The 576,716-nt window shown below is 44.2% G+C and overlaps 1 protein-coding gene across 1 annotated transcript; it reads right to left on the bottom strand.

The window, feature by feature from the left end:
- Positions 1 to 429,387: 429,387 nt before the first annotated feature.
- Positions 429,388 to 436,083, bottom strand: LOC141050745 (uncharacterized). The gene is made up of 2 exons (XM_073547412.1): positions 435,333 to 436,083; positions 429,388 to 432,373 (listed from the first exon to the last, which is right to left on the bottom strand). Exon 2 carries the CDS (start codon positions 432,253 to 432,255, stop codon positions 430,321 to 430,323), a length of 1,935 nt encoding a protein of 644 aa, XP_073403513.1. The 5' UTR covers positions 432,256 to 432,373; positions 435,333 to 436,083; the 3' UTR covers positions 429,388 to 430,320.
- Between the last annotated feature and the right edge of the window lie 140,633 nt (positions 436,084 to 576,716).

The following is a 576,716-nucleotide window of genomic DNA, read 5'->3' as shown; positions in this document are numbered from 1 at the left end:
TGTGAGTTTTGCAAGGGCTATGGCTGCCACAAAATTTCAGCCATTATCACTGACTACCTTGCCTGGCTCAAGATGTAGACTGCCCAGCCATGACTCAGTTTGTCGCTGCAAGTAGTCGGCCAGTACCTCCGTGGTGTGTCTGTTGTCGCCCAAAGACATCATCTTTAACACAGCCTGCTGACGCCTACCATTAGCTATTCGATAGTGGGACATCTCGTGTGCAACACTGCCAGCTGCAGATGGAGTGCTCGTGCAACTGCGCTCTGTGGACGAGCTTTCGCTTATGGAGGGTCGAAAGCCTACAGCCAAAAGTTTCCTATACTGTGGGCTAGGCCGCACTGTTCCACCGCTACTGTCCCCTGTGGAGCCTGCATCCACCACATTAACCCAGTGCGCAGTGATGGACACGTAATGGCCCTGGCCATGCCTATTGGACCATGCATCTGTTGTGAGGTGCACCTTTCCACTCACTGATTGCTTGAGTGCATGGACAATGCGGTCTTTCACATGCAGGTGGAGGGCTGGGATGACTTTTCGAGAAAACAAGTGCCGACTGGGTAAGTCATAGCGTGGGACTGCGTAGGCTATGAGCTCACGAAAAGCTTCACTTTCAACCAAACAGTAGGGCATCATCTCTAATGAGATTAGTTTGGCAATGTAGGCGTTCAAACACAGTGCACGCGGATGAGTACTTTCTTGTCCTACTCAGAGTGTCTGGTAGGGTGAGCTGGACTGGAGAACTGCACATGGGGGAAGTAGCGGAGGACCGGACGGAGTGAGAGGGGGTTGGTGATGGTATTGGTGGTGATGGGCTAGATTCAGTGTTGTGTTGCAAAACCATTGTGATTACCTGAGTGCTTTGGCCTTGCGACGACACCTCAACATTTAGTGCTGGTGGTGTGCTTAACGGTGGGCGTTGGTCTTACAGTGGGGGAAGCGATGGAGCGTTGCTGGCTACCTTCAGTCGGAGCAGGTGCACATGTGCTACCTGAGGTTTTGTAGTCCGTCCACGCTTGCAAGTGCATGTTGGTTAAATGTCTAAGCATGCAACTGGTATTCAAATTTCTGAGTTGTTTACCTCGGCTAAAGGTCCTTCCGCACTTCTTACAGGTAACCTTTGCCTCATCAGTAGACTTTTGGACAAAGAAGTGCCACACTGCACTCTTCCTACTATGGTATACATTTTCTGGCCTTGCACGCTGTGCTAAGTTGACCGTCTGGCCAAGCTGTCCTGCAACTCTTTTAGCTTTTGGTCCACATTTTTGGACAGCTACGGGCCTGCCAGATAACTGCTGCTGCGATGTCAATGCCTGCTGCGGATCCTTCTCCTTATCTGAACTATTGCCAGCACCACCGTTCTCCCCCCAATGGATGCCAATCCGGGTCAAGGACTGGGTCATCCATCACCTCCTCTTCAAAGTCACCTGCACCTTCCTCTTTACCTTCCTCTGTGTCACCGTGTAAGGTGGTATAGTATGCGGGAAGGGGCACCTGAGTTTCATCAGGGTCAAATTCTGTCTCAGTAGACTGCGAGGGCAATGTAGGTCTCTGGGTCAATGTACCAGCAGAATCATCTAGCAGTGGCTGTGCATCAGTGCACTCCATGTCAGATTCATCTTGGACTGGGGAATTCAGGATTTGACTGGATAACCCAGGCATGGTATGTGAAAAGAGCTCCATAGAGTAATCTGAAGTGTGGGCTGCCGCATCCTTGACTTTTGGTGGGGGTGAAGGATGCAAGGAAAGGTGCTTTTTCCTGACCAGAACCCTGCCCTGACAAAGCCGTGCTTGCAGGTTTCGAACGTTCAGAAGAGGAGGCAATAGAGCTGGTGGCTGTTTCGGCAATGTACGCCAAAACCTGTTCCTGATGCTCCAACTTTAAAAGCGGTTTTCCTACTCCAAGAAAAGGGAATCTTATAGGCCTTCTTGGGCCAGACGATGACGCAGGCTCAAAACCTCCTGCCTTAGCTGCTATTGTGCTTTTGCCAGAACCAGCCGATGCACCACCACCATCAGTACCAGCTGCGCCCCCCTGCCCCTGCCTATTCCACCATACTTCCTCATGTTTGGGAAAATGTACCAAAAATACCAGCAGAGAGATGTCACTGCATGAGGAGCGTCCACCTGTGTAAGGTGTATTAAAAAAAAATAAATCTACGTATATATTTTGTTAGTCACAGATGCTCTCACAGTATGTATTTGACCGTAATCCAACAAGCAGATATACAGAACTGTATCAGAAGTTTACAGCTGTATACATTTTTTGTGTAACTATCAATCTCCATATATGTATTTATGGAGTGTCACACACACTCTGACTCTGTATAGGTGTGACTGTAATGCGAACAGCAGATATACAATACTGTTTGAGAATCGGACAGCTCAATACAGTGTATGGAGAAATGGAAATGTCCGTATATGTATTTACGGAGTGTCACACACACACACGCTGACTCTGTATAGATGTGACCGTAATGCGAACGTCAGATATATAGTACTGTTTGAGAATCAGACAGCTCTATATGGTGTCTGTATGGAAAATTTTAAATCTCCGTCTATTTTTAAATGGAGTGACACACGCTGTCTCTGTATAGTTTTGACCATAATCAAACAGCAGATATACGAAACTGTTTGAAAAGCAGACAGCTCTATACGGTGTAGGTCTGGAAAAATGGAAAATCTCCTCTTTTTTTTCCAGAGTCACACACAGCTTGTATTTGTCCTTGATACCAGCCGGTACAGGGTAGTGTGTGAGGAGCGTACACCTCAATACGGTGTATGTATGGAAAATTTTAAATCTCCGTCTATTTTTATACGGAGTGACACACGCTGTCTCTGTATAGTTTTTACCATAATCAAACAGCAGATATACGAGACTGTTTGAAAAGCGGACAGCCGGTACACGGTAGTGTGTGAGGAGCGTACACTGCTATATGGTGTGTGAAAAAATGAACGCTCGGTAACTGACCAGAACAAAATAATAAAAGCTGGAGTGCTCTGAAAAAAGCAGTTTGAACAGCAGTGTGCACACAGCAATGCAGCTATCAGGTAGCCTTAAAAGGCAGCCTAATCACCACCATTTCTACTGCACACAACAAAAATCCTCCCCTTTCACTGCACACTAACTGTACAGTGAAAAGCGCTATCAGCGGAAGCAATTTTTTTTCTTCTTCCCTGCCTAACGCTCTCCCTATTCAGAATCAGCAGCAGCACCTCTCCCTAGTCTAAGATCGGCAGAAGTAAGATGGCGGTCGGCGGTCATGGCCTTTTATAGCCACTGTGACGCCACACAAAGCCAGCCAATCACTTCAATGCCCTTCTCTAAGATGGTGGTGGCCGCTGCCCGTGTCATCGCGTTGCCCACAGTGTGCGTCCTCCATCATTGACTGAGAAAGGTGCTGGAAGCATTATTTGAAACGCGACTTTGGCGCTCGGGTCGGCGACCTCATGGCCGACCTCACGCTATGGTCGGGTTTCGATTGGCAAAACTCGACTTTAGCTAAAGTCGGCAACTTTTGAATTTGACCGACCCGTTTCGCTCAACTCTAATTTGATATCGCCGCATTCAGAATCACCCAATCTATCAATGAAAAAAAGATTAACCTGATCACTAAATGGCGTAGAGAGATAAAAATTAAAAACGCGAGAATTATATTTTTTTGGCAGCTGCGACATTGCATTAAAATGCAATAATGGGCGATCAAAATATCGTATCTGCACCAAAATGGTATCATTAAAAACATCATATCAGCCATTCACATCAACACCTGTCACTGTCTCACAGTTATTACATACTATTATTAACATATTGGGGAGAACCCCTCCAAAATCCTTCTCTATCAAACCATATAATTTAACTTTTATTATGTGTACTTTTAAAATACTAAGGCTTTATAACTTGTCACTAATCTGCTTTTATATAGACTATAGGTGTTGGCATTCCAGGGTGTCATCCAATGAATATACTATGTACAATAAATTGTCAGGAATAATCTAATTTGAGGCAGATTAGGGACAAGATTTTCTACTTTTAGTATTTTCAATGTACACATAATAAAAGCTAAAATTTATGGTTTGATAGAGAGGGGGTTCCCCAATTTGTTATTAATTGATGCTTCCCTCCAAAGCCATTTTTGTCCTCTCATTTTTGTTTGTTATTACATGCTATTTAAAGTAATGGTCTATTCATATGCAATATTGGGTACTTTAGGATCCATGGCCTGGTATTTTTTACATCTGCCACCCCTCATAGCTATGCCCCATCTCAAAGCTAACAAAGTTATATTTGGTATGTCTATGAATTTGCACTGGAGTATCTACAGTGGGGAAAAAAAGTATTTAGTCAGTCAGCAATAGTGCAAGTTCCACCACTTAAAAAGATGAGAGGCGTCTGTAATTTACATCATAGGTAGACCTCAACTATGGGAGACAAACTGAGAAAAAAAAATCCAGAAAATCACATTGTCTGTTTTTTTTTCATTTTATTTGCATATTATGGTGGAAAATAAGTATTTGGTCAGAAACAAGCAATCAAGATTTCTGGCTCTCACAGACCTGTAACTTCTTCTTTAAGAGTCTCCTCTTTCCTCCACTCATTACCTGTAGTAATGGCACCTGTTTAAACTTGTTATCAGTATAAAAAGACACCTGTGCACACCCTCAAACAGTCTGACTCCAAACTCCACTATGGTGAAGACCAAAGAGCTGTCAAAGGACACCAGAAACAAAATTGTAGCCCTGCACCAGGCTGGGAAGACTGAATCTGCAATAGCCAACCAGCTTGGAGTGAAGAAATCAACTGTGGGAGCAATAATTAGAAAATGGAAGACATACAAGACCACTGATAATCTCCCTCGATCTGGTGCTCCACGCAAAATCCCACCCCGTGGGGTCAGAATGATCACAAGAACGGTGAGCAAAAATCCCAGAACCACGCGGGGGGACCTAGTGAATGAACTGCAGATAGCTGGGACCAATGTAACAAGGCCTACCATAAGTAACACACTACGCCACCATGGACTCAGATCCTGCAGTGCCAGACGTGTCCCACTGCTGAAGCCTGTACATGTCCAGGCCCGTCTGAAGTTTGCTAGAGAGCATTTGGATGATCCAGAGGAGTTTTGGGAGAATGTCCTATGGTCTGATGAAACCAAACTGGAACTGTTTGGTAGAAACACAACTTGTCGTGTTTGGAGGAAAAAGAATACTGAGTTGCATCCATCAAACACCATACCTACTGTAAAGCATGGTGGTGGAAACATCATGCTTTGGGGCTGTTTCTCTGCAAAGGGGCCAGGACGACTGATCCGGGTACATGAAAGAATGAATGGGGCCATGTATCGTGAGATTTTGAGTGCAAACCTCCTTCCATCAGCAAGGGCATTGAAGATGAAACGTGGCTGGGTCTTTCAACATGACAATGATCCAAAGCACACCGCCAGGGCAACGAAGGAGTGGCTTCGTAAGAAGCATTTCAAGGTCCTGGAGTGGCCTAGCCAGTCTCCAGATCTCAACCCTATAGAAAACCTTTGGAGGGAGTTGAAAGTCCGTGTTGCCAAGCGAAAAACCAAAAACATCACTGCTCTAGAGGAGATCTGCATGGAGGAATGGGCCAACATACCAACAACAGTGTGTGGCAACCTTGTGAAGACTTACAGAAAACGTTTGACCTCTGTCATTGCCAACAAAGGATATATCACAAAGTATTGAGATGAAATTTTGTTTCTGACCAAATACTTATTTTCCACCATAATATGCAAATAAAATGAAAAAAAAACAGACAATGTGATTTTCTGGATTTTTTTTTCTCAGTTTGTCTCCCATAGTTGAGGTCTACCTATGATGTAAATTACAGACGCCTCTCATCTTTTTAAGTGGTGGAACTTGCACTATTGCTGACTGACTAAATACTATTTTTCCCCACTGTATATATATAATTGCCTTAAATTGTCAGTCATCCACTTCCATCTGGATGCCCCCGAATCCCACAATCCACTGCGCCACATCGGAAGTATGCCGACCACCATTTTGGAACACCCAAGTGATGCCGCTCGGATCCAGGACGCAGCAGCTATCCCGAACGCCGCTGCGATCTTGACCGCCGCTCGGATCCAGGCCACCGCTGCGATCCCGAATGCCGCTGCAATCCCAAACGCCGCTCGGATCCAGGCCACCACGATCCCAACCGCCATTGGGATCTCAGCAGCCGCTCGGATTCAGGCTGTCGCTGCGATCCCGAATGCCGCTGTGTTCGTGACCGCTGCTGGGATCCCGGCCACTGCTTGGATCCCTGCCGCTGCTCAGATCCCAGCTGCCGCTCAGATCCAGGCTGCCGTTGCGATCGCGAGGCTGTGAAAGAGGTGCAACGAGGGAATATAATGAGAGGTGTGTAATGAAGGGGGTGTAATGAGAGGGTGTAATGAGGGTGGTGTAATGAGAGGGATGCCGCTGGACCCCCACCAGGACCCACCGCCTGACTACACATGCTGGATCCCGCCGCTGCCTGCCCACCCACCTCCGTGCAGTCACAGCCAGCAGGAAAGACCGCGGCTTAAGGCCTGTGCTGGAGATTGGGTGCAGCCACCCTCTGGTGGTGCCGCACACCATCTCCAGCACAGGCCGCAAAACACCGTCTTTCCTGCTGACTGTGAGAGGGGTGTAATGAGAGGGTGTAATGAGGGGGAAGTAATGAGAGGGATGCCGCCACTGGACCCCCGCCAGGACCCACTGCCTGACTACATGCGCGTGATCCCGCCACTGCCTGCCCACGCACCTCTGTGCAGTCACAGCAGGCAGGAAAGACAGCGGCTTGAGGCCTGTGCTAGAGATTGGGTGCGGCCACCCTCTGGTGGCGCCGTACACCATCTCAAGCTCAGACTGCAAAACACTGTCTCCTGCTGGTTGTGACTGCATGGAAGTGGGTGGGCCGCCACACCCAGCGTCACAAAGCTGCCCCCATCGTGATGTTACTGCTCTCCCGATGTGATAGAATTGGGCACACATCTAGTATATTATAAAGAAGTAGAACAAGGACTGACAATTTGTATTCAACTGCATAAAGAAGTGTATACAAAGGCTTTATAAATGAATCGATAAATAATTGTTTATTGTGTGCCTTATTATGGAGGAATTCACTGCTAGAACCATTGTTTCAAAATGAAAATAATGCATTTTGTTGAGGTAGCGATGTAATAGACACTTGTAGGGTCACTGTGTGCTACTATACTGGGTCTGTGCATACAACCCTTATGTGTCCACGCGGGCTGAATAACCCTACCTAGATGAGGAGTACAGTGATGTCTACGGTAACTTTTTATTCTTTTTTCCCATCTAAAACAGTATGAAATGAAACTATTTACAATATTGCTCAAATGCATTATTTGCAATTAAAAAACAAAATGACAAATGCACTAAAAATACTCTGATATAACTGAAAACCTTATGGGAACGTTTGATATGTTTATTTATTGGTCCTGGCATTGCAGAGATCACTTTCAGTACATCTGCTATAATCATTGGATTAAATTTGTTTCGTTTATACAGGTATCCATTAGATAACAGTCAAGGACCCATACGTATACTAGACAAAGTCCATTATAAGCTTTTATCTTATATCCCCCATGGGATGCATTTATTATCATACAGTCAATAATATGAAGAAAAAAATCCAAAGAGAGTGCAGTCGTTCACTAGTTTTGTCAGCAAAACTTTAACATCTGAGGAGGAAATATTGAAACAGAATCTCGATAAATAGAAATAGCATTTCAGAAAACTCATGGGGTCTGTCTATATTTCTCTTCAGGCAGAATACAATTCAGAGTTAACAGAACAGCAGCTCACTAATTGAAGGGCTCAATGGCATCTATAATACTGCTAACTTGGTTTCCATGTTTTTTATTTAAGTTTTGTGATTTCATCGGTTTCCATAAAGCGCATTATGAAAGTAATTTACTGTCAGTGGAAAAGCAGAATATTGAAAGTATAAATTGCATCACTTAAAAGAACCATCAGAAGAGCAAAATCTAGCGAATCAAATGAAAATGACTTTGAACAGCATGGAGGGGTAAGCCAGAAAAGTATATAAATGTGCGTTATGATTTTAGCGTGTTTGCTTTACCAAGGAAGTTTTATAAAGACATTATGCAAAGCTCGTAAAGTCTGTATGGGGTACATTTATCAAAGGTAACAACGCTGTGTCTTGAAAATTTCTACATACCCAAACATTAGGTGCCAAAGAAATAAAATAAATATTTGTTATTCAGAAATCTGTACATTTCATTGAAAAATGTTTTTTCAAGTCCTTACACTTTAAGGCCTGTTTCACACTTCAGTTTTTGTCCATCAGTCAAGATCCGGCGTTTTGCAAAAAAAAACGGATCCGCCATTTTGTTTGGCGGATCTGTTTTTTTTCCCATTGAGTTGCATTACCGGCGGATCTTGACGGATGGCCATCCGTTGGATCCGTTTTTTTGCGGATCCGTCAAAATTTTGCCGTCCGCCGACGTGCCCGAAAGGAGCATGTAACGTTTTTTCGGTCGGCAGGATCCACACTTCACGCTGCGCATGGCCAAAAGTCTTCACTCAGCCGGAAATTTAACCCTAAAGTCTGTTCTGGCGGCTGAAAAAAAAAAACTCTCTCTCTCTCTCTCTCCTCCCCGGGCTGCGGTTCCTTTAAAATTCTCCATGCATCGGATCCGTCAAAAAAACGGTCCGGTGGCATCCGTTCACATCAGTTAGCAACGGATCCGCTTTCTGCCATTTTGGCGGATTTTAACTGACACAAAAAAACTGAAGTGTGAAACAGGCCTTATGCAACCTTACTGCTTTGTTTTATGATAATCCTTTTAGGGTTCAGACAAGCATATAACCCGGACGAGTACTATCCAATGTTTTATCAGATAGCACTCGGACCGATGTTATACTATGGGGCAGTGCAGCTCCTTGTCATTTTTCTACAGACCGAATCAGTCTATGGAAACAAAATCACAGTATGCAGCAGGTGCATTCACAAATCGACTCTCGTGCACCCATTCAAGTCTATAAGTGCATGAAAAACTGCACTTGGATGTCATATGAGTACAGTCTGATTTACGCTAAAACTAAGTTCTCAGTCTTCTCCACATCTGTGATATGACTTTCTTATACGAGAGAATAGGATCACAATAAACTAACACTCGGATCAGAGTTTGAGCAATGTAAAATCCCATAAAATCACATAGACATAAAAATACATATAAAAATTAAAAAAGTTGGATTTCAATATGGTACATTTAAGATAAAAAAAACAGTTCAGCTCACCAATAAAATGTGGAAATACATTCATTTGGTACACTGACATCTCCAGGTCAGTTTCCCTCAAATAAACATTATAGAGAAAAAGCAAATGATTTGGCATACAGAATCAATTTAAAATAATAAAACATCACTTTTTTCTCATTTTCATTAAAATTCACAGAAAACATGAAACTCAAGTCACATGGTCACATCATGCGAATTGAATGTTCTTCATCATAGAGAGGATTTGATCAGGGCTATGATTAAAAACAAAGCACATAGGGCAGTCATGTGACTCTGCTTCCATGTTTTCATTTAAAGAAGATGAGAATAAAGTGACGTTTTATCATTTTTAATTGGTGCTGGATTGCAACATTTTCGCTTTTCATTCAAATATGGTGTTAGTCTTTACCACCCATGACACCAAGGTTTGTTTTTTATTTAAATCTAATGTGAAAAATTCATTGTATGTGGCCCTGTAAAATAGACCTAATTATTTACCTAAATTGATATACTGATAGGCACTAAATAAACACTTGGGAGCATTTCTGAAACTGTTAGAAAAATGTTATGAAAAACTATCTTGGTTGCCCATATTAGTCAAGGACAGTTTAGCCTTGTCTTTATTAATAAATCTGATGAGTTATGGTATTGCATTCTACTTTACTATATTCCATGAAATAACTTTTTATTTCAATTGCATGTGTAGATGAGATCAGTCATCCTGTCATGACTCTGTTCTCAGGTGTCCCAGGACTAGGGGCTCCTTCCCTGTCCCCATCACTAGGAGGTGCCATAGCTCGCCCTGTTCCCCAGATTCCTTCTTACGGTGAAGATGCCAGGGCCACGTACCTTACATTAGCTCCTGAATCTGTCCTAGTCTGTACCCTTCACCAACCCAGGGAAGAAGGGAGTAGTAGTGTATAATAAAACACCAATCAGACTAACAAGGTAATACAAACAAGGATAAGAAGGAAAATGCCAATCATACAAATATACACACATAAACAACAGTGGTAAACACTGGAAAGTGAGGATGGGGTCAAACCAAAGTAGGATAAGAAAGGGAATGATCACATACTCAAAACCTAGCAATAGTCACAAATTAATCCACCAAATATAAATTCTCCAATAACAACCACCAACGACCTTCAGCCATGCAGCATAAGTTATCTCTGAAAATGAGTGCTAGCCAGGGCCCAGATTATAAAGAAGATAGGAGTGGCTAAAAGTGCACAGCTGAGAGCAATAATGCTCCAGGAGCTCTTAACTGAGCAGATGAACTCCTGCAATGCCTAAAGAAATGTACACCATTTAATATGAAGTGCTTCTAGTCTGTGCAGATGTACCATAAATCAGACCCTGAGGTCTTCTGGCTACTCGCTGTCATGGTAAAAGACCCAACCTATAAAAGTCTCCCACTAGTCAACCCTTTAAGTGAACTTCGTAAAAAAGGAGGCAAAAAACAAACAAATAAAAAAATGGAATAAACAGCGATAAAAAAGAACAATCTAAAAAAAAGACATAGCTGAAAAATCATCTTGTCCCGTACAAAACAAGCCACCACACAGCTCAGTCAGCAAAAAAATTAAAAAGTTACAGCTCTCAGAATATAGTGAAACAAAAATAACATTTTCTATAAAATTGTGTCTACTGTATAAAAACGCCAAAGCATAACAAAAAATATAATTGAGGTATTGCTGTAATTGCACTGACCTGAAGTATAAATTTTACTACACGCAAAATGGTATAATAAAAACCAATAAAAATAATTCCTGAATTACTGTATTTTGTTTATTCTGCCTCATAAAAATTGGAATAAAAAGCGAACAAAAAAGTAATGTGCCCAAAAATGCAACAAGCCCTCAAATGACTATGTCAGCAAGAAATTGGAGAAATTTTAGCTATCAAAGTATGGTGATACAAAAACTAATTCTTGCAATATAAAGCATCTCTTAGTGTGTGACAGCAGCCAAACATGAAAACCCGATATAAATCTGATATCACTGCAATTGCACTGACCCGAAGACTAAAGTCATCTAATCACTTATAATGCATGAGAAACGGCGTAAAAAATAAGTAAAACTAATTCTACTGTTGATTTGTTTATGCTGCCTCCCAAATATCACAGAAAGGCTCTGAAAACATTTATCCTGCTCCCTGCACTGAGCGCTTACATTAGGATTTCCATGTAAATCTCTGAAAAAACATGATTCACACAGAACCCCAGGTGGAAGATTCCATATAATGAGGCAGATGGAGGCACCATGGATGACGTCTGGCCACCTATGAACCATCAGTGTCAGTCTTTTTAGGGATACATAAAAGCGCAGTCAACCACAGTTTTGTTCACCTCTGAAAAGAAAGATGTCACTGAACAGAGGCCAGACAGAGTCCAGAGTAGCTCTGCTGCCACATTCTAGTGAATTAATCCATCAGGGGTCTCATATAAATTATGTCACTTGGAGATTTAGTTGTAAACCCTAATGTAAGTGCTCAGTATAGAACACTGGATAAATGTGATCCCAAATGTTATGTAAAATGATCCCTACAAAAGCTTCAAATCAATCCACAAAAAAGCAAGTTCCCATTCAGGTCCGTCATCTGTTAACGGAAATTTAGGAGGCTTCCACATTACTGGTAGTACAAAGGCTCTGGAAAAGCACTATAGCTCGTCACACCCCCAAATGAAATTCAGAAAATTCTGCACTCCAATATCCAAATGATCCCCTCTCTTCTGTGCCCAAGTGTGCCTAAACCACATTTAGCATCCACATGTTTGGCATTTCTGAAGCGATGGCAGCATTTACAGGGGTGCGTTTCCAGAAGCATGAGCATGGCACCACAATGTTCTGGGCACTACAGCGTACTGGTGGCTACAAAATCCTGGCACCTACAATGACAGTTTGCAATTTTCTCTCAAAAACATCCACTGCTGATTGCTTCTGGTAAACAACCATGGAGTCAAAATCATCACTACACCAGTAGATAAACTCCCAAAGGGGTACAATTTCCGAAATGGGGTCAATTGATGGTGGTTTCTGCTCTTCTAGTGCTTAAGGGCTGTGTATATGGAGTCTGCAAACGATTATAACAAAATCAGCTCTTCAGGAGGAAAATAGAATTCCATTCCTCCTGAGTCTTGCCGTATGGCTAAGCAATACTGTGCAGCCACATATGGGGTATTGGTGTACTCAGGAGAAATTGTATAACAAATGTTGCAGTCCATTTTCCCCTATTAACCTTGTGAAAATAAAAAAATTGGGGCTAAGAGAACATTTTTGTTGGAAAAAATGTGATTTTTTTTTAAATTTTCATGGCTCAATGTTAAATTCCTTGAGGAGTATAGTTTCCAAAATGTGTATTTTCTGCTATAAAGGCCCCTTAACCACTTTCTGACATCAGATGTACTATCCCATCCACGGTACCTGGGCCCGTATGACCGTATGAAGGGGAGCATCGCTGATCACAGCCAGGTGTCAGCTGTTTATCACAGCTGACACCCGGCACTATGTGTCAGGGGTGGTCATGATCGCAGTGTATGGGTGGATTAGGGAAGCATTCGGCAGGGAAGGGGGCTTCCTGCGTGGTTCCCTGAGACCCCCGAGCAGCATGATGTGCTGCGCTGCTCTGAGGAAATATCCTTCCCTGCAGGCCCCCGGATCCAAGATGGCCACGGGGGGCCTTCGAGGGCCTGCAGAGAGGCGTCTTTCTCAGTGCCTGATGAGAGCAGGCTCTGAAAAAGCCTGCAGAAGCGCCTGTCAAATCGCTGATCTAACAGAGTGCTGTGCAAACTGTCAGATCAGCGATCTGACACTAGATAATGATGTTCCCCCCTAGGACAATAAAATAAAGTGAAAACAAAAAAAAGTGTAAGAAAAATTTATAAAAGATCCCTAAATAAATAAAAAAAATTCCCTAATTAAAATTCATTTTTTGGAAATAAAAAAAAACATTAAAAGTACACATATTTAGTATCACCGTGTCCGTAACGACCAGCCCTATAAAACTGTCCCACTAGTTAACCACTTTAGTGAACCCCTTAAAAATAAAAAAGAAAGCAAAAAACAATGCTTTATCATCATACTACCGAACAAAAAGTGCAATAATGCGCGATCAAAAAAACATTGGTACCGATGAAAACATCATCTAGTACCGCAAAAAACGAGCTGCCATACAGAGTCATCAGCAAAAAAATTAAAAAGTTATAGCTCGCAGAATAAAGCGATGCAAAAATAATTATTTTCTATATAAAATTGTTTTTATTGCATAAAAGCGCCAAAACATAAAAAAAATAAATGAGGTATTGCTGTAATCATACTGACCCAAAGAAAAAAACTGCTTTATCAATTTTACCACACGTGGAACAGTGTAAATGCCCCCCAAAAGAAATTCATGAAATGCTGGTTTTTGTTCATTCTGCGTACCAAAAATCAGAATAAAAAGCGATCAAAAAAGTCACATGCCCGAAAATGGTACCAATAAAAATGTCAACTCGTCCCACAAAAAACAAAGCCCCACATGACTCGGTGGGTGAAAATATGGAAAAATTATAGCTCTCAAAACGTGGTGATTAGAGTTGAGCGATACCGTCCGATACTTCAAAGTATCGTATCGGATGGTATCGGCCGATCTTTAAAAAAAGTATCGGTATCGCCGATTCCGATACCGGAAGTCCCATTCAAGTCTATGGGACTTCCGGTATCGGAATAAGAAAAACCCTTTCCTGCCCTTGTACAGCCTCTCTGGGGTCTGTACGGGCCTTTCGGGGGGCTGTGCCGGCCTGCCAGGGGGTCTGTGCAGGCTCCGGTGGTCTGTGCCGGCCTGCCGGTGGTCTGTGCCGGCTCCGGGGGGCTGTGCCGGCCTGCCGGGGGGCTGTGCCGGCCTGCCGGGGGGCTGTGCAGGCTCCGGGGGGCTGTGCCGGCCTGCCGGGGGGCTGTGCCGGCCTGCCGGTGGTCTGTGCAGGCTCCGGGGGTCTGTGCAGGCATCGTCCGATGGGACTACAAGTCCCATCGGGCGATGCCTGCTACCATGACAGTGATTGACACATTAGCCAATGATGGGAGAGTAGTAGTCCCATCATCCGGCTAATGTGTTAAATGTAAAAAAAAAAAAAAAAAAAAAAATTACATGCTACATACATACAACATGCATACTACATACATGCTACATTCATACTACATACTACATACATGCTACATTCATACTACATAAATACTACATGCAACATACATACTACATATATACTACATGCATGCTACATACATACTGCATGCTACATACATACCACATATATACTACATACATACTACATGCATGCTACATGCATGCTACATGCTACATACATAACACATATATACTACATGCATGCTACATACATACTACATGCTACATACTACATATATACTACATGCATGCTACATACTACATGCTACATACATACTACATATATACTACATGCATGCTACATACATACTGCATGCTACATGCATGCTACATACATACTACATACATACTACATGCTACATACATACTACATATATACTACATGCATGCTACATACTACATACCACATACATACTACATATATACTACATGCATGCTACATACATACTGCATGCTACATACATACTACATACATACTACATACATACTACATACATACTACATGCTACATACATACTACATATATACTACATGCATGCTACATACATACTACATGCTACATACATACCACATACATACTACATACATACTACATACATACTACATGCTACATACATACTACATATATACTACATGCATGCTACATACATACTACATGCTACATACATACCACATACATACTACATACATGCTACATATATACTACATGCATGCTACATACATACTACATGCATGCTACATACATACTACATATATACTACATGCATGCTACATACATACTACATGCTACATGCATGCTACATACATACTACATACATACTATTATGTATACTAGTATACATATATACTACATGCATGCTACATACATACTACATATATACTACATGCATGCTACATACATACTACATGCTACATGCATGCTACATGACGATCTTGGGTAGAGAACTGCAGCATCAGATGATGCTGCCGTTCTCTACGGGCTGCAGGAATCCAATGACGGAAGGTAGGTATCCTTCCGCACTGTATTCCTCCGCCACTTAAAAAAAAAAAAAGTCCCTAGTCTCACTTTATGCCATTGCTGTGTGGGAAATTCCCACACAGCAATGGCATAAAGTGAGACTAGGGACTTTTTTTTTTTTAAGTGGCGTGGGACACACTCGTGGACTGCTTCGGATCGTGGGTGAGTATTTTTGTGGTTTGTTATGTTAATATTTATTCCGGAAAAGACAATGGCTTCGGGGAACAATGTGACAAGTATTGGTAAGTATGTTACTCTATGTTATATGTACTGTATGTCTATGTATGTATTGTATGAATGTATTGTATGTATGTAGTATATATGTGGTATGTATGTAGCATGTAGTATGTATGTAGTAGGTATGTAGCATGCATGTAGCATGTAGTATGTATGTAGCATGCATGTAGTATATATGTAGTATGTATGTAGCATGCATGTAGTATATATGTAGCATGTATGTAGTATGTATGTGGTATGTATGTAGCATGTAGTATGTATGTAGCATGCATGTAGTATATATGTAGTATGTATGTAGCATGTAGTATGTATGTAGTATGTATGTAGTATGTATGTGGTATGTATGTAGCATGTAGTATGTATGTAACATGCATGTAGTATATATGTAGTATGTATGTAGCATGTAGTATGTATGTAGTATGTATGTAGTATGTATGTAGTATGTATGTAGCATGCAGTATGTATGTAGCATGTATGTAGTATGTATGTAGTATATATGTAGTATGTATGTAGCATGTAGTATGTATGTAGCATGCATGTAGTATATATGTAGTATGTATGTAGCATGCATGTAGTATGTATGTAGTATGTATGTAGTATGTATGTAGCATGCAGTATGTATGTAGCATGTATGTAGTATGTATGTAGTATATATGTAGTATGTATGTAGCATGCATGTAGTATGTATGTAGCATGTAGTATGTATGTAGCATGCATGTAGTATGTATGTAGCATGTATGTAGTATGTATGTAGCATGTATGTAGTATGTATGTAGCATGTAGTATGTATGTAGCATGCATGTAGTATGTATGTAGTATGTATGTAGCATGCATGTAGTATGTATGTAGTATGTATGTAGTATGTATGTAGCATGCAGTATGTATGTAGCATGTACGTAGTATGTATGTAGTATATATGTAGTATGTATGTAGCATGCATGTAGTATGTATGTAGCATGTAGTATGTATGTAGCATGCATGTAGTATGTATGTAGCATGTATGTAGTATGTATGTAGCATGTAGTATGTATGTAGTATTTTTTTTTTTTTTTAACATTTAACACATTAGCCGGATGATGGGACTACTACTGTCCCATCATTGGCTAATGTGTCAATCACTGTCATGGTAGCAGGCATCGCCAGATGGGACTTGTAGTCCCATCGGACGATGCTTGCACAGACCCCCGGACATCAGCACAGCCCCCCGGCAGGCCGGCACAGCCCCCCGGCAGGCCGGTACAGACCCCCACAGGGTGCACAGACCACCGGCAGGCCGGCACAGCCCCCCGGCAGGCCGGTACAGACCCCGGGCAGTCCACACAGCCCCCCGGCAGGCCGGCACAGCCCCCCGGCAGGCCGGCAGAGACCCCCGGAAGGCCCGAAATGACGGCGCATCATGATGCGCACACACCGCGCATCATGATGACGTCAGGCCGTCAATCAACTGAACTTCCGATTCCGATGCCGAATTCCGATATTGAAAAAATATCGGAAGTCGGTATCGGAATTCCGATACAGCAAGTATCGGCCGATACCCGATACTTGCGGTATCGGAATGCTCAACACTAGTGGTGATGCAAAAACTGTTTTTACAATAAAAAGCATCTTTTAGCATGTGACAGCTGCCAAACATAAAAACCCGCCATAAATAGTAAATCAAACCCCCCTTTATCACCTCCTCAGTTAGGGAAAAATAATACAATAAAAAAATGTTTATTTCCATTTTCCCATTAGGGCTAGGGTTAGGGTTAGGACTAGGGCTAGGGTTAGGGCTGAGATTAGGGTCGGGGGTGTGTTGGGGTTAGGGTTGGAATTAGAATTGGGGGGTTTCCACTGTTTAGGCACATCAGGGGCTTTCCAAATGCAACATGGTGTCTCAGCTCAATTCCAGCCAATTTTGCATTGAAAAAGTCAAATGGTGCTCCTTCCCTTCTAAGCTCTGCCATGCGTTCAAACAGTGGTTTACCCCAACATATGGGGTATCAGCCTACTCAGGACAAATTGCACAACAATGTTTGGGGTCCAATTTCTCCTGTTATCCTTGGGAAAATGAAAAATTGGGGGTAAAAATATCATTTTTGTGAAAAAAAAAAGATTTTTTTATTTTTATGGCTCTACATTGTAAGCTTCTGTGAAGCACTTGGGGGTTCAAAGTGCTCACCACACATCTAGATAAGTTCCTTGGGGGTCTAGTTTCCAAAATGGGGTCATTTGTGGGGGGTTTCCACAGATAAGGCACATCAGCTGCTCTCCAAAGGCAACATGACACACGCAGTCCATTACATCAAAGTCTGCATTCCAAAACTTCACTCCTTCCCTTCCGAGCCCCGATGTGTGCCCATAAAGTAGTTTTCTCCTACATATGGGATATCAGCGTACTCATGAAAAATTGAACAACTTTTAGGGTCCAATTTCTTATGTTGTCCTTGGGAAAATAAAAAAATTGGGGACTAAAAGATCATCTTTGTGGAAAAAGTACAGTGCTGTGCAAATTATTTGGGACAAAGCAGTTTTTAAGTAAAATCATAAGTTGTTTACCAGTCAGTGATTGAAACCAGTTTTAACTGCTTTGAACAGGCACTCATACCTGTTCAAAGCAGTTATAACTGGCTTGAATCACTGAGTGGTAACCAACTTACGATTTTGCTTAAAAAAATACTTAGTCCCAATTAATTTGCACAGCACTGTATGATTTTTTTATTTTCACTCCCGGGCATTATAAACTTCTGTGAAGCACTTGGGGGTTCAAAGTGCTCACCACACATCTAGATAAGTTCCTTGGGGGTCCAGTTTCCAAAATTGGGTCACTTGTGGGGGGTGTCCACAGTTTAGGCACATCAGGGGCTCTCCAAAGGCAACATGACACCCGAAGACCATTTCATCAAAGTCTGCATTCCAAAACGTCACTACTTCCCTTCCGAGCCCCAGCGTGTGCCCACACAGTAGTTTTCTCCCACATATGGGCTATCAGCGTACTCAGGACAAATTGGACAACAACTTTTAGGGTCCAATTTCTCGTGTTACCCTTGGGAAAATAAAAATTGGGGTTGAAAAGATCATTTTTGTGGAAAAAATTTGACTTTTTTATTTTACGTCTGTACGTTATAAACTTCTGTGAAGTCCTTGGGGGTTCAATGTTGTCACCACACATCCAGATAAGTTCCTTGGGGGGTCTAGTTTCCAAAATTGTGTCATTTGAGGGGGTTTCCACTGATTGGCCACATCTGAGGCTCTCCAAATGCGATATGGCTTCAAGCCATTTCTGCATTGAAAAAGTCAATCGGCGCTCATTCCCTTCCGAGCTCTGCCATGTGCCCAAACAATGGTTTACCCCCACATATGGGGCATCAGCATACTCAGGACAAATTGCACAATAGCTTTTGGGGTCCTATTTCCGTTGGGAAAAAAAATTGGGCTTGAAAAGATCATTTTTGTGGAAAAAATATGATTTTAAAATTGTACGACTGTACGTTATAAACTTCTGTGAAGACCTTGGGGGTTCAAAGCTCTCACCATATATCTAGATAAGTTCCTTGGGGGGTCTAATTTCCAAAATGGGGTCACTTGTGGGGGGTTTCCACTGTTTAGGCACATGAAGGGCTCTTCAAAAGCGACATGGTGTCCGATCTGAATTCCAGCCAATTTTGCATTGAAAAAGTCAAACTGCGCTTCTTCCGTTCTGAGCTCTGCCATGCGCCCAAACCTTCCCCCCCCACATATCATGTATCAGCGTAATCAGGACAAATTGCACAATATCTTGTGCAGTCCAATTTCTCCTGTTACTCTTGTTAAAATAAAAACAATTGGACATAAAGTAATTTTTTTGTGAAAAAAAGTCAAATGTTCATTTTTTTTTAAAACATTCAAAAATTCCTGTGAAGCACCTGAAGGGTTAATAAACTTCTTGAATGTGGTTTTGAGCACCTTGAGGGGTGCACTTTTTAGAATGGTGTCACTTTTGGGTATTTTCTATCATATAGACCCGTGACTTCAAATATGATGTGGTACCTAAAAGAAAATGGTGTTGTAAAAATGAGAAATCGCTGGTCAACTTTTAACACTTATAACTTCCAAAAAAAATAATTTTTGTTACAATGTTGAGCTGATGGAAAATAAACATGTGGGTAATGTTACTTATTAAGTTTTTTGTGTGCCGTATCTCTGTGATTTAAGGGCATAAAAATTCAAAGTTGAAAAATTGCAAAATTTTCAAAATTTTCGCCACATTTCCATTTTTTTCACAAATAAACGCAAGTTATATCAATGAAATTTTACCACTAACATGAAGTAAAATATGTCTCGAGAAAACAGAATCACCGGGATCCATGGAAGCAATCCTGAGTTATTACCTCATAAATGGACAGTGGTCAGAATTGTAAAAATTTGCCCGGTCATGAACGTGCAAACCACCCTTGGGGGTAAAAGGGTTAAAGTTACTTGAAATGTGTTGTGGTCCCTAAATAAATGGTTTTGCAAATTTTGTTGGAAAAATTAGAAATTGCTGGTCAACTTTTAACACTTTTAACTTCCTAATAAAAAGTTGTTTTAAAAACTGTGCTAATGTAAAGTAGACAAGTGGGAAAAGTTATTTATTAACTATTTTTGTGTGACATATCTCTCTGATTTAAAGGCATAAATGTTAAAAGTTTAAAAATTGCAACATTTTCCACATTTTTGCCAAAATTCTAATATTTCAACAAATAAATGCAAGTCATATCTAACAAATTTACCACCATCATGAAGTACAATATTTCACGAGAAAGTCTCAGAATCAGTGGCATCCATTGAAGCATTCCAGAGTTTTCACCACGTAAATTAATACTGTTCAGGATTGAAAAATTTGGCCTGGTCAGGAAGGTGAAAACAGGCTTTGGTGTAAAGGAGTTAAAGTTGCAATAGGGCCCTAATTGGTAGATGCATAAAATGAAAATAGAAATAGTATGATATTTAGTACTGTAAAAGATTTCAAACACAAATACAATCTCTACTTTGGAATGCTACTAATGCAATTCACAAGAAATCACGTTTTAAAACCATTGAACCTTTTTTAATTACAGTTTTATAAGTAATAATTCTCAGTTGAAAAAATATTATTTCAAATCCCTACTTATTTACTTTGAAATACCAATTATATTTACTGTTTAATTCTAGAGCAAATATAATTTAGCTACAAAAAATTACATTAAATTACTAATTAGAAATAATAATGTTAAGCCTATTGTATGCCCTTGAATTTAAAGAAAGGATTTGAAAACATGATTTAAGAAATCTGGTATTGTGCAAAATTAATTATTACTTAACATTGTGAGCTTTTCATAAAATATGCACAGATGTTTTGCTGTAATAAACGAAAATATAAATTTAGTTGGATTACTCACTGATATCATATTTCTAATTAGCCATGCTATAGAGAAGCCTCTGTATAATAAAGCACCAAAATTCAAATAGTCTGCAAATACAAATGAAGATCCCTCTAAAATAATTAAGATACCAATCCAGATATCTACATTAACTATTTCCCACTGCTATCAATTTTCTTGGTAGCTCTTTATTTTTTTCCTCCCCTTTTTTGAAAGAGCCATAATTTTATATTTTGCCTTCAACATCGCTGTTTGATGACATGTTTTTTTGCAGGATAAGTTGTAGCTTTGGATGACATGATTCATTTTACCATATATTGTCCTGGAAAAAGGGAAATAATTTGAAGTGGGGGAAGTGGTGTTTAATGTATTGATAATTAATTTAATATTTTGCTCAATTTGACTTTAATAGATATGAGAAAACCAGATATATTTGTTTTTTTTTATTTTTATATCTTTATTTTAATGAGGAACATAGGATAATTCAATATTTTTTACTTTTTTATATATTTGTAAAACCTTACTTTTACCTTTATTTTTATTTTTAGTCAACTAAAGTGAACCTGCAATCATCTGATTGCTTACAACATATTTTGCATTACCATAGTATTGTATTATATTGCGTAAATCATAGTTTTCTAAGAAGTTCAGCCTATGGCTAAGTTTCACAATAGTACCAATATAGCAACAATGAGGTTCTTCGGCAGGTCCCTGTCTGTCACTGAAACCTATCTGTTCTCCACAGGAAGCCAATGGAAGTCTTTGCATGCAAGTTCTGGCAAACACGTTCTTTACATGCTGATTGACAATGGCATCTAAATGTTTTAACAGCAGCGGATGTAGCTAACACAGGTTTCTGCCCTATAACTCGGCATCTATCACTCTTTGGCATATAAATTTGTCAAAGGGTGTTGGGGGGGTAAATGAAATCTCTGAATAGAATTGTTTATAATTTCTGAATCAAGATAATAACTTTATATTTTTTCAGGCTCCAAACAAATTCACTTAAAAATTAGGGTACTTTTTGTTTTTTGTTATGTGAAAAAAAAAATTATATGAAAAAAAGAATCTTTTCAGAACACTTTCCTTAATGCCACCCATATTCTGTACAATTGAATTTATAAAATAAACTTGGGGGAGAGTAGGAGGTCTTGGGAGGATCAAGGATTACGTGAGGGAAGGTATTGGGAGATTTGTTCAGAGATATAGGGAAGGGATAGGTTGTGCTTTGTAGGTCAGTGTTAGTAGTTTGAACTGGATTCGTTGGTGAATTGGGAGCCAGTGGAGGGATTTGCAGAGGGGAGAGACAGGGGAGTAGTGAGGAGAGAGGTAGATTAGTCTGGACGCAGAGTTGAGGACAGACTGGAGTGGTGCAAGAGAGTTAGCAGGGAGGCCACAGAGGAGAGTGTTGCAGTAGTCAAGGCGGGAGATAATGAGGGCATGTACAAGAGTTTTAGTAGATTGAGGGCTGAGGAAGGGACGGATTCTGGAAATATTTTTGAGTAGGAGGCGACAGGAGGTGTCAAGGGTTTGGACTTGTGGTTTGAAGGACAGAGCAGAGTCGAGAGTTACTCCGAAGCAGCGGATTTCAGGTGCGGGAGAGAGCGTGATGCCATTTACCATAATAGATAGATCAGGTAGGGAAGATACGTGACATGGAGGAAAGATAATGAGTTCAGTTTTGTCCACATTGAGTTTTAGGAAGCGAGAGGTGAAAAAGGAGAATATGGCTGATAGACACTCTGGGATTCTGGACAGCAGAGAGGTGACATCTGGGCCAGAGAGGTAGATCTGAGTGTCGTCCGCATACAGGTGGTACTGGAAGCCATGGGACTTTATGAGTTGTCCTAGACCAAGAGTATAGATGGAAAAAAGTAGGGGCCCAAGGACTGAGCCTTGGTTGACTCCAACAGAGAGAGGGCAGGATGAGGAAGTAGTGTGGGAGTGGGAAATGCAGAATGTGCAGTCAGAAAGGTATGAGACAATCCAGGACAGGGCAAGATCTTTGATGCCAAGGGAAGAAAGAATCTGTAGCAGTAGACAGTGGTCGACTGTGTCAAAGGCAGAGGACAGGTCGAGAAGGAGGAGGATGGAGAACTGTCTGTTAGCTTTGGCTGTGAGTAAGTCATTAGTAATTTTGTTCATGTCAGATTCAGTGGAGTGGTGGGGGCAGAAGCCAGATTGGAGGATGTGAAGGAGGGAGTTACCTGAGAGGTGGGAGGAAAGTTGAGCATGGACATGCTGTTCAAGGAGTTTGGAAGCAAACGGGAGCAGTGATATGGGGCGATAGCTGGGCATAGCAGTTGGGTCAAGGTTTGATTTTTTGAGGATAGGTATTATGGTGGCATATTTGTAGGCAGAGGGGAAGGTAACAGAAGATAGGGATAGGTTGAAGAGGTGGGTTAGGGCTGGAATGATCACGTTAATGAGGTTGGGGAGCAGGTGAGAAGGGATGGGGTCAAGTGCACAGGTGGTGAGGTGTGATTTGGAAAGGAGATGAGTAAGCTCTCCTTCAGTGATGTTGGAGAGGGAGGTTATTAGGGAAAGGCAGAGGTCTGGTATGTGGAGTGTTTGGGGAGTCGGAACTGTAAAGGTTTGCCTTGTTTGGTCGATCTTGTTTTTGAAGTAGGTGGCAAAATCCTCAACAGAGATGAGGGGAGTTGGTGGTGGCAGTGGTCTGCAGAGGAGAGAGTTAAATGTGCTGAACAGTTGTTTGGGTTGTGGGATAATGAAGATACAAGGTTTGTGAAATAGGTCTGTTTAGCAGAGATGAGGGCTGATTTGAAGGCAAGTGTAGCTTGTTTGAAAGCAGTGAAGTCGTCTGGCAGGCGTGTTTTCTTCCAACGCCGCTCCACGACCCTGGATGCTTGAAGCTTTTTGGTAAAGTTGTTGTGCTAGGGTTACCTATTGATTTGTCACACCATGCATGAGAGGGGCGACTGAGTCTATGGATGATGTGAGGGTGGCATTGTAGAAAGCGGTGGCACTGTCCATGTTGTGGAGTGAAGATAAGGAGGACAGCGGTAGAAGAGAGTCTGAGAGTCTGTGAATGTCTAGGTGTGTGAGGTGAGGATGTGAGGATGTGCTAGTGGCAGGAGAGAAGGACAAGGATGAGAAGGTGAGTAGATGGTGGTCAGATAGGAGGAAGGGAGAGGTTGTGAGATTAAGTAGGTAACAGAGGCGGGTGAAGATGAGGTCTAATGTATGTCCGTCTGTGTGGGTGGCTGTGGAGAACCACTAAGTAAGTCCAAAGGATGAGGTAAGTGACAGGAGTTTAGAGGCTGCTGGCTGGTGGGTGTCAATGGGGATGTTGAAGTCCCCTATGATGATGGTGGGGATGTCAGCAGAGAGAAAGTGGAGGAGCCAGGAGGAGAATTGGTTGATGAAGGCAGTGGCTGAGCACGGTGGTCGGTATATGACAGCCATTTGGAGATTAGAGGGAGAGTAGATACATACAGAGTGAACCTCGAAAGAAGGGAGGATAAGGGAGGGTGGGGGTTGGATAGGGTTGAAGGATGTAACAACCCTGCTGGCATCACTGCATGGCCTCCCATCCCCCACTCACCAACTTACTTTCTGCTTCAAGCCATGCTGTGAATTCTGTCTGTTGCCAGCTCTGAGCTCCATGTGTTATGCCTCTTGTTTTCCTGCTTGATCTCCATGTTTCCTGACTGTGTGTATAGGGGGGCGGCGCCTGAACTCTCTGGTTCTTATGCAGTCAGGGTGCACCTGTGTAATATGTCCCTTACCAATCACCTAGAGCCCTTGACTATTTAGTTTTGCCACTCCCACTGAAACATTGCCTGTGCAATGTCTAAACTCAGTTAGCTCCTTGCTGCTGAGCTAGCCAGGCCCTGTCCTATGTCTTGCCTTCTCTGAAGGCTCTTACTGCGTATTCCTGTGTCTTGGTACCTTGCCTATCATTTCTCTGTCCGCCTGCCAGGAGGCAGAATATCCTGGCCCTTGAGTCTTGTTCCCAGTGCCTTGTCTGTTTTCTGTCCGTCTGCCAGGAGGCAGAATATCCTTGTCCTTGTGTTTTTGTCCCTGTGTCTCTGTCTGAACTCAGTCTTACCTCTGTCTGTCAGACTCCTTGTTTGTGGTTCCTTCTCTGCCATGTCTTTCCTTGTGTTCTCCCTGTCTGTGCATCTGCACCCTAGCCGCTCTGCCTGCACGGCTCTCTAGCCGCTCTGCCTGCACGGCCCCTTAGCCGCTCTGCCTGCACGGCTCCTTAGCCGCTCTGCCTGCACGGCTCCTTAGCCGCTCTGCCTGCATGGCTCCTTAGCCGCTCTGCCTGCACGGCTCCTTAGCCGCTCTGCCTGCTTGGCTCCCTAGCCGCTCTGCCTGCTTGGCTTCCTAGCCACTCTGCCTGCTTGGCTCCTTAGCCGCTCTGCCTGCTCGGCTCCCTAGCCGCTCTGCCTGCACGGCTCCCTAGCCGCTCTGCCTGCACGGCTCCCTAGCCGCTCTGCCTGCACGGCTCCCTAGCCGCTCTGCCTGCACGGCTCCCTTGCAGTCCAGCCTACTCCGCACCTCCTTTGTGAACAGGTCCAAACCTGTTCCTTTATATTCTACTCCTTCCTGCCTATATCCATACCTGCACCTCCTGTGTGAACAGGTCCAAACCTGTTCCTTCATATTCCACTCTTTCCTGCCTATATCAATACCTGTATCTCCTGTGTGTACAGGTCCAAACCTGCCCCTCATATTCTACTCCTGCTTGCCCAGTGTCTCCAAGCCGTGCTCGCTTGCCCAGTGTCTCCAAGCCGTGTCCAGTGTCTCCAAGCCGTGCCCGCTTGCCCAGTGTCTCCAAGCTGTGCCCGCTTGCCCAGTGACTCCAAGCCATGTCTCCAAGCCGTGCCTGCCTACCAGTGTACCAAGCATTGCCTGCTTGCCCAGTGTCTCAGCCTGCCTGTTAGTCACACCTGTCTAAGTGACTTGTCCCCGAGTGGGATCAGCAGCCACAGCCAGACACCACCCTGGAGTGGCACCCAACAGCTACCTGCCGCACAAGCCTGACCTCACCATCAGAGGCTCCTGTGAAGACCTAGGTAGTTGTCGTAGTTACGCCCCTTCCAGGGTAGTCTGGTTTGTGGCACAGTGGGGCCACAACCCCCCGGTTCAAGCCATTCAGCCAAGGTGCGAGCGTGACAGTTTGCACAGGCCATGGTCCCCGCTGAGTCCCATGTCTTTCCGCTCGCAGAGCATGATAAACTCTCTCCCTGCCAGTGTGAGCCACCGGAAGAGTTTGTTCCGCCTTGTGTGGTTCCAATTGTTGAGACTTCTGAACCACTCATAGTCTCCAAGGCCATCTATGAGCAGCTCCTGGCCTATGAAGAGCACGACCCAGCAGACCCGCCTAGGTTCTATGGGGACCCCAAAGAGTGCCAAGGGTTCCTGAAAAAGTGCCTGCACTACATCCTGCAGAATGCAGCTTGTTTCCCCTCTGACCGGGTCAAGGTGGGATACATCATGTCCTACCTAGCTGGTGATGCCTTAATGTGGATCTGTCCCCTTTGGGAAGCAGGGGACCCTGTCGTCTTGAGCCTGGGGGCCTTCCTGGTGGCCTTCCGTAAAGTTTTTGATGTGCCTCGACCAGTTGCTCCTGAAAGGTCTTCCGATTCAAGCTTCCAGAGACAAGAGGAACCTATGGGTGAATTGTCTCAACCACCTATGACTGTCCAGCCATCACCTGTTCCACAGTCTGCCGATGCGGCCTCCCGTGCAAGATCCAAGAGGTCTAAAAAGAAGAAGCGGGCCAAGTTGCAACCGGAATCTGGCCTCTGCCCTGTGAAGCCCGTACTCCAGAACCCTGGGCCAGTAGGAGAGGCTGCCCCTGGTGAGAGTCCTCCCTCTCCATTAAAGCCTATGACTGTTTTGTTGCCTTCTGGGGGCTTTGGGGTGTTCGAGCCACCAGCCATACAGAGTCAGTGTGTGATCTCCATTCTTCAGCTCCAGAACCCGGTGTGGGCATCGTCTAAAGGTGGCCGAGCCCTCTTTGAAAACAGTCTAGTCCTGCAAGGACAACTACAGCTCCAGGTCGGAGCTTTGTATGCGAAGAAGTTCGTCTTCCATTGGCTGTCTGGTATGCCCATGGGCCATTCTGAACCAGAGATCCTGATGCCCATTTATGTTTGGAGACCCAGCAAAGCACCACACTTGAAACAACCAAGGGACAAGAGGTGTCTGGTTCCCTTGCGTCGCATTCAGTCAGCAAGGTCGTCTTCTTCGCCTCGTTTGCTAGTCGCCGAGTCAAGGTGTGAGGATGCCTCTGAAGAGGAGGAGGCGGTCTCAGTCTCCTCCCCCGTCCTCAGCGACTATACCAGTATTCTGCTCCCAAGAGCACCCCTGCCTCTTGATTGTCTTCCCCAGGATAAAGGGCTGAAGATGGATCCAGAGTGTATGCCTTCAGCTCCCCTGTGGCCTAGGGGTGAAGGTCCCAAGACAGAGCTTCACTCATCCTCTAACCAGGAAGATGTGGTCCAGTTTTTTCAGGGTAATAGGCTGAAGTGGCTCCCTGTATGTATGCCTCAGGTTCCATTTGGCAGGTGGGTGAAGAGGTTGGAACAGTGACCTACGTATCTCCGTTTCTCACCAACCGGGAGGAGGAGGCCCAATTTTTCTGGCATGTCGGGCTGAAGTCGGACTTAGTGAAGGTGTCTTCTGTTTCTAGCTGGCCGGTGGATGTAGGGGCGAGGTCTGAAGCTGCCTGGTCCCCGCCTTTTGCCAATTTGGAGGAAGACGTCTTTGTACCCTCTGTGTTGGAAACTGACTCCCTTGGGCACCAAGAAACTGGGCAATCTGGGATTCCTGATGGCACACATACTCCACCCTACCAGAAGGATGTCGTGTCAACCTGGACTGTTTGTAGTCCCATACTCCCTCTTCTGGTCATTCTGGCAGGCTTGAGGAAGAGGGGCCGTAAAGGGGGGCTACTGTAACAACCCTGCTGGCATCACTGCATGGCCTCCCATCCCCCGCACACCAACTTACTTTCTGCTTCAAGCCATGCTGTGAATTCTGTCTGTTGCCAGCCCTGAGCTCCATGTGCTATGCCTCTTGTTTTCCTGCTTGCTCTCCATGTTTTCTGACTGTGTGTATAGGGGGGCGGCGCCTGAACTCTCTGGTTCTTATGCAGTCAGGGTGCACCTGTGTAATATGTCCCTTACCAATCACCTAGAGCCCTTGACTATTTAGTTTCGCCACTCCCACTGAAACATTGCCTGTGCAATGTCTAAACTCAGTTAGCTCCTTGCTGCTGAGCTAGCCAGGCCCTGTCCTATGTCTTGCCTTCTCTGAAGGCTCTTACTGCGTATTCCTGTGTCTTGGTACCTTGCCTATCATTTCTCTGTCCGCCTGCCAGGGGGCAGAATATCCTGGCCCTTGAGTCTTGTTCCCAGTGCCTTGTCTATTTTCTGTCTGCCTGCCAGGAGGCAGAATATCCTGGTCCTTGTGTCTTTGTCCCTGTGTCTGTGTCTGAACTCAGTCTTACCTCTGTCTGTCAGTCTCCTTGTTTGTGGTTCCTTCTCTGCCGTGTCTTTCCTTGTGTTCTCCCTGTCTGTGCATCTGCACCCTAGCCGCTCTGCCTGCACGGCTCTCTAGCCGCTCTGCCTGCACGGCCCCTTAGCCGCTCTGCCTGCACGGCTCCTTAGCCGCTCTGCCTGCACGGCTCCTTAGCCGCTCTGCCTGCACGGCTCCTTAGCCGCGATGCCTGCTCGGCTCCCTAGCCGCTCTGCCTGCATGGCTCCCTACCCGCTCTGCCTGCACTGCTCCCTAGCCGCTCTGCCTGCACGGCTCCCTTGCAGTCCAGCCTACTCCGCACCTCCTGTGTGAACAGGTCCAAACCTGTTCCTTCATATTCTACTCCTTCCTGCCTATATCCATACCTGCACCTCCTGTGTGAACAGGTCCAAACCTGTTCCTTCATATTCCACTCCTTCCTGCCTATATCCATACAGTGGGGAAAAAAAGTATTTAGTCAGTCAGCAATAGTGCAAGTTCCACCACTTAAAAAGATGAGAGGTGTCTGTAATTTACATCATAGGTAGACCTCAACTATGGGAGACAGACTGAGAAAAAAAAATCCAGAAAATCACATTGTCTGTTTTTTTTTCATTTTATTTGCATATTATGGTGGAAAATAAGTATTTTGTCAGAAACAAAATTTCATCTCAATACTTTGTGATATATCCTTTGTTGGCAATGACAGAGGTCAAATGTTTTCTGTAAGTCTTCACAAGGTTGCCACACACTGTTATTGGTATGTTGGCCCATTCCTCCATGCAGATCTCCTCTAGAGCAGTGATGTTTTTGGCTTTTCGCTTGGCAACACGGACTTTCAACTCCCTCCAAAGGTTTTCTATAGGGTTGAGATCTGGAGACTGGCTAGGCCACTCCAGGACCTTGAAATGCTTCTTACGAAGCCACTCCTTCATTGCCCTGGTGGTGTGCTTTGGATCATTGTCATGTTGAAAGACCCAGCCACGTTTCATCTTCAATGCCCTTGCTGATGGAAGGAGGTTTGCACTCAAAATCTCACGATACATCGCCCCATTCATTCTTTCATGTACCCGGATCAGTCGTCCTGGCCCCTTTGCAGAGAAACAGCCCCAAAGCATGATGTTTCCACCACCATGCTTTACAGTAGGTATGGTGTTTGATGGATGCAACTCAGTATTCTTTTTCCTCCAAACACGACAAGTTGTGTTTCTACCAAACAGTTCCAGTTTGGTTTCATCAGACCATAGGACATTCTCCCAAAACTCCTCTGGATCATCCAAATGCTCTCTAGCAAACTTCAGACGAGCCCGGACATGTACAGGCTTAAGCAGTGGGACACGTCTGGCACTGCAGAATCTGAGTCCATGGTGGCGTAGTGTGTTACTTATGGTAGGCCTTGTTACATTGGTCCCATCTTTCTGCAGTTCATTCACTAGGTCCCCCCGCGTGGTTCTGGGATTTTTGCTCAACGTTCTTGTGATCATTCTGACCCCACGGGGTGGGATTTTGCGTGGAGCACCAGATCGAGGGAGATTATCAGTGGTCTTGTATGTCTTCCATTTTCTAATTATTGCTCCCACAGTTGATTTCTTCACTCCAAGCTGGTTGGCTATTGCAGATTCAGTCTTCCCAGCCTGGTGCAGGGCTTCAATTTTGTTTCTGGTGTCCTTTGACAGCTCTTTGGTCTTCACCATAGTGGAGTTTGGAGTCAGACTGTTTGAGGGTGTGCACAGGTGTCTTTTTATACTGATAACAAGTTTAAACAGGTGCCATTACTACAGGTAATGAGTGGAGGAAAGAGGAGACTCTTAAAGAAGAAGTTACAGGTCTGTGAGAGCCAGAAATCTTGATTGCTTGTTTCTGACCAAATACTTATTTTTCACCATAATATGCAAATAAAATGAAAAAAAAACAGACAATGTGATTTTCTGGATTTTTTTTCCTCAGTTTGTCTCCCATAGTTGAGGTCTACCTATGATGTAAATTACAGACGCCTCTCATCTTTTTAAGTGGTGGAACTTGCACTATTGCTGACTGACTAAATACTTTTTTTCCCCACTGTACCTGTACCTCCTGTGTATACAGGTCCAAACCTGCCCCTCATATTCCACTCTTGCTTGCCCAGTGTCTCCAAGCCGTGCTCGCTTGCCCAGTGTCTCCAAGCCATGTCCAGTGTCTCCAAGCTGTGCCCGCTTGCCCAGTGTCTCCAAGCTGTGCCCACTTGCCCAGTGACTCCAAGCCGTGTCTCCAAGCCGTGCCTGCCTGCCAGTGTACCAAGCCGTGCCTGCTTGCCCAGTGTCTCAGCCTGCCTGTTAGTCACACCTGTCCAAGTGACTTGTCCCTGAGTGGGATCAGAAGCCACAGCCAGACACCACCCTGGAGTGGCACCTGACAGCTACCTGCCGCACAAGCCTGACCTCACCATCAGAGGCTCCAGTGAAGACCTAGGTAGCTGTCGTAGTCACTCCCCTTCCAGGGTAGTCTGGTTTATGGCACAGTGGGGCCACAACCCCCCCGGTTCGCGCCATTCAGCCAAGGCGCGAGCATGACAAAGGAGAAATGTTTAGAAAGGAGGAAACCCACTCCTCCACCATGTCTGTTGCCAGGGCGAGGAGTGTGGGTAAAGTGGAGGCCGCCATAACTCAGTGCGGCCGGGGAGTCCGTGTCAGGGGGTGTCAGCCAGGTCTCAGTGAGGGCCAGGAAGGAAAGGTTGCGGGAGGTAAAGGGGTCATGGATCACATGGAGCTTGTTACAGATGGAGCGAGCATTCCAAAGTGCTCCAGAGAGAGGGTGTGGGAGGGTGGGGGGGTCAGTGGTACAGGTTTTAAGTGTGAGAGATTGTGGCAGTTTCTCTTAGTGTGGGAAAGATAGGGGTGAAGATTAGTGGGATGTATGAGGCGGGGGGGGCAGGATTGGGGGATATATCACCAGGAGTGAGAAGAAGAAGAGAAAGGGAAAGCAGGTGGGTGAGGGAGAGTGATCGTCTTGTATTGTATTTTAGTAGGAGAGGTCTGAGGTTAAAGAGTATGTCTGCAGATGAAGCGAGGTGGGGGTAAGAGAGAGGGGGAGATAGTTATTTGGTTCAAGGGTGCAGGGGTTTGGGGATAGCGAAGGAGTGTGAAGATTAGTGGAGCAAAAACGGTGATGGAAAATGTGAGCATGGTTAAAGAGCAGGGTTAGAAAAGAAAGGCAATTAAAATTAGAAAGCAATGTTTAATCTTACCTTCTAACCAATTTATGGAATTTTTCTGGTATATTTCTGATGTAACACACTAAAGATATCACACTTGAAATGATGTCTCATTTGACCAAGGTCATATCTGACCTGCTCTGTTCAACTTATATCATTCAAATGTCCATAAAATGAAGCCAGGTGAGGGAGAGAGGGAGGAGGAGAAGAGGGCCGGAGGACAGTTCAGAGCAGGGAGCAATTAAGCAATTAACAGATTGCAGTTAATAGGACATTTGACTAGCATCAAAGCTGGAGAAAGAGGCAGAATAAGATGGAAGGATAATACTAGGTGTGAGGAGCATGGGCATATCAATATGCATACAGTAAATTTGAAGTATGAAACATGGAATTAAAGTCAGGGGAAAAAACAGAGTACAGACATACCAGTTAAGAAACAGAGGGTGAGGAATGCATGGAGGTTCAGGGGTGCAGTGGGTATTCTGGATTAATCGGGTTAAGATGTACCAGTTAAGAAACAAAGGGTGAGGAATGCATGGGGGTTCAGGGGTGCAGTGGGTACTCTGGATTAAGCGGGTAGTGGTAACCTTAGCACCATATATAAAAGACACAACAGCCGCATTACATAGATTACATAGATTTGATCACCTGCATTTAACAGAGAATAAGGTAAGAGATATGGCAGACATGGAGTCCTTATATACATTCAATAAACACAAAGATGGACTTAAAGCCACTTCCTGGCTTTTAAGATCAAGCAACATCAAACCAGCTATAACTGAACTGCTACTATGAAAAGTCATCTTGAGACACAATTGTTTCATTTTTAACAAAAGAATCTTCTTGCAATTACAGGGGACTGTCATGGGTGCCTCATGTGCAAACTCATATGTGAATCTATTTTTGAGGGTTTAGAGAAGTATTTACCATCGAACCAATACCAGGCAAGGAGATGATATGTGATTGGATGCGTTACATTGTTGACATTTGGTTTATTTGGGAATGAACAATTATACAATTTGATCAATTAATGACTAGATTGATTCACAATGATGTACAAACGTACGTTTCCTGGACATTCAGATTCATACAATGCCCAATGTTGATATCTATACCGATGTATTTAGGAAACCTACCTCAACTAATTTACTGTTACGTGCAGATTCTTGTCATCCACCCTCTACTATTCATGGTATCGCTATAGGACAATTCCTAAGAATTAAAAGGATTTGTTCTAATAATCTTTTGAGACCAAATCCTCGGATCTCAAAAAGAGATTTAAAGAAAGAGGATATTGACAGAGATAGATCAGTATGAGATCTTTGAGAGCTAAAAGAACCCCAAGAAATGACATTTTGCTCAAAAATCTAAAGAAAAACAGAAGAAATCAATAACCAAGTATGCCTAATAGCTACATATAACAACAATATCCTGTTCATCTGGTAAGGATCCCAATCTTATCCAGACTTCTTCCTTTTCGGTCTCAATGAGAATGTCTTTGGTTTAGAATTTACGTCTACTACTAGAACGACCAGTGTAAACTTCCTAGACCTCATTATCTACGTGGAAGAAAATTGCCTGCACATCAAGTGCTATCGCAAAGAGGTCGAATCCAATGGTTTTATTGATATGAACAGTTTCCATTTACCAATCTGGCGGGGTACTGAACACAACAATTCCTGGAGAAGGGCTACTCAAGACCCTCACTGGACGTAGCTAGAGAAGAGGTGAAAACAATAACTAGACACACCTTAGTGCACAAAATAAAACCAAGTCCAGTATGCTCACCCAACCTATATGAACAAATCCACAATTTACCTTTCATTACCCAGTACCATTTCAGCTATAAACAATTTGTAAATATTATTTGGAAACACTGATCTATCCTCCAAAGGGACAAAATGATAGGTGAACACTTGCCTGTTCACCCCAGATTTGTATTTCGGAAGGCCTAAACAATAAGGAACCTCATAGCCCTTACAGCCAAAAGGGGGAACACAAAGCAGACACACCCTTCATTATACCATCAATGGGTTTTACACCATGTGGAACATGTTCGTGCTGCATACGCACTACTTTAAAAAAAACATGACAAACCACATTCATTGACTCACACGCAACCAAGGAGTTTGATCAAAGACATCATTTTATGCTTTTCTGTAGGGGAAATTTATATAATTAAGTTCCCATGTAATAAAATTTACATAGACCACACCAAGTGATGGCTTATCGACCATATGAAGGAACACCTAAATAACATTGAAAAGGGTTTTACTGGGCATCCCCTTTCACGACATTTGGAATTCTCACTCAGTGTGTAATAAACTCTCCTTCATCCATGACTTCTTCCCTTCAAATTCTCTTAACCTCCTGGCTCTTACTGAAACCTGGATCCAGCAGTCAGACACTACCGCTGCTGCTGCTCTTTCATATGGGGGATTACACTTTTCTCATACCCCAAGATCAGACAAAAGAGCAGGTGGAGGCGTTGGTCTGCTCCTATCACCCAAATGTACCTTTCAGGTTATCCCTCAACTCCCCTCACTTGTCTTCCCTTCCTTTGAGGTCCATGCTGTCAGACTCTACACCCCCTTATCCATGTGAGTGGCGGTGGTGTATCGTCCTCCCGGCCCCTCCCATCATTTTCTGGATGATTTTGCCACTTGGCTTCCACATTTTCTCTCATGTGACACCCCTACCCTCATCATGGGTGATTTCAACATCCCCATTGCTCTTCTCCTCTCCTCATCTGCCACCCACCTTTTATCTCTAACCTCCTCGCTTGGCCTTTCGCAGCTTACTCATTCTCCAATGCATGAAGACGGAAACTCCCTCGACTTGGTCTTCTCCCGGCTTTGTGCAGTGGATGATTTCACAAACTCCCCTCTCCCACTCTCTGACCACAACCTTCTCTCATTCTCTATCAAGAACTGCCAGGCCGCTCAGGTCACTCCCACTGTCCATACTTATGGAAACATACAGGCCATTAACACCCAGAAACTTATGAAGAACTTGCAGTCTTCATTGGCCCCTATCTCCTCCCTCTCATTACAATGAAACACTTCAATGTGCCCTGGATGAACTTGCACCTCCTATACATAGAACAACACGACACAGACAGCGAAAACCCTGGCACACCCTGCAAACACGTTTCCTGCAGCGGTGCTCCAGGTGTGCTGAACGTCTGTGGAGAAAATCCAATCTACACGAAGATTTCATCCACTATAAGTTTATGCTTAGAACATACAACACTGCCCTTCACCTCTCCAAACAAACCTATTTCAACACCCTCATCACCTCACTGTCCAATAACCCTAAACATCTCTTTGACACTTTTCATTCCCTGCTCAACCCAAGAGTGCAGGCCCCAACCACGGAGCCTCGAGCTGACGATCTGGCCAATTACTTCAAAGAAAAAATTGACCATATCCGACAGGAAATTATCTCCCAATCACCTCATACCATGCACTATCCTCCATCCCCACTGCATCTAGCTCACTCTCTGATTTTGAACCAGTCACAGAAGAAGAAGTTATCAGGCTCCTTGCATATTCTCGACCACACAACTAGCACCAGTGACCCATTTCTGTCACATCTCCTCCAGTCCCTTTCCCCTGCTGTCACCACTCACCTAATTAAAATATTTAACCTCTCTCTCTCTTCTGGTATCTTTCCCTCCTCATTTAAGCATGCCATCATACATCCACTACTTAAAAAACCATCCCTCGACCAAAACTGTGCCGCTAACTAAAGATCTGTCTCTAATCTTTCCTTCATTTCTAAACTCCTGGAATGCCTGGTTCACTTCCGTCTGATCCGATATCTCTCTGATAACTCTCTTCTTGACAATCTCCAATCTGGTTTCCGCTCTTTACACTCTACTGAAACTGCCCTCAGTAAAGTCTCTTATGATCTATTAACAGCTAAATCTAATGGTCACTATTCCATGCTAATTCACTTGGATCTCTCTGCAGCATTCGACATGGTGGATCATCAGCTCTTCCTCACTATGCTCTGCTCCATCGGCATCAAGGACACTGTTCTCTCCTGGTTTTCCACCTATCTCTCTGACCGCTCCTTTACTGTATCTTTACTGTATCTATGCTGGCTCCTCCTCCTCTCATCTTCCACTTACTGTTGGGGTTCCTCAAGGATCGGTTCTAGGTCCCATCCTCTTCTCTTTGTACACTGCCCCTATTGGTCAAACAATCAGTAGATTCGGTTTCCAGTACCATCTCTATGCCGATGACACCCAATTATACGCTTCCTCTCCTGTCATCATGCCTGCCTTTTTAGAAAACACCAGCGATTGTCTAAATGCTGTGTCTAACATCATGTCCTCACTATTTCTGAAACTGAACCTGTCAAAGACTGAACTCCTTGTGTTTCCTCCCTCTACTAATGTACCTATTCCCGACACTGCCATTTCTGTGTATGGTTCCACTATTACTCCCCAGAAACATGCCCACTGTCTTGGGGTCATACTTGACTCCGAGCTTTCCTTTGCCCCCCACATCCGATCACTGGCTCGCTCTTGTTATCTGTATCTCAAAAACATTTCTAGAATTCGACCTTTTCTTACCTTTGACTCCGCAAAAACTCTTACTGCTTCTCTTATTCATTCTCGTCTGGACTATTGTAACTGTCTACTAATCGGTCTCCCTCTTACCAGACTTTCCCCCTCCAATCTGTCTTGAATGCTGCAGCCAGGATCATATTCCTCGCCAATCGTTACACTGATGCTTCTACCTTGTGCCAGTCCTTACACTGGCTACCCATCCACTCCAGAGTCAAGTACACACTTATTACCCTCACCCACAAATCACTCAATGGCTCAGCACCACCCTACATCTCCTCTCTCGTTTAAGTCTACCACCCTACCCGTGCCCTCCATTCTGTTGATGACCGGAGGTTAGCATCCTCAATAATCAGAACCTCCCTGTCAGGGTCCATTTTTGGAGCCGTGGCAGAATGTGAATTCTTATTGAAACCTTTTTCCTTTTTCCCCCGGTGGCCGGTGGGGTTTACTACAACTGTAGTTGTTTTGATGCTGGTTTTGCCCCTGGTGGCCGCTGGGGTTACTACATGTTTGAATTAACCAACAGGTGATGACTACTCCCCCCTCCTTCCAATAAAAGGTCATCATGTGCAGTAAATCACTGTTGGTAATATTGTTCATTTTCTAACCAACCTTGGTGAAGACTGGACCTGCCTGCTGGAGATGGGGTTCAGCTTGTCTGGAGCAGTGGAGTTGCTGCTGTATACTGTTCTGATCCTTTCTCTGTTGCTTGGAGCTTTTGCAGCAGAGCAGAGCAAAGCTAAGTTTTGGGTTTTAGTTGCTTTAACCCCATGGTGTCTGTTTTATTTTCCTTTGTGTGTTATTGGGTGCAGTTCACTTTATTCCCTGTCTCACTACCTTCAAGTGTACCCCAAAGTTAAGGAGAGTCAGGGCACCCCCTTAGCCTGAGGGGCAGTTCAGGGGCCAAGTTTCCACATCTCCTGCTTTGTCTCAACTGCCCCGTGACATTATTACCAACCCACCCATTTTTTCCTGGTGAGCCATGGCCCTAATGCAGACCTGTCTCCAATTGCTGCAGACCCTCACTGAGGAGCGTGGGGTGCTGCGCAGTGTGGTGGAGCAGCAGCTGAAGCATTGGGAGAGATACAAGGCCTCAGCTCCAATGCAGGCTCAACCAGAGCCCGTGTTATCTCTCCCAGACAGGTTTTCTGGAGGGAGAGAGAATTTTTGGTTTTTTCAGGAGGCCTGCTGTGACAGACTTCTGCTGAGCTGATTTTTGGAGTGGACCCTCTGGATCATGGCACCCACCCACCAAGGGCGAGCTTACCTTGTGAGAAACCACCCCCTATACAGGGAGCATCAGTAGCAAGACCAAGGGGGTGAGCCACCACGACTGCTGGGACCAGACGGCCGGCTCAGGTGAACACTATGTGCAAGTTTCTGACGACAAGGACGAGCAGGAAGCAGGACAAGACAAGAGGTAAGTTCAAGGTATCTTCATTAAGAACTTCAGGATAACATTCAGTGCGAACGTGAAAACCAGAATCACGGCAGGGTGCGTGCGTGGGCACGCCAAGGTCCATAGCATGGTACGGGCCAGGAGGCATGCTTGGGTACAGGTAAAGGCACAATGGCATCGGACTCCGGACAGCTGGCAACGATCGACAAATCAAGGCATCAGGCTGCGGACATCAGCTCCGGACATTAGGCCGCAGTCATCAGGCCTACGATCTCTGGCAGCAATCGGCAGGTTCCGGGCATCCGGCTGGCAAACCAGGGTTCAGGCAAGGAGGCATGACAGATCTCCAGGCATGGTGCGTGTTAGGGAACACGCCAAGGTCCAAGGCAGGATTTCAGGAAGGATGCGTGCTAGGGGCACACCAGGGTCCAGGGTAAGGTGCAAGGCTAGGTGCATGTGTAGGGGACATGCCAGGGTACAAAGCAAGGTGCAAGGCAAGGTGCGTGTGTAGGTGACAAGCCAGGGTTCAAGGCTTAACTAACGAGACAGGGTGCGTGTGTAGAGACACACCAAAGCACAAGAAACAAAGCAGAGTCCTGCGCGTGCAAAGAGACATGCCATGGTCAGGGTTCAAGGCAGAGTCCTGTGCGTGCAGAGGGCACGCCAGGGTTAGGGTTCAAGGCAGGGTGCGTGCTAGGAGCCACGCCAGGGTTCAAGGCAGGGTGCGTGCTAGGAGCCACGCAGGAGGCACGCCTCACTGGCCAGTGCACACGGCTGTACACAAACACAAGGCACGACCAAGGCACAGGAGGTGGCAAGGGAACCCACGCTGGGGTTCAGGGAAGGCAAGACAGGGAGTGAGGCAAGGCAAGGCAGGGAGCAGAACATGGAGAGGAACAGAGACAGAAACACAGAGTCAGATCCGAGCAAGAACAGAGCTAGCAGCGGAGCGTAGGCCGAAGCCAAAGCGGGGCCAAGGCAGAGCCTTGGGACTAGCCAGGAAACGAGACATAGAACTAGCAGCAGAGTGTAGGCCGAAGCCCAGAGCCGGGCCAAGGCAGAGCCTTGGGACTAGTCAGGGAGTGTGCTAGAAAGCACCAGAGGACAGGGTCTAGCAGCGGAGCGTAGGCCGAAACCCAGAGCCGGGCCAAGGCAGAGACTTGGGACTAGACATAGAAATGTGCAAGAGAGCACAATAGAACAGTACGGAAAACCAGGCTGAGACAAGAAACATGAGAAGTACTACAAGGCTCAGAATAGCAAAAACCAGACATGGCGAATCAGGCAAAGCAGAGCAAGGACACAAAATGGTGAAAACAGGTTAAGGCAGAGAACAGCAGAAGTACTACAAGGCAAATCAAGGAAAGGGCAAACATGGCATGAGAGACAACACAAGACATGGCGCGAGACAAGAGGCAGAGCACAAGCACAGAGCGTATGCAGAGACGCACGACAGGGCAGAGTTCAGGGGCACAGAATACAGGGAGCGACCGAGCAGACCAAACAGCCATGCAGGGAAGCAAAACAATAATCAGGCCCTGACCATAGGGAGGGGCGGTCTGATATAGCACCATAGCACCAGTACTTCCAGGTCAAGACCAGGGGAGAACTTCCAGTTCAGTTCCTCCAGGATCACAGAGAGCAGTCACATGACCAGGGATTCCAGACATGCAGAGATGATTGCAGAACCAGACAGTGCTGGGACCTAGGAAAGGTCACATGATCAGGGGTTCCAGACATGCAGAGATGATTGCAGAACCAGACAGTGCTGGAGCCTAGGAAGGACACATGATCAGGGTCTTGGAAGACAGAGATGATCACAGAAGGCAGAGCAGAAACGCAGGCATCTTGCAGCCCAACAGTCAAGAGGTGAGTGTGCACACTGCTCTAGGGAACATGCAGGATAGCATCCCCTTCTTCTCCAGTGGGGGCAGCAGAGGTGCTGCCAGGGAGTAGGGGCAAGTCTCTACCCTCACCACATGCTAACCCTGGGTGTCGGAGTCCTCGTAGGAGGAGGGGTCGGAGGAGATTGGTGACTCCTTCTGAGAATTGTGTGGGTGTGACTATGACGACACAGGGGGACGTGTTGTGAGTTCATTTTTCCCTTCACCATTGAGGTCTGATGAACTCCCTCATCTAGTGAAGGAAGGTAGTGAGACTGATTACCAAACACCTGGGCAGCTAGATGATGACTGGGTGGCTGTAATTGAGGACTGGATATAAGGCTGCCGACGCCCTTCTTCCTGGCTGGTGATTCTCCTGCTGGATTCTTGGAGACCAGTATGATTCCTGCGTCTCAAAGCTAAGTTTTTCTGCTCTGCTTTGTACTCTTCTGTTTTGTTTTTGTTTTGCCTTGTTTTTTGGGAGTTCTGCCATCCCCGGCCGGGGGTGAGCTGAATTCCATTTTTGTCTCTGATCTGTTGATCTTTTGCTCTGTCTTCAGAATATACCTGAGTGCTGATATAGTCTTTTGAAGCCTAGCGACTTCAGGGCCTGTTTTTCCTATCAGTCGGTTGGCTCATTTTGATAGGGTTTTTGCGGATGGCAGACAGCAGCTTTCGTATCCTGTCCTATGTAGTTAGCTTGGGCCCCATCATTTGCTCAACCTATCTTTCTATCTGTGTTAGTGTTTTCATCTTGCTTCACCGTCATTATATGTTGGGGGCTGCCTATTGCTTTGGGGTCTGCTCTGGGGCAGTTTAGTTTTTCCCCTTTCTGTCTTTAGGCTATGTAGCTCTCCTGCTGTGATCGAGGGGTCTAGGGCACCGTAGGAACCCCCCACGGCTACTGCTAGTTGTTGTGGATAGGTTCAGGGGTCTGCAATCTGATAGCTGCCAACCTCTCTGGTTTTTCTGGACTTAGCTGGTATTTTGTTTTTTCCTCCTTCGGTGACTCATCATAACAGGGACGCCTCTGTTGTCAGTCCTTTGAAGAGTTCACCATTTTGTGGCAAACGCATTAATGGTAATAAACGTTCAGGTCCGGACCTGTGTGTGAACGAGTATGTATGGGTGGCCACCAAAAACATCCAGTGGAAGTGTATAACTGGGGTCTGGAGTTCTCGGGTGATCGGGCCGTATCGGGTGTCGGCCATCCTCTGCCCAGAGACTTACCAGCTGGAGTTACCCCCAATTATGCCCATACACAACTCGTTCCCCAGGTCGGCGCTCGGGAGATTTGTGGTGCCTCCGGAGCATACATTGCCATTTCCATCTGCCCACATCTTCCATAGACCTGCGAGTCAGGTGGTCGCTGAGGTGAACTCTGGTGGACCTATGCGTCCGCACCGTAGGTGTTTTTCGGGTGAGGTGCAGTGCTGAGGTCCAGAGGCCCCTCAATGAAGGGGGGGTACTGTCACAGTCCATTTTTTAGCCGTGGAAGAATGTGAATTCTTATAGAAACCTTGTTCCTTTATCCCCCGGTGGCCGCTGGGGTTTACTACAACTGTAGTTGTTTTGGTGCTGGTTTTGCCCCCGGTGGCCACTGGGGTTACTACACATTTGAATTAACCAACAGGTGATGACTACTCCCCCCTCCTTCCTATAAAAGGTCGTCAAGTGCAGTAAATCACTGTTGGTAATATTGTTCATTTTCTAACCAACCTTGGTGAAGACTTGACCTGCCTGGTGGAGAGGGGGTTCAGCTTGTCTGGAGCAGTGGAGTTGCTGCTGGATGCTGTTCGGATCCTTTCTCTGTTGCTTGGAGCTTTTGCAGCAGAGCAAAGCTAAGTTTTGGGGTTTAGTTGCTTTAACCCCGTGGTATCTGTTTTATTTTCCTTTGTGTGTTATTGGGTGCAGTTCACTTTATTCCCTGTCTCACCTCCTGGGGAGGGGGTTGGTGGTTTAGCTCAGGGCTAAACGGGAGATAGGGACAGGTCGGGGACTTGGGCCTCACTACCTTCAAGTGTACCCCCAAGTTAAGGAGAGTCAGGGCACCCCCTTAGCCTGAGGGGCAGTTCAGGGGCCCAGGTTCCATGTCTCCTGCTTTGTCCCAACTGCCCCGTGACACTCCCACTCCCGTCTCCAAGACTTTACACGTGTTGCGCCAATTCTTTAGAATGCACTTCCCAGGTCAATACGATTAGTCCCCAATCCCTACAATTTTAAGCATGCCCTGAAAACGCTTTTATTCAGATTGGCCAACTGCCTCAAAACATTATCCTAACTATCCCTGCGCGGCACAGTCAAAAGTTTCACCATAACCAGGTTCCCCATATCATGTTCCCACATGCTTTATACATCTATCAGCCCTCTGTGTCTGTACTGTTACACATTTAACATTATGGCTGATCCAAACAATCAGGGCAATTGTTACCACTAGAGTTGAGTGACTTTGGTCTGATCGGGTTTCATGAAACAAAATTTGTTTCAGATGAAACTGGTCCGACTAGGGCAAAAAAAGTCGGAGTTTCGTCCGAAACCCGACCCCAATGCAAGTCAATGGGAAATAAAAGTCGGCATTGAATTGATGACATTCAAGGAGGTGATGTCAGGTACAGATAGGTAGATCTGTGTGTCATTGGCGTAGTGATGATATTGCAAACCGTGCCATTACATCAGCTGTCCCAGGCCAAAGATGTAGATGGAGAAGAGTAGGGGTCCTAGAACAGAGCCTTGGGGAACACCGAAAGACAGGTGTCGAGGTGAGGAGGTGGTGTGGGAGAGGGAGACAATTAATATCTCCCTACCAATGTTTTTTTTTTTTAAAGACTGCCGATAACCCCAAAAAGGACATTTGCAATACCGGCTATGGCCGCATCAGCAAGGGTAGTATAACTGCCAGCCTTACCACCACCAGCATTATCAGGCACATGGCAGAAAAGCACCTGATTTTGTTGGTTGAACACCAGTGATACCACTGCTTCTTCCGCTGTTGTGCATGTAAGCCAATCCCCTGCCTATGGTGCATACGAAGATGCCTCCTGCCCTGCACCTGCCGCCACCTGACCATAAGTCCAGAGAATGTGGAGGGATCTGGAGATGCGCAGTTAGATGGCCATGGATATCCAAGCAAGCTCCCAGCGCCAGCACAATAAGGCCCAGTGAAAAGAAGCATAAGAGGGGGGAACAGGCCTCCCAACTGTACTGTGGCTCACCGGGCCCTATACAGCAATAAGGGCAGTAAAGCCCTGTCGGTGATCCTGATTACGGGTGCAAAAAAATCATACTCTCTAGGGTACCAACCTCCACAGACAGGTAGCAACAATTTAGGGTAGAACTGTTATGAATGAGTCACCGGAGGAGGAGAAAACAAAAATACAAGCTAAGTCCAGAAAACCGGAGAGGTTGGTAGCTATCGGATTGCAGACCCCTGATCCTAACAGTAGCCGTGGGGGGTTCCTACGGTGCCCTAGACCCCTCGTCACAGCCGGAGAACTACATAAGCCTAAAGAAGGAAAGGGGAAATCTAAACTGCCCCAGAGCAGACCCCAAAGCAATAGACAGCCCCCAACATGTATTGTCGGTGAAATACAGATTAAAACATAAACACAGACAGAAAGACAGGCTGAGCAAACGATGGGGCCCAACTAACTAGATAGGACAGGACAGAAAAGATGCTGGCTGCAATCCGCAAAAAACCCTACCAAAAATGTCCCAACCATCTGATAGGGAAAAAGGCCCTGAAGTCGCTAGACTTCAAAATCACTATATCAGCAGTCAGGTATATTCTGAAAACAGAGCAAAGAGATCAACTGATCAGAGACAAAAATGGAATTCAGCCAGTCCCAACCAGGACTGGCTGAATATAAACACTAAGGAAACCAGACAAAATCTCATGGAATAATAGCAGGGCAAAAACTTAGCTTTTAGTAGACAGGAACTAAGCTGGATGCAAGAGCTCAGAGCAGATAGGATCACCAGCAGCCCTGCAGGGCGTCGGCTGCCTTATATCCACTCAGAAATTCCAGATGTCCAATCACACTCCGCCTGTTCAGATGACAGGTTCTTCCCATCCCAATCAATTTCACTACCTCTCTTCACCAGCAGAGGGAGTTCATCAGACATCAAAGGTGAAGGAGAGAATGAACTGACAACATAGAACTAGGGTCATTGTAGAGTTTTTTTATATCATACTGTTAAAAGATGTCATCTGGGTTTATGCCTTCATGTGTGATCTGAGTTTTTGATGAAGACATATTTCAATACAGTGTAGTACATCCTCTTTCTATAATTATGGTCTGTGCACACTTTCTATCACTAGGTTCTAAAATCCTAAAAAGGCTACTGCTTTCCTCATCTTTTATAGCTCTTGTTATTGTTCCCCCTTATTGATTGTTAGATCATGTGCTGTCACAAGTGCATGACATTACGTGGATATGATCACATCTGACATAATGAGTCCATTCTCTTTGTCATGCAATATTCAGCAGTGTGTAAAATGGAACAGTGCATTTTTTTTCATTTGACAATCCTCGTGAATCAAATTGCAAAGTTTTCAAATTTAAAAGGATCTGCAAATTTTAGGAAATTTAACTTAAAATCAATTAGCTGTGGATTAATTTGCTTATCTTGTGAATAGATAATCTGAAGTACTGAACTCACATTGTGTGCACAATTATTAGACATTTTGCATTTTTGTTGATTGCTTTTACAATTGAACAATGACAGTGCTGTTGGTCAATTCAAAAGGTTAATAAACCTTAACCCAAATATTCATTTTATTTATAAAGTAAAATTAAGATTATGTCTTCTTTAGTAGAATAGCTGTGTGTGCCTAGTTATTGGGCAACTATTAGAGTACAGAATTATTATGCAGCTCAATAAAAAAAGTACATTTTCCCATATCAATTATTTATTTTAATTTGCTAACAAGAAAAAAATACCATAAAATTCAAAATGTACAAAATGTATTGCTGACATTTGAAAAAAATATATCAGTGCTAAATATAGCAATCCTTCTCTTCAATCACAGTTAGGCCTCTTTCACACATCCGGTTTTTGTAATCCGGCACGATGCGGCGATATGTTTAATAACCGGATCCAGCACCGGATCCGGTTTTGTCCCATAAGCTTTCATGGTCGCCGCATCGTGCCGGATGGTTATGCGTCATGTCCGGTTGTTGCCGGACACGGCATAAATTAGCCGTCCGGCATCTGCAAAAAACGTTCCCTGCAACGTTTTTTGTCAGCGCCGGACTGGCTTTTTCCACAGTGCATGCCTGGACTCTGTGAATGTTAACCCCACAAGTGCCCGGCGAGAGAGAGAGAGAGATCTCTCTCTGTCACCCGGACACTTGTGAGAGATCTCTCTCGCCGGGCACTTGTGGGGTTAACACTCACAGTGTCTAGGTGAGAGAGAGATCTCTCTGTGGGGTTAACCCCACAAGTGCCCGGCAAGAGAGAGAGATTCTCTCGCCTGGACACTAAGTGTTAACCCCCCATGTCTCTCTCTCTCCACCCCCCTCTCCCCTTCCCTCCCCTCCCCTCTCCTATCCTCTCCTCTATCCTCTCCTCCCCTCCCCTCACCTCCCTTTCAGCAGCTGCCTCTCATCGGCTGCCTCTGTCCACCTTGTCCTGCAGCTCCTTTAAATAATGTCCGAGCTGTATCTCTCGCCGCATACACATCCGGTGTCACGGCTGCAGGCCGGATCTGGCGGCCCGGCTTTTTGCTGCACACCGCCGGACCCCACACACCGGATGTGTGAAAGTAGCCTTAGGGATGAGCTTTCCGATATTGAAATATCGGAAATCGGCCCGATATTTGCGATATCGGAATTCCGATTTCCGATTCCGATATTTTTTCACATCGGAAATCGGAAATCCCATAATCCTTCAGCCTCTGAGCGCTCCGTGGAGCCAATCAGGAGCTGAAGAATTGCTGACAACATTGTGTAACTCCCCTAAGCTTGGTAGGAGGCGTCCAAACATGCTAGCTAGGGGCTGCACTATGATTGGCTGGCTGGATGGTGTGATCAGGCAGTATAACAGGCTGCGCCAGCCATTTTAGCCACACTCTACTGTGAAAGCAGATAGGGATAGGTTGCTGTTGGAGATAGGGAGAGATCTCGGATCTAATAGCGATAAAAATTGTTTTTCAGCGACTGTAGCAGCCCCTGTGTGTTACAGAAGCAGTCTTTTTCCTCACTGACCCCGCTCAGTTTCATTTTTTGTGCTGTGCAGGCTCTCAGTGAGGTGCTTAGTGAGACAGTGCAGAGCACATTCACTGCAGCTGCTGCAGCTCCTCTTGCTGCAGCACTGTGTGGTGTGTGTCTCAGTGCCTTTTCTTTTCATCCCTTAAATCCCCTTCCCCTATTTTTTCCTAAAAGTTAAACACTATATAGGGATTGTGCTGTGAGGGACCCAAAAAAACCTCTGTGGCTGGTGCCACACAGCACCTGGCCCAGTCCCGGAGAATCCTTTTTTCTTTTGTATCACAGCAGTGTCATTTACTGCGCTGTGACATCCGACCGTAACATGTACACCAATACCACAAACACACGTTACTCTTTGTGTAGGCCACACTAGATTCAAATAAAGTGTAGCAGACACACCATCATCATACAGTGCCATTAGTGTTTCTTATACCTGTTTGTAGTCCTACAGGAATAATTCCTAATAATTACTTTCTTGCCGTTCTGAATCCATCGATAGAGATGAAGAAGGCAGGGAGTAAGGGACGTCCCTGCGGCGGCCGCGGAAGAGGTGCATCAGCAGCTATACATGGTGCACATCCAGAGCAAGCAGCAGGCCCAAGTCACTCAGCACCTACTTTCACCCGGCAGCAGTCATTTATGCGCAGCTTGTTAGGAGCGCAGGGCCATAGGCTGATAAGAGAGGATCAAGTAGAAACCGTTGTTGGTTGGATGGCAGCTGAGGAATCCACCTCAATGAGCGCAGCATCCTCCCAGGACCTCTCCACCACATCGGGTCAGGCCAATGAAGAGCAGCACCCATCTGCTTCTTCACCAACCACTAAATTGCCCAGACATTCAGAGGGCCAGGAGCCAACCTTAATCCTCTTCTCAGAATCTGTTGGCTTGGAATCTGTGTGCCAGCCAGACAGCATTCCTGCAGCTGAAGAAGAGCTAGTGTGCACAGATGCGCAACCACTGTGTCCATCTGAGGAAGAAGTGGAGGGTGGGCCAGTGCTCACAGTGACCAGACCCCAGTTAGCAGATGATAATGAAACTCAGCTGCGAATTTCTGCCGAAAGTGTATTGGATGACGGGGTCTTTGACCCATCATGGCATGCTGAGGGGCAGCAAGCAAGTGGGGATAGCTCAGAGGAAGAGCTTGCAGGTGTGGCGCAGCGTGGCCGTCCACGTGGGAGAGGAAGAGGGAAAAATTGGTTGTCGGCTCCCTCAACTTCAGCACCCGTTAGGAGCAGGGCTCTTTTAAAGAACACAAGGGGTGCGCCCAAGAGTTGTGGTTCATGGGACTTTTTCTACTAAGTTGCAGATGACGTTACAGTAGTCAGATGCAAGCTTTGTTGACAAACTGTGCGGAGAGGGAAGAACGTCAGCAACCTTAATACCACCAATATGTTGATGCATGTCAGGAAGAGGCACCCTGTGGAGTGGCAGCATCACACCTAAGATGATTCGCCACCTGCAGCTGGTTCCCCACCTTCCACCTCTTCAGCCACAGCGGCCACCTCTTACTCCAGCTCGCAAACAGGTGCTCCCGCTTCCTCACCAGAGTGCCAGGATGCATCTGCAGGCAGTGTTGTACGGCAGCACACTGTCTGTACTTCATCAGCATCAGCATCCCAATCGCTGGCATCCTCAAACTCCCAATCCAGTGTGCAGCCATCTGTCACACAGGTGTGGGAGAAAAGGTGCCCGTACTCGGCAAACCACCCACGAGCACAGGACATGAATTCTCGCATTGCCAAACTGCTTGCAGTGGAAATGCTACCATTCTGGCTGGTGAGCAAGTCAGCCTTTATTGATATGTTGGGGTTTGCAATCCCACAATACAGCGTTCCCAGCCGCTTCTACTTTAGCAGGCAAGCCGTCCCCGCCCTGCAACAGCATGTGGAGTGTAAAATTAAGCATGCGCTACAAAATGAAGTTAGTAGCAAGGTCCACCTGACCACCGACGCGTGGACCAGTCAGCATGGCCAGGGACGCTACATTTCCATCACCGCCCATTGGGTAAATGTAGTTGAGCCTGGAACTGAAGTAGACAGTGCAAGTGCGCAGGTCCTGCCAACTCCACGGATTGCAGGCCTCTCCTCCGTACAAATTGACTCCTCCTCATATTCCTCGTCAGACTCGCCTGCACCCAGACGTACCACAACAACCAATTTCAGCACTGCATCGGCCAAACATCAACAGGCCGTGTTGAAATTGGTTTATCTGGGTGATGTTAGCCACACTGCAACCGAGCTGTGGAACACGCTCAAGGAGCAGAGTGACATGTGACTTGCGCCGCTCAACCTCCAGCCATGTATGGTGGTGTGTGACAACGGCCGAAACCTGGTCACGGCTCTGAGCCTAGGTGGTCTGACTCACATTCCATGCCTTGCCCATGTCCTAAACTTGGTGGTGCAGAGTTTCCTTAGGAACTATCCTGACCTTGAGGAGCTGCTGCACAAAGTCAGATACGAGTGCTCTCATTTGCGGCGTTCAAGCATGGCTGCATCGTGCCTTTCAGCCATGCAGAGCAGATTGAGCCTGCCCGAGCACCGCATCATTGCTGACCTCCCCACCAGGTGGAATTCGACTTTGCATATGTTGCAGAGGTTGTGTGAGCAGCATCCTGCAATTATGGAGTTGCAGCTGCAGCAGGCGCAAAGTAGGCGACACACATCTCAGCCCTCCCACTTTACAACCACAGAGTGGGCATCCATGAAGGACATATGCACCATTTTGAAGTGCTTCGAGGACTCCACTCTGATGGGGAGCGCGGATGTTGCCCTACTCAGCCTGACTATTCCCCTTATATGCCTTATAGAATCATCATTAAAGGACTAAGGGATGAGGTTTCTCTGGAGGAGGAGTATGATGAGACACTTGCACCAACCAGGCAATCTTCATCGGCCCGGTTGGTACAAAGCTCTGTGGGTGCCTCACAAAAGGTCCATACAGGACACAGCAAGCGAGGAGGATGAGGAGGACTATGAGAATGAGCCAGAAAAGGAAAGCACACAGCACTCTACTAGTAGTCACCAGATAGAGCGTGGATGGGGTGATGCAGAGCAGCCAGAGCACATTCCTCCAGCTGGTGACAGCGATGCATGGCCAGTTGGCAGCCTTCAGCACATGAGTGACTTCATGCTGCAGTGTCTGAGAAATGACCCACGCATGGCTCGTATTCTCCACACAATGACTCCTGGGTGGCCACCCTCTTAGATCCACATTACCGGGACAGCCTTCAAAGCCTAATTACACCGTTGAACTGGGCGCATAAAATGCTGGAGTACCAAGATGCACTAGTTAATTCACTCATGTATTCTTTTCCACCGCATAGCAGTGATGTGCGTGCACTAGCAGGCACCTCAGTGCGTCCTGGGCCCAGCGGAATCCGTTCCAAAGCCGGTAGCAGAAGCAGTACATCTGCTACTGACAGGTTCAGTATACCAAACCTGTTCCAACGGTTTCTGAACCCGCAAACAGTTTGGGCACCATCAGCACAGACAGTGCAATGCACTAGGAGGCAACGTTACCGTGACATGGTGGCACAATACCTCTCCACCCCTGTCAGTGTGCTTCAGGATGGATCTGCCCCTTTCAAGTTTTGGGTCTCCAAGTTGGATACATGACCCGAGCTTAGCCAGTATGCCTTGGAGGTCCTGGCTTCTCCTGGTGCTAGTGTGATTTCTGAACGTGTCTTTAGTGCAGCTGGCAATGTACTAACAGACCAACGTACCAGACTATCCGCTGCAAATGTGGACCGGCTTACATTCCTAAAAATGAACCAGGCCTGGATTTCTGGTGACTTTTGCTTCCCTGGGTCAGAGTAGACAGGTTACATGCATGGTTGGTAGCAGTATGCATGCTCTGTCATGTGCCTATGTTGCACAGAGAGTCATCTGTTATGCCAGTGCTCTGGCCTCTACTACCAACATCTAGTTCCTGGTTCTGTGACTGACTCATCTCATACTGTATTCCATGGGCTCTAGTACCGCCAGCTAGTGCCCATTTCCGTGACTGCTGATTTCACTGCATGCCGTGTTTCAGGGCAGTACTGCCAGCTAGTGCCCATTTCTGTGATTGCCACTTTCACAACATGCCGTGTTTCAGGCCTCTAGTACCGCCAGCAAGTGCCCATTTCCGTGACTGCTGATTTCACAGCATGCCGTCTTTCTGGGCTCTAGTACCGCCAGCTAGTGCCCATTTCCGTGACTGCCACTTTCACAGCATGCTGTGTTTCTGGGCAACAGTAACGCCAGCTGTACCTCGCTAGACCAAAGTGGAAAAAAAGGACGACAGATGCCAAACACTAATAGGCAGAAGCACAAGAGGCAGGATCCAGCCATGCCGGCTGTTTCCTGGCAGTGAAGTGCGGACACAGGTGCCTCCCCCGAGGGGTAAACCGAGTTCCAGCATCGCCAGTTGGTTCTCGGGAGTGCCCAAGGGCACGGGTACCTCCTGCCCCAAACCGTGTTTTGACAACGCTCGCCGTTACATGATTGTGTCCGCCGCACTGTTCCACGCCCCTGCCGTATATTATTCTGGCTCAGTTTGCTGTTATCCGTGGTGTCGGCAGTGTAGGAGCCCCCTATGTGGACTCCGGGACCTGGCGCTCAAGGCTGGTCTCGACAGTGCCAGTATGCCCTCCTCCTCCCCTGCTGCGACTGCGGAGTAAAGAAGACTGTGTCAGGGTTGCGGGGGCAAATGTGGCTCTTGCACCTTCTGCCGAGAAGACATTACTCTGGTAGAAGACCCAAGACAGGAAGACAGATGCAGAAGACCCAAGACAGGAAGACAGATGCAGAAGACCCAAGACAAGAAGACAGATGGAGATGTCCCCGGACTCCTGTCTTTTTGCTCTTGAACTTGCGTTTTTGTGGGAATTTTTTTGGGCTTCTCGGCAGTGCTATTGGCTTATGTCACTACTACATTGTGGTATCCGGGCTACAGTAATGTCAGCTGTTGCCCTGTACAGCCACTGGCACTTTTACCTTCTGCTGCTTATCTGGGTTCCAGTAACGTCAGCTGGTTCTCAGTAGAGTCAATGGTTTAGGTGCCTCCTTTGTGGTATCCGAGTTCCAGTAACGTCTGCTGGTCCTTGGTAGTGCATTCTGGCACAGGTTACCTCCTGCTTAGTTATCGGCCTCCGGTAACGTCAGCTGGTGTCCGTTAGTTCCATTGGCTCTTATGCTGATTTCTGCTGCCTATACGGGTTCCAGACTCACCAGCTGGTTCTCTCAAGTTCCTGTGCCTACGGTTACTTTTGCGTATTTCCTCTGGGTTTGGGACATTCTGCGACCAGCCAATAGCAGGATAACCATAGACAGAGGTTTAGGAAGCAGTAGGAGCAGATGTACATGAACCAAAAGCAGAATATCAATATGCAGAATTACTGAATAACAGTAATATAATCAGCAGAAGAAGACTAAGCATGGTTTAAAGGGAGTGTATCCGTTCCTCCACGTGGTGCTCCTGGAAACTCCCTGCAAAGCAAGGTGAGCTGAACGCGGACACATGTCAGTCAAAGGGCATATTGACACCACCACCGGCAGTTTTAATTTAAAGATGTAAAATCACTAACCCTAACCCTAACTATCCCTAACTCCTAACCCTTACCCTAACCCTTACCATACGATTTTTTTGCTCCTCTGCAAACTCCTTCCCCATTATCCTGAGGTGTTTCCCCTCCATTTTATAGCACTGTAGTGGTCATTTTGTAATTCCGATTTTTTTTCTCCCATTGACTTGCATTGATATCGGAAATCGGAAATTCCGATATCCGATATTTTTTCAATATCGGAAATCGGAATTCCGATACGATATCGGGCAATATCGCTCATCCCTAATCACAGTCATATTGTTAGGAACACCGCACTGCACTTGCTCACTGAGCCAGTGCGCATGTCATAAGTAAGACAAACTGTGCTCTAAGATACCTGTGGAGTGGGCAACAGCATTGAAGATGCATGCTTCAGACCAGCAGGACCTGAAGCACATGACTGCTATAGGCATGGCCTAAACTCCAGAGAGCTAGGAGCTGCAGGAAAACTCCTAGAAAGGTAACTACGGGACAAAGTTACCAAGGGGCATAGACAGAGACGTAAACAGATCAGGCCGGGGTCAAAGCATGAGATAGCATGACAATACCAAAGGGCTAGAAAGAACGAATAATCAGGATGTAGCCAAGAAGTAAGAAACCAGAGAAACAGATATACAGTACAGAATCAACAGGCAAACTCACAACGGGGGACAGAACCGAGTCAGAAACATAGAAGCAAGCTAGAATGCAGGCAAAAGGCACAGGCACACATTGGTCACCACATTCGGCCAATGGCAAAAGTATAACTGACGGGGATTGGAGTTTCCCAGGGCTATAAGAAGCTCTCCCTGAACCAAAGAGAGGCCACAATAATTAACTCCAGGTTTGCAGGTCAGAACCTGCACTGGGATCAAGACATTAACCCCTGACGTGCAGGCTAAAACCTGAACTGGGCTCATGATCATGACATATTCCTGAGATCCATGAAGTCTGTCAGTTTTTTAATCTGTTGACGATCAACTTTTTGGGTTGCACTGAACTTGGATTGAAGGTGGACTCAAAATCAACTCCAAAACCTACTGCCAGTGTTTAGAAGACACTTTCTTCAAGTGGCAGTACAGGAAAAAGTCTGAACCTTTCAAGAAAACCATGATTCTTATGTAGGACAATGCTCTATTGCATGTATCAAAGTACTTCATTGCTTGGCTAGGTAGTAAAGGCCTTAAAGATGAAAGAATATTGTCATGGCGCAATTTCTCAACTTGTGGACGCTTCTTAAATGGGAGATTTACAGTGAAGGAAAAAAGTACACTTCTCTCAACTGTGTCTGGGAGGCTGTGAAGGTCCAATTAGCTCATTTTTAACAAAATCAGCATATACGAGCAGAACCGCATTTCCACTTGCTGGCATATTAATCAAAGTGGAGGTCTGTGCCCATTACTCATACAGTGATGGGTGAACCCGTTGATTTAACAGTCAAGGGTCAATTTCAATCCATCAGTCTGTAAAACCTTTGACATTTGTCTTCACATATTTTTGGCCAAGTTTTGAAGTTCCAACTTCTGTGTCTTGTTCAGTAGTACTTGGGTTTCCTTACCGTGAATATGTCTCTGAGTATTGAATACCTTGTACTTCTGAGCACTACGGGGAGGCTGCAGTTAATGTGCATCTTTTTCTCCCCACACTTTTTTGCGACTCTGTTTACTATTTTCAAGACAAATTTTAATGATTTTGTTGTCACACCTCAATATCAGCAATTTTATGAGTGCTGCATGCCTCTTTAAGAGTTTTAACAATTTTTGACATTTCAGAGTCTGTTAAATCTGATTTTTCCTGAGCAAAACAAGTTGCCAAATTATTCTGCACACCTAGACTAGATAAAGGGTATTGTATCCTTAGGTGGCACCCTTCCTCATTAAATATATATATACACATCACCTCATCTGCTTCAAACCAATAAGTATTATATTCAAGTTTTTCCAGCTTGGAGTTCGAAAATCTGCATAAAAATGATTATATAGTCAAAATACTCAGTTGCGTAATAATTCTGCACACATAGTATTTTGCATATGTGGTTACCATCTTTGAACCCCTGTTCAATATCCTAGGGGATATTTTTATTGTTAGAAGCTAAGCTTGATATTTCTTCATGTAAGACATGTGTTGAATGGAAACTTGGATGACAGCTGCATATGTTATACAGTTAATCCTCTCACAAGTCTTATAGGCTGCTATAGTTTGCAATTTAGAGGATGACACAAGCACACATAGGGTGTTATTGAAAGATACAGAAGAGAAGGGAGTTATGGAGTTGCTCATCTTGTAGGGCTTTGAATGTCACAACTCTAATAATTGCCCACGAATATTACAGCTGCTGCAGTCCCATCGGCAAATGAAAGTAAACACTCTTGCATATTGATTAATGGAAAAAGGAAAACTACATTACACAAATGTGTGCTATGCAGTTTATTTTTGAAAAAGTGCTTGATGAGAGCACAAAATACTTAAAAATGAAAACTATGAAATTACTTTTCCATTTTGAAACTGCTTCCTACATACAGCAGTGCGGTCTAATCATAAACATCAACCTCCTTTTTCTAGTAATAGTTTGCAATATGTTACATATACAGTATATGTACAGAGGGAATGAACTGCTTTATTAATCTCATCACTGATTAGGCTGCTCACCAAGGGAATCTGTCACCAGATTTCCCATATAAAAACTGTATCTTCCATCCTTCAGCCATCCTTATTAGCACTCCTGTGACCTATTAATAAGAGCACAACTCCACTGCATACCTATGAAAATGTGTTTTATAATTTCTCTCAATATGTTAATAGGTACTGAACAGTATGTCTTTGCTTTTAGTCTTCTCTGTGTCACCAATTGCCATCTCTCCTGCTATGATCGACATGACTGACACCATCCACACAAGCGGTTCAATGCTAAGTTCTGCACAGTAGGGATCAAAAGCTGTGCAGGCGAAACTAGATGTGTGGATGATGTTATACATGTCAATCAAGTTGGAGAGATAGCAAATGTGTGGATAAAGAAGCTGATCACAGTATGGTGTCATTCACTGTACCCCTCATAGTGGATTACCATATAACGAGGAACAATTTTTAAAAGCATTTTCTTAGGAAGTTCGGGTAAGCTGTGATCATGTGAAAGAGGTGCAGGAATGCTTTTAAGGAATGCTAGAAAGTGGTATTTACAGTTTATATAAGGAAAACCTGGTGACAGTGATTGATAGTGAGGGGTATAATATGCAGTTGAAACTAGAAGTTTACATACACTATATAAAAAAGACACATATGGGTATTTTTGCCTGAATAATGAGAGAGAATGTTTTAAGGTATTTTTTTTACTGCAAAGTCAAAGGTTTACATACACTAAGATTACTATGCCTTTAAACAATTCTGAACTGATCATATGATTTTGTCAAGTGTTTGAAAGTTTCCTGGCAACAACTGAGTTAATTATAGACACACCTGTGGACGTATGTTAATGCACACCTGAAACAAAATGCATCTTTGTGTAGCATCATGGAAAAGTCTCAAGAAATCAGCCAAGATATCAAGGAAGAGAATTGTGGTCTTGCAAAAGTACAATGGGTAGAATTTCAAGATAACTGAAGGTGCCTCGTTCATCTGTACAAACAATTATATGCAAGTAAAAATAAGATGGGAATGTCCAGCCATCATATCGCTCAGGAAGGAGATGGGTTCAGAGCTGAACATGCTTTAGTCCGACATGTGCATAACAACCCAATGACAAAAGAAAAAGACTTTGTGAAGATGATGGTGGAAGCTGGTAAGATTGTGTCAATATCCACAGTGAAACGAGTACTGTATCAACATGGACTGAACAGCCACTCTTTCAGGAAGAAGCCATTACTTCTAAAGAAACATAAGGAAGCCAGATTATTGTTTGCAAAGGCACACAGGAACACAGACCTTATTTTTTGGAGACATGTTCTGTGGTCTGATGAAACTAAAATTGGGCATAGTGACCATCGTTACATTTGTGGGAAAAAGGTAGAAGCTTGGAAGCCTAAGAACACCATCCCAACTGTGAAACATGGGGGGGTGGCAGCATCATACTGTGAGGTTGTTTTGCTATAGGAGGGACTGGTGCACTTCACAAAATAGATGGCATTATGAGAAAAGAATATTATGTGGCAATACTGAAGCAACATCTCAAGACATCAGCCAGGAAGTTAAGGCTTGGGTGGAAATGAGTCTTCCAAATGGACAATGACCCAAAGCATACTGCCAAAATGGTAACAAGGTGGCTTAAGAATAACAAAATCAATGTTTTGGAGTGGTCATCACAAAGCCCTCACAAAGCCCTGATCTCAGTCCTATTGACAATGTATGTGTAAAGCTGAAAAGGCAGGAGTGAGCAAGGCGACCTGCCAACCTGGATCAGTTACACCAGTTTTGTCAGGAGGAACGGGCCCAAATTTCTGCCAAGTATTGTGAGAAGCTTGTGGAAGGATATCCCAAACATTTGACCCAAATCATTCAGTTTACTTTTGTCTAACTCGTTCTGGTGTCAGGTCAGCTATTTCTCAGCGCTGCTTCCTGCAGGCAGCGTGAGATATATTTCCTGCCTATGGCTTGTGTAGCTGACTCTAGAGAGCTCCTGGTTTGTCCTGCAGCACTTAGCTGACTTTGCTTGTGTCTGTGTTCCCCATCTCTTTTTGTCCCAACTAAGTGTTTCCCTTAGTGTTTGGAATCTCTGACCTGCTCCTATCTCTTGCTTCTGGTATTTCTGCTTCTGACCAGTACTGACCTTTTTGACATTGCTATGACTCTGCGTTTGGTATTTCCCTTGGTATTGTGCTACTCTCTTTTATCGACCCTGCTTGTTTTACTACTCTGCTGCCACCTGGTGGTAGCCTCGCTGCAGTGCTGCTGGTCTGCTCTGAGCAGTATTTCAGTCTTCCCTCTACTCTGCTGCCATCTTGTGGAGATTGCATTTACCTGCAGACCTGCAGTGTGACATTATAGCTGACCATAGACAGTTTTTTTTTCCTTTCTGCTATGGATCTGCTTTGTACACTTGCAGATCAGATACCAAATTTAACTCAAATGATGCAGGACTTGTCTGTGGAACCAAGGACTCTGGCTACTTCCCATAATAAACTCCAGAGGGAACTTAGGCTGGTTTCACGTTAGTGTTTTATCGCGCAGCACATCGTGTGCTATAGTAAGCATGCGCAATGCTCCCCTATCTTTAGTGCTTGCACGCTTTCATCAGCGTTTGTCATGCGCTGCGCATTTTCCAGGTGTGCGCCCAGACACACCAGACACTACATGTTGCATTTTTTGTTCCGCCCAACTGCTTAAAAAAGCGCAAATGCGCAAAAAAAACCATTACAGTCTATAGGTGCGCTGGCGAGCGCATGGCTTAGCGCACGTCAGCGCTTATCAGCACATGGAAAGTTTGAATAAACAATGTTTAGACACTGGTTCAAACCACCCCCTACACAAGAAACATTGTTTGAGATGAGTCTAGATAAAAGAAGGTGTCTCCCTGTACTGTACCACAACTCTACAGACAGGCTGGAGAGCAGACACCTTGAAAAACAGCATAGAAGTTTGGATTCAAGCTTCAGCAGCAAGAATGTGAGTATTCTTACATCTAAAATGTATGCCTGTCTTGACAAATGTATTATGTACTAATGCATTTTTTTTTCATGCAGTATGTCTTCAGGATCAAGTTATTCACCATCTCGGGAGGAACTGGCCCAAGCAGAGCGTGAGGTGATTATTTTCGTGCCTTTGGGTAAGTATAGCTGCTGCATCTACAAATGACTAATAATTTTTTTTCTTTTTCAGACATCATCTTCAGCGGATACAGCTAGTGAGGCCGAACAGGGGGAGCAGCAAAGCCAAGTCCTGGCGGTGAGACGCAATGTAAGTATAAAATGATTTTGAATGTCCTCTTTTTTCTTACCTTCTATCTTTCTTCTTTTCTGTTTCTTTTTAGCACTTTTTAACTCACACAACATTCCAATATTCTAATGAGTGTTTTTTTTATAGGTTCCACAACGGGATGAAGACATCTACCTGGATAATGAATACCTCATCTGCCTGGTCCAGGAGCATGTCCCGTTGTGGGACAGCCATGACCAGCTTCACAAGGACAATGTGGTGACCCGGCAGCTATGGAATGAAGTGGCCGCAGCGTTGATGGATGGCTGGGACAGCACCCCTGCAACCTCCAAAAAGGCGTTTCGTAAGTATTTCCCTGCTGTGTGATGCTGCAGTGACTATTGTCCTTGATGGCACTGTTGTGTTTCCAGCTAGATATATTCTAGCAGGAAACACAACAGTATATCTGGATCAACAGTGACTGCTTTGGGTTTTGTATTGCTGAATTGTGCTGCTTTTACTGATTTTCCTGATGGCACTGTTGTGTTTCCAGCTAGATATATTCTATCAGTAAACACAACAGTAATATCAGGATCAACAGTGACTGCTTTGGGTATTGTATTGTTGAATTGTGCTGCTTTCACTGTTTTTCCAGATGGCACTGTTGTGTTTACTGATAGAATATATCTTGCATCATACACATAAATGTATTTTCTTTGTTTTTCCAACAGTGAACAAAGACCGAACATGTTGGCGCTCGATGAAGGACCACTTCAACACTGATGTTCGTGCTGAGGGACAGGTTTGCAGTTGGTCAGCTGTAAGGACCAGAACCAAATACTGGTACCATCGCAATTTGGAGTTCCTAAGACCGGTCCTTGCCACCAGAGCGCATTTTTTTTTCTTACTGTGCTTTTCTATTCCACAGCTGATGCTTCTTGTAAATGCATGATAGTAATGTTTTTGTTTTATTTCCACAGCACCTGGAGCAGCACCCTGCAACCTGTCCCTGGAGCAGTCCTTCATCAGACGACCTCGGACCTGTCCCAGCCATCCGACAGCCTGGAAGCATCTTGCAGGTCAGCAACACGGACAGCTGGTGACCAGGAAGCTGGTCAATCAGGTGTCCCCTGTCCCAGATCTCTGCCACTGGTTATGTGGGCACTACCCGCCAGCGGCAGAGGGCCTTGGACAGGCCTGTCTTGCCCGAGTTCATGCACTTGAGTGAGGCCTTTCATGCCAGCCTCAAGTCGCTGTCAGACAGAGTGGAAAGTGGTTTTTCACTCGTGGAACAAGGTTTTAACCACATGGAACACTGCTTCCAGTCTGTCGAACAGCGCCTTGACCATCTAGAGGCCGACCTCAACAGACCAGCGCACCATTTTTTTAGTAAAATTGAACAGGGCATGGCGGAACACCTTAGTCCTGATCAACAGCTGAGTGTGTTGCAGGCCTGCAACACTGTTTACTTGCAGGCTATGCAGCAGAATCGGTACGTGCAGCAGTCAGTGGTGTCATTTCCAACTGTGCATACACTGACTCGCCACACCAAACTACCGACTTCTGCTGCATATCACTGCACGGACACCTCTAATCAAAGCCTTGACAGCCAACATTACACCACCACAAATCGGAGTGCAGCTGGTCACTTCACCATCACCACCATGACAAGCACTGCTCCTGTCTGGAGCACCACTGCCACCCCCACGCATGCTTGGAGCACAGCCACCGTGACCACTCCTCAAACGTGGAACAGCCCTGCCGCCACCACTTCTACATGTAGTAGCCCTGCCGCCACCACTCCGCAAACATGGGCCAGCACTGCCGCCACCAGTCCACGTGCAAGGATGAGCACTGCCAACGCCACCACAGAGCAGCAGCAGCAGCAGCACCCACAGCAGCGGCCTCAGCAGCAGCAGCCACAGCAGCAGCCATAGCAGCAGCAGCAAACGGGGGACCTCTATTCCTTAATTGCCCCAAGTTCCAGCTGGAGCCAAGAATCAAGGCGGTCATTGGGCACAAGGAGGTCCAGGCAGGACAGTCTCAGGAGAAACAAAAAAGGTTGCAGAATTTTAACTGTACCTCCCCCTTTCCTAGTAGTGAGTCTACCTCCATTTCCATCACTGACCTCCCTTCCCCCACAACTTTTGTGGCCCCTTCGCCTAGAACACCTTCATCCACTGTAAGCCGTTCATCGTCACTGCACACCCCAAACTTGCTGTCATCTTCCCCCAAACGGGGTAAAAAATAAAGTTATTTTTTCATATTTATTTTAAAAAAAAATTTAATTTCTGGTTTACCAAAATAAAGTTTGATTAATTTGTTTTTTGCCGCCTACACACACTGCGCCATACACACAGACTGCGCTGCACACTTTGTGTATTTGACAACTCATAACCCCACTACTGACACATGTTTCTTGTGTCTGTCAAGGAGATATTTGTTGTCAAAAACACAAATATATGACTTGTATTTTCACCACCAGTCTATTCAGTTTGCTAAAATTGCATAGACTGAATAGAAGATGGTGTTGAGTGCAAGGCATATCTATTGTCACCTTGGCAGGTATCATAAAAATTGAATTGAGGATGGTCTGTTTTCTAACATACTCAATTCAGTTATTGTGAGAACAGCCTGGGGGATTCTAGATATACCTTGTAATTAATGACATTCTCTATTCAGTGAGTGTTGAATAAACTGAGGAAATGATGGGTAAAATACACGTCATATGTACAATACCCAGGCCTAGTATTACAACTATATATCAAAACTGGGCCGTTGAATACACATATGATTTTTCACCTGCAGCGTCGCTTCAGTCTGAATATATTTCACGCAGACTGTAGCGATGCTGTGGTTTAACTCATGTAACTCATATGTATATTTACCTGCCCATGTGTGATAACATTCTGAAGTCAGGATGCGTTATTTTTGGCGTCTTCACTTCAGCATGACACTAGGCCTAGGGATTGTAGAAGTTTTATAAACTTTATTATCTCTACTGTCTCAGTTCAAAGTTAAGCCACGTTGATGATCCTACAAATAATATTTAGAGTCACATGGTCAGGTGTCATAACGAATGACGGATGCTACTGCCTAACCAACGCACAAATTTTAAATTCAGTTCATGTGACACAAATATTATTTGTATTATCCACCGTCGCTTTGTATTATCCACCATCGCTGCAAACTGTAGAGTTGATAAAGGTCATGCAAAATGTGTGTATGTATAATCACCTTGTCAGGAGTGCTAGTAAATTCATGATGCACAAAACACAGCATCATGAATTCACAGGTATACCTGGGCAGTTGATTATTGTAATGGAGTGTAAAAAGACATAGTGCAGGTTTTTTTATTAAATTTGTTTATTAACAAACACGCAAGAAAATATTTTTACACCATTTGAACTTGCCATTCCACTCATCCTACATCTGAGATGAAGTAGGCCGCAAATTGGTCCCTCATTTGGCCAACTTCAATGGATGACCTCAAAGGGTGCTGAGTGAATTCAGGCAATGGGTTAGGAGCAGCATCATCGAGTTCAAAGGTCAGGTGCTCTTTAGCCGTTAAAAAGTTATGTAGAACCAGACACGCCTTCACCACTTCATCCACTGTTTCCAGTTTAAGATTAATGGCTGTGCCAAGAATGCGTCATCTGGAGACAAGAATCCCAAAAGCACACTCTACAGTTCTCCTGGCCTTGGTCAGCCTGTAATTAAATTTTTTTTTTGTGTGGTCCAAGTCACGGTTGGAATATGGTTCCAGTAGGTTTGCTCACATTTGAAAAGCCTCATCCCCACCCATTACAAAGGGCTGTGGCGGAGCTTCGGTGTGGGGAAGAGGTCGTGGCATGGGGAAATTAAATTGGTTGCCATACAACCTCCGGCCCATATCCAAGTTTTTATTAGCCTGGGAGTCATTCCCACCGCCAAATGCCCCAATGTCCACTGCTACAAACATACATCCGGCATCAGCAATGGCCATGAGTACTGTAGAAAAGTACTTTTTGTAATTATAGTACTCAGATCCAATTCTTTTGGGTTTGATGATCTGTATGTGTTTACCATCAACAGTTCCCAAACAGTTGGGGAAATTGAAGACTGTCCAGAATTTGTCAGCAATTTCCATCCACTTTTCTGTGGTGGGCAGGGGCATAAATTCTGGACAGAGAACGTCCCACAAAGCCCAGCAGGTGTCCGCAACAATTCCCGACAAGGTGGAAATTCCAATCCGGTATTGGAAGTGTAGTGAAGATAGGGTCTCTCCAGTCGCCAGAAATCTGCGAAACAGAGAAACAAGTAAAATTAATATTTCTGTATATTGCTTTTTAAAACAATAAAAGAAAAAAAAATTTAGTACATAGCATAAAAAGAATTCTGCCAGGTTTGGAAAAGTACATGTCACAACAAAGAAAGTTATGCAGGCATTGGTTTGTAAATATAACGTACTATAATGTGACCAGGAACCGTTCCTCAGGAGGAATCGCACGACGGAGCTGTGTGCCCTGTCTCCGGATGGATTGTTCAACACGAGCAAGTAAATCCCTGAAGCTTTGTTGGGACATCCATGTGTAATCAGTAAATTTCTCTGGGTTTGCCTGGAGCTCCCTGTAGAGGGTGTGGTACGCTCCCCGGCTCTCCCGGAGTTCAACAATCGGATGTATCCACAAACGCCACCGCTGCCGTCTTCGCTGTCTCTCTCTCTTCCTTTGTTGATGGCTAGCAACTGCATAAGCCTGAGCCATCCTGATGTTCAGATCCAAGCTAAAGTGAAAACTCTTACAGTGCAGATCCATGTTGACTCGAGAAAAAGAAAGCAAATGTGAATAGTACGGCTGTAGACAGGGTCTAAATAAAGAATTACCATAACACTGAAGTCCCATTGGTGGTGTCTGTTGCAAGAATTTTTCTAGCATTTTTCTCCTGTGATTGTGACATCATGCACATAAAAAACGCAAACGCATAGAAAACGCTTGAAAACGCATACAAACGCTGTGTTTTTTTGTTGAAATGCGCATGATGATGCAACGAAAAATCACAGCGTTTACAAGCGTTTGCACACGTTTTTTCAATGCATTTGATGTGCACTCGAAACGCAGCGCTAAAAGGCGCAAGTGTGAAACTAGCCTTACTGAGACAGTTAAGTCTATTCAGGGTTCTATAACACAATTAGTCTGTAAGCACTCGGACTCCATAGATGTCTCTTTACACTCTCCTGAACCTACGGTCAGGCTCCCTGATATTTTCTCCGAGGAAAAAGAGAAGTTATGCACATTCAGAGAGAGTTGTAAAGCTGCTTATTTCCTTTAGACCCAGATGTTCAGGAGATGAGAGTCAACGGATGGGGATAATCATTTCTTTACTCTGAGAGAGTCCTCAAACTTGGGCATTTTCTTTACCTATGACTGCCCCTGAATGTGTCTGTGGATAAGGTCTTTGAGGCTTTAGGACTGATTTACAATGAACCAAACTGGGTCAGGGTTGCAGTGGACAAGATCATGGGTCTCTCCCAGGGTAAACTCACTGCCAAATGGTACTGTTCAGAGTTTATACAGTGGTCCACCGAAGTGTCTTGGGACGACTCTGTGTTAACTTGTCAGTTCAGGAGAGGACTGCCAGATCATCTTAAGGATGTTCTGGCTCTCCATCCATCCTCCACTTATCTCCTTGGAGGAGGCCATAACTCAGGTCATTCGTATGGATCGAAGGTTGCGGGAGAGAAGTAATCCAGTGAGAGGATCCTATACATCTTGTTAAAGCCGAACTGATGCCCTATATGGAACCTATGAAGGTTGGGGCCACTAATCTCAAGGAGAAGCAGAGGAAGTGACAACGTGAAGGGAAGTTATGTTTTTACTGTGGAAGTCTGGGACATTGGAAAAAGAACTGCTCCTCTTGTCCACCGACTAACAAGAGGCCGAGTCTGGGTGATTGTCGAGGAGGTCACCCAGACTCTCAGGTACTTTTTTTTTCATTCCAAAAAAAATTTGTTAGAGGTAGAACTTTGTTTTGGGGATTGCTTCACACCCACTTCAGCTTTTGTGGACTGTGGGTCATCCATGAACTTCATTGACTCAAGTCTGGCACCCAGGAGTAAGATAGGGACAGTTAGGCTTGAGACCCCAATCCATATCATTGCCATTGATAAAACATCACTGGTGAAAAATGTTAAATTTGTCTCTGAAGAGTTTCTCCTCAAGGTGAGTTCCTTGCATCAGGAATGAATTTCATGTTATGTTCTGGATAATCTTTCAGTGGGACTGGTGTTGAGATTCCCCTGGTTACAATTGCACGATCCTGCTATTGACTGGGAATCTCAGGATATTGTGAAATGGGGTCCTAATTGTTCAAATGGTTGTCTTTCGACTGTGCTTATGGCATCCGTTAATCTGGAGGATATTCCGGAGTACCTGATACATTTTGAGGACTTTTGAGGACGTGTTTTCCAAAAAAGAGCCTGAGGTCTTGCCATGCCATCGCCTCTATGATTGTACTATTAATCGTATTCCGGGTGCTAAATTCCCCAAGACCCGTTTGTACAATTTTTCCGGCCTTGAACGTATTGCTATGAAAAATTATATCTCCGAAAGTTTACGCAAAGGTCACATCCGTCCCTCTGTTTCTCCGGTGGCCACTGGATTTTTTTTGTTTAAAAAAACTATGGTGGTTTATTCCCTTGCCTCGATTTTCAGGAAGTAAATAAAATTATGGTGAGAAATACCAACAGTGATCTGCAGCACCAGGTGGCCTTATAAAGGGAAGTGGGAGTAGTCACCACCTGCTGACTAGCTAAATATGTAGTAACACCAGCGGCCACCGCGGGGGCAAAAACCTAGAAGCTGACCAACTACATTTGTAGTAACACCAGTGGGCAAAAACTGACATTAACCCCCGATGGCCTGAAAGAGAAAAAGTTTATGAAAGAGAATCAAGAATCTGACAGATCCAAAAATGGATCGTGACAGTACTTCAATGAGGGGCCTCTGGACTCTCAACACTGCACCTCACCAGAAAACCACCTACGGTGAGGACGCCTAGATCCACCAGAGTTCACCTCAGCAACCATCTGACTCTCTGGTTCATGGCAAACATGGACTGATGGAGGTGACAACGTATGCTCTGGAGGCACCACAAATCTCCAGAGCACCGGCCTGGGGTTTGAGTTGTGTATGAGCATTACTGGGGGTAACTCCAGCTGGTAAGTCCCCGGGCCGAGGATGGTCGACACCCGATACAGCCCGATAACCTGAAAACTCCAGACCCCAGCAGCACACTTCCAACGGATTTTTTGGTGGACACCCATACATACTCGTTCACACACAGGTCCAGACCTGAATGTTTATTGCCACGCACATGTTTTCCACAAGATGGTGAACTCTTTAAGGAACTGACAACAGAGACATCCCTCTGTGTCACCACACTCACACCCCCACAATTCACAGAGGGAACCACCACCCTCCTCCAACCCCTCCTCCTACGAGGACTATGCCTCTCAGGGTTGGCTAATGGCGAGGGTTGAGACTTGCCCCTACTCCCTGGCAGCACCTCTGCTGCCCCCCACTGGAGAAGAAGGGGATGGTTGTAGAAATACAGCAGAGACAGTAGCCCCCAGGCAGCAGCCCTCACACGACTTATCCCAGCTGACTAGTTCCCTAGACCACCAATCTATGACCGGGTTGTGTTTTTCCAACCAAGGGAGGCCTAAGCGATAGGGGATGGCATTCCCCCAAGACGTAGCATGACAGGGACTCTACATGATGAGTCCCTATACGCAGATGTATATTTTCCACGACTTGGGTCAATCTCCCCTGGCTCAGTGGGACAGAGTCAATGGCCTGGACGCTTAGGGGTTTGGCCAGCGTCCTACACGTCTGGACAAAGTGAGCGTCCACCAGATTGACTCCCGCTCCACTGTCCACAAACACCGGTATGCCCTCAGATACCCCGCCAACCACCACTTCTACTGACAAAGTACACTGGGAGGGCAAAATGGAGGAAATATACACTCCCTGGTCGCCTCCCTCCACACGACCAGGGGGACGCAGCTTCTTATGTGGTACGGAAGTTTTGGCGTGAGCCGGGTAGGCCCTGATAAAATGACCAGTCTGCCCACAGCTAAAGCATGCCCTTAAACCACGATGAACCACAGGCAGCACCATTGGGGAACCAACTCCTCCCACCTGCCTGGGCTCATCCGACTGCACCAATGAGTCCTCCTCCCTAGCAAGAACTATAGGGGGCATATTTGCAAAGCCGCATAAAACTCGTCCACCCACCATAGAGATGGTGAATCGGCCATCAGGAAGAAGGCCCAGGATTGGGGATCACCTTTAAGGAGAGAGATGATGAATCCCACCCACTGTTCCTCACTCCCTAATGAACGAGGGCAGAGCCTGAAGTGTAGCTTGCAGGCCGCCTGAAAAAACAAAAAAATATCTCTCTCTCCAGAAAACCTGTCTGGGAGAGATAACTTGGGTTCTGGTTGAGCCTGAACCTGAGCTGAGGCCCCGAACCCCACCAACTGCTGCAGCTGCTGGTCCAGCACCCCACGCTCCCCAGTGAGGGTCTGCAGCAATTGAAGACAGACAAAAAGCACAGAATGACAAATGTGCAAAAATACCTTGCAATAAGACATATAGCAGTAATCAGCAAGTGCTGATAAAAGGTAATAACAAACACAGGGTATTTAGTCGATACGTTTTTTTGCAAAAAAATGTATGCCAAGCTGCTTCACCAACGTCCAGGTAACCTGTATTGAAGCAGTCCCTATCTAATGTATCTAATGTATTTAAAACCTGAACATATGAACAGTGTCTAAATGAGCAGGATTAAGACAGGCGCTTTCTGGAATACGGGAGAGTGAGAGGCGCAAAAAGCACGCATTAGACACGGACAAATGATTTTCTATGGGGTCACTCGCACCAGGCGTATATTTCTCATCCGTATCCTACGCTCCGTGCCACTCGCAGCATGCTGCGATTGTCAGCGTACTACGCCCGTAGTACGCCAATGCAAGTCTATGGGTGCGCAAAAAATACGGATTACACACAGAACAAACGTGTGACCTGCGAGCAATACGCAGGTCTTTTGGCTGGTGAACAGGAAATGGGCCAATCCATCATCAGGAAGCCTAGACATGCAAATGAGCTAAAAAACCGCTCCAGACATCCAGGAAGTCAGCCTCCACGGAGTACAGCAGCAGCATGGCGTCCACATATATTAATGTAGAGATGCTCATTGTGCTGGAGCAGGAGCGTCCAGAAATATGGGACCCACGCGATGCAAACTATGCTAACCGCACAAGAAAGGAGGCGTCATGGAGGCGCATCTGTCGCCAGATGTACCATGACTTTGGTGACAGACCACGTAATGAGCATAAAATTCGTAAGTGCAACCATAAAAACATCATTAACCTTTAGCGCGCGCTATAAAATGAATCTAGAATCAGCACCCCCCTTCCTGGGCATGTACTTTTCTTAGCCTCATCAGGCCGTTACATTTGGATGTGACACGTGGCTTCACACAGCCATAATTTGGGGTTAGGCCACAAGCTCCTCATCCTCCTAGCCAATAAAATTAGTTTAAGTGGAGCTAATGAGACCATGTGTATCGGCCCAATTACATATGCCACCATGGGTAGAACGCACACCCCAGAAGGCCCCATGCCTAGACTACTGTTCGAAAATGTGACCTCTCAAATATGTGATTTTGACAATCTTTCCTGTCACATTGCAGTGGAAGATGTGATGAAACGGTGGAGAAGCATCCGGGACCAGTACCGCCGGGAACGCCAGCAGCAGTCCAGGAGTGGGGATGCTGGACATGTCAAACGCAAATATATATACTATGACCGGCTGAACTTCCTCGCCCCAATTCTGGATCTGAGACCGTAAGTACATACCTCACACCACATGACACAAAAACATTACACAAATACTTTACAGGGACAAAAATATTGATGTATTTTTGCCTCTGTTCTATTTCATAACAGAACTCAATCCAACCTTACGGATCGAGGAACGGCCTCAGAGGCAGAGCCAATTATAGATCCTGTAGGGGATGAGGTGGCTGGCCCATCTTCTCCCCCTACAAGAAGGATGGCTGAAGAGGAGGCATCACAAGACCACACAATGGCTGGCCTACACACCACACCACCAGGACGGTCTGCTGCTGCCACCTAACCAATCCTGGAAGAGCCGGGCAACTTGAGCAGCAGCCCAACTGCTCCAATCAGGTCCTCCCCACAGGCTGCTCTAGCATCACAGCGAACAAGAAGAAGGCGCCAGGTCAACATTCAAGAGAGCAGGACCAATGTGGACACAGGGGTGCTGAATTATTTGTCCCGAGTCACTACAGATGATGGTGAGGAGGCCTATGCACGTAGCCTCACCCTTTATCTCCGTGCCCTTACCCGTGAGGTCAGGCTCCGTATTAGGGGTTGTATTCAGATCCTGCTTGATGCAAGCACCCCCCCCAATACCCCATATGAGGTTTTTGAATTTCTGGAGAGGTGGCAGCTCTCACCATGAAATTTAATGCGCATGAGACCATCCACACAGATGCTTGCTCAAGCAGGGTCTGAACAGCCCCTAATACATGGGCCAACACCTCAAGCCCTTCCTCCCCCTACCCATCCTTCTATTCCGCAGCCCCAAATGTCTTCCTCAAGCCAACCCCACCAATATGGCCACTTGTACCCATCCAGTGTTGGAGACTGGTCCCAACCTGGTTGGGGACGATCTGGCTATGTTGGTGGGTATGAGCCACGGGCCTACCATAGCCAACAAGAAGCCCCTCACATCATCATTACTCTGGCCAGTATCCCCAACAGGCCGAGGAGGCTGGCCAATTACAGCATCATGGGCAACAGTATGGCCCCACACAGGGCGATGTTAGCCACAATGTCCAGCAGCACCCACAGGCTGGTCATCCACGTTCCCCTTCCCCTACATATGAGGATTTATGATTCTAATGTTTGGAGATGTCCAGTGAGATGTAACTGGTGCTCCTAATGTAAAACTAAAAACAGGTGTTCTCCTTCACCAACATTTAGAACATAATTTGACACTCACATTTTTAAACAATATTTTCCAAACATATGAAACAATCCATCATGACAGGCAACGCTACCTCACGCCTTTCACACAGATATTACATGTGTGTAGAAAAGAGAATATTTAAATACGCTATACTGTAAAATGAAAGGATGAAAATACACTACTCACTTGCTAACGCCTAGGAAAGGCGTGCTCGCCTTAGTTAAGTAGTCACCTTTTTTGTTAGCAATCTATATTGAAAAAATTAGAGGCGACCAGCATACAGAATATCACGCTCTCTCTATGTCTTAACAAGTGAGTTTTGTATTTTGATCCTTTCCAGTATAGCATGCTTAAATATTGTCTGTTCTACAGACAGGTAATATCTGTGTGAAAGATGTGAGGTAGCCTTGCCTGTCATGGTGGAATCTTTCTATGATTGGATAACATTATGAGGAAATGTGAGTGTTATCTTGTTGCCTTTATTTTGGTGATGGAGCTCACCTTTTGTTGCCAAATCAAGGTTAATCTAGGCATGCAGCAATGTTGTTATTGCCTAATGTTTGTTGCTGTTTTGTTTTGTTATGTTAATTTAACACCAAGTTAAAGAAGGCACAAAGGGTCATTTTGGCCATTGCCAATTTGTGTTATGGCAATATTATGTTTGCCTTTAAGCAAACCAAAAAAAAAATAGGCAAAACTAAAAATTTGTCTACTCTAGTTATCGTCTCTGTGTGATTTTTCACAATCCCTCACAACATACTTACAGACAACAACCAATGCAATGAAACACTCATAGAATCATAAAGGCTTGAGTAATATATATTTAGACACACTTAAAGAAACAAATTATAACATAGACACAGCATTCTCTTGCCAAGAAGTAGCCCCCTCAGGTGAGATAAAGTAATTCGTGAAAATATCACGCACTTTGAGGCCAGAGAGCGGTCTACGTTGAGGGTTGATAGGTGGTCTCACCCTGAGCACATTGTCCGGCCTACACACAACACCATCAGAGGAGGAGCAATCATGTATCCTGGTGAAGTTATGCAGAACAACACAGGCTTTCACAACTTCATTCACATTTTGCTCACTCAACTGAATGGCAGACTGGAGTACCCGCCATTTGGCACAAAGAATCCCAAAGGAACACTCCACCAGTCGCCTAGCACGTGATAGGCGCAAGTTAAAAATTCTGCGCCTGTGGTCAAGGTTGCTCCGGGGATATGGCCTCATTACATTGCGTGATAACTGAAAGGCCTCATCTGCCACAAGGACATAAGGGACTGATTGTTTGGGGGAGCCTGGTAGCTGGCGTGGTGGTGGTAGATCCAACTGGTTGGTGCGTAGCCGGCGAGCCATTATGGAAGTATTGAAGACTCTAGAGTCTCCCGTCCTTCCATAGGCCCCAATGTCGACAATTATAAACTTGTATTGAGGGTCTCCCAGAGCCAACAATACAACAGAAAAGTATTGTTTATAATTGAAGAATTGGGAGCCTGAGTTCGGCGGCTTACGCACCCTGATATGTTTGCCATCCAGGGCCCCAATACAATTTGGAAACTGGCAGTCCTCCTCAAAGTCCCTTGAAATCCTTAACCAGTCTTCCATCCTGGGCTCGGGCATGACCACTTGATGGAGTCTTGTCCAGATTTGTGCACATGTAGACCTCACTATGCCTGAAATGGTGGACTTTCCAATGAGAAACGCATGGTGGAGGGCGGCATAAGACAGGCCAGTGGACAGGAAGCTGTAGAACAACAGAAAGAGTACAGTTTAGAATGGCTTAATTAAAAAAAATCATTTACATGCCGACCAAACTTGGTAGGAAATGAGAGAGAACAGCACACACATATTTGGTGGCGCAATGACTAAGTGATATGCAGGACATATTAGATGTAACATTCTGGTGTGTCAGGTGAAACATATTTTGAGTAAGATGAGGGCATTAAACTTTGTCCAAGAAGGCCAAAAAACATAAATTAACACACACATTATGACCATAGATAATGTGGTTGTGTAGCACATACCATATTGTGAGTAGAAGTCGCTCCTCTGCAGATATGGCTTTGCGCATCCTTGTGTCCTGAAAGGTGATCCCAGGGCGCACTGTCTCCAAGAGGCGATCAAATGGGAAATGCTCATACGAGAGTACTGGTAAAATTTCTCCGGATGCTTCCGCAGAGAATAATAGAGGCGGTAAAAATGCCCTCTTGTGAGTCGTTGCCTCAAAAGTGGATGTACCCACATGCGTCTCCTCCTCCGCGGATCCACTATCACAGGATATCGTTGGCCAAAGTGCCGTGACAAAAGCCAGGTAAAGAGAACCTGCTCAGTTGTATTGAATCGCAGACCCTCTGTCATGCTGCACAAAGAACACCAACACACCTTGTGAAAGCAAGGTGACAAATGTACAGAATGTAGGCAGCCACCTGTTTCTGAGTGTCTAAATAGGGTGCAGGCTAATGATTTAAATTGTTTGCAGGCCTCAAAACCGTTAAATGTCCATTTTGCAAGGCTGCGAGAAAATCTCGCCATACGGATTACATACGCATGCACACATGTGCAATATACGCGACCTCACCTTGCTTACGGATGACCTACGGAGCACTGTTTAGGGGTCATTCATCCGTATTACGCATGTAAACTACAGAGCGTATTTTGCGCAGGTTAGTGTGACTCCGGCCATATAGCAGTAATCAGCAAGTGCCGATAAAAGGTAACAACAAACACAGGGTATTTAGTCGATACTTTTTTTGCAAAAAAATGTATGCCAAGCTGCTTCACCAACGTCAAGGTAACACGTATTGAAGCAGTCCATATCTAATGTATTTAAAATGTGAACACATGAACAGTGTCTAAATGAGCAGGATTAAGACAGGCGCTTTCTGGTATGGGCACGTGGTGCAAGACAGCTCCTTATGTGCATGTCACACAAGAGAGGGGTGGGGTCTCTCAAATCATGCATGAGCACGAAAAAAACTGGATTAAAAACACACGTGTGACATGCACAATGTGAACAAGTCTGTTGGACCATGTTCACACCACCCTGACTGAAACACAAACAAAAAGCACAGAATGACAAATGTGCAAAAATACCTTGCAATAAGACATATAGCAGTAATCAGCAAGTGCCGATAAAAGGTAACAACAAACACAGGGTATTTAGTCGATACTTTTTTGCAAAAAAATGTATGCCAAGCTGCTTCACCAACGTCCAGGTAACACATGCATAAGCACGAAAAAAACTGGATTAAAAACACACATGTGACATGCACAATGTGAACAAGTCTGTTGGACCATGTTCACACCACCCTGACTGAAACACAAACAAAAAGCACAGAATGACAAATGTGCAAAAATACCTTGCAATAAGACATATGGAAGTAATCAGCAAGTGCCGATAAAAGGTAACACAGGGTATTTAGTCGATACTTTTTTTGCAAAAAAATGTATGCCAAGCTGCTTCACCAACGTCAAGGTAACACATGCATAAGCACGAAAAAAACTGGATTAAAAACACACATGTGACATGCACCATTTGAACATTTTGTGCTTTTTGTTTGTGTTTCAGTCAGGGTGGTGTGAACATGGTCCAACAGACTTGTTCACATTGTGCATGTCACATGTGTGTTTTTAATCCAGCAATTGAAGACAGGTCTGCATTAGGGCCATGGCTCACCAGAAAAAATGGACGGTTGGTAATAATGTCACGGGGCAGTAGGGAAAAAACAGGAGAAGTGGAACTTGGACCCCTGAACTGCCCCTCAGGCTAAGGAGGTGCCCTGACTTTCCTTAACTTGGGGGTACACTTGATGGTATTGAGTCCCAAGTCCCCGACCTGTCCCTATCTCTTGTTTAGCTCTGAGCTAAACTCCCAACCCCCTCCCCAGGAGATGAGACAGGGAATAAAGTGAACTGCACCAATAAAACTAAAAGAAAGATAAAACAGACAACATTGGGGTTAAAGCAACTAAAAACCAAAACTTAGCTTTATCTGCTGCCAATGCTCCAAGCAGCAGAGGAAGGCACCCGATCAGCACCCAGCTGCAACACCACTGCTCCAGAAAAGCTGAACCCCCTCTGCACCAGGTAGATCCAATCTTCACCAAGGTTGGTTAGCAAATGACCAGTATTACCAACAGTGATCTGCATCCCCAGGTGGCCTTATAAAGGGAAGTGAGAGTAGTCACCACCTGCTAACTAACTAAACATGTTGAAACACCAGCGGCCACCAGGGAGGGGAAACCCAGCAGCCGACCAACTACAGTTGTAGTAACATCAACGGCCATCGGGGGCAAAAACTGACATTGACCCCCGATAGCCAGAAAGGGAAAAAGTTTTTAAAGAGAATCCAGAATCTGACAGATCCAAAAATGGATCGTGACAAGGACAGAGAGGAGGAGAAGTAGGTCATACTCAGTCGTCCTCTTGGTGAGGACATGGAAGTCTTGCATGCATGGCTGACTTTTTGTTGCTCTGCCCTTTCCCGTGACCCTTGTATTCTCAAAATTTTGGGTGACAGTCATTAATGGTTGGTGACACTTCTAGACCCATGCTTCAAGGATAACTTTCAATCTCTTCTTCCAAAGGCAAACAGGTTAACTAAATTGGTGCAGTACCAGAAGGCCATTGTTGCAGAATTATTAAAAAAATTCCCATCTGAAAATGCTGGCGGCAGAGGTCACAGTTCATTGGATAACCGAGGAGTACAGGCAAGAGAGACACAACTCCAATCCAGCAGAGGCAGGGGAACACTGGCAAAGTTCTGGGAGAGTTTTCCCAGACCCTCACATTGCATTGACCCTGAGGTGCGGGGTACTCTCACAAGGAGTGCAAAGTTTTGGAAAATGCTGAGGGAGTACCTTGCTGACCGTACCAACGTCCTCTGTGTTCCTCTGTCCACTTTAATTATTGGTTATCCAAGCTGGACACGAAGCATGAACTGGCTCTCTACGCCTTGGAGGTCCTGGCCTGCCCTGCCGCTAGCATTTTGTCAGAGCGGGGTTTTAGTGCCGCTGGTGAAATTATAACTGATCAGCTCATTCACCTGTCAACTGAAAATGCTGACAGGCTGACTCTTACAAAAATGAACAAGGGCTGGATTTCGCCAGACTTCTCTACATCACCGAATAATAACAGCAAAACATAACCTCAAATCCAGTGTCATTTTTTGAGAGGTATATTCCCATGAACCTCTTCACAGCCACACATGGGTATATGCTTCCTGAATTTGCCTATTTGCTGTTATCCTCCTCCTTCTCCTCATCAGCCACCACCAATAGATCACCATGGTGACCGTGGTCCGTGATGCAACAGCCACGTTATTGTGTAAAAGGTGTTTTTATGCCTGTAAACAAATTTTTTACTCATTATGTTGATGTGTACCCCCCAGGGGGAAATGTGTGTCAGCCCATACATTTAGTGTATGCACAATACAGCCATAAGAGACCCGCTGCTTTAAATTGGGAAAAGATTTTTAGTAGGCCCTCCTCCACGTCTCTTCTGACACCACCACTAGTTCAACAGGGTGAATGCAACAGAAAGGTATTTTTTTCAAGGGTGTTTAGGATGCTGTAAAAAAAAGTTTACACAGTACGTTGATGTGTACCCCCAAGGGGAAATTGTTTGTCAGCGCATACACTAAGTGTATGGGCATTACAAGTATAGGCAAGCAGCTCCTTTAAATTGAGAAAACATGTTTAGGAGGCCATCCTCCATGTCTCTTCCGGCACCACCACTAGATCACCAGGGTAAACGTGTTCTGTGATGCAACAGCCAAGTTATTTTTTCCAGGTTGTTTATAATGCACGTACAAAAAGTATTTACACAGTATGTTGATGTGTACCTCCCAGGGGGAAATGTTTGTCAGCTCATACACTTAGTGTAAGGGCATTACAAGTATAGGAGACCTGCTCCCTTAAATTGGGAAAACATTTTTTTTAGGCCATCATCCACATTAATTCCAAGGAGTATTGGGGTGCGTGCAAATTTGGGGCAGTCCTTGCATTCACTTAATGGGCAAACTTAATGGGAGTACCAAATGAATAATAATGGGAACTTTGTTTTTATGTGGCCATTCAAGACGTCGGCTCAAAGGGTTATTAGGGTGCATTTAACTTTGGTGCAGGGCAGGCCTTGCATTCAATGCATAGGCACACACTAACGGACTACCTGATGAATAATGGGAACTTTGGTTTCATGTGGACATCAGGATGTCATTTCAAAGACTTATTGGGTGCGTGTAACTTTGGTGTAGCAACAACAAAAAAAAAGCAGGAATTCCACCTGAGGAAGACGGCAGTGACCGTAGAAACGCGTTGTGGGTATTGGAGGAAAAATTAAAGCTGAGTTTTTTTTTACCCTTTTTCTGGTTTCTGCCTCTCCTTTAGCGCTCCTATAGACCACTTTTTTTGTTGTTGCTTCGCATTGAATTTTCCTCTCTGAGGATCAGCGGCAGGAGCAGCTTGGAGGGCAGTTGCTTGTGGGAGAACCTGCATTTGCTGGGCGGTGCTGGGAAGCTCCGGGATCCTTGGTGTTCACTTACGGCTGGGATCGGTCTCAACTTCACATCCAGAAGCCGGTGAGAGATGGACTGACCAGGAGAGCGGAGGTTGCTGACAGCCACATACAGTGCCCTTCTGGGTTGCGAGGAGATGCTCCCCAACTACCATTCACATTCACACCTTGGTTGTGCAAGGGTGGCACAACCCTGTAAGGTAAGCACCCTGTCGATTCAGTTAGGGAATTAATTTAAACACAGTTACACTCATTGCGCCTCTCTTTGCATTTTATTTTTCATGTTAACTTTGGTGTAGGGCAGGCCTTGCATTCAATGCATAAGCAAACAGTATGGGAGTATCAAATGAATAATGGCAACTTTGGTTTCATGTAGACATCCAGGACGTCAGTTCAAAAGGCTTATGGGGGTGCGTGAAACTTTGGTGCAGGGCAAGCCTTGTATTCAATGCATAAGAAAACAGTTGAATAGGAGAACCAAATGAATAATGGGAAATTTGTATACATGTGGCCATCCAGTACATCGGTTCAAAGGCATATTGAGGTGCATGTAACTTTTGTGCAGGGCACGCCTTGCATTCAATGCATAAGCACACAGTATGGAAGTACCAAATGAATAATGGGAACTTTGTTTTTATGTGGCCATTCAAGACGTCGGCTCAAAAGGTTATTAGGGTGCATTTAACTTTGGTGCAGGGCAGGCCTTGCATTCAATGCATAAGCACACACTAAGGGACTACCAGATGAATAATGGGAACTTTGGTTTCATGTGGACATCAGGATGTCATTTCAAAGACTTATTGGGTGCATGTAACTTTGGTGTAGCAACAACAAAAAAAAGCAGGAATTCCACCTGAGGAAGACGGCAGTGACCGTAGAAACGCGTTGTGAGTATTGGAGGAAAAATTAAAGCTGAGTTTTTTTTTTACCCTTTTTCTGGTTTCTGCCTCTCCTTTAGCGCTCCTATAGACCACTTTTTTTGTTGTTGCTTCGCATTGAATTTTCCTCTCTGAGGATCAGCGGCAGGAGCAGCTTGGAGGGCAGTTGCTTGTGGGAGAACCTGCATTTGCTGGGCGGTGCTGGGAAGCTCCGGGATCCTTGGTGTTCACTTACGGCTGGGATCGGTCTCAACTTCACATCCAGAAGCCGGTGAGAGATGGACTGACCAGGAGAGCGGAGGTTGCTGGCAGCCACATACAGTGCCCTTCTGGGTTGCGAGGAGACGCTCCCCAACTACCATTCACATTCACACCTTGGTTGTGCAAGGGTGGCACAACCCTGTAAGGTGAGCACCCTGTCGATTCAGTTAGGGAATTAATTTAAACACAGTTACACTCATTGCACCTCTCTTTGCATTTTATTTTTCATGTTAACTTTGGTGTAGGGCAGGCCTTGCATTCAATGCATAAGCAAACAGTATGGGAGTATCAAATGAATAATGGCAACTTTGGTTTCATGTAGACATCCAGGACGTCAGTTCAAAAGGCTTATGGGGGTGCGTGAAACTTTGGTGCAGGGCAAGCCTTGTATTCAATGCATAAGAAAACAGTTGAATAGGAGAACCAAATGAATAATGGGAAATTTGTATACATGTGGCCATCCAGTACATCGGTTCAAAGGCATATTGAGGTGCATGTAACTTTTGTGCAGGGCACGCCTTGCATTCAATGCATAAGCAAACTGTGGGAGTACCAAATGAATAATGGGAACTTTGTTTTCATGTGGACATTCAGGATGTGGGGTCAAAGGCTTATTGGGGTGCATGTAACTTTGGTGCAGTGCAGGTCTTGCATTCAATGCATAAGCAAACAGTATGACAGTACCAAATAAATAATGGAAAATTTGTTTTCATGTGGCCATCCAGTACCTTGGTTCACAGGCTTATTGGGGTGTGCGTAAATTTGGTACAGGGCACGCCTTGCATTCAATGCTTAAGCTAACAGTATGGAGTACCAAATGAATAATGGGAACTTTGTTTTCATGTGGACATCCAGGACATTGGTTCAAAGGCTTATTGGGGTGTGTGTAACTTTGGTGCAGGGCAATCCTTGCATTCAATGCATAGGCAAACAGAATGGGAGGATCAAATGAATAATGGGAACTTTGGTTTCATGTGGACATCCTGTATGTCGGTTCAAAGGCTTATTGGGGTGCATGTAACTTTGATGTAGGGCAGGCCTTGCATTCAATGCATAGACAAACAGTATGGGAATACCAAATGAATTATGTGAACTTTGTTTTCATGTGGCCATCCAGAACATCTGTTCAATGGGTTATTGGAGTGCGTCCAAATTTAGAGCAGGACTTGCATTCACTTCAAGAGCATACATTATGGGAGTACCAAATGACTAATAATGGGAACTTTGGTTTCATATGGCCATCCAGGACGTTTGTTCAATGGATTATTGGGGTGAGCCTTGCACTCACTGCATATGCAATAACAGTATAAGAGACCCACTGTTTAATAATGGGAATGGCAAATCATAGCTCGCTGATGGCTCTCTAAGAATACTGAGGGCCGACTGCTGGCCCTATAAAAATGTACTTTGTGACTTTCAGAGTCCCTCTTTCACGAATGAAACAGGATGTGTCTGATGATGTGTCACACACCACATGGACAGATAAAGATGGAAAATCTTCAAATTACATTTCCCAGTGAATGCATTTCTCTTGGTTGAAAGCAATGCTAAAGTTGAAAAACACATCAAAAACGCTATGTGTGAACATATCCTAAGTGGTTGAAGAAAATTTTGTTTTGGGTTATTTATTTTGCCTAACATATGCTCCTTGACATATTTCCCAGGAAAATCCATTTTGGTTTCATTTTTGTATGTTTTATTGTGTGCCTGTAAAAGTGGCATAAAACTCTGACAACATTGTTCACAGCTGTAACCTGGGAGTCAGAAATGCTTCCAGGGGTCTTCCCCATGATGTTCCCATGTAATTTGAGCACTATTCCCATCGATTTCAGACGTTTTCAGACCCTAAATGGGTCACGGCAAGAATGCTCGGGTTTCCCATAGATTTACATTGGGCTCGTTGCTCGAGTCGAGCTCCCGAGCCAAGAGTACCTGAGCATTTTAGTGCTCGCTCATCACTAAACATAATGTGTTGCATGTCTGACAATGTGTTTGTTCACAGGTAGAGTAAAAATACAATCCTACATCTGAAACATCTGATTAATATTCAGTCATTTTTCTGTATCTTTTGAGCACATTTTTGTAGATTGAACTGTCATATGAATTGTTCAGAATTTTCGATTTCTTTTGAAATGTTTTTATCCTCATTGGGAATATTTTGCATGCTTCAGGAAGAAAACATATTTTGCAAATCTAATATGTTTCTTGTAGAAGAATACAGGTTTGAATGACACATTTACGTCTGAAAATGAGGAGCAGTATAATCTTGTCTCGGTTACATCGCAAGATGTTTTTTTTTGCCATTGCTACATGACAAACTGATGAAAAAATGTCAAACAATAAAATCTGAGTTGTAAAAGTCATCCCATAGGAAGTTTTCAAAAGAAAGGGTAAAACAGATGCCATTTGTGTTTATTAAATCTTCTTAAATTAGCATGCCTGAAAACAATGAATTATTTCATTCATTCTTTTCTACAAATAGCCCTTGGGTTTTCTGTTACCATTTCAAATTTGAAATAAAATAAGATAAAAAGCAAATACATTTTACTGTCATTTTGATTGCCTTTGGCATGGTTAATGATTTGTTAGCTGAAATGTTTCAATTTTGTCAAATTCAGTATAAGTAAGACATAATTTAGAGTACATGATGGCTGATCTGAAAAGAGCAGGCTGGTAAAACAGGAGGTAAATATATACATTGATATGGACCTCTCTATTACAGAATAATGGTGCCGAGACTGGTACATAGCAAAAGCATTGTTAAACATAGTTAACCATTTAGTGCAGATGGAAGCATTTGGATAATCAGGTCCATCTAAAAGTTTTATTGTTTAACTCATTAGATGTTTCAGTCAATCGAAGTGTAGTACCTTCTAGTAACTTCCTCTCTTAGCTCATATTCTCCTTGTTTAAACCCAGTTTATAATTTGCAATTCAAATTAAAATCAATAATAAATAAATATAATTAACACATCCTTTATAGTACCAACTTCATGGTGTGAAATAAAAACTTTACAATGCAATTTAGCTGTTTTTTCCATCACTAATAAAAAATAACACATTTTATGTAACCCAAAATGGCATCTATAAATACTGTATTACAACTTGTTCCACAAAGTACAAGAGCCCATTCAGCTATGTTGAGAGAAAACTAAAAAATTCTATGGCTCACAGAATGTGGTTTGGTATTTATTAGTGATGAGCGAGCAATAAAATGCTTGGGTGCTCGTTGATCAGGTATAGCAAATTGGAATACTTGGGTACTCGACCCGAGCAACGAGCCCAATGTACCGTATATACACGTGCATAAGCCAAGATTTTCAGCCCATTTTTTTGGGCTAAAAGTCCCCCTCTCGGCTTATACGCGAGTCATATACCGGGGGTCGGCAGGGGAGGGGGAGCGGGGGTGTCAGAGACCGTACTCACCCCTCCTGGCACGTTTCTGCAGCCCCTGCTTCTCCGTAGGTCTTTTTCTTCCTGGGTTCAGAGGTCATGTCGTACCGCACATTAATCTCAGGAACATGCGCATATTCATGAGTTTAATGAGCGGTACCACGTGACCGCTGAACACAGGAAGAAGATGACCGAGAGAGAAGCAGGGGCTGCAGAGAAGACCGTGCACCAGGAGGGGGTGAGTATGGCAGGGGAAAACCCACATTCACCTATCCCCGTTCCATCACCGTGCACCGCTGTGACTCCGGGTCCTCCTACTGTGACGTTCAGCAGAGGGTGCGATGACGTAGTCAGTGCACCCCCTCTGCTGAACGTCACTGCAGAGACCCGGGAGACAGAGTGTTGGACAGCGATGGAACGGGGACCAGTAAATATCACCAGTGCGGGGGCTCAGGACACCGGTACCTAGCCCCCAGCGACGGAGAGGTGAGTATGTAATTTTTTTTTAAATTGCAGCAGCAAATAAGGGGTATTTATGGAGCATCTTATGGGACATAATTAACCCTTGTGCAGCAGCAATATATGGGGGGGTATTTATGGAGCATCTTATGGGGCAGCATTAACCCTTGTGCAGCATTATATGGGGGTATTTATGGAGCATCTTCTTGGGCCAGAATTAACCATTGTGCAGCAGCAATATATGGGGGGTATTTATGGAGCATCTTATGGGGCAGCATTAACCCTTGTGCAGCAGCATATGGGGAGTATTTATGGAGCATCTTATGGAGCAGCATTATCCCTTGTGCAGCAATATATGGGGGGTATTTATGGAGCATCTTCTTGGGCCAGCATTAACCCTTGTGTAGCAGCAATATATGGTGGGTATTTATGGAGCATCTTATGGGGCAGCATTAACCCTTGTACAGCAGCATATGGGGGTATTTATGGAGCATCTTATGGGGCAGCATTATCCCTTGTGCAGCAGCATATGGGAGGTATTTATGGAGCATCTTATGGGGCAGCATTAAACCTTGTGCAGCAGCATATGGGGGTTTTTTATCTATGGAGCATATTCTTGGACCACCATTAACCCTTGTGCAGCACCACCCTCGGCTTATACATGAGTCAATAAGTTTTCCCAGTTTTGTGGCAAAATTAGGGGGGTCGGCTTATACGCGGGTCGGCTTATACACAAGTATATATGGTAAGTCTATGGGAAAACTAAGCGTTTTTACAGCGATCCTTTTAGGGTTAAAAAACATCTGAAATTGATGGGAACAGGGCTCAAATGACAAGGTAACATCATGGGGAAGACCCCTGGAAGCATTTATGACTAATAGGTCACTGTTGTGACCAATGTGGTCAGAGTGTGACACCATTTTTACAGGCGCACAATAAAACATACAAAAACAAAACCAAAATGGATTTTACAGGGAACTATGTTAAGGAACATCTTTTCCAGGGTAATAAATAATATATAAGGAAAAAAAAATAACCCCCCAAAAAATGTAACTCCACCACTTGGGCTATGTGTACATGTAGCATTTTTTATGGAGTTTTCAACTTTACCATTGCTTTCAACCAAGACAAATGAATTCATTGGGAAATGTCATTTTAACATTTGACAACCTTAGCTGGCCGTGTGGTATGCGACACATCATCAGGCACATCCTGTTTCATTTATGAAGGAGGGACTCTGAAAGTCACAAAGCCTATTTTTATTGGGACATCAGTCGGCATTACTATTTTTAAAGGGCCATTATTAAACACTGGGTCTCCTATACTGTTATTGCTTCATGACAAAAATGTTCCCTTTAGAAGAAAGTGTGTCTCTCATTCTGTTAGCCTATGCATTGAATGCAAGGCCTGCCCTGCACCAAAGTGATACACACTCAAATTACCCTTTCAACAGTTGTACTTGAGGGCCTCATGACAAAAAAGTTCCCATTAGAAGAAATTGTGTCTCCCATTCTGTTAGCCTATACATTGAATGCAAGGCCTGCCCTGCATCAAAGTAACACGCACCCCAATAACCCTTTCTACAGATGCACTTGAGGGCCTCATGTCAAAAATGTTCCCATTAGAAGAAAGTGTGTCTCCCATAAGGCCTGCCCTGCACCAAAGTAACATGCGTTATTGCATCATGAATTTCTATTTTCCCCTTGCTCTAGTATTGTGATACCGTATTTTAGACAAATACATTTTTTAGGCCTAATTAACGTTTCACATTGTAAAAATGTAATCCCGAAGTGTTCAATCGTAGGCAATACTTACTGCCCTGCGGCTGAAGTATTTTGTGATATCTGTGATCTGAAGACACAGAAATGCTGAAAGGAAGGAGATCATGGTAATAGTGATCTAAATACTGAGATGTGTACAGAGGAATGCTCGGCGGACACAGATTATGGTTTTCTATCAACTTCATCTGCATATAAAAATTTTTATGGAATGCTGGTAATTAAAAAAGTTATTCTAGTGTTGGCAGGGCACAGTGCCATAGCAAAACTATCTATTTTCTCTTCCTGTCCAACCCTATGATTTTTTTAAAATTGATATTTTTTTAACTCAATGGGAGGGGTGGAGACAGAAGAAAAGATAGGTGAAATCTGCAGAGACCACAAACATCCCTTTGCACACAATAAAGTGGCTGTTGCATCACAGAACACGTTCAACCTGTTTTTTTGTGATAGTGTCTTAAGAAATGTGGAGGATGTGTGGTATCCAACAAAGTGGCCATTTCTATGGGATTCCGGATATATTGTGTGTTTTCATGTAAATGCTGTGCAATTTTATATGGACTCTGCATTTTCCATACCTTGTGCGATCAGCTGACAGGCAGCGTAACAAGGGTTAATCTTCTTTCAGGATTGATCTGGTGACCCAGCTGTTTTAATATGCAGAAGGTTTCAGGCCTCCATAGAATTTTTCTTGTTGCGTCTTAGCCTACTAGTGATGAGTGAGCACTAAAATGCTCAGGTGCTCGTTGCTCGGGTCGAGCAAATTGGAATACTCGGGTACTCAACCCGAGCAACGAGCCCAATGTAAGTCTATGGGAAAAATGGGTATTTTGCCACGACCCCTGGGGGTCCTTCTAAAGTCTAACAACATCTGAAAATGATGGAAACAGTGCTCAAATTACATGGGAACATCATGGGGAATGCCCCTGAAAGCATTTCTGACTCCCATGTCACAGCTGTGAACAATGTTGTCTTATGCCATTTTTACAGGCGCACCAAAAAACATACAAAAACGAAGCCAAAATGGATTTTCCTGGGAAATATGTTAAGGAACATTCTTTCCAGGATTATGACTTTTACATAAGACAAAATAATTAACCCAAAACAAAAAATTTCCGCAACCACTTGGGCTATGTTCACACGTAGCATTTTTGATGCATTTTTCAACTTTAGCATTGCTTTCAACCAAGACAAATGCATTCGCTGGGAAATGTCATTTTAACTGTTTACAACCGTCTTTGGCCATGTGGTGTGTGAGACATCATCAGACACATCCTGTGTTATTTATGAAGGAGGGACTCTGAAAGCCACAAAGTCTATTTTTAGAAGGCCAGCATTTGGCCCTCACTATTCTTAGAGAGCCATCAGCGGGCTATGCTTTGTTGTTCCCATTATTAAACATTGGGTCTCTTATACTGCTATTGCATATGCAGTGAGTGGCAAGGTTACCCAAAATTTGGACGCACCCCAACAACCCATTGAACAGACATGATGGATGACCACATGAAACCATAGCTCCCAGTATTCACTTGATACTCACATACTGTTTGCTTATGCACTGAATGCAAGGCCTGCCCTTCACCAAAGTTACATGCACCTCAATAAGCCTTTGAAGCCACGTCCTGGATGGCCACATGCAACCGTAGTTCCCAGTATTCATTTGGTATTCCAATACTGTTTGTTTATGCATTGCTTGCAAGGCCTGCCCTGCACCAAAGTTACATGCACCCCAATAAACCTTTGAGGACACGTACTGGATGGTCAGATGTAACCGTAGTTCCCAGTGTTCATTTGGTACTCACATACTGTTTGCTTATGCATTGCTTGCAAGGCCTGCCCTGCACCAAAGTTACACACACCACAATAAGTATTTGAACCCATGTACTGGATGGCCACATGAAAACCAAGTTCACATTATTCTTTTGGTACTCCCATAATGTTTGCTTAAGCATGGAATGCAAGGCCTGCCCTTCACCAAAGTTGCAAGCACCCTAATTAGCCTTTGAACCGAGGTACTGGATGACCACATGCAATCAAAGTTTCCAGTATCCATTTGGTACTCCCATACTGTTTGCTTATGCATTGAATGCAATACCTGCCCTGCACCAAAGTTACGTGCACCCCAATAAGCCTTTGAAAACACGTACTGTATGGCCACATGAAACCAAAGTTCCCATTATTCTGATTTTTATAAATCACCTAAAGTTTGCTCATGAAGTGAATACAAGGTCTGCCCAAAATTTGCACACACTCCAATCCCCCAAGGAAGATATATGGAGGATGGTCTCTGCAAAATGTTTTCCCAGTTTACAGGAGAGGGTCTTGTATACTTGTAATGCCCATACATTAACTGTATGGGCAGACAAACATTTCCCTTGGGGTGAACACATCAACATACTGTGTAAATATTTTTTTTACAGCCATCATAAACACCCTTGGAAAATAGTATAGTGGCTGTTGCATCACAGACCACGATTACCCTGGTGATCAAGTGGTGGTGTCGGAAGAGATGTTGAGAATGGCCAACTAAAACTGTTTTCCCAGTTTACAGGAGCGGGTCTACTATACTTGTAATGTGAGAAACTGAGAAACTGGGAAACTGGGTCTGAGCAGAAAAAGTAAATTAATGTGCATGCAAAATGTAATTGCATATGAACACATGACCTTTACACAGAGAAAACCAAAAGCAAAACACAAAACAAATATCCTGGAATAAAAAAGTTAAAAAATATATTGCAAAAATTGCATGAAGGTAGTAATAATAGTAATAATAAGGGTATTTAGTTAACATAATTTTGATCAAAATAATGTAGAAGCCATCCCGCCACGTCACGGCAACCCTTGTGAGACAGTCCTAACTCTTGTATTTAAAACCTTTCCACTTGTCAAGTGACGTAAATGTGAACAAGGACAGAGGGACTGAACCACCAGTAGTATATACTTGTAATGTGGCTACACTAAGTGTATGGGCTGACAAACATTTTCACCTGGGGGTACACATCAACCTAGTGTAAATATTTTATTTACGGCCATCATAAACAACCTGGCAAAAAAAGGATAATGGATTTTGCATCATGGAGCACGTTCACTCTCGTGTTCTAGTGGTGGTGTCTGAAGAAACGTGGAGGATGGCCTACTAAATCTGTTTTCCCAGTTTACAGGAGCAGGTCTCCCATACTTGTAATGCCCATACACTAAGTGTATGGGCTGAAAAACAATTTCCCCTGGGGGGACACCTCAACATGGAGTGTAAATATTTTCGGAATGGGCAACATAAACACCCTTGAAAAAAATTACTTGGCTGTTGCATCATGGAACACGTTCATGCTGGTGATCTAGTGGTGGTGTTGGAAGAGACGTGGATGATGGCCTCCGAAAAATGTTTTCTCAGTTTAAAGGAGACTGTCTCTTATACTTTTAATGCCCATACACAAAGTGTATAGACTGAAAAACATACATCGTTGCAAAAATTTGTAGTGGCTGTTGCATCACGGACCAGGGTCACTATGGTGATCAAGTTGTGGCGAATGATGAGGATGAGGAGAAGGAGGAGGATAACAGCAAATATTCAAAATCAGGAAGTGTATACCCATGTGTGGGTGTGAAAAGGTGCATGGGAATATACCTCACAAAAAAAGACACTGGATTTGAGGTTAGGTTTCACTGTTCTCATGCGGTGGTGCACAGAAGTCTGTCCACATTTTCAGTTAACAGGCAGATGCGCTTATCATTTATAATTCCACCAGCGACATTAAAAACACGCTCTGACAAAACGCTAGTGGCAGTACAGGCCAGGACCTCCAAGCCGTAGAGAGCCAGTTCATGTCACGTATCCAGCTTTGAGACCCAATAATTGAAAGGCAAAGAGGAATCTTGGAGGACGTTGGTATGGTCAGCAAGGTACTCCATCACTATCTTCCAAAACTTTGCACTCCTTGTGTGAGTATTCCATGCATCATGGCCACTGCGATGTGAGGGTCTGAGAAAACTCTCCCAGAACATTGAAAGTGTTCCACCGCCTCTGCCGGAATGGAGTTGTATCTCTCTCGCCTGTACTCCTTGGTTGTCTGTGACCTCTGCAACTAGCGTTTTCAGATGGGAATTATTTTAATAATTCCGCAACAAGAGCCTTCTGGTACTGCACCATTTTAGTACCCCTTTCTGCCTCTGGAAGATTAAAAGCTCTCCTTGTAGCATGGGTCTAGAAGTGTCACCAACCAGTAATGACTGACAGACAAATTTTGGCAATATGAGGGTCATGGGAAAGGCAGGGCAACATAAAGTCAGCCATGCATGGCAGGCTGTTAACAGGCAAGACTTCCGTGTCCTCACCAAGAGCATGTCATGATCCAGGTTGGATATGACAGGTTTTGAATAAGTAACCTTTTTTTTTCCTTTGAGCTGTTTGCTCAGGGTTGGTTTTGCCCCCGGTGGCCATTAGGGTTATTACACAGTGGTGTCTTTTGTTCTAGTTTGCCCCCAGTGGTGGTTAGTGTTATTGCACATGATAATGAAGCAGATGTGATTCCTTGGGTCCTGCCTATAAAGGTGTAGCAGGTGGTTTCACTCACTGCTGGTGATATTGGTCTTTTAAAAACCATCCTTGGTGAAGGAAGGAACTTGAGAGAGTTCCTGGCAGCTCAGTCAGAATCCTGGAGTGGCAGCTATGGTGTCAGCGAGGAGGTCTGGCAAAGCTTGGAGGAGAGGCAGCTATGGTGTCAGTGAGGAGCTCTTGCAAAGCTTGGAGGAGTGGCAGCTATGGTGTCAGCGAGGAGTTCCTGCAAAGCTTGGTGGAGTGGCAGCTATGGTGTCAGCGAGGAGTTCTTGCAAAGCTTAGTGGAGTGGCAGCGATGGTGAAAGCTGCACTCAGATGCTGGACTCTGTTGCTGGAAGAGAGCTGCACTCAGATGCTGGACTCTGTTGCTGGAAAGCTGCACTCAGATGCTGGACTCTGTTGCTGGAAAGCTGCACTCAGATGCGAGACTCTGTAGCTGGAAAGCTGCACTCAGGTGTTGGATCCGGTTGGAGGAATAGATGCACTCAGGTGTTGGACTCTGTTGCTGGGAGCATTAGCAACAGAGCAAAGCTAAGTGGTGTTTCCCTGTTTGTCACTTTCCTCAATGTGCGTTTTAGTGCAGTGGTGGGATTAGTTTCTGCACCGTCCACTTCACTAGTAAGGGATTGGTTCAGGGCAAGCTAGGGATTTCAGGTATCCTGATCGGTGCCCGGTGCGGAACCGGCCTAGGGATCGTTAAGAGTGTAGAGACACTGACTCAGGGGAGTGCAGCAGGTCTCCACGTCCCCGTTCCCTATCGCAGAGCCACCATTGTAATTATTTTCCTGGTTTTCCCCTTTATTCTGAAATTCACCCTGCTGGAGGTGGTGTATCCAGACATACATGTACTACTGAAATTCGCCTGCTGGAGGCGGTGCATCCGGCTGCACGTTCTATTATTAAAATTTGCCCTGCTGGAGGCAGTGTATCCAGGATCACGCGTGTCATATAAATTCGCCCTGCTGGAGGCGGTGTGTCCAGTCACACGTGACAATGACAGAGGATGACTGACAATGCTCTCCTCCTCCTCCGTTTCCTCAGGCCATCCATGATGGCATGATAGTTGTGTCTGTAGTACCATCTATAGCGCATGAAGAATAGCTTCTGTTCTTCCTCCTCCTCTTCCTCATTGTCAACCAATCAACGTTGGGATGACATGAGCCTGGACTGTGTGTAATCATCGTGTATGTATCCTTGCTCCATCTGATTGTGCTCAGCCTGCAATGCCACCTCTTTGTTTGTGAGCAGAGAGCATTTCAGAAGACAGAGAAGTGGGATGGTCCTGCTAGTTATGGTGTCATCACCGCTCACCATCTTGGTGGACTCATCAAAGTTTTGTAGGATGGTACATAAGTCTGACATCCATGTCCACTCCTGAGGTCTTATGTGTGGAGTCTGAACTGAATACCGCCGGACTGCCCTTTTCTGCTCACAAATCTTTTCGAACTCATGCAGTGTAGAATTCCAATGCGTGGGGACATCACACACCAGTCGGTGAGCCGTAAACTGAAAACGCTGCTGAAGAACGGGGAGGGCGGCTGAAGCTGTAGCTGAGTTTATAAAATGGGTACACAGGTGGTGTACTTTCACAAGCAGATCTGGAAGTTCTGGGTAGCTTTTGAGAAACCGTTAAACAATGAGGGTAAGCAAAAGGGCCAGGCATGGTACGTGTGTGAGCTCGCCTCACCTCAGAGCCACCACCAGGTTCTGGTCATTGTCACAGATGACCATGACTGGCTGTAGGTTCAGTAGTGTCAGCCACAGATCTGCCTGCTCTTTCAGAGCTGTCCACATCTCTTCAGCATTGTGTGGTTTGGCACCTAAGCATATTATCTTCAGCACAGCCTATTGGCGATTGGTTGAGGTAGTGCTGCAGTACTTCTAGCTTGTGACTGATGTGGTCATTTTGGAGATGGAGGCTGAATAGGAGGAGGTGCAGGAGATGTAGACTGTGGGGGCAACCCAGATTGACATAGGGCCCCCAATCTTCGTCATCGTGAGGATGTGTTCCATCCAAAGTATCATTATTCCGCAGCCTCTCCTCTCTGCCAGGCCCTTATCATCACCATCCTGCTTCTGTGTGTTCTAATAATAATAATCATAATTTTATAGCGCCAATATATTCCACAGCACTTTACATTTCAACAGTTTCAAACAATACAGTCTTAAGTAACAACGTTAACAATAATACAATAATTAAAGCAAAATAAAACGACCCTGCTCGTGAGAGCTTACAATCTACAATGAGGTGGGGGAGATAAAAAGCACAGGTGTGTATTACAACTATGTATTTACAATGATGGTACAGTCATCTTGTTGGAGTGGAGGGTAGATAGAGATAGTGAATGGGCTACACACACACACTTACACATAAAATGACTTTGACTAGGGAACGTGATAGGCTGCTCTGAACAAATGTGTTTTGAGGGAGCACATAGAACTGTGTAAGTTGTGGCTGGTCCTAATTTCTTGGGGTAGAGCATTTCATAGGATTGTCGCAAGATGGGAGAATTCTTTGAGTTGGGAGCGTGAGGTACGGATTAGTGTAGAGGTTAGTCAAAAGTCGTTTGCAGAGTGCAGCGATTGGCTAGACCGATAGACAGAAATGAGGGAGGAGATGTGAGGGTGTGCCAACCTGTGGAGAGCTTTGTGGGTGAGAACAAGTACTTTGAATTGGATCCTATAATGAATGGGCAGCCAATGTTACACTGGCGAAGAGCAGATATGTCCCAGTACTGATTAGCCAGATGGAAGACCCTGGCTGTTGCATTAAGGATGGACAAGAGAGGGGAAAATCGAGGAAGGGGGAGGCCAATTATTAGACCATTACATGCTCTCTGTTCACAAGCAAAGAGTATGCATTGCTGGTGGAGCATGATGAGATGGAGCAAGGAACCATACAGGGTGATTACACACAGCCCAGTCTCATGTCATCCCAACGTGGATTGGGTAACAATGAGGAAGAGAAGGAGGAGGAAGAACAGGAGCTATTTTCATGCTCTATAGACGGTACTTCAAGCACAACTGTCATACCGTCTGTTCAGCAAGGCTGGCCTAAGGACAGGGAGGAGGAGAAAAGCGTGGTCAGTCATCCTCTTGGTGAGGACACGGAAGTCTTGCCTGTTAGCAGTCTGGCATGCATGGCTCAGTTTATGTTCTGCTGCCTTTCCCGTGACCCTCTCATTCTTAAAATTTTGGGTACCAGGCAATACTGATTGGTGACACTTCTAGGCCCACGCTACAATGAGAAATGTATACCTCTTACTCCAGGGGCAGACAGGTGTAAAATGTTGAAGTACCAGAGGGTCCTTCTTTCAGAATTTTTAAAAAAATTCTCATATGAAAACATAGGTGTCAGAGGTCGCAGTTCCAAGGAGTACAGGTGAGAGAGACACAACTCCTATCTAGCAGAGGCAGTGGAACACTGGAAAAGTTCTGGGAGAGTTTTCTCAGACCCTCCCATCATCCTGGCTCTGAGGCGTGGTGAACTTTCACAAGGAGTGCAAAGTTTTGGAAGATGTTGAGGGCATACCTTGCTGACTGTATCAACATCATCCATGATTTCTCTGTGCCTTATAATTATTGGTTATCAAAGCAGGACATGTGGCATGAACTGGCTCTGTCTACTGCGAACGTGCGCTGTACTCACAGTCAAGGTGCGCACAGCACCTTGCTCACTGGCAGTCCCACTCTTAGCGGCAGGAGCCAATGGAAACAGTTCTTCGTGGCGCCAGTGCTCTAAGGACGGAGCATGCTGCTCAGCCTCCTATGCACTGCTTGTCCCCACAAAAAATCTCTGCTGCAGTGCCCACTTTCTCTTAGCCTGTCATGTCTACAACCACCATGCGCTCCAATTGACACATCTTAAAATCCATCCAAAATGTCAAAATCTCAAGATTCTGTTCTAGAAACTGCAGGGGCTCCTTTTTGACGTCCTCATGAAACAAGGGCAGTATTAGTAGGTGATGAATAGTCAGAATCTGGCCCAGGAACAAAAGGCTTGGGTACTTGCGAGTACTGGCCCCATGCTCTTCCACGTGCTCTTGCTCTGGCTATTCCAGTCATGATTTAATCTTCAAGATTTTGCTTTCGTAATCCAGAGACAGGGTACAACACCACCCAAGCATTCACCCTCTGCTCCTCAGACTTTCTATCTGTGCAGTAACTGCCTCTAGGCAGGAGATGATAATAAAGAAAAAAATAAAAGTGTGCTTTGAGAAAGAACACTTGTCTGTTCGAAACGCGTAGCCTGTGGTAACATGTGCGGTCTGTCCGCTGATCTCTGTTTTTATAATTTGCAATAAATTTTGTCTGCATTTTGGAAGCTGGATCCATCTCTATTTTTTCTTTGGTATTGGCACGTGACAACTACACGGGACCCGTACTTCCACGCACCACAACCAACATAGGTGAGCTGGTTTCCTTTTTTCTATTACTCAGAAGATGATAATGGTGGCAGCAGTTGGTGCATTAAAGACACAGTCATGAAGCAGCCATAATAATTTGAAACAGAAATATTTTTACCAAGATACCACACTGTTCAATATTTTTTTTTTGCCAGCAAAATTTTGTCACTAAGTAGGCTATGAGACAGCAAAAAAATTCTGTGGAGGCCTGAAATGCACAATTTTGAGCGCAATGATATGCGATCCGTGTGGCGGACAAAACACACTGTTAAATATCTGCCCTATCTAAATATTTTTTTGGCAGCAAAATAGCGTCAAAAAATTGTATAAGACAGTCCAAAAAAATTCTACAGAGCAACAAAACCTGTTTAAAATTTCTGGATTTTCACGCTTTACTATGAAAAGGATCTGGATGTAGTCTGCAGTGTCAACAAGCAAATGGAGAAATAAAAGGTGACTCTGGATTGCTTTGGAATAAAATAATCATGATTAAGATGGAAAATAAATTATTCCTATTCTCTGATACCTGGGCCTGATACACTGTTAAATATGTGGCTGTATTTTTGTTTTTTTTACAGAAAACTATTCTATAGGACTAGAGTAAGACACCGCAAAAAAGTGAATGTAGGCCTGAAATTACACAATTTTTAGCCTGTGTGCTGCATATTATAGTGCTGGAGCAGCCCGCCTGAGAATACTATGGGCATCACTAATAGGTTGCAAGCCAGACACTTTGCATCACACTTACATGTGTGACTGACGTCCTTTGCAAGCCTTATCTATGTGTATTTTTTCTACTAGGCAACCAACCCCTCCATGGTTTGGTAAGTGTGGGGTCTTTGTTTCTATGTATAGAATTAAGGTAAGACACAGCAAAAATAGTAGAATGGAGCCCTCAAATGCCACAATTTTTAGCTCATAGATAAAAGAGGTGTTTGATGGAGATACCATGCTGTTCAATATGTGGACTGTAATTTTTAATTTTTTACCTCAAAATACCGTATTTTTCAGACTATAAGATGCTCGGACCATAAGACGCAGCCTCAATTTTTAGAAGGAAAATAGGGGAAAAAAATGTGTCAAATGGGGGTCCGTCTTACAGTGCGATTTCAGCTTACCAGGGAAAGGATCGGCACAGGTGGAGGAGTGGTCACATGGGTCGTTCGGTGGTCCAGGGGCAGGTCCAGGGGCAGCGTCGCTCTGTGCTTGTTTAGGGGCAGTGGCAGTACCACTCTGTGCTGCGTGGCGGGCCTCCACCGGCATTTTGTTAAAGCCCCGCAGCTGTGTTGCTGTGATGCAGTGGCTTTGAGAATATGGCCACCAGGGGTGGCGCATACTCAGATTTAGATCTCGGCAACAAGATCTCATCCCAAGATGAGAGACGAGATCTCGGGACGAGATCTGAATCTGAGCATGCGCCACCCCCGACGGCCATATTCCCAGAGGCCATCGCAATAGATCGCAGCTCAGAGCTGCGGGGCTTTCATGAAATGCTGGCAGAGTCCCGCCGCTCCAAAGAGCCCCACCACTGCAGCACCACATAGCACCGCCACCGCCGCACCACAGCTGCACCAGTCTGGGAAGAGAGACTGCATCAGAACCGCCGCCATCGGGACCACTGGGACCGCTGCCACCACCGGATTTGTAAGTATATTCTGACCATAAGACGCACCCCCATTTTCCCCAAAAATGTTGGGGGAAAAAAGTGCGTCTTATGGTCCAAAAAATACAGTAGGTCTTAAACTAGGGTAAGACACAGCAAAAAAAATGGTGAATGTAGGCCTGGAGATACCACACTGTTCAATATGTGGCCTGTATATTTATTTTTTACCCCAAAATAGTCCATAGAACTAGTGTAAGGCCTCTTTCACAAATCAGATTTTCGCCGTCAGGCGCGATCCGGCACTTTTGACAAAAACCGGATCCGGCGAAATGCAATGCCGGATCCGGTTCCCCCCCATTGAATTGCATTAGCGCCGGATCGGGCCGGATGGCCATGCGTTTCATCCGGTTTTCGCCGGATCCGGCAATGTGTCGCAATCCGGCGTCTGGAAAAAACGGCTACTGTAACGTTTTTTGTCTCCGGCGAAAAAGTCGGACACGCCGGATCCGGCGTATCTGGCTTTTTCACACAATGAAAGCCTATGAGCGCAGATCCGGTTTTTTGGGTCTGAGCATGCTCAGTAGCTCTGCCCACAAGCCACATATATAAAAGCATGACAGTGGGACCCTCAGCCACACCCAACATGCCACCCAAGACAGCAACCAGGCGCAGGAGAAAGCAGGAGACCACTGCAGCACCATCAGCACCACCACCACCCCAAATGGAGCAGCATGCTGAACAACGGGAGGGGAGTCCAGCAGCAAATGAGAGAAGGTAATTATCAAATCCCCCATTCCTCAAAACTAGGGCCATGGAATATCAAGATATTCATTGGCCCTTTGTTTCTCTTTATTCAACAGCCGCCCAAGAGATTCAGCAGCAGCAGCAGTGGCAGCACTGGCAGCACTGGCAGCAGCAACAGCACCACCCACAGCCATGGAGTCTGGCCAGCAAGAGGACAGCACATCTTCTTCTGGGAGCCCTTCCTCGCATCGTCAGCGTTTGACGGTAAGTTTTTATTTCCAAAATCCATCATCTCTGGAATATATGTCTATTCATTGCCTTTTATTTCAAAACAGGATTCACAAGCTGAAGAGGAGCTCCCAGAAGAAGAAGGAAGGGGTGGACAGACACCTGTAGTGGGCTCACAATTGGTAAGTTTTTTGCATCAAACGCAGAAACACAACATCACACTACACACAACACATAGAAAACAATGTTCTGCAGACCACACACAGCAAACAAATGCCTACATCCAAACACATAAATTTTTTTCTTTTCTTCTCTAGTCTTACCAATCTGGTGCTCGGCCAAGAGGTCCTCGCAGTGCCTCCCAGGGTCATCGGCGACAGCAACGCGGTGGTCACCAGCGTGTAAGTATAATATTTAAGTGAAATTTTGGTACACTTTTTATTTCATGTCTTAAGTGTGGTGACTAATTTTGCTATTTTTCTCTTTTACTTTAACAGCCTTCACAGCGTGCTCCCGACTCAGACGGTGAGGATGGAGGAATAGATGTGGACCACCTCATCGATCTCGTCAGAGAAAGGGAGCCGCTATGGAATATGGCTGACCGCCGCCATGCTGACCTGATCGTTACCCGACGACTCTGGGAGGAAATCTGTTTGCTCCTTGTGGCCCGCTGGGAGGACCTAAATGCTCGGGCCCAGATTAAAGAGCGTAAGTATATACAGTACCGGTTGCTTGATGTAAACCAGTGTTTCCCGAACTCCAGTCCTCGTGGTCCCCACGGATCATGTGTTCAGGATTTCTATTTACTATGGAAATCCTGAAAACATGACCCCTGGGGACCATGAGGACTGGAGTTTGGGAAACACTGATGTTGTATACTAACCACTTTGTCCTTTCTCGTTTCAGGGGACAGAATTGTGAAGCGGTGGCGGTCTGTGAGGGATCGTTTCAAGAAGGAGTTCAATAAAGAGATGCGGGCCCCGAGTGGATCTGGAGGACGCAGGAGCAAGTACAAGTACGCACGAGCCCTGTTGTTCCTCCGGGATACAATGGTCACCAGAAGGTAAATATTACACACCACATGTGAAATAAAAATGTTTAGATGTAACAATTTTTTTTCAGCCAGGGCCATGCCATGTCACTATTTTAATTGTTTTTTTTTCTCTTTATTCCACAGCACGGTGAGCAGCACTCGGGAGGATGCACGATTGGACCCTTCTGAGGCGATCCCAGGAGGAGACCGGCACCGAGGGACACTTCGACCGCCCCGGTACATCTGCACCTTCCCAGCCTTCCCACACATTCGACCCATCTGTCCCATCCACCAGCACAGGAGCATCTTGGCCGCCTACATTACATGAAGCTGCTGGTGAGGAGATCGCTTTCCCTTTACCCCACCCTTCTGCCCCTGCCACCTCTAGTACACCTGCGGGTACTGGGCGGCAGCGGCAGAGGGGTCAGGAAAAGACTTATGTGCCAGAGTTCTTGCATCTGAATGCATCTTTCCAGAACTGTCTAAGAGTCTTGTCAGAGCAAATCTCCGCAGGCTTTCAGCAGATCAACTCCAGCATTCTGGAGGTGAAGACACTTCTGCAAACCATGCATTCAGAAGCAAGATCTTCGCCAAACCACACCTTTTTCAGGTCTGTTGTGGAGCGCATGGCAACGCTCTCTCCTACCCAGCAGATGCATGTAATGCATTCATGCCACGGTGCTCTACAGCACGTTACCTCCCAACCTCCTCCTCCCATCCCAGTAGTTCCTCCACCTGCACCCCCTCCAGCCACTTTCCATCCTCCCCCTCCTATTACATACCAGCCACCTCCCCAGTACCAGCAACCTCCCCAGTACCAGCAACCTCCCCACTTCCAGCAACCTGCCCCGTACCAAACTCCTTCCCCATACAACTTTCCATCAACATCATCTGCTCCTACAGTCCCTGCCCAACCCTCCACTCCACCGCCCACCACCTCTTCTGCCTCCCACATGTCCACCCATTCTGTAGTTTTTTCCACACCTTCACCTCTAACTGTTCCTTCCCCACCACGATCCCAGTCCTCTCTCCACACACCCAGTGTCGAAGTGTCCCGCAACCCCCCAGCAGTATTTCCACCCCACACTACACAGATTTGTAATGTGTGTTTTGTAATAAAAATGCCCATTGGGTTTAAAACCTTTATTAAAAAAGTTTTTTGCACTTTAAAAACATTTTACAAAAAAAAAATATTTTAAATAAAAGTTAAATTATCGTTTCACAATGGTTGTCTGTCATTTCTTTCAGCGGCGAACTATGTTTAAAAAAAAGGTTAAATACAGGGTATTTCAAAGGTAAAAAGGTATTCAAAACCAGGTATATAACTGTGGGTAAATTTTAGCTTTTTGCCACAGTTGTGTTCCTGGTTGTGTTTGAAGCAAAGTATTTCACCTAAAAAGTTGTGTTTATTGTTGGTGATTTCCTAACAATGTACACAACTTTTGTTAAAAGGTGAAATACTTTGCATAAAACACAACCAGGTACACACCTGTGGCCTAAAGGTAAAAATAGTAAGACCATGACAAGATAGCCAACTTTGGTTGGCAAAGGTATATACTGTTGGTACAGAAGGTACACAAGTTTGGTTAAGGGCACAAATCTTTCACACTCTGTCATCCTGCCAGTGTACTCTGCCTTGAGGTGACATAAAGTATAGTGCAAAATTTCATTACTGAAACCGTCACAGAACTTCTAGTGGTAATGTCATGGTAATCTTGCAAGGTGGTTTCTTCAGAGGTGTCCTCAATGGAAATGGGTTCCTTGCAGATAACAAAATTGTGGAGTACCACGCAAGCTTTGATCACCTCGTCCACAGTTTCTGTCTTGAGGTTGATCGCAGTCAATAGGACTCGCCATTTGGCTGTCAGAATACCAAAGGTACATTCAACCATTCTTCTTGCTCTTGTGAGGCGATAATTAAAAATGCGTTTTGTTCTTGACAATCCTCTGCTACCGTATGGTTTCAAAAGGTGTTCTGACAGCTGGAAGGCTTCATCCCCTACACAGACAAATGGCATAGGTGGGCCAGATGTTTGCGGCAGCGGTCTAGGGGGTGGGAACTGGAAGGTGTTTCCATACAGTTTACGCCCCATGGCAGACAGTTTGAAAACTTGAGAGTCATTGGAGCGGCCATAGGCCCCAATATCAACAGCAATAAATTTGTATTCCTCGTCAGCGATGGCCATGAGGACAATTGAAAAATATTTCTTGTAATTGAAATATTCCGATCCCGATCCGGCTGGCTTTACAATGCGGATATGTTTCCCGTCCACAGCGCCCAAGCAGTTCGGAAACTGACATATCTGTTGAAACTTTTCTGAAATTTCAATCCACCTCTCTGTTGTGGGCTCTGGTAAAAACTCTTCAGCTAAGGAGTCCCACAGTGCACGGCATGTGTACTTCACTATTCCAGATATGGTGGAAATCCCGAGTCTGTACTGGAAATGCAGTGACAAAAGGGATTCTCCAGTTGCAAGAAATCTGTGGGGAATTAAAAAACAATCAATTAGTTTAAAATCACAGCATTACATACCAAAAGTCAGCTCTAACACTTGGAGCTGCAAACTACCACCAACAAGATTGCAGTGAAAGTGTGCTCTGATGCGAGCATATCCAATAAATGTGGCTTACCTTAAAGTCACCATCAGATGCTCTGCGGGTGAAACAGAGAAGCGGCAATAGGTGTCCGATTTTCTTATGAGGTGTGCAATGTGCTCCACCAAGTAATCAAAATTCTCCATTTTCATCCGAACATATCCAAAAAATGTATCCGGGTTTCGTCTAAGGTCCATGCAGAGTGTAGAATAGACCCCACGCGTCATTCTCTTGGCTGTGATGGGGTGGATCCACAAACGTCGTCTACGATGCCTGATGCGCTGCTGTCTCGCTCTCTCCTTCCCCAGAACAATCACCCTCAAACGATTCGCCTCCGCTGTAAAATCCGCCAAATTCTTCAAAATATTTCCAATCACAACATCCATCTTCGCCAGTAACTTGCTCTTCTCTCCAACCTGCACTTTCTCCTCTACAACCTGTCAAAGAAGGGCTGTAGGAACACGCTATATATAGTTTTTCAGTAGCCAATCCCTTTCGGAAGGCCACAAGGGGCGATTTTAAAAAACGGATCCGGTGTAATCGTCGAAAAACGGATTGAAAACCGGATGAACCGGATGAGACGGATCCGGTTTTGGCTGTCAAGCGCAAGACGGATCCGGCAGAAAACCGGATCCGTCACATCCGGTTTTACTAAACATTTGCCAGATCCGGCGCTCCGGCACGACGCCGGAACGCGCCTGACGCCGAAAACCTGATGTGTGAAAGTAGCCTAAAACACAGCAAAAAAAGGTGAATGTAGGCCTGAAATGCAACAATTTGTAGCCCACAGATAGATCAGGCATTTGACAGAGATATCGCACGGTTTAATATGTGGCCTGTATTTATTTATTTTTTACCCCAAAATAGGTGAATGTAGGCCTGAAAGGCAAAAATGTGTAGGCCACAGACAGATCAGGCGTCTGATGGAGATACCACTCCGTTCAATAAGTGGCCTGTATTTTTTACTCCAAAATAGTCTATAGAACTTGGGTAAGACACAGCAAGAAAAGGTTAATGTAGGCCTGAAATGTAACATATTGTAGCTCACAGATAGATCAAGCATCTGGCAGAGATACCACACTGTTAAATATGTGGCCAGCAAAAAAGGGTGAATGTAGGTCTGAAATGCAACAATTTGTAGCCCACAGACAGATCAGGCATCTGACAGAGATAGCACACTGTTCAATATGTGGCCTGTATTTTTTTTTTATTTTTTACCCCAAAATAGTCTATAGAACTTGGGTAAGACATAGCAAAAAAAGATGAATGTAGGCCTGAAATGCAACAATTTTTTTGCCCACAGATAGATTAGGCAACTGACGGAGATACCACACTGTTCAATATGTGGCCTGTATTTATTTATTTTTTACCCCAAAATAGTCTATAGAACTAGGGTAAGACATAGCAAAAAAAGGAGAATGTAGGCCTGAAATTCCACAATTTGTAGCCCACAGATAGATCAGGTGTCTGACGGAGATACCACACTGTTCACTGCTCACTGTATTTTTTTTTCAGCCAGCAAAATTGTGTCATTAAGTAGGCTATGACACAACAAAAAAATTTCTATGGAGGCATAGAATGGCAAAATTTTGAGCGTAGTGATATTCTATCGGTGTGGCGGACAAAACCCAGCATAAAATATTTTTTGGCAGCAAAATGGTTTCAAGAAATTATATAAGACACTCCAAAAAAATTCTACAGTACCACAAAAAATTACAGATTTTTCTGCGCACACAGATGTGATGCCTAGGACTGGCAAACCCATTTAAAATTGCTGGATTTTCATGCTGCACTATGAAAAGGATTTGGCTGTAGTCTGCAGTGTCAACAAGCAAATGGAGAAAAAAAAGGTGGCTCTAGATTGATTTGGAATAAAATAACAAGGATTAAGATGCAAAAAAAAAATTCCTAGCCACTGATACCTGGGGCTAGGCATATACAGTCAATATATGAAATAGGCAGCAGCAGCAGACAGTAATGGAATGGACCCTCTTGATGTATGCAATGATATCTATATACCCACATACAGTGCCTGCATGCCTTACACTGATCTGTATATAGCCACATACACTCTCCTGCCTTCCTAGCACTGCAATCTATACACCCCGTAATAAGTCCTTAGAAGGACTATTGCTGTAGCTGAATTTGTGTATTCTATGATGGTATTCCCACTCTAACTTATAAACCCCTAAATCTGACCCTATCTCAGCAGCATTTCTCCCTACACTGTCTGATTCCGGACGTGACTGTGACGAGCAGGGTGACGGCAAGCCTCTTATAGACCTGATGACGCTCTGCGGCTAGCCAATCACTGTAATACCACAACAAAGGTGGCTGCGGCATTACAGTGCATGGCAGACAATCCCTGCATGTTGATTAGTGCTCTAAACAGTGCCAAACTTGCAGGGCGGAGACGCAAGCTCCCACCGAATAATCCCGGAAATCCTCGGCGCTTGCCGAGTACCACGACTATAGCCATACTCCATACTCGGGTGAGTAATGAGCATTACTGAGCCTGCTCGCTCATCACTAGTATTTATTCAATTACAACCTGTAAAATAAGGTTAATATTTTATTTATATCACCTAGTAAACAGCATTAAAAAATAATTAATAGTGGATTAATATATTACATGTTCCTCAAGAAGCCCTAAAAAATCCGAAAAATGACTAAAAGAAAGAAAAACAACTAAGAACAAAAATAGGCTGTTTTCTATGGAGCCATTTTTTTTTTTCATTTCAATTTGTAGCTAATATAATTTTGATAGTTTGATAATATTTGCAATGACAATATTAGAGGGGTTATATTTAGTGATGAGTGCAAGTGCTCATTACTCAAGTTTGCTTAGGGTCCTCATGTGTACACCGAGTATCGCAGGTGCTAGAGTGAGATGTACGCGTATTCACAACCGTATATTTAACGGCTGTTAGGCTGGTTTCACATTAGCGCATTTTCAGCGCGCGCACGGCCGGGGGTAGCTCCGCCCCCGATCCGGCTCTCTGCCCGGCGTGCCCGCCCCTTCCTTGTAGCGCCGCCTCCTAGCGGACAGCGGCGCCTGCGATCGGCGCACCCTATCTTTCGCATAGGGTGCGCCGATCGTGCGCAGGCCGTGCGCTAGTTGCGCTTTGACCTGCGCTGCGCACTTTTGACGGTGCGCCGTGCGCGCCAAAATCCGAAAAGTTTGATTTTGGCGCGCACGGCACACCGTCAAAAGTGCGCAGCGCAGGTCAAAGCGCAACTAGCGCACGGCCTGCGCACGATCGGCGCACCCTATGCTAAAGATAGGGTGCGCCGATCGCAGGCGCCGCTGTCCGCTAGGAGGCGGCGCTACAAGGAAGGGGCGGGCACGCCGGGCAGAGAGCCGGATCGGGGGCGGAGCTACCCCCGGCCGTGCGCGCGCTGAAAATGCGCTAATGTGAAACCAGCCTTAGACAGCCACAAATCAAGCAGGGAATGCATGGGCAGTGCTGGAGTCCTGGGTTCGAATCCCACCAAGCACAACAACTGCAAGGAGTTTGTATGTTCTCCCTGTGTTTGTGTGGGTTTCCTCCCCCACTCCAAAGACATACTGATAGGGAATATAGATTGTGAGCCCCATCAGGGACAGCGATGATAATGTGTGCGAACTGTAAAGCGCTGTGGAATATGTTAGCGCTATATAAAAATAAGGATTATTATTATTATTACATGCGGTCTCAGATGCGAACATCTCAATCAAGCACTCGCGATACTTGGTGCATACCTGAGCACCTAGACAAGCTCAAGAAATGAGCGCTCATCACTAGTTAAATTAGCCAAGACAACATCTTTATTGTACAAGTTGCAATGGCTATCAACTGATTCCTTGAGTCAGTTTTTCCAACGCATGCAAACAACAAATTTTACAAGGGAAGGATGCAACTGACTATACATTTCCAGCTGCAAAGGAAATATAGTATTATATTGCGAACCCATATGGTATCAATATGTCCTAAAGACATATACAGATGGGGGGGTTATGATTTAATATAATTTTAATTAATATTTTAAGCAATTGTAGTCACATCTCTACTCAATAGTCACACATTTCCAAGAGTAGATTCCTCTGTTCACTCAAAATTAATTAATGTGTTTTCTATGATTGCGGCTTTTTTAACCCCTTCACTACCAAGGGAGGTTTGCACGTTAACTCCCGGGCCAATTTTTACAATTCTGACCACTGTCCCTTTATGAGGTAATAACTCTGAAACGCTTCCATGGATCCCGGTGATTCTGACATTGTTTTCTCGTGACATATTGTACTTCATGGTAGTGGTAAAATTTCATTCAAATAACTTGCGTTTATTTGTGAGAAAAACGGAAATTTGGCGAAAATTTTGAAAATTTCGCAATTTTCCAAATTTGAATTTTTATGCCCTTAAATCACAGAGATACGGCACACAAAAAACTTGATAACTAACATTTCCCACATGTTTACTTTATATCAGCACAATTTTGGAACCAAAATTTTTTTTTGTTAGGAAGTTATAATGGTTAAAAGTTGACCAGCGATTTCTCATTTTTACAACACCATTTTATTTTTAGGACCACATCACATTTGAAGCCACTTTGAGGGGTCTATATGATAGAAAATACCCAAAAGTGACACCAATCTAAAAACTGCACCCCTTCAGGTGCTCAAAACCACATTCAAGAAGTTTATTAACCCTTTAGGTGCGTCACAGGAATTTTTTTGAATATTTAAAAAAAAATGAACATCTAACTTTTTTCACAAAAAAAATACTTCAGGTTCAATTTTTTTTATTTTACCAAGGGTAACAGGATAAATTGGACTGCAAAAGTTATTGTGCAATTTGTCCTGAGTACGCTGATACCTGATATGTGGGGGGGAACGACTGTTTTGGCACATGGCAGAGCTCAGAATGGAAGGAGCGCCGTTTGACTTTTTCAATGCAAAATTGGCTGGAATTCAGATTGGACGCCATGTCACGTTTGGAGAGTCCCTGATGTACCTAAACAGTGGAAACCCCCTACAAGTGACCCCATTTTAGAAACTAGACCCCCCAAGGAACTTATCTAGATATGTGGTGAGAACTTTGAACCCACAAGGGCTTTACAGAAGTTTATAATGTACAGCGGTACAATTAAAAAATCATATTTTTTCCACAAAAATGATCTTTTCACCCCCAATTTTTATTTTCCCAAGGGTAACAGGACCCTAAAAGTTATTGTGCAATTTGTCCTGAGTACGCTGATACCCCACATGTGGGGGTAAACCACTATTTGGGCGCATGGCAGAGCTCGGAAGGGAAGCAGCGCCATTTGACGTTTTTGGCTGGAATTGAGATTGGACATCATGTCGCGATTGGAAAACCCCCGATGTACCAAAACAGTGGAAACCCCCCACAAATGACACCATTTTGGAAACTAGACCCCCTAAGGAACTTATCTAGATGTGTGGTGAGAACTTTGAACCCCCAAGTGCTTCACAGAAGTTTATAACGCCCAGGCGTGAAAATAAAAAAATATTTTTTTTCAACAAAAATGATATTTTTGCCCCAAAATTTTTATTTTCCTAAGGGCAACAGGAGAAATAGGACCCCAAAAGTTGTTTTGCAAATTTTCCTGAGTAGGCTGATACCCCACATGAGGGGGTAAAACACTGTTTGGGTGCATGGCAGAGCTTGGAAGGGAAGGAGCACCATTTGACTTTTTCAACGCAGAATTGGCTGGAATTGAGATCAGACGCCATGTTGCGTTTGGAGAGCACCTGATGTGCGCAAATAGTGGAAACCCCCAATTCTAACCCTAACCCTAACCCTAGCCCTAACCCTAATGGAAAAATGGTAATAAATACATTTTTTTAATTTTATTATTTTTCCCTAACTAAGGGGGTGATAACGGGGGGTTTGATTTACTATTTATGGCGGTTTTTATGTTTGGCGGCTGTCGCACGCTAAAAGATGCTTTTTATTGTAAAAATAGTTTTTGCATCACCATTCACCACATATTGAGAGCTATAATTTTTCCATATTTTGACCCACCGAGTCATGTGAGGTCTTATTTTTTGCGGGACGAGTTGACGTTTTTATTGTTATCATGTTCGGCATGTGACATTTTTTGATCGCTTTTTATTTCGTTTTTTGGGACGCAGAATTTACAAAAACCAGCGTTTCATGAAATTCTTTTGGGTGGTGCGTTTACGCCGTTCCGGGTGCGGTAAAATTTATAAGGTGGTTTTATTCTTTGGGTCAGTACGGTTACAGCGATACCTCATTTAGGTCGTTTTTTATGTTTTGGCGCTTTTATGCAATGAAAACAATTTTATATAAAAAATAATTATTTTTGCATCACTTTATTCTGCGAGCTATAACTTTTTTATTTTTTCGCTGATGATGCTGTATGGCAGCTCATTTTTTGCGGGACACAATGACATTTTCAGCGGTACCATGGATATTTATATGCGTCTTTTTGATCGCGCGTTATTGCACTTTTTGTTCGGCGGTATGATAATAAATCATTATTTTTTGCTTCGTTTTTTATTTTTATTTTTTAAGGGGTTCGCTTAAGGGGTTAACTATTGGGACAGTTTTATAGGGCGGGTCGTTACGGACGCGGCGATACCAAATATGTGTACTTTTATTGTGGTTTTTTTTTATTTCCAAAAAATGAATTTATTGGGGAATATTTTTTTTTTTTTAATTTATTTAGCGATTTTTTTTTAATTATTTTTACACTTTTTTTTTAATTTTTTTACTTTATTACAATGTCCCAGGGGGGACATAACTGTCCTGTGACAGATCGCTGATCTGTCACATCACAGATCACTGTGACAGATCAGCGATCTGTCACAGGCACTGCACAGGCTTCTTCATGCCTGCGCTTTGCAGGCACTGAGGAAGCCAGCTTCCTGCAGGCCCCCGGAGGTCCCCATCGCCATATTGGATCCGGGGACCTGCAGGAAAGGAGTCCCCCGCAGCAGCACTGCACCTTGCGCTGCCGTGGGGGGCTCAGGGAAGCAAGGAGGGTGCCCCCTCCCTGCCGATGCTTCCCTTTAACCCCCGGTACACCGCGATCATGTTTGATCGCGGTGTGCAAGGGGTTAACGTGTCAGGGGCGGTCCATGACTGCCCCTGACACATTGTGCCGGGTGTCAGCTATGATAATTAGCTGACACACGGCCGCGATCAGCGGCGCTCACCACGTGGGCGCCGCTGATCGCGGTGACGTAATATTCCGTCCATGGTAATTACGTCCAGGGTCACATGGACGGAATATTATGTCAATTGTAGGTAAGGGGTTAAAACAAACATTTTACAATTTTGGTTGTGTAGTACAGCAGTCATTTTTAAGGAAGCAATATTTTTTTTGTATTGTAGCGAATAATACAGAATGAATAGAATAATAAAAATGGAAAATAAAATAAATATTTTATTTTTTAATTTTATACCATTTTCAACCCAAAAACAATACATCTTCATAGTTATTGCTAAGACCACAATCTTCAAATATGTAATTTTTTTTCTGAAACTAAATCAAACATCTCTTGTTTTATTTTTAATTGCTTCCATATTAGTTGTAAGGCTGGAACAGAAAAAATGCAATATATTCCTTTGAACAACAGATGATATTAATATCTGTTATTAAATGCTCAAAAACAAAGCTTAATAGTAACAGATTCCACAAAAATAGGAAATATAGTAGAGCGTTTACAATAGTAGAGTTCAATCCTGAAATCTGTACAGTGATTAGCCCATAGCTCCGAGAGTATTTAGAATATTATAAAGCTGATTTTAAAATATTCCCTGTCCACAAACGCTCTTATAATGAGGAAATTTAAATTAAGCACTCATTTATATTTCTTGATGCATCAGTCTCTAACTTTCAGAGGCCATTTAATTTCCCCAATGTGTGATTAAAGTAGCTTAAACTCTTCATAGGGGACACATGTTTCTTATCGAATTGAGCTCTAGATAATTTACAAAACACTAAATATGTTTGCAAATGCTTTGTCTGCTACTTTCTTTCAGTTATTGTTTTTTTTTTATTGTGCTTAGGTTTACTACATGTATCCAACTAAGTCCCTGACTGTGGTTAAAGACAGTGAATCTTTCTTAATTTCTTCTTTTTTTAAACAGACCAACTCTAATGGCCATTAAAGGGGATGTCCACCTTTTCTATAACTCTAGTAAGTCATTTATATGGATGTTATAGGTATTTAGATGCAATCACTTACTGTGATTTAATTTTTCTTTGCAATTGCATAGCAAATTAGTGCTCACTGAGATATTAAAAGATGCAACTCAGTTTAACAACTATGGATAAACTGTCCCAAAGCCAGGCTTTCCTACTGACTGTGTATATGCTGTCATCTGCAAAAGAAGTAGGGCCAGAGGGGTTTTGTCACTTTGAAGCTAAATGATGCACTTTATTAAAGTTCCACTTTGTTGTAAAATTTCTTAGCAAAACTTTGTAGATTATTTTTTTTTTCATAGGCATAAGCTGTTTAAAAAGAACAAATGAGGGCACGCTCACCTTCTGTCATCCTTTTAGCACAAATAGTCATCGTCATCTGCAAAAGGGAAGAATGTACTGTTTGAATGTAACAGGACCATTGAACCCTGTTATTGGCTGCTGCTGTCAGGGGACTCAAACAGGGCATTATTTGATGATTCTTTGACGGAGAGCTGTTTTAGTTACCTGACTGCTGTAGATTCACTGCCTTCAGTAGTATTGTGTGTCATCCAGATGATTGAGGCAGGTGCTGACCATAGTGTAGTGTCGGTGGTGGGGTGCCGAGCTGGGGGGGTGGTCCTACTTTTATACCGCGCAGAGATGACAACAGAGACACGATGGAGGCAGATTCTGGGTGCAACAGGTCCAAGTTTATTTCTTCACTTGCCGTCCGACTGACGGCACACCTCGCGGCCCTCCGTTTCCAGAGCCGCTTCTCACACCGTACACTGGAGACGTGTCTGCACACACCGTCCCCTCCTTTACTGTTGACGCTCCTGACAGTTCCGTCACTGTGGCCGCCTTAGGCCCATTAACCAACAGCGCTTCTACTGCTCAGTCGTCGTGTCACATACGGTGTCTCACACCCAGTACCTCGTCTCAACTGCGGTCCTTTCCTGTCAGGACCACCCCCCTGACGTCCTCTCTCCTCAGTCCCCCTGGTCTGGATTCTCCTCAGAGTGCACAGACTGTCGTAGTCCTCCTGTCACTTGAGCTCCCCCTGGGGACTGGAACTTTCTGGAACCCTCCCTCAGTATTTATAACTCCCCCGGTTCCTTGAAACTGTCACTCTAACTGTCACCACGCCCCCCATGACCAACGGTTTCTAAAGCCCTAAGCTGCTGTAAAGTCCTTTGCTCACACTCCACCCTGCCATCTAATGGTCATCCCAAGGTACTGCACGTCCACTACACTTTCCTAGTTGTTTCCCCACTGTAATCACTGACTCCTACCTACACTGTGCAAACCTATCTTTCTTCACTCTGACTAGTCCGTCCGTCCGTCAGGTCACCTTCCCTACACTCTCCCTTCCTTTGTCCATTGTCGTCCTCGACAATCGTCATCCCTGCCTTCGTCGTTCTGAATCTACACCTACATTCTGTTGTCGGACCAGAAGTTGAGCCAAACCCACTATCTGCGGGGGCCGAACCATACTGGGAGCACTATGCTCTGAGCAGCCTACTGCTACTCACCAGCGCGCATGCCACATGACAACGTCTTTCAAATTGGGCAAGGTACACCCGTATTCTCTCTACGGCGTGTATCTTTCCCCTACTCTCCCCTACTGTTACCTTTCACTATCCGGTACGCCATGATCGAGGCCACTCACCTACCATATCATTGCCGGCGCCCGCCTTTCCTTCTTCAGGGGTGTCCGTGGTGTTGGGGACCTGACCTAGGACGGCTGTCTTTCTCACGTCTTCCAACTCATTTTCCTTCTTTCAATTACATGTCATGGTCGGCGTCCCGGTCTCCCAGACCTCCTCAACTCTTAGATCCCTACCGGATCTCACACTTTCCTTTGGTCCCGCAGACCTTCCCTTACCCGGACCTGTTGCATTTTACTTTGCATATTATACATCATACAACTTTATAATAGCACAAGTACCCCATTTTTTATAATTTTTTTTTTTTCCGTTTTCTTTTGCTCATTTTAAAACCAACATATAACAACATAACATTGCATGTCTTCTTTCTCCCCCCTTCCTTGGACATGGACACTCCCTCTCTTCTAAGTATCCCCGCTCTGTCAGTCTAACAAGTAAACACAAACTATCCTGTAAGAGGAACATAGAAAAACAGACATAAAAATCACAGATAAACATTTCTTTTTTTTTTTAAAAGCTGACCGCGAACTGTCCTTTTGACCTGCACAACGGTGCAACGAACTCCTGACAGTTCAATCCTCCTTTCGGTGGTCAGTAGTATGGGACCCCACAACCGTGGAGCTCCCAGGATGCAAGAAGTGTCCCTTTCTGCAAGATAGTATAAACGAGCCGTCCCGGGGGTCGTGCAGCCGCCATGTCAGCCTCTCCCCTCTCATGGAGCAGGTTCCAGACTTCCTGCCCCCTGGCCCTCTTCTTCTCTATAACTCCTGCGACCCAAACAGAGGGTCCGGCATGAGCCCTGGAGTCCGGTGGGCGGGACTTAACCGAGGAAGGACGTGGATCAGAGGCGGCCGATGATTCCTGCAGCTCAACAGCCGCTGGGGCCAGGTGGCAAATGGGGACAACCGGGTCCTTGGAGGCTGGAATCACAAGGCCCACTAAGTCGGCCGCAGTCGACTTCAGCAGCGGCATAACCGCGGCCTCAGGACAGGCCGCATCCACTACTTCCAATGGAGCCGGAGTAACGGCCGGTTCCAACGACGCAGCTGCTATCAGCAGGGGGAACGCAGCAGCGTCTTCTTTGGATGACTTCCGCACTGGCGGCTCCAGGCGGGGTACCTCAGGGACTTGAGCAGGGGCCTCGCACAACTCTGCATACACCACTGGGCCCGATGTACCCAGGCCTTCCGGTGCGCAGGGGGCAGCGTGCTGCGGCGGAATGATGAGGGCCGCTGGCGGAGGCACTGGTGGTGCCGGGGGTACTCTCACCTTCCCCGGCGCTGCGGCCTCCATCACATCAATACGTGGCTTCACCCGCAGCCTCCGTCCCTTGCTCCACTGTCCCGCGGGTTTTTCCCCTAAACTCGGGGGCTCCGCTGAGAAGTCCTCTGCTGGTATTGGTGGCGGCCGTTTTCGCTGACTCCGCTCAGGCTCCGCTCCCCAGCTCAGCATCCCGCTGCTCTCCCGTGGCTCTGAGGGCGACTTCTGGCACAGCTCCATCCCCTGCCGCCACTGCCACTCTAGGCGGCCGATGCCCCGACACCTGCAGAGTCTCATACCGTCCGTTGGGCAGCACTCGAATGGCATCAGACAGCCGCAGCCAAGTTTTTCTTCTGTGCCACTCCCTCTGTGAGGTGAGGTGTCGGCAGGCCTCTCCACCATCCTGTCAGGGTCCAATATATGGAAGCGTCGATTTCCAGGCACATACTGCTTCCTTTTGGGGTACGTTGGAGGGGGTCCCGGTCCATTCAACACGACTGCAAACACCCGGACCTCTCCTCTGCGCTGAAGCAACACCGCCATACTGCACAGTACCTGGTACCGCCCCGGATCCTCTGCTGGCCACATAGATCCGCCACAGCGCTTCCCATTTGTATTCCACAGGTAGGTCATTTGTAATCCACAGGTAATTGTAATCCAAACAGAGTAGTCCAAGTCCTTTTCCATTCTTTGAGGCAGGTCTGCCGCAGAAGATGGGGTATTAGCGGCGGCGATCCTGCCGACTACGCCAAATGTAGTGTCGGTGGTGGGGTGCCGAGCTGGGGGGGTGGTCCTACTTTTATACTGCGCAGAGATGACAACAGAGACACGATGGAGGCAGATTCTGGGTGCAACAGGTCCAAGTTTATTTCTTCACTTGCCGTCCGACTGACGGCACACCTCGCGGCCCTCCGTTTCCAGAGCCGCTTCTCACACCGTACACTGGAGACGTGTCTGCACACACCGTCCCCTCCTTTACTGTTGATGCTCCTGACAGTTCCGTCACTGTGGCCGCCTTAGGCCCATTAACCAACAGCGCTTCTACTGCTCAGTCGTCGTGTCACATACGGTGTCTCACACCCAGTACCTCGTCTCAACTGCGGTCCTTTCCTGTCAGGACCACCCCCCTGACGTCCTCTCTCCTCAGTCCCCCTGGTCTGGATTCTCCTCAGAGTGCACAGACTGTCGTAGTCCTCCTGTCACTTGAGCTCCCCCTGGGGACTGGAACTTTCTGGAACCCTCCCTCAGTATTTATAACTCCCCCGGTTCCTTGAAACTGTCACTCTAACTGTCACCACGCCCCCCATGACCAACGGTTTCTAAAGCCCTTAGCTGCTGTAAAGTCCTTTGCTCACACTCCACCCTGCCATCTAATGGTCATCCCAAGGTACTGCACATCCACTACACTTTCCTAGTTGTTTCCCCACTGTAATCACTGACTCCTACCTACACTGTGCAAACCTATCTTTCTTCACTCTGACTAGTCCGTCCGTCCGTCAGGTCACCTTCCCTACAATAGGACCAGTCACTGCTGGATCCATGTAAGTTAGTGTACCTTGGCTTAATATATGATAACACCCCATTCCTATGAACAAATAATATTTAATGCAGGACAGACCGATTAAATGATTTTGTGTCAATTTCAAATCGTAATAATTTTTTCCAGAGAAGGATAAATCTATAAGTGATGTATTAGCTGAAAATTAGAAAAAAATCTTTGCCACAAATTTGTACCGAATTATGTCCACTTTGTTGTGAATTTAGTGCTGAATTGATTCTGCTAAATTTCTATCAAGCCTCACAAACTGATCACATTTTGGATGCATTCATCCATACCCCGCACACTGGACATACTTTACTTGTAATAGTGCACACTTCCCATGTGCACTCACACATTAGAAACAGTCTACATGAACAGTTGCTGCACAGACACTTTATCACACTAGACAAAGATCTCTCACAAGCAAAAATATGTATTGTCTCTGATAACAGGAGTCAAACAATGTATCTTTTTTGTGAATGTCTACACATTAGAGAGGATAGGATTGTTTCTTGGAACCCGATTTATGCAGTGTCTGATTTCTCCTACTCCTGCACTGATTAGAAGCACTTCACCTTCATATTAAATGGGGTTAATTTCTTTTAGCAGTGCAGGGGCTCCTGGAAGCTTTCTTGCATTAAGGCACTCAGCTATGCACAGTTAGCCATTCCCATCTCCTATATAATCTGGGCCCTAGCTAGCACTCATTGTCAGAGTAGCTTATCCTGCATGGCTGGAGGTTGTTGTTGGATGTTATTGGAGAAGGCATTTGGTGAATTTATCTGTGACTGTTTTGAGTATGTGATAATTCCCTTTCTTCTCCTACATTGGTTTAACCCCATCCTCCACTCCTCGGAGTTTACCAATGTTGTTTATGCGTGTATATTTGTATGTTTGGTATTTCTCTGTAGTCTGGTTGATGTATTATGGTACACTACTTCTCCCCTCTACCCTAGGTGGGAGAAGGGTACAAACTGAGGTCAGATTAGGGATTTAAGTCAAATTACTGCTCTGACAGGCACCTGCAGCAGCTGAACCTGAAGGTGGCAAATCTACGTACTGTTGTTTTACAGCACCCTGACACATGAGGTTTGGGGAGCATGTCTCCCAGACAACCCTTAGTGGAGCACAAGGTCGCTTTGCCTGACAGGTTCTCTGGGGGTCGTGAAAAGATTGTTGTTTTCAGGGAGGCCTGTAAGCCATAATTCATGTTATGTCCTTGTTCTTCAGGAATCGAAGAGCAATGGGGGAGGATAATAATCTCTCTCCTTGAGATTAACCCTGAAGCATGGGCATTCTCTCTCCCATCTAACTCCAAGTCGCACCAGAGAGTGGAGAAATTTTTTCTTGCCCTGGGTCAGATATATGACAACCCTGACCGCATATACCTAGCTGAGTCCACACTATATCAGCAGTTAGCAGGGAGACCGGTTGGCGGAGAAGCATTGCTCTGAGTTTCAGAGGTAATACTACCTAATGCTACCTAAGCCGATGTCTTTTCGGGTAGCTAACAGGTCCATTTTGCCAACCCTAATTTTCCATCGGACTGTACCCCTTACTCTCACCGTGTCTCCGAAGCATAAGGAGATAATCTCCTTTCTAGCTATCCCTGAGAGTATGGATAAGGTACTTCTGGGGCTACCCTGGCTGCGTCTTCACTCCCCCCAGATTGATTGGGCAATGGGAAGCATACAAAAATGGGGTAGCTTCTGTGAGAACCTGTGTCTAAAAGCCCAAAAACACCTGGGCAAGTTTGTACCATCTAGAATTTCAGCCGATCTGCAAAAACACTTCCATGCCTCCCAGCATATGGCGGCTTCCAAGCATGACAAACGTTACTGGGGAGGGGGTAATGTTAGGCACCAGGATTCTTCCACTGCACGGGTTGGATCTCAAGCCTTGTCTGGTGCTGTGGTCTCCCATTCAAGCTCAGCCGCTGGGTTGACTGCTCAGCACAGACTTTGGTCGCAGCGCCTTTCCCAGGCTCGTGCTGCATGTGTAGTTACTGCTGGCCCTCCAGCTAAGCCTATGATGACTACTAGCTTACACGTGCAGCACTGTGCACTGGAGCCTAAGTCCAGATTTCATCCTACTGAGCATGTCCATGATATGGTGCCCTTCCATTGGTGCTCAAGCAAAAGAAGGAGATACGGTGCACTACAAAAAAATAATATTAAATATAGGGTGCTGCATAATGCATTGCATGTGGATAGATGAATTCCAGCTCACGAGTCAATGCATCCTGATCTTGGGAGCATGATCCCGCTGTCTCAAGGCATGAAACATCCTAAGAAAGAAGCGTCCAGCTCGACCAACTTAGTGAAATGGCAAGTTTATCAAACAAACTTCATACATAGAGGATAAAAATCTTCGGTACAGTGGCAGAAAAGTGATATCACATCTGAAGTATTCCATGAAAAATCAGAACTCCAAATGAAATTTTGCATGACATTCAATACATCAGTGCTATCCTTCAGATAGCCTGGTGTCCTTTGGACGAGAGGCTGGAGGAGTAGATCAAGCCACTCACTTTTGATTGTATGTGGATGCACGAGCAAAAAAGAGAAAAAAGACCAATGCATAAATATAGCGCACATCTTAATGTAGAAAAAATATATAACAAAATAATTTTATTAATTGACCAAAAAAGAAACAGAGACAATACAAAACACCATTAAAAACAACAAAAAAAATGATAATGCAACACCCAAGGTACTAATAGCTGGTAAAACATAGTAAACCTGAACCTGAATTGATTATACAGTTTTATATAGATATAGTATTTATCGAATATACACCAATGTATAAGTAGCTCCACAAAACTAGTGCATGTATAGTATATAATAGTACATGAACAACCAAGATTGGGTGTCCCCAAAATTGGAAAAAAATTGAATATGCGGAAAGATCAAAGGATATAATATAGTGCCGCCCTATAGAGCTAACTGGAAATATTGGCATACAAAGAAATGATACAACAATATAAATGCCATAGGTAGCCACCAGAGCGCCATGAGACAAAAGTCCCCAAAGTATGGTGCATAATGATAAGGAAGAGACAAAGCTTGAATGTTAGAAAGCTGCAAGAGATAGTACAAGGTGCTACTAGGTAAGTATGGGTATCAAGCTAAGGGAGCATAAATCGTCACCAAGTGGAGCAGTCAGGCCAATCTGTCAGGGATCACCATGGTAGGTAAAAAAAAGGTCCCGGGACAGAGGGTGTGTGGGAAGCCCCATGCGTATCACTGCTGCTGCAGCTTCATCAGGGGAAGTGTGTCTAACAAGACTTGGTGAGTCATTAAGTATAGGTGGATCAATGAACATAAGCGCTTGCCGGTGTGTGCCAGGAAGTCGGTGTGAGCTCCATGTGTGGGCGTGTATGCGAGTGTCTGCTGTTAATGATGTAACATTCTGGCTGGCGCATGCACAGAAGACGATCAATGTGGAGACGGATGCCACCACAATAGGCCGAGAATAGCAGCTGGTTTCATAGTGTCAGGAAAACCTGCGCATGCGCAGACAAAAAACTGAGTGGTACAATCCTAAAGTGTGTAAAACACATGTAGAACTCACGCAGCTACTGTAAATAAAGTGAAAGGGCTGCACAGAGAGCATGGATATTAGGAGACAAGAGCATAATAGAAATAGAATGGAAAAATGAAGAAGGGGAAGATGAACTGAAATTATTGTGAAAAGAATTCAAGTATAAAAGGAGAAAAGTAAAAAAAAAATGTATATACATAATGAAGTAAACTGCATGGGGAATAACTGATGAAAAGAATATAACATTTAGAAAAACAATAGAATGAAACATAATGAGAATATATTTCCATTGGTGCTCAGACGTCAGGTGCTCTGGTGACGTGGCAGCTTCAGTTTGGTCCACAGGCAAGGTCTTGTCTCTCTGGACTTGAGCAAAGTATAAAAAGCTCTCAATGGCACACGCCTGTGCGCTAGTATCATGTGTGTTTGGTGTGTTGGTGGCTACTTTACCACCCTGTGTGCATGTGTGCCGCTAATTGCACTGAGAGTGTTGGTCTAGACAGGCAGTGTAGGGTGGGAACTCCCGCTTGAGCTTAGCATCTGCACTGGGCATCCTCATGTGCGTATGCTAAAGCACACCATGTGTCAGAGCAGGGTCAACCACCAGCTTAGTCTTCCCTGGGTGTTAAGCTATAGGGACTCCAATTAGTATTTTTCTATATGCCTGTGTAGTCTGACAGGGTATAGTCCTTTTTGCTTTGCTTTATAGTACCACTCTGTGGTGTAACAGAGCTTGTTACTTTACGCTCTGTGCACACTGAGTGATATTTAGCTCAGTGTGCTTTAAGTGTTTTCTCGCAGCCTTGCTCCACCATTGTGCTAACTGTGGTTTCTCCATAACCGCACGGTGGACCCGGATTGCACCTTATTACTATTTCTAATATGGTGCATTCCGCCAACCCTAGCACCTGGTAGGTAGATTTGTGGTAATCTATCTTGATGACATATTCATTTATTCACCTGACCTTGAGTCATATCAGGTATTATGTATGTTCTCAGTTGAGGAGATCCCTTTTCTAGGATATGTGTTATTGTCCACCAGTTTTCACATGGATCCAGTGAAAGTCTGGGTGGTACTGGATTGGTATTGTTTTGAGGTTTTGAAGGTGTTACAAAGATTCTTGGGTTTCGCCAACTACTACAATGAGTTCATCAAAAAATTTTCAATAGTGTCCAAGCCTCTGATGAATATGACCAGGAAAGGGACAGACTTTTCCAATTTCTCCAGTCCGTCTAAGGAAACATTTGATCCCTTTTGCATCTGCATTCCAGTAATAAAGCCATCACTGATCTTTTTACTCTGTGGTTTTGGTGGTCAGAGGTACATTAGAATGCCTGGTAGTATGTAGTGGCCTACAGTGTCTCTGCGCGTTTTAAAGCCTTTCACACTTATCCGTATGCGTCTCTCCAACCATTGGCGATTTCCAGTAGACCTTGGACTCATTTATCGGTCGATTTTATCACTGATCTACCTATGTTGGTAGGTAATGCTGTAATTTTGGTGGGAGTGGGCAGATTCAGTAAAATGTCACATTTTACTGCGCAACCCTCTTTACCCAACGTCAAGACCTTGGGGCTAATTTTCATCATTGAGATTGTAAAATTACATTGAATCCCTACCAATACTGAGTCTGACTGGGGAGTGCAGTTTATTTCCATTTTTGGAGGTTGTTTTCCACTCGTTTGGGGATTCATCTGTAGTTTTCTGCAGCATTTCACCCACAGTCTTGTAGGCAAACTGAACTGGTTAACCAGAATCTTGAGACTTATCTTAGGTGTTTTGTGTTTGAGAATTAGGAGGATTGGGTTGCCTACTTACCTCTAGCTGAATTTGCTGTAAATAATCATTGTCATGAGCCAACTGATAAGTCTCCCTTTTTGGGGGCATACAGGTTTCATCTTCAGTTCAGCACATGTAATAGAAATCATTCTGGAATACCTGAAGAACAATGCTTTCATCATCAATTATGTCTAAGTGGCAAGGGGTTATTGATAATTTGAGGTACAAATATAAGAGTGTGGCTGATTGGAGACATTTGGTGGGTCTGGAACTATGTGTTTGTGACTTGGTGTGGTTGTCCTCAAGGAATATTAAGTTGAAGGTTCCCTCTTGAAAACTCTGACCCAGGTTTATTGGTCTATATAAGATTGTGGCTATCGTCAATTCCTTAGGCTAGGTTCACATTGCGTTTGGGCATCCGTTTAACGGATGCGCTAATGCTGATGTCATTTTTGACAGTTTTTAGCACCTAGCGCTAATGGTATGCGTTAATGCATGGTAGCGCTCCGGTACCAAGAGCTACCATGCGTTAGCCCACACTGTCCTATGCAGAGCAAATGGGTACGTTTGCTGTGCATTATTGCCAATGCACCCAAAAACACTGCAAGCAGCGTTCGAGGGTGCGTCATGAAATAACGCATACTTGCTAACGCATGCCGATTTTGGCATGCGTTAGTATGCGTTATTAACATTATGGGCAATGGGTGAGCTAATGGATCCGTTAGATATCGTTAGCGCCACTATCTAAAGGATCCCGCTAGCGGATTGCCCCTAATGCAATGTGAACCCTGCCTTAGCATGCTGCCTTGCTTTGCCGCTCACTTTCATTGATCTTCACTCAAACATTACGTTGTGTCCTCTGTATCATCACTGCTAGCGCCATCTTCAGTCATTGTGGATCGAAATTTGGAATTTCAAATAATCACGATGGTTGATTCTCACTCAGTTCTTCGGTTGCTTCAAAATCTGGTACATTGGAAGACATATGGTCCGGAAGAGAGTATGTGGGTATCAGCATCTGACAACTATGAGGCCTGGTTATTCTGGTTTTTTCACATAGCACACCCTGATTATTCCTATTCTGAGGTTCTGGAGGTCCCTCGTAGAAGAGGGATACTGTCATGGGTTTACCATGACAGAGAGGAGCCAGAAGTCAAAAGCGTCAGATGTTTCATACTCCTGCACTGATTAGAAGCACTTCACCTTCAAATTAAGTGGTGTAAATTTATTTTGGCAGTGTAGGGGTTAATTTGCTCAGTTGAGAGTTCCTGGAGCATTAAGGCTCTCAGCTGAGTGTTGTTAGCCACTCTCATCTCCTATATAATCTGGGCCGTGGCTAGCACTCAATGTCAGAGTAGCTTATGCTGCATGGCTGGAGGTTGTTATTGGCTATTACTGGACAAATGTGTTTGGTTGATTTATCTGTGATTGTTGCTAGGTTTTGAGTGTGTTATAATTCCCTTACTTCTCCTACTTTTGTTTAAAGGGAACCTGTCAGCAGGATTGTATTATGTAACATACAGACAGTGTCAGGTTGGCACCATTATACTGATTAAAATGATAAATGATACCTTAGCTGATTAAATCCATTTTGTCGTTGTTGTTTAATCTTTATTTTCAGTTTTAATGATAAGCTCATGCATTGGGGTGAGCTTGTGGGGGTCTTCATGTGGTATACTGCTTAGCAATTCATCTGTATGGCTTCTGACACGTCACTAAAAAATTTGTCACTACTAAGTTAAAGCCGTCCGCTCCTGCGCAGTAGCATCTATTAGCAATCCCCGATCCACTGGCCCTATCCAAAGCACGAGGATATCATTAAAGGGAATCTGTCACCCCATTTTTGGCCTATAAGCTGCAGCCACCACCATCAGGGGCTTATCTACAGCATTCTGTAATGCTGTAGATAAGCCCCCGATGTAACCTGAAAGATAAGAAAAAAGAGATAGATTATACTCACCCTGGCGTTCTGTCCGGTCCGATGGGTGTCGCCATCCGGTCCGGTGCCTCCCATCTTCATACGATGATGTCCTCCTCCTTGCTTCTCCCTTGGCTCCTGCACAGGCGTACTTTAACTGCCCTGTTGAGGGCAGAGTAAAGTACTGCAGTGCGCAGGCTCAGGACCTCTCTGACCTTTCCCGGCACCTGCACACTGCAGTACTTTACTCTGCCCTCAACAGCGCAGAGAAAGTACGCTTGCATAGCAGCTGAGGGAGAAGCAAGGAGGAGGACATCATCGTATGAAGATGGGATGTGCCGGACCGGACCGCGACACCCACCGCACCTGACCGTGCCCCCTGGTGAGTGTAATCTAACTTGCTTTTCTTATCTTTCAGGTTTCATCGGGGGCTTATCTACAGCATTACAGAATGCTGTAGATAAGCCCCTGATGACGGTGGCCACAGCTTATAGAGCTAAAATGGGTCTGCCTGTGAAGTCACTGAGGCTGCGCAGAGTCCCCTGGCTGACCTGAGAGTGAACTGATGAGCCTGGGAAAAAATCCAGAAACTTCACACACTTATTAGTTCATCTCAGGGCAGCCAGGGAGGCTGCGCAGAGATTAAATAATTCATTCTGGCAGTGGTTTACATAGGGCTGGTCGCATTAGCACCGGTCGCTGTGTAAACCACTTAACTCCTTCTGATGGATTGCAGCAGGGGACGTGACGTGACTGAGCAGCGGAGAGGTAAGGATATGGTTGCTTTTTTGTTTTATTTTTGTTGCAGGTCGATGGTTTATTTTTGGATTAGCAGTGGAATAAATCTTGTCAAAAACTAAGTGTCTTTATTTCATTAAAATAATTTTTCATTAATGTCTGTGTGTGTTTTTTAACCCTCTAATAGTCTAGGGTTAATAATGGATAAGTGTCTAATTGACACCTCTCCATTATTAATCGGCTTAATGTCACCTTCCAATTGCAAAGTGACATTAACCCATTAATATTTACCCATTAGCCACCACTACAGGGCAATAGGAATAGAGAGGGTAAGTGCCAGAAAAGGCGCATCTTATCGATGGGGCAGATTTATGGTCTCTCTCAAGGCTATTAAAATGTGCAGCGAAAAAAGAAGAAATATGCAGCACTCACCGATGTAGCTGAAAAACTGTGAGTCTTTATTTCACATAATTTCCATCAAATGTGTGGACATGCAGGACGTAGAGGGAGGTGCCAGACAACGGCCGTTTCGCGATGACTCGCCTCACTCACCTGCTTTACCTCTCTGGTTGCGATTTTGCCACTGGAGCCCACGCATTTTTTTCCAACAAATTAGCCCCTTAATTTAACACCTAGGCATCCCAAATTTTACACACAAACCATAATTTAATTATTAGTCAGGGACACTTAAAAAAAATACATGAAATTAAATGATTTACTGTATGTAAACCATGTGTCATTTCATGTCGGGTTTTAGAATGATTTTACAGAAGCCGGCAATTGATTTAGCGGCTATTCTACTGTGGAGAACTCTATGAAATATAAATATAAATATGTATATATATATATATATATATATATGTGTCTCAATTACATATATATTTATATATATACACAGTATATATGTATTCTATGTGTCTATAGCTATTCTTTCGTTTATTTATTAAACATGTCAGTGTGATTTTACTGTCTCGCAAAATGAATTGCCGGCTTTTGTTAAAGGACACGAGTGTGTATTTCTCGCAAGTCACACGTCTGGTCTGTGTGTAATGCGTATTTTTGCGCACCCATAGACTTGCAATGGCGAGTCTCAGCCCGTTTAACCCCTTAAGGACCAAGCCATTTTGTAGGTTAAAGACCAGGCCTTAATTTTGAAATCGGACCACTGTCACTTTATGTGCTTATAACTCTGGAAGGCTTTTCGGTACAGTACAAATGAATTGTATAGGGCCACTTGGATTAGGTGTGTAGCAAGTTTTTTATACCATACTCGAGACTTGCGAACAGCACTGTAGGGCTGCAGCATCTGGTCTGCAAGGTCCACACCACCCATAAACTTATTGTAGTCTTGAATACAGACAGGCTTCTGTGCAGACGAACTTGTGCCGCACACAGGGACTTGGCTGCTTCTGTCAGCATGGATTGATGACAACATGAGGACATCTTTTTTTGTCTCGAAATTTGACAAGCAGCATGTCCTCATTACAGAGCGACTTATTTTCACCTGTCTTTAATTTTTGGGAGGCAAAAGTCTTGGGCAACTCTCTTTGGTTCCGGCGTATGGTTCCACAGGACACGGTTTTTTTGGCAGACAGGCACCTGAACAGGGGTACACTTGTATAATAATTATCTATGTACAAGTTGTACCCTTTATCTAAAAGGGGATGGACCAGGTACCACACAATTTTCCCAGCTATATTTAGGGAGGGGGGCATTCGGGAGGAACAATCTGGGAGTCTTTCCCCTCTTGCACACGGAATTTGTGTGTGTAGCCAGAGTCACTTTCACAAACTTATATATTTTCAGTCTGAATCGGGACCTTTTATTTGGCAAGTACTGCTTGAAATGCAGCCTGCCCTTGAAAAGGACCAGGGACTCATCCACCCAGATATTTTTTTCAGGGGTATATGTCTGGGAAAATTTATTGTTAAAATAATTTATTAGGGGCCTGACTTTGTAAAGTCGGTCATAGCTGGGGTCATTGGGAGGGGGGCAATTTGCATTTTCTGCGAAATGTAGAAATCGCAGAATGCTCTCAAATCGTCGCCGGGCCATCACCTTTCTGAACATAGGGGTGTCGTACTGGACATCAGTTGACCAATATGATCTGAGAGTGGGTTTCTTTATCAGACCCATATTGAGAAAAAGGCCAAAAAATTTTAAAATATCCGCCAAATCAACAGGTTTCCAGTTACTACCTTTGGAGTAGTTTGATGTGGGGTGGCCAGCAATGAATTGAGCAACATACAAATTGGTCTGCTCAATCATTAAATTTAATAATTCTTCAGAGAAGAAAATTGTAAAAAAATCTACCTCCCTAAATCCAGCAGTGTCCACATGGACGCCCGTGGCAGAAATAAATTCTGGCACGCACGGAGTGTAGGATTCTGTGGGCACCCAATCATTTGCAGCGGCAGTAGCGGTAGCATGTTCTCGCCCACTGCGCTGTTGTTGATTTTCGTCGTCGCTAGAACTAGTGGACGAGGACGACATCTGCAAAAACTGCTCGTCCGTTTCACTGGCGCTGTCTGTATCCGAACAGATCATGGCGTAAGCCTCATCTGCCGAATACGTACGTGCAGCCAATTCAATCTCCGTCTCTCTCTCTCTCTATATATATACTGTATATATGTATTATATATATGACAGAGGAGATGGGAGGACAGACAGACCGACTGACAGGAAGACTGGGGTTACGCTGGGAGTGGGATAAAAATTGATTCTGAATTTCACACAGGTCTCTCAGGTTCTAACAGCAGCACAGCTCCAATCTCTAACAATGTCACAGACAGAGTGACAAGATGTAGCTGTGCTGCTGTTTCCCGCATTTGATACACTGCTGTGATTGGATAGTTACAGTTACTATCCAATCACAGCATTCAGAGATGCAGAGACGCTGTCATTGGTCCCTGCATCTCTTCACTGTCCTCCAAATGACGTGATTGTTCATGATCAGGCATCAGTAGGGTTAATCAGTTGGGGGGGCAGTGCTCAGCACTCCCTGGCTGTTCCAATACCACCCCCCAGCTCTCACAGCAGCAGGTCAGCCACTTTCATTTTCACTTTCTCCTCAGTTCTGGCAGGAGATCAGCATTTCCTACCAGATCGCACTGTGTTTGGTCAGTCAGATTGACTGACCAATCACAGCTCTCTGGGTGCGGGGACCGACTGCAAGGGTCCCTGCACCCCTTGCCGTGCCTGTCAGCTGTCATAGACAGCTGTCGGCACTTAACTGTCACTGCTTGTTTACAGGCAGTGACAGTTCAAAGGCATGACGTGCATAGTCCGTCCTGGTGCAGGAAGTTACCTCCTGCTATGACGGACTGTACACATCAATAGAAATTAAGGAGTTAAAACGGGCGAGAAAAAATCGGATGCTGGGAACTGACCCATAGATTAACATTGGGACAAGTGTAATGCGATTTTTTATCGCATTGCACTCATCCGATTTTCTCGCTAGTGTGACTCTGGCCTTAGAGAGGCTTCCTATATCTTGCCAAGATGAAAAAATATATGAAGTATTAGTTGATATTTTTGCCCAGATATGCAAGTTTGCAAACTTTGGAAAAGATTGTCATTCGAGGCTCTATTCTGAATTAAGAGCAATTCAGCAAGAAGGACATCATATCCACAACACATGACTGGAAAAAAGGCCATACTTACCAACATAAGTTTAAAATACCAGTTGACTGTAAGATGCAGACAGGGTTGAATGAAATATGATGGGGGATTTTCCATCACCAATGCCAATATTGTTGTGGCTAAATGGTAATTTAAAATGTATGTCAAATTAAAAAAAAATTGCTTTTTTGAAATTTTTGTGCCATTCTAGTTGTGGTTATTTTTTTCAAAATGTCGAATGGTCTAAGAATGGAATTTATTCTGGACTTGAAAAACACCAGAAAAAAAATTATCAGTGTAACAAAAGAAAAAATACCCCCCAAATTGCTTGTAAAAACCTTATGAAAATGTTTGTCATTTCTAAGGAATTTTAAAGAAGCAGGAGTGCTGCAATGTTAGGGCAGTAAAAGGGGTAATTTCCCAAGAAGGTTGCAGAAGCAGTTTAAACAGTAGGGAACAATGTTTACTTCTTTTGCTTCAAAAAGTCACTGAAGAATGATGGCTATTAATGTGCAACATTCTTAAACAGTCTTTCCTAGCAGGCAAAAAAGAAACACTTATGAGTTATAATGTGGTAACTTTCCTCTTATCTTAACACAACAGGGTCCCAACTCTCATGTCTTTATTATTATTGGTCTCCTCATATAGACCATTACAAGAGATTTTACAGCTATATTTACACTGTCCTTTTTCCAGTTATACAACGTTGTACTTTCCCTGTTTTTTTAGATGTTTTCAAATATGATTTGCTTGAACATCTAAATTTACATAAAGAGTTCATCTAATTCATCCAATTAATTCATCATACCAAGCAGGTCAACGCAGCAATCCTGTTTTAGGTTTGCTTATAGCTTGGATTGCAAATCTGTGTGTGAACCTTTGACTTTGGTACTTCATTTGAAGCATATCTTAAATACAGTTTTTGAAATGTATGCATTGCACGTATGCATTTCATCCGACACAAGGAGACTATACTTACTGGGAGAAATTTTATATAGTTACAGCTACAAATCTGCCAAGAAATGGATTTCTTTTCTCATTTGTCAAGGCACTCCTATGTTACAGAAATCCTGATAATGTTACATTATTAGATTTCTATTTTGAAACCTGCCAACATATTTTAATAATACATAACATGTTTAAGTGAAAAGTTATTTTTGTTATCTTTGTGTGTATAAATCTTTGCTATTTAATATGTGGTAGAAGGACAATACCCAAGTTAGTCACTGTATGGAAAGCTACTGGGTTATGCGCATTTGATTGTACGTTGATGTTTTCCAGCTCTGAAATAATAGGGTGCATATGACTCCATTCACATGCATTCCTCTCTCCTTTCTTGTGTATCTTCGGTGTGGAATCACTACCAAAAATCTTCAGCAAAACAAAATGTCTGAAAATAACCTGACACCTCCACAGCATACAGTATATGTGGCAACTAACTGTAAGTAATAAAAATTGCTTTTTTAGGAGAGAATAAGAAAAACTGTAAAGCAAATAGACATTATTTTAACTAATTCACTAATGTCCTATTGTTTTACATTTTTATTTTTAGAGTTGAGAAAAATATTTCAAAGTACCCCAATCCGGGGGCAACATTGCGGACCATAGCTCTGCAAACTTCATTTTCTTCTTGTGTAGTAAAATGAGATGTCATGCATGTATCATGCCACAACAATAACACCTACTAATCAAAACAGATGTCTATGATGCCGGCAGATTGAAGGAGGTTTGAAGGGATCTCACTTACTTTGGCCATCAGACCAGGGTCCTGCTAATAATTTTGTTAATGTCTAATTGTACTCAACTACTGCACCTATACCCGACACTGCCATTTCCGTGTGTGGTTCCACTATTATTCCCCAGCACCATGCCCGCTGTCTTGGGGTCATACTTGACTCCGAGCTTTCATTCAACCCCCCCCCCCACATCCAATCACTGGCTCGCTCTTGTTATCTGCATCTCAAAAACATTTCTAGAATTCGACCTTTTCTTACCTTTGACTCTGCAAAAATTCTTACTGCTTCTCTCATTCATTCTCGTCTGGACTACTGTAACTCTCTTCTAATCGGTCTCCCTCTTACCAAACTTTCCCCCCTCCAATCTGTCTTGAATGCTTCAGCCAGGATCATATTCCTCGCCAATCATTACACCGATGCCTCTACCTTGTGCCAGTCCTTACACTGGCTACCCATCCACTCCAGAATCCAGTACAAACTTATTGTCCTCACCCACAAAGCACTCCATGGCTCAGCACCACCCTACATCTCCTCCCTTGTTTCAGTCTACCACCCTACCCGTGCCCTCCATTCTGCTGATGACCTGAGGTTAGCATCCTCGATAATCAGAACCTCCTACTCCCGTCTCCAAGACTATACACGTGCTGCGCCAATTCTTTGGAATGCACTTCCCAGGTCAATACGAGTAGTCACCAATCCCTACAATTTTAAGCGTGCTCTGAAAACTCATTTATTCAGACTGGCCTACCGCCTCCACACATTAACTTAACTATCCCTGTGTGGCACAGTCAAAAGTTTTACCATAACCAGGTTCCCCGTATAATATAAAAAAATTAGAGGGCACCACATATAAGGGGTACACAAGAAGTCTGTAAAACAACAACCATAAGAAAAAAGAAAAGCTACAGACTGAAGCCAGGATCACCTAGATAAACAAAATCATTTTATTGGATACAAAAAAGATATAACCCATTAAAAACATTTAAAAAGTCATGGATATGACAGTAAACCCTGCTAGGCCTGAATAAGGCTAGAAAACTCCCCCAGAGAGAAGCAAATGATGTATACAAATAGTTAATCTTGGTTCACATCACAGAGAGATATTTGAGCAGAACAATACATATAAGAGTCAACAATAATAGCTCAATGCCTATAAATAGTTAAATATGGGCATAAAAAAGCAACTCCATTTAGGAAAAAATAATAATAAGACAACACCCATTCATTAGTCACCAACAAGATAATGTAAAGTGTAAACGTGCGAACATAAATATGCCTCAATAGCTACAATCACTGTGTGAAATCCTATAGGAAATCACAAGGAGGGAAGGAAAACCATCCCACAGAATGCATGATACAGTAATCATCAAAGATGTATATACAGAAAACCGCATGAATATCACAAATACCAATCCCTCCAGGTAGAAACTGAATATACCTGACGAAGCCTCCTTGGTGTGGCGACACGCGACGGGCATTTCCACAAGCTCCCCCTGCAATTGATATGCATAGTTGACTATATTCAGTTTCTACCTGGAGGGATTAGTATTTGTGATATTCATGCGGTTTTCTGTATATACAGTCATATGTAAAAGTTTGGGCACCCCTATTAATGTTAACCTTTTTTCTTTATAACAATTTTGTTTTTTGCAACAGCTATTTCAGTTTCATATATCTAATAACTGATGGACTCCGTTATATTTCTGGATTCAAATGAGTTTTATTGTACTAACAGAAAATGTGCAATCTGCATTTAAACAAAATTTGACCGGTGCAAAAGTATGGGCACCCTTATCATTTTCTTGATTTGAACACTCCTAACTACTTTTTACTGACTTCCTGAAGCACTAAATTGGTTTTGTAACCTCATTGAGCTTTGAACTTCATAGTCAGGTGTATCAAATCATGAGAAAAGGTATTTAAAGTGGCCACTTGCAAGTAGTTCTTCTATTTGATTCTCCTATGAAGAGTGGCATCATGGGCTCCTCAAAACAACTCTCAAATGATCTGAAAACAAAGATTATTCAACATAGCTTTTCAGGGGAAGGATACAAAAAGTTGTCTCAGAGATTTAACCTGTCAGTTTCCACTGTGAGGAACATAGTAAGGAAATGGAAGAACACAGGTACAGTTCTTGTTAAGCCCAGAAGTGGCAGGCCAAGAAAAATATCAGAAAGGCAGAGAAGAAGAATGGTGAGAACAGTCAAGGACAATCCACAGACCACCTCCAAAGACCTGCAGCATCATCTTGCTGCAGATGGTGTCACTGTGCATCGGTCAACAATACAGCGCACTTTGCACAAGGAGAAGCTGTATGGGAGAGTGATGCGAAAGAAGCCGTTTCTGCAAGCACGCCACAAACAGAGTCGCCTGAGGTATGCAAAAGCACATTTGGACAAGCCAGTTACATTTTGGAAGAAGGTCCTGTGGACTGATGAAACAAAGATTGAGTTGTTTGGTCATACAAAAAGGCGTTATGCATGCGCTGTATTGTTGACCGATGCACAATGACACCATCTGCAGCAAGATGATGCTGCAGGTCTTTGGAGGTGGTCTGTGGATTGTCCTTGACTGTTCTCACCATTCTTCTTCTCTGCCTTTCTGATATTTTTCTTGGCCTGCCACTTCTGGGCTTAACAAGAACTGTACCTGTGTTCTTCCATTTCCTTACTATGTTCCTCACAGTGGAAACTGACAGGTTAAATCTCTGAGACAACTTTTTGTATCCTTCCCCTGAAAAGCTATGTTGAATAATCTTTGTTTTCAGATCATTTGAGAGTTGTTTTGAGGAGCCCATGATGCCACTCTTCATAGGAGAATCAAATAGGAGAACTACTTGCAAGTGGCCACTTTAAATACCTTTTCTCATGATTTGATACACCTTGCTGTGAAGTTCAAAGCTCAATGAGGTTACAAAACCAATTTAGTGCTTCAGAAAGTCAGTAAAAAGTAGTTAGGAATGTTCAAATCAAGAAAATGATAAGGGTGCCCATACTTTTGCACCGGTCAAATTTTGTTTAAATGCAGATTGCACAAATAAACCTCATTTGAATCCAGAAATATAACTGAGTCCATCAGTTATTAGATATATGAAACTGAAATAGCTGTTGCAAAAAACAAAATTGTTATAAAGAAAAAAGGTTAACATTAATAGGGGTGCCCAAACTTTTACATATGACTGTACATCTTTGGTGATTACTGTATCTTGCATTCTGGTCATACACCTGCCTATTTCAGCCTGTTAAATTGACGTGTAATCTATAGTGGGCCTGAGATAATAGTTCAGCCTCCTAAAATCTCTAGAGAGCTTCCAATTCTCCCCAATACTATATACACCTTGTACCTGGTCATACACCTGCCTATTTCAGCCTGTTAAATCGATGTGTAATCTATAGTGGGCCTGAGATAATAGTTCAGCCTCCTAAAATCTCTAGGGAGCTTCCTATTCTCCCCAATACTTTATACACCATGTACCTTGTTTTACAGTACCATATAGCTGGTGGTATTTTGGGTTCATTTTTCCAAAAATGAGGAAGTATGGTGGAAGAGGTCATGGAAGTGGGCGGGGGTTGCCAGCTGATACTGATGTTGGTGCATCTGCTGGTAGTGGCAAAAGCACAATAGCACCTAAGGCAGGATGTGTTGAGCCTGCGTCATCGTCTGTCTCCACAAGGCCTCGAAGGCTCCCTTTTCTGGGAGTCGGTAAACCGCTTTTAATGCCGGAGCTTCAGGAACAAGTTTTGGCTTACATTGCTGACACAGCCTCCAGCTCTATCGCCTCCTCTTCTGAAGTTTTAAAAAATAAAAGCAATGAGTCGTCATTGGAGGCTCATGGTCATGAACCACACCTTTCCTTGTGTCCTTCACCCCAACCAAAATTGAAGGATGCAGCAGGCCACACTACAGATTACTCCATGGAGCTGTTTTCACATACCATGCCTGGGTTATCAAGTCAAATCATGAATTCCCCAGTCCAAGATGAATCTGACATGGAGTGCACTGATGCACAGCCACTGCTAGATTTTTCTGCTGGTACATTCAATCAGAGCACTACATTGTCCTCGCAGTGTACTGAGCCAGAATGTGACCCTGATGAAACTCAGGTGCCCCTTTCCGCATACTATACCACCATACACGGTGACACAGAGGAAGGTGCACATGACATTGAAGAGGAGGTGATGGATGACCCAGTTGTTGACCCAGATTGGCATGTATTGGGGGAAGAGGGTGCCGCTGCCAATATCTCAGAAGAGGAGGAGGAGCATCCACAGCGGGCATCGACATCACAACAGCTGTTATCTGGCAGGCCCGGAGCAGTCCAAAAACAGGTTACAAAAACCAAAAGAGTTGCAGGACAGCTTGGTGAGACGGTCAAAATAGCACAGCATGCAAGGCCTCAAAATGTCTTCCATAGTTGGAAGAGTGCAGTGTGGCACTTTTTTAAACAAAATCCTAATGATCAGGCAAAGACTATATGTAAGAAGTGCGCAAAGACCTTTAGCCGAGGGAAAAATCTGAGAAATTTGAATACCAGTTGCGTGCTTAAACATTTAACCACCATGCACTTGCAAGCGTGGATGGACAACCAAAATTCACGTACCACATGTGCACCTGCTCCGAACGAAGGTAGTCAGCAACGCTACATCGCTTCCCCCACTGTAAGCCCACCGGTTAGCATACCACCAGCAGCAAATGTTGAATTGTCTTCGGAAGGCCAAAGCAGTCAGTGAATCACAATGTTATTGCTACAAAAGACTGAATCTAGGCCATCAGCAAGACCACCAACACCATCACCATCATCAACCCTCTCTCAGTCCGCCATGTCCACCGCTAGTTCCACCATATGCAGCTCTCAAGTCCAGCTCACCCTACCAGAGACTCTGAGTAGGACAAGAAAGTACTCATCCTCTCATCCGCGTACACTGTGTTTGAACGCCCACATTGCCAAACTAATCTCGCTAGAGATGATGCCTTACCGGTTGGTTGAAAGCAAATCTTTCCACGAGCTCATGGCCTACGCAGTACCGTGCTATGACCTACCCAGTCGGCACTTCTTTTCTCAAAAAGCCATCCCAGCCCTCCACCAGCATGTGAAAGACCACATTGTCCATGCACTCAAACAATCAGTGAGTGGAAAGGTGCACCTCACAACAGATGCATGGTCCAGTGGGCATAGCCAGGGCGTTACATGTCCATCACTGCATGCTGGGTTAATGTGGTGGATGCAGGGTCCACAGGGGACAGCGGCAATGGGACAGTGCTGCCTAGCCCACGGTATAGGAAACAGTTGGCTGTAGGCATTCGACCTTCCTCCTCCTCCAGAAGCGAAAGCTCGTCCACAGAGCGCAGTTGCACGAGCACTCCATCTGCAGCTGCCAGTGTTGCACACGAGGTGTCCCACGTTCGAACAGCTAGTGGTAAGCATCAGCAGGCTGTGTTGAAGATGATGTGTTTGGGGCGACAACAGACACACCACGGAGGTACTGGCCTACTACTTGCAGTGACAAACTGAGTCATGGCTGGGCAGTCTACATCTTGAGGCAGGCAAGGTAGTTAGTGATAATGGCCGGAATATTGTGGCAGCCATAGCCCTTTCAAAACTCAGACACATACCTTGCCTGGCACACACCTTGAACCTGGTGGTGCAGTGCTTCCTCAATAATTATCCGGAGTTAACAGCCCTGCTCCATAAGGTGCAAAGACTGTGCTCGCACATCCGCCGGTCACCCGTACACTCCAGTCGTATGCAGAAGCTGCAGCGATTGCTCCACCTTCCCAAGCACCGCCTAATTATCGACGTTGCAGCAAGGTGGATCTCCACCCTGCACATGGTTCAGAGGCTGTGCAAACAGAGGCAGGATGTAATTCACTTGTAGGAGGATACACGGGCAGGCAGTTTGAGGGCAGACATGGAGTTGTCTGGTGTGCAGTGGTCAAAGCTGAAAGACCTCTGTAAAGTCCTTCAGTGTTTTGAGGAAAGCATACAGCTGGTAAGCACAGACGACGCCATCATAAGCATGAGCATTCCACTTATGCGTCTGCTCATGCAAACTTTGACACACATTAAGGAGCAGGTGTCTGCAGCTGAGGAGGAAGAGGAGGAGGGAAGCCTTGATGTCAGTCAGCCATTGTCTGCTCAAGGAACTCTCTTGGACGAGGTGGAGGAAGAAGAGTAAGAGGAGGAGGAGGAGGAAAATGGTGATGATTATTTAGGGGAGGAGGATGCTTTTGAGGGGGCAAGAGAAAATGTTGGTGTGACAAGGTCAGGTACAGGGTTTGTGCATGACTGGAGGTATGTTGATTTGCCAGAAAGTGCTCCTCCACCCACCACTCACAGTTCATCATTGACACCTGGAACATTGGCTCACATGTGTGATTATGCCTTGCAGATCGTAAAAAGAGACTCCCGCATTGCCAAAATGATGAACGATGATGACTACTGGTTGGCCAGCATCCTGGATCCACGCTATAAAGGCAAATTCCAAAACATCATGCCACAGGAGAGCCTAGAGCTAATATTGGCTAACAAACAAGCAACTCTGGTAAACTGTTTGTATGAGGCATTCCCAGCACACAGTGGCGGTGATGGTTCTCCCACGAGCCGTAGGGGGCAACATGGAAGAGGTGTTCGTGGTGCACACAGCCGATGTGGAGTTGGACACAGGGGTTTCATGACCATGTTGTGAACTGATTTTTCAAGTACCTCTCACACAACTGGTAATACTGCATCGATTGAAAGTGACAGGAGACAGCAGTTGTCAACTATGGTTACAAACTACTTCTCCTCCCATATCGATGTTCTCCCTCACAGGTCATTCCCCTTTGACTATTGGGCCTGTAAACTGGACACCTGGCCTGAATGGGCACAATATGCCTTACAGGAGCTCGCTTGCCCAGCTGCTATTGTGCTATCTGAAAGAGTCTTCAGTGCTTCTGGATCAATCCTGACAGAAAAAAGGACTCGTCTGTCGACCCAAAATGTTGATTATCTAACCTTCATTAAAATGAACCATGCATGGGTTTCAAAGGATTTTGTCCCACCTTCCCCTGCTGACACGTAGGTTGCCAGAAAAATGTCTCGCTTTTGTCCTCCTCTTCCTCTGACTTCTCCAATTTCTCCATTTGCAGCTGCTGAATGTCCAACATCAACATATGCCATTTTTTCAACCTCCCTAACTGGGTTGCCTCCCCTCCCAGGGCCGGGGTCACCACCTGGCGCACGCACCTGTGCGAGCGCCGTTGCCGTGGACAGGTGGGTGGGCCCACTCTTGGGCGACGGCACTGGCACAGGGTCCCTCATAGTACAATCAAGTGTCTCTGACGGCAGGGGTGCACACCCGCCATCAGACACACCGGCATACTATGAGGGGCCCTGTGCCAGTACTGCTGCCCATGATTGGGCCCCCCTGCTTGCTCAGGGCCTCAGCATTTGCAATAGTTACCTCTCCCTGCTCCACCGCTATGTAGTCTGGGCTGTTAAATCCTTCACTGGGACTGCCAATACAAATTTGGTGAACTGATAGATGATGGTTAAGATGTAGCTATGCCCTGTCCTGCTGGGCTCTATCTTCAGATGATCAATGGCTTCCATTTGTTATGGACGTCGACTCACAATGAGATGCAGTGGTGGTTTATCATCAGCTTTCACGGTTTTCCTACTCACAGACGTGTGACATTCCTGCCCACATTTATAAGTGTGCCCTCTCATGCCAATCCAATAGAATCGCCTATGGCCTGTGGCTTCTGTCTTTTGCCCTCCAAAGTTACCTGACAGATCATGATAGGCAGTGAGGACAATGTCTACATCTCTCCCTGTGATCACAATTTGATGGAGATGAGTAACGGTGATGTGATCCACGGTACTGCGATACAGCAAACCTTTCTTCACAAACAAAGTAATTGAGGGTTAGCAAGCATCGCCTCTGAGAATTCTCCCGGGAGTTTTTCCCGCGATTAGTAATTCCAAAATTTCTGCAATCACTCAACTTTCCGTCTGTACTTGTATCCATCTCATTTCCTCTTGCGGAGAGTCAGGACTGTCTTACTAAGTCTGAAACATATATGAAGATTGAAAAATACCCCAACAGTGTAAACTGGTGTACGCTTCAAATACATTACCCTTTTTCTACTTTTTAGATTCTTGTCTAATCCATACTGATGCTGTGAGTGTCTTTGTCGGACTCCGGAAATATACACAGAGATTTTTAATGTTTAAACTATGCAATATATACCTGGTATCCAGTGATACTGTACCCTTTGTCAACTTTCTACAATCTTGTCGAATCCATACTGGGCCTGAGACAGTCTGAGTCTGCCTCCTGATATATAGACATAGATTTTTAATGTTTAAACTATGCTATATATACCTGGTATCTGGTGATACTGTACCCTTTCTCAACTTTCTACAATCTTGTCGAATCCATACTGGGCCTGAGACCGTCTGAGTCTGCCTCCTGATTAGAGATGAGCAGTGTTCGAGTCGACCTGTTTGCCAAGTTCAAATTCCAGCTGTTTTGGACGGTGTTCGAGCCGTTCGTCGAACTCAAACACTTTGCTTAAAATTCGGCTGTTCGAGGTTCCGTTCGACAACGGTTCGTTCACCAAAAGCATAACTTTATTTTCACATTAATAATGGTTTTCAATGTTAATAGACAGTTTCATGGCATAGTAGCGGTGTCTGGTAGCCAGTGGTGTAGTACACCTGTCAAGGAGCTACACCGTGTGTGTTTCTAATAATTTTTTACTGCATCTTGTCCAGAAAATCATTTTGGGCCTTGTAGCACTGTCTGCTACTCAGCAGAGGATCCCACCCGTGAACCTAGCTATGCCACCTGTTTATGTAAGCACTGTCTGCTACTCAGCAGAGTTGCCCACCCGTGAACCAAGCTATGCTGCCTGTTTATGTAAGAACTGCGTGCTACTCAGCAGAGGAGCCCAGCTGTTAAGCAAGCTACAGCACCAATGGTTTGGACACTTAATTTTTTCACATTCTTTCTGGAATGCCGGTTAGGCCTAATTCCGGAATTCCGGTTGACCTGCACTTACTGCGAAATCCTCGTTCGCGGGGAAGAACTGGAATCCCAGATCCCCATCACTAACGGGGTTCAGCGGGTTATCCGCACCTGTAAGTGACACACGCTGGTCCTTTCTGTTAAGGCTAGCAGAACGCACCAGATTATAAAATAGTAGAGAGTGCGTTCGCAGCCCGGGGTCCACCGTGCAAACGTGGTACACTGCTGCTAGATAATAGCGGAAAGGAAGAGCGGCGTGAAAACAGTCACACGTGGGTTACATCACCCAGTGTGAACAGGAGCGGATTCTGTTACTTCACAGAACCGCAAAGCCACTTGAAAGCCTGTTTAGCTCACAGAGCGCACAGCAAACAGCCACAGATCTCCACCCCAAGGCATGGGGTTAAAGTCCTTCAAGGCCACTGAGCGCACGGCATCGCTGCCATGAACGCCGCTATAGACGCTGGCTAAGGAGTGCGGAGTACTTGCTCTGAGGCGTGCCGAGTCACTGATAGTGACTAATATCTTACTCAACTCTGTCCTACCTACGCCTAAGCCTGGGCGCTAGCAGGATAGGCTGCACAACACATGCGCACCAAGGGTAGGGGTTTCATAATGAGTCAGTCACCAGAGACATTCACACGTGCATCCATCACTCACATCTTATAGTCAGAAAATACTGGCTATCCTAGCGCATGGCCGAGCGGCCATGCAAACCTTTTATAGCCTTGAGCGTCCGGGACCTTCCTGGCTTCTCGGATGGGCCAATCCGAACACGAGCAGGACCTGAGCACACGTGACCTTCGATCTCCAATGGGAAATCACACCACGGGCATGCTCAGTGGCCCCACATGAGGACTTAGTCCCTGGAGAATCTCGCTGCTGAGCAGCATGCATTGCCATAGCTGTGCCAGAGGTAGCAGCAGCAAGCAAACCCACGGAGCTGGTAGGGGAAGAGTGCCGGGACCAACGAGTCTGCCGAGCAAGCTCCTGTGCGGCTGGGGAGGAATGGGAGACCGCCGGAAGCAAGGCTCGGGACTCTAGCTGTGCAGCGACAGAAATCCGACGCCTAACATTACCCCCCTCCTAGAGCCCCCTCCTCTCTGAGCCTCACTCCTCTCAAACTCCGCAATGAGAAGAGGAGCGTGGATGTTCTCCACTGACTCCCAGGTCCGAGCCTCTGGACCATGACCCTTCCAATCCACCAAGTAAAACTTTTTGTCCTGCATCACCTTGCATCCCACGATGGAATTGACCTCAAACTCATCAGACGACAGGTCTGGTGTCCTGGCATATGGCTCAGAATACCGGGACATGTGAACCAGCTTAAGGAGAGACACATAAAACTTGTCCGAGATAGCCAAATGTGGTGGAAGGGCCAGACGGTAGACCACAGGGTTAACCTGCTCGAGGACCTTGAAAGGGGCAATATAACGAGGTGCGAACTTAGCGGATTTCACCCGCAGCCTGATGTTTCGAGCGGACAGCCATACTAAGTCGCCAGGAGCGAAGGTCAGAGCAGGGTGCCGGTGAGAATCAGCAGAGGACCTCATTCTCTCCTTGGAGGCCCAGATAGCATCCTGCGTGTGATCCCAAATGTCACGTGCCTCAACCGCCCAGTCTGCCACCCTAGAGTCGGTGGACGACACGGGCATGGGCACAGGGACGCGCGGATGCTGACCGTATTTTAAGAGGAATGGGGTCTGACTGGTGGAGTCGGCCACAGCGTTGTTTAAGGCGAACTCCGCCCATGGCAGCAAGGATGCCCAATCATCCTGCCTGGCCGAGACAAAATGTCGCAGATATGTCACCAGGGTCTGGTTGGCTCTCTCAACCAACCCATTCGTCTCGGGATGATAGGCCGAGGAGAGATTTAGCTCAATGCTGAGCAGAGAACAGAGCTCTCTCCAGAACCGAGACGCAAACTGAGGACCCCGGTCACTGACAATTTTATCCAGCATGCCGTGCAGGCGGAAAACATGTTTAATTAACAACGCTGCCAGACCCCGTGCCGATGGTAGCCGAGAGAGTGGTACCAGATGCACCATCTTGGAGAAATGATCGGTGACCACCCAAATGACAGTGCTGCCGCTGGACTTGGGCAGACCCACCACAAAGTCCATACCGACCATCTCCCAGGGCCTGTCTGCAACCGGCAGAGGATAGAGTAACCCAGCGGGCAGCTGCCGAGAGGACCAATTCGGGGCGCAAGAGACGCACGCCTGAATATAGTCCCTGACGTCACGGGTCATATGCGGCCACCAGTACGTCCTCACCAGGAGTTCAGAGGTCCGTCTGATCCCAAAATGGCCACCCACCCTGAACGAATGGGCCCAAGAGAGGACCTCCGGTCGCAGATGGGCAGGAACTAAAGTCTTGCCCGGAGGTACAGACTCGAGAGCAACCGGAGCCACGGTCCTCAAGCTCTCTGATGGGACTATCAACCGAGGCTCCTCCTCCGATGACACCACGGAGCGGGAAAGAGCATCGGCCCGGATGTTCTTCTCCCCGGAGAGAAAATGCTGCGTGAAATGGAATCGAGAGAAGAACATCTGGCCTGGCGAGAATTCAGCCGCTGGCTGTCTGTAAATAGACCAAATTTTTGTGGTCGGTGAACACCTGGAATGGGTGGCGAGCCCCCTCCAGGAGGTTTCTCCACTCTGAGAAGGCCAGCTTCATTGCTAGCAACTCCCTGTCCCCGATGGAATAATTCCTCTCTGCCAGTGTGAAGGTCTTAGAGAAGAAGAAGCATGGGTGCTTCCGACCTTGTGAGTCCTTCTGAAAAAGGACCGCTCCACCTCCAAGATGAAGAGCTTAATTACATCAGGGTGATGTAGAATGGGAGCGCTAGCGAAGTGGGACTTAATGGAGGCGAAGGCCTTGGAGACAGTCTCCGACCACAGTTTGGGATTTGCACCCTTCTTGGTGAGGGCAAACAAGGGCGCAACGGCGCGACCAAAGTTGAGAAATGGGGAATGAATTGGTGATAGTAATTTATGAACCCCATAAAGCGCTGCACCGCTTTGAGAGAATGGGGTTCCTGCCAATCCATCACTGCCCGTAGCTTGGCAGGATCTATGGCCAAACCCTGGGCTGAGATGATGTAGCCCAGGAAAGGCAAGGACTCCTGCTCAAACACACATTTCTCCAATGTGGCATAAAGAGAGTTGGCCCGCAGGAGATCGAAAACTTTGCGAACATCTCTCCGGTGGGAGTCAATATCTGGAGAGTAAATGAGAATATCATCCAGATAGACTGCTACCGAGGTGGTAAGCATATCCCGGAAGATGTCGTTCACAAAGTCTTGGAAAGCAGCTGACACATTACATAGCCAAAGGGCATCACTAGGTATTCATAGTGCCCGTCTCTGGTGTTAAAAGCTGTCTTCCATTTGTCCCCCTCACGGCTGCGAATCAGGTTATAGGCTCCCGGCAGATTGAGCTTAGTAAACACTCTCGCTCCTCGTAGCCTATCAAACAGTTCTGATATCAGGGGCAAAGGATACTTGTTCTTAACGGTTATAGCGTTAAGACCCTGTAATCGATGCATGGATGTAATTCTCCATTCTTCTTTTGGACAAAGAAGAATCCAGCACCCGCCGGAGACACCGACTTCCTAATGAATCCTCTTTCCAGATTCTCCCTGATACACTGACACATGGCCTCTGTCTCTGGGAGAGATAGTGGATATACTCGACCCCGGGGAGGCTCAGCACTGGGCAAGAGGTCAATAGGACAGTCGTGTGGACAGTACAGTGGTAGGGTCTCTGCCGCCTTCTTGGAGAATACGTCTGCATACTGTCGATATGGCTTGGGAAGCGAGGAAAGATCTGCAGGAACCTCAGAAGTGGCAACCTGTATGCAGTCCCTCAGACACCTACCCTCGCAGGCCTTGCTCCAACTGAGGATTTTTCCCGAAGACCGCTCTATATGGGGAGAGTGAGATCGCAACCAGGGAACCCCTAGGAGGACCTGGTCGATCCCTTCGGGCATAACAAGGAGAGACAGCATCTCCTGATGAGAAGGAGACAAAGAGAGTCTCAGTGGAGCCATCTGGTGGGTGATTTGGGACGGGAGTGTCGCCCCATTCACCACTCTGATGGTGACTAGTTGAGGTAGCAAGACCAGGGGGACTGCATGTTGTTGAGCGAAGGCAGATGACATGAAATTGCCCTCCGCCCCTGAGTCCACACAAACCTCCACCATCAGAGTGGAGGAATTAAATTCTAATGCCCCTTTAAACAGGAGCTTGGAGGAGAAAGTCACGGTGTCTAGTAGGCCCCCTCCGATAACCACTAGGCGAGAGCGTTTCCCGAGCGCTGTGGGCACTGGTTAGCAAGATGCCCAGTCTGCCGACAGCGGAAGAAAACTGGAGGTACCCGCGCAGACCGGGTCCTGGACCCCGTGCGGGACACCTCCATGGCCTCTGGAGGCTTGGGAGGCTGACCGGAAGGTTCCAGAAGTCTCGCGAAATTTGGAGCCAACTTATAATGTTGGCGGGACCTGGAACGCTCCAGCCCTCGCTACATGAAGCGAATGTCTATTCGGGTAGTGACCGTATTGAGCTCCTCTAAAGTGGTGGGCACCTCCCTGGTGGCCAGGGCGTCTTTGACATGATCAACCAGGTCTCTCCAGAATATGGGTATGAGAACCTTAACTGGCCACTCCAACTCCGAGACCAGTATTCTGAAGAGGATGGCATACTGGCTGACCAAAGACACACCCTGGGTCAGAGCCAGCAACTGAAGTGCGGTGTCGTGTGTGACCCGAGGACCCAGGAACACCTGCTTCAGAGTGACCAGGAAATGGGTGGCACTCTGTACCAGGGCATCCCCGCGCTCCCACAGCGGGGTGGCCCACTCCAGGGCCCTGTCCGACAGGAGGGAGATGATAAACCCCACCTTGGCCCACTCGGAGGGAAATCGTGTGAACAGCAACTCCAGGTGAATGGAGCACTGACTCACGAAACCCCTGCATGAAGCACTATCGCCTGAGAAGTTCTCGGGCAGCGGGAGGCGGGACAAGGTTGGGGCAGGGCAGGCCGTGGAGACACGGGCGACAGCCTCTGTAGCTGCTTGGACGGCGACTGAAGTAACATCCGCAGCTGAGGTGGAATGCACTAGCGCTGCCAACCTACCCTCCAGCTGCTGGATGTATCTATGCAGCTGCTGTTCATCCGCCATTACTAGCCAGACCCTGGCGCTAGGATAATGCCAAGGCTGGCGGAATGCACCAGATTATAAAATAGTAGAGAGTGGGTTCACAGCCCGGGGTCCACCATGCAGAGGAGGTACACTGCTGCTAGGTAAAGGCGGAAGGGAAGAGCGGTGTGAAAACAGTCACACGTGGGTTATGTCACCCAGTGTGAACAGGAGCGGATTCTGTTACTTCACAGAACTGCACAGCCGCTTGAAAGCCTGTTTAGCTCACAGAGCCCGGCCACAGAGCGCACAGCAAACAGCCACAGAACTCCACCCCAAGGCATGGGATTAGAGTCCTTCTAGGCCACTGAGCACGCGGCGTCACTGCCACAAATGCCGCTATAGACGCTAGCTATGGAGTGCGGAGCACTTGCTCTGAGGCGTGCCGAGTCACTGATAGTGACTAATATCTGACTCAACTCTGTCCTACCTATGCCTAAGCCTGGGCGCTAGCAGGCTAGACTGCAAAACACATGACTACCACGGGTAGGGGTTTCATAATGAGTCGGTCACCAGAGACATTCATACGTGCATCCATCACTCACTCCTTATAGTCAGAAAATACTGGCTATCCTAGCGCATGACCGAGCGGCCTTGCGAACCTTTAATAGCCGCGAGCGTCCGGGACCTTCCTGGCTTCTCGGATGGGCCAATCCGAACACGAGCAGGACCTGAGCACACGTGACCTTCGATCTCCAATGGGAGATAACACCACGGGCATGCTCAGTGGCCCGACATGAGGACTTAGTCCCTGGAGAATCTCGCTGCTGAGCAGCATGCATTGCCATAGCTGTGGCAGAGGTGGCAGCAGCAAGCAAACCCACGGAGCTGGTACGGGCAGAGCGCCGGGACCAACGAGTCCGCCGAGCAAGCTTCTCTGCGGCTGGGGAGGAATGGAAGACCGCTGGAAGCAAGGCTCGGGACTCTCGCTGTGCAGCGACAGAAATCTGATGCCTTTCAGTGTAGCGCGCATGCAGCCCTGGACATGTAAGGGCATGACAGATCTGTTATTGCTCTATCTCGCGTGCCAGAGCCTCGCGTGTCCCTCTAGTAAGCTGGACGCGGACCGCGGGGGCATGCCGAAGTCTCGATCGTCCACGGAACTAAGCTGACAAATCGCTAGCACAACTAAAAATGGCAATGCGCCACCACCCACAGAATCGACAAAGCTTGCAATCTGTCCATCTTTTCTGTGACTGGCATGGTTGAGGTTGCCCGTGTGGAGTCCAATTAAGCCGCAGGCTCCACTCCTGGTGGTGCCCTTCTGGACATTCCTTTAAGGTTCAGCTTTGCAACCATACTGCCCCAGGAAACCAAACACTTTGCCTTCATGTATGCTGTTCGGAGGGTCGTGGGAATAACATCGCCCAATCGGCAGTTGGCATAATTCATGGTGGGAAGTCCGACGGTATATGATCATCTTCGATTTTAGAATTTTAAATTTTTTTATTTTAGATTTTTATTCCAGCCTTTCTTGACTTTATAAGGGCATGACATGCCTATATCTGTGTCTCCTCCTCCTCCTTTTACTCCTCCACCTCTTTTCTATATGTAGTTGCCCTTTTCCATATGTTATTTGTGCCTTCTGAGCATTATATCTGCTTTGGGACACTGTTATGATGAGTCACCGAAGGAGGAAAAAACAAAATACCAGCTAAGTCCAGAAAAACCAGAGAGGTTGGCAGCTATCGGATTGCAGACCCCTGAACCTATCCACAACAACTAGCAGTAGCCGTGGGCGGTTCCTACGGTGCCCTAGACCCCTCGATCACAGCCGGAGAGCTACATAGCCTAAAGACAGAAAGGGGAAAAACTAAACTTCCCCAGAGCAGACCCCAAAGCAATAGGCAGCCCCCAACATATAATGACGGTGAAGCAAGATAAAAACACTAACACAGATAGAAAGATAGGTTGAGCAAATGATGGGGCCCAAGCTAACTACATAGGACAGGATAGGAAAGCTGCTGTCTGCCATCTGCAAAAACCCTATCAAAATGAGCCAACCGACTGATAGGAAAAACAGGCCCTGAAGTCGCTAGGCTTCAAAAGACTATATCAGCACTCAGGTATATTCTGAAGACAGAGCAAAAGATCAACAGATCAGAGACAAAAATGGAATTCAGCTCACCCCCGGCCGGGGATGGCAGAACTCCCAAAAAACAAGGCAAAACAAAAACAAAACTGAAGAGTACAAACCAGAGGAGAAAAACTTAGCTTTGAGACGCAGGAATCAGACTGGTCTCCAAGAATCCAGCAGGAAAATCACCAGCCAGGAAGAAGGGCGTCGGCAGCCTTATATCCAGTCCTCAATTCCAGCCACCCAGTTATCATCTAGCTGCCCAGGTGTTTGGTAATCAGTCTCACTACCTTCCTTCACCAGAGGAGGAAGTTCATCAGACCTCAATGATGAAGGGAAAAATGAACTCACAACAGTACCTCCCCCTTGAGGAGGGGTCACCGAACCCTCATCCATGCCACCAGGGCGATCCGGGTGAGCCCGATGAAAGGCACGCACCAATCTTTCGGCATGAATATCAGAGGCAGAGACGCAGGAATTATCCTCCTGACCATAACCCTTCCACTTAAACAAATACTGGAGTCTCCGTCTAGCCAGATGGGAATCCAGTATCTTCTCTACCTCATATTCCATGTTACCTTCAACCAATATAGGGTCAGGAGGTGCCACCACAGGAACAACTGGTTCAACAAACCTCTTCAACAAGGACTTATGAAACACATTATGAATTTTAAATGTGACAGGAAGAGCCAACCGAAAAGAGACCGGATTAATAATCTCCAAAATCTTGTAAGGTCCAATAAATCTAGGCTTAAACTTAGGAGAAGCCACCTTCATAGCGATATTTTTTGATGACAACCAAACCATATCACCTACCTTAAACTGGGGACCAACGGTCCTACACCGGTTGGAAAACCGCTGGGCCTTTTCCTGGGAGAGAGACAACTTATCCACTACTTGGTCCCAGATCTGGTGCATTCTCTCCACCACAGTGTCAACACCTGGGCAGGCAGAAGGCTCCACCTGCCCTGAAGAAAATTGAGGGTGAAAACCAAAGTTACAAAAAAAAGGTGACATCAAAGTGGCAGAACTAGCTCTATTATTTAAAGCAAATTCGGCGAAGGGCAAAAATGAAACCCAATCATCCTGATCGGCAGAAATAAAACATCTCAAATATGACTCCAAAGTCTGGTTTGTTCTCTCCGTCTGCCCATTGGTCTGAGGGTGAAACGCAGAGAAGGACAATTGAATTCCCAGCTTGGAACAGAAAGTCCTCCAAAATCTAGACTCAAACTGAACTCCTCTGTCAGATACAATGTTCTCAGGAATCCCGTGCAAGCGAACCACCTGTTGCCAAAACAAGGGCACCAACTCAGAGGAAGATGGCAACTTAGGGAGTGGAACAAGATGGACCATCTTAGAGAATCTATCACAAATCACCCAAATAACAGTCATTCTCTGAGAGACAGGCATATCAGAGATAAAATCCATTGAAATATGGGTCCATGGCCTCCTGGGCACCGGCAAAGGCATCAACAAGCCACTAGAGCGAGAACAAGGTTTAGACCGGGAGCAAGTCCCACAGGACTGCACAAAATTCCTGACATCACGAGACAAGGCGGGCCATCAAAAAGACCGACTCACCAGATCTCTAGTACCAAAAATACCTGGATGACCAGCCAATGCAGAGCAATGAACTTCAGACATCACTCTCTTCCTCCACTGGTCAGGAACATACAACTTTCCACTGGGACAACGCTCAGGTTTGTCCTCCTGAAACTCTTCCAGAGCACATCTCAAATCGGGCGAGATGGCATAAAGAACTACCCCCTCGCCTAAGATGGTAGCAGGCTTAGTCACAACAGGAGAATCAGCAAGGAAACTCCTAGAGAGGGCATCTGCCTTGACATTCTTAGTGCCCGGAAGAAAGGAGACCACAAAATCAAAACGTGTGAAAAACAAGGCCCACCTAGCCTGTCTAGGATTCAAGCGCTTGGCTGACTCCAGGTAAATCAAATTCTTGTGGTCAGTAAGGACTACGACTTGGTGTTTGGTTCCCTCCAACCAATGTCTCCACTCCTCAAATGCCCATTTCATGGCCAACAGTTCCCGATTCCCCACATCATAGTTACATTCGGATGGGGAGAACTTTCGGGAAAAGAAAGCTCAAGGATTCATTTTAGATGTCACAGGATCTTTTTGGGACAACACCGCTCCTGCACCAATCTCAGAAGCGTCCACCTCCACCTGAAACGGGAGTGAGACATCAGGTTGCCGCAAAACCGTAGCAGAAGTGAATCTTCGCTTCAGCTCCTGAAAGGAAGAAACAGCCTCCGGAGACCAATTCAGCACATCAGCACACTTCCTAGTCAAATCCGTCAATGGCTTGGCAATACCAGAAAAATTAGCTATAAATTTCTGATAAAAATTAGCAAAACCCAAAAACTTCTGGAGGGCCTTCAAAGAAGTGGGCTGAACCCAATCATAAATGGCCTGTACCTTGACCGGGTCCATTTCAATAGTTGACGGAGACAAAATAAATCCCAAAAATGAAACCCTCTGTACCCCAAAAAGGCATTTCGATCCCTTGACATACAGGGAATTCTCCCTCAAAATCCGGAACACAGTCAGAACATGTTCCACATGAGAGTCCCAATTCTTGGAAAAGATCAAAATATCATCCAGATAGATAATAATGGGCGGCACAGTGGCTCAGTGGTTAGCGCTGCAGCCTTGCAGCGCTGGGGTCCTGGGTTCGAATCCCACCAAGGACAATATCTGCAAGGAGTTTGTATGTTCTCCCCGTGTTTGCGTGGGTTTCCTCCGGGCACTCCGGTTTCCTCCCACATTCTAAAGACATACTGATAGGGAATTTAGATTGTGAGCCCCATCGGGGACAGTGATGATAATATGTGCAAAATTGTAAAGCGCTGCAGAATATGTTAGCGCTATATAAAGATTATTATTATTTATTAAAGATTATTATTATTATTATAATCAAAAATTTATCCACAAAGTCTCGGAATATATCGTTCATGAAGCACTGGAAGACAGAAGGGGCATTAGTGAGCCCAAAAGGCATCACCAGGTACTCAAAATGTCCCTCTGGAGTATTAAACACCGTCTTCCATTCATCCCCATGCTTAATGCGTATATATTTATACGCCCCCCTGAGGTCAAGCTTGGTAAACCAGCAAGCACCTTTAACTCTGGAGAATAGATCAGAAATCAGGGGTAACGGATACTGATATTTAACAGTAATTTTGTTGAGGGCACGATAGTCAATACAAGGCCTTAATGAACCATCCTTTTTAGCCACGAAAAAAAACCCAGCACCTAAGGGTGAAGAGGATGGTCTAATATGACCCTTCTCCAATGCCTCCTTAATATAGGATCGCATAGCCTCGTGCTTGGGTACAGATAAATTGAAAAGCCGACCCTTGGGGAATTTACACCCCGGGTTCAGCTCAATTGCACAGTCATAACTCCTATGAGGAGGCAAAGACGCAGACTCATTCTCACTAAATACATCATAAAAGTCAGCCAAATAGTCAGGAACATCATGCGACTGGGGAGAGGTGGAGAAAACAGGAGCATCACTAAGGGCACATCGACAACCCCAACTCACCACAGACAAAGATTTCCAATCCAGAACTGGATTATGGATTTGCAACCAGGGAAACCCCAGAACAATGGTGTCATGCAAATTATGCAACACCAAAAATCTGCAATTTTCTTGATGGTCTGGGGCGACCCGCATTACCACCTGGGTCCAAAACTGAGGTTTATTCTTCACCAGAGGAGTAGCATCAATACCCCTCAAAGGGATAGGCGTCCACAGAGGTGTCATAGGAAATCCACAACGTTTAGCAAAATCCAAGTCCATCAGGTTCAGAGCCGCTCCTGAATCCACAAAAGCCTTGGCGGAAAATGTGGACAGGGAGCAGATCAGAGTAATTGCCAGAAGAAACTTAGGTTGAACACCACCCACAGAAAACGTGTGTGCACAACGTTTCTCTCATTTAGGGCAGACAGAAATAATATGCGAGGCATCTCCGCAAAAAAAAACAGCTTATTACGCCTTCTGTACTCCTGACGTTGCACCCTAGACAAAACTCTATCACATTGCATAGGTTCAGACATTTGTTCAACAGGTGGTAACATCTCTCGTGTAGTTTTGCTTTCACGTAAACGCCGATCCACCTGAATGGCTAATGACATAGAATCGTCAAGACCAGAGGGAACAGGATATCCCACCATAGTATCTTTTACAGTTTCTGACAAACCCTTCTGAAAGAGGGCTGCCAAGGCACCATCATTCCAGGTAGTAAGGACCGCCCACCTTCGGAATTTTTGATAGTACAACTCTGCCGAATCCCGACCCTGGCTTAATGCCAACAGGGTCTTTTCAGCCTGATCAATAGCATTAGGTTCATCATACAACAACCCCAAGGCTTGAAAAAATGCGTTCACATTATTCAGAATAGGATCATCAGGTTTCAAAGAAAACGCCCAATCCTGGGGATCGCCATGCAGCAAAGAGATGACAATTTTAACCTGCTACGTGGAGTTCCCCGACGAGTTAGGCTTCAAGGCAAAAAATAATTTACAATTATTCTTGAAATTCAAGAATTTAGACCCATCCCCAAAAAACACATCTGGAGTAGGAATCTTTGGTTCAGCAGCATGTGAATGAGCAAGATAGGTGGAAATTCCCCGCACTTCAGCAGCGAGCTGCTCCACACGATCAGACAATTGCTTCATCTCCATTGAGAGAAAAATTTCCCCTACGGCATCAGAGATATAGAGGAAAAAATATGCACACACAAAAAAAAAAAAATTCTGACACTTTTTCCTTTTTTTTTTTCTTTTTTTTTTTCCTTTCTTACAATTCTCTCCTGCTATTGAGTACCCTAGGATCTGCGGTATGGCTGGTGATTCTGTTATGATGAGTCACCGAAGGAGGAAAAAACAAAATACAAGCTAAGTCCAGAAAAACCAGAGAGGTTGGCAGCTATCGGATTGCAGACCCCTGAACCTATCCACAACAACTAGCAGTAGCCGTGGGCGGTTCCTATGGTGCCCTAGACCCCTCGATCACAGCCGGAGAGCTACATAGCCTAAAGACAGAAAGGGGAAAAACTAAACTTCCCCAGAGCAGACCCCAAAGCAATAGGCAGCCCCCAACATATAATGACGGTGAAGCAAGATCAAAACACTAACACAGATAGAAAGATAGGTCGAGCAAATGATGGGGCCCAAGCTAACTACATAGGACAGGATAGGAAAGCTGCTGTCTGCCATCCACAAAAACCCTATCAAAATGAGCCAACCGACTGATAGGAAAAACAGGCCCTGAAGTCGCTTGGCTTCAAAAGACTATATCAGCACTCAGGTATATTCTGAAGACAGAGCAAAAGATCAACAGATCAGAGACAAAAATGGAATTCAGCTCATCCCCGGCCGGGGATGGCAGAACTCCCAAAAAACAAGGCAAAACAAAAACAAAACTGAAGAGTACAAAGCAGAGGAGAAAAACTTAGCTTTGAGACGCAGGAATCAGACTGGTCTCCAAGAATCCAGCAGGAAAATCACCAGCCAGGAAGAAGGGCGTCGGCAGCCTTATATCCAGTCCTCAATTCCAGCCACCCAGTTATCATCTAGCTGCCCAGGTGTTTGGTAATCAGTCTCACTACCTTCCTTCACCAGAGTAGGGAGTTCATCAGACCTCAATGATGAAGGGAAAAATGAACTCACAACAGGACACCTTTTAAGGTGTTTTGTAATTGTTTTCTATGTGTTTGTATGTGTTTGTGTTTGCCTGCAATTATTTTCAATGGGGTTCGACGGTGTTCGTCGAACGTTCGACGAACATTTGACGAACTTGCCTCCTGTTCGACGAACCGAACCGAACTCGAACACATGCGGGGTGGCTCAACACTACTCCTGATATATAGACGTACATTTTTAATGTTTAAACTATGCTATATATATACCTGGTATCTGGTGATACTGTACCCTTTCTGCCAGGAAGTCCTCCTCCACCCACCACTCTAAGTGTAACATTGACACCTGGAACATTGGCCCACATGTGTGATTATTTCTTACGGATCTTCTTTTTATATTGTGGTGTGATCCATCCTGAGCATGTGAGAGTCTGTGGTTTACTCCTGCAATTTATATGTAGATTTAAAAATTACCCCAACACTGTATACAGCTCTACGCTTGTGATACATTACCTATTTACTGCTTTTTATATTCTGGTCTAATCCAAAATGACCAAGTGAGAGTATGTTTCTGACTGTGGAAATAAATATTGAGATTGACAATGACCCCTACACTGTATACAGCTATACACTTCAGATCCATTACCGTTTTATGGCTTTTTATATTGTGCTGTAATCCAAACTGAGCCTGAGAGCATCTGGATCTGCCTCCTGAAATATATACAGGGATTTAGAATGTTTAAACTATACTATATATACCTGCTATCTGATGATTCTGTACCCTTTTTCTACTTTTTATATTCTTGTCTAATCCATCCTGAGCCTGAGAGCGTCTCTGTGTGACTCATGAAATATATAGGGAGATTAACAATTATCCTTTGACTGTATAGAGCTGTACGCTTCTGATACAATACCATATATCTGATGTTATTTTGGGTACATTTTCTCCAAATTTTGGAAGTATAGTGGAAGAGGCCGCGGACGTGGGCATGGGGGGGCCAGCTGGTACTGATGGTGGTGGTGCATCTGCTGGTAGTGGCAGAAGCACAATAGCAGCTAAGGCAGGAGGTGTTAAGCCTGCGTCATGGTCTGCCTCTGGAACACCTGGAAGGCTACCTTTTCTGGGAGTAGGTAAACCGCTTTTAAAGCCGGCGCATCAGGAACTGATTTTGGCTTACATTGCCGAAACAGACTCCAATTAATATGCCCTACTCTTCTGAAGTTTCAAAAAATGCAAGCACTGAGTCATCAAGTGCTGGCTCCTGGTCAGGAAGAACACCTTTCCTTGTGTCCTTGACCACCAACAAAAGTGAATGATGCAGCAGGCCACACTTCACATTAGTCCATGTAGCTCTTTCTATCATACCATGCCTGGGTTATCAAGTCAAATTGTGAATTCCCCAGTCTAAGATGAATCTGACATGGACTGTGGGTGGCCAGCCAGGGCAGTGGGGGCCTGTGTCTCAGAGGGATGTGTCACAGTGGTGGTGACCCGGTCCGTGGCCCTGGGCGTCAATGCAAAGGGGTGAATAACGTTTATAGATGAATATGTGACGCCACCTGTGGTTTCTGATCAGATTGACCAGCACTGCAGTGTCGCTTCTCTGGGACAGATGTTGCGGTGCAGCTAAGATGTAGAAGCCCTGCACAGGTAGAGCCATAGTCGCAGGGCAGATGAAAGAGTTGGTAGATGGTGTGCAGCGCAGGATGTAGCAGAGCCGTGCGCCAGGCGCAGGAGAAAGTTGACAGACACAGTCGTGCAGTTCCTTTACCTGTACATGGTAAGTGCCATCCAGGACCCAGAGTACAGATGGAGAAGGAGTTGGTCAGCCTGGAAGCAAATTAGGAATTATCTCTCTGCCGATAGGTAGTGTGGCCTCCGTTCTAGCACTTATCTGAGGTACTCGCAGTACTGAGTTCACTAAAGTTCCCCCTGTTCACTCTCTTTTGAAACTCTCTCGTATGGCAGGCAGCTGTAGCCTTTTCCTTCTGGCTCACACAAGTCGCTGCTGGGGCCTCCGAGCCTTAGTCGGGAACAGAGCATTTACAGCTGCTACTTCCTCCAGTTTCTTCTGCAGGATCGTCAGTGTCCCTACAAACTCGGACACCGGAATCCGGACCATGCGCTCCAGCTAGGAGTGAGCCTTAACTCTGCTCATCCTCCAGCTCCCCTTCTCACGTCCACACACTTCCCGTTCCCTTCACAGACTGCCCTAACTTCCTTCCTCCCGACCACAGAGAGCAACTCCTCAGCAGTCAGGTTCAGAGCTCTCCCTGCTGGCCTGGAGTGGGAACTGTGTTGTGTGTTGGTTTAACTGCTAGAGAGATCCTTTGCTGCTCCCAAGCATGACATCACACTCCCTAGGAGAAGTGTAATGCCACTCTGGCGACCGTACTCCTGGTGGCACCACAAGTGCACTGATGCCCAGCCACTGCTGGATGATTCTGCTGGTACATTGACCCAGACCACTACATTCCCCTCGCAATCTACACAGCCAGAATCTGACCCTGATGAAACTCAAGTTCCCCTTCCCGCATACTATACCACCTTACACGGTGACAAAGAGGAAGATGCAGATGAAAGTCCAGGTTCCTTGAGCAGGTGGGGGGGCATACTCATGGGCGATGGCACTGGCACAGGGCCCCTCATAGTATGCAAAAGTTTCTCTGCCGGTGGGAGGGCCCACCCGCCATCAGACACACCGCCGTACTATGAGGGGCCCTCTGCCAGTGCCGTCACCAACGAGTGGGCCCCCCGCTTGCTCAGCATCACAGCACTTGCAAAGTTGAAATACTTACCTCTCCCTGCTCCAGCACCGTGAAGTCTTCCGCGTTTCCTGACAGTGACATTCTGGTCAGAGAGCGCGATGACATCACGTCTGTACGCCCTCTGCCTAAACAGTCCAAGTGCAGAGAGATGGAAGATGGGGACGACGAGGAGTCCAGACTAGTACAGGGATTCCCTAGCGAGGAGACTTATTTAATTGTTTTAAAGGTTGGGAGCAATTTTTGAGGAGCACTATACTCTGGAGAATGATATATGGGGCCCACCATACACTGGAGCATTCCATAGGTGGACATCAGACACTGGAGCAGCATTTACAGGGCCCATTATACACTAGAGGATTAGAAATGGGGCCTATTATATGTGGAGCATTATTTGGGCCCATATGCCAGTGGAGCTTCATCCATGGGGACCAACATATACTGTAGCATTATGTGGAGCTCATCATATACTGTATTGAACATTATATGGGACCTCATTACCCTGTATAGCGCACTATGCGGTGGCCATAATAATGTATGGAGTAATATACTGTCCGTTTTTGGAGCTATTGGAGAATTTAAAATAGATATCAGTCATGTGATGTAAGAAGTGAAGTATTTTTCATTGTACTATACCGCTATTTCTCTGCCGTATCAGAGGATCATGAATTGTGGCATGTGTTAAAGGAGCCCATTGATACTCTCTGGCCCTGGGCCCACGAAATTCTGGAGCCAGCCCTACCCCCCCTCAACTTTAGCCAAATAACCCCCAGTTTTCAATGCCTATTATTATAAAGTAAATTAAGGTTGACAAGCTTAAGTAATAAGAATTGATGTTTTTGGCATTAAAATGGGCACTGTAGGTGTGTTTCCTGTCTTCCACTCACTGCCAACTTTTCTTCCCCATTGACTTGCATTGGGTTTCGTGTTTCAGTCGGCCTTCGACTTTTCACGATAATCGGCCGATTGCGTTCGACCCGACTTTTGTAAAAGTCGGGTTTCATGAAACCCAACTCGACCTGAAAAAAGGCAAAGTCGCTCATCTCTAGTGGATGCCTTTATTGATGCTTTAGGACAGATCTATGATGAACCTGACAGGGTCAAGGTGGCAGAGACAAGGATCATGAACCTGACACAGGGGAAAGGAAAAACAGAAAACTTTTGTACTTAGTTTTGTCAGTGGTCTACTGATGTCCTGTGGAATGACGCAGCTCTCAGATACCAATTCCTCAGGTTTCGTTCAGAGTTTATAAAAGACGCTCTGGCTCTACATGCTCCACCTGGTTGGTTGGTGGAGGCCATGACTCAGGCTATCCGCATGGATTGGAGGTTGCCGGAGAGACGCGAGGTTCAACAGGAGGTTCCATTTTGTCCAAATGGCCATGTTCGTTCACCTGAGGTGGAACCTATGGAGGTTGATGCTGCCAGCTCAAGGATTAATGAGAGGAGACACCGTTGGGAACATGGATTTTGTCTCTATTGTGGCCAAGCTGGACATTTCTTAAAGGATTGCTTGGCGCAACCTGCAGCAAGCAAGCTGTCGGGAAATACCTAAGTCAGGGTAATTGTCGAGGAAGTCACTCAGACTTACAGGTACCCTTTTACTCCTCCGAAAAAGTGTTGTTGAATGCTGAACTTCTTTTTCAAAATCAGTGTCTGTTCACATTTGCCTTCATTGACTGTGGATCTAATTTAATTGATTGGGGACTTGTTCTGAAGTTAGAATTAGGCACAGTTAAGCTAGAAAGCCCTACTCAAATCCTGGCCATTGACAGAACACCGTTGCTCAAAAATCTGGTTCAATTAGTTATGGTGGAGTTCACACTCAAGGTGGGGTCTCTTCATACAGAATTAATCTCCTGTTATGTTTTGGACAATTTACCTGTTGGAATTATGTTGAGTTGTCAGGAACACCACACTGCACTTGCTCACTGAGCCAGTGCGCGTGTCCTGAGTACAAAAACAGTGCTCAAAGATACCTGTGGGGCAGGCAGCAGCGGTGATGATGCATGCTCTAGGACCTGAACCACATGACTGCTGGGGGCATGGCCTAAGCTCCACAGAGCTAGGAGCTGCAGGGAAACTCCTAGAAAGGCAACTACAGGACAATGTTACCAAGGGGCATAGACAGAGACAGAAACCAGATCAAGCTGGGTAAAAGCACGACATAGCAGGACAGTACCAAAGGGTTAGACAGAGCGAATAGTCAGGACGTAGCAATAGATCAGAAAACCAGAATGGGAAATGAACGGTACAAAACTGCAATGGAGTAACAATAGCCAAGCCAGGAGGTCAGAACCGGAGAACACAATAGTACCAAAACGAGAGACGGAATACAGAGTGAGGGAACAGGCCGGTCATACACGGGAATCAAACAAGCAATGCAGAATACACGCACACCAGGGGGGTCGGTCAGACACACAGCCAGAATAACAGTATAGCTGACAGAGAATGCTAGTCTGGAGTGAGTATAAATACCCTTCCCAGATCCAAAGAGAGGCCGGCAAAAGTTAACCCTGTGAGAACAGGACATTAACCATGTCCTAACCATGACAGTACCCCCCTCTTAATGGAGGGCTACTGGACCCCCAGGTTTCTCAGGGTATCTGGCATGAAAAGCCCACACCAGTCGATCAGCGTGCACCGAACTGGCCGGAACCCATGACCGATCCTCCACAGATTATCCCTTCCAATGAAAAAGGTACTGAAGTCTCCGGCACACCCACTGTGAATCAATGATGCGCCCTACCTCGTACTCCAGTTGACCCTCTACCAACACTGGTGGAGCCACAGATGAGGGATCTTCTCTAACTGTCCCCACAGGTTTTTAATAGGGACCTATGGAAGACGTTAGATATTTTGAAGGAGGTGGACAACTGTAATCTGTATGCCACAGGTTGATCACCTCTACAATCTTGTATGGGCCAATAAATTTTGGGCCCAACTTCGTAGAGGGTATTTTAAGTTTGATGTTATGGGTGGACTACCAGACTTTTTCCCCCACTGTTAACGCAGGACCCAACCCTCTCCTCCGGTCCGCAAAATGTTTATACTTCTTCTGGGCTTTGGAGATGTTCTCCTGCACCTCCCTCCAGAAGGTTTTTAACTGTTGTACCATCCCCTCGGCACCAGGGCAATCCGAATCCATACGGGAAAATTCCCCAAACTGCGGAACGAACCCATAATTGACCTGAAAGGGAGACGTTCCGGTAGACTGATTAATATGACAGTTGAATGCAAATTCTGCCATGGGCAATACCTCACACCAGTCTTCCTATCTGGAGGAGGCCAGGCATCTCAGAATCTGCTCCAGCGACTGGTTGGTGCATTCAGTCTGTCCATTGGATTCCGGGTGATAGGCAGAGGAGAATGACAATGTGACCCCCAACTTCACACAAAACGCTCTCCAAAACCTGCCACAAATTGAACACCCCTGTCCGACACCATGTTCACGGGCACTCCATGCAATCGAACAATGTGCTGTATAAACAAGCGGGCCAAGGTTTCATCAGATGGTAACACAGGTAATGGCACAAAGTGAGCTTGCTTAGAAAATCTATCAACCACTACCCATACCACTGAGTTACCCTTGGAAGATGGAAGATTAGTGATAAAGTCCATGGACAGGTGTGTCCATGGTTTATCCGTAATTGGCAAAGGCACCAATTCCCCAACCGGCCGGACCTGAGAGCTTTTAGAGCGTGCGCACACTCCACAGGAATTTACAAACCTTTTTATATCAGTACCCATAGAGGGCCACCAAAAATCCCTAGCTACTGCCCCCCAGGTAGCGCACTTAACACAGAATCATGAAATTCTTGAAGGAGTGTGAGACGGAATTGTTCGGGTACGAACAATTTACCTGGGGGTTTATTTCTGGGAGCTTGTGCTTGTGCTTCCAGAATCTCTCTCTGTAACTCAGAGGAGATTTCAGCTACAACCACTCCCGGTTGAAGAATGGAGGAAGGAGGTTCTGGAGGGGACACAGAATCAAAACTTCGGGATAAGGCAACTGCCTTTACATTTTTAGACCCTGGTCGGAACGTGATGGTAAAATGAAATCGAGAAAAAAAAGTGCCCACCGATCCTGTCTGGGGGTCAATCTCTTAGCAGACTCGATATAGGCCAGGTTTTTATGACCAGTGATGACCGTAATGGGATGAGTGGCCCCCTCCAAAAATGCCTCAATTCTTCGAAGGTCAATTTAACCGCTAACAATTCCCTGTTACCGACATCATAGTTTCTTTGGCCGAAGAGAACTTCTTAGAGAAAAAGGCACAGGGTTTGTGGTTAGTCAGTGTAGAGGGGCCCTGTGACAATACTGCCCCCACCCCCACCTTCGAAGCGTCGACCTCGACGATAAAAGGTCTTGACGAATCGGGTTGTACCAACACAGGGGCTGTGGTAAAACACTTCTTTAGTGTAAGGAAGGAATTTTTTGCGGCCACGGACCAATTTTTTACATCTGCCCCTTTAAGAGTGATGTCCGACAAGGGTTTCACCACCTGCGAGAACCCTTTAATGAACTTCCTATAATAATTAGCGAAGCCCAGAAATCGCTGCATCCCCTTCAGGTCATGAGGCTGCACCCAATCGGTAATGGCCTGAACCTTCCCTGGATCCATGCGGAATCCATCCTTCGATACAATTACACACAGAAAAGACAGTTCTTGCATAAAAAATGCGCACTTCTCCTGCTTAGCATACAAATGGTTCTCCCGGAGACTCATAAGAACCATATGTAAATGGTGTAAGTGTGACTGAGTGTCCTCAGAGTATATCAAGATGTCATCCAAGTAGATGACTACATAACGCCCAATCAAGTCAGAAAAAACAACATTAATGAAGTTCTGAAAACAGCAGGAGCGTTAGTGAGGCCGAAGGGCATAACCAGATTTTCAAACAGCCCCTCAGTTGTCAGGAACACTGTTTTCCATTCGTCCCCCTCCCGGATCCTTATAAGGTTATAAGCCCCTCGTAGATCGAGCTTAGAAAACCATTTGGCCCCCGTGAGTTGGTTGCATAGATCAGGAATCAACGGGAGAGGGTACGTGTTCTTAACAGTAATTTTGTTCAGTTCCCGAAAGTCGAGGCACGGTCGCAACCCACCATCTTTTTTTTTTACAAAGAGAAACCCCGCTGCCACAGGTGAGACCGAGGGCCGAATATGACCCTTGCAAAGGCTCTCTTTGATGTACTCTTTCATAGCTTGGTGCTCAGGCCCGGACAAATTAAACAAACGAGCCTTGGGTAATTTGGCTCCAGGTGCTAAATCGATAGCACAATCAAATGGTCTATGTGGTGGGAGCTCCTCAGCCTTGCTTTCGGAAAATACGTTTTCAAAGTCTCTCAGGGACTCCGGAATACCCTCCAGACCGACAGACAACACAGATACAGATCTTATCGGATTAACAAAAGGAACCGGGTTACAACACAGACCATTATCATTACATCCCCATCGGATGATCTCCCCCTTCACCCAATCAATGAGAGGATTGTGGCGTTGCATCCAGGGCATCCCCAATACCAGCCCTGCAGGCAGATTATTCATAATAAAACAACTTAACTTCACCACATGAGTAGAAACCATTTTCATAGAAAAAACTTCAGACATAAAGAAAATTCCATCCCGGGTAAGAGGGGATGAATCAACAGCCACAATTTTAACAGGGTCTTTTAAACTGACTGTCCCTATCTTATTAAGAGTCACAACTTGGGTATCAATCAGATTAATGGAGGTACCACAGTCAACAAAGGCGGTAGTCATAACAGGACCACCAGCAAGTTCCAATTCAACCTGAAGCACCATCTTTGTACATGAGAAAAAATGTACCTGGGAGTCTGGACAACCTCCTCGATTGTTGCCTAGACCCAGTCGTTTCTCTGATGGTTTCTCTGAAGAAGGGCAGGAGGGGCAATTCCTTTTCCTATGTCCAGAGGCTCCACAGTAAAAGCATAGTAGGTTGTCTCTACGGTGCCTTCTCTCTTTCTCCTTAACCGAGACTGACCCAACCTCCATGGGCTCAGATACAGGTGCCGTGTCACACAATTTGGGGTACAAGGGAGACTCTTGTTGCATCATTCCTCTAGCACGGAGTCTCCAGTCCATACGGACTGCCTGCATCATGGCATCCTCCAGGGTATCAGGGGGAGGATGTATTCGTCCTGCAGACGGTCAGACAGGCCCCTGCGGAACAACCCCCTCAGGGCAGCGTCGTTCCAGCATACTTTGGCGGTCCAACGTCTAAACTCTGAGCAGAACCATTCAGCAGAGTGCCTCCCCTGTGTCACACTCACCACCATATCCTCTGCCAGACGCACTCTAGCAGGCTGATCATAAATGTGCCCCAGAGCCTCAAAGAGCAAATTCACAGACATACGTTAAGGAGCAGAGGAAGAGAGAGAAAGCCCATGCCTGTGGAGTTCCCTGAAGAAGAGAAATGACGACCCCCACCCTCTGGAACTCATCCCCGGAGGAGCGGGGCCTCAGAGAAAAAAAAAGCTTGCATGCTTCTCTGAACGACTTGAACTCCCTTTTATCCCCTGAGAAAGGTTCTGGCAATTTGACTGGAGATTCGGGGGATGCAATGACACATCTCTATCCCCAGCACTAGAAACCCCTACAGTGACAGCCCCCTGCACAGTATCCACCAACTGTTGCTGGGTATGAGCCATCATGTGTTGTTCCACATTAAGTTTGTGGAACGTTTGGGTCAGGTGCTTGACCTGATCAGCCAAAGCTTGTATGGGATCCATGAGGATAACACACTTTTTTTTTTTTCTTCAGATAAAAAAAACTGAAATGGTCAGCTATAATGTCAGGAACACCGCACTGCACTTGCTCACTGAGCCAGTGCGCATGCCCTGAGTACAAAAACAGTGCTCAAGGATACCTGTGGAGCGGGCAGCAGTGGTGACGATGCATGCTCCAGGACCTGAACCACATGACTGCTGGGGGTGTGGCCTAAGCTCCACAGAGCTAGGAGCTGCAGGGAAACTCCTCGAAAGGTAACTACAGGACAATGTTACCAAGGGGCATAGACAGAGACAGAAACCAGATCAAGCTGGGTCAAAGCACGACATAGCAGGACAGACAGAGCGAATAGTCAGGATGTAGCAATAGATCAGAAAACCAGAATGGGCAATGGACGGTACAATAGGGACAAACTGCAATGGAGTAACAATAGCCAAGCCAGGAGGTCAGAACAGGAGAAGACAATAGTACCAAAACAAGAGACGGAACACAGAGTGAGGGAACAGGCTGGGTCATACACGGGAATCAAACAAGCAATGCAGAATACACGCACACCATGAGGGTCGGTCAGACACACAACCAGAATAACAGAATAGCTGACAGAGAATGCTAGTCTGGAGTGAGTATAAATACCCCTCCCAGATCCAAAGAGAGGCCGGCAAAAGTTAACCCTGTGAGAACAGGACATTAACCATGTCCTAACCATGACATAAGTATTTCTTGGTTGAGTATGCATAATCCGATTGTTGACTGGAATCTGAAAGGTATTGTCAAATGGGGTCCGTATAGTATTGAAAAATATCTTAAACCTGTGCATGTTTGCTCCGTTAGTCTGGAGGGTCTTCCAGAGTACCTGAAAGACATCGGAGATGTTTTTTTCAGAAATAGAGTCTGAGATTATACCTCCTCACCGTCCCTATGACTGTGCTATTAATCTCATTCCTAATGCCAAATTACCAAGGCTCACTTATTTAACTTGTCTGGCCCTGAGCGGTCAGCCATGACAGTTTATATTAACAAAAGTTTACGAAAGGGTCATATTCGTCCTTACACATGACCGGTAGCTGCCGGATTCTTTTTCGTTAAAAAGAAAGATGGAGGTCTCCATCCCTGCCTCGATTTCTGAGAATTAAACAAAATGATGACTAAAAATACTTATCCGCTTCCACTTATCCCAGATCTAAATAATCAGCTTTCCGGGGCTAAATGGTTTTTCAAACTGGATCTCAGAGGGGCATATAATCTGATACGGATTCGTGAGGGTGATGAGTGAAAGACAGCATTTTTAACATCTGAAGGTCTCTTTGAAAATCTCATCATGCCTTTTGGTCTAACTAATGCACCCGAGGTTTTTCAGAATTTTTTGAATGATATTTTCTCTGATTATTATTGGGAGATTTATTGTGGTTTAATTAGATGATATTCTAATTTTCTCACCTGACCTGGATTCACATTTTAAAACTGGTCCGTTTGGTTCTGCAAAGGTTGAGAGATAATTGTTCACTAAAATTGAAAATGTACCTTTTCTTTTCAAGAAATACCATTCTTTTGTTTCATTGTGTCAGGCTCCGGGTTTACGATGGATCCTGGGAAAGTTCAGGCCATCAATGATTGGGTTCAAACCAGCGACCTCAAGGCTCTGCAGTGCTTTTTGGGTTCACAAATTATTACAGTAAATTTATTAGAGGATTTTCTCAGATCGTCAAGTCTCTTATGGACCTTACTCGAAAAGGCGCAGAGCTAAAGGTTTGGTTGCCAGAAGTGGTTTGGGCTTTTGAAAATTTGAAGAAATGTTTTATGTCTGCTCCTGTTCTTTTTCAACTAGACCTCCAAAGGCTGTTCACTATGGAGGTAGATGCTTCTGAGCTTGGGGTGGGGGCTGTATTATCGCAAGGTCTGAGACTTTAACTAAGCTGCAACCATGTGCCTTCTCCTCTAAAAAATGTTCTCCTTGTGAAAGAAACTATGAAGTGGGTAATAGGGAGTTACTTGCTGTCAAGTTGGCTTTTGAAGAATGGGGGTATTTTTTGGAAGGAGCAGTTCATCCTGTCACTGTGGCGACAAATCATAAAAATCTAGCTTATATTGAATCTGTCAAGTGGTTGACACCTACACTGGCCCGATGGTCTTTATTTTTTTCACGATTTAATTTTTCTATTTTGCTCAGACCAGGGTCTAAAATCGTGAGTGTTGTGGCCATGGTTTCCTCTGAGCTGGAAGCTGAAATCCATACTGCTTGGTCCTTGGCTCCTTCCAATACCCCTGAGTGCAAGCTATTTGTCCCTGTGTATCTTCAATTATGCCTTTTGCAAGAATTCCATGATTCTGTGCTGAGTGGTCATCCAGGGGTCACTGCCACCCAGAAGGCAGTTACTAGACTCTTTTGGTGTTCTGCTATGTATAAGGATATTAGAGATTTTGTGTCAGCTTGTGAAACTTGCGCAAGCACCAAAGTACAGCATTCTGGAAAAACCATGGATGCATTTGTCCATTGATTTCATTTCTGATTTACTGCTGTCTGGGCGGATGACTGTTATTTGGGTGGTAGTCGATCTCTTCAGCAAACACGCTTTGTCCCATTATCTGGGTTGCCCAATGCTGAAACTTTCTCCAAACTGTTTATTATTCATGTGGTAGGATTGCATGGGATTCCTTTAAATATTGTATCTGATAGGGGTGTACAGTTCGAACCCCGAAAAAACACAATTTCCTGAATTGCTGGTTTTTGTTCATTCTGCCTCCCAAAATACGGAATAGAAAGTGATCAAAAGGAATCATGTGCCCAAAAATTGTACCAATAAAAATGTTAATTTGTCCCACAAAAAAACAAGCATTCACCTCACTCTGCCGGCTGAAATATGTAAAAAATATAGCACTCCAAATATGGCAATGCAAAAAAAAGCATCTTTTAGTGTGTGCCAGCAGCCAAATATAAAAACCCGATATAAATCTGGTATCACTGTAATTACACTGACCCATAGAATAAAGTCACCTAATCACTTATACAGCACAAGGCACGGTGTAAAAAAATAAATAAAACCAATTCTTCACCTGCTGTTGCTTTGTTCATTCTGCCTCCCAAAAACCGCATTAAAGCTCTTCACATGTTTATCCTGCACTCTGCACTGAGCCCTTACAAGGGTTTCCATGCAAATCTGCAGAGTGCCCAAACAACACATAGCATCCACCTGTTTGGAATTTCCCTTGCGATGGGAGCCTGCCTAATTTACGGGTGCATGTCTCCAGAAGCATGACCTTGGCACCACAATGTACTAGACACTACAAAGTTATGGTCAATACAGCGCACTGGTTACTAAAATGGCAGTTTGAAATTTTCACTCAGCAACATCCACTGCTGTTTGTATCTGGAAAACACACATGAAGTGAAAATCATCACTACACCTATAGGTAAATTACCAAGGTTGTACAATTTCCAAAATGGAGTCACTTGAGGGAGGGATTCTGCTCTTCTAGGGGCTCTGTATATGAAGTCTGCAAACTATTCTAGGAAATTCTGCACTCCAGGAGGCAAATAGCGCTCCATCCCTCTCGAGTCTCTCCATATGGCTAAACAGTACGGTACAGCCACATATGGGGCATTGCCTTAATCAATAGAAATTGTGGGACAAATTATGGTGCCATTGTTACCCACTTTTTGTGTGAAAATGTAAAATCTGGGGCTAGACCAAATATTGGTGGTAAAAGTGTAATTATTTTTTTTTCACTGCAATAAAATTATAAAATTTTGTGACACACCCGTGGTGTCAATATGATCACTGCACCCTTAGATGAATTTGTTGAGAAGTGTAGTTTGTAAAATGGGATTACTTATAGGAATTTATGCTGTACTGGCACCTTAGGGAATCTCCCAGTGAGTCATGGCACCCGCAAACCATAACAGTAAAATCTGTACTATAATATGGCGCACCTTCCCTTCTGAGCTTTGCTTTGTGCCTGAAATTTTCCTGATTACATGAAGGGTATTGACGCACCCAGGAAAATATGGACCTCAGTTTGTTGTAAAAATGTATGCTATTAGCCCTTTGAAAAATTAAAAACTTGGGGCTAAAATATTTTAGTGGTAAAAATGTAATTTATTCTTTCTTCACAGGTAAATGGTATAAAAATCTGTGAGGCACATGTGATGTCAATTATTTCACTGCACCCCTAGATGAATTCAATGAGGGGTGACTTTTATAAAATGAGTTCTCATATGGGGGTCCTGATGTTCTGGCACCACAGGGGCTCTGCCAATGTGATATGGCACCTTCAAATCATTCCAGCAAAATCTGAACTCCACTATGGCACTTCTACACTTCTGAGCTTTGCACTGTGTCTCAACAGTAGTATTCGCCCACATATTGGCATACTCAGGAAAATTTGCACAACAAACTGTATGGTGCAATTTCTCCTGTTACCATTTTTAAAATTAAAAAATTGGGGCAAAAATAACATTTTTATGGGGAAAATGTGATGTTTCTATTTTCATGGCTTAACATTCCAAACTTATGTGAAGCACCTGAGGGTTAAAGGTGCTCATGACATATTTAAATACATTCCTTGAGGGATCTAGTTTCTAAAAGGGAGTCACTTATGGGGTATTTCACTGTTTAGGCACATCATGGGCTTTCCAAATGGGACATGGCATCCGCTAATGATTCCAGCAAATTTTGTGTTCAAAAGTCAAATGATGCTCCTTCTCTTCCAAGCCCTGCTGTGTGCCAAAACAGTAGTTTTCTCTATCATATCAGGTATCAGGGTACTCAGGAGAAATTGCACAACAAATTGTATGGTGCAATTTCTACTGTTTCCCTTATAAAAATGCAAAATGTGGGGCTAAAAAACATTTATGTGGGGAAATGTGATTTTTTTATTTTCATGGCTCAACGTTATAAACTTCTGTTAAGCACCTGGGAGTTTAAACTGCTCCCCACAAACCTAAGTGCACTCCTTAAGGGGTCTAGTTTTCAAAATTTGGTCATTTGAGGGGGGTTTCTACTGTTCAGGCACATCAGAGTCTCTCCAATTGGGACATGGCGTCCGCTAATGATTCCAGCTTTTGCGTTCAAAGAGTCAAATGATGCTCCTTCTCTTCAAAAGTTAAATGTTCCTTTTCTTACACATTCCAAAAATGCCTGTGAAGCAGGTTGATAGAAAAACACGGTACAAAGATATACATCTTTCCTGTGTGAAGCAGGTTAACACACTTCTTTAATGTGGTTTTAAGAAACCACTGGTCAAATTTTAACACTTATAACTTCCTAAGAAAAAATAATGTTGTTTCGAAAATTGTGCTGATGTAAAGTGGCAGACAACCTTTTTAAAACTGGATAGTATTTAATATTCTGCACCATTTGCCTCCTGTAGCCACATTTTTACATTGTCTATTGATGACTGCAGAATGAGTTGATAGGGTCGGCCACATTAATATTATTGTTTTAACAGAAGTGATTGAGACATGATTTTGTCTGAAACACCGGTTAAAACAGTAATATTATTGTTATATTAGTATGATAGGTTATTATCCTGCACTTGTTAGAGCAGCTTTCCTCACAAGCTAAGCAGCTCTCATGTCCGTAAAATGGCTGCTGCTGGTGGAGGAGCATGTGATCTGACCTGTCCATCAGCCTCATCCAATAGAAAAGCAGAATTATCATGTGAGGCTGGCAATTGGGGGAGGCAGATGGACAGGTCTGGTAGCCGGTGAGGAAAGCTGCACTGAAAAAAAACAGGAGGAGAGCCAGTCATCCCCAACACATGTGATAAAATAAAGATTATGTGGCCAACCCCATTATCTCAGTCTGCAGTCAGAAATAGACAGTGTAAGAAAGTGGGTATGAAGCAAATGATGCAATGGTTTGAATGCAACCCAATTGCAAAATTGATTTAAAAGAACACTTTAATTGACTGTAAAGTTACTTTTGCTATTTCAGCAAAATATTCATTGTTTATTTTTAGTAAATATATGTGTATTAATGTATTAGTCTGAAAACATTTACATTTTTCCCCCCAAAAAAGTAGAATTGCTAACAATCTTTACAGTGTGAACATTGTTTTATTTTTTATTTAATAAATAAGTAGTACACATGAAAATAAGCAACTTTGTAATATATCTTCTCAAAGAGAACTGCTACTTAAAAGATTTTATGTAGATAGGATGGGCGGGGAAGGAGGAAGGAACTATGTCTCCAGCTCCTCCCTCCTTCCATCCAAATAGAATTGTATCCGAAGCAGCTGCCATCTCTTCTCTCAGCAATCTAACAATCTGTCTTAACTGAAAACAGAATTGAAAGTTTTTAGAATGAATAATCAATTTTGGCAGAGAAAGGAGCAGATTTCTCTGATATGATGTATTACAAAGTTGCTTATTTTCATGTGTACTACTGATTGATGAAATAAAAATAAAAATGACGGTTAACCTTTAAATATTATGAAGTTGCTGTTTTTTATTAGTATTTCTTAATATGTTTTGTAAGAGAAAATAAATTACACAAATGCACAATAATAGCAGTAAGATATCCAAACAATGTGATTTTGTGATTTTTTTATGGACTTTTTTTCATATGCTTAATGCTGTCCTTTAAACATTATCTTAAAAGTAAATATATTTATTGGATTTGTATTAAAAGTCTGTTAGCTTAACAAGTTATACAGTATTTTCTTTTCATATATTGTTGTTATTATTATTATTGTTATTGTTATTATTATTATTATTATCTTTGTTATCCTTTGTAACTTTTTCAGGTATAGGATTGGCTTTTTGACAAATACTTACCAAAGGTGATGACACAGTCTTATCTGGTAAGCCATGAGCTTATCTTCAAATTCCAGAAAAGCCTACTTCAGTAATGGTGCAACAGTTTGAAGGTTGCAATAATCTTCCAAGGTCAATGTATAGAGGCACATTTCAAAGCTTCTGCTACACAAATAAGAGCACTTTATATAACCTACTTCAATCAGGGCAAGCTACTGAATAATCACAAAATGCTTCACAAGTGATTTTTAGCTGGACTTCACTGATCCTAAGGTGTGATAGAATGCAGCCAACCATGATAATTCTACTTGGAACAAGTTATTACCACTACAGATTGAAAACATGACAGTTGTCTGAAAGATGTTTAAAACGTTAAGGATTCCATATAATCTAGGGAGTAAAAAGTGCCTATCTGTTTTACCTTTCCAGACATTTTATTTATTTATATTAAACAGTTATGGACAAATGTGACATGAAATTGTTATTTTATTGCAAGTAATAATAAAAGTGAAATACAATAAATACTACTGCTATTATTGTAGTTATTATTATTATTATTGTTTTTATTAGTAGTATTTTATTATTATCATCAATTGTTCTATACTGTACATTAAATATGTTTTAGATTGTCTTTTATCTCACATATATCTATATATAAAACTGAGTGTATGTATGTATGTATATGTGTGTGTGTCAAGCCACGCTCACTCCACTTAGCCCCGCCCTCTCCAAATAGCCACACACTCCACACGCAAAGCCCTGTATAATAAATATCTAATCTAATATATATAAATATCTAATATATATATATTTATATATATACATAGTAAATATCTAATATATCTATTTCATAGGCACATCTTCTTGACCACAACAGGTTGCACTGTCTGTGTTGCCCATAGCAACCAATCACTCAGCATCTTTCATTTCATCAGAGCTGTTTAAAAGATGAAAGCTGAGCTGTGATTGGTTGCTATGAGCAAAAGTTTTCCTTGCAGACAGTTGTGATAACAGAGGCCTACTATTCTTATCATTTCTATGGTGTTATCGTCCTACTATAAAAGCTGGAAATAACACAATTTAATACCGTACTGACACAGACCACCCTCTGACACAGACTGCAGGGGAGTCCAGAATCAGGAACTTCTCTTTGTCTGGCATGAAACATCTCATTAACTTAAAAATTCAAACACAGATGAAAAAAAGAAACACAACATGGATTTCTCCAAACCAGGTATAATTTTAGTCAGTGTAACAGCGCCAACCTGACAATGCCTGCTTCACTTGAAACTTATGTATACAGCTACAACTAATGCCACTCTAAATTAGTCCATCTTTACAATTTTTAACTAAATGGTATTACACTCAGGGGGCAGAGCTGCAGCACTGAAATGCTCTGTGCTGCGGGGTCACTGCACCTCCACCATGTACAGACGGGAGGGAACCTGGAGATGGCATACAGGTATATACTATATACAGGGGAGATGACATACAGGTATATACTATATACAGTGGAGATGACAAATAGGTATATACTATATACAGGAGGAGATGACATACAGGTATATACTATATACAGGGGGAGATGACATACAGGTATATACTATATACAGGAGGAGATGACATACAGGTATATACTATATACAGTGGAGATGACATACAGGTATATACTATAAACAGTGGAGATAACATATAGGTATATACTATATACAGGAGGAGATGACATACAGATATATACTATACACAGGAGGAGATGACATACAGGTATATACTGTATACAGGGGAGATGACACACAGGTATATACTATATACAGGAGGAGATGACACAAAGGTAAATACTATATACAGGAGATTTCACACAGGTATACACTATATACAGTACAGGAGGAGATGACACACAGGTATCTACTATATACAGGGGAGATGACATACAAGTATATACTTTATACAGAGGAGATGACATACAGGTATATACTATGTACAGAAGGAGATGACATACAGGTATATACTATATACAGTAGGAGATGACACACAGGTGTATAGTATATACAGTAGGAGATGACACACAGGTGTATAGTATATACAGGAGGAGATGACACACAGGTATACACTACATACAGCGGAGATGACACACGGGTATACACTATATACAGGGGAGATGATGCACAGGTATATACTATATACAGGGGAGATGACACACAGGTATACACTATATGCAGGGGAGATGACATACAGGTACATACAATATACAGGAGGAGATGACACACAGGTGTATAGTATATACAGGAGGAGATGACAAACAGGTATATACTATATACAAGGGGAGATGACATACAGGTATATACTATATACAGTGGAGATGACACACAGGTATATACTATATACAGGACGAGATGGCATACAGTGGCAATTTATTTGCAATATAATCATTATAATTTCTTATAACTAACCACAGTTAGTTACTATGCCGGGGCAATGCTGGGCTCTTCAGCTGGTACTGTATAAATTATAGTGTCTTAATTTGTTGTGCAGTAACACACATTACTGGTTTGATTCCAAGATATCATGTGTATGATAGTAAAGTTACGTTTTCTGCTGCCCATCTACAAGGCGAAAATAGGTAAAGGCAAAATATTTTATTCAAATTGTAAATCCTTCCCATTTCTTGCTGTACTTACATGACACTTGTTGGCCGTAATTCCGTAAATAGAAGACCTTAGGATGTCATGAGCCTAGGGCTGTGCTCCTCTACTGTATATCTGTACCAGGTGTCAGCTCTACCATAAAGCTGATACCCTGCTGAATGAGCCTGTATGGGAGATTACTTTGATCGCAGCTGTTTAACGCCTTTGAAACTGTAGACAAAACAATCCCTACTGAGACTTAAGGCCCCGTTACACATAACGATGTCCCAGCGATCCCACCAACGATCCAACATGGATGGGATCGCTGGGACATACTTAGGCTGATTGCTGGTGAGCTGTCACATAGACAGACCCACAAGGATCAGGACCAGCGAGCAAACTGGTTTCCAATGTGAACAGCGGGTATCTAAGAGTCATACGGCTCTTGGTTTCCCGATGTTTACCTTGGAAACCAGCGTGCACGCTGGTTTCCAGGGTAAACAGTGGGTAAGCAAGAGCCGCCGTTTACACTGTGTTGCATCACTGTTAATGTACTTTAACACAACTTTTTCTCCTCCAGACTGCTGTATGTTGCTTAACTAACTTTTTTACATCTCAATTATTCATTCCTGGTTTCCTTACCACATTATTTTTCATAGCTAATACCATAAATGTCTTTGCCTGTCTCCCTTAAATGAATTCTTAACTGCTTGACTTGATGTAATTGTTCCCCATGTTATACTGTTTCCTGCATATTTACGTAGAAATTGACTGTGTTACCTATAACAGCTGAGGACCTGTCTGTCTGACTCGTCTCTCGTGTGGCTTGGTCCTCTGTAGATATATGTTTTTCTCTGAAACACTGCAGCATATCTAAGTCAAACATCCATGGCTGAAATCACGCAGCCAGCATCTGATATATGTCACCCGTGGATCGGGCTGCATGTATCCGCTAGCAGATTCCTTTTAACAGAGCTTTTGTTGCTTTTTTTGGCTACTACATTTAATAAAGTCTATTGTGAAATATACACCATTCTGCGCACAATGCATTTTCATTTAAAGGCATTTTCTGTTTTTTTTAGGTTAGCGACATTTTTCAGAAATACAACATACCTTCGTTATGAATTTTTTTATGTGTCCCATAGACAAAATGCCTTCAGAGGGGTTCTGCCAAAGCACAAAATTATGAACATATGGGCAGAACATGTAGATCCTTCCATCTGAAGGAAAATCGGCTGCCCATTACTGTAGTAGTATTGTGTATAGGATTTAAAAGGAAAATCTACAATGAGCTTGATATCAGCAGCAATCTTAGAATATTCTGACAGTGGGTATGTAAGTTGTTAATATGCTCTGCTTTGGTATAAAAGGTAGTACTATACAGAAAAAGTAAACTGGTAGGGTGTTTGGCGTCGGAATCCTCCCGCTGCACGGGATAGATCCCAAGCTTTATCTGCCTCTGCTGTCCCCTATTCGGGTCTGACCGCTCAGATTGCTACTCAGCACAGCACCTTGCTCAGACTCGTGCTACATGCTTGGTTGCTCCTGGCTCTTCAGCTAAGACTATGAGAGCCAATGATATGCTGGTGCAGTCGTGCGGTCTGGAGCCTAAGTACAGAGATCACCTTACTGAGCATGTCAGTGATGTGGCCTCTTCTTATTGGTGGTTGGACGTCACCTGCTCAGATGATGTGGCAGCTCCAGATTGGCCTGCGGGCAATGTCACGGCCGGCTGGGCATGAGAGTTTGGGGTGGAGCCAAGTATATAAAGGGCTCTCAGAGGCGCACGCCGGTGCGCTAGTATCACGTATGCTATGGTGTGTGTGTGGATACTCTACCATTCTGTCTGCACGTTGTGTGAGTCTGTCTAAGTTCTGGGATTGTACTCGTAGGCAAGCAGATAGAGTCAGTGGGGCAATTAGTCTCTTGGCTTAGCACCAGTTCCCTTTCATGTGTGCGGTAAGCACAGTTGACTTACTGGGGAAGTCCAACCCTTAGCCTAAAGGGTATTATATCTATCATCATATAAGCTTCTAGTGCTTTAACCCTGTGATGTTTAACAGGGTATTGCACTTAGCATTATTTTGTTCAGTACCTGTCACGTAGTGACTTGTCCTGTGTGACGCGACCAGCAGGTCAGTATCTAGAATGACAAGACAAACAAGGGAACACCGGGGACACAGTTACAATGGTGGGCCCTACAACAGGGAACAGGGACGTGGACACCTCCTGCACTCTCCCTAACGTTCCCTATACAGGCTCTTCACCTGTTGCCGACCAGGATACCTGAATCCCTCATTAGCCCTGCACGTATCCCTTACTAGGGAACTGGCTAGTGCGGACACTGGTCCCCCTGCTGTACTAATATAACATTAGGGAAAACCACAAACAGGGAAAACAAATAACTTAGCTTTCTCTGTTGCCAATGCTCCTGAGGCAACAGAGTACGGCACCCGGATACAGCTTCCAACTGAACAGCTGAATCACCAAAGCTCTGGATGAGCTGCAAAGCACTGCTCCCAATAGCTCCTCTCTCCACCAAGGTTGGTTAGGAAATGACCAGTATCACCAACAGTGATCCAGAACACCTGACACCCTTTTATAGGAAGGAGGGGAGGGTTAACACCTGCTCGCTAATCTAACGTGTAGTAACCCCAGCGGCCACCGGAGGCAAAACTGTTGTGATTGAGTCACCGTAGGAGGCAAAAACAAAAATGCTAACTAAGTCCAGAAAACCAGAGCGGTTGGCAGCTATCGGATTGCAGACCCCTGATCCTATCACAACAACTAACAGTAGCCGTGGGGGGTTCCTACGATGCCCTAGACCCCTCGATCACAGCCGGAGAATTAAATAGGCCTAAAGAAAGAAAGGGGAAATATAAACTGCCCCAGAGCAGACCCCAAAGCAATAGGCAGCCCCCAACATATAATGACGGTCAAGCAAGATGAAAACACTAACACAGACAGAAAGATAGACTGAGCAAAGACGGGGCCCAAAACTACCTAGATAGGAAAGGACAGGAAGGCTGCTGTCTGCAATCCGTGAAAAACCCTATGAAAATAAGAACCAACAGACTGACAGTGAAAAAGGCCCTGAAGACGTTAGGCTTCAAAAAAGCTATGTCAGTACTCAGGAATATTCTGAAGACAGAGCAACCGGCAAAAGGAGATTCAGCTCATCCCAGCAGGGAATGGCAGAATCCAAAAAAGCAAGGAAAACAAACACAAAACATAAATGCAAACAGGCAAAGCAGAAACTTAGCTTTAGGGAAGCAGGAATCAGACTGGTGTCCTGGAAGTCCACAGAGAAATCACCCGCAGGGCAGGAGGGCGTCGGCAGCCTTATATCCAGTCAGTGACTCCACTCAGCCAGTCATCCTCATTAGACTCAGGTGCCTGATAATCAGGCTCATTACCTTCCTTTACCAGAATAGGGAGTTCCCCAGACCTCAGTGAAGAAGGGGAAAATGAACTCACAACACAAAACCCATTAGCAGCAACTAGGTTGTAATAACCCCAGCGGCCACCGGGGGCAAAACCCATCAGCAGCCACCAAGGTTTTAATAATACCGGCAGCCAACGGGGGCAAAGACTAACATTAAGCCAGAGGCTTGAAGGAAAAAAAAGGTTATATGTGAGCCAAGATCTGCCACAGATCCAAACATGGATTGTGACAGTACTGCTCTGTGAAGTAACGGAGCGTGTTACTCAGTCACTCGCTGTTTAGTTTCCATCATTCTTCACTAGCAGCAGTTAAACATCTCTGCACGGTGGACCCCGAGTTGCAATTGCACTGTATAATTTAATTTAATTTAGTGCAATCCGCCAATCCTAACACAGGGTGTATAAATATCTGGCGACCATGGATTGAATTATTTAAAGAGGAATTTAAAATGGCAAATTTGAAGTAAAAATAGAAATACAAATTGCATTGCTTTTTCCCCCTGTAGCAGATAAGGCTGGCAGAGTGGTGGACATTTAAATGTATAAAATATTTATTTATATACTTTATAATTATATATTGTAATTGCTTTTCTTTTCTCCTCTGGATAGCATTTTTAAGAACGCTTAAAAAAAAATTTTTTAGACATCCTTCTGTCCATAATTGATCTCCTAGCGGCCAAATTATTTTTTAGAATAATTTTTAGAACTAATTAGTTGTTCCAGTAATGTTTTAAAGAGGGCATTTTATAACATTTTTTACTTTAAGCTGTATATATATATATATATATATTTATTTTTTTTTCTCCTCTGTTTTCTTGAGAAATGTGCTTTGGAAATATATGTTGCCCAATATGAAAAGTTCCTATTTCACCAAGGGAGCATTAGGTTAGTTAAGAGGAGCTAAGGGAGAGTGGTCGGGGGAGCTTCCTGGAGTTAGATAGTGTGTGTGTGTGTGAGCCGGGAGTAAAGTTAGGACAGTCGTACATTTAAGTCGAGGAGCCCAGCAGTCCAGGGCCTTAGAGATGACAGTCACACAGTGGGGAGGAATATCTTGGCAGCATCAGAATGGTAGCAGCTAACTTTGTGGGAACAATCCTAAGGAAGCACTTTTATTAAGTAGTTCTTAGCATGGTCAAATGAGACACTATGGTCCCAATTCATCAAGACTCACAATTTTCTCAATGGTCTTAGTGGAGTCACACAAACCAGATTTAACAAAAGTTGCACCCCGCTTCATGAATCTGGAGTGTCTAATGAGTGACATGTGCCTCTGTACTCCACACTAGAAATTTTACTTTAGTCAGAGACTGGAGGGAGGTTTCTGGTGTTGGGAACTACACAGCTCTTCATGAATTAGATGAGCTGTGGTGTCACGCCTCTGCCGCACCTACGTTCTGCCCTAGTTCTATCCATTTTGGCAGAGCTTGGAGAGACTAGCGTGAAAATACCAAAAGTTTTAGTGATATATAACGTTTAAAATAAAAAATGTTGTGAAAGATCCTCTTTAAACATATCAAAGTACATTTTATATAATAATAATAATAATAATAATAATAATAATAATAATAATAATAATAATAAATATAGAATGTCATGGAGAGAATTTATATTCCTTTAAAATCTTTATTGTTGATAAATGGAAAAATACACAAAGCAATACAGAAAAGTCCTAACAAATACTTACTCAATGGCTACATATGAGCATGATGATAATTTTAGAAAATAAAATACATGCAGAATATTTTGTAATTTACATAGAAGTAGAAATTAATATGAGTCAGGATTAACATCTTAAAACTTTGATAAAATTAACAATTTGCTTCAGTTTACAATGTAATTAGTGGAATCAGCAGATAAAGTTTGTTAAACAGTTTCCACTTGGGGCTTGGTTTAGGTGTTTTACAGCTGCGTGTACAAAGAGCTTTTGCTCAGCTCGCCACGTATTTCCATTGTGAGAAATTGTCTGTATGATTAGATTTTCTCCTAAGTGAAAATGAAAGTGGCAGTAAATCCTTAGATAACATTACCCGTCACAGAAAGAAGCCAAGATTTAATAGAATCAGAGGGCACAGTCGGCAAAGATGACATTTGGACTTAATGTAGAATGTAATCACTACTATCCATTCATAGACTGTCTGTCACTATGTTTGATAATATTCGATGCTGTGTTTTGCAAGTGCTACCCTGTTCTTTCCCCAAATCCTTTTTTAAATCCTAATTCAACCACCTGCAGCACAGACTCCGGGAAAAGCCTTTTTTTCAGTTGCTGAAACGTGTTTTATTAGACAACATCTATATCTATTTCACCTTTAATTTTCTACCCTTTACTTGCTGGAAGTATTGATCTGTTTTGAAAATTCTGCTGTTTTGTGTGCCAAACCAATGTTTTCACGTACTTTAACTTCAATATATCTCTTTCTTTATTTGTGCCGTGCACCGCAAATTGACTGTGGATATACTGCTCGGTCCGCTCTATATTTATAAATCCTAGAAGAGATGGGAGGTGACTGCAGAAGGAGACACTTTACTTTTACAATGTGAAGAAAAAACAAACGCTCACCCTTTCTGTTCCAGTGAGGAAGCACGAGACTATGCCATTTCGCAGAGTTTGTAGATGCATGTTCATGAAAAAAATAGGGTCCAGCTTCCAAATCCAATTGCAGATAAAATCGTGATTTTTATTGTTAACCAATTAAAAAATATAGACATTGCAAAAAATTGAATTAAGGGGAGGGCCATGGTGAAACCAACATATATCAAATTTCAAACATTCTTAATTCTGGATTGCACGGAGTTCTCCTCCTTTGTTTATTTATTTTTTTTTGCAATGTGCATATCTTTTTAATGGATTAACATTAAAATCATGACTTTATCTGCCATTGGATCTAGAAGCAGGCCCCTTTTTACTTGAACTTTACTTTTAAACTGAAAGTTCAAGTGCATAAGCTGACTTACTGTGTGCAGTTTTTGTATGTAGTAAAGGAACCCTTGGTTCCCTTCGTTTTACCTCTGCTATGTATTTATCACCAAAAATTACAACCTTGCCAGATAATATTTTACGAAAATTGATGCAACTGTATAATACAAATTTGTGTAATGGGGCAATGGCAGGTTTTCAATTTGCAAAAGAAGATTGTTTTAATGACAGGTATTTATCAACTATCCAAGATGATGACTGCAGCCTTGCTTAACCTCTTCCTTACCAATGACGGAATAGTACGATATTGGTAAGGATCCCCGCTTTGAGGTGGGCTCTGGCGGTGAGCCCACCTCAAAACCGCGACTTGTCAGTTGTTATGAGCAGCTGACATGTGCCCGCAATAGGCGTGAGCAGAATTTCCGTCCGCCCGTGCCTATTAACTAGTTAAATCCCGCTGTCAAAGCTGACAGTGGGCATTTAAATAGCACTTCTGGCCGCCAGGCCGGAAATGAGCTTAATGCCAACCCCCGTCACGTGATCGGGGGTCGGCGTCACATTGCTTGGACAACCACAGGTCTCATAGAGACCTCTATGGTTGTTCCAGGCAGATGGCTTTGAGCGCCGCCCGGTGGTCGGCACTCAAAGCACAGCAGTAAATCTGCTACATATGGGCAATCTGCTCAATGCCCATATGTAGCAGAACCGATCGGGTTGTGCATGCTTCTAGCCTCCTATGGAGGCTATTGAAGCATGCCAAAAGTAAAAAATATGTTTAAAAATAAAAAAATAAAAAACCTAAAATTTGAAATCACCCCCCTTTCGCGCCAATCAAAATAAAACAATAAAAAAATTCCCACATACACGTTAGGCATCGCCGCGTTCAGGATCGCCCGATCTATCAATAAAAAAAGCATTAACCCGATCGCTAAAAACATTCAAAACGCCAGAATTACTTTTTTTTGTCACCGCGACATTGCATTAAAATGCAATAATGGGCGATCAAAAGAACATATTTGCACAAACGTGGTATCATTGAAAATGTCAGCCCGGCATGCAAAAAAGAAGCCCTCACCCGAGCCAAAATCACGAAAAATGGAGACGCTACAGGTTTCAGAAAAGTGGGCAATTTTTGTTTTCTTTTTTTAGCAAACTTTGGAATTTTTTTCACCACTTAGATAAAAGAGAACATAGATATATTTGGTGTTTATGAAATCGAAATGACCTGGAGAATCATAATGGCAGGTTAGATTTAGCATCTAGTAAACCTAGCAAAAAAGCCAAGCAAAAAGCAAGTGTGGGATTGCACTTTTTTTGCAATTTCTCCGCACTTGGAATTTTTTTCCCGCTTTCGAGTACATGACATGGTAAAACCAATGGTGTTGTTTAAAAGTACAACTCGTCCCGCAAAAAATAAGCCCTCACATGGCCATATTGAAGGAAAAATATAAAAGTTATGGCTCTGGAAAGAAGGGGAACGAAAGACGAAAACGAAAAATCAAAAAAAAGCTCCGGGAGTGAAGGGGTTAAGAGGAGCTAAATCAAAGCTATCATTAGGGCTGCAAAGTTTTATCTCAACTCCATGAACGGGCCACACATCTTGAAGCAGGATTGTACATGACTCATGATTCAACATAGATTATTTCTTTTACAGCATTTTATTGTGCTAAATATAGGATTGGATCCACTAGATGTTTTACAGTAGAATCAAAGATGCTAGAACAAATAGGTTCAGTTCATAGCTAATTGAATAAAAATTGTTTTCTTAAATGAGCATATTTAATGAACAAAACTCCAAATTGCTAATTGCTCATCTTGTTTCTCAAGATCAGTAGCATTTTTATTTTTGTTTTCTGCTTTTTGTCTAGCTTGCTAGTCACTTCTGCATTTTATTAACAAGCGTCCGATCTCCTAGAAAAGGAGCGCCATACTCACCAGCTTCTTCTATTGAATGTAGTTCTCTGAAGCTTGCTCAATTGCTGAAGTGCACTCTTAGGGCTCATTCCCACTTGTGATGAAGTCAGACAAATGTAATCCAATAAAAAATCAGATTGAATTCGAGCCAATATTATTGTATGATTTTGTCTTCATCTGTGTTTTTTCCAGCTCGGATCGGATCATGATTGGACTGGAAAAAAATCACAGCATGCTGTAATTGTAATCGGTATTCTGATCGCATCCTGCAATAGAAGTGAATGGGTGCGAGAAAAAAATAGCACAGCACTCGGACCATGCAAGTGCTGTCCAAATTTAATGCACCAGTGTCCTTTGAAAAGCCAGCAATTCATATGCGGTGTACAGTAAAAGCACACTGACAGGTTAGAATAGAATAGCTATAAATACATACATATATATATATATATATATACACACACATATATATGTATTTATATTGCATAGAGAGATGGTAGATATATAGATGTCAGTGAAAAATACAGTTAGTACAGTGTGCGTGCAAATTGCTGGACATGTATTTAATTAATAAAAGATTATTTTTTTTAAAAAATACATGAGCTCCCATGCAATTTTCATAGTAAGCAGAGGGTAAGTCGATGGCTGGGAGCTAATATTTATAGCCTGGGAAGGGGGTAATACCCATGGAGCTTCCCATGCTATTAATATCAGCTCACAGCTGTATACTTAGCCTTTACTGGCTATTAACATGGAGACCCAAAAAAAATGACATGGGGTCCCCTATAATTAATAGCCAGAAAAGGCTATGCAGACAGCTGTGGGCTGATATTAATAGCCTAGGAAGGTGCAATGGATACTGGCCCCCCGGCTAAAAACATCAGCTCTCAGCCACCCCAGAAAAGGTGCATCTCTAAGATGCGCCAATTTTTGCACTTAGCCTTGCTCTTCTTACTTACCCTGTAGCGATGGCAAGTGGGGTAATAGTTGGGGGGTTGATGTCACCTTTGTTACATCAAGCCCTGAGTTTAGTTATGGAGAGGTGTCAATAAGATGCCCCTTTTACTAACCCCATAGTCAAATTGTAAAGAAAACAGACACCCAGTAAGAAATTCTTTAATTGAAATAAAGAAACAGACAAATTTAATATTCTTAATTAAACCATACTTACGACCTCACCTAATTCTTGCGAAGCCCTCGATCTCCTGTAATAAAAGTAAAATAATAAACCAACAATATACAGTGGGGCAAAAAAGTATTTAGTCAGTCAGCAATAGTGCAAGTTCCACCACTTAAAAAGATGAGAGGCATCTGTAATTTACATCATAGGTAGACCTCAGCTATGGGAGACAAACTGAGAAAAAAAAATCCAGAAAATCACATTGTCTGTTTTTTTTCATTTTATTTGCATATTATGGTGGAAAATAAGTATTTGGTCAGAAACAAAATTTCATCTCAATACTTTGTGATATATCCTTTGTTAGCAATGACAGAGGTCAAACGTTTTCTGTAAGTCTTCACAAGGTTGCCACACACTGTTGTTGGTATGTTGGCCCATTCCTCCATGCAGATCTCCTCTAGAGCAGTGATGTTTTTGGCTTTTCGCTTGGCAACACGGACTTTCAACTCCCTCCAAAGGTTTTCTATAGGGTTGAGATCTGGAGACTGGCTAGGCCACTCCAGGACCTTGAAATGCTTCTTACGAAGCCACTCCTTCGTTGCCCTGGCGGTGTGCTTTGGATCATTGTCATGTTGAAAGACCCAGCCACGTTTCATCTTCAATGCCCTTGCTGATGGAAGGAGGTTTGCACTCAAAATCTCACGATACATGGCCCCATTCATTCTTTCATGTACCCGGATCAGTCGTCCTGGCCCCTTTGCAGAGAAACAGCCCCAAAGCATGATGTTTCCACCACCATGCTTTACAGTAGGTTTGGTGTTTGATGGATGCAACTCAGTATTCTTTTTCCTCCAAACACGACAAGTTGTATTTCTACCAAACAGTTCCAGTTTGGTTTCATCAGACCATAGGACATTCTCCCAAAACTCCTCTGGATCATCCAAATGCTCTCTAGCAAACTTCAGACAAGCCCGGACATGTACAGGCTTAAGCAGTGGGACACGTCTGGCACTGCAGGATCTGAGTCCATGGTGGCGTAGTGTGTTACTTATGGTAGGCCTTGTTACATTGGTCCCAGCTCTCTGCAGTTCATTCACTAGGTCCCCCCCGTGTGGTTCTGGGATTTTTGCTCACCGTTCTTGTGATCATTCTGACCCCACGGGGTGGGATTTTGCGTGGAGCACCAGATTGAGGGAGATTATCAGTGGTCTTGTACGTCTTCCATTTTCTAATTATTGCTCCCACAGTTGATTTCTTCACTCCAAGCTGGTTGGCTATTGCAGATTCAGTCTTCCCAGCCTGGTGCAGGGCTACAATTTTGTTTCTGGTGTCCTTTGACAGCTCTTTGGTCTTCACCATAGTGGAGTTTGGAGTCAGACTGTTTGAGGGTGTGCACAGGTGTCTTTTTATACTGATAACAAGTTTAAACAGGTGCCATTACTACAGGTAATGAGTGGAGGAAAGAGGAGACTCTTAAAGAAGAAGTTACAGGTCTGTGAGAGCCAGAAATCTTGTTTGCTTGTTTCTGACCAAATACTTATTTTCCACCATAATATGCAAATAAAATGAAAAAAAAACAGACAATGTGATTTTCTGGATTTTTTTTTCTCAGTTTGTCTCCCATAGTTGAGGTCTACCTATGATGTAAATTACAGACGCCTCTCATCTTTTTAAGTGGTGGAACTTGCACTATTGCTGACTGACTAAATACTTTTTTGCCCCACTGTACTATTGCTGTCCGTCGTTGTGTCTCCCGCAGTAATCCATATCTGGGGATATACAGTTTTCAACCTGGACGGTGCCAAGATGCGACCGCCCCGGCTGAAAACCACTGGTGAATGAGGAGATGCTGCGAGCGCAGCCTCAGTGACTAGCTATGACGTCACTGAAGCTGCTCTCCTTCACAGCCAGAACTGCGGTGACCTCTTGACCATGGGAAAATGCCAGTGGTGAGGTGGCTCATGCTCAGTGTCTTCACAGCAAATCACGTGGAAACTTGTCAATGAGAAATGAGTGCAGTACAATCCCCATCGGCGACAGAGGAGATGGAGAAGTTAATTTCTCTGTTTCCTCCACAGCTGTGTTCCAATCTTCTCATGCAAGAGGATTGGAGCACAGAAATCATTTTTTCAAGCTGGTGTTATAAAGTTTTCTAATTTACTGAGATAATGACTTTTGGGTTTTAATTGGCTGTAAGCCATAATCAACATTAACAGAAAAGAACATTTAAAATACATCTCTCTGTTTCTAATGACTCTATCTAATTTATGAGTTTCACTTTTTGTATTGAAGAACTGAAATAAATTAACTTTTTGATAATATCCTAATTTTGTGAGATGCACCTGTATGTCAAACATTAGAGAAGAGCCAAAATATTCTGCATATTAGTGAATCTAGTAAGTGAAGAACCTCTTTAAATTCATGGTATTGTTTGCTCTATAATTATCATGTATAATCAATGAACAATGTTACAAATATAGCTACACATTAGTTCTTGCTATAGGTAGACCCTTGTTATAGTGTTTGCTGACATCATGCACAAATGAACAAAGATTTTTTAAAACTTTTACCTTTTCTTCACCTCACTTTAGTCTTAAAATAAATATATGAGTGAAGGGAACTTTTGGGATTTAGTTTTTTTGTTTGCATTCTGCCATATGTCACAGCTGTGTCCTTTGTTGGGACTGTAGAAAGATCCATAATGATATGCTCATTTTGGTCTGGAGATAAACCTGGTTGGCAATGTATTTATTGAACTTGCTTCCATATTGGCACATACATATGATTTACACATACTTAATATGAAACAGCATTCTATACACCCTTTGAGTTAATATATTTTTTCTGTGTCATGCTGCTTGTAATTTTGAATAACAGCTTTCACCTGCTGAGAAATACAGTTACCAGTAAGTATTACACTTTATTCACGGCCCATTTGTAGTCATGGAAACAGCACCCCTACCAAACTTTTTCTCTAGATGTTCAGAATGTTCCTAAGATTATTCAAAGCAAAGGTTGAGACCCAGATAAAGCAAAATCAAACAATCTATAACTTTGTAAAGCATCCCTATGAAGAGGTCATATTTACTATTTACTGTATTAAATTGATATGTTTTGTTATATTTTTACTATTTTCTTTTATTTGAGAAAATTGCCTAACCAATTTCCTGGGGTTCAAATTGGCTGAGATTATATATGCCAGTAAATTACATTGTCAGTATTGTATGAGAGTTTGAATACATATTGCGGATGAACTGCTCTGAATTTAACAACAGTTCATAGATTTTTATTCTTATGCACATTTCTAAAAAAATATATGAAATTGTCCAAACTCCATAAAAAAGTTTTGATTTGAATTAATGCTTAATTAGCTTTAAAATTTCAGTATTTCTATTTTTTTTCCAATATATTGTGGAATTAAATTAACCCACTAAAGATCCAGTAACTTGTTGCCTTTGCACAACTTTTTACTCCACTTGTTCCAAGAACCATAAATTTTTATTTCTATGTTGACTCAGATACGTAATTGGTTAATTTTTGTAGGACGAGCTGTATTTTGAATGACACTCTACATTTTACCATTGGACCAGGGTAAAAAAATCCAAGTGTGATGAAATGACAATAAAACGCTATTCTGCCTTTTTTTTGTTTTATTCTCATGGTGTTAATTGAGTGGTAACAAATGAGCTAATGAGCTGGCAAAAAGATCTTTTAAGTCAGTACTATTACAGTAATACCAAACTGATTTTTAATTTATGTTAGTGGTGAAAAAAAATTCTGAAAATTGTGAAAACAAAATGGTTTGTTTCATAATATTATCAGACCCATAACTTTTTTTTTATTTTTCTGATGATAGAAGCACATGAGGGTTTGTTTTTTTCTGCCCTGATCTGACATTTTTACTGATACCATTTTAGGGTACATATGACATTTTGAAAGATGTTATTTTTTTTGGAGGGAAGTACAGCATTACAACTTATTATAAAGGAAATACCTCAATTTTCTACAAAAGTATCTGTACAGATGGGTGCATAGATTCCAAATGACAAAAAAAGTAACCAAGAAAGGGCACATCAATTGAAATAACAAAATTAATCACCTAATAAATGACATTATTCAGAATGAACAAAAAAAGACCACAATTAAAAAAACATAGAACACACAAGACATTATGCATTATATGCCGCTTTAGAATTTGACAGCAAAGACCGTCAAATTTTTGTGCTTCACCTCTACAATTGGTGCACTTTGAAGTAAATATACTATGGGTGGAACCTCCTCTGTACAAACTATGAGCACTTATTGCAATTAAAAGGCACACTTGGAAAATTGCTTTAGTATTTTCACCGCTTCTCTGCTGGCTAACATTGTGAATATTTTTAGGCACTGCACAGTTTGCATGAAAAACTTTAATGTAGAGTATAACGCTTTGGAAGGATTCGCTAATAAGTAACATCAATACAGCTTGAAATGTAAGTTACAAAATCAGAATAAAATCTCTGAATCTTCTGGCACTAAATCTATAAATAATTTCTTTGCTCTTTCATTGTTGGGCTTATCGGTCACTCTTATTAACCTGCAAACTACAAGCCGCGGAGACACCATCACATGTTTCTCAACGCAGTGATTCTAGAGCAATGCCCCCATCCCTTATGGAAAATATGGAAAAACATGCAAAACACAAGCCGCGGAGACACCATCACATGTTTCTCAACGCAAGCAATGACAAGCCAGGTCTTTCCCCGGGAAGGAACAACCATGGGAAGGGCAATCTCCAATGAAGGAAACCACCTATGCCAAAACATGGTATCCATCCACAGACAGCTGTTTCGGGGTATTGACCCTCATCAGTGTGGAGTAGGAAACTGGCCAGTAGGAGCAATGCCTAGTAGTCCTGATCGCTGGAGGGGCTGTCTATATGACAGCTCACCAGTGATCAGCTTCCAATGTCCCAGCGATCCCATCCATGTCGGATCGTTGGTGGGATCGCTGGGACATCATTATGTGTAATGGGGGCTTTACACTCTATAGAAGAGAGTGATTGTTAGGTGCCGGGATTCTCCTACTTCACGGGGTAGATCACAAGACTTGTCTGCCTAAGCAGAGGTGTCGGTCTCAGTGTCTTGCTCAGACTCATGCTATTCGCTTGGTTACTGCTGGCTCTCCAGCCAAATCTAAAGTAACTAGCAATAGGCAGTGGCTATCAGGCATTTCAGAGGCTAAGTCCAGAAATCACCCTACTGAGCATGCTTGTGAGCTGGCGACCTCTCGGTCGTCAGCTGTTCGGGTGACGTGGCAGTTCCGGATTGGTCCACGAGCAAGGTCCTCTTTGACTGAACTTGAACAGGAATGTATAAAAGGTTCCATGGAGCATGCGTTGGCACACTAAGATCATTTTCAGTTGTGTGTGTAGGTGGAGACTCTGCAGCTCTGACAGCATGTGTGAACGTCTAGTTTTACTTAGAGAGGCAGGTTTTTCTTTTGGCTTGGCCTAGCACCTGACTCGGCCACATGCGCGGTTAGCATGGGTCAGTTACCGGGCACAGTCAAACCCACGTGCTTAACCACAGTGTTGTCAGCTGAGTATAGTTTGGTACTGCTCGGCGGTTAGCTGAGCTTGGTACTTTTATTTTTGCGCCACTTGGTGGATCTGTATTAGTTATACACTGCTCAAAAAAATAAAGGAAACACTTAAACAACAGAATATAACTCCAAGTAAATCAAACTTCTGTGAAATCAAACTGTCTACTTAGGAAGCAACACTGTTTGACAATCAATTTCACATGCTGTTGTACAAATGGAATAGACAACAGATGGAAATTATTGGCAATTATCAAGCCACCCTCAATAAAGGAGTGGTTTTGCAGGTGGGGACAACAGACCACATCTCGGTTACAGTGCTTTCTGGCTGATGTTTTGGTCACTTTAGAATGTTGACTGTGCTTTCACACTCATAGTAGCATGAGACAGACTCTGCAACCCACACAAGTGGCTTAGGTAGTGCAGCTCATCCAGGATGGTCCATCAATGTGAGCTGTGGCAAGAAGGTTTGCTGTGTCTGTCGCGTTTTTTTACCGCGAAAAAACCGCATCGCGGTAAAAAACGCAGCATGCTATTTAATTTTGCGGATTTTTCCGCGGTTTTGGCTTCTTCCATGCGTTTTGAAACTGCTGCGGAAAAAAACGCATCAAAACCGCGCAAAAAACGCACAAAAACCGCCGCGGAAAAATAGGTGCGGTTTCTGGGAAGGGAGTCAGGTTTTCAAGCAGAAATTTTCTGCTATGTGTGCACTTAGCCTAAAAGTGAGAGAGGAACCTGCTAACCATGAGCGCTTTCAATATACAAAATTTAGACAGAGGATCCTGCTGATGATAACAGTTTACATTCTGCAGGAGAGAGAGAAGACCTTGCTGGCCACACGAAATTATGCTCTTCGGGTGAGAGAGAAGTCCCTACAGACAGTAAGAGCTTTCATGTTGAAGGAAATAAAGACTTGCCAACTGCCTCTGGAGATGAAAAATTACTCTGCTGTTCATATTGTGCTCCACTGGGAATAGCTGGTTTCTGAGCCCCTAGGTTCTGACTACTAATGTACAATGTATGATAATCCATATACCTAATTTGGACATGTTCGTGTGTCTGTGCACAATGAGTCATCCATAGCCCAAACGTCTGTCTGGGCACAATGAGTCATCCACAGCTCAACAGTAACTTAGCTATCCATAGTTACTACCACTAGCAGCTAACTAACTATATGTGTGGGCATAACCATGGGTACCTAAGTACTGTAAGGCCCTGTATAGGAGTGAAGTGACATATCTAATAAGGAAAGGAGCTCTCACTGGTGACGAGTTAAGGCATAAGCCTCTCGACGACAGCAAGTTACATTTGCCACTAGAGGGCTTCTTAATCAAATTGATGAGACACGTATTGAAGAGCACTATGCTGGCGAACAGACATTTCGAGGTCAGTTCTGCCAATATAAAAATTTCAAAGGCAAAATGGTGCAGGACAAAACATTCCCTTCCTGCTGCAAGAGAGGGCACATCCAATTACATCCCATTCGTATGGTCGATCAATTAGTCAAGCTGATGAAAGGAGAGCATCAGCACTTCAATAACTTTATGGCTAATATAAGGCAATACAATTGCTCTCTTGCATTGGCATCAATGGGAGCACAAGTAGCACCACCTCCTGGGCATGGGCCATACTGTTTTCGAATTCATGGACAAATTTACCACGGAACTGCCCCATTGCATCCCACTGTGGGTAGTACTCCCAAGTATGCCCAGATTTATATCTTGGACAGTGAAGAAGCATTAAATACAAGAAGTCAAGCACATAAAAAGTGCCTCTCAGCACTGCTGTCATCTCTTGGAGACAAAATGAAAGCAATTAACCCACTCGCAAGAGCCTTCACAATGATGAGGGAATTTGAAAGAGAGGAAGAGATAATTGCTGAATTAGAAAATTGCTATCCACCTAAAATGACAATGTCAATTATAAATGACTACAATGATGACCAGAGGTGCTACAATGCACAAAGGTGCAATAAAGTAGCTATAATTTATCAAAATGCATTGGGTGAGCCCCCATTTAATAGGGACATCAGAATTCACCGGAAAAGTGAAAACATATACAAGGTAGGAGTGGCAGGAGAGGTACACCAGGTATTTATGTTTTTTTTTAGTCTGCACATACACCAGTCTGGTGCGTAGTTACACCCCATTGCGAGGTCAGTCTGATGCGTGGTTACACCCCATTGTGTGGTTCGTTATCCCAGCGCACGCCCCCAGGGCGTACAATCACTCATCTGTAACTAACATTAGCCTGCTCTGTGATGCTTCAGCGGTGTGAGAAATGGTGATGTTGAAGGTTTTCTTTGCAAACTGTTAATCGAATCTCAAAATGTTCGAATTTGCAAGTAACCACAAATTTCAGGACGTTCGACTCAAACTCGATCCTCCATGGATCGATCTATGTATGTCTAGCTAGTATGTTTGTATAAAAGTGTAAAATAGTAAGGTTCAAAAAGACTTACCTTTTAATTTTTTGCTAGTGTGAAGGCAATGCTACTTTACTGCATAAAAGGAAAATCTTTTTATAGGTTGCTGTATGTCATTTACAAAGCACATAAAATCTGAATGAGTACTATATATTGCATTGGCAAGAAATATCTATAGCTATATGAATATAAAATCACAAATTAAACATTTTTAAATATTATGGTGCATGGGCACATCCTGTAGGTACTGTGCTGGTCATGGTTGTACTGGTTGCTAAAAAAACCTGGACGCTTAAAGGGTTATTCCCACAACTACATTATTTTTCACAAAGCATAGTAAATGCATACTTATGCTAATAAACAGACTAAATACAACATAAAGTTTCTTTCTTGTACCTTTTTGTATTTTTTCATCTCTTTCTAGCGCTATGTGCTTCCATCTTCACATTGTTAAATGGGTGGTCCTGTTCTTACACTTCTAAAGCTACAGTTTCCAGCAGCAGTTTACTTCTCATTGAAACAGACAACTCCCTGTCTCTCTCTTCTGTGTGTTCCTGACAAGCTTCCTCTGAATTATCATCATCAAGTGAGGAATTCACCTTCTGCTTCTCTGGACCCTCTTTACAGTACCCTGCCTGACTTTATCTTCTGCCATTTACAACAGCATAGCTGTCTGTGTGTTTTTACATCATTGTAAGCTGGCTTCTAGCAGAGGTAAACTGTCCTACACTCCTCCACAATGAAGCTTATACTGTAATTACTAGGCAATGTGGTGTTTGCTGACGGCTGCTAAGAGATTAGTGATGTGAAACCGCAAATGCTGCTCTGTTGACGCACATGACAGAAGCTTATCCTCTGCCTTATGCATCAATAGAGAAACATTTACATTTCACATTACTGATCCCTTAGCACCAGGCAACAAATATAGCTCAACTCTGCACTACCTAGTAATCACAAGCTCTGCTGTGGAGGAATGCGGAAGAGTTAAGCTTTACTTGGAACTAGCTAACAATAATATAATGCAATAATAACGAATAGTTACAGAGTCAGAAAACGAAAAAGGAAGATATGAAAACCTCTTGTTTCTCAATATATTTCATGACATGTCTGTGTACCTTTTCAAAGGTGCTATGCTATTTTTTATCAGGCAGACTTGAATCTTGTGTGATCTCTGTCTTCAAGCCAAATTTTTGTCATATTTCACAATTTTTGGCTTTATATACAGTACATTTCTGCATATTGTAACAGGAATGTAGACCAAACATTTTTTCTTCTTATTTTCTTCCTCCACTCCATTGAAACACAGGGCACTATTATTGAGATAAGTTCATGTATCGGAGAAGTAGAAAGGGTGAATGGAGTGGATAAAATAAAGGCGAGCAATGCTTGTCTACATTCCTGCTACTATTTGCAGGAATGTACAATTCATAAAGTCAAAATTTGTCAAATGTCCTCTTTCATTGAAAGAAGCTAAAATTGGTGAAAAACTTTAAAAATATAGATGCAATCTGCCAGTATATGATTATACTGTGCCACTGAGATCTTCATGCTGAACAGAAACACTTGTAATGTTTTGATTTGTGAATAGGTATGTGAGTGTACATTTCTGTATATATTGCATTTTTATTAATAGTGTGTGAGTTAATCTTTCAAAATTAGTTCATAAAAATGCAATACTTGTATTTAATTTACATAATACTAGAGCTTTTAAATTACCACAAATGAAAATAAAGCAGAAGGAAAATAATCTTGTTTCAGTAGCAGCTATATGATTACGGGTTTAAAAAGGATTATGTGACCTAAATGACTTCATTGTTTCAGGATTGGATTACACACTGGATATGACTGTATAATCTTCTGCGTGAATTCCAGGTGCACTGTCTTTTTCATTTTATTTGCAATTGTCAATTTAAATTCATCTCTGTCAAAACAAAGCTGAAAGTGCTACTGTCTGCTAATCCTGTAATTGAAACTTAACCATATCGCTAAAAGAATGCAGAAAACGCTAAATCACATCAAATCATTGGAGTAGCTGAATGCATCACAACTTAGGGAGGAGTAGTACAATTTTCATATGCATAATAAAAAAGCTATCTGCAACTGTGGCAAAGCATGACATGATAAAATACATGGAATATCCTTTTATGCTGACATCTCCAAGGAGAACAAATATTGGACTGACTGATAGTCATAACAGGATAAGGGACTTTAAAAATGCAATGATTTATTGAATTTAAAGGGAATGTAAAATCTGAAAAAAAAATTTGTGGCATATTTTTCATCGTATTGTAGTTTTCACATTAGCTCCTTCAAGCCGAGTCTTAGTCATTGCAGTTTTAAAGGTTGTCCAATGAAAGATTCCTCAAAGTGAAGAATCTAATCTAAAATTCATAGTTTCATAGTTTGCAAGAAAGAAGGAAAATATAATACCATCTGTCACACTTATAGTACAGCAAGTGTGAGTGACAGGTTTGTAGAGGGACCAGGTATGGACAGTAACACAGAGAAATGGTACTCACTGTCTGCTCGGGCAGAAGCGTGGCTCTAGCGATGGAAAACCTTGCTCTAGGACCTGCAGGAGGGGAGGAGCGACAGCAAAGCACTCTGATGCCCGCAGGACCTTACGGTCATGTGACAGTGCGTCAGAAGGTGGGCGGGGCTTACAGCCAGCCTCCAACAGCGCTGATGACAGTGTTTAGAGACACCGCAGGGAGAGGAGAATAAACCGTTGTCAGACAAGCCAGGGGTCATGCACAGGAGACGCAAGTAGAAACAGAGACAGATATCAGTGCAGGGTCAGACAGAGCATAAGGTCATACACAGGATGTCAGTAATAATACAGAAGGGCGATCACAGGGAGGTCAAGACAAAGCCAGGGTTCATACACAGGAGGTCACACAGGAACAGAATCACAATCCAAGAGACGTTACAGTAGTCAAAACCGAGTCATATACCAATCAAGCACACAGGGACAGGAGAGAGCACAAACGAAGCAGGGTCGGCAACACTCAAGCAAGGAGTATAAACGACAGGGAGGGGTGCTCACCTGAAGCTATAAAAACCCTCCCTGGCATCAAAGAGAGGCTCTCCCTATTAACCCCTGCACCATTTGTCCAAGATCCTGAATAACCATGACACCATCATGTTCAATTTATACCTTGAAATGTTGATCAACATGATCAACAGAAAGGCAATAACCCCATAAGACAGATGCAAATTTCCCCATATTTGGGGCAAATTCCTTTCTACTTAGCATTGCTGATAAAACCAGTTCATTGGATCAATATTCCATTGCAGAATCTAGTTCCCAAAGCCTGCAATTTAAAATTTTGCAAGAAAGGCATTCAGATCCTACTTGAACTTTTTAATGAATTAACCACTCTGCTGTCGGGTGTCCCAGGACCAAAGGCTCCTTTCTTGTCCCTAATGCTAGGGAAAATGCTAGCTTGCACTGTTCCATGGATTACTTCTGATGATGAAGATGCTGGGGCCACGTACCTTTCCTTAGCTCCTGAATCCACTCTCAGTCTGTACCCTTCCCCCACCCATGGAAGAGGGGAGTATTAGTGTACCGCAATACACCAACCAGACTAACAAGGTAATACAAACAGGGATAATGAAAAATACCCAACATACAAATATATACACACAGAGAACAGAGGAATGAATCAGGGAGTGAAGGATGGGGTCAGACCAAAGTTATAGAAGAAAGAGAATTATTGCACAAAACATAGCAACAGTTACAGATAAATCCACCAAACGTCTTCTCCAATAACAACCAACAAAAAACTCCAGCCATGCTGCATAAGTTAGCTCTGACAATGTGCACTAGCCAGGAACCAGTGATGGGAGTGGCAAACAGGGTACAGGTGAAAGCCCTAATGCAGGAAAACTTCCAGGATCTCTCAACTGAGCAGATTAACCTCTACACTGCTAAAATAATTTTACACCATTTAATATAAAGGTGAAGTGATTCTATTCAGTGCAGGAGTAGGAGATATCAGATGCTGCTGTCCTCTGGCTCCTATCTGTCGTGGTAAACCCGTGACAGTATCACTGCTCTTACAGAAAATCATCAACTGTGATTATGATTAAACCTTTCTTCTATATGTAAATGATGCCCTCTGTTACACAATAACTGTTTTCTAGATGCTGTATTGACTGGAATTAAATTGTCTGAACAATTTGATTTTATCATTTTGAAATTTGGCTTACTGAATCACAAAGGCTAGGCTAACATTGTTGTGAAGATCCATTATAAGCTTTGCTGTATTGACTGTTGCAAAGTCATCTCACTTTTATTAGAAGGGAAGGAATTTAATAACATGCTAAAACCTGTATAGGACATCATGGTAATTTCACAGGTACAGAAACTGTGCCTGTGCAATCAACAGTAGAAGTCTGTCATGGATCGGCTCTGAGCTTGATCTGGTGATCTCTAGCTGTGGGTCGGTTTCCCTCCCTATTAGAAAACAGCCAGTTTTGCATCTTAACATCCATGGATAATGCTTTTTTCTTCACTTTGCTGTGTTGCTTCCTTGTTTTGGCTTGTCCTATCACATCTTGGGAGGGGCTATTTATACACTACTGGCACATTTAAGGGATTTTCCCATCTCCAATATCCTATCCCAATATGTAATACTATAGGTGTAATAATAATAATATTAGCAAATACCTCCAATTAGAAATGTAGTATAGTTTTTCTGATACACTATGTCTCTTTCCTCATGTGCAGACATTACAGGACCTTAGGTATCCATGGTTCCGACCACTAGCATCTAGATAACTAGCTCTCACTATGTCAGTGGTCATAAGCATGGATACCTAAGATTCTGCAATGCCTGCACATAGCCAATCAAAAATTAATACTACCTTTCTAATTGGAGATATTTGTTAATATTATTATTAATCCTACTACGTATTGCGTTAGGATCTTGGAGATGGGAATAACCCTTTATGTCTTTATGTCTTTGCTGACTATATTCCAAGTTAGATGGATGTTTGGAGTCCCAGCTACCTAGTGAAAAATTAGGTTTTCTCTATTGCTTCTTCTGTGTTTTGTTTGCGTATTTCACATCTCAGCTCTTTTCCCATTTTACTACATTCAGGGTCTGGGGGTTTTACATATGCCCAAGCTCTTTTTGGGTTCCTTCAGTCTTTAATTTCTGACTGTGTGAAGACACATCTATAGCCCTTTGTCTCATCCTCTGTCTGTATACGCTCTGTTTTGTTGTTGTGGTTTTGCATTGCACTCTGTATGTAACAATTATAGTGGAACACTCACAAACATCTTGGTTTGAGACAAATAAGTCAACTGAAAAAGAGTACGGTAACAAGTCTGCATTACACAAATAAGCATAGGTGCCGCAAGTGAGCAACAGTTCAAGAACGAACAGCAAGCAGGGAGATACTAGAAGTAGTACATATGCAGCACTGCTGCAAGTAAAGTCTCTTGGGAGAGGCACACACTAGAGAATGCTGATAATAAGACAGTTCATAACAGGGCAGGCAGCAGTCTCTGCATAAGAGTACTGAAAACAGTGAAGAGCTGTGAGCCTCTGATGAAGTTCAGAACAGTAAAATATACTGACACTGCACAAAAGCAAAATTAGCTGAAGCAGGTAGAGCTCATGTGTCCTAAGTGGGCAGACAGTCAGATGCAGAGAACACACACAGCTTGTTGCAGATGCAACACTGATAGCTAGAGAGTTTTGCTGGAAGGGCTGAACCGGATCTTCTGGTGAGGAGCAGTCTCTTGCAGCACAGAGCCAGGGACTCAAGCAGAATACATAAGCATGGACTGGAAGGCAAACTAGGGTTATAAGGCAAGGAAGGCGGATCACATGAGCACGAGCAAGGCAGCAGATGCCATCTTAAAAAAAGGGCTATAAAGCACAAAAGATGAACAGGGAATCCAAAGTCCTGACACTTCATATTGTTGAGGTAACCTCAGGGTCAGTTGACCTTGAGAGGGGGCACCAGTGTGTAATTTTAGGGTGCCAACCTCTGCAGTCAGGTAGGGACAAATCAGGTTCAGGTTAAGGATTGCCTAGTCTGTATATGAACCTATGGTGTGCCAATTTAACATCTTATTTGGTTTGTTTATTCCCTTGTGGGTTTTAGGGTTCAGTCATAACAAAATCCGCCGCTATTACAGCAAGGAATGAGAGAAACTTCTGATGTCAGAAATGAAATCCTTTAGATGCTGCAGCTAATAGCCCTCGTATCAAATAAGATGAAGTCTTTCAAAGAGGCAGGGGGCTTTCTAATTTAAGCTATATAAATTACAATTAGGCTGTTAAGGGTTTTCATGGCTGTTGGAGCCTATCAAACTTTGTCATTAGAGGTTGCTCACTGTAGTAGAATCTACATGTGATATAGAGTTGTCGTTTTGAAAAATGACTCCTGAAACACTTTCACGTTAGCTTGACAAAGCTTCTTCATGCCATTGTCCACATGAATGCCACACCAATCTCTGGCTAACACTGTGTCCAAGAGAAAATCAGGACTGGCTGAAAGTGATAGACCACCATTTGAATCTCCATTGTTGTCTTGCTCTACACCACTATATTCTTGGAGAGTGGTGGTGTGTAGTCAATGAAACACCTATAGCTGGACATTTGGCTCATAGCCTAATTTTTTTGCAATTGCATTGTTTGTGTTGACACTGTTTAACACTTTAGGTTTAGGATGTAATTTCTAAATTCATTTACAGTACACTGTAGAACACTAAGCACCATTCTTTGAATCTGACAAGACCACACAGACAATATCCTAAAGAGGTCTTCATCAAAGTATGTCACCCTAGTCCTACTTCTTTAGTATACATTCTAGGTACACTAATAGCTTAGCATTGCATTGATTTGGTGGTGGCACTAGTGGTACATCTATTTCTCTAAAGTCTCTCAGGAGCAATTTTTCAACACAAAAATCCTAGGCCACATGCTGTTGCAGCTGCTATTTTGAAATGCCTGCAAGACCAAAATGTGTTACCATAACCTGCAGCCTTTTCAGACCTGTCTCAAATCAAGAACATCTGGGAAGTTATTAATCAGTAATTGTAAAGAGAGCTGCTAGCATTCACCATGGCAGAACATTTTTTAGACAACCATTAGCCTATACTCGAGATAGGACGTACAGTTATATCGTATGCCATGTCCTTGACTTTGCAGCAGACTCGCAAGTCAAGTCTGCATCTATACTGGAAGATGATGACTGTATTATTCAGATATTATCTGCCTCTGACAACTGCGGGTGCAGGGGCTGCGTCAGGGTGCCCATCATTCCAGGCACCCATTGACGACCTCGTAAATTGATCACAAGGCGCAGATGCATTGTCATGACAGCCGGGGGTCTGCTGAAGATCTCCGTTCTTGTCATGACAGTTAAGCCCCGTTACACATAGCGATATCGCTAGCAATATCGCTGTAACGTCACCGATTTTGTGACGTAGCAGCGATATTGCTAGCGATATCGCTATGTCTGATACTTACCTCCGACCGGCTCCCCTGCTGCTTATCGCTGGTCGCACGAGAACGTCCTGGACCATTTGCTGGGCTTCCTGTGGTGCCGACGAGCGACGCATCGATGTGGGCGGGAGGACGTCAGGATCGCCGCGTCTGACAGGTAAGTAGCGACCCCCGACCCCTGCTATGTCGCTGGTGAGATCTGCCTGTGTGGCAGCTCACTAGCGACCACTTAGCGATGCACCAGCGATCCTTATCGTTGTCGGGATCGCTGGTGCATCGCTAAGTGTAACGGTACCCTTATTCTGTGAAAGCAAACAGTTAGCAGGCCATAAGATAATCAAAGGTTCAAATCCCCTAAAGAAACTAAGAAATCCAGTAAAAAGGGAAAAAAAGTGTTTTTAACTAAATGAAAATAATAAAAAATGTATAAATGTTCAAATTTCCTTCCTTTTGCCCCATTAAAATAAAACCATTAAAACAAATCAAAACTACTGTACACATGTTTGGTATACAAAGCAAAACCCAGATTAAGAAAATTAGGAAAAAAAGGTAGTGCATATATCAAAAATAGGATAGACAATATTTTATTGATAAAACATAAAAAAATGAATCATTAAAAATTAAAAACATATGCCTCATGTCAAAAATAAAGTGACGCAGCGGAAAAAATATAATTCAGAATTAAAACTATTACCTATGTCAGTAAAATCAGGGTACTCATATACATAAAAGCTAGATTGGTCATGTGGAGGCTATACTCCAGAAACTGCAGGGAAAAAAATGTAATTTAATCAAAGAATTTAGAAATATAGAGATCTGCTTGGCTAAGTGCATTACACTGTAAGAACTGGGAGCGTACTAATCCACAGGACCATAAGCAGCTGATCCTGCATGTACTTATGAATCAGGGTAAAAATCAGAACCACATTACAATAAAGTACCTCAGTGCATATATCTTGGAGTGTTGATATAAACCATAGGTAGATGGCCTACACAGGGTTACAATTACACTGGATACAATATTAATGCATATGTTTTACCTGATGCGAGAAGCAAGTGCTGAGTGACCACTGCATTTCCCACTCAAGCAGCAGAAAGTCTGTTGAATCAAAATATAAAATAAATTACTCTGATTTGGTCGCTACAACATTGTAATAAAATGCAATAAGAGGCGATCAAAACATACCTACCTCAAAATGGTATCAATAAAAATGTCATCTTAGCGTGCAAAAAGCAAACCTTCACACAGCCCCATATCCCAAAAATGTAAAACATTACTGGTTTTGGAAAATGGCGACACAAGCAAAACATTTTTCTCACTAATTTTCAAATTTTTTTCACCCCTAAAAAGAAATACATGTTTTGGTATCTACGTAATTGTACTGACCTGAAGAATCATATTGGCAGGTTAGTTTCACCAAATAGTGAACATTGTACACAAAAATCCTCCAAAACAATTGTGGACTTTTTTTTGCAATTTCAATACACTTGAAACTGTTTTTTGCCACTTTCCAGTGCATTACATGATAAAATGAATGGTGTCATTAAAGACAACAATTTTTTATGCAAAAAAACAAGCCCTCATAAGAATATCTTGATGGAAAAAAAATTATGGCTCTTGCAAGAAGGGGAGGAAAAAACAAAAATTTAAAAAAATGGAAATTGGCCGAGGAGTGAAGGGTTCAATAATCTTATTGAATATTTTGTTTCTAGCTTTTAGTCAGCTGCATATCATTTACTGCTTCTGAGCCGCCAATACTTTAAAGTTTAGGTTGTCCCACTCCTATTCTGCAGTGGCGTTCTAAAAAGTCACTGCATTGTAGAGAAGCTACATGCAATCATGTAACTTTAGAAGTGGGAAGTCCCCATAGAGAAGGCACGGACTTATTATGATCTGTGTCTTCTATATTGATGTTTATATGGTTAAACAATTGCTATGCTTGCAGTAACAGGAAGCACTGATGGCTTTTCCTTTTAAATACAGAGCAGTTATGTAATCACTTTGTATAGAGTGGGCCCTGTCACACATAGCGACTCACCAGCGATCCCGGCAACGATATGAACGTGTCAGGATCGCTGGTGTGTCACTACATGATCGCTGGTGAGTTGCCAAAGAGGTAGCTTCACCAGTAGTGTTGAGCATTCCGATACCGCAAGTATCGGGTATCGGCCGATATTAGCTGTATCGGAATTCCGATACTTAGTTCCGATACTTTTTCATATCGAATACCGGAATCGGAAGTTACCATAATGCTAGGAGCCCGCTCGATTTGATTCAGCCAATGGGGATCCTCAGAAGTGTGGGCATATCCTGTTAGGCATGTAGGCATGTTAACTACTGGCATGGCTGTGATTGGCTGCTGAAATGATGTCATGATGCACTATAAAAAGCGCTGCAGCCGCCATTTCTGGTCACTCTGCTGTGAATTCAGTTAGGGACAGGCTGCTGTTGAAGACTGTGAGGGACAGTTAGAAATAGCGATTCCACAAAACATATAGTGCTTAACCCAGGCTACATAAACCACCACTGTAGCTTGCTTTTCCCTAGCAGCGCTGTTTTCACAGCTGTCTGCAAGGGCTGTGTGAGCGCAGACCCACGCTGTGTAGTGTGTCCTGCAGGCACCTCTGCTTGTAGGCCGGCCAGCGTGTGTCTCTGCCTCATACACATTTTTCTTTTATTGCTGCTTTTTTTTTCTCCTGTATAGTGTGCTTCCATACGAATCCATATACATTGGTTGCAAACACTAAAGGAGTGGACAGCGGAGCCTTTCAGTGCTATAGCCCATTTCTCTGCACTGTTTTTGGCTGTCTGATAGGTCTCTCTGTGTGTGAGTGCAGCTCACGTTGCAGTGTGTTCTACAGCCACCGCTAGCTGTAGTCCGCTCAGCGTGCGTCACTGCCTCATACATAGTCCTTTTTTTGCAGCTAATTTAGCCAGATTTTTGCTCCTATATTAGTGTGCTTCCAACCGCATCCATTGTCATTGGTTGGTTGCAAACACTATATAGGATTAGATAGAGGAGCCTTTTTGCTGGCTTGTGCCCTTCAGGGCCAGCCAGGTTAGTATCACCCTATTTTTTGGAGCCTCATCAATTGCATTGTAGGTTAGCTTCCTGCATTGTAATCGCTCCAAAAAGTTTGTGATACTATAGCTTTCACATCCTTTCCTTTCCCCCCACACAAAAAAAGGAAATAAAATTCACCAAACACTCCACTTTACAGTTATCTAGGATACATTAGATCATATTAAAGTGTAGTACACACACTCTTAGCCAAATTAGTGTTTCTTATACTGGTTAGCAGGTGTTCAGGAATAAGAACACTAAGCCACCCTTTTTTACTTTTCTGCCTATCTTTATCAGTCTACCAAGATGAAGAAGGCAGGGAGTAAGGCACGTGGTCGTGGCCGTGGAGTTTCAGCAGGGAGAGGACGGGGGGATTCAGCAGGGAGAGGACGTGGGGATTCGGTGTCTGCTGCGGCCACCAGTGACCCGGCATCCCCCACTTTTACCAGGCAACAGTCCTTCAAGCGCAGCTTTGTAGGACCTCGCCGTACCCCACTGCTGCGTGACGAACAAATTGAAGCCGTTGTCGGATGGATGGCAGCTAATGCATCCACTTCAATGACTTCCGCATCCTCCCAAGGCCAGAGCACTGAAGAGCAACCATCTGTCTCTTCACCACCTGCCAAATTGCCCAGGCAGTCTGAGAGCCCTGGACAGGAGCCATCTCAATCTTTACTTCTGTTCTCAGAATCTGTTGGTTTGGAAAGAGGTGGCCAGCCAAGCAGCATTCTAGAGCGTGAAGAAGAGGGAGTATGCAGTGATGCGCAACTGCTTTGTCCCTCTGAATCTGAAGAGGCGGGTGGGCCAGTGCCTATGGTCAGCACACCTCAGTATGCATCAGATGATGATGAGACTCAGTTGCCAATTTCTGGTGCGTACGGTGCTGGCGAGACAACCCAGGACCAGCCGGTGCTTGAAGAGGGGAGTGGAGATGATGAGGTCCTTGACCCATCATGGCGTCAGCCACAGGAAGGTGGTGGGAGCAGCTCTGAGGAAGAGATTCCCCGAACGGCCAAAAGAGGAGGGAGAGGGCGGGGGCAGACTTGGTTGCCTGTAGCCTCCACTTTGGCACCCATGAGGAGCAATCCTCTTCCAAAACACAAAACGGGTGCTCCCAGGACTTGCAGTGCGTGGTCTTTTTTTGACACAGTTGCAGATGACATTTGCTTTGTCAAATGCAAGCTGTGTCATCAGAAAGTGAAACGAGGGAAAAATGTGACCAACCTCAATACCACAAATATGTGGAAACATGTGCGTACCAAGCACGAGGTGAAGTTACACAGACACACTGAAGATGTAGGCCAACCTTCAGCAGCACCTACCAACTCTTCAGCTCATGTTGGGGCCTCTTCCTCCAGCTCACACACAGCTGGTTCGGCTTCCTCACTGGAACGCCATGGAAGAACCACTGCCACTGTTGTCCAGAGATCAAGTGAAATTCCACCCACTGAACCACGTTCGCAGTCATCAGCACACTCCCAGGCCACTCACCAGCAATCGGTAGCACAGGCATGGGAGAAAAAGCGGCCATACTCGGCAAACCATCCCCGAGCACTGGCTCTGAATGCCGGCATTGCCAAACTACTGGCCCTTGAGATGCTGTCATTCAGGCTGGTGGAGACTGACACCTTCCGGAACTTTATGTCATAGGCAGTTCCACAATACAATGTGCCCAGCCGCTTTTATTTCAGCAGGCAAGCTGTCCCTGCCCTGCAAAAGCATGTGGAGGGAAAAATTAAAAATGCTCTACTAAATGCCGTCAGTAGCAAGGTCCACCTGACCACCGATGCGTGGACCAGTAGCCATGGACAGGGACGATACCTTTCCCTCACTGCCCATTGGGTCAATGTTGTGGAGCCGGGTACAGATTTGGAGAGTGGCTCTGTATGTATTCTGCCAACTCCAAGGATTGCAGGAATGCAGTCTGTACATATTGAGTCCTCCTCCTACTCTAGTTCCTCGGAATCAGCACTGCGTGAGCCTGTTAGGCCAGATATGAGCACAGGTGTGGCCAAATGTAAACAGGCCGTCCTTAAATTAATTTCTTTGGGGAATCGGAGCCACACAGCACAGGAGCTCTGGAATGCCATCAAGCAGGAGAGCGATGTGTGGTTTGTGCCAGCGAATCTCCAGCCAGGTTTGGTAGTGAGTGACAATGGCCGAAATCTAGTGGCAGCTCTGGGCCTAGGCAACCTCACTCACATACCATGTCTGGCACACGTGCTCAATTTGGTCGTGCAGAGCTTTCTGAGGGACTATCCGGATCTTGATGCACTGCTGCACAAGGTTCGCCTACAGTGTGCTCACTTGCGGCGTTCCAGCATGGCAAGATCGTGCATTGCATCTCTGCAACGCCGATTCCGCCTGCCAGAACATCGCATCATATGTGACCTCCCCACCAGGTGGAATTCAACGTTACATATGTTGGAGCGGTTGTGTGAGCAGCAGGCAGCAGTAATGGAGTACCAGCTGCATCAGGCGCAAACAAGTCGCACTGTGTGCCGGACACACTTCACCACCACTGAGTGGGCCACTATGAGGGACATCTGCCAAGTTTTGCGTGCCTTCGATGACTCCACGCGGATGGCCAGTGCAGATGATGCACTAATCAGCATGACTGTCCCCCTCATCTGTCTGCTTCAAAAAACCTTACAAGCACTAAGTGAGGAGGTTTTTGAAGAGGTCGAGGATGAGCAGTCAGAAATGCCATCTGCTTCTGGCAAGTCTGCGCAACGTGCTTCCACACAAAGGCCCAGGCAGGGGACACTTAGTGAGGAGGATGACGAGGAGTCAATGGAGGAGGAGGAACACATCTCTCCAGAGGAGGGAGGTACACAAGGCTCTAGTAGTCAGTGTGTACAACGAGGGTGGGGTGATGCTGAGCAGGCAGAGATGCTGCCTCAAGCTGGTTGATTTCATGCTGCAGTGCTTGTTAAATGACCGCCGCATCGCCAACATTCTCCACACGGCTGATTATTGGGTGTACACCCTCCTAGATCCTCGCTACAGGGACAACTTACAAAGCCTCATACCACAGTTGAACCGGGAGCGAAAAATGCGGGAGTACCAAGAAACACTTGTGCAGGCCATCATGTTCTCCATTCCCCCACAAGTGTTGCTGGTAGTGCTTTTCAAAGCAGCCATGTGGGTAGAGGCAGTGGAGGAAGCTCTGCACAAAGAGGTAGCAGAGGCAGTGCCGCAGGACAAGGCAAGGCCAGTATGGCCCAAATGTGGAAAAGTTTTGTGGGACCGCCACAAACGGCTACACCATCACAGACGGCTCCAGTCAGCAGGAGGCAACGTTTCCGTCAGATGGTGACAGACTACTTGTCGTGCCCTGTTAGTGTTCTCCCAGACGGCTCTTCCCCGTTCAAGTATTGGGTCTGTAAGCTGGATACATGGCCAGAGCTTAGCCAGTATGCATTGGAGGTGCTGGCTTGCCCTGCTGCCAGTGTATTATCGGAACGTGTCTTTAGTGCTGCAGGTGGTGTGGTAACAGACCGTCGCACGCGACTATCCGCCGATAATGTTGACCGGCTTACTTTTGTGAAAATGAACAAGGCCTGGATCTCACCTGAATTTGCCAGTCCTCTTCCAGAATAAATAATTGGCTGGCAACAGGATCCAGGTCTCCTGTTGTGTTCATGTTTCTATGACCTGAACTTTATTTCCTGGGCTACAGCAACGCCCGTTGTTGCTCAGAAGTGCTGTCCGCACAGACAAAACACTCGCTCATGTGTAAGTGGGGTTCGGTAACGTCAGCTGATCCCCTGCTGTGTGTACGGCAAACTCTCCTGCTGCCTACAACTTCTGACTACCTCTGATTTAATATGTTCTCTGATTTGCCCTCTGTCTCCACTCTGTTTTGAGTATTTCCTCCGGCCTACAACACCGCCTGTTTCTGCTCTCAAGTGCCGTCTGCACAATCCACACTTGTTCCTGTGGTACCTGGGTCCTGTAACATCTGCTCATCTCCAGAGTTGAGCACGGCAATGTCTCCTGCTTTGTCTACATTCCCACTACTTGTAGTGGAAATGTGGACAGAGCAGGAGACATTGCCTGACTCACCTCTAGGGAGAAGCTGCTGTTACAGAACCCCAGTAACACAGGAACAAGTGTGGGTTGTGCAGACGGCATTTCAGAGCAGCAACTGGCGTGGTTGGAAGCCAGAGGAAATACTCGAAACAGAGTGAAGACAGAGGCCTAATTGGAGTACGTTGACAGTTAGTAGTAGTCTAGAAACAATCGCAAACTTCCACCAAGTAGGCCTCGGCCTACTACCTGATTTTCCCTGGGCTCCGACAGCGCCAGTTGGTGCTCAGAAGTGCTGTCCGCACAGACAAAACACTCGCTCATGTGTAAGTGGGGTTCGGTAACGTCAGCTGATCCCCTGCTGTGTGTATGGCAAAGTGTCCTGCTCCCTCCACAGTCAAACAACCTCAGATTTACACCTGGCTCCAAGTAGGCCTCGGCCTACTACCTGATTTTCCCTGGGCTCCGACAGCGCCAGTTGGTGCTCAGAAGTGCTGTCCGCACAGACAAAACACTCGCTCATGTGTAAGTGGGGTTCGGTAACGTCAGCTGATCCCCTGCTGTGTGTATGGCAAAGTGTCCTGCTCCCTCCACAGTCAAACAACCTCAGATTTACACCTGGCTCCAAGTAGGCCTCGGCCTACTACCTGATTTTCCCTGGGCTCCGACAGCGCCAGTTGGTGCTCAGAAGTGCTGTCCGCACAGACAAAACACTCGCTCATGTGTAAGTGGGGTTCGGTAACGTCAGCTGATCCCCTGCTGTGTGTACGGCAAACTCTCCTGCTGCCTACAGCTTCTGACTACCTCTGATTTAATATGTTCTCTGATTTGCCCTCTGTCTCCACTCTGTTTTGAGTATTTCCTCCGGCCTACAACACCGCCTGTTTCTGCTCTCAAGTGCCGTCTGCACAATCCACACTTGTTCCTGTGGTACCTGGGTCCTGTAACATCTGCTCATCTCCAGAGTTGAGCACGGCAATGTCTCCTGCTTTGTCTACATTCCCACTACTTGTAGTGGAAATGTGGACAGAGCAGGAGACATTGCCTGACTCACCTCTAGGGAGAAGCTGCTGTTACAGAACCCCAGTAACACAGGAACAAGTGTGGGTTGTGCAGACGGCATTTCAGAGCAGCAACTGGCGTGGTTGGAAGCCAGAGGAAATACTCGAAACAGAGTGAAGACAGAGGCCTAATTGGAGTACGTTGACAGTTAGTAGTAGTCTAGAAACAATCGCAAACTGCCACCAAGTAGGCCTTGGCCTACTACTTGATTTTCCCTGGGCTCCGACACCGCCAGTTGGTGCTCAGAAGTGCTGTCCGCACAGACAAAACACTCGCTCATGTGTAAGTGGGGTTCGGTAACGTCAGCTGATCCCCTGCTGTGTGGAGGGCAAAGTGTCCTGCTCCCTCCAAAGTCAAAATACCTCAGCTTTACACCTGGCTCCAAGTAGGCCTCGGCCTGCACCATGATTGTCCCTGGGTTCCAACAACGCTAGTTGGTGCTCGGAAGTGCTGTCCACACAGAAAAACACACTCGTTCATGTGAAAGTGGGGTTCGGTAACGTCAGCTGATCCCCTGCTGTGTGGAGGGCAAACTGCTGCTGCCTCCAAATTGTAACTACTTCAGATTTAAACATTCTCTGATTTGGCCTCTGTCTCCACTCTGTCTCTAGTATTTCCACTGACCTCCAACACCGCCAGTTCCTGCTCACAGTTGCCGTCCACGCATTCCACACTTGTTCCTGTGTTCCTGGTGTTCTGTAACGTGAGCTGATCCCTCAATGTGTGTCCGGCACTGTCTCCTGCGCTGTCCACCTTCCCACTGCAAGTGGTGGGAATGTGGACAGAGCAGGAGACATTGGCAGACAAACATCAGGGGATTTGCTGACATTACAGAACACCAGTAACACAGGAACACGTGTGGATTGGGCAGACGGCTACTGTACGCATAAACTGGCGGTGTTGGTAGTCACGTGAAATCCTGGAAACAGAGTGGAGACAGATGCCTAATTGGAGCACATTGACAGTCTGTTGTAGCCTACAAACAATCTAAAACTGCCACCAAGTAGGCCTCGGCCTGCACCATGATTGTCCCTGGGCTCCAACAACGCCAGTTGGTGCTCGGAAGTGCTGTCCACACAGAAAAACACACTCGTTCATGTGAAAGTGGGGTTCGGTAACGTCAGCTGATCCCCTGTTGTGTGGAGGGCAAACTGCTGCTGCCTCCAAATTGTAACTACTTCAGATTTAAACATTCTCTGATTTGGCCTCTGTCTCCACTCTGTCTCTAGTATTTCCTCTGACCTCCAACACCGCCAGTTCCTGCTCACAGTTGCCGTCCACGCATTCCACACGTGTTCCTGTGTTACTGGGGTTCTGTAACATCAGCATATCCCCCAATTTGTGTCCGCCACTGTCTCCTGCGCTGTCCACCTTCCCACTGCAAGCGGTGGGAATGTGGACAGAGCAGGAGACAGTGGCAGACACACATCAGGGGATCTGCTGACATTACAGAATCCCAGTAACACAGCAACACGTGTGGATTGGGCAGACGGCTGCTGTACGCATAAACTGGCGGTGTTGGTGGTCACGTGAAATCCTGGAAACAGAGTGGAGACAGATGCCTAATTGGAGCACGTTGACAGTCTGTTGTAGCCTACAAAAAATCTAAAACTACCACCAAGTAGGCCTCGGCCTGCACCATGATTGTCCCTGGGCTCCAACAATGCCAGTTGGTGCTCGGCAGTGTCTTTGGCACGGGGACTCCCTGTTGCCCAGCCTGGTTCCAGCACGCCTGCTGTTTCCGGGTAGTGTCAAGGTCACTATGCCACCAATCCGTTGTCCTGTCGTCTTGTGGCCGGGTTAGCCGACTCTACGGTGCCTGCAGTTTAGGTGACTCCTATGTGGGCTGCGGGAACTGGCACTGAAGGCTGGATCCGTAGTGCCAATGGGACATGGACCCCCTGTAGGACTGTGGGTTTCGGTAACTGCGGCCGGCTTGCGGCCTGGCTACTTTGCTTTCAATGGGTACCTTCTGCTACCCACCCGGGTTCCAGCACTGTCTGCTGGTTCTCGCCACAGCCTTTGGCCTAGGTGCCTCCATCTCGGTATCCGAGGTCCAGCACCGTCAGCTGGTCCTTGGTAGTGCTTTCTAGCACAGGCACCTACTGCCTCAGCTGTTCCTCGGTAGTGCCATTGGCTCTTGTAGCTTTTGCTACCCATCTGGGTTCCAGCACCGTCAGCTGGTTCTCGGCAGTGTCTTTGGCACGGGGACTCCCTGTTTCCCAGCCTGGTTCCAGCATGCCTGCTGTTTCCAGGTAGTGTCAAGGTCACTATGCCACCAATCCGTTGTCCTGTCGTCTTGCGGCCGGGTTAGCCGACTCTACGGTGCCTGCAGTTTAGGTGACTCCTATGTGGGCTGCGGGAACTGACACTGAAGGCTGGATCCGTAGTGCCAATGGGACATGGACCCCCTGTAGGACTGTGGGTTTCGGTAACTGCGGCCGGCTTGCGGCCTGGCTACTTTGCTTTCAATGGGTACCTTCTGCTACCCACCCGGGTTCCAGCACTGTCTGCTGGTTCTCGCCAGAGCCTTTGGCCTAGGTGCCTCCATCTCGGTATCCGAGGTCCAGCACCGTCAGCTGGTCCTTGGTAGTGCTTTCTAGCACAGGTACCTTCTGCTTAGTAACAGTGGTGCAGCACCGTCAGTTGGTCCTCGGTAGTGCCATTGGCTCTTGTTCCTTCTGCTACCCATCCGGGTGCCAGCACTGTCTGCTGGTTCTCGCCACAGCCTTTGGCCTAGGTGCCTCCATCTCGGTATCCGAGGTCCAGCACCGTCAGCTGGTCCTTGGTAGTGCTTTCTAGCACAGGGACCTCCTGCCTAGTAACCGTGGTCCAGCACCGTCAGCTGTTCCTCGGTAGTGCCATTGGCTCTTGTAGCTTTTGCTACCCATCTGGGTTCCAGCACGGTCAGCTGGTTCTCGGCAGTGTCTTTGGCACGGGGACTCCCTGTTGCCCAGCCTGGTTCCAGCACGCCTGCTGTTTCCGGGTAGTGTCAAGGTCACTATGCCACCAATCCGTTGTCCTGTCGTCTTGCGGCCGGGTTAGCCGACTCTACGGTGCCTGCAGTTTAGGTGACTCCTATGTGGGCTGCGGGAACTGGCACTGAAGGCTGGATCCGTAGTGCCAATGGGACATGGACCCCCTGTAGGACTGTGGGTTTCGGTAACTGCGGCCGGCTTGCAGCCTGGCTACTTTGCTTTCAATGGGTACCTTCTGCTACCCACCCGGGTTCCAGCACTGTCTGCTGGTTCTCGCCAGAGCCTTTGGCCTAGGTGCCTCCATCTCGGTATCCGAAGTCCAGCACCGTCAGCTGGTCCTTGGCAGTGCTTTTTAGCACAGGTACTTTCTGCTTAGTAACCGTGGTCCAGCACCGTCAGTTGGTCCTCGGTAGTGCCATTGGCTCTTGTTCCTTCTGCTACCCATCTGGGTGCCAGCACTGTCTGCTGGTTCTCGCCACAGCCTTTGGCCTAGGTGCCTCCATCTCGGTATCCGAGGTCCAGCACCATCAGCTGGTCCTTGGTAGTGCTTTTTAGCACAGGTACCTTCTGCTTAGTAACCGTGGTCCAGCACTGTCAGTTGGTCCTCGGTAGTGCCATTGGCTCTTGTTCCTTCTGCTACCCATCCGGGTGCCAGCACTGTCTGCTGGTTCTCGCCACAGCCTTTGGCCTAGGTGCCTCCATCTCGGTATCCGAGGTCCAGCACCGTCAGTTGGTCCTTGGTAGTGCTTTTTAGCACAGGTACCTTCTGCTTAGTAACCGTGGTCCAGCACCGTCAGTTGGTCCTCGGTAGTGCCATTGGCTCTTGTTCCTTCTGCTACCCATCCGGGTGCCAGCACTGTCTGCTGGTTCTCGCCAGAGCCTTTGGCCTAGGTGCCTCCATCTCGGTATCCGAGGTCCAGCACCGTCAGCTGGTCCTTGGTAGTGCTTTTCAGCACAGGTTCCTTCTGCTTACTAACCGTGGTCCAGCACCGTCAGTTGGTCCTCGGTAGTGCCATTGGCTCTTGTTCCTTCTGCTACCCATCCGGGTGCCAGCACTGTCTGCTGGTTCTCGCCAGTTTCTCAGCCTTCTTGTACCTTCTGCTACATTTCCAAGATCAAGCTTTTTGAAATTGTCTTTGGTAATGCTTATTGATCTCCATGATGACGACCCTGATGACGACGACCCTGAAGACCACACCAAAGAAGACCAGAAATATGACCCTAAATAATAAGACCAAGAGGACAAAGAACATGAAGACAACCACCAAGATACAGAACAAAAGACAGAAGAACAAGAAGCAGAAGAAGCAAAAGCAGAAGAACAGAAAGCAGAAGAACATTAAGCATAAGACTAAAAATCAGCATAGAAGAAATCAAAATTATAAGCAGAAGAAGTCTAAGCAGTAAATGGGGGTGAGTCCGTTCCTCCTCGTGGTGCCCCTGGAAAATGCCTGCTGCTGCAGGCCAAACTGAACGCGGACAAATCCTGTTGTAAATCTTTAGTGACAGGCAGAACGTAAGGTGTAATCTTATAACTTTTATAGATAAGTACTACAGGAATGCCTGTCACCATAAGAAAATGAAGAAAAAGAAGAATAGGAAGAAGATGAAGAAATAGCATATGAAAATTGATAATAGCTGAATAAGAAGAATATGAAGAATGAAAAAAAAATTAATGGGAAGAAGATGAAGAAGAAGAAGATGAATAAGGTGAAGAAAAAGTTGATGAAAAAAATGCTACTGCTGCGGATCATGAAGGAGAAAGTGTGGGAGAAGTACAAAAGAATGTGAAGAGCATGGAAGTTGTGAAACATACATATCTGACAAAATATAAAAAAGGTTAACATAGTCAATATCTTTTTAACTCCGAACGTACTGAAAAAAAAAATTGGAATTAATGCTATGCCATGTGATTTGAATAAACCACTATGCTTTTAATGTCTCCTCCACCTCCCACAATACATTCTACATGATTCTTATTTGTTTTCAATTATGTAGAATTAGCCAACAAGGAAATAAAGGGCTTTTTTTAATTCCGATACCGGAAGTCCCATTGACTTGAATGGGACTTCCGGTATCGGAATCGGCGATACCCGATATTTTTGTCGTATCGGGCGATACCATCCGATACGATATTTTTGGGTATCGAACGGTATCGCTCAACACTATTCACCAGAGATCAGCACAAGCGAAGACGAGCGGTCGCGTCGCTGTATACCTTATATAGCAGCACGCTGGTGCAGGGAGCTGGTAGCCAAGGTAAACATCGGGTTTCTAAGCGCCGCGCGGAACTTAGAAACCCGCTGTTTACCTTGGTTACCAGCTCCCTGCACTAGCGCGCTGGTATCTAAGGTACACAGAGGGTTTCTAAGTGACGTGTGGCACTTAGAAACCTGCTGTTTACCTTGGATACAAGCTGGGAGCTCACTGATCGTTGCTCTCCCGCCTGCCACACGCAGCGATGTGTGCTGGCCAGCGGGAGACCAATGATCAAAAAAAAAGTCCAGGGCTTTCGAGCATGATCAGCGATACCCGGCAGGGGGGCCGGTCGCTGATACCTGTCACACACAGCGATATCGCTGGTGAGATCGATGTTGCGTCACAAAACTTGTGACTCGGCAGCGATCCCGCTAGTGATCTCGCTGTGAGTGACGGGGGCTTAATAGCTGCTGGTGACCCAGACAGCTCTGTTATGCAACCAGCAGGCTGCATTTTCAATGTATCTGCCGCTAATATGCTTGCTTCAGTTACAATGAAAATATTGTAAAAATAAAATACAGACAAAATGAATATATAAAAAATAGCAGGTTCAAATAAATAAAATAAATAAAAATGCCACTATGAAATAGTTGCTACTAACCATGCCATTTAAAAAAAAACTGTACGATATATAAAATTAGTTTTTATAGAATGGGGGACAAATTTTTAAATGTATTTTATTGTCCTTTGTAGTAAAAAAAAATGGGAAAAACAAATACTTTATTTACCTTATTTTCCCATTGATATCTTCTGATATCTGAAAAAAAGGAAATATAACAGTGGCGTGAAAATCAAAGTAAAATGAGGTTTAATAAAGTTTATTTGAAAAAAGTCTCTGCCACAAATTAAGCAAATGAATAACTCTACTTTTTCATCAACCATGCAAAACCTAATTTTTCATGAATCATTTATTTTTCAAAAAGTGCTAAAAAGGAAAAGAAAAAGTTATGCTTCTTTTTACAACACTGCATTTGTGCCCATAAAAACATAACTAACTCCTTAGTGAACACCAATACGTCTTTTTACTGACCTGAGATATGAGTCACTAGCATCCCCATGCAGGTGACAATCCAGCAGCTATCACTGTATCACTGTGTACACTATAGCTGACAAATTTCTGCATTGGCCACTAAAAGTGTTGGACCCGGTCAAAGCTGTTTAGCCCCTTAAATCTTGCTATAGTGACTACAGCAACTAAATGTTTAAGAGATTGCGGGGGCTCCCTCTTTAACCCTATTGGCACCCTGAGATCTTGATTCTATGGTCCTGATGTTTGCCATGGCATTTCTTGGCCAAATAGCGGCCTTAAAGTCTGCCTGCTATAATGGCCTGTTCAGAAGTTATAAAAAATTAGGTAGTAAAAATAAACTTTTTCATTCCTGTTATGCCACTTTGCATTAATTTCTGAAAAGCCTCTGAAGGGTTAATGAAGTACCTTAAAGCTTTTTTTAATGCGCTGAGGGGGTGCTCTTTTTAAAATGGTATCACATTTGGTGGTTTACAAAATGTCGAACGCCAAAGTCACTTCAAAACTTAACAGGTCGATATAAAAAGAAGTTTTGAAAACTTCTTTGAAAAAAATGAAAAATACTGCTACAATTATAAATCTTCAAAATGCTAACAAAATTAAACAACATTTTACAAATGGTGCTGATGTAAAGCAAACCTGAGGGAAATGTTATGTATGAATGTTTTTACTTGGTATGATTAAAGAGATAATGATTAAAAGTTTGAAAATTGCTCATTTTTTAAATTTTTGTCAAATTTCTGATATTGTTATAAATTAAAGTAAAACATATCAACTTAAATTCATCATTATCATGAAGTATAACGTGTCAAAAAACAGTCAGAAACTCAATAGGATATGTTGAAGTATTTCAGAGTTATTATCATAAAGTGATAAAGGTCAGATTTTAAAATATTAGCCCGGTCAAATAAGGGTTAACTTATTAATTTTAAAGCAAAGTGAACTATGGGAAAAAAGCAAACAAATCTGTGGTAAAAATTGCTGCAATTTTTAATTTAAAAATGCTACCTATTTTATACTAGCTCAGACCTGGGCAAAGTGCGGCCCGCAGGCCACATCCGACCCTCTGGCTGTCTCAGTCTGGCCCATGGACAGAGACAGCAGTGGGGCTGGAAACCAGAGGTCCACGGGCCATAACGTGCCCACCCGCTGGCTCTCTCCATTGTCTCCCTAGGTGCAGTTAGCATTGGTGGAGGAGGGGCCTCCAGCCACTTCCTCCACTAATCAGTGTGTGAAACAGCTGACGCAATGACGTCATTTCATCGCGTCAGCTGTGCACTGCCGGAGAGTCAGCGCACTGGAGGTAGAGAGAGGAGCAGAGCGCCAGGGAGCGGGACCGAGAAGAGTATGTGGTATTTTTTTTATGTGTATGAACATGTGGATTCTGTGGGGGTGACATACTGCACATGGGGATTCTACGAGGGGTGACAGACAGCACATGAGGATTCTTTGGTGGTGACATACTGTACAGCACATGGGGATTCTATGGGTGACAGACAGCACATGGGGATTCTATGGGGTGACATGCAGCACATTGGGATTCTATGGGGTGATATGCTGCACATGGTGAGGCTAAGAGTGCCACATGTGTTGTAGAGATTTGATTGGGTAGATATACCCTTGTGTGTGCTGCGGCCTGTCCTAATTAGACAGAGTCTTATTGAGCGCTCAACAGAAAAGAAGACACCCTAAATACATTGTTAGCAGCATCTCTTTCCAGCAGGACTCTGCCAGTTTTATTGCACATACATGGTTTTATCATTTCGTACAGAAAGCAGTGGTTACTCAATTATATAAGGCTGAACTTCTTATCTGATTGGTGGGTTTGAATACATGAACATATATGGAAGAGTTTACCAAAAAGCTGATTCTAGCAATAAAATTTACGGCCCATTGTTCTGTGATGTCAGCAAAACTCCGATATTTGTCGGTACATCTTGCCTAACTTCCTCATTTCCCATGTCTGGTAGATATTTCTAAAGACACGAGACAATGCCATTACGCTGGTTCTCCAGATGGGAGCATGTGATTAGGTCATCATCAGCAACTGATTACAAAGTTCAAGATAGCTGTGAATTTGTATCTATGTGTGCATATGAGTATATGGAGTATATATGAGTACATGAGTAAATAGCATATAGCCTATAGCAGGCAAGCGAGATCTAGATGAAATACATAAATATATATTTCTATCACAATCCCCCCTTAGATATCACTTGCCCTAAAATCCTTCTCCTGTCCCAAAGCGCTGCAACTCTTTTATGCTGCCAGAGGGTTGACGCATGCCTAGCGCACACGCCCCACTCCGCACAGACTTCCGCAAATGGGCGGTCAGGAGATCTGTCCCTAACGGGGGTTTGGTGCAATGTAATCAAAGTCTCTCAGTTAGCAGTCTATGCAGTCAGTGCATGTGTATTCTCTATCAGGTAGGTAATTTATTCAGTCAGGTAGGACATCCACAGCATAATTCCAGCTCGGGTGTATCTTCTGGTATGAGGGGTTCCCTGCAATGAGGTGCGTGGATCCAGGTGGGGGTTTCTCCTTCAGGTTGGTGGCGTCAGCACTTGGAGAAGGGCCATCAGATCTGGGATTGAGTGCTTCTCCTTACGGACTTTTCCATCAACACTCAGCCTCCTGACTTCAGGGCGTGCATACCAGGCTCCAAATCTGGACCTGGCAATGAAGGAAAAACTCAAGAATGGACATTAGCTAGATTCTTGATAAATTCAACTACACATGCAGACAAAGTATCACATTGCATAGTCAACTGCTAAGTAAAGAATACCCCTAACCTGGGTTTAGACCCAAATAAAATTTCATATTGGTGACAGCTCTTTCTGAGCCTATGGGAGTGTCTAATGCTATGGTTTGTCTGTCTCTTGGGCAAATTTTTTAGCATGCTGCTCTTAAGTGTCCCACTGAGTCTATGGTGCGGGATGGTGGGAAGTGTGTAGGCCTAAGTCTGACCCTACTGCTGATCATATTTCTTGTGTCAGGTTGGCTGTGAATGTGGGTTGACCCGCTTGCTGTGGTGAAGTCTTTTGCAGCCCAGATGAGTCCTAAGTCATGTGCTATGCCATGCGAGTACCTGGAATTGGTGTAGACGCTTGCAGTTTTGTCCTTCGCAATCTGGCAGGCCAGTTCTGCTTCTTGGGCTTACAAACTTCTGGACCATAGGATGTCTTGACTGCTGGTCACTGCACATCCCATGTGAAACCCTCCTTCATCACTGGAGCCATCCATGGTATCTTGCAGATTTTTCCTCTGAGGGTCCGTATTCGCATCCCCCTTTGGGAGTGGGAGTAGAGACAGGTAATGGCTCAGAGCACTGAAGAGTGGCATGTACTGCAAATATTGTTTTCATGCAGGAGGGCCCCCCGCAACTGGATCCAGGCCGGCTGAGAGGTAGTCTAGAGGCCTCTGGTTTTCCTCCGTGGGTCTGTTTTAAGACACCAGTAGCATGACCTCCTCCATCTTCGTCCTTCTTTTTCCATTCGGCAAAGACGGGATGGCTTCCCGTAGTCAGGGAGGCCTAGAGCTGATGTAGAGACTATGGGGTCTTTCAGCTTCCTGTACGAGATGAAGGTTGCAAACAACAAGAGGAATGGGGTTGCGTTGATGCAATCGTACAGAGGCTGCATTAAGCCTGGAGCACTAGAGATCCAAGTTCTGCAGTACGAAACTAGACCAAGGAATGCCTGCATCTTCGGAGTTGTTGAGGGAGCCATCTTCTCCTCAGCGGTCTCCCGGTCATCTGTCAGGAGTTTCGTCTGGCGGGCAATACGGTGTCTTCAGGGATGTAACTTGTTCTGACGCTTCTGGACTCCATTTTTCCAGAACTTGCATTGCTGCTCCGCCCGGTAGAGTAGAGGAGACAAGGAAAAGAAAGGGCTGTGCAGGTAGCGATGTCGATGGCTCCTGCATGTTCTGCAATCCAGTTGACAAGGATGGAGGGTAATGCTTTGGTGAGCTGTGAAAGACTGTTCTGGGCTCTCCTGGGCATTACTGTCCATGTGCTCTGTTCCCCCTTGTGCATTTTCAGGAACTGGTCGTCCAGGTGAGGGGGAGCTTTGGGCAGATCCACCACCGTGAGCACCGTTGCTGTGGCTGGCACGTTTGTCAGCAGAGTGTGCAGGTCTGGCACAACTGGGGTTTCAAACACGGTTGCTTCGCTCACAGCCTTCAGGCTATGCACCATTCAATCCAGTCTGATTCTCCTTTCACAGTCTTCCCCTTGATCAAGAAAAGCTGGGACTGCATGATGATTCCCATGGGTGAGGTGGCTCATTCTGGCCTTGCTCTTCATAATTCCGTGAGTGACTCCCATCTTCTGGCACAGGGCCGGCAGGGAAGAAAGCCATTTACTGGGGTCCTCTTCATCAGAGATGACGTCCAGCTGAGCTTTCTTGCTCTCACAGGGGGTCTTTTTGCTTTTGCTGGGATGTCTTCTTTACCAGCCAGCAGCTGTTCCTTTCACCCAGCTTGATCTCAGGTCAGCATTTGTTAACCAGTTTGAGGAGCTGAGTGGCTGTCTTCTGGTCCAGGGCCTGAATAAACTTCAGGGAGCACCTTGAGAATCTTGTCCAAGATGATCCTCTGGCGCTGGAGCCAGAAACAGTGCAGCCATTTCACGAAGCGGGTATGGTCCCTCTGAGTTGAGAGTTTCCTGGCCCATGCCAAAGTTCTTAGGCCGTTTCTTGATCAGCGGTTCCACTTAGACTTCCAGTTGGTCAGAGGCAGTTTGGCTCTGGGTGATGAGCAGGGGATGCTGGGCCTTCTGAGCGTTCGGGGTTCCAGACTTGAGTGACACCCGCACTGGCGCAACTTGAAGTCTCCCTGACCATAGGCTTCCGGGTACTATGTCCAGCACCTCCTTAGGTAGGCTTGCACCGTTTGTTCGAGGCTCTTGTAGGGCCACCAGCATGATTGATTCTTCTTGGGTCTGGGGTGGAGAAGATGTCAAGGTCACATCTTCGTGGAACACTTTGGTCACCTACAGTTCCTGCAGTAGGTCTGCTCTCATCAGGTGGGGTGGGCAGGTCTCCACCATAAACTAGGACAGGATGGAGTGTCCTGGCTGTGTCCACATGCTCAGGGGTCTGTAAGCTGGGAATGTCTGCTTTGTCCTTCAGTCCCCACACAAGACACATGCCTCATCACACTTCTGACTGCACCAGTGTCCACAAGGAAAAATATGATATACAAAAACTTGGCACACACTTGTGGATTCTGATGCAGAAAAGTGATTGATTTTAATAAAGTACAGTACATACAAATAGACGTTTCGGTCTATGACCTTCATCAGTGTACTGTAGGCATGAAACAAAAATAAAAACAACAATAACCATAGATACAAAGAAAGTATATACAAAAAACTGGGTCGCTCGAACAGAATCGATCATAAGCATATGCAGAGACATCAAATTCATTAATGCACATATGTGTAAGGTGTATATGAAAAGGGAATAGTGGTGGAAACCAAGGTCTACTGAGTAAGAGAGACACATACCGTGAGACTGTACTGTGAGCTCAAAAATAACTGGGCATAAATCTAGAAAGCCTATGAGAAAAAGGGTATTGTTATAGGACTTAAGGTACACTGAGTGGTGGGAGTATAACATACCCGGATTACATACCAATAAATGAGGAGGCACAAAAGGCCGTTTCTCTGCAAAAGAGAACATATGGAGCTAATGAAAAAAGTCCCATGTCAAAATATAGATAAATTAAGTATCCATAAGGGCTTACCGTTGCTTGTAAATAGTAAATGGACGCGGTATCCGCCGCAAGTCAATAGCACTATGCTATTGGGGAGCGTCAGGGTTTATATCCCTGAGAAATGTGGAGGCTGAGTGAAGGAGCGCAGACCGGAAGTGCGCAACCGGAAGTGAGCCTGGCGTGCGCTCCACTAACATCATCGTGCGCTCCAGGCACTGGAAAATGACAGGGAGGGGGCGTAGATAAGAAACGCCAGTGTGTGTGTATGAATACTAATGAGTGGGATGGATTGGGAGGAGGTGCAAGGTGATGACTAGGTTACCATAGTAACCGCTAGAACGTAGTTACAGGAAGTGCCAGGGAATAAGGCAGAGAAAGTTCAGTGCTCTGGTGACGGTGATTTCAAGACAATTCACAATTGTTGGTTCTGAAATAGAGATGAAAACAGATTAGTATGCGGTATGCAAATTTTAAATACATAGTATGTTATCATATAGATCATACCGCCTCGTATCCCAATAATAATATCATATGATAGCCCATATATTAGCCCATATATTGCAAATATGGTTACGATGGAAGGAAGGATTGTATATCATAGTCCTTATTTAACCCCTTGGGCGCCAGGGTATTGAGCTCATGAATCCAGTAGGCCTCTCTTCTTTTTAATATATTAATCCGGTTACCCCCCCCTGCGTGACGGATGAATTTGTTCTATAACTTGGAACTTCAGTTGTGCAATAGTGTGTCCAGCAGTAATAAAATGATGAGGAACCGGAAGGAGCATATTTTTACATCTGATAGTAGATTTATGTTTGGATATCCGATCCCTTATGTGCTGTGTAGTTTCCCCCACATATAATAAGCCACAAGGGCATTTAATGATATATATCACAAAAGAGCTGTCACAGGTATAATACTCTCTAATATCATATTTTCTGCCTGTGTGGGGGTGATGAAAGGTATTTCCTTTCTGAATGTTATTGCACTGTGTGCACTGAAGGCAAGGGAAGGTACCATATTTAGGATTTTTAAGAAAGCGTTGTTGACTATAGGGACGAGGAGAGCCTATGTCTGCTTTAATTAAAATGTCACGTATATTTCTGGGTCTCCTAAAACAAGGGAGAAAAGGTTTTTTGAAAGCCTCTATATTCGGATAGGCAGTTGTCAGAAGGTGCCAGTGGCGTCTTATGTTAGAATGTATTCGATAGGCTAGGGGATGGTAATCATGTACAAATGCGATCTGGTTGGTTACCTTGGGTTTGGGAGGGGAATTTAAATCTAAACTATTCAATGTGTGTGATGGATAACCCCTCTCCAAAAATTTAGTACGCATCTCATTCATGCGTACTTTCTGTACCTCCGTGTCTGAGACTATCCTCTCAACTCTTTTCAATTGCGATTTGGGGATAGCATTCTTCATTTTTGTCGGGTGAAAGCTTTCGTAATGAAGCAAGCTATTACGATCAGTTGGTTTTCTAAAAAGATCGGTGGAGAGGTTGCCCAAGTTGTCTTTAATGACTAGTGTGTCCAGGAAATTGATCTGGTCATTATGATGTGTCATTGTAAAGCTGAGGCCTGGCCAGGATGTTTGTAACATGGAGAAAAAGGCATCCAAGGTGTCAAGTGATCCACTCCAGATGCAGAAGATATCATCGATGTATCTCTTCCACACTATAGAATAGGTGCGGAAGAGAGCATCTTGATATATGACACAGTCCTCAAGGTGGGCTACGTAGCAATTTACATAAGGGGGTGCAGTGTTAGAGCCCATCGCGGTCCCCCTAGTCTGTAAATAATATTTGTCCTCAAAAAGAAAAAAAATTTTTGTTAATACTATAGACAGGAGTTCACAGCAGAGGTTAGTCTGTTGTGGATGAAATTTAGACAATCAAAGTAGCCTACGTACTGACTGGATACCCTCCGTATGAGGAATAGACGTGTATAAATCTTTGACATCAAATGTAACCAGGATAGCATCCTGGGGAATTGGGCCTAGATTATGGATAATATCAAGGAAGGCTCCTGTGTCTAGTAGGAAAGATGGTGTTGATTTTATGAGAGGTGTCAGAATTTTTTCCAAGTATTTCGAGATGGGAGAGAAGATGGACTCTGTAGAGGCCACAATCGGTCTACCTGGTGGATTATTTAAGTTTTTGTGTATTTTAGGGAGAATGTAAAAGACAGGTGTGATTGGAGATTGTTTAGTTAAATAACCACAAGTTTTGTCATCCAACATTCCACTAATTTTATATTTGGATAAAGTGTCCTGGATTAATAGTCTGACTTCATTGGTAGGATCATGAGGAAGTGGTTTATAAACCGACGTATCGCCAAGTTGGCGATGAACTTCATCTAAATACATGGATTTGTCTAGAATTACAATGGCTCCCCCCTTGTCAGCCGGTTTGATGATAATCTCCTTATCATCTTGTAGGGTTTTGAGAGCTAGTTGATCAAGTGTAGTAAGGTTTGACGGGAAATGGACCTTGCCCTTATTGATATCACCCCTGAGGCTCTGAAAAGTGTCATCTATGAAAGAGATGAAAGTCTCTAGGGCATGAGACCCCATGGGTGGTCTATAATTACTCTTATTCCTAAGACCCAGGCTGTCGGATGATATCAATGGTGAGTGCGACGGTATAGATTCGTTTCTGTTATCAATAACACTAGAGAAATGTAATTTAAGTCTTAACGATCTATAAAACCTTTGAAGGTCCATATCAAGATTGAATGTGTTATATTTATAGCTAGGACAAAAAGAGAGACCCCTCTGTAGCATACGATGTTCCGCTATACCTAGATTTTTTGATGAAATGTTAACTACAAGTGGGTCATTACCTGCGAGCGGGTTATGCGACCAAAGTCCGTATTTCTGCGTAGGTCTCTTCCCCCTCCGGGTCGTCTTCTTTTTGAAGGTCTGCGTCTCTGTCCTAAAAAATGACTTGATGGGGCCTGTCTCTCGTAGTCTGAACCTGAGGAAGAAATGTCCGTGGTAGACCTGTAATTTGAGTGAGTGTGGAAGTTCCCGGAACTGTAGGATTCTCGCCATTTATACACTCTGTTATGTTCGTAGTCCTCCGTATCTCGAACAAATTTATTCCTTTTCCTTGTCTCAGTGTCCCGTCGATGTTGCTCAATGACGCTGTTAATCTTGGTTTTCAAATTGTTGAATTCCTCAGTGGTAGTTGAAGATGCTAGCTGTGTTTCGATGTTGGAAATCTCTTCCTTGCACTTAGTGATTCCCAGGTGCAGATGCTCTAACGTTAGAGTGATAAGGTCAAAGGAACATTTATTAATAATTTGCTCAAACCGCGAGCAAAAATCATATGAATCACTGAAAAGAGTGGGACGTAAGAGGACCCGTAGCCCCCTAGGAATCCTCTGAACTTTGAGGTATTCCGTTAGAGTGACACAGTGTAACTCAAGGTTAGTGCATCGCCTGAGTGTTTTCTCCAGATCACGACCTCTGGTCTCTTTAGGAGGAAGTCTAAGGAACTCACTCGGCAAGGTAGACTGTGCTATAATGTTCGATGTCTCCTCTGCATTATACGAAAAAGTCAATGAAGACATAGCCCAGAGAGGGTGTGCTCAGCGTAAGGGTTACTATAATTAAACAAAACCGTTGGCACAACCCTGTAGTATTAGTGGTGCTCAAGTAGGATCCCAATCCGTGACTCGTGATATACAAAAACTTGGCACACACTTGTGGATTCTGATGCAGAAAAGTGATTGATTTTAATAAAGTACAGTACATACAAATAGACGTTTCGGTCTATGACCTTCATCAGTGTACTGTAGGCATGAAACAAAACTAAAAACAACAATAACCATAGATACAAAGAAAGTATATACAAAAAACTGGGTCGCTCGAACAGAATCGATCATAAGCATATGCAGAGACATCAAATTCATTAATGCACATATGTGTAAGGTGTATATGAAAAGGGAATAGTGGTGGAAACCAAGGTCTACTGAGTAAGAGAGACACATACCGTGAGACTGTACTGTGAGCTCAAAAATAACTGGGCATAAATCTAGAAATCCTATGAGAAAAAGGGTATTGTTATAGGACTTAAGGTACACTGAGTGGTGGGAGTATAACATACCCGGATTACATACCAATAAATGAGGAGGCACAAAAGGCCGTTTCTCTGCAAAAGAGAACATATGGAGCTAATGAAAAAAGTCCCATGTCAAAATATAGATAAATTAAGTATCCATAAGGGCTTACCGTTGCTTGTAAATAGTAAATGGACGCGGTATCCGCCGCAAGTCAATAGCGCTATGCTATTGGGGAGCGTCAGGGTTTATATCCCTGAGAAATGTGGAGGCCGAGTGAAGGAGCGCAGACCGGAAGTGCGCAACCGGAAGTGAGCCTGGCGTGCGCTCCACTAACATCATCGTGCGCTCCAGGCACTGGAAAATGACAGGGAGGGGGCGTAGATAAGAAACGCCAGTGTGTGTGTATGAATACTAATGAGTGGGATGGATTGGGAGGAGGTGCAAGGTGATGACTAGGTTACCATAGTAACAGCTAGAACGTAGTTACAGGAAGTGCCAGGGAATAAGGCAGAGAAAGTTCAGTGCTCTGGTGACGGTGATTTCAAGACAGTTCACAATTGTTGGTTCTGAAATAGAGATGAAAACAGATTAGTATGCGGTATGCAAATTTTAAATACATAGTATGTTATCATATAGATCATACCGCCTCGTATCCCAATAATAATATCATATGATAGCCCATATATTAGCCCATAGATTGCAAATATGGTTACGATGGAAGGAAGGATTGTATATCATAGTCCTTATTTAACCCCTTGGGCGCCAGGGTATTGAGCTCATGAATCCAGTAGGCCTCTCTTCTTTTTAATATATTAATCCGGTTACCCCCCCTGCGTGACGGATGAATTTGTTCTATAACTTGGAACTTCAGTTGTGCAATAGTGTGTCCAGCAGTAATAAAATGATGAGGAACCGGAAGGAGCATATTTTTACATCTGATAGTAGATTTATGTTTGGATATCCGATCCCTTATGTGCTGTGTAGTTTCCCCCACATATAATAAGCCACAAGGGCATTTAATAATATATATCACAAAAGAGCTGTCACAGGTATAATACTCTCTAATATCATATTTTCTGCCTGTGTGGGGGTGATGAAAGGTATTTCCTTTCTGAATGTTATTGCACTGTGTGCACTGAAGGCAAGGGAAGGTACCATATTTAGGATTTTTAAGAAAGCGTTGTTGACTATAGGGACGAGGAGAGCCTATGTCTGCTTTAATTAAAATGTCACGTATATTTCTGGGTCTCCTAAAACAAGGGAGAAAAGGTTTTTTGAAAGCCTCTATATTCGGATAGGCAGTTGTCAGAAGGTGCCAGTGGCGTCTTATGTTAGAATGTATTCGATAGGCTAGGGGATGGTAATCATGTACGAATGCGATCCGGTTGGTTACCTTGGGTTTGGGAGGGGAATTTAAATCTAAACTATTCAATGTGTGTGATGGATAACCCCTCTCCAAAAATTTAGTACGTATCTCATTCATGCGTACTTTCTGTACCTCCGTGTCTGAGACTATCCCCCCTTGTCATCAAACCGGCTGACAAGGGTGGAGCCATTGTAATTCTAGACAAATCCATGTATTTAGATGAAGTTCATCGCCAACTTGGCGATACGTCGGTTTATAAACCACTTCCTCATGATCCTACCAATGAAGTCAGACTATTAATCCAGGACACTTTATCCAAATATAAAATTAGTGGAATGTTGGATGACAAAACTTGTGGTTATTTAACTAAACAATCTCCAATCACACCTGTCTTTTACATTCTCCCTAAAATACACAAAAACTTAAATAATCCACCAGGTAGACCGATTGTGGCCTCTACAGAGTCCATCTTCTCTCCCATCTCGAAATACTTGAAAAAATTCTGACACCTCTCATAAAATCAACACCATCTTTCCTACTAGACACAGGAGCCTTCCTTGATATTATCCATAATCTAGGCCCAATTCCCCAGGATGCTATCCTGGTTACATTTGATGTCAAAGATTTATACACGTCTATTCCTCATACGGAGGGTATCCAGTCAGTACGTAGGCTACTTGAATTGTCTAAATTTCATCCACAACAGACTAACCTCTGCTGTGAACTCCTGTCTATAGTATTAACAAAAAATTTTTTTCTTTTTGAGGACAAATATTATTTACAGACTAGGGGGACCGCGATGGGCTCTAACACTGCACCCCCTTATGCAAATTGCTACGTAGCCCACCTTGAGGACTGTGTCATATATCAAGATGCTCTCTTCCGCACCTATTCTATAGTGTGGAAGAGATACATCGATGATATCTTCTGCATCTGGAGTGGATCACTTGACACCTTGGATGCCTTTTTCTCCATGTTACAAACATCCTGGCCAGGTCTCAGCTTTACAATGACACATCATAATGACCAGATCAATTTCCTGGACACACTAGTCATTAAAGACAACTTGGGCAACCTCTCCACCGATCTTTTTAGAAAACCAACTGATCGTAATAGCTTGCTTCATTACGAAAGCTTTCACCCGACAAAAATGAAGAATGCTATCCCCAAATCGCAATTGAAAAGAGTTCAGAGGATAGTCTCAGACACGGAGGTACAGAAAGTACGCATGAATGAGATGCGTACTAAATTTTTGGAGAGGGGTTATCCATCACACACATTGAATAGTTTAGATTTAAATTCCCCTCCCAAACCCAAGGTAACCAACCGGATCGCATTTGTACATGATTACCATCCCCTAGCCTATCGAATACATTCTAACATAAGACGCCACTGGCACCTTCTGACAACTGCCTATCCGAATATAGAGGCTTTCAAAAAACCTTTTCTCCCTTGTTTCAGGAGACCCAGAAATGTACGTGACATTTTAATTAAAGCAGACATAGGCTCTCCTCGTCCCTATAGTCAACAACGCTTTCTTAAAAATCCTAAATATGGTACCTTCCCTTGCCTTCAGTGCACACAGTGCAATAACATTCAGAAAGGAAATACCTTTCATCACCCCCACACAGGCAGAAAATATGATATTAGAGAGTATTATACCTGTGACAGCTCTTTTGTGATATATATCATTAAATGCCCTTGTGGCTTATTATATGTGGGGGAAACTACACAGCACATAAGGGATCGGATATCCAAACATAAATCTACTATCAGATGTAAAAATATGCTCCTTCCGGTTCCTCATCATTTTATTACTGCTGGACACACTATTGCACAACTGAAGTTCCAAGTTATAGAACAAATTCATCCGTCACACAGGGGGGGTAACCGGATTAATATATTAAAAAGAAGAGAGGCCTACTGGATTCATGAGCTCAATACCCTGGCGCCCAAGGGGTTAAATAAGGACTTTGATATACAATCCTTCCTTCCATCGTAACCATATTTGAAATCTATGGGCTAATATATGGGCTATCATATGATATTATTATTGGGATACGAGGCGGTATGATCTATATGATAACATACTATGTATTTAAAATTTGCATACCGCATACTAATCTGTTTTCATCTCTATTTCAGAACCAACAATTGTGAATTGTCTTGAAATCACCGTCACCAGAGCACTGAACTTTCTCTGCCTTATTCCCTGGCACTTCCTGTAACTACGTTCTAGCGGTTACTATGGTAACCTAGTCATCACCTTGCACCTCCTCCCAATCCATCCCACTCATTAGTATTCATACACACACACTGGCGTTTCTTATCTACGCCCCCTCCCTGTCATTTTCCAGTGCCTGGAGCGCACGATGATGTTAGTGGAGCGCACGCCAGGCTCACTTCCGGTTGCGCACTTCCGGTCTGCGCTCCTTCACTCAGCCTCCACATTTCTCAGGGATATAAACCCTGACGCTCCCCAATAGCATAGCGCTATTGACTTGCGGCGGATACCGCATCCATTTACTATTTACAAGCAACGGTAAGCCCTTATGGATACTTAATTTATCTATATTTTGACATGGGACTTTTTTCATTAGCTCCATATGTTCTCTTTTGCAGAGAAACGGCCTTTTGTGCCTCCTCATTTATTGGTATGTAATCCGGGTATGTTATACTCCCACCACTCAGTGTACCTTAAGTCCTATAACAATACCCTTTTCCTCATAGGATTTCTAGATTTATGCCCAGTTATTTTTGAGCTCACAGTACAGTCTCACGGTATGTGTCTCTCTTACTCAGTAGACCTTGGTTTCCACCACTATTCCCTTTTCATATACACCTTACACATATGTGCATTAATGAATTTGATGTCTCTGCATATGCTTATGATCGATTCTGTTCGAGCGACCCAGTTTTTTGTATATACTTTCTTTGTATCTATGGTTATTGTTGTTTTTAGTTTTGTTTCATGCCTACAGTACACTGATGAAGGTCATAGACCGAAACGTCTATTTGTATGTACTGTACTTTATTAAAATCAATCACTTTTCTGCATCAGAATCCACAAGTGTGTGCCAAGTTTTTGTATATCACGAGTCACGGATTGGGATCCTACTTGAGCACCACTAATACTACAGGGTTGTGCCAACGGTTTTGTTTAATCACAAGGAAAAATATGACAACCCCCAGTTATTTGAGGTATTGGGTCCACTGATGGGGTTTCACATGTCAGGGGGGTGATGTCTTGCGGACCTGGCTTGCCTCTGCCCTATGGACAGGGTTCTTCACTGTTCTCTGTGTTCATAGAATCATAGAATCATAGAGTTGGAAGGGACCTCCTGGGCCATCTGGTCCAACCCCCTGCTCAAAGCAGGATTTGCTAAATCATCCCAGTCAGATGTCTGTCCAGCCTCTGTTTCAAGACCTCCATTGAAGGAGAACTCACCACTTCTCGTGGCAGCTTGTTCCACTCATTGATCACTCTAACTGTCAAAAAGTTTTTTCTAATATCTTATCTGTGTCTCCTCCCATTCAGTTTCATCCCATTGCTTCTAGTCTTTCCTTGTGCAAATAAGAATAAAGTTGATCCTTCTACAATGTGACAGCCCTTTAGATATTTGTAGACAGCTATTAAGTCTCCTCTCAGTCTTCTCTTTTGCAAACTAAACAATCCCAAATCCTGCAACCTTTCCTCATAAGACAGGGTTTGCAGACCGGTCACCATTCTGGTCGCTCTTTTCTGAACTTGCTCCAGTTTGTTGATGTCTTTTTTAAAATGTGGTGCCCAAAACTGGACACAATATTCCAGATGAGGTCTGACCAAAGAGGAGTAGAGGGAAATAATGACTTCACGTGATCTAGACTGTATGCTTCTGTTAATACATCCTAGAATTGCATTTGCCTTTTTCGCTGCTGCATCACACTGTTGACTCATATTCAGTCTGTGATCTATTAGTATAGCCAAGTCTTTTTCACATGTGCTGTTGCTTAGCCCTATTCCTCCCATTCTGTATATGCTTTTTTCATTTTTATTGCCCAGATGTAGTACTTTGCATTTTTCCCTGTTAAAAAACATTCTGTTAGTTGCTGCCCACTTCTCCAGTTTATTTATATCTCTTTGAATCCTCTCTCTCTTCTCTAGTATTAGCTATCCCTCCTAGCTTTGTGTCATCAGCAAATTTAATCAGTTTACCCTTAATTCCTTCATCTAAATCGTTGATAAAGATGTTGAACAATACAGGGCCCAGGACAGAGCCCTGTGGCACCCCACTTGAGACATTCTTCCAACTGGATGTGCAGCCATTTACGACCACTCTTTGGGTCAGATCACTAAGCCAGTTATGAATCCACCTAACCGTTGCCTTGTCCATTCCATACTTAGTCATTTTTTCAATAAGGATTGTATGAGATACTTTGTCAATTGCTTTGCTGAAGTCAAGATATACTATATCTATAGCATTTCCTTGATCCACCCAATCAGTGATTCCATCATAGAAGGAAATTAAGTTAGTCTGACATGACTTATTAGTTACAAACCCATGCTGACTCTGTTTAATCACTTCATTCTTATCCAGGTACTGACATACATGTTGTTTAATAATTTGTTCAAAGATCTTTCCTGGTATCGAAGTCAGACTCACCGGCCTATAGTTGCCTGGGTCCACCTTCTTCCCCTTTTTGAAGATAGGAACAACATTTGCTCTTCTCCAGTCTTCTGGGACGTCTCCTGTTCTCCAAGAATTTTCAAAGATTATGGAGAGGGGTTCAAAAATTTCTTCTGCTATCTCCTTCAGTACTCTGGGGTGTAATTCACCTGAACCTGGAGACTTGAATTCATTTAGGTTAGCTAAGTGTTTCCTCACTATCTTTCTGTTTATAGATATCCTGGATTCTTCTATTCCCTTAATAGGACAGGGAAGAAGAGTTGATGTTACATTTCCTTTCTGAGAGAAAACAGATGCAAAACAGGAATTAAAAAGTTCAGCCTTCTCAACATCCTGTCTTACCATTTCATCATTTTCAACCTGTAAAAATCCTATAGCATCTTTGATTTTTCTTTTTTTCTTTTACTTTTGACATATCCCCAAAATCCTTTATTATTGCTTTTGACATCTCTTGCAAGCCTCAATTCATTGTCAGCTTTAGCTAATCTGATTTGTGCCCTGCAGGTTCTGCAGACAGCATTATATACTTCTTTAGATATGCCTCCCTCTTTCCATTTTATAAACATATTTTTCTTCCTTTTTAGCATGTGCTTAAGTTCTGTGTTCATCCATCCGGGCTTCCTTAAATGCTTCCTATTCTTCCCTCTTTTAGGAATTGTTAACAATTGTGCTTTGAGAATTTCATTTTTCAAGATTTCCCATCCTTCCTGGACATTTTTGTCTTTAAGGATATCCAGCCATTGGATCCCTCCAATTCTCTTTCTGAATCCCTTAAAATCTGCCTTTCTGAAATCTTACCTTGACGTCTGAGTCTTCACAGGTCTTCCTCCTCTAGTTATCCAAAATTCTAAAATAGCATGGTCGCTACCTCCAAGCGTCCCAGACACTTTTACCTCCTCAACCATTTCCTCCCTGTTTATAAGGATTAGATCCAAGGTAGCAGTTCCCCTTGTTTTCTCCCCTACCTTTTGGAAGATAAAGTTGTCAGCAAGAGAGGATAAGAATTTCCTTGACCTGTTAGTTTTGCCTGAGAGAGATTCCCAACAAATGTCTGGATAGTTGAAATCTCCCATGACAACTATGTCATATTTTTTGGAGAACTTGGCCAGTTGATGCATAAAGAGTTCATCCATATCTTCAGCTTGCACAGGCGACCTGTAGTAAATGCCTACAATGGTGTCCTTTCCATTGTTCTGTCCTTGTATTCTTACCCAAACAGTTTCCACAGAACTCCCAGTCTTTGAAGCTTCAATCTCTGTGCAGATATACGCGTTTCTAACATACAATGCGACACCTCCTCCTCGTTTATCAAGTCTGTTTCTTGCAAATAAGTTGTATCCTTCTTGTCTTGTATTCCAATCATGTGTATTGTCCCACCAAGTTTCAGTGATTCCAATGACATCATATTTCTTTTCCTGTGTTAGTAGTTCCAATTCTCCTTGTTTGTTGCCCATACTTTGTGCATTAGTATAGAAACATTTTAGTTTGTGATTGGTTTCTCTTTCTCCAATATTTTTATTAATTAGATTCTTTTGTCTTTGTTCTTCCTTTCCACTTCTAATAGCAGAGTTCTCAATAGCATTTGTAAGGTGTATGGCTTTTTCTGGTCTTTTGCTTCCCTTCCCATGTTGTTCTAGTTTAAAGCTCTCCTTACAAGTGTAGCAAGGCGACTTCCAAATACATGTTTTCCAGTCTTCATAAGGTGCACCCCATCTCTAGCAAGTAGTCCATCGTAAAGGTAATTCACTCCGTGATTCATAAATCCAAATCGTTGCTGACGGCACCATCGACGTAGCCAGTTGTTCACCTGCAGAATCTTATTCCACCTCCTGGTTCCATGGCCATCCACTGGGAGGATGGAAGAGAAGACCACCTGCGCTCCCAGTTCTTTCACTTTCTTGCCTAAGTTTTCAAAGTCTCTGCAGATGGTTTCCAGGTCGTTTCTTGCGGTGTCATTTGTCCCCACATGTAGTAGCAGGAATGGGTAGTCATCTGTAGGTCTGAAGAGTCCTGATATCCTGTCAGACATATCTTTAATTTTTGCACCTGGAAGACAGCACATTTCTCTTGAAGTTATATCCGGTCTGCAGATAGCGGCCTCTGTTCCTCTCAACAGGGAATCCCCCATGACCACCACTCTCCGTTTCTTCTTCACAACATTTTTCTTTCTCCATCCAGCAGGACTCTGAAGGCATACAAGGTTGCTGTTTGTGGGCAAAGTCTTATCCTGATGTATTTCTTCATCGTTTTCCTGCGTGAGAGTCTGGTACTGGTTCCTGAGAAGTATGGGTGCTGACTGCCTCCTGATCCTCCTGCTTCTCTGGGTTACATGTCTCCATTCCTCTGTTTCTTCAGGTGCACTTCGAATTTCTTCTCTTTCTGTAACATGAAGAGATAATTCTGCTCTGTCTAAGAACTCTTCACCTTCCTTAATGATCTTCAACGTAGCTAACCTCTCTTCGAGATTTTGCAACTTTTCCTCCAACAGGGACACAAGCTTGCATTTGTGGCATGTGAAGTTTGGCTCTTCCACTGGTAAGTCTGTGAACATGTAGCAAGAAATGCAGCTCACCAAATGGCTCCTGGCCTCTTCCATATTGAGATTTCTTAAAAACGATGAAAGATGAGCCAAAATTTGGCGCGCAGTTTTCCGATCTCTTCTTTTCAGCTGTAACGGCCAAAAACCCAGTGATCGTTGAGCTTGCGGAGACTCTTCACTTATCCCAGAAGGCACTGGGAATATGCAAATGATCTCCTCACGACTCTTCCCCTGGTGTTCTTTCTTGGCCTAGTCCTCTACGTGATGCCCTGGGTTGCCGGAGTACTGTGCATTTGTTCCGGAAATGGCCAAGGATGCCACAGTTGTAACACCTGACAGGTGTCCTGTCCCTGCCGGGTGGTTGCTCTTCCACATCAGTGGCCACCATAAGAGGGGCTGTCCTCTGCACTCCTGGGTGGGACTCAATTCTTCTGGCTACTGCGAGCAGGGCATCTACTGCTATTGACCTGTACTCAGGCCTGGCCACTATCAGCAGTTTCTTGATTGGTTCTCTTAGTCAATGCACAAAGGCCTGTGCCAACATTTTTCCGTGTATTTGATCATGAAGAGTGAAGGCTAAAGCTTGGAGTACTTTCCTCACTCTGCCATGAAACTTGTTTACAGACTCTGCCAGGCTCATGTTATGTAGACTGAGTGCTTGTCTGGCTTTGGCCCACTCTCTGTTCTGCTCAATTAACTTTGATCCTGACTCCCAGGAGTGCACATCTAATCCTGATGGAAGCTTAAAGTGTTCCTTCATGATTGGCCAGAGTGTTTCACCTGCTTTTATTTCCATTATGGACCAGAGATCACTCCAGGTTGCAGCATATGTCTGCTGATTCTGCTGCATTCTCCGGTAAAATGGCATGGGGTTCATATCTGGGTCTGGCAGATTTCTCAGAATACTGAACACCTGACTAGGGGTGAAGGGCACATAGTGTATGAGTTCTGGCTCTATCTGCCCCTGCCTACTTGGTGTCTGTGAGTTTCCCCTAGTACTAGGCAGCATATATGATGCCCCCTCTTCATATTCATCAGAGGAGGAACTGTGCTATTGTGTGTTTCTTTATGTGTGTGGGTACTTCCCCCCCCCGAGACTGCAGCTCTGTCTGGCACATAGGATCCTCATTCTCAGACCTAGCAGTTGCAGTCTCTGATGGCCCATACCTCCCTTCAGCTAGCTGTTGTATCGGGGGGCACCTGTGGTGTTATGTGTGGGGAGTGTTTCACTTTCTTCTCCCGGTATCATAGCTGGCTCTTTAGAGAGGGTGCCCTGTGGAGATAGGGACACCTCATTGTCTGGATTTTCCACTGGCCCAGCTGGTGACAATGAACGGAGAGGTGGAAAGGAGAGAGAGAATGCGGAGCAGGGAGGGGTGGAGGGACAGTGAGGAAGCTGAGGAGGAGATGGGGAGGTGAGGATGAAGGAGACAGAAGAGGAGGGGAGAGCGAAGACAAGGGGAATGAGGGAGGATGAGAGGTGGGCGTTGGTGATGAAGATGAAGAGGGAGGAGAGATGGGAAAGAGAGAAGGGGGAGAGATAGGCAGGGGTGGAGAAGATAGAGTGGGGAGAGAGGAGATGGAGGGGAGAGCGGACTCTCTGCAGTCAAAGAAGGCATGCTGGTCATGCTTGGACTTGTGATGCCTCTCAGACGGCACAGATTAGAATGCCGCTGAAAACACTTTTTCTTCTCTTGTACACGTAAAAAATAATCCTTTCCTGTTCACGTTAACTCTCAGTACCTTCTACTCTGTAAAATCCGCTGTCACTTTAAAAAATGCAGACAGCAATTAAGCTCAACAAGCTACTTCCTTTTTTTCTTTTCAATACATTATGCCATGCTACAGCTTAAAAGCTGTTCTCGCAAAACCACATACTTAACTTTCTGAATAACACCTACTGTGTCTGTTCCAAAAAACGGCAAAAAGGTGATTAAAAATGTCAAAAAAAACTTTACAACCTCTTTTTTAAACTTGCTTAAAAAAGGAAGGAAAAAAACAAAAACAAAATATTTATTAAATAAAAACTTCAAAAGAAAATGAAAAACTAATAAAAACTCGGAAAATGGAGAAAAGAAAACAGAATGAATAATCAAAATGTTGGTAAACCTTGGAAAAAAAAACACTTCAAAATGAAATCAAAAGTCCAAAATTCAGTACAGCTTCCAACAATACAAATGTCCTTGCACAAATGCAGGATACACACTTCCCCCCTCCTCTGCCTGCGTCTCTCAGTAAAATTTTCTGAGAACAATGAAAGAGAAAAAAACAAATGGAGACAACAGTATGTACTCAAAAAACCCAGCTTTCCCAAAAATTCTCACACTACAACAAAAACCTCCACCAAAAATGCAAGAGATAAAACAGGGAAAAGCAGAGTGCAGAACAAATGTGACAATATGAAAAATATCAGGGATGCACCCTATAGGCAAAAGAGGAAGTGTAAAAGAAAAGGAAAAAAAACCCTTTTTCTGCTTCAGATCTTCATGGAAACCAGCAGTGAAATCACAGGTTGATGCACATATAGACGTCCGGGAAGAAATCAAAGCCCTTTTTTGGGACACGTATGTCAAACAGCTGCTGGTAACTGCCAATCACACTGGGTGCACTGCACTCGGTGACCCAGAAATGTTAACGCACTGCATCGGACGTCCTGCCTGGCCCGCCGGTAACAGGAATGAGTGATAACTCCCACAAAATTGCCACCACCTGATACCTGGGTCGGCTTCTCCTGTCCTCCCTATGTACAGGTGTGTTGGTGGCAACCTGTCAAGTGATTTGGCTTGCAATATCTCCCCCAAGCTAACACCACCACATGCCTGGCGATTTGGGTGCTCCAGTCCCTTCCTATGCAAGGGTGTATTTGTTGTGATAGCTTGATAGGAGATTCGTCTTGTGATAACTCTCTAAGACCCCACCACCTGATACCTGGGTGGCTTCTCCTGTCCTCCCTATGTCCAGGTGTATTTGTGAGAACTTATCTGAGCGATTCAACTCCCCTGCAATCGGTTTCCCAGCAACCACAAGCACAAATTAGTCACAGTTTACACCAGCTCTCTCCTGGATCTAGACATATACAGAACCACATCAGACACAGCTTATATCCCAGGGTTTGGATTAAGGAATGGACTTTTACACTACCTGGGGGCTTTGGTGACCACACCTGACCGGCCAGAGTTACTGACCTGGACTGGGCACAGGGGACATTCAGGTAAGATAACTAGATTTTCTTACCTTACTTATGGAGTTGTGCAAATCTCCGTTCCCATGAGCCAAGGCCTTGGCCGGCACCTCTGTCCTCTCAGATCAGCCAGGTCCCCGTGCGTTTCGTCCACAGCCTCGCGTTGATGCGCTAATTGTCGTGGAAATTTGATTTTGTAAATATACCCTTGTGTGTGCTGCGGCCTGTCCTAATTAGACAGAGTCTTATTGAGCACTCAGCAGAAAAGAAGACACCCTAAACACGTTAGCAGCGTCTCTTTCCAGCAGGACTCTGCCAGTTTTATTGCACATACATGGTTTTATCATTTCGTACAGAAAGGAGTGGTTACTCAATTACATAAGGCTGAATTTCTTATCTGATTGGTGGGTTTGAATACATGAACATATATGGAAGAGTTTACCAAAAAGTTGATTCTAGCAATATAATTTACGGCCCATTGTTCTGCGATGCCAGCAAAACTCCGATATCTGTCGGTGCATCTGGCTTAACTTCCTCATTTCCCATGTCTGGTAGATATTTCTAAAGACACGAGACAATGCTATCACATTGGTTCTCCAGACGGGAGCATGTGATTAGGTCATCTTCAGCAACTGAGTACAAAGTTCAAGATAGCTGTGAATATGTATCTATGTGCGCATATGAGTATATGGAGTATATATGAGTATATACACGTACATGAGTATATAGCATACAGCATATAGCCTATAGCAGGCAAGTGAGATCTAGATGAAATACATAAATATATATTTCTATCACACATACAGTACATGGGAAGGCTGTGTGAGGCTGATGCAGTGTATATAGGGAGGCTGTGTAGGGCTCATGCAATATATAGGGAGGCTGTGTGGTCCATGCAGTATATTTGGGAGGCTGTGTGGGGCCTCATTCAGTATGTGGAGAGACTGTAGGGCTCATGCTGTATATAGGGAGGTTGTGACTCATGTAGTATATATAGGGAGGCTGCGTGGGGCTCATACAGTATATATATGGAGGCTGTGTGGGGCTCATGCAGTATATAGGGAGGCTGTGTTGGGCTTGTGCTATATATGGGAAGGCTGTGTGGGGCTCATGCTGTATATGGGGAGACTGTGTGGGGCTCATGCAGTATATATAGGGAGGCTGTGTGGGGCTCATGCAGTATTTAGGGAGTCTGTGTGGGGCTCATGCAGTATATGGGGAGTCTGTGTGGGGTTCATGTAGTATATGGGAAGGCTGTGTGGGGCTCATGCAGTATATGGGGAGGCTGTGTGAGGCTCATGCTGTTTATGGGGAGGCTGTGTGAGGCTCATGCAGTTTATGGGGAGGCTGTGTGAGGCTCATGCAGTTTATGGGATGGCTGTGAGGGGTTCATACGATATATAGAAGGGGCTGTACTTGGGTTCAGCGATATACAGGGGGTGTCAGCATACTTAATTCTGCTCAAAATTAAGTGATACAATTAATATTATTAAATTAATATTGAGTAGAATTAATTTCAAACTATTGGTTTGGCCCTCCAGAACAGTCATGGTCGAAAGAAAATGTGGCCCCTCAGGAAAATTAATTTCCCACCCCTGTACTAGCTGAAGAGCCAAGCGTTGCCCGGCATAGTAACTAACTGCTGTCTCCCTCTCTCCCTCTAAAAGCCCAGCTCTCCACTCACCATCCCGCATTCTCCCTCAACAGCCCTGCTCTCAATCCACCGTCCCACCCTTTCCCTCTGCAGCCTCTGTCTCCACAGGCCTTCCAGCTTTCTCCTTCAGCTGCCCCGCTTTCGCTATGCAGCCCTGCTTTTGCTCTGCAGCCCTGCTGTCTCCCTCCACAGCCCAACTCTTCATCCACCATCACGCTCTCTCCTTCCGCAGCCCCACTCTCCAATCATCGTCCTGCATTCTTCCTCCACAGCCCCGCTCTCTCCTTCAGCAGCCTCTGTCTTCACTAGCCGTCCCGTTCTCTCCCAGCTCTCCACCCATGTCCCGCTCTGTCCTTTAATAGCCCCGCTCTCCAACCACCATAAAACTCTCCCTCCACAGCCCTGCACTCTTCCTCCACAGCCCCACCCTCTCCCTCCACAGCCCCGCTCTCCATGCACCGCCTAGCTCTATCTCTCTGCAGCCCAGCTCTCCATCCATGTCATGCTCTCCCTACACAGCGCTGCGCTCTCCCTCCACAGCCCCACTCTCTCCCTCCACAGCCCCACTCTCTCTACAGTCCCGCTCTCCATGTGCAGTCCCACTCTATCCATCCGCAGCCCTGCTCTCCATCCGTGTCCTCCTCTTTCCCTTGCAGCTCTGCACTCCACCTGTGTCCTGCACTTTCCCTCTGCAACCCTGCTCTCCAGCCACCAGCAGGTGGGGCTATGTGGAGTGGGTATAGCTAGATACACACACACATACATACACTCAGCTTTATATGCAGTATATAGATGTACATGTGATTCTCACAAAATTTGAATATGATCAAAAACTTAATTTATTTCAGTTCTTCAGCACAAATAGTGAAACTCATATATTCCTCCTATTCTGTAGATGTAATTTATGTTTTTCTTACCCAGATGTAGAATCTTACATTTCTAGTGATTAAGTATTATTTTATTAAGGTCTCTTTATATTAAGCGATCCCGACAATGATACGACCCAGTCAGGATCGCTGGTGCATCGCTAAATAGTCGCTAGTAGAGTTGAGCGACTTTGGTCGGATCGGGTTTCATGAAACAAAATTTGTTTCAGATGAAACTGGTCCGACTAGTTAAAAAAAAGTCGGAGTTTCGTCTGAAACCCGACCCCAATGCAAGTCAATGGGAAATAAAAGTCGGCATTGAGCAGATGACATTCATCCACTCAATGCCGACTTTTAATCCCCATTGACTTGCATTGGGGTCGGGTTCTGGACAAAACTCTGACTTTTCTGCCCTAGTCGGACCAGTTTCATCTGAAACAAATTTTGCTTCATGAAACCCGATCCGAGCAAAGTCGCTCAACTCTAGTCACTAGTGAGCTGCCACACAGGCAGATCTCACAGCGATGCAGCAGCGATACAGTGGTCGTTAGTTACCTTTCAGATGCGGTGATCCTGACGTCCTCCTGTCCGCGTCCACGCGTTGCTCGTCGGCGCCAGCAGGAAGCCCAGCAGGAAGTGCCCGATGAGAAATGGAGCTGCGTGATCTCGCACGATCAGCGACAGACAGTGGGGGAGCCGGTCAGAGGTAAGTATCACACATAGCGATATTGCTAACAATATTGCTGATGCATCACAAAATCGTTGTTGCTTTAGCGATATTGCTAGCGATATCGCTATGTGTAAAACCCCCTTTAGTCGCTGCCCATTGTTTAAGCTTATCTAGATTCTTCTGAATCCTTTCTCCATCTTCTTAAGTGTTAACTATCCCTCCTAGCTTTGCATCATCTGCAAATTTGATCAACGTACCTTCAGTTCCCTTATCTAGATCATTTAAAAAGTGGTGGACAACACTAGGGCTAGGACAGAGCCTTGTGTCACCCCATTTGAAACACTCTTCCAACTATTTATTACCAAAGTTTGAGTACAATCACTGAGTCAGTTATGAATCCTCCTAGCCATAGCCTTGAAAATCCCATACTTGGTCATTTTTTTCAATAAGGATAGTATGAGATACTTTATCATAAGTTTTGCTGAAGTCGAGATATACTATATCTACCACATTTCCCTGATCCACCCAGTCAGTGATTCCATCACAGAAGGAAATTAGATTAGTCTGGCACGACTTGTTCACTATAAACCCATGCTGGCTCTGGTTAATTACTATATTCTCATCAATGTGCTTACATACATGTTGTTTAATATTTTTTTCAAATATCTCTCCTGGTATAGAAGTAAGACTCACTAGCCTGTAATTTCCTGGCTTCATCTTCTTCCCGTTTTGAAGATAGGGACAAGATTTGCCCATTTCCAATCTTCAGGGACATTCCCTGTTCTCCAGGATGTAGGGAAACTCTCCAAGAAGCAGGAAAAATTTAGAGTAACTGTTAGATAGTGTAGTTGGGAACAGTAGGGACTTTTTAATGCAAATATAATGGAAAATAGCTTAAATTATGGTACTAATTAGACAGAGATTTACAATAAAATTTACTTTGACTTTTGACAATGCCTTTAAGTCTACTACTGCTTTCATAGGACCAGACTCTGTCCCTGATTTATCAAGTTTGGCATTTTTCACACCAGTCTTAATGAGGGGGCGTCCTGGAGTCAGACACTCCTAATTCATTAAAAGGTGCACATCTCTTCATGTATATGATGCATCTGATAAGTGAAATGTGCTTGTTTGTATGCCTTTCCACATGTCCTACTCCAGTTGGAGACAGAATTAAAATTTCTTGTTTAAGAAATGCAGCTGCTCGTCATAAGTTTGACAGAGAGGGTTGTCACAACACTGTCCTATACCAGCCGTACCCACTTTGTAGGAGCGGAGTGAAAATTTTGCAAGACCACTAAAAGTCATTCAAATTTACTGCATCCTCGCATTGTGCCAAAAAACAAGTTGACTTTCAGAAAATCATGATTAATACATGTACTCTGCAGTGTTGTTGACATGTAACTTGCTAAAGAAGGATCTACAGGGCCAATTTTCCATTTATCATTCATTCACCCATTCCTTTCTCAACCTCCTAAACTTAATATTCACAGGACAATTTTCATGCTGCCCTTACAAGTTATAGGAGGTGGTGCAAGAGGCGGCTGTAGAGTGATAGATTGACAATAAAAAATGCTTCTGCTTTCTGTTTGGTACTTTATCTCAACCCCAATGCTGGATTCACATCTACATTTATCAGTACTATGGTCTTTCATGCTTTCATGCTGTTGCTGCTTCTGTTTCTGTTTTACATTGAGATATGGGAACGGTATCATGATCATCTTTTCTCTGGGTTATAAGTGTATGGAAGACATCATAGTAGCTATTCTCCACCAAGTAAACTAAGTATTAGTGTTGGAGCATGAAACTCTAAAGGATAAAAATGCAGAACACAACACAAATTATTTTAAGAAATGAGACAGCTTATTTTTAAAAAAATTCCTGCTTTGTCATTATCTTTATTTAGTATTCATCTCAATAAAATCAGACAGGCCTTAAATAAATTACTAGCTTGGCCCGTGCGAAATTTTCGCACATTGGTCATCGAGGGCACAGGTAATTTCAGAAAAAGCAAGATGTCCAAATGTAAATGTATTTCATGAGCTGATGAACACAGACAGGTATTTATATATGTAGATTGGTAATATAATAAATTGTTTTGATAAGAAGAGGCCAAAAATTTTTTTCCGGTTGAGGTGCCACCTGCAGGCCATTGTGTCTTTCTGCAGGTTTATGAAAATGAATGTTTAAACTGTATTTAGTGATAAAATTGTGAATGTGTGGTTTGTTTGGTTGCTTTCTTGCTGAAGGGAGCAAGTTTACCTTTCAAATGGTGTATCATTTGTGTGTGTGTGTGGGGCGAAGTAATCAGCGAATAAGCAGTGCATGTTTGCAAATGTGTTGGTAGTGTGCTTTGGGGTACTGTGGTGCCACTTGCAGGTCATTTTTCCTTCCTGCAGGTTTATGAAAATTAATGTTTAAACTGTATTTTGTGAACAAATCGTGGATGTGTGGTTTGTTTGGCTGTTTTCTTGCTGAAGGGGGCAAGTTTACCTTTCAAATGGTGTATCATTTGTGTGTGGGTGCAGTATGAACAGGGATACAAAGGAATCACCGAAAAGCAGTGTTTAGAAATAATAGAATAGGTATTAGCTATATTTAGGTAACATAAGCTCTATATTTGTAATAGATGATGATCACAATTCACCTCTCAATACTTCCTACTTTTCTTTGGGCTTGGTTTCTGCTTCAGATTGAGCAGTTGTTATTCAACCACATATCTTAATTTGAATGCAAAGGTGAAGCAGTTTTCTGGCACCCTCTGGACAACTCGTGGACAGGGCAAATCTCAAGCCAGTCATTTCCAGTTATGCCTCTGACTTAAATGACAAATAGGGAATTAATTCCACGTTTTTTTCTATGCATCATAATGTTTTCTAGTTTACTTATCAATAAACATTTGTCAAGTTTTTTTAATGAATATGGTAAAAGTTTCCTTGCAACATTTTTTACTTTAGTTCATTGCACTTCACTATAACACAAATTAACCTGACCTAAACTGGCTGTATGCAAATGTAAAATAAGTGCCAAGATGGGTATTTGGCCACAGCTGCACAGTTTGAAGGTCAGGGTTTAAATCAGCAAACAGCTGAGTCACAGTTAGAGGCTAAGTAGGTTGAAGTTAACTGATGCATCCCATATTTTCTGTAAGACACTGCCAAATACCCAGTAGCAAAGAGAACAGATGGAAATATTGAGTGTAAGAATGCCAATATAATGACAATTAATTTAAATTGATCTATTCTGCCTCTGTAGCACACCTGAAATGCAATGAATGAGCATTCTAAAGCGATAAATATGTCGAAAGAAATTGTGTCAATAACATAACTAGGTCATTATATTGAAAATCAGAAGGCAAACAAAGCAAATTGAAAATCTTTTTGTCTATTTTTTTAAAATATTTGTTGATTTTAAAAAAGTGTTTATTTCCTATAAACATTTTAATACACAAATCTACTATATAATCATCTAATTCTATCTGTCTGTCTCTCTGTTTGTAACGGAAATCCCGCGTCACTGATTGGTCGCGCCCTACCGGCCTCAACCAATCAGTGACAGGCGCAGTCCGGCCGCGAATTGACACGGAATTCGAACGATGCATGCCACCGCTACCGTCGGGAGATCTGCGGCACTAGCTGCTGATCTCCCGACGGTTGCCATGGGTCATCTCCTGCTGCACGGAGGTCAGCGGCGACGCAGCCAAAACCCGATGAGTTAGAATCGGCCCACCATCTAGTAAGAAAGGTAATTGAATCTACAGAAATTTTAATTCAAGAAATGTTATTGAATTTGATTTGCATAAAAATGTTTTAGATTAGAATTGAATTTGCCATTTATACACATTTATCATGCTCTGAATCTTAACACACTTCAATGCATACACATATTCTGATCTGGAGAAAAAAAGGTCATGGCAGGGCTTCTTTAAGTGTCCCATTCAACCTTTCCACTTTGCCACTGCTCTGAGATTGATAGGGAAATGGAATACCTGCTCTACTTTGTGTGCACAATTATTAGGCAATTTGTGTTTTTGGTGATCAGTTTTATTATTGAACGACAGTTCTGACGGTCAATCAAACTTAATTTAAAAGTTAATAAACCTGAATATTTAGGAAAAGCAAAAAGTAAGGTTTTATTTTCTTTAGGAGAATATATATGTGTGCATAGTTATTAGGCAACTATAATCTGCAGAATTATTACGCAACTAAGTGAAAAATGTAAATTTTCCCATCCAAATTGATTTTTTCATCTGTTAAAGTTAAAATAATACCTAAACAACTCAAATTTTACAACAATACATTTATGATATTTCAAAGCAAGCATCAATGACCAATTTCCCTAGTTTGATATGCCACTGTTTTACCAGCCGTATCAACTGTTCTGTTGCTGTCTACCTCTAGGGAGACACCTTTTCTGTGTGCCTATACTTTGATTACTCCCACTTAGACTGGTAACACCAGTGTCTATATTAATTGTTTGACTGAGTAATTCTACATGCTAACTGGGCTTACCAGCTGACAAAGGAAAGCATTGCTCTTCAAGATAGGGCTATAGTCATGGGTTATATCAAAATAGTAACTGTTATGATTGGGTCACGGAGGAGGAGACAATTGCTTAATCTCCATTAAAGAAAAAATCCTCCTATGGCCCCAGAGAAAAAGAGGAAAAAATATATTAAAAAAATTCTGACACTTTTTTTTTTTACAATTCTTTCCTTCTTTTGAGTACCCTAGAGTCTGCGGTTTAGGCTGGTTATTCTGTTATGATTGGGTCACCGAGGAGGAGGGCAAGCCCAAGCTAAGCCACAGAAAACCAGAGAGGTTGGTAACTAAACGGATTGCAGACCCCTGATCCTATCCACACAACTAGCAGTAGCCGTGGAGCGTGCCTACGATGATTCTAGATGCCTCGGCACAGTCGGAGAGCTAACTAAGCCTAAAGCAAGAAAAGGGAAATCTAAACTGCCCCAGAGCAGACCCCAAAGGAATAGATAGCCCCCAAACATATATTGTCAGTGAGGCAAGATGAAAACACAAACGCAGGTAGGAAAATAGACTGATCAAACGATGGAGTCCACACTGACTAGACAGGACAGGAAAGGAAAGACACTGTCTGCAATCACGCAAAAAACCCTGCAAAAAAGGCCAACACGTCTGATGCAAAAAATACTGAAGTCGCACGACTTCGCCCACTATATCAGCACTCTGGTATATTCTGAAAGCAGAGCAAAAAGAGGCCAATCTAATAAGGGACAAAAACAAACTGGCACGAGCAGTATCATATGGATGGTGATTCAGCACAGCCCCAGCCGGAGCTGGCTGACCCACAAAAAACTGAAATAGACAAAACAGATCAAATGTGAACAGAATAGCAAAAGAACACTTAGCTGAGCATGCAGGGACTGAGCTGGAAACTAAGACCTCAGGAGGCAGGAGAAAATCACCAGCAGGGATACAGGGAGTCGGCTGTCTTAAATCCAGTCTGAAACCCCAGATCTCCAATTGTTCTCCTTAATATCATGTGGCAAGCCTCTGTTAATCAGATCAGCTCCATTACCTCCAGTAACCACCAGAGGGAGCCCAGAAAGAGAACTCACAACCCCTCTGTCAATATGACCAGCTTCACTTCCTTCAGTAGTAACCAGAGGTAGGTCAGAAAGCGAATTCACAACAAGTAACATAAGTTTGTGTTAATATTGGATGTTTTACTTTTTGCTTGACTACACACTTCAGTGAGTGCCTTCACCTTTGCCTCCTGAGCTGGCATGTGAGGAGGGAATGGTTCAGCTCTTAGATTACTTCATGTTAGGATGCTATCACATATCCAATGTAGAATCACCCATATACAGTATGCAATATCTGGAACAATCTCCAAAAAACTGAATATCTGCATTAGAAAGAGATTTATTGTAAACTTGTGAAAAACTTGCTGTCTCCATGCTCATTAGTTCTATGCAAACATGTTCATGTCAAAATGTAGGATCGCTACTACCAACAGGTGGCGCTATAGAGTTCAAGTCCTCTTTCTCTCTAAAGAGGCATTTTGCTTATTAAATTTCCCAGAGGAGCATTGCATGGCAAATAAGCCTCCTTACCTTGACAAGCCAGAGCTAGTATGTAACTCTCCACAAGGAGAAACCTTACCCTTTAGACCTCAGTCCAGAGCCTCTCACCTAGCCAAATCAGTTCTCATACTTTGCAGTGACAAGAGCCAATAGCCCGAAACACCATGTCTGCAAATTGAGATTCTGCTATGGCTTTTATCCTAACTCATATTACAAGACTCGTTAAAGGGTTGATTGTGACTTGTAGGATCGCTACTACCAACAGGTGGCGCTATAAAGTTCAAGTCCTCTTTCTCTCTGAAGAGGCAATTTGAAAATTAAATTTCCCAGAGGAGCATTGCATGGCGAATAAGCCTCCTTACCTTGACAAGCCAGAGCTGAGAGACCTTACCCCTGAGACCTCAGTCCAGAGCCTCTCACTTAGCTAAATCAGTTCTCATACTTTGCACTGACGAGGGCCAATAGCCCGAAACTCCTTGTCTGCAGATTGAGATTCTGCTTTGGCTTTTATCCTAAGTCATATTACAAGACTCATTAAAGGGTTGATTGTGACTTGTAGGAATGCTATTACCAACAGATGGTGCTATAGAGTTCAAGTCCTCTTTCTCTCTGAAGAGGCAATTTGCATGTCAAAATGCTCCTTTTCCTTTGCCAATATCATCACGAACTTCCTCTTTTCTGAATTCACAGGCAATCGAGTGACTGCATTCCGAACATTACATCTTGTGAGAGTGGCATATTCAGGAATCATAAGGGCTCATTCAAGTCTGCGTTGCCTTGTCATAGAGAAATGTTTTGGATGGACCCGTGTGTTCACAGACTGGATATCATGTGGGGAGTAAATTTTCAAGGGAAAGGTCAATGTGATCTCACATGTGTTACCTAAAAGTAATGCAGTGGCTTACTACATCATGAGTACACATATCATGCCCTTTGATAATCCAATTTGGTTGAGTAGTAAGCTTTGAACCTTTGTTTATCACTATATTTTTTGCATCAAGAATTCTGTAACATTACTTGCTTGTCCTGTGCAGAACAAGGAGAATGGCTGATTATAATTTAGAATGCAGGCCAGAGCTGACACAATAAGCAAGGCCGTAGCCATATAGTCCCTTGATAATGCCTGCTGGTGGGGTGAAACATGTCATGGGACTAGGATTTTTTGTTCTATTTGCAGTCAAATCAGGGCTGCCACTAGGAATTTCGAGGCCCCTTACTGGCAAAATTTTCGGGGCCCCCTTGAGACTTTGCCCAGGCTCCAGCCCTCGAACTCTCCACAGTCAAAAGATTTTTTAAGCCGCCACCACAGCGAGGTAGACTCTTTTGGCCAGGCCCTACTCTACTCTAACCTATTAAACATTTGTTAAAATATCCAATACAATTTAGGTAAATTTTTATTTATTTTTCAATTTTTAAAATGACCAATAATATCACATACAGGGGAAAAATACCACCGCACCATGACCAGACACCATATTACCACCACTACCACTACGTAGTGACGTATAATACCACATAAAAGGAACATATACCACCACACGATGTCCAGGCCACATATTACCACCACAGTGACCCAATAATACCACACCATGACCAGACTACATGTTACCACCACATAGTGACCAAATAATAGCACATGCAAGGAACAAATACTGCCACTCCATGGCCGGACAACATATTACCACCACATAGTGACTGAATACTACAATACTGATCAGACAGAAAAACACAACACTAATGTCACCATAAATGCCATTATACACAAGGGATCTGTTCTTAGTATGCAGTGTCTGTGTACAGGTAATACAGTGATCACCGGTGACATTATACATAGGTTCTCTGTATATAGTGTATAATGTAAAGATAATAGAGTGATCACTGGTGACATTGTACACAGGACCGCTGTATATAGTATACAGTGTATAGTGTCAGTGTACAGGTGACACACTGACTCACCAGTGACATCTCTAAGTGAAGTCCTTCATCTTCACTTTTAATCTTCCTCCAGCACAGACCACCATCATTTCTTCCAGCCAGGGCTTGTCTCTGCAAGTAATAACACAGTTATCTAGAGCACCGCTTGTAGAACACATTACTTATTTTTTTCCCAAATTCTGAACTACACCAGATGAAGAAAAAAGGCGACAGTGTTGCTCTGCACAGTAACAGGACCGCCCACCCATTTAAAACAGTATCCTCAAAAAATAAAGTAAATACATCACTGCAGTAATAACATCCCTTAATTAGCCCCTATGGTAATAATATCCCCCATCCTGGCCCTTGTGTGTCTCATTCCTGGCTCCAGCCATATGTTCTCCTATACTGCCCCATGTGATGTCCCATCCTGCACCATATGATCTCCCCATCCTGCCCCATCTATCCCATGATCCTGCCCCATCTGTCCCATGATCCTGCCCCATCTGTCCCATGATCCTGCCCTATGATCCTGCCTCATCTGTCTCCTTCTTATCCATCCTGCCCCATGATCATACACCATATGTCTCCATCCTGCCCCATAATCATGATCCTGCCCCATCTGGGTCCATCATATCCATTCTGTCCAATGCTCCTGCCCCTTCTGTCCCATGATCCTTCCCCATCTGCCCCATGATCCTGCTCCATCTCTCTCCATCATATCCATCCTGCCCCATCATCCTACACCATCTGTCTCCATCCTGCCCCCTGTCCCATGATCCTGCCCCATCTGCCCCATGATCCTGCTTCATCTCTCTCCATAATATCCATTTTGCTCCATGATCCTGCCCCATCTGTCTCCATCCTGCCTCATCTGTCTCCATTTTGCCCCATGATCCTGCCCCATCTCGCTCCATTTTGCACCATGTCTCCATCCTGCACTTGTCTCCATCCTGCCCCGTGTCTCCCATCCTGCCCCCGTGTCTCCCATCCAGCCCCCCATGTCTACATTGTTGCCCCTGTCTACATTCTGCCCCCTTGTCTCACATCCTGCCCCCTTGTCTCCCATCCTGCCCCAGTGTCTTCCATCCTGCCCCCATGTCTCCAATCCTGCCCCTTGTCTCCATTCTGCCCCTTGTCTCCATTCTGCCCCAGTGTCTCCATTCTGCCCCTGTGTCTCCATTCTGCCCCTTGTCTCCATTCTGCCCCTGTGATGCCAATCCTGCCCCCGTATCTCCAATCCTGCCCCATGTCACCATTCTTCCCCATGTCTCCATACTGCCCTCCGTGTCTCCAATCCAACCCCGTGTCTCCATCCTGCCCCTTGTCTCCATTCTTCCCTTTGTCTTCATTCTGCCCCTGTGACTCCAATCCTGCCCCAGTGTCTCCAATTCTGCTCCGTGTTTCCATTCTGCCCCTTGTTTCCATTCTACCCTCGCATCTCCCATCCTGCTCCTTGTCTCCATTCTGCCCCTGGTCTCCATCCTGCCCCCATGTCTCCAATCCTGCCCCGTGTTTCCAATCATGCCCCAATGTCTCTATTCTGCCTCTTGTCTTCATTCTGCCCCTTGTCTTCATTCTGCCCCTCAGATTTCCATCCTGCCCCGTGTCTACAGTATTGCCCCGTGTTTCCATTCTGCCTCTTGTCTCCATTCTGGCCCTTGTCTCCATTCTGCCCCCTGTGTCTCCAATCCTGCCCTTGTGTCTCCATTCTGCCCCTTGTTTCCATTCTGCCCCTTGTTTCCATTCTGCCCCATGTCTCCATTCTGCCCTGTGTCTCCATTTTGCCCCCTGTATCTCCATTCTACCCCTTGCCTCCATTCTGCCCTGTGTCTCGAATCCTGCCATGTGTGTTCATTCTGGCCCTTGTCTCCATTCTGCCCCCCGTGTCTCCAATCCTGCCCCCTTGTCTCCATTCTGCCCCATGTCTCCATTCTGCCCCGTATCTCCATTCTGCCCCTTGTCTCCATTCTGCCCCATCTCTCCAATCCTGCCCCGTATATCCATTCTGTGCCTTGTCTCCATTCTGCCTCTTGTCTCCATTCTGCCCCCCGTGTCTCCAGTCCTGCCCTGTGTCTCCATTCTGCCCCATGTCTTCATTCTGCCCCTTGTCTCCAATCCTGCTCGTGTCTCCATTCTGCCCCCGTGTCTCCAATCCTGCCCCGTGTCACCATTCTGACCCCCTGTGTCTCCATTCTGCCCCTTGTCTCCATTCTGCCCATGTCCCCATTCTGCCCCTTGTCTCCATTCTGCCCCTGTGTCTTTATTCTGCCCCTTGTCTCCATTCTGTCCCTCGTGTCTCCATTCTGCCCCTTGTCTCCATTCTGCCCTCATGTCTCCATTCTGCCCCTTGTCTCCATTCTGCACTCCATGTCTCCATTTTTCCCCTTGTTTCCATTCTTCCCACGTGTCTCCATTCTGCCCCTGGCAGGATGGAGACACATGGTTCATGTGTCTCCATCCTGCCGGTGAAACATAGTGCAGCTTGACACTTTCAATTTAAAAAAAACCTTTCCTCTTACCTTGCCACACTCCTGTGGCGATGATCTCTCCCAGCGTTTCAAGCGCTCACTTGCCGGTCAATAACAATGATGTCATATGCTAGCGACGTACATGCTGACATCACTGCCAGTCTCTGATTGGCTGGCGGCTTCAACTATTGTCTTGTGGGCCTGCACGGGCCCGCAAGGCAATAAAGTAACTGAACCTGCATCTCTGAGGTAGAGGTTCAGTTCCTGCAGCAGAGAATCCTGCCACTTGGGCCCGATCAGCAGAGTAATGCCCTGATGGCAGCCCTGAGTCAAATGGAAATGATTTATCAGCGACGCTGTCTACAGAGTATTTTACTCTCCCATAAACTTATTGCATGACTTCCCAAACATCTGCTATGATTGAAAATATTAGCCCTTCTGTATCAAAAGTCTAAAGAAAAATCACCATGATCCAGATACTTAAACACATGTGTGCACCTCAGAAAGTGTAAGTGTTATAAAAAAAACACATATATTCTATATGCTGTGATGTTTTAATAATTCAATATTAAACACACCCAAAAACAGAGACCTATTGAAGGTGCTTGTTTTTTTTTTAGTGTGAAGCTTCCTAGCTTTAGGGTATGTGCACACATAAGTGTTTTTTTCGCGTTTTTAAGAGTTTTTACCGGCAAAAACGCTTAAAAAACGCTTACAAGAAGCATCCCATTAATTTTAATGAAGTCTGCACTTTTTGTGCATATTGATGGGTTTTTTTCCACGAAAACGCAGCATGCTCATTAATTTCGCGGAAAAATCCACATTTCTAGCTATTTTCTATGAAACTGGGGATGCTCCGGAAAAAAATGCATAAAAAGCACAGACTGGGGACGCTGTGGAAAAAAAAGCGCATTTTCTGGGAAGGAGTCCGGTTTTCAGTCAGGAATTTTCTGCACATGCTCCGGATTCTGCTGCGGATCCGCAGCGGATTTGGCCCTGCGGATCCGCAGCAGTTTCTGCTGCGTTGCACAGTACCATTAAAATCAATGAAAAACAAAAAACGCTGTGCACATGCTGCGGATTTTTCCGTGCAGATTTTCTGCGGTTTCAAATTCGCAGCATGTCAATTCTTTGTGCGGAATCCGCAGCGATTTTACACCTGCTCCATTGTCCAGGTGTCAAATCGCAGGGGAAAACCGCAGGCTAATCCGCAGGTAAACCGCAGGTCTTTTGACCTGCTGATTTACCTGCGGATTTTGCCAAATCCGCGCGGAAAAATCCGCAGCACAATCCGCAACGTGTGAACTTACCCTTAATTGTCCTAGAGTATTATTTTGTTAATCTTTTAAAGAAAGGGTATGTTTTAATTTTTTAATACCCCTTTTAATTACCTAATTTAGCAACCACACATATTGCATGCTATTGTCGCATATTAGTTTCTGATCATGAAACTACGTGTAGCTAATGCATTCTAGCTACTACAACAAGTTTCATGGTGGTAAAGGAGATGGACTGAGCAGAATACTGACTTAATCTGATGGTGTTGGTGTTGGAGGCTATATCATCCTGCTGTGCCAGAGATGATTGATTAGACATATATTCCATGACTCTCTCCTGATATGCAAGTCAGAGGAAAAGGAGGCCAAATGTGATATGCGTTATGTTATCCGGAGGCAAAGGAGGCCAAGTGTGACATGTGTTTGGTCCTTCTGTAGCCTACATGGTTGCAGTGCCTAGAAGTGCTGGCACTGCTTCTCCTGCTGCTGGCTCTTACATGTTATTCCATAGTATCAGGGGCGGAAATCATTAGTGCAACCTGTGTACCCGCAATGGGGCCTAAGATGTAAGGTGGTCCATATCCAGAGCAAGAGGGTTTATGCATTATGATGAGCTATTGAGCTGCAAAGGTCCCATATACTGTTCTTGAACAGGGGTCCTTTTCTGTTTGTGTCTGCCAGTGAGTACATGGTAAAGAGGGGTTTCTGTCTCATGCTATCTTGTACATTGCTAAAGAAAGATACTGTAAAATACAATTTTTTAAGCATAATTTTAATAGTACATATGAATTAAAAAAAAAACAGTGGGAGGCAAGTGCACAAAAGAAAGTTCACAATAAAACACATAAGGAATGGGTAAAAATTAAATAATGGTGTTGTATTATAAAGGTGAGTCATGAATAAATTATGAAATACATGAATACATGAACAAATATTGAGAAAAAACTGCTTTTATCAAATAAGAGATAATAACATACCATAAAGAAAGAGAATAACATAAGTGTAGAGACCAATATATTCAAATATACCTTTCGCTCGGAGAAAGACTTTCTCAAAAAGTGGCTTTCTCACTCCTTGAGAAAGCCAGCAAGCGCAACGTACGTTGGAGTCTTGCGGTCTCCACAATTGTCTTGTTCTATTTCTTTATGGTATGTTATCTGGTATTTGATATAAGCAAAGTTTTTTTTCCACTATATTAAACAAGTTATTCATGCATTTGATAATTTATTTATCACTCAGCCTTATATACTATAACTTTTCTCTATATATTCTATATACAGACCATTTAACATTTTTAAAGAATATAACAGCATTATTTACATGTTACCATTAATGATGGGCGAGTAGCATCGTTGCTCGGGTCTCCCCGAGTATGCTCAGGTGATCTCCGAGTATTTTGGCGTGCTCGGAGATTTAGTTTTTGTAGTCTCAGCTGCATGCTTTGCGACTTGTAGACAGGCTGAATACATGTGGGAATTCCCTAACAAATAGACATTCCACACATGTATTCAAGCTGTCTAGCAGTCGCAAATCATGTAGCTGAGGTAACAAAAACTAAATCTCCGAGCATGCCAAAATATTCGGAGGCCACCCGAGCATGCTCAGGGAGACCTGAGCAACGAGTATATTCACTCATTACTAGTTACCAATTCCTTATATACTGTATTTTATAGTGATTTTTTTTGTGTCTAGAACTATAGTACTAATAAACTTATACTGTAAAAAAAGGATTTATCTTTCTTTGGTTATTCGCTCCTCTGAGTAGGTTACTCAGTGCTTTCATTGTGACTATCAACCTATAGCAATGTGATATAATTTATATTGTGGTATATTTCTTGTCCATTGACAGTACCACATTTTGGTTTAACATACATTTTAGCCATAGTTATAACATTTATTTATTTCCAGAATATTTTACTTAGCTAACCTTGGAAAATATGGAATCATAGAATCATAGAATCGTAGAGTTGGAAGGGACCTCCTGGGCCATCTGGTCCAACCCCCTGCTCAAAGCAGGATTCGCTAAATCATCCCAGACAGATATCTGTCCAGCCTCTGTTTGAAGACTTCTATTGAAGGAGAACTCACCACTTCTCGTGGCAGCCTGTTCCACTCATTGATCACTGTAACTGTCAAAAAGTTTTTTCTGATATCTAATCTGTGTCTCCTCCCATTCAGTTTCATCCCATTGCTTCTAGTCTTTCCTTGTGCAAATGAGAATAAAGATGACCCTTCTGCCATGTGACAGCCCTTGAGATATTTGTAGACAGTTATTAAGTCTCCTCTCAGTATTCTCTTTTGCAGGCTAAACATTCCCAAATCCTGCAACCTTTCCTCATAAGGCAGGGTTTGCAGACCGATCACCATTCTGGTCGCTTTATTCTGAACTTGCTCCAGTTTGTTGATGTCTTTTTTAAAATGTGGCACCCAAAACTGGACACAGTATTTCAGATGAGGTCTGACCAAAAAGGAGTAGAGGGCAATAATGACTTCACGTGATCTAGATTGAATGCTTCTGTTAATAAATCCTAGAATTGCATTTGCCTTTTTTGCTGCTGCATCGCACTGTTGACTCATATTCAGTCTGTGATCTATTAGTATATCCAAGTCTTTTTCACATGTGCTGTTGCTTAGCCCTATTCCTCCCATTCTGTATATGCTTTTTTCATTTTTATTGCCCAGATGTAGTACTTTGCATTTTTCCCCTGTTAAAAACCATTCTGTTAGTTGCTGCCCATTGCTCCAGTTTATTTATATCTTTTTTAATATTCTCTCTCTCTTCTCTAGTATTAGCTATCCCTCCTAGCTTTGTGTCATCAGCAAATTTAATCAGTTTACCCTCAATTCCTTCATCTAAATCGTTGATAAAGATGTTGAACAATACAGGGCCCAGGACAGAGCCCTGTGATAGCCCACTTGAGACATTCTTCCAACTGGATATGCAGCCATTTACGACCACTCTTTGGGTCCGATCAATAAGCCAGTTATGAATCCACCTAACAGTTGCCTTGTCCATTACATATCTAGTCATTTTTTCAATAAGGATTGTGTGAGATACTTTGTCACAAGCTTAGCTGAAGTCAAGATATACTATATCTACAGCATTTTCCTGATCCACCCAATCAGTGATTCCGTCATAGAAGGAAATTAAGTTAGTCTGACATGACTTATTAGTTACAAACCCATGCTGACTCAGTTTAATCACGTCATTCTTATCCAGGTACTGACATACATGTTGTTTACTAATTTGTTCATAGATCTTTCCTGGTATAGAAGTCAGACTCACCGGCCTATAGTTGCCTGGGTCCACCTTCTTCCCCTTTTTGAAGATAGGAACAACATTTGCTCTTCTCCAGTCTTCTGGGACTTCTCCTGTTCTCCAAGAATTTTCAAAGATTATGGAGAGGGGTTCAAAAATTTCTTCTGCTATCTCCTTCAGTACTCTGGGGTGTAATTAATCTGGACCTGGAGACTTGAATTCATTTAGGTTAGCTAAGTGTTTCCTCACTATCTTTCTGTTTATAGATATCCTGGATTCTTCTATTCCCTTAATAGGACAGGGAAGAAGAGTTGATGTTACATTTCCTTTCTGAGCGAAAACAGATGCAAAACAGGAATTTAAAAGTTCAGCCTTCTCAACATCCTGTCTTACCATTTCATCACTTTCATCCTGTAAAAATCCTATAGCATCTTTGACTTTTCTTTTACTTTTGACATATCCCCAAAATCCTTTATTATTGCTTTTGATGTCTCTTGCAAGCCTCAATTCATTGTCAGCTTAAGGTAATCTGATTTGTGCCCTGCAGGTTCTGCAGACAGCATTATATTCTTCTTTAGATATGCCTCCCTCTTTCCATTTTATAAACATTTCTTTCTTCCTTTTTAGCATGTGCTTAAGTTCTGTGTTCACCATCCTGGTTTCCTTAAATGCTTCCTATTCATCCCTCTTTTCGGAATTGTTAACGATTGTGCTTTGAGAATTTCATTTTTCAAGATTTCCCATCCTTCCTGGACACTTTTGTCCTTAAGGATATCCAGCCATTGAATCCCTTAAAATCGGCCTTTCTGAAATCTAACCTTGACATCTGAGTCTTCACAGGTCTTCCGCCTCTAGTTATCCAAAATTCTAAAATAGCATGGTCGCTACCTCCTAGGGTCCCAGACACTTTTACCTCCTCAGCCATTTCCTCCCTGTTTATAAGGTAGCAGTTCACCTTGTCTTCTCCCCTACCTTTTGGAAGATAAAGTTGTCAGCAAGAGAGGATAAGAATTTTCTTGACCTGTTAGTTTTGCCTGAGAGAGATTCCCAACAAATGTCTGGATAGTTGAAATCTCCCATGACAACTATGTCATATTTTTTGGAGAACTCGGCCATTTGATGCATAAAGAGTTCATCCATATCTTCAGCTTGCACAGGCGGCCTGTAGTAAATGCCTACAATGGTGTCCTTTCCATTGTTCTGTCAACCAGAATCAACCAGAAATGTCAGGAAGAGTTTACATGATGGACTAAATACAACATTCTCTTTACTCTTTAGCAGAGCCTAGGAATCACCACTCTTTTTCCAGTTTGGTTTGAATACACTTTAGGTGTTCTGTCTCTGAAAGCTACATGCTAATCATATCTGTCACTTAATTACTAGAAGTGATACAGAAAATAGAACCACTACCCTGCACTACTGATGTAATATTTTCTAGCACACGTATCATGTTATAGCAAAATATCTTGATGCAGAAAAGTTTGACTTGACATCTAACTGGACACGTTCAATGTCTTCTTCTCTATTAAAGAAGCACTCCCACCAAAGTTTTTATCCTCTTAATATTGTAATCCTCATATTATATATCACTGTGTACTTGCAATTGCTCATTTAACTTTCTGCCCAGTAAATTATTGTTTTCTCTGCTCTATATAGAATTACAAAGTCTATTATTCCTGCATTTACAATCCCCCTCTTCAATTCCTAAACCATCTGCTCCGGTCCTCCTCCTGTAAGGTAGTTTTGCAGTGACTGATGACTTATACAGGGAAATATGACCTCCTGTTTCTACATAGAGCTTAGAAAGATTCAGCTTGTCAGTTTTTAATAACGTGATGTCAAAACGTAATGGAAAAGAGAAGAATTAGCTGAGTAGAAAGGCAAAATGAGCAATTGCAAGCAAACAGAGCTATATAACATGATGATTGCAATATTTTAAGAGGATAAAAACTTTGATGGTGGAGGAGTGCTTCTTTAAGTGTCCAGTTACAGTTTACTACAAAAAGGTATTTTGCATTATGTTACAGTTAACATCTTAAATAATGCTGTATTTGTGTATACAGTGTACAGCAATAGCATGAAAAGAGGACTTGAAAATCCTCCAAAAATTAAAAAACACAGCAAAAAGGCAGAGATGCTTACCTACTCAGGCCTTCAAACAAATGCACTATCAGGATGCAGTGGACCCATATAGTTAAGATGGTGGCAACACAGGTGCAAGAATACCGATGAGACAATGGCTCACAACCATCCAATGCATGGAGGGGGCAGTTGCTTGGTATATTAATGCACAATGAAGACTTGTATGCGGCGCTGTTCACACAATGGTAATGCACAGCATCCAGGTTAACAGCCTATTTGTTATGCCCATACTATTAGATCAGGCGGGCTGCCTAGTGCTAGCCAAATGCATCCCATGTGAACAGACACCACAGTTTACAAGACCAGATGGGCCCAACTGCACCCCGAAAAATAAGTTAATATTTTGGCCAAAATACATAATATTGATAGTGCATTTGTTTGGTGGCACGGGCAGGTAAGCATTTCTGCCTTTTTGCTATGTTTTTATATACAGTGTACAGCAAACATTGAGCGATCATGTCAAAATATGGTAAACTTGCAAGTCCAAGAACCAATGTCATAACTAGGTTTAGATATTATTAAATCTTAGCCCTAGTTTATAGACAATATTCTAAATAGTCACACTGATCTTGTTGCTACTTCAACTTTGCCATTCACACATCACTGCACATCTTCATAATTAATCATTTGATTGCACATTAGAGCTAGATAATTACAAAGTGTTCTTTGTATAATTAATTATTGTGGAAAGGAAGAGATGGGAGGAGATTAAGCTAAAATTGCTTACTGGAGTTATCTTTTGTTTTTAGATTCTAATTTTTAAAACACTGATATTATGTTTTTCATCTGTTACCTAGAACTAAACATGAAATAAATTTAATATAACTGTTTGTCATAAACTAAATCCAAAATACATGTCTCTAAAATTTTGTGTAACATATTAAGTCATGTGTTGTCACAGGGGGGTATCAGAGTGGAGAGCCACTAAAAAGAGCACTTAATTTCTACTTTTTCAGTTTGATTTAATGTGACAGAGTGAGCCATTTATTTAAATGTATGACATATCTGAAATGCCGTGCACATTTGTATATACTGTAGTGTCAGTGTGTTAATATATTCACCTATCACAGCCTTCTTCACAATCCAGCACTGCTCCTCTTGAGTGACATTTCTGCTCGTCCGACTCTACGAGTCCCACTGCACTTAGTGTGACCCAGAAATGGTTTTTACATCATTAACGAGACTTACAGGCCACACATTGAGGACAGAGTGATCCTGAGAGTTTAAATTTCAGTCACATGACTCAGAAGAGAACTAGAATGGTGCTGAATACAGGAGAAGGCTGCTATTGGTGAGTAGATTAACACACTGACACTACAGTAACTAAGCATGCACATAGGTTTAGGGGGAAAAAGTTCATGACAAGGGGCTTTTTTAAACATCACAAAGCAATCCCTTTATCCCCTTTCTGACGTTGGGCATAATAGTACTTGGGACTCCCCCTCAGTGCCGGAGCCCGCACCTTTACAGGAACATGTCAGCTGATCTACAAAGCTGACATGTGCCTGCAACAGCCACGAGTGGAATCTCGGTCCACCTGCGGCTGTAAACTAGTTAAATGCCGCTGTCAATCTCTGACAGCGACATTTAACTTGCGCTTACTGGAAGCGTGTTGCTAATGCCGCCCATCGATGACCCCATCACATGATCGCGGGTCACCAATGAGTCGGCATGACAACCAGAGGTCTAAAGCAGACCTCTATGGTCATTGCTCTGTGATCGGTGCTCATAACAGTTGAGCATTTCTGCTGCACACAGGCGATCTGATCATCCCCTTTGTCCAGAATAGTGGACAAAAGTTTCTCACTAAATTAGAATATAATCAAAAAGTTAATTTATTTCAATTCAATACAAAAAGTGAAACTCATATGTTATATAGAGTCAATACAAACAGAGTGATTTATTTCAAGTGTTTATTTCTGTTAATGTTGATGATTATGGCTTACAGCCAATGAAAACCCAAAAGCCATTATCTCAGTAAATTAGTATTATTAACAAAAAAATCTGCAAAAGCTTCCTAAGCATTTAAAAAGGTCCCATAGTCTATTTCAGTAGGCTCCACAATCATGGGGAAGACTGCTGACTTGACAGATGTCCAGAAGGCAGTCATTGACACACTCCACAAGGAGGGTAAGCCACAAAAGGTCATTGCAAAAGAAGCTGGCTGTTCACATAATGCTGTATCCAAGCATATTAATGGAAAGTTGAGTGGAAGGCAAAAGTGTGGTAGAAAAAGTACCAATACCTGGTTTAAAAACAACAGTATCAATTTGCATGAATAGCCAGCAAACTCGCCTGAGCTTAAACCCATAGAGAATCTATGGTTGTCAAGAGGAAGATGAGAGACACCAAACCCAGCAATGCAAATGAGCTGAAGGTTGCTATCAAAGCAACTTGGGCTTCCATAACACCTCAGCAGTGCCACAGGCTGATCGCCTCCATGCCACGCCCCATCGATGCAGTAATTGATGCAAAAGCAAGTATTGAGTGCATTTACTGAACATACATTTCAGTAGGCCAATGCTTCGGATTTTAAAATCATTTTTCAGGCTGGTGTTATAAAGTATTCTAATTTACTGAGATAATGACTTTGGGGCTTTCATTGGCTGTAAGCCATAATCGTCAACATTAGCAGAAATAAACACTTGAAACAGATCACTCTGTTTGTAACGACTCTAAATAATATTTGAATTTCACTTTTTGTATTGAATAACTTAATTAAATTAACTTTTTGATGATATTCTAATTTAGTGAGAAGCACCTGTAGATGGCAGTTGACAATGTGAAAGAATGACACTCATGCACACATTGCCTATTGGGATCCATATGCGGCTATTTTTGCAATGTATTGTCTAGAATTACTTTGCTTGTTTTGTGTCCTTGAAGAAACAGTAACAAATGTTTCATCCAAGATACAAAAGTTTGTTATCACTCAAAACACCAGTTTGGCATTTTGGAGTTTTTTCGGCTGATGATGAGCTCTGCTTATTACTTGCTGAAAAAAAAATATTGGCCAATGTAGTCTGCTTTGTATTTCGCGACTCATTTTCATCTAATGTGAATTGGGGCTTTTATTTAAAATATGTTGTGAGTAGCCCCTTGGTTCACTTCTCTGGAGAGGGAACGGGGGTAATACACATTTATTGCCTGATTTATCATATTGTGATATTTTGTGCCAAATTCTTCAAAATGGTGCAAAATAAAAAACTGCTTATATTTTTTGTCTTTAACATGCTTTCCGACTTTTTAATGCAAAAAGTAACATGCTCTACTAAAAAGTCGCAAAATATCTGGAGTACATAAAATCACTCTAGGGGTTTCTGCAGTGTATTTGCATTACATTTTTGATGAATCACATGAAAACACCTGGAAACCCCAAACCCTGCCCACAATGGCAAAAAAAGAAAAAAAACTGGCAAACACATACTGGATAGACTTTAAAAAAGGCAGAAATTAAAAGAATAATTAAGTGCACATGAAAAACATTTGAAAAAAATAAAAAAAATAGACAAAAAAGGCACAAATATAATAATTAATGGGCCCTAAGGCTTTTTTCATTAAAGGTAATATGTCACAATATTGCACCAATGGTATGTTCGCCACTGATCACAGTGTAGTAGCCAACAAAATGATTTTAAAAGCTATCCTCCCCTATCATTTTGTAAACATCCAGAAAGGGAGGTCAGGAGTGATGTCAGAGTACTGGGAGTAGTTCCTGCCCACCACCTGTAGCAATGGTGTTGCCAGTTAGCATTATTATTGCCTTTGTAAGCAAATATGAGCAGCTGTTCTCCCTAGTGTCTAAAAATGAAAATTTAAAAAAATTATCATTTCATTTTTAATATTTTATACCAATGAAACAATATACAAAACACAATCATAGAAAAAAATAAAATATTAAAGTTTCAATTTTTATAATTTTTTATGACATATTCCGTTATAAGAGGTTTTCCACTTATAGAAAAGTGAAATACAAATGATTCCTTTTACTTTAAAATAACAAAGACAGGTTAATATTTTCCCCCACTCCAGTAGTGGCTCACCAATGATCCTCAGGTCTATGTTGTTTGGATGCAGTTTTGACGTCACATCTGCAGTGTACATTATCGATGCAATTACAGACACCCTGGGTAAGATGAGGTCAAGTTAAATGCCATATTGTGGTCACAGTGATTGTCTTAACACGGAAATAGTGAGCTTCTTGGTTAATATAAATGAACATTAATGATAAGTACCTCATAGACATCATCTATAAGTCTTTTATTGGGCTATTAGCTTTATTATTAAATATGTTCCTGCTTTTGTATATTTCCATGGGCTATTTATTATAATTTTTGGTCATCTCCACATTTCCTGATATGCATACCCTTGGGAACATTTTAATTGATGATTGTTTAGAGCTACTGAATAGTGGCAATTTTGGGCTAGCCTAAATATACAGATCTGGCAAAATTTAGTAAAAATATTTCATTGGTATTCTAAGGTCTTTGGTCTTGTGAAACATACCTCTATATGGTCTTAGGGGGCTATACATCAGGAACATACTCTGTTCTTGCTTAAAAAAGTGCTCACAATACTTTCTTTACTTGATGAGGTGTGTTAGGAATGGCGGAACGCACTAAATAAATAAATAATAAAGTGCGTTCGCCGCTCGGGGTCCACCGTGCAGAAGGTGTTATCACTGCTGCTGAGTAATGGCAGACGCGCTATATGGTGGTATAAATGTGCATGGGTTAAACGCCACCCAGGTGCGCTGGTGATCTCCGGTAATTCATAGAGACGTCTATGTGCTAGACACAGAAGGCTGAGCCTGTTAACGCCACAGGTCTCAGCTAAATTGCATGCACGGTATATGGTCACAGGACACGGACCCAAAGCAGAGGTCGGTGTCCGTCTAGACCTATCGTGCGTGCGGCATCGCTACCGCGGATGCCAGTAACTGCTGCTGACTGCAGCGCAGCGGTAACCTCAGCCGCTATTCAAAAGTGCCATGAGACGTGACACAATCGGACGCTAGTGTAGAGGTGCGGTGTGCACAGTGACCTATGGCTTGCCACTGACTGGCACTCTACGATTCTATGATTCTATCAAATAGAGGCTGGGCAGACATCTAACTGGGATGATTTAGCGAATCCTGCTTTGAGCAGGGGGTTGGACCAGATGGCCCAGGAGGTCCCTTCCAACTCTACGATTCTATGATTCTATGATTCTATGATTCTATGACTGCTACTCTAGTTCCCTATCCACATGCGTAATATCAAAGGGAGGGGAATCTTAATGAGTCAGTCACCAGAATCATACATCCATCACCATTCACACATCTAGCAAGAAGCCTAAGCTAGCGCATGTCTGAGCGGCCATGTGGACCTTTTATAGCCATGCGGGACCTTCCAGATCTCTAGGATGGACCAATCAGATCAGGAGAAGGACCTGAGCATGTGACTCCCGATCTCCAATGGGAGATCGTCTCGTGAGCATGCCCAGTAGTGTGACGAGAGGACTTAGCCACTGGAGTGGCTTGCTGCAGGGCAGCCTGCGCTGCTATTGCTGACCCAGAGGTGGCAGCAGCAACTAGTCCTACAGAGCTGGTCTGAGCAGAGTGCCTGCAACGCCAAGATTGCTGTGCAGGCTCCTGAGCAGTCGGAGAAGAATGGGAGACTGCAGTATGCAAGGCTCTGGATCCCCGCTGTGCAGCTGCAGGAACCCGATGCCAAACATTGGGCCCCCTCCCCTCTGAGCCTCGGCACGCTCAAGCGCCGCGATCAGGAGAGGGGCGTGGACGTTCTCCACTGGCTACCAGGTCTGAGCCTTTGGACCATGACCCTTCCAGTCCACCAAATAAAATTTTTTGCCACGCACAATCCTGTGTCCCACAATGGCGTTGACCTCAAACTCATCCGAGGACAGGTCTGATTTACCGGGAGAAAACCGAGTCATCTGAACAGGCTTGAGAAGGGACACGTGGAAGACGTCAGAGATGGCCAAGTGTGGTGGAAGAGCCAGACGGTAGACCACTGAGCTGATGTGCTCGAGGACTTTGAAGGGACCAATGTATCATGGAGAGAACTTGGAGACCTGCAGCTTGATATTAAGTGCAGAGAGCCATATCAAGTCGCCAGGGGCAAAAGTTGGAGCGGGACGCCGATGTGTGTCGGCTGACACTCTCATTCTCTCTTTGGAGGCTCGAATAGCATCCTGGGTGCGATCCCAAATGTTGCGAGCCTCCACTGCTCAGTCTGCCACCCAGGAATCAGTGGAAGATACTGGCATCGGGACAGGGACGCGCGGATGCTGGCCGTAATTGAGAAGGAAAGGCGTCTGACCAGTGGAATCAGCCACTGCGTTATTCAGGGCAAATTCAGCCCACGGTAGTAAGGATGTCCAGTCATCCTGCCTGGCAGAGACAAAATGTCGCAGGTATGTGACCAGAGTTTGATTAGCTCTCTCAACCAACCCGTTCGTCTCGGGATGATATGCGGAGGACAAATTGAGCTCGATACTGAGTAGACTGCAGCGCTCCCTCCAAAATCGAGACGCAAACTGGGGACCTCGGTCACTGACTATTTTGTCTGGCATACCGTGCAAACGAAATTCGTGCTTTATGAACAGTGCGGCGAGACCACGAGCGGAAGGCAACCGCGCGAGTGGCACCAGATGCACCATTTTAGAGAAATGATCGGTGACCACCAAGATGACCATGCTGCCACCAGATTTGGGCAGGCCGACCACAAAGTCCATGCCGACCATCTCCCAGGATCAGTCTGCCACCGGCAAGGGATACAGTAACCCAGCCGGCCTCTGCCTAGAGGACCTGTTCCGAGCACAAGATACGCATGCTTGAATGTACTCTTTCGTGTCCCAAGACATGTGTGGCCACCAATAAGACCTTGTCAGGAGTTCTGTGGTCCGCTTAATGCCAAAGTGACCACCCACCCTGGAACTGCCTCAAGAGCAACCGAGCCACGGGCCTCAGGCTCTCCGTGGGGACAATTAGCCGAGGCTCAGCCTCCTCTTCCTCCGCTGATACCACCGAGTGAGAAAGAGCATCCGCACGGAAGTTCTTCTCTCCAGACTGGTAATGCAAGGTGAAGCAGTAGCAGGAGAAGAAGAGCGACCACCTAGCTTGACGAGAGTTCAAGCGCTGGGCCGTTTGCAAATAAACAAGGTTTTTATGGTCAGTGTGTGACATCGGCAGCCATGCCCGCCGATGTCCCATCATCAGCGGCACCCGCCACAGCCTCTCCTCACCTGTGCTCCTCCATCCACGCGCTCTCCCACCCTGTCTTCAGTTCTGCTGTGGCCACGCGCCCAGACCTTAGGTCGCGGGCGCGCGCCCGGCCGCTCTCTTCAATTGGCGGTGGGCATCACTGAAGGGCAGGGCTTGGGACGCACTTCCTGGCAGTAAGGTATTTCAGGCGTCCTCCCTATGGGGAAGACGCCTAGTGATTGTGTGGCACCGCCGCACTGTTCTGGCCTGTATAGTTCCTCAATAGCGCTCTTATCTGGTGTCCTTCCTTGTTTCTGTTCTCCCGCCGTCCTCCCTGTCTGCCTCGGCCTCCTCCTGTCCGTACATCCCACTCTGTGTTCTCCTTGCCTTCTGTCTGGTGTACGTATCCCTTGGTCCGTCTCTTTCCCTTGCTGGGGTTCCGGTCCTCTGCCCGTCCTTTGATACATTTCCCCCTGGGGCTCCTCGTCTGCACTCTCCCGCCTTCTGTGCCCTTCTCCTGCTGCCCCTACGGGTATTGCTGCCTGATTCCTTCCTCCTCTGTTACCCTATGCTCTGGTACCCTTGACGCTGTCCTTTATCCCTGTCCTGCCGTTTGCCTTGCTTGTCCTTCGAGCCGTCCCTCTTGGACACGGTTCTGACCTCTGTGGTCTTGCCCCTAACGGTCCCTGTACAGGGGTCGGTCATCACCTGGCGCGCTCGGCCCAGGGGCTCCAGATCCGCAACCCAGAGGGTCCACTCTCGGACGTTGCCTGCTCCTAAGCGTCACACAATGTACATCTGGAAGGGAAACCGGGCTCCCTCCAGGAGATGTCTCCACTCAGAAAAGGCCAATTTCATGGCCAGCAACTCCCTGTCCCCGATGGAGTAGTTTCTCTCCGCTGGTGAGAAGGTCTTTGAGAAGAAGCTGGGATGCTTCCGACCTTGAGCATCCTTCTGGAAAAGGACTGCTCCTGCACCAACAGACGAGGCATCTACCTCTAGAACAAAGGGTTTATCAACATCGGGATGGTGGGGGATAGGAGCTCCAGCAAAATGGGTTTTCAGAGACAAAAAAGCCATGGAGACCTGCTCTGACCAAACCTTTGGATTGGCTCCTTTCTTGGTGAGAGCGACCAATGGAGCTACCAGTGTGGAGAAGTGGGGAATGAACTGGCGGTAATAGTTAATGAACCCCAAAAAGCGCTGCACCACTCTTAGAGAATGGGGCTCCTGCCAGTCCATTACCGCTTGCAATTTGACAGGATCCATAGCCAACTCCTGGGCCGAGTTGATATAGCCCAGGAACGGCAAGGACTCCTGCTCAAACTGGCACTTCTCCAGCTTGGCGAAGAGAGAATTCACCCGCAAAAGGTCGAAGACCTTGCAGACGTCTCTCCGGTGAGAGGCCACATCTGGAGAAAAGATGAGGATGTCATCCAGATAGACCACCACCGAGGTAGAGAGCATGTCGCAAAAGATGTCATTAACGAAGTCCTGGAAGACAGCAGGTGCATTACAGAAACCGAAGGGCATGACCAGATACTCATAGTGGCCATCCCTGGTATTAAAGGCTGTCTTACACTCGTCTCCTTTGCGTATGTGGATCAGGTTGTACGCCCCCCGCAGATCTAATTTCGTAAATATCCGGGCCCCTCGCAACCTGTCAAACAACTCAGAGATCAAAGGAAGAAGGTATTTGTTTTTTACGGTAATGGCGTTGAGACCTCTGTAGTCAATGCAGGGACGCAACTCCCCCCCTCTTCCTCTGCACGAAGAAGAACCCTGCACCAGCTGGCGACACTGATTTTCTGATAAACCCTCTTGCCAGGTTCTCCTGGATATATTGTGACATGGCCTCTGTCTCCGGGAGAGATAGAGGGTACACGCGGCCTCTAGGAGGCTCCGCGCCTGGCAATAGGTCTATCGGGCAATCGTAAGGACGGTGTGGCAGAAGCGTCTCCACTGATTTTTTGGAGAAGACATCCGCGTACTGCCGGTAGTGTCCAGGGAGCGCTGAAAGATCCACGGGCACCTCCGTGGATGCTACTTGAACACTGCCCCTCATGCACCTTCCCTCACAGTCCTTGCTCAAACCCAGTATACTCCCCGAAGACAAATATATACGAGGGGAATGGTAATGGAGCCACGGAAGTCTGAGAAGCACCTGGCCGATGCCATCTGGCAAAATGAACATAGACAACGTCTCGTGATGAGAGGGTGAGTTTGAGAAACCAAGAGGTGCTGTCTGGGTGTAACTTGGGATGGTAAAGGCGCACCATCAACCACCCTGATGGTCAAGTGACAAGGCAATAGTACCAGCGGAATAGCGTGCTTTTGGGCAAAGGATGAGGACATGAAGTTTCCTTCTGCCCCGGAGTCCACTGTGACCCCTACCTCACAGGTGGAAGCACCGCTATCTAATGTCCCTCGGAATACTGGTTTGGGGAAAAGGTTTTCATATTAGTTAGACCACCACCTAAGACCACTGGACGTGATCGTTTTTTCGACCGCAGAGGACACGTGCTAGGCAAGTGACCAAACTGCCGGCCCTGGTAATAGCGTGCGGAGCTTTGCACCGGACGTGGCTTGGAGCCGGCGCGAGACACCTCCATAGGTTCAGGAAATCTTAGTTGCTTGGAGAAGGTGGGAGCCAAATTAACCCTTTGTCTGGATTGCGCACGTTCCAGCCCGCTCTCCGTAAACCGGAGATCAATGCGGGTGGAGATGTCAATCAACTCCTCTAAACATGTGGGGACTTCTCTGGTTTGCTAGAGCATCTTTGACATGCCCTGCTAACCCTCTCCAAAACACAGGAACGAGTGTTTGTCAGGCCACTCTAGTTCGGAAGCCAATGCCCAGAATCGGACAGCATAATGGCTGACCGAGAGAGATCCCTATGTTAGGGCCAATAATTGGAGAGAGGTGTCGTGTGTGATCCATGGTCCCAAAAAGACATGCTTCAGGGCCGTGAGGAACTGGGCAGCACCCTGAACCACGGGGTCCTCACACTCCCACAATGGCGTAGCCCACTCTAACGCCCTGCCTGATAGGAGAGAAACAATAAACCCGACCTTTGCCCGCTCTGTGGGATAGATAGAGCACTGGCTCACGAAACCCCTGCAGGCGGCGCTGTCACCGGAAAACCTTTCGGGCAATGGAAGGCGGGTTATTCTCAGCATAGGCGTGGGTGTGGACACGCGTGAGATAGCCTCTGCGACTGCCTGAGCAGCGGCCACTGTTGCATTCGCAGCTGAGGTGGAGCTCTCAATAGCCGCTAACCTGCTCTCCAGCTGCCGAATATACCACTGTAGCTGCTGCAGGTCCGCCATTACTAGCCAGACCCTGCTGCTAGTATAATGTTAGGAACGGCAGAACGCACTAAATACATAAATAATAAAGTGCGTTCGCCACTCGGGGTCCACCGTGCAGAAGGTGTTATCACTGCTGCTGAGTAATAGCAGACGTGCTATATGGCGGTATAAACACGCACTGGTTAAACGCCACCCAAGTGCGCTGAGCGATCTCTGTTAATTCACAGAGATGCTTATGTGTTAAACACAGAAGGCTAAGCCTGTTAACGCCACAGGTCTCAGCTAAATTGCACGCATGGTATACGGTCACAGGACACGGACCCAAGGCAGAGGTCGATGTCCGTCTAGTACGCTGGTAAGTGCTGCTGACTGCAGCGCAGCGGTAACCTCAGCTGCTATACGAAAGTGCGATGAGATGTGACACAATCGGATGCTAGTGTAGAGGTACGGTGTGCACAGTGACCTATGGCTTGCCACTGACTGGCGCTGACTGCTACTCTAGTTCCCTATCCACATGCGCAATATCAAAGGAAAGGGAATCTTAATGAGTCAGTCACCAGAATCATACATCCATCACCATTCACATATCTAGCAAGAAAAGCCTATACTTGGCGGGGCTTGGCGGCGGCCGTGCGCAGGCCGTCGCTGCGCTCAAAAGCGCTAGTGTGAAACTGGCCTAAATTGGGTGTTTCTAAATAGGAAGGAACTAAAAAATAAAAATAAATGTGTGTCCTACTGTATCCTCACTCATCCCTGTAGACTGTGAGCCCTCGCGGGCAGGGTCCCCTCTCCTTATGTACTTGTATGTCCCTTGTCTTACACATGTTTACTATACTTGTCTATATTTCCCCTTTTCACATGTAAAGCGCCATGGAATAAATGGCGCTATATAAATGCATAATAATAATAAATAATAATAATACTAGCGCATGGCCGAGCGGGCATGCGGACCTTTTATAGCCGTGCGGGACCTTCCAGATCTCTGAGATGGACAATCAGATCAGGAGAAGGACTTGAGCACGTGACTCCCGATCTCCAATGGGAGATCGTCTCATGAGCATGCCCAGTAGTGTGACGAGAGGACTTAGCCACTGGAGTGGCTTGCTGCAGGGCAGCCTGCGCTGCTATTGCTGACCCAGAGGTGGCAGCAGCAACCAGTCCTACAGAGCTGGTCTGAGCAGAGCGCCTGCAATGCTGAAATTGCTGTGCAGGCTCCTGAGTGGTTGGAGAAGAATGGGAGGGCTATGGAGTCCCGCTGTGCAGCTGCAGGAACCTGACGCCTAACATTGTGTATGTGAACTACTTACCAATGGTGTATTACTGATATATTTGGTGTGTGGGACACAGCTATGTTCATGCACATAAAGTATTGTCATTATAATTTTCCATTGTGGGTTATTTCCAGTCTCTTTACTGTTTTTTTAATTCTATTGGTGCTATTTTTATGCAGGGTACAGTAGGGTCACTGAGGGAGAGGTGACATCGAGCGGGGGCGCCATATCGCTTTGTAGGGTGCCAATCTCTGCGACAAGGTAGGGAAACCATTAGGCCGGGGTCACACTAACCGACGCAAAATACGGTCCATAGTTTACAGGCGTAATATGGATGAATGACCCCTAAATAGTGCTTCGTATGTCATCCGTAAGCAAGGTGCGGTCGCGTATTTTGCGCATGTAAGCATCCGTATGTAATCCGTATGGCATCCGTATTGAATCCGTATGCTGACATTTTCTCGCAGCCTTGCAAAATGGACATTTAACGGTTTTGAGGCCTGCTAACTATTTAAATCATTAGCCTGCACTCTATTTATTGGCTCAGGAACAGGTGTCAGCCTCTATTCTGTCCATTTATCACCTTGCCTTCACTAGTTGTGTTGGGGTTGTATGTGCAAACAGTCTGACTTTCAACACAACTGAGCAGGTTCTCTTCAACTGGCTTTTGTCACGCCGCTTTGGACAACCATACCCAATGATAGTAGATCTGCGGAGGAGAAGACGCATGTGGGTACATCCACTTTTGAGGCAACGACTCACAAGAGTTAATTTTCACCGCCTCTATTCTTCTCTGCGGGAGCATCCTGTCAAATTCTACCAATACTGTCGCATGAGCCTTGCAACATTTGATCGACTCTTGGAGACAGTGCGCCCTGGGATAACCTTTCAGGACACAAGGATGCGCAAAACTATATCTGCAGAGGAGCGACTTCTACTCACAATACGGTATTTACTACACAACCATATTCTCTATGTTCATAAAGTGTTGGGCAAAGTTTCAATTTTAGCCTTCTTGTAGTAAGTTTTAGGCCCTCAACTTAGTCCACATATGTTTCAACTTACAGACCCGATTGTTATGTGGAATATGTACTGAATATCACTTACTCATTGTGCAAAGCAAGATGTGTGTGTTATTTGCTCTGAAATCTTACCAAGTTTGGTATGTATGGACCTGTTTGTTTTGTAAATGTGTGCATTCGACAATCATCCTTTTCTGTTGTTCTTCAGCTTCCTGTCCACTGGCCTGTCTTATGCTGCCCTCCACCATGAGTTTCTGATTGGAAGATCAACGATATCTGGCATAGTCAGGTCAACATGTAATGAAATATGGACAAGACTATATCAAGTCATCATGCCCGAGGCCAGGATGGAAGATTGGTTGAGGATATCAAGGGACTTTGAGGAAGAATGCCAGTTTCCAAATTGTATTGGGGCCTTGATGGCAAACATATCTGGGTGCATAAGCCGTCAAACTCTGGCTCCCAATTCTTCAATTATAAACAATACTTTTCTGTTGTATTGTTGGCTGTGGCCGACCCTCAATATAAGTTTATAATTGTTGACATTGGGGCCTATGGAAGGACAAGAGACTCTAGAGTCTTCAATACTTCCATTATGGCTTGGCAGCTACGCACCAACCAGTTGGATCTACCACCACCACGCCAGCTACCAGGCTCCACTCAAGAATGTGTCCCTTATGTCCTTGTGGCAGATGAGGCCTTTCAGTTAACACGCAATGTCATGAGGCCATATTCCCGGCGCAACCTTCACCACAGGCTCAGGATATTTAACTTGCGCCTATCAAGTACTCGGCGACTGGTGGAGTGTTCCTTTGGCATTCTTTGTGCCAAATGGCGGGTACTCCTGTCTGCCATTCAGCTGAGTGAACAAAATGTTAATGAAGTAGTGAAAGCTTGTGTGGTTCTTCATAACTTCACCAGGATACATGATTGTTCCTCCTCTGCTGGTGTTGTGCGTAGGCTGGACAATGTGCGTAGGGTGAGACCACCTATCACCCATCAACGTAGACCGATCTCTGGCCTCAAAGTGCGTGATATTTTCACTAATTACTTTATGGCACCTCAGGGGGAACCTTCTTGGCAAGAGCATGCTGTATCTATGTTGGCAATGTTGGTTTGATGTGTGTCAAAATATATATATTTCTACCCCTTCTGAATCTATGACTGTTGAATTGATTTGATAAGCGTATTTTGATAGGGGTTTGGACAATTAAGACAGAGACGTAAAGTGCAGTTGCCAAATTTTTACTTTTGCCTTTTTTTGGTGTTTTTTTTAGTTTGTAAGGCAAACATATTCTTGCCCTATGAAAAACTTGGGCAATGGCGCAAATTGGCCTTTTGGCATATTTCAACATTTTTGTTAAAACAAAATTACAAACATATCCAACAACATACATAGTGCAATAACAACATTGCAACTTTACACATTTGTAATCCAAAGTAAAAAAGAGGAGTTATCCATCATCAAAATGAGCTACAAAAGATAATACTAACATTTATTCTGAAGGTTTTCAAATCATATTAATAAGCCACCATGACAGGCAAGGCTACCTTACGCGTTTCTGACACATATTACATGTCTGTAATAAACACAATATTTCACCGCACTATACTGGGAAAGTCAAAGGATCAAATTAGAAGACTGACTTGATAATACATAGAGAGAGCGTGATGTTCTTGAGGCTGTTTGCCTTGATTTTGGAATATAGTTAGCTGGCCTAAATTTTACTAAGTAAATATGGACAGCACACCTTTTCTATGCATTATCAAGTGAGTAGTCTATTTTGATCCTTTGACTTTGCCAGTATAACACCGTGAAATATTGTCTTTTTTACAGACATGTAATATGTCTCAGAAACGCATAAGGTAGCCTTGCCTGTCATGGTGTCTTAATCATATGATTTGAAAACCGTCATAAAAAATGTTAGTATTATCTGTTTTAGCTCATTTTGATGATGGAGAAAACCTCTTTTCTACTTTGGATTGGGATTTTGAGCACCAGTTCAAACACACTGGACATCTCCTCCCATCAGGCCGCTTAAGAACACTCATGTACAGTATGGGTTTACAATTTCCATGTTTTAGCCACTTATAAATTGTGGAATGTTGGGGAAGGAGAAGGCGGAGGAGCAGCCTGTGGTTGCTGCTGACTACTTTGAGCAACATCGCCCTGTGTGGGTGCATACTGTTGCCCATGGTGTTGGTACTGACCTTCCTCCTGTGCTTGTTGGGGGTAGTGGCCATAGTAATTCTGCTGAGGGGCATCTTGTTGGGGCGGGTAGGCCCGTGTCTCATACCCACCAATATAGCCATGTCGTCCCCAACCAGGTTGGGACCAGCCTCCAACACTGTGTGGGAAAAAGTGGCCATATTGGTGGGGTTGGCTAGAGCTAGAAATCTGTTGCTGCTGTTGGGAAGGTTGGGTAGGGGGAGGAAGGGGGTGAGGTGTAGGCTCACGTATTTGAGGATGTTCAGACCCTGCTTGACCAAGCATCTGTGTGGGTGGTCTCATGCGCATTAGATTTCTGGGGAAAAGCTGCCACCTCTCCAGATATTCGAAAAGCTCATATGGAGTATTGGGGGGGTGCTTGCATCAAGCAGGATCTGAAAACATCCCCGAATATGGAGCCTGACCTCACGGGAAAGGGCACGGAGATAAAGGGCCAGGCTACGTGAGTAGGCCTCCTCCCCATCATCTGTAGTGACTCGAGGTAAATAATTTAGGACCCCTGTGTCCACATTGGTCCTCCTATCTTGAACAGCGACCTGATGCCTTCTTCGGCCTCGCCGGGATGTAACAGCAGCTTGTGGGGAGCCCCGGATCTGGGCAGTTGGGCTGCTCCTCAAGTTGCCCTGTGTCACGCTCACCGCCGGCTCCACGCTCGCCGCTCCCGCCGCTTCCTCGGCTCCTGCTGCCGCCTCTCCCCGCGCTGGGTGCGCCCGCCACCTCCGGCGTGCTCCCGTGGCGGGCGCGCGCTCACCTGCACGCCTGTCCTCCACCCCACGCTCTGTCCCGGCTTTCGGCCCGGGGCGCATGCGCACCCTGCGCTCCAGGTCCCACTACAGGCCTAGCCAGGCCATCTCCCCGCCCTCCTGACCCTGCTGACCTGACCCGGAGACTCCTGCCTCTATAAGAGGCAGCCTCTTCCTCCAGCTCACCGCCTGATCGTCACTTCCTCTCTCTGTGACTCTGGCTCCAGCCTGCCTGCCTTTTTCCCTGCTGCTCTTACCCTTTCCTCGTCCTCCCTGTCTAACCGTTCCTTGTGTTCCTCCCAGTGCCCACCATCTCGTCTCCGTGTTCAGCCTGTGCCCTGCGTCTGACCCGTGTCTAGCCGTTCCAGCCTTGCCTGCCTGTATCCTTCAGCCTCCGTTCCTGGTCTCCAGTCCTGCCGGTTCCAGTCCAGCTCATCCTTCCGCCTGCCCGCTGCACCCTCTACTGTGCACCTCCGTCCTCGGGTACCAGCTGCCGTGGTGAGTAGTTTCCCCTGGGCCTGTCCCAAACGCTCCCTGTATAGGGGGTGGTCCACCTGGTCCGCTCGCCCAGGGGAGGTTCGCTCGCCGCGGTCCAGTGGGTTCACCCTTGGGAATCCTTACAGAACGATCAGGCCATGGACCCCGCTGGTACTTCTACCCCGACCCAAAAGGAACTTCTGTTCCTGCGGGAAAATCAAGCGAGGATCATGTCGTTCCTCAAATCCCTGGAGTCTCGTCTCTCGTCACTACAGGCCTCGGATCCAGGGAGTACCACCCAGATCGCCGGCCTCCAACAGGAGCTAGCCCAGCAGCGCGACACTCAGGCTCATATCCTGAACTACATGGCCTTGGTGGACAACCGCCTGCTGGCCCTCCAGACCGCGGCCGCAGCCCCGGCACAGCCTGCGGTTCCGCTCCCCTCCCCTCGGCTGGCTAAACCCCCGCGTTATAGTGGCGACCCCAAGATGTGTAGAGGGTTTTTAAATCAATGCCAGTTACATTTCGAGTTGCTGCCACATCAGTACCCCACTGACCGTGCCAAGGTGGCCTTCATTGTGTCCCACTTAGAAGGAGAGGCTCTAGCGTGGGTTAACCCCCTCTGGGAGAGAGACGATCCCGTGGTCACTCAACTCTCCTTTTTTCCAGACACCTTTCGTAAGGTGTTTGATGAACCCGGTCGCCTTGCCTCCGCTACCGAGGCACTATTCAATCTGCATCAGGGCACGCTTTCAGTAGGTCAGTACGCCATTCGGTTTTGCACCCTGTCCTCAGAGTTGGGTTGGAACAATGAGGCCTTGGTGGGAGCCTTTTGGCGGGGTCTTTCGGGGCGGATCAAGGACGAGCTGGCGGGGCGGGATACCCCCACCTCCTTGGAGGATTTAATCTCTTTGGCCACCCGCATCGACCTCCGCTTTCAAGAACGTTCCCGAGAGCTCGCTAGGGACAGGAGACCTCTCCGCGCTCCTCCGGCCGCTCGGAGTCCACCTCGAGCCCGCTCGACTCCAGCCTCCACGCTCCCGCTACCGGAACCCATGCAAGTGGATCGCCTCAAACCGGTGGAGGAGCGTCGGAGAGAGAGGGTCGAACAGGGGCTCTGTTTCTACTGTGGGAGTGCGTCCCACTTTCTTCGTGCCTGCCCCACTCGTCCGGGAAACGCCTCCGCCTATGACAGGTAAGAGAGGTCTTCCTAGGTAATTTTGACTCCTCTCTACCCTTGACCCTATCTGTCCTTTTGCACCAGGATTCTAAACGTTTTTCAGAATGGGCCTATATAGATTCTGGGGCGGCCGGTAACTTCATCCAACTTGAGGCGGTTAGGAGACTTGGAATTCCTGTCAGATCCCTGGAGACCCCTCGGCAGATTGCTTCGGTCGACGGTCAACCCCTGCGGGAGTCCGTTACTCAGGTTACCGAAGAGGTGGAGCTTCAGGTCGAAGCCTTACACCGGGAGAAGATAGTATTCTATGTGCTACCTTCTTTGTCCCATGCCATCCTTCTGGGACTTCCCTGGCTAAGGACCCACGAGCCTATCCTGGATTGGCGCTCTGGTGACGTTCTGCGATGGGGTCGACTTTGTCAAGATAAGTGCTTACTCCCTGTACAGCCGCCGAAATTTCCACGTCCTATGTCGATGTCTACCGAATTACCCTCTGCCTACTGGGCCTTTTTGGATGTCTTCGACAAGAAGGAAGCAGAGGTCCTGCCTCCGCATCGTCCATATGACTGCCCCATCGATCTGCTCCCCGGTTCTACGCCGCCTCGTGGTCGCATCTACCCGCTGTCTCCCTCCGAGACCCAGGCCATGTCCGAATACGTTCAGGAAAACTTGGCCAAAGGCTTTATTCGTAAGTCTTCCTCTCCTGCAGGCGCTGGGTTCTTTTTTGTCAAGAAGAAGGACGGGTCCCTGCGTCCCTGTATTGATTATAGAGGGCTCAACGTTATCACCATCAAGAATAAATATCCTCTGCCCCTCATCCCGGAGTTATTTGACCGTCTACGGGGTGCACGGATCTTCACTAAATTGGATCTTCGAGGGGCCTACAATCTGGTCCGGATCCGCTCCGGTGACGAATGGAAGACCGCCTTCAACACTCGTGACGGCCATTATGAATACCTCGTCATGCCCTTCGGCCTATGCAATGCCCCCGCAGTGTTCCAAGAATTTGTCAATGATATTTTCCGAGATCTTCTTTACTCCTGCGTGGTGGTTTACTTGGACGACATTCTGGTGTTTTCTCCTGATTTGTCCACACATCGAAAAGACGTGCGTCAAGTTTTACTTCGGTTGAGAACACATCGTCTCTACGCCAAGCTGGAAAAATGCGCCTTCGAACAGTCGTCTCTGCCGTTCTTGGGTTATATCATTTCCGATTCTGGCTTGCGCATGGATCCGGGAAAAGTGTCTGCGGTACTCAACTGGCCGCGTCCTCAGGGAATTAAGGCTATCCAACGGTTCCTGGGTTTCGCCAACTATTACCGGCAGTTTATTCCGCACTTTTCCTCTCTGACTGCTCCCATCTCTGCTCTGATCCGAAAGGGAGCCGATCCTCACCACTGGCCTCCTGAGGCCGAGAACGCCTTCCGAACCTTGAGGCAAGCCTTTGCCACAGCCCCGGTGCTACATCGTCCAGAGGCGAACAAACCATTCACCCTAGAGGTAGACGCTTCTGCCACCGGAGCCGGTGCGGTTCTCTCCCAGAGATCTCCTTCCGGTCGCTTGGTGTCCTGCGGCTTCTTCTCCAAGACTTTCTCCCCTGCGGAGAGAAACTATACCATCGGGGACAGAGAGCTGCTTGCCATTAAGTTAGCCTTGGAAGAGTGGCGGCATCTTCTGGAAGGAGCGGTACACCCACTCCACATCTTCACCGACCACAAGAATCTAGCCTACATTCAATCAGCACAAAGGCTTAATCCCCGGCAGGCCCGATGGTCATTATTCTTTAACCGGTTCGACTTTGAGCTCCATTTCTGTCCGGGTGAAAAGAATCTCAAAGCGGATGCCCTGTCTTGATCCTTTCTGGTCACCGACAACGAGGAGGAGCTTTCACACATTGTGGAGCCAAGCAAGCTCATCGTAGTCGCGCCTGTTAACCTGACTTCCGTGCCCCCCGGCAAGACTTTTGTCCAAGATGATGACAGGAGGCGAGTTCTACATTGGGGTCATGCTACCAAGTTAGCGGGTCATGCCGGCCTCAAGAAGACATTCTCCCTCATCTCTCGTTTTTATTGGTGGCCTTCTTTGTCTCAAGATGTCCGAAGTTTCATCCTCTCCTGCCCATCGTGTGCCAAGAACAAGGTCCCACGTCAGCCACCCTCCGGTTTTCTGCATCCACTTCCGGTTCCCTCGGCTCCGTGGCAGCATATCGCGATGGATTTTATTACGGATCTACCGCGTTCCTCAGGTCACACAGTCATTCTGGTGGTCGTGGACCGCTTCTCCAAGATGGCCCACTTCATCCCTCTGCCCGGTCTTCCTTCCGCTCCTGACCTGGCGAGAATTTTTATATCTCATGTCTTCCGGATTCATGGCTTCCCCAAGCACATTGTCTGGGACAGAGGGGTTCAGTTTACCTCGCGTTTCTGGAGGGCTCTATGTAAGCTGATGGAGGTAACGTTGGACTTTTCCTCCGCTTATCACCCTCAGTCCAACGGTCAAGCGGAACGCACGAACCAGATCCTCGTAGCATACCTCCGACATTTTTCCAACGGCCATCAAGACAATTGGTCCAACTTGCTTCCTTGGGCCGAATTCGCTTTCAACAACCATACCAGCGAATCCTCCGCCAAGTCACCTTTCTTTACGGTCTACGGTCAACATCCTGGTATACCTCTGCCGGTACTCCCGACCTCGGGTGTGCCGGCGGCCGATCTTCTGACCAAGGAGTTCTCCAGGGTCTGGCAGGAGACCAAAACCGCACTTAAGCGAGCACGAGACGGGTTCAAGAAGCACGCCGATAAGAAACGCCTAGATTCTCCGCTGTACCACCCTGGGGATAAAGTTTGGCTATCCTCAAAATTTATTCGTCTCAAAATTCCCTCCTACAAACTGGGTCCCCGCTACATCGGTCCCTTTGAGGTTCTAGCCCGTATCAATGACGTTGCCTACAAGCTAAAACTCCCCGCTTCACTGCGGATTCCTAATTCGTTTCACGTTTCCCTCTTAAAACCGGTCATACTCAACCAGTTTCATGCTTCTACTGGCAGCGCTCCCGCGCCCGTTTCCGCACAGGATGTCTTTGAGGTTAAGGAAATTCTTGCTATGAAACGATCTAGAGGTAAAACTTTCTTTTTAATTGACTGGAAAGGTTTTGGCCCTGAGGAGAGATCCTGGGAACCCCAGGAGAACATTCAAGCTCCCCAGATTTTAGCTAAGTTTCTTTCCGGCCATGGGAAGAGGGGGCGTAAAAGGGGGGGTACTGTCACGCTCACCGCCGGCTCCACGCTCGCCGCTCCCGCCGCGTCCTCGGCTCCTGCTGCCGCCTCTCCCCGCGCTGGGTGCGCCCGCCGCCTCCGGCGTGCTCCCGTGGCGGGCGCGCGCTCACCTGCACGCCTGTCCTCCACCCCGCGCTCTGTCCCGGCTTTCGGCCCGGGGCGCATGCGCACCCTGCGCTCCAGGTCCCACTACAGGCCTAGCCAGGCCATCTCCCCGCCCTCCTGACCCTGCTGACCTGACCCGGAGACTCCTGCCTCTATAAGAGGCAGCCTCTTCCTCCAGCTCACCGCCTGATCGTCACTTCCTCTCTCTGTGACTCTGGCTCCAGCCTGCCTTTTTCCCTGCTGCTCTTACCCTTTCCTCGTCCTCCCTGTCTAACTGTTCCTTGTGTTCCTCCCAGTGCCCGCCATCTCGTCTCCGTGTTCAGCCTGTGCCCTGCGTCTGACCCGTGTCTAGCCGTTCCAGCCTTGCCTGCCTGTATCCTTCAGCCTCCGTTCCTGGTCTCCAGTCCTGCCGGTTCCAGTCCAGCTCATCCTTCCGCCTGCCCGCTGCACCCTCTACTGTGCACCTCCGTCCTCGGGTACCAGCTGCCGTGGTGAGTAGTTTCCCCTGGGCCTGTCCCAAACGCTCCCTGTATAGGGGGTGGTCCACCTGGTCCGCTCGCCCAGGGGAGGTTCGCTCGCCGCGGTCCAGTGGGTTCACCCTTGGGAATCCTTACACCCTGCTCCTCCAGGATGGGTGATGGGGCAGCAGCAGACCGTCCTGGTGGTGTGGTTTGTTGGGCAGCCAATGGGTTCTCCTGTGATGACTCATCTTCACCCATGCTTCTTGTAGGGGGAGAAGATGGGCCAGCCACATCATTCCCTACAGGATCAATTATGTGCTCTGTCTCTGAGCCCGTTCCTCGATCCGTAAGGTTGGATTGAGTTCTGTTATGAAATAGAACAGAGGCAAAAATACATCAATATTTTTGGCCCTGTAAAGTATCGGTGTAATGTGGTGTGAGGTATGTACTTACGGTCTCAGATCCAGAATTGGGGCGAGGAAGGAGAGGCGGTCATAATACACATATTTGGATTCCACGCAGCCTGCATCTCCACTCCTGGACCGCTGCTGATGTTCCCGGCGGTATTGGTTTGCCAGCGTTTCATCACATCTTCCACTGCAATGTGACAGGAAATATTCTCAATTTCACATATTTGATCGGTCACATTTGCTACCAGTAGTCTAGGCATGTGGCCTTCTGGGGTGTGCTTTCTAGCCAGGCTGGCATATCTAATTGGCCCATCCAGGCCAGATACACAGGGTCAGAATAGTTTATGTATCAAATAACTACACTTAATAACTTGGTTGACTAAGAGGAAGAGGAGCTTGTGGCCTGGGCAAAATTATGGCAGTATGAAACTATGTGTCACATCAAAATCTACCTGCCTCATGAGGCAAAAAGGAGAATGACAGGAAGGGGAGGGGGGCAGAATCTGTAATCTTTTTTGTTTGTGAGGTAATTGAAATCATTTTTGGGCCTTGTACTTACTCAGTTTCTGCTGCTCCTCACGTGGCCGATCACCAAAGTCATGGAACATCTGGCGACATATGCGCCTCCATGACGCCTCCTTTCTTGCCCGGTTGGCATAATTGGCATCCCTTTGGTCCCAAAGTTCTGGCCGCTCCTGCACTAATACTATAAGCATCTCCACATTAAGGAAATATGGCGCCATGACGCTGCTGTACTCCATGGAGGCTGACTTCCTGGATGTCTGGAGCTCTTTTTGAGCTCATTTGCATGTCTAGGCTTCCTGATGATGGATTGGGGCATTTCCTGTCACCAGCCAAAAGACCTGCGTATTTCCCGCAAGTCACACGTGTGGTCCGTGTGTAATCCGTATTTTTTGCGCACCCATAGACTTGCATTGGCGTATTCCGGGATAGTACGCTGACAATCGCAGCATGCTGCGATTGGCACGGACCGTAGAATACGGACGAGAAATATACGGCTGTTGGGAGGAAATCCATAGAGAATCATTTGTCCGTGTGTAATGCGTGCTTTTAGCGCCTCTCACTCGTCTGTATTCCTCGCTAGTGTGACCCCAGCCTTAGGTCAAAACTAGAGTCAGAACCCCTATTGCTCTTTAATGTGACCTACCCAGCTTGATAATTTACATATGCTTTTGATTTAGTGGATAGCACCTATGATCTTTATTTATTCATCTAATAACATGTTTGTTTGCTGCCTATAATTAAGTAAGTCTGAAATATGATTGACATTTTTTGAGTCTTAGACAAGGATACTTTTTTGTGTATTGTCATTTTCTCAAGGTTTCCATGTGGGTTACCTTTTGGTTCACATATACCTGTTTGGTTGCTGATTAATATTCACAGTGATGCTGCTTTTTTGCAAGGTTTAACAGGGACACTGAGTGTAAGCTGATGACAAGCAGGGGCGCTATATCACTTTCTAGGGACCCAAACTCCATGAAGGTAGGGAAATGATCAGACCATTATTAGGGTCACTGTCCCAATCTAGTCATTTTTGTGACCTAACCCTGCGTGATATAAGCCGTCTTTTTTAATATTGATCAACTAAAGTTGGTGTAAATAGTAGGAGGGTCATTATTTAGAGTGTTACATCACCATTGCAGCAAATTACTCAACTCTGGCTCATGCATCTACATCAACAGTGATTGGCTGCAGTGATGATGTGCATTGTAGATGTGATACTGTAGCCAAAATACAGAGATCAAAGGAACATTGGGGAGCTGGAACATGCGAGATGAGTAACTTTTGTCTTTGTTGTTTTGCATTACAGGAACTGTTTGGGGTCCACTTTTCTAAAAGTGTAAAATCTCTAATTTGGATGTAGAGCCATCACTATATGCATGTATTCTTGTTTTTCTGTTAGATTGTGTATATAAATATCGAACGATCATCATGAATAATTAAAGATTTTCAGCATTCACTGTCATGATTTGTAGTCTTGCCCTGTCCTGTATTTTGTATAATAGGTCATTTAACTTTCCTCTGATTCATTTGCTGTAAATTAACCATGTCTCCTTCCCCCAATACTTTGCAATGTCTTGTGATGTACCTGGACCATAATCTAATTTAGGCTTGTGTCAACAGCTAGTGGAACTTTGGCTATTGTTTTCCTAAGCAGAAGATAACCTACAATACACATCCTGTAGACTAAGTGGAGCCCTTACATTTCTAGAATCTTCTGATGGACCAAACCATTGAATAGTAGCTGTGACCCCTACCCCCCTTCAGATGGACTGATCCCAGGAGCCCTGACAATACATTCTTGCTTTAAGATCAGATGTGAGTTGGATGCTAAAAGAGAAGGACGAGGCTGTCTGAGGAAGCTTCGGCCTCTGTGTGATCGTGGTGGATTTCTGGGACTCTTAAAGGACTATGGTTTTGTGATCTGGCACAAGGATTGTCGGGAGGTGCCCCCGAATCAGTTTCCTTTGGACTTATTTTGGGACTCTGCAAATTACCTTCGTGTTGTTCCTGTTTTTTGGTCAATAAATCTGTTGGATTATTCCCAGGCCTGTTGTCCCTCCTTGCTCTGGAGAATACTCCCGTCACAAACTGGTGGCAGCGGTGGGATCAGAGCAGAAGGAATGGAGGACAACGGCCCATCAACATCTGGAACCAGCACCGCAGAGTACAAGAACTGGACTGCGGTGAACCTACAAACAAAGGCCCGTGAACTGGGAGTCAGCTACAAGGGACTCTCCAAGGAGCAGCTGATTGAGGGCTTCTTCCTGGACTTTGAGCATCAGTGTCGATTAATGGAAGTCCCGGAAAGGGAGCGCGTCCGACATCTTGTGGGGCTCTTAGAGGGTGGAGCTGCCGCAGCCTATAGAGCTATGGACCCTCGGTTGAACTGTGAGTATGCGGAGATTAAACAGACTATTCTAGAACATTATGCTGTGACCCCAGACACTTACAGGACTCAGTTCCGTACTTTAGCCTGTGATGAGGAAGTGTCCTTCAAGATGTATGCTCACAAACTCAAACATATATGTCATCGCTGGCTGGAGGCAGAGGAGGCCATAACCTGGGAAACGTTCCTGCAGGTCATCCTAAAAGAGCAGTTTTATTTTAAGTGCCCCGCTGAGATCCGGGAATGGGTGCTTGAAAGGAGACCAGCAACAGTGGAGGAAGCTGCAGCTCTAGCTGATGAGGCTCTCACCATCAAGCCTCAGTGGAAAAAATTACTACTCAGGGAGAAAAACACTACCAGCCCCCCAACGCTGGCGGCCCCTGGTCCTTCTGCCTCCAATATTCACCATCCCACTAGACCATCAACTCATGGTGACCTTCGTGTGACTGTGCCTCGCATTACTCCTGCTCCACCTTTGGGACTACGACGTGGAGGAAGAATCCCAGAGCGCAGATGCTATGGATGTGGGCAGCCCGGGCATATGCAATTCCAATGTCCAGGTGTACGGAGGCAGAACACCTACAGACCGCCTTTGCCTGTTCATTATCTACAGACCCCCTCACCTGGAGAAGAGATGGATTCAGTGCCTGATGACTTGCCAAGTGACTCTGATATCCTGGCTTCCCTACCAGGAGTCTATGGGGTGCGAGCCCCAGCCACCTGTTCTTCTGATCTTCAGCACAAACATCTACAGGAGGTCGTGCTGGATGGTCAAAAAGTTGTTGGCTTCCGTGACACTGGGGCTTTTCTCACCATAGCCGATCCCCGAGTAATTCAACCAAATGCAATTCAAAAGGGACCAGGAATTGCCATTGAATTGGCTGGAGGTACCCAGAGATATATTCCAAGAGCGAGTGTGACCCTGGATTATGGCTTTGGGGCCAAACAATGCATGGTCGGTGTGATGAGCGGCCTCCCTGCAGACGTTCTTCTAGGAAATGATGTGGGGAATCTTCATTGCCACTTTGTCGGTGCGGTAACCCGAAGTCAAGCCAAGAGAGCAGCAAATGTGGACGTGTACAACCCATCCATGGAAATGAGGCCACCAGAACCGCCGTCACAGCCGGTGAGTGATTCTTCTTGTGGGGATAATATGAATGTTACCTGGGATAAAGTTCAGTTTAGACAAGAAGTGGAGACTGACCCCACCCTAGCTAGTTTTAGAGCTCGAGCTGAAATAGGGCAGCTAGGGGAGAATGGAGAAAGAATTATCAGAGAAAATGGACTTCTGTATCGGGTTACCAATGCCGACTCCCTAGATAAGCCCTGGACTTATAGCAAACAGCTGATTGTTCCTCAGAAATACATAATTCCCCTATTACACCTTGCTCATGATATTCCTACTGCTGGCCATCAAGGCAAAACCCGCACCGAGAGGCGATTGACTCAATCTTTCTATTGGCCTGGGATTTCCCAAGCAGTGGCGCATTTCTGCCGAACTTGCGACATATGTCAGCGTAGAGGGCGACCCGGAGATCACCCAAAGGCACCCCTGCAACCGCTCCCTATAATAGAAGAACCCTTTCAAAGAGTAGCTGTTGATATCATTGGACCTCTGGCTAAACCAAGTAAATCTGGAAAGCAGTACATTCTCACTGTTGTGGACTATGCCACCCGATATCCAGAAGCGGTGGCCTTGTCAAGTATTTCTGCAGCCAAGGTGGCCGAGGCCCTGGTTACCATTTTCACCAGAGTAGGATTTCCCAGTGAGATCTTGTCGGACCAAGGCTCCCAGTTCATGTCAGAGCTGGTCCAGTGTCTGTGGCACACCTGTGGAGTACGAGCGATCCGCACGACCCCGTATCATCCCCAAACAAATGGACTTTGTGAACGATTTAATGGCACTCTGAAGAATATGCTGAGGGCCTTCACTGACAGAGATTCAAACTGGGAGAAGTACCTACCCCATCTCTTGTTTGCCTATCGGGAAGTTCCCCAGGAGTCCACTGGGTTCTCCCCCTTTGAACTACTCTTTGGAAGAAAAGTCCGAGGACCCTTAACCCTGCTCAAGGAATACTGGGAGGGGCAAGTTGAAGATACAGGGGCCCCTGTTGTCCCTTATGTCCTAAAGCTGCGAGAAACCCTGGCCCAACTTGCTAGTTTTGCCCAGAGTCATGTGCGGATGGCTCAAACCAGACAGAAGACATGGTATGACCGTAAAGCACGCTACCGGGAGTTTGTAGAAGGACAACAGGTCTTAATGATTGTTCCCCATCGGCAGAATAAACTGCAGACAACATGGGAGGGTCCCTTCCGGGTTCTCAGAAAACTGAATGACACCAATTACCTTCTTGCTTTAGATGATCAGGGGCTAAGACAAAAGACTGTCCATGTGAATATGATTAAGGAGTACCATGACCGGACCCTTCCAATGATAGCAAGCTGTTGGCTAGCTTCAGAGGACGGTCAAGAGGATGAGGACTCCCTACCTGATCTCGTGGAAGCAGCGAGAGCCCCATCCACTGTGGAACAGGTTCCTCTGGGAGATCACCTGGATTCCTTACAGAAAAACCAGATGCTGGGAGTGCTTCAACAGAGACGTGCTGCTTTCTCATCCCAACCAGGTCGAACCACCGTCACCCAACATCATGTGGACACTCAGGGCATCCATCCCATACAACAGGCTCCTTACCGGGTACCTGAATCAGTTCGAAACACCATGCAGCACGAACTGGAGGAGATGCTACAGCTTGGGGTAATCCAGGCCTCCCATAGCCCTTGGGCCTCTCCTGTGGTGTTAGTACCCAAGAAGGATGGGAGTACTCGATTTTGTGTGGACTATCGACGACTAAACGACCATACCGTCAGTGATCCTTACCCAATGCCTCGTATTGACGAACTTCTAGACCGACTGGCTGGATCCCGATATGTCACTATCTTTGATCTCAGTAAGGGATACTGGCAAATCCCTCTGACGGAGGAGGGGAGAGAACGGTCCGCTTTTATCACCCCCTTTGGTCTGTATGAATTCCTAAATATGCCCTTTGGAATGAAGAATGCCCCGGCCACCTTCCAGAGAATGGTGGACCAGATCCTCCGGGGATGTGGTGACTTTGCTTGTGCCTACTTGGATGATATCGCCATCTTCAGCCAGACGTGGGAGGAACATCTGAACCAAGTAGCCGTTATTCTTGACCTGCTTCTTGCAGCAGGCCTAACCATTCGACCAGATAAATGCCAATTGGGGATGGGTGAAGTCCAGTACCTAGGGCATAGAGTAGGAGGAGGGAAGCTCCATCCCGAACCTGCCAAAATCCAGGCTATTAGAGACTGGCCTGTACCCCAAACTAAGAAACAAGTTATGGCTTTTTTGGGCACTGCCAGTTATTACCGAAAATTTGTTTCTCATTTCAGCACTGTGGCCAAGCCTCTTACCGACCTGACCAAGAAAACGATGCCCCGGCTGGTGATCTGGACTCCAGCCTGTGATGAGGCTTTTAACCAGCTGAAGGACGCTCTGGTCTGTGACCCTGTTCTGGCTGCTCCAGACTACAAGAGGAGATTCATTGTGCAGACGGTTGCCTCTGCTTATGGACTGGGAGCTGTCCTCAGCCAGGTGAATGCAGCTGGGGACGAGCACCCCATTGCCTACCTCAGCCGGAAACTGCTGGACCGAGAAGTGGCCTATGCAACTGTTGAAAAAGAATGTATGGCTGTAGTGTGGGCCCTTAGGAAACTAAGGCCGTATCTGTATGGACGAGAATTCACTGTCATTACTGATCACAATCCCCTCACCTGGCTGAACAGAGTCTCTGGGGACAATGGACGCTTACTACGATGGAGCCTGGCACTGCAGCCCTATAACTTTACCATACAGTATAGAAGAGGCAGCCAACACCAAAATGCAGATGGACTGTCCAGGCAAGAGGAGCCCTGAGTCCTGTCAGCCATGCCTGTGTGTACTTAACCAGTGACCTGTAGAGGTCCCTAGTACGTACACAAATTGGGAGGGGAAGGGATTGTCATGATTTGTAGTCTTGCCCTGTCCTGTATTTTGTATAATAGGTCATTTAACTTTCCTCTGATTCATTTGCTGTAAATTAACCATGTCTCCTTCCCCCAATACTTTGCAATGTCTTGTGATGTACCTGGACCATAATCTAATTTAGGCTTGTGTCAACAGCTAGTGGAACTTTGGCTATTGTTTTCCTAAGCAGAAGATAACCTACAATACACATCCTGTAGACTAAGTGGAGCCCTTACATTTCTAGAATCTTCTGATGGACCAAACCATTGAATAGTAGCTGTGACCCCTACCCCCCTTCAGATGGACTGATCCCAGGAGCCCTGACAATACATTCTTGCTTTAAGATCAGATGTGAGTTGGATGCTAAAAGAGAAGGACGAGGCTGTCTGAGGAAGCTTCGGCCTCTGTGTGATCGTGGTGGATTTCTGGGACTCTTAAAGGACTATGGTTTTGTGATCTGGCACAAGGATTGTCGGGAGGTGCCCCCGAATCAGTTTCCTTTGGACTTATTTTGGGACTCTGCAAATTACCTTCGTGTTGTTCCTGTTTTTTGGTCAATAAATCTGTTGGATTATTCCCAGGCCTGTTGTCCCTCCTTGCTCTGGAGAATACTCCCGTCACATTCACATCTTGGAAAGTAAGTCAAGACATTTCTTAGGCACTGCATAAAACTTTCACAGTAGAGAGTTATTTGGCAAGTATTTTTTATCAATATTTGTAAAAGCAAAAGTAAGTAGGTAAAAGTGGTTGAAAAAATAGTATCATCAAGACCAGGGGTTGGCAATTATTTTTCCCAAAAGGGTACATGAAAGAACTTGACTGTCATGGAGGGTCAAACTCAAATCAGCTTATTATTTTATATTTATATCACTTAATATAGAGCATAAATAAGTATGTTGAGCAGCAGCTACTGTTAAAGAGAACCTGTCATCAGGATTGTGCACAGTAACCTACAGACAGTGGCATGTCAGCGTCGATATACTGATTAAAATGATACCTTGGTTGTTGAAATCCGTCTTCTGCTGGCCCCTGCCTACAGAAGGGGATTTTTTTTAAAGATATACTGTATATATATATATATATATATATATATATATATATATATATAGTTGTTGTGACCAAAAGTAATGACACCCCATCAATTCTGTCAGATAATACTCAGTTTCTTCCTGAAAATGATTGCAAACACAAATTCTTTGGTATTATTATCTTCATTTAATTTGTCTTAAATGTAAAAACACAAAAAGAATTGTCCTAAAGCCAAATTGGATATAATTCCACACCAAACATAAAAAAGAGGGTGTACAAAAGTATTGGCACTGTTCGAAAAATCATGTGATGCTTCTCTAATTTGTGTAATTAACAGCACCTGTAACTTACCTGTGGCACCTAACGGGTGTTGGCAATAACTAAATCACACTTGCAGCCAGTTGACATGGATTAAAGTTGACTCAACCTCTGTCCTGTGTCCTTGTGTGTACCACATTGAGCATCGAGAAAGGAAAGAACACCAAAGAACTGTCTGAGGACTTGTGAAACCAAATTGTGAGGAAGCATGAGCAATCTCAAGGCTACAAGTCCATCTCCAAAGACCTGAATGTTCCCGTGTCTACCGTGCGCAGTGTCATCAAGAAGTTTAAAGCCCATGGCACTGTGGCTAACCTCCCTAGATGTGGACGGGAAAGAAAAATTGACAAGAGATTTCAACACAAGATTGTGCGGATGTTGGATAAAGAACCTCGACTAACATCCAAACAAGTTCAAGCTGCCCTGCAGTCCGAGGGTACAACAATGTCAACCCGTACTATCCCTCAGCGTCTGAATGAAAAGGGACTGTGTGGTAGGTGACCCAAGAAGACCCCACTTCTTACCCCGAGACATAAAAAAGCCAGGCTGGAGTTTGCTAAAACTTACCTGAAAAAGCCTAAAACGTTTTGGAAGAATTTTCTCTGGTCAGATGAGACAAAAGTAGAGCTTTTTAGGCAAAGGCATCAACATAGAGTTTACAGGAGAAAAAAAGAGGAATTCAAAGAAAAGAACACGGTCCCCACAGTCAAACATGGCAGCGGTTCCCTGATGTTTTGGGGTTGCTTTGCTGCCTCTGGCACTGGACTGCTTGACCGTGTGGATGGCCTTATGAAGTCTGAAGACTCCCAACAAATTTTGCAGCATAATGTAGGGCCCAGTGTGAGAAAGCTGGGTCTCCCTCAGAGGTCATGGGTCTTCCAGCAGGACAATGACCCAAAACACACTTCAAAAAGCACTAGAAAATGGTTTGAGAGAAAGCACTGGAGACTTCTAAGGTGGCCAGCAATGAGTCCAGACCTGAATCCCATAGAACACCTGTGGAGAGATCTAAAAATGGCAGTTTGGAGAAGGCACCCTTCAAATATCAGGGACCTGGAGCAGTTTGCCAAAGAAGAATGGTCTAAAATTCCAGCAGAGAATTGTAAGAAACTCATTGATGGTTACCGGAAGCGGTTGGTCGCAGTTATTTTGACTAAAGGTTGTGCAACCAAGTATTAGGCTGAGGGTGCCAGTACTTTTGTCTGGCCCATTTTTGGAGTTTTGTGTGAAATGATCAATGTTTTGCTTTTTGTTTCATTCTCTTTTGTGTTTTTTCATTTAAGACAAATTAAATGAAGATAATAATACCAAAGAATTTGTGTTTGCAATCATTTTCAAGAAGAAACTGAGTTTTATCTGACAGAATTGCAGGGGTGTCAATACTTTAGGCCACAACTGTATATATATATATAATATATATATATACACTCACTGGCCACTTTATTAGGTACACCATGCTAGTAACGGGTTGGACCCCCTTTTGCCTTCAGAACTGCCTCAATTCTTCGTGGCAGAGATTCAACAAGGTGCTGGAAGCATTCCTCAGAGATTTTGGACCATATTGACATGATGGCATCACACAGTTGGCGCAGATTTGTCGGCTGCACATCCCTGATGCGAATCTCCCGTTCCACCACATCCCAAAGATGCTCTATTGGATTGAGATCTGGTGACTGAGGAGGCCATTTGAGTACAGTGAACTCATTGTCATGTTCAAGAAACCAATCTGAGATGATTCGAGCTTTATGACATGGCGCATTATCCTGCTGAAAGTAGCCATCAGATGTTGGGTACATTGTGGTCATGAAGGGATGGACATGGTCAGCAACAATACTCAGGTAGGCTGTGGCGTTGCAACGATGCTCAATTGGTACCAAGGGGCCCAAAGAGTGCCAAGAAAAAATTCCCCACACCATGACACCACCACCACCAGCCTGAACCGTTGATACAAGGCAGGATGGATCCATGCTTTCATGTTGTTTACGCCAAATTCTGACCCTACCATCCGAATGTCGCAGCAGAAATCGAGACTCATCAGACCAGGCAACGTTTTTCCAATCTTCTACTGTCCAATTTCGATGAGCTTGTGCAAATTGTAGCCTCAGTTTCCTGTTCTTAGCTGAGAGGAGTGGTACCCAGTGTGGTCTTCTGCTGCTGTAGCCCATCTGCCTCAAAGTTCGACGCACTGTGCGTTCAGAGATGCTCTTCTGCCTACCTTGGTTGTAACGGGTGGCAATTTGAGTCACTGTTGCCTTTCTATCAGCTCGAACCAGTCTGCCCATTCTCCTCTGACCTCTGGCATCAACAAGGCATTTCCGGCCACAGAACTGCCGCTCACTGGATTTTTTTTCTTTTTCGGACCATTCTCTGTAAACCCTAGAGATGGTTGTGCGTGAAAATCCCAGTAGATCAGCAGTTTCTGAAATACTCAGACCAGCCCTTCTGGCACCAACAATCATGCCACGTTCAAAGGCACTCAAATCACCTTTCTTCCCCATACTGATGCTCGGTTTGAACTGCAGGAGATTGTCTTGACCATGTCTACATGCCTAAATGCACTGAGTTGCCGCCATGTTATTGGCTGATTAGAAATTAAGTCTTAACACACAGTTGGACAGGTGTACCTAATAATGTGGCCAGTGAGTGTATATATATATATATATATATATAATATTCATTATGTAACATTATGTAAATTAGGGGGCTGGTCACTGAGGGATCAGTGACCTGTCAGAAGCCATACAGGTGAATACATAAGCAGAGCACCGCATGAAGACCCCCTCACAGGCCCGCTCTGAGGCATGAGAATCTCATTAACTCAAAACTGCAAATAAAGATAAAACAAGCATAAGAGGGATTTCATTAATTAAGGTATCATTTTAATCAGTATAATGGTGCTGATCTGACACTGTCTGTAGGTTACTCTGCACAATCCTGCTGACAGGTTTCCTTTAATAAATATATTAATAGGATATATTGTAACACGCATTCTTACATGTAGCAGCTAATCAATCATTTACTGATTTTTCTATAGTTTATAATCATACTGCTCCTGTTACTTTACATTAAGTATATTTATAGATATGAAGTATGAAAGTAGATTGATCAATAGCATCTCCCACACAGTATGATGTCCCCACAGCTACTACTCAACACTAAAATGTTCCAATAGCCCCAACACACACCAAGCACAGTTTGATGTCCCCAGAGTTGCACACATAGTATGATAACCCCACAGCAACTCAAATAGTATGATGTCCCCACAGTCCAATTTACGCACAGTATGATGTCCCCACAGCCACTCCCACACAGTGTGTGTCCCCACAGCCCCACACACATAGTATGATGTCCACGTAGCCCTCAACACAGTATGATGTCCCCACATCCATGAACCCACACATAGCATTAATTTTCCCATAGCCCCTCATGCAGCTTGTCCCAACAGACCCTCACACACTATTGTGGCCTGCAACACAATTATAATCACCACAGCCTCTCACACAGTATTATGGTCATTCAAAAGGTACTGACCAATAATTGCAATAAAAAATAAAACCACTCACTTGACCCTATTCCCTCCGGTGGGTTGTTGTGCTCTGTGCATTGTGTGTACTGAATCCATCACAGAGCCCACATCTTTCCCAGCACGTCAGCTGTTTTGAACAGCTGACATATGCCCCTAACAGCCGCAGGTGGAATCGCGATCCATCCAAAGAGGAGTAGAGGGCAATAATGACTTCACGTGATCTAGACTGTATGCTTCTGTTAATACATCCAAGAATTGTATTTGCCTTTTTTGCTGCTGCATCACACTGTTGACTCATGTTGAGTCTGCGATCTATTAGTATACCCAAGTCTTTTTCACATGTGCTGTTGCTTAGCCCTATTCCTCACATTCTGTATATGCTTTTTTCATTTTTAATGCCCAGATGTAGTACTTTGAATTTTTCCCTGTAAAAAAACATTCTGTTAGTTGCTGCTCCAGTTTATTTATATCTTTTTGAATCCTCTCTCTTCTTTAGTATTAGTTATCCCTCCTAGCTTTGTATCATCAGCAAATTTAATCATGGTAACTTCAATTCCTTCATCTAAATCATTGATAAAGATGATGAACAATACAGGGCCCAGAACAGAACCCTGCGGTACCCCACTTGAGACATTCTTCCAACTGGATGTGCAGCCACTTACGACCACTCTTTGGGTCCGATCACTAAGCCAGTTATGAATCCACCTAACAGTTGCCTTGTCCATTCCATACTTAGTCATTTTTTCAATAAGGATTGTGTGAGATACTTTGTCAAATGCTTTGCTGAAGTCAAGATGTACTATATCTACAGCATGTCCCTGATCCACCCAGTCAGTGATTCTGTCATAGAAGGAAATTAAGTTAGTCTGACATGACTCATTAGTTCCAAATCCATGCTGGTTAATCACTTCGTTCTTATTCAGGTACTTACATACATGTTGTTTAATAATTTGTTCAAAGATCTTTCCTGGTATAGGAGTCAGACTATCTATGGGTTCATGGGTTTAACCATTCAGTAAGTGTACATATCAATGTTCTGTTTTCTTATGAATCTTTGTTCATTTGAAATTTTTCTGCTGGTATTATATACTATATACTAATATACTGCTTTTTGGAATTTTGTGAATCTCTGTGTAGGTAGGTTATTGCCATATCAAGGGCATAACCAGCTACTGAACCTGTCTTTGGGTTTTTAAATGTTTTTTATGAGTCTGTCTTGTGCACATGATTTGTTGTTATTTACATTAATAAAGTTCAAATTTTATATATTTTTCTGGGAGTTCCCTATTTTTTAGCATGCATCTTTTTCTCTTCTATTTTCTCGAGAGGCGATCGGATTATCGCAGCTTCTAGAAATAATTAAATATACACATATTTGATATCGCCACCTTCAGAATCGCCTGATATATCATGCTATAAAAAGAATTAACCCAATCAGTAAATGGTGTAAAATACAATAACAGGAAATCAAAAGATTGTATCCACATGAAACTGGTATCATTTAAAACGTCACCTAGGAACGCAAAAAATAAGCCTTCACCCAGCCACAGATCACAAAAAAAGGGAGACTCTACAGGTCTCATAAAATGACACAATTTGCTTTTTTTTAAACAAACTTTGGATTTTTTTTCACCATTTAAAAAAAACAACCTCTACGAACTGATAATGACCTGGAGAATCATAATGGTAGGTCAGTTTTGGTGAACATGGTAAAAAATTCCATAAAATAGTTGTTGAATTGCACTTTTTTAAAAATTTCACCACAATTTGAATTTTTTAACCTGTTTTCGAGTACCCTACATGGTAAAACCAATATTGTCATTCAAAAGTACAGCTTGTCCTGCAAAAAACAAGCTCTCAAGGAAAAATAAAAAAGTTATGGCTCTGGGAATAAGGGGAGCGAAAAATAGACGCACCAAAACAAAAAAGGGCTGCGGTGGGAAGGGCATACAATTTATTTTAAATATTTGTTGTAAGTAGTGATGGGAAAGCTTGAAAAGTAAAGTTCGGGGTTCGTACTGAAAACCTAGTGTCCATGCACAGACCCTGAACATGGACTTCTCCAGAAAGTCCAATTTACTGTTCAGGTTCAGCACCCCGAATATTGGCTTCCCACACAGTCATCTATGTGAAATCCCAAGAAACACCGGCGGCTCTAATCGGTGGTAAAACTGTCATGCCAGTCAGTGCATTGCGGTTCCCATGCTGTTAGATGACAGTATGTGAGCCAGCAGCTGTGGTGGGCGGTAAAAAGGTTACTGCCAGTCACAGACAATTACTGATGAGAGTACTAATAAAGTATAGTAAAGAACCTTACAATGGGTGGACACAGGAAGTAGGGAAATAATGTTCCACCCAATTCCCAAGAATCGACAGTATATAATGAACTATTTATTTCCCTAATGTGACACAAGTTGGGGACCCAAGCCAGTTGGACTTGTGCTTACATTCTAACCCATGTCCATAGGAGCAGAAAGCATCTTTTTTTCAGAGGACTGCTAATTGTAGAACTTTCATGCTTTTTTCAACTTTTGTTTTTAAAACTGTTTTGCCCTTTTTATGGATGTCTGTTATTTTACTATTTTTATACATATTAAGCACTGTACTTTTTGTATATTAAAGCTTAAAATTTTAACTGCTCTGCCTTGGTGCTCTAAAGAAACTAAGTATCTTTGGAATAAGTAAGCAGTTATTTGTGCATGAGATTTGAGTATGGCCTGCAGGCAGTGAATACCTTGTGTGCATGACATTGGGACTTACCGCCCTTTCGGTATAGCATTGAGCGTTTTCATCCTACATCACAGAGGCTGAATGAGGGCTGGACAGGAGAAATACTATTTGGAGTAACAAATAGAAAGGTGCTTGACTGGGACCACTTTTACATTCCAAACTGGCCACATCATAATAAAACAGCTAAAGATCTGAGTAAAATATTTTTTTACTGTTTTAATTTCTCCTCTCCATTGCAGGGAAATTTGCTTAGATCTCAGTCCCGCACTTAGCCCTGATTCTGACACTTGTGATTTTTCAAGTACTCAAAAACAGACCATTCTTCTGAATGCTTGTCTCGTGATTATTTGCTGATCTAGATGGGCCATAATTCAATGCTTGACAGCCATACAGGTCAGCAACTCACACTATGTTCATTGTTCGCTGCTGCTCATTATCTAGAGAGAATAGATTACAGTAGTTACAAGAAGTTGGTCTTTGTGCTTTAAAAGGCCAAGGCTAAATTTTAGTCTTAGTCTGGACCTGCTTGAAATGCAGTCAGATCCGTGACAGATTGTCACATGTATGGGCATATATGGGTAGATTTTGGATTGACAGTAGCTGTTAGACTTTCTACATATTCTCAAAATGGTTTATATTAAATTACAATACAATATGTTTCTGCATAAAGTTGTGAAAGAAAAATAAATAAGGACAGCAAGGAAAAAGTAGTATTTCAAGCTCACATGACTCCACATTTGATGATTGCACTATACACATAAGGGGACTTAGGCTGATACTACATCACATCTATGATATTAGTAATTTTCAATGTGTCTAATTAATTAGAATTAGTGACCAGTCTTGACTAAAGGAATAATGTTACCCAAGTATTGGCTCTACTATAAACCTAGAGTGACTTCATAAACAGAGCTTTTCAAATAGGCAATACATTTTTTAATCCCAAATGATCATACATTCAAAGAAAAAAAATGGAATATGTTATACTTGCAACTTAAAGAAAGAAAAACAAAAGCTCTACATGCAGATACAATTCAGCTACACAGCAACTGTTTGTTTAATATATAGAAAATATGTAATGAGCTTATCTTGAATTAAATTATCTTTCTCTCCAGTCCAAATATCATTATTTAAATCGTATATACTTCAGAAAGGTTATCACATTGTTGTTATTCCCCCACAGGATGCCCAAGCTTATCCAACTGAGAGACTATTCCGACAATGGTTTAAAGCTCTTCTTGAAGATTATAACTTACACACTTTTAATGTCAAAATATGAATGTAATTTTTATGCATTTTTCCCACACACATGATTTCTAAGATATAAAGAGACAGGACAAATAGAGATGATCAAATCTTTTGAAATTTTAATTCGCCGGGCTCAACAAATTTTAAAAACATACTGTACATTTGAAATAAATCAATTCACCATAAATCATCAGTACCACTAAGCCTTTTAGGAGCCTTTAAGATATAAGTCTTTTTAATTTATCACAAAAGACTACAGAATTTAAGAAGGATTAGCCCAAGGAAACCCTTTAATTTTTCAAATTGGCCAATTCATGAGAGCCTACAAGCCACACTAAGGCATACTTTTTTATGTGGACTAAACATAATATTTATCAACCATGCCTTTCCTGGCTTAACCCCTTTCCTATATTAGATGTACTATTCTGTCCATGTGACCTGGGACCTAAGTCCCAAGGACAGAATAGTACGTCTAGCGCGATCAGCTGCGCTCACGGGGGGGAGCGCAGCTGATCAAGGCTAGGTGTCAGCTGATTATCACAGCTGACACCCAGCACTATGTGTCAGGGGCAGTCACGGACCGCCCCCGACACGTTACCACTGGCACACTGCGATCAAACACGATCGCAGTGTACCGGGGGTTTAGGGAAGCATTGGGAGGGAGGGGGCTCCCTCCGTGCTTCCCTGAGACCCCCGCAACAGCGCAATGTGCAGCGCTGCTGTGGGGATTTCCTTCCCTGCAGGTCCCCGGATCCAAAATGGCATGAGGAAGCCGACTCCCTGCAGGCCCCCGAAGGTTCCCGCCGCCATATTGGATCCGGGGACCACAAGGAAAGGGGTTCCTCCTGACCAGGAGCCAGCACTTGACGACTCAGTGCTTGCATTTTTGGAAACTTCAGAAGAGGAGGGCATATTTGCTGGAGCCTGTTTCGGCAATGTAAGCCAAAACCAGTTCCTGATGCTCCAGCTTTAAAAGCGGTTAGTCTACTCCCAGAAAAGGTAGCCTTCCAGGCATTCTGGAGCCAGACCATGACGCAGGCTCAACACCTCCTGCCTTAGCTGCTATTGTGCTTTTGCCACTACCAGCAGATGCACCACCACCATCAGCACCAGCTGGCCCAACCACACCCACATCCGCGGCCTCTTCCACCAAACTTCAAAATGCTGCAGAACATGAACCCAAAATAACATCAGATATATGGTACTGTATTAGAAGCGTACAGCTCTATACAGTCAAAGGATGATTGTCAATCTCCCTATATATACCATCAGTCACACAGAGACGCTCACAGGTTCAGTATGGATTAAACAAGAATATAAAAAGTAGAAAAAGTGTACAGTATCATCAGATAGCAGGTATATATAGTATAGTTTAAACATTCCAAATCTCCGTAGATATTTCAGGAGGCAGACACAGACGCTCTCAGGCTCAGTATGGAATACAACACAATATAAAAAGCCGTAAAACGGTAATGGATCTGAAGAGTACAGCTGTACACAATGTAGGGGTCATTGTTGTCAATCTCAGTATTTATTTTCACAGTCAGAAAATAACTCTCACTTGGTCAGTTTGGATTAGACCAGAATATAAAAAGCATAAAAAACTGCATTATTTGCAGTTTATTTTTTAACTTTTATTTCAGGATATTTGTGCTTTTTGCTTTTTATTTTCTCTGGTTAATGGTCATGTGTTAATATGCACTTACATTGTGCATACACATTAATTTACTTTCTCAGTTCAGACTCCAGGTTTGTATTCATTTCATTGTGCATTCAGTGCATATAAGGGTGTGACCACCCTCTTTCTGAGCTGGGAAAGCCATACAGTCTGGCCTATGCTTTTACTAGTGGTTCAGTCCCTCGATCCTTGCTCACATTCATGTCACTTGGCAAGTGAAAAGGCTTTAAATACTAGAGTAGGACTGTCCCACAAGGGTTGCTGTGACGTGGCGGGATGGCTTGTACATTATTTTGATCAAAATTATGTTTACTAAATACCCTTATTATTATTATTACCTTTATGCATTATTTGCAGTTTATTTTTTACTTTTTATTTCAGGATATTTGTGCTTTTTGCTTTTTGTTTTCCCAGAATATAAAAAGCAGTAAATGGGTAATGTATCACAAGCGTAGAGCTGTATACACTAGTGTTGGGGGTCATTTTTAAATGTACATCTAAATTGCAGGAGTAACCCACAGACTGTCACATGCTCAGGATGGATCACACCACAATATAACAAGAAGATCCGCAAGAAATAATCACACATGTGGGACAATGTTCCAGGTGTCAATGATACACTTAGAGTGGTGGGTGGAGGAGGACTTCCTGGCAGAAAGGGTACAGTATCACCAGATACCAGGTATATATAGCATAGTTTAAACATTAAAAATGTACGTCCATATATCAGGAGTAGTGTTGAGCCACCCCGCTAGTGTTCCAGTTCGTTTTGGTTCGTCGAACATGAGGCAAGTTCGTCGAATGTTTGTCGAACATTCGACAAACAATGTCGAACACCATTGAAAACAATGGCAGGCAAACACAAACACATACAAACACATAGAAAACAATTACAAAACACCTTAAAAGGTGTCCCAAAGCAGACAATATGCTCAGAATACAAAAATAACATATGGAAAACGGCAACTACATATAGAAAAGAGGTGGAGGAGTAAAAGGAGGAGGAGTAGACACAGATATAGGCATGTCATGCCCTTATGAAGTCAAGAAAGGCTGGAATAAAAATGTGAAATACCAAAAAACAGTAAAATTCTGAAATTGAAGGCGATCATATACCGTCGGACTTCCCACCATAAATTAGGCCAACTGCTGATCGGGCGGCGTTATTCCCACGAACCTCCGAACAGCGTCCATGAAGGCAAAGTGTTTGGTTTCCGGGGGCAGTATGGTTGCAAAGCTGAACCTTAAAGGAATGTCCAGAAGGGCACCACCAGGAGTGGAGCTTGCGGCTTAATTCGACTCCACCCGGAAACCTCAACAATGCCAGCTACAGAAAAGATTGTCAGATTGCAAGCTTTGTTGATTCTGTGGGTGGTGGTGGATGTCCATTTTTAGTTGTGCTAGCGATTTGTCAGCTTAATTCCGCTAACGAACGAGACTCCGGCATGCCCCCGCGGTACGCGTCAAGCTTACTAGAGGGATAAGCGAGGCTCTGGCATGCGAGATCGATCAATAACAGGTCTGTCATGCCCTTACATGTCCGGGGTTGCATGCGCGCTACACTGAAAGGTCCAGCGTGTGTCGCTTACAGGTGCAGATAACCCACTGAACCCCGTTAGTGATGGGGATCTGGGATTACAATTCTTCCCCGCGAACGAGGATTTCCCAGTAGGCGCAGGTCAACCGGAATTCCGGAATTAGGACTAACCGGCATTCCAGAAAAAATAAAAAAATTAAGTGTCCAAACCACAGGTGCTGTAGCTAGCTTAACAGCTGGGCTCCTCTGCTGAATAGCAAGTAGTTCTTACATAAACAGGCGGCATAGCTTGGTTCACTGGTGGGCTCCTCTGCTGAGTAGCAGACAGTGCTACAGGGCCCAAAAGGATTTTCTGGACAAGATGCGGTAAAAAATAATTAGAAACACACACGGTGTAGCTCCTTGACAGGTGTACTACACCGCTTGCTACCACACACCGCTACTATGCCATGAAACAGTCTATTAACATTGAAAACCATTATTAATGTGAAAATGAAGTTACACTTTTGGTGAACGAACTGTTCTCGAACGGAACTTCGGAACTTCGAACAGTCGAATTTTAAGCAAAGTGTTCGAGTTCGACGAACGGCTCGAACACCGCCCAAAACAGCTGGAATTTTAACTTGGCGAACAGGTCGACTCGAACACCTCTCATCTCTAATCAGGAGGCAGACTCAGACGTTCTCAGGCCCAGTATGGATTCGACAAGATTGTAGAAAGTTGAGAAAGGGTACCGTATCACCCGATAACAGGTATATATGTAGCATAGTTTACACATGAAAAACCTATGTCTATATATCAGGAGGCAGACTCAGGCAGTACATGGATTTGATATGATTGTACAAAGTTGTGAAAGGGTACAATATCACCGGATAACAAGTATATATAGCATAGTTTAAACATTAAAAGCCTATGTCTATATATCAGGAGGCAGACTCAGACGGTCTCCGGCCCAGTATGGATTTGACGTGATTGTAGAAAGTTGAGAAAGGGTACAGTATCACTGCATAGCAGGTATATATAGCATAGTTTAAACATTAAAAATCTGCGTGTATATTTCCGGAGTCCGAAAAAGACACTCATAGCCTCAGTATGGATTAGACAAGAATCTAAAAAGTAGAAAAAGGGTTATGTATTCAAAACGTATACCAGTATACACTGTTGGGGTATTTTTCAATCTTCATATATATTTCAGTCTCAGTAAGACAGTCCAGACTCTCATCAAGAGGAAACGAGATGGATACAAGTACAGACGGAAAGTCGACAGATTGCAGAAATTTTAGAATTACTAATCATAGTAAAAACTCCCGGGAGAATTCTTAGAGGTGAAGCTGACCCTCAATTACTTTGTCTGTGGAGACAGCGAAAACAGTTCTTGTGAAGAAAGGCTTGCTGCATCGCAGTACTGTGGAACCCATCACCGTTACTCGTCGCCATCAAATTGTGATCACAGGGACAGATGTATACATTGTCCTCACTGCCTATCATGATCTGTCAGGTAACTTTGGAGTGCAAAAGACACAAGCCACAGGCCGTAGGCGATTCTATTGGATTGGCATGAGAGGACACATTTAAAAATGTGGGCAGGAATGTCACACATCTGTGAGTCGGAAAACCGTGAAAGCTGATGATAAACCACCACTGCATCTCATTGTGAGTCGACATCCATAACAAATGGAAGCCATTGATCATCTGAAGATAGAGCCCAGCAGGACAGGGCATAGGTACGTCTTAACCATCATCTATCATTTCACCAAATTTGTATTGGCAGTCCCAGTGAAGTATTTAACAGGCCAGACTACACAGTGGTGGAGCAGGGAGTGGTAAGTATTGCAAGTGCTGGTGCCCTGAGCAAGCAGGGGGAACCACTCGTGGGCGGCGGTACTGGCACAGGGCCCCTCAAAGTACGCTGATGTGTTTGATGATGGGTGTGAACCCCCCACTGTCAGAGACACTTGACTCTACTATGAGGACCTTGTGCCACTGCCGTTGCCAAAGAGTGTGCCCACCCACCTGTCCAGGGCAACGACACTCGCACGGGTGCATGCGCCAGGTGGTGACCCCGGCCCTGTGGGGGGAGGCAGCCCAGTTAGGGAGGTGGAAAAAATGGCATATGTTGATGTTGGACATTCAGCAGCTGCAAATTGAGTAATTGGAGAAGCCCGCGGAAGAGGAGGACAAAAGCAAGCCATTTTTCTGGCAACCTACATGTCAGCAGGGGAGGGTGGGACAAAATCCTATAAACCCATGCATGGTTCATTTTACTGAAGGTTAAATCATTAACATTTTGGGTCACAGACGGGTCCTTTTTTCTGTCAGGATTGATCCAGCAGCACTGAAGACTCATTCAGATAACACACTAGCAGCAGCACTCCTGGTGGTGCCCTTCTGGACATTCCTTTAAGGTTCAGCTTTGCAAACATACTGCCCCCGGAAACCAAACACTTTGCCTTCATGGACGCTGTTCAGAGGTTCGTGGGAATAACGCTGCCCGATCAGCAGTTGGCCTAATTTATGGTGAGAAGTCCGACGGTATATGATCGTCTTCAATTTCAGAATTTTACTGTTTTTTGGTATTTCACATTTTTATTCCAGCCTTTCTTGACTTCATAAGGGCATGACATGCCTATATCTGTGTCTACTCCTCCTCCTTTTACTCCTCCACCTCTTTTCTATATGTAGTTGTCGTTTTCCATATGTTATTTTTGTATTCTGAGCATTTTGTCTGCTTTGGAACACCTTTTAAGGTGTTTTGTAATTGTTTTCTATGTGTTTGTATGTGTTTGTGTTTGCCTGCCATTGTTTTCAATGGTGTTCGACGTTGTTTGTCGAACGTTCGACAAACTTTCGACGAACTTGCCTCACTATAGATTTGAGGATGCTGAACTATTGTCTCAGGCCCAGGAGAGATTACACCTCTATGTAACAGGCTGAAATTGGATGGTGTATGAGAAAGTGGAGGGTGTCTATAGGATTGGTGAGAATTTGAATCTCATTATAGATTTGAGGATGCTGAACTATTGTATCACGCCCAGGAGAGATTACACCTCAATGTAACAGGCTGAAATTGGATGGTGTATGACAAGGTGGAGGGTGTCTATAGGATTGGTGAGAATTTGAATCTCACTATAGATTTGAGGACGCTGAACTATTGCCTCAGGCCCAGGAGAGATTACACCTCAATATAACAGGCTGAAATTGGATGGTGTATGACAAGGTGGAGGGTGTCTATAGGATTGGTGAGAATTTGGACCTCAGTAGAGATTTGAGGATGCTGAACTATTGTCTCAGGCCCAGTAGAGATTACACCTCAATGTAACAGGCTGAAATTGGATGGTGTATGACAAGGTGGAGGGTATCTATAGGATTGGTGAGAATTTGGATCTCACTAGAGATTTGAGGACGCTGACAATGATGCTCTCAGTCCAAGTATGGATGCAGGCAGCCTAATAAGCAGGGCTGCTGCACACACAAAAGGGTGGAAAAATGAACGCTTGGTAACTGTGCAGAAAAGAGGAAGCAGTTTGCACAGCAGTGTGCAAACAGCGATGCAGCTATCAGGGAGCCTTATAAGGCAGCCTAATATCCAACAGAGATGATGCACAAAAATAGAGCCTCCCCTGTCACTGCACACAAATTGTTGTGTTGTAAGTGGAAATTGCTAACAGCAGAAGCAGTTTTTTTGTTCTTCTTCCCTTCCTAACACGCTCCCTACAGAATCAGCAGCAGCAGCTCTCCCTATGATCGGCATAAGTAAGATGGCGGTCGGCGTTCACGCCCTTTTATAGCCCCTGTGATGCCACACAAAGCCAGCCAATCACTTGCATGCCCTTCTCAAAGATGGTGGTGACCGCTGCCTATGTCATTGCATTGCCCACAGTGTGCGTCCTCCATCATTGGCTGAAAAAGGGCGCTGGAAGCATCTTTTGAAACGTGACTTTGGCGCTCTGGTCGCCGACCTCGTGGCCAACCTCATGCTATGGTCGGGTTTCGTTTCATGAAACTCGACTTCAGCAAAAGTTGACGACTTTTGAATATGACCGACCTGTTTCGCTCAACTCTATAAATAACCATGGTACTGAAGAAAACGTCATCTTGTCCCGCAAAAAACGAGCTGCCACACAGCATCATCAGCGAAAAAATATAAAAGTTATAGCTCGCAGAATAAAGCGATGCAAAAATAATTACTTTTTATATAAAATGGTTTTCATTGCATAAAAAAAAACATAAATGAGGTATCGCTGTAAACATACTGGTCTGAAGAATAAAAACGCTTTATCAATTTTACCGCACGCGGAACGGTGTAACTGCACCTCCCAAAACAAATTCATGAATTGCTGGTTTTTGTTCATTCTGTGTCCCAAAAATTGAAATAAAAAGCGATCAAAAAAGTCACGTGCCTGAAAATGGTACCAATAAAAACGTCAACTCTTCCCGCAAAAAATAAGACCTCACATGACTCGGTGGGTCAAAATATGGAAAAATTATAGCTCTCAAAATGTGGTGATGCAAAAACTATTTTTACAATAAAAAGCTTCTTTTAGCATGCGACAGGTGCCAAAAATAAAAACCCGCTATAAATAGTAAATCAAACCCCCTTTATCACCCCCTTAGGCCGGTTTCACATTAGCGCTTTTTCAGCGCACGCACGGCCGGGGGTAGCTCCGCCCCCGAGCCAGCTCTCTGCCCGGCGTGCCCGCCCCTTGCTTGCAGCGCCGCCTACTAGTGGACAGCGGCGCCTGCGATCGGCGCACCCTATCTTTAGCATAGGGTGCGCAGATCGTGCGCAGGCCGTGCGCTAGTTGCGCTTTGACCTGCGCTGCGCACTTTTGACGGTGCGCCGTGCGCGCCAAAATCAAACTTTTCGGATTTTGGCGCGCACGGCGCACCGTCAAAAGTGCGCAGCGCAGGTCAAAGCGCGACTAGCGCACGGCCTGCGCACGATCTGCGCACCCTATGCTAAAGATAGGGTGCGCCGATCGCAGGCGCCGCTGTCCGCTAGTAGGCGGCGCTACAAGCAAGGGGCGGGCACGCCGGGCAGAGAGCCGGCTCGGGGGCGGAGCTACCCCCGGCCGTGCGTGCGCTGAAAAAGCGCTAATGTGAAACCGGCCTTAGTTAGGGAAAAATAATAAAATAAAAAAATGTATTTATTTCCATTTTTCCATTAGGGCTAGGGATAGGGCTAGGGTTAGGGCTAGGGTTAGAATTGGGGGGTTTCCACTGTTTTGGCACATCAAGGGCTTTCCAAACGCGACATGGAAACGCGAAAAAAAGTCAAATGGTGCTGCTTCCCTTCCGAGCTCTGCCATGCGCCCAATAGTGGTTTACCCCCACGTATGGGGTATCAGCGTACTCAGGACAAATTGCACAATAACTTTTGGGGTCCTGTTACTCTTGGGAAAATAAAAATTGGGGGTGAAAAGATAATTTTTTGGAAAAAATATGATTTTTTAATTGTATAGCTGTACGTTATAAACTTCTGTGAAGCCCTTGGGGGTTGAAAGTGCTCACCACATATCTAGATAAGTTCCTTGGGGGGTCTAGTTTACAAAATGGGGTCATTTGTGGGGGGTTTCCACTGTTTAGGCACATCAGGAGCTCTCCAAACTTGACATGGCATCCGATCTGAATTCCAGACAATTTTGCAGTTAAAAAGTCAAACGGTGCTCCTTCCCTTCTGAGCTCTGCCATGCGCCGAAACAGTGGTTCCCCCCAATATATCATGTATCATTGTACTCAGAAAAAATTGCACAATAACTTTTCCAGTCCAATTTCTCCTGTTACCCTTGGTAAAATAAAAAAATTGAACCTGAAGTAATTTTTTTGAGAAAAAAAGTTAAATGTTCATTTCTTTTTAAACATTCAAAAAATTCCTGTGAAGCACCTGAAGGGTTAATAAACTTCTTGAATCTGGTTTTGAGCACCTTGAGGGGTGCAGTTTTTAGAATGGTATCACTTTTGGGTATTTTCTATTATATAGACCCCTCAAAGTGGCTTCAAATGTGATGTGGTCCGTAAAAATAAAATGGTGTTGTAAAAATGAGAAATCGCTGGTCAACTTTTAACCCTTATAACTTCCTAACAAAAAAAAATTTTGGTTCCCAAATTGTGCTGATGAAAAGTAAACATGTGGGAAATGTTACTTATTAAAGTTTTTTGAGTGCCATATCTCTATGATTTAAGAGCACAAACATTAAAATTTGGAAAATTGCAAAATTTTCAAAATTTTCTCCAAATTTCCATTTTTTTCACAAATAAACGCATGTTATATGAATGAAATTTTACCACTAACATGAAGTACAATATGTCACAAAAAAAACAAAGTCAGAATCGCTGGGATCCATGGAAGCATTCCAGAGTTATTACCTCATAAAGGGACAGTGGTCAGAATTGTAAAAATTGGTCCGGGCATTAACATGCAAACCACCCTTGAGAGTAAAGGGGTTAAAGCCTGCAAATTTGAAGGGCAAGTATGATCCAGCACTAATTAAAAACAGCCTTCAGGCACGCTTACACCAGGGTATAAATTTGACGAGTGCTATCAATTTTTCTATTGAAAAGTACACTGATGCATGTTATTCAATGAGGCAGTGCAGATGACCATTTTTTTAAACTCGCAAAACCTGTGAAAAAAATCATTGCATGCTGTGATTTAACTTTGAAATCGGATGAGACTCCCCCATTCAAATCTTTGGGTGCAAGAAAAAAATTGGATGCTACAGTATGGAATCCCATTTTTACAACTACATTGCAATTCTGCAACATAGAAAACTGTGAATGGTCCTGTAAATGACTAATAACTGCTAATCTAAAAAAACGGATTGCACACGGATGACAAGTGAGAATAAAATTGTCCCACTATTCTGGATGAAACCGGTCTAATTTTTTATACTGTTATGTGACCGTAGCCTTAGAATGACTGGGAGAAGTTCTCGTTCACAAAAGAATGCATCAAAACATCCAATAGTAAACTATAAAAATCAAACAACTGACCAGCACCTCTGAACAAAATAAAGCAAGTGTGAACAGGTGCAATTTTCTATGGGTGGGTGTATAATATACAGGCAAAAGAATATATCAGCATTCTTTAAGCACCAAGATGTATTCTACGTGGCATAATGCAATCAAAATTTCATGCATTCAATGTTGGCATACATCTTAGGGCTTTCTCAATCTTCCAATAAATATGTTTTTAATTTTTTTTTGTAAGGACCGCATCACATTTGAAGTTACTTTGAGTGGCCTATGTGACAGAAAATACTCAAAAGTATATTTTACTTATTTACATTGTAGGGATTCGCTCTGGTAGGTAATGGCAGGGCTGCAGTAACGAGGCAACACACTGGCTCAAAGTCTAATTTCAGTGGTTTAATGTCACTTTGCAAACAGCAGGTTAACCGAAAATTAGGGAAAAGCATAAATGTACTCCAGCTTGGAGAACCACTGGTCCCAGACTCACCCCTTGCATGGGACGGGCTTAACTAAGCGGCTGCCAGGTCCTGCGGCATCCGACAGGTGCCATTCCCAGGGTTATTGAGAGTCTTGCTGCTATAGTCCTGCAGCACGGGGATCCTGTGTACAAGTTCAGGCTAAGTCCAGCCAAGTTCCTGTAACATCCAGACATACACTCACCATGTGCCAAACACCAACCTCCATTACATAGCCCATAACCCCTCCTACAGGTGAGGTAGACATCACATGGGCTGATCACGTGACCATGACATCATAGCAGGTCCTGTCTTTAGGGAAAACCCGGCCAAACATTAACCTGCTGGGAGAAATGTATCTCCCATCCAGTAAAACACACTTTACTGTACCACAACATGTTTTGTATATATCTTTTATCCATAGCTAACTGATGAAGGCCATATGAGGTCGAAACGTTTTTATTGTTTAATTTGGCTGCTGTCAGGAACACCGCACTGTACTTGCTCACTGAGCCAGTGCGCGTGTCCTGAGTGTCAGCGCCGGCGTGCAGCCTCCGCTGAGCAGTGACTCACCCGCAATGTAGGGGTACCGGGGTCAGGTACAGCCAGAAAGTACCGATGCACAGGACCTGTGGATGCTGAAGTTTAGGAAGCCAGCATAGGACCTATGGTCATGTGAATGGTCATGTGACTGCAAGGGGGCGGGGCTTAGCGTCCTGCACACAGAGAAGGAAGAGAACTCAGAGTCCAAGCAAAGCAGAGGTTATGCACAGTACAGACCAGCGAGGTACAGGAGAGATAAACAGATGAGAGGTCAGACAAAGCCAAAGATCATACACAGGATCACAGTACAGTACCAGGGAGGAGACAGAGTAGATAATCAGGGCCAAGCAGAGATCAAAACCAAACAGACATATAAGGTACCAGGCAGAATCCAAAGCGATATCCAGGGAACAGACCGAGTCATACACAGAGAATCAAGTAACCAGAACACAGCACAAACACACTCAGGGGTCACCACACAATGCCAAGGGCAAGAGTATAACTGACAGGGATGGGAGCGTCCTGAGGCTATAAGAAGCCTCCCCCAGAACCAGGGAGAGGCCACAATCATAGCCCCAGGTGTGCAGGTAAGCCTGCACTGGGATCACAACCTTTAACCCCAGAAATGCCAGTCATCAGCACTGGTTCCAAACATTAACCCCACGTGTGCGAGTCAAACCCACACTGAGATCATGACAGTACCCCCCTCTCAACGGGGGGCCTCTGGACCCCCAGGCTTGCCCGGGTACTTAGCATGGAAAGCCCGCACCAGGCGATCAGCATGCATCCACCGGGCTGGTACCCAGGACCTGTCCTCCGGTCCATACCCCTTCCAATGAACCAGGTACTGTACCGACCGCCGTACCAACCTGGAATCTACGATATGACCAACCTCGTACTCCACCTGCCCCTCGACCAAAACCAGAGGAGCAGCAGACTCGGAGTCTCCCCGTACTGCTTCAAAAGGTTTCAGTAGAGATTTGTGGAAGACGTTAGGGATCTTGAAAGAGGGTGGAAGGCACAGCCTATACGCCACTGGATTGATTTTTTCCACAATCTTGTACGGGCCAATGAATTTGGGTCCCAATTTGGCTGACGGAATCTTTAACTTAATGTTTCGCGTGGAGAGCCAAACTTTCTCTCCCACCCGAAACATGGGACCAGGTGTTCGTTTCCTGTCCGCGAAAAACTTATACCTGCCTTGAGACCTAGATATACGCCGCTGGACTTCTGCCCATGTATCTTTTAACCGCTGAACAGAATCCTCAGCCCCGGGACACCCCGAATCCAGACGAGAAAACTCACCAAAATGAGGACTGAACCCATAGTTAATCAAGAAAGGGGACATACCAGTGGATTGACTCACCCGACTATTGAAGGCAAATTCAGCCAACGGCAGTGCATCGCACCAGTCATTCTGTCTAGCAGAGGTTAGACACCTGAGGATCTGTTCCAGGGACTGGTTAGTGCGCTCCGTCTGCCCATTGCTCTCAGGATGGTATGCAGATGAAAAGGACAGAGACATACCTAATTTTTTGCAGAAAGCACGCCAAAACTTAGCCACAAACTGCACACCACGATCAGACACCACATTCAGGGGTACCCCATGCAACCGGATCACATGCTGCACAAACAACCTGGACAACGTCTCAGCTGACGGTAGTGCAGACAGGGGTACGAAATGAGCCTGCTTAGAAAACCTGTTCACCACTACCCATACCACTGTATTACCCTTAGATGGAGGGAGATTGGTAACAAAATCCATGGATAAATGAGTCCATGGCCTTTCGGGCACTGCCAATGGTATCAGCTCCCCTGCCGGCCGGCTATGAGAGCTTTTAGAACGAGCGCAGACCCCACAACCAGCAATGAATTTTTTTATGTCCGAACCAAGGGTAGGCCACCAAAAGATCCTAGCCACCGCCAGACGTGTGGCTGAAATACCAGGGTGAGTACTCAGCTTGGAGTTATGGAACTCCTGCAAGAGTTTCAGGCGAAGATGCTCTGGGACAAACAACTTCCCCTCCGGCTTGGCCGCCGAGGCCTGCGACTGGGCCCCCAGAATCTCCCGTTCCAATTCAGATGAGACCTCTGCTATCACAACCCCAGGGTGAAGAATGGAGGACGGTGGCTCAGGGGGCGACACCGGCTGAAAACTGCGTGATAAGGCGTCAGCCTTGACATTCTTAGACCCTGGACGAAATGTAATCGTAAACTGAAAACGGGAAAAAAAAAGTGACCAACGGGACTGTCTGGGCGTTAGTCTTTTAGCAGACTCAATGTACGACAGATTTTTGTGATCCGTGATCACGGTAACCGGGTGACTGGCCCCCTCCAAAAAGTGCCTCCATTCTTCAAACGCCAATTTGACCGCAAGAAGCTCTCTATTGCCTACGTCGTAATTTCTTTCCGCAGCAGAGAACTTCTTGGAAAAGAAAGCACATGGCCTGAGGTTGGTTAGAGTGGCAGGCCCTTGGGACAACACCGCCCCCACCCCCACCTCAGAGGCGTCCACTTCCACGACGAATGGTTTGGACGGATCTGGCTGCACTAACACAGGAGCAGACATAAAACATTTTTTCAGCGTTGCAAAGGCCTCTTTTGCGAGCGAGGACCAATTTCTCACATCCGCACCTTTGCATGTTAGATCCGTGAGAGGTTTGACCACTTGCGAAAAGCCCCGGATAAATTTGCGGTAATAATTGGCGAACCCCAAGAAGCGCTGAAGACCCTTAAGATCTCGGGGTTGCACCCAATCCGCAATGGCCTGCACCTTCTTGGGGTCCATGCGAAAACCCTCACCGGATACAATTAACCCCAAAAAGGACAACTCTTGTACACAGAATACACATTTCTCCAATTTGGCATACAAATGATTTTCTCTAAGCCTTTGGAGCACAGTTTGTACATGTTCCAAATGAGAATACTTGTCGGGGGAATATATCAAAATATCATCTAAGTAGATAACGACAAAACGACCAATGAGATCCGAGAATACCACGTTGATGAAATTCTGAAATATGGCAGGGGCGTTGGTAAGACCAAACGGCATGACTAAATTTTCAAATAGTCCCTCGGTCGTGAGGAACGCGTTTTTCCATTCATCCCCCTCCCGGACCCTTATCAAATTATATGCCCCCCCGAAGGTCAAGTTTAGAAAACCACTTTGCCCCTGATAGCTGGTTACATAAATCGGGAATCAACGGAAGGGGGTACGTATTCCGTACAGTAATTTGATTAAGCTCCCGGAAGTCGAGACAGGGACGTAACCCGCCATCTTTTTTCTTTACAAAAAAGAAACCTGCCGCTACAGGTGAGACTGAAGGACGTATGTGTCCTTTGCGCAGACTTTCAGTAATGTACTCCTTCATAGCCAAGCGCTCAGGACCAGACAAATTAAACAGACGGGCTTTGGGTAATTTAGCCCCCGGGACCAGCTCAATAGCGCAGTCAAAGGGTCTATGTGGCGGTAACGTCTCGGCCTCGCTTTCGGAGAATACATCTTCGAAGTCCTTCAGGCATTCCGGAATACCTTCCAGCTCGACAGATGATACAGACACAGATTTAACTGGTTCAACCAGCAGTGCGGATTTATCACATAATTCAAAATCATTAAACCCCCATTGAACAATCTCCCCTGTTTTCCAGTTAATAACTGGGTTATGGCGTTGTAACCAGGGCATGCCCAACACCAACCTGCAGGTAGATTGTCCAGCACAAAACAACTTATGTTTTCCACATGAATAGCGCCCACTCTGAGCAAAAACACATCAGACATAAAGCGAATTCCCTCCTTAGTGAGGGGAGATGAGTCAATGGCCATCACCTTGATCGGAACCTTGAGCCTAACTGTCCCTATCTTGCAGTGTGTGACCAATTGGGAGTCAATGAGGTTAATAGATGATCCGCAGTCGATGAAGGCTGTAGAGGAAAAAGAACTACCGTCCACAAATAGTTCCACAGGCAGTAATACTTTAGAAAACGAGGAAAATGGTACCTGAGGGTCTGAGCAGCCTCCCCGTTGACTACCCAGACCTAGTCGTTTCCCGCCGACCGGGTTTGAAGACGGGCAATTCGGGCACTCCCTTTTCCAATGTCCCGTTTTACCACAGTAAAAGCATAACTGCTTGTCCTTCCGGCGTTTCCTCTCCGTATCCTTCAGGGAGAGGGCGCCTACATCCATGGGCTCAGGGGCAGTCTCTTTTCCACTGGGGAATAATGGAGTATCCACCTGCATCACCCCTCTGGCCCGCAGCCTGCGGTCCATCCGGACGGCCTGGGTCATGGCGTCCTCGAGAGAGTTAGGTGGGGGATGTAATGCCAAGGCATCCTGCAGCCGTTCGGACAAGCCTCTGCGAAAGAGTCCTCAGAGTGCGGCGTCGCTCCAAGAGACCTCTGCCGCCCAGCGGCGGAACTCAGAACAAAACCACTCAGCTGAATGTTTCCCCTGACAGACACTCATCAACATATCCTCTGCCAATCGCACTCGGTCAGGTTCATCATAAATGTGCCCGAGGGCCTCAAAGAATGCATTCACTGACATACGTTCAGGAGCAGAGGAAGACAGAGAGAAAGCCCATGCTTGCGGAGCCCCCCAAAGTAGGGAAATAATGACCCCCACCCTCTGGAACTCATCCCCGGAGGAGCGGGGCCTTAGAGAAAAAAAAAGCTTGCATCCTTCTCTGAAAGACCTGAACTCCTTTTTGTCCCCTGAGAAAAAGTCTGGCAATTTGACCGGAGATTCGGGGGACGCTAATGACACATCCCTACCCCCAGAACTAGAAGCCCCTGCATCGACAGCCTCCTGCACAGTAACTACCAACTGTTGCTGGGTCTGGGCCATCGTGCGTTGTTCCACATTGAGCTTATGGAACATTTGGGTCAGGTGCTTGACCTGATCAGACAAGGCTTGTATGGGATCCATGAGGATAACACACACCTTTTTTTTTTTTTTTTTCTGAAGAAAAAAAAACTGAAATGGTCAGTTATAATGTCAGGAACACCACACTGTACTTGCTCACTGAGCCAGTGCGCGTGTCCTGAGTGTCAGCGCCGGCGTGCAGCCTCCGCTGAGCAGTGACTCACCCGCAATGTAGGGGTACCGGGGTCAGGTACAGCCAGAAAGTACCGATGCACAGGACCTGTGGATGCTGAAGTTTAGGAAGCCAGCATAGGACCTATGGTCATGTGAATGGTCATGTGACTGCAAGGGGGCGGGGCTTAGCATCCTGCACACAGAGAAGGAAGAGAACTCAGAGTCCAAGCAAAGCAGAGGTTATGCACAGTACAGACCAGTGAGGTACAGGAGAGATAAACAGATGAGAGGTCAGACAAAGCCAAAGATCATACACAGGATCACAGTACAGTACCAGGGAGGAGACAGAGCGGATAATCAGGGCCAAGCAGAGATCAAAACCAAACAGACATATAAGGTACCAGGCAGAATCCAAAGCGATATCCAGGGAACAGACCGAGTCATACACAGAGAATCAAGTAACCAGAACACAGCACAAACACACTCAGGGGTCACCACACAATGCCAAGGGCAAGAGTATAACTGACAGGGATGGGAGCGTCCTGAGGCTATAAGAAGCCTCCCCCAGAACCAGGGAGAGGCCACAATCATAGCCCCAGGTGTGCAGGTAAGCCTGCACCGGGATCACAACCTTTAACCCCAGAAATGCCAGTCATCAGCACTGGTTCCAAACATTAACCCCACGTGTGCGAGTCAAACCCGCACTGAGATCATGACAGCTGCATTAAATACAACTGCATCTATTCAGAAGTTGAGTGCCAAGTTTTTCGTACTTTACACAAGGTGTGGGACCCTACTTGTGCACCTCTCCATGTAGTGCATACGGTGTTCTCTTTTTAGAAAATACTCAAAAGTGACGCCATTTTAAAAATTGCACCCCTTAGAGTGTTCAAAACCACATTCAATAAGTTTATTAACTTATTATTTTTTAACCCTTCAGGTGCTTCACAGGAATTAAAACTATGTGGAAAGAAAAAAATGAAAGTTTGATTTTTTTCCCACAAAAATGTTGATTTGGCTCCATATTTTGCATTATCACAAGGGTAACAAGACAAAATGGACCATACAATTTGTTATGCTATTTCTCCTGAGTTCACTGATAACCAATATGTGATTGAAAACTACTGTTTGGGGACACAGAAGGGCTTGGTAAGGAAAGAACACCGTTTGACATTTAGAATGCATAATTGGCTGGAATCGATAGCTTATGCCATGTCACGCTTGCATATGTGTCTAAAAAGTGGAAACTCCCCACAAATGACCCCATTTTGACACTTTACCACTCAAGTAACTTATATAGACTTGTGAGGAGCACACTGAAATTACAGGTGCTTTGCAGCCTTTATAATGTTGAGCTGTGAGAATGAACACATACATTTTTCCAGAAAAAAATGTTGGTTATGCCCCAAATTTTTCATTTTGACAAGGATAATAGGAGAAATGTAATGCTAAAATTTGTTGTAAAATGTCTCCTGTGTACTCCGATACCTTATATGTGGTAGAAAACTACTGTCTGGGCCCATGGCAAGGCTCGAAAGAGAAGGAAAGCCAACTGAATTCTGGAGCTCAGTTTTGACTGGAATAGATTGCTGATACCATGTTACATTTGAAGAGACCCTGACATGCCAAAACAACAGAAACACCCATAAGTGACTCTATTTTGGAAACTACACCTCTCGAGTAGGCTCAGGAAATTGAAAATTACCATTTTTTTCCACTAAAATGGTGCTTTGGCCTCAAGTTTTTAATTTTCAAAAGGGATCATAGGAGAAGTTGAAAAGTAGTTTGTTACACAATTTATACTGAGTATGCCAATACTCCAAATGTGATCAAATACTACTTTGGAGGCACAGTTCAACACTTAGAAGGAAAGACCCAAGATTTTAAAGTTTAGATTTTGCTGGAATATTTTGAGGATGCAGTGCCACATTGGCAGGGCCCCAGAGGTGACAGAAAAACAGAACACCTCTATAAGTGACCTTATTTTACATATTGCACTCCCCAATGCATTCATCTAGGGGAGCAGTGATGTGCCTCACAGAATTTAATACCATTGAGTAGTGGAATTTTTACCACTAAAATGTTGTTTTAGCACCACATTTTTTATAAAGGCTAGTAGGAAAAAATAGACCTCACAGTTTGTTGTGCTATTTCACCTGAGTGTGTCGACATCCTACATGCAAATACTATTGAGGCATAATAGAAAGCTCAAAAGGAAAGAAGTGCCATATTATAGTGTAGATTTTGTTGTAGTGGTTTGCGTTCCCCATGACCCACTGGAAGAAGCCCTGAGCTGCCAGAACACCAGTATATGACCCCATTTTACAAACTACACCTCTCAATGAATTTGTCTAAAGGTGCAGTAATTATATTGACACCAGAAATTTTTTATCATTGGGGCAGTGTAGACAAAACAATTATATTTTTAATAGTAATAGTAAAGATGACACATTTGTATTTTAGGAAAAAAATATTTTCATCTTTTACATTTTAAAAATTGCAAAAAGGAAAATGGTCTGATGTCAAAGTCAGATGTCAGAGTTAGATTTCAGATTCGCATGTCAAAGTCATACTGGATATTTAGGCTCAAACTGACAATATTCTAATGTTTGACTTTGATATCTGATCATGTCTAGGGATGAGCAAGTATATTCACAAGTATTCGGTACTCGCGGTATTCGGAACTTTGCGAGTATTTCACTAGTCGCCTCGCAATATTCGGATCTCCCGCCCAGCAAGTTGGCCAGTCACAGTAATGCCGCAGCTTTCTTGATTGTGGAATAAAACAACAGACCAATCAGTGGCTCTCCCCACTTCAACTCGAACCCGATCTGGTTGTCTGTGATAATGGGCGTAACCTGATGGCGGCTTTAAAGCTCGGGAAGCTGATAGACGTACCATGCATGGCTCACGTGCTAAGACTAGTGGTTCAGAAATTTATCAAAACATACCCTGACTTGCCGTACCTACTTGAGAAGGTGCACCGTATTTGTGCCCATTTCCGCCAATCCTCTACCACTGTTGCCAATCTTGCAGCGCTTCAAAAGCAATTTAATTTGCCAAATTACCAACTCATTTGTGTCCTGCCCACACGTTGGAACTCAACATATCATATGTTAGTAAGGATTAGTGAGCAGCAGAGGGCACTTGCTGAATACCATCCCAAACATGCCCGTCACACTGAGACTCAGCCAAGACACATAACAACTGTCGAGTGGGTGTGGATCACTGACATTTGTGAGGTGCTTGATAACTTTGAGAACTGCACCATCCTCGTGAGCCGTGATCAGGCTATTATCAGCATTACCATCCCAATGCTATGTACATTGAAAGAATTGCTGCATAATCTAAACATGGAATATTTGAGTGCTCATCAGCTGGGTATGGAGCAAGATTTCACACTGGGTGATCCTACCCAGCCAATAACATGGGGCAAGATTTGGTGATAAAGATGAGGGGGAAGACAAGGAGGGAGAGGACTTCTTTTTCTGTGGTACCAAGGGGACCCCTGATGCTACAGAGGGGAATTCCAACCCCAGCTTCATGTCTGTCCAGCATGGGTGGACTGGAGAGGAGGAGGTGGAGGAGAGTCAATGTAAGGAGAGGATGGGCATTGTTACTCCTTCTGGGGCCACAGAACATTTGCCTCTTTGCAGCTTGATACACATGGCACAGTTCATGTCTAACTGTCTGTCCCAAGACCCTCGCTTGTTCCACACTTTCAACAGCAACCTATACTGTTTGGCCACCTTTCTTGACCCACGGTACAAGAACAAATTTCCTTTGCTACTGTTGTAGTCACCAAGGGGTTTCACAATTGAATACTTCAAGTGAGCCGTTGTTGATCATTTGATGACATCACACTCAGACACTGCAGGTAGCAGAGGTACCAGCTCTGTGCAACAGCATCCATTAATGGGGAGAGACATGCCCAGCAGGTCCAAAATAGGTGGGGAAAAATGTCCACACACTGGGCCATCTTCATTAAACTGGCTCATCAGCAAGGGCTAGCTGGACAATGTCAAGGAGGCAGAAGTTGAACAACATGATCAATGAGTATATAAGTGACCATACCTGCATCCTTCCTGACGCTTCTGTTCCATTTAATTACTGGGTATACAAGCTGCACAGTTGGCCAGACCTCTCCTTATATGCCTTGGAGGTGCTGGCCTGCTCTACTGCTAGTGTGATGTCAGAGCATGTTTTCAGTGCTGCTGGGGCAATCATCACAGATACACGCACACAGCTGACTACAGAGAATGCAGACAGGCTGACTCTGATAACATTTAACAAGGACTTTATTTCTCCACAGTTTTTAAGCCCTCCAGATGACAGGATTCCAACTTAAAGTCATCCAAAATGTTATTTTATGCTAATGGTGATCACGTCCATCACTTCCCATACAAACCCCTTTCCTTCTTCTAACATGCGTATCCTACTTCTGCTTCTGCCACATGTAGCTCATGGTCAACAAGTTAGAAACAATGTTCTATTCATTAATATTTCCCATTGGAGGCACTTCTGATAAGACCTCCTTCCTGCGTCAACCATGATACAGCCCCTTGGGCTAATTTTTGGAGGCACTATGTCTATGCCTGCACATTGGGCACTGGAACTACTGTGCTAGTAGGCCTAGCTTTATAATTGTCTGGCTCTTGAAGTCTCTTTCCTGCATCAACCATGATACAGCCGCTTGGGCTTATTTTTGGAGAAATTATGTCTATGCCTGCACATTGGGCACTGGAACTACTGTGCTAGTAGGCCTAGCTTCATAATTGTCTGGCCCTTGAGACCTCCTTCCTGCATCAACCATGATACAGCCCCTAGGGCTAATTTTTTGGAGACACTATGCCTGCACATTGTGCAGTGGCAGTGGAACAACAAGGACAGTAGTCCAACCTTTATACTTGTGAAGCCCTTGTGATGATGATGGGTGGCTTCTTCCTGTGTTAACAAACACACAGCTTTTTACACCTGCTTTTAAACAATCATGCACCCATTTCAGCCTTTTTCTCAGGCCCCCAGACTGCTTTGTAGGGTCCAGCAGAAAATTACTTGCATTTCCCATTGACTTGCATTGGACTCGCTACTCATTACAAATACCTGAGTATTAGGACCTACTTGTTACAAGTATAGCGTGTCTGAATATTTGACTACTCGCTCATCCCAAATCATGTCCTAAAATGAACATTGAACCAGTGATGCAGTGATGTCAGTGTAGATTAATGCTTTGGTTCAGACAGCAGGTATAGAGGACTTCCCAAGACATGGATGGCACAAAAGCACAACTAGAAAAGAAGGACACTACTCATTATGATGGAAAGTATCATGAACTTCTCTTGTTATGACTTTAAAAGTATCGATTGGAGGTGTTAAAAATGATAGACTATATGTTAGGTGGTGGGATTCTCCCGCTGCGTGGGCTAAATCCTAAGCATTGTCTGGTGCTGTGGTCTCCCATTCTGGTTCGACTGCTGGGATTGCTGCTCAGCACAGACGTCAGTCCCAGCATCTTGCTCAGGCTCGTGGTATACGCTTGGTTATTGCTGGCTGTCCTGCCAAAACTATGGTAAACAGTGATATACAGGTGCAGCCTTGCGCTCTGAAGTCTAAGTCCAGATTTCAACCTACTGAGCATGTCTGTGATATGGCATCTTCTCATTGATGGTCAAACTTTAGCTGCTCTGATGATTTGGTCTGCAGGCGATGTCACGGTTGGCTGGGCGTGAGTGTGTGGGGTGGAGCTTTTGGTTTAAAGGCTCTCAGCAGCGCATGCGGGCACGCTAGTATAATTCAGATTCAGTGGGTGTGAGTGGATACTCTACCACTCTGTCTGCACGTGTGTGTATTTGTTTACCTTCTGAGTCTGAGCTTCTTATGGTTTATTCCGCTTAGCTTAGCATCTGTCTCATTCATGTGTGCAGTTAGCAGAGTTCAGTTACAGAGCAAGCTCAACCTGTGTGCTGTACTTATCTGTGAAGTCAACAGGGTTTTGTTCCTAGTGTCATTTTAGTTTTCTCCTGGCTTAGCATCTGTCTCTTTCATGTGTGCAGTTAGTACAGTTTAGTTTCAGAGCAAGCTCAACCCTTTTGCACTAGCCATTTGTGAAGATAACAGAGCTGGGTATTCTTTGTTTTGTTAATACTGTGTGGAATTAACACAGTCTGATTAAGGTGAACACTCGCTGCTTCGTTCCCCCATTGTTCACACTAGCAGCAGTTATAAATCTCTGCACGCTGGACCCTGGGTTGCGATTGCACTTAAATTTTTATTTAGTGCAATCCGTCAACCCTAACACTATAAAGTAACCTTAAATGTGCATTATAAATACTGTTTGTACTCCCTGAATACACAAAATGATACTTTCTTAACAGTGGTTCTCTAATCCTTGACATGTTTCAAAAGAGCTTTATCCTACCAGAGCTGCCAAAGAAGGGCCGTGAGAGAAGAAATTAAACTTCTCCTTGGTTGCCTGTGAATTGAAGATTTAGGCTGGAGAAAAAAAAATCATATGTGCTCAGTCCGCCAAGAAGATTTATTTCTTCTCATGTCAAAGCCCTTTTCCTCATTTCACGGATGTATGTGTGCTCACAATACAGGTGTTATGTAAGTTAACACACAGATATCAGGACCTGTGTTTCTTCTGAGTGCTGCAAACATTTGTGACTTGTGACTATAATGGGCTGCCATTTGGATCACATTATTGGAGACCACCTTTAGTAAAGATACATAATTTACTATATGTATAAATGTGCTGCTGTTATGAAAGCAAAACAAAAGTTTACGTTTTTTGAGCTGGTTGTAAGATAGTCATTAAAATGTAATATGCTTGGAAACTAGCAAAACTGTGTAGTCTATATCCCCTGTGCTTGATATTTTACAGCTACTATTGAGAGTGTGACATTAATCAACATCAGTTTTAAGTTCTTCTTAATTTATTATTTTAATTATTTTCCAAAGACACACAAGTGTTTTCTGTGTATATGTGACAGCTTAGCCCAGGGGTAGAATAAACAGCATTTATTAAACTTGTAAACATTTCCTTATGAGCACAGCCTTTCATTTTGATATATCTTTTTTATATACTGTGATATAAATTATTTAACGGACTGGTTTTATCCTGATGTAGCCTCCTTATTTACAAACTACTATTTTAGTGGTGACATTAAGCACTTTACAGTTATGCCTGCAAAGGTCTGTGGTCCTCTATATAAATCTTGCATCTGTTTTATGTTGGACCAGTGATACATTTTGTTAAATCACAAGATTTGGCTTTAATAGTAGAACTTTTACTAAATAGAAACCCACTTTGCTTATATTTTTAACATATTGAATAAATTGCAGGTTTTCATTAATTAATAGAAACTTAAATATGAATCTGTACAATATACTTGTTTTTATATAAGCTAGACTTCAAAAATTATGAGGGATAGAAAACTTTAAGCAAAAAATAGTAGAAAAGAGCGGCACTCACCGGGTTGTAACCTGTGGAAGTGCCTTTGCAGCGCGAAACGATCGTCGTTGCTATCTCCTTTTTGCACCCGTTCTCCCGCTGATATGCTTTTATAATAAAGCCTTGACTACACTACCCGGTGAGTGCCGCTCTTTTCTATTTTTTGCTGTGTGGATTAACTTATTTTCCATGAATGTGCACCTAAGGGTAAAACAGTTGAATTGCCGGCTGCGTCTCTTTTATACATGTATGATGGTTTGGATGTGTGGACTATTGTGATGGTGCTCACCTTCTATTTCTGGACTTTGTATAGAAAACTTTAAACTCTCTTATTCTTTAGTAAAGATAAATAGTACTGCCTTGAACACATGGCCATATTACAGACCTGTTTTAGTAGAAAATTGTAATATAGAGTTTCCTGACATGATGAACAAACCGTGATGCAGCAAGATTGTCTGATGCAGAAAAGTGTTCAATGGCTTTTGCTATTTTAGACATTCAGTTACAGATTTCTGCATCATGATATCTTTCTGTGACATAGTATAAGTAATGCATTGTGTGCTAGTTTAAGAAATCTTACATCTCTACCTGTGCAGTAAAATTATGCAGAAGCATAGGTAAGCCTGCATATGTATGATGAGCATAAAGTAAGGGACCTATATGCTCAATAATGTAAGAAAACCTGTATGAAAGGAGTTCAATGCAAAGTAATGTAAAAAATAAAATATTATTATTATTTATTGTTATAGCACCATTTATTCCATGGCGCTTTACATGTAAGGAGGGGTATACATAATTAAAACAAGTACAATAATGTTAAACAATACAAGTCATAACTGGTACAGGAGGAGAGAGGACCCTGCCCGCGAAGGCTCACAATCTACAAGGGATGGGTGAGAATACAGTAGGCGAGGGTAGAGCTGGTCATGCAGCGGTTTGGTCGATCGGTGGTTACTGCAGGTTATAGGCTTGTCGGAAGAGGTGGGTCTTCAGGCCCTTTTTGAAGGTTTCAATGGTAGGTGAGAGTCTGGTATGTTGTGGTAGAGAGTTCCAGAGAAGGGGTGATGCGCGAGAGAAATCTTGTATGCGATTGTGGGAAGAGGAGATAAGAGGGGAGTAGAGAAGGAGATCTTGTGAGGATCGGAGGTTGCGTGCAGGAAAGTACCGGGAGACGAGGTCACAGATGTATGGAGGAGACAGGTTGTGGATGGCTTTGTATGTCATGGTTAGGGTTTTGTACTGGAGTCTCTGGGCAATGGGGAGCCAGTGAAGGGATTGACAGAGGGGAGATGCTGGGGAATAGCGCGGGGACAGGTGGATTAGTCGGGCAGCAGAGTTTAGAATAGATTGGAGGGGTGCGAGAGTGTTCGAGGGGAGGCCACAGAGCAGGAGGTTGCAGTATTCAAGGCGAGAGATGATGAGGGCATGGACTAGGGTTTTTGCAGATTTTTGGTTGAGGAATGAACGGATTCGTGAAATATTTTTGAGTTGAAGTCGTCAGGAAGTGGAAAGGGCTTGGATATGTGGATTGAAGGAGAGATCAGCGTCAAGGATTACCCGAAGGCAGCGAGCTTGTGGGACTGGGGAGAGTGGGCAGCCATTTACTGTAATGGATAGGTTCGTTGGGTGGGTCACGTAAGATGGGGGAAAGATGATGAATTCTGTTTTGTCCATGTTAAGTTTCAGAAATCTAGCGGAGAAGAAGGATGAAATAGTGGACAGACATTGAGGGATTCTGGTTAGTAGGGAGGTGATATCTGGTCCAGAGATGTAGATCTGTGTGTCATCAGCATAGAGATGATACTGAAAGCCATGAGATTCTATGAGCTGTCCCAGGCCAAAGGTGTAAATGGAGAAGAGCAGGGGTTCTAGGACTGAACCTTGTAGGACTCCGACAGATAGGGGGGCGAGGTGAGGAGGTGGTGTGTGAGTGAGAGACGCTGAATGTCAGGTCTGCTGGGTATGATGAGATCCAGGATAGGGCCAAGTCTGTGATGCCAAGGGATGAGAGGGTCTGTAATAATAGGGAATGGTCCACTGTGTCAAAGGCAGCCGACAGGTCCAGGAGGAGGAGGACAGAGTAGTGTCGCTTGCTCTTGGTGGTTAAGAGGTCATTGGTGACCTTAGTAAGAGCAGTTTCAGTGGAGTGGTGTGACCGTAAGCCAGATTGTAAGCGGTCGAAGAGGGAGCAAGAAGAGAGATGGGAGGACAGTTCAAGGTAGACGTGTTGTTCCAGTAGCTTGGAGGCATAGGGGAGAAGTGATATAAGGCGATAGCTAGATACAGAGGATGGGTCAAGAGAGGGCTTTTTGAGGATAGGTGTGATGGAGGCATGTTTAAAGCTTGAGGGGAAAACACCAGTTGTTAGTGATAGGTTGAAGAGATGGTTTAGGGTTGGGATGAAGACTGTGGTGAGGTTTGGGATGAAGTGGGATGGGATCGGGTCAAGTGCACAGGTGGTGAGATCTGATCTTGAGAGTAGAGTGGAGAGTCGATCTTCTGTAATGGTGGAGAAGTTGGTTTTGGAGGTGGAGGGCTGGGAAGTCGGGAGGAAGGGCTCTGGGGGTTGTTGACTAAAACTGTCTCTGATGTCATCAATCTTCTGCTTGAAAAATGAGGCAAAGTCTTCAGCTGAGATGAGTGGGGAGGGAGGAGGTGCTGGGGGACAGAGGAGAGAATTGAAGGTGTTGAATAACTGTTTAGGGTTGTGAGACAGGGAGGATATGAGAGATGAGAAGTAGGTTTGTTTAGCTGTGGCGAGTGTGGTCTTGAAAGTAGTGAGGGACTGTTTGAATGCAATGAAGTGCTCGTTGGAGTGGGATCTTTTCCATCTGCGCTCAGCAGCCCTGGAAGCTCACCTCAGTTCTTTGGTCAGGCTGGTGTGCCAGGGCTGTCTGTTGATTTTGCGAGCTTTGGTATGTGTAAGTGGGGCAGCAGATTCCAAAGCTACAGCTATTGTGGTGTTATATAGAGCAGCAGCGTCATCCGCATTGTGTAAGGAACTTATATCTGTGAGAGGGAGGAGGGATTCAGAAAATGAGTGTAGGTCAAGGTGTTTAAGATTTCTGCGAGGGTGTAAAAGTTTATGGGGTGGGTATTGTAGACATGGAGTGGAGAGGGAAGAGAATGTGAGAAGGTTGTGGTCAGAGAGAGGAAGAGGTGAGTTAGAGAGGTTAGATAGGGAGCAGAGGCGGGTGAAGAGGAGGTCCAGTGTATGGCCATCTTTGTGGGTGGCTGTAGAAGACCATTGAGTGAGGTCAAAGGAGGAAGTGGGAGATAGAAGTTTAGTGGCAGCTGAGAGGGAAGTGTCAATGGGGATGTTGAAGTCACCCATGATGATAGTAGGGATGTCCGCGGAAAGGAAATGAAGTAGCCAGGTGGTGAAGTGGTCAAAGAAGGTGGTGGCTGGCCCTGGGGGCCAGTAGATGACAGCCAGTTGGAGGTTGGAGGGGGAGAAGATGCGCACAGAGTGCACCTCAAAGGAAGGGAGGGTAACAGAGGGTGGCAGTGGGATTGGGGTGAAGGAGCATGTATCTGACAGGAGAAAACCAACTCCTCCGCCATGTTTGCTGCTGGGGCGGGGGGTGTGAGAAAGGTGGAAGCCACAATATGAAAGTGCAGCAGGAGAGGCTGTGTCAGAAGGGATGAGCCAGGTTTCGGTGATGGCGAGGAAGGAAAGTTTGGTAGTAACAAAAAGATCATGGATGTAGGAAAGCTTGTTGCAGACAGAGCGAGCGTTCCACAGAGCTCCTGTTAGTGGGACTGGGGAAGCGGGGGCTGGGTGAATGGGTATAAGGTTGGAGTGGTTACGGAAGGTTGTGATAGAGCGTGGATGGGAGGTAGAAATGACTGTGGGAATGTGGTGAGGAGGACCAGGATTTGGAGAGATATCACCAGCAGTGAGAAGGAGCAGAGAAAGTGTTAGCAGGTGGGAGCAGGAGAGGGCATGAGGGGGCTGTCTGTGTTTGGAGACAGAGGATTGTATGTTAAGGAACAGTTTTGAGGAGGCGGTGAGGTGGATGGGGAGGATTGAAGAAGAGATGAACAGTTCCTTACTAGGAGTAGGGATTAGGGGAATTAGCAGAAAGTGAAGGATTATAGGGGTGAAAGTGAAAACAAACAGAAACATTGTTTACAGTGACTGTGTATAGTTACCTTCAGTTCCCTTCTGGTTCAATTCTGGTTTTAATTCTAAAATTTATCTTCACACTTCTAGGACCCACTTATAGGAATCAAACTGCAGACTGAAGTCTATGCAGACTTGAGCTATGCAATATATGTACAACTAAGTGCATTCAGGTGTGAAGCAGAGAGGAGTGGTCTCTGCTCATCTTGGTCAGACAATTAAGAGTGGACCAGATGCATATGATCAAGCCAGAGTAAACAAGGTCATAAATAACACTGGGGTAAGCTGGGGTTAGCTGAAAGGCATTCCATGTGAATGCTAGGTGCAGAGGCAAGTCTATGTGCAAACTGGGTGATGTACTATGTGCACTTCATAGACAGACAGCAGGAGAGCAGGAGAGCTGGATGGAAGAACATACCATGTGAATGCTAGGTGCAGAGGCAAGTCTATGTGCAAAGCTGGGTGATGTACTATGTGCACTTCATAGACAGACAGCAGGAGAGCAGGAGAGCTGGGTGGATGAACATACCTGTCGGAAGAATAGAGATGCTTGTTAGAGTGCGATGGTGGCAGGTAGCAGGGCACAGTCTGTATACATCCTTCTGGTTTTAATTCTAAAATTTATCTTCACACTTCTAGGACACACTTATAGGAATCACACTGCAATATATAACTTTATCTGAACAATATTTAAAATAGTACATACAAAAAGAGGACACAAGAATGTATACAAGTGGGATATATTTACATCGGACAGGTAAACACATAAGTCAAAAGAAGAGACTATACACAAAGTAATATACTGTACAGTCATTACAAATGGATGCCTCATTAAGTCTAAGGGCTCATACCCATATGCGAGGAAAAAAACGGTCCGAAAAAACAGACAAGTGCCATGCGATTGTCATGTGAGTGTCATGCGACTTCTGTGCGATTTTTAAATGGAACATCCATATGACATGCATATGCAATCCGCATGCAGTGCGATTTTAACATGAGCTTTCACATACAGCATTTCTCTATTCTTTACACATTGTTTTCAAACAAAATATTCTTCAAAACACATACAGGGTGTGACATTTATATGGATACACCTAAATAAAATGGGAATGGTTTGTGATATCAACTTCCTGTTTGTGGCACATTAGTATATGGGAGGGGGGAAACTTTTCAACATGGCTGGTTACCATGGAGGCCATTTTGAAGTCAGCCATTTTGGATCCAAGTTTATTTTTTCCAATGGGAAGAGGGTCATGTGTCACATCAAAATTATTGAGAATTTCACAAGAACAATGGTGTGCTTGGTTTTAACGTAACTTTAGTCTTTCATGAGTTATTTGCAACTTTATAGCCACTTATAAAATGTAATCAAAGTGCTGCCCATTGTGTTGGATTGTCAAAGCAACACTCTTCTCCCACTCTTGACACACTGATAGCAACACCGCAGAAGAAATGCTAGCACAGGCTTCCAGTATCCGTTGTTTAAGATGCTGCACATCTCGTATCTTCACAGCATAGACAATTGCCTTCAGATGACCCCAAAGATAAAAGTCTAAGGGGGTCAGATTGGGAGACCTCGGTGGCCATTCAACTGGCCCACAACTACCAATCCATTTTCCAGGAAACTGTTCATGTTGGAATGCTAGGACCTGACACCCATAATTGATGGTATGGTGTGGTATATGGTGTACAAAGATATTGGGGCCATTCTTCATCAAATGAGACCTCAATGCCACTGGATATCTGAAATTGCTACATGATGATTTGTTTCCCTCTTTATGCACTGAAGATGGCACGTTCCCTGAGATTTTCCAGCAAGATGGTACACTAAAACTTTATGGGTGACAGGTCCGAGCATTCCTGCAAGGAATCTGACACGCTTAGAAGTTGCTATCACCAACCATTCCCATTTTAATTAGGTGTATCCATATTAATGGCCTACACTGTATATATAATATATATATGTATATGATATGTATATATTTATATATACTGTATATATACAGTATATGATATATATATATATATATATATATATACACCCATAATCAAGGCCTCATCTTACCCATTCACAAGAGTGGGGCCAGATACAACCCTGCCAACTACAGAGGAATTTGTGTCAACAGTGACCTGGGGAAATTTTTCAACAGCTTCTTGAACAAAAGGATACTTAATTTCTTCACCGAGCATAACATCCTCAGCAAAAGTCAAGCAGGGTTCATGCCAAACGATCACACTACCGACCACATCTACCCTGTACAGCCTCATTGAGCATTACATCTACAATAAAAAGCACAGGAAGATATAAGCTTGTTTTGTGGATTTTAGAAAGGCTTTTGACTCAGTGTGGCACCCGGGCATGTTACTGAAACTGCTGGAGAACAGAATAGGAGGAAAGACTTATGTTGTCTTCAAAAGCTCCTACACCGAGAACTGCTGCAGCATGAGTGTAAATGTTAGAAGAATGGCTGGTTTCCAGCAGAGCTGCAGATTAAGACAGGGCTGCACCCTAAGTCCAACGCTCTTCAATATTTACATCAATGAGCTGGCCACCATTTTGGAATCTTCCATGGCACCAGATCTCACACTCCATGACACCCAGGTGAAATTTTTGCTGTCAACAACTGAGTAAGGTCTCCAAGAAAACCTAAAAATCTTGGAGAAATTCAGCTCCACATGGATACTACTAATCAATGCACAGAAAACCAATATCATGGTGTTCCAGAGGAGAAAGCCAAGACCGAACCAGCACCCTCCATTTGTGCTAAACAACTGCATTCTTACAGAAATGGACATATATGCCTACCTGGGCCTGGAAATTCACCAGTCAGGGAGCTTCAAACAAGCCATAGAGACCCTAAAGGACAAGGCCTGCAAAACCTTCTATGCCATCCAAAGGAAACTCTACCATCTGAAGCCTCCAGTAAGGGTCTGGCTAAAAATATTCAATGCCATAATCACCCCAATCCTCCTGTATGGCAGTGAAGTATGGGGCCCTCATACATACCCAGATTGGTCAAAGTGGGATTCCAGTCCAACAGAAATATTCCACTTAGAATTCTGTAAATACCTTCTCCAGGTCCATCAGAGCACCACCAGCAGTGCCTGCTGGGATGAACTGGGTAGAGTCCCACTGCACCTAGCAGTCCTGAAGAGGGTGCTGTCCCTCCAGGCTCACCTACAGAGTAGCAACCCAAGCTCCCATCACCATAAAGCCATGCTACATATAGGTGGTCTCTACAAACCAGGACCTCTGGAACAGCTCACCCAAACCCAACCTGACCGAACCATCAACCAAAGCAATCTGACAAAAGGCAGAATCAGGAAGATAGTAGACGAGGGGCAGGAGAGGTAAGTCAGTGACTGGAAAATGAGATCAACAGCTGTCAGAAACTGACCATGTACCAGAGTCTACAGAGAGACTACAGACTGGCTCCATATCTGGAGAAACTCTCGGACCCCAGAGACCGCCAGATCCTCAGCCGGCATAGACTCAGTGCCCACAATCTTGCCATTGAGGTTGGCCAGCAAAGACAGAGCTACAAGCCCAGGGAAGACAGACTATGCCTACATTGTGGCCTGAAGGCCCTGGAGGATGAGACCCACTTCCTGCTACACTGCACCAAATACTAAGCAGTGAGGGACACTCCCCTCAGGAGGCTATCCGATCTCTTCCCGAATTTCAGCTCCATGAAGGAGGAAAAGAAAACATATACCCTGCTGGGGGTTAGAAGAAAGTACAGTGGAGATAGCAGCACAGTATATGAGCACGTGCCATAGGCAGCAAGAAAGACAGCCATGATATTCCATGGACTTCCTTAGCCCCCACCCTGTCCCCCATCCATTGTTCCTACAGTCCCCACCCATTATTCCCATGGTCCCTACTCCCTATTCCCTACTGTACACGTGCTTTGGCAAAACTAATGTTTATTTGGTCCTGTCAATAAAGCTTCTTTGAATTGAATTGAATATATACACATATAATATATATAATATATATACATATAATATATATATACACTGTATAAATATATATATATATACAGTATATAATATATATATATATATATACATATAATATATGCCTCATCCCTGGCATTTTCCCATAGTCCTGAGGTCACAGTAATTCAGCCTGGCTGTGAGAACAGCTTCTGTGAATAGCGGTGATGTCACTGATGCTGCGCTCCCTCACAGCCTGACCCGCGCTGCAAACTGGAGCATGGAAAAAAATCAACTGGCATTTTCCCACACTCAAAAGTTTATCACAGTTCAGGCAGTGAGGGAGCGCAGACTCAGTGATGTCGTCGGCGTCGCTAGTCACTGACGCTGCGCTGGCAGCATCTCATTCATTCACCAGTAGTTTGCAGCCAGGACGTTCGCATCTTAGCACTTTCCTGGTTGCAAACTGTATATTCCCCAGATATGGATTACGGCATGGGACAGAACGACGGACAAGTATGGTATATTGCTGGTTTATTATTTTATATTTATTACAGGAGAACGAGGGCTTCGGGGAATTAGCAGAGGTTGTAAGTATGGATTTTTTAATGGGTGTCCGTGTCTTATTTACTATTTGACTATATGGGGTTAGTAATGGGGGTGTCTAATTGAAGCATCTTTATTACTAAACTTGGGGCTTGATGTCAAAAAGGTGACATCAACACCCAAACTATTACCTCATATGCCACCGCTTCAGGGCAGTGGGAAGAGCAAGGCTATGTGCCAGAATTTGCACATCTTACAGATGCGCCTATTCTGGGGTGGCTGAGAGCTGGTGTTTGTAGCCAGGGGGGACACTATCCATGGCCCCTTCTATGGCTATAAATATCAGTTCTCAGCTGTTTGCATAGCTATTGCTGGCTATAAATTATAAGGGGAACCCACGCCATTTTTTTCCATGAAATAATCATTTATGTCCAGAATTTTGCACGCACACTATGCTAATTGCATTTGTCACTGACATGTGTGTGTGTGTATATATATATTACATTATATGTATATATATAGATATATAGATATATAATATATATATTACATATATATTATATGTACCATATTTTTCGGACTATAAGACGCACCAGACCATAAGACGCACCCCAAATTTTTAGATGAAAAATAGGGAAAAAAATTAATGCGTCAAATGAGGGTCCGTCTCACAGTCCGAATTATTCAGCTTACCTGGGGGAAGGATGTGATAGAGAGCACTGGGGGAGCAGGTTCACAGGAGATGTTCAGTGGTCTGGCTCATCTCAGCCTGGTGCAGCAGGTTCGGTGGTGCGGGGGTTCCGCCATTTTGTGAAAGCCCCCACACATCCATAAAAAACACATTTGAAATGTTGACTCACCAAAACCCTGACTAATGCACTAGCAGGATGCAGCAGACCTCCATTGATAAAGGCTGGGGCAGCACAGGTGCCAACCACTGATGAGAACAGCTAGTAACCCAAGAGGGTCTGGCTGCCTAGTGGAAAAAAAGCACACAAACAGGGCTTGCATAGGACATCGGTCACACAGATAAGTGTGGTGCAAAGTGTCTGAGCAGCCTATTAATGACGCCCATAGTATTAGCAGGCAGGCCGCTCAGCACTATATATATGCATCACACAGAAAAAAACCAAGCCAACCTGAAGAGGTCTAGCTGCATCCTGCAAAAATGATAAAAAGTGCAAAAAGATAAAAAGCTATGGGGTATTAGTTACTATTTTGGCCAAAGCAGATAAGCTCACAACTCCATGTCAAGGATCTCCAAATTTTGTGAGTCCCTAACACTAAATCTGAACAGCACACATAAGGAAAAAATTCCCAAAAATTAAAAAAAAAAAAAACACATTTGAAAGGTTGACTCACCAAAACTCTGACTAATGCACTAGCAGGATGCATCCACTTAATGCCAACTTTTATTCCCCATTGACTTGCATTGGGGGTCGGGTTTCGGACAAAACTCCGACTTTTTTTGCCCTAGTCGGGCCAGTTTCATCTGACTCAAATTTTGTTTCATGAAACCCGATCTGACCAAAGTCGCTCAACTCTACTCACAACCCAACGTCAAGGGTCCCCAAATTTTGTGAGTCCCTAACACTAAATCTGAACAGGGCACATAAGGAAAAAATTCCCAAAAATTTTAATTTTGTGAATTTTTTCCTTATGTGTGCCCCCACACAACCATCGAGGCTAATTATCGGCAGTTTCGCAGATGATCAGTGGTGCGTGGGCTCCATCGGCATTTTTGCAAATCCCAGAGCCCCCATACATCCATCCCAGGCTGCTGTGTGTACTTTTGCAGATGCTCTGTGGTGCGGGGGCTCCGCCAACATTTTGTCAAAGGCCAGAGCCCCCGCACTTCCATTGCTATAATGAGGTGGTCTCCATGAAAATGGCCACCTCCGGCGTCGCATGCGCAGAATGAGATATCGGAAGACGAGATCTCAGCACCGAATTAAAAAAAATTACAAAGTTCACATCACCCCCATTTGCCCCTTTAAAAATTACACAATTAAAAAATACATACGTTTGGAATCATTGCATTTGTAAAAGTCTGATCTATTAAAATATAAAGCAAATTAAAATGATTGATAAACAGCTTAATGAAAAAAATCAAAAAGTCAGAATTACTTTTTCTTGGGCTGCCACAAGTTTTCAGTAAAATGAAATAAGTAAAGAAAACATTGTATCTACCTTAAAACGATATCAATACAAATATCCCCCATATCTCGAAAGTTGAAAATGTTACATTTTTTTTCCAAATTTTTGCATTTTTTTCAACCATTAGATATAAAAAGAAGGATAAGAGCTCTTAGAAGAAGGGGAGGAAAAAAACAAAAACAGAAATCACCTGGTCATGAAGGGGTTAAATAGTATTCAATACAATAGAGTTGTATTCTTGGCATTTATTCATATTATTACTATGTTGCCTGTCACTATTTAATATGTAATTATTTATTTATGAGGTAGAGGTTAAAACAGAGCCTGGTGGGGCAGGGTTAGCTTTCTCAGCTGTGCTTCATTGCTAAAGCTAAAAACTATGATTGCACTAGAAGTGCTGCATCCAGTAAACTAAGTGATACATTGTTGGACTCAGGGTCTCTTTGTGTACATCATGTTGCTCTTAGATGAGGTAGTAAAAACCTGGTGGCAGATTCCCTTTAAGCATTTATCTCTTTCATGTGCAGAACATAGCTAGATGTTGTTGTTTTACCCAGAAACATATGAGTCCCAAAGAGAACTTGTCATCTGATTCATGCTACCCAAACCACATGCAAGTGTGCACCAATAACAGAAAGAACCGAACATATGGTCAATCAAATATGGGAACAATTAGGTTAGATTAAAATACCTTTATTAATACAAAAAAATATACGGTAAATGGTAACACCAGGGTGTCCGCCCAGTAAATAAATAAAATATTTGTTAAATAATAAAAAATAGATACAAAGCCAAAAACAGAGCCACCAGGTTAAGCAATGTGAAATCTAAGACGTAAAATATTATAAATAATGTAAACCTGCTAGAGATAGTGGGCATTCAATAGTGTATTATTGCATTGTGTCAATGCACAACAGCTGCTGAGTAAGTACGCAGGCTGCCTATGATAAGCAGAAAGTAATTATTTTCAAACTAGATGGTGGCCTGATTCTAACGCATCGGGTATTCTAGAATATGTATGCAGTTTATTTTTGAAGATTTAATAATAATGCAATAATGCACCCCCCAATCCTGATATGTATGGTTCTCTCACCCCCAATTCTGATATGCATGCTACCCCTCAACCCCCTATCCTGGTATGCATGGTCCCCTGACCCCCCAATCCTGGAATGCATGGTCCTCTCACCCCCCAATCCTGGTATGCATGGTCCTCTCACCTCTCTTTCCTGGTATGCATGGTCTTCTTACTCCCCTTTCGGGGTATGCATGGTCCCCTCACCCCCCAATCCTGGAATGCATGGTCCTCTCACCCCCCAATCCCGGTATGCATGGTCCTCTCACCTCTCTTTCCTGGTATGCATGGTCCTCTTACCCCCTTTCAGGGTATGCATGGTCCCCTCTCCCCCCAATCCTGGTATGCATGGTCCTCTCACCCCCCCAATCCTATTATGTATGCTCACTGTCACCCCCCTTTCCTGGTATGTATGATCCCCTCACCCCCCAATCCTGGTATGCGTGGTATCCTCACCCCCCTTTCCTGGTATGCATGGTCCCCTCACCCCCCAATCCAGGTATGCATGGTCCCCTCACCCCCAATCCTGATATGCATGGTCCCCTCACCCCCCAATCCTGGTATGCATGGTCCCCTCACCCCCAATCCTGATATGCATGGTCCCCTCACCCACCTTTCCTCTTATGCATTGTCCCCTCACCCCCCTTTTCGTGGTATGCATGGTCCCCTCACCCCCCTATCCTGGTATGCATGGTCTCCTCACCCCCCTTTCTTGGTATGCATGGTCCCCTCACCCCCCAATCCTGGTATGCATGGTCCCCTCACCCCCCAATCCTGGTATGCATGGTCCCCTCACCCCCTATCCTGGTATGCATGGTCCCCTCACCCCCCAATCCTGGTATGCATGGTTCCCTCACCCCCTTTTCCTGGTATGCATGGTCCCCTCACCCCCCTTTCCGTGTAGCCACGACCAATCAGCGTCGCGGCCCTCTGTCCGCGACCAATCAGCAACACAGCCCTTTAGCCGCGAGCAATCACTGCAGCGGCCCTGTACAAAATAATATTAAAAAATAAAAAAAAGTTATTCTCACCTTCCAACGGCTTCCTGTCTTCTTTCCATGCGCCCAGCCTCGCGTTCCCAGTAATGCTTTGCGGCTTAGACCGCTGATGACGTCGGTCTTCTTTCTCGCTCTCGCGAGAGTGACATCAGACTTCTTTCTCGCTCTCGCGAGAGTGACGTCATCAGCGGTCTAAGCCGCAAAGCATTACTGAGAACACGAGGCCGGGCGCGTAGAAAGAAGACAGGAGGCAATCGGAAGGTGAGAATAACTTTTTTTATTTTAATTCTCTTTCTTACAGATTAAGGCCTGCGCCTGCCGCTGATTGGCCGTGGCCTGGCGACCAATCAGCGGCCCACGATTTTGGTTACAGACAGACACGATAAGGCGTTTATATATATAGCTAGTTTTCTGCAACTTCATAAAGCTTGGCAGCCACTGAGTGAATATGCAAGCTGCCTATATCATCTGGTAGGAGGCAGAGAGTGTTGATGGAATTACCTGATGAATGATGGCTAGCCGTGCGGCACATTCCCCGATGCGCGTTTCAGATCGCAGTCCTTCATCAGATGGTGTTTTATACCAAACCACAGGCAGCATGAATCAGAGTCTGGCTACACACTTGTTGAAGTGTTTCAAAGAGAACATACTTTGAAAAGCTTGACAGGGAGTATGTGTTTCAATTGATTATTTTTATTACTGACCCACTCTGTTCACCTAGACCAGGAGGGCACAATTTAATCCGAGGCTGTTACTGACCCACTCCGTTCACCTAGACCAGAAGTGCACAACATTTTTGGTTCAAGGACCACATTGCCATGCTGAACCAATCCCAAGGGTAACAAAATAATTTAAAATTGTATTTGCATGAATACATTATCCAAACCACCATCAATTAGTACATCACTAAAACTAAGTTTTGAGTATGTGAGGAGGATTTTGAGAGTTTCTGCTACAAATAATATAAGCTAACTTGTACTGACTTTTGGGAGCAGAAACTCACCAAATCCTTGAGATTTGAGATTAAGTTTTTACATAGCCACGAAGCATGTTATGGATTGCTACATGTGTATAAAATAAGAACTACTGTCAGTACATGAATGCGACACCAGAGCCACCGTCAGTACATGAATGTGATGCCAGAACAATCGTCAGTACATGAATGCGGTGCCAGAATCATCATCAGTGCATGAATGCAGCATCAGAACTACCATCAGTACATGAATGCGGTGCCAGAAACTACTGTTAGTATATGAATGTGGCACCTCAAACTACCATAAGTACAATAATAAAAGACAAATCTGAACTGAGAAAAGTAAGTTAATGTGTATGCACAATGTAAGTGCATATTAACACATGACCATTAACCAGAGAAAACAAAAAGCAAAAAACACAAATATCCTGAACTAAAAGTAAAAAATATACTGCAAATAATGCATAAAGGTAATAATAATAATAAGGGTATTTAGTAAACATAATTTTGATCAAAATAATGTACAAGCCATCCTGCCACGTCACGGCAACCCTTGTGGGACAGTCCCTACTCTAGTATTTAAAACCTTTTCACTTGCCAAGTGGCGTGAATGTGAATAAGGGTCGAGCGGCTGAACCACTAGTAACAGCTTAGGCCAGACTGGATGGCTTTCCCAGCTCAGAAAGAGGGCGGTCACACCCATATATGCACTGAATGCACAATGAAATGAATAAAAGACAAATCTGAACTGAGAAAAGTAAGTTAATGTGTATGCACAATGTAATTGCATATTAACACATGACCATTAACCAGAGAAAACAAAAAGCAAAAAACACAAATATCCTGAACTAAAAGTAAAAAATATACTGCAAATAATGCATAAAGGTGACGTGGCGGGATGGCTTGTACATTATTTTGATCAAAATTATGTTTACTAAATACCCTTATTATCATAAGTACAATAATGTGGTGCCAGAAACTACCATCAGTACATGAATGTGGCACCAGAAACTACCATCAGTGCATCAATGTAGTACCAGAACCACAGTCAGTACATGAATGCAGCTCTAGAATCACCATCAGTACATGTATATTGCACCAAGCTTAGTACAGTGTTCAATTGCAATGTCAACTCAGCCCCATATTCAGTTGTTTAGCATGAACCTATAATTCTCAGCATCTCCTTAACAATGGTAAAGGTATACTGGGAGTTATCAGTCATCATAAGACTGCGAAAGTCACAGGAAACACGGAACTGATGAGACATAGTCCATACCACAAAGAAACATTGACATCCAGGTACCTTATAGATGGCATCTTCTCATATTGGAGTCGTTCTCCTTCTTTTCTTCTATAATTTGTTCAGACACCATATGCAAATTGCCTCTTCAGAGAGAAAGAGGACTTAAACTCTACAGCGCCACCTGTTGGTAGTAGCGATCCTACAAGTGATAATCAACCCTTTAACGAGTCTTGTAATATGACTTAGGATAAAAGCCAAATCAGAATTTCAATTTGCAGACACGGTGTTTTTGGCTATTGGCCCTCGTCAGTGCAAAGTATGAGAACTGATTTGGCTAGGTGAGAGGCACTGGACTGATGTCTAAGGGGTAAGGTTTCTCCTTGTGGAGAGTGACATGCCAGCTCGGGCTTGTCAAGGTAAGGAGGCTTATTCGCCGTGCAATTCTCCTCTGGAAATTTTAATATGCATATTGCCTCTTCAGAGAGAAAGAGTACTTGAACTCTACAGCGCCACCTGTTGACACATACAAAAAAAGATGATTACAAGGCAAAGATTTTTTATTACCAAAGATATAATTTTATTATTAGAAAAACACATTTAAAAACATAATGCCAAGTTATCGGGAAAGGAAAGGGGAGGCCAATATGCTCAATTCCATAATCACTCATTGACATGCATAGCCAGCTGGCAGAAAGTACTATAAGTGCAGGAGGGATTAGTATCAGTAGTGGAACCTATATAACAACCATGATAGCATGGAAATAGTGCCTGCTACCATCAGATTTACTCACAATAAATAGACACATAAAAATTATGCTAGTAGCTCCATCACAAAAGACAAACAGTGTCTACTGCCATCAGGTTTGCTCCACCTCACAATAGATGGACACATGAATATTATACTAATGGCTCCATCAAATAAAACACCTCCTCACAGTGGTTATTACCTGTGTACCCTTGAGTACTGCATAGACTAGTACATAGTAACATGCAAAGTGCATCCTGTATAATTACATTGAAGGGATCCACGGTATTGTACTACTGCCAACTGGGGCTGCACGTCCGCCCCGATGCGCGTTTCGGTCTCCTTCCTCAGGGGAATTATGGAATTGAGCATATTTGCTCCCCTTTCCTTTCCCGATAACTTGGCATTATGTTTTTACATGTGTTTTTCTAATAATAAAATTATATCTTTGGGAATAAAAAATCTTTGCTTTGTAATCATCTTTTTTGTATGTGTCTATGTAGTATTTGATGATAGGTGGTATTAACCCCTTCGCACCCGAGCCTGTTTTTGAGGTCATAACTCTAGAACGCTTCAACGGATCCTGCTGATTCTGACATTATTTTCTCATGACATATTGTACTTCATGATGGTGGTAAAATTTTTTAGATATGATCTGCGCTTATTTGTTAAAAAAATCAAAATTTGGCGAAAATGTAGAAAATTTTGCAATTTTCAAACTTTTAATTTTTATGCCCTTAAATCAGAGAGTGATATCGCACAAAATAGTTAATAAATAACATTTCCCACATGTCTACTTTACATCTGCACAATTTTGGAAACATGGAAACCCCCCACAAGTGACCCCATTTTGGAAACTAGACCCCTTAAAGAACTTATCTAGATGTGTCGTGAACACTTTGAACCCCCAAGTGCTTCACAGAAGTTTATAAAGTAGAGCCATGAAAATAAAAAATCATTTTTTTTCCATAAAATGATCTTTTAGCCCCCAATTTTTTATTTTCACAAGGGTAACAGGAGAAACTGGACCCCAAAAGTTGTTGTCCAATTTGTTCTGAGTACACTGGTACCCCATATGTGGAAGAAAACTACTGTTTGGGCACACGGTGGGGCTCGGAAGGGAAGTAGTGATGTTCTGGAATGCAGACTTTGATGGAATGGTCTGCGGGTGTCATGTCGCGTTTGCAGAGCCCCTGATGTACCTAAACAGTGGAAACCTCCCACAAGTGACCCCATTTTGGAAACTAGACCCCCCAAGGAACTTATCTAGATGTGTGGTGAGCACTTTGAACCCCCAAGTGTTTCACTAAAGTTTATAATGTAGAGCCGTGAAAATAAAAAAAATCATTTTTTTTCCACAAAAATGATCTTTTAGCCCCCAATTTTTATTTTCACAAGGGTAACAGGAGAAATTGGACCCTAAGTGTTGTTGTCCAATTTGTTCTGAGTACGCTGGTACCCCATATGTGGGAGAAAACTACTGTTTGGGCACACGGTGGGGCTCAGAAGGGAAGTAGTGACATTCTGAAATGCAGACTTTGATGGAATGGTCTGCGGGCGTCATATTGCATTTACAGAGCCCCTGATGTACCTAAACAGTGGAAACCCCCAATTCTAATTCCAACCCTAACCCCAACACACCCCTAACCCTAATCTCAGCCCTAACCATAACACTAACCACAAACCTAACACCAACACACCCATAACCTTAATCCCAGCCCTAGCCCTAGCCCTAACCCTAACCCTAACCCTAATCCTAGCCCTAACCCTAACCATAACCCTAGCCCTAGCCCTAACCTGTGTACCTGCTTTTTTTTTCTTTACTTTTTTTTCTTTTTGTGACAAGATCGCTGCCCTGCGATCTGACTCATAGTAATGCCACTTCTCCTCTGATCTCACACTGACAGATGATCAGAGGTGAAGCAACGTTACTATGTGACAAGATCGCTACCTAGCACAGCTGTGCCAGGCAGCGATCAGCTGTGCCAGGCAGCGATCAGCTGTGCCAGGCAGCGATCTAGTCACACAGTAATGCTGCTTCACCTCTGATCATCTGTCAGTGTGAGATCAGAGGAGAAGCCGCGTTACAATGAGTGAGATCGCCGGGAAACAAGCAGCTTTCCCAGCGATCGCTCCCATTGGCTGCTGTGACGCTGACGTCATCAGGACCTAAACCAATCAGGTCTCGATGACGTCGGGGGTCCCAGCATGCATTGTGCACCGGGATCCCCACGTTATAAGGAATGTGGGGGTCCCGGGGGGCACAAATCCGCCGACAGTAGATAAACGTCGGCGCTGCACAAAGCCCAGCAAGCGCCAACGTTTATCTACAGTGGGCGGTCGGGAAGCAGTTGATCCATATTTACACATGATCATATTATTTGATACAGTGAAATATCATTTGTATTGGTCTGGTTTGTTGGTATCTAGCGCTACCTGTTGGTAGTAGCAATCCTACAAGTCATAATCAACCCTTTAACGAGTCTTCTAATATGACTTAGGATAAAAGTCAAATCAGAATCTCAATTTGCAGACGCGGTGTTTCTGGCTATTGGCCCTCATCAGTGCAAAGTATGAGAACTGATTTGGCTAGGTGAGAGGCTCTGGACTGAGGTCTAAAGGGTAAGGTTTCTCCTTGTGGAGAGTGACATGCCAGTTCGGCTTGTCAAGGTGAGATTACCCCTTAGACCTCAGTTCAGACACCATAATGAGATTCTACACCCAATGCTCATCTCTGCAGATTTCACTTTTTTCTGTCTTCATCATTTCCTGACACAATGCCCTTAAAAATGAAAGTATCATTATACTGCACCATAAACCAAAATATCTCTGCTGTTGTGTCTCTGAATAAATATTGGCCCCTCACAATGTTTCCTGCTCAAAATATTGCCCCACACATTGCCCCTCCCCAAAATATCACCCCAAATGGTCCACTTCCATTTCTCACTCACAGTGCCCCTCTCCATAATATCACCCCAAACTGCCCCTTTTCCATATCTCACCGCCAATGCCTCTATGCATATTATACCCACTGTCCTTCACTATACCATGCCTTTCACAATCCTCCAAATGCCCCATAAAGAGCTCCATTGCCCCATACTAGTGGCCGATACAATCTCACCAGGTCTGTGACCCTGGCGCCGGCAGTTATGTGATGTGGTCAATAACGTGCTGACGTTATCACGCCACTGCACTTCAGGGCTGGAGCTGATCGTCTCTCTGCTCTGCCCCAGTCCTGGCGCAACATAGAATTCAATGTATTTTAGACAAGAATGCATTTGAGCAAAAGATGAAGGAAGCGGTGTCTGCCGGACAGCTCCACATGCCACACAACATCCCTTAGCATGCCATATGTTGTGCAAGCATGACGTAGACTAAAAAGGGGTCTCCCTACTGTATATCCAACATGTCTTACTATAACTTCATTTATTCAGTAATAGTAGGGAACCTTCCCTTTAAAACATTGCATGAATATTTTCAAACAAATGTTTCACGAATAAAATAGAATTATTTATAAAAGAATAAAGGAACACAAGAAGCATCTGCTAGTGGCAAATGATCTCAGAATGTTTTCTGTATGTTTTCTTCAAAAATACATATAATTCTTTAATATTACATTTTCGATCTAAGTACATAGCAACTAAAGCAAGTGATTCTCTTAGATAATATTGTCTGTGACCTATAAAGCTGGTGATCTTTTCTTTGATTGCAAGGTATATTCACTTGAACTATCAGATCTAAATTAAAAATAAAGCTGAGTATATACTAGTCTTAAGGTTACTTTTATTCCTGTTGGACTACAATACAGACAACCAATTCTTAAAATACCAGGCCAGGTGAAATCTTTGAGGTCACCTCTGTATAGAAGAAAGTTCTTGGTAAATCGATGAGAAGCTCATGGGGTGGGTTTCCTCAGTGACCAGATGGGTCAAATTCTGCAGAACACTCACCAGTCATTAATCAGTGCACCAGGCTGTGCAATTGATTTTAAGATAACAGACAAGAATGAAAGGGTTGCCAGGAATCACTGCCTCTTGTCAATAGAAAAGGTTTTCAGTAAAGTGAGGAAAATCAGGACATTTTGTCAGCTGAAGTAGGTGTAGAGTATTTTGTAATAGAAAGTTCTCTCTGCCAGATTAATACAAATATCTTTGTATATTAAATATTAATGGTAGGATCAATAGCATATTTTATTTTCTCTGAATTCTAATATAAAGACAAGCATACGAGTATGTTTTAGTTTGACAGATAAAATGTTAACGCACCACTCCAGTTTTTTATTTTTTTTATTGCAGCGCTAGACTATCATTACTAATGTAAGTTCCCTGCACTTAGTCTCCTACTTACCAGCTGATATCTTCATCTGTTATCAGCGCCGCTGTGGTCGGTCTCCAGCAGTTTCTGACCTGCCGAATCACTCTAGTGTTTGCTTGGTGAACCGGAAGTCACAACTCAATGTAAGTCTATGAGAGCCAGAATGAGGTCAAAACGAGGCTCTCATAGACTGACACTAAGAGCTTGTGATCATCATCTCTGACTGCTGGTAAATTAGAAGCTGGGGCAACAAGATGGCAGTGCTGGACAGGAGCACCATCAGCAAAAGCTGGAGATGGCAGCTAGTAAGTACTGTATAATATGAGGGTCAGGAAACTTAAATTATTAGCACCACTCATGCACTAAAATAAAAAAAACCCACTGAAGTAGTGGTTTAAAAAAGATTTATATTGCAAATAGTAGTTCTCTTAAAAAAGGTTTAATTTTGCAAAAAGTAGTTCCCAAGGGCAAATAACAATACCTCTGAGCACCGAAGACAGTGTCATGTCTCTAATTCCAACAATAGGATACTTTCTATGTCATTAACCAAAAAAAGCGTAAAACTATTTACCATAGGCGTACTCAGATTGGGCAGTGAGTATATGAGTATATTGCTCAGTAATATCGTAAAGGCAGGAAGATACAATATGTTAGCTACAACAATGTGCGATATTCAAAGACGAGATACTATCCCATTTCAATGAGCCCCAGCAAATAAAGGCAATATAGAATACGTCATATGTTTTCAAATATTCTTTATGAAGTTAGAAATTCACCAGCATTACTGCAAAAGTTTAGATTACGATATAAACTCCTGTTTATAACTGATAAGATGAAATACAGCAGATGCCACATAACCTCTTTTTAGAAAAAATATAGCATGATATGTTAGTCAGTGGGTGGCATGGCATGGGAACATCAACTGGCCCCAGAGTGACCTGTACCAGATTATAGTGACAATTCATCACCATCATCACCATCATCATCAAGATTTCACATCAATAAAAATTAGTTACATACATTCTCGTAGAAAATTTTCGCCATCATGTATTGCAGTAACTCTCACTAAAGTAAATTATCGGGTAATGTTCATTTCAGTTCTTTATACAATTTTTGAAGATACGCAAGAGATCATACAAGTATTGGGCATTTATGCAGTCTCCATACCACTGCTTTTATCTTATTATTGTCTTCAAACTTTCAATCTAGTTTTTTCATAGTTATATATAAAAAAAACAGAGAAAATGGCCAACATGTAAGTTTACTTGGCTTCAAAATGAATGGGTTACTAACGAACACAGAACAGAGTGTCACATTTAAATAAGCGTGTTTTCTTTAAATTTGTGATGCCATGACTTTAACCCCTTACCCCAAGGCTGGTTTGTACGTTAATGTCCGGCCAAATTTTTGCAATTCTGACCACTGTCACTTTATGAGGTTATAACTCTGAAACGCTTCAACAGATCCCAGTGATTTTGAGACAGTTAGAAAGTTTTTTCATAACATATTATACTTCATGATAGTCATAAAAATTTCTTCTGTATGACTTGTGTTTTAAAAAAATGGAAATTTGGCAAAAATTTGGAAAATTTAGCAATTTTCAAAATTTGAATTTTCATGCCTTTAAATCACAGAGATGTCACACAAAATAGTTAACAAATAACATTTACCACATGTCTACTTTACATCAGCACAATTTTGGAACCAATTTTTTTTTTTGCTAGGAAGTTATAAGGGTTAAAAGTTGAATAGCAATCTTTCATTTTTCCAGCAAAGTTTACAAAGCCATTTTTTTAGGGACCACATCACATTTGAAGTCACTTTGAGAGGTCTATATGAAAGAAGATACACAAAAGTGACATATTTCTAAAAACTGCACCCTCACGGTCCTCAAAACCACATTCAAGAGGTTTATTAACCCTACCGGTGCATCACATGAATTTTTTTTAAAAAAATTAACATTTAACTTTTTTCACAAAAAAATTGATTTCAGATATATTTTTTTATTTTTAAAAGGGTAACAGGAAAAAATGGCCCCCAAATTTTGTTGTGTAATTTCTCCTCAGCATGCCATTACTCAATATGAAGGAGAAAACCACTGTGTGGGTGCACATCAGAGCTTTTCTTTCGGCGGGTGAGGAGTCATTTCGCTTTTCAAGAGCCTTTGTGCTACCAGTAATGTGTAAGCCCCCTATGTTTCCTTTAACAGATGACAGACTTGAGCCAGGGCTTACTTTATTTATGGATTGAGATCAAGCTTTTATTGGGAACTTTAAATATAACATTTGGGATCACATGTATCCGACCCTCTACGCTGACCACTTACTTTGGGGTTTCTATCTAAGGCTGGAGTCAGACACAATGTATAAAAATACGGACCGTATTTTACGGTCGTAATACACAGAACTGCTCCCTGAACAGTAATCTGTATGTCATCCTTTCTCAAGGCGTGGCTGCATTTTTTGTAAGCATCCGTATGACATCCGTATTGCATCCGTATGCCGAGATTTTCTCGTTGGCTTGCAAACTGGACATATAATGAAGCCCAATGACAGGTTAAAACACAAACGAAAGAATAGATATAGACACAGAAAAATACATATATATATATATATATACTGGATATACATGTCATTGAGACATATATACAGTGTATATATATATTTATATTTCATAGAGTTCTACATAGCATAATAGCCGCTAAATCAATTGCCGGCTTCTGTAAAATCAATACAAAACCCGACTTGAAATAACACATGGTTTACATACAGTAAACCATTTTATTTCATTTAGTTTTTTATATGTCTTTGACTAATAATTAAATTAGGGTATGTGTGTAAAATTTGAGACATGTAGGAGTTAAATTAAGGGGTTAATTCGTAGAAAAATTTGTTTGGGCTGCCGCGGTAATTTCTCAACCAGAGAGAGAAAGCCAGTGTGAGGGCAGATATTAATAGCCTGGAGAGGGACCATTGTTTTTGCCCCCCGCTACAAAAATCTGCCCCCAGCCACCCCAGAAAAGGTGCATCTATAAGATGTGCCTTTTCTGGCACTTAACCTCTCTATTCCCTTTGCCCTGTAGCTGTGGCTAATGGATTAATAATAATGTGTTAATGTCACCTTGCTATTGGAAGGTGACATTAAGCCAGGTTAATAATGGAGAGGTGTCAATAAGACACCTCTCCATTATTAACCCTAGAATATTAAAAGGTTAAAAAAGCACACACAGACATTAATTAAAAATTCTTTTAATGAAATAAGCACACCAAGTTTTTGACCAAATTTATTCATCTGCTAATCCAAAAAAAACATGGATCTGTGAAAAAATAAAATAAAAAAACAACAATATACATACCTCTCCGCTGTTCATTCAGGTCCCCTGCTACAATCCATCGGAAGGAGTTAACTAATTTACAACAGGGACAGCTGCTAATGCGACCGGCCCCTCTGTAAACCACTGCTGAATGAATTAGTTCATCTCTGCGCAGCCTCCCAGTCTGACCGGAGATGAACTAATGAGCGTGGGAAAGTTTCTGAACTTTTTCCCATGCTCATCAGTTCACCTCAGGTCAGCCAGGGGTCTACGCGCAGCCTCACTGAAATCAGCGGGGTGGTTGGGGGCAGATTTTTATAGCCGGGGGGGCAAAAACAATGGTCCCTCTCAAGGCAATTAAAATCTGCCCTCACTCAATGGCTTTCCCTCCCTGGTTGAGAAATTGCTGCGGGAGCCCACGCATTTTTTTTAATGAATTATCCCCTTAATTTAAACCATGTGTCATTTCATGTCAGGTTTTGTAATGATTATACAGTGTCACGTTTCCGCCAGACTTAGGGCCTGCTGTTCCGGTCGCGGCCACTAGGAGGCGCCGTACCGCCACTTTATCGTCAGACTCAGGGACGGCTGTTCCTGCCTCGGCCACTGGAAGGGGCCGTGGTTCTGTCACGTCAGGCTCAGAGCCTACTGTCCCGGCTTTAGTCTCTAGGAGGCGCCGGTCTGTCACGTCGCCGTTAAATTCTGGGTCTGCTGCTCCTGTCGTGGTCACTAGGAGGCGCTATGGCTCGCCCGGGAGTTATGGTGCTGACAGAGTAAGGGCACCTGCGCAGGCATCTGGTGGACGCAGGCTCCGCCCCTCTGTCAGTCATCAAGAGGTTACTGCATCTCCATCTGGCCTGGTCCTGGGGGCGGTACTGATGACATCATCAGTTCAGGAACCTATGAGGGGTGACCTGATCCCTGAAATACCTTGGGACTGGTCTTGCAAGCCGCCGGATATATTCTTGGTTCCCCCCGTGTGTTACTGTGTGAATTACTTTCTGACTGACTCTGACTTTGACCTGGACTTCTGACCCTACTTCTGCCTAACGATTCTGTACCTCTGCTACTCTTCTGGTTTATGACTTTCGGCCTGAATCTGACTCTGCCTCTGCCTAACGATTCTGTACCTCTGCTACTCTCCTGGTTTATGACTCTCGGCCTGAATCTGACTCTGCTTCTGTCTACCGTTTTTGTACCATTGCTGTCCGACTGGTTTAGACTTGCATATCTCCACGTTTGTGTCCCGTATTGGAACACCTTTCTGGCGACCGTCCTGCTCTGGTCACTGCTCCTATTCAGACAGCGCCTCCTGGGCTCTGCTATAAATCCAGATCCCTGTATAGGGGTAAAGGGTATCAGTGTTTCTCGGGGTGTTGCCTGGCTGCAGCCCAGACCCGCAGGCAGACGTCACATTATATCCGGCCACATACAAAAAAAACTGCTTCTTGTGTATATATCCACCATATACAAAAGCAGTCTCCCTGAACTTTTCTTTTTTTTTTTCTCTCTCCCTTCTTCTGATTGAGCTGATTTCTGGCCTAAACACCTGGTTCAGTGCACAGCCTGAAGGAGCACTTTCATCTTCCTGCACCAGTATGCTGCAGTCTGGAGCCTTCAGAGAGAGAGCTGAGCGTCAGAGATCCATACTACTGAGACATCGGCCTCTGGGCAACTCTGGCTATGGTTGCCCAGGGGCACAGGTATTGCCCGCAGATGCGGCTAAAGTTTTATTGCCTATTTCCCTTTCTTTTGGTCAGAAATGTCAGTGTGTGAACGCATATGTGGATTGTGGATCTGAAGGGAATTTTATGGATTCTTTGGTTGCTAAAAGTCTCGGTGTACCCCTATTTAAACTTAATGCCCCTATAAAAACTACGGCTATTAATGGCACATCTATTGTCCAGGAGGGGGTTAAATTTGTTACTGACAAAATCACTATGTCGGTGGGAGCATTGCATACCGAGGTTATGTCATTTTTTGTGATGGATAATTTGTCTGCTGCAGTCATATTGGGGATGCCATGGCTACGCCAGCATAACCCAGTCATCGACTGGCACCTAGGCGATGTTATACGCTGGAGTTCACACTGTCAGGAAAACTGCATGTCGCTAACAGTAAATCAAGTTAAAGTTAAACCCCTCCACATACCGTTTGCCTTCAGAGATTTTGAGGATGTCTTCTCTATTGCAAAATCTGAAAAGCTACCCCCTCACAGAAAGTATGATTGCCCTATAGATCTGATTCCAGATGCCCGTCTCCCAAAAGGGAGAATATTTAATCTCTCAGGTCCAGAGCGTCAGGCTATGAACGAGTACATAGCAGATAGCTTAAAAAAGGGGTTTATTAGACCGTCCATTTCACCAGTTGGAGCTGGTTTCTTCTTTGTAGAAAAGAAAGATGGTGGTCTCAGACCCTGCATTGATTACCGGGAATTGAATGCAATCACCATTAAGAACCAGTACCCGCTTCCACTCATCCCTGATCTTTTTAATCAGCTAATGGGAGCCCGTTGGTTTACTAAACTGGACCTCCGGGGGGCATACAATCTAGTCCGCATAAGAGACGGGGATGAGTGGAAAACAGCCTTTAATACCCCTCTTGGCCACTTTGAGTACCTGGTAATGCCCTTCGGACTCAGTAACGCACCTGCCGTGTTCCAGCACTTTGTAAATGACATTTTCAGGGACATTTGTGGGGTGTATGTCGTCGTGTATTTAGATGACATTTTGATTTATTCTGCTGACCCTGTGACACATGCTCAGCACGTTCGCTCCGTACTGCAGAGATTGCGAGAACACTCCCTGTTCGCTAAACTGGAGAAATGTGTTTTTTTTGCGGAGGAGGTACAATTTTTAGGATATGTGGTTTCAAGCACAGGCTTCCGTATGGATCCTGCCAAGATCCAACCTATTAAAACTTGGGTGCAACCCAAGTCGCTAAAAGCGCTGCAGCGATTTTTAGGGTTTGCAAATTATTACCGAAAATTCATCAGGGGTTTCTCCGAAATTGCTAAACCACTCACGGATTTGACCCGAAAAGGGGCAGACGTGACCAATTGGAACCCTGAGGCAATTCAGGCTTTTGCTTTGTTAAAAGAGTGCTTTGTAGCCAACCCAGTTTTGGTTCAGCCTGATCTGGACCGCCCGTTTATTGTAGAGGTGGACGCCTCTGAGGTCGGAGTGGGAGCAGTGCTGTCGCAAGGCACTGCATCACTCACTCAGCTTCGCCCATGTGCCTTTTTCTCCCGCAAATTCTCTCCCACTGAGAAAAATTACGATATAGGTAATCGGGAGTTATTGGCGATCAAATGGGCCTTCGAGGAATGGCGCCACTTCCTCGAAGGCGCCAAACATAAGATCACTGTGATTACAGATCACAAGAATCTGACTTACCTGGAGTCAGCTAAAAGATTAAATCCTAGACAAGCGAGGTGGGCCTTGTTCTTCTCTAGGTTTGACTTCTTAATAACCTTTCGTCCTGGTACCAAAAATGTGAGGGCTGATGCTCTCTCTCGAAGTTTCTGCCCCTCACAGGCTGAGGACTCGGAGCCAGTTCCAATACTGGCCAATGGTATTGTTGTGTCGGCTGTGTCTCTGGACCTTCTGGAGGAGATCCGTAGATCCCCAGAACCAGCCCCTGACTCGACGCCCCCCCAGAAATTGTTTGTTCCAGCGCCGTTTCGCCTACAAGTTCTGAAGGAGTCGCACGACTCTGTCCTGGCAGGCCATCCTGGGGTCAATAATACCGCCAGACTTGTGACTAGGAGTTTTTGGTGGCCAACGGTAGTTAAGGACTGCAAGGATTTTGTACTAGCTTGTGAAATCTGTGCTCGCGCCAAGTCCCCTCACAATCGGCCTGCCGGCTGGCTCCAGTCCTTGCCCGCTCCAGAGAGTCCATGGACCCACATCTCCATGGACTTCATTACTGACCTACCACCCTCAGAGGGGAAAACATGTATCTGGGTGGTGGTGGACAGGTTCAGTAAGCAATGTCATTTCGTTCCCCTCTCTGGATTACCTAATTCAGAAACTCTGAGTAAGTTGTTTATTGTTCATGTGATAAGGCTGCATGGCGCGCCAGAGAATATCGTGTCCGACCGAGGTACCCAGTTTGTTTCCAAATTCTGGAGGGCATTCTGCAAACGTATTGGTATTGAATTATCCTTCTCCTCCGCTTACCACCCTGAGACCAATGGTCAAACGGAGCGTACCAACCAGGCTCTAGAGCAATATCTTCGCTGCTATGTCTCGGAACATCAGTCTGATTGGGCGGAACATCTCCCATTAGCTGAGTTCGCTCTAAATAACCAATACCAGGAATCTATCAAAACCACCCCGTTCTTCTGCAATCATGGTTTGCACCCACGTTTTGGTTCCTTTTCGGCCAAGATGTCGGAGCTTCCGGGAGTAGAGAATTCCATACGTAACTTAAGGACAATCTGGTCAGAGGTGAACACAAACTTGAAAGGGTCCCAGGTCAGGCAGGCTTCGGCCGCAAATAAACGGAGGTCCACGGGGCCGCACCTAGGAGTTGGGGACAAAGTTTGGCTGTCTACCAGAAACATTAAGCTTAAGGTGCCGTCTGCCAAACTGGGGCCCAGGTTTATTGGTCCCTACGAGATATTAGAAGTAATTAACCCGGTAGCCTTTCGTTTAAAGCTCCCTCAGGCTTTTAAAATTCCTAATGTTTTCCACAAATCCCTTCTCAAGGTGTACCGCTCCCCAATTCGTCCCGTCCAATCCCCTCCTCCTCCAGTTTTGGTCAAGGGTGCCTTGGAGTACGAAGTCCAGGGCATCCTTGATTCCCGTTTAGTGAGAAAGTCTGTGCAATATTTAGTTCATTGGAAAGGCTATGGCCCAGAGGAGAGGTCCTGGGTCCCCGCTAGTGACATTCATGCCAAGGGGTTGATTAGAAGGTTTCACCTCCTTCACCCTGATAAACCGGGTTTTGAGGGTCCGGAGGCCCCTCTTGGAGGGGGGGGTACTGTCACGTTTCCGCCAGACTTAGGGCCTGCTGTTCCGGTCGCGGCCACTAGGAGGCGCCGTACCGCCACTTTATCGTCAGACTCAGGGACGGCTGTTCCTGCCTCGGCCACTGGAAGGGGCCGTGGTTCTGTCACGTCAGGCTCAGAGCCTACTGTCCCGGCTTTAGTCTCTAGGAGGCGCCGGTCTGTCACGTCGCCGTTAAATTCTGGGTCTGCTGCTCCTGTCGTGGTCACTAGGAGGCGCTATGGCTCGCCCGGGAGTTATGGTGCTGACAGAGTAAGGGCACCTGCGCAGGCATCTGGTGGACGCAGGCTCCGCCCCTCTGTCAGTCATCAAGAGGTTACTGCATCTCCATCTGGCCTGGTCCTGGGGGCGGTACTGATGACATCATCAGTTCAGGAACCTATGAGGGGTGACCTGATCCCTGAAATACCTTGGGACTGGTCTTGCAAGCCGCCGGATATATTCTTGGTTCCCCCCGTGTGTTACTGTGTGAATTACTTTCTGACTGACTCTGACTTTGACCTGGACTTCTGACCCTACTTCTGCCTAACGATTCTGTACCTCTGCTACTCTTCTGGTTTATGACTTTCGGCCTGAATCTGACTCTGCCTCTGCCTAACGATTCTGTACCTCTGCTACTCTCCTGGTTTATGACTCTCGGCCTGAATCTGACTCTGCTTCTGTCTACCGTTTTTGTACCATTGCTGTCCGACTGGTTTAGACTTGCATATCTCCACGTTTGTGTCCCGTATTGGAACACCTTTCTGGCGACCGTCCTGCTCTGGTCACTGCTCCTATTCAGACAGCGCCTCCTGGGCTCTGCTATAAATCCAGATCCCTGTATAGGGGTAAAGGGTATCAGTGTTTCTCGGGGTGTTGCCTGGCTGCAGCCCAGACCCGCAGGCAGACGTCACATACAGAAGCCAACAATTTAGCAACTATTCTACTATGTAGAACTCTATGAAATATAAATATATATATATATATATGTGTGTGTCTCAATGACATGTATTTATGTATATATATATATGTATTCTATGTGTCTATATCTATTTCTATTCTTTATTAAACATGTCAGTGTGATTTCACTGTATCGCAAAATGAATTGTCGGCTTTTGTTAAAGGACACCGGTGCGTATTTCTCGCAAGTCACACGTCTGGTCCATGTGCAATCCATATTTTTCTTGCCCCCATTGACATACATTGGCGTATTTTTGGAGAAATACGCTGACAATCGCAGCATGCTGCGATTTTCTCAGCCTGTAGCATACGGCCGAGAAATATACTGCTGATAGGAGCTGCCCCCTAGAGAAACATTTTTTCTGAGTGCAATGCGTTGTTTTTGCGCCTCTCACTCGTCCGTATTTCTCTCTAGTGTGACACCTAAATCTCCAAGTGCCGTGATGCAGATAAAACCCCCAAGGGGTCCCTTCACTATGTTGAGGCAGCAGAGTTACTCTGGACTCCGTTTGACCTCTGTTCAGTGGAGTTCTTCTTTTCAGAAGTGCATAAAACTCTGGCCAACGGCCCTTTTATGCAATTCTAAAAAGACAGACACTGCCGGATCACAAGTCACAAGGTGTCCACAGTGCCTCCATCTGCCTCATTATAGGGAATCTTCCACCAGAAGTTCTTTCTGAATCATGTATTTCAGAGATTTACACGGAAGCCCTGGTGTAAGCGCTAAGCACAGAGTGGATAAATGTGTGCTGCAATCTTCGGGTGGCAAAATCTAAAAATCAACAGCATGAGAGGAAGTTTTTATTTATTTTTTACGTCATTCCTCGTGCTGTATAAGTGATTAGGTGACTTTATTCTTCGAGTTGGTGCAATTACAGCGATACCAGATTTATATTGGGTTTTTATGTTTGACAGCTGTCACACACTAAAAGACACTTTTTATTGCAAAAAAATAGTTTTTGCATCACCACATTTTGAGAGCTATAATTTTTCCATATTTTGGCCCACAGAGTTATGTGAGGTAAAGTTTCTTGCTGCATGAGTTGAATTATTTTTCGGGTCAGTGTGATCACAGCAGTGCCTATTTACATCTTTTTTATGCTATGTTGCTTTTATACAATAAACTTTTATAGAAAAAATAATTATTTTTGCATCATTTTGTTCTGAAAGCTATAACTTTTTTTATTTTTCTGATGACAGAGCTGTATGGGGGCTTGTTTTTTTGTTGGACAAGATGACATTTTCTGGGGTACCATGTTAATTATATCCATTTTTTATCTCGTTTTATTCCACTTTTTCTTCAGTGGTATGATGATAAAGCATTGTTTTTTGCCTTGTTTTTATTTATTTTATTTATGGTGTTCACTAAAGGGGTTAACTAGTTGGACAGTTTTATATTTTGGGTCTTTGGGAATGCAGTGATAAGAAATATGAGTACTTTTATTGTTTTTGTCTTTTTGTGTTCATTCAAATATTTATTTTGAGACACAATATCATTTGATTTTTTTATTATTATTTTTTATTTTTTTAAATACTTTTACAATTATTTAAAAAAATATTTAACTTTTTTCTAACTTTTTTCATTTGTCACACTATGGGACAATCATTTTTTGCAGGCTGATCGTTTCCGCAGAATGGAGGTGAAGCAGCATCTCCATGCAGCAGAAACTGTCAGCTCTGCACTGACAGAGAGACTTGCTGATCATGCACTGCACATGAACAGCAAATTTCCTAGCTTTGATGACCTGGGTTTCGATATGACGACATTCGATCACCATGGCAACAATCGGGACCCAGTGTCACGCCACGAGGTCTCCCATCCAAGGGTAGAGGGGCTGTCAGAATCAGCTGACACCCAGTGCTGATCGCCCGCACACCCCCGGTGTGTGCGGCCAATTGCTCGGACACAATATACCATCTATGGTCAAATAGGCCTTGGGCATATGGACAGAATATTATTTCTTCTGATACATATTGGCACCAATGACACTGCAAGGAAGGACCTACTGACAATCTGCAAGGACTTTGAAGAGTTGGGGAAGAAAGTAAAGGAACTGGATGCACAAGTAGTTTTTTCTTCTATCCTTCCAGTAGATGGGCATGGCACCAGGAGATGGAACAGGATCCTTGATGCGAACAACTGGCTAAGACGATGGTGCAGACAACAAGGATTCGGATTCCAGGACCACGGTGTGAATTACCTGTACGCTGGACTCCTCGCCAGAGACTGACTACACCTCAACAAACCTGGGAAACACACATTCACCAGAAGACTCGCTACACTCATCAGGAGAGCGTTAAACTAGAAGAAGAGGGGATGGGAAGAAAAATGTTAGATGCGAACATGAAACCAGATATTATACTGATGAATGAAATGAGGTGTGGCAAAGAAGATCCAAGACAACATACTCAAAAGGGAGGTAAGAAAATTTCTAAAACAATCAACAGGGAGGAGATTGGAACAAAGCAAAATTCTCTAAAATGCATGCTCGCGAACGCCAGAAGCCTGACAAACAAGATGGAAGAACTAGAAGCAGAAATATCTATAGGTAACTATGACATAGTGGGAATAACCGAGACATGGTTAGATGAAAGCTATGACTGGGCAGTTAACTTACAGGGTTACAGTCTGTTTAGAAAGGATCGTAAAAATCGGAGTGGAGGTGGGGATTGTCTTTATGTAATGTCTTCTTGTCTAAAGTCCACTTTAAGGGAAGATATTAGCGAAGGGAGTGAGGATGTCGAGTCCATATGGGTCGAAATGCATGGAGGGAAAAATAGTAACAAAATTCTCTTTGGGGTCTGTTACAAACCCCCAAATATAACAGAAATCATGGAAAGTTTACTACTAAGGCAGATAGATGAAGCTGCAACCCATAATGAGGTCCTTGTTATGGGGGACTTTAACTACCCGGATATTAACTGGGAAACAGAGACCTGCGAAACCCATAAAGGCAACCGGTTTCTGCTAATAGCCAAGAATAATTATCTTTCACAATTGGTGCAGAATCCAACCAGAGGAGCAGCACTTTTAGACCTAATACTATCTAACAGACCTGACAGAGCAACAAATCTGCAGGTTGTTGGGCATCTAGGAAATAGCGACCACAATAATGTACAGTTTCACTTGTATTTCGCTAGGGGGACATGTCAGGGAGTCACAAAAACACTGGACTTTAGGAAGGCAAAGTTTGACCAGCTTAGAGATGCCCTTAATCTGGTTGACTGGGACAATGTCCTCAGAAATAAGAATACAGAAAATAAATGGGAAATGTTTAAGAACATCCTTAATAGGCACTGTAAGCGGTTTATACCTTGTGGGAATAAAAGGACAAGAAATAGAAAAAACCTAGTGTGGCTAATCATGAAAGTAAGAGGGGCAATTAACAGTAAAAAGAAAGCATTTAAACTACTAAAGCAGGATGGCACCGTTGAAGCTCTAAAAAACTATAAGGAGAAAAATTATTTATCTAAAAAAATAATTAAAGCTGCCAAAAAGGAAACAGAGAAGCACATTGCTAAGGAGAGTAAAACTAATCCCAAGCTGTTCTTCAACTATATCAATAGTAAAAGAATCAAAAGTGAAAGTGTAGGCCCATTAAAAAATTATGAGGAGAGTATGGTTGTAGATGATGAGGAAAAAGCTAATATATTAAAACACCTACTTCTCCATGGTATTCACGATGGAAAATGAAATGCTAGGTGAAATGCCGAGAGACAAAGAAAACCCTATATTAAGGGTCACCAATCTAACCCAAGAAGAGGTGCAAAACCGGCTAAATAAGATTAAAATAGATAAATCTCCGGGTCCGGATGGCATACACCCACGAGTACTAAAGAACTAAGTAATGTAATAAGCAAACCATTATTTCTTATATTTAGAGACTCTATAGCAACGGGGTCTGTTCCACAGGACTTGTGCATAGCAAATGTGGTAACAATATTCAAAAAAGGCTCTAAAAGTGAACCTGGAAATTATAGGCCAGTAAGTCTAACCTCTATTGTTGGTAAAATATTTGATGGGTTTCTGAGGGATGTTATTTTGGATTATCTCAATGAAAATAACTGTTTAACGCCATATCAGCATGGGTTTATGAGGAATCGCTCCTGTCAAACCAATCTAATCTGTTTTTTTGAAGAGGTAAGCTATAGACTGGACCAAGGTGAGTCATTGGATGTGGTATATCTTGATTTTTCCAAAGCGTTTGATACCGTGCCACACAAGAGGTTGGTACACAAAATGAGAATGCAGGGTCTGGGGGAAAATGTGTGTAAATGGGTAAGTAACTGGCTTAGTGATAGAAAGCAGAGGGTGGTTATAAATGGTATATTCTCTAACTGGGTCGCTGTGACCAGTGAGGTACTGCAGGGGTCGGTGTTGGGACCTATTCTCTTCAACATGTTTATTAACGATCTGGTAGAAGGTTTGCACAGTAAAATATTGATATTTGCAGATGATACAAAACTATGTAAAGCAGTCAATACAAGAGAAGATAGTATTCTGCTACAAATGGATCTGCATAAGTTGGGAACTTGGGCCGAAAGGTGGCAGATGCAGTTTAACAATGATAAATGTAAGGTTATACACATGGGAAGAAGGAATCAATATCACCATTACACACTGAACGGTAAACCACTGGGTAAATCTGACATGGAGAAGAACTTGGGGATCCTAATTAATGATAAACTTACCTGGAGCAGCCAGTGCCAGGCAGCGGCTGCCAAGGAAAACAGGATCATGGGGTGCATTAAAAGAGGTCTGGATACACATGATGAGAGTATTATACTGCCTCTGTACAAATCTCTGCTTAGACCGCACATGGAGTACTGTGTACAGTTTTGGGCACTGGTGCTCAGGAAGGATATAATGGAACTAGAGCAAGTACAAAGGAGGGCAACAAAATTATTAAAGGGGATGGGGGAACTACAATACCCAGAGAGATTAGCAAAATTAGGATTATTTGGTCAAGAAAAAAGACGATTGAGGGGCGATCTAATAACCATGTATAAGTATATAAGGGGACAATACAAATATCTCTCCGAGGATCTGTTTAGCCAAGGAAGGTGACGGTCACAAGGGGGCATTCTCTGCGTCTGGAGGAGAAAAGGTTTTTCCACCAACATAGAAGAGGATTCTTTACTGTTAGGGCAGTGAGAATCTGGAATTCCCTGCCTGAGGAGGTGGTGATGGCGAACTCAGTCGAAGGGTTCAAGAGAGGCCTGGATGTCTTCCTGGAGTGTAACAATATTGTATCTTACAGTTATTGTTAGGTTCTTTAGAAGGACGTAGATCTGGGAATTTATTCTGACAGAATTTTATAGGCTGAACTGGATGGACTAATGTCTTTTTTCGGTCTTACTAACTATGTTACTATGTTACTATGTTTACTATGTCCGATGTCAGAAAGGGGTTAATATATCTGGACTTTGCATAATATTTTTATTGCCACGCTGCATCTAAAATACACATTGAAACATAATTGTCTTGATTAAAATATCCTTCCTTTTGTCAGGGTGTGACAGAGACTGTCATACACAATGGCATTGCAAAGAAAGGGAGACAGAAAAGCGCAATAGGGTCTTATCCACGTTGCAAGGAGAGAATATAACATGAAATTTGCTCGCCTGGTTAGGATGAGAAAAAGCATAAAGGCTGGTGACTGCTGCAGATCCACAGGTCCTCAACGACCAGAAGAAATCATGCATTCAAGGGAATTTGTAGTTATATTCCGCGCTGCCGCTAGGATGGATTCCAGGAGAGAGATGTCAAAAATTCACACTGGTTTGTTCAATGCGTTTTGGGGGTCTCATGCCCCCTTCATCAGGATAAACCACCTGGTATTTCCTGATGAAGGGGGCATGAGACCCCCGAAATGCGTTGAATAATTCATTGTGAATCTTTGACATGTCTCTCCTGGAATCCATCCTTGCTGCAGCGTGGAATATAGCTACAAATTCCCTTGAATGCATGATATACAATGGCATGTAAGAGCATGGACACCCCTGGCCAAAATTACTGTTAGTGGGAACAGTTAAGCAAGTTGAAAATAAAAATGATCTCTAAAAGGCCTAAAGCTAAAGAAGACAAATTTCCTTTGTATTTTAGGCAAAAACCTATATTTATTTTCATCTTTTACATTTTAAATATTAAAAAATGAAAATGGGTTGATGCAAAAGTTTGTGCACTCTGCATGGGTAGTACCTAGCAGCACCTCCTTTTGCTAGTATTACAGCTTATAAACACTTTTTGTTGCCACATAAGAGTCTTTCAATTCTTGTCTGTGGGATTTTCATCCATTCTGACTTCATGGTTTGCGAGTAGTGTTGAGCATTCCGATACCGCAAGTATCGGGTATCGGCTGATATTCGCGGTATCGGAATTCCGATACTGAGTTCCGATACTTTTAGCATATCGAATACCGGAATCGGAAGTTAAGTAATGGCATGGCTGTAATTGGCTGCTGAAATGATGTCATGATGCACTATAAAAGCCACCGCCGCCATTTCGGGTTCACTCTGCTGTGAATTCAGTTAGGGACAGGCTGCTGTTCAAGACTCTGAGGGACAGTTAAAGATAGCGATTTTCAAAATCATATTGTGCTTTACCCAGGCTACATAATAAACCACTGTAGCTTTCTTTTGCCTTGCAGCAGGGTTCACAGCTGTCTGCAAGGTCTGTGTGAGTGCAGCTCACGCTGTGTAGTGTGTCCTGCAGCCACGTCTGGTTGTAGGCCGCTCAGTGTGCGTCACTGCCTCATACATATTTTTCTTTTTTTGCTCCTCATTTTTAATTCTCCTATTAGTGTGCATCCATCCGTATCCATCTACATTGGTTGGTTGCAAATACTATGGGAGTAGACAGCAGAGCCTCTCTGCAGCCTTTCAGTGCTAGTGCCCAGTTTTCTGCACTGTTCACGGCTGTCTGAGAGGTCTCTGTTTGTGAGTGAAGTTCACGCTGTAGTGTGTCCTGCAGCTACGTCTGGTTGTAGGCCACTCAGCGTGCGTCACTGCTTCACACATATTTTTCTTTCATTGCAGCTCATTTTTCATTCTCCTATTAGTGTGCATCCATACATATCCATATACGTTGGCTGCATACACTATAGGAGTAGACAGCGGAGCCTTTCTGCAGCCTTTCAGTGCTAGTGCCCACTTATCTGCACTGTTCACGGCTGTCTGAGAGGTCTCTGTGTGTGAGTGCAGCTCACGCTGTAGTGTGTCCTGCAGCTACGTCTGGTTGTAGGCCGCTCAGGGTGCGTCATTGCCTCATACGTATTTTTCTTTTATTGCAGCTCATTTTTCATTCTCCTATTAGTGTGCATCCATCCGTATCCATCTACATTGGTTGGTTGCAAACACTATATAGGAGTAGATAGAGGAGCCTTTTTTCTGGCTTGTGCCCTTCAGCCGCATCCAGATTAGTATTACCCTATTTTTTGGAGCCTCATCTTTTGCACTGTAGGTTACCTTCCTGCATTGTAATAGCTCCAAAAAGTTTGTGATACTATCGCTTTCAAATCTTTGGTCACATCCTTTTTGTTTTTTTGAAAAAAAAAACAAAATAAAGTTCACCAAACACTCCATTTGACAGTTGTGTAGGCCACATTAGCTCATATTAAAGTGTAGTCCACACACACACTTTATAAAATTAGTGTTTCTTATACCTGTTAGCAGCTGTTCAGGAATAAGCACACTAAGCCCCCTTTGTACTTTTCTGCCTATCTTTATCAGTCTACCAAGATGAAGAAGGCAGGGAGTAAGGCACGTGGGCGTGGGCGTCGAGTTTCAGCAGGGAGAGGACGTCGGGATTCTGCAGGGAGAGGACGTGGGGATTTTGTGCCTGCTGCGGGCACCAGTGAGTCAGTATCCCCCAGTTTTACCAGGCAACAGTCCTTTATGCGCAGCTTTGTAGGACCTCGCCGTACCCCACTGTTGCGGGAGGAACAAATTGAAGCCGTTGTCGGATGGATGGCAGCTAACGCATCGACTTCAATGACTTCCACGTCCTTTCAGGGCCAGAGCGCTGAAGAGCAACCATCTGTCTCTTCACCACCTGCCAAATTGCCCAGGCAGTCAGAGAGCCCTGGACAGGAGCCATCACAGTCTCTACTTCTGTTCTCTGAATCTGTTGGCTTGGAAAGAGGGGGCAGCCAAGCAGCATTCAAGAATGTGAAGAAGAGGGAGTATGCAGTGATGCGCAACTGCTTTGTCCCTCTGAATCTGAAGAGGTGGGTGGGCCAGTGCCTATGGTCAGCACACCTCAGTATGCATCAGATGATGACGAGACTCAGGTGCCACTTTCTGGTGCGTACGGTGCTGGCGAGACTACCCAGGAGAAGCAGGTGTTTGAAGAGGGGAGTGTAGATGATGAGGTTCTTGACCCATCATGGCGTGAGGAACAGGAAGGTGGTGGGAGCAGCTCTGAGGAAGAGATTCCCCGAATGACCAAAATAGGAGGGAGAGGCAGGGGGCAGACTTGGTTGCCTGTAGCCTCCACTTCGGCACCCGTTAGGAGCATTCCTCTCCCAAAAGCCAAAACAGGCGCTCCCAAGACTGCAGTGCGTGGTCCTTTTTTGACACAGTTGCAGATGACATTTGCTTTGTCAAATGCAAGCTGTGTCATCAGAAAGTCAAAAGAGGGAAAAGTGTCAGCAACCTCAATACCACAAATATGTGGAAACATCTGCGGATCAAGCACGTGGTGGAGTTACAAAGACACACTGAAGACGTAGGCTGTTGTGAGTTCATTCTCTGGTTCCCTTTCTGAACTCCCTCTGGTGGTGTCGGGAGGTGGTGCAGCTGGTTTGATCGGTGGAGATCTGCCACCTGAGGATGGGGATGATGATTGGATCTCGGGATTCTCAGATTGGATTTAAGACAGCCGATGCCCTATTCAGTTTCTGGTGATTCCTTCTGGCTTGTCAGCTCTTGGTTTTCAGCTCTGTTCCAGTCATCTAAAGCTAAGTTTTTCTGCTAATGTTCACACTTGATTTTGTTGGTCTATTCAGTTTTTTGTGTGGCCTGCCAGCCCCGGCTGGGGGCTGAGCTGAATTTCCACTCTTATTTATCAGTATTTTGCCAATTGGCTTTTTGTCCCTTACTAGTTCGGTCTCTTTTTGCTCTGCCTCAGAATATTCCAGAGTGCTAATATAGTGGGAGAAGTCTAGTGACTTCAGGGTTAATTTTGCTATCAGAAGTGTTGGACATTATTTTTGTAGGGTTTTTTTGCAGGTTGCAGACAGTGACTTGCCTTTCCTTTCCTGTCTAGTTAGTTTGGGCCCCATCATTTGCTCAGCCTATTTTCCTGCCTGTGTTTGTGCCTTCATCTTATTTCACCGTCAATACATGTGTGGGGGCTGTCTATTCTTTTGGGGTCTGCTCTGGGGCAGTTAGTTTTCCCTTTTCTTGCTTTAGGTTTATGTAGTCCTCCGGCCGTGACAAGGCATCTAGGAACATCGTAGGCATGCTCCACGGCTACTGGTAGTTGTGTGGTAAGATCAGGGATCTGCAATCTGCATAGTTACCAACTTCTCTGGTTTTCTGTGGCTTAGCTTGTTTTTGTTTTTTTTTTCTCCTCGGTGACCCCTTCATAACAGTAGGCCAACCTACAGCACCACCTACCACCTCTTCAGCTCGTGTTGTAGCTTCTTCCTCCAGCTCACCCACAGCTGGTTCGGCATCCTCACAGGGTCGCCATGGAAGAACCTCTGGTACTGTTGTCCAGAGACCCAGTGACATTCCACCCACAGCACAATGTTCCCGTTCATCCTCACACTCTCAGGCCACTCTATAGCCATCGGTAGCACAGGCATGGGAGAAAAGGTGGCCATATTCGGCAAACCATCCCCAAGCACAGGCTCTGAATGCTGGCATTGCCAAATTACTGGCCCTTGAAATGTTCTTATTCAGGCAGGTGGAGACTGACACCTTCCGGAACTTCATGGCATTGGCAGTCCCACAATACACCGTGCCCAGCCGCTTTTATTTCAGCAAGCAAGCCGTCCCTGCCCTGCAATAGCATGTGGAGGGAAAAATTAAACATGCGCTACTAAACGCCGTCAGTAGCAAGGTCCACCTCACCACCGATGCGTGGACCAGTACCCATAGACAAGGACGATACCTTTCCCTCACTGCCCATTGGGTCAGTGTTGTGGAGCCGGGTACAGATCTTGAGAGTGGCGCTGTATGTGTTCTGCCAACTCCAAGGATTGCAGGAATCCAGTCTGGACACATTGACTCCTCATACTCCAGTTCCTCAGAATCAGCGCTGCAGGAGCCTGTTACGACCGATATGAGCACAGCCGTGGCCAAACGTCAGCAGGCCATACTGAAATTAATTTCTTTGGGGAATCGAAGCCACACAGCGCAGGAGCTCTGAAATGCCATCAAGCTGGAGAGCGACGTGTGCTTTCTGCCAGCAAATCTCCAGCCAGGCTTGGTAGTGTGTGATAATGGCCGAAATCTGGTGGCAGCTCTGGGCCTAGGCAACCTCACTCACATCCCATGTCTGGCACATGTGCTCAACTTGGTCATGCAGAGCTTTCTGAGAGAATATCCGAATCTTAATGCACTGCTGCACAAGGTCCGCATAGAGTGTGCTCACTTGCGGCGTTCCAGCACGGCAAGATCGCGCATTGCAGCTCTGCAGCGCCGATTACGCCTTCCGGAACATCGCATCATATGTGACCTACCCACCAGGTGGAATTCAACGTTACATATGTTGGAGCGGTTGTGTGAGCAGCAGGCAGCAGTAATGGAGTACCAGCTGCATCAGGCGCAAACAAGTCGCACTGTGCGCCGGTCACATTTCAGCCCCACTGAGTGGGCCTCCATGAAGGACATCTGCCTCGTTTTGCGTGCCTTTGATGATTCCACGCGGATGGCGAGTGCAGATGATGCACTAGTCAGCATGACTGTTCCCCTTAAATGCCTGCTTCAAAAAACACTGCAAGCACTAAGGGAGGAGGTTTTGGAAGAGGTGGAGGATGAGCAGTCACAAATGCCATCTGCTTCTGGACAGTCTGCGATACGTGGTTCCTCACAAAGGCCTAGGCAGGGGACACTTTGTGAGGAGGATGAGGAGGAGTCAATGGAGGAGGAAGACATCTCTCCAGAGGAGGGAGGTACACAATGCTCTAGTCAGTATGTAGAGCGAGGGTGGGGTGATGTAGAGCAGGCAGAGATGACGCCTCAAGCAGGGGACAGCGTTTCTTGGGCAATTGGGAGTCTGCAGCACATGGTTGATTTCATGCTGCAGTGCCTGAGAAACGACCGCCGCATCGCCCACATTCTCAACACGGCTGATTATTGGGTGTACACCCTTCTAGATCCTCGCTACTGGGACAACTTACAAAGCCTCATAACACCATTGAACCGGGAATGTAAAATGCGGGAGTACCAAGACACACTGGTGCAGTCCATCATGTTCTCCATTCCACCCGAGAGCAGTGCTGCTAGTGCTATACAAAGCAGCTCTGTGCATCGAGGCAGTGGAGGAAGCTCTGCACAAAGAGGGAGCAGAGGCAGCGCCTCAGCACAAGGTAAGACCAGTATGGCCCAAATGTGGCAAAGTTTTGTGTGCCCGCCACAAATGTCTACACCATCGCAGACGGCTCCAGTCAGCAGGAGGCAACGTTTCCGTCAGATGGTGACAGACTACATGTCTTGCCCTGTCAGTGTACTCCCAGACGGCTCTTCCCCCTTCAAGTTTTGGGTCTCTAAGCTGGATACATGGCCAGAGCTTAGCCAGTATGCTTTGGAGGTGCTGGCTTGCCCTGCTGCCAGTGTATTATTGTAACGCGTCTTTAGTGCCGCAGGTGGTGTACTAACAGACCGTCGCATGCGACTATCCGCCAATAACGTTGACCGGCTTACTTTTCTGAAAATGAACAAGGCCTGGATTTCACCAGAATTTGCCAGTCCTCTTCCAGAATAAATAATTGGTTGGCAAAAGTATCCAGGTCTCCTGTTGTGTTCATGTTTCTACCATCTGAACTGTAATCCCTGGGCTTCAACACAGGCAGTTGTTGCTCAGAAGTGCCGTCTGCACAGAGTAAAACACTAGCTCCTGTGTTAGTGGGGTTCAGTAACGCCAGCTGCTCCCCTGCTGTGTGGACGGCAATGTCTTCTGCTGCCTCCACATTCACACTACTACTGATTTCAAACTTGCTCCAACTAGGCCTCTGGCTACACTCTGTCTCTAGTATTTCCCCTGGCCTTCAAACCCCACCAGTTGCTGCTCAGAAGTGGCGTCTGCACAATCAACATTTGTTCCTGTGTTACTGGGGTTCAGTAACGTCAGCTGAACCCCTGATGTGTGTCCGGCAATGTCTCCTGCTCTGCACACATTCCCACTAATAGTAGTGGGAATGTGGACAGAGCAGGAGACATTGCCGTAGACACATCAGGGAATCAGCTGACGTTACTGAACCCCAGTAACACAGGAACAAGTGTTGATTGTGCAGACACCACTTCTGAGCAGCAACTGGGGGGGTTTGAAGGCCAGGGGAAATACTAGAGACAGAGTGGAGCCAGAGGCCTAGTTTGAGCACGTTTAAAATCAGTAGTATTCTACAACAGATATTAAACTTGATGAAATTAGGCTTCAGCCTACACACTAATTTACCCTGGGCTCCAACATCGCCAGAAGTGCCGTCCGCACAGAAAAAAACACTATCTCCTGTGTTAGTGGGTTTCATAGAATCATAGAATCATAGAATCATAGAATCATAGAATCGTAGAGTTGGAAGGGACCTCCTGGGCCATCTGGTCCAACCCCCTGCTCAAAGCAGGATTCGCTAAATCATCCCAGTCAGATGTCTGGCCAGCCTCTGTTTGAAGACTTCCATTGAAGGAGAACTCACCACTTCTTGTGGCAGCCTGTTCCACTCATTGATCACTCTAACTGTCAAAAAGTTTTTTCTAATATCTAATCTGTGTCTCTTCCCATTCAGTTTCATCCCATTGCTTCTAGTCTTTCCTTGTGCAAATGAGAATAAAGTTGATCCTTCTACAATGTGACAGCCCTTTAGATATTTGTAGACAGCTATTAAGTCTCCTCTCAGTCTTCTCTTTTGCAAACTAAACATTCCCAAATCCTGCAACCTTTCCTCATAAGACAGGGTTTGCAGACCGGTCACCATTCTGGTCGCTCTTTTCTGAACTTGCTCCAGTTTGTTGATGTCTTTTTTAAAATGTGGTGCCCAAAACTGGCTTTACTGGTTTCAGTAAAGTCAGCTGCTCCCCTGCTGTGTGGACGGCAAAGTCTCCTGCTGCCTCCACATTCAAACTACATCCTGTTTTCTACTTGCTCCAAGTAGGCCTCAGCCTGCTGCATGATTGATCCTGGGCTTCAACACAGCCAGTTGTCACTCGGAATTGCTGTCTGCACAGATAAAAACATTAGCTCCTGTGTTAGTGGGGTTCAGTAATGTCAGCTGCTCCCCTGCTGTGTGGACGACAAAGTCTCCTGCTGCCTCCACATTCAACCTACATCACATATAAAACTTGCTTCAATTAGGCCTCAGCCTGCTCCATGATTCACCCTGGGCTTCAACACAGCCAGTTGTTGCTCGGAAGTGCCATCTGCACAGAGAGAAACACATGCTCCAGTGTTAGTGGGGTTCAGTAATGCCTGCTGCTCCCCTGCTGTGTGGATGACAATATCTCCTGCTGCCTCCACATTCAAACTACATCACATATAAAACTTGCTGCAATTAGGCCTCAGCCTACTCCATGATTCACCCTGGGCTTCAACACAGCCAGTTGTTGCTCGGAAGTGCCGTCTGCACAGACAGAAACACATGCTCCAGTGTTAGTGGGGTTCAGTAATGCCTGCTGCTCCTCTGCTGTGTGGATAGCAATATCTCCTGCTGCCTCCACATTCAAACTACATCACATATAAAACTTGCTGCAATTAGGCCACAGCCTACTCCATGATTCACCCTGGCCTTCAACACAGCTAGTTGTTGCTCGGAAGTGCCGTCTGCACAGAGAGAAACACATGCTCCAGTGTTAGTGGGGTTCAGTAATGCCTGTTGCTCCCCTGCTGTGTGGATAGCAATATCTCCTGCTGCCTCCACATTCAAACTACATCACATATAAAACTTGCTGCAATTAGGCCTCAGCTGACTCCATGATTCACCCTGGGCTCCAACACAGCCAGTTGTTGCTCGGAAGTGCCGTCTGCACAGAGAGAAACACATGCTCCAGTGTTAGTGGGGTTCAGTAATGCATGCTGCTCCCCTGCTGTGTGGACAGCAATATCTCCTGCTGCCTCCGCATTCAAACTACATCACATATAAAACTTGCTGCAATTAGGCCTCAGCCTACTCCATTACTGATCCTGGGCTTCAACACAGCCAGTTGTTGCTCGGAAGTGCCATCTGCAAAGAGAGAAACACATGCTCCAGTGTTAGTGGGGTTCAGTAATGCCTGCTGCTCCCCTGCTGTGTGAACGGCAATATCTCCTGCTGCCTCCACATTCAAACTACATCACATATAAAACTTGCTGCAATTAGGCCTCAGCCTACTCCATGATTCACCCTGGGCTTCAGCACAGCCAGTTGTTGCTCGGAAGTGCCGTCTGCAAAGACAGAAACACATGCTCCAGTGTTAGTGGGGTTCAGTAATGCCTGCTGCTCCCCTGCTGTGTGGACGGCAATATCTCCTGCTGTCTCCACATTCAAACTACATCACTTATAAAACTTGCTGCAATTAGGCCTCAGCCTACTCCATGATTCACCCTGGGCTTCAACACAGCCAGTTGTTGCTCAGAAGTGCCGTCTGCACAGAGAGAAACACATGCTCCAGTGTTAGTGGGGTTCAGTAATGCCTGCTGCTCCCCTGCTGTGTGGACAGCAATATCTACTGCTGCCTCCGCATTCAAACTACATCACATATAAAACTTGCTGCAATTAGGCCTCAGCCTACTCCATGACTGATCCTGGGCTTCAACACAGCCAGTTGTTGTTCGGAAGTGCCGTCTGCACAGAGAGAAACACATGCTCCAGTGTTAGTGGGGTTCAGTAATGCCTGCTGCTCCCCTGCTGTGTGAACGGCAATATCTCCTGCTGCCTCCACATTCAAACTACATCACATATAAAACTTGCTGCAATTAGGCCTCAGTCTACTCCATGATTCACCCTGGGCTTCAACACAGCCAGTTGTTGCTCGGAAGTTCCATCTGCACAGAGAGAAACACATGCTCCAGTGTTAGTGGGGTTCAGTAATGCCTGCTGCTCCCCTGCTGTGTGGATGGCAATATCTCCTGCTGCCTCCACATTCAAACTACTATTGATTTCAAATTTGCTCAAACTAGGCCTCTGGCTCCATTCTGTCTCTAGTATTTCCCCTGGCCTCCAACCCCGCCAGTTGCTGCTCAGAAGTGGCTTCTGCACAATCAACACTTGTTCCTGTGTTACTGGGGTTCAGTAATGTCATCTGAACCCCTGATGTGGCCTGATGTTTTTGGCATGTGGAGGCAGCAGGAGACATTGCCGGACACATATCAGGGGAGCAGCAGACGTAACTGAACCCCAGTAACACAGGAACCAGTGTTGATTGTGCAGACGCCACTTCTGAGCAGCAACTGGCGGGGCTGGAGGCCAGGGAAAATACTAGAGACAGAGTGGAGCCAGAGGTCTAGTTGGAGCACGTTTAAAATCAGTAGTAGTCTACAGGAGATATTAAAGTTGCTGCAATTAGGCCTCAGCCTACACCCTGATTGACTCTGGGCTCCAACATCGCCAGTTGCTGCTCAGAAGTGTCTTTGGCACGGGTACTCCCTCCTGCCCAGCCTGGTTCCAGCACGCCTGCTGTTTCCGGGTAGTGTCAACGTCACTATGCCACCAATACGTTGTCCTGTCGTGTTGCGGTCTGGTTAGCCGAGTCTATCGTGCCTGCAGTTTTGGTGCTTCCTATGTGGGCTGCGGGTTCTGGTAATAAAGGCTGGTTCCGTAGTCCCAATAGGACAAGCACCCCTTGTAGGACTGTGGGTTTCGGTAACTGCGGCCGGTTCACAACCTTGCAACTTTGTTTATCATGGGTACCTTCTGCTACCCATCTGGGTTCCAGCACCGTCAGCTGGTTCTCAGCAGTACCTTTGGCCAAGGTGCCTCCTTGTCGGTATCCGAGTTCCAGCACATCTGCTGGTCCTTGGTAGAGCTTTGTAGCACAGGTACCTCCTGCTTAGTAGCCGTGTTCCAGCACCTTCAGATGGTCCACGGTTGTGCCATTGGCTCTTGTTCCTTCTGATGCCCCTCCGGGTTCCAGCACCGTCAGCTGGTCCTCGCTAGTTCCATTTGCTCTTGCAGCTTCTGCTGCTCATCCGGGTTCCAGCACCGTCAGCTGGTTCTCGGCAGTGCCTTTGGCCGAGGTGCCTCCTTCTCCGTTTCCGAGTTCCAGCAACGTCTGCTGGTCCTTGGTAGTGCTTTGTAGCACAGGTACCTCCTGCTTACTAACCGTATACCAGCACCGTCAGCTGGTCCACGATTGTGCCATTGGCTCTTGTTTCTTCAGCTGCCACTCTGGGTTCCAGCACCATCAGCTGGTTCTCGGTAGTTCAATTGACTCATGTAGCTTCTGCTACCCATCCGGGTTCCAGCACTGTCAGCTGGTTCTCGGCAGTGTCTTTGGCATGGGTACTCCCTCCTGCCCAGCCTGGGTCCAGCACGCCTGCTGTTTCCGGGTAGTGTCAACATCACTTTGCCACCAATACGGTGTCCTGTCGTGTTGCGGTCGGGTTAGCCGAGTCTATGGTGCCTGCAGTTTAGGTGCTTCCTATGTGGGCTGCGGGTTCTGGTAATAAAGGCTGGTTCCGTAGTGCCAATAGGACAAGCACCCCCTGTAGGACTGTGGGTTTCGGTAACTGTGGCCAGCTCACGGCCTTGCAACTTTTTTTATCATGGGTACCTTCTGCTACCCATCCGGGTTCCAGCACCGTCAGCTGGTTCTCGGCAGTGCCTTTGTCCAAGGTCCCTCCTTGTCGGTATCCGAGTTCCAGCAATGTCTGCTGGTCCTTGGTAGTGCTTTCTAGCACAGGTACCTCCTGCTTAGTAAGCGTGTTCCAGCACCATCAGCTGGTGCACGGTTGTGCCATTGGCTCTTGTTCCTCCTGCTGCCCCTCCTGGTTCTAGCACCGTCAGCTGGTCCTTGCTAGTTCCATTAGCTCTTGCAGCTTCTGCTACCCTTCCGGGTTCCAGCACCGTCAGCTGGTTCTCGGCAGTGCCTTTGGCCTAGGAGCCTCCTTCTCGGTATCCGAGTTCCAGCAACGTCTGCTGGTCCTTGGTAGTGTTTTCTAGCACAGGTACCTCCTGCTTAGTAACCGTGTTCCAGCACCGTCAGCTGGTCCACGGTTGTGCCATTGGCTCATGTTCCTTCTGCTGCCCCTCCAGGTTCCAGCACCATCAGCTGGTCCTCGCTAGTTCCATTTGCTCTTGCAGCTTCTGCTACCCATCTGGGTTCCAGCACCGTCAGCTGGTTCTCGGCAGTGCCATTGGCCGAGGTGCCTCCTTCTCGGTATCCGAGTTCCAGCAACGTCTGCTGGTCCTTGGTAGTGCTTTGTAGCACAGGTACCTCCTGCTTAGTAACTGTGTTCTAGCTACGTCAGCTGGTCCACGGTTGTGCCATTGGCTCTTGTTCCTTCTGACGCCCCTCCGGGTTCCAGCACCGTCAGCTGGTCCTCGCTAGTTCCATTTGCTCTTGCAGCTTCTGCTACCCATCCGAGTTCCAGCACCGTCAGCTGGTTCTCGGCAGTGCCTTTGGCCTAGGTTCCTCCTTCTCAGTATCCGAGTTCCAGCAACGTCTGCTGGTCCTTGGTCGTGCTTTCTAGCACAGGTACCTCCTGCTTAGTAACCGGGTTCCAGCACCGTCAGCTGGTCCTCGCTAGTTCCATTTGCTCTTGTTCCTTCTGCTAACCATCCGGGTTCCAGTACCGTCAGCTGGTTCTCAGCAGTTCCTCAGCCCTCTTGTACCTTCTGCTTCTTTTCCAAGTTCAAGCTTGTGGAAATGGCTGTTGGTTCTCACTCTGGATCTCCCTGACGACGACCCTTAAGACCACACCGAAGAAGACCAAAAAGATGACCTTGAAGAAGATGACCCAGAGGACAAAGAACATGAAGACAACCACCAAGATGCAGAACAACAAGAGACAGAAGACCAAGAAGCAGAAGAACAAAAAGCAGAAGAACCAAAATCAGAAGAACATTAAGCATAAGACTAAAAATCAGAGCAAAAGATATTATCTAAATTATAAGCAGAAGAAGACTAAGCAGTGTATGGGGTGAGTCCATTCCTCTTCGTGGTGCCCCTGGAAAATGCCTGCTGCTGTAGGCCAAACTGAACATGGACAAATCCTGTTGTAAATCTTTTGTGACAGGCAGAATGGAAGGTGTAATCTTCAAACTTTTATAGATAACAACTACAGGAATGCCTGTCACAAATAAGAATATGATGAAGAAGAAGAATAGGAAGAAGATGAATAAGTAGAATATGAAGAAGAATAATCATTGAATAAGAAGAATATGAATAATGTACAAAAAAAGAATAATAGGAAGAAGGTGTAGAAGAAGATGAATAAGGTGAAGAAGAAGTTGATGAAAAAGATGCTGCTGCTGCTGCTGAGGATCATGAAGGAGAAAGTATGGGAGAAGTAAAAAAGAAGGTGAAGAGCATGGAAGTAGTGAAACATACATATCTGATAAAATATAAAAGAGGCTAACATAGTCAATATCTTTGTAACTACGAATGTCTTAAAAAAAAATTAATTCCTGCTATTCCATTTGATTGGGCTAAACCTCTATGCTTTTAATGTCTCCTCCACCTCCCCCAATACATTCTACATTATTCTTAGTTGTTTTTATTCATGTAGAATTAACCTACAAGGAAAGAAAGGGGGTTTTTTTATTCCGATATTTCGGTCCCATTGACTTGAATGGGACTTCCGGGATCGGAATCGGCGATACCCGATACTTTTTGGATATCGGCCGATCCAAACCGATCCGATATTTCTCAATATCGAATGGTATCACTCAACACTATTTGCGAGATGTTCTTTTCCTAAAATTCTGTGCCCTTTTTTCTCCACACATGCCTTTAATCCTTGTGGTGAAAGAGTTCTATTTTAACCTCATCGAGCCCCAGGACTTGTTTACAAAATGCATCAGGCCTGTTTAGATGTTCTTTTGCATACTTATGACCCTGAATTTTATGGTGAGGACGCTGGATAGATTTTCTTCTGCATCCATGAAGGCCTGCATCTGCATCTTCTGCATCCATGAAGGCCATATTTGTGCAGTTGTCTCTGAACAGTACAACAATGTACCACAACTCCAGAGTCTGCTAAATCTTTATGAAGTAGACTGTGAGCCCTCACAGGCAGGGTCCTCTCTCCTTCTGTGCTTGTGTGTCCCTTGTCTTAGACATTTTTATTGTACTTGTCTATATTTCCCTTTTTCATATGTAAAGCGCCATGGAATAAATGGCGCTATATAAATGTATAATAATAATAATAATAATAATAATAATGAAGGTCTTTGGCAGTTGCGGAGACATGAGGGTAAGTGGGTGCTCTCGTCCACTGGCCTGGCTGTCTTTAGAAAGACTGCATGGACCAGGGCTCATCCCACTGAATATCAGTCAGACAGCACATGGTGATGGTAACATGCTATGGTAATAATTTTTTAGATCACCTTCAGTCAATAATATAAAGTACAGTCCCAGCAAGTACATACAATGGTGCAAATGAAAGAGTCTCACCCTTCCTCTGGTCTGCCGAGAATTAAAACACCTGCAACTTTAGGGCTTCCAGGGCCAACTACACCAACCAGTGGCACCTTACTTTTGGCAGGAACTAACAGAGAGGAGGCAGCAGCAAGCCTAGGAATCTAACAGTGCTCATTGAGGTAAGTGGCCAGGTGACCTAATTGTCCCAACCTGTGTTCTCCAAATGTCTCCATGGGTTCAGTGATGGGCAGTGGATCAAATCTGTTTTCTTCCAGTTGGTGCCATGGTTCCCTGTTTGCTGTCCTTTAGAGTCTCAAATCTGTATTACTCTGGTTGGAGACATGGTTCTTTGGCTACTTTCATGTAAAGTCTCTGGAAACACAGATCCCTCTTTTATAGTCCACACCTCTTATTCAGGCAATTATCCACAGGTTATCCTGGAGGTAATCTCTCATTGTTTGAGTGTTCAAATAACATGCATAATTTGTCCTTTACAGTTTGCAGAAAGGAAGCTGTATGGAATGTTGCAGTAGATAGTCAGCAGGCATTAACTAAATTAGCAAACTTTAATTGTGAAATTTACCTACGCCTTTGTCCCTCAAGAATAGCAGAACAATAAGCTGCAAGGATTGATACAATATGTAGCTTGCCGCCATTCAAATAAAAGAGTCAACATTCAGTCTCATATGAACAATAGCTTAAGTCTCTTGACCTACTGAAAAATACATCTGGCATAATTAAGAATATATGATGTTGTTACAGCAGTAAAGCGGAGATTCTGATTAGCCTATCTAGAAATCCTACAATCAGCACTCACTGAAATTTTGCTTGGTCTTCCAGAAGTTATCTTGACTAGAAATGGGCGAACCCCTGGATGTTTGGGTCTGGCGGGTTCAGCTGAACAGTTAAAAAAAAGTTCGGGTTTGGGTACCAGAGCAGTACCCAGACCTGAACCCAAACACGGACCCCATTCACTTGCATGGTGGCCCGAACATCCAGTGTTTGCCACACTATCATGTGCATAATAGAGCGGCAAACACTGCTTCCGATCTCTGAGCTTAGTTCTGTACGGAGAGACTTTCTCACTGTGCTAGTGGTGATCTCACTGAGGTCACTGTCATTCAGGGGCCCAGATGGGAATGCAGCCTTACTGACCCACAGTAGCCTCGATGATTTCACAGCTAGTCACTGACGCTACATTCACAGCAGCTTATTCATCAGTGCTTTTCAACCTGGACAGTCGCATCTTGGCAATATCCAGGTTGAAAACTGTTTATCCCCAGACATGGATTACAGCGTGGCACAGAATTATGGACAGGTAAGGGATATTGCTTTTATTATTATTATTATTATTATTAATGAAGAGGAGGGCTTTAATTGAATGGACGTTGGGTGAGTATTATTTTTAAATAAAAAGGAAAAGTGTATTTTTTTATTTCAAATAAAGGACTTTATTTTGGCTGTGTGTTTATTTACAATATAACTATAGGATTAGTAATTGATAGGTGTCTTATAGAGGCCACTCCAGGGCAAGTGGGAAGAGGTGGGCAAAGCGACAAAATTGGCGCATCCAATAGATGTGACCTTTCTGGGCGGCTGCGGGCTGCTATTTTTAAGCTGGTGGGCCAAAGTCCATGGCCCCTTACCAGCCTGAGAATACCAGTCCACAGCTGTCTGCTCTAGAGTGGTTGATTGTCAAAATTGGGAGGACCTCATGCCGTTTTTTTAAATTATTTAAAGGACATGGAAGCAGTGGAGGCCTCCGGCCTGCAAGTGAGTACAATCCACTGTACACAGCATGACACTAATGGACTAAAACACTGTTTGTTTGTGGGGTGCAAGGGCATGAAGAAGCATTAGCTCAGCAATGGCTACCACCCTGGGCACCTTACACATTCGTTGTGTAAAACATCTTTGCAGGCTTTATGTGCATCTATAGTTGCAGACTATAATTGCTCTGTATAGTCTAATTATGCAGTCACATGTTATTCTCTTTCATCTGACTTTTGCTGACTGTAGGATAACAAGAAAAGTAACCAGAGAAAGTACAGTCTCTATCAAAATCATTCAACATGAATTGCAACTTGGATTTATGAGCAAAACAATGAACTTTCTGTTGTTTTCAAAAACAATCAAACAAAAACAATTTAAATACCTCAACAAAACTTTTATAGCATTTTTTTAATCCAAAGTCAACACATAGCCACTTTTAATGATTTCTGTTGTCTCATAATTATTCAACTTCCTTTATAGTTTCCAACATAAGAGCACACATTTGCAAATCAAGTCTTAAACACACATGCAACTGATCAAGAGCTTCATTATTTCCATCGGATGTCCTTGATGTACAGCACATCACATACCTGAACTGGCAGGGAGTATGTAGACTATGACATTTGACTGATTGTAGAAATATGGCTAAGTCAAATGAAGGGTCAAAAAAAGTTAAGGAATTATTGCCTTTTGCAAAAAAAAGGATAACAGGTAATGCGGGATAGATCCCAAGCATTGCCTGGTGCTGCGGTTTCCCATTCATGCTCGGCCGCTGCGAGTGCTGCTCAGCACAGACATCGGTCCCAGTGTCTTGCTCAGGCTCATGGTAATCGTTTTTTTACTGCTGGCTCTCCAGCCAAATCTATGGTAACCAGCAATATGCAGAAGCAGCCTGAGGTTTGGCAGTCTAAGTCCAGAGATCATCCAACTGATCATGTTGGTGATGTGGCGTCTGCTCATTGGTGGTCAGATGTTTGCTGCTCTTGCGAGGTGGCAGTTCCGGATTGTCCCACGGGTGACATCTCGGCTAACTGGGCTTGAGTGTTTGGGGTGGAGCCCAATGTATAAAAGGCTCCCAGTGGTGCACTAGTATCACTTATGTGTGGTTTATGCGAGTGGCTACTCTACCACTCTGTATGCATGTTTGAGTGTTTCGCTCTAGTCTCTGAGAGTACCTACGTAGGCAGGTAGGGTTAGGATTGGGAAACTTTCCTTCGTTAAGCATCTGTCTCCTTGTGTGCGGTTAGCACAGTTGAGTTAAAGAGCAGGTCACATTCATTCCCCACTTCTCCACTCTAGCGGCTCCTTTGGTAGCCCTCACCAAGAAGGGAGCTAATTCTAGGCAGTGGTCTGAGGAGGTCTCCAGGGCCTTTACCTCCCTGAAGTCCCATTTCACTAGGGCGTCAGTTCTGCATCGACCTGAGGTGGATAAGCCCTTCATCCTAGAAGTGGGTGCCTCTTCCGTTGGTGCTAGAGCAGTCCTATATCAAAAGAATGCTCAAGGTTGAAAACATCCTTGCTTTTTATTCTCCAAAACCTTCTCACCAGTAGAGAGGAATTATTCCATTGGGGACAGGAAGTTGTTGGCTATGAAATTGGCCTTTTCGGAGACATCTCCTGGAGGGGGCTCAGCATCCCTTTAAGGTTTTCACGGACCACAAAAACCTCTTCTATCTACAGGCCGCCCAAAGACTGAATTCTTGTCAGGCCAGGTGGTTCTTCTTCCGGTTCAATTTTACAATAAATTTTTTTTTCTGGGAAGAAGAATTTACGTGCCATGCCCTGTCCCATTCAGTAGTCTCGTACGAGGATGGGTACGAGCCATATCTTATTGTCCCTTCTGAGAGCCTTTGGCTGGTTGCACCTGTATTGTACCTCCATGCAAGACCTGTGTTCCACCTAATCTGTGGCAGGAGGTTCTCTCGTGGGCACACACTTCCAAATTGGGTGGTCATTTCAGCATCAAGAGGACCACTGAGCTTGATGTTAAGGATTACATGCAAGCCTGTCTCTCATGTGTCAAGAATCGGCCTTCCAGGCAGAGATCCGCGGGCTTGCTCTATCCATTGCCAGTGGCGGATAGGCCCCGGGAGATGGCTGGGATGGACTTTATTGTGGACCTGCCTAAGTCCCATAATAATAACTTTATTTGGGTTGTCACCTATCATTTTTCCAAAATGGTGACCTTTGTTCCTCTTCCGCATATACCATTCGCACAGGCTTTGGCGTTATTATTTATTAAGCACATTTTCTGCATTCATGGAATGCCTGACAAGATTATCAGTGACCGGGGTCCTCAGTTCGCATCTCATTTCAGGAGGGAGATTTGTTGCCTGCTCAGTAATAAGCTCCATCTGTCCTTTGCATACCATCTTGAGATGAATGGGCTGGTGGAGAGGCCCAATCAGACTGGTCACTTATTTGTGGCATTTTGTGTCCAGCAGACATGAAAACTGGGTGTCTCTACTGCCATGAGTGGAGTTTGCCTTAAATAATGCCATCTCTGTTTCCATGGGGAAGGCTCCTTTTCTCCTAAACTATGGGCAGCATCCACGTGTCCCTGTGCCCATGCCCATCTCATCTTCTGTCCTGAGGGTGGTGGACTGGGCAGTGGAGGCTTGTGACATTTGGGACCTCACGCATGATCCAATTAAAGTTTCTAAGGAGAGAATGAGGGCTTCCGCTGATGCACTCCAGTCTTTGCCCCTGGTGATTTTGTGTGGCTGTCAGCTCACAACATCAGGCTGCGTGTAGAGTCCACTAAATTTGCTCCATGCTACCTAGGTCTTTTCAAGATTCTCGAGCAGGTGAATCCTGTAGTCTATCGCCTCAGCCTTCTTCTGCATTTGAACATCACCTACACTTTTCATGTGTCTCTGTTAAAACCTGCGTTCATGTCCCTGTTTGCTGGGACTCCTGCTGGGGGTCCGGATATGTCCTTGGATGATTTTGAGGTCAACGCTAATGTTGGGTCCAAGGTGGTGCGTGGCAAAAAGTTTTTCTTGGTCGACTGGAAGGGGCATGGACCAGAGGATGGGACCTGGGAACCTATTGAGCACATTCATGCCCCCAGCTAATTGCAGCCTTCGAGCGTGGTGAACTTTGCCAGGGGGATGTTAGCAGGGGTTAATGTTAGGCGTTGGGATTCTCCCACTGCGCCGGACAGATCCCAAGCATTGCCTGGTGCCGTGGTCTCTCATTCTGGCCTGGCCACTGCAAGTGCTGCCTCAGGCTCATGGTATTCATTTGGTTACTGCTGGCTCCCCAGCCAAGTCTATGGTAATTAGTGATATGCAGGTGCAGCCTGACGCTTGGGAGTCTAAGTCCAGAGATCACCCAACTGAGAATTAACCTCCAGAGCTCAGTTTAAAGGAAAGCATGTGTTACCAGTGTGAGATATGTTGATCAGGAGAACAGACTCTCAGTCTTTACATGTCTCACACTGGTAATGCCCCCTTTCATCTAAAATAAGATCTGGAGGCAGATTGTTTGGGATATCTATGTCTGGATCAAAGCTCTTAACTGCTCATTTACTTGTTAATTAAAATGAGAAACAATATATCTGACAGGTACATATTTAGTTACATGAAAAAGGCAACATATAAATAAGAAAATTACTGCTAAAGACCCTTAAGTCACTCCAAAAGAGAATAATCAAAAAAGGAGAAAAAAAGGAGTTTGAATGGTTAAAAACAATTAGTATTTTATTAATATACACATAACATGACTCACAATAATGAGAAGTATATGATGACAACAAAATACCAGCAACTGGCCACCAAAAACCACAGTTATAAAGTGAGATGGGTGTATTGACAATGTCAAATGTATAGTAATAGAAAGAATGGTCAGAAAAAACTATGCTCTCAGCACAAAAAATATCAGCATATAAATCACAGAGAAAAGATGGGGAGTTGCACAAGTCACTAAATAATAAACATTGTGGTCAAAACAGATGCACTCGAATATTGACCAAATTCACATGTGTTTCGCTGATAATTCAGTCTTACTCTAGATGTAATTCACCTAGCCAGGTTGCCAAGGAAAAAAAACATGCCCACAAAGCGTGTTTTGAGTGTTTGTAGTGTTGCTTCCTCAGGGGTAGGTACCACATACCTAACCCCCAGATCCTTAAAGATATTACAATTGGTGGTTACATGACAGCTATTAATCAAATGGTGTCCAGATAGGCAGCGCGTGCGCATAACGCCTTGTGCACCAATTAAGGTAGTCTACGCATGGTCGGAAAGTCAGGATGTGTTACCATGGATTCGGAGCATGTACAGACCCCATTAAGATGCCGAGAGCATTGTGGGGACATGTAACAACACAGTGCACACGCGTACATAGAACAGCATGGTAATATCAAAGGCCAGAGTGGGAAGGATAAAGGGAGACATGAATGCATAACAAAATGCAAGTGCATGGGGTATGTTAATGAAAGAATTTAAATACAAGTGAAAGTGTCACAAGTGCCCACATATACGCATATATATATAAATGAAAACACATAAATAACATAATATGACAAAATACAATAACAATATGACTTGATAATAATTTAAATAAAGTGAAGGTCTGTGTGCCTTTGTATGCCAACCTCTTCTTGAGGTACTGGGTTCAGGTGTTTTTTTGGCAACGGAGCTGTGCAGGCCATGGACCATGTCCAATTCCAGCTAAGGTACATTGATGACCTGTTAATATTATGGCAGGGTACAATGATGCAGCTGGAGCCAACTTTTTGGTTGCCAGTGTGTTGGACTTTTTTGTCATCATATACTTCTTATTATTGTGTCATATTATATGTATATTAATAAAATACTAATTGTTTGTAGTCATTCAAACTCCTTTTTTTGTCCTATTTTGAAAATAAAGAAAAATGGGGATTTTTCTGGAATAATCAGATCAGATATCAAGTTATCATTTTAATCAGCTTCCTATGACCTGCATGATTTCATAGGCAATCCACTGAGGAGGGTTTATAATACTGACAGATTCCCATTAACATACTATTTATGCAACTTGGCAAATGCTGTAAAAATGAAATAAAAAAAATTACAAAACTTTTACTGCTCCTTTTTTCCCTTTTCACCCTTACCATTTTCAACCTCCTGCCTCTAAATAAAAGTTTACAAAGTTTTTTATGTCTAGGTATGGAGGCACTGAAACATGAAACTTGTCTTAGAAAAACAAGCATTTATCAGGCTACGTAAAAAAGTCAGCATAAAAAATGTATGGTTTTCATTACATTACTGCTGAAAAAAATAAAAGTCTTAAGTTCTCAAACTAGCCACATTTTGAAACTATTAAAGATAGTTTAAGACATCACATGACTGAGCACCCACAAGTGCTATTAGTTTGTGTATGCGTCTACTGGCTAATAGAAATGTTTCAGATCCATTACCTAAGGGCTGAAAAGTACTACTTGTTTTAGTGAGTTTGATGGATCATGTTAATGGACGAACAATTTTCGACCCAATATGGTCACATTGTACATAAAACTAAACTATAAGATTTGTCGTGCAGTTTTATTTTCAGCCTGGAAGTGTCTAGCACACAGTTGAAGAAGTAACACATCTGTAAAGCTAGCAAGTAAGATGTCATCATAAACTCACCTTGAGGTTATCATAAAAGCGCTAGAATGTAGGTTCTTGTATCCGTTGTAAAAATCTTCTATGAAAAGGAGATCCTGCTGCTATGAGACAGATAAGACTGAAAATAACTCCTTCTCCCTACTAATCTACAAATACTTATTACAATTTCTTACAGCAAAACTATCATGAGAAGATCATTGATATTGTAGCTTAGCAATTATACAAGAGGCCTTTAAGCAGAATAAAACAAGTCGCCTAACCCCTATTCCCGCTAGAGAATGGCATTAACGGCTATCATTTAATAATATGAAAATAGGATCAAAAATGGCTGTCAATAAAACTGAGATCCTAATATATTTGCCTAAAAGGAAATATATTATTATCTTGCTGTTCCATTATAGCTGAAATGCACATAATTGTTTTGCTTTTAATATTGCCATCCGTGTTTTCCTAGATAGTTTAATAGAGTAATTTAGGCTGTTTAAGGGAAACTGGTTGGCATATAGATTGTAATCTTTTCTCTGTTCATCTCTCGGAAAGTGGGATAATTTGGAAAGAAATAACAAGAAATAAATCACTTCAGTGTGACATTTCTCAGTGTTTGCCAGCATTGTTTGCCAAATTTAGAGTTTTTTTCCCTTATACTCAAAAAAAAAAAGGAAAGATCCCTTGGAAACACAGGATAGCAGCTTGTGATTAAAATACTTTATGCTTTCCTAAATCCTATCAAGAAAGTTATTTTAATGCAAATGTGTCATAAATGCATAATATCATCGGCGATAGTCCATTATATATTTCAATTTACATTTAGTTTCCCATTAAAGGAGTTTATAAGCATTGACTGTAATATGTAGATAACATTCTGAATGATATCATATTATTGGATAAGCACGTGGTAATTGCATTATATATTCCTTGTCTTTTTATCGTAATTTTTTTACTGGCTAAAAGTAAATTTGAAATTTTCTATTGATTGATATGCGTATGGTAATATTTATCAGGATGTTGATATAATTATTTGGTCACAGTAAAAAAAATAGATATTGCTTTTATTAAAGTATTGGTCAAAAAAGGAGACAAAAAAATTAACATAAAACAAACACATCTTCTCTTGGAATTCAGTTAAAACATAATCCTCCTGATATATTTTGGGGAATTATATTAAATGTAAAAGCAATAAAATGATTGAGAGGAATTTTGAAGAATGACTATAGGGACTTTAAACAATAGATTAACCCCTTCATGGTGGTCTATTTTCTGCTTTTGTGCTTCCAGTTTTTCCTCGCCTTCCAAGAGTAAAAACTTTTGTATTTTTGAAGCATGTTGATGTTCTCAATGTTGATGTTGTAGTTATTTAGTTTGGCCACAGGAGGTCACCATGGAGTAACAGAAAGAAAGCTCTGGAAACAGGAAGTTGTGAAATCTGGCTTTCCTGAGGTAAATTGAGAGAAGGAGCCCTGCCTGAAAGACTGAGAAGGATCTAGAGCCTGAAGTGATGCACATTGGATGGTGTGATCCAGAAGAAGCTGCTCCTGTGTGTAAACTGAGATGTGTGACCAGTCACCAACTGTTTAGTTAGTTAGGGATAGTTAGATAGAGGTCACAGCATATCCAAGAACATTCCTGTTACTGAGTCTACCCATGGACTGATGGAAATTGTGTGAGCTCCTGTATATCAAGGCTCTGATAAAAACGTGAATGCCATAGAAGAGCTATATGAAATACTACTGGAACTTATCTGAATCTTCACTTCTATCAGATGATTTGGTGACCAAGAAAACTGATTAAATCTTGTGGCCGGACGTCAGAATAACAAGTACAGTTGTTTATTGTTGAGTATATTCTGTCAAGGCGTCCACTCTGAGCGCTCACAAAGAGGACAGTGCACTGTGTACATATTGTGTTGGTTTAAGTGATTTGTCATGTGTATATATATATATACAGTATATATATATATATTTCAAGGGGAAAACAGGCTGGGTTCCGAGTAGCAGCATAAGGGTGAGCTGTTAGGCAGTGAGGAAAAAGGGAGGACAGCGCAGAAGGAAGTGCTCCATACCTACCTGGCTATGTGTATCCAAAATTGCTTCCAGGCTGCCTGGCTCTCCATCACGATCTGTTACCAATACCCCGGTCTGTACTATCAACCATCAAGTAAAGGTAAAGAAAACTACAGCCCTTGTGTCCTCCAGTGATCTTTTGCACCCTGAGTCCTGCACCACAAGATACACAAAGCCTGACATAAACAGAACCAGTAGCCCTGGGGCCCTGCTCTACCTGTGGGGAGCAGAGCCATCCCAGCTGCATCACCATCAGCCCCAGTGGTCTCCTTCAGCAGCTTCAGCCATCTGTTGCCGAACACCACAAGTGGCATTACGTTAAATACCATATACATATTCCCCATTTTATGGCACAACCAGGGCCACGGAGTCAGGCCACGACCCTGTGACTTCCCCAAAGAACTGTCCGACCCAGTTTTGAGTACCCCACGGCTCTGGTGGGTGTGTCACATAATTTGTATTGTGTGGTTTGTGGTTGTTGTGGCACATAAAATCCTGTTATCTGTTTCACGAGTTATAAAGAGAAGCTGGTTTGGTATCAAATCATGGTCAGAGTTGTTCATAGCAGTGCTGTATCCCATTCTCAAACAATGACCGGCTTACTGGTCGTTACATTTTTTCATCAACATAGAGATATGAGGGCTTGTTTTTGCGGGACAAGTTGTTATTTTGAATGGATTATTTTATTTTACCATTCAATGTAGGGACAGCAGAACGATGGGATCATCTGTGCATAAGATGGAAATCCCTGCTCATATCTGCAGATCTTCTGCTCAGAGCTAGCAAAAGCAAAGCCCTGTCCCCAGTTCTTTCCATCTCTGCTTCTCTACTACTAAAAACAGATCTAAACCTAAGAAGAAAAAAAGGACAAGTTACAGAAGGGGAACACGCTTACCTTACTATTAAAAAAAATGAAAAAGCGAATGACAATGTAGATATTTATTACACTGGCTATCAAAAAGGGACTAGTTTACTGAAATAATAATATTACATATAAAATTCAGAAATTAAACATATTTGCTGTTGCTTGCTACATCTGTAAAGTCCCACTGATAGCATAAACGTAATAAAGAGCAAATAAATCAAAATGCCAAATTTTCTAGTTTTCGGCACCACATCTCCCAACAAAAATGCAATAAAAAGCTATCAAAACTTCATATGTACTCTAGAATGGAATCAATAAAAAATTCAGCTTTTCACACAAAAGTAACAGGCTTCCACTGCTCCATTCATGGAAAAATATAAAAGGTAAGCATCTCAGAAAATAGCAACATAAGCCTAATTTTTCTTATTTAAAATATCAGATAACTTTTTCACTATTTAAATAAAAAAGAAAAATTTACAAGTCTGGTATTGCTGTGATCATACTAACCCACAAAATATTTTGCAAGGCAATTTTTACTGTACAGTAAACACCAGAAAAAAATGGCAGAATTACATATTTTTCATCATTTTACCTTAGGATTTTTCCCATTTTTATAATGATAAAATGAAACGTGTCATTCAAAATTGCAACTCATCCTGCAAAAAACAAGCTCTCATAGCTATGATGGCAGAAAAATGAAAAAGATATGGCTATTGAATCAAAAGTAGAAAAGGAGGCATGATATTGAATGGCACAGAAAACAGGCTATGGACGAGGTTGAAAGCACATGGTGAGGAACGTACAGAAGCGCCCTAGATACACTCAGACCACACATCCATCTTATCTTACATGGAGCAACACTACCGCAATAAAAAAAACAAAATCAGATCAAGATGCTAACTGAATACAGGATATCTGATAATGAAAGATTACAAACTTAAACTTAGTGCAATTTTATTTACTAGGCCTTACACAGCATTACGACATTGGGGTGATGCATATCTTATTGACAAAAGATGATGCCATGTTTTTTTGAGGTTTAGTCTAGTGTGGAAGAGTCAAAGATGCTGGGTCACTGCAGACTGAGCTGAAGGGGAGCGGATCTGTGTGGGTGCACAAGTGAGGTCTGGTGCAACGTAAGGATCATTTTTTTACAATTTGTAACACTTTGCTTTTAAAATGGACCAAAATTTTGGCAGATTTTGCTGGATTTGCACAAAGTGAATTACCCAATATGTGGACTTGCTTGAATTCATTAATTTTTGGAACTTCTAATTTAATTTGATTCATTTAGAATTAAATTGCTCATCTATAATAGTAATCACTAAAGCTAGGTTCACATTAGCTTTTGTGTCCGCAGTGTGGTGCTGCGCACTTCTTTCCTTACGTTCCGCCTACTTCCACATGCATCCTGTGTTCCTCTCTTTAACATTGTGTACCCAGGGACATGCGTTGTATGCGGATGCATCCACGTGCGTCTTTTTGACGTGCCCGCCGAATGCAAGAGAATGCAACACGATGTGTTCGGAGGGCACTTCAAAAGGACGCATCCGCATACAATGCATTTTTCTGCATACACAATGTTAAAGATAGGTACACAGGACACATGCGGAAGTAGGCGAAGCTTAAGGAAAGAAGTATGCAGCACCACGCTGCGGACAAAAACGCTAATGTCAACCTGGCCTAACTATGCAAAAATCATTCTTCTATTTCGAAAGTGTCTGCAAGCATATCTTCAATTTACACCTGCTTTCTATAAAAGTCTATAGAGAGAGAAGAAGAGTAGCTGGAGGTAAAAAAAAGATTATGTAAACCAAAAATTTTGCAAAGGCTTATAGTGCAGAAGGGAAAACTGCAGAATAAAAGTCATGCAATGACAAGAAAAACTGCTATTCCTAATGTACATAAGAAAGGTCACCTGAAAGTGCAGTTGTATGTGAAAGCTCTCAAAATAGTAGAATAATATGTGACTGAAATCTCTGCCAGTCATTGGGAAAAAAAAAAGCTCTGTAACCCGAAATTCTGAGCTTAATATGTATGAGAGCTAATTGGTTCCTTTTTTTTTGTTAGTGCAATTCCAATTGCAAATTCTGAACATTTTTATTTTTAATACTCAAAACATGAAAGCAAGTATATGAATCACACACTTTAAAGAATCTGTGTCTGGATTAGAGGCAGACTCAAGGCCTGGAATAAAGCCTGATGAAATACCAGATTATTAATATTTGGTAGAGAACACTTGAACAGCAATTGCCAAGCAGCTGTGCAGAGAATATATAATGTTATCTTTGCACCCAGATGCATTCATGTATTATATAAGACTGGGAACAGGCATACAACTATATGGAAGGACCACATGTGCTCTTGGATGGAGGTGCCAGTGCAGAGCGCCTTAGGAAAATGTTAAAGTCAACTAGCTGAAGAAAAACAAATATTTCACTTTTATTCTCAAGCATATTTTAATGTAATTCTGGCAAACTTCTAATGGTTAATGTCATAACATAAACATTGCTAAAGCTCGCAAAAGTAAAATAAAAAGAGCATACTGCGATCTGCGAAACTCCATGCTGCTGCTGCATTGAGTGCATTGCTAGCAGATGTGTAATGCTTTTCCAGTTATTGTTACATCTTAGAATTTTAGTCCTTTTTATTGGTAGTATATTCTGTTACTTTCTCTTCTTTTTTGCTAATTGCCTCTTCAGAGAGGAAGAGCATTAAAACTCAAGTGCCACCTATTGGAAGTATCAATCCTAAAAGTCAATATTGACCCTTCAACAAACCTTGCCATATAATTTAGGATTAAAGCTAAGTCACATGGCAAGGCTCATTAAATGGTCGATAGTGACTTTTAGGTTTGTTACTTCCAATAGGTATAATGCTGCTCATTGTTATTGGTATACCTTTATTTTTTCATAGACTGTACAATATCTTCAGAAATAAATGGAAAGGTATCAAAGTTATATCCTCAGGATTTTTTAAATAGTGGTCAACTTTCATGTTGCAATTTCAAAGAAGAAATAGAATAAACAGCATGTGCAGCAACAAAGGCACTCCTAATTAATACTTGGTTGCACACTCTTTGGCATTGATGACAGCCTTCAAACATTTCCTGAAGCCAACTATAAGCTTCTTGCCTTTCTCAGCTGGTATTTTATCCCACTCTTCCTTTGCAGTTTGTTCAAGCTCTTGAATGTTTACAGGGTTGCTTTTCTCAATGGCAGACTTCAGCTCTCCACAAAGATTTTCAATGGTATTGAAGTCAGGAGTCATTGCTTTCCATTTTTTAAAACAGTCCATTTTTTACCTTTCCTGTGTACTTTTGGATGTGTGCTTTGGGTCATTGTCTTGCTGGAGGGCCCATGATTTGCGACTTAAACCAACTTTTTCTACACTAGGTGGGACATTTCACTCTAAAATCTCTTAATAATTATATGATTTCAAGGTTCCTGTGATATGGTCAGGGCCTCCAGTGACAGATGCAGCAAAGCAACCCCACAGCATTATGGATCTTCCACCATGCTTAACTGTTGGTAGGGTGTTCTTTTTTTATAAGCCTCATTGCTCTGTCTGTAAGCAAACTGCTGCTTTGCATTTCCAAACAGCTCTATTTTTATTTTATATTTTGTACACAGAACATTTTCCCAGAAGGATTGTGGTTTGTCAAGGTACTCTTTGGCAAAGATCAGTCATTCCTTTTAGGTCTTTAATAGTTTCTTCCTTGGCTTTGTTCATAAAGCTCTGTTTGGTTTATTGTATGGCATATGGTACTTGTTGAAACTATGACCCAAGACTGTTCCAAGTTGGCCTTTGGATGTTTGATGTGGTATTTTTTCCACTATTCGCACCAACCTTCGAAGACATCTTTTGTCAATTTTTCTCTTTCTGCACGTCCAGGGAGGTTCTTAACAGTACCATGCCTGGAAAACTTCTTAATAACATTGCGCACTGTTGAGACTGAAATACCAAGGTCTTTGGAGATGACCTTATACTCTTTGGAAATCTTGAGTTTGCTAATAATAGCAATAGAGATGTCCTCAAACAGTTCCTTTTTCTTCACTATTGTGACAAAGTAACAGGGTCTACCATATGGCTTTTTAAAATGCTGAAGTCATAATTTATTGGCTAATTCATGTCACATGAGCACCAACAATTAATCACAGTTGATTTTTGATTTACCACAGGCAAGTCAAAATGTGATTCCATACTAATTTAATGTAAAGTGTGCCAGTACCAGTGCCACAGCAAGCTTTAGGTTTTTCTATTTTTCACTCCCATTGTTTTTTGTTTAAAATTATTGTTTATCATTTGCACTTTTGTATTTAACATGAGTGCTTCACTTGATTAATTTTTTCAGGAGATATTCCACATTATGTACTTAAATTTTATGGGTGCTAAAAATGAAAAATGATGAGGAGATCTGTAGCACTAGAGTTGTAGTCCACTTCCTCTCTGCAAGAAAACAATTTACATATTTCATTTCACAGATGAGCATTGTATGGCTTATAAGCCACCTCACACTGGTATGCCAGACATGTCACTCTCCACAAGTAGAGATGTTACACCTTTTATCTTTTTTTCACATACTTTTACCAAACCGTGTTTTCCAGTCAAATAGTTAAAGCAAGAGCAGATGGATTTTCAGACTGAATTGTGGCCAAAAACATGATGATACAGTTTTCCACTGCATTCTTACTCCTTTTGGGTCTTAAACTTATTGATTTTCATTTTATGTCCCTAAAATATTTTCCAAAAACCAAAAATCAAACTTGTTTGTCCTTCACTAACAGTTAAAGAATAAAAGTAAAAGTAAAAACTTTCTTAAGCACAGTTAGCTCCAATGGTGCTAAGATGATTCCATTCATTGCAATGAGACAAGTGGAGTCCAATAGATAAAATGATGACCTAATTTTTGACAATGCTTTACTATCTGGATACAATAGTGGGGTAGACTGTGATATCTTGAATTTTGGCTACAAAAATTCAGGTTACAAATCTGGTGAAAAAGATGGAATGTTCAATTTACATTTTTACAGTCAAAAGTTTTACATTTATAAGAACTTTTTTACATTCTTGAATGTTTTCATTCAAAATATTGCTCATTGTTAATACAATGCTGTACTTAAAGGGGTATTCCCTTCTCTAAGATTCTATCCCAATATGAAGTAGGTATAATAATGATAATATTAGCAAACATATCCAGTTGGATATGTAGTATAGTTTTTTTCTGATTTGCTGTCTCTTTCCTCGTGTGCAGGCATTGCAGGACTCTTAGGTATCCATAGTTATGACCACTAGAAACTAGCTAACTGTTTGTCACTTTATCCGTGGTCCTAACTATGGATACCTAAAGTCCTGCATTGCCTGCACATGAGGAAAGAGACATTGTGACTCAGAAAACTATACCACATTTCTAATTGGAGGTATTTTCTAACATTATTATTACTGCACCTACGACATATGGAGATGGGAATACCGCTTTAATGAATCAATTAACAATAATCACACAATTGTGAACAAAAAAGGAGAAAATATTGTATTTGCTATTGTTTGTTTTCTAACTGTCCGAAATTATGACAATTATTCAGCTAAAACAATAGTATCAATAGTATTTATTACATACGCGTCACACTCAAAACAATATGACACAAACTTTCTTTGCTCTTGTATATTCTATGAACTGGACTTTAAGTCCATAAAGATTCAGTAAAAATTAAACACTAATGCATTTCCATTAAACCCATCTTGAAGAAGATAGAGCTCAACTGTGTGCTGAGCTGCTATAATAAAGTTAAATTAGCTTCCCAAACTCTCTGTGTTTTGCTGCCACCTAATGCTTTACAAGCAAAAAAAAGCTGTACAAGAAGAACACAATAATTTACTGCTTTAATTTTCCGCATTTGCCGTTCTAATATAAATAATAACATATAAATGTTACTGCATGAAAACAATATATATTTAGACAAAATATGTTTGCGCAACATTTATAAAACTTATTTAAAAGTTTTTTGTACTTACTTTATTCTGTGACTTAAAGGGGTATTCCAGTTTTGAGGAACAACAGTAAGAGACTTACAGGATTTTCTCTAGTGTTTAAAGTTTGCGATATGAAAGCTTTAAATAAATGATTACAAAGTGCTGAACTCAGATGTTACCCACCTTTGCTCTCTGTTTACATTACTGTGCTCATGTACACAGATACAGAACTGTTCTATTTTAATAAAGCCATGGTTACTTATTGGTGCCACCACTACATTTGTGGTCAATGAGTGATTTGTCTGACATCCACTAACAAAGTGTGTCACAGTGGTTTTCCTGCACAGCCATCATGGCAAGAATGCTGTTCATGGTATGAAAGTTGACTCTTTCCCATTCAGAATTCTCTTATTATAGCGAATCAAGAAGGTAAACGGTTTTATCACAACTTTTCTGCATTTAAATACTCTTAAATCCACGATTTCTCCAATTCGATCCCACGCATTGAAAATTTCATCCGATCCCTCTCACCCGGGACACTCCTCATTCCAACTACTCCCTTCAGGACGTCACTTCAGAGTCGCCAAATGCAGCACCAACCGCCATATGAACAGCTTCTATCCACTCTCTGTTCAACAATTAAATCGTCATGTGTAGACTATATACTGTATCTGTCTTGTTAGATGTTACTTGTTGTATCTGTTGTTATATATTATGTTGCCTCTTTGCCACAAAGAATTCCTTGTATATATGTAATATGTACTTGGCGATAATAAATTTGATTGATTGATTGATTGATTGATTTTACTATTTCCCCAGAATAGTAGAAAGGTTTACAGTACATTAATCCCTTCACCTGCGGATCCATTTTACGTTTTCTCATTTGCATTTTTTCCCTCCCTTCTTCCAAGAGCCATAACTTTTTTATTTTTCCATCCACATAACTGAAGGAGGGATTATTATTTGTGGAACAAGTTGTAGTTTTGAATGACACTTTTCATTGTACCATGTGATGCACTGGAAAGTGAGATAAAAATTCCAAGTGCGTTGAAATTTCCAATAAAATGCAATTCCTCAATGTTTTCTTTTATCTACCATGTTCACTATATGGTAACACTGGTAGTATGATTCTCCAGGACAGTAAGAGTATGCAGATACCAAACATGTATAGTTTTGCTTTTTTTTTTAATAAAGTGGTGAAAAACAAAATCTGAAATTTGTAAGAAAAAAAAACAAAATTTGCTTTTGACTCCATTTTCTAAGACCCATAATGTTTTACTTTTTCTGGATATGAAGCTGTATGGGGGCTTATTTTTTGTTCACTGAGCTGATAATTTTACTGTTACCAGTTTGGGGTAGATACAATGTTTTGATTGCCTCAAATTGCAGCCAAAACCCATCATTCTGGTGTGTGTTTTTTTTCGCTATGTCATTTAACAACAGATTAATTTATTGTGGGGGGTGATTTGACCTTTTATTTTTTCATATTTTACCTTTTACTGTACATAATAGTTGAAGCTATGAATGACTGATCATTTGTGCTATGGTTAGCAGAGCATCATTACTGCTATGTATAGCTAAAATCCCAGTCTCCTGTGAATGCTACCTAAATGCTGGCTTTGACAGGAGTATTGTAATGACAATCATGGAGGTCTTCAGCAGACCCCCAGCTGTCATAGAAACCCATCGGCACCCTGTGATTACTTCAGGTTAATAGCCATGGACTGTGCTCCGATCCACCTGCGGCTGTTAAAGGAACATCGTGCTTGAGTACACCATCCTTCATTTGTTGAGAAAGATGTGGGCTCGGTGCGTGAACCCGCATCAAAGGTAGGGACACAAATGTTTACTTACATATATGTCAAAGGTTGTGAATGGGTTAAAAAGGTTGTCTTATAATGATTTTTTTCTTTTTTTAGAGCATGAATGTTTTCAAAATAAGATAAATGTAGGCAAATCCAATTTTAGTCTCCCCAGTGAATCTAATGCAAGTGGTTCAAAAGGTCTGTGCAAGCCCAGAAAGCACTGTCTGGGCTGTCCAGATCTCAACGGAACCACCAAAGACTGTGATTTAGTGCAGCAGTCAGGTGACAAAGAGAGCAGCCATCAAAAAAAATCTAATGGTACACTCTTCTAATTACTTGACTGCTGCAACCAATCACATGCTTAGTTATTCTCTTGACATTCGGATGGCTTTAACATCATTACCAAAGTGGGTGCGGACCTTTGAGGCAGACCTGTAGGGGTGACAAAAGTCAAGTATTTTGCTATTTTGAAAACATCTATGCCTAAAACAAAAGATTTTGGTATCGGTCAATACCTTTAAAATTGGTTCAAATGGCAAAAGCAGCACATCCATCCCATGAACTAAAACATGCTATACTGTGCAATTTTTTAAAAAAAGGTTTTTATTCTCCTTCATGGCAACTAAAATGTAAGAATTTAAATGGTAACTAAGTTTTAAAACAGGTTGAAATTTATGGACATAAATATGAGAATTGTACACATTCTGAACAAATTATCCTTTGTTTTGCTTTATTAAGCCATACAGAAAGTAGTTTGCAAATCAAAAGAAGCAAATCTTTGTTCTAGTTGACTGATCTAACTTTAAATTATTCAGATTATGTGTCAGCAAAGCAAATCTAAAAATATACACTTTATAGATAGGTATAGATCTCATGATATTAATTCTGTTTTCAATATGTTATGAAAAACTGGAATATAGGAACTCTAGAAAGTAAAGCAGAAATATAAGCAGCTGTAACTTGATTTGATGTGAATAAAGTCTCTGGGTCAAATTTGAACAGATCTATTGAATTGAATTTCAACAGATTCGCTCATCTCTAGTTGACCAGCATTACTAAAACGTTGGCCAGCATTAAAAAATTATTTCCGCTTCAGACATTTATGGCATATCTTGTGGATATGCTCAGAATCTCTAATACAGTAGATTTTGTTCCCACTTCTGGTCCCATGACCCTTGTCCCTAAGCAAATAAAGAATAGAGACGTGGCTGCCTGAGCCTTCATTCTGTAGCCAATGCTGTAGACTTCAGCTATATTCAGTTTCTTATCAGAGGAGTGGAAAAGTGAAAATTGCTGAGGTCATGCTACATATATACATGTATATATACATATATATGTTTGCGTGTGTAACTAATATACTGTAGATCAATACATTTATGTTGCTTACTTAAAGCATGGGTGAGTAAGGCTGGTTTCACATTCGCGCTTTTTAAGCGCACGCACGGCCGGGGGTAGCTCCGCCCCCGAGCCGGCTCTCTGCCCGGCGTGCCCGCCCCTTCCTTGTAGCGCCGCCTCCTAGCGCACAGCGGCGCCTGCGATCGGCGCACCCTATCTTTAGCATAGGGTGCGCAGATCGTGCGCAGGCCGTGCGCTAGTTGCGCTTTGACCTGCGCTGCGCACTTTTGACGGTGCGCCGTGCGCGCCAAAATCCAAAAAGTTTGATTTTGGCGCGCACGGCGCACCGTCAAAAGTGCGCAGCGCAGGTCAAAGCGCAACTAGCGCACGGCCAGCGCACGATCTGCGCACCCTATGCTAAAGATAGGGTGCGCCGATCACAGGCGCCGCTGTGCGCTAGGAGGCGGCGCTACAAGGAAGGGGCGGGCACGCCGGGCAGAGAGCCGGCTCGGGGGCGGAGCTACCCCCGGCCGTGCGTGCACTTAAAAAGCGCGAATGTGAAACCAGCCTAAGATCTGAAAATCGCATCAAAATTAGAACCGCTGCAATTTATTCTTTGTAAGGACATTTTATAGATACTGTAGACTAAAATTGGTCTGGGTTTGATCTAATGTTTTGTAGGATCATGCTTCAATCGATAATGCAACTGTCTGCACCTGCCCTTAGACAGGGTTTTTAAGTAAACATTTACTGCCACTGACTAAAGGACAGGCGTTGTTCATGCTAATCTTAATGGGGAGATGTGCTGGAGTCAGTTTCTCCTGAATCATGAGGAGGCATAAGGTGGACTAATGGCACCTTTGTGTGAACCTCACCACAAATACTACTCCAATCATGGTTACTGTAAGATTTGTGGCATAGAAATCATTGATCATTATGAATTTGACAACTGGATGTCACCACGTACTAGCACCTCCCCAGCTCTCTTCCCATTTTGTAAAGAGCTGGACGATAAGATGTGACAATGTTGAAAGTTGCAAAATTTTAGCACCGCCTTGAGTTGAGCCAAAAATTTTGAAACTTTCAAAGCTTTGTTAAGTCAGACCCTAAGTCCTAGGTGAAGGAAACGTGAAAAACTAGAAAAAATGATGTGGCACTCACCAAATTGCTGAAATAAACACAATGTCCTTTATTCAGCCATCAATGGCTGTAACAAAGTTCCTTGGACGTGCAGGTATAAGGAGGCATGCGGGGAAAGGAAAAGCCTAGCTATAGTAAAATTCTGGGTTTCTGATTCCATCTGATTGAGGTGCTATATTGGGTTCAATAAAGTTCTACTGCTATTTGTAAACATAAATATTATAGATTCGACCATAAAAACTTCACGTTTAATTTTGGTGCCAAAGGGGTAGGTGGATTTTATTTAAGGAAAAGTTTCTCTTGACATAATATTATCCTTTTTTGTATTGTTAATTGGATACCTTTTTTACTTTGTTTTATTTCTTTTAGCATTAATGTAATGGATACCATTACGAATCCAATCACATTTTAATCAAATTTACATTAAGCTTAATGTGATAAACAAGTGATTTTATAATGCAGATATATATAGTTTCTCATTACATTCCCAATCAAACTGATTATAAAGCAATACTGCTTTTGTTGTGCCATATTGAGATTTAGTAAGTGAATAGCTTATTGCATCTTATAAAAGAGCATGAGCAAGTAATATCCTAAAATTCATGAGCAACAAAAGCATTAAAAACTCTTTTTATGTATGAGAAAATATATCAGACAAATGGATGTATGAATGGACTAGACATTTGACCAACGTGAGGAAAATAGTGCCACCAAACTACACTGGGAAAATAACTTAAAGACGAACATTAAACAAGTTAGCATGAGTAAAATTAAGTTTTTTATTTGTTTAATTTCTCCTCTCCATTGCAAAGATATTAGCTAGTAATTTTATGGTATAATTTATGTTAAAAAGGATCTTTCATCAAATTTTTCATGTTGAACTGGATGCATAATGTCATAGTGGCTGCAAAGTGGAGTACATTTTTTTTATTTTGCCTCTCCCTTTGATATTATCAATCAAAGTATTTGGCACAAAAGGAGTTAACGTTTGTTAAGTCAAAGTGGGTGTTGTCAAAGAGCCTTCATTAGAGGCATGAGCTTCTCACTGTATGATGCTGGCCAATCATAAACAGGCAGCAACATGGTAAAAAAAAACATGCCCCCATGATAGCTCAGATAAGGTTTCTCAATGTGTGAGATGTAATGACTGTCACGAGTGACTGGCCCAGTGTAACATGACCCAGCCATCGGTCGGTAACCAAAAAATACAGCAACTCAACGCCGATGGAATAGGGGAGAGGAAAGCCCTGACAATAGGGAACCAGGGATGGTCACCTCCTGAGCTCCAACCTGAGCCTGTCCGTGCTCTCACCTATCACCCTATGTATCCCTAAACTGTCACCTCAAACTGCCCTTGCTATTGCACTGGCTAGCTTAGGATGCTAGCCTAGCCACTACTGCTAAGAAACACAAGGGGAGGGGAACAGACACCGAAAGGACAAGGTAACAAAAAAACATCACTTAGCTTAAGCACCACTGCAAACTCCACACCACAGATAGCACAGCAGCAGGACTCCAATACACGAGACCTGGCTGTACACCAGAGAGCTGCTACTGCTTGGTTGGTCTCCAGAAAGGACCTGTATCACCAACAGTCAACTGAGGCATCAGGTGACCTTTTGAAGGAAGATGGGAGTGGTCACCACAGACATCAGCAAACCCAGAAGCAATGTAATTACACCAGCAGGCCACCAGGGGGAAAACTCACCTTAACCCCCGATGGCCTGAAAGGAAAAAAGTTTTAATATGAAAAGCCAAATCTGCCACAGCTCCAAAAATGGATCATGACAATGACAGCGTGATCTCCTGATTTAATTTTCTCCATAATTAAAAGGCACATATGACTGACATCTTTCTGATTAGGTCTCTGTGGGGGGAAGATGTACAACTGATATTAGCTGTGTCACATTACAAACTCTCCTAACACTGTCAACGCTGCTATACTGCTCCTCACCATACTGCCTGTTAAAGTATATGTCCCCAGTGAAAACTCTCTGAAAACACCCACTTGGACTTAAAAGTTAACTTACTAGGTGCCAAATACTTTAAGAGCTAATATCTGGATGAAAAGGAAAATGGAGACTCGTATTTTAAAAAAAAGTTTTATTCTGCTCTGCAGTCACTATTACATTGTATGTCCAGTACATCATGAAAAAGTTGGTGAAAGATCTTCTTTAAGTCCAAGAAGGCTATGACCAGAGATTTTTCTCTGGGGCTATGTATTTCTTCCTCTGCATGAAGTTGACCAGTCATAAGCAGGCAGTGCCATGCCCAGAAAAAAGAAGATACCTTACTCTCCTCACTGATTTCTGCAGCTACTGTGTAGAGATGCTACAGAGCTGAGTTACAGTGTTCAGCATAAATGAGTATCCCAACCTTTTTGACAAGTATTCAGTGATATATTGATTAAAATCTTACAAGAACAAATTCCAAAATTTTGACAAGACTGAGTTTCATTGAATCTTTTTTTAACCTATAACTTGAAAGTAAGATTACTAAAGTAACGATTATTACAAAATCTTTAGTTGTACTCTTTGTCATGGTGAAAAGTGTATTATCTACCACTCACACATAGTGATGGGATGATTTTTTCTTTCAGTATAGAGCAGTACATCTGTACATTCTTGATACCATCAATGAAATGTAGCTTCCCAACACCAGAAGCACTCATGCTTCACTGCAAGTGACATACATTTTCCTGGGAAATTTGATTAGCAAATAAGTTATTCTCCTCATAGTGAATGTCCCTTGTTAAGCCCTTGGGTCTCTGCAGAGACGTAATATGCAATCTTCTCCAGCCCCTCCACTCCCCATAATCACCATTCCAGTCCTAGTCGCATCTTCTGATACTCATCACTCTTGCCTCTTATGCAGACACTGGATTTCTGGCTTTGATGAGGCCCAAGAGGGTTCTGCACAAGCATGTAAAAGGTCATGACTAGTGAAGAGTGAGTATACTCTTTGCTCGGGTTTTCCAGAGCATTCTCGGGTGATCTCCGAGTATTTGGATGTGCTCGGAGATTTAGTTTTTGTTGAAGCAGCTGCATGATTTGTGACTGCTAGCTAGCCTGAATACATGTGGGAATTCCCTAACAAACAAGCATTCCTCACAGGTATTCAGGCTATCTAGGAGTCGCAAATCATGCAGCTGCGGCAGCTAAAACTAAATCTCCGAGCACGCCAAAATACTCGGAGGACACCCTAGCATGCTCAGGAAAACCCGAGCAACAAGTATACTCATCACTAGTCATGGTAGAATTTTGTCACAACATGTACTGTGAACTTACAGTAGGTGTGAGAGCAAGAATTGAATGAGTGAGGAGTAGAGGGGCTGGAGAATTGAATGGTAATGTGAGTATAAGGATTTTTTAAAATCTTTTGATGGCCCTTCATGGTTCAGAAAAAGGGCAACCAATGGCAGACATTTTTCTGAATAGGTGAGAAAGCGAATTAATAATAATAATAATAATACATTTTATTATTATAAACATAATTCCGCAGCTCTTTACATTTCAGAGGGGATTTGTACAGACAATAGACATTACAGCATAACAATAATCACATAGATCATAACAGATACCAAGAGGAATGAGGGCCCTGCTCGCACGCTTACAGTCTATTAAAAAAAATCTGCATTTTGGTGAATGCAGGTTTTTATCAAATTCAAGTAGAACTTAATTTCTCTCTAATGTATTTATTTTTTTTATTTGTTAATGTATTTTAAGTTATGATGGATATATCCTATACTATAAAAAATACTGCCCAACTATTTCAGGACATGTTAATTTGAACTTTCCCTCTATCTGTAATATCACAGTAGTGTTATATATTCAAATTATTGCTTTCTTTACAAACACCTTAAAGGCAGACAGCAGTTCTAGTTACTTTAGACTTTCTAATTACTCGATTTTATTGCTTTTTTTTCCTTTACGAAATGTGTTTTCATTATACAGATATATGAGGCAGAACATAATGTATAAACATTGTAAATTTACTTTATATTATAACGTAATGATCTTTTGACAAAATGATGTTGTTTACTTTATGTACAAGGTAACATGATTTTATGTTAAAGGAGATAGAATTGCAATTGTAATAGACTTATGTAATGGATGCCTTAATTTATCAAATTTGTTAATATATATATATACAGTGGGGAAAAAAAGTATTTAGTCAGTCAGCAATAGTGCAAGTTCCACCACTTAAAAAGATGAGAGGCGTCTGTAATTTACATCATAGGTAGACCTCAACTATGGGAGACAAACTGAGAAAAAAAAATCCAGAAAATCACATTGTCTGTTTTTTTTTCATTTTATTTGCATATTATGGTGGAAAATAAGTATTTGGTCAGAAACAAAATTTCATCTCAATACTTTGTGATATATCCTTTGTTGGCAATGACAGAGGTCAAACGTTTTCTGTAAGTCTTCACAAGGTTGCCACACACTGTTGTTGGTATGTTGGCCCATTCCTCCATGCAGATCTCCTCTAGAGCAGTGATGTTTTTGGCTTTTCGCTTGGCAACACGGACTTTCAACTCCCTCCAAAGGTTTTCTATAGGGTTGAGATCTGGAGACTGGCTAGGCCACTCCAGGACCTTGAAATGCTTCTTACGAAGCCACTCCTTCGTTGCCCTGGCGGTGTGCTTTGGATCATTGTCATGTTGAAAGACCCGGCCACGTTTCATCTTCAATGCCCTTGCTGATGGAAGGAGGTTTGCACTCAAAATCTCACGATACATGGCCCCATTCATTCTTTCATGTACCCGGATCAGTCATCCTGGCCCCTTTGCAGAGAAACAGCCCCAAAGCATGATGTTTCCACCACCATGCTTTACAGTAGGTATGGTGTTTGATGGATGCAACTCAGTATTCTTTTTCCTCCAAACACGACAAGTTGTGTTTCTACCAAACAGTTCCAGTTTGGTTTCATCAGACCATAGGACATTCTCCCAAAACTCCTCTGGATCATCCAAATGCTCTCTAGCAAACTTCAGACGGGCCCGGACATGTACAGGCTTAAGCAGTGGGACACGTCTGGCACTGCAGGATCTGAGTCCATGGTGGCGTAGTGTGTTACTTATGGTAGGCCTTGTTACATTGGTCCCAGCTCTCTGCAGTTCATTCACTAGGTCCCCCCGCGTGGTTCTGGGATTTTTGCTCACCGTTCTTGTGATCATTCTGACCCCACGGGGTGGGATTTTGCGTGGAGCACCAGATCGAGGGAGATTATCAGTGGTCTTGTATGTCTTCCATTTTCTAATTATTGCTCCCACAGTTGATTTCTTCACTCCAAGCTGGTTGGCTATTGCAGATTCAGTCTTCCCAGCCTGGTGCAGGGCTACAATTTTGTTTCTGGTGTCCTTTGACAGCTCTTTGGTCTTCACCGTAGTGGAGTTTGGAGTCAGACTGTTTGAGGGTGTGCACAGGTGTCTTTTTATACTGATAACAAGTTTAAACAGGTGCCATTACTACAGGTAATGAGTGGAGGAAAGAGGAGACTCTTAAAGAAGAAGTTACAGGTCTGTGAGAGCCAGAAATCTTGATTGCTTGTTTCTGACCAAATACTTATTTTCCACCATAATATGCAAATAAAATGAAAAAAAAAACAGACAATGTGATTTTCTGGATTTTTTTTTCTCAGTTTGTCTCCCATAGTTGAGGTCTACCTATGATGTAAATTACAGACGCCTCTCATCTTTTTAAGTGGTGGAACTTGCACTATTGCTGACTGACTAAATACTTTTTTTCCCCACTGTATATACACTCACTGGCCACTTTATTAGGTACACCATGCTAGTAACGGGTTGGACCCCCTTTTGCCTTCAGAACTGCCTCAATTCTTCGTGGCAGAGATTCAACAAGGTGCTGGAAGCATTCCTCAGAGATTTTGGACCATATTGACATGATGGCATCACACAGTTGGCGCAGATTTGTCGGCTGCACATCCCTGATGCGAATCTCCCGTTCCACCACATCCCAAAGATGCTCTATTGGATTGAGATCTGGTGACTGAGGAGGCCATTTGAGTACAGTGAACTCATTGTCATGTTCAAGAAACCAATCTGAGATGATTCGAGCTTTATGACATGGCGCATTATCCTGCTGAAAGTAGCCATCAGATGTTGGGTACATTGTGGTCATAAAGGGATGGACATGGTCAGCAACAATACTCAGGTATGCTGTGGCGTTGCAACGATGCTCAATTGGTACCAAGGGGCCCAAAGAGTGCCAAGAAAAAATTCCCCACACCATGACACCACCACCACCAGCCTGAACCGTTGATACAAGGCTGGATGGATCCATGCTTTCATGTTGTTTACGCCAAATTCTGACCCTACCATCCGAATGTCGCAGCAGAAATCGAGACTCATCAGACCAGGCAACGTTTTCCAATCTTCTACTGTCCAATTTCGATGAGCTTGTGCAAATTGTAGCCTCAGTTTCCTGTTCTTAGCTGAGAGGAGTGGTACCCAGTGTGGTCTTCTGCTGCTGTAGCCCATCTGCCTCAAAGTTCGACGCACTGTGCGTTCAGAGATGCTCTTCTGCCTACCTTGGTTGTAACGGGTGGCAATTTGAGTCACTGTTGCCTTTCTATCAGCTCGAACCAGTATGCCCATTCTCCTCTGACCTCTGGCATCAACAAGGCATTTCCGCCCACAGAACCGCCGCTCACTGGATTTTTTTTCTTTTTCGGACCATTCTCTGTAAACCCTAGAGATGGTTGTGCGTGAAAATCCCAGTAGATCAGCAGTTTCTGAAATACTCAGACCAGCCCTTCTGGCACCAACAATCATGCCACGTTCAAAGGCACTCAAATCACCTTTCTTCCCCATACTGATGCTCGGTTTGAACTGCAGGAGATTGTCTTGACCATGTCTACATGCCTAAATGCACTGAGTTGCCGCCATGTGATTGGCTGATTAGAAATTAAGTCTTAACACACAGTTGAACAGGTGTACCTAATAAAGTGGCCAGTGAGTGTATATATACTGTATAGAAATTTTTATGTGTGGGTGCATACATATTACATGTATGCTATAAACAGTTGTGTGAAAAAGTGTTTGCCTCCTTCCTGATCTCCTAAACTTTTGCATGTTTGCCACACTTAAGGGTATGTGCTCACGATTCGGAACTAGCAGCGGTTTGGACTCAGTATATCTTCACTACATCCAATGCGTTACCTTCTATTGAACCGCATTTAATACAATTCTAGGTAATTTGTGATGCGGAGACAAGAGAAATTGACATGCTGCGGTCTTGAAAGATGCGCTGCATGTCAGTGTCCACAGGTTATCCGCAGGCGACTAGAATTCCCATCCACTATGCTGGCACAACTGGCCTCTGGGGGTTTGTTGCTGCATAAATATGCAGTTTCAAACCCGCAGCAGTTCCTGATCGTGGGCATATACTCTAATTGTTTCAGATCACCAAATAAATTTAAATATTAGGAAAAACATAGCGAGTAAACACAAAATGCAGTTTTTAAATGAAGGAATTTATTATTAAGGGAAAAAGAATTCCAAACCAAAAGTGATTGTCCCCTTAATCTAATAACTGATTGTGCCATCTTTAGTAGCAACAACTGCAATCAAGTGTGTGATAATTGGAAATTACAACACTCTGGTGGAAATTTGACCCACTCATCTTTGCAAAATTGTTGTAATTCAGTCAAATTGGAAGGTTTCCAAGCATAAACCGCCTTTTTAAGGTCATGCATTTCGGATCAATCAGATGGACTAAACTCAGGATTTTGACTTGGCTGGGCCAAAGTCTTAATTTTTGTTATTTTTAAAACCATTCACAGGTGGACATGATGGTGTATTTTAGATCATTGTCCTGCTGCATAACCCAAGTGCACTTCAGCTTGAGGTCACAAACAGATGGTCAGAAATTCTCCTTCAGGATTTTTGGCAGACAGCAGATTTCATGGTTAGATTTACCACAGCCTTGCAGGTCCTGAAGCAGCAAAACAGCCCCAGACCATCTGTAACAATTCTATGGGTACTATGGAGTCTGATTGCATGGGATAATACAGAACTGAGACCAAACTTCATGCAAAACAAGAGAAACAAAACTAATAGAGCATTTCCTGCAATAGTAACGAAAACACAGCACAATATAGAATAATGCAAGTGAAACAAATCTAACAGAGCACTTCCTGCAATAGTAACGAGAACACAGCACAATATAGAATGATGCAAGTAAAGCAAAACTAACAGAGCACTTCCTGAAACCGTAACAAATGCACAGCACAATATGGAAATGTCCAGTGTAACTGAAGACTGGGGCATAACCGCTAAAATGAACCAGTCAAACAGTAATATGATGCAGATGTGCACAAGGCAGTAAATATGGGAGTACAGCAGTAAGTATAAGAGTAAGCACACCGCGTTTAATAAGGAAGTCCAGCTATATTATGAATGAGCACACAGCACTAAAGTGTAGAATTCCAGCAATCATATGGGTGGAAATGCACACGGCACTTAAACGTAGAAGACCAGCATTATCTGGGAGTGGCAATAAAAGGAGAAGGGTCACTATATGTACCTTTTTGGGCTGAAAGTCCAGCACCGCAGCTCAACAAACACAGACCAAAAGGAGATTGTGATGTCAGGATTCTTTACAGGCCACTGCAGATCCAGAGGTGAATAGCTGCACGCTAGAAGTCCAGACAGTAGTTAGGCACAGACAGCATCAAGGAGACACACAGAGGACTGTAGGCAGCATAATGTGGAGAGGCAGAGCACTGAGAAACGAGCAGCAGCAGCAGCAGCAGGGGGTCGACCAGTATACAGGCAGGAGCCAACAGCAACAAAATACTCAGGCAAAGAGGAACACATGGCCCAGACTTAAATAATCAGAACAGACAGTAAGTTCCATGACAAGGTGAGATACAAGACTCCATCTTGGCTAAGGGTGAACAGGCACAAAGGAATGTCCAGAATCCTTAAACCATCACACTATTACCACCACATTTTACAACTAAATGCCCTGTTTTTGTTATGATCTTTTTACTAGCACTTGCTGTTTACTGTTATATATATTTTTTGCACATTTGTTATACTGTTTTTTTTCTGTGTTTCAGCCTTTGGATGGTGTGAACACTGTCCTACCGACTTGTTCACTTTTGTGCATATCTCATGTGTTTTTAGTCTATTAGTTTCTTGCTTATGCAAGTTTTGGGAGATCTCCGCCCCTCTCTTGTGAGACATGCACATAAAAAGCCGTCTTGCACAGCATGTCCACATCAGGCAGTGCTTTTCTGAATCCTGCTCATATAGGTACTGTTCACATGATCAGGTTTTAAATACATTAGATAGGACTGCTCTGAGATGGGTATACCTTGATGTTGGTGAAGTGGCTTAGTATACATTTTTTGCAAAAAACGTATCAACTAAATACCCTGTTTTTGTTATCATCTTTTTACTAGCACTTGCTGTTTACTGTTATATATATTTTTTACAACAGAGTATTTTTGCACGTTTGTTAAACTGTGTTTTTTCTGTGTTTCAGTCTTTGAGTGGTGTGAACACTGTCCTACTGACTTGTTCCCTTTTGTGCATGTCTCATGTGTTTTTAATCTATTAGTTTCTTGCTTATGCAAGTTTTGGGAGATCCTCGCCCCTCTCTTGTGAGACATGCAAATAAAAGGCCGTCTTTCACGGCATGTCCACATCGGGAAGCGCCTTTCTGAATCCGACTCATATAGGTACTGTTCACATGATCAGGTTTTAAATACATTAGATAGGACTGCTCTGAGATTGGTATACCTTGATGTTGGTGAAGTGGCTTAGTATACATCTTTTGCAAAAAACTTATCAACTAAATACAGTCTTTTTGTTATCATCTTTTTACTAGCACTCTTGCTGTTTACTGTTGTATATATTTTTTACAACAGAGTATTTTTGCACGTTTGTTACACTGTTTTTTCTGTGTTTCACCACATTTTACTGTTGGAATGATGTTCCTTTTCTGAAATGTTGTGTTACTTCTGAGGCAGATGTAATGGGACATACACCTTCCAAAAAGTTCAACTTTTGTCTCGTCAGTCCACAGAGTATTCAAAAGTTGTGGGGATCATCAAGATGTTTTATGGCAAAACTAAGATGAGCCTTTATGATCTTATTGCTCATCAGTGGTTTTCATCTTGGAAATGCCATGCATGCCATTTTTGCCCAGTCTCTTTTTTCTGGTGGCGTCAAGAACACTGACCTTAACTGATACATGTAAGGCCTTCAGTTCTTTGGATTTTGTTGTGGGGTGTTTTGTGACCTCTTGGATTAGTTGTCACTGTGATCTTGAGGTAATTTTAGTCGGCCTGCAACTCCTGGGAAAATTCACCACTGTTCCATGTTTTTGTCATTTGTGGATAATGGCTCTCACTGTGGTTTGCTGGAGTCACAAAGCTTTGGAAATGGCTTTATAACCTTTTCCAGTCTCATACATCACAATTACTTAGCTTCTCATTTGTTCCAGAATTTCTCTGATCACAGAATGATGTCTGGCTTTTGAAGAACTTTTCGTCTACTTTACTTTGTCAGACAGGTCCCATTAAGTGATTTCTTGATTGAGAACAGTGTGACAGTAATCTGTCCTGAGTGTGGGTAGGGAATTTGATCTCAGGTTCCCAAAAGTGTGATAAACCACAGTAAATTTATGTTTTAAAGGGGAACAATCACTTTTTCACAAAGTACCCTGTAGGTTTGGGTTCCTTTTTCCCTTAATAATAAAGACCTTTATTTAAAAACTGTATTGTTTACTTGTGTTGTAACATTCATAGTAACATAGTTTTGAAGGCTGAAGGAAGACCTTATGTCCATCTAGTTCAGCCTATTTTTAGTGCAGCTGTTCTGCATTGTTGATCCTGGGGAAGGCAAAAAACCCACAGAGTAGAAGCCAATTTTCTCCATAGGGAAAAAAATTCCTTCCCCTAAGCTGGGTCAACCATCTACCTTTAATATTCTATTATTCGTAACCTTCTATACTGTTATTGACAAGAAAAGCATCCATTTCTTTCTTAAATTCATTCAGTGAGTTGGCCATCACCACTTCCTCAGGAAGAGAATTCCAGAGCCTCACTGCTCTTACCGTGAAGAACTCTCTTCTATGCTGGTGCAGAAATTGTCTTTCCTCCAAACGAAGAGAATGCCCCCTTGTTCTTGTCACAGTCCTTGGTACAAACAGTTCATTGGAGAGATCTCTGTATTGCCCTCTGATATACTTGTACATATATATTAAGTCTCCCCTAAGTCTTCTCTTTTCTAGAGTAAATAGACCTAATTTTGATAAAATTTCTGGGTATTGTAGTGAACCAACTCCATTTATCATTTTAGTATCCCGCCTTTGAACCCTTTCAAGTTCAGTAAAGTCTTTCTTGAGCACCGGCATCCAAAATTGCACACAATACTCCAAGTGTGGTCTGACAAGTGATTTGTACAGAGGGAGAACTAAGTTTTCATCTCGTGTCCCCAGACCTCTTCTAATGCATCCCTTGACCCTATTTGCTTTGGTGGCAGCTGCCTGACACTGGGCACTCCAATTTAGCTTCTTATTGACTAAGATGCCTAAGTCTTTTTCCACGTCTGATTTCCCCAGCAGTTTCCCATTTAGTAAGTAATTATAGCATCTGTTTCTCCTTCCCATGTGCATAACCTTACACTTATCTGTGTTAAACCTCATTTGCCATTTTTCAGCCCAATTCTCCAATTTACTCAAATCTGTCTGTAGTTGCAAACTGTCCTCCTTTGTGTTAACTACCTTACATAGTTTTGTATCATCTGCAAATACTGATATTTTACTGTGCAAGCCATCCACTAGATCATTAATAAATATATTAAATAGTAGGGGGCCCAATACAGAACCCTGTGGTACCCCACTAGTAACCCTGGCCCAATCTGAGTATGCACCATTAATAACCACTCTTTGTTTTCTATCACTAAGCCAGCTACCTACCCATCTACACACATTTTCCCCTAGCCCAAGCTTTCTCATCTTAGTTACCAATCTTTTATGTGGGACAGTGTCAAATGCTTTAGAGAAGTCGAGATAAATGATATCCAATGATTCTCCTTGGTCCATTTGAGAGCTTACATCCTCATAGAAGCTGATCAGGTTAGTTTGACAGGAGCGATCCTTCATAAATCCATGTTGATATGGAGTTAAACATTTATTAACATTGAGATATTTCATAATGGTATCCCTTAGAAGCCCTTCAAAAATTTTACCTACAACAGATGTTAAGCTTACCGGCCTATAGTTTCCAGGTTCCCTTTTACACCCCTTTTTGAATATTGGTACCACATTTGCTTGCCGCCAATCAAAAGGAACAGACCCTGTTTCTATAGAGTCTTTAAATATAAGGAATAGAGGCCTGTCTATCACATTACTTATCTCCCTTAATACCCAAGGGTGAATGCCATCAGGTCCTGGTGATTTGTCAATTTTAATCTTACTAAGGCGGTTCTGCACTTCTTCCTGTGTTAGGCAGGTAATACTTAATGGGGAGTTTACATTATCACTCTGCAGTTCCCCTGGCAAATCCTTTTCCTGTGTGAACACTGTTGAGAAAAAAGTATTTAAAACATTTGCTTTTCCCACATCGCTCTCTATGATTTCACCCTCATTGTTCTTTAAAGGGCCGACACCATCAATTTTAATCTTTTTACTGTTTATATAATTAAAGAAGAGTTTGGGGTTTGTTTTACTTTCCTTAGCAATGAGTTTCTCAGTTTCCACTTTTGCTAAATGTATTTGTTTTTTACACATTTTATTTTTTTCTCTATAACTTTTTAATGCTTCTTCATTGCCTTCTTGATTTAGCTTCTTAAATGCCTTGTTCTTGTTATTTAGTGTTATTTAGTGCCCTTTTTACATCCTTATTTAGCCACATTGGTGTTCTCCTGTTCCTAGCCCTTTTATTTCTGTACGGTATGGCTAGCTCGCAGTGGGTGTGTAAAACTGATTTAAATATTTCCCATTTATTTTCTGTGCTCCTATTTTTGAGGACATTGTCCCTATCAATTCGGCGAAGGTCCTCTCTAAGCTGATCAAACTTTGCTTTCCTGAAATTCAGAGTTTTTGTAACCCCCTTCCATGGCACCTTACTGAAGGACAAGTGGAATTGTATTATATTGTTGTCACTGTTCCCTAGGTGCCCATCGACTCGTACTTCTGTTATTCTATCTGGCCTACTGCTTAAAATTAAGTCCAGAAGGGCTGTCCCTCTAGTTGGGCCCTGCACAAGTTGTGACAGATAATTATCCTTGGTCACTGACAGAAATTGGTTTCCTTTCTGAGATATGAGATAGTTGTCTTTCACTAATATTTAAATTTGTTTTGTGATCTTAAATATTAAGTGTGACAAACATGCAAAAGAAATCAGGAAGGGACAAACACTTTTACACAATTACACACAACTGTATATGGATATATATATATATGTATATATGTATATATATAAATATATTTGCATGTTAGCCCATGTATGCAAATATATGTATACATAATCTACTAACATGAATACCCATTGAATAATGCCTCCACTGATATAATTCCCCACATGTGTGTATATAAACAGTGGGTAAAATTAGTTTTTGATCATGATATGTACAGACTACTGCTTCCCCATACAAACAGGGTAATACAGTGGGGGAAATAAGTTTTTGCTACACTGCCAATTTTGCAAGTTTCCCCACCTACAAAGAATGGAGAGATCTGTAATTCTTATCGTGGGTTCACTTGAAATGTGGGACACAGAAGCTAAAAATAAAAACCAGAAAAGTACATTTTATGATTTTTAAATAATTAAATTGCATTTTATTGCTTGAAATAAGTATTTGATCAACTTCCAGCCAGCAAGAATTCTGGTTCTCACAGACATGTTAGTTTTTCTTTAAGAAACCCTCCTCCTCTGCACTAATTACCTGTATTAATTGCACTTGTTTCAGCTCATTACCTGTATAAAATACACCTGTCCCCAAACTTCATTAATCACACTCTAACCTCTACCACGGCTAAGACCAAAGAACTGTGTAAGGACACCAGGGTCAAAATTGTAGACCTGCACAAGGGTGGGATGGGCTACAGGACAATAGACAAGAAGCTTGATGAGAATGCAACAACTGTTGGCACAATTGTTTGAAAATTGGAGAAACACAAGATGACTGTAAGGGTACCGCTACACTTAGCGATGCACCAGCAATCCCGACAACGATATGGATCGCTGGTGCATCACTAAGTGGTCGCTAGTGAGCTGCCACACAGATCTCACCAGCGACATCGCAGGGGTCGGGGGTCGCTACTTACCTGTCAGATGCGGCGATCCTGACGTCCTCCCGCCTGCCTCCACGCGTCGCTTGTTGGCGCCACAGGAAGCCCAGCAGCAAGCGCCCGATGAGAAATGATCCAGGACCTTCTCGCCCGATCAACGATGAGCAGCGGGGGAGCCGGTTGGAGGTAAGTATCAGACATAGCGATATCGCTAACAATATCGCTGCTACATCACAAAATCGGTGACATTACAGCGATATTGCAGCGATATCGCTATGTGTAACGGGGGCTTAAATCTTCCTCCATCTGGGGCTCCAGGAATCAGCCCAGAACTACATGGGAGGACCTGGACAATGACCTGAAGAGAGCTGGGACCACAGTCTCAAACATTACCATTAGTAACACACTACAACGTCATGGATTAAAATATTGCAGGGCAAGCAAGGTCTCCCTGCTCACGCCAGCACATGTCCATACCTATATGAAGCTCGCCAATTACCATCTGGATGATCCAGAGGACCAAAATAGAAATTTTTGCTATCATCTCCACTCTCCATGTTTCCATCCCAACTGTGAAGCATGGTGGTAGAAACATCTTACTTTGAGGGTGCTTTTCTGCAAAGGAGACAGGAATAATGCACAGTATTGAAGGGAGGATTGGTGAGGTCATGTATAGTGAGATTTAAGCCAACAACCTCCTTCCTTCAGTAAGAGCATTGAAGATGAGTCGTGGCTGAATCTTACAGCATGACAATGACCCAAAGCACACAGCCAGAGCAACCAAGCAGTTGCCTCGTGTAACAGTGCTGCCGACACTCCTGCATGGTGTCCCCTTCCCGCAACAATACAAGGACACCAGCTTAATCACCTCCCCTACCCCACAGCATTGTCTTCTGGCATACCTCTCCTGTTGGTTCCTGCTTTCTGTTTGTGTGCACCGCAGTCTGACAGAGCCTAACATTAGTGGGCTCATGATTCCCCATTCTTAAAGGGGCAGCATACACATTATGCTAAATGCTTTTTGATGAGAGGTGTTTAGCATAAGTAGTACACCTGCAAGATGGTACCCAGCCAATAGCTGGTAGGCATCTTGAATATAAGACTTAATTAAGACTACTTCTCCCCTAGGGAGTCAATAAGCAACATAGTGAATCACTAATTAGTACGGTGTACTGCTAGTAAGTTGTGAGTTGCCAGTGTGCCCAGAACCTGAACATTATCGCCTAGTACCGGTGTGGCTAGTCCTGTGTCCACAATCCCCTGGTCCCAGATCAGCCATTGCCTGAACCATGTCCCTAGGTCCTGGAGCGACCATTGCCTGAACCCTGTCCCCTGGTCCCACAGTGACCAGTGCCTGTACTTCGTCTCTTGGTCTCAGAGCGGCCAGAGCCTGAATCCTGTCCCCGGTCCCAGAGTGGCCAGCACCTTAATCTCATCCCAGGGTCACAGAGCATCCAGTGCCTGAACCTCGCCCCTTGGTCCTTGAACAGCCAGTGCCTGAACCTCTTCTCTTAGTCCTGGAGAGGTCAGTGCCTGAAACCTGCCCTCTAGTCCTGGAGTGGCCAGTGCATGAACCTCATTCTCTGGTCCCGGAGCGGCCATTGCCTAAATCTTGTCCTCTGGTCCTAGAGCAGCTAGTACCTGAACTTTGTCCCCTGGTCCCTGAGCAGTCAGTCCTGTTCTTAGAGTCCAACACTATTGCCCTGTCCATGAGAGACATAACTCTGATCCTGAATCCTGGACTTGCATGTCTCAACTAAGCCCTAAAGTAGTGACATCATACCTTAGCAGCTGCAGTACTGGGTTATTCCCAGGAGTGGCATGTGGTGGCTAACTGCCACACAAGCCTGACCTCACCACTAGAGGCTCCAGTGAACATGAGGGAGTCACTTAGTTATACTCTTTCCTGGGGAGGCATGGCCCTGTGGCACAGAGGATCCACAAATCCATAAGTGCTAAGGCTGGCATAACAGTCTGCCCAGCCCAGCCTTACCCGCAACACTCTGTAAGATTCATTTTAAGTTCCTGGCGCGGCCTAGCCAGACTCCAGGCCGTAACCCAATAGGAAATCTTTGGAGGAAGCTGAGACTCAATGTTGCCCAGCGACAGCCCCAAAACCTGAAAGATCTGGAGAAGATCTGCATGGGGGAGTGGGTCAAAATCTCTCCTGCAGTGTGTGTAAACTCTGACTAGAGACAAGCAAATATTTTAATGTTCGATTCGGATCACGATTGCCGAATTTGCAATATTCGCCGATTTCTTGGTTGAATATTCTCCGAACACAGCCGAACGTCATTGGAGTCAATAGGAGGCAAAAACAAATGCATGACAGCACCTTAAAATGGGTCCAAAAACTGCCAACTCACCAAATTAGGGTCAGACACCAGGAAAAGTGGCCTCAATTCACCCACAGTACAAATTTTAGAATGGCATGGCAGCAATCAGCCATGCATGAGGTATCAGGGTCTGCGCCTGCATTTACAGCTTTTAATTGAACTTTAAATTAAGACGAGGTGAGTGAGGCATCGGTGTTGGCCAGCTGTCCTGGAAACCCTGATACCAAATGCAACAGCTCAACCTACTTTTATGTTCAGCCACTCTCGGGTGGCACAAATAACGGTTTTGTAGACTACTATTATCAGAAAAATGTAAGGATAGTAAGATGAATAGCTGACTCAAAGGAGACTGAGGCCTGCCAGTCTTGAAGGCCTACTGCTACAGGCAATACACATGAAGGAGACTCAACCAGGAGTCTACACATTTCCAAAAATTAGTTACAGACATTACCAAAGTGGCAGAAATTTCACCAGAGTAGAACTAGTACACTGGGGACTGACACCTCTTCCACTACAGCCAACCCAGCAGATGGAGACTGTAACGGTTGTGGAATCACTGTGCCATAGCCCTTGGAAAGCTTGGAGGGGTGCAATTAGGTGGCCTACCAAATCCGACCTTGAATAAGCAGCAGCAGACGAAAACCATGAGCCAAGGAAGGACAAGGGGGTTGCACCAGTTGCTACTCCAGGGCTGACCTACAGAGAGTGGCAGCTGACCTCCTAGAGTGGGTAGGCTGGTGCAGACCAAAGGAGGTATGAAGAATGCAGGCAGACACTGTAGGGACACTGGAACCACGGGTGGAGATGGGACCGGCTGAGTAACAGGAAAGTACTGACAGTTGCAGGCTGGGCCGGCTGATGGACAGAACAGCACAGACAGGTACGAGCAGATGGGCACAGAAAGGTATGAGCGGATGGATACAGGGTAGATAAGCAGATGAGTGGATGTGGGGAACCTGACGGCTATCAAGCATGCAAGGCAAACTAATAACATAGCTCAATCACCTCCATATTGGAGGAGAAGCATTAAATAGAAGGTATCGCCCAGCTATAGGCTGGGAATACCTTAGGTTGATGCGGGCAGTCCCTTTAAGTCCCATTATGAATATAGATGTAATTACGGAAATTTGTCAGAAACTTTTTTCCTGGACTTGCCCAAACCTTACTCTTACTTGCATTATAGCCTGTTAGGCGTCGGATTCCTGTAGCTACACAACAGGAGTCCAGAGCCTCACATACTGCTTTGCAGCAAGTCATTCCTGAGGCTAAGTCCCGCTGCTGCTCCACTGAGCATGCTTATGGGACGATCTCCCATTGGAGCTCAGGAGTCAAGTGCTCAGGTCCTTCCCCTGATCTGATTGGTCCATCTCAGAGATCTGGAAGGTCCCGGTAGCGCACGGCTATAAAAGGACCGCATGGCCCTTCGGCCATGCGCTAGTATAGACATTACTTGCTAGATGTGTGAATGGTGAGGGATGTATGATTCTGGTGACTGACTCATTTGAAACCTCTTCCCTCTGATATTATGCATGTGGATAGGGACTTAGTTCAGCAGTCAGCGCCAGTCAGTGGCAAGCCTTAGGCAACTGTGCACACCGCGCCTCTACACTAGCGTCCTATTGTGCTCCTCCTCACGGCACTATCGTCTCGCGGCAGTGTCCTACGCCGCACTGCAGTTGCAGCTCTCTTTGGCGCCCGCAGTAGTGGCACCGCACACACGGTAGGTCTAGACGGATGCAGTTCCTTCTGGCTTGGGTCCTGCACCTGTGACCTGATACCGTGTGTGCATATTTCTGAGATCTGTGACACTAACAGGCTCAGCCTTTTTGTGTTTACCCCTACTAGCATCTCTGTGACTAAACAGTGATTGCTCTGCGCACCTGGGTGACGTTTAACCCCGTGCGCATTATACCGCCATATAGCACGTCTGCCACTGCTCAGCAGCAGTTTTAACACCTTCTGCACGGTGGACCCCGAGCGGCGAACACACTTTATTATTTATTTTATTTAGTGAATTCCGCCGTTCCTAACATTATACTAGCGCCAGGGTCTGGCTGGTAATGGCAGAACAGCAGCAATTACTACAGTACATTTGGCAGCTGGATGGCCCGTTGGCTACTCTTGAGAGTGCTATCTCTGCTGCGAAGTCCACTGAGGCTGCTGTTCAAGCGATCGCTGAGGCGGTTTCTCGTGCGTCCACGTCCTCCCCTGCGCCGACAGTTTCCCGCCTCCCGTTGCCCGATAAATTTTCTGGCGATAACGCCTCCTGTAGGGGTTTTGTGAGCCAGTGCTCTTTCCAGCTGGAATTACTGGCTGCGCAATTCCCTACGGAACGGGCTAAGGTGGGGTTTATTGTTTGGAGCTCTGTCGGGCAGGGCGGTGGAGTGGGCCACACCGTTTTGGGAGCGTGGCGACCCAGAGGTTCGGACCGCTGCTCAGTTCTTAACAGCTATCAAGCAGGTCTTCCTGAGACCATGAGTCACGCACGACACCTCTCTTAAGCTATTGGCATGAACTCAGGGATCGCTCTCAGTCAGTCAGTATGCCGTATGTTTTCGAACTCTGGCTTCCGAGCTGGAGTGGTCTGATAGAGCTCTCATCCCTGTGTTTTGGAGAGGTTTAGCAGAGCATGTTAAGGATGCTCTATCTACCAGAGAGGTTCCTGCAAGTCTGGAGGAGCTGATTGCCATCTCCACCCGCATTGATCTCCGTTTTTCGGAGCGCGGGCTGGAGCGTGCTCTATCCAGATGAGAGGTTACTCCGACTCCAAACCTTTTTGAACCTCTGGAGTCACCCAAGCCTGAGTGTTCACTCCCAAAGCCCATGGAGGTGTCTCGCACCAGTCTCAAGGCGCGTCCGGCACTAAGCTCCATTTGCAGTTGCCACTGTCAACACCCTGTTCCCCACGATAATAGGGCCCCGCAGTGTCCAACCTCTATGCCGCCGGGCAAGACCTTTGTTCCCCCTCGCCTTCGGCTGAAGGTTCTCGCGTGGGCACATGCGTCCAGGCTGGGTGGCCACTGTGGCTACATGCAGACCACAAAACTCCTGGCAAGGTCTTACTGGTGGCCGCACAGGGCTCTGGACACTAAAAAATATATTCGGGCATGCGCCTCTTGTGCTCGGAATGCCTCCCCTACACAGAGAGTGAAGATGCCTGCCGATACTCTGCAGCATTCTACTCCAACTTCGGTTTCTGGCCTCTGTGCAGCTCACATTGTCTCTCAGGTGTCCCTACTCAAACCTGGAGATTTTGCCGCCTCTGATGCCCTCCACGTGTCCCGGTTTTCTGTGTCACCTGCCGGGACATCAGACTTGCTTTCGGATGAGTCTGAGGCCTATGCCTCTGATGAGCACAAGGTGGTGGATTGGAGGGCTCAGGAGGGGGGCCCTAGGAGGGGGAGTAATGTTAGGCATTGGATTCCTGTAGCTTCACAACAGGAGTCCAGAGCCTCACATACTGCTTTGCAGCAAGTCATTCCTGAGGCGAAGTCCCGCTGCCGCTCGACTGAGCATGCTTATGGGACGATCTCCCATTGGAGCTCAGGAGTCACGTGCTCAGGTCCTTCCCCTGATCTGATTGGTCCATCTCAGAGATCTGGAAGGTCCCAGCAGCCCACGGCTATAAAAGGACCGCATGGCCGTTGGGCGTGCGCTAGCATTGACATTACTTGCTAGATGTGTGAATGGTGACGGATGTATGATTCTGGTGACTGACTCATTTGAAACCTCTTCCCTCTGATATTATGCATGTGGATAGGGAATTAGTTCAGCAGTCAGCACCAGTCAGTGGCAAGCCTTAGGCCACTGTGCACACGTCGCCTCTACACTAGCATCCGATTGTGCTACTCCTCACGGCACTATCGTCTCGCGGCAGTGTCCTACACCGCGCTGCAGTTGCAGCTCTCTTTGGCGCCCGCAGTAGCGACGCCGCACACATGGTAGGTCTAGACGGACACAGTTCCTTCTGGCTTGGGTCGTTCACCTGTGACCTGATACCGTGTGTGCATATTTCTGAGACCTGTGATGCTAACAGGCTCAGCCTTTTTGTGTTTACCCCTACTGGCATCTCTGTGACTAAACAGTGATTGCTCTGCGCACCTGGGTGACTTTTAACCCCGTGCACATTATACCGCCATATAGCATGTCTGCCACTACTCAGCAGCAGTTATAACACCTTCTGCATGGTGGACCCCGAGCTGCGAACGCACTTTATTATTTATTTTATTTAGTGCATTCCGCCGTTCCTAACAATAGAATATACAATATACTATGTTCATAGACTAGGCCTTTTCTGTGTCACTGAGGCAACTCTTCTTTTAATGTTGACTTCTTTATATTTTGGGGTACATTTCTAATCTTTAATGAGCGACTTTGGTTGTATCGGGTTTCGTGAAACCCAAATGAAACAAAATTTGAGTTGGATGAAACTGGTCCGACTAGGGCAAAAAAAGTCAGAGTTTCGTCCGAAACCCGACCCCAATGCAAGTCAATGGGAAATAAAAGTCGGCATTGAGCGGATGACATTCATCCACTCAATGCTGACTTTTATTCCCCATTGACTTGCTTTGGGGTCGGGTTTCGGACGAAACTCCGACTTTTTTTGCCCTAGTCAGACCAGTTTCATCCGACTCAAATTTCGTTTCAGTCGGGTTTCACGAAACCCGATCCGACCAAAGTCGCTCAACTCTATTTAATAGGCATTGGTTTTGAAGTTGTTGGAAACAGATTTTATGCATAGTGACAGAAAAAAATAAGTACCTGATAACATGTAAACTACATTATTTGCAAATTGACAAGTCTTAATATTCATTTAATTAATAAAAAACAAAACTTTTTTGAAATGTTGGAAGTGACTTTGTAAGTTCAGAGCTCAGTGGTTTAAAAACCTGCTCCCTTTATGATAAATCTCTCCATGGTTTAGCCTAAATGATTGAGCTTATTCCCCCCATTTTATTTAATACTTAAACATTCAAAAAGCCTAGGATTTTTATGAAAAATAGAAGTTCAGAAGCTTCAACTGTGATATTTATATATCATGAACACCAAAGCCCTGATTCATCATTTGCAAGTTTTAGGCTGTGTGCCCACGTAGCGTTTTTTAAGCATTTCCGCGGCAATTTTAAACGTACGATTCTGCCGCGGAAATGCTTAAAAAAAGCATCCCATGCATTCCTAATTGAAATCGCACATGTTGTGCCAATGGTGCGTTTTTTTCCACTGCAGAATCGCTAAGGCTAGTTTCACACTTGCTTTTTTTTGCAGCGCGTTTTTCCCGCAAAAAAACGCATTAAAAAAACGCATACAAATGCATACAAACGCTGCGTTTTTTTCAAGCATTTTTGTGCGCATGCAGGAAAAAAACGCAGCGTTTTTGCGCGTTTGTATGCGTTTTTTGTGCGTTTGCGTTTTTTTACAGATTTTGGAAAAACCCCACAAAAATGAAAAAACAACCATTCAACAACACACAAGACCAATGGGACTTCATTGTGGGTGTGGTATGTTAATATATAGATCCTGTCTACAGTATTCTTCACATTTGCTTGATTCTTCTCGTGACCATGGATCTACGCTGGAAGAGTTTTCACTTCAACTTGGATTTGGACATCGCGATGGCTCAGGCGTATGCAGTTGCTTGCCATGAACAAAGGAAGAGAGAGAGGCAGCGAAGACGGCGGCGTATGTGGATACATCCGATTGTTGAACTCCGGGAGAGCCGTGGGGCATACCACACCCTCTACAGCGAGCTACAGGCAAACCCGGAGAAATTTACAGATTATATCAGGATGTCCCACGAAAGTTTCATGGATTTGCTTGCTCGTGTCCAACAATCCATCCGGAGACAGGACACACAGCTCCGTCGTGCGATTCCTCCTGAGGAACGGCTACTGGTGACATTACGGTATGTTTTAAAAACCAAGGGGTGCGGTCTGATGGTTTTTTTTTAAATTTAGTATTCAAAACCGTGGGTAATTAGTTTTCGTGAATGTACTAATATTTTATTTTATAGTTTTTTAAAATAATATACATAAATATTAATTTTACTTCTTTGTCTGTTCACAGATTCCTGGCGACTGGAGAAACCCTATCTTCACTACACTTCCAGTACCGTATTGGAATCTCTACCTTGTCTGGAATTGTTGCTGACACCTGCCGGGCTCTCTGGAATGTTCTTTGCCCAGAATTTATGCCCCTGCCCACCGCTGAAAAGTGGATGGAAATTGCTGACAAATTCTGGACAGTATGCAATTTTCCCAACTGTTTGGGAGCTGTTGATGGTAAACACATACGGATCATCAAACCCCAAAGAACGGGATCTGAGTACTATAATTACAAAAAGTACTTTTCAATAGTACTCATTGCGATTGCGGATGCCGGATGAATGTTTGTAGCAGTGGACATTGGAGCATTTGGCCGTGGTAATGACTCACAGGCTTTTAAAAACTCAGACATGGGCCGGAGGTTGTATGGCAACCAATTTAATTTCCCTATGCCACGGCCTCTTCCTCACACCGAAGCTCCGCCACTGCCCTTTGTAATGGTTGGCGATGAGGCTTTTCAAATGTGCGGAAACTTACTGAAACCCTACTCCAGCCGGGACTTGGACCACACCAAAAAAATATTTAATTACAGGCTGACCAGGGCCAGAAGAACTGTCGAGTGTGCTTTTGGGATTCTTGTTTCCAGATGGCGAATTCTGGGCACGGCCATTAATCTTAAACTTGAAACAGTCGATGAGGTGGTGAAGGCCTGTGTGGTTCTACATAACTTTGTGATGGCTAAAGAGCACCCGACCTTTGAACTGGACGATGATGCTCCTAACCCATTGCCTGAATTCACTCAGCACACTCTCAGGTCATCCGTTGAAGTTGGCCAAATGAGGGACCAATTTGCGGCCTACTTTATTTCTGATGTAGGACGGGTGCACTGGCAAGATGAAATGGTGTAATGTTTTTGTTTGTTTATGGTAATAAAAAACCTTATTTGATACCATTACTGAGTGCACTATATTTTTGAAACTCCAATTTAATAAAAAACTTCCCATGTATAACTGAATTTTTTGATGTTCACACACCTGGGCAGGTAAATACACATATGAGTTAAAATGCAGCATTGCTAGTCTGCGTGAAATATATTGGAACGAGCAAAGCTGCAGGCCATGAATCAGGAAACCATTTTTTTTCAAGAGAAAATTGTGCAACTAGTTGAAAACAAAGTATGTGATTTTCTCAAAACACAACCCTCAAAACCCAACCCCAATGAAAGTCCATGGGGAATACAAGTCAGCATTGAGTGGATGAATGTAATCTGCTCCATTCCAACTTACAAGTTATTACACTAGGCCTTTGAATGACAATAATAGGCCGTGGTATTTCAAATATGAGTATAGTAGGCCTTGGGCCTACTAGTATAGTCATATGTGAAATACCACGGCCTAGTATAGTCATACCAAGGCCTACTGTAATAACTCGATTTTTAACAACTAGCATCTTGTTTCACAAAAAACAAACTGGTGAAACTAGAAAGAAACTTATAAGTTTCAACAGTTTGTTTTTCATGAAACCAGATTCTAGTTGGTAAAACTAGAGTTATTACACTAGGCCTTGGAATGACTATACTAGGCCGTGGTATTTCAAATATGAGTATAGTAGGCCTTGGGCCTACTAGTATAGTCATATGTGAAATACCACAGCCTAGTATAGTCATACCAAGGCCTACTGTAATAACTCGATTTTTAACAACTAGCATCTTGTTTCACAAAAAACAAACTGGTGAAACTAGAAAGAAACTTATAAGTTTCAACAGTTTGTTTTTCATGAAACCAGATTCTAGTTGGTAAAACTAGAGTTATTACACTAGGCCTTGGAATGACTATACTAGGCCGTGGTATTTCAAATATGAGTATAGTAGGCCTTGGGCCTACTAGTATAGTCATATGTGAAATACCACGGCCTAGTATAGTCATACCAAGGCCTACTGTAATAACTCGATTTTTAACAACTAGCATCTTGTTTCACAAAAAACAAACTGGTGAAACTAGAAAGAAACTTATTTTTAAGACAAGTTTCAACAGTTTGTTTTTCATGAAACCAGATCCAAGTTGGTAAAACTCGAGTTATTACACTAGGCCTTGGTATGACTATACTAGTCCGTGTTATTTCACATATGACTATACTAGGCCTTGGGTTGGTTTTTAACATGTATTTACCCATCAGTGTGTGTGAGCGGCGCAAACAACATTAATGAAACTTAGTAATGGTGAACCACAAATGTAAATTTATTTTTTATCACAAAAATAAACCAAAAAATTATTTTTTCCGGCGTTTGGGGGCAGATGGTTTCAATTTGGGGGTGTGCAGGGAATATGCAACACTTGCTGTTGAAGACGGTGTTTGAGGGGAAGGGGCAACAAAACTTGTGGGGGAAGGTAGTCCAGTTAAGGGAATCAAACTAGGAACACTTGGAGGAGAGGAAATCTGTTCAGGTACATTAGTTGTAATGGCATGTCGCCGTAGGCTTGTGTGCCTGGACCGACTTTGGCCCAATGCCCGCCTTTATGGATTTCGCCTTGAAGTAGGGGCAAATATTGAGTGTAGGTCCCCCGTCTGCAGGTGTGGCTGCTGCTGCTGCTGAGGTGGCGGCTGCTGCTGCTGAGGTGGCGGCTGCTGCTGAGGTGGCGGCTGCTGCTGAGGTGGCGGCTGCTGCTGAGGTGGTTGCAGCTGCTGCTGAGGTGGTTGCAGCTGCTGCTGAGGTGGTTGCAGCTGCTGCTGAGGTGGCTGCTGCTGCTGAGGTGGCTGCTGCTGCTGCTGAGGTGGCTGCTGATGAGGTGGCTGGAGCTGCTGCTGAGGTGGCTGCTGCTGCTGCTTTTCGTTGTCAGTGCTCGTCCTTGCAGGAGGACTGGTGGCGGCAGTGATGGTCCAGGTTTGCAGAGTGGTGGTGGCAGGGCTACTACACGTTGTTGTAGCGGCAGGGCTGTTCCATGTTTGCCTAGTGGTGGCTGAGCTCCACGCATGCATGGGAGTGGCGGTGGTGCTCCAGACAGGAGCAGCGCTTGCCATGGTGGTGTCGGTGAAGTGACCAGCTGCACTCAGACTTGTGGTGGTGTAACGGTGGGTGTCCTGGCTTTGAATAGAGGTGTCCGTGCAGTGGTATGCAGCACAAGTCGGTAGTGAGGTGAAGCGAGTCAATGGTGGCACAGGTGGAAAGGACACCACTGACTGCTGACCGTACCGATTATGCTGCATAGCCTGCAAGAAAGCATTGTTGCAGGCCTGCAGCACATTCAGCTGTTGATCAGGACTAAGGTGTTCCGCCATGCCCTTTTCAATCTTACTAAAAAAATGGTGTGCTGGTCTGTTGAGGTCGGCCTCCAGACGGTCAAGGCGCTGTTCTACAGAATTGAAGCGGTGTTCAAAGTGGTTAAAACCACGTTCCATGAGTGCAAAACCGCTTTCAACTCTGTCGGACAGTGACTTGAGGCTGGAATTAAATGTCTCGCTCAAATGCATAAACTCGGGCAAGACATTCCTGTCCAAGGCCCTCTGCCGCTGGCGGGTAGTGCACGCATAACCAGTGGCAGAGACCTGGGACAGGGGAACACCTGATGGCCCAGCTTCCTGGTCACCAGCTGTGTGTGTGGTTGACCTGCAAGGTGCTTCCTGGCTGTCGGATGGCTGGGACGGGTCAGAGGACGTCCGAGGAAGGACCGCTCCAGGGCCAGGTTGCAGGGTGCTGCTCCAGGTGCTGTTGAAGAAAGGAAAATCATTACTACCATGCCTTTACAAGAAGCATCAGCTGTGGATTAGAAAAACACAGATTAATAAAAATAAAAACCCAAAATTTATAATACTTACGATCTCGTGGCAAGGACCGGTCTTAGGAACTGCAACGCGTTATAGTGACGGTATCTAGTTCTGGTCCTTGACGCAGATCCACTGCGAACCTGGCCCTCAGCACGAACATCACTGTTGAAGCGGTCCTTGATCGAACGCCAACGTGTTCGGACTTTGTCCACTGTTGATAAAAAAAAACAGTGCCGTCAAGGACAACAGTCACTGCGGCACAATGTAGCAATACAATACTCAAAGCAGTCACTGTAGACCCCGATGACACTGTTGGGTTTCCTGCTAGAATACACCTAGCACGAAACCCAACAGTGCCGTCAAGGACAACAGTCACTGCGGCACAATGTAGCAATACAATACTCAAAGCAGTCACTGTAGACCCCGATGACACTGTTGGGTTTCCTGCTAGAATACACCTAGCACGAAACCCAACAGTGCCGTCAAGGACAACAGTCACTGCGGCACAATGTAGCAATACAATACTCAAAGCAGTCACTGTAGACCCCGATGACACTGTTGGGTTTCCTGCTAGAATACACCTAGCACGAAACCCAACAGTGCCGTCAAGGACAACAGTCACTGCGGCACAATGTAGCAATACAATACTCAAAGCAGTCACTGTAGACCCCGATGACACTGTTGGGTTTCCTGCTAGAATACACCTAGCACGAAACCCAACAGTGCCGTCAAGGACAACAGTCACTGCGGCACAATGTAGCAATACAATACTCAAAGCAGTCACTGTAGACCCCGATGACACTGTTGGGCTTCCTGCTAGAATACACCTAGCACGAAACCCAACAGTGCCGTCAAGGACAACAGTCACTGCGGCACAATGTAGCAATACAATACTCAAAGCAGTCACTGTAGACCCCGATGACACTGTTGGGTTTCCTGCTAGAATACACCTAGCACGAAACCCAACAGTGCCGTCAAGGACAACAGTCACTGCGGCACAATGTAGCAATACAATACTCAAAGCAGTCACTGTAGACCACGATGACACTGTTGGGTTTCCTGCTAGAATACACCTAGCACGAAACCCAACAGTGCCGTCAAGGACAACAGTCACTGCGGCACAATGTAGCAATACAATACTCAAAGCAGTCACTGTAGACCCCGATGACACTGTTGGGTTTCCTGCTAGAATACACCTAGCACGAAACCCAACAGTGCCGTCAAGGACAACAGTCACTGCGGCACAATACAGAGCAGGGAAATACTCACTAAACGCCTTTTTGGAGGATGCTGTGGCGCTGTCCCAGCCATCCATCAACGCTGCGGCCACCTCATTCCATAGCCGCCGGGTCACCACAATGTCCTTGTGCAGCCGGTCACGGCTGTCCCACAACGGCGAACGCTCCTGGACCAGGCTGATGAGCTGCTCATTATCCAGGTACACGTCTTCATCTCGTTGTGGAACCTAGACAAAACACATTCATTAGAATAATCCAATTTAAATTGAATAAAAAGTTACAAAAAAAGAAACATAAAAAAGAGTAAAAATAGAAGATAAAAATTAAGAACATTACAAATCATTTGATACTTACATTCCGTATCACCACCGGGACTTGGCTTCGCTGCTCCTGCTCTTCGCCCTCACTAGTCCCGTCCACAGAAGAGGATGATGACGATGTCTTAAAAAAGTTGAAAAAAATGTAAGAGATTTGGAGAAGCAGCAGATATACTTACCAGATGCACAAAAATAATCACCTCACGGTCTGCTTGCGCCAATTCCTGCCGCGATGGGGAATACTCTGATTCTGAAGACATACTGCATGTAAAAATAATAAAAATCATTAGTACATACATAATTTAAAAGGACAGGCATATAATGTAATATACTCACATTCTTCGCTGATATAATGGGTTCTTGGTTGACTGTCTGCTCTTCAATCTGTCAGTGTAGTAGTGGCAGAGTTTTGGCAGGCACCTCCTTTATATAGACTTTTTTTTTTTGACTTTAGAAGATTATAACTAGGACAACAAGTGGACACCACCAAAAAAACGCAGCGCTAAAAAAACGCATACCTGCGCATGCCAGTGCGCACGTATGCGCATCCATAGGCTATAATGGCCATTTTTAGCGCAAAACGTGCGCATACGTGCGCATGCGCTTTTTTCAAGGGCCAAAAAATGCAACATGCTGCGTCTGGAAAATACCAATGCACACCCCAAAAAAACGCAGCGCATGAAAATCGCATACATGCGCTTACCAGTGCGCAGGTATGCGCACCCATGTTAAATATAGGGGAAAAAACGCATGCGCAGGTATGCGTTTTTTTCCAGCGCTTAGGCTGGTTTCACATTTGCGTTTTTTAGCGCTGGAAAAAAACGTTTTGCGCTAAAAATGGCCATTATAGCCTATGGATGCGCATACGTGCGCACTGGCATGCGCAGGTATGCGTTTTTTTAGCGCTGCGTTTTTTTGGTGGTGTCCACTTGTTGTCCTAGTTATAATCTTCTAAAGTCAAAAAAAAAGTCTATATAAAGGAGGTGCCTGCCAAAACTCTGCCACTACTACACTGACAGATTGAAGAGCAGACAGTCAACCAAGAACCCATTATATCAGCGAAGAATGTGAGTATATTACATTATATGCCTGTCCTTTTAAATTATGTATGTACTAATGATTTTTATTATTTTTACATGCAGTATGTCTTCAGAATCAGAGTATTCCCCATCGCGGCAGGAATTGGCGCAAGCAGACCGTGAGGTGATTATTTTTGTGCATCTGGTAAGTATATCTGCTGCTTCTCCAAATCTCTTACGTTTTTTTCAACTTTTTTAAGACATCGTCATCATCCTCTTCTGTGGACGGGACTAGTGAGAGCGAAGAGCAGGAGCAGCGAAGCCAAGTCCCGGTGGTGATACGGAATGTAAGTATCAAATGATTTGTAATGTTCTTTATTTTTTATCTTCTATTTTTACTCTTTTTTATGTTTCTTTTTTTGTAACTTTTTATTCAATTTAAATTGGATTATTCTAATGAATGTGTTTTGTCTAGGTTCCACAACGAGATGAAGACGTGTACCTGGATAATGAGCAGCTCATCAGCCTGGTCCAGGAGCGTTCGCCGTTGTGGGACAGCCGTGACCGGCTGCACAAGGACATTGTGGTGACCCGGCGGCTATGGAATGAGGTGGCCGCAGCGTTGATGGATGGCTGGGACAGCGCCACAGCATCCTCCAAAAAGGCGTTTAGTGAGTATTTCCCTGCTCTGTATTGTGCCGCAGTGACTGTTGTCCTTGACGGCACTGTTGGGTTTCGTGCTAGGTGTATTCTAGCAGGAAACCCAACAGTGTCATCGGGGTCTACAGTGACTGCTTTGAGTATTGTATTGCTACATTGTGCCGCAGTGACTGTTGTCCTTGACGGCACTGTTGGGTTTCGTGCTAGGTGTATTCTAGCAGGAAACCCAACAGTGTCATCGTGGTCTACAGTGACTGCTTTGAGTATTGTATTGCTACATTGTGCCGCAGTGACTGTTGTCCTTGACGGCACTGTTGGGTTTCGTGCTAGGTGTATTCTAGCAGGAAACCCAACATTGTCATCGGGGTCTACAGTGACTGCTTTGAGTATTGTATTGCTACATTGTGCCGCAGTGACTGTTGTCCTTGACGGCACTGTTGGGTTTCGTGCTAGGTGTATTCTAGCAGGAAACCCAACAGTGTCATCGGGGTCTACAGTGACTGCTTTGAGTATTGTATTGCTACATTGTGCCGCAGTGACTGTTGTCCTTGACGGCACTGTTGGGTTTCGTGCTAGGTGTATTCTAGCAGGAAACCCAACAGTGTCATCGGGGTCTACAGTGACTGCTTTGAGTATTGTATTGCTACATTGTGCCGCAGTGACTGTTGTCCTTGACGGCACTGTTGGGTTTCGTGCTAGGTGTATTCTAGCAGGAAACCCAACAGTGTCATCGGGGTCTACAGTGACTGCTTTGAGTATTGTATTGCTACATTGTGCCGCAGTGACTGTTGTCCTTGACGGCACTGTTGGGTTTCGTGCTAGGTGTATTCTAGCAGGAAACCCAACAGTGTCATCGGGGTCTACAGTGACTGCTTTGAGTATTGTATTGCTACATTGTGCCGCAGTGACTGTTGTCCTTGACGGCACTGTTGGGTTTCGTGCTAGGTGTATTCTAGCAGGAAACCCAACAGTGTCATCGGGGTCTACAGTGACTGCTTTGAGTATTGTATTGCTACATTGTGCCGCAGTGACTGTTGTCCTTGACGGCACTGTTTTTTTTTTATCAACAGTGGACAAAGTCCGAACACGTTGGCGTTCGATCAAGGACCGCTTCAACAGTGATGTTCGTGCTGAGGGCCAGGTTCGCAGTGGATCTGCGTCAAGGACCAGAACTAGATACCGTCACTATAACGCGTTGCAGTTCCTAAGACCGGTCCTTGCCACGAGATCGTAAGTATTATAAATTTTGGGTTTTTATTTTTATTAATCTGTGTTTTTCTAATCCACAGCTGATGCTTCTTGTAAAGGCATGGTAGTAATGATTTTCCTTTCTTCAACAGCACCTGGAGCAGCACCCTGCAACCTGGCCCTGGAGCGGTCCTTCCTCGGACGTCCTCTGACCTGTCCCAGCCATCCGACAGCCAGGAAGCACCTTGCAGGTCAACCACACACACAGCTGGTGACCAGGAAGCTGGGCCATCAGGTGTTCCCCTGTCCCAGGTCTCTGCCACTGGTTATGCGTGCACTACCCGCCAGCGGCAGAGGGCCTTGGACAGGAATGTCTTGCCCGAGTTTATGCATTTGAGCGAGACATTTAATTCCAGCCTCAAGTCACTGTCCGACAGAGTTGAAAGCGGTTTTGCACTCATGGAACGTGGTTTTAACCACTTTGAACACCGCTTCAATTCTGTAGAACAGCGCCTTGACCGTCTGGAGGCCGACCTCAACAGACCAGCACACCATTTTTTTAGTAAGATTGAAAAGGGCATGGCGGAACACCTTAGTCCTGATCAACAGCTGAATGTGCTGCAGGCCTGCAACAATGCTTTCTTGCAGGCTATGCAGCATAATCGGTACGGTCAGCAGTCAGTGGTGTCCTTTCCACCTGTGCCACCATTGACTCGCTTCACCTCACTACCGACTTGTGCTGCATACCACTGCACGGACACCTCTATTCAAAGCCAGGACACCCACCGTTACACCACCACAAGTCTGAGTGCAGCTGGTCACTTCACCGACACCACCATGGCAAGCGCTGCTCCTGTCTGGAGCACCACCGCCACTCCCATGCATGCGTGGAGCTCAGCCACCACTAGGCAAACATGGAACAGCCCTGCCGCTACAACAACGTGTAGTAGCCCTGCCACCACCACTCTGCAAACCTGGACCATCACTGTCGCCACCAGTCCTCCTGCAAGGACGAGCACTGACAACGAAGAGCAGCAGCAGCAGCCACCTCAGCAGCAGCTCCAGCCACCTCATCAGCAGCCACCTCAGCAGCAGCAGCCACCACAGCAGCAGCAGCCACCTCAGCAGCAGCTGCAACCACCTCAGCAGCAGCTGCAACCACCTCAGCAGCAGCCGCCACCTCAGCAGCAGCCGCCACCTCAGCAGCAGCCGCCACCTCAGCAGCAGCAGCCGCCACCTCAGCAGCAGCAGCAGCCACACCTGCAGACGGGGGACCTACACTCAATATTTGCCCCTACTTCAAGGCGAAATCCATCAAGGCGGGCATTGGGCCAAAGTCGGTCCAGGCACACAAGCCTACGGCGACATGCCATTACAACTAATGTACCTGAACAGATTTCCTCTCCTCCAAGTGTTCCTAGTTTGATTCCCTTAACTGGACTACCTTCCCCCACAAGTTTTGTTGCCCCTTCCCCTCAAACACCGTCTTCAACAGCAAGTGTTGCATATTCCCTGCACACCCCCAAATTGAAACCATCTGCCCCCAAACGCCGGAAAAAATAATTTTTTGGTTTATTTTTGTGATAAAAAATAAATTTACATTTGTGGTTCACCATTACTAAGTTTCATTAATGTTGTTTGCGCCGCTCACACACACTGATGGGTAAATACATGTTAAAAACCAACCCAAGGCCTAGTATAGTCATATGTGAAATAACACGGACTAGTATAGTCATACCAAGGCCTAGTGTAATAACTCGAGTTTTACCAACTTGGATCTGGTTTCATGAAAAACAAACTGTTGAAACTTGTCTTAAAAATAAGTTTCTTTCTAGTTTCACCAGTTTGTTTTTTGTGAAACAAGATGCTAGTTGTTAAAAATCGAGTTATTACAGTAGGCCTTGGTATGACTATACTAGGCCGTGGTATTTCACATATGACTATACTAGTAGGCCCAAGGACTACTATACTCATATTTGAAATACCACGGCCTAGTATAGTCATTCCAAGGCCTAGTGTAATAACTCTAGTTTTACCAACTAGAATCTGGTTTCATGAAAAACAAACTGTTGAAACTTATAAGTTTCTTTCTAGTTTCACCAGTTTGTTTTTTGTGAAACAAGATGCTAGTTGTTAAAAATCAAGTTATTACAGTAGGCCTTGGTATGACTATACTAGGCCGTGGTATTTCACATATGACTATACTAGTAGGCCCAAGGCCTACTATACTCATATTTGAAATACCACGGCCTATTATTGTCATTCAAAGGCCTAGTGTAATAACTTGTAAGTTGGAATGGAGCAGATTACATTCATCCACTCAATGCTGACTTGTATTCCCCATGGACTTTCATTGGGGTTGGGTTTTGAGGGTTGTGTTTTGAGAAAATCACATACTTTGTTTTCAACTAGTTGCACAATTTTCTCTTGAAAAAAAATGGTTTCCTGATTCATGGCCTGCAGCTTTGCTCGTTCCAATATATTTCACGCAGACTAGCAATGCTGCATTTTAACTCATATGTGTATTTACCTGCCCAGGTGTGTGAACATCAAAAAATTCAGTTATACATGGGAAGTTTTTTATTAAATTGGAGTTTCAAAAATATAGTGCACTCAGTAATGGTATCAAATAAGGTTTTTTATTACCATAAACAAACAAAAACATTACACCATTTCATCTTGCCAGTGCACCCGTCCTACATCAGAAATAAAGTAGGCCGCAAATTGGTCCCTCATTTGGCCAACTTCAATGGATGACCTGAGAGTGTGCTGAGTGAATTCAGGCAATGGGTTAGGAGCATCATCGTCCAGTTCAAAGGTCGGGTGCTCTTTAGCCATCACAAAGTTATGTAGAACCACACAGGCTTTCACCACCTCATCGACTGTTTCAAGTTTAAGATTAATGGCCGTGCCCAGAATTCGCCATCTGGAAACAAGAATCCCAAAAGCACACTCGACAGTTCTTCTGGCCCTGGTCAGCCTGTAATTAAATATTTTTTTGGTGTGGTCCAAGTCCCGGCTGGAGTAGGGTTTCAGTAAGTTTCCGCACATTTGAAAAGCCTCATCGCCAACCATTACAAAGGGCAGTGGCGGAGCTTCGGTGTGAGGAAGAGGCCGTGGCATAGGGAAATTAAATTGGTTGCCATACAACCTCCGGCCCATGTCTGAGTTTTTAAAAGCCTGTGAGTCATTACCACAGCCAAATGCTCCAATGTCCACTGCTACAAACATACTTCCGGCATCCGCAATCGCAATGAGTACTATTGAAAAGTACTTTTTGTAATTATAGTACTCAGATCCCGTTCTTTGGGGTTTGATGATCCGTATGTGTTTACCATCAACAGCTCCCAAACAGTTGGGAAAATTGCATACTGTCCAGAATTTGTCAGCAATTTCCATCCACTTTTCAGCGGTGGGCAGGGGCATAAATTCTGGGCAAAGAACATTCCAGAGAGCCCGGCAGGTGTCAGCAACAATTCCAGACAAGGTAGAGATTCCAATACGGTACTGGAAGTGTAGTGAAGATAGGGTTTCTCCAGTCGCCAGGAATCTGTGAACAGACAAAGAAGTAAAATTAATATTTATGTATATTATTTTAAAAAACTATAAAATAAAATATTAGTACATTCACGAAAACTAATTACCCACGGTTTTGAATACTAAATTTAAAAAAAACCCATCAGACCGCACCCCTTGGTTTTTAAAACATACCGTAATGTCACCAGTAGCCGTTCCTCAGGAGGAATCGCACGACGGAGCTGTGTGTCCTGTCTCCGGATGGATTGTTGGACACGAGCAAGCAAATCCATGAAACTTTCGTGGGACATCCTGATATAATCTGTAAATTTCTCCGGGTTTGCCTGTAGCTCGCTGTAGAGGGTGTGGTATGCCCCACGGCTCTCCCGGAGTTCAACAATCGGATGTATCCACATACGCCGCCGTCTTCGCTGCCTCTCTCTCTTCCTTTGTTCATGGCAAGCAACTGCATACGCCTGAGCCATCGCGATGTCCAAATCCAAGTTGAAGTGAAAACTCTTCCAGCGCAGATCCATGGTCACGAGAAGAATCAAGCAAATGTGAAGAATACTGTAGACAGGGTCTATATATTAACATACCACACCCACAATGAAGTCCCATTGGTCATGTGTGTTGTTGAATGGTTGTTTTTTCATTTTTGTGGGGTTTTTCCAAAATCTGTAAAAAAACGCAAACGCACAAAAAACGCATACAAACGAGCAAAAACGCTGCGTTTTTTTCCTGCATGCGCACAAAAATGCTTGAAAAAAGCGCAGCGTTTGTATGCATTTGTATGCGTTTTTTTAATGCGTTTTTTTGCGGGAAAAACGCGCTGCAAAAAAAAGCAAGTGTGAAACTAGCCTAAAAAATGCAAATGTGAAACCAGCCTTAGCGGTAAAAAACGCAGCATGTTCATTAATTTTGCGGAACCGTGTGCGATTCCGCATACCTTCAATTGTATTGGCAAAAACGCATGGGAAAAAGCTTGACAAACGCTTAGAAAAGCGCGTCAAAAAATGCAAGCTGTGAGAATCATGTGGGAATAGTGGATGAGGGCAGGTATATCTCGCCCAGATACCTTTCCTATGTGGCCTAGTCTGGTCAGTATCGCACCTGCTTGCTAATGAATAATGGGAGGTGGATATAAAAGGATGCCAGGTAGTTGTGTGAGTGTCTCAGCCTGGGAACACAGAGAGCCTGTCTGTGTGAGAGACACATGTGAGTGGAAGCAGTGCCCACTGCAACTGTGGTTTGGCTGGACGGGAGAAGCCCGCCAGTTGGTAGTTAGGTTGTACTTTGTTTAGTTAGTGCCAGACAGGCAAGGATTTGTTTTATGTTTTATTTCCTTTTGCATTGCTTTCACCTTGAATAAACCTGACCCAGTGTCAGTTATACCCGAATCCAGCTCTGCGCCTGAGTTTCATGCTGAACGCACGTGACCTTTGACCCCAGCAAAGGCGATCCCGGAGTGTTTTATCACATTGAGGTGGAGAACGCGGGCATCACGTTGCAAGCATGAGCATGGAGGACGTGGTGAAAGCGCTGGTACAGTCCACCGCCATCCAGCAAGAAGCTAATCGGGTGATGATGGCCCAGCTGAGGGAGTTGGTGGACATGACAGTTACCGATCGTTCGCTTCTCCAGCAGGTGGCGCAGCGCTTGGCAAGCTTACCTGAGGTTAACCTGGAAGCCGAGTCGAGAGTGATTCACGTGAGTCGGTACTGGCAGAAGATGACGACAGAAGATGACATCGAGGCATACCTGACTACGTTTGAACGGACGGCGTTGCGAGAAAAATGGCCGAAGGCAAGATGGGCCGGCCTGATTGCCCCGTTTCTTTCCGGTGAGGCCCAAAAGGCTTATTATGACTTAGAGCCTGAAGCTGCGCAGGACTTTGACAAACTGAAAGCCGAGATCTTGGCCCGGCTGGGAGTGACGACCGCTGTCCGTGCACAGAGAGTGCATAAATGGACTTATCAGCCGGATAAACCACTGCGGTCACAGATGTTCGACCTGATCCACGTGACGAAGAAGTGGCTACAACCCGAGGTGCTGACAGCGCCAGAGATAATCCAGAGAGTCATCATGGAAAAGTACCTGAGAGCTCCACCGCCAGCCCTGAGGAAGTGGGTAAGCCATGGAAAACCTACGACGGCAGATCAACTGGTGGATCTGGTTGAACGTTACTCCGTGGCGGAAGGACTCCGAGACGACGCTACCCCACCTCGTTCTTCATCATCTCCACGTGGAACCGGTAAGACTTTTCCAGGGAGTAGGGGAGATGGAAAAATCCCTAAGACAGTGGGGGAGGAAAACGGGACTGCCCGCACTGCGAGGCCGAGAGTAACGAACTATGGTCTAAGCAAGGGGCCCGTTAGGTGTTTCCGCTGCCAAGAGATGGGACATATTGCTGCGAACTGTCCGGTCACTACTGAACCCATGCAGTGCGACCTCACAGACTCTAAAAACCGCATGTCTATGGTTGCACGGGTAGTGAGTGTGAATGCCGGTCAAAAGGATGTGGAAAAACACTTGTGTGATTTAACTGTTGATGGCAAAAAGGTGGTGGCATTGTTAGACTCGGGAAGTGTGGTGACTCTGGTGAAGGCCAGTCTGGTGTCAGCCCCGACTGGACCATCAGACAAATTTTCTGTAACGTGTGTGCATGGAGACACCTGTTCGTACCTCACCACGGTCATATGCATTACAACTTCCTATGGGTCTGTGCAACATAAAGTGGGACTCGTCCCGGCGTTATTGCATGATGTTATCCTGGGCCGGAATTTTCCCCACTTCTGGCAATTGTGGGAGAATCAGTTGATACCCCAGGGTAATAGTGTACATGATTCTTCTCCCAGGGCGCGTGTGGGTCCCGAACCCCTGGAAGAGGTCTCCCCGGAAGACTCTGGGGAAGAGTCTGCGGGAAATGACCTGCAGTTCCCGTTTTCAGTCATGGCGGGTGATACGGAGGAGACCGGGGAAGAGGAGGAGGCCGACAGCCGTCCACCTCCCCGTTTGCCGGATTTAGAAGTTCAGAAAGATGACTTCCAAAGCGAGCAAATAAAGGATCCTACCCTTTCTCAGGCTAGGACAAATGTAAAAGTGATAAATGGGGTACCCATAGAACCTGGCTCTAGGCTGGCATATCCTTACATGGTTCTGGAGAATGATTTACTCTATCAGATAGAGAAAAAGGGGGAAGATACGGTGCAACTATTAGTCGTGCCAAAACCCTACCGGCGGCAGGTGCTGGACCTGGCCCACGGACATGTGATGGGAGGTCACCTGGGAGTCCAGAAAACCACCGAAAGGATATTACACTGTTTTGTTTGGCCAGGCATGCATCACGATATCCGTGTATATTGTGAGTCTTGTCCTGACTGCCAAGCCTCTGCACCTAAGCCCCGGTTCTGTAGCCCTTTGGTACACCTACCTATTATTGAAGTCCCGTTTGAGAGGATTGGGATGGATTTAGTTGGTCCCCTTCCACGGTCTGCACGTGGACACCAACATATCCTGGTCATCTTGGATTATGCCACTCGTTACCCGGAGGCCATCCCTTTGCGTAACACGGCCACCAAGACGATTGCCAAGGAACTGGTGCATGTGTTTAGTCGGGTTGGTATACCAAAACAGATACTCACCGACCAGGGGACCCCCTTTATGTCCAGGGTAATGAAGGAGCTCTGCCGATTGTTACAAATCGAACCGTTACGCACATCCGTGTATCACCCTCAACAGACGGGTTGGTCGAATGGTTCAATAAAACTCTGAAGCAGATGCTGAGAAAGGTGATAGACAAGGATGGGAAGAACTGGGACTATTTACTTCCGTATTTGCTTTTTGCCATCAGGGAAGTACCCCAGTCTTCCATGGGATTCTCGCCTTTCGAGTTATTGTACGCCCGACGTCCTCGCGGACTGTTAGACGTTGCAAAAGAAACCTGGGAGGGTCAGGTCACTCCGTTTAAAACAGTGATAGATCACGTCACACAAATGCAGGACCGTATTGCGGCTGTTATGCCTATCATCAAAGAACACATGATACAGGCTCAAGGAGCCCAAAAAAGAATCTATGATAGGGGCGCCAAGATCCGTACGTTTGCACCCGGAGATAGGGTGTTGATCCTGGTCCCCACGGTGGACAGTAAGTTCCTGGCAAAGTGGCAGGGCCCCTTTGAGATCAAGGAAAGAGTTGGTGAAGTAAACTACAAAGTATACCAGGCATCTAAATGGAAACCTGAACAGATTTATCATGTAAATCTGATAAAGCCCTGGAAGGATCGGTCTGCCTTGTCAGCGGAGCTGGCCTGTCCTGTCTGCTCGCATACCGTACCGGAGGTACGGGTTGCAGAGACTCTCTCGGAGCCGCAAAAGACTGAGGTCAGGCAGTTTCTACTTCACAACCAAAAGTTTTTCTCAGAAAAACCCGGGCAGACTACGCTAATAAAACATGACATCGTAACGGAACCTGGTGTCACAGTTCACGTAAAGCCCTACCGAATCCCGGAAGCGCGCCGTGAAGCCGTTTCCCGAGAAGTGAAGGCAATGTTAGAGTTAGGTGTCATTGAGGAATCGCACAGTGCTTGGTCCAGCCCGATTGTGCTAATTCCTAAACCGGACGGCACCATCCGGTTCTGCAATGACTTCAGGAAACTGAATGCGGTCTCAAAATTTGATGCCTACCCCATGCCCCGGGTCGACGAGTTGATAGATCGGTTAGGAAAAGCCCGGTATATTACGACCCTAGACCTAACAAAGGGGTATTGGCAGATCCCTCTGGTGGAGGCTGCCAGAGAAAAGACAGCATTTGCTACCCCAGAAGGTCTATTTCAGTATGTGTATATGCCGTTTGGTCTGCATGGAGCACCGGCGACCTTCCAGAGACTGATGGATCGAGTCCTGAGGCCACATAGGCAGTACGCTTCGGCCTATTTGGACGACATTGTCATTTACAGCTTGGACTGGGAGACTCATCTCCAGAAAGTACAAGCTGTGATTGACGACCTGTGGGAGGCAGGTCTAACCGCGAACCCCAAGAAATGTCACATCGGGCTAGAAGAAGCCTGGTATTTGGGGTATGTAATTGGGAGGGGTGTTGTTAAACCCCAGGTTGATAAGATTCAGGCGGTTCAGGACTGGCCACAACCCGTCAACAAGAAGCAGATGCAAGCCTTCCTGGGGATGGCCGGTTATTATCGTCGGTTCATACCCAATTTTGCAGCCATTGCTACCCCCCTGATGGATCTTACAAAAGGGAAAGACTCCGTCATGATTAAATGGAGTTTAGCGGCTGAAGAAGCCTTCCATAGCCTAAAACGGGCACTTTGCTCTCAGCCCGTACTGGTGACTCCGGACTTCCGCAGCGAGTTTGTGGTACAAACGGATGCCTCTGATACCGGTATCGGGGCCGTACTCTCACAAGTGAGGGACGGAGTGGAACACTCAGTCCTCTATCTCAGCAGGAAGCTGAATAAACATGAGCAAAGGTATGCAGTCGTAGAAAAAGAGTGCCTCGCCATTAAGTGGGCTCTAGAGGCCCTCAAATATTACCTAGTGGGCCGAAAGTTCAGGCTGATCACTGACCATGCCCCTCTCAAGTGGATGCACTTGAACAAGGAACGGAATAGCCGGGTGACCCGGTGGTTCCTTGCCCTGCAGGCCTACACTTTTACGGTGGAGCACCGCCCAGGGGTACAGATGGGAAATGCAGATGCCCTGTCCCGAGTGCACTGTTTGGCGGGTGTCATTGCTCGACCGGAGTGGTCTGAGCAGAGGGGGGGGATATGTGAGAATCATGTGGGAATAGTGGATGAGGGCAGGTATATCTCGCCCAGATTCCTTTCCTATGTGGCCTAGTCTGGTCAGTATCGCACCTGCTTGCTAATGAATAATGGGAGGTGGATATAAAAGGATGCCAGGTGGTTGTGTGAGTGTCTCAGCCTGGGAACACAGAGAGCCTGTCTGTGTGAGAGACACATGTGAGTGGAAGCAGTGCCCACTGCAACTGTGGTTTGGCTGGACGGGAGAAGCCCGCCAGTTGGTAGTTAGGTTGTACTTTGTTTAGTTAGTGCCGGACAGGCAAGGATTTGTTTTATGTTTTATTTCCTTTTGCATTGCTTTCACCTTGAATAAACCTGACCCAGTGTCAGTTATACCCGAATCCAGCTCTGCGCCTGAGTTTCATGCTAAACGCACGTGACATTTGACCCCAGCAAAGGCGATCCCGGAGTGTTTTATCACAAAGCGTTTTCCCGGAAACAGGGTGTGCGTTTCTGCTCAGGAATATTCTGCTTGACAAACGCTACGTGGGCACATAGCCTTAAGCATCTTTTTGCTTTTTTCCACTTGCAAATTATGAGCCAAATTTATCAAACTGGTGCACAATGGTCTCTCTTTTTTTTGCTCTTTTTTGATTAACTTTAAAATAACTCATATTAGTCTACATCTGCACAAACTAAATTGGATCATGAACTCGTCTAGGTGTACTCAAGTTCAATTGCTAAAACTTTTGCGACATATCAAAAATCTCAAATGATTAAGCCATAATTACTTTAACACAAAAAAGAATATTCCTAAAAACTTTTACTGCAAAAAAGGTGCAAAAAGATGAAATAATGAATCAGAGCCTACATGTCTTTCCAGTATACTGTATATGAGTTGGTTGTCAAACACAGTGGGTAAAAATGGGCCATTTCGTGAAATTTAGTTCCACTCGAATTTTACAAAAATCCTCATTTGTGCCACACAAATTCATCAAAATGGCAAACAGCTGCAACCACCATCTTGCGATAAAAAAGAGGGCTGGCAAAAAGTTGAAAAGAAAAAAAAAACTACTTCAATGCCTACCTCTCCAGCCATGCCCTCTGCCCCTATCTGCTGCCCAGTCCCCAGTGCCTCTGTGGCATCATTTTACTCTGGGCCAGAGCATCTGGCCATGATCATGCCCTGCAGTCCAGGGACTGATAAAGGCACAGTGGACAGAATAAACGGCAGGGAGCAGCAAGTAGAAAAAATAGTGGTGTTATGGTTTTTTTTTACTTTTTAATTTTTTGCTGACTGCTTACCAACTACCCTCTCTGCTCACTGCCATCTGTCTGGTCCTCTGTGCCTCCATTGCACCCCAGTGTTTACTGTAGTCCAACACTTCCAGCCACAAGCTGGGCATGGATTTAATTGTGCATGTACTGGAGCCTATTCAGAGGTCACTATGCATGAATAGTTAACAAAAGGGCCTGTTTGAGACTAGAAACCCGAGCCTAGAGTGAACACTGGGCTCGATATGTAATGCAGACAGCGGTCAGGGAGGACAATGGACTGGGCAATGGACAAAACGCAGGCCAACAATGGACCAGACAATGGGCACCAAGCAGTGGGAGCAGTAAGTGGAAGCGGTGAGGTGAGTATAACACATTTTTAAAAAATTGGTATATCTTATGTTTATTATGCTCTGAGGCCTGGAGAGAGCCCAAAGCATGAAGAACATTAAAATAACTTCTCTGCGAATCACATTTCCAACTTAAATCCACACAAATAAACAAATAAAAAAAAATTGACAGTTTCACTCATCTCTAACAGAGAGTAATTTATGACTTTAGAATTAGACCAGTGTTTCCCAAACCATAGTCCTCAAGGCCCCAGCAGATCATGTGTTTAGGATTTCCTTAGTTTCCCACATGTGAGAGAACAAGTGGCAATTTCTTGATAATAATTTCTTCACCTGTGGAATACTAAGGAAATCCTGAAATTATGAACTGTAGGGGAGGAAGGGTTGTGAGAACTGAAGACTTTATTAAATTATGCATGCGGGTTGTTATGCATTTGGGCGTAGTCTGCAACAAACCGCTAATTTCCAAAGTTGCTAATTGCTCATTTTGCATAGAAAGTAACTTCTTTGAACCATTGATGTCAGAGGTACCAAGCTTTGTAAAAATATTCCAAGAACAACGTGATCTAGATGAAAATAACAAAGCAAGAGCTTCTCCTTTTCTGTTGAAAGTGGGTATGGAATTATCAATCCTCACAAAGGTGGCTTTATGTGATTTTTTTGAAGAGGGTTTTTTTTGTATCGACCACTGCTAACAATTGCTGCAACAAATTTTAGAGTTCCATATATGTTTTCTTGTCAACCATTGCTTCCTCTTCATTCTTCACATTTTTTTCAGTTGTATCTGTAAGCAAGTGTCATAAACTTATAAAAAAAACTTGAATGAAGGTCTGCAACACTCTCACTTATATTTATTACATTACTACAAGTCTTTCATCTCCCATATTTTGCAAACATAATCATGTGTTACTGACGTAAATGGGAAATTTTCTAGTTGCTTGGCTTATGTATGCATAACTGCTGTCTCAGAACTATAGAAAAAAGGAAACCTTTGACAAAGATGGATGATTTTATGCCTGGAAAAGCAGCTCATTCAGTTTATTACAAAGGTGGAACATTTGCATTTATTTCGGCTCTTTAATGTGGGTTATGGTGTGGAAGCTTCCTCATTCATCTCAACCAGTAAAAGTGAAGGGTTATTTGTTTTGTTTTATTCAGTCAAATTAAATCTCTTATTACTTGCTGTCAAATAAGCACATGGTACCATATACAAAATGAGTGCATATCTCTGAAAAACATTACTGAACAAATGGAAATACATTGAGTAAAACTAACAAGTATTGCCATATGTAATAGCCAATGCATATCATGCTATTATAGGTGTTCAAACATTCTTTTATGCATATAAAGCATTATTTATTCACATATTAGAATTGTGCAAATATTTCAAAATTCTGTTCACCATTATCAGATACAAAAATACACTATAATTATTTATAAATCTAAAAATGGCAAATTAATTATAAGTTGTGCTATAAGTTGCTTCATAGTTTTAAGGTTGGAAGAAGAAACAAGTTTTTCGTGTTCAACCAATAGCCTAGCATGATGGAAGGCAATAAGTCAATGACACAGATACTAATAGCCACCTGTTAGGGTAACATTTTCTTGCAGACTCCGCAAATGGCAGTTAGACTTGTTTCTTGGAACAACGTCTCATCCCAGTACCTATTACTTGTAATGTATTTTTCAAGAAAGGCACCGAGGTGCTCCTTGTTCTTTTTTTTAATGAGTCAACCATTACAGTGTAATTTGACAGAGGGTTCTAGATTCTCAATGCTTGAATGTTTTAAATGACAACATAAAAAAAATATATGTATAATGAAAGTCTCTTTGTAATCAGAATATTAGGTATATATGGCACATCAAGCGAACACATATCTAGCAAAGGTTACCTAGATTCAGATAACGTAGCACTAGGATAGCATTGCACACAAAATGTGTACTTCCTCATCTAAATTTACATTCTTATATGGATTGTGCAATGTTAAGTTTTACCTTTTACAACATTTTTCATGTTGAACTTGACCCGCAAAGTAATAGTAGCTGCAGAGCAGGAATAATGTTTTTGATCATTTTTAATTTTGCCTCTCCATTGTGAATATATTATCAATCAAAGTATTTGGCACCTAATGAATTAACTTTTCTTAAGTTCAAGTGGGTGTTTGTAACTCATACAGGGATAACAACTACGCGCCCCAGGCAACTACTATCCGGTAAGCCTGATATCAGTAGTGTGCAAAATTTTGTAGGGTATTATAAAAGATGACCTGCAGAAATATATTGTAGATAATAATACACTGCTCAAAAAAATAAAGGGAACACTCAAATAACACATCCTAGATCTGAATGAATGAAATATTCTCATTGAATACTTTGTTCTGTACAAAGTTGAATGTGCTGACAACAAAATCACACAGAAATCATCAATGGAAATCAAATTTATTAACCAATGGAGGCCTGGATTTGGAGTCACACACAAAATTAAAGTGGAATGTAATGTCCTTAACTAGAACTACCGGAGGGGTCATTTTGACCCTTTTGCTATTTCTTTTTCCTATAATTTCTAAAATTTTAACAAATGAGTTCTGACTTTTTGTGACTTTTATTTATTCATGGTAGTGTATATTTTAGGACACAAAAATGAATTGTAACTTTTTCAGGGGCCCGGATTTTAAAACTCATACCTATAAGTACTGAAGGGGTCAATTTGACCCCATACATAAAAGTAGTAGTAGGCAAGTCACCTAATATTACAGAGTACAGAAAATCACAGTGCTTCTCCCTAGTTGTAGAGTGTAATTGTATCTTTGCATATCAGGGATGATTCAGCATTTTGTTTTGTCTAAACTTGTCTGAACATGTTTGATCCATGTCTCTAGTAGCGATTTCTGTCTGCACTTCAGTAGCAAACATTACAGTTGAAGCTACAACTCTGCATGTTTTTACAGTGTCGTTTTATTACTTCTGCGATCTTACAAGTCCCTTTTTGCGACGTATATGTGAAGCATGAGTAAGCAGAGGGGTCTCAAAAGTGATGAAATTTTGAAATGTCTTCAAAATTTATCTGAAAATGAGTCAGAAGAAGTGGCCCATCATCAGGAAAGTCTGAACCACAAACAAAAGGACAAGAAATCCGCAAGCGTCGAAAATGTGGAGTTGGAAGATGCAACGAAAACAAAACAACTAAAACTTGCGCAAGCTGTAACAAACCAGTTTGTGGAAAATGTACTGGGAAAGTGGAAGAAAGTACTGTTCGTGTTATCTGTTGGACACCGCATGCTATGACCATGTAAAAGGAAAATGCGTGCTGTACTTGATCTTAACACTGTTCCTACTAAGTTAAAATAAATGTTCTTTAATTTGTTGGCAACAAAAAAGTTATTTTTACTCCAGAGTCAGTACTTTTGAATGGAGATCAAAATGACCCCTAATGGTAGTTATAGGTATTATGAAACATGCGGTAGTTCTAGTGTTAAAACAAGTCAAAATGATGCTCAGAATTGTGTGTGGCCTCCATGTGCCTGTATGACCTCCCTACTGTACAACGCCTGGTCATGCTTCTGATGAGGCGGCGGATGGTCTCCTGAGGGATCTCCTCCCAGACCTGGACTAAAGCATCCGCCAACTCCTGGACAGTCTGTGGTGCAACGTTACATTGTTGGATGGAGTGAGACATGATGTCCCAGATGTGTTCAATTGGATTCAGGTCTGGAGAATGGGTGGGCCAGTCCATAGCTTCAATGCCTTCATCTTGCAGGAACTGCTGACACACTCCAGCCACATGAGGTCTGGCATTGTCCTGCATTAGGAGGAACCCAGGGCCAATCGCACCAGCATAGAGTCTCACAAGGGGTCTGAGGATCTCATCTCGGTACCTATTGGCAGTCAGTCTACCTCTGGCGAGCACATGGAGGGCTGTGCGGCCATCCAAAGAAATGCCACCCCACACCATTACTGACCTACTGCCCAAACCAGTCATGCTGAAGGATGTTGCAGGCAGCAGATCGCTCTCCATGGCATCTCCAGTCTCTGTCACGTCTGTCACATGTGCTCAGTGTGAACCTGCTTTCATCTGTGAAGAGCACAGGGCGCCAGTGGTGAATTTGCCAATCCTGGTGTTCTGTGGCAAATGCCAAGCATCCTGCACAGTGTTGGGCTGTGAGCACAACCCCATCTGTGGATGTCGGGCCCTCAGACCATCCTCAAGGAGTCGATTTCTAACCGTTTGTGCAGACGCATGCACATTTGTGGCCTGCTGGAGGTCATTTTGCAGGGCTCTGGAGGTGTTTCTCCTGTTCCTCCTGGCACAAAGGTGGAGATAGTGGTCTTGCTGCGGGGTTTTTGCCCTCCTACACCCCCTTCCACGTCTCCTGGTGTACTGGCCTGTCTCCTGGTAGCCCCTCCAGCCTCAGGACACTACGCTGACAGACACAGTAAACCTTCTTGCCACAGCTCGCATTAATGTGCCATTCTGGATGAGCTGCACTACCACTTGTGTGGGTTGTAGAGTCTGTCTCCTGCTACCATGAGTGTTAAAGCACAACCCACATTCAAAAGTGACCAAAACAGCAGCCAGAAAGCATTGGTACTGAGATGTGGTCTGTGGTTCCCACCTGCAGAACCACTCCTTTATAGAGTGTGTCTTGATAATTGCCAATAATTTCCATCTGTTGTATATTCCATTTGCACAATAGTTAGTAATGGCAAACACTAACAGCTTTTAAAAAAAGGCTGGATGATTTCTTTGATACATATAACATTGTGAGTTATAGTTAAACTAGATGGAGGCCCGACGCTATCGCATTGGGAGGGCATAATGTCATGATGGGAGCAGACTTTGCAGTGTTGAGAATCTCTCCCCCCCATGATGTGCTCACCCACCTATCCACTCTCTCTTTCCCCATGTGCTGACTTCTCCCATCTTTGCTCTCTTCTTTGACCTGTTTACTCCATGTGCTATCCCCCTTGTCTTCTGTCTCTCTCCTTCCTGTGCTGTGTTCTCCCCTCATGTGCTGTCCCATTTGAGCTGTCTCCCCCTGTGCTCTGTCTGTCTCACTCCTGTGTGCTTTCTCACTCCCCAATCTGCTGTCTTCTCCTCTCATGTCATCTCTTGTTTGACCTGTGTACCCCATCACTAATCAATCAGTGCACAGCCTGTCAGGAGGAATTTCTATTTAAAGGGGTTTTCCCACGAACGAAAGTTCAAATTGTTTGTGTCTGACCGTGTACAGAACGTACCACAGCTCCTGGGTAGGGGAGGAAGCAAAAGACAATACTGACATTACAGCACATGTTCACCTGTGGTTTCCAGCATCCTGCCTGCTTGTTTGTGGTATCCAGGTCTTTATTAAGATGTTTAGATTGCCTTTTATGTTTCCGCCTGCAGCCATAATGATGTCTCCATTCAGCTTGCAGTTTCCAGGACTTTATTAAAACTTTTAGCTTGCTTTCTACATGTCAGCCCACTTGCCTGTGGTCTAATGGATATCTCCCGCCTGACTGATAATGTCTCACCTGCCTGCGGTTTCCAGAATTTCACCTGTCTATCCGCAGTTTCCAGTCCCTCAGCTATTTCATGTACTCCAGCATGCTGATGCATGTGGCAACAAAATAATCTTAAACATGATAAATAACTACTACTAAATACACATAATATATTTTCACTGATGTTCATGTGATGGTCTTTAATTAAAATACAATTCAGGTTGCCATTTACTACACTGCTACAACACAAACACAGAGGGTAAAATGAGTACATGAACATGTTACCAGTTTTTTAAATAAATATATTTCTAAAGATGCTATTGACATGAAATTCTCACTAGATTTTGGAAACAATCCTTCCCATCCAGATAGGCAAAGAAATCAAACCGCAGATGTTCATAAATTACTGTAAGCTATGTGTAATAATGAGAAATGACACATGGAAAAAGTATTAAACACAATTACTGAAAATGTAACTAATACTTCGCACAAAAGCCTTTGTTTGTAATGACAGCTTCAAGAGGCCTCCTTTATGTAGAAGATAGTCACATTGCTCAGGTATGATTGTGGAACATTCTTTGACACAAACACTCTTCAAAATCCTGAAATTTCCATGGAATGCTTATATGAATTGTGAGCTTTAGTTCCTTCAGTGATTTTTCTATTCTATTCAGATCAGGTGATTGGCTAGGTTATTCTAGCAGCTTTATTTTCTTTTACTGAAACCAATTGATAGTTTCCTCGGTTGTGTGTTGGGGATCATTGTCTTGCTGAAATGTCCACCCTTGTTTCATCTTCATTATCCTGGTAGATGGCAGCAGATTTTTATCAAGAATATCTTAGACTAGGTTCACATTAGCGTTTCTGTGTGCAGCGTATCATCTGCATGCAAAAATGCATGCATAAACATGTTTACACAACATTTTTTATCCGCATCATCTTACACATGACGGCAAAAAAAACGATGCGTGTGCATGTGTTTGTATGCGTTTTTGCACGCGTTTGCATTGCTTCTGCGCATGCGTTCAATATTTCCAATGCTTTTCCAGTAGTGTTTCCTTGACACCAGACACCCAATGGGCGTGTCTCATGGGATATCTATATATAGACATACTGCACAGCTGAAATCCTCATCCTTTGCTGCTGTATCCAGCTGCAATATGGATCTTAGCGTGGAGAGCTTCCTTATTATTCTTGATTTACAATTGAAATTGACTGATGCCTTTGCTGTGGCTTGTGAAGAAGAAAGAAGAAGAGAAAGACAGAGAAGACGTCATCATCGCAATTGGCAACACCCCATCTTAGAAGTCCTAGAGAGCCGTGGAGCCTACCACTCATTGTACACAGAGCTGTGTGAAAACCCTGTGAAGTTTTTCGAGCACACGAGAACGTCGGAACAGAGCTTCCATGACTTGCTGCTATGTGTCCGAGGATCCATCACCAGGAAGGACACACAACTACGTTGAGCAATTCCTGCAGAGAAACATCTGTTAGTGACCCTGAGGTACGCAATTTTGAAAAACAAACACGTCTTTAGTATTATTGTTTGAAAAGTCATGTACTTATCTTTTTTCCCATTTTCTGTGAGGCAGAGTACTGGCTACCAGAGAAACCTTAATCTCTCTACATTTTCAATTCCGCATTGGAGTGTCCACTTTTTCTGGGATTGTTGGCAAAACCTGCTGTGCTTTATGTGACGATCTGCATGAACAATTCCTCCCTCAACCCACAACTGAACTCTGGCTGGAAAATGCTGCAAAATTTCTGGACATTTGCAATTTTCCAAACTGTTTGGGGGCTGTGGACGGCAAACACTTTCAGATTCTGAAACCAGCTGGAACCGGATCTGACTACTTCAATTACAAAAAATACTTTTTGATTGTTCTCATGGCGATTGCAGATGGTGAATGTCGATTTGTTACCATGGACGTTGGTTCTTTTGGACAAGGAAATGACTCCCAGACTTTCAAAAACTCAGTCAAGGGCCAACATTTGTATGGTAATGATTCAATTATCCACAGCCATGAACTCTTCTGAACACTGAAGGACCGCCATTGCCATTTGTTGTAGTTGGGGATGAGGCATTTCAAATGTGTGCCACTCTCATAAAACTGTACTCAAGTCGGGACTTAAATCACTCCAAAAGGATTTACAACTACCGACTGGCAAGGGCATGAAGAACTGTGGAGTGTACCTTTGTATTGCTAGTATCTAAATGGAGCATTTTGGGTACAGATATCAATCTTAAAATTGAGATAATTGATGAGGTTGTGAAAGCGTGTATTGTTATGCACAATTACATCCTGGCAAAAGAGTGACCCAACTTAGAACTTGAGGAACCGGTTAATACCACATTTCAGGATTACCAAGATCACCCTCTGAGGACTACAGTGGAAGTTGCCCAAATGAGGAAGAAATTAACTGCCTACTTTGTTTCAGATATTGGACATGTGGCATGGCAAGATGAAATGGTTTAAGCCGCTAAGTAAACTGTACCTGTAATGTTATGTACCTGTACTGTTTGCTGACTTTAATACTAACATCTTGACTGTAACTTTAATAGTAAACACCTTGACTGTAACACCCGTTAATACTTCACTCAACAATACACACATGTTTAAATAAAGAGATAAAGAAAACACAGGGAGACAGGTATTGTGAAACAAAAGAATATGTAATAAAAAAATAAAAACAATTTGAAATTTAATAATTAAAAAAAAGAAAATTAATGGGATTTACTTTTGGGGTCAGCGGGAAGGAGCTACATTGTGGACCTGGGGGGTGTCGGGCTGTGATGGTAGGCTAGGAGTAGTTGGGGAAGTTGTTACAGGGGAAGTGGCAGTCAATTGGGGGATCGGCAGCACCAGGAAGGCAACACCAGGACGGCAGCACCAGGATGGTAGCACCAGGACGGCAGTCCGGAATGGGAACAACAAACAGTCTACAAGGAACAAAAAAAAATTAGTACAGAGTACAGACTGCAAAAACAGACAGACATTTTCAAAGCTTCTATACTTACATCGAAATTCTTGTGCTCAGATCCAGTCTTGAGAGTAATGAACTTGCTGTGTCCTCACCCTTTTTTTAGGAGTGGCTGAAACCAGTTCCTGGACATGTTCAGTCTGAAGTATACATTCGTATTGAAGGCATGTGTACACATGTCCTTGCATAACAATGCGTTCCCATAGACAGTAATGCGTTGTTTTGATGCACTCAATCCGCAATCATCCACATGCGCATGGCTGCGCATAATTGACTCCTCAAAAAATGCAACATGCTGCATTCGACGCACACCTCGAAACGATGCTTGCGAACGCATCCGCATGCAAACACATGTCCCTGCGTACAACATGTTAAAGATATGTACGCATGATGCATGCTGATCATACGCTGCTCACAGATACACTAATGTGAAACCAGCCTTAGGACATTAGTGTATTCATCCTACCTTCAATTACATGAAGTTTGCCAATGCCATATACACTGAAAAGCAGCCCCACACCATAATATTCCCACCTCTAAACTTCAATGATGGTATGGTGTTTTTGGGTGATATGCATTGCCTTTTTGCCTCCAAACACGGTGTGCATTTTGACATTCAAAGAGTTCAATTTTGGACTATATTCTCCCAGTATTTCAAAGGCTTGTCTAAATGTTGTAAAGCAAACTTTGAACACGCTTGAACGTGCTATCTATTTCTTCATGTGCTCAATGCTTTTTCCCTAAGTCATTTCTCATTATTACACATAACTTAGTTTATAGATATCCAGGGGTTGATTTATTTTCCTGTGTGGATTGGGTGGGTTGTTATCAACATCTGGAAGAGAATTTCATGTTAATAGCACCTTTAAAAATATATTATAAATAAATCTCTACTTGTTTTGACATGCTTGTGCTATTCTTCTTTGTGTGTTACCCATTCTGATTTTAACATTAAATTATTTGGAAACTGATTGTATAACACATGGAAATAATACATCAGATAAAAATACATGGTGAATTTTATATGTTTACTATTTTACTGCAAGTTTTAATGCCTTTGAAAAACAGTGTGAATTTGTGAAACTCTATTCTCCATTTCAAACTACTGTATTTCATTACTAACTTAAAAGGTCTCTTTGTCTGATAATGGATTTGTTCAATTCAAATGACAGCAGATTCACAACTGGAAAATTCAGGTAATTTTTTTGTCTTTGTTTTCTTATTCCTTCAGATAATCTTTAACCACATGATATGCATTTACTAATAATAAAGCCAAGGATCCAAATGCAAAAACTATATGCAGTTTATGCTTGACTGTAAAACAAGGTGGGCAGCACAGTCTGGAAAGACCATGAGTTCTAAAGGCTAAGCAAAAATATAGCAATCTGGTGGCAGTTCAGCTACACACTTTCTTAGGTGCAGATAAAATTAATAGTTCATAATTTTTAAACACAGACTTGAATTTTTCTGACATATAAACTTACTACTTATATGACTATCAACTATTTTTTTCACTTGAAGGAAAGCTATGAGAATTTAGACTTTTTTCTCAAAAACTTAACTACAAGGATCGAGGATAATCAATATGCTGTGATCTGAAAGTTCTCTCCTAACTCCTTTGGCAGAAAAGGGGATACACAAAGTAGCCATGCTTTTTCTGTGAATGAGACAGCCGGGATAGGACTCATAACTGAAGCAAAAAAAATGTTGGCCAATGAGAACATTTTTCAATCTGAAATTGAGAACATAGTTGCTGAAAATGTAGTTGATCAGACTAACGTTCTCGTGCAACCACTCCACATTAAGCTTGAACTGAAGAAGCAGTTTTTGAAACCTCTACAGATAGGAGAGACTTTAAAGTACCTATGTATCAAGTTTTAGGGACTGTCCAAAGCAAAATTGAAGGAAGATCCAGATATTTGGAAAATCATGAAGGATTATGTGTTCGAAGCAAAAATCAAATGCTGAAATGTTTCAAAGCCTTGGGTAGACTTATGAATTCGAAGTAATTCATCAAAGTTACATTTTTTACATTCCCATTGGGCTTCTTTCCTGTAAACTTAATGCTGTTAGAGAAGAGCAACGAGATAGATTTCATCAGGATATCAAGCAGATGGAATGATGACACTAAGATAGAACGAAAAAAGTGGTTTGATACCGTGTTAGCCAGTAGAAAAAAATATATAAAGTGCTCTCAGTGAGAGAAACAAAATAGGAATCTTGTGGGTATGATACCTTTTAATGGCTAACAAATAATAGTGAATGATGTTACAAAGCAAGCTTTCGAGGCAACTTACGTCTCTTCATCAGGCTGATATAACAAAATATTTGAAGAAACCTTATTTATATACAGTGGAGAGCGCAGGCATGGCGTGATACATGGACATTGCAATAAACAAACACTGCGCTTGAAGAGAGAATCCTTAATTAGGTAAGATTAGATAAGTAGTGTGAAAGTTCTGTGAGATCAAAGGGCTATCTGGAAGAAATAGCTCAGATATGGTAATGGACCATAAAACCTCCTGATAAATTAAGTCCTGTGTGAATAGAATCAAAGATTGTAATGAATTTGTGTTCCCACACCCTGCAATGTTTCTGTGATTTAAAATTGCCTTTTAAAATGACAACTTTCTTATTGTCTATGTTGTGTCCTGGACCACAGAAATGTTTGGCCACAGGTAAATGGTTTTTTTGTCTGTAATTGTATGACGATGACACCTCATCCTTGCTCTCAGTCTCTGTCCTGTTTTTCCAACATAGAGGCCACCCACAGGACATATATTGCACAGAATTAAATACACCACATTGGAAGAGGAACATGTGAATGTCACAGGGATCTTATAGTCCTGCTGTGTGTTGGGGATTAGGATTTTGTCTTTGATCTCTATATGAATGCAGGTTTTGCATCTTCTCCCCTTGCAAGGATATGTTCCTCTTGGTGATAGAAATATCAGGATCCTGTCAGCGCCGGCGGACTGCCGTGGCTGAGCAGGGTCACTCACCCAGACTACGGGAGGGCCCGGGGTTCGAAACTGCAGGGAAAGTTCTGAGAACAGGACCTGCAACACTAAAGGTAGTAAAGAGTACAAGGACCTACGATCATGTGACCACAGGGGGCATGGCTTAGCGTCCTGCTGCAGTAGATGACTGTAGGATTCTATTACAGGAATCCTGGAGTAAAGATTAAGGGAACTCAGGTCAGACACGCACGGGGGTCATACACAGAGGGCAGCGTGGTACTAGAGGAGCAAGCAGAGAATAGTCAGAATGTAAGCAATGAGTCATACACAGAGATAGCAACGCAGTACAAAAGGAACAGGCAGAACTCGTATCAGGGACAGAACCGGGTCAAAACCAAACAAGCATAAAGTATCACAGTCACAAAGCACACCAGGATCACAAACACTCGGCCAAGGATCTGAGTATAAGCGACGAGGAATGAGTCCACAATGAAGCTATAAAAAGCCTCCCAGAATCTCAGAGTGAGGCCGTCCAGATTAACCTCTGAACTACCTAATCCCATGAACTAAGCAGATCATGACAAGAAGGTATGTAAACTTGATGCATGCTGCTGAATGCTTCACAGAGAAGATCCACTGGCTTTCTATAACAGAAAAGGTATCAATAGAAGCTTTGAAGAGAAAAGGAAAAAGTGCAGGAATTATTTTCCAATAAAGTAGCAGAATGATTGTTCAATACATTTTTATATATAATTTTGTGTGCGTTATTGACTACAATAACTTACAGTAAATTCACACTCTTTTTGTGCATCATATATGCAACTAGAGGTGTTGTCTTTAAATCAGGGCATAAGAAAGCATAAGAATCGGTCACTGGATTTGAAACAATTTCATAAACCCAAATTTTGCATAACTATGTTGATGAGTTTGTGATTTGATGTTTATCTCTCAATGGGAGATCGATATGCTGGAAGGTTGCCAGATTTTGATCTGAGGCCTACTCGAGTAGCGGAGAACAAACACACACAGAGACAGGGTATGTATCTGCAGGATGTTCCCCCTTTCCTGATTTAATTAGGTAGCTTATATGCTCATTTGAGTAGGCGGTAACATTACATCATCACATTTCATTGGACAATTGATCATTCAACAGTAAGCATAAATGGTTCCAACCAATCATATTCATATTCGTTAACCAATCAGATTGTACTCGGCTGTTAATTATTAGTATTTGTGTAGACGTGCTGAAAGCTTTAATAGGTCTTGGGTAAATTACACAAGACCCCAATATTATTCTCATTAATCTAGCCTCATGACAGTTATAGCTCCATTAGCCTCATTAACCTGTCTTACTAAGTATTCATGGCCCCAGTATCTACCTAGCATGTGGACGTGTAGTTTCAATGTCCAACTGGGTGCAGTAAACAGTTTATCCATCACGTACAATTTCTTATGAAGAATAAGGTTATAGGTAATCATTATCATGAGACAGCATTTTCATATACAGAGTATGCATGTAAGACCCCAGAAATACATGGATATTAAAAGGACATACAGAATTCCCTGTCAGTCCCCCCTTTTGAGAACAGATATGACTCTACCATTCACATATAGGTACATTCAAAGGCCTAATGCCAGTGTCGGACATCCTAACCCTTCTTCTGCCGAATTCCCCATAGGGAAAGGGAGATCATATCTAATTCTCAACCTCAAACCATTTGCTCATAATCATTATTGTAAGGTTTCATTGTAATATACATAGTTTTAGTAATAGACGCATCAATCAATCTTTGAAATAGTCCTCTGATACATGGTATGCAGCAGCATCCACAGGTCACAAGTACTGCTGCTACTACTGCCAGAGAGATGAGGAGGCTGGACACAAGATGACTCCATCTACCGAACCAGGATTCCAACCAGTCCATGAAGGGATTGTTGATACCCGAATTTTCTGCCAATTCTTCGGACAGGGATGTAAGACCCTCCAACGCCTTGGTGATACTCCCATCTGGACTTGTATTATTGGGGATGAAGGTACAGCAAAACGTTCCAAACATCTTGCACACGCCCCCTTTTTCCGCTAGCAACATATCCAAAGCCATCCTATTCTGATGTGTCATTAAAGAAGTTGGGCCTAATTGTTCAGCTATCCCTTTTACTGCATCCCTTGTGTAATTTATAAACCTTTGCTGATTATAATAAATATAATTTATCCAATCCACATTTTTATTAATTGTCACCCACCAAAAGAAAATTGATTCAAAACCTGCTGCTATCTGGTTCCTGGCCTTGTACTCATCCGGTACCCCTCTGGGTACCCTTATATTGTCTATATAAACTCTAGGATCAAAGGACCCAGCAGGTACTGACCTTCTATTTCTGTGTAGGGTTTCAACATTCATTCCACCTCCTTTAATCTCTTCTGATGAAATTATTTTAAATGGCATGAGCACTTGAACTAGAGCACAGCTGCCAACCCAACCTGGTGGCAACCTAGGCCTTAATTTCATATCTCCACATAACCACCATATGTCACTCCTTGCTATAGTTTGGTTTTGAAACCAACTGGCTTTAAAACCTCCTGTATCTGTATTTATTGGGATGGTGTTGTGACAAAACTCTGAAGTTAGATTTCCTACCCATCTTCCTGGTCCTGTTCTCAGGAAGCAAGTGTAGTCACCTGGATATGCATAAACTCTAGGTGGTACCTGATCAATTTTTGCTATTGGATACCGGACTGATAGAGATTGACACAGAACATTATCACTAGGGTCATATGTGGCATTATACAAAGCTAGAATACACTGTAAGTCTACTTGATCCTGTTCTGAATATCTGAGGGGAATAGTCCCTAAATGGGGCCTAGCGGTTGCACATGCAATACAATCAGTTTTGTTATTTTGCTCTGTAGTATACTTCATCCATAGCAACCATTCATTCCTCTCTGTGTAGCCTGTTTCTACGGCTAACTTCTCCTCATAGCCTAATTCCCCAATTCCATCAACATCCAACATTTCTCCTGACCTTTGGGGTTTGTCCTCCTCTTGTTCCTTGTCCTGTGCAGGAACAGCTTTTAACCAAAATGTTCCCTGCTGAACCTGTCTACCTGGGGTATACAGTCCCAATACATAGAGACCTTCATCTCCAAGAGAGGGTTCATCCAGTGTTATAAGGAGAGGATTGCAAGAGAATCTCCAGTCCAAAACCTCTGGATCACAACCCCATTTTGGAATGGGTACAGCAATATTCATCCTCTTGAGGAGAGGCTTTCCTGATGAACTAACACGAGTCATGGCTTCCTCTGGCTTATACCCCCATGACGTTCCCGTGTTCCAAGCTGCATCTGACCAAGAATTACAGTTCTCATTTCCAGGTCTAGTTACACAGATATATACCACCGCCCCTTCAACTCCTGTTAGGTATTTATAATTGGGGTTGCTACTCTTCTTCCCAAATTTAAGATTCCATTGACACTTCACTATCTGACACAAGTCCACCCTAAATGTAGCTGTTGCTGCCTTGGTGTCAAACCACAAGGTTACTGATGTGCTATTCTGAAGTGTCTCGTCCAGTTGTCCTTCTTGCAGTAGAGCTGCCAACATCATCAGGGACAGGACCCATATTCTTCCACTCCAGGACCTCATAGTAGCTTGTGTAGACCGGTCTTCCGTTTAACTCTACGGATGTGGCTTAGCGGGGACCATCAACCAGTGGCTCCAGTGGTCTTCGTGTCTTTTGGTCAGCAACCAATGTCTGGATTAACTAAAATAGAATCAAAAACTTATTTGTACACAAATGGGAGTCCCTTTTGGACTCCGGACCTGCTGCAGGGGTTGTCAAATAGTTACAACATCTATGTGGACAAGAGAGTACCTCAGTTGTGGTAGCTTCTGACATCAGGAAGGCCTCCAGTCCCCTGAAAAGAGATCAACACACACGAGCACATACTTCATACATCTTACCTTGGGCAGCCTGTATGAAGTCAATCTGCAGTCATTGAAACGGATAGGAGGGCCCAGGCGCACGTGTATGTCTATGGCATCTTTCTAGTCTATCTGTGTTGTGCGCATCTAATCTATGTTAATGTAAAGCTAAACAGGTGGACCCAGCATCTTTCTTCAGAGCACATAGTTTTTGTCTTCACTCACGTGCGTTGAGTCATGAGCCATCACATGGTGCAAGGATTTTGGCAAACATACCCACTGTCCCACCATCCACGGTTCTGAGCTCCAGCTTCCGACCAGACTTCAGTCTCTTCCCCGGTTGGTGACCGAGTCAGAGCCTGTAAGATACTTAAGTCTAACTGGTTATCTTTAATGCTCACCATGACCAGTGGAGGCGCCTCAGGGGTCTCCCAGTACCTTGGTCTTCTGGCTGATTCCCAGCCACTTTGTTTGCTTCGTGCTCCACGGGTTCCTTCTCATATGTACCCTCACTTCCACTATGGCAACCTCTTCCAGGGCCTGTTGATGTAAGAAAAGACCTTTTCTCCCCATATGGGGCTGCAGTTGTGGGTTCACCTGAAAACAATGACTTGTATATGTGGTGTCTTGCTTACCTTAAAGCCCCCTAAACGCCTCAATGAGTGCCGTCAACTCCACCTCCCCTGTAGAGTTATGAGGGAGGAGTGGTTCTGCTTTCTACTATCTCATGCTGTGTGATCGCCATACAACCAGGTTCTTGGACCTTCCGGAAAGAAAAACTCAAAATCCAGATTAATGAGAGATACCTTTATGGATTAAAAATATTTAAAAATAGCTGACTCTCCTCTCTTCTCCCCCCCTTTGGAAATCACCATATTAATACCGAATAGGGGGCAGAGTGGTGGATTTCCATTACACATATAACGGGATTTCCTCTTTTTTTTTCCTTCTCTCTAACACATACTAAAAGCATTCCTTATCTTTACTACCTGACAATTGCCTTCCATGGATATCTAACACTGCTTCAAGTCAAAGGCAACGTTGTACCTTGAACCATCTGCCTCTCCTTTTTCTTCTTATCAACATGCATTCTAAAAAAAAAAACTTGACATTATGAAAAACTAGCTGTATACCTTCTACAAATACGTATTATGCTATAATGTGAATCCAGTGAGCAAAGCTGCAAGCTGCGCTTCAACCAGGTACGTCTCTGGTTGCCCATTATTTAATGGACATCTGACAAGATTATAATTTTCTATGTCACTTAATGAAATTCCGTCGACCCAGGGAGTTGCAGGAATACCATGCACATTGAGCCTAAACACTTTATACTCTGGAAATCTGTCTGACAGAAATCCAAAACCAGTGAGCTGTTGGATATACCCTCCTGGTATAATTTTGACAATTCTCCAACCTTCAGGAGATATAATCAACATTAATCCAAATGTGCAATTAGGGCACGACATTTTCTCATGGAATATCTGGCACACACACACACACACGGCAAGCAATACAACAGAATTTCACACATGAGATCATGCGCTTCCACTTATCAGCAGAGAGTCTCAAAGGTCATTCACATTCCTTCACACAGATTCAGTAAACTGTTAACTCCTTAAGCTTATTACCTCCTGGTGCTCCTGCTAAAAATCCTATCTATGTTTTCTGGTTGATACTTGACTGTATTGGGGCGAAAAATTCTCCTGGCTTGTCCTAAAATGTAAAATGCCTATGGCTTGCGGACCCGTACTGACTGCACTTCGCTAACTCAATGTACAGGCCGCACCTAGACCATATCTCTCTATCTGCCTCTTTCTCTGGTTGCTATTCTCTTATTCTCTTAATATACGCTATTACTGTGTGCCCACATCTCAACAAGTCTACTTCATTATCACTCCTGCTTAGCAATATCTATGCCGACTGTACTACACCAATTCGATACATAGACTGCGTCCCGTTGTTTTATGAGGTTCCCGCTCAATGTTTGAACTTGCGTGTCCTAAACTGAAACTGATCAGTTGATAGGCATCAAACCCATGGGAACCTTGATAAGAAGGTTAACTATTTAGTGGTCCGGCCAGACCTCGTGACCCACCTGGTCACCTAACACTAAATCTCTACGTACTCAGTATGAGATGGCACTTCTCTACAGTTATAATAAACCTATATATACCAGAGAGCAAATCCAATTAATTATAGGCAGACTAATATGACCCAAATTTTCTTATTAGCCCAGTAAAAATCTTTTCCCTCAACTAAACCTGCTGAGCCTTGTATACTCAGAGATCTTATTTATCAACCAGAAGACTAAAGCTATCATTAGTATGCAGGCTAATGTAATCCCTACTACCTCAAAGTTCTTTAGCACCATTAGAGGGCAGTTTGTGCGTATCAGACAGAATAGAAGGTGGATAGACCTATCCTGTCTGTAACGGCGTTTTAATAGTACCTCTAGCACTCTCCAAGAGGACGTACGCAGCCTTCTTTATGCGTATGCCGCCAGAGACGTGTCCTCACATGAATCCTGGCAAGCCAGTTACCATGGAGAGACGCTCCCAAGGGGCAAAAACACAGTAAAGAATTCCTAGTACCCTCAAGGTTGGTTCAATCATTCATGCGCAATCATACGTAGCAGCTTTTAGGTTTCTCCTTCCAGCATACGTATTATGTATCACAAGGATATTCTACGGTTCTTAGCGCTGGTATTTAAGAAGACAGACTATACTGTACCCCAAGAGCCGGTTCAGAGCATGTAGCAGAGGGGAGACACAGAATTTGTAAGAATCAATGGCTCTTACCTTCACCGGTGATTTTGATCTGTGTGTCCTCTAGGCCTTCAGTCTGCGGGTGCCGGATTTCAGGATACTGGGGTCTTCTGTTGTAACCAGCCCGCCCAATGAGACGCCAACTGATGAGTTTGTGATTTGATGTTTATCTCTCAATGGGAGATCGATATGCTGGAAGGTTGCCAGATTTTGATCTGAGGCCTACTCGAGTAGCGGAGAACAAACACACACAGAGACAGGGTATGTATCTGCAGGATGTTCCCCCTTTCCTGATTTAATTAGGTAGCTTATATGCTCATTTGAGTAGGCGGTAACATTACATCATCACATTTCATTGGACAATTGATCATTCAACAGTAAGCATAAATGGTTCCAACCAATCATATTCATATTCGTTAACCAATCAGATTGTACTCGGCTGTTAATTATTAGTATTTGTGTAGACGTGCTGAAAGCTTTAATAGGTCTTGGGTAAATTACACAAGACCCCAATATTATTCTCATTAATCTAGCCTCATGACAGTTATAGCTCCATTAGCCTCATTAACCTGTCTTACTAAGTATTCATGGCCCCAGTATCTACCTAGCATGTGGACGTGTAGTTTCAATGTCCAACTGGGTGCAGTAAACAGTTTATCCATCACGTACAATTTCTTATGAAGAATAAGGTTATAGGTAATCATTATCATGAGACAGCATTTTCATATACAGAGTATGCATGTAAGACCCCAGAAATACATTGATATTAAAAGGACATACAGAATTCCCTGTCAATGTAAATACTACATGTAACCCCTCTACTAGATCACTGAAACACTTCAGAAAATTTAAGATTATGTCATTTTTAAAAATAATATTAAAAGAAAATTGGAAAAGTGTATCACAGCAAGAAAAGTACCTTAGAGCCTGAAAACTATTCAGAAACAGCTTTGGAGGAAGTATTGAAAAAGGGCCAAGTTGGGTTGTTGACGTGCTCCCACACCTATTGTTGAAGAGGACACATGCAAGAAGAGATTCACTGCAAGACAAATGTATCCTTTCCTATATTTACTTTTGACTCAACATATCCCAAGATATGTTGTATAAAATAATCAGCTTTAAAAATATATCGTTTTGTGATAGTCTGTCATGATGGGATGATATTCAATGTATGACCAATCAATAGACCTCAAGCAACATCATGAAGTACCAAAGACACAGGACAACGGATTCTGACTGAAAACTGGACCAGATCTGTTTGCTGGACAGTTGAGGGTCAGGGCAAGGTAAATGTAATTCTGAAACTTTTTTGATTTCTTTCCAGCCCATGATTTTTATTGAATTTCTAGTTGAAAAAGACCTGCTATGGCAAAAACGATGCATTGTCATTTTTGTATTTTCACTATGCATTTTTAATTTTTTTTTAAAATGTATTAATAAGAACAATAATGTCACATCACCACAACTGTTTCTCTTTCTTTGCAAATGCCAGGGCCGTACTGATGAAAGCCCGCAAGTGCGGCACTTGGCACTCCGGCGTTCAACATTATAGCACTGTAGCTATTGTGAAACCCAATGGCTAAGCTCAAGTAACCTTTCAGGTTACCAGACTTCACAGCCACCGGGTCTCCCAGCAGCTGCGAAGCCCAGAAACCTCATTGGAAACTATGAGGAGCATTTTAATGTTACTGGAGTTTCCCGATGCTGGCACACCTAGAGGCTGTGAACTAAGGTTACCATGGGTGTGTATTTTACTGTACTTGTTAATAAATAAAAATAGTACATGGGATCCCCCATAATTTTCAGAAGCAGCAGAGGGAAAGCTGATGTCAGCTTTGTGTTGTCAGGTGACATCAAGCCTAGGTGTTAGTAATGGAGAGGCACCTTAAAGATTGAAAGTAAAATTTGGAAATAAACACAGCATGACTGAAATCCTTTATTGAAATAAAAATCAACACTGCGTTTATTTAGAAATAAAAAAACAAAGTTATACTCACCTTACGCCTATTACATTGAAGCCCTTGTCTCCTGTAAAAGATAAGAAAATAATAGAAAACCATTATACTCCCCTTACTAATACATTGAAGCCCCTGTCTCCTGTGAAAAAAGAAAATAATAAACAACCATATTCCTCACCTGTCCCAGGTGAAGATATTCCAAACTGTCCCATGAAGATCTGGATGATTTGTATTGCGGTCACATGAGTGATGCAACCGCTATTCCCGCCAGCCAGAACACACTGAAAGGAGCGTAATGGCTCCCGCAGTGTCTAGCGCTGAGCTGCCATGAGAAAGTTCACCATTCAAACCTGATGAACCCGTGATCTCACTTATGGCATCACTCACTGCGTGATAAAGTTCTTAAGCAGCGAAAGGTGCTGTAAGTGAGGTCACCAGTGAATTTTCTCATGAGAGCTAAGTGCTAGACACTGGAGGAGTGATTACAATCCTTTCAGTTTGGCACCAACTGCAGGTAAGAGTGGTCACTGATGTGACTATTCTCCAAATCATCCAAAGGTCGTGGGACAGTATGGATTATCTTCACATAAGACAGGTGAGGCATATGGATTTTTCTTATTTCTTGGGTTTTTATGGGGTACATGGGCATTTGTGGCTTAGGCATAAGGTGGGTATCATGGTTGTTTATTATTTTTTGGTCTTTTACAGAGGACAAGGGTTTCAATGAAATAGGTGTAAGGTGAGTGTCACGGTCACGTGTGTCTGGACGCAGCGATTACCGCATGGCGAACCCTTGACACGCGTGACCCTGGATACACCGCCTCCAGTAGGGCGAATTTAAATTATAAAACATGCAGCTGTATACACCGCCTCCAACTGGTGAATTTAGGTAATACACGTTATACATACAGTAGTCTGGAAACCCCACCTCCAGTAAGGCGAATTTAAATAATAAAGGGGAAACCTGGGTAACAATAACAATGGTGGGCACTGCGATAGGGAATAGGGACGTGGAGACCTCCTGTACTCCCCTGAGCCAGTGTCCCTGCACTCCTAACGTTCCCTATGCCACTTCCGCACTGGGCGACGCACGCGTACCTCAAACCCTGACTCGCCTTGCACTTAAACCCTCATTAGGGAATCGGTCGGTGTGGAAACTAATCCCACCACTGCACTAAACACACATAAGGGAAAATGACAATACAGAGGGAACACCACTTAGCTTTGCCCTGCTGCGTACGCTCCTAGCAACAGAGCCCACCACCTGCGTGCATCTTCTCCTCCAACCAGATCCATCACCATAACTGGATCCATCACCCTAGTGCAGCCTTGGAGCAGAGTCCACCACCAGTTGCAGCTGCCCAGTAAACAGAGTCCCAAAGATGAGTCCAGCTTCTGCCAAAAAGTCCAGCATGCTCGAGTCCAACTTTTCTGCCAATAAGTCCAGCATGCTTGTGTCCAGTTTTCAGCAACCAAGTCCAGCATGCTGAGTGCAACTCTCACCATAGTCGCCAATCCACCAAGCCATGCAAGCACCTCCTGCTGACACCATAAACTGCGACTCCACCACGCCATGCCAGCCCTTCTTGCAGACCACATCGGTGGACTCAACCAATCCATGCCAGCACTCCTTGCTGACTCCAAAGCTGACTCAACCCCTCTGGCTGGGCTGCTCAGGACTCTCATTCAGCTCCTTCATCACCCAGGCTTGCTTCCCAAATGACGAACTATCAATATCACCAATGATGATCAAACACACCTGAAACTCTTTTATAGAGCCTCACACCTGATTTGTAATACGTGCACATTAAAACTAAAGTGTAATACCACTCACCACCACCGGGGCAACTTAGAACAAACAACACCACGTGTAATAATTCTAATGGCCACCGGGGGCAATCAACCCACTTTGGCACCAAGCCAAAGGAAAAAAAGTTCACTTTGTCCATTTACTTGTCAGATCCACCTTGGATCATGACAGTGAGTATAACTGTGATTTTTAATTTCAAATGAAATTATTTTTTTAAATAAAAATTCTATTCTGTCTGTCATTTTTACAATCTAACTATGGGGTTAGTAATGGGAGCATCTTATTACTCACCTGTAAGCTTGACGTCAGCAGCCATAAAACAGCTGACATCAGTACCACAACTATTACCCCATTTGCCACCACATCAGGGCAAGTGGGAAGAGCCAGGCAGAGCACCAGAATTGGTGCATCTAATAGATGCACTTTTTCTGGGGTGACTATTTATAGGCTGGGTGGGCCAATATCCATAGCCCCTTACTAGCCTGAGAATACCAGCTCCAGCTGCTTTAGATTGCCTGGTTGTCAAAAATGGGGGGACCCCAGGACACTTTTTAAATTATTTAAATAATTTTAAAAATGGCGTGGGGACCCCTTTATTTTTGATAAACAGCCTTGATAAAGCTGACAGGTGAGGGTTGCAGCCCGCAGCTGTAAATTTTGCCTGCGCTGGTTATCAAAAGTAGAAGAGACCCAGCATCATTTTTATTTATTTACTTATTTATTTATAGCAGAGAGATGAATACTCCCATCAGCAGCACCTGCTCTTGCTGATCTCAATAACAACAGGCGTAGGCTGATGGGAGTAGTAATCTTTCTTAAGCCGATGTGAGTGACTGGAGGTAAGCTTTTTACTGACTGTTACAGCTGCTCGCTCATGTTGTCATCTGATAGCATGGGAACTGCAGCTCTCTGACCAGAGGTAATGATCTTACCCCCAACCAGAGCCTGTGTTTGCCACGCTGTCATGCAGATTTCCTGGAGAAGTCCATATTGTAGACTTTTTTTCTATAACAAATATTGTTCTCACTTGTTTTTCCTTTTCAGTGCATTAAGAATGAAGAAAAATAATATAAAATTGTAATTCAACAGATCAGCTGCCATCTTCACTATATCAATGATCAATCACACTGGCAAGGCCGCTGTCACTAGTACTAACACTCTCTTCCCATCAATTGAAACTTTATATTGTTTGCACACTACTATACTTATCTTTTTCCGTATTCCAGTTATACAACATATAACTGACTGGAGTATTTGTCCAGTGTTTTAGGATTTTCTCTGCCTATCTCCATTGTGGTGCTGAGCGCTCTGAAATGGGGTTCGCTCACATTTGCATATATAAAACAGATGAGATTCTCAGCCAGAAAAGTTTTTTTCTCACCTAGCAACCATATGTCATGCGAGTGCTATGCGAGTATGCGTTTTTTGCCTCAGTAATTATCCCAGTTCATAGCCGATGACCTGTGGCAACCTTACTGACTTCACTGCTTGCAGCGTGAGAATTTTCTGTCTGCTTTCCCTTAGCTAGTTAATAAAAATAAAGGGGCGCTCACATCATCTTTTCTTTTATTCCTTTTATAAGCTAAATACATGTACAGTAAGACAAAAATACACTTCACTAATTATATATCTCACTGACACATTTTTATCTATTCTATCTATATATCTATTCTTTCTATGCTACTCTGATGATTCGGGCTGTGAGTTTACTGTACGTGGCTGATGAAATGTCTGGTTTCCTTTGAGATGTTTAAAAAAAAGAACTGACAGCAAACGCATGGCCCTTGTGCCGTGCAATTTTTTTCTAGCACCTATTGACTTGCATTAGTTAGTCTCGGTTGCTTTTTGCGAACATACGCATAATGCTGTGATTTTTTTCCTCACCCCAATTCCACGTAAAAAAAACCTTGCAGATGAACATTGCCTCATTGCTTAACATTGTTGAGAGTACAATGCAATTTTTTCTGACATTGCACTATACGATTTAATATGCAGATATGAGCTCAGCCATACTCTCACTATCCTAACATCACCTTAAAATAGCTGCTGCTTATGCTGTCTAAACTTGTAAACAGGCTATAAAAGTCTCTCCTGATTATGGGAATCCCACTACAGTGATCCTCTGCTTTCTAAGAAATGTGAAGCTGCACATTTCTGCATTATAATTAGGCTTTCTCACTACACCATATGTTCAATGTGGGTCTATTACCAAAAAAAGGTTTAGATTGTAAGCTCTTCTTCCTTCTAAAGATTCTGTGAGAAAAAGGAAGGGGATGAATGCCCCCTTACTACAGGGGCCTTAGGGATATTAATTTTATCTATGACAGTGGGTATGAAAGAGCTCTATATCAGTCAAGCTCTTTGTGTTTTTGATTATCAGGTTTAAAATTATGTCTTTTTTGTTGTAATTTTTATTCAAAATGTTTTTGTGTTGGCAAGGGATTACTCACAATACTCTCCAAGCATGAGACAACAGAGCTTCTGTATACAGAAATAAACAGGAACAATATATTATAAGCTTAATAGATCAGGAATAAATCATTTGTGTGTCTCTATCTGTGCAGCATCCACAGCAGGCTGCTTCTCTCATACACAGACACAGGAAAAACAGGAAATACAGTCACATGCTCTCCCTGTGTGAGCCTCTGGGAGTTTTTTTTTCTATCTTTATGAACACCATACAAATCTAGTAACTAAACACATTTAGACAGGAATGGAGTTGTTGCACCAAACATATTCCAACATTATACTTTACAAAATATAGTCTTAAAAGAAGCAAAAAAATAAAAAAGACTAATACACTATGAAATTACAATGAAAACAGACTAAAGTGAAGATATAATAGATGTGCAGCATCTTATGACAAAGCTCAAATTACTTATTACTTATATTACTAAAAATTTGAAGGGAGTGAAGATTTACAAGAATGTCAATACACTGGAGGGGGAAGGGTAAGTACAGTATAGGCATTGGGGAATGAAGAAGTAGGGAAAATGAATGACCCAGCAAACAAGGTGCTTATATATTCAGGAGTGTCCAAAAAGTATCCGAAGGGGACCAGATGACATTGACTTTCTTTCATCAAAGCGGTACTATATTTGAAATTTCCTTCTTTGATCCTGGTGTATTTTTAGCAAGAATTTTGTTGGTTGGAAATAATGAATATCTTAAAATATCCAGTTACACCTATCAGTTTTGTTTTGTCTTATTTGTTAAATATCAGTTATTTTTTCTGGCTATATACATTTATATTGCAATGCTAAGGTATACTAGCATGTCTAGGGTGCTAACTGTGCAAATTTCTGCTTGACCTCTCTTTTTTTGCAGTGTGTTATATAGCTCAATCACTTTAGCTTGCTTGATAATACATGTTTTCTGTCAGCTTAATACTTTGCAAAACTTTCATTAAACTGTCATTTTTAAATCTGTTTCAATTTCACCTTCCTTTCTGCTTATTAGTTTTACTGCCTTACTGTATCTGATGACATGAAAGGCTGCTTTTCTTCTTCATGCACCTGTCTTCTCAAGGTTTATCTTTCTTGACAATTCACCAAAAGATAAAGATACACAAATTCACATATTAGCTAGAAAGTATGACAGGGGCATTAGTCACTTACTAAGAAAGCAGACACTCTATCAATGGTATTGACAACCCATTAGTAGGTAAATCTTAGTAACTTGTTAGGAAAGCAAAATTTGGAACACACAAAGGTAGAATAATACCTTCCAAATGTATATTGTACTTTTACACTTAAGATAATAATAACACAAATAATAATAGTAATAGTATGACATCAACGTACCTAAGTAAGTGGTGCAATGACATCATTGCATTGTGCCTCCTCTGCAGGCTTACTGTGGAAATCAGAAGGAATCAGGATTAGGTGAGTATACTATTTATTGTTTTTTTCCATCTGGTTGTGGTGGCTATAACATAGTATATAAGTGGCTGTGAGGGACATTATATAGTGCATAAGGGGCTGGGGGAGCATAATACAATGTATAATGGGCTATGGGGACGATAATGCAATGTTTAAAGTTCTTTGAGGACCATAATACAGTGGGCTGTGAGGGCCAAATAAATTTGTATAAGGGAATGTGGGGGCCTTAATACAGTGTTTAAAGTGCTGTGGGTGACATAATACAGGGTGGGCCACTAATATGGTACAGAAACAGAGTAAAGCCAGCTCACCTGTTGTGGCGTGTTGTCAGCACGGACTGCAAGGAGACCGCTTGGAATCAATGTAAAAAAAGAAAAGTCCAGCTGATAAAAAAAGGCTATTTATTGAAAAAAATTCAAGTTCAGATCAGCATCCCGCAGACAATTAGCGGCAACGCAGCTACGCGTTTCAAACACTACATGTGTTTTATGTCAGAGCTGCACATTGACATTTAGAAAAACAATTTATACATACACAGTAAAAAGCCACTCCCCCTCATGAATCACACGATTGGAATAACAATTGTAGTGCACCTGAACAATCAATTAAAAACATATGTGATGCAAGAAAACACAGGTTGACAAGCAAAAAAACCAAAAAAAAATGCAATTGTAACAGAGAATCAATAATGAAATAATAGCTCTCTCCGAAGATTAAGTCCACAAGGATGGCAGGTGTCCAAATTAAATATCCAGAAAGCCTCACGATCGCGCAGATATTTACGGATGTCACCTCCTCTTGCTGATGAAACTATTTTTTCTATTGCAAAAACTTGAAAAGATGCAGTGTTGCGCTCATGGCATTGTATAAAATGTTTAGAAGCCTGTGACATTGTGCGAGAAAAATTAGAGATGTTACCAATATCGTTTAAATGTCCAGAAATACGTCTCTTCAAATTACGAATGGCACATCCAACGTACATTTTATTGCATATGGAACAATTAATTATGTATACCACATATTGACTGTTACAATTCATAAATTGTTTTATACTAAATTGTTCAGAGGAATTTGAGCTAGAAAAATTCTTAGTGTTTGTCACGAATTTGCATATTCTGCACCGGCTTTCACCACATTTAAAAAAACCTTTGCAGTCAAGCCATGTAGAACTATCATTTTTTCTCCTATTATTTGGAGCTGATAAAAGACTGCCTAATGTTTTGGCTCTTTTTGCTATTACCGCACAAACCCGGTTCCAAAATATACAATCTTCCTCCAAAAGGGGTAAATATTTAAGTATAATTTTTTTGATATTACAAAATTGTGGACTATATTGCAAAGATAATACGGGCTTAGTTTGCCATTTTTTCTTTTTTTTGGATGAATCCTCCACTAAAAGTTCAAAACGATCCTTTTTCTCAACTATATTTTTTGCTCTATGTAGCATCCAATTTGAATAGCCCCGATTAGAGAGGTTTTTTTCACTTTCTTCCATTTCCCTCTTTAATTTTACTACATCATTGCAATTCTGTTTTATACGGGTGAATTCCCCCACAGGGATCAACCTGATCGTGTGCTTTGGGTGACAGCTGCGTGCATGCAGGATGCTGTTGCCTGACATTGGTTTAGAAAAGGTAGAAGTCATTATAACATTACCTTTGCCCTCCAAAAAAAGATCTAAAAAAGAAATGGAAGATGCATGAGTACTGGATGTAAAAGAAAGACCAAATGTATTATTATTAATGTAGTTTACAAAATCAGGTACAGTAGCAATATCACCCCTCCAAATAAACAGAAGATCATCAATAAATCTTGCATACCACTGTATATTGGAAATGAATGGATTAGAGCTTGTATATAAATAATTTAATTCCCAATAGGACATTACTAGATTTGCTACTGATGGAGAAAATTTCACCCCCATTGAGACGCCCCTGCATTGTAAATAAAATTGATTGTCAAAAAAGAGAAAATTGTGCGTCATCAGAAAAAAACAAATCCAATATGTAATTACATAAATCTGCTGAGTAATTACTATAGTAATTAACACAACCTGTGTTTTCTTGCATCACATATGTTTTTAATTGATTGTTCAGGTGGATCGCCCACCAGGGCCGTGGGGTACTCGGAGCCAGGCCCGTTGATTTCAATGGGAGATGTTGTAGGGAAGGTGACCTGACGGACGGACGGACTAGTCAGAGTGAAGAAAGATAGGTTTGCACAGTGTAGGTAGGAGTCAGTGATTACAGTGGGGAAACAACTAGGAAAGTGTAGTGGACGTGCAGTACCTTGGGATGACCATTAGATGGCAGGGTGGAGTGTGAGCAAAGGACTTTACAGCAGCTTAGGGCTTTAGAAACCGTTGGTCATGGGGGGCGTGGTGACAGTTAGAGTGACAGTTTCAAGGAACCGGGGGAGTTATAAATACTGAGGGAGGGTTCCAGAAAGTTCCAGTCCCCAGGGGGAGCTCAAGTGACAGGAGGACTACGACAGTCTGTGCACTCTGAGGAGAATCCAGACCAGGGGGACTGAGGAGAGAGGACGTCAGGGGGGTGGTCCTGACAGGAAAGGACCGCAGTTGAGACGAGGTACTGGGTGTAAGACACCGTATGTGACACGACGACTGAGCAGTAGAAGCGCTGTTGGTTAATGGGCCTAAGGCGGCCACAGTGACGGAACTGTCAGGAGCGTCGACAGTAAAGGAGGGGACGGTGTGTGCAGACACGTCTCCAGTGTACGGTGTGAGAAGCGGCTCTGGAAACGGAGGGCCGCGAGGTGTGCCGTCAGTCGGACGGCAAGTGAAGAAATAAACTTGGACCTGTTGCACCCAGAATCTGCCTCCATCGTGTCTCTGTTGTCATCTCTGCGCGGTATAAAAGTAGGACCACCCCCCCTGCTCGGCACCCCACCACCGACACTACAATGTCACAGTGGCTGTGACCCGGTCCATGGCCCTGGGCGTGCATGTAAAAGAAATAGCATGGCTGATGATTAAAGTTTATAAGTGGATGATTCGTGACGTCACCTGTGGTGTTCGGCAAGGAAGATGTTAAGCCAACGCTGTAGACAGATCCTCTGGGACAGATGGTGTGATGCAGCAATGATGCTGTGGCCCTCCACAGGTAGGGCTGTAGTCCCAGGGCAGTGTAGATGAAGAGGTAGTGAGGAGAGCGTAATGGTGCAGTGTTACAGAGATGTAGCAGTGCTGAGTGGGTTGGCGCAGGAATAAGCGGAGGACACCAGGGCATGTAGTTCCAAAGCTTTACTCACAGTCTGTTGTGCATACAGGTGCCCGCCTCGGTGCTGTGTCCTCCAGGTCAGGGGCTCAGCCAACCTCCAGGCAAGATGAAGTAGAATCATAGAATCATAGAATCATAGAATCGTAGAGTTGGAAGGGACCTCCTGGGCCATCTGGTCCAACCCCCTGCTCAAAGCAGGATTCGCTAAATCATCCCAGTTAGATGTCTGTCCAGCCTCTGTTTGAAGACTTCCATTGAAGGAGAACTCACCACTTCTCGTGGCAGCCTGTTCCACTCATTGATCACTCTAACTGTCAAAAAGTTTTTTCTAATATCTAATCTGTGTCTCCTCCCATTCAGCTTCATCCCATTGCTTCTAGTCTTTCCTTGTGCAAATGAGAATAAAGTTGATCCTTCTACAATGTGACAGCCCTTTAGATATTTGTAGACAGCTATTAAGTCTCCTCTCAGTCTTCTCTTTTGCAAACTAAACATTCCCAAATCCTGCAACCTTTCCTCATAAGACAGGGTTTGCAGACCGGTCACCATTCTGGTCGCTCTTTTCTGAACTTGCTCCAGTTTGTTGATGTCTTTTTTAAAATGTGGTGCCCAAAATTGGACACAATATTCCAGATGAGGTCTGACCAAAGAGGAGTAGAGGGAAATAATTACTTCACGTGATCTAGACTGTATGCTTCTGTTAATACATCCTAGAATTGCATTTGCCTTTTTTGCTGCTGCATCACACTGTTGACTCATATTCAGTCTGTGATCTATTAGTATACCCAAGTCTTTTTCACATGTGCTGTCACTTAGCCCTATTCCTCCCATTCTATATATGCTTTTTTCATTTTTATTGCTCCGTTCATTTATTGCTCCGTTCCAACACTCCGCCAACATATGTCTTCTCTGAACGTCTTCTTTCTAGCGCTTGTAATGAAGTACTTGGGGTTGTGTGTTAAACCCAAGTTCCTCCTTTAAGATGTTCCTTTGAACTCTACTTGTACGGCAGACAGCTGTAGCCTGCTTCGGGGACTCCTTGCTACCAAGTCCCGGCTCACTCACGTTGCTGTTGTGCCCCCAAGTCTTGTGTGGGAATAAAGTGGTGACAACTTCTATTCCTCCGGTGTCTGCTGCAGGACTATTAGTATCCATACCTCTGGGACCGGACAGCCGGCCATGCGCTTAGAACTTGAGGAAGGGCCCTGCTATGACCCTAGTCCTTAGTTCTCTTCTTCTCCTCACGTTCCGTACAAATCTTTCTTCCTTATGGAGAATCAGGCTTTCTATATCTCTTTCCAGTGCCAGCAGCTCCAGGTCACAGGAGACTGCTGCAGCACCTCCTTCCATCCATCCCACTCAGGGGATCTTCTCTCACCAACTGACCTAGTCCTAATCATCTACCGCTCTCTTGTGCAGACTAAGCTCCACCCACCTCCCAGCACTCTTCGTGTTCCAAGCATGGAGCCACCAAAGGTGCTTTGCTACACTACTATGTTGTGTGGGATGCAGGTGTTGGAGTGTGGTCAGGTGTCTCCACCTTACCTGGATAGTGGGGCACCACACCTCAGGAGGAGGTGCAGCACCTCTGTGGCGACTGAACCCTCAGGGGCGCCACACAGGTGCACTACAATTGTTATTCCAATCGTGTGATTCATGAGGGGGAGTGTTTTTTTTTACTGAGTATGTATAAATTGTTTTTCTAAATGTCAATGTGCAGCTCTGACAAAGAACACATGTAGTGCTTGAAACGTGTAGCTGCGTTGCAGCTAATTGTCTGCGGGATGCTGATCTTAACTTGAATTTTTTCAATAAATAGCCTTTTTTATCAGTTGTACGTTTCTTTTTTTACATTGCTTCCAAGCGGTCTCCTTGCAGTCCGTGCTGACAACAGCTCACCATGCAACAGGTGAGCTGGCTTTACTCTATTTCTTTCTCATGTTGGACTATTTTTGCCGTTCTCTCACTGGTTACTTGGAATGTTTTCCATTTTTTGGAATGGACTAATATTTGGGACATTAATCCAATTGTTTGGCAGTTTTATCTGTTATTTATTAATGTGGCGTGTTGACAAGGCTTGTTCAATATGACTGATATTTCTAATGATCGCATCCGCAGAGCGGCTCAGGTGTTTGCCATCAAAGAGTCTACATTCGACTCCTCTAATCCTGATATATGTATTGAGCAAAGAAAATTGGAGAAATTAATGAAGTCAGAAACTAAGGTATGGTGGGACCATACGACTCTCAGAAGTTATATGGATAAAAAAATTATCCCGAGGGGTCTGCGTATTAAGAAAATACCGACAACCATATATTCCCAGAATTTTGTTACCAAATGGAATACCATACTATCTGACCGCTCATTTGAACTTATAAAATTAATCATGGAAGAGGAGGAGTGTAAATTAAATTCTTTACAGAATGAAATTGAAATTATTACCAATGAGGTTAAAGCTAAACTGGATGGGTCTGCTTTTGAAGATATGTTTCAAAAAATCTGGAAGGATATATCAAAACTAGAGTAAACTATTATAAGCAGAAAACAATTCAAGTTTCAATGTGACAGTAATGATTACAAAATGAATCAAGTGTATGAGTGGGGGAGGTGGGAAAAACCTCCCAGATCCATTCTAAAGCGTACCAGTTCTCTGGATAGAAGCTTGTCCAGAACACATGTCAGCTTTAACTCTATGGATCTTGACTCTTTTGATGGCAATAGCACTGAAACAGAATCTAACACTCCTTGTCAGGATTTTTCTTATTTCAGGAAATCAAAAAACAAGCCAAAAAGCAGAGAAGGCGGGCAGGACGGAAATACCACAAACGTCCAAGGGATGGTAACCAGATGCAGGAGAAAGTTTTAACCCCTTCACTACCAAGGGTGGTTTGCACGTTAACTCCCGGGCCAATTTTTACAATTCTGACCACTGTCCCTTTATGAGGTAATGACTCTGAAATGTTTCCATGGATCCCAGTGATTCTGACATATAACGACCGGGTGTGAAAATAAAAAAATCGTATTTTTTCCACAAACATGATCATTTAGTTCCCAATTTTTTTATTTTCCCAAGGGTAATAGGAGAAATTGGACCCCAAAAGTTGTTGTCCAATTTGTCCTGAGTACGCTGATACCTCATATGTGGGAGAAAACTACTGTATGGGCACACGTCGGGGCTCAGGAGGGAAGTAGTGACGTTTTGGAATGCAGACTTTGATGGAATGGTCTGCGGGTGTCATGTGCATTTGGAGAGCCCCTGATGTACCTAAACTATTGAAACTCCCCACAAGTGACCCCATTTTGGAAACTAGACCCCCCACGGAACTTATCTAGATGTGTGGTGAGCACTTTTAACCCCCAAGTGCTTCACAGAAGTTTATAACGCCCTGGCGTGAAAATAAAAAAATCATTTTTTTCCACAAAAATGATATTTTTGCCCCCAATTTTTTATTTTCCTAAGGTTAACAGGAGAAATTGGACCCCAAAAATTGTTTTGCAATTTGTCCTGAGTAGGCTGATACCCCATATGTGGGAGAAAACTACTGTATGGGCACACGTCGGGGCTCAGGAGGGAAGTAGTGACGTTTTGGAATGCAGACTTTGATGGAATGGTCTGCGGGTGTCATGTGCATTTGGAGAGCCCCTGATGTACCTAAACTATTGAAACTCCCCACAAGTGACCCCATTTTGGAAACTAGACCCCCCACGGAACTTATCTAGATGTGTGGTGAGCACTTTTAACCCCCAAGTGCTTCACAGAAGTTTATAACGCCCTGGCGTGAAAATAAAAAAATCATTTTTTTCCACAAAAATGATATTTTTGCCCCCAATTTTTTATTTTCCTAAGGTTAACAGGAGAAATTGGACCCCAAAAATTGTTTTGCAATTTGTCCTGAGTAGGCTGATACCCCATATGTGGAAGAAAACTACTGTATGGGCACACGTCGGGGCTCAGGAGGGAAGTAGTGACGTTTTGGAATGCAGACTTTGATGGAATGGTCTGCGGGTGTCATGTGCATTTGGAGAGCCCCTGATGTACCTAAACTATTGAAACTCCCCACAAGTGACCCCATTTTGGAAACTAGACCCCCCACGGAACTTATCTAGATGTGTGGTGAGCACTTTTAACCCCAAGTGCTTCACAGAAGTTTATAACGCCCTGACGTGAAAATAAAAAAATCATTTTTTTCCACAAAAATGATATTTTTGCCCCCAATTTTTTATTTTCCTAAGGTTAACAGGAGAAATTGGACCCCAAAAATTGTTTTGCAATTTGTCCTGAGTAGGCTGATACCCCATATGTGGGGGTAAATCACTGTTTGGGCGCATGGCAGAGCTTGGAAGAGAAGGAGCACCATTTGACTTTTTCAACGCAGAATTGGCTGGAATTGAGATCAGACGCCATGTTGCTTTTGGAGAGCACCTGATGTGCCCAAACAGTGGAGACCCCCCAATTATAACTCCAACTCTAACCCCAACACACCCCTAACCCCAGTCTCAGCCCTAACCCTAGCCCTAACCCTAAAGGGAAAATGGAAATAAATACATTTTCTTTTAAATTTATTATTTTTCCCCAACTAAGGTGGAGATAACGGGGAGTTTGATTTACTATTTATGGCGGTTTTTATGTTTGGCAGCTGCCACACGCAGAAAGATGCTTTTTATTGTAAAAATAGTTTTTGCATCACCACATATTGAGAGCTATAATTTTTTCATATTTTGACCCACCGAGTCATGTGAGGTCTTATTTTTTGCGGGACGAGTTGACGTTTTTATTCGTATAATTTTCGGGCATGTGTCATCTTTTGATTGCTTTTTATTCCGATTTTTGGGACGCAGAATGAACAAAAACCAGCATTTCATGAATTTCTTTTGGGGGGTGCGTTTACACCATTCCGCCTGCGGTAAAATTGATAAAGCGCTTTTATTCTTTGGGTCAGTACGGTTACAGCAATACCTCATTTAGGTCTTTTTTTATGTTTTGGCGCTTTTATGCAATGAAAACAATTTTATATAAAAAATAATTATTTTTGCATCGCTTTATTCTGTGAGCTATAACTTTTATATTTTTTTGCTGATGATGCTGTATTATGGCTCCTTTTTTGCGGGACAAGATGACGCTTTCAGCGGTACCATGGATATTTATATGCGTCTTTTTGATCGCACGTTATTACACTTTTTGTTCGGCGGTATGATAATAAATCATTATTTTTTGCTTCGTTTTTTATTTTTATTTTTTAAGGGGTTCGCTAAAGGGGTTAACTAATGGGACAGTTTTATAGGGCGGGTCGTTACGGACGTGGCGATACCAAATATGTGTACTTTTATTGTTTTTTTTTTATTTCCTTAAAATGAATTTATTTTGGAATATTTTTTTTTTAATTTATTTAGCGATTTTTTTTTTTATTATTTCTACACTTTTTTTTTTTTAACTTTATTACATTGTCCCAGGGGGGACATAACTGTCATGTGACAGATCGCTGATCTGTCACATCACAGATCACTGTGACAGATCAGCGATCTGTCGCAGGCACTGCACAAGGCTTCCTCGTGCCTGCACTTTGCAGGCACTGAGGAAGCCAGCTCCCTGCAGGCCCCCGAAGGTCCCCGTCGCCATCTTGGATCCGAGGACCTGCAGGGATGGAGCCCCCCGCAGCAGTGCTGCACATTGCACTGCTGTGGGGGGCTCAGGGAAGCACGGAGGGAGCCACCTCCCTGCCGATGCTTCCCTTTAATCCCCGGTACACTGCGATCGTGTTTGATCGTGGTGTGCAAGGGGTCAATGTGTCGGGGGCGGTCCGTGACTGCCCCTGACACATTGTGCCGGGTGTCAGCTGTGATAGTCAACTGACACCCGGCTGCGATCAGCGGCGCTCACCACGTGAGCGCCGCTGATCGCTATGATGTAATATTCCGTCCATGGGAATTAGGTCTAGGGTCACATGGACGGAATATTGCATCCATTGTAGGAAAGGGGTTAAACAGCGTGGACTTTTCATATGTTTTGAACTTATCACAACAGGTATAAACCCCTATGCAGTTACAGTACGTGTGCTCAGTTATGGACTTAATTTTGTACCAGCCAAAACTTTTGATCGTTTTGGGACATTCTTGGATGTTAACCATTTTGTACGAAATCTTACAGTAAAAAGACATTTTTTTTCTGATTATGACAATGACATGAATATGACATTTTTTCATTTAGCATCAATGAATACAGCTCTCTTGATTTTGATGAACAGTTGACCTTTTGATGAACAGTTGACCTTATTGAATCTACAGGATTTAGGTGAAGGAGAAGGGGATGCACAAATTTTATTGGAAAACATGCCTAAATTTCAAATGAAAAATCCCACTTTTTATCCTGTTCAGTCCAGATCAGACCTGATGGATCAGCTTCAAGAAACGGTTCAGCGTGATCTGAAAAAATTGCATGCGTCTTTGCAATATAATTCTAAGAAATGTAACCTTACTCATGCTGAATCCATGGCTTTGAAACAGCTTAGATCCTTAGACAATGTTAGAGTTGAGCAAAACGGGTCAGTCAAATTTATAAGTTGACGACTTTCACTAAAGTCGGGTTTCATGAAACGAAACCCGACCATAGCGTGAGGTCGGCCATGAGGTCGGCGACCAAAGCGCCAAAGTCGCATTTCAAATGATGCTTCCAGCGCCCTTTTTCAGCCAATGATGGAGGACACACACTGTGGACAACGCGATGACATGGGCAGCTGTCACCACCATCTTTGAGAAGGGCATGCAAGTGATTGGCTTGCTTTGTGTGGCGTCACAGGGGCTATAAAAGGGTGTGCACGCCGACCGCCGTAGGGAGGTAGAGATTGCTGCTGCTGATTCTGAATAAGGGAGAGCTTTAGGCAGGGAAGAAGAACAAAAAAACAGCTTCTGCTGGTAGCGATTTTCACTGTACAACACAGCAGTGTGTGCAGTGACAGGGGAGGCTATATTTTTGTGCATCAGCTCTGTTGGTTATTAGGCTGCCTTATAAGGCTCCCTGATAGCTGCATTGCTGTTTGCACACTGCTGTGCAAACTGCTTTTTTAAAAGCAAAAATACTTTTCTTCCTCATTTCTGCACAGTTACCAAGCGTTCATTTTTCCACCCTTTTTTGTGCAGCAGTCCTTCTTATTAGGCTGCCTGCTGCCATACTTGGACTGAGAGCATCATTGTCAGCCTCCTAAAATCTCTAGGGAGATTCAAATTCTCCCCAATACTATATACACCTTGTACTTTGTCATACACCAGCCAATTTCAGCCTGTTAAATTGAGGTGTAATCTATACTGGGCCTGAGATAATAGTTCAGCCTCCTAAAATCTCTAGATTCACTAATAGGATTTTTATGGATTAAAACGTGCGCTGCCAGACCATCACTCCTCACAAGTTGTATACTTAATATATTTATTTCCCAACGCGTTTCGAGGTCATAAAACCTCTTCCTCATCCCCTGAGGAAGAGGTTTTATGACCTCGAAACGCGTTGGGAAATAAATATATTAAGTATACAACTTGTGAGGAGTGATGGTCTGGCAGCGCACGTTTTAATCCATAAAAATCCTATTAGTGAATCTGAAGATTTATGGCCACAGCGTGGTCATTTGGATGTGCAGCAAGCTGACCGCGTTCTTTATGCCTGTTACTCTCCTATATACGGTGAGTATAAACTATTGTTTGATATCTTGGTTTTCTCAGATAAGACCCTATTGCGCTTTCTTTCCTTGCAGTTTCAATTATCCTAAAATCTCTAGGGAGATTCAAATTCTCCTCAATACTATATACACCTTGTACTTTGTCATACACCAGCCAATTTCAGCCTGTTAAATTGAGGTGTAATCTATAATGGGCCTGAGATAATAGTTCAGCCTCCTAAAATCTCTAGGGAGATTCAAATTCTCCCCAATACTATATACACCTTGTACTTTGTCATACACCAGCCAATTTCAGCCTGTTAAATTGAGGTGTAAACTAGAGTGGGCCAGAGATAGTAGTTCAGCCTCCTAAAATCTCTAGGGAGATTCAAATTCTCCACAATACTATATACACCTTGTACTTTGTCATACACCAGCCAATTTCAGCCTGTTAAATTGAGGTGTAATCTATAGTGGGCCTGAGATAATAGTTCAGCCTCCTAAAATCTCTATGGTGATTCAAATTCTCCCCATTACTATATACACCTTGTACTTTGTCTTACACCAGCCAATTTCAGCCTGTTAAATTGAGGTGTAATCTATAGTGGGCCTGAGAAAATAGTTCAGCCTCCTAAAATCTCTAGGGAGATTCAAATTCTCCCCAATACTATGTACACCTTGTACTTTGTCATACACCAGCCAATTTCAGCCTGTTAAATTGAGGTGTAATCTATAGTGGGCCTGAGATAATAGTTCAGCCTCCTAAAATCTCTAGGGAGATTCAAATTCTCCCCAATACTATGTACACCTTGTACTTTGTCATACACCAGCCAATTTCAGCCTGTTAAATTGAGGTGTAATCTATAGTGTGCCTGAGATAATAGTTCAGCCTCCTAAAATCTCTAGGGAGATTCAAATTCTCCACAATACTATATACACCTTGTACTTTGTCAAACACCAGCCAATTTCAGCCTGTTAAATTGAGGTGTAATCTATAGTGGGCCTGAGATAATAGTTCAGCCTCCTAAAATCTCTATGGTGATTCAAATTCTCCCCATTACTATATACACCTTGTACTTTGTCTTACACCAGCCAATTTCAGCCTGTTAAATTGAGGTGTAATCTATAGTGGGCCTGAGAAAATAGTTCAGCCTCCTAAAATCTCTAGGGAGATTCAAATTCTCCCCAATACTATGTACACCTTGTACTTTGTCATACACCAGCCAATTTCAGCCTGTTAAATTGAGGTGTAATCTATAGTGGGCCTGAGATAATAGTTCAGCCTCCTAAAATCTCTAGGGAGATTCAAATTCTCCCCAATACTATGTACACCTTGTACTTTGTCATACACCAGCCAATTTCAGCCTGTTAAATTGAGGTGTAATCTATAGTGTGCCTGAGATAATAGTTCAGCCTCCTAAAATCTCTAGGGAGATTCAAATTCTCCACAATACTATATACACCTTGTACTTTGTCATACACCAGCCAATTTCAGCCTGTTAAATTGAGGTGTAATCTATAGTGGGCCTGAAATAATAGTTCAGCCTCCTAAAATCTCTAGGGAGATTCAAATTCTCCCCAATACTATATACACACCTTGTACTTTGTCATACACCAGCCAATTTCAGCCTGTTAAATTGAGGTGTAATCTATAGTGGGCCTGAGATAATAGTTCAGCCTCCTAAAATCTCTAGGGAGATTCAAATTCTCACCAATACTATATACATCTTGCACCTTGTTTTACAGTACCATATAGCTGGTGGTATTTTGGGTACATTTTCCCAAAAATGAGGAAGTATGGTGGAAGAGGCTGTGAACGTGGGTGGGGGTTGCCAGCTGGTACTGAAGGTGGTGGTGGTGGTGCATCTGCTGGTAGTGGCAAAAGCACAATAGCACCTAAGGCAGGAGGTGTTGAGCCTGCGTCATCTACTGGCTCCACAAGACCTCAAAGGCTCCCTTTTCTGGGAGTAAGTAAACCGCTTTTAAAGCCGGAGCTTCAGGTTCAAGTTTTGGCTTACATTGCTGACACAGCCTCCAGCTCTATCGCCTCCTCTTCTGAAGTTTCAAAAAATAAAAGCACTGAGTCATCAGTGGAGGCTCCTGGTCAGGAACAACACCTTTCCTTGTGTCCTTCACCCCTACCAAAAGTGAAGGATGTGGCAGGCCACACTACAAATTACTCCATGGAGCTCTTTTCACATATCATGCCTGGGTTATCAAGTCAAGTCATGAATTCCTGATGCACAGCCAATGTTAGATTTTTCTGCTGGTACATTCACTCAGAGCACTACATTATCCTCGCAGTGTACTGAGCCAAAATCTGACCCTGATGAAACTCAGGTGCCCCTTCCCACATACTATGCTACCTTACACGGTGACACAGAGGAAGGTGCACATGAAAGTGAAGAGGAGGTCATGGACGACACAGTTGTTGACCCAGATTGGCATCTATTGGGGGAAGAGGGTGCCGCTTCCATTAGTTCAGAAGAGGAGGATCCACAGCAGGCATCGACATCGCAACAGCTGTTATCTGGCAGGCCCGTAGCAGTCCAAAAACGGGTAACAAAAACCAAAAGAGTTACAGGACAGCTTGGCCAGACGGTCAAATTAGCACAGCGTGCAAGGCCTCAAAATGTCTTCCATAGTAGGAAGATTGCAGTGTGGTAATTTTTTGAACAAAATCCTAATGATCAGGCAAAGGTTATCTGTAAGAAGTGCGCAAAGACCTTTAGCTGAGGGAAAAATCTGAGAAATTTGAATAACAGTTGCCTGCTTAGACATTTAACCACCATGCACTTGCTAGCGTGAATGGACTACCAAACCTCACGTACCACATGTGCACCTGCTCCGAATGAAGGTAGTCAGCAACGCTACATCGCTTCCCCCACTATAAGCCCACCGGTTAGCATGCCACCAGCAGCAAATGTTGAGTTGTCGTCGCAAGGCCAAAGCAGACAGGGAATCACAATGTTACTGCTATGATAGACTGAATCTAGGCCATCAGCAAGACCACCAACACCATCACCATCACCATCACCAACCCTCTCTCAGTCAACCATGTCCACCGCTAGTTCCACCATATGCAGCTCTCAAGTCCAGCTCACCCTACCAGAGACTCTGAGTAGGACATGAAAGTACTCATCCTTTCATCCGCGTACACTGGCTTTGAACGCCCACATTGCCAAACTAATCTCGTTGCCCTATCGGTTGTTTGAAAGCAAAGCTTTCCGCAAGCTCGTGGTCTAAGCAGTACAACGCTATGACCTACCCAGTGGGCACTTCTTTTCGCAAAAAGCCATCCCAGCCCTTCACCTGCATGTGAAAGACTGCATTGTCCATGCACTCAAGCAATCAGTGAGTGGAAAGGTGCACCTCACAACAGATGCATGGTCCAGTAGGCATGGCAAGGGCCGTTACATGTCCATCACTGCGCACTGGGTTAATGTGGTGGATGCAGGGTCCACAGGGGACAGCGGCGGTGGGACAGTGCTGCCTAGCCCACGGTATAGGAAACAGTTGGCTGTAGGCGTTCGACCCTCCTCCTCCTCTTCCAGAAGTGAAAGCTCATGCACAGAGCGCAGTCGCACAAGCACTCCATCCGCAGCTGCCAGTGTTGCACGCGAGGTGTCCCACTATCGAACAGCTAGTGGAGAGCGTCAGCAGGCTGTGTTGAAGATGATGTGTTTGGACGACAACAGACACACTGCGGAGGTGCTGGCCGACTACTTGCAGCGACAAACTGAGTCATGGCTGGGCAGTCTACATCTTGAGACAGGCAAGGTAGTTAGTGATAACGGCTTGCACATCCGCCGGTCGCCCAAACACTCCAGTCGTATACCGAAGCTGCAGCGATTGCTACACCTTCCCAAGCACCGCCTAATTATCGATGTTGCAACAAGTTAGAACTCCACCCTGCACATGGTTGAGAGGCTGTGCGAACAGAGGCAGGCTATAATGCATTTGTGGGAGGATACACGAGCAGGCAGTTTGAGGGCAGACATGGAGTTGTCTGGTGTGCAGTGGTCGAAGCTGAAAGACCTCTGTAACGTCCTTCAGTGCTTTGAGGAATGCACACGGCTGGTAAGCGCAGACGACGCCATCATATGCATGGGCATCCCACTTATGTGTCTGCTCATGCAAACTTTGACGCACATTAAGGAGCAGGCGTCTGCAGCCGAGGAGGAAGAGGAAGAGGGAAGCCTTGATGACAGTCAGCCATTGTCTGCTCAGGGAACTCTCCTGGACGAGGTGGAGGAAGAAGAGGAAGAGGAGGAGGAGGATGATGGGGATGATTATTTAGGGGAGGAGGATGCTTCTCAGGGGGCAAGAGAAAATGTTGGCGTGGCAAGGTCAGGTACAGGGTTTGTGCGTGACTGGAGGGATGTGGATTTGCCAGAAAGTGCTCCTCCACCCAGCACTCACAGTGCATCATTGACACCTGGAACATTGGCCCACATGTATGATTATGCCTTGCAGATCCTAAAAAGGGACCCCCACATTGCCAAAATGATGAACGATTACAACTACTGGTTGGCAAGCATCCTGGATCTACGCTATAAAGGAAAATTCCAAAACATCATGCCACAGGATAACCTAGAGCTAATATTGACTAACAAACAAGCAACTCTGGTAAACCGTTTGTTTGAGGCTTTCCCAGCACACAGCAGCGGTGATGGCTCTCACATGAGCCGTAGGGAGCAACATGGAAGAGGTGTTCGTGGTGCACACATCCGAAGTGGCATTGGAGACAGGGGTTTCATGACCATGTTGTGGACTGATTTTTCAAGTACCGCTCACACAACTGGTAATACTGCATCGATTGAAAGTGACAGGAGACAGCAGTTGTCAACTATGGTTACAAACTACTTCTCCCATATCAATGTTCTCCCTCACAGGTCATTCCCATTTGACTATTGGGCCTGTAAACTGGACACCTGGCCTTAATTGGCACAATATGCCTTACAGGATCTCGCTTGCCCTGCTGCTAGTGTGCTATTCTAAAGAGTGTTCAGTGCTGCTGGCTCAATCCTGACAGAAAAAAGGACCCGTCTGTCAACCCAAAATGTTGATGATCTAACCTTCATTAAAATGAACCATGCATGGGTTTCCAAGGATTTTGTCCCACCTTCCCCTGCTGACACATAGGTTGCCAGAAAAATGGCTCGCTTTTGTCCTCTTCCTCGGACTTCTCCAATTCCTCCATTTGCAGCTGCTGAATGTCCAACATCAACATATTCCATTTTTTCAACCTCCCTAACTGGGTTGCCTCCCCCCAGGGCTGGGGTCACCACCGTACCCTTTCTCAACTTTCTACAATCTTGTCGAATCCATACTGGGCCTGAGACCGTCTGAGTCTGCCTCCTGATTAGAGATGATCGGTGTTCAAGTTGATCTGTTCGCCAAGTTCAAATTCGAGCTGTTTTGGGCGGTGTTTTATCCGTTCGTCGAACTACAACACTTTGATTAAAATTCGGCTGTTCGAGGTTCCGTTCGAGAATGGTTCGTTCACCAAAAGCGTAACTTTATTTTCACATTAATAATGGCTTTCAATGTTAATAGACAGTTTCATGGCATAGTAGCTGTGTTTGGTAGCCAGTGGTGTAGTACACCTGTAAAGGGGCTACACCGTGTGTGTTTCTAATAATTTTTTACTGCATCTTGTCCAGAAAATCCTTTTGGGCCTTGTAGCACTGTCTGCTACTCAGCAGAGGAGCCTACCCGTGAACCAAGCTGTGCCGCCTGTTTATGTAAGAACCATTTTTTAACTCCATTTAGCCCAGTCAATACTTTGGGCCTAGTACCTGTGTCTACTGCTCAGCAGAGGATCCCACCCGTGAACCTAGCTATGCCGCCTGTTTATGTAAGCACTGTCTGCTACTCAGCAGAGTTGCCTACCCATGAACCAAGCTATGCCACCTGTTTATGTAAGAACTGTGTGCTACTCAGCAGAGGAACCCAGCTGTTAAGCAAGCTACAGCACCTGTGGTTTGTACACTTAATTTTTGCACACTCTTTCTGGAATGCTGGTTAGGCCTAATTCCGGAATTCCGGTTGACCTGCACTTACTGGGAAATCCTCGTTCGCGGGGAAGAATTGGAATCCCAGATCCCCATCACAAACAGGGTTCAGCGGGTTATCAGCACCTGTAAGCGACACACGCTGGTCCTTTCAGTGTAGCGCATGTGCAGCCCTGGACATGTAAGGGCATGACAGACCTGTTATTGCTCGATCTCGCGTGCCAGAGCCTCGCTTGTCCCTCTAGTAAACTGGATGCGGACCACGGGGGCATGCCGGAGTCTCGTTCATTAACAGAATTAAGCTGACAAATTGCTATGCACCACCACCCACAGAATCGAGAAAGCTTGCAATCTGTCCATCCTTTCCGTGGCTGGCATGGTTGTGGTTGCCCTTGTGGAGTCCAATTAAGCCACAGGCTCCACTCCTTGTGGTGGTGCCCTTCTGGACATTCCTTTAAGGTTCAGCTTTGCAACCATACTGCCCTCGTAAACCAAACACTTGGCCTTCATCCACGCTGTTCGCAGGGTCGTTGGAATAACGATCGGCAGTTGGCATAATTTATGGTGGGAAGTCTGACGGTATATGATCGTCTTCGATTTTAGAACTTTAGAATTTTTATGTTTTTTAGATTTTTATTCCAGCCTTTCTTGACTTTATAAAGGCATGACATGCCTATATCTGTGTCTCCTCCTCCTCCTTTTACTCCTCCACCTCTTTTCTATATGTAGTTGCCCTTTTCCATATGCTATTTGTGTCTACTGAGCATTTTGTCTGCTTTGGGACACCTTTTAAGGTGTTTTGTATGTGTTTTCTATGTGTTTGTATGTGTTTGTGTTTGCCTGCCATTGTTTTCAATGGGGTTCGACGGTGTTCGTCGAACGTTCGACAAACATTCGACGAACTTGCCTCCTGTTCGACGAACCGAACTGAACTCGAACACTAGCGGGGTGGCTCAACACTACTCATATATAGATGTACATTTTTAATGTTTAAACTATGCTATATTTACCTGATATCTGGTGATACTGTACCCTTTCTGCCAGAAAGTCCTCCTCCACCCACCACATCATTGACACCTGGAACATTGGCCCACATGTGTGATTATTTCTTGCGGATCTTCTTGTTATATTGTGGTGTAATCCATCCTGAGCGTGTGAGAGTCTGTGGGTTACTCCTGCAATTTATATGTAGATTTAAAAATTACCCCAACACTGTATACAGCTCTATGCTTGTGATACATTACCCATTTACTGGCTTTTATATTCTGGTCTAATCCAAATTGACCAAGTGAGAGTCTGTTTCTGACTGTGAAAATAAATACTGAGATTGACAATGACCCCTACACTGTATACAGCTGTACGCTTCAGATCCATTACCGTTTTATGGCTTTTTATACTGTGTTGTAATACTGAGCCTGAGAGCATCTGTGTCTGCCTCCTGAAATATATACGGAGATTTAGAATGTTTAAACTATACTATATATACCTGCTATCTGATGATACTGTACACTTTTTCTACTTTTTATATTCTTGTCTAATACATAATGAGCCTATGAGCGTCTCTGTGTGACTCATGAAATATATATGGAGATTTACAATTATCCTTTGACTGTATACAGCTGTACACTTCTGATACAGTACCACATATCTGATGTTATTTTGGGTGCATTTTCTCCAAAATATGGAAGTATGGTGGAAGAGGCCGTGGACGTGGGGGGCCAGCTGGTACTGATGGTGTTGGTGCATCTGCTCTGCTGGTAGTGGCAAAAGCACAATAGCAGCTAAGGCAGGAGGTGTTGAGTCTGCATCATGGTCTGGCTCCTGAAGGCCTGGAAGGCTACCTTTTCTGGGAGTAGGTTAACCTCTTTTAAAGTCGGAGCATCAGGAACTGGTTTTGGCTTACATTACCGAAACAGACTCAAGCTAATATGCCCTCCTCTTCTGAAGTTTCAAAAAATGCAAGCCCTGAGTCATCACGTGCTTGCTCCTGGTCAGGAAGAACCCCTTTCCTTGTGTCCTTCACCCCCACCAAAAGTGAATGATGCAGCAGGCCACACTTCACATTAGTCCATGTAGCTCTTTCTATCATACCATGCCTGGGTTATCAAGTCAAATCGTGAATTCCCCAGTCCAAGATGAATCTGACATGGAGTGTGGGTCGCCAGCCAGGGCAGTGGGGTTAATCGGTACCGGGCCGGTGTCTCAGAGGGATGTGTCACGGTGGTGGTGACCTGGTCCGTGGCCCTTGGCGTCCATGCAAAGGAGTGAATAACATTTATAGGTGAATGATACGTGACGCCACCTGTGGTTTCTGATCAGATTGACCAGCGCTGCAGGGTCGCTTCTCTGGGACAGATGTTGTGGTGCAGCTAAGTTGTAGAAGCCCTGCACAGGTAGGGCCGTAGTCGCAGGGCAGATGAAAGAGTCGGTAGATGGTGTGCAGTGCAGGATGTAGCAGAGCCGTGCGCCAAGCACAGGGGAAAGATGACAGACACAGTCGTGCAGTTCCTTTACCTGTACTTGGAAAGTGCCGTCAAGGACCCAGAGTACAGATGGAGAAGGAGTTGGTCAGCCTGGAAGCAAATTAGGAATTCTCTCTCTGCAGATAGGTAGTGTAGCCTCCGTTCTAGCGCTTATCTGAGGTACTCGCAGTACTGAGTTCACTGAAGTTCCCCCTGTTGACTCTCTTTTGGAACTTTCTCGTATGGCAAGCAGCCGTAGCCTTTTCCTTCTGGCTCACACAAGTCACTGCTGGGGCCTCCGAGCATTAGTTGGGAACAGAGCATTTACAGCTGCTACTTCCTCCGGTTTCTGCTGCAGGACTGTCAGTGTCCCTGCAAACTCGAAGACTGGAATCCGGACCATGCGCTCCAGCTAGGAGTGAACCTTAACTCTGCTCATCCTCCAGCTCCCCTTCTCACGTCCACACACTTCCCCTTCCCTTCACAGACTGCCCTAACTTCCCTCCTCCCAACCACAGAGAGCAGCTCCTCAGCAGTCAGGTTCAGAGGTCTCCCTGCTGGCCTGGAGTTGGAAATGTGTTGTGTGTTGGTTTTACTGCTAGAGAGATCCTTCGTTGCTCCCAAGCATGACATCACACTTCCTAGGAGGAAGGTAATGCCACTGTGGTGACCGTACTCCTGGGGGCGCCACAAGTGCATTGATGCCCAGCCACTGCTAGATGATTCTGCTGGTACATTGATCCAGACCACTACATTCCCCTCGCACTCTACACAGCCAGAATCTGACCCTGATGAAACTCAGGTTCCCCTTCCCGCATACTATACCACCTTACACGGTGACAAAGAGGAAGGTGCAGATGAAAGTGTAGGTTCCTTGAGCAGGTGGGGGGGCATACTCATGGGCGACAGCACTGGCATAGGGCACCTCATAGTACGCAAAAGTGTCTCTGCCGGTGGGAGGGCCCACCCGCCGTCAGACACACCGCCGTACTATGAGGGGCCCTGTGCCAGTGCTGTCGCCATAGAGTGGGCCCCCCTGCTTGCTCAGGATCACAGCACTTGCAAAGTTGAAATACTTACCTCTCCCTGCTCCACTGCCGTGACGTCTTCCGCGTTTCCTGACAGTGACATTCTGGTCAGACAGCGCGATGACATCACGTCTGTATGCCCTCTGCCTAAACAGTCCAAGTGCAGAGAGATGGAAGATGGGGACGACGAGGAGTCTAGAGTACAGGGATTCCAGAAGCAAGGAGACTTATAGACTTATTTAATTGTTTTAAAGGTTGGGAGCAATTTTTGTGAAGCACTATACTTTGGAGAATGATATATGGGGCCCACCATACACTGGTGCATTCCAAAGGTGGACATCAGACACTGGAGCAGCATTTACAGGGCCCATTATACACTGGAGCATTAGAAATGGGGCCCATTATATATGGAGCATTATTTGGGCCCAAAATACAGTGGAGCTTCATCCATGGGGACTAACATATACTGTAGCATTATGTGGAGCTCATCATATAATGTATTGAACATTATATGGGACCAATGATTCTGTACGGAGAAATATATGGGCCTCATTACTCTGTATGGCGCACTTTGTGGTGGCCATAATACTGTATGGAGTAATATACTGTCCGTTTTTGGAGCTATTGGAGAATTTAAAATAGATATCAGTCATGTGATGTAAGAAGTGAAGTATTTTTCATTGTACTATACGACTATTTCTCTGCCGTATCAGAGGATCATGAATTGTGGCATGTGTTAAAGGAGCCCAGTGACACTCTTTGGCCCTGGGCCCACGAAAAGCTGGAGCCAGCCCTACCCCCCACACACCTTTAGCCAAATAACCCCCAGTTTTCAATGCCTAACTATTATTATAAAGTAAATTAAGGTCGACAAGCTTAAGTAATAAGAATTGATGTTTTTGGCATTAAAATGGGCACTGTAGGTGTGTTTCCTGTCCTCCACTCACTGCTGACTTTTCTTCCCCATTGACTTGCATTGGGTTTCATGTTTCAGTCGGCCTTCGATTTTTCACGATAATGGTCCGATTGCGTTCGACTCGACTTTTGCGAAAGTCGGGTTTCATGAAACCCGACTCGACCCGAAAAAAGGCAAAGTCGCTCATATCTAGACAATGTCATTATTAAAATGTCTGATAAGGGGGGACTAGTTGTTGTTATGGATACGGATATGTATAACTCCCAAATGTATGCGTTATTATCCGATTCATCTATTTACACCAAATTATCAGGGAATCCGATAAAAACATATATGAAAGAAACCCATTCCATTATCAATGAAGGTTTTGTTTTGGGGGTTCTAACCCAGCAACAAAAAGAATATATGACTTTTGATCAACCTACAATTTCATATATTTATGGTTAACCAAAACCTCATAAAGCGATCTTTCCCCCTCCCATGAGACCAGTCATCTCCGGGATCGGTTCAGTAACCGAGAGTGCAGGAGAATGGCTTGACCGTATGCTGCAACCACTAGTACAAAGAGCATGTGGTTTTTTGAAAGATTCCTGGGATGTTTTACAACAGCTGTCCCAGGTGTCCTGGAATCTAAGTTATTCCTGGGTCAGTTGTGATGTAGTGTCTTTGTACACTTGCGTCCCTCATGAGGTTGCCTTGGAAGCATTAAAATTTCATTTGTCCCATTATAGTAATTACTCAGCAGATTTATATAATTACATATTGGATTTGTTTTTTTTTCTGATGACGCACAATTTTTTCATTTTTGACAATCAATTTTATTTACTCCTAGTAAGGAACTGTTCATCTCTTCTTCAATCCTCCCCATCCACCTCAAAACTGTTCCTTAACATACAATCCTCTGTCTCCAAACACAGACAGCCCCCTCATGCCCTCTCCTGCTCCCACCTGCTAACACTTTCTCTGCTCCTTCTCACTGCTGGCGATATCTCCCCAAATCCTGGTCCTCCTCACCACATTCCCACAGTCATTTCTACCTCCCATCCACACTCTATCACAACCTTCCGTAACCTCTCCAACCTTATACCCATTCACCCAGCCCCCGCTTCCCCAGTCCCACTAACAGGAGCTCTGTGGAACGCTCGCTCTGTCTGCAACAAGCTTTCCTACATCCATGATCTTTTTGTTACTACCAAACTCTCCTTCCTCGCCATCACCGAAACCTGGCTCACCCCTTCTGACACAGCCTCTCCTGCTGCACTTTCGTATGGCGGCTTCCACCTTTCTCACACCCCCCGCCCCAGCAGCAAACATGGTGGAGGAGTTGGTTTTCTCCTGTCAGATACCTGCTCCTTCACCCCAATCCCACTGCCACCCTCTGTTACCCTCCCTTCCTTTGAGGTGCACTCTGTGCGCATCTACTCCCCCTCCAACCTCCAACTGGCTGTCATCTACCGCCCCCCAGGGCCAGCCACCACCTTCTTTGACCACTTCACCACCTGGTTACTTCATTTCCTTTCCGCGGACATCCCTACTATCATCATGGGCGACTTCAACATCCCCATCGACACTTCCCTCTCAGCTGTCACTAAACTTCTATCTCTCACTTCCTCCTTCGGCCTCACTCAATGGTCTTCTACAGCCACCCACAAAGATGGCCACACACTGGACCTCATCTTCACCCGCCTCTGCTCCCTATCTAACCTCTCTAACTCACCTCTTCCTCTCTCTGACCACAACCTGCTCACATTCTCTTCCCTCTTCACTCCATGTCTACAATCCCCACCCCACAAACTTTCACACCCTCGCAGGAATCTTAAACACCTTGACCTACACTCATTCTCTGAATCCCTCCTCCCTCTTACAGATATAAGTTCCTTACACAATGCGGATGACGCTGCCGCTCTATATAACACCACAAAGCTGTAGCTTTGGAATCCGCTGCCCCACTTACACATACCAAAACTCGCAAAATCAACAGACAGCCCTGGCACACCAGCCTGACCAAAGAGCTGAGGCGAGCTTCCAGGGCTGCTGAGCGCAGATGGAAAAGATCCCACTCCAACAAGCACTTCATCGCATTCAAACAGTCCCTCACTACTTTCAAGACCACACTCGCCACAGCTAAACAAACCTACTTCTCATCTCTCATATCCTCCCTGTCTCACAACCCTAAACAGTTATTCAACACCTTCAATTCTCTCCTCCGCCCCCCAGCACCTCCTCCCTCCCCACTCATCTCAGCTGAAGACTTTGCCTCATTTTTCAAGCAGAAAATTGATAACATCAGGGACAGTTTTGGTCAACAACCCCCAGAGCCCTTCCTCCCGACTTCCCAGCCCTCCACCTTCAAAACCAACTTCTCCACCATTACAGAAGATCGACTCTCCACTCTACTCTCAAGATCACATCTCACCACCTGTGCACTCGACCCGATCCCATCCCACTTCATCCCAAACCTCACCACAGTCTTCATCCCAACCCTAACCCATCTCTTCAACCTGTCACTAACAACTGGTGTTTTCCCCTCAAGCTTTAAACATGCCTCCATCACACCTATCCTCAAAAAGCCCTCTCTTGACCCATCCTCTGTATCTAGCTATCGCCCTATATCACTTCTCCCATACGCCTCCAAGCTACTGGAACAACACGTCTACCTTGAACTGTCCTCCCATCTCTCTTCTTGCTCCCTCTTCGACCGCTTACAATCTGGCTTCCGGTCACACCACTCCACTGAAACTGCCCTTACTAAGGTCACCAATGACCTCTTAACTGCCAAGAGCAAGCGACACTACTCTGTCCTCCTCCTCCTGGACCTGTCGGCTGCCTTTGACACAGTGGACCATTCCCTATTATTACAGACCCTCTCATCCCTCGGCATCACAGACTTGGCCCTCTCCTGGATCTCATCATACCTAACAGACCGGACATTCAGCGTCTCCCACTCACACACCACCTCCTCACCTCGCCCCCTATCTGTCGGAGTCCCATAAGGTTCAGTCCTTGGGCCCCTGCTGTTGTCTATTTACACCTTTGGCCTGGGACAGCTCATAGAATCTCATGGCTTTCAGTATCATCTTTATGCTGATGACACACAGATCTACATCTCTGGACCAGATATCACCTCCCTACTAACCAGAATCCCTCAATGTCTGTCCACTATTTCATCCTTCTTCTCCACTAGATATCTGAAACTCAACATGGAAAAAACAGAACTCATCATCTTTCCCCCATCTCACGTGACCCCCCCCTACGAACCTATCAATTACAGTAAATGACTGCCCACTCTCCCCAGTCCCACAAGCTCGCTGCCTCGGAGTAATCCTTGACGCTGATCTCTCCTTCAAACCACATATCCAAACCCTTTCCACTTCCTGCCGACTTCAACTCAAAAATATTTCACGCATCCGTTCATTCCTCACCCAAGAATCTGCAAAAACCCTAGTCCATGCCCTCATCATCTCTCGCCTTGACTACTGCAACCTCATGCTCTGTGGCCTCCCCTCAAACACTCTCGCACCCCTCCAATCTATTCTAAACTCTGCTGCCCGACTAATCCACCTGTCCCCCCGCTATTCCCCAGCTTCTCCCCTCTGTCAATCCCTTCACTGGCTCCCAATTGCCCAGAGACTCCATTACAAAACCCTAACCATGACATACAAAGCAATCCACAACCTGTCTCCTCCATACATCTGTGACCTCGTCTCCCGGTACTTTCCTGCACGCAACCTCCGATCCTCACAAGATCTCCTTCTTTACTCCCCTCTTATCTCCTCTTCCCACAATCGCATACAAGATTTCTCTCGCGCATCACCCCTACTCTGGAACTCTCTACCACAACATATCAGACTCTCACCTACCATCGAAACCTTCAAAAAGAGCCTGAAGACCCACCTCTTCCGACAAGCCTATAACCTGCAGTAACCACCGATCGACCAAACCGCTGCACGACCAGCTCTACCCTCGCCTACTGTATTATCACCCATCCCTTGAAGATTGTGAGCCCTCGCGGGCAGGGTCCTCTCTCCTCCTGTACCAGTTATGACTTGTATTGTTTAAGATTATTGTACTTGTTTTTATGTATACCCCTCCTCACATGTAAAGCGCCATGGAATAAATGGCGCTATAACAATAAATAATAATAATAATAATAATAATAATAATTTACAATGCAGGGGCGTCTCAATGGGGGCGAAATTTTCTCCATCAGTAGCAAATCTAGTAATGTCCTATTGGGAATTAAATTATTTATATACAAGCTCTAAACCATTCATTTCCAATATACAGTGGTATGCAAGATTTATTGATGATCTTCTGTTTATTTGGAGGCGTGATATTGCTACTGTACCTGATTTTGTAAACTACATTAATAATAATACATTTGGTCTTTCTTTTACATCCAGTACTCATGCATCTTCCATTTCTTTTTTAGATCTTTTTTTGGAGGGCAAAGGTAATGTTATAATGACTTCTACCTTTTCTAAACCAATGTCAGGCAACAGCATACTGCATGCACGCAGCTGTCACCCAAAGCACACGATCAGGTTGATCCCTGTGGGGGAATTCACCCGTATAAAACAGAATTGCAATGATGTAGTAAAATTAAAGAGGGAAATGGTAGAAAGTGAAAAAAAACTCTCTAATCGGGGCTATTAAAATTGGATGCTACACAAAGCAAAAAGTATAGTTGAGAAAAAGGATCGTTTTGAACTTTTAGTGGTGGATTCATCCAAAAAAAAAGAAAAAATGGCAAACTAAGCCCGTATTATCTTTGCAATATAGTCCACAATTTTGTAATATCAAAAAAATTATACTTAAATATTTACCCCTTTTGGAGGAAGATAAGATATTATCCAAAATTTTGGAACCGGGTTGTGCGGTAGTAGCAAGAAGAGCCAGAACATTAGGCAGTCTTTTATCAGCTCCAAATAATAGGAGAAAAAATGATAGTTCTACATGGCTTGATTGCAAAGGTTTTTATAAATGTGGTGAAAGCCGGTGCAGAATATGCAAATTCGTGATAAACACTAAGAATTTTTCTAACTCCAATTCCTCTGAACAATGTAGTATAAAACAATTTATGAATTGTAACAGTCAATATGTGGTATACATAATTAATTGTTCCATATGCAATAAAATGTACGTTGGATGTGCCATTCGTAATTTGAAGAATCGTATTTCTGAACATTTAAATGATATTGGTAACATCTCTAATTTTTCTCGCACAATGTCACAGGCTTCTAAACATTTTATACAATGCCATGAGCGCAACACTGCATCTTTTCAAGTTTTTGCAATAGGAAAAATTGTTTCATCAGCAAGTGGAGGTGACATCCGTAAATATCTGCGCGATCGTGAGGCTTTCTGGATATTTAATTTGGACACCTGCCATCCTTGTGGACTTAATCTTCGGAGAGAGCTATTATTTCATTATTGATTCTCTGTTACAATTGCATGTTTTTTGTTTTTGCTTGCTTGTCAACCAGTGTTTTCTTGCATCACATATGTTTTTAATTGATTATTCAGGTGCACTACAATTGTTATTCCAATCGTGTGATTCATTAGGGGGAGTGTTTTTTTTACTGAGTATGTATTAATTGTTTTTCTAAATGTCAATGTGCAGCTCTGACAAAGAACCCATGTAGTGTTCGAAACGCGTAGCTGCGTTGCCACTAATTGTCTGCGGGATGCTGATCTTAACTTGAATTTTTTCAATAAATAGCCTTTTTTTTATCAGCTGGACTTTTCTTTTTTTACTTATATGGTACACCTAAATAAAATGGGAATGGTTGGTGATGTCAACTTCCTGTTTGTGGCACATTAGTATATGGGAGGGGGAAAACTTTTCAACATGGGTGGTGACCATGGCGGCCATTTTGAAGTCAGCCATTTTGGATCCAACTTTATTTTTTTCAATAGGAAGAGGGTCATGTAACACATCAATCTTATTGAGAATTTCACAAGAAAAACAAAGGTGTGCTTGGTTTTAAAGTAACTTTATTCTTTCATGAGTTATTTAGAAGTTTCTCTTTGTTTACAGCCATTGACATATCACAGAGGTTAACACGTGAGGAGTGGATAAATATTGTGTTGATGTCTGGTGAACACAATGCCTGGGTCATTGCCGCAGATTTCAATGCAAGACACTCTACGCAAGAAAACTGTCACCATTCCCATTTTATTTAGGTGTATCCATATAAATGGCCCACCCAAAAATGTTTGCCTCATCACTGAACATAATGTTCTGTGTAAACTGAGGGTCCTGTTCCAGTTTTTGTCTTGCCCATTCTGAAAATTCAGCCCGCCGACTTGGGTCCCCAACCTTTCCCATTTTATTTATGTGTATCCATATAAATGGCCCACCCTGTAGAGTGTATAATGGGCTGTGGGGCCATAATATAATATATAAGAAGCTGTGGTGGCCATAATACAATATATAAGGAGCTGTGAGGTCATAATACAGTACATAGGGAGCAGTGGGGGCCATTATCCTGTATATAAGGTTATGTAAGGCTCCATCATACTGTATCTAGGGGCTGTGGGGGCCTCATCATATTGTAAAGAGGGGCTTAAGGGGACCTCATAATGTATAAAGGGAGTCGTAGAGACATCATTATATATGAGGGAATTTGGGGGGCCTCATAATGTATATCCAGGGTTTTGGGGACATCATACTGTATGTAGGGTGATATGGAAAAATCATACTGTATTTAGGGGACTCATATTGTTTATAGGAGCCTCAATGTATATAATGAGCTTTGGTGGCATCATATTGTATATAAGGGGCTGTGGGGGCCATCATACTGAAAATAAGGGGCTATAAGGGCCTCATCATATTGTATACAGGGGCCCTCAATATATATAGGAAGTTGCGGTTACATTATATTGTATATGGGAGCCTCATTCTATATATACATTAAATGGATTTGTAGCCATCATATTGTATATAGGGTCATCATATTCTACATAGGGAGCTGTGGGAGCACTGAGCACATTATTAATATTAAATGTGGGCATTATTAGTTTTGATTAGTGCTATCCAGGGGAATTATTACTGTATTGGTGGGCATTGTTACTTTAAGGGGACACTAAAGGGTATTTGTTGCTTGGAATATTATATAACCTTCAAAGGAGCATACTTGGCATTAGTAGTAAAGATAAAGACACAATTTTGAAATATTGGGGTCGCTGTTCTATGCCACAAGTGCAGGCAAGATGGGAGATTGTGCCTTTCTCTAATCTTTGCAGACACGACATGGATGGAAGAAGTCGTCAGTCTGAACAAGATGATAAAGACTAGAAAAGTAAACAATGTCACTAGAAAGAATGTCAGCTTTTAGTCACTATATTGTAAATAACTGAACAGTAGTCTTTTAAATCTTCTGCAGGACTGGTATCTACCACTATATGATAACTGTATGGTGGAAATGTAATGCATTTCAGTCATTTTGTAGAGGTAGGTAAACGGTGGTATTATTGGCCTTTGTACAGTATGTTTTGTTATATAGAGGTAATGGTCATATTATAATCTGTAGTGGTTATGCTAGTGGACATTGTGTATTATTTTGTTATATTATTTTGGCTTTATAAAGTAGATATTTTGGTAATATTGGTACTTGCATAGTGTTATAGGGTTAGCAATAGTGGTATATAATAATTATGTAGATATACAGCTCTGGCAAAAATTAAGAGACCACTTTGAAATGTTCAGTTTCTCTGATTTTTCTCTTTATAGGTATACTAGCTGAAGAGCCTGGCGCTGCCCGGGCATAGTAACTAACTACAGTTAGTTATAGCAAATTATAATGATTATATCTATATATATAAAGCTGAGTGTATAGCCCCTCCCACTCCGATTAGCCACATTCACTATAATATCCCCATCATCCCATCAACCAGAGCCACCGGACTACTACCCCTAATATCCCACATTGTCCCGTCAGCCAGAGCCACCGAATTACTACCCCTAATATCCCACATCATCCCGTCAGCCTGGGGTCAGAACCAGAGCGCTGATTGGAACGGTCCTATCTTCCATACAGGGGATCCCTTTAACCCCTTCATGACCCAGCCTATTTTGAACTTAATGACCTGGCCATCTTTTTGCAATTCTGACAAGTGTCCCTTTATGAGGTAATAACTCAGGAACGCTTCAACGCATCCTAGCGATTCTGAGATAGTTTTTTTGTGACATATTGGGCTTCATGTTAGTGGTAAATTTAGGCCGATAATTTTTGCAATTATTTGTAAAAAAAAATGGTAATTTGGTGAAAATTTTGAAAATTTTGCAATTTTCAAATTTTGAATTTTTATTCTGTTAAACCAGAGAGTTATGTGACACAAAGTAGTTAATAAATAACATTTCCCACATGTCTACTTTACATCAGCACAATTTTTTTTTAGGAAGTTATAAGGGTTAAAAGTTGACCAGCGATTTCTCATTTTTACAACAAAATTTAAAAAAACATTTTTATTAGGGACCACCTCACATTTGAAGTCACTTTGAGGGGCCTATATGGCAGAAAATACCCAAAAGTGACACCATTCTAAAAACTGCACCCCTCAAACTACTCAAAACTGCATTCAAGAAGATTATTAACCCTTCAGGTGCTTCACAGGAACTAAAGCAATGTGGAAGGAAAAAATGGACATTTTAATTTTTCCAACAAAAATTTTCTTTTAGCATCAATTTTTTCATTTTCACATGGGTGACAGGATAAAATGGATCCTAAAATTTGTTGGGCAATTTCTCCTGAGTACACTAATACCTTATATGTGGTCATAAACCACTGTTTGGGCGCACAGCAGGGCTCAAAAGGGAAGGAGCGCCATTTGACTTTTTGAATGGAAAATATGCTGGAATATTTAGCGGTTGCCATGTCGCATTTGGAGAGACCCCATTTTGGAAACTAGACCCTCCAAGGAACTTATCTAGATGCACAGTAAGCACTTTGAACCCACAGGTGCTTCACAAATTGATCCATAAAAAAGGTACATTGTTTTCACAAACATTTTCATTTAGCCTCAATTTTTTCATTTTCACGTGGGCAACGGGATAAAATGGATCCTAAAATGTGTTGGGCAATTTCTCCTGAGTACACCAATACTTCATATCTGGTCATAAACCACTGTTTGGGTGCAGTCCAGGGCCCGGAAGGGAAGGAGCATCATTTGACTTTTTGAATGGAAAATTAGCTTCAATTGTTAGCGGTCACCATGTCGGGTTTGGAAAGCCCCTGTATGCCTAAACATTGGCACTCCCTCTCAAGTGACCCCATTTTGGAAACTAGACCCCCGAAGGAACTTATCTAGATGTTATAACATAAGCAGTGAAAATAAAAAATCATTTTTTTCCTCAAAAATGGGTTTCTAGCCCACTATTTTTATTTTCACAAAGCTAACAGGAGAAATTGGACCATTTAAGTTGTTTGTAATTTGTCCTGAGTACACCGATACCCCATATGTGGGGGGGAACCACTGTTTGGGTGCATGGGAGAGCTCAGAAGGAAAGGAGAGCCATTTTGGAATGCAGACTGATGGAATGTTCTGTGGGCGTCATGTTGCGTTTGCAGAGCCCCTGATGTACCTAAACATTAGAAACCCCCCACAAGTGACCCAATTTTGGAAACTAGACCCTCCAAGGAGCTTATTGAGATGTGTAGTGAGCACTTTAAACCCCCAAGTGTTTCACAGAAGTTTATAAATGCAGAGTCATGAAAATAAAAAATAATTTCTTTCCCTCAAAATGATTTTTTTTTAGCCCGCTATTTTTTATTTTCCCAAGGGTAACAGGAAAAATTGGACCCCAAAAGTTGTTGTCCAGTTTGTCATGAGTATGCTGGTACCCCATATCTGGGGGGAACCACTGTTTGGGCGCACGACAGGGCTCAGAAGGGAAGGAGTGCCATTTGACTTTTTGAATGGAAAATTCGCTCCAATCATTAGCGGACACCATGTCGTGTTTGGAGAGCCCCTGTATGCCTAAACTTTGGAGCACCCCCACTAATGACCCCATTTTGGAAACTAGACCCTATAAGGAACTTATCTAGATGCATAGTGAGCACTTTGAACCCCCAGGTGCTTCACAGAAGTGTATAGCACAGAGCTGTGAAAATTAAAAAAAAATTTTCCTCAAAAAAAAGTTGTCTCGTTTGTCCTGAGTACGCTGGTACCCCATATGTGGGGGGAACCACTGTTTGGGCACACATTGGAGCTTGGAATGGAAGTAGTGATGTTTTGAAATGCCCCTGATGTGCCTAAACAGTGGAAACCCCCCACAAGTGACCCCATTTTGGAAACTAGACCACCCATGGAACTTATCTAGATGTGTGGTGAGCACTTTGAACCCCCAAGTGCTTCACAGAAGGTTATAACAGGAGAAATTAGACCCCCAAAGTTGTTGTGCAATTTTTCCTGAGTACGCTGGTACCCCATATGTGGGGGTAAACCACTTTTGGGCACACGTCGGGGCTCGGAATGGAGGGAGCACTGTTTGACTTTTTGAACGCAAAATTGGCTGAAATAAATGGTAGTGCCATGTCGCGTTTGGAGACCCTGTGATGTGCCTAAACAGTGGAAGCTCCTCAATTCTAACTCTAACCCTAACCCCAACACACCACTAACCCTAATCCCAACCCTAATCATAACCCTAACCACAACCCTAACCCCAACACACCCCTAACCCTAATCCCAACTCTAACCCTAGCCACAAGCCTAACCCTAATCCCTACCCCAACCCACCCCTAACTCTAATCTTAACCCTAATTCCAACCCTATCCCTAATTACAACCCTAACCCTAATTCCAGCCCTAATTGCAACCCTAACCCTAATTCCTCTCCTGACCCTAATCCCAACCCTAACAATAATTCCAACCCAACCCTAACCCTAATTCCAACCCTAATGGAAAAATAAAAATATTTTCTTTATTTTATTATTTGTGCCTACCTATGGGGGTGATAAAGGGGGTTGTTTATTTACTTTTTTATTATTTTGATCACTGTGAGAGTTTATCACAGTGATCAAAATAAATGAATGAATCTGCAGCTTTGCAAATTCGACGGGCGCACTGCACATTTAACCCGCCATTTTCCAAGATGGTGGCGCCCATGATCCGTTACGACGAGACACTGGGATGGCCAGAGGGACATAGGAGGTACCAGGGGGGGTGAGGGAGGGATCGGAAGGTGGGGGGAGCGGTGGGGGAAGGGGAGCAGATGTTAACAGCTGCCGTCAATTGGTGGTGGGGGCCGATCGCCCCCGCCAGTCCGTGTGGGGGGGTCAGATCTTGACCTCCAGCCATGGCAGATGCTATTGCAGCATCGGCCATGTCTGGATTGTAATATTTCACCAAATTTCATTGGTGAAATATTAAAAATCGCTCTGATTGGCTGCTTCACATTTAACAGCCAATCAGAGCGATCGTAGCACTGGGGGAGCTAAGCCACCCCCCTTGGGTGAAGCACAAAGGGTCCTGTGTGTGCGGGTCAGGTGACCTTTCAGTGACCCCGGTCATCCGACCTGCAGGGTGGCAATGAATTCATGGCGCCACGTAGGTGTCATGGGTCTGATTGGCACCAACTTTCATGATGCCTATGTGGCGTCAAAGGTCAGGAAGGGGTTAAGAGAGCCTAGGATCAGTACCAGAGTGCTGAGTGGATTTGCCCTGACTTCCATACCAATGATCCCTTTAATAAAAGCCTGGGGTGAGAATCAGAGTGCTGAGGGATTTACCCTAACTTCCATACCAGAGATCCCTTTAAGAGAGGCCTAGGGTCAGTACCAAAGTGCAGAGTGGATTTGCCCTCACTTCCATACTGGGGATCCTTTTAAGAGGGGCCTTGGGACAGAACCAGAGCACTGAGTGGATTTGCCCTAACTTCCACAAAGGGGATCCCTTTAAGAGAGCCTGGGATCAGAACCAGAGTGCTGAGTGGATTTGCCCTGACTTCCATACCAATGATCCCTTTAATAGAACCCTGGGGTCAGAATCAGAGTGCTGAGGGATTTGCCCTAACTTCCATACAGGAGATCTCTTTAAGAGAGCCTGGGGTCAGTACCAGAGCATTTGAAGGCAATTGCCCTGACTTTCATACCAGGGATCCCTTTAAGAGAGGCCTTGAGTCAGAACCAAAGCGCTGAGTGGATTTGCCCTGACTTCCATACCAATGATCCCTTTAAGAAAGGCCTGGGGTCAGTACCAAAGCGCAGAGTGGATTTGCCATAACTTCCATACCAATAATCCCTTTTAGAGACCCTTGGGTCAGAACCACAGAGCTGAGTGGAACGGTCCTAACTTCCTTACCTGGGATCCCTTTAAGAGCAAAGATGTGCCTATGGGATGTTGGATGTGTGATGTGTATATGGGCATGGGAGGGTGGATTCATTTCTGTCATGTGCTCTCTACTCATTTTTGGGGGGCAGACAATGGATGGGAGCTTATGTTCCCAGGGATGTTAGATTTCTCCCACCCGGTCAGTGTCTGCTGAGGTGTTGACAAGTAGGAAACCTTGCATATAGCAACCAATCACAGCTCAGCTTCTTTTAACCAGCTCTGGTGAAATGAGAGATGCTTAGTGATTGTGTGGCGCCCCTGAGGCTTCAGTCGCCACAGAGGTACTGCACCTTCTCCTAAGGTGTAGTTCCCCACCATCCAGGTAGGCTGGGAACTCCTTTCCGCATTCCAACACCTGCATTCCACATGCAGGATAGTTCAGTGGGGCCACCTAACAGCTTTATGCTGGGGGTTAGCAGAGCACACCTCGTGGAACCCTGCTTCGTAACATAAGATGTGCTGGGGAGGCGGGTGGAGTTAGATATAAAAGAGAGGGAAGGTGTAGGATTTCAGGTCAGTCTGACAGAAGGTCAGTCTGGGGTGAGTCCCAGAGAGAGAGAGCAGGCTGACAGCAGGTCAGCCTGAGGGGAGCTCAAGGCGGAGGAAGGCAGTCAGTCAGGAGAGGCTGAGGACTGGTCTTAGTGGAATGAGCTCCCTAGGAGAGGAAGAGAAGGAGAAAGAGACGTAGACTGAAGACTACAGATTCCATAAGAGAGCTAGAACAGATCGGAACGAAGGAGAATAGAAGGATGGTGGGAAGCAGGTTGAGAAAGAGAGATAACTCTTCCAGTCCAGAGAGCTCAAAGGCCGGGGTCCAATCCCTGAGATTGATTGGATCTTTACGTCCAGCAACAGCCACCGGAGGAGTAGTGAGCCGCTAACGCCTTGCTCCCATCATAGACTTGGGACACAACAGCAACCGAATAGAGAGCCGGGATGCAGTGAGGAGTCCCCGAAGCAGGCTACAGCTGTCTGTCATACAAGTAAAGACTAGGAACACCTAGAGAGAGGCATTCCAGTTTAACTAAGTACTGGAGTGCTTCGCACCTAAAGGCGCATTGGAGGAGTCGTTCAGTAAGGTACATGTTGGCGGAGTGTGAAAGGGAGAATCCTATCCTGCCTGGAGATTGGCTGGAGCCCTTACCTGGAGAACACAGTACGGAGGCAGGCAGTTGTGTGAACAGCAAACTGTGAGTAAAGCTTTGGAACCACATACTCTGGTGTCCTCCAGTTATTCCAGCACCGCTACATCTGGGTAACATCAGTTAGAAAACTTTTTTGATCAAGAGATGAAAAGGCCATCCAACCAGGTGACATTAACTTTGGATGGACCCTAACCCTTGTGGCTTACCTCTCTATGAGCCTAACCAGGCCTTGACTGAAATGAGGGAGAGATTGCATCCAGTCATAACAAGTTATTAACAGTTTTTTCTTTGAAAGGTGGGTGGATAAGGGTGCATAGTCCATGAGGGGGACACTTGCATCAATAAATACTACAATAAAAACACAAAAAGGGCTAGCACACCTTTAGTATTAAATTAATATACAGGTGCACAAATATGCTGTGGCTAATATACATACAGTCATATGCTCTACTCTAGTTAGCAGCAAATACAGATCAGTTTGCATCTGAAATCTTTTGACAGTTTGAATATGCCTCCTTATAAAACATAACAGCATCCCAGGGTTCATCTCTATCAGGCTGGACAAGTTTTCTCTTGAAGCTGATATCACTGATCTCTAGAGCTGTGTAGTACTTTTGAAAATTGAATTTGTGATCTTCAACACAGGACAGGGACTGATGATGAACTGGGGGTGGGAGAGAGAATATAGGACAGAGACTGGTAATGACTTGAGGGGGAATTAAGAGAGAGACAGGATAGGGGTAAAGAAGAGGCAAGGCTGCTGGAAGGCATTAGATGGTTCTCAGGAAGCCCGTCCAACAGAACTTACTGGGTTGGCTGCTGGGCTGGGTTATGCTAATCGAATCATACCCACTCTACTTATATTTAAATTCTGCAATGATGATGTCGCTCCGATCTGGCTCATCGTAAAAACAGTCGGGAATGCTGGAAGGTAAGGAGATTTGCAGGCCTTCATTGGATCAGTCACAGAATACTGAAATGGCCAATAGACCAGTGTCCTACAAATAGATTTTTCCTTATCTACTTGTAATGCTTCTTTAGAATGTTTTGCATTTTTTGTCATTGTTTGCCCTGTGATCTAAGAAAAAGATGTGTGAGACAATATTTAGTGATAGCTGTTGCCTGCAACATTTTCTTTTCTTTGTTCCAACATGAATTTATTTACCGTATTTTTTAGATTATAAGACGCACTTTTTTCCCCAAAATTTGGGGGGAATGGGGGTGCATCTTATAATGCAGATATACTTTACAGGTACCTGTGCTGCAGGCCACAGGCTGTGATGAGAGGGGTTACTGGCGGTGCTGCGGGGGTGTCTGGCGGTGCTACTGGGGTGTCCAGAGCTGCTGCGGGTGTCTCCGGTGCTGCGGGGGCTCTGCCGACATTTTGTGAAAGGCCAGAGTCCCTGCAGTTCCATGGTTTCCTATGCCGTGGACTCCGGGAAAATGGCAGCCGGGGGCAGCTCATGTGCAAATGGAGATCTCGGAACAAAGATCTTGGGAGATTGCTGTCATTCATAGAGAATTACATGCTTTGTGACACTTCAGTGATATATAACATTCCAAAAAAGCATTCAAATTTTTTTCTGGATTCAATCAATTATCTATAGAGTATTACATGTTTTGTTTTTAAATGTTGGTGGTATATAACAATCCAAAAATAGTGTTAACAAATTTTCTGGATTAAATTTATCATCCATACAGTATTATGTGTTTTCTTTCACATTTCGGGTGTATATAACACTCCAAAAAAGAGTTCAAAAACTTTTCTGGATTCAATTAGTCATCTATAGAGTATTACATGCTTTGTCTTACTTTTCAATGGTATATAACACTCCAAAAAAGAGTTTTTTTTGTGGATTCAGTTAGTCATCCATAGAGCTTTACATTGCTTGTTTTACATTTCCATAGATTATTATGTGCTTTATTTTACATTTTGGTGGTATATAATGCTTAAAAAAAGCTGATTTTTTTTCTGGATTCAGTTATTCAGCCATGGATTATTATGTGATTTGTTTTACATTTCGGTGTTAATAAAAATCAAAAAAAGCGTTCAAAATGCTTTCTGGATGGAATTTGTCACCCATAGTGTTATGCTCTTTGTTTTACATTTCGGTGGAATACAGTACTCCAAAAAAGCAATTAAATTTTTTCCTTGATTCAATTTGTCATCTTTAGAGTATTTGTTTGCTTTGTGTTATATTTCAGTGGTATATAACACTTGAAAAAGCATAACAAAAATTCTGGATTCAATTAGTCATCCATAGATTATTGCATACTTTTATTTACATTTCAGTGATAAATAACACTCTAAAAAAGCATTCAAAAAAATTTCTGGATTCAATGAATCATCCTTAGAGTATTACATGCTTTCTTTTACATTTTGGTGGTATAAAATGCTCCAAAAAAGCAATCACAATTTTTCTGGATTCAATTTGTCATTCATAGAGTATTACATGCCTTATTTTACATTTCGGAGGCATATAACACTTCAAAAAAAGAATTCAAAATGTTTTCTGGATTTAGTTTGCCATCCATAAAGTATTACATGATTTGTTTAACATTTCTGTGGTATATAAACCTCAAAAAATAGTTTAAAAATATATATGGATTAAATTTCTCATTCAGGGAGTATTGCGTGCTTTGTTTTACATTTCAGTGGTTTATAACACTCAAAAAAGCATTCAATATTATTTCTAGATTTATTTAGTCAACAATAGAGTATTATGGGCTTTGTGTTACATTTTGGTGGTATATAACACTCCAAAAAATTGTTCAAAAACCTTTCTGGATTCAATTAGTCAGCCATGAAGTATCACTTGCTATATTTTACATTTCGATCGTACAGTATATGACTCTCCCAAAAGCGCTCAAAATTTTTTCTGGATTCAATTAATCATCCATAGAGTTTTGTATAACATTCCAGTTTTCATACTTGATTTAAAGAGAATCAGTCCACAGGCTTTTGCTAACCATGTCTGACAGCAGCACGATATAGGGGCAGAGACATTGATTCCACTGATTTATCACTTACTGAGCTGCTTACCACAGTATTGTTAAAATCACTGGTTTATCTGCTACAGATGAGCCAATTATCTGAGCTCTATATATACATGAGCTCTAAATCCTTATTGGTCCCTACTAGTGATGAGTGAACATGCTCGCCGTTACTCGCCTGAGTACCACGGTACTCGGTGTACTTGGTGAGCACCGATGCCGCAGCCAACATTTTTGTGGTCATGCAGTGATTGGCTGGCCACACAGCATCATCATGGGTATAAGAGACCGGACGCTGCTCTGCTGGGTGCATTCAGCTCCGGATTGCGATAGTGTAGGGAGAGCTGCTGTTGAGATAGGGTCAAAATTGGAGATTTATTAGTTAGTGTGGGGTCTACCATCCTAAACTACTCAAATCCAGCTAAACCAACAGTCCTTCTAAGGACTAATTCCAGAGTATATAAGTTCCAGCGTAAGGTAGGCAGGGTAGTGTACGTCGCTCTATACACATCAGTGCAAGGCCTGCAGGCACTGTATGTGTGTATATAGATTATTGCTTGCATCAAGAGGGTCCATTCCCTTCCTGTGTTCTGGTGCTGCTGTTTGGCCATTTTATGGCAGTTTTCTTCTTTTGTCCTTGGTGTCACTGTACTTATATACAGCAGTATTTAGCAAAAAAATTAAAAAAATACTGGCCACACATTTTACAGTGTGGTATATCCATGTCAGCTCATATCTGTGTGTGCTCAAAGTTTGGCCAGTTTATGGTGGTTTTCTTTCTTTGCCCTAGGTGTCACAGTACTGATCTTAAACAATAGTTAGCCCAAAAATTAAAAAAAACAGGGCACACATTTGTTGTAGTGTTATAGCCAAGCCAGCTGATATACTGTATGTGCGTCCTCAAAGTTTGGCCAGATTAGGCGTGTTTTCTCTTTTGGTCCTGGGTGAAACTGTACTTATATACAGCACTCTTTAGCCAAAAAAAAAGAAAAAAAACACATTTGTCGTAGTGGTATATCCGTGTCAGCTCATATCTCTGCGTTCTTAAAGTTTTGCCAGTTCACGGCGGTTTTCTTTTTTGTCCTGGGTGTCACTGTATCATACAGCAGTATTTAGCCAAATAATTAAAAAAAACAGGGCACACATATGTCGTAGTGGTATAGCCGAGCCAGCTGATATCTGTGTGTGCTCAAAGTTTGGCCAGATTAGGCCGGTTTTCTTTTTTTGTCCTGGGTGAAACTGTACCTTTATACACTGCACTATTTAGCCAAAAAAGAGACACATTTGTTGTAGTGGTATCTCTGTACCAACTCATATCTGTGCGTGCTCAAAGATTGGCCAGTTTATGGCGGTTTTCTTTTTTGTTCTTGGTTTCACTGTACTTACATACAGCAGTATTTAGCCAAAAAATAATAAAAATACAGGTTACACTTTTGTTGTAGTGGTATCTCCGTGTTAGCTCATATCTGTGCGTGCTCAAAGTTTGGCCAGTTTAGCCCGGTTTTCCTTTTTTTGTCCTGGGTGTCACAGTACTGATACACAGCACTAGTTAGCCGAAAAAAGAAAAAAAAAACAGGGCAAATTTTTGTTGTAGTGGTATCGCCATGCCAGATGACATCTGTGCATGCTCAAAGTTTGCCCAGTTTAGGCCAAGACATTGTATTTTTTTGCAATCTATTAATGTAATTATTAAATCTGATAAGGTCAAAAACATTTTTACCTAAAGTCCAGATAGGTAAAATGTGGTTTTCAAGCACACGTATCACATATAAGTTGCCTACCAAATCACCCTTTTGTAGTGAATGTGTATAATATTCTAGTCCATTTACAATGGACAACGGATGGGGAAGTGTACGTGATGGTGATGATGCAGGCCAAGGCCGTGGGCAAGCTGAAATTGGCCCACCAAAATCACCCACATCTTCTCGCTGGACCTTAGTGTCCGAAGTCCAAGGGGACCATGGAAAGACAGCACTATTGAAGCCTGAGCAGTGTGAAAAGGCTGTTGGTTGGATAGCGGATAATACTACCAGTTACTTATCCACCAGCACCCTGTCTTCAACATGGTCAAGTCACAGTAGCAGTGAACCTGGACCACATATTCCTCACCCTGATCCACCTTCCTCCCACCATGCTGAGTGCCCTGAGACAACTGATCCCACACTCGGACACTACGAAGAGCTGTTCAGTGTTCCATTTGGAGATTCGTGCCTATTCCTTGTAGCGATGCATAAATCTTTGAGCAACCACAGTCACAAGAGGTGGTCGATGATGAGACACAATTCCCGGACAGTCAGGAGGAGGACAAGGGTGGGGAAGTGGAAGATGATATGGTGGATGATGTAGTAACGGATCCCAACCTGGCAGAATGACATGCAGAGCGAGGACAGCAGCACACAGGGGGAGTTAAGCGTAGCACCTCTTCAGGCAGGAAGAAGCAGTGTGGTAGCTGCAGACAGAAGGCGTGCAACCGTTCCCCGCAACGCCAACCTGACGGAAGTTTCCAGTCCAACTGTTAGGTCTTCCCAAGTTATTTTTTAAAGACTCTGCTGATAACCCCAAACAGGCCATTTGCAACACCTGTCATGCCAGCATCAGCAGGGGTAGCAAAACTACCAGCCTTACCACCACCAGCATGATCAGGCACATGGCAGCAAAGCACGCGACTTTGTTGGCCCAACCCTAGGCTCTAGGAACAGTGTCTGCGGGTGACACCACTGCTTCTTCCACTGTTGTGCATGCAAGCCAATTCCCTGTCCATGGTGCATGAGAAGATGCCTCCTGCCCTGCACCTGCCGTTGTCCACAGTCAAATAGCACCAACATCAAGCACGTCCTCATCCTTGTCCCAGCACAGCCTTCAGTTGTCCATACCCCAGTCATTGAAACGTAAGCAGAAATATGCAGCCAACGCCCCACAGGTCACAGTACTCAATTCTCATATTTCTTGTCTGCTTGCAGTCAAAATGTTGACTTTTAGGCTCGTGGAGACAGAAGCTTTCCACAACCTGATGGCGGCAGCCGTCCCAAGGTACTCTGTCCCCAGCTGCCACTATTTCTCCCGCTGTTCCATCCCGGCATTACACAAGCACGTGTCCCACAACATTACCTGTGCCCTCAACAATGCAGTTGCTGGGAAAGTACACCTAACTACGGACACATGGACAAGTGCTTGTGGCCAGGGACAGTACATCTCACTGATGGCACACTGGGTTAAAATAGTTGAACCCGAGACCCAGTCAGACCTTGGGATGGAACACTTCCTCCCGACACCAAGGATTGCGGGCGCTACGTGAATCAGGGTTGCCCACATTGTGTACAGCTCCTGCACCTCCTTTTCCTACTCCTCTTCAGCCTCCATGTCAGAAATGATCACATCAGTCACAAGCTGGAAGCACTGCAGCACTTCCAAAGCAAAGCAGCAACAGGCTGTGCTAAAGCTAATTTGCTTAGGTGACAAACCGCACAATGCTGAAGAGTTGGTGACAGTTCTGAAAGAGCAGGCAGATGTGTGGCTGACACCACTGAATCTCCAGCCAGGCATGGTTGTGTGTGAAATTGGCAGGAACCTGGTGGTGGTTTTGAGGCGAGGCGAACTGACACAGGTACCATGCCTGGCCCATGTGCTGAACCTTGTTGTTCAACGTTTTCTAAAAAGCTATCCGGAGCTGCTGGATCTGCTGGTTAAAGTAAGCTGCCTATGTGCACATTTTAGAAAGTCAGCTAAAGCTTCAGCTACCCTTGCCATGCTTCAGCAGCAATTGCAGATTCCGGCTCACCGACTGGTGTGTGATGCCCCCATGCATTGGAACTCTACACTGCATATGTTAGAAAGGATTTGTGAGCAGTAGTGGGCAGTTGTTGAATACCAGCATCAACAAGTCCATCGTTTTTCAGGTTTGACTCCACACTAGTGTTGAGCTTTCCGATACCGCAAGTATCGGGTATCGGCTGATATTAGCTGTATCGGAATTCCGATACTGACTTCCGATACTTTTTTCATATCGGATACCGGAATCGGAAGTTCCCATAATGCTATGAGCCCGCTCGCTTTGATTCAGCCAATAAGAATCCTCAGAAGTGTGGGCACATCCTGTTAGGCATGTAGGCATGTTAACTATTGGCATGGCTGTGATTGGCTGCTGAAATGTTGTCATGATGCACTATAAAAGCCACCACCGCCGCCACTTCTGGTCACTCTGCTGTGAATTCAGTTAGGGACAGGCTGCTGTTGAAGACTGTGAGGGACAGCCAGAAATAGCGATTCTCAAAACAATATTGTGCTTTACCCAGGCTACATAAACCACCACTGTAGCTTTCTTTTCCCTAGCAGCAGTGTTCACAGCTGTCTGCAAGGGCTGTGTGAGTGCAGCTCACGCTGTGGAGTGGGTCCTGCAGCCACGCCTGGTTGTAGGCCGCCCAGCGTGCCTCACTGCTGCCTCATACATATTTTTCTTTTTGAGCTGCTTATTTATAAAAAATTCTATCTAGTGTGCTTCCATCCGTATCCATATACGTTGGTTGCAAACACTAGTAGTAGACAGCGGAGCCTTTCTGCAGCCTTTCAGTGCTAGTGCCCACTTAGCTGCACTGTTCACGGCTGTCTGAGAGGGCTCTGACTGTGTGTCAGTGCAGCTCACGCTGAGTAGTGTGTCCTGCAGCTACGTCTGGTTGTAGGCCGCTCAGCTTGTCACTGCCTCACACATTTTTCTTTTATTGCAGCTCATTTTTTCTCCTATTAGTGTGCATCCAGCCGTATCCATATACGGTGGTTGCAAACACTCTAGGAGTACACAGCAGAGCCTTTCTGCAGCCTGTCAGTGCTAGTGCCCACTTAGCTGCACTGTTCACGGCTGTCTGAGAGGTCTCTGACTGTGTGTGAGTGCAGCTCACGCTGAGTAGTGTGTCCTGCTGCTACGTCTGGTTGTAGGCCGCTCAGCATGCGTCACTGCCTCACACATATTTTTCTTTAATTGCAGCTCATTTTTTCTTCTCCTATTAGTGTGCATACATCCATATCCATCTACATTGGTTGGTTGCAAACACTATATAGGAGTAGATAGAGGAGTCTTTTTTCTAGCTTGTGCCCTTCAGCTGCAGCCAGATTAGTATTACCCAATTTTTTTGGAGCCTCATCTTTTGCATTGTAGGTTACCTGCCTGCATTGTAATAGCTCCAAAAAGTTGGTGATACTCTCACTTTCAAATCTTTGGTCACATCCTTTTAGTTTTTTTTCCCCAAAAAAAACAACAAAGTTCACCAAACACTACATTTGAAAGTTGTGTAGGCCACATTAGCTCCGATTAAAGTGTAGTTGACGCACACTGCATAAAATTAGTGCTTCTTAAACCTGTAACCAGCTGTTCAGGAATAAGCACACTAAGGCCCCCCTTTGTACTTTTCTGCCTATCTTTCTCAGTCTAGCAAGATGAAGAAGGCAGGAAGTAAGGCATGTGGGCGTGGAGTTTCAGCAGGGAGAGGATGTGGGGATTCTGCAGGGAGAGGACGTGGGGATTCTGCAGGGAGAGGAAGTGGGGATTCTGTGCCTGCTGTTGGCACCAGTGAGTCAGCATCCCCCAGTTTTAGCAGGCAATAGTCCTTTATGCGCAGCTTTGTAGGACCTCACCGTACCCCACTGCTGCGGGAGGAACAAATTTAAGCCATTGTGGGATGGATGGCAGCTAATGCATCCACTTCAATTACTTCCACATCCTCTCAGGGTCAGAGCACCGAAGAGCAACCATCTGTCTCTTCACCACCTGCCAAAGTGCCCAGGCAGTCAGAGAGCCCTGGACAGGAGCCATCACAGTCTCTACTTCTGTTCTCTGAATCTGTTGGCTTGGAAAGAGGGGGCCAGCCAAGCAGCATTCCAGAATGTGAAGAAGAGGGAGTGTGCAGTGATGTGCAACTTCTTTGTCCCTCTGAATCTGAAGAGGCGGGTGGGCCAGTGCCTATGGTCAGCACACCTCAGTACGCATCAGATGATGACGAGACACAGGTACCACTTTCTGTTGCGTACGGTGCTGACGAGACAACCCAGGAGAAGCAGGTGTTTGAAGAGGGGAGTGTAGATGATGAGGTCCTTGACCCATCATGGTGTGAGGAACAGAAAGGTGGTGGGAGCAGCTCTGAGGAAGAGATTCCCCGAACAGCAAAAACCGGAGGGAGAGGGAGGGGGCAGACTTGGCTGCCTGTAGCCTCCACTTCGGCACCCGTTAGGAGCATTGCACTTTCAAAAGGCAAAACGGGCGCTCCCAAGACTTGCAGTGCGTGGTCCTTTTTTGACACAGTTGCACATGACATTTGCTTTGTCAAATGCAAGCTGTGTCATCAGAGAGTCAAAAGGGAGAAAAATGTCAGCATCCTCAATACAACTAATATGTGGAAACATGTGCGGACCAAGCACGAGGTGGAGTTACACAGACACACTGAAGACGTAGGCCAATGTACAGCACCACCTACCACCTCTTCAGCTCGTGTTGGGTCCTCTTCCTCCAGCTCACACACAGCTGGTTCGGCTTCCTCACAGGATCGCCAAGGAAGAACCTCTGGCACTGTTGTCTGGAGACCCTGTGACATTCCACCCACAGCACCACGTTCCAAGTCATCCTCACACTCCCAGGCCACTCGACAGCCATCGGTAGCACAGGCATGGGAGAAAAGGCGGCCATACTCGGCAAACCATCCCCAAGCACAGGCTCTGAATGCTGGCATTGCAAAACTATTGGCCCTTGAAATGCTCTCATTCAGGCTGGTGGAGACTGACACCTTCCTTAATTCATGGCTTTGGCAGTCCCACAATACACCGTACCTAGTTGCTTTTATTTCAGCAGGCAAGCCGTCCCTGCCCTGCAAAAGCATGTGGAGGGAAAAATTAAGCATGCGCTACTAAACGCCGTCAGTAGCAAGGTCCACCTGATCACCGATGCGTGGACCAGTAACCATGGACAGGGACGATACCTTTCCCTCACTGCCCATTGGGTCAATGTTGTGGAGCCGGGTACAGATCTTGAGAGTGGCGCTGTACGTGTTCTGCCAACTCCAAGGATTGCAGGAATCCAGTCTGTACACATTGACACCTCCTCATACTCCCGTTCCTCAAAATCAGCGCTGCAGGAGCCGTCACTGTCTACCTCCACATGGACCTGTGAATGCTTACCCGATATGAGCACAGCCATGGCCAAACATCAACAGGTTGTACTGAAATTAATTTCTTTGGGGAATCGAAGCCACACAGCGCAGGAGCTCTGAAATGCCATCAAGCAGGAGAGCAACGTGTGGTTTGTGTCAGCGAATCTCCAGCCAGGCTTGGTAGTGTGTGACAATGGCCGAAATCTGGCGGCAGCTCTGGGCCTAGGCAACCTCACTCACATCCCATGTGTGGCAGATGTGCTCAACTTGGTTGTGCAGAGCTTTCTGAGGGACTATCCAGATCTTGATGCACTGCTGCACAAGGTCCGCATAGAGTGCGCTCACTTGCGGCGTTCCAGCATGGCAAGATCGCGCATTGCAGCTCTGCAGCGCCGATTCCGCCTTCCGGAACATTGCATCATATGTGACCTACCCACCAGGTGGAATTCAGCGTTACATATGTTGGAGCAGTTGTGTGAGCAGCAGGCAGCAGTAATGGAGTACCAGCTGCAACAGGCGCAAACAAGTCGCACTGTGCGCCGGTCACACTTCAGCACCACTGAGTGGTCCTCTATGAAGGACATCTGCCACGTTTTACGTGCCTTCGATGATTCCACTTGGATGGCAAGTGCAGATCATGCACTAGTCAGCATGACTGTCCCCCTTATCTGCCTGCTTCAAAAAACACTGCAAGCACTAAGGGAGGAGGTTTTGGAAGAGGTGAAGGATGAGGAGTCACAAATGCCATCTGCTTCTGGACAGTCTGCGCAACGTGGTTCCTCACAAAGGCCTAGGCAGGGGACACTTTGTGAGGAGGATGAGGAGGAGTCAATCGAGGAGGAAGACATCTCTCCAGAGGAGGGAGGTACACAATGCTCTAGTAGTCAGTATGTAGAGCGAGGGTGGGGTGATGAAGAGCAGGCAGAGATGATGCCTCAAGCAGGGGACAGCGTTTCTTGGGCAGTTGGGAGTCCGCAGCACATGCTTGATTTAATGCTGCAGTGCCAGAGAAATGACCGCCGCATCGCCCACATTCTCAACACGGCTGATTATTGGGTGTACACCCTCCTAGATCCTCGCTACCGGGACAACTTACAAAGCCTCATAACACCGCTGAACCAGGAGCTTAAAATGCAGGAGTACCAAGACACACTGGTGCATTCCATCATGTTCTCCATTCCACCCGAGAGCAGTGCTGCTAGTGCTTTACAAAGCAGCTCAGCACGTCGAGGCAGTGGAGGAAGCTCTGCACAAAGAGGGAGCAGATGCAGCGCCTCAGTGCAAGGCAAGCCCAGTATGGCCCAAATGTGGCAAAGTTTTGTGTGCCCGCCACAAATGTCTACAACATCACAGACGGCTCCAGTCAGCAGGAGGCAATGTTTCCGTCAGATGGTGACAGACTATATTTCTTGCCCTCTCAGTGTACTCCAAGACGGCTCTTCCCCCTTCAAGTTTTGGGTCTCTAAGCTGGATACATGGCCAGAGCTTAGCCAGTATGCATTGGAGGCGCTGGCTTACCCTGCTGCTAGTGTATTATCGGAACGCGTCTTTAGTGCCGCAGGTGGTATACTAACAGACCGTCACACACGAATATCCTCTGATAGCATTGACCGGCTTATTTTTCTGAAAATGAGCAAGGCCTGGATCTTGCCGGAATTTGCCAGTCCTCTTCCAGAATAAATAATTGGCTGGCAACAGGATCCAGGTCTCCTGTTGTGTTCATGTTTCTACCACCTGAAATGTAATCCCTGAGCTCCAACACCGCCAGTTGTTGCTCAGAAGTGCAGTCTGCACAGAGAAAAACGCTAGCTCCTGTGTTAGTGGGGTTCAGTAACGCCATCTGCTCCCCTGCTGTGTGTCCTGCAAAGTCTCCTGCTGCCTCCACATTCATCCCAACATCAGATATTAAACTTGCTCCAATTCGGCCTTAGCCTACTCCATGAATGACCCTGGGCTCCAACACCGCCAGTTGTTGCTCAGAAGTGCCATCTGCACAGAGAAAAACACATGCTCAAGTGTTAGTGGGGTTCAGTAACGCCAGCTGCTCCCCTGCTGTGTGTCCAGCAAAGTCTCCTGCTGCCTCCACATTCAAACTACATCAGATATAAAACTTGCTCCAATTAGGCATCAGCCTAAACCCTGATTGAACCTGGACTCCAACACCGCCAGTTGCTGCTCAGAAGTGCTATCTGCACAGAGAAAAACACTAGCTCTTGTGTTAGTGGGGTTCAGAAACGCCAGCTGCTCCCCTGCTGTGTGTCCAGCAAAGTCTCCTGCTGACTCCACATTCATCCCAACATCAGATATTAAACTTGCTCCAATTCGGCCTGAGCCTACTACATGAATGACCCTGGGCTCCAATACCGCCAGTTGTTGCTTAGAAGTGCTGTCTGCACAGAGAAAAACACTTGCTCCAGTGTTAGTGGGGTTCAGTAACGCCAGTTGCTCCCCTGCTGTGTGTCCGGCAAAGTCTCCTGCTGCCTCCACATTCATCCCAACATCAGATATTAATCTTGCTCCAATTCGGCCTTAGCCTACTCCATGAATGACCCTTGGCTCCAACACCGCCAGTTGTTGCTCAGAAGTGCCGTCTGCACAGAGAAAAACACATGCTTCAGTGTTAGTGGGGTTCAGTAACGCCAGCTGCTCCCCTGCTGTGTGTCCGGAAATGTCTACTGCTGCCTCCACATTCACACTACTACTGATTTCAAACTTGCTCCAATTAGGCCTCTGGCTCCACTCTGTCTCTAATATTTACCCTGGCCTCCAACACCGCCAGTTGCTGCTCAGAAGTGCCGTCTGCACAATCAACACTTGTTCCTGTGTTACTGGGGTTCAGTAATGTCAGCTGATCCCCTGATGTGTGTCCAGCAATGTCTCCTGCTCTGTCCACATTCCCACTACTAGATAGAGCCATTGGCTCTTGTTCCATCTGCTGCCTCTCTGGGTTCCAGCACCGTCAGCTGGTCCTCGGTAGTTCCATTGACTCTTGTAGCTTCTGCTACCCATCCGGGTTCCAGCACCGTCAGCTGGTTCTCGGCAGTGTCTTTGGCATGGGTACTCCCTCCTGCCCAGCCTGGTTCCAGCACACCTGCTGTTTCCAGGTAGTGTCAACGTCACTTTGCCACCAATACGTTGTCCTGTCATATTGCGGTTGGGTTAGCTGAGTCTATCGTGCCTGCATTTTATGGACTTCCTATGTGGGCTGAGGGATCTGGCAACAAAGGCTGGTTCCGTAGTGCCAATATGATAAGCACCCCCTGTAGGACTGTGGGTTTCGGTAACTGCGGCAGGCTCGCGGCCTTGCAACTTTGTTTTTCATGGGCACCTTCTGCTACCCATCTGGGTTCCAGTACCATCAGCTGGTTCTCAGCAGTGCTTTTGGCTAAGGTGCCTCCATCTCGGTATCCGAGTTCCAGCAACATCTGCTGGTCCTTGGTAGTGCTTTCTAGCACAGGTACCTCCTGCTTAGTAACCGGGTTCCAGTACCATCAGCTGGTCCTCGGTAGTGCCATTGGGTCTTGTTCCTTCTGCTGCCCCTCTGGGTTCCAGCACCATCAGCTGGTCCTCGCTAGTTCCATTGGCTCTTGCAGCTTCTGCTACCCATCTGGGTTCCAGCAACATCAGCTGGTTCTCGGCAGTGCCTTTGGCTTAGGTGCCTCCTTCTCGGTATCTGAGTTCCAGCAACATCTGCTGGTCCTTGATAGTGCTTTCTAGCACAGGTACCTCCTGCTTAGTAACCGGGTTCCAGTACCATCAGCTGGTCCTCGGTACTGCAATTGGCTCTTGTTCCTTCTGCTACCCATCCGGGTTCCAGTACCGTCAGCTGGTTCTCGGCAGTTCCTCAGCCTTCTTGTACCTTCTGCTACATTTCCAAGTTCAAGCTTTTGGAATGGTTTTTGGTTATCACTCTGGATCTCCCTGACGACGACCCTGAAGACGACGACCCTGAAGACCACCCCGAAGAAGACGACGACCACGAAAACGATGACCCTGAAGACGACGACCCGGAAGACCACCCCGAAGAAGACCAAAAAGATGACCCTGAAGAAGATGACCAAGAGGACAAAGAACATGAAGACAACCACCAAGATACAGAACAACAAGAGACAGAAGACCAAGAAGCAGAAGACCAAGAAGCAGAAGAACAAAAAGCAGAACATTAAGCATAAGACTAAAAATCAGAGCAAAAGATATTATCTAAATTATAAGCAGAAGAAGACTAAGCAGTGTATGGCGGTGAGTCCATTCCTCCTCATGGTGCCCCTGGAAAATGCCTGCCGCTGCAGGCCAAACTGAACGCGGACAAATCTTTTGTGACAGGCAGAATGGAAGGTGTAATCTTCAAACTTTTATAAATAACAACTACAGGAATGCCTGTCACAAATAAGAATATGATGAAGAAGAAGAATAGGAAGAAGATGAAGAAGTAGAATATGAAGAAGAATGATAGCTGAATAAGAAGAATATGAACAATGTAAAAAAAAAAGAATAATAGGAAGGTGAAGAAGAAGATGAATAAGGTGAAGAAGAAGTTGATGAAAAAGATGCTGCTGAGGATGATGAAGGAGAAAGTATGGGAGAAGTAAAAAAGAAGGTGAAGAGCATGGAAGTAGTGAAACATACATATCTGACAAAATATAAAAAAGGTTAACATAGTCAATATCTTTGTAACTCCGAACATCTTTAAAAAAAAATGTATTCCTGCTATTCCATTTGATTGGGCTAAACCTCTATGCCTTTAATGTCTCCTACACCTCCCCCAATACACTCTACATTATTATTAGTTGTTTTTCTTCATGTAGAATTAACCTACAAGGAAAGAAAGGGTTTATTTTAATTCCGATATTTCTGTCCCATTGACTTGCATTGGTTTCCGGTATCGGAATCGGCGATATCTGATACTTTTTGGGTATCGGTCCGATCCAATCCGATCCAATATTTCACGATATCAGATGGTATCGCTCAACACTATCCATGACACTTTTCCCCCTACCCTTTCTTCCAATTGTTACCCAGCTACCTACCTTTGTGTCTAAATCTTACCTTCCTACACCAACCTCCATATCGTTAGCACCAGCATGCTTAGGCCTCTTTCACACATCAGTTTTTTGCCTTCAGGCGCGATCCGGCTTTTTTTTGTAAAACCGGATCTGGCAAAATGCAATGCCGGATCCAGTTTTTCCCCATTGACTTGCATTAGCGCCGGATCGTGCCGGATGGCATTGCGTTTCATCCGTTTTTTGCCGGATCCGGCAACTTGTCTCATTCCGGCGTCTGGAAAAAACGGCTACTGTAACGTTTTTTGTCTCCGGCGAAAAAGCCGGAAGCGCCGGATCCGGCGCTTCCAGCTTTTTGCTACAATGAAAGTCTATGGGCGCCGGAATGCGCCGGATCCAGAAAAAGACAGATCCAGCCACCGGATCCGGTTTTTTTAAGTTTGCGCATGCTCAGATCCAATTGGCCAGCCCCCAGGAACAGATATAACCTGCTAGACGGATCCAGCAAAAAAACGGATCCGTTTCTACAGTTCTCCAAAATTTATGCCGGATCCGTTTTTTCTAAAAATAGCCGGATCCTGCCTGACGGCAAAAAACTGATGTGTGAAAGTAGCCTTAGAGAGTACTAAACTCCTTTCCAGGTTTGCAATGCTTCTGAGTGTTGCAAACTACATATTTAGGTCCATTACCTGGACCTCCAAAAATATAACATCCAGAGCAGATATACTCAATCTCAAACGGTTGCTCAAGGAATGTATACATCCCACAAGATAAACAACTGTAATCACGAAAATTGCCCAGTAATCACAAAATCCCAATTAAGGGTAATATACCACCAATAATCAATATCACTTTATGGTAACCAAAAAGATATAGAAGAAATCTGATACCACACAATGGTATATAGTTATAAAAACCACATCTTTATTGACATAAAACACACAAATACAAAAGAAAGGTGTCAAACAATAGGTAAAGGGACTAAAAAAGTCCATGGGAAATCCCACCACAGCAAATTGTCAGTGACATTTTAGCACACCCATATAATATGCCAATATATGATAATAATAATAAGGGGGACTAGAAACACAACCAATGAGGTAATGTAATAAATATAATTGTCTATGATCGACATATATAGATCAAATAACCAAATATAGCAATCTCTTCTTATATTTATTCTCCTAAACGGCGCTAACCACAGGAAGGGTGAGTGGTAAATGGAAAATACCTTGTGAGTGTCAGCTGGTGGGGATCCCTGGACATCCCTTCTGCCCCGACGCGTGTTTCACACTGCTTGTTCCGGAGGTGTATCAGTGCAGGGGGCACTCCAGTCTAAATACCTGACCTACTATCACCATTGGTCAACAATCATGTGACATCTGCATTAATAATAATGAAGCGCCAGGCCAGAGCCAGCGCAGTACACACTGGAAGGTCCTGTATGTCGCTATGTGTAGAGAGGCATAGACGGTGCATGCGCCAGATCACATGAGACTCGCCATCAAAGCAGGGGAATAGTAAGCGGTCACGTGGTCCGGAAACAACAGGTCCTGTAAGGGACATGTGGAGACCACAAACCACAATAGATCATGGCATAAACCCCGGGCGGTATACTTCTTGGATATCAGTCAGACGCCTCTCACACATCCAAACCAGATCTCACACTTTGCACTGAAAAGGGGCAGTACCCTGAAACTTAGTGTCTGCAAAATGAGATTCTGGTTTTGGCTTTTATCCTAAGTCATGTAACAAGGCTCGTTAAAGGGTCGACATTGACTTTTAGAATTGCTACTTCCAATAGGTGGCACTAGAGTTCTAGTCCTCTTCCTCTCTGAAGAGACAATTTGCATATTTCCCAGAGGAGCATTGCGGCTTTAAGTTTCCTCATCTCGGCATGCTTAGCATGTCATTCTCCGCAAGGAGAAACAATACTTCATGGATGTCAGTCAGACGCCTCTCACACCACCAAACCAGATCTCACACTTTGTACTGATGAGGGGCAGTACACCGAAACACAGTGCCTGCAAATTGAGATTCTGGTTTTGGCTTTTATCCTAAGTCATGGAACAAGGCTCGTTAAAGGGTCGACAATGACTTTTTGGATTGCTACTTCCAATAGATGGCACTAGAGTTCTAGTCCTCTTCCTCTCTGAAGAGACAATTTGCATATTTCCCAGAGGAGCATTACGGCTTTAAGTCTCCTCATCTCGGCATACTTAGCATGTCATGCTCCGCAAGGAGAAATGATACTTCTTGGATAAGAAAAAAATGCAAAAGAAGATACAGAGAATACAAAACTTTAGTTTTCTTTTTTGTTGAATTATGAAATTATATTTAAATATGTTCTTATCTGATCCTCAAACTTTAATACAGTCTCCGCTTCACTCAGCATGCCTTGTGTAGAGTCTTTGGAACTTAATTCCAAGATAGTATCTGCTTTCCCATCCAGAAGACAGGGTATGACTTAGGGCCCTGTCACACATAGCGACTCACCAGCGATTCCGAGAATGATATCAACTTGTCAGGATCACTGGTGAGTCACTACATGATCGCTGATGAGCTGTCAAACAGACAGCTTCACCAGCGATCAGCAGCAGCGACGCCGAGCGCGCGGCGTTGCTGTGTACTTTAGTTACCAGTGCGCTGATGCAGGGAGCTGGTAACTAAGGTACACATCGGGTTTCTAAGGGGCATGCGTCACTTAGAAACCCGATGTGTACCTTGGTTACCAGCTCCCTGCATCAGCACGCTGGTAACTAAGGTACACATCGGGTTTCTAAGCACCGCCCGGTGCTTAGAAACCCTGCGTTTACCTTTGTTACCAGCGCGCTGATCGCTGGTCTCCTGCCTGTCACACGCAGTGATGTGTGCTGACCAGCGGGAGACCAGCGATCAAAAAAATGTCCTGGCTATTCCAGGATGATCTGCAATAACCAGCCGGGGGGCCGGTCGCTGGTAAGTGTCACACACAGCGATCTCGCTGGTGAGATCGCTGTTGCGTCACAAAACTTGTGACTCAGCAGCGATCTCGCTAGCGAGATTGCTATGTGTGACGGGGGCTTTACCGGTTACTTAGGATCAGATTACTGGGATCCCTCCCTAGATCCAGAGATTGGGTCTTTAAACTGAAACTTGAATGGAGTGGAGGTGTGGATTCTAGATCTCGGCTCTAATTTTTTTCCAATAGGACTGCCAGAGAAAGCCGAGTACTGTACTCCTTTATTTCCAGCAGTCCCATTGAAATTTAATGAAGCAAAGGTAGAGCATGAGCATCTCTGGTACATTGAAGATGGGGCTCTATAAAGGATATTTTCCAGTTTTTAAATCCCCGATCGAAGAATGAAGGCATTCCCAGCATTTAGACCCCCAGCGATCAGTACATTACCCTCTATCTGCAGGATAACTTCATATTTTATTAATAATCCTTTAAAGAGGACCTGTCAAAACTCCAGATACTCCAAAGACTTGTGTTGTGGAAACAAGTAAGAATTAATTGTTTGCTTCCAAAATTTGTATCTTATTTATTCATTCCTTTGTAGGGTTTTCTACACTAATATTATTTTTTTTTACCTTTTATATTGTATAAAAAAGCAGGAAAGGTCACTTTAGGTAACAATAGCAATAATTGCAATAGTAATAATAATATTAATCATTAATACTATTGTCATTACTATATTTTCTGTATTTCTATTGACAACATGTTGTTATTATTCCATGCTCACTAAATGGAAGCCTCATTTTATCAACTCACATTTAAAGCAACACATTTTACGATTAAATGTTGGCATGCCTTCAGCATGTTCACAGTACAGTATTCTATCAACATAAGGCCAGATGTGTCAATTGAGTTATAAATTGACTAACTTATGTTGGTAACTTTTTTGGGCTTGGTTGGTTAACAATTCAATCATCTCATTTTTGTACAATTACTGAAACCATTTCTTTCTCAATTTCATACTAGTGCGAGCAGATAATTGGGCTATTAATAATTTAGGGGGGGAAAATAGATAGCTATGTTATCTGTGACAAGTAACTGATTGAAATCACTTAACATCTCATCAAATACTGTATAACAATTTGTTCCATGGCCATTGCTTGTTGTAGATTACTGTAGTTAACTTATATTTAGGTTTGGCTGGAAAATTAACATTCAATTGACAATTTTCATTACAACTACAGAAAATCTAATTTTCCGAATGTCACATCGGTGCTGAGTAATATAAGCAGATAATTGCACCATTAATAATTTAGAAAATATAAGGCACCATATTTTGTGTCAACAAGTATTTTAGTAATGTCACATAAGATATCTCACAAAATCAAATAAGGTTATTACATGAGGATTTGCTTTAAAATATATATTCACAAATATTTGTAAGGTATAAATAAAAAAAAGGAAAGGAGAAAAAAATACCTACACTTCCGATTACAGACTTATTTCATATTCCTATAATTTTTAAACAGGACAATTTCATTAAATTTTATGCAATTTTTATGTTGAACTGAACACAAGATGTAGTACTGGCTAAAGAGCAGAATAACTTTCTTTTATTTTGCCTCTCTGTCGAAGAGATATAAGCAATCCAAGTATTTGGAACCTATAATGAGTTAATTTTTGTTAAGTCCAAGTTTTCACGGGGATTTGTGTACCTCTTCTCTCTGTATAACATTGCCCTATCATAAGCAGGTAACAACACACAGGAGAGAAAGAAAGTGTCCAAATGATAGCTTAGAGCATGTTAGAGTTTGATAGTGGGTGAGATGTAATAACAAACATTTCTGATCTTTTGATCTCCAGGTCTAACCTCATGCATGATTAGAAAGTGGTGGGTGGAAAGTATAGATGATTAACACCTTTCAGATAAAGTCAAGGCAGCTCTCTTCATCTCATAGTCACCTTTGCTGTACTGCCCGCCCCTGCCCCCACTTTGCTTGTGTGGGGATGAAGATGTTAGTAATCACACCTGCTGTGGCTTACGAAAGTATTACCCCCTTGGCATTTTTTGTGTTTCGCAAATTTCACAGGTTTTCTTAAGGGTTTGTATCAAGTCATATAAAGAATGTGCTCGTATATATATTGGTCTCTACAGAGTGCTGCTGCGTTCCTCCTTTTAGCAAGTTATGTGTTCATTGCAGTAGGCACCTGTTCATACTATATGGAGGTGCTGGTCAGGTTTTTTGCTCGATGCAGTTATCCATTGGAGGCTGCTACCACCTCCTTTCGGACTCTGCACCCCACCCATCAGCCCAAGGGTATTTATAATCAACTCTGGTTCCTACAAGCTTAATCTAGTGTGCAAGTTTGTAACCCAGCAGAGGCATGTTTGCCCATTCACACTGTAGACTTTTATAGCACAAGAGAGGCATTTATTAGATGACAGGACTAGAGATGAGTGACTTTGCCCATTTTAAGGTCGAGTCGGGTGTCGTGAAACCCGACTTTCTCAAAAGTCGAGTCGAACGAAATCGGCCAACTTTAGGGAAAAGTCGGGGTCCGACTGAAACACGAAACCCAATGCAAGTCATTGGGGAAGCAAAGTCATCAGGGCGTGGAGGACAATAAACACACCTACAGTGCCCATTTCAATGCCAACAACATCAATTCTTATTACTTCAGCTTGTCAACCTTAACTTACTTAATAATAATAGTTACGCATTGAAAACTGGGGGTTATTTGGCTAAAGTTGTGGGGGGGTAGGGCTGGCTCCAGGTTTTCATGTGGCCTGGGCCAAAGAGTGTCAGTGGGCCCCTTTAACATATACCACAATTCATGATGCTCCGAAACGGCAGAGAAATATTGGTATAGTACAATGAAAAATACTTCACTTCTTACATGACATGACTGATATCTATTTTAAATTCTCCAATAGCTCAAAAACCGGACAGTATATTACTCCATACAGTATTATGGCCACCACCTATTGCTCCATACAGAATAATGAGCCCCATATATTTCTCCATACAGAATAATTGGTCCCATATAATGTTCCATACAGTATATGACGAGCTCCACATAATGCTACAGTATATGTTGGTCCCTATGGATGATGCTCCACTGTCTTATGGGCCCAAATAATGCTCCATATATAATGGGCCCCATTTCTAATGCTCCAGTGTATAATGTGCCCCATAAATGCTGCTCCAGTGTATGATGTCCCCCATTTGGAATGCTCCAATATATGATGGGAGTCATGGATGATGCTCCAGTGTATGATGGGCCCAAATAATGCTCCATATATAATCTGCCCCATTTAGAATGCTCCAGTATATGATGGGCCCCATGGATGATGCTCCAGTGTCTTATGGGCCCAAATAATTCTCCATATATAATGGGCCCCATTTTTAATGCTCCAGTGTATAATGGGCCCTGTAAATGCTGCTCCAGTGTCTGATGTCCCCCATTTGGAATGCTCCAGTATATGATGGGCCTCATGGATGATGCTCTAGGATATGATGGGCCCAAATAATGCTCCATATATAATCTGCCCCATTTAGAATGCTCCAGTATATGATGGGCCCCATGGATGATTCTCCAGTGTCTTATGGGCCCAAATAATGCTCCACATATAATGGACCCCATTTCCAATGCTCCAGTGTATAATGGGCCCTGTAAATGCTGCTCCAGTGTCTGATGTCCCCCATTTGGAATGCTCCAGTATATGATGGGCCTCATGGATTATGCTCCAGGGTATGATGGGCCCAAATAATGCTCCATATATAATCTACCCCATTTAGAATGCTCCAGTATGTGATGGGCCCCATGGATGATGCTCCAGTGTCTTATGGGCCCAAATAATTCTCCATATATAATGGGCCCCATTTTTAATGCTCCAGTGCATAATGGGCCCCGTAAATGCTGCTCCAGTGTCTGATGTCCCCCATTTGGAACGCTCCAGTATATGATGGGCCTCATGGATGATGCTCTAGGATATGATGGGCCCAAATAATGCTCCATATATAATCTGCCCCATTTAGAATGCTCCAGTATATGATGGGCCCCATGGATGATTCTCCAGTGTCTTATGGGCCCAAATAATGCTCCACATATAATGGGCCCCATTTCCAATGCTCCAGTGTATAATGGGCCCTGTAAATGCTGCTCCAGTGTCTGATGTCCCCCATTTGGAATGCTCCAGTATATGATGGGCCTCATGAATGATGCTCCAGGGTATGATGGGCCCAAATAATGCTCCATATATAATCTGCCCCATTTAGAATGTTCCAGGATAAGATGGGCCCCATGGATGATGCTTATTTGGGTCTTATGGGCCCAAGTAATGCTCCATATGTAATGGACCCCATTTCTAATGCTCCAGTGTATAATGGGCCATATAAAGGCTGCTCCAGTGTCTGATGTCCCCCATTTGGAATGCTCCCGTATATGATGGGCCTCATGCATGATGCTCCAGGGTATGATGGGCCCAAATAATGCTCCATGTATAATCTGCCCCATTTAGCATGCTCCAGTATATGATGGGCCTCATGGATGAGGCACCAGAGTCTTATGGGCCCAAATAATGCTCCACATGTAATGGGCCCCATTTCTAATGCTCCAGTGTATAATGGGCCCCGTAAATGCTGCTCCAGTGTCTGATGTCCCCCATTTGGAATGCTCCAGTATATGATGGGCTAAATGGATGATGCTCCAGTGTATGATGGGCCCCATATCTCATTCTCCAGTGTATAGTGCTCCCCAAAGATTGCACCCAACCAAAGTTGAGCGAAACGGGTCAGCCAAATTCATAATCCGCCGACTTTTGCTAAAGTCGGGTTTCACTGATCGAAACCCGACCATAGCGTGAGGTCGGCCATGAGGTCGCCGACTTGAGCGCCAAAATCGCGTTTCCCACAATCCTTCCAGCGCTTATTTTCAGCCAATCATGAAGGACGCACACTGTGGGCAATGCGATTACATCGGCAGCGGCTCCCACCATGTTAGAGAAGGGAATGCAAGTGATTGGCTGGCTTTGTGTGGTGTCACAGTGCCTATAAAAGGCTATGGCCGCCGACCGCCATCTTACTTCTGCCGATCTTAGCATAGGGAGAGGTAGCTGCTGATCGTTCTCAATAGGGAGAGTGTTTAGGCAGGGAAAAAGTAAAAAAATTGCTTGTGCTGATAGTGAATGTCACTGTAAAACACAACTGTATAGTGTGCAGTGACAGGGGAGGATATATTTGTGTGCAGCAGCTCTGTTGGTTATTAGGCTGCCTTATAAGGCTCCCTGATAGCTCCATTGCTGTTTGCACACTGCTTTGCAGACTGCTTTTTTAAAAGCAAGAATCCTTTTATTCCTTTTTTTCTACACAGTAGATACTGAGCGTAATTTTTTTCACACACCGTATAGAGGTGTACGCTCCTCACACACTACCGTGTACCGGCTGGTATCACGGACAAATACATGCTATATGTCTGTAACTCCGTAAAAAAATACACGGAGATTAACATTTTTCCATACATACACCGTATTGAGGTGTCCGATTATCAAACAGTATCGGATATCTGGTGTTCTTATTACTGTCACACCTACGCAGAGTCAGCGTGTGTGTGACACTCCATAAATACATATACGGACATTTCCATTTCTTTATACACCGTATTGAGCAGTCCGAATGTCAAACAGTATCAGATATCTGGTGTTCTTAATACTGTCACATCTACACAGAGTCAGCGTGTGTGTGTGACACTCCATAAATACATATACGGACATTTGCATTTATTTATACACCATTTTGAGCAGTACGATTGTCAAACAGTATCGGATATCTGGTGTTCTTAATAAGCTCACATCTACACAGAGTCAGCGTGTGTGTGTGACATTCCGTAAATACATATACGGAGATTGACAGTTTCACCAACAGCGTATAGAGCTGTACACCTCTGATACAGTACCATATATCTGCCGCTGGATTACAGTGAAATACATACTGGGTGAGCGTCTGTGACTCACAAAATATATATGGAGATTTCACTTCTTACATACACCTTACACAGCAGTACGCTACTCATACAGTACCATTTCTCTGCTGGTATTTTTGGTACATTTTCCCAAACATGAGGAAGTCTGGTGGAAGAGTCCGTGGACGTGGGCGGGGGGCGCAGATGGTACTGATGGTGGTGGTGGTGGTGCACCGGCTGGTTCTGGCAAAAGCACAATAGCAGCTAAGGCTGGAGGTGTTGAGCCTGTGTCATTGTCTGGCACAAGAAGGCCTTTAAGATTCCCTTTTCTGGGAGTAGGTAAACCGCTTTTAAAGCTGGAGCATCAGGGACAGGTTTTGGCTTACATTGCCGAAACAGCCTCCAGCTCTATTGCCTCCTCTTCTGAAGTTACAAAAACTGCAAGCACAGAGTCTTCAGTGCAGGCCTTTGGTCAGAAACACCTTTTGTTGTGTCCTTCACCCACACCAAAAGTGAAGGATGCTGCAGCACACACTTCAGATTACTCCATGTAGCTCTTTTCACATACCATTCCTAGCTTATCAAGTCAAATCCTGAATTCCCCAGTCCAAGATGAATATGACATGGAGTCTAGAGTTGAGCGACTTTTGGTTTTTTAGGGTCGCGTTTCGTTTCGTGAAACCCGACTTTTCCAAAAGTCGGGTCGAGCAAGATCGTCCGATTATAGTGAAAAGTCGGGGTCGACCCGAAACACGAAACCCAATGTAAGTCAATGGGGAATAAAAGTCGGCAGTGAGAGGAGGACAGGAAACACACCTACAGTGCCCATTTGAATGCCAAAAGCATCAATTCTTCTTACTTAAGCTTGTCAACCTTAATTAACTTCATAATACAAGTTACGCACTGAAAAATGGGGGTTATTTGGCTAAAGTTGTGGGGGGGGAGAGCTGGCTGCAGGTTTTCATGTGCCCTGGGCGAAAGAGTGCCCCTTTAACACATACCACAACTCATCATGCTCCGATACGGCAGAGAAATAGCGGTATAGTACAATGAAAAATACCTCACTTTTTACATCTCATGAAGAGGCCCATCTATTTCTCCATACAGAATCATTGGTCCCATATAATGTTTGAAACAGTATATGATGAGCTCCACATAATGCTACAGTATATGTTGGTCCCCATGGATAAAGCTCCACTGTCTTATGGGCCCAAATAATGCTCCAAACATAATGGGCCCCATTTCTAATGCTCTAGTGTATAATGGGCCCTGTAAATGCTGCTCCAGTGTCTGATGTCCACCTTTGGAATGTTCCAGTGTATGGTGGGCCCCATCTATCATTCTCCAGAGTATAGTGCTCCCCAAAAATTGCTGTCCCAACATTGAAAACAATCAAATAAGTCTCCTCGCTAGGGAATCCCTGTACTTGTCTGGACTCCTTGTCGTCCCCATCTTCCATCTCACTGCACAGTATTTCAACTTTGCAAGTGCTGCGATCCTGAGCAAGCAGGGGGGGCCCACTCGTTGGCGATGGCACTGGCACAGGGCCCCTGATAGTACGGTGGTGTGTCTGATGGTGGGTGTGCCGAACCTGCACTTTCATCTGCAGCTTCCTCTTTGTCACCGTGTAAGATGGAACTGTATATGGGAAGGGTAACCTGAGTTTCATCAGGGTCAGATTCAGGTCGTGTAGCGTGCGAGGGGAATGTAGTGGTCTGGGTCAATGTACCAGCAGATTCATCGAGCAGTGGCTGGGCATCAGTGCACTTGTGTCGCCCCCAGGAGTATGGTCGCCACAGTGGCATTACCTTCTTCCTAGGGAGTGTGATGTCATGCTTGGGAGCAACGAAGGATCTCTCTAGCAGGTTAACTGATTGGGCGGCGTTATTCCCACGAGTCATGACCCTCCAAACAGCGTTCATGAAGGCAAAGTGTTTGTTTTACGTGGGCAGTATGGTTGCAAAGCTGAACCTTAAAGGAATGTCCAGAAGGGCACCACCAGGAGTGGAGCCTATGGTTAAATTCGACTCCACCTGGGAAACCTCAACCATGCCAGCTACAGAACAGATGCACACATTGCAAGCTTAATTCCGTTAACGAACGAGACTCCGTCATGCCCCGCGGTCCGAGTCCGGCTTAATAGAGGGACACGTGAGGCTCTGGCACATGAGATTGGCCAATAACTGGTGTGTCATGCCCTTACATGTCCGTGGCTGCATGTGCGCTACACTGAAAAGGCCAGCGTTTGTCGCTTACAGGTGCAGATAACCCGCTGAACAACGTTAGTGATGGGGATCACTGATTACAATTATTACCCGCGAACAATGATTTCCCAGTAAGTGCAGGTCAACCGCAGTTCCGGAATTAGGCCTAACCGTCATTCCTGAAAAAATGAAAAACTTACGTGTGCAAACCACAGGTGCTGTAGCTTGCTTAACAGCTCGCCAGCCGTTCTCACGCCCAGTATGGATTACACGTGATTGCACAAAGGTGAGAAAGGGTACCGTATCCCCAGATAACATGTATGGATAGCGTACACATTCAAAATATATGTCTCAGGAGGCAGGCTCAGACGGTGTCAGGCCCAGTATGGATTGCACGTGATTGCACAAAGGTTAGAAAGGGTACCGTTTCCCCAGATAACATGTATGGATAGCGTACACATTCAAAATATATGTCTCAGGAGGCAGGCTCAGACGGTTTCAGGCCCAGTATGGATTGCACGTGATTGCACAAAGGTTAGAAAGGGTACCGTTTCCCCAGATAACATGTATGGATAGCGTACACATTCAAAATATATGTCTCAGGAGGAAAGGCTCAGACGGTCTTAGGCCCAGTATGGATTGCACGTGATTGCACAAAGGTTAGAAAGGGTACCGTATCCCCAGATAACATGTATGGATAGCGTACACATTCAAAATATATGTCTCAGGAGGCAGGCTCAGACGGTGTTAGGCCCAGTATGGATTGCACGTGATTGCACAAAGGTTAGAAAGGGTACCGTATCCCCAGATAACATGTATGGATAGCGTACACATTCAAAATATATGTCTCAGGAGGCAGGCTCAGACGGTGTCAGGCCCAGTATGGATTGCACGTGATTGCACAAAGGTTAGAAAGGGTACCGTATCCCCAGATAACATGTATGGATAGCGTACACATTCAAAATATATGTCTCAGGAGGCAGGCTCAGACGGTGTTAGGCCCAGTATGGATTGCACGTGATTGCACAAAGGTTAGAAAGGGTACCGTATCCCCAGATAACATGTATGGATAGCGTACACATTCAAAATATATGTCTCAGGAGGCAGGCTCAGACGGTGTCAGGCACAGTATGGATTTGACGGCCCAGATTACACAGCGGAGGAGCAGGGAGAGGTAAAGATTGCAAATGCTGGGGCCCTGCCCAAACAAGGGGGGCCCACTCGTGGGCATCGGTACTGGCACTGGGCCCCTCATAGTACAGCGGTGTGTCTGACGGCGGGTGTGCACCACCACCGTCAGAGACACTTGATTGCACTATGAGGGACCCTGTGCAAGTGCCCGCGCCCAAGAGTCGGCCTACCCACCTGTCCAGGGCAACGGCACTCGCACGGTGTCGTGCGCTAGGTGGTGACCCCGGCCATGGGGGGGGAGGCAGCACAGTTAGGGAGTTTTAGAAAGTGGCATATGTTGATGTTGGACATTCAGCTGATGCAAAAGGTGAAATAGGTGAAGTCCCAGGAAGAGGTGGACCAAAGCAAGCCATTTTTCTGTCACCCTATGTGTCATCAGGGGAAGGTGGGACAAAATCCTTGGAAACCCATGCGTGGTTCATTTTAATGAAGGTTAGATCATCCACATTTTGGGTTGACAGACGGGTCCTTTTTTCTGTCAGGATTGATCCAGCTGCACTGAAGACTCTTTCCGATAGCACACTTGCAGCTGGGCAAGCGAGCTCCTGTAAGGCATATTGGGCCAATTCAGGCCAGGTGTCCAGTTTAGCGGCCCAATAGTCAAAGGGGAATGACCTGTGTGGGAGAACATCGATATGGGAGGAAAAGTAGTTTGTAACCATAGTTGACAACTGCTGTCTCCTGTCACTTTCCATCGATGCAGTATTACCAGTTGTGTGAGCGGTATTTGAAAAATCAGTCCACAACATTGTCATGAAACCCCTGTCTCCAACGCCACTTCTGCTGTGTGCACCATGAACACCTCTGCCAAGCTGCCCCCGGCCCGTACGGCTCGTGTGAGAACCATCACCGCTGCTGTGTGCTGGGAATGCCTCAAGCAACCGATTTACCAGAGTTGCTTGTTTATTAGCCAATATTAGGTCAAGGTTCTCCTGTGGCATGATGTTTTGTAATTTGCCTTTATAGCGTGGATCCAGGATGCTGGCCAACCAGTAGTCGTCATCGTTCATCATTTTGGCAATGGGGGGGTCCCTTTTTAGGATCCGCAAGGCATAATCTGACATGTGGGCCAATGTTCCCGGTGTCAATGATGCACTGCGAGTGCTGGGTGGAGGAGCACTTTCTGGCAAATCCACATCCCTCCAGTCACGCACAAACCCTGTACCAGACCTTGCCACGCCAACATTTTCACTTGCCCCACGAGATGCATCCTCCTCCCCTAAGTAATCATCCCCATCATTATCCTCCTCCTCCTCTTCTTCCTCCACCTCGTCCAGGAGAGGTCCCTGAGCAGACAATGGCTGAATGTCATCAAGGATTCCCTCCTCCTCTTCCTCCTCATCAACATTGGCTGCAGACGCCTGCTCCTTAAGGTGCGTCAAAGTTTGCATGAGCAGACGCATAAGTGGGATGCTCATGCTAAGGATGGCGTCGTCTGCGCTTACCAGCCGTGTGCATTCCTCAAAACACTGAAGGACTTTACAGAGGTCTTTCAGCTTTGACCACTGCACACCTGTCAACTCCATGTCTGCTCTCAAAGTGCCTGGCCGTGTATCCTCCCACAAATGCATTATGGCCTGCCTCTGCTCGCACAGCCGATCCACCATGTGCAGGGTGGAGTTCCACCTTGTTGCAATGTCGATAATGAGGCGGTGGTTGGGAAGGTGGAGCAATCGCTGCAGCTTCTGCATACGAACGGAGTGTACAGGCGACCGGCGGATGTGCGCGCACAGTCTTCGCACCTTCTGGAGCAGGGCTGTTAACTCCGGATAATTTTTGAGGAAGCACTGCACCACCAGGTTCAAGGTGTGAGCCAAGCAAGGTATGTGGCTGAGTTTTGAAAGGGCTATGGCTGCCACAAAATTACGGCCGTTATCACTAACTACCTTGCCTGCCTCAAGATGTACACTGCCCAGCCATGACTCAGTTTGTCGCTTCAAGTACTCGGCCAGCACCTCGGCGGTGTGTCTGTCGCCCAAACACATCATCTGCAACACAGCCTGCTGACGCTTTCCACTAGCTGCTCGATAGGGGGACACATCGTGTGCAACAGTGGCAGCTGCAGATGGAGTGCTCGTACGACTGCGCTCTGTGGACGAGCTGTCGCTTCTGGAGGAGGAGGAGGAGGAGGAGGGTCGAACGCCTACCGCCAACTGTTTCCTATACCGTGGGCTAGGCAGCACTGTCCCACCACCGCTGTCCCCTGTGGACCCTGCATCCACCACATTAACCCAGTGCGCAGTGATGGACACGTAACGGCCCTGGCCATGCTGACTGGACCATGCATCAGTTGTGAGGTGCACCTTTCCGCTCACTGACTGCTTGAGTGCATGGACAATGCGGTCTTTCACATGATGGTGGAGGGCTGGGATGGCTTTGCGAGAGAAGAAGTGGCGACTGGGTAGGTCATAGCGTGGTACTGCATAGGCCATGAGTTCGCGGAAAGCTGTGCTTTCCACCAACCGAAAGGGCATCATCTCAAACGAGATTAGTTTGGCAATGTGGGCGTTCAAACCCAGTGTACGCGGATGAGAGACTGAGTACTTTCTTGACCTACTCATAGTGTCTGGGAGGGTGAGCTGGACTTGAGAGCTGCATATGGTGGAAGTAGCGGTGGACAGGGCGGACTGAGAGAGGGTTGATGATGGTGATGGAGTTGGTGTTCTTTCTGATGGCCTAGAATCAGTCTTTCGTTGATATAACAGTGGGATTCCCTGACTGCTGTGGTCTTGCAACGACACCTCAACATTTGCTGCTGTGCTAACCGGTGGGCTTACAGTGGGGGAAACAATGTAGCGTTGCTGACTACCTTCGTTGTGATCAGTTGCACATGTGGCACTTGAGGTTTGGTGTTGTGTCCACGCTTGCAAGTGCATGCTGGTTAAATGTCTAAGCATGCAACTGGTATTCAAATTTTTCAGATTTTTCCCTCGGCTAAAGGTCTTTGCGCACTACTTACAGATAACCTTGGCCTGATCATGAGGATTTTGGTCAAAAAAGTGCCACATTGCACTCTTCCTACTTTGGCAGACATTTTGCGGCCTAGCACGCTGTGATCTTTTGACCCTCTGGACAAGCTGTCCAGCAACTCTTTTGATGTTTGGAACCTGTCTTTGGAGTGCTCCAGGCCTGCCAGATAGCAGCTGTTGCGATGTCGATGTCTGCTGTGGATGCTCCTCATCTGAGCTATTGGAAGCAGCACCCTCTTCCCCCAATGGATGCCAATCTGGGTCAACAACTGGGTCATCCATCACCTCCTCTTCTATGTCATGTGCACCTTCCTCTGTGTCACCGTGTATGGTGGTATAGTGTGCGGGAAGGGGCACATGAGTCTCATCAGGGTCAGAATCTGGCTCTGTACACTGTGAGGACAATGTAGTGCTCTGAGTGATTGTACCAGCAGAATCATCCATCAGCGGCTGTGCATCAGTGCACTCCATGTCAGATTCATCTTGGCCTGGGTAATTCACCATTTCACTTGATAATCCAGGCATGGTATGTGAAAACAGCTCCATGGAGTAATCAGTAGTATGGCCTGCGTCATCCTTCAATCTTGGTTGGGGTGAAGGACACAAGGCAAAGGTGTGGTTCATGAACATGAGCCTCCAATGACGACTCAGTGCTTTTACTTTTTACAACTGAAGAAGAGGAGGCGATAGAGCTGGAGGCTGAGTCAGCAATGTAAGACAAAACTTTTTCCTGATGCTCTGGCTTTAAAAGCGGTTTGCCAACTCCTAGAAAACTAAGCGTTCGAGGCCTTATGTAGCCAGACGATGACGCAGGGTCAGCACCTCCTGCATTCGGTCCTATTTTGCTCTTGCCACTACCATCAGATCCACCACCAACACCATCATTACCAGCTGCCAACCCCCGCCCAATTCCACGGCCTCTTCCACCAGCCTTCCTCATTTTTGGTAGAAATGTAGACAAAATCCAACAAACTATATAGTAATGTAAAACAAGTTACAAGGTGTCTATAGGACAGGGGAGATTTTGAATTTCTGCAGACACTTGTGGACACTGGACACTTTTGGATTGTGTGAGGCCCACTGATATCTGAGCGCTATGTGACAGGCTCGATGGCACAGCTGTAACCAAAGTGACTAGAGGATAAGGGAGATTTTGAATCTCTGCACACACTTTTGGACACTGGACACTTTTGGATTGTGTGAGGCCCAATGAATATCTGAGCGCTATGTGACAGGCTCGATGGCACAGCTGTGACCAAAGTGACTAGAGGATAAGGGAGATTTTGAATCTCTGCACACACTTTTGGACACTGGACACTTTTGGATTGTGTGAGGCCCACTGATATCTGAGCGCTATGTGACAGGCTCGATGGCACAGCTGTGACCAAAGTGACTAGAGGATAAGGGAGATTTTGAATCTCTGCACACACTTTTGGACACTGGACACTTTTGGATTGTGTGAGGCCCACTGATATCTGAACGCTATGTCACAGGCTCGATGGCACAGCTGTGACAAAAGGGACTAGAGGATAAGGGAGATTGGATTGCTTTTAAAAAAGCAGTTTGCAGAGCAGTGGGTAAACAGCAATGCCAGCCTGTCAGGAAGCCTTAAAAGGCAGCCCAACAACCAACACCACTGATACACCACAATATAGCCTCCCCTTGCACTGCACACACAGTGACTGGTGTGTTGTGCAGGCCAAATTGCTAGCAGCAGAAGCAGTTTTTTTTTCTTCTCAGGACAAAAAAAAAAATTGGGATTGCTTTTAAAAAAGCAGTTTGCGGAGCAGTGGGTAAACAGCAATGCAGGAATGTCAGGAAGCTTTAGAAGGCAGCCCAACAACCAACACCACTGATACACCACTATATAGCCTCCCCTTGCACTGCACACACAGTGACTGGTGTGTTGTGCAGGCCAAATCGCTAGCAGCAGAAGCAGTTTTTTTGTCTTCTTCCCTGCCTAACGCTCTCCCTACAGAATCAGCAGCAACCTCTCCCTATACTGAGATCGGCAGAAGTAAGATGGCGGTCGGCGTGCACGCCCTTTTATACCCCCTGTGACGCCCACCAAAGCAAGCCAATCACTTGCATGCCCTTCTGAAAGATGGTGGTGACCCCTGCCTATGTCATCACGTTGCCCACAGTGTCCATGGATCCTGATTGGCTGAAAAAGAGCGCAAAACAAACTTTTGAAACGCGACTTTGGCGCGTAAGTCACCGACCTCGTTGCCGACCTCATCCTAGGGTCGAGTTTCATTTCATGAAACCCGACTTTGCCAAAAGTCGGCGACTTTTGAAATTTTTCGACCCATTTCGCTCAACTCTAATGGAGTCTACTGATGCACAGCCACTGCTAGACAAATCTGCTGGTACATTCACTCACAGCACTACATTGCCCTCGCAGTATACTGAGCCCGAATCAGACCCTGATGAAACTCAGGTGCCCCTTCCCGCATACTATACCACCTTACACGGTGACACAGAGGAAGGTACAGAGGAAGGTGCAGATGACATTGAAGACGAGGTCATGGGTGAGCCAGTTGTTGACCCGGATTGGCATCCATTGGGGGAAGAGGGTGCTGGTGACAATAGGTCAGAACAGGAGAAGGATCCGCAGCAGGCATCGTCATCGCAGCAGCGGTTATCCGGCAGGCCTGTAGCTGTCAAAAAACTTGGCAAGAAAACTAAGAGTTGCAGGACAGCTTGGCCAGACGGTCAAATTAGCACAGTGTGCAAGCCCTGAAAATTTGACCCATAGTAGGAAGAGTGCAGTGTGGCATGTTGTGAGTTCATTCTCTGGTTCACTAGTTGTGAGTTCTCCTTCCAGACTCCCTCTGGTGGTAACAGGAGGTAGTGAGGCTGATTTGATCGGTGGAGATCTGCCACTTGAGAATGAGGATGACGATTGGACCACAGGAGTCTCAGATTGGATTTAAGACAGCCAACGCCCTATTCAGTTGCTGGTGATTCCTTCTGGCTTGTCAGCTCTTGGTTTTCCGCTTTGTTCCAGTCATCTAAAGCTAAGTTTTTCTGCTAATGTTCACACTTGATTTTGTTGGTCTATTCAGTTTTTTGTGTGGTCAGCCAGCCCCGGCTGGGGGCTGTGCTGAATTTCCACTCTTATTTATCAGTATTTTGCCAATTTGCTTTTTGTCCCTTACTAGTTTGGTCTCTTTTTGCTCTGTCTCAGAATATTTCAGAGTGCTGATATAGTGGGAGAAGTCTAGTGACTTCAGGGTTAATTTTGCTGTCAGAAGTGTTGGACATTATTTTTGTAGGGTTTTTTGCAGGTTGCAGACAGTGTCTTTCCTTTCTAGTTAGTTTGGGCCCCATCGTTTGCTCAGCCTATTTTCCTGCCTGTGTTTGTTCCTTCATCTTGTTTCACCGTCAATACATGTGTGGGGGCTATCTATTCCTTTGGGGTCTGCTCTGGGGCAGTTAGTTTTCTCCTTTTCATGCTTCAGGCTTATTTAGTCCTCCGGCTGTGATGAAGCGTCTAGGAACATCGTAGGTACGCTCCACGGCTGCTGCTAGTTGTGTGGTAGGATCAGGGATCTGCAATCTGCATAGTTACCAACCTCTCCGGTTTTCTGTGACTTAGCTTGTTTTGCTTTTTTATCCTCAGTGACCCATTCATAACAGAATCACCAGCCATACCGCAGATTCTAGGGTACTCAAAAGCAGGAAAAAGTTGTTTAAAAAAAAAAAAAGTGTCAGAATTTTTTTATTTTTTTATATTTTTTCCTCTTTTTTCTCTGGGGCTGTAGGAAGTTTTTTTTTTCTTTTTCCTAATGGAGATTAAGCAATTGAATGATCGTGTGGAGCAGCTGGCTGCTGAAGTGCAGGGAATTTCCACCTACCTCATTCACATGCTGCTGAACCTAAGATCCCCACTCCTGATGTGTTTTCTGGGGATCGGTCTAAATTTCTGAATTTTAAGAATAATTGTAAATTATTTCTGGCCTTGAAGCCTAACTAATCGGGAAGCTCTGTGCAGCAGGTTAAAATTGTCATCTCCTTGTTGCGCGGCGATCCCCAGGATAGGGCCTTTTCTCTGACACCTGAAAATCCTATTCTGACTAATGTGGATGCATTTGTTCAAGCCTTGGGGTTGTTACATGATGGGCCTAATGCTGTTGATCAAGCTGAGAGAACCCTGTTGGCATTAAACCAGGGTCAGGAGTCTGCAGAGTTACTGTATACTGTCAGAAATTCCAAAAGTGGGCGGTCCTTACTACATGGAATGATAGTGCATTGGCAGCTCTCTTTCAGAAAGGTTTATCAGAGACCGTAAAAATGTTATGGTGGGATTTCCTGTTCTCTCTGGTCTGGATGATTCTATGTCATTAGCCATTCAAGTTGATCGGCGTTTACGTGAACTGCACGGGAGGCGCTGCCACCTTTTGAACAAACGTCTGAACATATGCAATGTGATGGGGTTTTGTCTAGGGCGCAACATCAGGAGTTTAGAAGGCATAATAAGCTGTGTTTTTTCTGTGGAGACGTCTCTCATACTATTTCTGTCTGCCCAAAACGAGAGAAACGCTTTGCACACACATTTGCTGTGGGCAGTATACAACCTAAGTTTCTTTTGGCAATTGCTCTGATCTGCTCCTTATCCACGTTTTCCACGAAGGCTTTTGTGGCTTCAGGAGCAGCGTTGAATCTGATGGATTTGGACTTTGCTAAGCGTTGTGGTTTTTCCATGACGCCTCTGCGGACGCCTATTCCTTTGTGGGGTATTGATGCTACTCCTTTGGCGGAGAATAAACCTCAGTTTTGGACCCAGGTGACAATGCGAGTTGCCCCAGACCACCAAGAAAATTGTAAATTTTTGGTGCTGCATAATTTGCATGATACTATTGTTCTGGGTTTTCCTTGGTTGCAAGCTCATAATCCAGTTTTGGATTGGAAATCTGGGTCTGTGGTGAGTTGGGGTTGTCAGTGTGTTCTTAGGGACGCTCCTGTTTTCTCCACCTCTCCTCAGTCTCATGATATTCCTGATTATCTAGTCGATTTGTATCGGAGTGAGGTGAAAAGAATATGTGACTGGTGTAAAGCCAATAATCTTGTACTCAACACTAAAAAAACTGCTGAGATGGTTGTGGATTTTAGGAAAGATCAACATGAGATACTTCCAATCTACATCCATGACGAAGTGGTTCTTAGGGTCACAGAGACCAAATTCCTTGGTGTTATCATCTCTCATGATCTTAAATGGGGAAAAACGTGGATGCTGTTATAAGAAAAGCACAGAGGATGTTCTTCCTGCATCAGCTGAAAAGATATGGTTTGTCTAAGAATCTGCTGATCTTATTCTTTAATGCTGTCATCAGATCTGTGATTTGTTCCTCTCTGATAGTCTGGTATGGGGGAGCCACTGCGCATGACAAACTCCGCTTACAAAGGACTTTCAGAACAGCAGAGAGAATTATAGGTTCCCCCCTGCCTAAAATCCAGGATCTTTATGATAAGAGTATTCGATCCCACGCATTGAAAATTTCATCCGATCCCTCTCACCCATGGGACACTCCTCATTCCAACTACTCCCTTCAGGACGTCGCTTCAGAGTCCCCAAATGCAGCACCAACCGCCATATGAACAGCTTCTATCCACTCTCTGTTCAACAATTAAATCGTCATGTGTAGACTATATACTGTATCTGTCTTGTTAGATGTTACTTGTTGTATCTGTTGTTATATATTATGTTGCCTCTTTGCCACAAAGAATTCCTTGTATATATGTAATATGTACTTGGCGATAATAAATTTGATTGATTGATTGATTTTTCTGATGTATTTAGTGAGAGCAAGTCTGCGTCTTTGCCTCCTCATAGGAGTTATGACTGTGCAATTGAGTTGATGCCTGGGTGTAAATTTCCCAAGGGTCGGCTTTTCAACTTATCAGTACCCGAACATGTTGCTATGCGATCCTATATTAAGGAGTCATTGGAGAAGGGTCATATTAGACCATCCTCGTCACCTTTAGGTGCTGGGTTTTTTTTGTGGCAAAGAAAGATGGTTCATTAAGACCGTGTATTGATTATCGTTCCCTTAACAAGATGACGGTTAAATATTAGTACCCGTTACCTCTGATGTCTGATTTGTTCTCCAGAAGTAAGAGTGCCTGCTGGTTTACTAAGCTTGACCTCAGGGGGGCGTATAATCTTATTCGCATCAAGCACGGGGATGAATGGAAGACGGCGTTTAATACTCCGGAGGGACATTTTGAGTACCTGGTGATGACTTTTGGGCTCACTAATGCTCCTTCTGTCTTCCAGTCCTTTATGAATGATATTTTCCGTGACTTTGTGGATAAGTTTTTGATCATCTATCTGGATGATATTTTGATCATTTCTAGTGATTGGGATTCTCATGTGGAACACGTCCGGACTGTGTTCCGGATTTTGAGGGAGAATTCCCTGTTTGTTAAGGGATCGAAATGCCTCTTTGGTGTGCAGAGGATTTCATTTTTGGGATTTATCGTATCTCCATCGACTATTGAAATGGACCCGGCCAAGGTACAGGCCATTTATGATTGGGTTCAGCCTACTTCTTTGAAGGCCCTCCAGAAGTTTTTGGGTTTTGCTAATTTCCATTGTAAATTTATAGGTAATTTTTCTGGTATTGTCAAACCACTGACTGATCTGACCAAGAAGGGCGCTGGTGTGCTGAATTGGTCTCCTGAGGCCATCTCAGCATTTCAGGAGCTTAAGCAGAGATTTACTTCAGCTCCAGTTTTACGGCAATCTGATGTCTCACTTCCATTTCAGGTGGAGGTAGATGCTTCTGAGATTGGTGCAGGAGTTGTTTTGTCCCAAAAAGACCCTGTGACTTCTAAGATGAATCCCTGTGCCTTTTTTTCTCGAAAGTTCTCCCCATCTGAACGCAACTATGACGTGGGGAATCGGGAATCGTTGGCCATGAAGTAGGCATTTAAGGAGTGGAGACATTGGTTGGAGGGAGCTAGACATCAAGTTGTGGTCCTCACCGATCACAAGAGTTTGATTTATCTGGAGTCGGCCAAACGCTTGAATCCTAGACAAGCTAGATGGGCCTTGTTTTTCACGCGTTTTAATTTTGTGGTCTCTTTTCTTCCGGGCACTAAGAATGTTAAGGCAGACGCCCTTTCTAGGAGTTTCTTTGCCGATTCTCTTAGTGTGACCGAGCCTACTACCATCCTAGGTGAGGGGGTAGTTCTTTCTGCCATTTCGCCTGATTTGAGACGCGCCCTGGAGGAATTTCAGGAGGATAAACCTGAGCATTGCCCTATGGGAAAATTGCATGTTCCTGACCAGTGGAGAAAGAGAGTGATGTCTGAAATTCATTGCTTCGCATTGGCTGGTCATCCAGGTATTTTTGGTACCAGAGATTTGGTGAGTCGGTCCTTTTGGTGGCCTGCCTTATCTTGTGACGTCAGGAATTTTGTACAGTCCTGTGGGACTTGTTCTCGGTCTAAACCCTGATCTCGTTCTAGTGGGTTGCTGATGCCCTTGCCAGTGCCCAAGAGGCCTTGGACCCATATCTCAATGGATTTTATTTCTGATCTTCCTGACTCTCAGAGAATGACTGTTATCTGGGTGATTTGTGATAGATTTTCGAAGATGGTCCATCTTGTACCACTCCCAAAGTTGCCATCTTCCGCTGAGTTGGTGCCCTTGTTTTTACAACATGTGGTTCAGTTACATGGGATTCCTTAGAACTTTGTGTCCGACAGAGGAGTCCAGTTTGTTTCCAGATTCTGGAAAGCCTTTTGTTCCAATCTGGGAATTCAGTTATCCTTCTCCTCCGCGTTTCATCCCCAGACCAATGGACAGACTGAGAGAACAAACCAGACCTTGGAGTCTTATTTGAGATGTTTTATATCTGCTGATCAGGATGATTGGGTCTCATTTTTGCCCTTGGCCGAATTCGTGCTGAACAATAGAGCTAGTTCTGCCACTTTGATGTCACCCTTTTTCTGTAATTTTGGGTTTCATCCTTGATTCTCTTCAGGGCAAGTGGAATCTTCGTCCTGCCCAGGTGTGGACACTGTGGTTAAGAGAATGCAGCAGATATGTGACCAAGTGGTGGATAAGTTGTCACTCTCTCAGGAAAAGGCCCAGCGATTTTCCAATCGGCATAGGACCATTGGTCCCCGGTTTAAAGTGGGTGATATGGTTTAGTTGTCGTCTAAGAATATTTCTATGAAGGTTGCATCTCCTAAATTTAAGCCAAGATTTATTGGTCCTTATAAGATTTTGGAAATTCTTAATCCTGTTTCGTTTCGATTGGCTCTTCCAGTTACGTTCAAGATCCTTAACGTATTTCACAAATCTCTGTTGAAGAGGTTTGTTGAGCCAGTGGTTCCTATGGCAGCACCTCCTGACCCTGTGTTGGTTGAAGGCAATGTGGAATATGAGGTAGAGAAAATATTGGATTCTCGTTTAGTTAGACGGAGACTCCAGTATTTGGTCAAATTGAAGGGTTATGGTCAGGAGCATAATTCTTGGGTCTCTGCCTCCAAAATTCTTGCCAATAGATTGGTTTGTGCTTTTCACCGGGCCCATCCTGATCGGCCTGGTGGTGTGGATGAGGGTTTGGTGACCCCTCCTCAAGGGGGGGTACTGTTGTGAGTTCATTCTCTGGTTCATCAGTTGTGAATTCTCCTTCCAGACTCCCTCTGGTGGTAACAGGAGGTAGTGAGGCTGATTTGATCGGTGGAGATCTGCCACCTGAGAATGAGGATGACGATTGGACCTCAGGAGTCTCAGATTGGATTTAAGACAGCCAACCCTATTCAGTTGCTGGTGATTCCTTCTGTCTTGTCAGCTCTTGGTTTTCAGCTCTGTTCCAGTCATCTAAAGCTAAGTTTTTCTGCTAATGTTCACACTTGATTTTGTTGGTCTATTCACTTTTTTGTGTGGTCAGCCAGCCCCGGCTGGGGGCTGTGCTGAATTTCCACTCTTATTTATCAGTATTTTGCCAATTTGCTTTTTGTCCCCTACTAGTTTGGTCTCTTTTTGCTCTGTCTCAGAATATTTCAGAGTGCTGATATAGTGGAAGAAGTCTAGTGACTTCAGAGTTAATTTTCACTTTTTCAGAAGTTATTTTTGTAGGGTTTTTTGCAGGTTGCAGACAGTGTCTTTCCTTTCCTTTCTAGTTAGTTTGGGCCCCATCGTTTGCTCAGCCTATTTTCCTGCCTGTGTTTGTTCCTTCATCTTGTTTCACCGTCATTACATGTGTGGGGACTATCTATTCCTTTGTGGTCTGCTCTGGGGCAGTTAGCTTTCCCCTTTTCATGCTTCAGGCTTATTTAGTCCTCCGGCTGTGGCGAAGCATCTAGGAACATCGTAGGTACGCTCCACGGCTGCTGCTAGTTGTGTGGTAGGATCAGGGATCTGCATTCAGCATAGTTACCAACCTCTCTGGTTTTCTGTGACTTAGCTTGTTTTGCTTTTTTCTCCTCGGTGACCCATTCATAACAGTTGCACTTTTTTGAACAAAATCCTACTGATGATGCAAAGGTTATCTGTAAGAAGTGCTGAAGGACCTTTAGCAGAGGGAAAAATCTAAGAAATTTGAATACCAGCTGCACGCTTAGACATTTAACCAACATGCACTTGCAAACGTGGACAGACTACAAAAGCTCAGGTAGCACATGTGCACCTGCTCCGACTTAAGTTAGCCAGCAACGCTCCATCGCTTCCCCCACTGTAAGGCCACTGCTAAGCACATCACCATCAAGAAATTTTGAGGTGTCGTCGCTAGGCCAAACCAGTCACGCAAACACAATATTTTCGTGAGGAAACGCTGAATCTAGGCCATCAATACCCTCACCATCACCAACCCCTTCTCAGTTTGTCATGTCCAATGCTAGTTCCCCCCGTATGCAGCTCTCAAGTCCAGCTCACCCTACCAGACACTCTGAGTAGGACAAGAAAGTACTCATCCTCTCATCCGCGTACACTGGCTTTGAACACCTACATTGCCAAACTGATCTCATTAGAGATTATGCCCTTCTGTTTGGTAGAAAGCAAAGCTTTCCGAGAGCTCATGGCCTACGCTGTCCCACGCTTTGACCTACCCAGTCGGCACTTCTTTTCTCGAAAAGCCAACCCTGCCCTCCACCGGCATGTGAAAGACCGCATTGTCCATGCACTAAAACAATCAGTGAGTGGAAAGGTGCACCTCACAACAGATGCATTGACCAATAGGCATCGCCAGGGCCGTTACGTGTCCATCACTGCACACTGGGTTAATGTGGTGGATGCATGCTCCACAGGGGACAGTGGCGGTGGAACAGTGCTGCCTAGCCCACAGTATAGGAAACAGTTGGGTGTAGGCATTCAACCCTCCTCCGTCTCCAGAAGTGAAAGCTCGTCGACAGAGCGCAGTTGCACGAGCACTTCATCCACATCTGTCAGTGTTGCACACAAGGTGTCCCACTATCAAACAGCTACTGGTAAGCGGCAGCAGGCTCTTTTAAAAATGATGTCTTTGGGCGACAAAAGACACACCGTGGAGGTACTAGCCGACCACTTGCATCGACAAACTGAGTCATGGCTGGGCAGTCTACATCTTGAGCCAGGCAAGGTAGTCAGTAGAGTTGAGCGACTTTTGGTTTTTTAGGGTGGCGTTTCGTTTCATGAAACCCGACTTTTCCAAAAGTCGGGTCGAGCAAGATCGTCCGATTATAGGGAAAAGTCGGGGTCGTCCCGAAACACGAAACCCAATGTAAGTCAATGGGGAATAAAAGTCGGCAGTGAGAGGAGGACAGGAAACACACCAACAGTGCCCATTTGAATGCCAAAAGCATCAATTCTTCTTACTTAAGCTTGTCAACCTTAATTAACTTCATAATACAAGTTACGCACTGAAAAATGGGGGTTATTTGGCTACAAACTGTGGGGGGGGAGGGCTGGCTCCAGGTTTTCATGTGCCCTGGGCGAAAGAGCGCCCCTTTAACACATACCACAACTCATCATGCTCCGATACGGCAGAGAAATAGCGGTATAGTACAATGAAAAATACCTCACTTTTTACATCTCATGACGAGGCCCATCTATTTCTCCATACAGAATCATTGGTCCCATATAATGTTTGAAACAGTATATGATGAGCTCCACATAATGCTACAGTATATGTTGGACCCCATGGATGAAGCTCTACTGTCTTATGGGCCCAAATAATGCTCCAAACATAATTGGCCCCATTTCTAATGCTCTAGTGTATAATGGGCCCTGTAAATGCTGCTCCAGTGTCTGATGTCCACCTTTGTAATGTTCCAGTGTATGGTGGGCCCCATCTATCATTCTCAGACGGTGTATGGATTGCACGTGATTGCACAAAGGTTAGAAAGGGTACCGTATCCCCAGATAACATGTATGGATAGCGTACACATTCAAAATATATGTCTATACATCAGGAGGCAGGCTCAGACGGTGTTAGGCCCAGTATGGATTGCACGTGATTGCACAAAGGTTAGAAAGGGTACCGTATCCCCGGATAACATGTATGGATAGCGTACACATTCAAAATATATGTCTATACATCAGGAGGCAGGCTCAGACAGTGTTAGGCCCAGTATGGATTGCACGTGATTGCACAAAGGTTAGAAAGGGTACCGTTTCCCCGGATAACATGTATGGATAGCGTACACATTCAAAATATATGTCTCAGGAGGCAGGCTCAGACGGTGTTAGGCCCAGTATGGATTGCACATGATTGCACAAAGGTTAGAAAGGGTACCGTATCCCCGGATAACATGTATGGATAGCGTACACATTCAAAATATATGTCTCAGGAGGCAGGCTCAGACGGTGTTAGGCCCAGTATGGATTGCACGTGATTGCACAAAGGTTAGAAAGGGTACCGTATCCCCAGATAACATGTATGGATAGCGCACACATTCAAAATATATGTCTATACATCAGGAGGCAGGCTCAGACGGTGTTAGGCCCAGTATGGATTGCACGTGATTGCACAAAGGTTAGAAAGGGTACCGTATCCCCGGATAACATGTATGGATAGCGTACACATTCAAAATATATGTCTATACATCAGGAGGCAGGCTCAGACGGTGTCAGGCACAGTATGGATTTGACGGCCCTGATTACACAGCGGAGGAGCAGGGAGAGGTAAAGATTGCAAATGCTGGGGCCCTGCCCAAGCAAGGGGGGCCCACTCGTGGGCGTCGGTACTGGCACTGGGCCCCTCATAGTACAGCGGTGTGTCTGACGGCGGGTGTGCACCACCACCGTCAGAGACACTTGATTGCACTATGAGGGACCCTGTGCCAGTGCCCGCGCCCAAGAGTCGGCCTACCCACCTGTCCAGGGCAACGGCACTCGCACGGTGTCGTGCGCTAGGTGGTGACCCCGGCCATGGGGGGGGAGGCAGCACAGTTAGGGAGTTTTAGAAAGTGGCATATGTTGATGTTGGACATTCAGCTGATGCAAAAGGTGAAATAGGTGAAGTACCAGGAAGAGGTGGACCAAAGCAAGCCATTTTTCTGTCACCCTATGTGTCATCAGGGGAAGGTGGGACAAAATCCTTGGAAACCCATGCGTGGTTCATTTTAATGAAGGTTAGATCATCCACATTTTGTGTTGACAGACTGGTCCTTTTTTCTGTCAGACTCTTTCCGATAGCACACTTGCAGCTGGGCAAGCGAGCTCCTGTAAGGCATATTGGGCCAATTCAGGCCAGGTGTCCAGTTTAGCGGCCCAATAGTCAAAGGGGAATGACCTGTGTGGGAGAACATCGATATGGGAGGAAAAGTAGTTTGTAACCATAGTTGACAACTGCTGTCTCCTGTCACTTTCCATCGATGCAGTATTACCAGTTGTGTGAGCGGTATTTGAAAAATCAGTCCACAACATTGTCATGAAACCCCTGTCTCCAACGCCACTTCTGCTGTGTGCACCACGAACACCTCTGCCAAGCTGCCCCCGGCCCGTACGGCTCGTGTGAGAACCATCACCGCTGCTGTGTGCTGGGAATGCCTCAAGCAACCGATTTACCAGAGTTGCTTGTTTATTAGCCAATATTAGGTCAAGGTTCTCCTGTGGCATGATGTTTTGTAATTTGCCTTTATAGCGTGGATCCAGGATGCTGGCCAACCAGTAGTCGTCATCGTTCATCATTTTGGCAATGCGAGGGTCCCTTTTTCGGGTCCGCAAGGCATAATCTGACATGTGGGCCAATGTTCCCAGTGTCAATGATGCACTGCAAGTGCTGGGTGGAGGAGCACTTTCTGGCAAATCCACATCCCTCCAGTCACGCACAAACCCTGTACCAGACCTTGCCACGCCAACATTTTCACTTGCCCCACGAGATGCATCCTCCTCCCCTAAGTAATCATCCCCATCATCATCCTCCTCCTCCTCTTCTTCCTCCACCTCGTCCAGGAGCGGTCCCTGAGCAGACAATGGCTGAATGTCATCAAGGATTCCCTCCTCCTCTTCCTCCTCATCAACATTGGCTGCAGACGCCTGCTCCTTAAGGTGCATCAAAGTTTGCATGAGCAGACGCATAAGTGGGATGCTCATGCTTAGGATGGCGTCGTCTGCGCTTACCAGCCGTGTGCATTCCTCAAAACACTGAAGGACTTTACAAAGGTCTTTCAGCTTCGACCACTGCACACCTGTCAACTCCATGTCTGCTCTCAAAGTGCGTGGCCGTGTATCCTCCCACAAATGCATTATGGCCTGCCTCTGCTCGCACAGCCGCTCCACCATGTGCAGGGTGGAGTTCCACCTTGTTGCAATGTCGATAATGAGGCGGTGGTTGGGAAGGTGGAGCAATCGCTGCAGCTTCTGCATACGAACGGAGTGTACAGGCGACCGGCGGATGTGCGCGCACAGTCTTCGCACCTTCTGGAGCAGGGCTGTTAACTCCGGATAATTTTTGAGGAAGCACTGCACCACCAGGTTCAAGGTGTGAGCCAAGCAAGGTATGTGGCTGAGTTTTGAAAGGGCTATGGCTGCCACAAAATTACGGCCGTTATCACTAACTACCTTGCCTGCCTCAAGATGTACACTGCCCAGCCATGACTCAGTTTGTCGCTTCAAGTACTCGGCCAGCACCTCGGCGGTGTGTCTGTCGCCCAAACACATCATCTGCAACACAGCCTGCTGACGCTTTCCACTATCTGCTCGATAGGGGGACACATCGTGTGCAACAGTGGCAGCTGCAGATGGAGTGCTCGTATGACTGCGCTCTGTGGACGAGCTTTCGCTTCTGGAGGAGGAGGAGGAGGAGGGTCGAACGCCTACAGCCAACTGTTTCCTATACCGTGGGCTAGGCAGCACTGTCCCACCACCGCTGTCCCCTGTGGACCCTGCATCCACCACATTAACCCAGTGCGCAGTGATGGACACGTAACGGCCCTGGCCATGCCGACTGGACCATGCATCAGTTGTGAGGTGCACCTTTCCGCTCACTGACTGCTTGAGTGCATGGACAATGCGGTCTTTCACATGATGGTGGAGGGCTGGGATGGCTTTGCGAGAGAAGAAGTGGCGACTGGGTAGGTCATAGCGTGGTACTGCATAGGCCATGAGTTCGCGGAAAGCTGTGCTTTCCACCAACCGAAAGGGCATCATCTCAAACGAGATTAGTTTGGCAATGTGGGCGTTCAAACCCAGTGTACGCGGATGAGAGACTGAGTACTTTCTTGACCTACTCATAGTGTCTGGGAGGGTGAGCTGGACTTGAGAGCTGCATATGGTGGAAGTAGCGGTGGACAGGGCGGACTGAGAGAGGGTTGATGATGGTGATGGAGTTGGTGTTCTTTCTGATGGCCTAGAATCAGTCTTTCGTTGATATAACAGTGGGATTCCCTGACTGCTGTGGTCTTGCAACGACACCTCAACATTTGCTGCTGTGCTAACCGGTGGGCTTACAGTGGGGGAAACAATGTAGCGTTGCTGACTACCTTCGTTGTGATCAGTTGCACATGTGGCACTTGAGGTTTGGTGTTGTGTCCACGCTTGCAAGTGCATGCTGGTTAAATGTCTAAGCATGCAACTGGTATTCAAATTTTTCAGATTTTTCCCTCGGCTAAAGGTCTTTGCGCACTTCTTACAGATAACCTTGGCCTGATCATGAGGATTTTGTTCAAAAAAGTGCCACACTGCACTCTTCCTACTTTGGCAGACATTTTGCGGCCTAGCACGCTGTGATCTTTTGACCCTCTGGACAAGCTGTCCAGCAACTCTTTTGATGTTTGGAACCTGTCTTTGGAGTGCTCCGGGCCTGCCAGATAACAGCTGTTGCGATGTCGATGTCTGCTGTGGATGCTCCTCATCTGAGCTATTGGAAGCAGCACCCTCTTCCCCCAATGGATGCCAATCTGGGTCAACAACTGGGTCATCCATCACCTCCTCTTCTATGTCATGTGCACCTTCCTCTGTGTCACCGTGTATGGTGGTATAGTGTGCGGGAAGGGGCACCTGAGTCTCATCAGGGTCAGAATCTGGCTCTGTACACTGCGAGGACAATGTAGTGCTCTGAGTGAATGTACCAGCAGAATCATCCATCAGCGGCTGTGCATCAGTGCACTCCATGTCAGATTCATCTTGGCCTGGGTAATTCACCATTTCACTTGATAATCCAGGCATGGTATGTGAAAACAGCTCCATGGAGTAATCAGTAGTATGGCCTGCGTCATCCTTCAATCTTGGTTGGGGTGAAGGACACAAGGAAAGGTGTGGTTCATGAACATGAGCCTCCAATGACGACTCAGTGCTTTTACTTTTTACAACTGAAGAAGAGGAGGCGATAGAGCTGGAGGCTGAGTCAGCAATGTAAGACAAAACTTTTTCCTGATGCTCTGGCTTTAAAAGCGGTTTGCCAACTCCTAGAAAACTAAGCGTTCGAGGCCTTATGTAGCCAGACGATGACGCAGGGTCAGCACCTCCTGCATTCGGTCCTATTTTGCTCTTGCCACTACCATCAGATCCACCACCAACACCATCATTACCAGCTGCCAACCCCCGCCCAATTCCACGGCCTCTTCCACCAGCCTTCCTCATTTTTGGTAGAAATGTAGACAAAATCCAACAAACTATATAGTAATGTAAAACAAGGTACAAGGTGTCTATAGGACAGGGGAGATTTTGAATTTCTGCAGACACTTGTGGACACTGGACACTTTTGGATTGTGTGAGGCCCACTGATATCTGAGCGCTATGTGACAGGCATGATGGCACAGCTGTGACCAAAGTGACTAGAGGATAAGGGAGATTTTGAATCTCTGCACACACTTTTGGACACTGGACACTTTTGGATTGTGTGAGGTCCAATGAATATCTGAGCGCTATGTGACAGGCTCGATGGCACAGCTGTGACAAAAGTGACTAGAGGATAAGGGAGATTTTGAATCTCTGCACACACTTTTGGACACTGGATGGACACTTTTGGATTGTGTGAGGCCCACTGATATCTGAGCGCTATGTGACAGGCTCGATGGCACAGCTGTGACCAAAGTGACTAGAAGATAAGGGAGATTTTGAATCTCTGCACACACTTTTGGACACTGGACACTTTTGGATTGTGTGAGGCCCACTGATATCTGAGCGCTATGTGACAGGCTCGATGGCACAGCTGTGACCAAAGTGACTAGAGGATAAGGGAGATTTTGAATCTCTGCACACACTTTTGGACACTGGATGGACACTTTTGGATTGTGTGAGGCCCACTGATATCTGAGCGCTATGTGACAGGCTCGATGGCACAGCTGTGACCAAAGTGACTAGAGGATAAGGGAGATTTTGAATCTCTGCACACACTTTTGGACACTGGATGGACACTTTTGGATTGTGTGAGGCCCACTGATATCTGAGCGCTATGTGACAGGCTCGATGGCACAGCTGTGACCAAAGTGACTAGAGGATAAGGGAGATTTTGAATCTCTGCACACACTTTTGGACACTGGACACTTTTGGATTGTGTGAGGCCCAATGAATATCAGAGCGCTATGTGACAGGCTAGATGGCACAGCTGTGACAAAAGTGACTAAAGGATAAGGGAGATTGGATTGCTTTTAAAAAAGCAGTTTGCGGAGCAGTGGGTAAACAGCAATGCAGGAATGTCAGGAAGCCTTAGAAGGCAGCCCAACAACCAACACCACTGATACACCACTATATAGCCTCCCCTTGCACTGCACACACAGTGACTGGTGTGTTGTGCAGGCCAAATTGCTAGCAGCAGAAGCAGTTTTTTTGTCTTCTCAGCAGGACAAAAAAAAAAAATTGGGATTGCTTTTAAAAAAGCAGTTTGCGGAGCAGTGGGTAAAAAGCAATGCAGGAATGTCAGGAAGCCTTAGAAGGCAGCACAACAACCAACACCACTGATACACCACTATATAGCCTCCCCTTGCACTGCACACACAGTGACTGGTGTGTTGTGCAGGCCAAATCGCTAGCAGCAGAAGCAGTTTTTTTGTCTTCTTCCCTGCCTAACGCTCTCCCTACAGAATCAGCAGCAACCTCTCCCTATACTAAGATCGGCAGAAGTAAGATGGCGGTCGGCGTGCACGCCCTTTTATACCCCCTGTGACGCCCACCAAAGCAAGCCAATCACTTGCATGCCCTTCTGAAAGATGGTGGTGACCCGTGCCTATGTCATCACGTTGCCCACAGTGTCCGTGGATCCTGATTGGCTGAAAAAGAGCGCAAAACAAACTTTTGAAACGCGACTTTGGCGCGTAAGTCGCCGACCTCGTGGCCGACCTCATCCTAGGGTCGGGTTTTGTTTCATGAAACCCGACTTTGCCAAAAGTCGGCGACTTTTGAATTTTTTCGACTCGTTTCGCTCAACTCTAGTAGTCAGTGATAATGGGCGGAATTTTGTGGCAGCCATAGCCCTTTCAAAACTCCCACACATACCTTGCCTGGCTCACACCTTGAACCAGGTGGTGCAGTGCTTCCTAAATAATTATCCGGAGTTAACAGCCCTGCACCATAAGGTGCGAAGACTGTGCTCGCACATCCGTCACTCAAACGTCCACTCCAGTCGAATGCAGAAACTGCAGCGATCACTCAACCTCCCCAAGCACTGCCTAATCATAGACGTTGCTACAAGATGGAACTCCACCATGCACATGGTTGAGAGGCTGTGTGAACAGAGGCAGGCTGTAATGCATTTATGGGAGGATACATGGGCAGGCAGTTTGAGGGCAGACATGGAATTGTCTGGTGTGCAGTGGTCAAAGCTGAAAGACCTCTGTAAAGTCCTTCAGTGTTTTGAGGAAAGCACATGGTTGGTGAGCGCAGACGACGCCATCATAAGCATGAACATACCACTTATGCGTCTGCTCATGCAAACTTTGACGCACATCAAGGATCATGCATCTGCAGCTGAGGAGCAACAGGAGGAGGAGGAGAAAAGCCTTGATGACAGTCAGCCATTGTCTGGTCAGGGAACTGTCGTGGACGAGGTGGAGGAAAAAGAGGAAGATGAGGAAGAGGATGAGGGGGCTGATTATTTTGGGGAGGAGGATGCTTCTCAGGGGGCAAGAGAACATGTGGGCGTGCCAAGGTCAGGTACAGGGTTTGTGCGTGACTGGAGTGATGTGGATTTTCCAGAAAGTGCTCCTCGACCCACCACTGGCAGTGCAGCATTGACACCTGGAACATTGGCCCACATGTGTGACTTTGCCTTGCGGATCCTAAAAAGGGACCCCTGCATTGCCAAAATGATGAAGGATGATGACTACTGGTTGGCCAGCATCCTCGATCCATGCTATAAAGGCAAATTACACAACATCATGCCACAGGAGAACCTAGAGCTAATATTGGCTAACAAATAAGCAACTCTGGTAAACAGGTTGTTTGAGGAATTCCCAGCACACAGCAGCGGAGCTGGTTCTCCCACGAGCCATAGTGGGCAAAATGGAAGAGGTGTTCGTGGTGCACACAACCGAACTGGCGTTGGAGACAGGGGTTTCCTGACCATATTGTGGTCTGATTTTCTCCTCCCATATCGAGGTTCTTCCTCACAGGTCATTCCCCTGATTGATTAGTGGGCCTCAAAACTGGACACATGGCCTGAATTGGCACAATATGCCTTACAGGAGCTCGCTTGCCCTGCTGGTAGTGTGCTATCTGAAAGAGTCTTCAGTGCTGCTGGATCAATCCTGACAGAAAAAAGGACCCGTCTGTCGACCCAAAATGTTGATGATCTAACCTTCATTAAAATGAACCATGCATAGGTTTCAAAATATTTTGTCCCACCCTCCCCTGATAACACATAGGTTGCCAGAAAATAGGCTCGCTTTTGTCCTCCTCTTCCTCTGACTTCTCCAAATCCTCCATTTGCAGCAGCTGAAAGTCCAGCCATCAACTTATGCCATTTTTTAAACCACCCGAAATGGGCTGCCCCCCCACCCCAGGACCGGGGTCAACACCTGGCGCACCCGGGCAAGTGCTGTTGCCCTGAACAGGTGTGTGGCCCAACCCTTGGGCGACGGCACTGGCACAGGGCCTCTCATAGTACAATAAAGTGTCTCTGATGGTGGGGGGGCCCACTCGCCATCAGACACACTGGCGTACTATGAAAGGCCCTGTGCCAGTACCAGCGCTCACAAGTGGGTCCCCCTGCTTGCTCAGGGACACAGCATTTGCAATACTTACCTCTCCCTGCTCCACCGCTGTGTAGTCTGCCCAGTTAAATCCATCACAGGGACGGCCACTACAAATTTGGTGTATTGATCAATGGTGGTTAACATGTAGCTATGTCCTGTCCTGCTGGCCTCTACCTTCAGATTACCAATGGCTACCATTTGTAATGGACGTCAACTCCCAATCGGATGCAATGGTGCTTTATGATCACCTTTCACATTTTTCATAGTCACAGACGTGTGACATTCCTGCCACCATTTTTCAATGTGTCCTCTCATGGCAATCCAATAGAATCTCCTACGGCCTGTGGCTTGTGTGTTTTGCACTCCAAAGTGACCAAAGAGATCATGATAGGCAGTGAGAACCATGTGTACAGCTCTCCCTGTGATCACAATTTGATGGAGACGAGTTACGGTGATGGGATCTACGCAACTGCAATACAGCAACCCTTTCTTCACTAATTTGTGTTTTAGCTGTATCCACAGTTAAATGTTATTGAGGGTCAGCATCGACTCTGCGAATTCTCTCAGGAGGTTTTCCCATGATTACAAATTCAAAAACTTCTAAAATCACTCGACTTTACATCTATTCTTCTATCCATATACCTTCCTCTAGCGGAGAGTCTGAACTGGCAGACTGACACTGTAATATAAACGAAGATTTCAAAGTACTCCAACACTGTACACTGGTGTATGTTTCGAATACATTTCCCTTTTCCTCATTTTTATACTCGGGTGTAATCCATACTGAGCCTGTGAGGGTTTGTGTCTTACTCTGGTAAAATATAAGGAGATTTAAAATGACACCAACACTGTATGCAGCTGACCGATTGTAAAACATTACCCTTTTGCAAGTTTTTATATTCTTGTGTAATCTATACTGAGCCTGTGAATGTCTGTCTGTAACTCCAGAAATATATTTGTAGATTTAAAATTAACCCAACACTGTATACAGCTGTATGCTTGTGATACCTTACCCATTTACTCCTTTTTATATAGTGGTCTAATCCATACTGGGCCAGTGAGAGTCTGTTTCTGACTCTGGAAATATCTACTGAGATTTACAATTACCCAAACACTGTATGCAGCTGTATGCTTCTGATCCATTATCCTTTTACTGTTTTTTATATTATGTAATCCATACTGACCCTGAGCGCGTCTGTGTCTGCCTCCTGAAAAGAATAAGGAGATTTATAATGTTTAAACAATACTATATGTACCTTGTATCTGGTGATACAGTAACCTTTTTATACTTTTTATATTCTTGGCTAATGCATACTGGGACTGAGTGCGTCTGTGTCTGCCTCATGAAATGTCTACGGAGATTTAGAATGTTTAAACTAAACTACATATACCTGCTATCTGAGGATACTATATACTTTTTCTACTTTTTATATTCTTGTCAAATCCATACTGAGCGTGTGAGCATATGTGTCTGCCTCTTGAAATACATAAGGAAATTTTTTTGTATTCTAAGTAGACTATATATACCTTGTATCTGCTGATCCAGTACCCTTTGTGCCCGAAATTCATCCTCCACCCACCACTCAAAGTGCATCATTGACACCTGGAACATTGGCACACATGTGTGATTATTTTTTGCGGATCTTCTTTTTATATTATGGTGTGATCCATACTGAGCCTGTGAAAGGCTGTGTGTTACTCTTGAAATATATATGTAGATCGCCAAATGACCCCAACACTATATAGCAGTACGCTTGGGATCCATTCCGCTTTTACTGCTTTTTATATTGTTGTGTAATCCATACTGGGCCTCAGAGCATCTGTGTCTGCCTCCTGAAATAAATACAGAGATTTTGAATGTTGAAACTATACTATATATACCTTGGATCTGGTGATACTGTACCCTGTCTACTTTTTAGTTTGTTGTCGAATCCATACTGGCCATGACAGCATCTGTGTCTGCCTCCTCAAATATATATGTAGATTTATAATGCTGAAACTAGAGATGAGCGACTGCATTTTTTCGGGTTGAGTCGGGTTTCATGAAACCCGACTTTCTCAAAAGTCGGGTCGAACTAAATCGGCCGATTATCGTGAAAAGTCGAAGGCCGACTGAAACACGAAAGCCAATGCAAGTCAATGGGGAACCAAGGTCGTCAGGGAGTGGAGGACAGGAAACACACGTACAGTGCCCATTTTAATGCAAAAAACATCAATTCTTGTCACCTAAGCTTGTCAACCTTAATTTACTTTATAATAATAGTTAGGCATTGAAAACTGGGGGTTATTTGGCTAAAGTTGAGGGGGGGTAGGGCTGGCTCCAAATTTTCATGGCCCTGGGCCAATGAGTGTCACTGGGCTCTTTTAACACATGCCACAATTCATGATCCTCTGATACGGCAGAGAAATAGCGGTATATGTACAATGAAAAATACTTCACTTCTTACATCTCATGACTGATATCCATTTTAAATCCTCCAATAGCTCCAAAACAGACAGTATATTACTCCATACAGTATTATGGCAACCGCATAGTGTGCTATACAGAGTAATGAGGCCCATATATTTTTCCATACAGAATCATGGGTCCCATAAAATGTTTGAAACAGTATATGATGAGCTCCAAAATGTAAGTCTATATATTCAGGAGAAGTGTTGAGCCACCCCGCTAGTGTTCCAGTTCGTTTTGGTTCATCGAACACGAGGCAAGTTCGTCGAATGCTTGTCGAACGCTCGACGAACAACGTTGAACACCATTTAAAACAATGGCAGGCAAACACAAACACATACAAACACATAGAAAACAATTACAAAACACCTTAAAAGGTGTCCCAAAGCAGACAAAATAGTCAGAAGACACAAATAACATATTGAAAAGGGCAACTTCATATAGAAAAGAGGTGGAGGAGTAAAAGGAGGAGAAAGAGACACAGATATAGGCATGTCATGCCCTTATGAAGTCAAAAAAGGCTGGAATAAAAATGTCAAATACCAAAAAACAGTAAAAATCTGGAATTGAAGACGATCATATACCGTCGGACTTCCCACCATAAATTAGGCCATCTGCTGATCGGGCGGCGTTATTCCCACGAACCTCCGAACAGCGTCCATGAAGGCAAAGTGTTTGGTTTCCAGGGGCAGTATGGTTGCAAAGCTGAACCTTAAAGGAATGTCCAGAAGGGCACCACCAGGAGTGGAGCCTGCGGCTTAATTCGACTCCACCCGGGAAACCTCAACCATGCCAGCTACAGAAAAGATTGACAGATTGCAAGCTTTGCTGATTCTGTGGGTGGTGGTGGATGTCCGTTTTTAGTTGTGCTAGCGATTCGTCAGCTTAATTCTGTTAACGAACGAGACTCCGGCATGCCCCCGCTGTACGCGTCAAGCTTACTAGAAGGACAAGCGAGGCTCTGGCACGCGAGATCGATTAATAACAGGTCTGTCATGCCCTTACATGTCCAGGGCTGCATGCGCGCTACACTGAAAGGTCCAGCGTGTGTCGCTTACAGGTGCAAATAACCCGCTGAACCCCGTTAGTGATGGGGATCTGGGATTACAATTCTTCCCCGCGAACGAGGATTTCCCAGTAAGTGCAGGTCAACCGGAATTCCGGAATTAGGCCTAACCGGCATTCCAGAAAAAAAATTAAGTGTCCAAACCACAGGTGCTGTAGCTTGCTTAACAGCTGGGCTCCTATGCTGAATAGCACGCAGTTCTTACATAAACAGGCGGCATAGCTTGGTTCACTGATGGGCTCCTCTGCTGAGTAGCATACAGTGCTACAAGGCGCAAAAGGATTTTCTGGATAAGATGCCGTAAAAAATAATTAGAAACACACACGGTGTAGCTCCTTGACAGGTGAACTCCACTGCTTGCTACCACACACTGCTACAATGACATGAAACAGTCTACTAAAATTGAAAACCATTATTTATGTGAAAATGAAGTCACGCTTTTGGTGAACAAACCATCCTCGAACGGAACCTCGAACAGCTGAATTTTAAGCAAAGTGTTCAAGTTCGACTAACACCGCCCAAAACAGCTGGAATTTTAACTTGGCGAACAGGTCGACTCAAACACCACTCATCTCTAATCAGGAGGCAGACTCAGACATTCTCAGGCACAGTATGGATTTGACAAGACTGTACAAAGTTGAGAAAGGGTACAGTATCACTGGATAACAGGTATATATAGCATAGTTTAAACATTAAAAGCCTATGTCTATATATCAGGAGGCAGACTCAGACGGTCTCAGGCTCAGTATGGATTTGACGTGATTGTAGAAAGTTGAGAAAGGGTACAGTATGACTGGATAGCATGTATATATAGCATAGTTTAAACATTAAACATCTGCGTGTATATTTCCAGAGTCCAACAAAGACACTCACAGCCTCAGAATGGATTAGACAAGAATCTAAAAAGTAGAAAAAGTGCTATGTATTCGAAGCATACACCAGTATACACTGTTGGGGTATTTTTCAATCTTTATATATATTTCAGTCTCAGTAAGACAGTCCAGACTCTCCGTAAGAGGAAACGAGATGGCTACAAGTACAGAAGGAAAGTTGACTAATTGCAGAAATTTTAGAATTACTAATCACGGTAAAAACTCCCAGGAGAATTCTCAGAGGCGATGCTGACCCTCAATTACTTTGTCGGTGGAGACAGTGAAAACAGTTCTTGTGAGTAAAGGTTTGCTGTATCGCAGTACCGTGGAACCCATCACCGTTACTCATCTCCATCAAAATGTGATCACAGGGACAGATGTAGACATTGTCCTCACTGCCTATCATGATCTGTCAGGTAACTTTGGAGTGCAAAAGACAGAAGCCACAGGCCATAGGCGATTCTATTGGATTGGCATGAGAGGACACATTTAAAAATGTGGACAGGAATGTAACACGTCTGTGAGTCTGAAAACCGTGAAAGCTGATGATAAACCACTGCATCTCATTGTGAGTCGATGTCCATAACAAATGAAAGCCATGGATCATCTGAAGATAGAGCCCAGAAGGAGAGGGCATAGCTATGTCTTAACCATCATCTATCATTTCACCAAATTTGTATTGGCAGTCCCAGTGAAGTATTTAACAGGCCAGACTACACAGTGGTGGAGAAGGGAGAGGTAAGTATTGCAAGTGCTGGTGCCCTGAACAAGCAGGGGGGGGCCCAATCGTGGGTGGCGGTACTGGCACAGGGCCCCTCAAAGTACGCCGGTGTGTCTGACGGCGGGTGTGCACCCCCACCGTCAGAGACACTTGATTCTACTATGAGGGACCTTGTGCAAGTGCCGTTGCCAAAGAGTGTGCCCACCCACCTGTCCAGGGCAACGGCACTCGCACGGGTGCGTGCACCAGGTGGTGACCCCGGCCCTATGGGGGGAGGCAGCCCAGTTAGGGAGGTGGAAAAAATGTCATATGTTGATGTTGGACATTCAGCAGCTGCAAATGGAGTAATTGGAGAAGTCCGCGGAAGAAGAGGACAAAAGCAAGCCATTTTTCTGGCAACCTACGTGTCAGCAGGGGAGGGTGGGACAAAATCCTTTGAAACCCATGCATGGTTCATTTTACTGAAGGTTTGATCGTCAACATTTTGGGTCAACAGACGGGTCCTTTTTTCTGTCAGGATTGATCCAGCAGCACTGAAGACTCGTTCAGATAACACACTAGCAGCAGGGCAAGCGAGCTCCTGTAAGGCATATTGTGACAATTCAGGCCAGGTGTGAGGGAGAACATCGATATGGGAGGAGACGTAGTTTGTAACCATAGTTGACAACTGCTGTCTCCTGTCACTTTCAATCGATGAAGTATTACCAGTCGCGTGAGAGGTACTTGAAAAATAAGTCCACAACATGGTCATGTAACCCCTGTGTCCAACGCCACTTCGGCTGTGTGCACCATGAACACCTCTTCCATGTTGCCCCCTACGGCTCATTGGAAAAACATCACAGCCGCTGTGTGCTGGGAATGCCTCAAACAAACGGTTTACCAGAGTTGCTTGTTTGTTAGCCAATATTAGCTCTAGGTTCTCCTGTGGCATGATGTTTTGGAATTTGCCTTTATAGCGTGGATCCAGGATGCTGGCCAACCAGTAGTCATTATCCTTCATCATTTTGGCAAGGCGGGGGTCCCTTAGGATCTGCAAGGCATAATCAGACATGTGGGCCAATGTTCCAGGTGTCAATGATGCACTGCGAGTGCTGGGTGGAGGAGCACTTTCTATCAAATCAACATCCCTCCAATCATGCACAAACCCTGTACCTGACCTTGCCACGCCAACATTTTTTCTTCCCCCCTGAGAAGCATCCTCCTCCCCAAAATAATCACCCCCATCATCCTCCTCCTCTTCTTCCTCCACCTCGTCCACGAGACTTCCCTGAGCAGACAATGACTGACTGTCATCAAGGCTTCCCTCCTCCTCTTCCTCCTCGGCTGAAGACGCCTGCTCCTTAATGTGCGTCAAAGTTTACATGAGCAGACGCATAAGTGGGATGCTCATGCTTATGATGGCGTCATCTGTGCTTACCAGCCGTGTGCATTCCTCAAAACACTGAAGGACTTTACAGAGGTCTTTCAGCTTCGACCACTGCTCATCAGACAAGGTATGTGTCTGAGTTTTGAAAGGGCTATAGCTGCCACAAAATTCCGGCCGTTATCACTAACTACCTTGCCTGCCTCAAGATGTAGACTGCCCAGCCATGACTCAGTTTGTCGCTGAAAAGTAGTAGGCCAGTACCTCCGCGGTGTGTCTTTTGTTGCCCAAACACATCATCTTCAACACAGTCTACTGACGCTTAGCACTAGCTTTTCGATAGTGGGACAACTCATGTGCAACACTGGCAGCTGCGGATGGAGTGCTCGTGCGACTGCGCTCTGTGGACGAGCTTTCACTTATGGAGGAGGATTGAACGCCTACAGCCAACTGTTTCCTATACCGTGGACTAGGCAGCACTGTCCCACTGCTGCTCTCCCCTGAGGACCCTGCATCCACCACATTAACCCAGTGCGCAGTGATGGACACGTAACGGCCCTGGCCATGCCTACTGAACCATGCATCTGTCGTGAGGTGCACCTTTCCACTCACTGATTGCTTGAGTGCATGGACAATGCGGTCTTTCACATGCACGTGGAGGGCTGGGATGGCTTTTTGCGAAAAGAATTGCCGACTGGGTAGGTCATAGCGTGGTACTGCGTAGGCCTTGAGCTCGCGGAAAGCTTTGCTTTCATCCAACCGGTAGGGCATCATCTCTAACAAGATTATTTTGGCAATGTGGGCGTTCAAAGCCAGTGTACGCGGATGAGAGGATGAGCACTTTCTTTTCCTACTCAGAGTCTCTGGTAGGGTGAGCTGGACTTGAGAACTGCATATGGTGGAACTAACGGTGGACATGGCGGACTGAGAGAGGGTTGGTGATGGTGATGGTGTTGTTGGAGGTGTTGCTGATGGCCTAGATTCAGTCTTTCGTAGCAATAACATTGTGATTCCATGACTGATTTGCCCTTGCGACGACACCTCGACATTTGCTGCTGGTGGTGTGCTAACCGGTGGGCTTACAGTAGAGGAAGCGATGTAGCGTTGCGGACTACCTTCATTCGGAGCAGGTGCACATGTGGTACGTGAGGTTTGGTAGTCCGTCCATGCTTGCAAGTGCATGGTGGTTAAATGTCTAAGCATGCAACTGGTATTCAAATTTCTCAGATTTTTACCTCGGCTAAAGGTCTTTGCACAATTCTTACAGATAACTTTTGCCTGATCATTAGGATTTTGTTCAAAAAAGTGCCACACTGCACTCTTCCTACTATGGAAGAAATTTTGAGACCTTGCACGCTGTGCTAATTTGACCGTCTGGCCAAGCTGTCCTGCAACACTTTTGGTTTTTGTAACCTGCTTTTAGACTGGTACGGTCCTGCCAGATAACAGCTGTTGCGATGTCGTTGCCTGCTGCGGATCCTCCTCCTCTTCTGAGCTATTGCCAGCAGCACCCTCTTCCCCAATGGATGCCAATCTGGGTCAACAACTGGGTCATCCATCACCTCCTCTTCAATTTCATGTGCACCTTCCTCTGCATCACCGTGTAAGGTGGTATAGTATGCAGGAAGGGGCACCTGAGTTTCATCAGGGTCTGCTTCTGCCTCAGTACACTGCGAGGACAATGTATTGCTCTGAGTGAATGTACCAGCAGAAAAATCTGGCAGTGGCTGTGCATCAGTGCACTCCATGTTAGATTCATCTTGGACTGGGGAATTCACGATTTGACTTGCTAACCCAGGCATGGTGTATGAAAAGAGCTCTATGGAGTAACCGGTAGTGTGGCCTGCCACATCCTTCACTTTTGGTAGGGGTGAAGGACACAAGCAAAGGTGATGATCCTTACCAGGAGCCTCCACTGACGACTCAGTGCTTTTATTTTTTGAAACTTCAGAATAGGAGGCGACAGAGCTGGAGGCTGTGTCAGCAATGTAAGCCAAAACTTGTTCCTGAAGTTCTGGCTTTAAAAATGGTTTACCTTCTCAAAGAAAAGAGAGCCTTCGAGGCCTTGTGGAGCCAGACAATGACGCAGGCTCAACACCTCCTGCCTTAGGTGCTATTGAGCTTTTGCCACTACCAACAGATGCACCACCACCACCACCACCATCAGGACCAGCTTGCAACCCCCGCCCACTTCCATGGCGTCTTCCACCATACTTCCTCATTTTTGTGAAAATGTACCCAAAATACCACCAGCTATATGGTACTGTAAAACAAGGTAGAAGGTGTATCTACTATTGGTGAGAATTTGAATCTCACTATAGATTTGAGAACGCTGAACTATTGTCTTAGGCCCAGTAGAGATTACACCTCAATGTAACAGGCTGAAATTGGATGGTGTATGACAAGGTGAAGGGTGTCTATAGGATTGGTGAGAATTTGAATCACACTATAGATTTGAGGATGCTGAACTATTGTCTCAGGCCCAGTAGAGATTACACCGCAATGTAACAGGCTGAACTTGGATGGGTATGACAAGGAGTAGGGTGTCTATAGGATTGGTGAGAATTTGAATCTCACTATAGATTTCAGGATGCTGAACTATTGTCTCAGGCCCAGGAGAGATTACACCTCAATGTAACAGGCTGAAATTGGATGGTGTATGACAAGGTGTAGGGTGTCTATAGGATTGGTGAGAATTTGGATCTCACTAGAGATTTGAGGACGCTGACAATGATGCTCTCAGTTCAAGTATGGCAGCAGGCAGCCTAATAAGCAGAACTGCTGCACACACAAAATGGTGGAAAAATGAATGCTTGGTAACTGTGCTGAAAAGAGGAAGAAAAGTATTTTTGCTTTTAAAAAAGCAGTTTGCACAGCAGTGTGCAATCAGCAATGCAGCTATCAGGGAGCCTTCTAAGGCAGCCTAATAACCAACAGAGCTGATGCACAAAAATAGAACCTCCCCGGTCACTGCACACAAAGTGTTGTGTGTTGTAAGTGGAAATCGCTACCAGCAGAAGCAGTATATTGGTTCTTGTTCCCTGCCTAACCCTCTCCCTTCTTCTGAATCAGCAGCAGCAACCTCTCCCTAATGCTAAGATCGGCAGAAGTAAGATAGTGGTCGGTGTGTACACCCTTTTATAGCCCCTGTGATGCCACACAAAGCCAGCCAATCACTTGCATGCCCTTCTCAAAGATGGTGGTGACCGATGCCTATGTCATCGCGTTGCCCACAGTGTGCGTCCTCCATCATTGGCTGAAAAAGGGCGCTGGAAGCATCTTTTGAAACGTGACTTTGGCACTCTGGTCGCCGACCTCGTGGCCGACCTCACGCTATGGTCGGGTTTTGTTTCATGAAACCCGACTTCAGCGAAAGTCGCCGACTTTTGAATATGACCGACCCATTTCGCTCAACTCTAGTTGAAACTATACAATATATCCCTGTTATCTGGTGTTAAAATGAAACGCCATGCAGGGCCGGGGGTTACTCAGTACTAGGCCTTTCAGGCTCTTTTAAGGGGGAAGTATGTCACGGTGTTGATTGGGACCTGGTCTGTGGCCCTGGGTGTCCAATAAAGAAGATGACAGTTCAGATGAGTGGGAAGATGGTATGATAATTAATTTGGAAAATAGGGATCGTGACGCCACCCGTGGTACTCGGCTAGGGTAGCCGACGCTGCAATGCAGATCCTCTGTGCCGGTGTTAAAGCAGACAAGATGATGAAGCTCTCCACGGGCAGAGCTGTATCCCAGGGCAGTTGAGATGGTGTTTGTGAGCCGTTGACGGTGATGCTGAGTGTAGCGTGTGTAGCAGGCGAGTTGTAAAAGCCACCAAAGTTGCAGTTGGGTGCAGTTTCTGAGTTTTTCCTAAAAAGTTTTGTGCATAAGATGACCCGATTGGTACTGTGTCATCCGAGGGAGGGGTCCGGCAAACTCAAAGGTAGATCAGGAACACCTGTTCAAGACTCCTCTTTGTGTATCCTTTCTAGGCCATGTCTTTGCACTGATCACTCCCTTCCTTCCTGGTGTGGGCCTTCGCAAACAGTGTGGGTCAGGCTCCGGGGTCCTTTATTCCAACTGCTGCCTTTTCGAGTATTGAATGCGGCTGTGACTGAGGCACTTAAAGTTACCTCAGCCTCCGTCTTTCTAGCTCAGCCCTGTATTTCTCCACTACCTTCAGGAGCCACCTTCCCCAACGAGACCTGGTCCTTCCTTCTCCAGAAACGGTCTTCACAGGTGGCATATTGCACTTCCCGTGCCCCAAGGACCCCTTCCTTCCAGCCTAGGAGCTTGGACAAGATTTTTCTCTCTTCTCTGACCCTCAGCCCTCTCACAGCAATCCTGCTCTTACTCTGTCCTGTCACCGCCTGACAACTCTCTAGAAAGATCCATTTACCTCAGACTAGCTCCACCCATCAACTGTCAGCTTGCTTTCTCTGATTGGATGCCCACAATCACTCCACTACCTAAGCTCCTCCCACAGTACCTACCTTCCACACTAACCCCCAACACCCTTTCCTAGTCAGTCTGGGATGAGGCCATCCTCCCGTCAGGTACTCCCAGAAAGCACTGACCAACATGTGTGTGTGTTGAGTGCAGGGTTAGGAGTCCTGAGTGGTGATCCCTCCTTACCTGAGGGTGGGATACCACACCTTTGGATGAGGTGCAGTACCTCTGTGGCGACCGTACCCTCAGGGGCGCCATAGTACCCTTTCTCAACTTTCTATATTGTTGTCAGATCCATACTGGGCCTGAAAGCGTGTTTGCCTACTGAAATGTATATGGAGATTCAGTATGTTTAAACTATACTATTTATACCTTGTATCTAGTGATACTGTACCCTTTTGCAAATTTTTATATTATTGTCTAATCCATACTGAGCCTGTGATCATCTGTGCCTGACTCATGAAATATATACGGAGATTTACAATTATCCCTAGACTGTATAGAGCTGTCCGTTTCTGAAACAGTACCATATATCTGCTGGTATTTTTAGTCCATTTTCACAAAAATTATGACGTATGGTGGAAGAGGCCATGGATGTGGGTCTTTGGGGGGCCAGCTGGTACTGATGGTGGTGGTGGTGCATCTGCTGGTATTGCCAAAAGCACAATAGCAGCTAAGGCAGGAGGTGTTGAGCCTGCATCATCAGCTGGCACAAGAAGGCCTTTAAGGCTCCCTTTTCTAGGAGTAGGTAAACTGATTTTAAAGCCGGAGCATCAGGAACTGGTTTTGCCTTACATTGCAGAAAAAACCTCCTCTATTGCCTCCTCTTCTGAAGTTAAAAAAAATGCAAGCACTGAGTCGTCAGTGCAGGCTTCTGGTCAGGAACCACCCCTTTCCTTGTCTCCTTCACGCCCACTAAAAGTGAGGGATGCGGCAGCCTACACTTCAGATTACTCCATGGAGCTCTTTTCACAGGCTATGACTGTGTTATCAAGCGAAATTCTGAATTCCCCAGTCCAACATGAATTGGAGATGGAGTGCACTGATGCACAGCCACTGCTAGATGATTCTGCTGGTACATTGACCCACAGCACTACATTCCCCTCACACTCTACAGAGCCAGAATGTGACACTGATGAAACTCAGGTGCCCCTTCCCACATACTATACCACCTTACACGGTGACACAGAGGAAGGTGCAGATAAAAGTGCCGGTTCCCTGAGCAGGTGGGGGGGTCCTACTCATGGGCGACGGCAGTGGCACAGGGCCCCTCATAGTATGCAAAAGTGTCTCTGCTGGTAGGAGGGCCCACTCACCGTCAGACATACCGTCGTACTATGAAGGGCCCTGTGCCAGTGCTGTTGCCCACGAGTGGGCCCCCCATGCTTGCTCAGGGCCACAGCACTTGTAATACTTACCTCTCCCTGCTCCACCGCCGTGACTTCTTCCGCCTTTCCTGACAGTGACATTCAGGTTACAGAGCGCGATGACATCACGTCTGTATGCCCTCTACAGAAACAGTACAAGTGCTGAGAGCTTTAAAATGGCAATGCTGAGGAGTCCAGAGTAGAGCAGTTCCCAGTGAGGAGAGGTATTTTATTTTTTTAAATGTTGGGAGCATTTTTGGGGGAGCAATATACACTGGAGAATGATATATGGGGCCCATCATACACTGGAGCATCATCCATTTGGCCCATCATATACTGGAGCATTCCAAATGGGGGACATTAGACACTGGAGCAGCATTTACGGGGCCCATTATACACTGGAGCATCAGAATTGGAACCCATTATATATGGAGCATTATTTGGGCCCATAACACACTGAAGCATCGTCCATGGGCACCAACATATACTGGAGCATTCCAAATGGGGGACATCAGACACTGGAGCAGCATTTACGGGGCACATTATACACTGGAGCATTAGAAATGGGGCCCATTATATATGGAGCATTATTTGGGCCGATAAGACAATGGAGCATCATCCATGGGGACCAACATATACTGTAGCATTATGTGGAGCTCTTCATATACTGCATGGAACATTATATGGGACCAATTATTCTGTATGGAGAAATATATGGGGCTCATTATTCTGTAAGGCGCACTAGGTGGTGGCCATAATACTGTATGGAGTAATATACTGTCCGGTTTTTGAGCAATTGGAGAATTTAAAATAGATATCAGTCATGTCATGTAAGCAGTGAAGTATTTTTCATTGTACTATACCTATATTTCTGTGCCGTATCGGAGCATTATGAATTGTGGTATGTGTTAAAAGAGCGCACTGACACTCTTTGGCCCAGGGCACACGAAAACCTGGCACCAGCCCTCCCTCCCACAACTTTAGCCAAATAACCCCCAGTTTTCAATGCGTAACTATTATTATAAAGTAAATTAAGGTTGCCAAGCTTAAGTAATAAGAATTGATGTTGTTGGCATTTAAATGGGCACTGTAGGTGTGTTTACTGTCCTCCACTCCATGCCGACTTTGCTTCCCCATTGACTTGCATTGGGTTTCGTGTTTCAGTCGGACCCCGACTTTTCCCTATAGTCGGCCAATTTCATTCGACCCGACTTTTTAGAAAGTCGGGTTTCATGAAACCCAACTCGGCCTGAAAAATCTCTAGCCACAAACAGGAAGTTGATATCACCAAACATTCCCATTTTATTTGGTTGTATCCATATAAGTGGCCCACCCTGTATTTTAAGAATAATTTGTAAAATGTCATAATGTTAAAATGAGTCAAAGCACCAGAACTCCAGCTTCCATATCAAGTAGAAAAACTCATACTTGATTGTTAATGAAAATATTATATACAGTATAATATTATAGTGTAAATTACAGAATGTTAAGGAATATTGAAACTGAACTGTACTTCCAACAAACTTTGAATAAATCATTAGTACAAGTGGTTGTAAGAAACAATTTATTGTATCTTATCCGAATAATAAGCTTTCTTTTCTGCTAATTAGACACTTCTTACCCTCTCCCCTGAATTATCTATTCATTGTTAAAAGCAGCTCAAGTCTGTTTTTGCTCAGAGAAGACTGTAAGTGTAATATGACACAGCCCATTCTCCTCTATGTAGAGGGGAAAGGGTAGGAGGAGTGACCAGCAGGGAAGAGAACAGAGGCAGATAATCAAACATGGTGCAGAGCTCTGTAACAAATCTTATACCTCATGTCAGAGGTTGATTCAGATCAACACTGCTCAGCTCTGCTGTATAATGTCCTCCGCGTTTCTGTAGGTTGCTGTAGATTGTCTCTGAGAACTAAACAGTGAATGAAGAACAGGGACCTTTCTGTGTTGTTAAGTCAAATAGAAGAAATCACTGCTGCTATTCTCTTCCTCCAGTAAACAGTGAGTTGCCAATTACAGATAGAACATACAGAGGAAAGAATTGATAAGAATGCAGGAATTAAGTTACAAAATTGCCATAAATGATGCTATTCATCATGTACACTCACAGGACAGCTTGCTTTGAATAGTTACTTGAAAGCACAGCTGCTCTTTAAGTCATGTGATAAAACACTCCGGGATCGCCTTTGCAGGGGTCAAAGGTCACATGCGTTCAGCATGAAACTCAGGCGCAGAGCTGGAATTCGGGTATAACTGACACTGGGTCAGGTTTATTAATGGTGAAAGCAATGCATAAAGAAATAAAACATAAAACAAATCCTTGCCTGTCCGGCACTAACTAAACAAGGTACAACCTAACTACCAACTGGCGGGCTTCTCCCGTCCAGCCCAACCACAGTTGCAGTGGGCACTGCTTTCACTCACGTGTGTCTCTCACACAGACAGGCTCTCTGTGTTCCCAGGCTGAGACACTCACACAACCACCTGGCATCCTTTTATATCCGCCTCCCATTATTCATTAGTAACCAGGTGCGATACTGACCAGACTAGGCCACATAGGAAAGGTATCTGGGCGAGATATACCTGCCCTCATCCACTATTCCCACATGATTCTCACAGTCACTACAATCTCAATTTACTCCTTTTTTAAAACTGCTAAACATGTACATATTAAACAGGTGGAACTGCATTATTTACTTTCACATAAAAGTGATTGTGCAAAATGTTACTGCAGTGCCCGTATGATCAACCACAGTTATGTCGGTGTTTAAACTGCAATCACATGTTATGGTCATGTTTGTTTTCTCTTTGCTGCAATCGTTGCCTAAAAGGCATTTATGCCCAGATGGGTGAAACTGGAGACCAGCAATGTAAACTTAATCAATAGGGGAGGCAGTTTTAAGGTCAGAAATGTTAATCCAGTCTCTGACTGGAATAATATTTCAGGTAAGGTCTGTTTCACACATCAGTTTTTCCAGATCAGTCAAAATCCGCCAAAAAATGAAAATGGCGGATCCGCTAAGAATGTGTAAAAATGGATGCAAGCGGATGGTACGGATCCGTTTTTTGACAGATCCGCTATACAGATTTTTGTACGGATCCGTCAAAATCCGGATCCGTTCCATCCGCTGGCATACGTTTTTCCCATCGTTGGTTCCGTTTTCTGATGGATCTGTTTTTCCACATCTCCAAAATGGGATGCTCCCAAATATGATTGGTTCTTGGAAAATGCTTCCAAAAGTGATTGGATCCTGGAAACTAGGGGAAAACTATATATATGGTGTTGTAAAACAATATCTTTGCAAGGTTGTAGAGCTAATGGCAGCGAATGGAAGGAGTTATTGCGAGTAGTAACAGCTTCTGTGTGGAATTTGATCTTCACTGCAATCGGTTGGCAATTATTGCTCTCCAGAGGGATTAAAGAAGACTGTGACTCCTGCGCTGGAGAAGGAAGAGACGACGGCAGTGGATTCATCCAATAAATGCACCCCTTGGCGTGTTTTCTACACTGTATCTTGAATTGAGGGATAATCCAGACAAGTTCTTCAACTATGTGCGCATGAGACAGGACCTGTTCGAGATATTGGTGGAGCGTGTTGGAGCGCAAATCTGGAGACGGGATACCTACATGCGCTTTTCTATTTCACCGGCGGAGCGTTTGATGGTGACCCTTCGGTAAGTAATCTATTTTTTAAAATGTTTCAGATTCTGCATGCTTTTATTTTTATGTTATGGCTTGTAGTTTGCATAAATTTTACTAAATTCCCTTTTTTTAAAAGATTCCTGGCAACTGGAGAATCCTTCACCTCCCTCCATTACCAGTTCCGGCTTGGGATTTCAACAATATCTGGAATTGTCCAACAGACCTGCCGGGCATTGTGGGATTGTCTACATGAGGAGTACATCCCACAGCCCACACAGGAAAGGTGGTTGGAGATTGCGGACAACTTTCAAGAAATCTGCCAGTTTCCAAAATGCGTTGGTGCCGTGGATGGGAAGCATATTAGGATTGTGAAACCCATTTGATTTGGATCAGAATTTCTCAACTACAAGAAATTCTTTTCAATTGTACTTATGGCCATTGCAGACGCCAAATGCAAATTTATTGCCGTGGACATTGGTGCGTATGGTCGTTCAAATGATTCTCAGGTCTTCAAGATGTCCGCAATGGGCCATCGTTTGTATGGAGACAATTTTGATTTCCCACCTCCAAGACCACTCCCTGGAACAACAGGCCCACCAATGCCATTTGTGTGTGTTGGTGATGACGCATTTCAGCTGTCCAAACATCTTCTCAAGCCATATGGTAGTCATGGATTGACACACGGGAAAAAAAAAGTGGTGGAGTGCGCTTTTGGGATTTTAACTGCAAAATGGAGAGTGCTGTTGAAGGCCATAAAAATGAAAACTGACACTGTGGATGAGGTGGTGAAGGCATGTGACATCCTGCACAACTTTGTACTTTCAAAGGAACCTGTTTCCATGGAAGAAAATGATTGTGAAACCACCTTGTGGGATTATCAGCAGCCAACTGTTCGGAGTACAGGGTCAGTGTCAAGAATGAGGGACACATTAGCGGATTATTTTCTGTCACCAAAAGGAAGATTGGAGTGGCTCGATGACAACGTATAATTTTTTTTTTTTTTACCAAGGTTCCTTTTTTGGATAAGAAAACCTTTAGTATTTTTTCCTTTATTAGTTTTGATACGTTTACACAAATTATTTTCCTTTTTTAGTTTTGATACCTTTACACAATTTTTTTTCCTTTTTTAGTTTTGATACCTTTACACAAATTTTGGGTAATAACAGTGTTGTGTTTTGTTACCTGTACACCACCAGTGTAATTTACCAAGTGTTGTGTATTTGTATCTGTACACCACCGGTGTACTTTGAAATGTTACCATGTGTTGTGTATTTGTATCTGTACACCACTGGTGTACTTTTGAAATGTTACCATGTGTTGTGTATTTGTATCTGTACACCACCGATGTACTTTGAAATGTTACCATGTGTTGTGTATTTGTATCTGTACACCACCGGTGTACTTTGAAATGTTACCATGTGTTGTGTATTTGTATCTGTACAACACCGGTGTACTTTCAACCTTTTTCCAAGAACTTAAGAAAAAAAGGAAAATACACAATAAAATTCTTTTGAAACAGAAACATGTTTATTTTGCAATTTTTTTCAAAATTATAAACTGTTTTATTATTTTTGAGAAAACTGTTAATTTTTTTTCCAGAAAACTGTTTTAATTTTTTTTTTTATAAAATTAAATATATAACATTATTTAAAATTACAGATGCCGATATTGTTGGGTGGAGAGATCAGTGGAGGGGTTAACAGGGTTAACCACATCGGGGGGGGTGGAGGACTGGGAAGGGAGTTGCTGAGGATCAGAAGTGGAAGGGGGGGTTGAAAACATGAGGTTGGGACGGGAGTTGATGGACAGAGGAGGTTTGTGGGAACATTGAAGGTTTGTGTGGGGGTGGGTATGGTGAGGGCATTGGGGTATAATGCAATGGGGAAGGAACGTACTGGGAAGAATGGAATGGGGAACTAGAGAAAGGAGAGGGAGTGGTAGGAGGATGGATGGTGGTAGGATGATGGATGGTGGTGGAAGGATGGATGGTGGAAGGATGGACGGGGGAAGGATGGACAGAGGGAGTATGTGATGGAATAGGTGCATGGGTAGAATGGGATGCTTTGGAGAGTACAGCCACTAGAGCATTGTGACAGGCTTGCATCACATGCATCTGCTGGTGAGTACTTAAACCTTCCATTTGCCGGACAACTGACTGAAAAAAAATATGTCTCAGCATCTGGTTTGACTCTGCATTCATCCGTTCCATGTAGCTTCTGAGTTCCATGATACTTTGATTTATCTTGTTCAACCCAGAAGCTAACTGTTGTCCATAAGTGTGGAAACCATTCTGGATGGATGAGTTCAGACTCAAACAGTCAGACAAGGTAATCCTTTCCTGACCTCTCAGAAGCTGCCGGTCAGAACCAAAAGTTGGTAGAGATGTTACGGCAGTGTCAGAGGGGTTGGGTAAAGGGTTCTGTAAGTTGTCACCAGCAGCTTCATGTGATGAAGTCTGCCCTGCTGCTGCAGTGCTGGTGGAGGGGATAGAGGGACGAGACAAGAGGGAAGGTAGAGAGGGGTCAGATACCTCGATGTGGTCACCGGTGGCGGTCTCCGAAGGGATCCCTCCAGAGGGAGGCAACTCAGAAGCAGGCTCCCAAATGCTGCAGATGGTGCTAAAAAAAAGAGAAAAAAATATATATTAATATATTTATATTTCATTTAACATTGCTGAAAAAAAAATAGGTTAAACATGTAAACAGTTGTACTACAGAAGTGGTGTGTGGAATATTTACATTCTGCTCACCATCGTTGACCGGAGGAACAACAGGGCTCTGTAATGTTTATATGGGGTGCTCCTGTGTCCTCCCGATCCACTCGGGGCCTGCATCTCCTTGTTGAAGTCCCTCTTGAAGTGATCCCTGAGCGACCGCCACCGTATGATAACCCTGTCACCTGTGAAGGAAAAAAAAGTGGTTAGTATTTAACACTTCACATGCTGGAATATAAGTTACTGAAATTGGAATACTTACGCACAAAATCCCTGGCCCTCGCATCGAGCGCCTCCCAGTTCTCTACAACCTCCGAACACAGCTGTCGGGTGCTGGGTTGGTCGGCATGTAAGCGGTTTGCCATGTTCCACAGAGGCTCCCATGGTTGCACAACCTCAATTAGGGCGTCCACATCAATGATGATTCCCTCTTCTACTGCTCTGTGGGGAGCATGCTGTGAAACCTGTGAAGAAAAAAAATAAAACAAAAAAACAAAAAAAATGATTACATTCAAACACATGAGGTTCATTAATCCATCACCCAAATAAAGGGTTACTTTCCATTCGCCGACCACCAGATGAATCACCTCGATGACGATGGGATGTCCTGGGAGTAGCTCTAGTGCGGGCACCGGATTCTGAAGACTGTAAAAAATAAAAAATAATGTTTTGGTTGGATGGATGCGTAATAATAATAATAATAATACATTTTATTTTTATAGCGCCGACATATTCCGCAGCACTTTACATTTTAGAGGGGATTTGTACAGACAATAGACATTACAGCATAACAATAATCACATACAGTAGATTATAACAAATACCAAGAGGAAAGAGGGCCCTGCTCGCAAGCTTACAGTCTATGAGGAAAGAGGTAGACACGAAAGGTGGGTGGTAACAGTTGCCCTGATTGTATGGACCAGCCATAATGTTAAGTGTAACAGTACAAACACAGAGGGCTAATGGATGCATAAAGCATGTGGGAACATGATGCGGGAAATCTGGTTATGGTAAAACTTTTGGCTGTGCCACACAGGGATAGATTAGGTTAATGTGTTGAGGTGATAGGCCAGTCTGAATAAATGCGTTTTCAGGGCACGCTTAAAATTGTGGGGATTGGGGACTAATCATATTGACCTGGGAAGTGCATTCCAAAGAATGCACGTGTAAAGTCTTGGAGACAGGAGTGGGAGGTTCTGACTATTGAGGATGCTAACCTCAGGTCATCAGCAGAACGGAGGGCGCGGGTAGGGTGGTATACTGAAACAAGTGAGGAGATGTAAGGTGGTGCTGAGCTATGGAGGGCTTTGTGGGTGAGCGTAATAAGTTTATACTGAATTCTGGAGTGGATGGGTAGCCAGTGTAATGACTGGCACAAGGTAGAGGCATCGGTGTAACGACTGGTGAGGAATATAGTATTATAGTATAGTATTATGGTGAGGAATATAGTAGTTATTATGTGTGCTGTGATGAATGTTTGTGTTGGGTGTAGCATTATGTATGTATGTATGTATGTATGAATGTATGAATGTGAGTTTTTGTATGTGCAAAACTTACACTCTGCGCGCCCCCTCCTTGTATTTCTCCACGCTGCATGTCTCCTCCTGGAAGCTCCTCAGATTCAGCTTCCTGTGAAAACATAATACATGCATATATTGTTAAAAAAAAATTTTGGAAAATAACATTAAAAAAAAAAAAATTATATTACCTCAGTTCGTTGATGCTGTGAGGGGGAGCTCCCAGAAGAAGACATATTAAACTGATGCGGTTTTGCTGGCGGGTCTGCTGCGGAATTGCTGGCGGTTCTGCTGCAACCTTGCTGGCTGGATCTGTAAGTATAAAGACGCTTGTTTAGCTACTATACAAAGGATTAAATAGGTTTTCAGGCCTTTTTACTTACTTGGAAAACTGAAGTGTTTTCCTAGGATGCTCTGCTGCAATCTTGCTGGCGGGTCTGCTGCGGAATTGCTGGCGGTTCTGCTGCAACCTTGCTGGCTGGATCTGTAAGTAGAAAGACACTTGTTTAGCTACTATACAAAGGAGTACATAAGCTTTCAGGCCTTTATACTTATCTGCAAGTATAAAGAGAATTTTAGTAGCATAAAAAAAAAATTCTTCATTGGTATTAATGTGTGTAATTCCCTGAAACTCTCACTGAGAGTATACCCAAGTGTTTGTATGTGTGTAATTCCCTGAAACTCTCACTGAGAGTATACCCAAGGGTTTGCATGTGTGTAATTCCCTGAAACTCTCACTGAGAGTATATCCAAGTGTTTGCATGTGTGTAATTCCCTGAAACTCTCACTGAGAATATACCCAAGTGTTTGTATGTGTGTAATTCCCTGAAACTCTTTATTTTAAATACCACAATAAATGAAAAATAAAAAAACAGTAATATACAACAGAAACACCACATACAACACCACAGTTACACCACATACAATACACAACACAATTGCAAATATGTAAATAAAATTACAGTACTATGAAAATAAAATTCAGTACGCATGCAACAGAAAAACAATTAAAGTATGAAAAAAAGGCATAATAAAAATACACACATACACACAGACATGCAACACTGGGAGGCCACGAACATACATGCAGGAAGGCAGACCACACACACACAGGCCACACAACACAATCACAGAACAATTGAAAATATGGAAATAAAATTACAGTACTATGAAAATAAAATTCAGTACACATGCAACAGAAAAACAATTAAAGTATGAAAAAAAGGCATAATAAAAATACACACACACAGACATGCAACACTGGGAGGCCACGCACATACATGCAGGAAAGCAGACCACACACACACAAACACGCAGGCCACAGACACACAGACATGCCCCACACAAATAGTTTAATACTCACACAATTGCAGGCTTTGGTAGTAGGCCTCTCCGTCCTGACTTGGTGCTTGGTGCTGGGTAGCTGGGCAGGTGCTGTCAGGCCTCTTGCTCCAGGAGTCTTGCAGCTGGGGGTCTTGCTGCTGGGCAGGTTTTATAGCTCGCTATCAGGCTCTGTCTCTCCTCAGCTGCGGGTCTTGCTGCTGGGCAGGTGCTGTCTGTCTGGCTCTGTCTCTTCAGTCTGGCTGGTGCCGGATGTCTGGGCCAAATGATTAATTAGCCCACCTTATATAGTTTTTGGACTGCCTGGAAAAGTATCTTTTTTTCTGAGCATGCTCAGTGCGATTTAGCGGATTCCGCCGGCGGATTCCGCAAAATAGCAGATCCCGGCGGATCCGCCGCCCATAGGCGCCCATTCTACCGCATGGCGGACGATGGCAGATCCGCCGTCTCCCGCCATTTTGACGGCGCCAAAAGACATTGCAAAGTCCATTCACCTCAGACAGAATCTGCCGAATAGCGGACGTAACAGACGACCATCCGCCAAAATCCGCCACTAATGTATCTCTATGGGAAAAAATGGGGGCTCCGCCACAAGAAAAGCGGATCCGCCATTTTCAAATTTTGGCGGATTTTGACTGATCTGGAAAAACTGATGTGTGAAACAGGCCTAAGGCATGCCAAGGTGCAAGCCACTATGTAGATACGCCAAATTCATTAAGTGGATGCACCTCTTATTGAATTTGCTTACAACAAGAAATGAGGTGTGCTAGTAAGACAGAATCATCTAGTTTCATGAAATATATTTTATTGATCAACCACACACCAAAAAATGGCAAATTATTAAAAACATTTAAAAAAGCATAATGGCTAGAAATTATTCCAGCAGGCTGGATAACATGAGAGCTTATACCTCTCCTCCAATGTCCTGAAAAGTAACTAAGTCTCATATATTGTGTAGCTTTTTGTTCTTCTGTTCAGTATAGCCACACATAATAACCTGTTATAGGTTCTACAGGATGTACATTTTATTACTATATAGCAATACGCACACCTATGTGGACCTCCGGTGACATATGATCTTTATGCAGATGGCGACTATTAAAGTAACTATTCTATCTATTCTATTCTATCAATATTGCCTCATGACATTATGTTATTTACCCTTGTCATGATGGCACTTATATATCCTTTATATCCTGTGCCCATATGATATATTGAGCCATTACTGACTTTCATTGTTTCTGTATTGATGTCTATAGTATGCTGGAATTTTATGATGACAGTCTTTGACTGTCATCCTTTTCTTGTATCTTATACCTTTATAAGATTTATTTGGTATTTTTTATATATCCTGATCAAAGTGTTCCTTCATTATCTTTATTAGTTTATGTGTCTCATGAAGAGATTGATCACTTACTATATTGAGAAAATATTATTGTTTTCATAAATCACATATACTGTCACCACAAAAAAATATATTGATAACTATTATATAGTAAAAAAGAGTAAATATAGGTAAATATGTATATAAATATAGCAGTATAAATAATCTACCTTAAATATTATGAATAATCCACCAATAAAATATTCTTTTGCATGATACTAGATGACCCTGACATATTAGCCCCCATCTTTTCTTGTTTTTTTGCATACTTGCTTGTTGGTGTGTTAGTTGACCCCATAAATTTTTGTAGTGCCCTCAGACATTGTATTCTCTTATAGAATTTGGCATATCTATTGGAATTCTGCAACACGACTACAAACTGTAAATGCAGTCTTAAAGAAATCTCTGATCCTGCCTATTTAGTGCAGTGTAAAGAAATGAAGATGTGCTTTTCATTCTCCTATTATAAAACCTAGCATTGAAAATGTTTGCTTTAGAATATGGACACTCCAGGTCTTAATGAAGATGCCAATACAGTCCTGTACCTCTTGGACATATCTTAAATATTCATATAGAGTTGCCTGCACATATTGAAAGGCATAGTTAACAATTTTATATACAACTTTATGCAAAAAGAAAAAAAAAGGTATAGTGTATAGTTTATGCTGTAGTTTCATTTAGCTTCATACTGCTGTGTCATACATTTGAATTCCCATATTGGAGTGGGAACCAAGCTTTAAATGGCCTGTCTGGGATTAACTTTTATTTCTCCACACAGGCTTTCAGACATAGGAAATAACAAACAAAGCTATACTCGCCGACCTCAGGTTCCCATTGTCTCTCAGTTGCCGTCCTAGTCTTTTGTTGGCAGACTGCAGCAGTCACATCATGACTACAGTACTTGTGACTGCTGTAATCAATCAATAATCTTGTGCTTTATACATCAGCATCACTTTTGAGCCTGGTAGCTGGCTGCATCGGTCACAAATACTATAGCCATGATGTCACCTCTATAGCACTGTACCTGGAGAAGATGAAAATAGCTATGTTTGCTACTTTGTATGTGAAAGAATCTTTGGGACAACCACTTTAACACCTTCAGGACTTATAACGCATAGGTATGTCATAGGTCATGTATCCCCTTTGATGACGGCATCGGCACTGATCCCACATCTTTTTCAGCACATGACAACTGAATTCATTAGCTATCATGTGCTCCTAACAGCTGTGGGTGGAATCGTGACCCAACCGTGGCTATTAACATCTTAAATTCCACTGTCAATATCTGACAGCAGCATTTAAAATGAACACGCCGGAAGTGTGTCACATACACAGCACCCCTGTCACATGATCATGGTGAACCAATGGGTTGACAATCAGGGGTTTGAAGAAGACTTCCATGTTTGTCATTACAGATCTGCTATAAATGCAGGCCACAGGATGGCATTAAAAGCAGATGATGATTGTGCTACACATAGCAGGGCTGAAACAGTGCTATGTGTAGCACAAGTGATTAGACAATCGCAGCTTCAAATCTCCTAAGGAGAATATTGAAGCGAGTAAAAAGTAGAAAAAAAAGTTTTTTAAAATAATAAAAAAAATAAAAGTTCAAATCACACCCCCCCCTTTTTAACTACAGGTTGAGACATTTAAATGGATACAACTAAATAAAATGGGAATGGTTGGTGATATCAACTTCCTGTTTGTGGCACATTAGTATATTAGAGTTGGAGAAGAGGATTGAATTGACAATCCAACACAATGGGCAGCACTTTAAACACATTTTATAAGTGGTCATAAACTTGTAACTAACTCATTAAAGAATAAAGTTACGTTAAAACCAAGCACACCATTGTTTTTCTTGTGAAATTCTCAATATGTTTGATGTGTCACATGACCCTTTTCCCATTGGAAAAAATAAAGTTAGATCCAAAATAGCTGACTTCAAAATGGCCATCATGGTCATCACCCATCTTGAAAAGTTTCCCCCCTCCCATATACTAATGTGCCACAAACAGGAAGTTGATAACACCAACCATTCCTATTTTATTTAGGTGTATCCATAAAAATGGCCCACCCTGTATTCAAAATAATAATAAAAAATACACATTTGGTATTGCAACATTCAGAAAAGCTCAATCTATCAAAATATAAAGAGAATTAATCAGAATGGCAAATGGTGTAACAAGAAAAAAATCAAAACGCAAGAATTACTTTTTTTTGCTGTTGCAACATTGCAATAAAATGCAATATTGGGCGATCAAAACATCTTATCGACCCCAAAAGAGTATACAAAAATAAGCCCTCACCCAGCCCCAAATCCGTAAAAATTGTGCCATTCTTTTAAACAAACTCTGGGAGTTTTTTTCACCACTTAAATAAAAAAGAACCTAAACATGTTTGGTATATGAGAACTCATAATGAGCTGGAGAATCATAATGGCATTTAGTGAGCATGGTAAGAAAAAAAAGAAGAGCAATTGTGGAACTGCACTTTTTTGCAATTTCACAGCACTTGGAATTTGCTTCCCTTTTTCTAGGACACTATATGGATGTTACGCTACGGATGACGGTGGCGAGAGTGGACCCTCTGGGCCGTGACGCCGAGCCCTCCCCGAGCGAGCGCACCAAGTGGACCGACCCCTATACAGGGACCGTTAGGGAACAGACTCGGGAAGTTCAAGCGCCACGGCAGCCAGGACCAGGGGTCGGCTCAGGAGGGTGAGCAGATGATGAGGAGCAGAGGAAGATCTGGAGAGGAACCAGGAAGACCAGGGTCCAGAAGCTGAGGGAGGTGGAGAAGGACGGAAGAGGATGGTGGGAACCAGGAAGAGGCAAACTGAAAAGGGAAGGAGTCACAGGGGTTACCAGGAGGCACAGGCAGGAGTCTCAGGGGGAACACAGGATACACAGGCGGGAGACACAGGGATTATCAGGAAGAAGAGGTACAAGACACAAGGGGTTAACCAGAGCGCAAGCTTGCAATAAACTAGCAGCAGAGAGTGCGGCCTAGACATAAGAGAGGTAACTCAATAGTCAGGCGCCTCCACTGAGGGAGGGCAGCCTGAAATACCTGGTGGTGGGCTATGATAGGTCAGGAGGCTGGTCCGGGTCAGGTTAACCCCCCGGCGCGTGCGCAGAGGCATAGTGCGCGCGGCTGAGGGAAGTGGAGGAGTGCGTCGGGACGCCGGCCACCGGAAAGCGAGGAGAGCGGGGGCGCGCGTCCAGGATGCGTCAGAGGAGCGAGTTGGACCAGAAGCAAAGGTGGTGAGTATGGCAGCGGGAGCGGGAGCAGCGGAAAGGGGAGCGGTGCTGACAGTACCCCCTCTCTTACACTCCCCTCCACTGCGTCTGGCTAAAAACCTCTTAAGAATGCGTGGAGCGTTGATGTTTTCCTGCGGCTCCCAAGATCTCTCCTCGGGACCAAAATCCTTCCAATCGATCAGAAAAAAGGTTTTACCCCTAACCTTTTTCGAGGCCAGAATTTCTTTTACTTCAAAGACATCATCAGACGTGACAGGAAGAGGAGAAAGGTTCGGGGCCGGTTGAAACCGATTCAAGACAACTGGTTTAAGGAGAGAGACGTGGAAGGAGTTGGGGACCAGAAGCGACGCAGGCAACTCCAGTTTGTAAGACACGTTGTTAAGACGTTTGAGAATCTTGAAAGGCCCTATGTAGCGCGGTCCCAGCTTGTAAGAAGGGAGCTTTAGCCTAATGTACTTGGCCGAAAGCCAAACTTGTTGACCTGGGAGGTAGGTTGGAGCATCCAAGCATCTTTTGTCAGCGTGCCTCTTCATGCGCTCCCCAGACTTCCCGAGAGCCTCCTTAGTCCAGAAGAGTTAGGCAGATCCGCGATGAAATCCAAAGCTATATGTTGCCATGGAACCGAGGGAATCGGGAGAGGAAGCAGGAGACCGGTGGGTGGCCGCCTAGGAATCTTGACCTCGGCGCAAGAGGGACAGGAGGCCGTGAAGTCAGTCACATCCTGGCGGAGTGAGGGCCACCAATAAAAACGAGCGATGAGCTCCAACGTCTTTTTGACTCCGACATGTCCAGAAATTTTAGAGGAATGTCCCCAATGCAGTACCTTTTTTCTTTCAGAGTCAGGAATGTAGGTCTTGCCGGGAGGAGGAGTAATCAATCTCACAGGAGCCACAGTGATGATCCTGGCGGGATCGATAATGTGAGTTGGTTCCTCCACCAGATCAGGAGACTGTAGAGACCGGGACGGAAACGCAATTCAAAATCGAACCGTCCAAAGAAGAGAGACCATCTGGCTTGCCGAGGGTTAAGTCTCTGGGCTGACTGAAAATATGCAAGGTTTTTGTGGTCGGTAAAGATGGTAAATGGATGGACCGACCCTTCAAGAAGGTAACGCCACTCCTCCAGTGCCAATTTTATGGCCAACAGCTCGCGATCCCCGATGGCATAGTTACACTGTGCCGGCGAGAAGGCCTTTGAAAAGAACCCGCAGGTAATCAGTCGGCCGGATGGGGACCTCTGTGAGAGCATTGCACCTGCTCTGGTGGAAGAGGCATCTACCTCCAGGATGAATGGCTTATTAGCCTCGGGTCGATGTAGGACAGGTGCAGTCGCGAAGGCTTGCTTCAAACAGGAAAAGGCCTCTTCAGCCTCCGGGGGCCAGGACGAGGAGTTGATGCTCTTGCGAGTGAGACTGGAGATGGGTTTGATGACGGACGAAAAATGTGGCACAAATTGACGATAATAGTTGGCGAAGCTTTGAATCGCCTTGACCCCCACTGGGCGGGGCCATTGAAGAATAGCCAACAGTTTCTCAGGATCCATCTCCAGCCCAGAATCTGAAAACAAGGTAGCCCAAGAAGGGCAAGGAAGACTGCTCAAAGAGACACTTCTCAAGCTTCGCGTAGAGGCGATTCTCCCGCAGACGTTGTAGGACCAGACGAACACTCCTCCTATGGGACGCCAGATCCGGGGAAAAAATAAGGATGTCGTCCAGATACACCACCACGCAGGAGTATAACAAATCTCGGAAAATATCATTGACGAACTCCTGAAAGACCGCGGGAGCGTTGCAGAGACCGAAGGGCATAACCAGGTATTCGTAATGCCCGTCCCGGGTGTTAAAGGCGGTCTTCCATTCGTCACCAGGGCGAATGCGGATGAGGTTGTAAGCTCCGCGTAGATCCAACTTCGAGAAGATGCGGGCTCCCCGCAGCCGGTCAAAGAGTTCTGGGATGAGAGGCAAAGGATACTTATTCTTCATAGTAATGTCGTTCAGACCCCGGAAATCAATACAAGGACGGAGAGAACCGTCTTTCTTCTTTACAAAGAAAAACCTGGCTCCGGCCGGGGAGGAAGACTTTCGTATGAAACCTCGAGCTAAATTCTCACGAATATACTCGGACATGGCCGTAGTCTCTGCTGGAGACAAGGGATAAATTCGCCCTCGAGGTGGGGTGGTCCCGGGCCGCAGGTCAATAGGGCAGTCATACGGGTGATGCGGGGGAAGAACCTCTGCCTCCTTCTTATCGAACACGTCGGAGAATGCCCAGTATGCGGCTGGTAGTGCCTCAGGACCCGAGGAGGCTGGAAGGGGATTGGCTGGGCGGACAGACCCCAGGCACCTCTCTTGGCAAGGATGCCCCCAGCGGAGGACCTCACCGGAACGCCAGTCCAAGACAGGTTCATGTGTCCTAAGCCATGGAAGACCTTGCAGCACAGCATGAGAAAGGTTGGGAAGAACGTAGAAAGCAATCCACTCCAGGTGCAAGGCCCCTCCTCCGTAACCAGGGACACAGATTCTCACAGGGGTCTTCCATCTACTGAGGCGATGACACATGGAGTCTTCAGGGAAATCACGGGAATCTGGTACTTCTTCACCTCCTTCAACCTAATGAAATTCCCTGCCGCGCCCGAGTCCACATAGGCCACCTCCGAATCACATCTCTGGCCCAAAACCAGCTGAACCGAAAGGGTAAGGGGATGAGAGGAGTGAGACACACCTAGATCGGCCTCTCTTACCTGCCCTAGGTGGAGGAGTTTCCCGGTCTCTCAGGACAGGAGCGTAGGAAGTGAGACGCGCTGCCACAATACAGGCACAAACCCTCCATCAGTCTCTCCTTATGGCGTTGTTCTGCCAACTTGACCTGATCCACCTGCACCGGCTCTGGCGCCGGACTGGAGGATGCCCCAGGAGGACGTGGGCTGGACGGCCTGTGAAAAGAAGCAGATGTCTAAGCGGTCTCCTATCCCTAGCAGTCTCCCTAGCGCATTCCTGGAACCGGAGGTTGATTCGTGTGGCCAAAGAAATTAGATCCTCCAAGGAGGTCAGGGTATCTCGCCCTGCCAGCTCATCTTTAATTTTGCCAGAGAGACCACGCCAGAAGGCCCCAACCAAAGCCTCATTATTCCACCCCACCTCAGAGGCCAAGGTACGGAACCAGATGGCGTATTGTCCGACCGTAAGAGTGCCCTGGGTGAGGCAAAAAAGAGACTCCGTGGCGGAAGCCAACCGTCCGGGCTCGTCAAAGACCTTACGGAAAGTGTCAGTGAAGGTCTGGAGGCTGGAGACTACGGGATTGTCCCGCTCCCACAGGGGGTTTACCCAGGAGAGTGCCTCTCCCTCCAAATGGGAGACAATGAAGGCAACCTTGGCCCGGTCAGTGGGGTACTGTTGGGGCAAGAGTTCGAAGTGCAACCTGCACTGATTTAAGAAGCCTCTGCACAACTTTGGGTCGCCGCCATACCGAGGCAGTCTACCAAGCCTGGGAGGCGGGGAGGGTCCGGGATCAGAGCTGTGGGACGAATCGCGCCCGGCAGCCAACTGAAGGAAAGCAGCTGATCGTCGACCGAAGCCATTTATGAAAGAATAAGGGACTGGGTGTCCCGTTGTTGAACCAGCTCCTGCTGGAGGCTTGCCAATTGGGAGGCGTTACCAGGGTCAGCGGCCTGCAAGGCCGACAAGCGGGAATCCATGGTCTTCATGAAAGACATAATACGGGTCTGGTTCTCCCTTAGGAAAACCAACTCCTTTTGGGCAGCGGCCCCGGCGGGGTCCATAGCCTGACTATACTGTTACACTACGGATGACGGTGGCGAGAGTGGACCCTCTGGGCCGTGACGCCGAGCCCTCCCCGAGCGAGCGCACCAAGTGGACCGACCCCTATACAGGGACCGTTAGGGAACAGACTCGGGAAGTTCAAGCGCCACGGCAGCCAGGACCAGGGGTCGGCTCAGGAGGGTGAGCAGATGATGAGGAGCAGAGGAAGATCCGGAGAGGAACCAGGAAGACCAGGGTCCAGAAGCTGAGGGAGGTGGAGAAGGACGGAAGAGGATGGCGGGAACAAGGAAGAGGCAAACTGAAAAGGGAACTAGTCACAGGGGTTACCAGGAGGCACAGGCAGGAGTCTCAGGGGGAACACAGGATACACAGGCGGGAGACACAGGGATTATCAGGAAGAAGAGGTACAAGACACAAGGGGTTAACCAGCGCGCAAGCTTGCAATAAACTAGCAGCAGAGAGCGTGGCCTAGACATAAGAGAGGTAACTCAATAGTCAGGCACCTCCACTGAGGGAGGGCGGCCTGAAATACCTGGTGGTGGGCTCTGATAGGTCAGGAGGCTGGTCCGGGTCAGGTCACGCCAGGTGGGTGGCTGACGGCAGAGGCGCGCGGCTTAACCCCCCGGCGCGTGCGCAGAGGCATAGTGTGCGTGGCCGAGGGAAGTGGAGGAGTGCGTCGGGCCACCGGCCGCCGGAAAGCGAGGAGAGTGGGGGCGCACATCCAGGACGCGTCAGAGGAGCGAATCGGACCAGAAGCGGAGGTGGTGAGTATGGCAGCGGGAGCGGGAGCAGCAGAACGGGGAGCGGTGCTGACAATGGTAAAATCAATTTTCGACATCAGGCATAATAGTACGCCAACGTCAGACTCCTTCTCTTTGATGTGGGCTCCGGCGGTGAGCCCACATCTTTCCTGGGACATGTCAGCTGTTTTTAACTGCTGACACGTGCTCGTAATAGCTGTGGGTGGAATTACAATCCACCCGTGGCTATTGACCCGTTAAATACTGCTGTCAAACACTGACATGGTAAAACCAATGGTGCCGTTCAAAAGTACAACTGGTCCTGCAAAAAGCAAGCCCTCACATGGCCATACTGATGGATAAATTTAAAAGTTATGGCTCTGACATGAAAGGTTGCAAAAAACGAAAACACAAAACCAGAAAAAGCTCCAGTCATGAAGGGGTTAAAAGTACAACTCGATCAGCAAAAAACAAGCCTTCGCACAGTCACACTGGAGGAAAAATAAAAAATTATGGCTCTGAGAAGAAAGGGAGCAAACACGAAAATGCAAAAATGGAAAATCCCAAGATCGTGAAGGGTTAAAGAAATAACCCGATGGATAGATATTATTGAGTTATGCCACATGATAAATTCAGCTAAACTACATTTGTATCAAAATTAAACAAAATGGTAAACTTAGTTCTAGAGACGATTGAATATATCTGAGGGACTTAAGTTTTACTTGAATTATACAAAAAACCGTATTTGCCAAAATGCAGATTTTTAGTAATTTGCTTACACGTTAATTGAGCAAAATTGCTGCCCTCATTTTTCTGGTTTGTGAAAGGCTATCAAAATGTTAACAAATAAGTTATACTCACCTTACTGCTCACCTTTCAGCCCCTCAACTTCTTACCATCACTAGTCCAGTCCTCAGCACATCTTCTGATTGCTACCACTCCCTGGGCCTCTTTCTGCTCTGATGAGGTTTTGGACATGCACATGCAAGGTTAAGGTGCATGTCTTGATGTCATGATGCCATGTCCTTTCATATTTTTAAAAAGAACCCTTCTAGGTCTCATCATAGCAAGATATCCCATCCTTGTGCAAGAGGCCCAAGGATTTCGGTGCATGCGGCAGTGATCATGTGGGGAGGAGGACTCCCAGACAGTGAAAGGACAGGTACCCAGGGGACCGCCATCAGGGTTCCTGAGGGAGCAATACTAGGAGGACAGTAAAAGGAAACACTTGACTGAAGTTGTCAGGGAAACAGGGGGCGGGTCAAGCTTAAAAGGAGCAGGGGGCGCTCTGAAGTGGCAGTTGACAGAGAGCAGGACAACAGACAGGAAGCCGTGTGAGACAGAGAGGACCGAGGGTGCAGACGGTGTGTTGTGGAGAGACCGACAGGGGCCTGTGAAAGGAAAGCTGTGGACTCACCGACTAGTGACACGTGAGAGACTTGCATCGGCAGCCGCTCCCCGCATACAGTTGTGACAAGGCGGCTACCTCAGGCGACCGCTGCGATGACAGACCATTCCTTTACAGTGGTCAGGACACTGCCCCCCTGCCTTCTCCCACAGCTGTGGCCCTGTCATCACCGGCCCCAGGGGGCGCAACCTCGCTACAGGCAGAAGTAGAGGCCCCCCGTCTGGTTTGCTAAGGGACCCTGAGCAGAGGTTGGTGAACGGTTATATTTAGAGACTACATAATTACCGCGCCCCATCAGCACCATTTCTTCAGGGCCTGTTGCGCCCCACCGGCATCGCTTCTTCAGTGCCTGTTGCGCCCCACCGACACCGTTTCTTCAGGGCCTGTTGCACCCCACCGGCATCGTTTCTTCAGGGCCTGTTGCACCCCACCGGCACCGTTTCTTCAGGGCCTGTTACGCCCCACCAGCACCGTTTCTTCAGGGCCTGTTGCGCCCCACCGGCATTGTTTCTTCAGGGCCTGTTGCGCCCCGTCGGCACCGTTTCCTCAGGGCCTGTTGTGCCCCACCGGCATTGTTTCTTCAGGGCCTGTTACGCCCCACAGGTATAGTTCCTTCAGGGCCCGATGAGCCCAAACCTTCCCGGAAGATGGAGGCATCAAGGTAGCCGCATGAACGACCTCTAAGCTGCCGCCTCTGCAATCCTGAGCGATGTATGGAAGGATAAGTGGACTCTAGAAAATAAGTGTTATAGTTTGGCCATAGTCTGGCTTCCATCACCCGGACTAGCTGGGTTACTTGCAGTTACACAAAAAGTACCGTTTAGTTCATTGAGTCCCTGCAAGGACAGATTGCTTGTTCCCCCGTTTTGTCTGTTCAGTATAGCCCTAGTGGCTTCAATTTATAAAAGTTCATTATACAAGTCATACCCTGTCTCATGTCTCGTCACTGCATCCTGCGAACCTGCTAGAACCCTACAATCAGACAATGCCACCACGACTAGACAAGAGTATAAGGATTTTTGTCATATTTTATGTTTATTATGCTCTGTGGTCTGGAGAGACATTCAGTTCTTATTTAATTCCCATGGAAATCCATGCAAACTAGAGAAATCAAATTTGATTGATCTTCTCATCTTTAGTGAGAACTAATATGTCATTCCTTGCCCATGTTTATTTCATGGATATATGGATATACACTCATTTATCTCTACTTATCTTTTTTATCTTTTTACATTGGCAAAAAGTCAGCAATTGCTCATCACAGTCATTATTGCTGCTTTTATTGTCTCAGCTGTATTATTGATGCTATGGTTATGATAAATTTATATAATTGCATCCAATACTTTGGTTGTAGACAATGTGCATGTGTAAACAAACCATCATCATTTAAAATATTAATTTCTGGAAATATCAATAATCATTTGCAGGCTAAACTCATAAGTTTTATTAGACTCCATTGGTTTAATTGCTAAAAGCAAAATCCTTGAAATGATACACTGCTGAATAACACTTTTGAGGGATAGCTTCTACGCTAGCTCTATGGCTGTATAAACACAACACAAGTTATTTGATGACTTTTTCTTTGTATGATCTTGTGCACACCGTAGCTTAAAAATATCCTTTGTATGCTAGTTTCCTCCTTATTTCAAAAGAGGCAGCAATCATTTATATCAGCAAGATATTTCTCATAAAGAAGACTGCTGATAGAGATGACACAAGTGGCCAGCGAAGCTGATCAAACCTATTTTTCAACACTGAGACAGGATGCAAGGTGAAACAGGCTCCATTTAATTTTATAGCCACCCAGGAGATTTTTATTGTTCTAACATATTGACAGTGTTTTTTCACATTTCTTCCAGAAAAATCTCCTGGCAATTTCCTTCTTTTTGGCAGATACGGTGTTATGATGTGTCTTACGTTCTTTCTCTTTCAATTGTTGAAAAATAGCTTTTTGCTTTTCTGTGCTGCAACCTGTTCTCATGTAAGAGGTTCTCATGTATTAAGAAATAGATGACTTCAGATATAGAGAAAATAGCATACAGTTGTAAAAGGAGTGCTTCCATGTTACACACCATGTTCTATGAATCCATGCTATTGCACTCCCAAAAATCTAAGTTTCCATAATCCAACACTGCATGTGATTCATTCAATTCAAAGAATCACAATAGTAATTTTTTATAGCAGTAAGTAAAAATGTTATACTCTCTCCCAAAATCTGCTTCCTAAAAGAAATCTGTCAAAGTGAGCCAAACCCCAAATTGTTTACATGGATATTTTGCTATCTAATGTCATTCACACCTGTACTTATGCAATCTGCTGCTTCCTGACTGAAAGTACTCATCAGAAACACTCACTTGCTGACTGTTTTGTGATACTGGCCGAGGCTTTACTGCACATGCACATCCTATTCAAACCAATAGGAGGTGGATATGCAGTACACTGTGGAAGCCGATATCAGAAGACCGAGTAGCTCTACAAGTGAGTACTTCAAGCCGGTGATAGGACAAGATAGGTCATCAATGAAAAAGTAGTTGCGTGTGGGGTTTGGCAAGTGTCCTGCATCAAATTATAACTGCAGCTAAGTATCTACAAGCTGCAGTTATTTCAACGGCTGTGAAATTAACATCCATCTCCTCTCTTCGGCATAACCTCTGCTTGCTATCTGTCATCTGCTGCATATCATCCTGCAACATTTTTTAACCCTGCTATAATGTTCGGTAAAAAACGACCGATTTTGAACTTTAATAATTTTTAAAATATTCAAGATGCGGTTCTGAAACTTGTGGTTGATTAACTTTTCCCTCATTTGAGGGGTTCTTACTAGGGGTACTTTTTTTTGTTTGTTTACTTTTTGCTCCACAATTTTTTATACACTGGTACTGTTCGGTCAAAATTGACTGATAGCCTTTTATAGTGATATCCAGCCATTTTATGAGTAAAATAAAGGAGCTATAATCTCATTTTGGACTATATATTACATTTACTACTATTTATCAATTTATTTAGGTCCTTTTGGTCCATGCAGATTTACACATACATACATTTTCTCATTACAATACTACTGATGGATTACCTTCCAGTATAGTTATGTGCCAAATATTTTTACCCTGCTGTTCATGTAAAATAGTTCAATTCAGTTCTCAACATTTCATATTGTAAATGAACATATTCTCTTTTTTTACTTGTGTTCCCTGATCTAATTTCTGTGAAATGCTGACCTGAAAGAGTACTAATAAATTCTGTCTGAAAAGTATGTTTGCTTTACTCTGAGCTCTTATCCTAAAGGGTGGGGGGTGTTTTATTTTATCAGTAGACAATTGCCATAGTAGTCTATACAGTTTCATTTTCAGTCCAGCTGGAGAGAGCAGCCTAAAACGGAAACGATGCGACTTCTGTCCAACATCAAGCAATCACAAATCAAATGTGATATGTTACAGATGTGAAAAATATTTATGCAAAAGACATGTTAATTATACCTGTGACAATTGCAAAGAGTAAATTTTGCACCGTGTGACTTATTTATCATTTTACATAAAAAAACTGACCTGTTAATTTTTTTTGTTGGAAAATAATATAACTACATTTAGTTTATTGTTATTAGTTATAGTTTACAGTTGGATAAATAATTATTTTTGTATGTGCAAATATGCAATATGCATAAATATTCCAATAAAGCCATGTTAAATGTTTTGACAAAATAATAAAAAGTAAGTTTTTCTTCCCATTTTTCATTTGTTTATAAACAACTAGGTTCGCATACAATACAATACTGCAAAAATTATTCAATTAAAATACATAAATTAGCTAAAAATCAAGACTTTATTAGGTCCAGTCAAAAATGATCGGAACATAACAAGTGTTTAGTGGTAACGAACAGAATAGCAGGGTTAATGGTATAACCTCTGCTTGCTGTCTATCATTTGCTGCTTATCATCCTGCAACATTTTTAATGGTATAACCTCTGCTTGCTGTCTATCATTTGCTGCTTATCAGTCCTGCAACATTTTTTAATGGTATAATCTCTGCTTGCTGTCTATCATCTGCTGCTTATCATCCTGCAACATTTTTTAATGGTATAATCTCTGCTTGCTGTCTATCATCTGCTGCTTATCATCCTGCAACATTTTTAAAGGTATATAATAGTGCCTGCTGATTCTTTGCTATAATTCATTTGTTGCATTGTACTCAATACTCACTGCTGCATATCCATGGTTGAGGTCACTATAGATGTTAAAAAGCGGCCACTTATCATTTGTGGAGTAAAATAAGTGGCCACTTTTTTATCTCTCATGTATGCCTCATTGCTAGGACATGGTTTTGCAGTATGGTGGACCTTGATGTCATGATGTGGTAATTGTCTGTTTATTAGTCTGGGATTTTTTGCAATAGCTCTAGGGCACTTTTACTATTCATCTCTATACTATCGGTCATTGTTTTCATACCTGTGATATCAGGGACTAACAGGGCAGCAAGGGACAGTCCTCGCTGAGTGGGGGCGCCAAAAAATCGGGATCCTTAGGGTGCCAACCTCCACGGATAGGAAGGTATCAGATGAGTTTATTTTAGGGCCTTGCAGCATCTCAGTTTAGGTCTTTTTTATTGTGGCATCTGCCATTTACTGCACTGGGAAACTGGTGGTTTTTATATTTATATGAAATAAAAGCTGATTTTATAGGGATTATATGTTCACTTTTTCCTCCTCACCTGACCTCCTCTGCTGACCTGCTCCTCTACCTCAAATCTCTCCTAACAAAACATAAAACAAGCCGGCCACTCTCTTTCTCCCACCCGCTCTCCCTCTCACTGCTTCTCCTCACTGCTGGTGACATATCTCCCAATCCTGGACACCCACAGCTCATACCTCCCATTACTACCCCTCCTACCGCTCCCTATCTAATATAAACTTCCGCACTCTTGCCATCCTCGGCCTCACAGAAACAAGGCTTACACCCTCTGACACTGCCTCCCCTGCTGTGCTGTGCTATGGCAGCCTCCACATCAACCACACTCCTCGCCCCGGCAACAGACATGGTGGAGGAGTGGGTCTTCTCCTTTCTACAACTGCACCTTTAACCCAATCCCACCTCTACCCTTCCTTATTCTCCCCTCTTTTGAAATCCACTCTGTCCTCATCTACTCTCCCTCCAACCTCTAAGTGGCAATCATATACTGACCTCCGGGCCTGGCCACTGCCTTTATTGACCAATTCTCTACCTGGCTTCTTCACTTTCTTTCCACTGACATTCCCACTATCATCATGGGTGACTTCAACATCTCCACTGATACCATTCAGTCACCAGCCTCCAAACTTCTGTCCCTAACTTCATCTTTTGGACTTACTCAGTGGTTCTCCTCAGCCACCCACACAGAGGGACAAACATTAGACCTGATCTTCACCTGTCTCTGCTCTCTATCTAACTTCACAACCTCCCATCTCCCTCTATCTGACATCATCTACTCACTTTCTCATCCCTTTCCTCCTCACCTGTCATCCATGTCCAGCAACATGCGCACCCCCAAAGAAACCTCACACACCTAGACACGCACACACTCTCTGACTCTATTCTACCACTGGCATCAATATCCTCACTCCACGACACAGAGAGTGACACTGCTTTCTACAATGCCACACTCGCATCAGCTATTGACGCAGTCGCCCCTCTTGTTCATGGCAGAGTGTGACTTATCAATAGACAACCTTGGCACAATAGCATCACTAAAAAGCTCCTGCAAGTGTCCAGAGTTGCAGAACAATGTTGGACGAAAACAAATTCGCAAGATGATTTCACTGCATTCAAACAGGCAACACTGCTTTTAAAATCTGCCCTCTCCTCTGCTAAACAGGCCTACTTCACAACTCTCGTATCTTCCCTATGCTACAACCCCAAACAGTTATTCAAAACTTTTAACTCCCTCCTCTGCCCACCACTGCCCTCGCCAACCTCCCTCATCTCTGCTGGGGACTTTGCCACACACTTCAAAAATAAGATCGACCAAACAAGGCAAGTCTTTTTTGTTCAACCATAACAAGCTCTTTTTATACCAGACCAATGCCCAAATCCCATAACCTCCCTCTCCAACATCACTGAAGGGGAACTTAATTGTCTCCTCTCCAAATCACACCTCACCACTTGTGCATTCGATCCCATCCCATCCCACCTCCTTCCTAACCTCAGCAGAACACTTATCCCATCCCTATCCCACCTCTTCAACCTATCATTAACTTCAGGTGCCTTCTCTTCTGCTTTCAAACATGCCACAATCACGCCTATACTTAAAAATCCAACCCTCGACCCAGCCGCTATGTCCAGCTATCCCCTAATATCGCTGCTCCCATTTGCTTCCAAGCTCCTGGAGCAGCACATCCACTCTGAACTTTCCTTCCACCTCTCATCTAACTTGCTCTTTGACAATCTACAATCTGGTTTCCATCAACATCATTCCACTGAGACTGCCCTGACCAAAATTACTAATGACCTATTTATAGTCAAAGCTAATAGACAATACTCTATACTCCTCCTTCTAGACCTGTTCTCTGCTTTTGACACAGTTGACCACTGACTCCTACTACAGATCCACTTCTCCTTTGGCATCAAAGACCTCGCCCCATCCTGGATCTCCTCATACCTTTCCAACTGCACATTCAGCGTCTCCCACTCCCACACTACCTCCTCATCCCACCCTCTCTCTGTTGGAGTCCCCCAAGGCTCTGTTCTAGAACCCCTACTCTTCTCAATCTATACACTTGGCCTGGGACAACTCATAAAGTCCCATTGATTCCAGTACCACCTTTATGCTGATGACACCCAGATCTCTCTGCTGTCCAGAATCCCAGAGTGTCAATCAGCAATATCCTCCTTCTTCTCCTCTCGCTTCCACAAACTCAATGTGGACAAATCTGAATTCATCATCTTTCCTCCATCTCACAGATCTTCCTTACCTGATCTATCTATCACAATTAATGACATCACGCTTTCCCCCGTACCAGAAGTCCGCTGGCTCGGAGTCACCCTTAACTCTTCCCTGTCCTTCAAACCACACATCCAAGCTCTTTCTACCTTCTGTTGACTCCAGCTCAAAAATATCTCCAGAATCTGTCCTTTGCTCAATCCTCAATCTACTAAAATGCTCGTTCATGCCCTCATCATCTCTCTCCTCGACTACTGCAACATCCTTTTCTGTGGCCTCCCTGCTAACACTCTTGCACCTCTCCAGTCTATCCTTAACTCTGCTGACCAACTAATTCATTTCTCTCCTTGCTACTCCTCCACTTCTGCCCTCTGCAAATCTCTTCACTGGCTCCCATTCCTTTAGTGTATCCAGTTCAAATTACTAATACTGACCTACAAAGCCATCAATGTCCTGGCTCCTCCATATATCTCTGAACTAATCTCCCGATATGTTCCCTCATGTAATCTCCGGTCCTCCCAAGACATTCTTCTCTCCTCCACATTTATTCACTCCTCATCTAATCGCCTCCAAGACTTCTCCCGAATATCCCCATTCCTCTGGAATTCTGTGCGCAACACGTCCGACTATCAACCACATTTAGATCCTTCAGACAGAACCTGAAAACCAACCTCTTCAGGAAAGCTTACAGCCTGCAATGACCCCACTGCCTCCTCAGTACTACTGGAGCTACTGCCTCACCAACACCAACACCGGAGCTGCTGCAACCCCACAACCTACTGTCTACTTCCCACCATCCTGTAGAATGTAAAGCCACAAGGGCAAGGTCCTCTCCCCTCTGTATCAGTCTATTATTGTTATTTTTTTTACTATAAGTGATATCTGTAATTTGTATGTAACCCTTTCTCATGTACTGCACCATTGAATCAATGGTGCTATATAAATAAATGATAATAACCTCTTTAAGTGCTTTGGGAGTGTTAAACAGGCCTACTTCACAACTCTCGTATCTTCCCTATGCTACAACCCCAAACCGTTATTCAAAACTATTTCCATTTTTGCACTTTCTTTTTATCCTCATCTTTCCAGAGCCTGAACTTGTTTTTTTCCTATCCACATTAACACATGAGAGATTGTTTGTTTTTTTTTGCAGGACATGTTGTACTTTTGAATGACACTATTCATTTTACCACAAGGTGTTTCTGAAAAATGGGGGAAAAAAATCAAAATATGGAGAAATTATGAAATAAATCTGAAATTGTTTTTTGGGAATTCTTTTTATGGTGTACATTTTGTGCTAAAAATGACATTGCAATATGATTTTTCTTTTCACAAGCTGCCACATGGGAGGCTTGTGGTCCTCTGTGTGTGTGACCTCTCCTAACACGATGTGTCATCACAACCTCCCAGAGAAAAAGCAATAGGATATGCTTCACACAAGCATTTAACCCTCTGGGTCACTCCCCTCCTGCCCTCTGGGCTGAACCTAAATCCCCTCCCCTGGAGATTTGGAGATAATTCTCCCAAAATCTGTGAAAGATCATAACTCCTTTCTGGGTGGTCTTAGGGCAGCGGGTTTGGCACCATTGAATCCGACTGGACCCCTGCTACTCATAGAGACTAAACACAATTTTGCTACCTAGAGGTTAGTGGCAGTTCTATGTGGCTCCTTTCCCATGCATGTTAGAATGGCTTGAGACCCAGGCAGGTGCTAGCCCTGTTCTGGGGAACTTGGAAATATGCATGATGTACAGGTAGGGCATATAGTATTTCCATAACTCCTTTATGAAATCCTAGATGGCTGAAAAAAGGACTCAGGCCTCATGGCTTGGATCCACAGGGTGTCTTCCTGTAGAAGGTTGCATACCAGCTAGCTAGTGGGGGTGTGAATCCGTTTGTTTGAAGCTGGCCAGGTGGCATGTTACCACAGCACATCCTGAAGAGATTTTTACTATTCTATGCCAAATAGGATACAGATGATTGACATGGAATTATGTCTCCAATGTTTTTCACAGTATGCAAGAGCCTAATCAGTTTTAATCATCTTGAAACTTGATTCATAAAGCAAAATCTATTTCTTGAGATCCTCCACAAACAGGTGATATGACAGAGAAAGGTTGCCACTTCTTGAGAAATGTAGTATTACATGTCACTTGGCTTTTGACTCATTGAGATGGGAAGTGATATATGTATACTCTAATTGGCCAAATAGTAAATTGGTTGTGAAAATGAGAAAACTTTCTAAATATATAATGTTGTCAATGTTGTCATGGTAATCAAAATAGAACCATCCTGTGACCATATGTATGGCTGTATTCAGAATAAACAGTGGTCAAAATACATACATTTCTATATATGAAATAAAAAGGAAAAATATCAATCCAGGGATGCCTTATTCATCATAGTTAAATGTACAAAGTGAGTAACTAAAAGGTTTTTCTTGTTCTTGTGAAAAATGGAATTGTGTGTACTGAAAAACAGAATAAGATATAATACTGCTCAAAAAACAGAAACAATATCCAACTGAGATGTCATATAAACAGCAGTTTTCCTTGAATAATGTAATTTATGTGGTCTCCTCAAGTACTTCTGCTAATCTCCAGTATTTGGTATGTTACTGTAAGAACACTTCAATTTACACTTTAAATGATAAATGCTACTTAAATCCTTCCTTTTTACTGTTCCTATATCTTTGATAGCAAGAACCATATAACATACAGTTTTGCTCAAAAGTTTACACCACCCTTACAAAGGAACTTGCTATATACCTGTTCCTACTGGGATCTCCTAGTGGCATTTGGACCTCTCTTCCTTACATAGAGTGACTTTGTGATCAAGGTCCGAGTGGGTCAAAATGTTAGAGTCACTTCTTTATATATGCCTTCACTTTATCCGCCAGTTGCACTTGTGTTGAACAATCATTAAAAATTATTTGAATGAAAACTCTCGAGCGTGTGCTGAAACAAATTATCTACTATATGATCCAGGAGTTTGCCACTCCCTTCCAGTCGCACCTCTTCCTTCGACAGTATCATATATACCACACAGGATAATGAATTCAATAAAATAATAAAATAATAACAGATTTAAGTCCCTTAGGGAGACAAAGAAGATAAAATGTACTTAACAATATTAAAACATGAAAAACACAAAAGTTTGAATTATCCTTTTTCCCAATGCAAAAAAACCCCAAATAAAATATAAAAATATAAACACATTGAGCATTGCTACATGCATAAAAGTCCAATCTATGAAAATCTAAAATAGATACAAAAAGGGTACAAGTCATAAAGTAAAAATAATTGGATAAGGTAGAATTGCAGCTTTTTTGGTTGGCACACTTCCCCCAAAAATGCAATAAAAAAAATCTAAACAATATAAGTATCCCAGAATTGTGCCAATAAAACTACAGATACTCATTAAACTATATAATTCATATCATCATAATCACACTGAACTGGAGAGTCATGTTATGAGGATATTTTTTGCTGAATAATGAATAAACACAAAACTCAAAACACTATGGCAGAATTGCAGGCTTTTTTCACTGTTATGCAGGCTGGCTTTTCCCCCCCGATATTTCAGTAACTTATATCTAGGGATGAGCGAGTATACTCATTAGGATTCGGTATTCCGTGAGTAATGCGGTACTCGCCGTACTCGAATCCTGGTGAGTATTTCACTACTCGCCTCGCAATATTTGGCACTGCCCGCACAGTCCCTGCATAGCCCAGCACAGTCCCCGCACAGTCCCCGCACAGCCCTGCACAGTCCTGCACAGCCCTGCACAGTACTGCACAGGCCAGCACAATCCCCACACAGCCCAGCACAGTCCCACACAGCCCTGCACAGTCTCCGCACAGCCCAGCACAGTCCCGCACAGCCCTGCACAGTCCCGCACAGTACCGGCACAGCTCAGCACAGTCTGGCACAGCCATGCACAGTCCCCACACAACCCTGCACAGTCCCACACAGCCCCACACAGTCCCCACACAGTACCTGCACAGACCAGCATAGTCCCGGACAGGCCAGCACAGTCCCGCACAGCCTTGCACAGTCCACGCACAGCCCAGCACAGTCCTGGACCTGCCAGCACAGTCCTGCACAGCGCGGCACAGTCTTCGCACAGTCCAGCACACACAGCCCATTTCTCGCTTTTCTCATTGACTTACATTGGACTCGTTACAAGTACCCGGGTATTTAGGAGGTACTCATAATGAGTACAGCGAATCCAAATATTTCACTACTCGCTCATCCCTACTTATGTCATAAAATAAATTATGTTATTCCAATCTACAACATGTCTTGCAAAAGGTAAATCATCATGAGGTCATGTTGATGAAAAAAAAATGGCCTTTGGAAGAAAGGGAGTAAAGAACAAAAGTGAAAATAGAAAATTCAACCAGTAAGGAAGGTGTTAATTACAAAGTTTCTTAATAACAAAAAATATTTATTAATATGTCATAAATTTATTACAACCTGAGTTGGAGAGAAGTCTGTACAAAAAACTATTGCCTATTGAAAAAAGACCTTTTGATTTTCATGCATTATACATCCATTTTTTTGTAAAAGGGAATCTGTCATCGGGTTTTTGCTATCTCATCTGAGAATGCATCACTTTGTTTACTGAGTTCAACAGTTCTGACGCAATCAGAGTTTTGAGATTTAGCAATGTAACAGAGCTGAAAAGCTATCTCCGCCCATACCAGTCTCTGTATTTACATTGTCTATAGACAGTGAGCTGCTTATTAGAGAAGGGGTGGAGTTGGACTTGCAAGTGCCTCACAGCAATGATAATCACCAGGTGACAAAACCTTCAATTGTAAGTAAGCAACACACAGCTTGACATGTGACATATCCTTGAATTCTGTGTTTTAACTCTTACCTCATGCTGTCCTCAGATTAAAGAGAAGAAACCTGCTGATTGACTCCCTTTAATGTATATATTGTCTATATTTTTTCAGGTGTTGTTCATGGCCTATGACCTACAGAGATGCCTGTAGGCAAATCATTGGGAAAAAAGTTTGTATGCACTGTATAGTAAGCAATGACTGGAATGGGTCACTTCACCCATTGAATAGGAGCAAGAGGCTACAGAGAGAATAAGACTTCATTTTTTTCCCAGTAGCCACACATCCAGTAAGTCAGCTACATAGGATTTAATTGCTATGAACCTGTAGATTATCCTTTCAAGAAACTATTTCTCAAAGTGACAGGATACCTTTAAAAAGTTGACACATATTTAGCAATCAATAGAAAGCTTCTGGTTGCTTAAATCCTGCTATGTCTTTCCTGTATTAATAGTACCTAGACATTTTGCAGTAGGCTTTATGGCTCAGAGTAAAAATATTAACAAATTGTCAAAAATGAAAAAAAAAACACATTTAGACTATGCGTCCACGTTGCAAAAATGCAGCGAAATTGTCCACAGCATTTCCACAACTCCCCTCCGCGGGTAAAATGTGTGAGGAATTCGCATGCGTTTTCCCGCAAAACACAAGCGTTTTGCAAGCATTTTTAGCTTGCAGAATGCTAGCACTTTTCCAAGCAACATGAAGCAACGCTTGGAAAGGTGATTGACAGGTTGATCACACTTGTCAAGCATATTGCTTGTCAAGTGTGACCAACTTTTTACTATTGATGCTGCCTATGCGGCATCAGTAGTAAAAGATAGAATGTTAAAAATAATAAAAAAATAAAAAATAGGGATATACTTACCCTCTGTCCGCCCCCAGAGTCTTCCCGGCCCTCAGCGGCGCTGCCAGCAAGTTCCGTTCCCAGGGATGCTTTGCGCGAATGACCTCTAATGACAAAGCGGTCTCCTCTCCTCCAGACCCTGGGTACCATCCGCACATGAAACGCTCACTTCACGCATGGTGGGCATGGCCACATGCGTAAAGTGAGCATTTCAATGCAATCCTATGGCGGTGGAATTGCCGCGATTCCGCAAAAATTAATTGACATGCTGCAGATTTTTCCACAATGCGATTCCGCAGCAGAAAAATCTGCAGCATGGGCACAGCAATTGCGGATTGTATTGAAAATCAAGCATTTTTTAAGGGTTTCTGAAGCGGCGGAAATGCTTAAAAAACGCAACATGGGCGCACAGCCTAAAGGGGGAGGGGTTTATAAAACATAGCAAGAACTTACCATAATTTTATGATCGATGGAGGTAAAACTTTTGGCACCTCCACTGATCATAAACGAATATGATAACAGAAGTAATAAAATGTATAGCCTATTTCTGATTCCATACTTGCACTGTACAATATAATTTTTGCAATATATTAAGAGGATAAAAACTTTATTGGGAGTGCTTCTTTAAAAAAGAAGTCAAGCTATGCACTGCAAACTAGATTAAAATCTTAGTTGTATAGAAAATTCTAAAATAATTATCTTAATTGCAATAAGTTTCCATCGCTAATGTGCAAAGTAGCACATATATAGATTACATATGCAGTAATATGATACAGTACACTGACATTCCAGATGATTACACAGCTCTTCATTTAAGCTGATTAATGCTGGCAAGGTAATTAGTGGCAAGTGAACAATATAGCAATAATTTCACTTAATTATGATGTACGTTCAATAGCGATTCAGCGTTCAATAGTGGATATTAGAGACAGAAGCAATGAACTTTTCTTCATCTGCAGATATTTCACATAAATGATACACGAAATGATAGGGGTTACTGGAAAAGTCATTACTTCCTCAGCTCATAGACACTATTCTTCAGACAACACAACATATACTGAGATACATAGATAGGGGACCAAATATAAATCAAACACCTGATATTATTGATATGTAAGGCACTGGAGGGGCTTCACCTCTACCACTATGTCCAATATTTGTCACCATTATATATCTCCAAAAAGACGTAATTGCTCTCAAAGGAGAGAAAACAGTTCACACCATTGAAACTGATTGAATACAGTCTTTTGGAGGCTGAAGTTATGAAGAAGTATTAAGTTAGATCTTCCACAAAATACAAGTCATATTTCTTGTAACTAATTTTGGCCTTGAGAATTATGAAGAAGTTTATCAAACTGCTGAAGAAAACAAAGAATACTGACAACAACCAGATGGATAAAAAATAAAAAAAAATCTCCCAAATAACAGACAGACCAATCTCTGATGGTATTTTTTACTTAGTCGTATGCAAATGGATTTCTTTTCCAAATAAGGTTGAGTTCACACTGTCACTTGAGGCTCTATTAATTGTGAATATGCTATGTAGTTGTTCAATTGGTTTAAACAAAAAGGATGAACACCACCATGGAATGCAACAGATCCCAATATTAGAAATGAGCAAACCCGAACTTTAAAGTTCAGCGTTCGTAATGGAAGCAATGTTCAGAGCCCTGGGAGAGGGAGAAAGAGATATACAGAGAGAGGGGGAGAGAGCATGAGAGAGAGAGAGGGAGAGAAAAACAGAGAAAATTTGAATGTGGTAATAGAACCAGAACTTCCACGGGTCTTCTCATCCCTGCCCATTATACATCAATAAATAATTTGGGTGCTTTTGGTATTTGTTGCTCAGCAGACCACCACGGTACTGTGGGTAAGCTATAATTGGACTCAGCAATGGAGATATTAATGAAGTATATTAACAACACATGGAGAGATGTATCCTATTGTAAGGAGAGAAATGATTCAAAACAGCCAATAGAAATAGAAAGTATCTAGAGTGCTCAGAAGAAAGTAAAACTTGAATCAATATCTCACTGAACACAATAACAATTCACAAAGATTTGACAAAACCGACTTTCCCTTTTACATTTTTTAACCCTTAACAGAAAAATAATGTTAATATTATAACTTTCATTACAAAATCTTCAATTTTCCTGAAATTACTTGATGCAAAAAGGAAAGCACTCCACATAAAAAACTACTGTATCTAGTATTTATTATGACGTCCGTGATTTTTATGACCAGCACCAAGTATTCTAGGCATGGAATGAGCATGTTGGAGGCATATTTAAATATTATTTTTTCCATTCTTCAAGAAGAATGGCTCCTGTAGAGCATGGATGCTGGAAGTAGAGTGATGCTGAACTTGTAAAAATTTAGGAAATTGTTCTTGTGTTAAGGGAAATATTAATTAAAATCATGCTTTTCAAAGGAGATGTATTCATTTATGCTAAGCGCAGAAAATTATTTTTTAAGATACAGGTGCATCTCACAAAATTAGAATATCATCAAAAAGATTATTTGAGTTCTTCAATACAAAAAGTGAAAATCATATATTATATAGAGTCATTTCAAACAGAGTGATGTATTTGAAGTGTTTATTTCTGTTAATGTTGGTGATTGTGGCTTACAGCCAATGAAAGCCAAAAAGTCATTATCGCAGTAAAGTACTTTATAAGGCTGGTTTCACATTAGCGCTTTTTAAGCACACGCACGGCCGGGGGTAGCTCCGCCCCCGAGCCGGCTCTCTGCCCGGCGTGCCCGCCCCTTGCTTGTAGCGCCGCCTCCTAGCGCACAGCGGCGCCTGCGATCGGCGCACCCTATCTTTAGCATAGGGTGCGCAGATCGGGCGCAGGCCGTGCGCTAGTTGCGCTTTGACCTGCGCTGCGCACTTTTGACGGTGCGCCGTGCGTGCCAAAATCAAACTTTTTGGATTTTGGCGCGCACGGCGCACTGTCAAAAGTGTGCAGCGCAGGTCAAAGCGCAACTAGCGCACAGCCTGCGCACGATCTGCACACCCTATGCTAAAGATAGGGTGCGCCGATCACAGGCGCCGCTGTGCGCTAGGAGGCGGCGCTACAAGCAAGGGGCGGCCACGCCGGGCAGAGAGCCGGCTCGGGGGCGGAGCTACCCCGGCCGTGCGTGCGCTTAAAAAGCGCTAATGTGAAACCAGCCTTACACCAGCTTGAAAAAATGAGAATTTATCTGAAATAGGTCCTGATCTGAGATGGTAAAGATACCCTCATATCATAGTCAAAATATATCAGTTTTTGTATATCTTCTAAGACCTCACAATAAATGCAAATGGAAAATAAGCTGTCCGCCAAACTCAAATACAAACAGCATATCCAAGCATATCAATCACATAAATAATGTTTAGTTGCAGTACCTGTACACAACTATGTAAAGTGCTAGTGCTTTGTGCAAAATGATTCATAAATATCAGGGCAGTTGGTGCTTCAAACCCAACCTGTCTGTACAAATACACACGTCACTTTTAAAACAAGTAGAGAAAAAACATACTAAAGCACAAACCACAGACCCAGCATTAGTGCAATAATAATCTAAAAAAAATATATATTTAAGGGTTCACTTATCCACTAAGAGCACGCCTCTACACGTTTCCCCACACCTGGTTAATCAGGAGGCCAGATAAAACCTTTCATATGGTCATAATTCTGATCCACCTGATCCACGATGCTGGATCAAAAATATGACCATATGAAAGGATGTATCTGGCCTCCTGATTAACCAGGTGTGGGGAAACGTTTAGAGGCGTGCTCTTAGTGGATAAGTGAACCCTTTAATATATATATTTTTTAGATTATTATTGCACTAATGCTGGGTCTGTGGTTTGTGCTTTAGTATGTTTTTTCTCTACTTGTTTTAAAAGTGATGTGTGTATTTGTACAGACAGGTAAGGTCTGAAGCACCAACTGCCCTGATATTTATGAATCTTTTTGCACAAAGCACTAGCATTTTACATAGTTGTGTACAGGTACTGCAGCTAAACATTACTATGTTAGGGAAGGAGGATCACACTAAATAAAAAAATAATAAAGTGCGATCGCAACCCCGGGTCCATCGTGCAGAGATGTAAAACTGCTGCTAATGTGAACAATGACGAACTAAAGACAGCAAGCAAACTCCTTAATGGGACTGCATTAACTCCACGCAGTGTGAACAGAACACACAATACTCAGCTCTGTTAGCTTCACAGAGAGGTAGGCTAAAGGGTTGTGCTCACTCTGTAACTGACCCATGCCAATCACTCACGTGACCGAAACTGATGATGAGTCAAAAGCAAAAGTTAAACAGACACTAACTACAAAAGACCCTGTTGACTTCACAGGGGAG

Source organism: Dendrobates tinctorius, unplaced genomic scaffold (genome assembly GCF_039654945.1).
Source record: "Dendrobates tinctorius isolate UK_male_01 unplaced genomic scaffold, ASM3965494v1 ptg000003l, whole genome shotgun sequence".
Taxonomy (NCBI): domain Eukaryota; kingdom Metazoa; phylum Chordata; class Amphibia; order Anura; family Dendrobatidae; genus Dendrobates; species Dendrobates tinctorius.
This window is presented reverse-complemented; position numbering and strand designations above follow the sequence as displayed.

Bases quoted from the DNA above. Each gene is read 5' to 3' on its own strand.
- LOC141050745 (XM_073547412.1), bottom strand. From the start codon at position 432,255: ATGAGGTCCTGGAGTGGAAGAATATGGGTCCTGTCCCTGATGATGTTG.